Genomic DNA, 576,716 nt, shown 5'->3' with positions numbered 1-576,716 from the left:
TTGTGGAAGAGTTTTTTTGATGTGTCAAGCTGCAGGTGCAGATGGCGTACCAGCAGGGCTTCTGCAACATGTACTACAAGGTATTTTAATTAGCCATGTGACCTTGATCATGGTTAAAATTACGTGTTCATTTTCTCACCAGTTGCTCTCTTGTTATTATGGAGAGCTGCTGTCAAATTCATCTACTAGCCCTTAAAAACTTAAATCCAAAGACACCCCAAGCTAGCACTGAGTTTATTTACCTTACTGCACGTATTAGCACAATCTGTCTAATTTATGAAATGCTATTGACTCACATATGTTCCCTCAAGCAGTGATACATGTTGATTTTCCAAATCAGAAAAAGGGAGGGCATTTTACACACAGTGTGTGAAATAAAAGATATAAACCCAGGAGAGGTGGCAATCAAGCAATAGCCAAGATTTTATTCACATAAATATTGGGGGAGGGGGAGAGGAGGATTCTATTTTAAAAACAACTTTGTAAAATGTAGAGGTGATAAAGCTGTTTCTAAGGTTCAAACTAGACTTATCCTGTATTGAATGTATTTGCTGTTGCTTCAGAACCACCACAAACCAGCAGCCATAAAATCAGGACTGAGGATGTGATGCATGGAAAAAAGGATGAATCACTGTAAGGTCTCGGAAAAAATAACTTGTAGAATTTTCTGTTCATGGACCAAAATAAACTGGTTGGGTTTTGGATCCTTTGCACCATGGTTACTTTTGCACCATGCAGGAGGGATCATCATTTGATGCCATTGTGCCTCAGAAAGTGCACAACACCATAGTCTGGCCCCTGTGTACTTAATTTTCCTTTCTATTTGCTTTCCTCCATCCCCTGGCCTAGAGTAGCCATAAGAAAAATAGAACTGCTCTCCAGTATACTTCAAGGTTGCTAGGAAAAAGAAATACCACCCCTAGTGCTCTCTTTTCATGTGGCTATCCTGTCCCTTCCACCCCTGCTCTCTTAAAAGCAAACAATATACAGATACATGACCATCCATTTAATATGGCAGCTTGTATCTGTTCAGCAGTTAGGATATTGTAAGCTGGATTTACAATATTGTGACTGCTGGAGATTCACATTTATGGTCATGAATGAATTGAATGTGACCCACCAAACTTATCTTCCCAGCTTGGCAGCAGCCTGAGATGCTGAATGTTGGAACATTAGGGACAAGTAATTGAGGCAGGACCCCAAGGAATCTCTCTAGCTGTCTGGTCTCAAGATACCTCATGTCAAGAGAGCCCTGTGGATGTCCTTTCCCAAAGTTTTTGCAGCATCTCAGAAATACTTTGATCAAGGCACTGCCAGGCTACAAAATTAGATAGCAGGGGCATCATCAGTTATAAATACAGTAGCAGAGTTCCATTATCATAGTTATGATGATGTTGCAGGATCTTGGCTGACATGTACTTTCCCCCTTAACTGCCCCATTTAGGGTTTTGTTACTTCTGGCGTACTGAATGGGGTTCTGTCCTTTTCTCTGTTCAGATAAGAGCCAGAATCTTATGCACATGTACATGCATTCATTCATGGATGTCTTACACATCTGTACATTCATTCCCCAATGGAAATGGTTGGATGTTTTTGTTAAATATGGAACAGCCATATTCAATTTAGAATTGAGTTATGGAAGAAGTGTTACACTTGTAGTGCCACTGCAATTGCTTCCACCTTCTGCCTGGATGAGCATTAATGTTGCACATGGCTGTGTGTGTGGCTGCACATGGTGCACTGATGCAGTGGAGCAATTTACTTATAAGGAGGTTTTGTGGAACAGCTGCATGACTCTGTGAGTGTCGTTATGCATCCTCTTCCTGCTAGATATAGACCAATTTGTTGTTGTTGTTGTTGCTGTTGTGTGCCTTCAAATAATTTCCAGAATATAGAAACCTAAAGGCAAACCTATCACAAGGTTTTCTTGGCAAGATTTAATCAGAGGGGTTTGCCATTGCCTTCCTCTGAGGCTTAGAGAGCATGTCTTGTCCAAGGTCAGTAGGTTTCCATGGCTGAGCAGGGATTCAAACCCTGGCTTCCTGGATTACTAGCCCAGCACTCAAACCACTACACCAACATTCAAATCATCAATATCCTCCAGAATTCATTTTCCCTCTTCACTTTTCACCTAATTCGATCTGTAGTTCAACAACTTTACAGCAAATACAATTTTCACAGGTGTAGCTTTTCTTATCGTGGCATTCCCTATTCTATATTTTTAAAAAATACACCTGTTGAATTACTGCTTGTCTTACATCTGTTAATTTTTTTTAACCAAAAGGGGGGAAAAGGTGTCATACTTAAATATTACACTTGGGAGAGGTAAGTGGGAAGTGTTTGCTACACCAGTCTTAATTTAAATAAATGTGGTCAAAATGATAATTGCCATTCCCAGCTGATGTGTAATGAAATATGAGTCATCAAGGCACCTGTTTTGCTTGCATTTGCCAGAACATTATAGCAACATGCTATGTTCTCTAGATCACCAAGTAAGGCAAATAATGAGGTAACTTGTTTGCATCCAAAATACCAGTGCACATAAAGTTAAACTGGACAACTTCCAAAATGTAGTAGAGCAAACATTATGCACCCAGGTTATGACTAGCCTTGTACAACACCAACACATAAACCATTCCTTCTGAAATGAACAGCCACAGTCATTTCATGGGCTGTAAATTTGACTATTATGAGATAATCCTCAGTTGACATGATGTCCATCTGTGTGCAGGGGAAAAAAGAACTAAATACAACTAGTGCAAATGCATGCGGTCAGTGTGCATCATATCTTGCAAAGTGATTTGCGGTTTTAATTGCCTATCACAATCAGTGGATTTGTGCATTAATAACATTATATGAGGGGTTATGTCTCCTAAGCAGCTTTGGTACTGAAAAGCTGCTACTTATGTTTAAATCCAGATTCTGTCTGCGGGCTACCCTTCTTGGGATTATCACCACATTATGCAATGTTCCCCTCCATTGCCTTCCTGTGTAATTAAGATACAGAAGTGAAGGACTGAGCCCTCATGTCTGGCCTTTTACAAATAATGTATATTAGGAGTGCAGCTCAGATAAGTGCAAAAGTTTTCCTTCAAGTAACAAATAAAATAATACCTTTCCCTGAATTAGTCACCTATTTAAGTAGCTTTAGGATTCACCCAAATTCTAAGTAACATAAACGTATAGCAAAGTTCTAAACTGTGCACTGTTCATTACATATCAGTGGTTGTTATTTCTTGAATAATAAAGGATTGGGATTATGCTCAAGAGCCTTAATAATAGGGACAAAATATTTTCTAAATGCTTGGTTATGCATATGTACTATATAGATAGAGGTCTCATAACACATTCACACTTTTGCCTAGGACAAAATTAAAAACAATGGTTGGTATCCTCTTACTCAATTATGATGTAACACATTAGATGTATGAGCTCATAACTGTTTCTTATCCACATTTATTAATGTGACAACATTGCCATGATCATAAATGCCTGCCCAAATCCACCTTAAAATCCAGGCAGCCACACCAAGGGGTGTGGTAAGAGAGGCACTGGAGGTTGATGTGTCTGGACACATCAACCTTCAGCATCCCCTCCTTCCAGTGCATCATGGTGCACCTAGGCATTTTGTCTGGACCCTTGGGGTACCTACTTCTGCACTGGTGCATGGGGTGCTCACTGTCATCGTTCAGCACCCCATGCACCAGTGCTGCAGAACTCCATAACCTGGTGAAGTTGGCTCAACATTAATGTAGGTTTCAGGGTTAGATCAGGCGAAGGAGTGTAACCATGTGTCTGCTGCAGGATCTCAGCCCTTCATTTCAAATACTTGCCTTCTTTACTTCAGTTACAGAAGGATTGACTATCTGTTCATTTGTTTTCTGCATACATTTGTTGATGATGATGTTATGTGCCCTCAAGCCAGCTCTGGCTTATGACAACCCTATCAGGCTTTCCTTGGCAAGATTTATTCAAAGGAGATTTATCATTGCTTTCCTCTTAGGCTAAGAGAGTATGACTTGCTCAAGATCAATCAGGGGATTTCCAGCCCTGAGCAGAGATCTGAACCCTGGTTCAGAACTCCCAGAGTCCTAGTTCACAAACCATGCTGGATAGATAAGATGTTTATAAAATAGATTATCTTGATGCCATGAGGTTATTTTTAATTGTTCATTAAAATAGCCAAATACGGTAACACAATAAAATATAAGGAGGTCTTCTGTATAGTACAAGGATGAGAAAGTACACAGGGCCAGTGGGCAGCACACCCTAGGTTTTTTACTTTCATTTTCAAATTGCCCCTCTACAGCATGTGGTAACAATTTGATCATGCCCCTCCTGCCTGTTTTAAGTCAGAGAGGACTTTTTCAGAGTACAAGATAATGAGAAAGCCACAGTTCTGAAAAAATGGCCTTTGGGTTCAAAATCCAAAGTTTGGGTTCAATCCATTTCTGAAAAATGGCCTTTGGGTTCAAAACATGGTAAAATGCTCTCCACATTCACTAGAGCATCAGGAAGAGATTATTCATATTAGGAAAAAATAACTCCACATTTAACATATGTAAAACAAAATGTAACACACAATTACTACAATTACTATGGATATATAAAATCTACTATCCTCTCCTATTTCTGTTTAAGAAGAATTCCTTAGGGATTACTGTAAACTCTATCTATCAGCAGCAGCTCCGTGGGTTAAATCAGATAAAACGTACTCCTATCAGATTATTAGCCACATTAGGCAATTACATTCTTATCTCTTAGTAATAATTCTTGCAGGCTTGGTGCTTATTTTTCCTCATTAGCAGGAGCTAATTCCTGATTAAGATCTTTTGCCTTCCGTACAATAAACCATTGTATTGGATTTGCCATACAAATTAGAAACTGCTTTGCTCAAGGGACTTCACAGATGTAACCCAACATGGAAAATATTAGCTTCTGGATAATTGATGAAATGATGACCAATGCTGTCTTATTTTGAATGAAAACATGTACTACAGAGCTTTTGCTAGAATAGATATCAAGAAGAGTAGTATTCGCACTGAAGCACAATCACAAAATTGAGAATAAGAAAACCCATTTGCAGGCCAACTCGGAACAGGATTTCATTGAGTTACTAAGTGAGGCAAGTTCAGGATTGGAGGGCTAGTCCTGAATCGTGTTGGTTAGTTCCAACTAGAGTAAAACAGCTGAATCTATTGTCAATTGGTGAGTCAACATTTACATGAAACCCATTATATATTTTGCTGCATGGCCATCACAGCTATCCCTGAATATGTTTCTTTGAGGATACCAATTTTTCCTGCAACGGTGTAAATTTAAATAAAAGGGAGCTAATCGACTAAGGCTTAAATCTTTGAGGTTTTTACCTCCAACAAAGATAGAACTCTTTCCTTTGGACTAACATCTAGAAAGCAATGCCATAATCACAGAAAGTCAACACGGGTTTCAGAGAAAGAAGTCATGCCAGGCAAACCTGATCTCTTTTTTTGATAAAATTACCAGCTTGTTAGATGAAGGGAATGCTCTGGATATAATATATTTGATTTCAGTAAGGTCTTTGACAAAGTTCCCCATGATATTCTTGCAAACAAGCTTGTAAAATGTGGGCTAGACAAGGCAACTGTTACCTGGATTGTAATTGGTTCACTGGCCAAACCCAAAGGGTGCTCAACAATGGCTCCTTTTCATCCTGGAGAGAAGTGACCAGTGGCGTCCCACAGGGCTCTGTCCTGGGCCCAGTGCTATTCAACATCTTTATCAATGACTTGGAGGACAAAATTGGGGGCATACTTATCAAATTTGCAGATGACACCAAATTAGGAGGAATAGCTAATACTCCAGAAGACAGGATCAAGATTCAAAATGACATTGATAGATTGGAAAACTGGGCCAAAGCTAACAAAATGAAATTCAACATGGAGAAATGTAAGGTACTGCACTTAGGGCGGAAAAACGAAAAGCACAGATATAGGATGGAGGACACCTGGCTGAATGAAACTACGTGTGAAAGGGATCTAGGAGTCCAAGTAGACCATAAGTTGAACATGAGTCAACTATGCAATGCGGCAGCTAACAAGGCCAATGCGATTTTAGGCTGCATCAATAGAAGTATAGTGTCTAGATCAAGGGAAGTCATAGTGCCACTATATTCTGCTCTGGTCAGGCCCCACCTGGAATATTGTGTAAAGTTCTGGGCACCACAATTCAAAAAGGACATTGAGAAACTGGAGCGTGTCCAAAGGAGGGCGACAAAAATGGTGAAGGGTCTGGAAACCATGCCCTATGAGGAACGACTTAGGGAGCTGGGGATGTTTAGCCTGGAGAAGAGAAGGTTATGATAGCCCTATTTAAATATTTGATGTCATATTGAGGAGGGAGCAAGCTTGTTTTCTGCTGCTCCAGATACTAGGACCTGGAGCAATGGATGCAAGATACAGGAAAAGAGATTCTACCTCAACATTCGGAGGAACTTCCTGACATTAAGGGCTGTTCGACAGTGGAACAAACTCTCTCAGAGTGTAGTGGAGTCTCCTTCTTTAGAGGTCTTCAAACAGAGGCTGGATGGCCATCTGTCGGGGATGCTTTGATTGTGATTTCCTGCATGGCAAGGGGTTGGACTGGATGGCCCTTGCAGTCTCTTCCAACTCTTCGATTCTATGATTCTATGCTTTACCTATACAGAACCTAAAAGCTTTCCCAGATGTAACAGTCCAGAGACTTCTTGAGAAATTCAATGTTGTCTGCCTAAGAAAGGGGCAGTTAGCTTTGCATGGGACAGGGGTAGCCTAGATCTCAAGGGGAGTTCCTTTTCTGTTGCTAATGGAGTTGAAATCCTTCCAGATCATCTTAACTGACAACAGAAGTATAATCTGAGACAAAACAAAGGTCTGTAATGTTAAGATTGTAATTTTTCTTCTGTTGTATGATTTTTAATATCTTTGCCTGATGATGAAGCCAGTGAAGCTTTGAAAGTTTCCATGATGTATTTTGTGCATTTTGCTTGGTCAATAAAGGTATTATTGTTTTGTGGATTATGAAATCCATTGATTCACTGAGGCCCGATACACACCACCAGGACGTGACGTCCTGGCAGCGATAGTAGGGCTTGGGACCATGCACCAACTGCACAGTCCCAAGCTTTACTACGTGCCAGTGGCACCCCTATTCAGCAGCACCACCACACGTCTCAGCAAGGAAGCAGCCCTTACGACGTTGCAAAAAAGGAGCTGCTCTAGGTAGCTCCTTTTTTGCTGTGCAGCATTACCGCTCTGTTCGGTTGCTGCAGTACTGCTGTGCAGCAAAAAGGGGTGAAATTTAAACGCCAGTCTGTACCACCCCTGAGTTTACTCTGGGTGCCAGTAACATAAGATTCAGGCTCTTGTGTACTCATGCTCTTTCGGAAAATCATAAATCCTTTTGCATAGTCTGGACTCTGGAGAAAGCTTCTCATGTTGTTTTGTACAATTAATTGTTATGGAATAGATCGCTGCTTCACATACCTGTTTGATGCCTCTGTACTTCATTACTGTACCATTGAGGATAATTCACATGAACATTTCTCTCACCCAATGCCCTATCAAGTGATTGACTGAATGTTTGAATGGGCCATCACTAGTCATATCTTCCCATATCATATAAAACTTTATCAAGGATCGCTTCATGACATGACCAGACTTATGTAAGTGGACTTACAAGTGATGCAATTTTGCTTGGAATATAAACATGTAATAGAGAGATGGTGTGGGTGATCAAAAGAACTGTATATTCCTTAAGGGAAGCGTGGATGATAGAGCAAACATAAAGCTAATTGGACACGAATCTCACACAGGTTATGTGTAGGCATGTGTTTACTGGGTTTTAATGGGTAGCAGTGTAATGTGAGAATGGAATCAGCATTGCTGAAAGGTGTAGTGCCTGCTATTAGCTCTGTGATGGCCTATTTACAAGTCATTGCTTATTTGGTAGTTCTGTGGTGGCCACTTAGGTGTTGCCTAAAAAGAGATGATGCCTAAGTCACTACACTGGGGTTGCATAGCTGCAAGTAGAGCTACACATTGATTATGTTATGCAGCCCTTATGATAAATGGGAAATTTCTGCAACTGAATGTCTGCATACACTTCTGCATATACACCATATGCACATCATTGCATGCAGTTCTGCATGTGCACAGTGACATTACAGGTGGAACTTTGCTTCTGTACCCTTGAAGTGATTGAATGCAAACATTCTGCATCACACAGTAATGTCCAACTGCTTCCGAAGAGGGAAAACTCAAACGTGAATAAGACACTAACAGGATTCTGGCCAATGTATTATCAAAAAAAGAACAAAAATTTACCATGCAAATGCTAATTTATATGTATAAATGTAATCTGAGTACTAATTACTATAGCTGAGGTCCTACATCAGAGACAAATGCATAACTATGTCTCATCATCCACACTGCCTCTGCAAACCTACTTTAACAGCCAGCAATTGCACTGAGCAATGAAGGTCTGTTCTGCTGGCAGTCAGAGTGCACCAGGATTTCATTTCCAGTCCCTTCCCACCAGCAATCTCTAGTGTGATGAGCAGAAGCAGGACCTATTGGTACTTCTCATGGCACTGGAGATTGCTGGTGGGGAGTGGGCTGGAAACATCATCCTCCTGCTTCCCAATCACTGGTTGAACAGATCCCCATTGCTCAATGTAACTCCTGGCTTTTAGGGTAGGTTTTGATGTGCATTTGTAATTGTGGCAATAATCACAGATTTGTATGGTTACAAATTCATAGTTGTAATGTATGATGCCAGCTTATAATTTAACTAGAAATTTAGTGAGGTACATTTTCCCATAGCAAAGGAGACTGTGCCCAAGTGAACTGTGTGTTGCTCTGTCTGCTACTCTGAGGTTTAGTTTTGATGAACAACTTCAAGGCCCTTTCCTACTCTTTCCTTCATCTTTAAACTGGACTTGGACTGGAATTAGAGCATTTTATCAAATACAGGACCATCCTCTTAACATCCCTTCAATTAAAGGACAACTCTGGGTAAGGTGGGACAACACAGAGACTCCTATGTAGTCATGGTGTGACAAGTATGCATATAGACTGGAAATGATCAAAATACATTCCAGTTCACAAAAAAGGAGACACAAAAGATTTAGAAGAAAGAAAAATGATGAAAGGAGGAAGGAATATCAACAATCTAAGATATGTCGATGACATCACACTATTAGCAGAAAACATCATAGACTTTGAACAATTACTAAGGAAAGTCAAGGAAGAAAGTGCAAAGGCAAGCTTACTGCTGAACATAAAGAAAACAAAAATAATGACCATGGAGGATCTAATTCAACCTAGAAAATGAGGAAATGAAAATAGTTAAAGCTTTTCCATACTGTGGATCAAACATTGATCAGAATGGAGACTGCAGTCAAAAAGAAGAAGACTAGGAATGGGAAGGGCAGCTATGAAAAAATTAGGCAACAGCCTAAAGTGTAAAGATATACAACTGAGCACTAAAGTTAGAAAATGTATTCCCCATTACTATGTACAGATGTGAGAACTGAACAGTGAAGAAAATTGCACAGAAAGAACGTCAACTCATTTGAGGTGTGATGCTGGAGCAGAGTGCTGAGGAAACTGTGGACAGCTAAAAGGACAAACAAATGGCTCCTTGAACAAATCAACACTGGAATCCTAGATAATGAAACTGAAGGTGTTGTGCTTTGACCACATCTTGAGAAGGCAAGACTCACTAGAAAAGATGATAATGCTAGGGAAAGTAGGGTAGTACAGTGGACCCTTGCCTGACGCGGGGATCCATTCTGGACCCCCCCCCGCGTAAGGTGAATTCCGCCTATGCTCAAGCCCCATTCGGCTTGAGCGTGTATGCTCAAGTCCACGCGTATAACGTGAGCACACTGTAGAAAGGCAAGAAGACAACACACCAGATGGATGGATTTAATCAAGGAGGTCATGGGCCTGAGTCTACAAGACCTGAACCGTGGAGGACAGGGAATCTTGGAGATGTCTCTTCCACATGGTGACCATGAATCAGGGCCAACTGAAGGGCATTTAACAACAACAAAATGAGAACCATAGCATATACTGAATTAACCGAGATCATGAATCCTAGTTCTATAAAACCATAATGTTGAACCAATAGTTTATTTATTTATGCAGTACCAATGGTAGTTAATACCCATTCAAACTAGCTATGAAATACAACAGACACATCTTATAAAAATAGGGACACAAGTGACAATAATGAGCAAACATTTGAATAGTGCATTTGTTATCTAATGAGACAATTCTGTGTATCCCTGGTTGGGAGGAAGAATGAAGTCCCACATAAGCTGATAATGCTTTCAAGTGTCTTTAGGACTGGAGACAGAGAACTCCCCATACAGTTATCTCAGATCCATCTGGAGTCATACCTGACATTGTGAAAAAAGGACAAATGTGATGCCATGCCTTTCAACTATGTGCTGGAAGCATTCTCCACACTGAATATACACAGCCATGATTAGTGTTGTGGTAATCATGGATCACTTTGTGATCACTGATATGGCTAAATCATGTTAGCAAATCTTTGTTATGTGTGCGTATGTACCTTCAGGACACCTGCTGACTTGTGGTGATCCGATGGATTTCATAGGGTTTTCTTAGGGAAGAAATACTCAGAGGTGGTTTTGCCAAATCTTTGTTAAGGTAGTGGTAACTGGAGAGCACAACTCAAGAGTATCAGAATTCTTAAAGACTGGATAATCTCACCCAAATGAATGTAGGATTAGCTTTAGTTGTTGTGTACACCAGAGCTTGGGAAAAAGTTACTTCTGAAGGGCCACATTATTCCAAGAGTTGTAAACCAACCAACTCCCCCTCCTGCAAGTTATAGCACAGTGAATTATGGAAGATGTATGCTGTCATCTGTGAATGCAATGAGTATACAATAGTTTGAGAGTGTGGCAGCTAATGCAACCAAAGCATAACTATGTTATTCCTGGCTTCCCATTAGATGGGGAGAAAGCACTTGTGTGGCCAGACTGTGAGAAGCTCCTGTCTATGAAGATTTCCACAGAACTTCAACAATTGTGGCCTTTCCATTACAAAGAGTACAGTCATTTGCTGGGGATTTCCCTTCCTTCTCAGCAAATGTCTGTCTTCTGTGAGAAATCTGCAAGTTTGGAGCCTGGATTTGATAACCCAACTTGCAGTCAAGCTATAAGAAGCAACAGGAGGGGGATAGTCTTTGCATCAAGTTAGTTTTATGGCCTTCTGGATTTCCACATAGTGAGGGAATAATTCATTTGTCAGCTAAGATGAGTTTAAGCCTCTTTTGTGCCACCAAAGTGCTTCAAGGCAGCCTGAATGGAGCCAAGTTCCTGGTGTTTGTATTTACTGTCCTCTTTCTTCATAGCAAAAGCATACCTGTGCCAGTCCTTACTGGAGCTGCCTTAAAACCATCAAACAGATACTCATCCCATAAACTGGATCTGTGTTTACACTGAAACACTTCTCTCCCTCTCCCTCTTTGGCAAAGCTCCATTTTATGATGAAAGTCTGGCAGGACAAGAAAAAAGAACCCCCAACAATATAATAAAGCAAGTAAACATGCCTCTGGTAAGGCATTACACTAGGCTCAATTCTTGGCTCTTGGTCAAATGAACAAGACTGGGGTGGCATGCTAAATGGCCAAGCTTTTCTCTTGGCTCCTCCAGCTTCTAGAATTCCATTCTTGCAAAGATACACAATTTCCTTCTGAAGTGAAAAATTTTAACACGCATAATTTTCAAATCTACTCCTATATCATGAGAAGTGTAGCATAGTTAAAAGAAGTAGTTTTGCCATGTTGAGGAGATGCAAGATCCCCTAGGCCTATTTGATCTCAGAAGGGAAAAGAGGTTTTCTTGGGAGTAGATTGGGTTAATAATAAAAAAAGGAGAGATGGAATCCTAAAAGTGCAGTGAAGATGCATTTTACTGAGCCTAACCCTTTCTAAACAATTGATTCTTTAAAAGGGGCCCTGGAGTTATATTTCTTATCAATAGGACCATTTCTGAAAATCACATCAAAAAACATAAATGCCCACTAAAGAAAAACATCAAAAGTAGCATAAAATAACACAACTTGTTTGATGAGAAAAAGCATCTGGGAACACTTTTGTAACACTTCTCTTAAAAGATTATTATGAATCTGAATGAAGAATGATAACTTAGAACACCTTTTGCATTAGAGATAGGTAAAATGGTCCCCCTTTATATTTAAAGTATGATTCCTGTAAAACACTGTCAGTGTGCCCAATATCCCATAAGTGTGGAACATGTACTCTAGAACATCCTGGGTGACCTGTGTTACCTATCCTTGTATACGGTATGAAGGTTTCCTGGTTACTCTTTCCCTTACTTCACAGGTAGTCTCATTTTTCATATAACACATTTTCTTTCTTCAATCTCTGTGTTCTGTTTCTTTATTCCCCTAAACCTTATCTATACTCCACTGAAAGGTTGAAAAAGTTATTCTTGGACTACAAGTTCCAGGATGCCCCATACAACATGGCCAATGGGGGATTTGGTGAGATCTAGTCCTAAAGGTTTAGGGAGGGGTATTTAGAATTTTCAGCCAGATTGCTCTAGTGCTCACTAAACTACAGATCCCAGGATTTCAATATGATGCAACCATGGTCAGTAAAGTGAAATCATACTGCTACAGTTGTGAAAGGGTCCTTCTCTTTCAAGTTCCTACTCAACCGTGAAGATTACTACTGAATCTCAGCCTGTCACACTCATAACTCAACATACCTCATAGGGGTGTTTTGACAGGAAGAGAATATTATATTAGCTGTACTATGCTCAGAGTTCCTTGGGAATAGCATTTACACTCATGAATAACTGTTCAGTTTCCACAACCCTGGAGGATGAGTTTCTATAGTTTTGTGGGCTGGAAATTTCTTCACATTGTTCATTAGTCTCAGTTGCTCTTGAGGGAGCATGTCTCCTATCACCAGCCACCAAACACACTCCTCTCTATGAGTTAAAAATCGAGGTGCCCTCCACTGAACCCTGTACATTTAATTTCTGCTACATAGTCTGTATGTTAATTCCTAAACACCTCCACATCTGGTGAAAATCTATTAGACTGTTTGTGTTTTATGGTAACAAACAACATGAAACTTCATTATATTTATGTAGTTATAGCAAAATTTCCCCAAAGAATTTTTTTTAACTCGGTTTGTCAAAGTTGATTTTATTATAATTTTATTTATATGCCACCTTTCTCTCAATTTGGACCTAAGGTGGTGCACAAAAGATGATTTAATACAACAACAATAAAACAGTACAATTTTAGAGCACAATTATTTCAATCAGTGTACCAAACCATTTTGTATCAAAGCAAAAACTTAATGCCTTGGCAGGACCTCTCCAAAGAGAATTTCATGAAAACCATGCAGACCTTATTTTTAAGGCTGCTTGATAGCAGTTAACAACAACATTCCTCCAACATATCCTCCCAATGTAGTGATAATCCAATGAAAAAAATAATCCAATGACAAAATAATTGTGGTGCTTCCTAGGACCCCCACAGTGAATTTCATGTATATAATTTCATGTAAATAATTTCATGGCCTATATTTCTGAGTAAAACAGTCCCAAATATCTTCTAATTTGATAAAGATCTGTCCAACCATTTTCACCTAATGTGCAATCACATTCAGAAATGAACTTTAATTTACTATATAGACATAATAATTCTAGTATAAATTACTGTTTCTATACAAATGTGAATAACCTTAAATTTCACAAATACAGTAAAGCTATTCCAGATGGATTCTGATTGCTGGAATTATAAAATTGTTAATTTTCATGAAAACAGACACCCTGTGCTTCCCTGTAAGTTTGTAAGGGTTATATTACTTTTTTCTAAATGGGTTCTTCCTCTTTGTGGCAATGAAAATGTCCACAGTTAATCTTATCTTCATAAGAAGAAGCCTACGACCAAAACAAATCTGCTATTTTGACTGGAAAAGGATCAAAATGTACTAATTTCACTCAGTGATAAAGGTGGTTTCACAAACATGAATGTGAAGTACCTTCCAGGGTCATTATCATTATTATGTCCTGTTTTTCTCACATGTTTGGAGGAGTGGTTTGTTATATCCATGCCTGAGGACTGAAAATGCAGGATTTCTTACCTTAGATCTCTTGAATGGCTTGAATCTTACCTGCAAGCCATCATGGTTTCTTGTTTGTTTCTATTCCTTCACTTGAGTGGTATGATTTCAAGAGAACAGCTGTGACTCAGCTGTGGTAGGAAAGGGGGAGATGTGGCCATTTGCAGCCCCCAAATACTTGCTCCCCTCAAGACCCCTGGCTCTCCCCCCATTGCCTCTAAGCCTTGCACTTTTATTTTTGGATAGTGAGTTTCAGATTATTTAATGTCTCCAAACTGTGTACGGTCCAGTGGTTCAACTCCCCCCCCCCCCCAGTCACCAACCATCAGCTTTTAATTTTGTCTGAAAACCAACCTCAAGTGACCAGAAATGGTGTGGTGTCACATCTAGTGTACCTCATTGCACCAGTGTGTTCCATGATAGTGGGCTGGGAAGTGAAAACTGGCCCCAGTCTCTCACTCAGCTGCCAATCCTTTCTCTAGGGAGAATGAGCCACTGAAAAATATTTCCTTCCCAAGACCATTGTTAGTAGTCTACTAGGCTTAGCAACCTATACTTGTGTGAGGGTTTGCCCCTTAATCCACTGCTTTCCCCACAGATGTGAGGCTCTGCTTATATCTCTGTTGCCAACAAATGTAATTCCACAGATCTCACTGTTACCACTTCCCCTTGTCCCCACTTCTGTCACCAATGTTAGGACTTCCTGCTCTCCTACTGCTGTGGCCACCAACTGTGGGAACCTCCAGGGACGTAGCCAAGTGGGGGGTTCTTGGGGTCCGGACCCCCCCCTTCCATTAGATAAAATGAATGGTGTGTGCTGCTGCGCCACCGCACCCAAGCCCCATTATAATGGTGGCACTTAGTCTGGACCCCCCTCCCCAAAATCCTGGCTACGTCCCTGGGACCTCCTAGATGCCTCCAAGGTACATGTATGAGATATTATATACATATATTCCCTCCAGACACCACTGCTGCCACCCCACCATATATTACCTTGTCTGAGCCCAAGCTTTCTAACAGATGGTGTTCCAGGAGCCAAACGTGTATAAACAATACTTTATTAACAGAGGTTGAACATAACATATGATCCCTGGTGGTGCAGTGGTTAAATGCCTGTGCTTCAGCCACTCACTCACAAACCACGAGGTTGTGAGTTCAATACCAGCCAGGGCTCAGGCTCGACCCAGGCTTGCATCCTTCTGAGATAGCTAAAATGAGTACCCAGCTTGATGGGGGTAATTAGCTTACAGTTGTAAACTGCTTAGAGACTGCTTAGAGTGGTATGAAATGCTATATAAATGAAGCTGCTATTGCTAAGCTGCTATAACTAAACAGATTTATTATTTCATACAGTTTGAACACAGTTCACATACTCTTTCATACACTCCACTCCTAGCTAATTCAGCCTCTTAAACACTACTCATAAATCTCTAAACCTGACTGATTCTTTCAATCCTGATTCTCACTTCACTCACTCCTTTCTTCTCGCTAAGTACCCTAACCAACGATTTCAACTGTCTTCAGCTGTCATTCACCAGTCTTATTCAATCCCATCCAGACATTCCAATAGTTACCACTCACTCTAAATGTAACATTCTCTCACCCATCTCAATAGCTCCTTATCTTATACACAATGCATACCTAAAAAGATTAATTTAATATATAGTGAATTAAACAACATAGCTCACAAAAGTCCATGTCACGACAGCTCAGATTGTCACTCAGATGATGTGAAAAACATGGTGAGCCTATGTTGGATGGGATTACCCCCCCCCCCCCCCGAAAACACAGGTTCAAACTTGGGGGGTACTCCTGGATTAAACACCGAGCCTGGAGGCCCAGATTTCAGCAGTGACCAGGAGTGCGTTTACACAGTTAAAGCTAATATGCCAACTGTGCCGATTCTTGAAGATGTTAGATCTGGCCATAGTGGCACATGGCTTGGTTACATCACATTTGGATTACTTTACTACATTGGGTTGCCTTTGAAAAGTGCTCAGAAACTTCAGCTGGCCCGAAGAGTTGCAGACAGGTTGTTAACTGGAACTGGCTACAGGCAGTACACAACTCTTTTGTTACAACAGCTCCACTGGCTGCTTGTCCATTTCTGGGCACAATTCAAAGTGCTGGTCCAGGCTATTTGAAGGACTGTATCTCCCTCTATGAGCCCATTGGAGTTTTAAAATCACCCAGAGAGGCCCTTCTCTCTGTTTTCCCACCTTCTCAGACTTGTTTGCTGGGAACGAGGCAGAAAACCTTCTCGGTGGCTGCTCCCAAACTTTGCAACTTCCTCTGCAGAGGGACCAGGCTGGCCCCATCCTTGATGTCCTTCCAGCAGCATGTTAAAACATTTTTGTGCAGCCAGGTCTTACAGACAGTTGTGATTGGGCTCTTAATGCTCCATGGTGCTGGGCCTGAAGGTTTTAAAAGTCTGTATATAGTTTTATTTTTATTGTTTTAGGATTTTTAACTCTTTTAATATATACTGTTTTAAAACACTTTTATTTTTTAAATTGCATTTTATTCTTTTAATGAGTTTTGTGTTTTAATACTATACTTGTTTAATTCTGTTTAATGCCCACTTTTGTATGTTTTAAACTGTGTTTTTTTTTAATTTGTAAGCATTGTATCCCAATTTTGGGACAAAAGTGGGATAATAATAATAATAATAATAATAATAATGTGGGACAACCTGGACCTCACCAACTTGGTGTTGCCTAAACCAGTTCATGAGTCCATTGGATTGGGGATAACTGAGCCAGGGTCTCTGGACTGAGAGTGCTGGTGTATGTCAGAGCTTCTACAGGTTATTTTTGCTATTGAGTCGGAGAGGGGGATTGGGTGGGTCAGTAGGGGTCCCAAAGACAAGATGTGCCCCATGGGCTGCACAGTTCTTACCCCTGGCATATTGGATCTTTTTTGCCTAGTTAATGATGGCAGGATGTTTTCAGCAGCCAAGAGGTCCAAGGAATCAGGCCTTCCCTGTGTGTCTCTCCTGGTAGACGTAATTAAATGGGCAACCATGGCAGTTCCTTTTCCAAAAGCCAACTGGAAATAAGACTGGAAGGGATGCAAATCATGAGTTTTCTATACCCTCAAACTGTCCTGATATGGTAGGGACAGTCTTGGTTAATCCTCTGCCAGCCTATTTTGCTTTAAAAATGGCTCAGTTTCTTTCTCCTCCCACTTTCCCTCTATGTCCTCAGCTTATCTCTATTACTGCAATCTGAGTTCAAAGCACAAAAATAGTTTGCACTCAGGGGCTTGACAGAAGGCCCCTATGGGATGGCTCTGTGCCGCCCCTGGAAGCACCGAAGTGGGGCTGCAGCAACTGAATGCCACATCCCTGATCTGGCGCAAAAAAGAAGGCACAAAAAGCTGCTCATTTTTGCACCATGGAAAGGGCGCCCTAGCCATGGTGGCAAAAGCAGCTTTTCTCTGCTTCTTCAGCACGTGTAAATGTGCCGAAGATGCTGCATGATTCTGCCTGCCATGTGGTTGCTCAGGTGGCATCATGTCAACATGGGGGCGGGGTCAGGGTGGCAGGAGTGCAGTCGCCATGCCCCCAATCTGCCCTTATGCTGGCTCTTTATGCCAGTCTGTACAACTGCTCAGTTAACTTAGTAGGGTGGAGAAAAGAAGAGGGGCAAAATCTGGTGCTTTCCAGTAGGCTCGATCAAAAGCAAACTGCTGCAGCCTCTCCTAGCTTGTGTATTCTTCCTCATTAATAACATTTGCCATTTAAACTACACCCTGATATTGGTTGGCTACATGAATCTTCATTTTCATTTGTGAAATGCTGGAGAGTATGGTTTTCATCCCCCACATGAATAATAATAGACTGTTCCAAGGTAAATAAGTTCACTCCTTAACAAAAGGTAAATAGTAAACAGGGCTTTGTGAATTTTCTTTACAGTCTCTTGAAATCACCTCTCCCCGATAACTTCTTTCATCCTCAGTTTCCTTTTTTCTACTCTATTATAGCCCTACAACTTTTTCATATACATGATATTGCTGTTGATACAATGCAGTTAAAACAATTCTGCAGTATTCCATAATTTCAGGCTTTGAATGAAGCAATGGTTCATAAGAATAAGGAGGAAATACACAAGTATTTCATGGAAGATGTTCAATTTTCCAGCTTTCTAAATTTTGCTTATAAAGGCAGCTGGATGCACAGTTGCTCCCACTGGAAATGAAAGTTAGAACTGGAGGGCTAGACTGATCCCAAGTTGATTCTTTTTTATTTCAGCTAGAGAGCAAAAACACATGTTTAATGTTCTTGGTTAATGAATGAGATTTAGCTGAGATCCTTCATCAAGGAGCTAGAGTGTGACTTTACATTCATGGACTTATGTGATAATTGTGCATTTGTGAATCACAACAGTGCACAACTGAATGTGCAAACAAATGTGAAATGAAAAATACACAATGTTCAATGTCTATCTTCATAAGTGATGCACAATAGTAGCATGTGCTCAATGGCACTGCATGTTCAACCATGATATTGCCAGCTTCAGTTGAATATGGATGTTACACCATGGATGAAAAAGACAACTACATGTGAAAGGGAACTCAATGCATGCATATGTTATTAATAGGATGCCATTAATAGAATTCAGGATACACTCTTGAGTGTAAGTCCTGTGGACATCAATGGCACTTACTTCTGAATAGCCTTGTACAGGATTGCACTGTAAAGAGCTTTGGTTTAATCAGGTTATGCTTCTAGGAGACAGACCACAAACGAATTGCTTATCACAGCAACAATCAAGAGGTTAAAAACAAGAGCAATTTCAGTGCAAAGAGAAAGAAATAGCCAGATCAAGCATATCTGAGAGCAACAGAAATGGCCTGAGTCCTTGAATGAACCCTGTGACGCACTTTGCTTCTACTTCTGTTCTCTTCTGAGGTTGCCTTTTAGTGCTACCTTAACCTTTAGGCTTCGTATTGTTAACTGTACAAGAGGCCGCTTCACCAATAATGGGCTCAGCTCTGGTTGAATGCATGCCCTGATTTATGGGAATGATAACCCAAGGGAGTATTATAAAGGTATGTGGAAGTCAAACTTTGCAGCACAAGTGATCTAAAGCTAATTGTTTTTATAACCAATGTAACAAACACAAAGCTTAAGTAGTCTGAACTTTTTGTTTGCTTCAGCCCAACAAAAGCTTTGGTTATAGTCGTTGCTGTTTATTTTACAAGGCCGTTAATGGGCATTCTCCCCACCTCCCTCCCACCTCCCCACCACAGACCTCCCTACAGTAGAGTTAGATAGGTAACCTTCCTTGTTTCCCCAAAAAGGGAGGGGAACAGGTCACATTTCTATTACTACGTAAAACTATTGTGCCGAAGAGAGAGGATTATATCTTGTGGGATTGTTCTTTCCATGGTACACTGGTGTGTTTTGTTCCCATTTGAACAAAGCTAGAAAACAAAAAGAATTTTATGAATTGCTATTGCTAAAGAGGACCTGATTCATGTTTCTAATGTAAGTGCTGAATGTGATTTTTAAAAATTAAATGGGATAACTATGTAGTTTTCCATGCAAGGAGGTCTAGAATCATAGAATCATAAAGTTGGAAGAGACTAGGGCCATGCAGTCCAGTTCCTTGTCATGCAGAAAGACACTATCATAGCACCCCCAACAGATGGCCATCCATCCTCTGTTTAAAAAACTCCAAGGAAAGAGATATTACCACACTCCAAGGGAGTGTGCTCCACTGTCAAACAGCTCTTATTGTCAAGAATTTCTTCCTAATGTTGGCGACTGCACTCCTGCCACCCTGACCCCACCCCCATGAATCTCTTTTCCTGTAGTTTGCACCATTGCCCCAGGTCTTACCATTTCTCAAAGGTGCCATTTTAGATTCTTCCCCTCCCCCCTCCCACTCCATGTAATTATTATTTAGACTTTCTGGAGATGTAGACAAATGGCCAGTATGTAGCTTTTGGTGTGTAGTCCTCCAGAGCTCAACAGGTCTCAAATGTCTTGCTCTGAGGGGTCTTCAGGGTAAGGCACTGTGGGCAAAGTATCTGTGAAGACTAGAAATAGCAAGGTAGGGAGGCAGTGGGGCAGCGGTATGGGGCTGCAGCACATAATGCCTGACCTCAGGCAGTGAGTCATTTTGTGTCATCCCTGGCACTTTCTAAATGGCTGTTCTTATTTAGGGTTGCTGGGAGGCATTCCTTCTAAGCAGGAAGTTCCACTACCCCTCAATTTTCTTTTCAAATGGTGACTCTCCGTTCTGTGACTACTGAGCATGCACATTCTCCTAGAGATATTCCACCCTCATTATTGTTGTTTTTTTTAAAAAAAAATCTTTGGGCTTCTGAATGTTTTGGAGCTCCCATGAACATATTATGATCCTATCTGCATTCTCTAACTGGGAATCAAACTTAATGCTACATGGAGCATGCAGTTCTATGTCTATTTTTGGCTTACATTAAGTGTAATTGCATCTCCTTTTTGCTCACTTTAAGTGAAACTGTAGCTGTTTCTTGTATATCTAATTTTAAAGTGTATACACCTCCAATCTAGGTTGGAACAAGTGTGCCTAGGTGGAGAATAATGCCTCTGTGCCATCATCTCAGTAGATTCCCCACTCTCTTTAGGGGGTCTATGTGAATTTTTATGGGAAAAAAATATTGGGGAGATTATACATGCTACTTCTGATTTGGATTGAGAATGCATGTGCTAGATGTGCAGCTTCATGCCTCACATTTAACCCAGGCTGAGATTCTGCATTAGAGTTAATGCAGTATGAATCGCCACGTGTGTAGTTACATGTTGATGATTGTGTCACATGATCCTTGTGTCAAATGGCAACATTGTGTAACTGAATGTACAACCCAATGAACACCACCTTTAATTTCTGCAGGGGTGATAGAAACACATCAGTTGAGAAGGCACCTCAGCAATGGCACTGTCTGTGCAATTCCACCTCTGCAAACTTGAACTGAATGCAGATGTAACACATTAAACAAAAACATCCAATCTTTTCTATAGAGGAACTTATGCATGGGTAAGACACCAACAGTATTCTAGCCATAGTGTGTGTTTTGACCTGGAACTGAGTACTTTTTTCCTCTAGCTCTACTGCAAAAATCCAAACACCCTGTTCTGTCAAGCTAATGCGGTAAAAATAAAAAGATATGTGAAGGGAAGGGAGAAAAGGAGGAAGTTTGGATACTAAAACTTCCCTCTTACAGGATGACCAGTTCATTTAGGAGAGAATTCTAGGAGCAGAGGTCTGAAAGGGCGATTGGCTACCAGTTGAGCCATGTTGCCTCCTTTCTCAGAAGGCTGAAGCCACATTGTCCTTAGTTTAATTTCTATTCTGTCTTTCCTTGTCCAAGGTAGCTAATAAAACATACTATTAAAATCACAAATTATAGGTATCTGAAATCATCAATTAAAATATTTGATTGTTGTTGTTTACTACCCGCAGGTTGGCCCTGACTCATGGTGACTCTGTGGATGAGACCACGCCAAGCCCCACTGTTCTCCGCTGCTCTGCTTAGGTCCTGCAGATTCAGGCCTCTGACCTCCCTGGTTGAGTCTAGCCATCTGGCATGAGGTCTTTGTCTCTTTCTACTTTTTCTAGCACTATTGTCTTTTCTAATGAGTCTTGCCTTCTCATGATATTGCCAAAGTATGACAGTCTTAGTTTCATTATCTTGGCTTCCAAGGAGAGTTCAGGCCTGATCTGTTCTAGGACCCATTTGTTTGTCTTTTTGGCCATCTACAGTATCCTTGGCACTCTTCTCCAGCATCACATCTCAAAAGAGTTTATTTTCTTCCTATCAGCTTTCTTCACTGTTCAGCTCTCACATCCACATGCAGTGATGGGGAATAAAATGGTTTGAACTATTCTAACTTCAGTGCTCAGGTGTATAGGATCTTGGGTATTTCTTTCATAGCTACCCTTCCCATTTGTAGTCATCTTCTGATTTCTGATTTCTTGACTGAAGTCTCCACTCTGATCAATATTTGATTAAAAACAAAACAGCAAAAACAAGAAACAGAAGTGTTGATCACCTCATTTCTTAGCCATACTAATAGCTTGCCATGGCAGGACAACTCAAGACTCACCAACTAGAGAATACAATCTTCTTATTATGGATTCCAACACACACACCTTTCAAACCTAGACCTTTATGGGTTCAGTCTCCACACTCTCCCTTCCATATAATGAGTGCAATCCTGGTGTATTACAATAAGCCACCCCCTCCACCATCACTGCTGCCATTACCATATGAAAAGTCAAAGAAACTGCATTGTTCTCCCTCCCCATCCTTTTTCACAGCTTCAAAGACAAAAAAAGAAAAGAAATATAAATAATCTTTTCTGGCAGTTACTGATTCCCCGAGTTCAGCATTCTACTAATGTCATTCTTCCACATTTAGGAGCAGTTGGGGAATTTTACCTTTGTGAATTTCAATCTGGACCAGTCCTGCTGACTGGGGGAATTCTGGGAAATGTAATCCAAAAAGTAACTATTCTGAGCTTTTACCACATCAACCCATCCCTGATCAACCCACCTGTATTCATGATATCAAGCTCTAATCCATTCTCTGGAATAATCTCAGTCTGTGTGCTTCACATGTACCTGTTAGGACTTTCATTTGGATTAAAGGTTCTGTGTACAAAGAAACAAGTTACCACCCCATCCAACTACATAGAGAAGAGCAGAGGCATGGCATCTTCATGTTCTCCCAACACTCTCTCTATGTGTGTGTGCATGCACACACACAACTTCAAGTTGCCTGTTAACCTATGTCAACCTCATGCATTTCATAAGCAACATCTTAGGCAAAGGATGCTCAGAGGGCAATTTTGCCAGTTCTTTCTTCTGAAACATAGCCTAAAGCATTTGGTATTCATTGGTGCATCTCCCATCCAGGTGCTGACAAGGGCTGAACCTGCTTAGCTTCCAAGATCAAATGGGATCTGGTGCTTTTAGGGTATTTAAGACCTTACTCAACATTCTCCAGTCCCTCAAGGAGACACAGACACAGGCACAGATATTTGATGTGGAGGGGAGTGTGTGCATAACAGAACATAGCTCACCTTCTTTCCTTGGTGGCCATCATTTTGGGATGGGAGGAGTGAATCTGCTCTAGACTTTTAAGAAATAACTTTTTAAAAGGAACTATCCAAGGTGCTGACTGTTATCTCTAAAATAGGTTCAGCACCTTGAATAGCTGTTTTAAAGTAGAATGGAAAACCTGGAGCTATCATGGAAGCCACCAGCTCTCACTGGGAATGCTTAAAGTCAAAGTGCTAAAATGCAGTCACCTGTCTTTTTATTTTCTCATGGCCTGGAGGCATTTTTGGAAAAAGGTGATGCATTGCTTCTAAGTGTGGTTTACTCTGCAACATGCTAGATTCTTGTTGGGTTTTTTAAAGGCTTTTGCAAAAACCAAGGGAGGCAGAAGCCAAATGAGATGTCCACACTGAAGAACCCAGAGCAGTCCCTCGAAGTAATGACTGACAACTAACATCATTTTCTATAATGTGTTAACCCTCCCCCCTCCTTTCATAACCAGAGTGCGATAATGTTACACTTTCAAAGTAGCATAGCAAGTGGGAATTAAGTTCCTTGTTTGGTTTAACAGTAATAGTTGAAGTGTCATTGATGGAACAAATAATGTCTTCTAATTTCCAAAGCTACCTTTTAAGGGTATTTTTGGCATTTTGAGAGACATTTTTATAGTTTTATGCCATTTTCTTTTAAAATCTGCCCAAAATTCAGTTATGAATGTGTAACCAACATAGTTCTGTAGCTACGGAGCTACATAGCATAGCTGTACCAATCCCCACTGACCAGGCCTCTGTTCCTATGAATGAGGGGCTCTGTTCCCCTGTTGATTGGGAAGCAGCTGACTGATGTTTTCACTCCCTTCCATGAGTGATGTTTGGTGAAATAGCCAGAAACAGGGTCTCTGTTGCAATTCCCCCTCACACTGGAGATAACTTGTATGATGAGGAATGGCAAAATCAGCCAGCTGCTTCCTGATCAACAGCGGGGCAGATCCCTGTTGATCACAGTGGCTCTTGCCCAGTAAGTGGAGACTGTGGGACTTTCATGGTCCCTATGAATTCCCTAGACAAAGGAATAAGCAGGGATTGTGAATACGAACCAGTCACAAAGGAATAACTCTAGGTTATACATTTGTAACTCACCTAGTGAATTCTGGTGTGTGTGTGTGTGTGTGTGTGTGTGTGTGTGTACATATATATGACAATGGAAAGCAATCTAAAAAATCAATGTAACCAGTAACTTGACAAGTAAATTAAAAACAAACAAACTGTCTGACATCCAACACTGCAATTACAGATTCATAACCCAGAATTACAAATGTATAATTGCTCTATATTCAACTGTGCTCCATATTCACAATTGTCGTACTAGTACCATGATTGTAAATGCCTTGTCATATTTACCTTAACAACCAGCAGCCACACTGAGTAATAGAGGTCTGTTTTATTGGTGATCAGGGTGCAGGAGGATAATGCTTCTAACTCTCTCCTGCCAGTGACCCCATAGCAACTACTTGCCACAGAAGAGGTCACTGACAGGAGGGGCCAACATCCTGCTATGCTTCAAACACCCAGAACAGTTTTCCATCTCTCAATGTGGCTGCTGGTTTGGGTAGCTGGGTAACTATGCCTTTGATGTAGAAGATCAGTGTCTGTAATGACAACACATTTCTTTGTAAAAAATTTACAGTGATTCATTGGAACATATTACCTTTTCAAAGTAACTTTCCAAGTTCTACTCCAGAAATAGAACCATTGCAGTTTCCTTGAGCTGAAAATGTCGAGGTTCCAGCTTCTTCCCTCCCTGCCCTTCCTGAGTGGAGGGACCTTGCTTAGTCTTGAATGGGTATGTGGAGAGGCCTTGTGGTTTGGGTCTGGCCTGTGGGATCATCATTCTCCACCCCTGACATGGGCACATCCATGCAGTTATACTGACCTGAATAAACCTACATGGGCAATGCTGGGCATGGCATGCTTATGTGAACAAAAACCTTTGTAGGAACAGGGAAGACAAAGGAAGAAAATCAAGACATGAAAATGGAAGAGTATTGGTGCATAGACCTCCTCAATTAAATCTAGAAAAGGCACAGATGATGCGAATCTGACCTACCTAGTCTGACAGAGCCTGTGAAACCTTTTGGCATCCTATGGGGGGGGGGGGGGGAGGCAAATATAACCATTAACAAGCAACACTGTTCTCTTGGCTTCCTGTGCAGAAGAGAGTGACAGCTTAACAAGTAGGTTTGGTTGAGAGCTAGTAGTTTGCTGAAGCCACCTAGGGAGCTCTTTTGGAAAACAGAGATGTGAACCTGGGTTTCCCACAGCCAAACCCAGCATGGTAGCCACTGTATCATACAGGCTACCGCTAAATGTCTGGGAGTAACATGCATGCACGCTTCACAGGAGATGCTCAGCCCATGAGAATTAGTATAGGGAATGTGGTTTCACACATACTACAAAAGCAGATGAAGCAAGCCTCCTTTTTTTGATCCTGTGCTGAAGTGACTGTTCCATAAGATCAGGGTTTAAATTTACATGGATCTGTATTAGTTCAGGTACTAGAAGTTTCATTTTGCCAATCCCTTCAAGCAAATTCCCAATAACAGCAAAAGAAAGAGCTGCCACATTCGATTTGATACCCTCCAGCTGCCCCTTACACCGTGGTTTTCCCCTCCTTTGCCATCCTTCAAAACAGCTCTTTGCCAGTTTTTCCACTGGATTTAATTTCTTTTGTTGGAGTGGTTCAGACACATACAAATAATACAGACACAACCATTAGGCAGATGGCAAAGGAAAAAGAGAGCACTGTTTTGAAAGGCAGCTTGCTTCCGAAACTGTCCACTCAAAGCACTGCTAGCAAACGCAGATGAGATCCTAGGGACATGAATTGTCCTTATTTAGAACAAAAGTGTATAGGCATAATATGGGCATGAGCTCAGTTTCTAAGACTTGTACCCATTTAATGGGGGATAAGGCTTGTCTTTCTGTCCAGGAAAATTACACAGCCATTCAGAATTACGGACCTTGCTTACCCACCCTCCTGTCCAAAACTTTGATGGGAGCAAAGAAGGAGCCAGCTCCATTTGCCTGATTGACCAGCTGGATAGGTTTTGATTCAAAACAGTCAGCTCTTCATTTGTGCTGCATTTCTTTGCACACTTCCAAAGCCAATGATAAAATGAGTGGCTATGACTCCTGGCTGTTTTTGTTGTAATTCAGATAACGCACTGACAATTCTGTAATACCAACTTTCTAGAGATTTTAAGAAGAAAGCCTCCTTCTAGAACTACCTCTTTCTAGAATTCAAAGATATAGAATCATAGAATCATAGAATTGGAAAAGACCACAAGGGCCATCCAGTCCAACCCCCTGCCATGCAGGAAATCACAATCAAAGCATCCCCGACAGATGGCCATCCAGCCTCTGTTTAAAGATCTGCAAAGGAGACTGCACCACTCTCTGAAGGAGTGTGTTCCACTGTCGAATCAAGTATTTAAACAGTTCTATCATATCACCTCTTAACCTTTTCTTCTCCAGGCTAAACATCCCCAGCTCCCTGAGTCTTTCCTCATAAGGCATGGTTAGTTTGTAGAATCAGTATGTAGAGATATCTTGTAGAACCTTTGAGTCTAACTGAAAGAAAGAAATTGGCAGAAAGAGCTTTCATGACCTAAAGTCTGCTTCCTCAAAGATGCTACAAGATCTCAAAGGTGCTACAAGGTCTCTCTACATATTGCCTTTTTCTAGGACTTTCTAAGGTACAATGACACATTTCATCACCCCCTAGATCAGAATCCCCACCCCAACCAAGTCAGAAATGTGGTCCCTCCATGCCACATATCTTCAAGACCCCTTTAGTTTTCATGTCAAAAAGACACCAGAGGGACAAAACATGTGTAGAGTTTGGGAAAATTACTTTTTGTGACCACAGCTCCCATAGTCTCTCTGCCATCTTGGCTACTAACTGTTATGGGTGGAGGATTCTAAGAACTGTAGTCTAAAAAGCTTGAGAATGTGAGTATGGGAACCTTATTTTAAAATGTATAGCAAGCAGATACTTTACTCCATCTTTAGTCTTATCATCTGCCATATGGGAGGATTACTCCTAGTTTGCTCTACAAGGCCATTAGAAGAGGTTGCAAGCCAATGTATGTAAAGTGTTTTGGATACTTAAAATTTGGGATAGTAATACTTTGTGTCAGACTTGTGTTCCAACCATTGGCTTCATCAATGGACACATTTCTTTCTCTTTCTGTGTGTTTGGCCTATCTCCTGACTTGGATATTTTGCCTCTTAATACATACATAGTGCAGGGTGTTTCCCAAAATACAGTACGAATGGCTAGACAACCCACCTACACAACTTCAGTGACACATTCCCGGATCCCATCAAGATACCACTGGGGAATTCCTACAGCCAAGCATTCTTTGTAATTTAAAAATGCCAGTAAATTGAGCCACAGTGTCATTGATAATTAACAAACAAGGTGAAATGGAGCACTTCCATGTTGGACAACAGCACTAGAGCACTAGGCATGTAATGACAGATCATTTTGAAAAACAGATATTTTAAAAATTATAATATAGGTTATTTATTTCTGTAGACTCATTTGAAATGTGGTGTTGAAGGAAAGCTCTACAGATGACATGGACTTCCCAAAAGACAAATCAATGGATCCTAGAGCTAGTCAAGCCCAAACTCTCCCTAGAAGATGGCTAAACGGAGATTGTCATAAAAAGACATGCTTCACTAGGAAAGACAGTTATTGTTGGGAAAATAGAAGGCAGTAGGAAAAGATGAAGACCACATTCCAGAAGGATAGACTCAGTGAAGAAAGTTGTGGCCCTGGGTCTGTAAGTAAGCAGGGCTGACTTGGAGGTGTCTCATTCATAGAGTTGCCATAAATCAAAGTCAACTGGATGGCAATTAACAATGAAGATAAATTTGAATTGTCAGTTTGAGATAGGTTTGATTTGGATGGGCTCATGGCTGCAAGAAAATCAGCTTTAACTCAGCACAGGTCAAAGTCATACCATTAGTCTATCTAGTCCCATATTGTCCACTGTAACTGGTAGCAAGTTTCAAGTAAGACTTGTTTTTAGCCTAACAGGGAATTCATCCTATTTCCTGGTGGTCTCCCATCCAAGTATTACTCAGTCCCAACCCATCTTAGCTTCTGAAGTCTAATTCCAACTTAGTTACCCTCCCCAGATATAGAGATATTTGGCCCCTCATCTGTCTACTCTTCCCTGCCTGTCCTTCTGCCTATTTTTTGTTTAATGTTTTTAATGCCTTTAATGTTTTTAATGTTTTAATGTTTTTATACTATTACTGTTTAATTCTGTTTTAGTACTGGGAATGGGGGGGGGGTAGGTCTAGGGTTTGATCGTTTAACTTCATTGTAACTTGATGTATTTTATTGTTGTAACCCGCCTGGATTCTTCGTGATTGGGCGGGCTAGAAATAAATATTTATTATTATATTATATTATATTATATTATATTATATTATATTATATAATGAAATTGGGTCTGTTCAGGGTGGTACAGTGACAGTAAGTGGTGTGTATTTATCTCTCTCTCCCCCCCTTCCTCTCACATGAGCATGCGCACACACACACTTGTTATCCACCTATAACAACTGGAACTTAAGGTCTTTACTGGATTGGCCCACTATACTCCAGTCTATGTGTCAATTAATACAGCTACAAATTAATTCATTTAGACAAATGGGAGCTTTGGTTTATACAAAGAACTCCCACAAGGAGTTGACAAAGGATTTTTAGACCAAGGCCATCATTTTTTAATTCTTCAAAAGACAGAGAGGTAAAATGTATTCATTGCATAAGAGATTCATAATTTAACAGCCGCTGTGCAGCGGTCTCTCTGTGTTCTAATGCATTCTACTCCTATCAATGATTTTAAATATTTATGCTGTCATCCCGCAGTCATGAAAAAAATATTTAAATTAAACATGGTTAAAGAACAGCTGCCTCTCTGCTCTGACAGGAAACCCCAGCCCTTAAACTTCTTCTAGTGGGATATTACTTCAGTTGACCCCATCAGTGTTCAGAGTTGTGACAACCAAGACAAAGGAGGCAAAGTTTGCCCTGCTTATGACTTCTGCAGAGATATGGTACATTGTTCTACAGATAGGTGCAGAATGTGAAAGCAAAGAGTTACAGGGAATGTAGTTAACTTTGCTGAGCTACTTTTTAAAAAATGAAGGTGTAACAAAGTCACATTTCAAAAGTAGCATACTGTGGGTGAATGATGTTACTTGCCTGGTAAAATGAGTATTTTTATTGATATTTTCAAATATATTTTTGAAGGGGATTTTAAGAAACATTTCGAGTGGAATGTTTTTGAATTTTATGGCAGTCTTATCAATCCTAGTCTTTTGTTTTAAAGTAAACCAAAGCAAAGTAATAAAATAAACACAGCTTTTTAAAAAATGAAAAAAATAATAAAAATAAGGTAACAAGAAATGCAACAAATTACTTTTTCAGTGCTGTAACAATTGTTGAGTGCCTTCAAATTGTTTCTGATCTATGGCGACCCTAAGGAATCCTATCATGGGGTTTTCCAGGACTGAAAATGTGTGACTCAGCTAAGGTCACCCAGTGGGTTTCCATGGTTCAGCAGGGATTTGAATCCTGCTCTCCAGAGTCACAGGGCAATGTTAAAGTCTCACTGACTTCACTGTAACAACAATAGCTTACTATTCATCTTCCCTGAAGAGAAATGGGAACAAATTACTTTGGAAAAAGAACTTTCCAAGCTCCAAGAAGATTGTAAGGTGCATTGAAATGAATTTAGTAGAAGCATCCTAGAAAAGCTTGGCTAGACTCCTGCTGGCATTGTATAATGGCATAAAAGTGCAACTAACATTTTAGCTGTTGCAGAGTTTGGAGTTCACTAGCAACTGCACAGTCACCAAAAAACCCCAACCCATTTTTTCTCCACTGCAGCCTTCTGAACCCAGCCATTTCCCGTCAGTGAAGAGCAGAGAAGCAACAGAGAATCATCCACCTATTTTCCTATAGCTGGAAGCAGAGCAATGACAACATGTGCAGGGACAGCCAAAGGACCTCTGGAGGTTGCTATGGATGCCTCTCCAAATGCAGAATTGCAGCCCTTGATTTTTTTTTTTTTAAAAAAAAAGAATCCTAAGAAATCCTGCTGGAGGTGACTTAATATAACTTAATGGGGAATCTTCACCATCAAGTCATATTTTCCACATTCTTGCATGATTACATTTGCTGCCTTAAAGCACTATAAATACTTCTCTGTGGCAAGAAATCAAGATTGAAATATATAAAATCTACCAAGACCATTGAGGAAAAATAACGAAGAACACAGATTTCTTATATAAAATCTCACGGGAAATTTACAGGACTACTAGGTCACCTGGAAGTTAATGGCTTTGCAAATTATTACCAAAAATCCTCAAAGAGACACACAAAGCTATCAACAATGACAAGAAAAGTCACCTTGTGGTGTTACTTTCCCTGAGTGATCTCACACAAAATCTGCTTTAAGCTCCAGTCTCAGGGCCATGGCCACCTTTTTTCATTACCTAAGACTGCCACATTTCGAGACAGCATTGCCCAGAAATGGATGGTAAATCTATCATTCCCTTACAACCAACACAAGCATTTTTGCTAAACCCAAGCTTATATTCCAGCCTTCCCCAACCTGTTGTCTTCCAGATGCAATGGACTTCAACACCCATCAGCAATAGCTGAAATTGCCAATTGACAAGAACTCTGGGAGTAACTACCTAGAATTATTGGACAGAACCAGGCTAAGATGATGGATCATTAGCATCACCCATGTCTGAATAAATACAGCTATTTTAATTTTTTTGAGAAAAGTAACCTAAGGAAGTTCTGATGAAATTTTCCATGAGCCACTTCTTGCTGGTAATGAACACAGTCATGCTCAGCCACAATAGCTAAAGAGGGGGATTTTCTTGTCCTGCTGAATAATAGTAATAACAACATTATGTGGAAATCCATCCTGACCCAGAAGAATTTTGGCCGAATGGAATTATCCAAGATGGATAGGTGGAGTTCAGAGACTGGCACCATTGAAGATGGGATCAGCTGCCATTTATTTTCTACACTAGGCATTTTCATAAATTGAAAACAAGGGCTCATGCTTTAAATCGGAGAAAATATTGAATTTTGAAAAATTCAAAATTCTTTAAAATGCTTAGCTTGAGCAAATTGGCATTCCTTGGGGATGATGCTGGTGTTCTCTGTGACCTCCCCATGAATCCTTTCTTTGTGTTATTGAAGAACTCTCCAAGGAGTGTCCATGTTAGTATGCTCCAGTGAAAACACCTTAAAGACCAACAAGCAGTGTCTTCTGGCTCCCATGTCAGTGGGGGCATGAATCCACTTTAAGATTAAGTCCACACCCTAAAAGGGCCCTCCCAGCTGCTGTGAGGGTATTTGGGGGGGATAGGGTTCCTCACTTGGGATAGCTATTTTACAGTGTGAACTAAAAGCAGGGGCAGATCTACCACTCCACTGAGACCAGACACCACTGCTAACAAGTTTATTTGGCAGATGGCTTCATGGAGAGCAGCTGTGCCCATTGAAAGAAGTGGGCTGCTGTCAAAAGCTTATGTCAAATGAAATTTCCTAGTCTTTAAGGTAAGATGTCACAATATTTTGATGGTTTTTCTGCAAACTGGTAAGTCATACAAAGAGCACATGAGGAGCCATGCCATACAAGTGCCAATTGCACCTGGAGTAAGAATTCTTTAGTTTTAAAGCAGGGGTGGCACATCTATAAGGGCGAAGGCCAATATCTCACTCAGCCCCTCCATGGGCTACACTATCCTCAGAGCAAACTAAATACCCCAATTTTCCTTTCCAGTCTCTCTCAAAATGATGACACTGTTTTAGTTCCTGTCGCTATTTTGAGAGGGGCTGCAGAAGAAGACAGAGGCTGCATCTAAAACTGCAGATCTAACCCAGTTTGACACAGCTTTACTTGCCATGGTTCAATGCTATAGAATTATGGGGTTTGTAGTTTTGTGAAACATTTAGCCTTCTTTGTCAGAGAGGTCTGGAGCCACAACAAACTACAAATCCAGGATTCCATAGAATGGAACCATGACAGTTAAAGCAGTGTCAAACAACATTGATACTGAAGTGTAGCAGCAGCCAGAGACATATGAGTATGAGAATCTGGGATAGTTGTGGGAATGATTTTGTGCAATTTCACACATTTTAGGGCTTTCTACATGGTTTCAGAGCCAAACATTCTAAAATAAACTGGGGGGGGGGAGGGGCTGGTGTGGGTCCTATGCCCAGAGTTGAAGGTCAGTTCCTTACACAAAGATCACTAATGATGAGCAACAAGATAGGACACATGAGACCCTCTTGATGGACTTGAACTACTGATCCCAGTACTCTCCACCATTGGCTATGCTAACCAGATCTGACGGGACAGTTGAAATCCAACAACCTTTTGAGGATCAAATGATTCCTCTCCCTAATTTATAACATTGCATTGGGTAATTATGTTGCTAATGTTGACCCTAAGAATGAAATTCCTTCTGACTTCCCTTCCCTACCCTGGCTATCCCCCAAATAAGGCTAATTTAGAACAAGGGTAAGTGCAAAACAAGCTCAGTGAAGCTTTAAAAAATTATGATCCAGTCTCCCCAGCACAATACTGAGCAGGGAAAAACAGAATCATGCCTATTCTTTGACTTTTTTGTTGTTGTTTAAGAAAATCATTAGAAGGAATTACTGTAGTTCTTCCTTTCAGCAGCCACTCTGCATTGAATGCCTCTCCTTGTCCTGCTTCCCTCTTCCCTAGTGATCCACAGGTTGTCACTGTTTTACTCTGTGATATATGCACATTGTTATTGGTCACCAGACCACTGGAAAAGATACATTTAGAGTTTGGATGGAAGGAAGGATTATGTTGGTTTTTAAAAATGTTTTCTGCAGGTCAGCCTAATAGATGATAATGCAGATTTTCTGAAACGGAGACAGCAGCGCTGATAGTTTAGCAGCTGCTGGTAGATTGGCAATGCTTGTAAGCCCAGCTGGCCACGGCAGGTTCGCTGGATCTGTACTCACACTATTAAGCAGCTTTATTAGTGCCACTAATTCCACTTGGTAAGCAGACTACGAGGATCAGACGGGCCAGCTGTCAAGCTCTATGTGGGGATTATTATTACGGGATTTCATTTCATTGTTTCAGATTGGAATTATAATTTTAATTAGCAATTTTAGCTATTTTGTAATTCACTTCAAATTAGCAAAGGCTGAAGGAGCTGGCGGGAATCACCACTCTCCTTGTTAATCCCTCCCATTTCATGCAAGAGAGATAATGAATTCTTTTTGAGGAGGGAAAAAAGGCCTTGGCACTGGATGGGTGACATAGGAAATAATACAGTATGATCTAGCTCATATTGCACGGTCAGAGTAATTATTTTAACGTGAGAGACTTTTACAACAATGCTTTCATAAGAATGTTTGGCACACAGAGGAACCAAATAAGTTAATAATAACGTGTATATGTTGTGTTGGATGCCTTCAAGTAGTTTCCAACTTATGGCAATCCTAAGGGGAAGCTATCCTGGGGTTTTCTTGGCAATATTTGTTCAGAAGAGTTTTGCCTTTGCCTATCTTTGAGGCTGAGATAATGTGACTTCCCCAGTGGGTTTTCATGGCTGAGTGGGGATTTAAACCCTGGTCTCCAGAGTCATAGCCCAACAGTCAAACCACTATATCACGGTGGCCCTCGGTAATAATATAAGGGAGTTCATTTTAGATGTTCATAGTTCACATGCTATCTTTAATCTAGAGTGCAAACAGTCAGCCTTCCATATCCACAGATTCTGCATCTACAGAATCACCCATCCACGGCTTGAAAATATTTTTTAAAAATATATACATTCCAAAAAGCAAATCTTGATTTTGCCATTTTATATAAGAGACACCATTTTACTAGGCCACTGTATATAATAGGACTTGAGCATACATGGATTTTGGCATCCAAGGGGGTGGGGGTGCTCCTGGAACCAAACTCCAGTGAATACTAAGGGCTGCCTGTATCTGCACATGTTTATTTATAAATCAAATTTGTAAATATTTTATTCCTCTCTTTTTATATGTGTATTTATTACATTTTAAAACTACATTTAAAACAAAATCTGCATTCACATTCAGCCTTGTGCTGTGGATGTTCCACTTGAGGATCTTCCACACTACAAAATTGTAGCACCACGATTCCACTTTAACTTGCATGGTGACATCCTATTTGATCCTTGGATGTGCAGTTGGGGGGGGGGGGGGAGTGCATTTAGAATTCTCACACAGAGTTTCTCTCTGGTGCCTCTGACAAAACTACAAATCCCAGGATTCCACAGGATGTTGCCATGGCAGTCAAAATGGAATCAAAGTGCTATAACTGTGAAGGATATGTCTCTGGAACCTCTGACCAAGGGAGCCTAGGCTGGCTCCCACATTGTGCATTCACAAGCAGGCAGAGACTTTTTTGCTTAGGCAGATTAGGTCAACTGAATGCTGAGGAAAAGGCTTTTATCCAAATGAATATGGTTTGTTTTCTTTATTTAAATTTCTTATTTATTTACTTTAACATTATATTTTCACTTAATTATGTTTTAATATATCAATGTGGCTTGTTTTTGAATTGTATTTTTATTCAGTCTTAATGTGAGCAACCTTGAGTTCCTCTCCCTTATGCACCCAATTTATGTTTATGTGTTAGGTGCTTTTGTCTACAATTTATGGCAACCCTCTGATTGTATGACAGCCCTTTTCTTGGCAAGACTTGTTCAGAGGGGTTTTGCCAATGCCTTCCTCTGAAGCTAAAAGAGTAGGACTTGCTCATGGTCATCCAGTGGGTTTTCATTTGAACCCTGGTCCCTAGGATTCTTTATACACTATAGATTACAGCCTTTGTTTGTATAGATCATGAAAAGTTATGGACTGTTGTTAAAGAAATGGATGTGCCATAATATTTGATTGTTCTGATGTGTAACCTGTATTCAGGTCAAGAGACTACTGTTAGAACAAAATACAAAGAAACAGAATGGTTTCTAATTGGCTAGGGGAGCAGGCAAGGCTGCATACTATCACCATATCTCTTCAATTTGTATCCCAACAATATGCGGAAAGTAAGATTAGAGGGAAAAGGTGCAAAAATTAGAAGAAGGAACATCAGCAATGTAAAAGATGCAGACAATACCATACTATTAGCAGAAAATAGCAAAGACTTAGAACAATTACTGGAAAAAGTCAAGGATGATAGTGCTAAGGCAGGTATAACGCTGAACATTAAGAAACCAAAAATAATGACCGCTGATTATTTACATAACTTTAATGTAGATGATGAAGAAACTGAAATAGTTAAACATTTTCTATAGCCTGGATCAAAAGCAGAAACAGAATCAGACTTGGAATCAGAATCAGAATGGAGACTGCAGTCAAGAAGTCAGAAGAAGACTAAAACTTGGAAGGGCAGCTATGAAAGAACTAGACAGAGTGTCTTGGCGATGTCTCATTCATCATGTTGTTATAAGTTGAGGATGAATTGAAGACAGTTAACATGCACATTCTAGGATTCCTAATCCAACATGTCTTTCTCTCAATTCTTCCTGTGATTTTAGTCTAGTGGATCCTGTTTGTCTTTCTAATAATGATTTATATGTTAACCAGTTCTCATTATGTATCATTTCTCTTCTTTGAAGAGCTTCCTGTGGAGATAGCTATAATGGTGTTTTGATTATAATTCCAGATTTGTATATTTTCCATGTTTTCAACAGTGGCTTTCTAATACAGTGGTTGTTGAAGTCTTTATTACATTTCTCTTTTTCGTATACCAGATAGGCATGCCACCCAAATCTCAGGCCTTCTCCCTCGAGCTCTAACAATTTGTTGTCTTCAAGTTTTATCCAATTTCTTAGCCAAGTTAAGTTGCAGGCATCAAGATGCAGTTTTAAGATAGGGACTTCCAGACCACCTCTTTCCTTTGAGTCCTGCAGTTTTTGCCACTCCACAGGTATTTTGACAATTCTTTGTTCCATAATTTAAATGCCTTATCTGCTGTAACAATGGGGATCATTTGAAAAAGAAATAACATTTTGGGGAGAATTGACATTTTAATCACTGCAATTCTACCTAATAGTGATAAATGAATTCTATTTCATCTGATTAGATTCTTTTTTATTTCTTCCCAGGTTTTGATGTAGTTTTTCTCAAATAGATCTGTACTTTTATTTGAGATATTTATTCCTAGATATTTTACAGGTTTTTTTTTTGTTTTGACTCCTGAAATTCTTTCTATACTTTGCCCTTCTATCTTGGATAAGTTTTTAGTAATTACTGATGATTTTTCTGGATTAATTTTGCACCCTGTGATTTCTCCAAATTTATTTAGTAATTCTAATAACGGTTTAATGCTTTGCAATGGGTCTTCCAAAATTATTACTAAATCGTCTGCGAATGCTCTAATTTTAAAGTTGTATTTTTTAATATTTAGGCCTTTGATATTCTTATCCTCTTTGACTTGTTGAATTAGACCCTCTATAATTATTAAAAACAGAAGAGGAGACAAGGGACACCCCTTTCTCGTTCCTCTGTTTAAAAGTACATTTCCAGTTCTTTCTCCATTAATTAGGATTTTCACTTTTTGTTATTTAGAGATTTCATTTAACCAACTACAATAATTTTCACCCAAATTGATTTCTTTTAATATTTCTTTTAAGATAGTACAATTCACAGAGTTGAAAGCTTTCTCTAGATCAACGAAGATCGTGGCCAGCCCTTTCCCTATATGTCTCTGATAGTACTCCATAACATTAAAGACTATTCACATATTTTCTCTCATGTATCTTCCTGGAAGGAACCCTCTCTGGTCTTTGTCTATCCAGAGCTGCAAACATGTTTTCATTCGATTGACCAAAATAGATGCAAAGATTTTGTAATCTTGTTTCAAGAGTGATATCGGCCTGAAGATATTAGGTTCTGTAGCGTTTTTCCCTTCCTTAGGTATTATTACTATATCTGTCTCTTTTCAAGTGTCAGGGATCCCTTCCTTTTGTATAGCATTAAATGTTTGATAGAGGGGGTTTATTAAGTCTTCTACAAAGATTTTATAATACTTGGATGTAAACCCATCAGGGCCGGGTGCCTTCCCTTCTTTTGATTTTTAATTGCCTCTCTTATATCATCAGTCATAATAGGTCCATTTAATTTTTGGTTTTGTTATTCATTTGGGGATGGAAGTTTTATTTCTTTTAAGTATTTGTTTAATTTCTTTAAATCAACTGGGTGTTCCTTATATAAATTGGAATAGAATTCCAGAAAAACTTTTTTTATTTCCTCCTGTTCCGTTTGAATTTTATCACCTTTTTTATTTTTGTAATTGTCATCCCTTCAAGTATTTAAACAGGGCTATCATATCACCTCTTAACCTTCTCTTCTCCAGACTAAACATCCCCAGCTTCCTAAGTTGTTCCTCATAGGGCATGGTTTCCAGATCCTTCACCACTTTAGTCATCCTCCTTCGGACACGCTCCAGTTTCTCAACTTCTTAAAATTCATTTTGTTAGCTTTGGCCCAGCTTTCTAATCTATTAAGGTCATTTTGAATTTTGATCCTGTCTTCTGGGGTATTAACTACTCCTCCTAATTTGGTGTCATCTGCAAATTTGATATGTATGCTCCCAATTCTGTCATCCAAGTCATTGATTAAGATGTTGAATAGCACTGGACCCAGAACAGAACCCTGTGGGACCGCACTGGTCACTTTTCTCTAGAGAAGGCCCTCCCTACTTGCCAACTGTCATCTTCTAGCCTGGAGGGAGTGAAAGGGCAGGCCCAACGCCATCAGGCCTGAAGGAGAAGAGCCCTCCTCCAGTCCGTCTGCCTTGGTCCAGGCCTCAGAGGGAGAGAAGAACTGCTGGACCTGTTCCCTTCCCCCACCACCATTCCCTTCTCCTTTTGTGTTGTGTCTTTTTAGATTGTAAGCCTGAGGGCAGGGAACCGTCGAATTAAAATAATAATTGTAAGCCGCTCTGAGAGCCTTTAGGGCTGAAGTAAATACAGTAAACAAATGAAAAGAAGCCATGGTTGAGCATCCTTTGGGTTTGGCCAGTCATCCAATTACAAATCCATGTAACTGTTACCTTGTCTAGCCCATATTTCACTAGCTTGTTTGCAAGAATGTCATGGGGAACCCTGAAAATGGCCTTACTGAAATCAAGATATACTATATCCACACCATTCCCTTCATCTACCAAGTGGTTAATTTTATCAAAAAGAAAGATTAGATTTGTCTGGCATGACTTGTTTCTCTGTAATGTTGACTTTTTGTGATTTTGGAATTGCCTTCTAGATGTTCACAGACTCTCTGTTTAATGATCTGCTCTAGAATCTTTCCTGGTATAGATGTCAGACTAACTGGACGATAATTGTTGGGATCCCCCTTTTTCCCCTTCTTGAAAATGGGAATAACATTTGCCCTCCTCCAGTCTGCTCAGACTTCTCCTATTCTGCAGGAGTTCTGAAAGATTAATGCCAATGGCTCCGATATTACATTAGTCAGTTCTTTTAATATTCTTGGATGTAGTTCATCTGGTCCTGGAGACTTATATTCATTTAGATTAACCAGGTATTCCTTTTACTTATTCTGTGCTGAAATTCCCCTGTTCTGTCCTCTGCTCCTTTATCGTCAGGTTGAGCACCCTTTGCCTTTTCTGAGAAGACTGAAGCAAAGAAGGTGTTGAGTAATTCTGCCTTTTCTCTGTCCCCTGTTAGCATTTTGCCATCTTCTCCCCGGAGTGGCCCTACCGTTTCCTTCCTCTTCCTTTTGTTGTGGGCATATCCAAAAAAGCCCTTTTGTTGTTCTTAACCTCTCTAGCAAGCCTGAGTTCATTCTGCGCTTTAGCTTTTCTGACTTTACCTCTTCACAGGCTAGCTATTTGTTTGCATTCCCCTTTGGTGATTTCTTATACATGTTCCATTTAAAACTTAGATCAGTTGAAAGTTCCTTAGTCATCCATACTGGTTTCTTGAGACATCTCTCATTTTTTCTTCCTCATTGGAACTGTTTGAAATTGTGCCTTCAGTATCTCCCTTTGAAGAAACTCCCATTTATCTTGAACTCCCTTCTCTTTTAGTTTTCCTGACCATGGGATCACCCCCAGTATTTCTCTATGGCCCGTTCCGGATGGGCATATAGTACGTCCCAAGGACGTACTAGGGTTAGGAAGGGGCATCACTTTCTGATGCCCCTAACCCTAGTACGTACTGGGTACGTACAAAATGGTGGCGCCCATTCCACAAGGGCACTGCCATCTTGACGTAGCGGATGCATAGCGTCTGCACGTTGCGCCTCAGATGTGACGCCGCAAGTGCGCGACTCGTGGCGTCACATCCGGGGCGCAAAAATAAGTGCCATTTTGGTGCTTCTTTTTTGTGGCGCAAGGGAGCCTCCCGGTTTGGCCGCTGAGGCTCCCCCGCGCCGAAAATGGCGGCGGCTGCAGACCGCCACTTTTAGGCGGTCTGTAACACACCTATGTTTACTAAAATCAGCTTTCCTAAAGTCTAGAATGTGTGCCTGACTATGCCAGGCTTCTCCTTTCCATTGTATAACAAACTCCAGGAGAACATGGTCACTTCCACCTAAGGATCCCACCACTTGCACCCCATTAAGCAAGTCATCCATGTTGGTTAGGATCAGATCCAAAATAGCTGATCCCCTTGTTGCCTCTTCCACCTTTTGGACAATGAAATTGTCTCCAAGGCAAGTGAGGAATTTGCTAGACCTTGATGATTTGGCTAAGTTTGACTTCCAGCAAATATCAGGATAGTTGAAATCACCGATCACTACTACATCTCTCCTTTCTGAATGTGTGGTCATCTGTTCTAGAAAGGCATCATCCAATTCCTCAGTCTGACTTGGGGGTCTGTAGTAGACTCCCACAATAACATTCCTGTTGTTTCCCTCCCCTTCACTGGTGAAAATGTCCCTGACATATAATCCTATTCCTCCTCCTTCCTGTTTGGCCTATTTATCTTGAAAAGGTTATACCCCTGTATTTCTACATTCCAATCATGAGACTCATCCAACCAGGTTTCAGTGAGGCCTATTATGTCATATTTGCTTTGTTGTGCTAGGAGTTCAGGTTCATCTTGCTTATTTCCCATGCTCTGTGCATTAGTGTAGAGACATCTTAAACCATGGGTCCCCCCTACTTGGTGCCTGTGCAAGTTTTTTTGCCTCCCACTTTTGGGTCCTTGCACTGTTTGTTTTGTTCCCTCTATGACAGTTTGACTATTTTCTCCAGCCCTTTTGCCTTCCAGAATACTGTCTCCCTCCCCCACATAACTCAGTTTAAAGCCCTCCTGATCAAATTTTTGAGACTATTGGCAAAAACTGGCGTGAGATGCAATCCATCCCTTGCTAGAAGTCCCTCCTCATGGAATCTCAGACCATGATCCAAAAATCCAAACCGTTCTTGGCAGCACCATCTGTGGAGCCAGTTATTCACCTCTGCTATTTTCCTCTCCCTTTTTGGATCATGCCCTTCGACTGGGAGAAGAGATGAGATGACAACCTGTACCCCCATCTCTTTCAACTTCCTACCCAAAGCCTTATAATCCCATATGATATTCTGAAGGCTGTGCCTTGCAGTATCATTGGTTAACACATGAACCAAAAGAAAGGGGTAATGGTCAGTAGGCTTGACAAGTCTTGACAGCCTCTCTGTCACATCACGGATCTTTGCCCCAGGGAGACAGCACACCTCCCGAGACATCTTGTCAGGCCCACAAACCACTGGTTCAGTGCCTCTCAGCAAGGAGTCCCTCACGACCACCACACGCCTTCTTTGAGGCTGAGCAATGGCTTTTCCCTCCCTGCTCTGGCCTTAAAGTCTGTCCCTTCTGCTGCTCATCATCATCCTTGATAATAGAGAGAGATTCAAATTGATTCTGTAGCTGCAAGCTGAAAACTCTTAAAAATACTTACATGTAGTAAGTCAAAATAGGTTATCAGACTGTTGAAATCATTGGTCTTCAGCGGGTGAAACAAGAAACTGGTAGCCCTGAAGTGTTTCATGTCAGTGACACTATAGCCATTTTAATTTTCCTTCTTTAATCTTCTTATACTTCCTTTCCTTTTCTTGTGGTCTAGGATGGGTTTTAAAAGGGTCAGAATAGTATTTTTTTTATCTTCCATCTCATCAAATAGAGGGGACAGAGAATGTGTCTGCTTCCTCTCAGATGCTTGCACAGATGTAATGTTCAGACATAGCCTATGTCCCTAGACTATAGTTGTCTGGCCAGTAGCTTCAATAAACTTGGGTCACGAACAGCATAACTGGCCATCAAATTGGATTTTTCTATCTAAAGTCCTGCTTAAGTGTTATATCACTGTACAGATGTGCAGGAACATTGAGAATTTGGTACATAAACCAGTTGAGTTGTTCTCTTCCTTGTGGTTTTCAAGAATGTGTGAAAGGTATTTAATGATCCAGCCCAAACTTCGAGAAAGAAGCAGAGAATATAAGGAGATAACACCCAGACCCAGTATGGTAGAAAATTAAGGCCACCATTCTATGCATGCTTACTCTGAGATTTGATCATGGGTACCCCATCACACACTAGAGTTGAAGTTGAGCCTCAGAAATCGAAAGACTGCTTTTTCTCACTCTGTTTCTATGTTAATTTTGGAGACATGCATGTCACCAAAGGTTGATTATGTTAGTCCTGAACAGCTGACTTCTTCACCGCTATGATGACAGAGGTCATGGCTGTGTAAATAATTTGCATCCATATGATCCTAGATTCTATCTCCAGCTAAATAGGGTATTAAAGTAACAGAAATGAGAAATAACTGTACCTGAGATCAAGATGCCATTAATTAGAGCAGGCAGTACTGTGCTAGATGGGCAAGCGATTTGACTTGGTACAAATTATGTTCCCTGAAGCATTATTTGCAGGCTGGGCCTGCAGAAAAACAACTTTTTCATTATGAACAAGGTTCTTTACCCATTACCTGGCAAACAATAACCACCCACAATGTCTACGTCTTTCATTTTGTTTATTGGGCTTTTGCATTCAGGGTTTCTCTTTGTCTCTCTGTCTGTGTCTGTCTGTCTGTCTGTAAAAGAGGAATATAATTTTCTGCATAGCTGACCTCATCTTCTGATTTTGTTTTGTTTTCTGCTAGCCCTTCTTGTCTTACTTTCTGATTACTTCCCCCCAGCAATTCTTCTGTTCTTATTTCTATTGGCCACTGCTTGTTCTGTTATGAAATGTCCTGTTCTTCAACTGTCTTTCTTCAGCTCTGTATTCTTGCAGCGAGCACTGAGCTTCCCTCAGAATCTTGACAATGCTCTTGGCTTGATAATTGTGCCAAATAATTTTCTCTGCAAATATGGTAAAACCAGTCCCAAAAGCTCCTGATGATCTTTATCCTGAAGTAGTTCTAGCCACTGGCCATCAAGTACAGCACCATTTCCAACTATTGGTGATTGGTCCATTGGAGACGTAATTCTTATTTATTACATTGACCTGGACTTCCTTTGAGGGACTCAATCCCCAGCTTGGAATGCCATTTTTGAAGTTTTTCAATTATTAATTTCATGTGTTATAAGTATAGCATTGTTACTTTTGCTCCTTTTACAGAAGTAACTATTTCATATGTTAACAACAGAACAGTAGGCCCTCCATAGCACAGACTCTGCATCTACAGATTCAGCTATCCACAGCTTGAAAATATATATTTTTTAAATTCTAAAAAGCAAACCCTGAGTTTGCTATTGTATATTAGAGACATCATTCTATTATGCCATTTTAGATAATGGGATTTGAGTATCAATTTATTTTGGTATCCACAAAGGGTGCCGGAACCAAACCCAAAGGATACCAAGGGCCCACTGTATTACTGACAGATTAACATTAACATTGCCTGTTCATCAGCACCTTTGGGCCTCCTTCATTTCTCCTGGATACTAATGTACATCGTTTTAAACTGTTTGAATCCTTCAGATCTCTTTTTACTCATAATTATCTTTATTTGTTTAGTTTATTTACATTATTTTATTGTTTTCAACTATTTGTTGTACTTGTAACCTTCCCTGAAATCTTTTTGATATGGGATGGCAGGGAGAAATACTTTAACAAATAATTTTTAGTAACACTGCACCACCCCCTGCAGGTTTTCAGCATTGGAAAAAGCCTCCTGTAAGCAAGGCTGGGAAAATAATACTTAAAAGCCACCCCTCGCCTTATAAGTAGGTTAGATCTGATCTGGGATAGGGCTGCTGTAACTTTAATCCTTAACAGTTCTTGGAGCAGCTCCATCAAGTGATGTGAAGGTTCTCTCTCAGCTTTGAAACACCAGATGTCAGCCAAAAGTGTCCCCTCCCAACATGGTGCTTGCCTCTCTGGTGGAGGGCAGTATGGGGGATCATGGAAGAGCATCCAGCTTTGCAGATCTCCCATGCCTTGCCTCCGCTCCACCTGTGAGTCAATATCTGGGTTGGGAGCTGACAACCAATATGGTGAGGGGTGCTGGGAGTTGGAGTTTATCAATGCCTGGAAGCTCGATTCAGACACACAGCAGTAAAGAAAGCGCCAACAACTGTACAAGGTATACTGCAGTTATATCCATGCTGCAGAAATAATCCAGTTTGACACCACTTCAACTGCCGTGGCACAATGCTATGGAATTCTGGGAATTATAGCTATATGAGACATTTAGCCTTCTCTGCCAGAGCACTCCAGTGCCAAAACAAACATCAGTTCCCAGGATTCCATTGAGCCATGCCAGTTAAAGTAGTGCCAAACTGGATTATTTCTGCAGATGCCATCTGCTTCATAGATTTGAACTAGGGCTGGATTGCCCAAGTAATAGGTGATTGCTGGACATATCTTAGCCTAAGTATTGGCACACCTACATGATGAAGAAGAGCAAATGACAACTTTATTAGCCAGTAAAATAGCAGTTTTAATTTATCTTTCCTAAAACTGTGTTGTAGGGTCAGTTCTTAATCTTACCTACCATTTCCCCCACTATTTCGAATTCTCAGCTGCCTTTTATCTTCTTCTTTTCACTTAAATAGAGAAAGAAAGCAAATTTTCAAAGGTTCCTTTGTTATACCTGCCAGATGGAGAGGGAGAAAGGTTAATTGCAAGAGTGCTTTAACTAGCAAGGAAGATATAAACGACTCTGCTCATTTGACTTCTGAGGACAGCATTTTAAGGTACTCATTAAATTTCAGCGTAGGAAAAAGTTTAAGCCACAGTCATTTGACTGCATAATTGGTGCAGTGATGATATGTTTTTATTCTGTCATTTTAAGAATAATATCATACTTCCACAATTCCTTTCTGGGAAAATAGCAGCTTCTTCCTCCATCGCCATTTTTTTTGGTACATTAACATTTACAAAGATTATAAAGATAGCTCTTAAATATGTTTTGTTTCTTAACTTGACATTTCCCAATCCCTTAGATTACCAAGTAGAACAGCTGTTTTCTTCTAGGCAGACCTACTGTGAACTATAAAAAGGAGGGGGGTGGAACATGGCAGTACCTTTAAGACTAACTGGTTTCTATTTTAGGATAAGCTTTAGTGGATATAGACCGACTTCCTCAGATGCAGTACTAAGTGATATTAACGGCTTAGGTTATAAAGTATATTTATACAGTTGTGGGAGTGCAATAGAATGTAATAGGACCTAGAAAGATGCAAATCGTATCCCTGAAAAAGCACATGTCTCTGCAGCTGAAGAAGTGAGATTTATTTCCACAAAAGCTCATGCTAAAATATAAACCAGATAGTCCTAAAAGTACTGTCATATTCTTCCCCCCTTCCCTCTCCCTTCTTCATTTTCAGGTTGCAAACTAGTACTGTGACCTGTAACCCAGAGATAGAGTGTCCATGCAATGCACCATCCATTCTTTTTTTAAAAAAAGCATGAGTAGGGATCGTATGGCCCTCCAAATGTTGTTGGATTCAGCATTCTCCACCATTGACTATGTTAGTTAGGACTGCTGGAAGCTGCAGTCCAGCAGCATCTGGAAGGCTGCATGATGTCCATCTCTGGAATAGAAGAAACAGATCTGTACTTTCTGATTTGTCTGGTGCTGGTGGGTTTCTGACATGGTGATCCTAAGGTGACCCTCATGGGGATTTCCTGGCAAGATTTGCTCAGAGGAGGTCTGCCATAGCCTACCTCTGAGGCTGAAAGCATGTGACTTACCCAAGGTCACGCAGTGGGTTTCATGGCTGAGCTGGGAATCAAACCCTGGTGTCCAATGTCCTAGCCCAACACTCAAACCACAATGCTATGTTGGCTCATGGTTCTTCTACATTTATTGAAATGTCTCCTTTATTGAAGAAAATGGGGAAAATTTTGTAGGCGATGGAGGTCTGTGTAATCCTGCAGTTACAGCTTGGAAGTAACTACAGTAGTTACACATAACAATTTGCTTATAATTAATTTATTTCCCAATAAATTCTATTATTATTATTATTATTATTATTATTATTATTACGTAACTAAAATCCGAGACAGACGGGCCGAAAGGGGCATGGTGGCGGCGATAGTAGGGTTCCAGACCGCACAGCTACTGCATGGTCCAGAACTCTACGATGTGCAGATGGCGGCCTAATGACAGCCTCCCGTCCACATGGGGGCCACCATCTTGACGTAAGTGACGCACATCATCCGCACGTCACTGCACATTGCTTACATCATGAGTGTGCCATTGATGCACTTGCGACGTAACCCGGGAGGTGCAAAAAGGACCTGGAAGAACCGGGTTCTTTTTACCGCAGAGGGACGCCGCACTGTTTGGTGGCTGCGGTATCCCTCCGGAGGTAAAATGGGCGAATGCAGGTCGCCGTTTCGGGGTGGTCTGTACTGCGTCTAAGTTGCATTAGTAGTCCACTCCTCCTCCAGTTTATCCTTATAACACCTCTTTGGGGCAGGCCAGACAGAATTAGAGAGAGAGGGTGGCCAAAGTAAACCAAGGGAATTGGATTAGTGCCCTAGTCTGACACTCTAACCCCTGGGGTCCTGTTTTTACAAATGCCTGGTTAAATAGTACCAAGTGGCACAGCCCACAATGAGAGAAAGCTGCACATATCCCATTGAAATCAAGTCTCACTTGAGGCCTAGCTATCTAAGAAATGTTGGCTGCCAAAAAGTAAATTCAGCTGTATAATTGAAAAGTCTGTAAACCAGGATTTTCTCCATCAGCTTATATGTCGTTATTTATCAGTTGTATTAGTTAGTGCTTATTCATGCTCACTGCTAAACCATCCACTTTGACCCCTGAGGCAGAATAAATCTACCTCGGTGAGTGTAGAATACTCTACACAGCTATGGATCTTGAGATTGTACTGACAGGCTTGTTGGTTCCAGTCACTTAAATTTATGACAGACCACTGTGTTCTTACAGTTAAATATGACTGAACTAATGCTGTGTGTTTCTAAAAATATCAGCCATATTATCTTTAAAACACTTCTTTCTCAACTGGAAACTTTTGGAACAGGCAAAGTAGCAATCAAAACTGAAACAATCAATCACGTTAGCTCCCATACTGCAGATATAATCCAGGCTGACACCACTTGGGTCTGCCATGGGTCAATGCTATGGAATACTTGGAATTGTAGTTTTGTGAGACATTTAGCCTTCTACGTTTGTGAGCTTTGGTGCCACAATAAACTACAGCTCTCAGAATTTCACAGCATTGAGCTATGTCAGTTAGTGGTGTCAAACTAGATTATTTCTGCAATGAGAATGCAGTTGAAGTAGGATATTGTGCTGCTACATGTGATAAAAGTATGGCTTGCTAAAAATCACGAGTTCAAACTTAGAGTTTACTTTTCAAAATGATGTCAGTTCTTTTTTTTCCAGTCAATATATTTGGTCTATCATCATGCAGCACACCAAGAAGTACAATTACAGAAAGTTTGTTCTCATGAGTTGTGTCAGTAGCTCACCATTTTCACCGTCAGCTGTCTCTCTCTGTCTGGAGCTCATCTTGGCCTCCTCTTTCTGGAGAAGGAGTTAGCTCAGTAACCAATATTGACTCAACAGCATGACAAGGTGAAGCTACTTCTAGTGCCTTGAGGCTGAGACTGAGAAAATTTGAGAAAACTGGGCATAGTTTTCCAAACTGCTGCCTAGTTTTTTTTGCCACTAAACCATTCATTAGGCTTGTTGTCTCCAAGTTCAAAAAAACTAAATGCCAGATTCCACTTGGAACTCCAGATTCAGGTTGACTTTTTAGACTTTCCTAAACTGGACCCTGCCAAATGTATTAAATGGCAAATCCCATTCTGCCAGCCAATTTGGCCAGAATTGGGGTTTTGGAGATGTATAGTCTTACACATCTGGAGGCACCCAGGTTGGGGAGGTCGATAAATTTATTTGGCATACGGCTTAGTTGGCCTTGGGAAGAAGAATTGAGGGAGGGGAGTTATCTGAAGGAAGAGATCTTTTCTAGTTTGTGTTATCATCAGCACGCTGATTTAAAGGGGTCCTGTTGTCTCTGGTTTGTCCCTCCCTACAAATCCTGAAATTATCTCTGCTTATGTAAGACATCTGTAACTCTTTGATAGTATTCATCTGCAAACAGTACAACTAAGGTTACAAGTGAAGCATGAGCAGAGTGTGGGGAAATTATTATTTTGGACTAGAATTGGATTCTGGGAGTTGCTGACTTAAAAAAAAGGAACTTTCCCAGACTCTGAAGACAGAATAAAAGTATACCACCAGTTTCCAGGCTAGAACATTCAGTTCATAATATGAACCAAAATACATCACCACTTAACATTAGTTTCCAGTTTGCAACTAATGAGATTTACTTTGTGTTAATATTCCCAAAGTACCTATCACATAGCCAAACCCATCTTTACAGTTCAAGAGCATCTAGACAGTTGCGGGATTCTCACCCCAATTCAAAGGAATTACTAACATTATAAGGCTGCTGAATCCAGCTGTTGTTGCCCACATGAGTCATTCCCTCCACTTCAAGCAACTTTTCAATCAGTGATAGCTGATGCCCCAAACCTAGGGCATATCCAGACTGAGGGTACATCTACACTGTACAAATAATGCAGTTTGACACCACTTTAATTGCCACAGCTCCACCCACAGAAATCTGAGACACCAGCATTCTTTGTCAGAGAAGGCTACAGAACCTGTAAATCTACACATCCCAAGATTCTATAGGATAGAGCTACAGCACTTAAAGTTGAGTCAAATTGCATTATTTCTACAGTGTAGATGCATCCTAATTGAAAAGTCCTTTGTTCCTGTTCCTTCTGATTTTATACTTGGTGAAAATAAACCGACTTGGGGAGCTGGTATAAGAAGTCATTGATTGTACTGGGAGCTGACAGAAAATAGCAAAATGTGTATGGATCTCCAAAATAAAATTGGAAAAAGCAGGAACAAAATCGGGGATTTTCTGGTCTTTTTAATCTGTCTGGATGCCCTCTTACTCCGTGTATGTTAGGTGACAATTAACATGGCTGAGTCAACCCATGGCAGTGCAGTTAAGGTGGATTAATTTACACCAGGCCATTGAACAAAGAGCAGAGAAAACAAAGCAGGACTGAGGAACCTGTTGTCCTTCAGATATTGCTGGACTCCTTCTCCCATCATTGCTATATGGTCTGGACCCTGGTAAAAAATGTTTGAGGTTATGGTAACCTATCAACACTGTGAGGGGCCAAGGTTTCTCCACCCTTGGGCACAAAAGGTCCAAACTGACCCGGAGCTGGTTAGTGAGTGAGTTCAGCAAATACTGATTGAAATCTTTTTCTTGGACTCATCAAAAGTGTTTGCACTCAAACTGAACCAGTGAGCAGGAGACAGCAGAAGCAACAGAAGTGTTTGGCTACTGTGTGCCCACTCACGAGCCTCTGAAGGAGTTCAGTATGGTTAAAAATAAACCTATGTGGGAGGGAGGAGCAGTATCAGGGTGACAGGCACCATCCCTAACATACACAAGTTAATTAGAACATTCGTAGATAGAGCTCCTGTTCGTACATCTGCTAATCAGTTAAGCCTAAAATACTTGAATGGCAGATCAGTAACATGATAATATAGAAATGATGGCTGGAATCTTATTGGTGACATATGTGTGCATAAGTGTGGGTTATGTGTTGTATGGCTCTTTTTGAATATTCTTGAGCACTTTGTATCTCATCGAAAGCCTATCCGCTAAGCAACTGTCAAACCTGTGGTAGTCATACTTCTCCTGCTCCTGCTCCTGCTTCTCCTCTTCCTCTTCACCAGTGGAGAAGGGAGGCAATGGAAAGGCATTCAGGGAGGAAGATGTAGCTGGTCTTGGCTCCAAGGGAAAGGAAACGAGGATTCTCTTCACCTAGTAGCACATCTTTATATCTCTCCTCCTTACAACTGAGACCAGCTGCTTCTTCCTTCTCTGAGGCTGCATCCACATTGCAGAAATAATCCAGTTTCAAACCACTTTCACTGTCAGGGCTCAATACTATGGAATTTTTGGAATTGTAGTTTGTTGTGACACAAGAGCTCTCTGACAGAGGAAGCTAAATATCTCACAGTTCCAGGAATTCCATTGCATTGAGCCATAGCAGTTAAAGTGGTTTGAAACTGGATTATTTCTGCAATGTGGATGCAGCCTGAGTTGCCTCCCCACTCCTTTATAAGTCAGTGGTGGCTGGTTGTTTATTGGGGCAGTGAGGAGCCCTGGTGGCACAGTGGTTAAATGCCTGTACTGCAGCCACTCACTCAAAACCCTAAGGTTGCGAGTTCAATACCAGCAAAAAGGGCTCAAGCTTGACTCAGCCTGGCATCCTTCTGAGATCACTAACATGAGTACCCAGCTTGTTGGGGGCAATTAGCTTACAGTTGTAAACTGCTTAAACACTGCTAGTTCAGTATGAAGTGGTATTTAAATGAAGCTGTTTTTATATTATTATTATTATTACTATTATTATTATTATTAATCTGAGCATTAAAGGGCCTAAGGACTGGAGCATAGCTTCGGTGCAGTTTTGGGCCTCTTAAGATGCATGTGTCATTTAAATTCTAAAGTGACCTGAAGCAGCTTTATTTTGGCCTGTCTGTTCAGGCCCTAGTATTTCTAAAATATTACAAATTTCTTCAGGAATTTGGTATGGGTAGGAGAGCAGTTCTTTGATTATTTAAGTTTGTGCTTGAGAATGAAAAATTTCAAAGCCTCCTTGTCAAAATTGCAAAGGTTTCTGTACTGTTTTTCTGCTTTTTAAAATAACTAACTAAATAAACTGGTACTTCATGGAAAAAATCATCTGTATAAAAATACCATGCCTTTTTAGAAAAGTGTATTTTATGCAAATGACAATGTTTTTGCTCAAAGGAAAGCTTCACAAAAAATTTACAATGTAAAAAAGGCATCCAAAATGCACAAAAAGTCCTTAACATGTTGATAAAATTTGCATGTATTCTTTAACTCTGTAGGTACAGGCTCAGTATTGGTTTTGTGGCTGCTAAGGAGAAATTCTGCACATCTGCAGTCTGTTTATCTGTTTCCTGCAGCAATCTGTTTGCTGCTGCAAAACATGCTAACCCTCCAGGAGATTACATGCAGGGGTAGCTGTGCTGGCCATTTACTAAATTCAAACAAAAATCCACCAAACAGTGATACCTTTATTGGGCAGCTGAAATGCACAATATACTTGTTGCAAGCTTTCGAAGCTCCACTGGCTTCTTCATCAGGCAAGATGTTACATACCAAACAGGAGAAAAATTAGAGATGTTAGTAAGATGCCTGCATTTTGTTGTTTCTGTCCTTAGTTAAGATGGTATGGGGAAGGTATCTTTAGCAGGCTGGCCCCTTTTCCTCGGGTCATGAGGCAATTGGCAAGGTCTAGGAAATTTAAAGTCCATTTGCATATCAATAAGGACTCCACTTTTGCAATCCAATATGTCTCCATTCCTGATGGCTATGGCACAGTCTGTACATTAAGCATTCCCAAATGCCTATATTTTTTCCTACACATGACTATGTTACTTTGCAGGGTGAACAAGGACATTAAACCTATCTGAAAGTTACATAGGAGATTGATAGTAACGACTGGAAGTTATGCTTGCATGACTCATTTTGTATAACTTTATGTAGGCGCAATGATTTCTCTTCAACCTTGCAGTATGTGAAAAGAAAGGAGATGGAAATGTTAGCCTTAAGAATATCCCTTTAAATAGCATTGTTGGTTATTGGCCACTAGTCCTTCTTGTCTGCTTTTATGGTCTCCCTTCTTTATCCATCTGTAGAAATACTTTCATTATATCTGTACCTGCCAGGAACGTCCCCAGGAATATCTCATGTTGTATGTTCATTGGTGGGTGGCACCAATGCCATTTGTGGCATACTGGAATCTTCCATGAGATTGAGAATAAGAATATTTCAAAGCAGGAATAGGAAACATTTAGCTCTTCAGCTGTTGCTGAACAAACGCCATAATTCTGTAATGTTGCCCATGTGAGTTGGGACTTGTGGGAGCTGGAGGTATTCAAAAACATCTAGAGGTCTTCCTCAAGTTCCTCACCCCAGTATTTAGAATGATCTTGAAAGGTTGTTGAGAAGGAAAATAAAATAAAATATTTTTGCCACTCTAGTCAAAGAATAGCATTTTAAAAATAGTGATGGTCTTGTTTAGTATGGGTTTGAGACCTTCCCTTTTCTTTCTGTTGAGGAAGAGCATATAACATATTAACATATCCATTAGCTTGGAGTGTATCTCTTTCTCTCTCTCTCTCTCTCTCTGCAGGATGCTCTATACTGTAATTTGGCTGTGGCTGAAAGAAAAAAAGACATTAGCTACAAAATCCCACGGGCCAGTAATAAGACAGTTTTAGCTGCTATGCAAGCCACTGTGTAGATATGAAACACTACATCAAGAAAGAATGAGCAACCAACAACATAATGCAATGTTGACCTGCAGTGAAATGTAGAAATAAAAATTACACTGCGTATGAAGCAGTTGCTAAAAAATGAATTCTTCATGTCAGGTTCCTTCTCACCTTCCAGAATGTTAATACTCACACCTCATCTCCTGAGATACAGTGGGTCCTCATGGATTCCTCATGGATCCCAAAATCTGTGGATGCTCAAGTTCCATTAAATAAAATGGCAAAGTAAAATAGTGTCCCATATATAAAATGACAAAATCAAGCTTTGCTTTTTGGCATTTATAAATATATTTTTTAATATTTTCAAGCTGTGGAACATTGAATCCATGGAGAAAGAATCCATGGATATGGAGGGTCACCTGTATTTTAGTGTGCATTTGCCATGCTCATCATTCATTGGCTGCAACCAGTGGAAGCAAAGTAAATGAACAACATTCTGAAATCAGGATACAGGAAAGTGGATGGTATACATTACAAGGGATGGGACATTTCAGCAGACTGATATTTTGGGGAAGATTTGATACTTCCTTTGATTTAATTTTCTTGACAATACTAAGGGGCGATGGGAAGAGATTGTGAATACCATTTCAAAGTAATTGATGCCTTTGTGAGAGAGACTAATAACAATGTGGAAGAAATCTTGCCAATAAAGCCCTGTGATAGGGTTACTATAAGTTGGCATCAACTTGAAAGCACACAACAACAACAAACAGTAGTGAACTACAGGCCATCTGTGTATTGCTACTCATCTCTAGCCAGTTTCCCCATGACTTTCTTCTAGAGAATATCCCCTTCAGGATTAAACACTTGCCCTCTGCAATGTACTGAAATACTTATCCATGCTTTTCTGATTAGCACACTGGATTATTGGGTAACTCTCTCATCTGCTCTTTGGTTGTTCTTCTTCCGTATGGAGTTCACACCATGGTACCAGGCTTCTTGGACAAATCTCAACTTTTAAGATCCTTATGTTGACTTAAGCAAAGCCTGGTGTATCTTCGGGGTTGTTTTGCAGATCTGATTTGACTTCATCTTGTTTTGATAGGGAGAGCCTGGCATTTTGTTAATTCTGCTCATAGATTAAACTCCTCGATCCTAATATTTTGGTGACATTAAACTGAATTGTCTTTTGAAAGAGATAGCTGTTGGCATTGCTATTCTCTGGGATCTTATTCTTCTTCCACCAAACAAAACAGAGAATCTGACCTTGATATTACATGACTTATTCTTGTTATTGCCCTCAAATTGGTTGGACTTATGTCAACCCTATCCTAGGGTTTTCTTGGCAAGATTTATTCAAAGGAGGTTTATCATTGCCTTCCTCTAAGGCTGAGGGAATGCAACTTGTTCAAGATCACCCAGTGGGTTTCCACTGCTGAACAGGGATTCCACTGGTCTCTAGGGTTCCTAGTCCAGACTCAAACCACTACACCATGCTAGCTCTGTTATATTACATGACACTGTGCAATGTTTATCAATGAAACACCTTTATTACTGAAGTTTGAATGAATCCTTGCCTGCATCTGCTTAATGCTATGAAATTCTGGGACTTGTAGTTTTCTGAGATATTTAGCCTTCTCTGTCAGAGAGCTCTTGTATCATAACAAACCACAAATCTCAGGACTTCATAGGATGGCTCCATGACAGTTAAAGTGGTTTCAAACTGCATTAATTCTGCAGTGTGGTAGAATTTCTCCTTTGTTTCTACTAACTGGCTTTCTAGTTCAATGTCTTCTGCACTGTCACTGCCTTTTTAAATGTGATAGTCACACTCAAATTTTGAGAGACATTTGCCACAGTTAGCATGTCTGCCTTTAAAAACACATGTATAGCTCAACAGGAAAAGGTTAAAAAAATAACCCATGGTTTTGTGAAGTTTGGAAGACTATGTCTATTCAAAGGATTACTGGATGGGATTTGTGTTTCCTTCCCTAATGTGGCATCCTCTTTAGGTCACATCCCATTGGTCCCAGAAAGCATTTCCAGTAGTTAAGTATGCTGGAAGTTGTAGTCGAAAACATCCCCAGAGTACCAGGATGGGGAAATGGGGGAGTCCAAAGATGCTCAGAGAAAGACATGCCATGAAGCATAGATAAATGCAAAAAAAAAGTTTGTAAGAGACAAAGTCATTAGAGTTGTCTGACACCCTACAGAAGGACTGAGATAAGAAAATGCAGAGAACTTTTCACCTGCCAACTCTCCTGCTGTGCTGCCCAGCTGGGTGTCTGAAATAGGCCTACAGGCACAGCCAAACACTATTTTGCTTCTACTCTCCAGAGCCAACTCAAAGTAGACTTTTCTCCCACAGTAGACTGGCAGTCGCAGATGCCTTAAAGGGAGCTAGAGGCTGATGTGCTGCATCCATCCTTATAAACCAAGTGGAGAGTGTCACAAACATGTGGCTATCAGGCATCTTCATGGCAACCTGACTGACAATTCTTTTATTTTTGTTTAATCAGTGACCCAGCAGAGGGAAGAGAAATATCCATATATTTGTGCTACATTAAATTATATATCTAAACAGCATTCAAGAAACACTTGCTCCTTAGGATTATGGCTGCCACCTCTTTACAGTTCCTTAATGTTTCTAAAGTGCAACAACAGCTTTATAGCTGGGGAGGGCGAAATACTTAACTCCAATGTTGAATTTCTTTCAGACATTCAAGATGCTAGTGTCAATGTGAACAGATCAAATTCCTCCAAGGGATAGCTACATTCTCAGTACAAGCCTATAAACACCTATCCACTACATTTCTTGAAACTTACTCCCTAGTAAACATGTTAAACGTTGCAGGGTTAGACTTCCTTGAGCAATTAATGGGCCCATTCACACTATGTTTTAAACCAGATAGCAAACCAGTTTAAATTGGGGTTCTCTTGACCCAAATTTGGGGGGGTGGGGAGTGGGCTGGTGCAAATCCCTCTCAAGCCAGAATTTTTTGAGACAGTGATTTCAGAGGTTCTTTTCAAAAGAACTGGTTTTTTTGCAGGGGCCGCCAATGTGAACTCAAAGTTGATCCCATTCAGAGCATCTTGCCGCCTCTGCTCTTCCTCTTCTTCCTCCTCTTCCTCTCCCCTCTGCCGTTGCTGCTCTTTCTCTTCCTCCTACCTCCTCTTCATCTTGCCCTCGCCACGGTGTCTGCTGTTCCTCTTCTTCCTCTGTCCCCCCCCCCCGGCAGCTGCCCTGGGTCTGCCTTCCTCCTCTTGCTCTTTTCCTCCTCCTCATCTGCCCTCTGCACCTGCCCTGGGTCTGCCTTCCCCTTCCGCTTCCTCATCTGCCCTTGGCACCATGTCTGCCAGAATCTAATCTCACCATGTCAGTGTGAACAGGAATCGGGATAAAATGCCACAGAAAGATTCGATTATGGCAAATCTATGCAATGGAGAGATTCAGTTGTGGAAAATCAATGGAAATAACCCGATTTCCACATCGGGTTATTTTGAATGGGCCCATTGAAAGCTAACAAGGTGCTGGAGAAGATTATTTAGGATACCTTGGACAGCCAAGAAATCAAACAAATGGGTTCTTGAACAGACCAGACCAGAGCTCTCCGTGGAAGCTAAAATGATCAAGTTGAGACTATAGTACTTTGGCCGCATAATGAGAAGGCACAAATCACTAGGGGAAAAAATAATGCTAGAAAAGGTAGAGAGTAGAAGAAAGAGAGGAAGACCATAATCCAGATGGATAGACTCAATCAGGGGAATTATGGGCAAGGGCTTGCAGGATCTGGGCAAGACAGTGGAAGATAGGGATTCTTGGAGATGTCGCATCCACAGAGTCACCATGAATCAGAACCAACTTGAGGGCAGCTAACAACAAGGCATAGTTTTCACAAAGCTTTCACCTCTCCCCCTTTTCATAATATGTCTACAAAGTAATGTTTGAGGTGTGGATTCAACAGGGAGGTCAGTCCATAGGTGTTAAAACCAAATTCTCATGATCACTCCCCTTTTTTTAAAAAAGAGAGAAAGAATAAAGCAGGTTTAACTGTGTACATGAGTCTCTTTGGAAAAAACCTGCATCACAGATTATGTTGTCTCTGTGATGAAGAGGTGTGAGTTGTGTTTGTTCTTCCACCACAATAAAACTGTGGCTACCCAGGTAAGAACTCCCTCTGAATCTTCCCCCAAAGACCTCATGATAGATTTGCCTTAGGGTCACCATACATCAGAAGTGAAAGCAAACAACAACAACAACAACAACAACAACTCAGGTAAGCATCTCAATCCAACTGTGGTTTTCCCTGTTTAGTGGGATGGTAGATTTGCTCCTTTCATTTTCAGATTTTACATTACTATCCAAGATGCTGAAACAGGAAAGCTCCTTTAAAGTGCCAATGAAAACCCAGAATGAATTCTGAAACCACTAGCTGCTACTGAATCAATGCACAGATTCAGATAGATATTACTCTGCTTGCCTCTGGAGCCAAATTATTTCTTGTACTCATAGATCTATGGTTGGTTTCCCAACAATGTTTCAGTACTCCTCCACTAACCATTTTTCCAGTTTAAAGTGTTCCCTAAAGCTGCTATTTGTTCAATGGGGGGAGGGGGGATCCAGAGGCACTTGTATAATGAGTGCATGAAGACACACACAGGGCTAAATCCTATTGTGAGCTCAGACTAAAGTAGATCCACTGAATCAGTAGGATTTACCATTCAACAATTGATTCACTATTCAGCAGTTGATTCACTGAGGCATTTATCACACTGAGGTTATTGGAGCTAAGATCAGGGGTGACTGCGGGTCGAACAATGCGAATTGACATTATAACGTGAGTGTTTTATCACACCTGGTTGCCATTCCGTTGCCCTTCCGAATCGAGGGGGAATCAAATCCAAGGAAGTCACGTGATGCGGATTCAGGCAAAGCGGAGTGAGTGCAAATTGTATTACCACACCGGTGCATACCATGGGGGATTCAACAATTCGAATTGGGACCCTTGTGCATGCTCAGTGGGGCTCTGGATGCATCCGGAACCTTTGCACTTCCGGGGTGAAGAAGGGAGCCTGATTCCACTTTCACGTGAATGACAGCTTCCCCTTCCTTCCTTCCTTCTATTTTCCCATCCCTGGGAGCCAAATTCAAAGGAGTCATCTGTGTCAGAGCCCCCATCCATTTCAGCCACATTGACATCTATCCTCTTGTCATTCTCCTCATCTATTTCATCTACATCTCTCCTTCCCTTTGTAGCAGTTGCCTTCTCTTAGGTTGCATCCACACTGGGGAGATAATCCAGTTTAACTCCACTTTAACTATCCTGGCTCAGTGCTATGGAATTCTGGGAACTGTAGTGTCCTGAGACATTGAGCCTTCTCTGCCAGTGAGCTCTGGTGCCTCAGCAAACTAATAACTTAAATTATTACTATTATTATTACTATTATTTTAAAAATTTATTATTATTATTATTATTATTATTATTATTATTATATTTTAAAAATTAATTATTATTATTATTATTTTAAAATAATAAATTATTATTATTATGGGAGTTGGAGTTTGTTGTGGGGTCCTTGGCTCGAGGCTATGGAATTCCGGGAGTTCCATCTCTCCTTCCAGCCTGCTGTTTCTTTCCCTTCACATCTGTCATCTGGATTGAAATCTACCTTCCATCCCTTTCCAGTTTCACGTGAATGCTAGCCTCTGCATCTGCACTAGGAAATAATCCGATTTGACTTCACCTTAACTGTCTTGGCACAGTGCTATGGAATTCTGGCAACTGTAGTGTCCTGAGACATTCAGCCTTCTCTTCCAGAGAGCTCTGGTGCCTCAGCAAACTAATAACTTAAATTATTATTATTATTATTTTAAAAAATTATTATTATTATTATTATTATTATTATTATTATTATGGGAGTTGGATTTTGTTGTGGGGGTCCTTGGCTCGAGGCTATGGAATTCTGGGAGTTCCATCTCTCTCTCCAGCCTCCTGTTTCTTTCCCTTCACATCTGTCATCTGGATCTACCCTTCATCCCTAGCCTCACATGAATGATAGGGAATGTCACCTATCTCTAAATGCCCTCTGCTTCATCCGAATGTATCACCCACTGGCAAAATTATTGTTGTTGTTATTATTATTATTATTATGCAGTGAAAGAATTTAATAATAATAATAATAATAATAATAATAATAATAAATGTCTTTCACTGCAAAATAACCAGTGTAGAAACTTCAGTTCTACTTGGAAGTAAATCCTGACTCCACCTTGGCCCCACTTTGGAGGATGTCCTGCCCCCACTCCCAAAGAGTCCTTTAGAAACTTTACTAACCCCACTCTCTCTCTTTGCCCCCTTTTCCCTTTCCCTTTCTCTCTCCCCCCCGATCTCCCCCTTCCTTGCCAGCATGTCTCCTGTCCATGTTAAAATGTGAATGCATTCATTCAGGGGGGAGCACCGGAAGCAAATGGGGCAAAATTGCAGCATGGCATCATGGGAAATTTGCAACCCAGGGTTTTTGTGATGGTGTTCCAGAGCACAAGCAAATTGTCATTCCACACTAGACCAATTCGCAGTGAATTTGAAGCAAGCCTCAATGCGAATCCTGTCAACTCACTTCTTCAGTGAACTCTCCCAAATGAGGAGCCAGTAAGGATTCCGTCCGGAAGCACTGCGGAAGCCCCACGGAAGGAGCTCCCATTGAAAGGAACCAGGTGTGAAAATACATTGTTATAACGTGAATTCGCATCTCTCGATTCGCAATCACCCTGGATCTGAGCTGGAAAAACCCCATTTGATAAACACCTGAGTCTCCTTTGGTTGGGATTAACCAACAAGATGCCAGCCACAATGTGGAGCTGCTTAGGAGTGATTTGGTCCAGGCTGGTGGCTTGGAAAAACATATCCACTTTCAGGACCACTTTTCCAATCCATGTAGCAGCTCCATCCTCCCAGAGTCATATAAAGAAACAGTCACTGATACATATATAACACCCAGGACATCAGGTAAAGGCCTAAATCCAACTACTAATCCTGACTACAATAGAGCTACTGAATCCCTTGGGATTACACATGTATTGGGTCAACATTCAGCCATTAACTCAATGACTGTACTGTAGTTGAAACTAACCAATGGGATTTCAATCTTAAATTTCCTGTTGTAACATTTTCAGTAGTGGAGGACACTTTTTAAATTTCCTGATGTAAAATGTATAGATTGGCAGTCTGTGAATTTCAAGGAAAGGCCCTCCCTGAAATTTAAGTATAGCATTGTTGCCCACATCCTCCTAAGGATATTCATCATATAAGCCTAGCCTGCTCTTCTGCCCTTTTTTGTGGTTTCTAGTGTCAGACATTTAAAAACCTGTCCTTCTGGCACAGAGTGTACCTTGTTTTTCACTCATACTGAGAGAGAAAGAGAGAGAGAGAGAGAGAGAGTGCTCAGCATATTTTGGCAAAAATTCATCATCCTCCCCCTAGTCTGGTCAATGCAGAGACTGATATGTCCCCAGTTATCTTAGTGGAGCACAAGTAGATGGACTGTTCCTACACAACATACCAGAAAAACGGCAGACCTTACCAACATCATGAAGGCAGATAAATAATCAGAACATTTTTTCCTCCCTCTGTTATCTGGGGTATTTAATGACTACCTGGGATAGGCCATGAGGAAAGCACTTTCCCCCAAACATCAGTGCTTTTTTATGGCTACAGGTTTTTTTAAGGTTGAATTGGTCAAGAGACTTATACATTGGGGAAAATCTTCCTAGCTTAACAAGAAGAGTAGGTAGGCAAAGAATCAAGGAGGGATTTGGGCTGGCTGCTGGAAAAGGGGTTGGTTGTAATGGACTAGGTTGTCCTTCCTCCTCCCTTCCCACAATGTATACTGAAATTATTTAAAAATCCAATTGTTCTTTTAATATGATAATTTGTTGTATTGCATTTAAATACTGTAAATAATTGTGTTTTTCATCACAATATTTTTCATCGTATTGAGTTCCAATACTGGGGGAAAGGTGGGTTGTAAATAAAATAACACCCATCTGAATTAGTGAAGCTGCAATCATCTGCTCCTATTCAGGAGTACATCTCACTTTCCTCATTCACACTATTATTATTATTATTATTATTATTATTATTATTAACCTTTATTTATGAAGCGCTGTAAATTTACACAGCGCTGTACATGCAATCTTTTTAGTTAGACGGTTCCCTGCCCTCGGGCTTAATCTAAAAAGACATGACACAGAAGGAGAAGGGAGTGATGGCGGGAAAGGGTAAGAGGTCCAGCAGTTCCTCTCTACCTCCAAGGCCTGGACCAAGGCAGATGGACTGGAGGGAGGGCTTGGCTTCAAAATGGAAGGTTAATCTTCTTCCAGGGAAAATACATACACTCAAGTAGGATAATGCATATACAGTACATAGCAATACAGGAAATGGTTTGATAAACAGGCACCAAAAGAACATCAAATAGTAAGCGACAATTATGCAATGCCTGGGAAGGCTTCTCTGAACAGGATGGTTTTCAACTCCGTTTTGAAGCTGGTTAAAGAAGTGATGGCTCTTGCTTGTGGGGGAAGAAGGTTCCAGGAGTGAGGGGCAGCAAATGGAAAGGGGCGAATCCGGGATGGGGCAGAGGATATCCTGGCTGGGACAGCAGACCTTGACTACCTGAACAGAGGGCCCTGGTGGGAAGGTGAGGAGAAAGAAGGTCTGATAAGTAAGGAGGGGCCAGCCCATGGAGGGCTTTAAATGTCAACAGCAGGAGCTTGTACTGAAAGCGGAAAGGGAGGGGGAGCCAGTGAAGGGATCCCAACAAAGGAGAGATATGGTCAGAGCGGTGGGTGGAAGTGATAATGCGTGCACTACATAATAAAGTTTTTGAGTTGAATCGATGAAATGATTTAGCAGCGAATAGATGTTCACACTATTAAAACTGTCATTGAATCTGCCCATTTCAATTTATTCCACTTCACGTTCACATTCAAAACAGGATTGAATCAAAATGGACGTGTGCCATATGGGTGACTGTGCTACAGGGAACTGAATCCAATTGATAACGCGTTTACACTTGCACTGGATCAATTTATTTCAAATGGGGAACACTGTGGATTCGGAAGAACCAGTTTAACTGGATTTAGTGGTGCACCCCCAGGGAAACCACACCAGCAGTTCAGCGCAAGTGCAAACAAGGGCCCTTTAAACCAGTTTACACCAGTTTGAAAACCGGTTTATAAGGTAGTGTAAATGAGGCCACTGAGTACATCCCACTGACTCAAAAACAAGGAGAGGAATGGATGAACCAGTTTTTATCAGGTCTGTGTCAACTTTATATGTTTTAACTTACAAGTACAACTTGGGCATCAGCCAGATTTTTTTTAAAGATACACACAAAAACATGATTTTTGTAGATGTAGTGAATGTAGAGTGAAAGATATCTATGGGGATGTGTGTGTGTGTGTGTGTGTGTGTGTAGGAATGAACCAGTCCAACAGGGGGCTATGGGGGGAAAGATACACAACAACAATGTATATGTGTGTACACACACACCTTTTCTTAATATAAATAATAATTTTGTTTGCCATTTCCCCAAATATTCATGTTCACTGTTCTCTCTCTCATTCTCTCAATCTCCCTGTTGGACTGCCCAGTTTGTTAATGTTCTTATTAAATCCTGGTTTCCAAAGTTGTAGTCCAACACTCAAACCACTACACCACACTGACTTATTCATACACACGCACGCGCGCACGCGTACACACACACACACACTAATATATATAATTCTGTTTGCCAGTTCCCTTAATATTCACATTTTTGTGCACAGCTTTCATGTATGCATTTGTTTATGAATATTCCATTAATATGTGCATTTTGATATGTGACTTTTGATCCAAGAACTGTACTGTAACATTTGCACAACTGGACAGAAAACTGTCTTTCAATCTTCACATTAGTTCAGAAAATGTGGATTAGCTCACTTCGCTTGAAAATGCAAACCAAATGAAATTTTATTCCATGCATAAACAAACATGTATAGAAATGTACTGTTGTACTGAACTCTTAAAGGATGGCAATGGCAAACCCTCTTTGAAGGGATTTGCCAAGAAAGCCCCATGATAAGTCATCCCAAGTCAGAAATTACTTGAATGCACACAACAACAATGAATTGAAGACAAAGGCCCTGTTAAGATTGGCCTGAAAGGCCAGCCTGGGGGTGGAGTCAGGGCACCGTGTCCAGATGACACATGCCACGACTTCATTCTCCAGGGTGCCATGATGCCACACACCATTCCACATGGCGTGTGATGTTGTGTTGCTCCTCCGGTGCTGCATCCATATGACACAGTTCTGAAGGAGTGTCGTATAGCTGCGGAAATGCAGCTATGGCACCCTTTCGAGAGTGCGAAAAGGAGCTGCTTTTTGCGGCTCCTTTTTGCATCTTTGAAAGGCTGGATCATGGCCATGGTGTGAGCTTGCTGTGGCCCCGATCCGGCTGAAGAAAGGGTGGTGTCCCATCGCAGGGCTGTTTGTACAGCCCCTTATAACACTTACTTGAGTGTAAATCTCACTGAACACGATGGTACTTCTGTGAAATATTCTCTCTCTCTCTCTCTGTGTTTATGATTGTGCAATTAACATGCCTTTTTTGAACCATCAACTGCTTTTCCATTTCTTAAGAGTTTTCTCAAAATTTGTCTTCTTTGTTTTTTGAAAATCTTTTCCAGCATTCATTTGCACTATATTCAACAAATGTGAAAGAAAACTGTGAGAAAGTATGGGGAAGAGATGAAAATAACCAATGCAATCATGGGAGAATTAAGCATTTTCCAACCCGATCTTAAATATGGTCTTTCAGAAGTAAGTTCCAGAAAGTTCAGTCAGGTCTGAAAGCATAAGCACAATTTTGAGTCTTTAGATGCCATTTCCAGGGAAGAGTTAAGTACACACTAAATGCTCATTCCTTGAAATCAAATGGCTCAGTCCAATTACTAGCCATTGAATCAGTGAGATGTATCTAATTGTTTGTTTGTGTGTGCATATGCCTTCAGGTCAGATGTCAACCTATGGAGATTCCATGAATTTTATAAGGTTTTCTTACGCAAGGAATACTCAGAAACAGTTTTGTCAGTTCCTTCCTCTGAAATATAGCCTACAGGACCTGATATTCATTGGCAGTCTGCCATCCAAGTACTAACTATCACAGGCTCTGTTTAGGGTCCAAAATTAGATGGGATTTGGTACCTTTATAGTATTTAGGCCCTTTCTATTTAGCAGTCAATTCAGGAGGTCAGTTCTGGTTGGGATTAGCAGCTAGATTTAGACTAACAGGATTTATTATATGTTCTTAAAATTGGCTCGATTAGGTTCATGATTTCTATACACTATTTCTAGGCACATGTGATAAAACACAATGTCATCTATAAAGTCTAGGATACTTCAGTAGGCCTTGGATGTATTTAAAGTATTATGCTTTGTTGTGCATGGAAAAAGATACATGTTTAGCCAGAAGAAAAGAGGGGAAGTAGAACATAATAATAATTTTGAAATATTTAGATATTGCCAAAGAGAGGATGATGAACAATAGATCCTTGTGGTCATAGACAGTAGGATGGCATGATGACAAGAGATGCAATGTGTGAGATGACAGATTTATGTCTGCTGTTAGGAGAAATAATGTACTGTTGTAATTGCAAGCAATTGGGTAACGGCTTTTTTGCCCCAGGTTACATCAGACTCTATCCATTCAATGTTTTCAAAACAGCCTTGTGAAAACTATTTGAAAGTGATGCTTTCACTTTAATGCAAGAGTCTGAATGAAAGCCAAGGTTTTTGCAGCACTACTTTGATGATGTTGATGAGGAGGAAGAATGATGTGATATTTTTATCCTAACTTTTCCCATGGCTGCATCTGTACTACAGAAACAATGCAGTTTAATATCACTTTAATTGCCATGGCTCCATCCTATGGAATTCTGGGATCTTGTTTTTCCAGGTTCTTTTTCCTGCAGATGCACACCGTATGGTCTAGTGGCTGCAGCGTGCCTTTGGAGGGAAAAAGGCCGCCGGCAGGCCACTCTTTTGGTGCGGTCAGTCCCGCACCTGTGTATGTGATATAGGATCTCAGCCATAGCCATTAAAGAGAAAATAACAAATAGATAATGCTATATATTAGGCAAGACTTATTCCCCTTGAGCAGTCAGATGACTGCTGAAACAAACAACATCTTCAGCTGCCTTTGGAAAGATAACATGGAAGGTGCTAGTTTAACTTCTCCAGGAAGGGAGGTCCAGAGCATGGAAGCAGCCACTTAAGGCCTGTCTGCACAATCAAAAAGAAGCAGTTTCACCCCCGTTTGAACCCTACCTGTTTAAACAATGCACGTGGCCAAAACAGGAAGAAAATAGAACAAAGCTGTGCTCTAGGGCTAAACACCAGAGGGTTAAAAAAAAAAAAAACTGGATTGCTCCAGATTAAGCCAGAAAAGTATGAACTATTGCCTCAGTATGTAGGCTGTGTGCCAGGGCAGATATAATTTAATAATTTAATTTCTTTTATTTATATACCGCTGTTCCAAAGATCAGCAAGTAAGCTAATTAGCAAGTAAGCTAATTTGCCCCCAACAGTCTGGGTACTCATTTTAGTGACCTCGGAAGGATGCAAGCCTGAGTCGAGCTTGGGCCCTTTTGCTGGTCTTGAACTCGCAACCTTGTGGTTTTGAGTGAATGGCTGCAGTACAGGCATTTAACCACTGCGCCACCAGGGTCAAATGGGGTAAGGGTCCAGCGAGTTAGAATCATAGATGCATAGACTCATAGAGTTGGAAGAGATCACAAGGGCCATCCAGTCCAACACCCTGCCATGCAGGAAATCACAATCAAAGCATCCCGAGCAGATGGCCATCCAGCCTCTGCTTCAAGACCTCCAGGGAAGGAGATTCCACTACATTCCAAGGGAGTGTGTTCCACTGTCAAACAGCCCTTACTGTCAGGAAGTTCCTCCTAATGTTGAGGTGGAATCTCTTTTCCTGGAGTTTGCATCCATTGTTCCGGGTCCTGTTCTCAGGAGCAGCAGAAAACAAGCTTGCTCCCTCCTCAATATGACATCCCTTGAAATAGTTAAACAGGGCTATCATATTACCTCTTAACCTTTCTCTTCTCCAGGCTAAACATCCCCAGCTCCCTAAGTTGTACCTCACAGGGCATATTTTCCAGGCCCCTCACCATTTTAGTCGCCCTCCTTTGGACATGCTCCACTTTCTCCACATCCTTTTTGAATTGTAGTGGCCAGAACTGGACACAGTATTCCAGATGGGGTCTGAACAAAGCAGAATATAGTGGCACTATTACTTCCCTCGATCTACTGTATATACTCATGTATAAGTCTAGAAATCTAGGTTAAAAAATTGACCCCAAAAACCTGAGTCGACTTATCCATGGGTCAATGTAAGTACTGTATTTTAACTCTCTCTCTCTCTCTCTCTCTCACACACACACACACACACACACACGGGGAAAGGCAAGAGTTTAATCTGTCCTGGAAGCATTGACGTCCCTCTATTCTCTCATTGATCCAGCTTTTAATATGAACACCAACAGTTATGCCTCCTGGAATGTTGTACGTTCTTTGGCATTGTTTTCCTTTGCTTCATCCTTTATATCCTTCATTAAAGGCCCCTAGGTTTTGCTCTCGACCTATCCATGGGTCATATAAAAATTGATAATTATGGTCTCAAAACCTGCCCTTGACTTATATAAGAGGTTGAATTATAGTTGAGTATATATAGTAGACACAATACTTTTATTGATGCAGCCTAAAATTGCATTGGCCTTTTTAACTGCCGAATTGTACTGTTGACTCATGTTCAACTTGTGGTCTGCTTGGACACCTAGATCCCTTTCACACATAGAACTTTATCGCATGGGGTTTAAACCGTTCCCCAGTGCGTTCTAACGGGGGTGCGCGGGGGCGCGCACAGAACGCGATGAGCACGGGATGGGGCCCAGAACGCGACTTTACCGCACGGGGGAACGCCACCGCCGCGCGTTCCCATCGCGTTCCAATTCGGTTCCAGAGGGCACCATTTCTGGGGACGCTTTGAAACAGTTCCCAGAAATGGAGCCCTCTGGAACCGAATTGGAATGTGATGGGAACGCGCGACAGCGGCGGCGGCATTCCCTCGTGCGGTAAAGTCGCATTCTGGGCCCCATCCCATGCTCATCGCGTTCTGTGCGCGCCCCCGCACACCCCCGTTAGAACGCGCTGGGGAACGGTTTAAACTCCATGCGATAAAGTTCATAGTTTTATTCATCCAGGTCTCCCCCATCCTATATCTGTGCATTTCATTTTTACACCCTTACATTTCTCCCTCCCAATTTGGTGCCATCTGCAAATTTGATAAGTATGCCCCCAATTATGTTATCCAAGTCATTGATAAAGATGTTGAACATCACTGGACCCAGAACAGAACCCTGTGGAACCCCACTGGTCACTTCTCTCCAGGATGAAAAGGAGCCATTGTTGAGCACCCTTTGGGTTCGGCCAGTCAACCAATTACAAATCCATGTAACAGTTACCTTGTGTAGCCCCCATTTTACAAGTTTGTTTGCAAGAATGTCATGGGAAACTTTGTCAAAGGCCTTACTGAAATCAAGATATACTATATCCACAGCATTCCCTTCATCTATCAAGCTGGTAATTTTATCAAAAAGAAAGATTAGATTTGTCTGGCATGACTTGTTTCTCTGAAACCCATGTTGACTTTTTGTGATTATGGAATTGCCCTCTAGATGTTCACAGACTCTCTGTTTAATGATCTGCCCTAGAATCTTTCCTGGTATAGATGTCAGACTAACTGGACGATAATTGTTGGGATCCTCTTTTTTTCCCTTTTTGAAGATGGGGACAACGTTTGCCCTCCTCCAGTCTGCTGGGATGTCTCCTGTTCTCCAGGAGTTCTGAAAGATTATTGCAGATGGCTCCGATATTACATTTGCCAGTTCTTTTAATATTCTTGGATGTAGTTCATCTGGTCCTGGAGACTTATATTCATTTAGATTAACAAGGTATACCTGTACTATATCTTTACTTATACTGTGCTGAATTTCCCCTATTCTGTCATCTGCTCCATTATCCTCAGGTTGAGCATCCATTTCCTTTTCTGAGAAGACTGAAGCAAAGAAGGTGTTGAGTAATTCTGCCTTTTCTCTGTCCCCTGTTAGCATTTTGCCATCTTCTCCACACAGTGACCCTACCACTTCCTTCTTCTTCCTTTTGCTGTGGACATACCACCCTTTTTATTGTTCTTAATCTCTTTAGCAAGCCTGAGTTCATTCTGCACTTTAGCTTTTCTGACTTTACCTCTATGCAGGCTAGCTACTGTATTTGTTTGAATTCCCCTTTGGTGATTTCTCCCCTTTTCCATTTCTTATACATGTTCCGTTTAAAATTTAGCTCAGTTGAAAGTTCCTTTGTCATCCATCCTGGTTTTTTGAGACACCTCCCATTTTTCTTCCTCATATTGCTGGTGCCATTGCTGCCCTTATTTATTTATTTATTTATTGTCACTTGCCTGCAAAATGATCATGCATACACACAAGTAATCAGCTGCATCATTGACCCATTGTGCACCTCATGAAGCAAAATGATGCCAAACACATATTACCAACAATACAATGGATTTAATAAGAACATTAACAAACTGTCCGGTCTAACAGGGGGCTATGAAGGAATGGGGGAAAGCAGGCATATATCATGCTGTACCAATGTGTCACAGGGCACACCAATTTACCATATGTGTAATTGATTGGCTGGTTGCATGGCCAGTTGCATGGGGCATCGAATGTGCTGGCAGCTGGGCAGGACAAAGGAAGCAATTGGTAGCTGCTGGCGGTGTATCTGTGTGTACAAGCCATGTGTTTTGGGTGAAACAGAAAAAAAATAATGGCATGGCACAACTTGTACACACGAACGTCCTGTTTTGACCAGTCTGTCTTGCAGAAAAAGGGGGCGGTGTGGACTGCCTGTGGATCTTTGGCCCATTGTGGGTGCTAGTGGTGTGGTCAGCGGATTCTCCCTGCAAATCAGAAAATCCTAGGGGTAAGCTGGCTTTTCCCCTCCATCTGCTCAGTGCCTGAGAAGGCCTTCTACCATGTCCAATCAGATATACTTGTGAGGGTGGTGGAACAGAGAGAAAGACTTTCCCATAAGATTTTTAAACTGTGAATTCTGAATGATGAATTTTAAATGAGGATTGTTTTAATATGTGTATCTCTCGCAGAAGAGGAGAGAGATCCATTGCACTTTCTCTCTCTCCTGTATTATTATTTACTTTTTATACCCCTTTTCTATCCCTCTCCCTGCTCTCTACTAAGTATTTCTGATCTCCTTGCCAATTTAAATAAAATCCTCTCTCCTTTGAAAGCTAAAAATACTCTAGTAACCTAGAGTGTTTTCTATTCCTTTGTTTCCCCCTCTTTTCTTTCTCTTTCTCCTTTTCTTCTTCTCTCCCCTTCTCCTTTTCTCCTTATCTCCTTTAAAATTTACCAAAGGCCATAGAACGACTTACACCAACTAGATACTGTAAAAGGTATACTGCAACTTTTGACATTGTAACTCTTGATGCTTTGTAACTGTATTACTAAATGGTTTGGGAATATAATGAGGAAAACTGTATAGAAAGTTGATATTAATATACTTTGAGAAGGCTAACTTAGTTGGGTAAGGTTAAAACAGGGAAGTGATTTAATGGTAATAATTTGAGAAGCTGAGAAAGTAGAATATCTTTATTTGCTAATTAAAAATAGCTTAGATATAACAGAACCACCAGGCTACTCCAGTGATTTGTATTAATAGCCTTCTCTACTGTTCTCTTTATTTAGCCAACAAAGTTGTTTTGAGACTCCTACAAAGAGTACCCCAACCAGAAACTTGAAGGAAATATTGTGCTTTCAACACTCTATAAGTGTACTAAAAATTAATTTTGAGCCTAACGCAAGAAATCGCATAGATTGTTGTTATTAATATTAGCTTGTTAAACCTACTTGGTTTTTGGCTACAGAGAATTGAGATTATCTATATGAAAAGCTGCTTATTCGATACAATTGACTTGCAAAATTAATTTACTGAGGTGTATATATATATATATATATATATATATATATATATTTTCTTTTTCTTGAGCTCTATCTTTCTCCATTGAGTTATAACAAAAGCAATTAATTTAGATAAACTTTAGTAAAAGTTATTTGACTCTTGACTTTTCTCCCTCCCCTCCCCCTTTTGGCTGACTCAGAGACACAGAGCAGTACACTCATATTATATTTGATAAAGGATAACTGAGAGGCAAGTATAAAACGTTCCTGCAAAGTTTATAAAATTGAAAGGGACCGATTTGAGATTTGAGTCTTGGTCTACTGTGCCTCTAGGGAAAAACTGGATATGAGATATCATAATTTTTGCTGTTGTAGTTTAACTAAGAATTTGGCTAATTGTCTCCCTTCCTCTCATTGGTTTTTTTTTCTTTTACTCCTCCCTCTTTTCTTCCACACATAAAGATGATGAACACAAGAAAGAATGCGGCATTAAATTCAACCCAACCTGGTAATGCAAGGAGAACATCGGTCGAAACTATACCCAAACTGTCTGAACATAATGATGTATTAATCAAAGAAATGAGGAGGCTACAACGTGAAACGAGCAAAGAGATTCAAGCTTCTAGAGATGAAGTTAAAACTGAACTGAAGGCGGAAATTAAGCAACTAAATACAAGATTGGACTTAATAGAGAATGAATTCAATCTAATTAATGGAACGATTAAAAATTTAAAGATTGAAGTAAAGTCAATTGAAGAAAAAGTGGATCAGGCGGAAAGAGCGAGGGAAGAGGACCAAGACACGATTTTGAGAATCTTGGTTAAACAAAGGGAAAATTGTTTGAAATTGAGAGGCCTCAAAGAGAATGTGAACGAAAACTTGTACACCCTGTTATGCCCAATACTAGCTAAATTTGTAAACGAACCAGAGGAACAATTTCCTTGGGAAATTGATCAGGTGTATAGAATAAGCTCCAGGGTAGCAAAAATAAAGAAGTTGCCGAGAGACGTAGTCATTTATTTTGTAAGAAAGCTGACGAGGGATTTGATCCTCAATCAGAGCTACGAGACGAAGTTGATGGTAGACAATCAAGAAATAACTATCCTGAAAGATATACCAAGCAAAATTTTGAAGCAACGCAGAGAGTACAAATGTCTGACTGACGTTCTCAATCAACACAAAATCCCTTTTAGATGGGAAGAAGTTGAAGGTCTTGTCGTTACGTGGAAACAGAAGAAAACAAGATTAAATTCTGTTGAAAGGGCAAAACTTTTTCTGAAAGGTTTGAAGAGTGACCTAGAGAAGGGAGAGAGAGGAAGGGAGGATGACGGGGGAGGGAAAGAGAATCAATTAGTCGAATTGCAAAGCTAGAAGATTTTTTTTTAAATTAAATTGGGATCTTTTATTCTTTACCCTCCTTACAGTTTGAGCAGATTAGCTATTGTTGTGTATAACCATTTTAAAATTCGAATAAACTTGACAGAAGTTCTTCAAATTTTTTCTGTGAAAAGTTGTGATCATTTCTATCTCCTTACTTTAAGATAACAAACTTTTTTGAAATGAAAATACTATCATGGAATGTAAAAGGCTTGAACTCCCCTCAGAAGAGGAAAAAGGTTTCTCTCTTTCTGGAGAGAAATAAGGCTGATGTTATATGTTTGCAAGAAACCCGTATCAAATCGAAAGATGTTAGATTATTAAAGAATTTGAAAATTGGCAAAGATTATACTTCAGCCTTTGGAAAGAGTAAGAGAGGAGTCACCTTGTACATTAAAAACAACATTGAATCTAAACTCCTATTTGCAGACTCTAATGGCTATTATGTAGGGGTGGAATCTATTTGGCACAGGAAAAAAATATTAATTATAGGAATATATGGCCCCCAGGAAAGAAAAGGTTCTTTTTATGCAAAACTGCATAGGAAATTACTAGATTACGACTACGAAAATGTGGTCATGATAGGAGACTTCAATGGTGTAATCAGCCCCAAAATCGATAGAAAGTCTGATAAAAAGATAAAATTGGGTCAAGGAAAACTCCCACAAATTTTTTTTGATCTAATAGAAGACTTTTCTTTAATAGACCTATGGTGACATTTGTACGAAGATGAGAAAAGCTTTACGTTTTACTCAAGTAGGCATGAATCATTAGCAAGAATCGATTTATGCCTGGTGTCAAATACTTTAATCCAGGAAGTAAAAAGCATGGAGATTCTTAATAGAACTATTTCGGACCATAATCCCTTAATGATCTGCTTTAGAGAAAAAAAGACAAATGTGAATTGGTCGTTAAACGAAGATTTGCTAAAAGACAGATTAATCGTAGAGAAAGATAAAGACTGGCTAAAAATTTTTTTTGAGACAAATTTAAATGGAGAGGTCAAACCGAGTATGGTATGGGATGCATGTAAGGCCTCCATGAGAGGTTTTTTTACTCAACAAAATATAATTCGGGGGAAACATAGGAAAGATTTGAGAAACAAATTAAATAAATCACTGAAGGAAAAAGAAGAAGAATTAAAGAAATATCCAAGAAGTAAGACTATTAAAAAAGAAATTAAAATTTTACAAAAACAATTGGATGTCAAAATGACCCAGGAATTGGAAAAAAGATTAAAAATAGTAAGACAGAAAAACTATGAACAAGCTAACAAAATGGGGAAATGGCTTGCCTTTCAGTTAAGAAGAATTAGAGAAAAGAAAGTTATTAACAAAATTAAAAAAGGAAAATTAGTACTTACCCAACAAGAGGACATCAAGGGAGAATTCCAGAGCTTTTATGCTGACCTGTACCAAGAAAAAACAGTAGAATTAGATAATCTAGAAAAATATATCGATATTGTAAAACCCCAAGTTATTCAAGAGAAGTGGAAGCTGGAGCTTAATAGATTGATCTCGATAGAAGAAGTCCGGGAAGCAATTATAATCACGAAAAGCGGAAAAGCACCCGGCAACAATGGTCTTCCAATCTCCTTTTATAAGATTTTTATTGAGGAAGTCGCTCCCCCCCTCCAACAAATAATGAATGAAGTCTTAGAAGACAACATACCAAACTCATGGGAGGCAGCTGATATATCTGTAATATTAAAGGAAGGCAAAGATCCCGAATACCCAAGCAACTACAGACCGATATCCCTTCTAAACAATGATTATAAGCTTTTGGCTACTATCTTATCTAAAAGACTAAGAAAGTGTTTGGCTGAAACAATAGGGGAAGAGCAAAGAGGATTTTTACCAACTAGACAAATTGGGGATAATACGAGATTAGTAATTGACCTAATAGAATATTATGAGAAACATAATGCGAAGAAGATGGGTTTATTGTTTATTGATTTCGAAAAAGCGTTCGATTCAGTTAATTGGAACTTTTTACTGACAATATTAAAAAAAATTGATATAGGTCTAAACTTTTTAAATTGGATAGCAAAAATCTATAAGAAACAATATGCACAAATTAGAATCAATGGAGAGAAAACTAATAAAATTCAAATTCAAAGAGGGACACGGCAAGGTTGCCCCCTTTCCCCCCTGTTATTTCTGTTAGTAATTGAACTGCTAATCAAGAGAATTAGAGAAGAATCGGGTTTTCAGCGAGCCAGAGTAAGGAATTCTAAGATCAAAATTAGAGCATTTGCAGACGACGTAGTTGTCGTCATAGAAGACCCGATGAAAAATGTCCCAAAAGTAATGGACGTTATTGATGAATTCGGTAAAGTATCGGGATGTGTAATTAATAAAGACAAATCAAGTATATTAACAAAAAATATTAGTAAGGAAGAGGAACGTATGTTGGAGAACCTAGCTAAAATAAGTGTGGTAAATAAAGTTAAATATTTAGGACTGATCATCACTAAAAAATCTAACGAATTGTTTGAAAATAACTACACTAAAATTTGGAAAGAAATAAAAAAAGATTTGATTAGATGGAACAAACTAAATATTTCACTACTAGGTAGGATTGCAACAATCAAAATGAATATCTTACCAAGGATGCTATACCTTTTCCAAACGCTCCCTATTATCATGTCAAAAAAAATCTTTAAAAATTGGAACAAAGATATATCGGATTTTGTTTGGAGGGGGAGGAGACCAAGAATCAAATTTAAAAACCTACAAGATAGCAACGAGAGAGGGGGCCTGGGATTACCCTCTCTACAACTGTATTATGAAGCCTGTAGTTTGGTTTGGGCAAAGGAGTGGATATTACTAACGAACAAAACTCTGCTAGATGTGGAGGGAGACGATCTCAGTGTAGGATGGCATAACTATTTGGTATATGGAAACACTGCACTTAATAGATCCTTTACAAACCATGCACTCAGAAGATCTCTTTTCGAAACATGGACAAAATATAGGAGGCATATCTTACCTAAAATTTGTGGTTGGGTTTCTCCACATGAAGCAGTCTGCAGGAAAGAGTCGAGCTCAGGGACCAAGTGGCTTAAATACGAGGACATGTGGGCAAAAAAGAGAGAAAAAGTAAATATAAAGACGAGAGAAGAAATAATTGAAGAGAGAGAGGGAACAAATATCAATTGGTTTACTTACAGGAAAATATATGAGAGATTTAAAATGGATGAAAAGACAATTGGCTTTGAATTAGACATAAAAAAAAGCAGAACTGAGTAAAATTCTATACCTAGATAACGAAAAATTAATTGGGAAAGTGTATGCAGTACTGTTGTCTTTGGAAATGGAGGAGGAGACAGTCAAGAGTCAAATGATCAAATGGGCTACATGTGTAGGTCATTCAATTGCGCAAAATAAATGGGAAAAGATGTGGAAAGATATTAAAAAATTAACCTGCTCACAGAATATCAGAGAAAATTGTTTTAAAATGATGTACTTTTGGTATCTTTCACCCTTCAAAATGGCTAAAATCTATAAAACCAAAAAGGACGAATGTTGGAAGTGTAAAAAAAAAAGGGGGGACCTTTTTCCATGCATGGTGGGAATGCACTAAGGCTAAACAATTTTGGAAGATGGTCAATAATCTAATAAACCAGATAATGGGAACAAACCTTAGGTTGAAACCAGAATTGTATTTACTGGGAATGATCGATGAGGGGGTTAGTAAAGAAGAAGAGAGAGCAATTTTCCACATGGTTTCCTTGGCTAGAATTTGCTATGCGCAAAAATGGAAATGTGAAGCAATCCCATCGTGTGACGAATGGTTACTAAAAATTTACGAAGGAATGGGGATGGACATTACGATCCAAAATACAAACAATATGTATAGAGAAAAACAACCAGAGTATTGGAAAAAAGTAGTATTATTCTTTGAAAAGGAATGGGGTAAGGAGGCGATTATAGGTTTAATATAAAAGTAGAATACACAAAAAGTACAGTTGTAATGTACTTGAACAGTCCAATGTCCAAATTTTTTAACGGCAGTGGAAGACTGAAATGTAAATGCATATTTAAGTTTTTCTTTCTTTTTCTTTGAAAGTATTGTTTAAAACGAAATTTCGAAAGCCGATAGGCAAAGGTTAACAATAAGATTCTTTTTGGTAGTTAGGAAGTCATCGTATTTGTTAGGTCTGATGTGTTCTGTTGTAGATGTTTAAATGATAGAGGGTCAGTCGGGAAGGGAGGGGAGGGGAGGGTGATCAGGGCGAACTGTTGGGAAAGGGAAAAGTGGTTGAGACTGTAGTGATAAAGATGTATGTCTTTGTGTATATGTACGTGTGAAGTTATATGTATATGTATGTATTTTAATCTAATAAAAATTTTAAAAAAATATGTGTATCTCTTATTTGTTCTTTTAAGTTGATGCATATGTTAACTGATGCTGTGTGTTTGTTAATTGTTTTTTAATTAATATTTTTAAATTTTACAATACAATCTTTAGGTTGGATAATAAAATGCGATGAAACCTGACAAATTCTTGTCAATATGCCTCTATAAATATTTCTAAATAGTCTTGTAGAATAACTTTTAAAGAAACTATAAACCACTAGTAATGTATGGTAGTTTCTTGACCACTAGTTATGTCCCTTTTGAGTTGTTACCTTATTAGATTCTTGTTACTGGCAAACAGTAGCCCACTACTGATAGCTGTGGCCCAGTGCTGCCATTGCTATGTAAGCACCGTGCAGCGTCTGCATGGCACTTACGTAACTAGTGTGCCAGTGATGCACTAGTTAGGCCGCAGCTGTGGCATAAAAAGAACCTGCTTTTTGTGAGTTCTTTTTCCACCAGCGGGAAGCAACGCGATTTGGCGGCTGCGGCTTCCCACTGGCAGAAAAACTGCCACTGCTGCTCCGGACTAAAAACAAGGTACATATATACTGGGCCCAAGTTATTTTTAAGCTGTGACTTCCAAGCCCTGGTTTTTAATATATAGCAATAGCAATAGCCATAGCAATAGCACTTATATTTCTGTATTACTTTATAGTTCTAAGCACTCTCTAAGCTGTTTATAATGTGTTAGCCAACTGCCCCCAACAAGCTGGACACCCATTTTACTGATCTACAAAAGGATGGAAGGCTGGAGCATTGCAGGATGGAACTCACAACGTTTTTTGGCTTCAGTACCAGCATTTGACCACTGTACCACCAGGGCTTCTTCCAAATAAAATAAATAATAAACTAAAACTTTTATTTGTATCCCGCTTTTCTGTGATGAGACAATCAAAGCGGCTCACAACACATTAAAATCCACATTTACAACATTGTGTCCCAAATTCCCCCCCCCCTTAAAACAGGATTAAACATATTACACTTAAAATATCTATTAAAACAGATATACATATATATATATATATATATATATATATATATATATATATATAACGAGGACAGAGCGGTGGGCTAATACATGATGTGAGGGACAGTCATTCTATGGCCGGGCACTTTTATTCAGGAAAGACCTGCCGGAAGAGATCTGTCTTGACAGCTTTTTTAAAGCTGTCTAAGCCGGTAATTTGACGGATATATGTGACATATACAGTTGCCCCTCCTAACTCGTGTATCTCAGATCCACGACCTTGGAAATCCATGGAGGGGCAACCTCCACTATTTTTAATGGGGCACTCTCCCTGCACGCACACACACAGGCATGCGCATGGTCATGCATCCCATTCAAGCCTATTGTGCTTGAATACGCACAAGCTTCCATTTTCGGGGGGAGGGGTCCAGAATGAATCCCCTGGGAAAATGGAGAGCCAACTGTATATTTATGTAAACTTAAAAATCAGCAGGGGAAATCATAGAATCATAGATTCTATGATTTCCCCTGTTCATTTATAAGTTTCGTTCAATGTGGCCACACAAAAAAGAAAAAGAAAAAAAGAAGAGTTAAAGAAACAAACATAGAAGGAAGTAGGTTTAAAGTGAGCATAGAACTAGTTAACATAACACAGAAATCTGGCTTCATGTCCCAGGGCTGGCTGGCTAGCTGCAATGAGGGAGAGAACATTTTCCAAATGACAGGTGCATCACAGCAAGTTTTGGGGGGAAACAGTGAATTATTATCATTTTGTAAAGACTTATATGAATGAACAAACGCATTCTGGAGTTCAGACCACTTAGCATCTCAGTGGTCTTTTTGGAAAGATTTGACATGAGAGAGATGAGAAGGGAAAGATAGAATAGCTAAATGTAAAAGACGTGTTTTGTCATTATCCTAAAAACTGGCTACATAATACACATAATGTTCATGACTATATTCTATTTGTTATTATAATGCTATTGTTTGGTTCTTGAAAAATAATACCTTTTAAAAAAGACCCTACAAATAATCATGTTTTTCATTTTTGGAATCATAATGCAACATGACTCAGTTTTATTTTATTGATTTATATCCTGCTTTCCCCAAAAAAACTGTCTAAAAGCAACAATTAAGACACAATGACCAAAAATAAGTATTTTGATTTAATTTAATTTAATTTTAGGAATGGGCTTTTTTGGATTAAATCCAGTGGAACTTGTTAACCAAAATGCAACCTTTAGTTCCAACTACAGTAGGCCGATCCAAACAATAAGAAGTGAACACTCATATATATATATCATTGATTCAACAAGTGCTCCTCCTGGCTTTAGGCTATTGTCACTAGATGTGCTTGCCATTGCCACAAAATTCTCTAGAAAAGGTGAGATGAATTCATGAAATATACATTTCCCAGAGGGGCCACCACTGAGTCTTGGTCCAACATCCTGGAAGTAACATACACACATGCAAGTGTGGCTTGTGCACATGTACTCCTCTTTTTGGACAAGGCATCAGGGTATTCTCTAACTAACCTCTTTCAGCTTGTGCAACATTTACCATCTAGGCCATAGTTAAGCCCTAGAAGCATCTGACACTGCTTCTGCTTACATGTGGGAAGGAGAAAGAGGTGGGAAGCAATTCAGACAATTAAGAGGCCTGGGCTCCATGTGGAGGGGGAAGGAGAAGGCACTCCATTTGTGAGTGCACTCTTGTTTCCTCTCCCTTTTGATACCAGCTGCTTCATTATCTGAATTGACTCTCTTATCCCACCACTCCCTACCCCATGTATGTTGGACTATAACTTCCTTCACAACTAGCTCTCATCACGCCCTAAAGTACTGTCCCCCATATAGGTTAGACTGTGACTCTAGTCATCACCAAGCAGCAAGATGATTTCTACCCTAACCTTACCTCACATGCCCCCAAATGTTATGGCCCTTACGACTCTTATCATCCCCAGACAGCATCAGACTGGAATTGTAGACCAACGTATTTGGACATATTTGAGTTGTGACAGGCTGGTTTAAAGGCTCCGGTTGCCTCTTTTAGGAAAGTTTCTTAATATTCATGCTACTGCAGAATAAAGTGGTTGCCTTCCTATGAACAGGAACTGCACCTGCTACAGAATTCTCTCCAGTTTCTCTTGCTTCACAGAGATGGTAGGGAGGGAGAACAGCTACTCTGCAGTGCTTTTTAAGGTGGGGGAGGTACCTCAATGCTGGCAGGCAAGTTCTTATTCATTTTGCCTACACACAGGTATTTGCAGGTAGAGGATTAATTACTTTCCCATCCGTTATCACTGAAACATCTTTAAATATGAAGACTCTTGTTTCTTAGAAGTGCCCTCCTTGAGGCGACGCAATTACATAGGAGTCTTGGCAGTCCAATTTTGCCAGATTATTTCAGGGGGGGCTCAAGACCCTACCAGCCTAGCCTTGGCAATGGTCCATCCCCATGTCCCTCCTGTTCTAAGGACCATAAAAGAGAATATATAAACAATAACATTCCCTAAGATATCATGAGCTATTCTGGGCTGCAAAAGTTGAAATAGCACACTGAAACAAATGAGTGACTAATGAAGACTCTCCCCCTCCCAAAAAAGAAAAAAAGCATCAATTTTGTATTCAGCTGTAGATAAAAGCCATGGTGCTATATTTTTGAACTGGCTGATGTTTTGAAAGTGTTTTAAGGCTAGCCAGATAGAGAGCAAGGCATATGAGTGAACGCTTTAAGTCCATTATTAGATACTGCTGGGTATATCCCAGTGGATCTCCCACTCACAAGTTAAACATTTCAACTGCAACATGACTTTATGCTCTGCCATTCTCTGCCAGGATGCACACACCTATCCCTATTCATTATTTAAGGGGCACACATTTAATTACTTGGTGCAGCTACAATGAAAAAGGTTAGGCTCACCTCATTCCCCCTCCCCCCCCCCCCAAATTTCTTTCCTGCTTGGAAGGATACCAAATTTCCATGTCTGAAAACAGGCACAATCACGTACTGTGTGACCTTACCAAGATTTATGACAGGGTTTATTAACTCTCTAAATTGGTTCCATAAATCTGGAGTACCGTATTGCTGCTTTGGTTGGATAGAGGTGTCTTTGATCTTTACACAAAAGGGTGGAAAATAGACAAATTAGTAGCTTTTCATAAAATTACTGGTTCAAATTCACATGTTTGCTGCACAAGTTTGCTGCACATATAATGCAGAATGTGACTAAGATGTGGCCTTTATGGGATTTTTAATGGGATTTGAAACTGGTGGGGACAATCTGCCATTTTTCTAGAGTGTTTTGATCCACAGCTCATTGGTAGCTGATACCAGATTCATTATCCCACATTTAGTATTTTTTGTACCTTAAGAAAATTGTCTAAATCCAATTTTTAAGCCTAACCAGAGCAGACCCATTAATTCAATGGTAACAGGATACTGGCCCAACATTTGTAAGTTCCATGGATTTTTGAATCTACTGTTGGAACTAACAGTTGAATTTAGACCAAAAACTAGAAGAAAGTAGAAAACTACTAAAGCACATATTTTACATTCAAATTGCTCCAGGTTCCAGGTTCAGTCTTAGATATCATCAGAGGGGACTGGGAAGAGTGAAAATCTGACTGCTGCCAATCATTTAAGAAATTAAATGGAATTAGATAGGCCATTTGTCTAACTTCAGAGTTGGACCTAACATTAGGCAGAACAAGACAGTCACTTCAAGGCAACAAGGCAACAAGGTTGGGTGAAACCATTGGGTGCCACCTGTTCCCACTAGGTGCAATAGAGAACACAGGCTGCTTGCCAGTGTTGAAGAAATACTCAACTACAAGTCCACATGTTTTTGTATACTGAATTGGAGGAGATGCCATCTTGTTCTTTGCCTTAGGCAGCAAGATGCCTTGGGTTAACCTCGTCTTTTGTAAAAGTCAGTTCCTAACTTCATTTCTGGTTTTAACAATAATATTCTTATAGCATCAACTAATGACAAGGTGGATGGTTTGTAGTCTCTAGGAACAATGCCAAAACAAGGCTCCCATTCAGAAGCTTCTCAGCTTGTATATTGTGAAACAGAAATGTGTTAAGCATACCAAAGCCAAAAGTAACATTCAGCACACAGTTCTGCCCCCCTCCCTTGCCCTGGCAGCTGCCAAGCCTTGGGAGGGATGCTGCTTCTGCAAGCCCTGGGAGAGATACTACTTCTTCAGATTTGGAAAAGTTCATCTGTTACGCTTGGGCTTCTGTGGTCTTTGATTTAATAGATTTTAGATATTAGCAGTTTTCTTGTTTTCAAAGACTTACTCAGTTCAGTACTTTGCATGTGTTATTTTGTACAGAAAAATAGTATTTCCTATACAGAAAATGCTGTTTCCTCTGCAGAAAACGATATGATTGGGGATTTATGCTGAACAAAATGTGTGTGTGTGTGTGTGTGTGTGTGCGTGCATGCGCGCATGTAGAAAACAGCATTATATGGGCAGGAAAAAGCAATATTGTTTTTGTGCAGCAAATGCAGTTTCCTTTGCAGAAAATGTTTGAAAATACCACATGCCAATGTTGTGCAGAACAACCCCTGCACTGCAAAACCATTCTCATCAATTCAAGCTTGTCCTCATCAGAGCTTCCCAACACTTGAGATTATTATTTTTTTTTTTACCATTCTTCAAATGTTTTTCAGTATTTTGTTCATCCCTAGCTGATATAAATTTTGCTCTTAGTCAAAATTAATTAATTTTCTCTTAGTCAATTCTTAGTCTTGAGAATTAAAAAAATAAGGAGACAAACTCTTTACACCAGTAGTGTGTGTGTGAAGAGTTTGGCACACAGTGTAATAAGCATAATAATCTTAAGCACAATAGACAAATCTTTAGGTGAGGTGAGTTCAGGATAGATGAGTCCAGGATATGGCAGTCCAAGCTTTAGGAATGGACAAAGCCTTTCATCAATATCTACTTATTCACTTTTCTTCAGGATCTGTCTTTCAGAAGTGGCTTAGAGTTCAATGCGTTCCGTATTTACTTAGAGAGAAGAAAGCCTCACTTAGTTCAGGGGGACTTATTCCTAGGTAAGTTGCTATCGTAATGCAGCCTAAATTGAGTGATCTCAAGTTTTGACATCTACAGAGATTTGAAAGAGAAAACCAAACTCTTTGTGTACTGCAAGCTAATATTTACATTTCACATTGTTGAGGCAAAAAAAAATTGCATCAGCCACTATAGTCTATGGAGGATGGTTGTAAGCTGTAAAAAAGAAAGAAAGAAAGAAAGAAAGAAAGGAAGGAAGGAAGGAAGGAAGGAAGGAAGGAAGGAAGGAAGAAAGAAAGAAAGAAAGAATACAGGAAAAGGACCAAATAAAAGTATAGTTGATATTTAAAGAACATTTCCATCTGTTAAAACTGGAAAATATATACACAGATATGTTTCGTATTATTACCCCTTCAGCAGAAAGTAGGCTTTTAGAGATGGAATAATCCAAATGACAACATTTGTACAGTTAAAAGAGTTTCTGGTTTCAAATACAGATTCCATTAGGATTTATGACATGAAATTGGAAAGTTGGCTCTAAGTAGTTAGTCACTAAAGACAACTGTGGGTGTGATTCAGCCAAAGTAAAGAATTTGGAAATCTCATTATTTTCAGAAAAAAGATAAGCACACTTCTCTGTCTGCAAAAGCTGTAAGAATCTGGCACTGTTTATAAGTTCAACTCCAAGGTAGACAAAAGCAAGATTCCCTAGGAATATTTCTTTTGATTGCTGACAATATCCTTGCTACAACACAAAGTGTGTAGATAGTACCAAAGATGGGACAGCAATCAATAAAGAAGTGGCACAAATATTTTGCAGAACAAAGTATTCATCAAGTTTAAAAGCACTGACAGTAATTCTTGTCCTAAAAGAATTAGTTTAGTTAAAATTAAAGATGAGGAAGGAGGGGAGATTCTATTGGGAGGAAAAACATAATTGAACACGCCATGTACTTTCAATTTGGCATCTAGTCTCATGAACTCAGAAGAGAAAGACTTCATACACCCATTGGGTGCTGAAAGATGTCATGGAGCAGCTTTTTGTAGCTCTAAGCTTGTTCAGGATAATAAAAACCTGTACATTTCTCACTGGCTGTCAGTCATTAATTTAATTACCCATTTACTAGAGCTGTTACCAGTTCATTCTACTCCCATCTGAGGTTGAGGCAGAGGTCCTCGTAATTTGTTGGTTGACCAAGTTTCGTTTATTTTCTTCTCTACAAGAAGGAAATAGCTAAAAGGCAGCATTTGAGTAGCAAATGTAATATTCGGATCGGTTACCAAAGGTGGTATGCACAAACGGGCAAACCCCAAAGGCATGGTGAGAAATTAGGCAGGGATTTAAAATGAAAAAGGGAAAAAAACTGGCACAACACATGACAAATAGTAATGGTTACTGCTGAGAAAATGAGTAGAATGGCATAAGCCAGGCACAGATGGGATGCACAACAGGCAAAATAAGAGCCCCCATACCAAATCTTGTCTATGCCTTCCCTGACTGGCATGGCAGTGGGCAGCCTTAAAGACAAAAATGCTGACCTTGGATGGAGATCATGATAAAGCCAAGGCAGACTGCCCTTAACTATCCATCAAGAAAGACATGTCTCACTGATTTTTTTTTTTAAAAAACACATCTTTAGGGAAGGTTTGTTTACACAATATAGATTCAAGAGGCTCTTTGCCTGCACTTAGGGCTGTTTTCTTACAGTTGTTGTTTATGTTGAGATGCACAGTAAGATTCTGTGGAGCTCCAATGGGGAATTCCAAGTTGGAATATGTTTTCCTGGTCTGCAGCAAGACAATTCCTTGAAAAATTCTTCCACCCTTGAGAATCTGTTGAGTTCTCAGTTGTACTAACATACAAGCCTGAGACAGGAAACTGCCTTTGTACTTTTATTTGTGCATACTTATTCTCTCCCAGTTTCTCTGAAAAGTATGAGTTTTTTTCCTCATAGATATGCTGTGTCTCACACTTTATAGCAGAGGTGGGCAGCTCTGATCCAGCAGATAGTTTTGGTCTACACCTCCCAGAATCCCTCACCATTAGCTATGCTGGTTATGGTTACTGGGAGACATAGGTCTAAATCATCTGGAGGACCACAGCTCAATACCTCTGTTTTATAATCTTAAAACTACATTTATCACCTCCATATATATGGATTCAGTTCACAGTAATAGTGCACAAGGAGTTTTGAAAAAGAACCTAATTACTATATTTCTTGTGAACCTATACAACAGGGTGGGATAAATTTGGCTATACAGCTCCTGAAACCCACTTTTGCAGCCACTTTTAAAGTTTAAATCAATGATTTTTTTTCTTCCTGCATGAACAATTTACCCTTATGCATTGCTTTATCTACAAACCTCTTTAAAGTACAGATTTTTGTACACACATCCCAAGCTGACTAAAGGGAGCTTTTGCATATTTTCATAATTCATGAGATATTTGCATTTTTAAAATATGCATAATTTCATGCACACAAAATGTATTGCAAACAGTAGTACATTTCTGCTGCAAGGTGTGTTGTTTACAAAAAGCTTCAGGAATTATGAAATGGGTAATTTCAGCAACAGTCTTAAACCCATCAAAAATATTTTTCCAGCCCTACTATGCTCCAGTTTGTTGTTGTTTTTCTGCTGACATTCTGAGCAATTGAAATAGCAAGCATTTGCTTTGTGGGAGCTTCTTCTTCATGTGAGGATAAAGAACAGCCTCCCTGGCCTTGCACCTTCCAAATAATTGAACTGCAGGGATGTAGCTATGGGATGGGAATGGGGGCATTGCCACCAAATAAGAATTCTGCACCCCAAATGAAATTTCCCTTCAATCCTCAAATGTCTAGCATGGGTCATTCATGCCTCTCTATTCTACTATACTACCCTATGCTACTATATTTCACTTTAACTGCCATGGTTGTGACTTCTGGAATCCTGAGTTTGGCTGATTAGGAAAGGCATTTAGAATTCTCAGCCAGAGAACTCAAAAACACCTCACCAAACTACAAAGCCCTGGATTCCACTGGATGTTGCCACAATAATTAAAGAGGAATACAGATTGAATCTCCCTTATCCAGCATTCTGAAACTCCAAATACTCCAAATACTCCAAAATCAAAAATTGCCCAATCATGGGTGGCAGAGACAGTGAGGCAAACCAGATGGGTGGAAGGGGCAGCTTGAAGCCACACCCTCTGAAGACAGATTGGGGCCACAGCCAACACATGCTGCAACCCCAATCCACCTCAATGCCAGCTGAAAAAGGAGCAGCAAAGATCCACTCCTTTTTACACTGGCTTTTCCTATCCCGCCGTGGCCCCATGGAGGCCTGTTGATATTCCGGTGGCATGTGTCTAAATGGCACGGCTCTGGAGCGTCATGAAACCACGCATGTCTGGGCAGCCAGGTGGCTTCAAGACATCTTCGGGGCATGTGGCATCTAAATGTCACGACCCAGGCCTTTGAGAAGCCAGTTTTTAGAGCCGGTCTGTTCCAGACCAGTGACATCTTTGCTTTCTGATGGTTCAGTGAAGTCAATAGCAAACCTCTTTTGAACAAATCTTGCCAAGAAAACCCCATGATAGGGTCAGCTAAGGTTGGAAAGGACTTGAAGGCACATAATAAAAACAACACCAACTTTAAGCTATATCGCATGAGAAAAGAAAGTGAAAACAGAGCCGACGAGTAGCACTTTTCTAGTGCCTTATTGCATGATGTCATGGTCCCTAAAGCAATAAGGCTACAGTGAGGCTGTTTGTTTCATGCACAAAAATATTTAAAATATTATGTATAAAATTACCTTCAGGACGTGGGTATGAGGTATATAGAAAACATAAATGAAATTCATTTTTAGACTTAGGTCCCATCTCTAAGATATTTCATTATGTATATACAAATATTCCCCCAAAATCTGAAATCCAAAACACTTCTGGTCCCCAGCATTTCAGATAAGGGAAACTCAACCTGTATAGAGCTGTATTTGGGTAGCATGAGCAGGTCCTGCATTTCCAAAGGTTCAACTGAAGTTTTAAGTTATTGCAATGCTGGAATTTTGGGGATTAAAAGAAAATTTCTTTGGAGTGGCAGAATTCTTATTTGGCAGAATAATGCCATTATTTTGCTCTTCATAGTTATACCCATACCCCCAGCTAGAATGGCCAACCAGGCAGGGGAAGATGAGAGCAGTAGCCCAACACATCTGGAATATGCCAGGCTAGGGAAGATTGACACAAGACTTCAGAGTCCCTTGCCACATTAGGGATGGAATATTGTTTGCTATGTGAGTGGGTTTTAGAAAACTAGAGTCCAGCAGGGAAAGACGTGCTTGGGGAACTGACGTCTTTGGACAGGAGGGAAATAGCATTGATTCTACCCCACCCCCTGCCATGACCATTCTGGACACCTGGCTTTTATCTGCACTTCAGTTGCCTGAATGATGAGGAAGTATGAGGATATAGTTGGAAGCAGGAACATTTGAGGAAATTGCTCAGAAGGGTTCATGGAGGAATTTGGAACTTTTTTAAATCGTTCGGGAAAGAAAAAAGAGCAACATGACTCAGAGGAGCAGATGGAAGCTATTGTGGCCAAAAGGCTCCATTTCCTAAAAGATTAAAATGAAGCAGATTTGCTTAGGCAACAGATTTGCACATTAGGGAAGACAAACAGCGTTGTCGTTTCTCTTCTGGTGAAAACAGCGCATTGTGGCTTCTGCATTGTGCTCAGCACAGAATCCTTTGATTGACAAAGTACATCTGAGGAAGTGGTCTGACAGCCATAAAAACATACACCATAATAATGCATCTGTTAGTCTTTAAGGTGCCACAGGCCTCTTTTTGTATTTGCTGCAAAAGATTAACACAGCTAGCCCCCCAGAGTTTGTTGTAGGTTGTCCGTATCTTGTTCTGGTTCCTCCCCCCCCCCAAAAAAAAAAAATACTACAATAAGCATTACTATTTTACATTTGTATGGACATATTGGATTGTACCATTCGTTCTTTACAGATCCTTTTGGTATTCTGGAAGTGCAGTGCTGTGGGCATCCTATTGTCTGTAGGTACCTTCTTTAGTCGAGGTAGTGCTAGCAACTTCTGGAGGGAGGACCTTTTGCTGAGGCTCTCATTCCTTCAAGGGTAATGTGTTAGGCCCCATGTGCCAGAGGTAGATGGGGCCAGGCCCAAAAGGAAGGGCAGCTTGCCTCTCACCCTTTCTATTTTCCTCTTTGTTTTCTTTCCGTCCTGTCCCCGTTTCAGTCTTCCTCTCTCATTCCCCTGATCCAGCATGAGGCTGCTGGGGGAAGGTACAAATTACTCTTTCCAGAGGTCTCCCCCTTGTGGAGGTCTTCTGAAAGTAGACCACAGGTTGCCACCACTACTGTAAGGTCCAACTTGCTGGTCTGATTGGCACCTGTAGACTGGCACTGGCTTCACTTTTGCTCTCGCTTTGATCATTTTGATTTACCTCCTCATTTTGATTTCCTTTAGAACAGGGATGGTGTGTGTGTGTGTGTGTGTGCGTGCGCGCGCAACTCTTCGGGTGGACTGCAGATCCCATCCTCCTTCCCCATTGGCTGGGGCTGCTGAGGGTTTAGTTCAACTGCATGAGAACTCAAAGAGTTACCACATGAAATAAGGGAAAGACTCCTGTCCCTTTAATGGTTGTTCAATGGTTGTGAGAAGCAACACTTACTGTAGTTTCCCTGTTCTATGTGTGGGCCACTTATTCCTCACCTGGGCCTTATAAATGTATAATCATGGGGACTTCTTAAGTCTCCCTCTCCAGAGTGAGATCTTATTATTTTCAAGCCTCTTCTCTGCTGCCATAAAGCAAGGATATATTTCTGAAGACAAGAGAAAAGCCAACTGAGAGTGGATGAGCTTATTAAAGACAAATGACTGAGAGGTTGCTTGGGAATGCATTCCATTTCCAAGATCTGTGCTCTTGATGCTGTGCCGTTGTTGCAAGAATGGATGAAAGATAAGAAGATGCATTCATTGCTGCGATCACATTACATGATCAGGCCTTGGCAACCCGAAAGCAGCAGGTGCAAAAGAAGGGAGGGGGCCTGGGCAGAGATGGGAGGAGAAATAATGATTTCACAGAAAGGAGGAGGGTAAGGGTCTTGGCAGAAAGCCAATATTTGCTAACCTGTTGAAGGCTTTGCTTGTGAAAGAGCTGCCAACACAAATACACGGGTTTACGAAAGCTGAAATGGAGCAGAAAAGATTTAGCACTTGATTTCTGAAAAAGCAAACAGGCCAATAAAATGTTGAAAGCTTTCACTTTGAGGATCACTTGACCTTATGGGAAGAGAATGCGACCTTTTCAAAATCAATGTTCTCACTTAAATCTTTAAATATAAGACAACCAAAGGGAAAAGACAACTCTTAAGGCTGTTTTGGATATTTGCGTGGACAAATCAATTGAGTGGCACTAGCAACCAATTCACAGGGACATCCACAACCTCCTGGAAGTCGTTTCTGTGTTGGCCTCAATGTGAGAAATGTTGAAAATGTGAAAAGTGAGGAAAAATCTGCCACTACTGTAATGGAAATTCCATTTGGGAGGCAGCAGCTGCATCAGCTGCATTGGTTTATTTGTTTAGTTATTTAAAGCATCTAGCCAATCAATCAACTTTTCCAAGGTAGTTTACAATAACCACTTTTAAAAAGTGCTGCATTTTCTCCTTTCTTCACTTTTTATTACAATTAAAGAACTATAAACATTTAAAAAGATAGAGCTAGAACCAATCAAGGCTAGCAGGGTAGAGGGAAATCAGCTAGGAAAATAAAAGGCTGTGAAAAAACACATGTATTTTGCCTCTCTACTTTTCTTTTTAAAGGGCTAAATAAGATGGGCAAGTGTAGAAAGCCTTAGGAGACTTTGGAGGGCCACACACCATCTCTACACACCATCTCTACACACACACAGACAGACACACACACCAAAATGTTTTTGTTCCAAAATGCCCTTTGAAGGCATTTTCACAATATTTGAGGGGATTCCTGGTCCTTTTTGGGCCAGTAGACCTTTTTTTACAACATGAAGTGAATGAAAGTCAAAAAAGTTGGGCCTAAATTAATCTCGGGGGGGGAGGGGCTCCAAAACAAGGTAAAAATGCCCCCCAGAGGGCATTTTGGGGCAAAAAAAACCCCTCAGGGAGCCTCCAAACATGGTGGAAATTCCCTCCACAATCCACAGAAGGCATACCTGAACAGGGTGACTGCTCTGAAAATTCCAGGCAGTAGCACAATGCAATCATTTGATACCTAGATTTCCCATTTCATTGTTTCCTTCTGAAACATTGCCCTTCAGTTAGAGGTATAGGGCCCTCTTGTGCAGCCTTTCCCTACAGCTGTGTCCTTCTGGCTTTTTTGACTATGACTCCCATCATCACCCACCATTGGCTGGGTTATCTGGCTGGTGGACATTACAGGGCAAAATATCTAGAGGGGACCAGGTTGAGGAAGGCTGATCTAGTGTGGGGCAGTTTAAGCTGTCCGATACAGGAGGAACAGCAATGTTTCTCCCCAGTCTCAGGTTGCTAGGGATAAGCACCATATTTGTACCCATTGGCTATAAAGGTAAAGGTAGTCCCTTGACATGAATGTATAGTTGTAACTGACTGTAGGGGGTGGTACTCATTTCTGTTACTAAACCAAAGAGCCAGCATTGTCTGAAGATGAATCCAGAGATTATCTGGTGAGCATGACTGCACTGAATGCTGTTACCTTCCCACCGAAGTGGTACCTATTTATCTACTTGCATTTGCATGCTTTCAAACTGCTAGGTTGGCAGAAGCTGGGACTAGTGACAGGAGCTCACCCCATCATGAAGCACTTGGGCCTCGAAATGCCAACCTTCTGATCTTCTGATCATCAAAACTGGCATCTTAACTACTAATGCACCACATCCTCATTGGCTACAACTCTTTTTTTCCTGGAAACTTAAGCCAGTCCATAGATAATCAGTTTCAGCAGAACAGCCCCTGGGTGGTGATGTGAATGGCATCACTGTCCTTTTTAAGGACAAAGGGAGCGATGGACTGACATTCCAACTTAAGTAGTATTTAGAAAATACCAAAGTATTTTGAGCAGAGAAGGATCAAGGATTAAATCAATTTAATTCTGTAGTGTAGACAGACACTCAGGGTACTTTGCCAATTGTAGTTCTGGAGAGCAGACCAGAGGTGTCTGCCAAAAACTTCTGAGTACCCTCAACCTGAATTTAAATTCAAGGGTTCCTTAGGATGGGTTAAAGTAGTTAAGAAACTGATATAACTGTGTAGTGCAGATACACATAGAGAAAAGAGGGAAAATGTAAATTAAAGAAAGAAATTAAGACCACAATCCTGTGTCCAGAGCTTGGAAATGTCACTTTTTTTTGGAATGTGACACACAGAATTTCTATGTTGACTGGAAATTCTTGGAGTTATAGTACAAAACATAACTTCCCCAAGCTCTTTGTGTGTGTCTGTATACGTGTGCATGCATGTGCATGCACACATGCTTTCCAAGTCATTTCCCACTTATAGTGATGCTAAAGTGACTCCATCATGAGTTTTTCTTGACAACATTTGCTCAGAGGAGGTTTCCCCAAGCTCTGCCTTATGCCAATAAGAGACTTATTTTTCCTACTGTTCTTTGCAGAACTGGGATTTGATTGGGATCATAGCAAATAAGGAAATGCTTAAACTTTCTTTCCCTATAACATATAAAATCATCTCTCTGCCCTCAGCATTAAGATGATAATGGTGATGGTGATGATCAAAGATGGCAGAATTTATCAATAAAGAAAAAATGACATTATGAGACGCCACAGCAGTTTGCCTTTGCATGAGCCTATTGGAAGAGCAACACTCTGTTCCCTCTTATAGAATCATAGAGTTGGAAGAGACCACAAGGTCCACCCAGTCCAACCCCCTGCCATGCAGGAATTATTAGTCAAAGCATCCTCGACAGATGGCCATCCAGATCTCCAAGGAAGGAGACTCCATCACTCTCCAAAGAAGTGTGTTCCACTGTCGAACAGCCCTTACTGACATAGTTCCTCCTAATGTAGAGGTGGAATCTATTTTTCCTGCAGTTTGCATCCATTGCTCCATGTCCTGTTCTCTGGAGCAGCAGAAAACAAGCTTGCTCCATCCTCAATATGATATCCCTTGAAATATTTAAATAGGGGCTATCATATCACCTGTTAACCTTCTCTTCTGCAGGCTAAACATCCCCAGCTCCTTAAGTTGTTCCTCATAGGGCATGGTTTCCAGACCCTTCACCATTTTAGTCACCCTCCTTTGGACACGCTCCAGTTTCTCAATGTCCTTTTTGCATTGTGGTACCCAGAACTGGACACAGTGTTCCAGGTGAGGCCTGACCAAAGCAGAATAGAGTGGCACTATTACTTTCCTTGATCTAGACACTATACCTCTATTGATGCAGCCTAAAATCACATTGACCTTGTTAGCTGCTGCATCGCATTGTTGACTCATGTTCAACTTGTGGTTTACTTGGACTCCTAGATCCCTTTCAAACGTAGTTTCATTCAGCCAGGTGTCCCACATCCTATATCTATGCATTCTGTTTTTCCGTCCTAAGTGAAGTACCTTATATTTCTCCATATTTAATTTCATTTTGTTAGCTTCAGCCCAGCTTTCTAATCTATTAAGGTCATTTTGAATCTTGATCCTGTCCTCGGGGTATTAGCTACTCCTCCTAATTTGGTGTCATCTGCAAATTTGATGAGTATGCCCCCAATTCTGTCATCCAAGTCATTGATAAACATGTTGAATAACACTGGGCCCAGGACAGAGCCCTGTGGGACCCCACTGGTCACTTCTCTCCAGGATGAAAAGGAGCCATTGTTGAGCACCCTTTGGGTTTGACCGGTCACCCAATTACAAATCCATGTAATTGCCTTGTCTAACCCACATTTTACAAGCTTGGTTGCAAGAATGTCATGGGGAACCTTGTCAAAGCTCTTACTGAAATCAAGATATACTATATCCACAGCATTCCCTTCATCTACAAAGCTGGTAATTTTATCAAAGAAAGAGATTAGATTTGTCTGGCATGACTTGTTTCTCTGAAACCCATGTTGACTTTTTGTGATTATGGAATTGCCTTCTAGATATTCACAGACTCTCTGCTTAATGATCTGCCCTAGAATCTTTCCTGGTATTGATGTCAGACTAACTGGGCGATAATTGTCGGGATCCTTTTTTTTCCCTTTTTGAAGATGGGGACAACATTTGCCCTCCTCCACTCTGCTGTGACTTCTCCCGTTCTCCCAGAGTTTTCAAAGATTTTTGCCAATGGCTCTGATATTTCATTTGCCAGTTGAGTTACTATAGCTACTCATGTAAAAATCTAGAAAATTTAGTTTAAAAAATTGACCCCAAAACCTGGGTCTACTTATCCAAGGGCCAATGTAAGTACTGTACTTGTATCAAAAAAGGAACCATCTCCTGGTGAAAGGGGAGAACTTAATCCCTCTGTGGAGCACCAAAATGAAGCACCAGTCCTCTTTGCTCCCTCATCCAGCCAGCCTTTATGGATGAGTACATTCATGACTGTCAGAATTTCGTAATTTTGTTGGCACCATTTTTCTTTGCTTCCTCCTTTACATCTTTTTTACATGCCCCTAAATTTTACCCTCAATTTATCCACAGGTCGTATCAAAATCCATCATATCAAAATCTATCATTTGAGTTCCAAAACCTGCCCTCAACATGAAGTCAGCTTATAGCTGAATCTATACAGTAACTTAATACAAACTACCTTTGCACTTTGAATTCAGTTTGCAGTAATGGAAGTAACCTGAGAACAGGGGGAAAAGAGGAAAAGGAAACTGGAACATTTTAAAACTAGTAGAAAAAATGGGATGACAGAGGATTAATTGGGATTGCCCCTGCCAAATCAGGACAGTTGGAGGGTGTAGGATGGATTTTTTTTTTTTTTTTTTAAATTGAATTCTTCTCTGTCCCAGGCATAATCTGTAGTCAGGCCCTGTGGCACAACCAAGGAAAAGTCCTGCCTTGCCTTCTGTTGCATCTGCAGGTTTTCTTTCTCCTTTTCCTCCTCTTCCCTCCTCCCATTCAAACAGCTCGGTTGGGTGAAAGCCGAAATGAAAGCTTGAATCATGCCCAAGTGGCTGTGCTGCCCTCGACTTGTTCAGTCAAATGCCTTTCTCTGCTCCTGAGCTGTTGGCAACCAGCCCTGCTCTTTGGCTCTCCATTAAAATAGAGAGGCAAGAACCTGGACTCTGTTTCAGCATACAAAGAAAAAGGGATGTGTGTTTTTGTTTGTGTGTGTGGTATGTGTGTGTGCATGGGCATGGGCATGGACACACATGTGCACCTAGACTGGGTTGTAAGAAGCACAGTTGATGAAAACATGTCATATTTTCCCAGAGATTGTAAAAATTACTTTGGGGAAATACAAATCCCAGAATCCCTCAGCCACTATGGCCAGTGATCATACTTGCCTGGAAGATTCTGGGACCTACAGTCCAAAAATAAAAAAAGAGGAACATTCCCAAACTGTACATTTTTTGGGAGGCAATGAAAAGATGTACAGTTGGCCCTCTGTTTTCATGGGGGATCCATTCCGGACACCCCCTCCCATGAAAACGGAGGCTCGCGCTTATTCAAACCCCATAGGCGGCAAGGGTTCCCCCTCCATATATATTCAAGGGCATGGATCTGAGATCCGCACATTAGGAGGGGTAACTGTATTCTGTGCAATAACACAGTTCAGTCCCAATCCTGTCCCGTGCTCAGATCGGGGAAAAATGGCTGTGCGATAAACTCCTTAAACACCAGCCTCTTCTGCCAACAGTCCTCTCTATCATTGGTCACAGAGATCTGTCAGCAGAGGAATCCCTCACAAGGCAGAACTGCTCTGGTGACTCAGATTTGCCAAGAGAATAGAGAAAAAAGTGTGGAAATTGAAGTCAGGTTCCAAACCATAGCCCAAAAACACAGCCACAGGGCTGGCACACTGGTGAAGGTAGTCCTCAGTGATTTCTAACACTTTCTGGTGAGGTTTGGGCTCAGCCCAGCTTTTACTGGCCTAGAATCAGCTCAACTGGCCCTTAGCCATCATGATGAGTTGGGAATGCACTCTGAAGGCTTGAATCCTACAGATAGTCCCAGCAAGAATAAACTGATTGAATCAAAGAAAATGGCAAATCAACACCAGTGCAATTTCCACTGATCGGATGAGGCTACTCTAGGTGGAACTACAGAAGTGGTTTCAGGAAATATTGCATCTATTCTTCCATTTCTTTCCAGCTTCTCAAGTATACCTAAATTACCCTGTTTGATGTTAAGCCTGGTGTATTGAAAATGCAATAGAAATGTGCTATGATACTAGTACAGTTTCTGAACAAGCTAGTACCTCAAGCATACCCCGTTTTCTTGGCTTCATCATCTCCTTTTTCTTCCCACAATTAACCTAGTTTTGAGGATAGAGGGAGGGAGGGAAGGAGGGGAGAGAGAAGAGAGAGAAGTGGCAAGGCAGAAAAGCAGAGCCAATGAATGAGGGAGGAGCAATTCTGCAGTGTCTTTGGAGGGGAAGGCAAGACACCTTTAAATGCTCAGAGTGTTGCTCTGTTCACCACCAAAACACCTTTTATCTGTGGGAATAAAAAGGGAGGCAGGTCAGCCGGTTTTTTGTTGCCAAATAAAAGCATAAATAAATTAGGATGCTATGAGAAGGCAGGAGGATGGGATGGGGTGATGGATGGGAAAGTCAGTGTGCTATAGCACTTAGAGTGTTCAAAAGGGACTGGAAACATTTGGGTTATAGTGCAGAATGAGCTAGAAATGAGTTGCAAACTCACTGGCTGACCTTGGGTCAGACTTCTCTCTCTCTCTCTCTCTCTCTCTCTCTCTCTCTGCTTGACATCTTTACAGGATTGTTGTGAAAGTGCAAAGAAGAGCTGTGCATGCCATTTTGACTTCCTTAGAGGAAAGCAGGGACATCATTAGGAGTTGCGGGTGGTGCAGACTGCACCAGGTGACAACCTAAGCAGAGGTGACACCACTGCTCCCCAAACATCTGCCTTTAGTCAGAGACAGGCTGTAGCATTCACCTACAACCCTGTAAAACACAGGTTTGAGCAGGGTGAGGCTTAGTGGGAGGAGAAAGGAGGGGCCAAGGTTTTTTTTTAAAATTAAATTTTCGATTTTCAATTTTAAAATAATTCATTTTTATACACACACACACACACACACACACACACTCATCCCTCCATATTTGCGGCCTTGACTTTTGCGGATTTGATTATTCACAAATTTTATTAACATGTTCTCTCTAGGAATATCTAGGTCCACCAGCACAATTCTACAGTTAACTTTAACCAAAAGTCACACTGAAGAGCCTAGAGATTCCTAGACAGAACACTTCATCAGGCATTTGTAGCTCCTCCAGCACAATTCTGTGGTCAATGTCTGCCAGATGTTGACCACAAAGTTGCACTGGAGGACCTGGAGATTCCTAGAGAGGTGTTCTCTCAGGTAAAAACATAGTGTTTTTGTTATTTGTGGTTTTTCCACATTCATGGGGCTCCTGTGCCCCTAACCCCAGCAAATGTGGAGGGATGAATGTATATATTCTTTTAATTATTTTTCACAGACAGTAATCTTACCAAATTTTCACTTTAACCACATGAAACTATGTGCTTGTAAATACATTTAGTCTGTCACCACTATTACCATGACATTCAGTGATATACAGAAATTATGATTTATGAGTAGCATTAGTACAAAAAATATTATGAAGGTTTCTGTATGGTGTGGGAGGAGGTCCATGAGGGGTGCACCATGGGTGAGACCATGGGAGGAGGTCCATGAGGGGGGCACTGGGCGACACCAACTCTAGTTATTATTATTAACCTTTATTTATGAAGCGCTGTAAATTTACACAGCGCTGTACATACAATCTTTTTAGTTAGACGGTTTCCTGCCCTCGGGCTTACAATCTAGTGATGCCACTGGAGGAAAAGTGAGATATAAATGTGGCTAAATAACAGTCAGAACAATCTGGACATGGTTCTTGTCTTCTTTTGCCTCCCAGTAGGCCTTCCTGAATCACACAACCTACATTCTGCTTAAGAGGAATCATTTGTTAGGAAAGTGGTGGGAAGGAAAATTTAATATTCTGCTAAGAAGGGGTTTCCCCCCTTAATTTTCTTCCCAGCCCTCTTGCCCTGTGCCCTCTCCTTCACTGAATTAGGGCAGAAAACAGGCAGAAGGTCTTCTATTAGCCAGAATTAGGAGACATAGACCTAGGTGCCAGCCACTCTGTAACTCTAATCCAAGATCTTAATTGTATCTGGTTTAACAGTCATTCAGGCAGTTTTAGAGCGGGCATGAGATGGCAATTAGGGACATTGCTTGGGGGAAGGGAAATCTGTTCGTTAACCAAATAAAGGCTGTTTAAGCTTGCTTATTCTGCCACTAATAATAATCCTACTATTAGGGCTGTGCCAAGAGCCAAGGTATTAAAAATGTGGCTTACCAGTATCACAGTAGGAATATGGGTCAGCTTTGGGCTTATCCGGATGATCGGCTCAAAGTGTGACTCTACCACATTTTAGTCTCTGTGGGGACAATCCTGGAAGTCTCATTTCAAAGGCAATAGCATAATCACCAGTTCATACATGATAGATGGGACCATAGCCTTGTTGCACAGAGGAACAGGGAAAATATACGTTTCCTCCAAGTTTTTCAGTCCTGTTCTGAAAATAGACCCCCTTGAACTGATTGATTGGCTTGTTGTGTGAACTCAAAGAAGCTGGTTGCTTCTACTGATGGATGCTCTTCAAAAGCTGTGTGACTTAGGTAGTTCTAACATATTCATCATAAAGGAGCTTGGGCAGGATGTAAAATATGAATTGAGGCTAATTGTCTTCTTATATGGCCATCCTGTGCAGAGCTGCAAGTAGAGAGACATATCTCATTGTTTTAGCCATCTAGTGATCCTGGAACTATTTTAAGGGGGTGGGATCACAACATCGACAGGTAAGTTGTTATTGATTTTGGCTATTTTTAGATACTTTCTAGGGCTTCCTGGCACTTCTTTAATTCATAAAGGATATGTTCCTTCCCTCCAGTACTCTAGCACACATCTCCCCTCACATTGTTATGGCCCTAGGAAGGTAGATGTTAGCTAGAATTGTTAGCTGGAATTGTCCTATGTTAGCTAGAATTGAAAATATAGACCTATGTTCTGGTGATAGCATCACTGGTGATAGCAATGAGGCATCATGAAGCCCAACCATTTTTCTGTATGAACTTGGCACCTCAAGGTGCTGAAATGGGCAGTAACAATCCAACACTTTGGTCACATTACTCTTTTGGAGAACTACTCTGATTTCCCTATATTAGCTGGGTGATTTTATGGGTTGTTTTTCCAGTCTGAGCAATTTCCTCCTACTTAGGTTTATAGAAAGAGGAAGAACTTCTGTTGCTGCTAGGAAAGGAGAGGGCAGACACCTTACTACAGGGAGATGACAGGTATTGACACAGAAAAGAGGCTTGGAATTTCAAAGTGTTCAAATTGGAGTTTGAAGGGAGATGAGGGATTTGGGATATCAAAGCAATGTCATTAGCACTAACCAAAATATGTCCCTGTATTGCTGTTCTTGCATTAAAGCAGGACTAGCCCAAGGCATTTTAATTTCTAATATTAAAAATAAAATTTGGCCTTCTCCTACTCCACCTACAAAAGCTGCTGATTGACTCTTGAACATTTTGGTATTGCAGTATCTTCCACCATACCTGAGAGAATCAGGCTTGTTTCAGGAACTTTATACCTGAATACAGCTCTGTCCTCAAACAGGGGCAATGACCAAGGGACTGTTGCTGCTGTCATGTCCACACAATCCAGTTTCCATTCTCCGCGACAACCACTTCAGTCTGCCTCATGGTAGGTTTAGCCCTCAACAAAGTCATATGGCTGTCACTGAATAGTGATTGTGAAAGAATATTCCAAAATATTCCCCCCAAAATGGTCAAAAAATTCATAGAATCATAGAGTTGGAAGAGACCACAAGGACAATCCAGTCCAACCCCATCCTGCCATGCAGGAACTCTCAATCAAAGCATACCCGACAAATGGCCATCCAGCCTGTTTAAAGATTTCCAAGGAAGAAGACCTCACCACTCTCAGAGGGAGTATGTTCCATTGTCGAACAGCTCTTACTGTCAGAAAGTTCCTCCTAATGTTGAGGTGGAATCTCTTTTCCTGTAGCTTGCATTATTATTATTATTATTATTATTATTATTAACCTTTATTTATAAAGCGCTGTAAATTTACACAGCGCTGTACATACAATCTTATTAATTAGACAGTTCCCTGCCCTCAGGCTTACAATCTAAAAAGACATGACATAAAAGGAGAAGGGAAAGGTGGTGGGGCTAGTAGGCTAATACATATAAAGTGCATAGCAATACAGGAAATGGTTTGATAAAACAGGTATCAAAAGAACATCAATTTTTCTGGTTCCAATTCTCTGGAGCAGGAAAAGGCAGGCTTGCTCCATCTTCCATATGACAAAATTGTTTGTCATTTATTGAGAACACCTGATGAAAAGAATCCTGGTCTGATGAGAACTTTCAGATTCTGGGATTTGTTCTATGCAAAATTTGTGTGTCATTGGTTTGCACAGGAAACAGGATTTTCTGAGCAGGGAATGGCCTTTTTTGGAAAAGAAATATTGTTTTCTGCACAGAAACTGCTATTTCTTGCACAAAAATACCACATGTGAATTTTGCGCAGTCCAAGTCTCAAACTGCAAATAGTCTTTGGAAACTGCACCATTTTTAAAGACTTTTCTATAGTGAAAAGAAGATCGCTAAAACACAGTGGGCCCTTCCCTTATGCAGGGGATCTGTTCCAGACTCCCCCCTCCTCCTCATAAGGGAAATACCACGAATGCTCGACCCCCTTTGAAAACAATGGGGCTTGTGCATGCGGTGCAGTGCAACAGCATATCATGGTTGCACATACCATTGCCATTACTGATGCGTGGCTTTCAGCATAAACTGAAAGCCGCATATGGCACGGGTGTGCTGTAACCTGTTGTTTCCTTTGAAAACAAAAGAAGCAAAGAACTACATCCCAGGTAAGGAATCCTGTCCTTTTATCCAAACTTAAATGGTGCTATCCAAGATGCTTAATCTCTTTGGAAAAGGTTTTTTTTTTTTTTGCACCAACCCAGAGTTTTGTTTTTAAATCATGTAATCCCGTTATTATCCTTCAGATACCTATACAACCAGATTGCTGTTTGCAAATAGAAAATACCTGAGGAGCAGGAGACTGTGAATGGTATATTAAAAGTTCTTGAAACTGTGATCTGTTAATTTCTTGGCTATCCCAAACAGAATGTTCATAATTTAAAAAATTATATGCATTTTGAAGATCTTGAAGATCCATAACTTCATTGTTCAGCTATCCACTTATGCAGGTTACAATTATTTCGTGCTATAGTTGCTATGGCAAATTTGGTAAATAATGGTCAGTGCTTTAGTGATGACATTTATGTAGACATAAACATAAAATTCCCCACTGTTCAACACTAAGGTGGAATAAAGATTTTTGAAAAAAGATAAAATTAGTCAACCAGCAACAAATTATATTTTGAAAGCTACGTGTATGAGTGTGTTTTCTTCTGAATAGTTATAAGTCAGTTATGTCAGATCTTGACTCCAAAATACATGTGCTGAAGGTCTGTGTATGTTTCTGTGTGTGAAGGGCTGATGGAATTGCTTTTAACACAATTTATGCCAACTTTAATTATACCAAAATATTTAACAAATTCCCCTTATCTGTTCCAGAAGTATTATTTGCCCATGGCCTTGAGGTTTGAAGATAATTCTTTCTCATATATGCAATGGTCATGGGAAGCATTATTAGGTGAAGTGTAAAAGTAAGCCTGACAAGAATGTAACCTTACCAACTAAACCTCAAATTGCCCAATAGGGGTTTTCCTAGTTCTCTTAGGGGCATGTTTATTGTATAACCTGCACTGTAGCATATTGACCTGCAGGGATATTTTTAAACTCTCATGAGTTTCCATTCATGGACCTGGCAGCACATGGGAACCTCGTTCAAGTCTAGACTGGAGGATAGCTTTAATTGGATTCCAGTGGCTTTATATAAGCACAGGACTTGGTTCTTAATTCCAAGGAAACCCAGCATGAGGAGTAAAGGCCACCTATTTGTAGGCACCTATTGGACAAAGCAACCCTCAAGCTACTCAGAGAGCAACTTTGGTGCTTTATTTGTACATCCTGCTGCTTGCAATGAACTTACCCAGGGACGTAGCCAAGGGGGGGTTCTTGGGATCCGGACCCCCCCCTTCCGTTAGAAAAATGAATGGTGCGTGCTGCTGCGCTGCCGCACCCAAGCCCCAATATAATGGTGGCACTTAGTCTGGACCCCCCCCCCCTTCCTAAAATCCTGGCTACGTCCCTGACTTACCCTTTATTGTAGATACCTCTGCTTGTGTTTCTCTGGGCATGAGGAATGTGGCATTGAATAGCTTTATCTTTTTCCGTGGGGATGGCTACTGTTTTCATGAAATCAGTTTCCTCCTACAGGCCATTACAAAGGCAATATTTCTGAAGAAGAGGAACCAACAGTCTCTTAAAAAAAAACTTTCCAGAAGGACTTGCTGTTGAGCAAACTAGTTACAGAAATCTTTACTTGGAAGGTATGTCCTCGTGTGTGTGTGTGTGTGTGTGTGTGTGTGTGTGTGTATGCTTGTAGACATGTAAACCATATGGTTGCAACACAAAACATGACAACTCACCACAACATTCCCCTATATGGAACCCTGGTGGCACAGTGGTTAAATGCCTGTACTGCAGCCATTCACTCAAGACCACAAGGTTGCGAGTTCAAGACCAGCAAAAGGGCCCAAGCTCGACTCAGGCTTGCATCCTTCCGAGGTCGCTAAAATGAGTACCCAGACTGTTGGGGGCAAATTAGCTTACTTGCTAATTAGCTTACTTGCTGTTCACCGCTATGATCTTTAGAATAGCGGTATATAAATAAAACAAATTATTATTATTATTATTATTATTATATACATATATCCCCCTTCAAAGAAATATAAATATAAAAAAATCAAATTAATTGATTTCCCATTTGCCAAGACAAACAGCATATCTCTCAGCCCTTTCCCCTTTCATTTCGTATTAACTTCCTGTATCCAGTTCAATCTTAACTCCTTATGACTAAAACAGGAAGAAAGATGGGGGGGACCACCTTTCTTATAACATCATCTCTTTCTTAAACTAAATAAATTCAATCAATCTTCAGAGCCTGCGGACATCATCCCCATCCCCTTAGCTGCAGAAAAGGTGGAAGAGAGTTCTGCACTAGCAAGAACTGTTATTAGTTGTGTTAATTTGTCCATCTCTGCAATCTCTACTAATTTACACATCCATTCATCCTCAGATGGGGTCTTTGGTATCTTCCAATATTTAGCATAATTCATTACACCACTTTCACCTGTATTCAGTGGGACGTATTTTGAAGTAAGTCTGTCTACTACTTAGTTAGTTCTTTAACAACAACAATAAATCTTGCCCCTCTAAACTTCTATGGAATTTATTTATTTATTTATTTATTGGATTTATCCCACCTTTCTCCCAAAATGGGATTCGATTCTATCTATCTATCTATCTATCTATCTATCTATCTATCTATCTATCTATCTATATCTTCATTATATATATTCTATAGAATATTGTGATTCTATACAGTATCATAATATAAAATACTGGCAAGCATCAGGGTGCAGTTCTCTCAGCCCCTGTGATAGGTTTACCTTAGGGTCACCATAAGTCAAAATGACATGAAGCCACTCAACAACAACAACATAGAACATATGGTGTAGAATGTATCCTTTTTTTCTATCACTAAAGGATACATTCTACACCATATGTTCTATGTTGCTGGTGTTGAGTGACTTCATGTCATTTTGACTTATGGTGACCCTGCAAATAATGTCATAGAATATACAAAGGGCCCTTGGTATCCACTGGGGTTTGGTTCCAGGACTGCTTATGGATACCAAAACCAGTGGATATTAAAGTTCCATTAAATATAATGGCAAAGTAAAATGGTGTCCTTTATATAAAATAGCAAATCTAGATTAAAGCTGTGGGTGTTGACTCTGTGCGTACAGAGGGAAGAGTGTATTCTATTTCAATATATTCTATATGTCTTTCCCCAAACAGAGAGCCAGCATAGTGTAATGGTTTGAACACTGGACTATGACTCTGGAGAGCAGAGTTCAAATCCCCACTTGACCATGAAAACCCACTGGTCACAGTCTCTCAGCCTCAGAGGATGGCAGTGGCAAACCCTCTCTGAAGAAACAAGCCAAGAAAACCTTGTGATAAGTTCTCTTTAGGGTCACCATAAGCTGGAAACAACTTGAAAGCAAACAACACCAACACCATTTGAGAGAGACATCCTGTGACTTCTTTATTCAGCCTACATTGCAATTCATTTGAACTGCACTTAATTTGGACTTGATTTTATTCTAATTGACCATTAAAAATAATTAATTGGTTCATGTACAAGTACAAGGGGGGGATCATAGAAAGAATATATTCTTCCTCAATATACCGTGGCAGCTGGTGGTTTCTTGATCAATGTGGCAGTCAATTTGCACCAGCTTTTACTCTGAACTGATGTACCAGTCAGAAAGCAGCCCAAGGAGAGGGGGGAGGCATGCATATTCCAGGTATTTCCTGCATGTACCATGGTTATGACTCATAGCAAAGTGGGAGAAGGAGGAAGAGAGTCAAATCTCACATACGGAAAAAACAGATTGAGGAGCCTACAGCTGTCTGGGCATGTCTTTTCAGCAGAGATGTACTACAGAAGACAGCAAGGAGGCTGGCTTTTGTCAAAATGAACCCAGGGAGAAGTGGGACATTTATATGTGTGGTCCTTTCACTAGTTAATGACTTCACATTTTATTATGCTTTTTTTTTTTTTTTGAACTGGCATCTTCAGAAATGAAAACAAACAAAATAGAATGTGAATAGATGTGTCTAAAAACAAAGATAGCCTCACCACAGAGTCCCAAAGTGTGTCTTCACATCCTACAGCCAGGTTGTGAATTTAAATAGAACTGATCAGTGCCTAGATAGAGCCCGGTGTTCACCCTCTTGAGTTCTACTATGGAAGAAAAGTAAGACATACATACATATATCCATACACATCACTCAGTCATGTGAATGCTGTTGCTGCTAGGCTGTATATTATCTGTAAGGCCTTTTGTATATTGGTGCATCAGTTCTTATTCTACAGTGTGGCCTTCCAGTTGAGATTAGGCATGCATCCACACCTCATTCTTCATTGTTGAAAATGTTTCTTTTCAAAGAAAGATGTTTGGACTTACAAATCTCTTCATTTTTATTGCGTAAAATATTTCTATACTGCCCTATATTCAAAGCTTTCAGGATAGGGTAAAAGCAAAATACAACAGCATTTGACAATTTAAAACAAAATTGTTTAAGACAATTTAAACCAATCTAGATCAATTTTAAAAGAGGGAACATCAAAACAGAAATCCACAACCTAGTCAACTTTCCCCCAGAACTTTGGTGATGAGCCACATTTTAACTTGCAATTGAAACAACTAAATGTAACTGTTTTATTAATGCTAAATTATTCTGTTTATTCATATTAATATATTGTATATCACTCCAAAATCTCTGATGTGGAGTAGTTTATACATTCAACAAAGTGAAGTAAGGGCCCAAACAAACAGGCCAAAATAAAGCTGCTTTGGAAATAAGCTGTTTAAATGATGCATGCATCCTAAGAGGCCGGAAGCCATGCCAGTGCCATGCTCCAGTCCTAAGGAGTGAAGCACAGCTTTGGTGCAGCTTCTGGCCTCTTAAGATGTGTGTGTCATTGAAATAGCATACCTCCAAAGTGAGCTGAAACAGCTTTATTTTGGCCTGTCTGTTCAGACCCATAGGCAGGTTACAGACCGCCGAAAAGTGGCAGCCTGCACCCGCCCCTTTCCCCGCCAGATTGGGGCCTCAGTGGCCAGAACGGCAGCCGCTGAGGCCTCAATCCGCTGCTTTCCAGGCCACGGGGAAGCGGCAAAAGGCCCCTTCCCCGAGGCCTGGAAAGGGGTGTCCTTGGGGCTTCAAGCCCCAAGGACACCCCGCGGAGGCAGGGAGGAGGAGAAAGCGGCCGCTTGGCCCCTTTCTCCCTTGCGTCACTGGGCGCAGCCATCTAAAGGCTGCGCCCAGCGATGCAAGACCAGGAAGGAGCTCCATTTCGGAGCTCCTTCCTGCTCCGACGAAATGGCGCATTAAGTGCCCTCACATGGAGCAATGGTGTCACAACCGCTTCGCCTCATTTGGAGGCGGTGCGTTCGTGACGCCATCATGGCGGCCCCCATGTAGATGGGGCTCTGCCATCTTGTACGTCCTCCGGACGTATTAGGCTTGGGGGTGTCAAGAAGTGATGCCCCTTTTTAAATTTAGGACGTCCTGAGGACGTCCCTTATGGCGGTGTGTAACCCGCCTAAGTCACTAACTACAGTCAGTTCTCTGTATCCACAGATTTTTTTATCCATGGTTTCAAGCATCTACAGCTTGAAAATATTAAAAAATATATAAATTCCAAAAAGCAAACCTTGATTTTGCAATTATAACAAAAGACTTATTTTACTATGCCATTGCATTTAATGGAATTGAGCATCAATTGATGTTGCTATCCACAGGGGGTTCTGGAACCAAACCCCAGAAGACAGCAAGGGCCCATTGTAATTACGGTAACTAACCAGCCAACTAGCTGTGTCTGTGATGATGTCCATGCCTTTGAAAAGCCTTAGCAAAGTAACTTGTCAAGTGATATTGGTATGAAAAAGCCAATGATTTGAGAAACACAGTACAGTACGTACTTCTCTTAACATGAAATATACATATTTTGTGCTTTTAGTTAGTAACTAATTTTGGGCATCATGTGATTTTTGCTTGCATCACAAGTAGGTCCTTTAAGGAACCTGAGATTTGTTCAGAAAATACCAATAAACTCAACCAAAGTGAAATGTCCATATATTCCAAGATGGAAATATAATACATTTTGGAGTTCACAAACTTTCTGGAGTTCACAAAGGACATTTTTTCCAACTCGTTACTGGGCGACCCATCAACACAGAATTCTAACCTGTACTATAAGATCTGTAGTTCAGCCAAGGTAATTGTAGGCCTCAGAACATGTTATTTATTTCACAATAAATACCTGACAACACCTTGGGCTAGTGAGTATGTGTTTGTATAGGTCTTGTTTCCTTAGTCATCCTTATCTCAAATGTTCAGTTTTCTTGTGTTTTTAGGTTTCCCTTGACAGTGATCTGGGGTCACTGGAAATCATGGACTTGTTTGCATAGTGTTTGACGTCATCAGAATAGGTGAAGATGGAAAAGACAGGCCATGGTTATTGGTGGAATTGTGTAACCTACTACATGCCAGAAATATCTCACATACAGTTCTTGAGTGGGATTATTTACTAATATCCATGACCAAGATGCTTTCTGAAGATAGTGAATAGCTTCATAAACAGTATGGAAGCATCTGATGCTACAGGATGAAGCCTCCCAAGCCTGGTCATTTGTGCGCAGGGGAGCACAAGTGGGAGGGGGTCACAGAAACATCAGTCTATGCCATCACAGCCAGACACCAAATGCTTGTATAATCTGAAGTCTGCCAAGGTCCTTTGGAGATGTTAACAGCTAACGTAATAGCTTCATGACCGGCCATGGGGACATAGCCAAATTCTTCTACAGTCCCTTTCCCCACTGACCTCCAAGCATGAGTGGCTGTGAATGAGAAGCTTCAGCAGCTCTACAGTAGGGTTAACCTACAGTTGTGTATGCCACTAGCAGCATACCACCTTGTGTGTGTCACTGTATCCCTCCTAATCGGAACTGCTAACAAATCTTCAGGTTGGTTTGATCTGAATTCAGTCTTTTCTGGAGGAGTCATGCCTTGATTTGGCCATTGCCTCAAATTAATCTAATTCAGTTCAGGATTTGGGATGATGATGTTGATGACAGCGATGACGACGATAACAACAACATTTATACCATGCCTTTTCCCAAGTGCAAAACTCAAGGCAGCTTACAAAAGTTAAAAGAAATACAGACGGGCCCTTTGCGGCATGCCCATGATGTGCCAAGGTTGCTTGGGGGCGGGGTGTGCACATGCCCCGCAACCCTAGCACATTATTGGTGCGCTGCAGCTGTGCGGCACCATCCAGATGGTGCGTGCAGCAATGACATGCCAGCAGTGCAGTGTCCAAATGGGGCTGTGCCACTGGCACGTCATTGTTCCTTTCTTGCTGCGCAGCAGCATCGCGCAATTGGGTTGCTATGGCGCTGCTGTGGAGCAAGGAGAGGCACCTCCCCGGCGCCTCTTTTTGGCACTCTGTACCATGCCACAGTTACAAAATCACATCCCTCAAATGTTAAATTATGTTTTTTATGTTTTTAAACATTTGTATGTTTTTAATCTTAATTTTATACTGTTTTAACTAAGTTATTTTAATTGTTTTTTAAAAATGTTTTTGAAGTGTTTTTATCTTATGAGCCACCTTGGGTCCCTTTTTGTGAGAAAAGCGGCATAAAATTGAAATTAATAATAATAATAATAATAATAATAATAATAATAATATATATAATATAAATGTGATGAAGCTACCAATAAAGTTAAAACCAGTAAAAACATGCACATTAAAAATGATTCATGACATTTTACCATTAGGGACTCCTAATCTATAGGTGGAAGATGAGTGTTACTTTTTGAAATTGTGTCATTTTTCTCTCACACTTCCCTCCTTGCCCAGTCACATCAGAATGAGATGTTTTGACTTGTCAGATAACATATACTCTACCAAATATTTTCAGACCACAGTTTTTCAGGTCATTGGTAAAACTTGCCATAGTATGGATAGAATGAGTAAAGCTGATATATAAACAGCTAGCATTTTAGATTGTAAACCTGTTAAAGAGTTTTAAACAGCACTATGAAATTTCTCACATGTTTCAGTTTCTGTCAACTATTTCAGGTTCTTGCGCAGAATGCATTTCTTCCAAATTGTCCACCATGATGAGTTGCAGATTCTGTGGCAGAATGCATTATGAAAATGCAGCTATCAAAGATGAAATCCATTTGTACAACTAGCAACATGGTATGTGGTGTGAATAGCATAAAACTTGATTGGGTACAAACTTTGTTAAGGATTAGCAAATTTACCTGACAGCACAGACTTCCAGAATGTATTTGACCTTTCCAAGAACTTCTCTCACAGCAGAGAGAACAATGAAAAGACACAGAAAATAAAAACATGGAGCAGCACCACTCTCCATTGTTGCTTATAGAACTACAGCATATCTACCACCTTATGTTGAGAATGTACCTGCACCCTTCCTTGACATTTGGGATCAGGTCATTATCAAACCATGCTCTGGTAACCTCCTATATTGGTTACTGATATCCATCTTACATTGATCTATCCTCAAAGATGGCTCAGATCAGAGGTTGATACAGTACAGCACATCAGATGTTGCTGAACTGCAATTCCCTGTGGCCAGGAGAGCCAGTGGTGAGGAAGGATGGTGGTTATGTCCAACTGGAGGGCCACACAGTTCCAAAAGTTGGCCTTGAAACTGCATGTAAAGGAGAATATGGCAGCTCATTTAGTGACAGAGATGGCCACAGAGAATATAAGGACATGTGTTGGCTTGTTTGCAATGATTGGCTATTGATTCCTGCTGGGCCCACTTCAAGGTGTTAGTTATAATATAAAAAGACCTAAATGAGCCTTGCTCAGTGTCTCTGTGGGAATGTTTCTCATCTTGTATCCTCCCATTTTGAAACTGCTGCCAAGCTCTGGCTTACTTCTTTTCATGAAATGAAATCTTGAAGGGCCTGAGGCAGGCCCTGTAGGTTTGGAATCAGCCTCCCAGGGAAGCTTGCCAGACCACCTCTCTATCATATTGGAGAAGCAGAAATATTTTTAAATTATCTCCTGATTTTTAATGGGTTTCCCATCTGTGCTATTACCTTTGCCTTTCCCAAATATGAGCTAAGTATTTAATCAAAACTGTGCCTCAGCTTGAGTGCTTTTAAAAAAGAAAGAAAGAAAGAAAGAAAGAAAGAAAGAAAGAAAGTTTAAATCACTCTATAAATAAAATGCATATGCCCAAGGACACACAGCACAGTACCTGCCCCTTAGTATGTAACCATATGCACAAAAAAGCATCCCTGGAAAAGGTAGTTTGACTTTTGACTTCAAGACAGCATATAATGCCAAAACAAGGTAGCTGGCTGTGTCAACTAGTCAAATCTTTAGCTCTCCTAAAACAGTCTTTGGGGTTTGACCCACACTAATAAATAAAATAAAATATCCACTTTGCTTAAAGTGCTATAGGGCCATGTGATGCATGGCCATTTTCAAAGTGAATCTGCATCTTGTAGGAATAATGTGATTTTTAAAAAGTCCCTATTTACTCTAAAATTTCCTGAAAAAGATGGTTTTCCTGGTGTTTGATTTTGTTTTTGTTTTTCAAGTTCTGCATCCACACAGGCCAAATAACATGTCTTACTCCCCACCCACCCATCCAAACAAATGGGTCCTTGAGCATATAAAGCCAGAAATTCCTTGGAAGCCAAGATGTTCAAACCGCGGCTGTTGTACTTTGGCCACATCATGAGGAGGCAAGACTCATTAGAAAAATTAATAATGCTTGGAAAGGTGGAGGGTAGTAGAAAGATTGCACGCTAGATGGATAGATTCAATAAGCGAGGTCATGGACAGGAAATTACAGGGTCTAAGTAGATCAGTAGAGGACAGGGGGTCTTGGAGATGTCTCATTCACAGGGTTGCAATGGGTCAGGGATGACTTGAGGTCTGAGGACAGTTAACAACAACAAACCCCTGTCCTCATGATGCTCAGTCTGGATGGTACAACAACCAATGCCTGATTCTGGCATACAGCTCGTTCAGCATCAAATCTGCCTTGCTCCATCCTTAACATGTTTTTTTAAAAACTGACCTTTTGCTTTGGCTCTTCCAAGAAAATCCAGAGCTCTCCAGAGCAATGCCAGATGGCTGTTTTCAACACACCCCACTGTGATACCTGTTGCTGCTGGTGAGTTACGCTGCTGGTGAGAAAGTTCTGCTTTCTATGGTCAGAATGAAGCACCTATCCCTGTGACTGATACCGGGCACCTTATTTTCAGCCTTAGAGGTAGTGACACTGGGGTGCCCATTTAAAGGGGAGATGTCAGAACAGTTTCAGGCCAAAAATAGTCTTGGCTGCTCCCAAAGTGTTCTGGTCCTTGCAGACATCACCAAAGGGGAGGGGAAGAATAAAATAAAATGATGGGGATCCCAGGACAGGCCTAGGTGAGTAGTCTTTTCAAGGGGAGAAAGCTTTTAGAGACCCAGTGTGGTGTAGTGGTTTGAGCGTTGGACTATGATTCTGGAGAACAGGGTTCAAACCCTGACTTGGCCATGTAAACCTTTGGCAAATCACACTCTCTCATCCTCAGAGGATGGCAATGCCAAACCCCCTTTGATGAAACTTGGCAAGAAAACCCTATGATGGGTTGCCATAAATCAGAAACAACTTGAAGGCCCAACAACAATAACAAGGTTTTAAAGGCATTCCTACCTAAATATATGTCACTGGCCTGCCATATTTTTTCTATGTATGATAATAAACCACCTATTGATGATCCTTTCCTTGATGGAAAAGTTATCCTCTTTGAGAAGCACCCTATCATACAATGTGTTCACATTGTATGGGAAACTATACCACCAGGTTTGAAATTGTGCATCTCCTGAAATACTGATGCTAGAAATATGAATATGGTGTAGAAAGATCCCATGTATTTGAGATAACAGAAACCAAAGAGCGTGCCATTATAACTGCCAGTGAGATGGTAATTAATCCATAAACATAGACATTACATTTCTGTCTGCCATACATAACTGTCATAAAATGCAGTCCTAGATCCACCCAGTAAGACCTTTTGTATGGGATACATCATTTGTCTAACTGGTGTCAGTGCAAATCTTTCCTTGCATTCATCCCTTCTTAATGTCATCTTTCCCACTCTTCCTCTCCCACTGTCTTTCTCTACTTCCTGTCTAAATTTAGTTTATGAACTTTTGCAGGCAGAGACTTTTCTTTCACATATGCTACTCAACAAATGGGCGAGCAACTTATGGCGTTTCAACTGCTGTTACTGCAGCTCACAGCTTCCTTCACCATTAGTAAGATAGGTTAGAACTTATGGGAGTTGCAGCTTAGCAACACGTGGGGGGGGGGGGGGGACAGGTTGCACACTTCATGTTTTTCTAAGTGCCTTATGCTTGGGTGATGCTACGTAAACAATAGCAAACACAAAGGACTTCTGGCGCCACAGCCTAAGTTGTGAAGGGGAAATATCATGAATGCCTTCTGTTCTGCTTGTGTAGAGTTAAATGTCTTTGCCAAGTGCCATCTAGTGGCTCTTATGTATGTGGAATTATGCCACTTTATGCAAAAAACTTACAACTTAATGCATAATGGTGCATTACGTATAATGATGTATACCGCCCGCCCCCCCACCATTACAGATAAATGGCTTCCTTGTTTATACCTAAATGGGCTGTTTCTCAGGGAATTGTCTCCATACATAAATTTTCTTTTACATCATGCATGACAGCTGGCACTGGATCACAGACAAAACATTTTCCAGGACTGTCACACCCTATAGTACAGATGATGGATACTAACATGTTAGTAATGTGGGAAATTTTAGATCCTGCTGCATTGCAGAAGATTGAGCAATGTAATTGCTGAGGCCCATGTTGCCCTGCCAAGTTTAGAGTCCAAACATGGGGAAAGTGTGGCTCTTCGAGATATTGTTGGACTGTATATTCCATGAGTCCTCAGCATTTGCTCTCTTCCACAGTGTATGCACTCCATATCTTGTCATGGTCATGTGGAACAGAGGAACCTGCCATGCCAGTTCATTGCTCCATCTAACTCAGTACTATCTATTCTAATTAGTGTAAGTTTTGGAATGTCAGGTGAAAATCTCACCCAGCATGGTTGGAGATACAGGAGGAATGGAAACTGGCCTCTTCTTTATGCAGAGCATGTGCTCTAGCACTGGGCTATGCCCCGTTCTCAAGCAGTATCATAGTACCACAACTCAACACAAATTGTACTACTGCTCTTCATCAGTATGAAGAAGAACAACACTAAAGTCAAAGTGGGCCATATCCAAAGGAAGACAACCAGGATGGTAAAGTGTTTGGAAACCAAGTCCTGTAATTAACACTTGAGCCAACTGAGTATGTTTAGCATGGAGAAGGGATGAAAACTAAGAGGTGATACGACAGCCATCTTTAAATATCTGAAGGGCTGTCATGTAACAGATGAAGCAAGGTCATTTTTTCTTATTCCAGAGGATAGGGCCTGAGACAATAGATAAAGATTACAGGAAAGGAGATTTTGACAACCTTAGGAATAACTTTCCAACATATAACAGTGAAATAGACTATCTGAGAATGTGGTAGACATTCCTTTGTTAGGAATTTGATTGCAAGATTGGATGGCCATTTGTCAGGGGTGCTTTAGCTGTGGATTCCTACACTGGCAAAGGCTTGGTGTAAATGGTCCACAGGATCCCACCCAGCTCTGTAGCCTTTTGATTCTATGATGGTGACTAAAAAGGGCAGCACTTGAGGTTTTCATTGTCAGGAGGGTGACAAAAAAGAACAGGTTAAGACTAAGTTACAATTCTGGTACCTCCTAGGCCTGTGAATGCACTTTGGGAGAGCATAAAACCCTCAAGCTGGTTCATGATCATATAAAGGCAGGGACATAGCACACTGTATCTCTCATACAAGGAGAGGCAGTAAACCTCTATGGTGCTATGCGACCTTCACTGCTGGGCTGCCCAGGTGCTACTCACAGGCTTCACTATTTGGGCCACGATATTGATATCAACTTCAAAGTAAAAGAAACAAAAAAGTCAGAAATATGAAGGTTGCTCTGATCCCTTTCCCCCACCCACTTCTTTATCTCTAGGAACATTTTTCCCTTTCATTTTTGCTTGGGTTTGTGGGCAGAAACACTGCTCTTTTCAAGGGCTTATCCTTGTGTCATATTGCCCTCCCCTCTTTCCTGGGTATAAGCGTTCATTTAGCGAAAGAAGAATTGTTCATAAGCTGATTGGGAGCGTATTTCTGTTTGTTATCAAGCTCATTGCCCAAACCTCACTGTGGGTCTTTATGTTAAAGCAAGTATGTCCTGATTAGACAGGTACACACTCTCTCTCTCTCCCTCTCCCTCTCCCTCTCTCTCTCTCTCTCTCTCTCTCTGTGTGTGTGTGTGTGTGTGTGTGTGTGTGTGCATGAGAAAGAGAGAGAAGGAAAGAGAGAGAGGGGGTGGGGAAGGAAAGCAGAAAGAGACTGATGGAGGGTAAATACCAATGTTCATACCACCATCTTCAGCCCAGTAATTGACAACAAAGGGCTGAAACACATGGCCCAAATGGTGCCGATTTTAGAGTTAGGGACTGTGTGGCAACCACATGAGCTCTAACCCTAGCACGGCGCGGTGGCATTATAATGGTGGCATCCCATCCATACAGGTGCCACCATTGTGACATAAACGACGTGCAGCATCCGCATGTCACCGCACTTTGCTTACAAAATGAGTACGCCATTGGCACGCTCGTTACGTCTGCCCTGTGGCGCTAAAAGAACCCGGTTTTTCTGGCTTCTTTTTCCTCTGAAGGGAAGCCGCACAATTTGGCAGCTATGGCTTCCCTCCAGAGGGAATTAGGCCACCGGCAGGCCGCCCTTTTTGCGTGGTCTGTCCCGCACCAAAGAGAATCTGCAGGTTCAGCTGCAGAACTTTAAAAGTAGGAGACCCAGATTCATAAAACAGCAATGTAAATTGTTGCAGACATAGGAAAGTTAGTAGAAAATGGCTGATGCATTTGTTAACAAGCTAGAAAATCAGCTAAGAAAATCAATTCAGTTGCATTTATATTAGAGAGGAAACATTCTTAACTTGTAAGTTTATATTACATTGCCCTTTAAATTTAAGTTGAATGCCTGCATTTACCAACCCCAAAACATGCCAGATTGTTACTGAACTGTTACAGTCAGCCCTCCATATCCACAGATTCTTTATCCATGGATTCAAGCATCCACATCTTGAATATATATATATATATATATATATATATATATATATATATATATTCCAAAAAGCAAACCTTGATTTTTTTTCATTTGCCTTAAGGGATACCATTTTTCTATCCATTGTATTTAATGTGACTTGAACATCTACAATTTTGGTATCTTTTTGGGCGGGGGGGGGAGGTCCTGGAGCCGAATCCCAGCAGATACCAAGGGCCCACTGTATTTTGTTACTAATTCCCACGTGGATCCCAGTCAGCGTTTTAGGGTTAAGAGCTTCAAAATTGAATTTTCTGGGATAGGTGAGGAGGATAGATGGTATAGATGAAGTTTACCATGCAGAACACAGGATGACTTTTGTTTGTTGATGTTAACTGCCTTCAAGTCAACCTTGACTCATGGCAACCTGTGAACGAGACAGCTCCAAGGCCCTCTATCCTCTACCTCTCTGCTCAGGTCTGTCTTGTAGGCTCAGCCCTATGGCTGCCTGACTGAGTCTGTCCATTTCACATGTGGCCTTCCTCTCTTTCTACTTCTCTCTACCATTCCTAGCATTATTGTCTTTTCTAATGAGTCATGCCTTCTCATGATGTGGCCTAAGTATGACAGCTCAAACTAGTCATCTTGGCTTCCAGGGACAGTTGTAGCTTGATCTGTTCTAGGAACCATTTGTTTGTCTTCTTGGCAGACCATGGTATCCTCAGCATTCTTCTCCAGTACCACATCTCAGATGAATTAATTTTCTTCCTATCGGCTTTCTTCATTGTTCAGCTCTCACAGGCAGCCACGTATGATAATAGGGAATACAATGGCTTGAACAATTCTAACTTCAGTGTTCAGCTGTATATCTGTATATCTTTACTCTTTAGGATTTTGTTTAGTTTTTTTCATAGGTGCCCTTTCCATTTCTAATCTCCTTCTGATTTCATAACAGCAGTCTCTGTTTTGATCAGTGTTTGATCCAAGGTATGAGAAATCTTGAACTATTTCAATTTCCTGGTTATCTAGGTTGAATTTATGTAAATCCTCCATGGTCACTATTTTTGTTTTCTTTATGTTTAATATTAGGTCTGCCTTTGCTCTTTCTTCTTTGACTTTCTTTAGTGATTGTTCCAAGTCTGTGGTGCTTTCTGCTAGTAGTATGGTGTCATCTGTATATCTTAGACTGTTGATGTCCCTTCCTCCTGTCTTCACTCCTCCTTCTTCTGTGTCTAAGCCTGCTCTATGTATATTTTCTGCATACATTTTGAACAGATAATTAGGAACAGTCTGTTTCTCCATATTCTATTTTTACAGTAGCCTCTTGTCCTAAGTACAGATTCCTCATCAGTTAATTCTTCAACTAAGTACCTGAATAGCCTGCCTAATAAAGCATCTTTGGGCCACTTTGGAGGTGTGCTGATGCACATGTTCTAAGAGGCCAGCAGCCACGCCAAAGCTTCCAGCAGCCATGCTGACCAGAACGTGACTTTGACCCGGCTTCCAGCCTCTTAAGACGTGTGCATCATTCAAAGAACACACCTCTAAAGTGGCCCAAAGCTGTTTTATTTGGCCTGTCTGTTTGGGCCCAAAGTTAATGCTGAAATTCTAACTTAAGTGAATCACCTTAGTTTAAAAATAAATGTTAAAAAGATACCTCTTTTTGTTAACCAATTCCCAAATTAATAACTCATCAGTTATTAACTTTTAACTATTTAATTCTTATTTCTGTGTGCAGGTATGCATGAATCAACATTAAGACAATTGAATTCCTGCCTCCAAAATGAAAGGTAAACATTAAACAATCATAAGAGGGAATACGTGGCATACATTTTTTTTGTTGCTGTGTGCCTTCAAGTCATTTCTGACTTAGGGTAACCCTAAGGCAAATCTATCATAGGATTTTCTGGGGCTCAGAGTGTGTGGGCATACATTTAGTAGTTATATAATTCTATACAGACAGCTTCTACCTGTTTGGTGACCAGCCAAGTGAAGACATCTGCATATAATACATTCAGAGAAAAGGTGTTGAATCCGGAATGGGCTTTTTTTGGCCAGAATGGCTCCTTACATTTGCATGAGACTACTGACTTAGTGGAGGAATCCATTTGGCAGAAAAAAAGAGGGATGATGTTTGTTGTTTCCTTCTGCCAGCATGCCACTACCTATGCATCTCTACGGAATTTGCTCCAGAAGGCCAAGTTGGGATGGTAATGTTGAGGGGCTGTAGAGGGATGGGCAACTGATGAAAGTCATCTTTCTGCCTATCCATTACTTTCCACTGGCTGGAGATTTCCAGGAATTCCACAAAAGCACACAACTCCCTTATTGCAACAGCTCCACTGGCTGCTGGTCCATTTCCATGCACAATTCAAAGTGTTGTTTATGACCTCAGGTCCATGTTATTTGAAGGTCTCTGTTTTCCCATACAAACCTATCCAATTTTGAGAACTTCTAGGGGGGCCTTCTCTACGTCCCAAGGTCTCCTCAGCAGCCCAGTCCACAAAGCAATGGTGCTGGCGACACAGAAGAAAGCAGAGAACTCATAATATCAAAACAGAGAAGGACTATGAGGCTGGTACAATGTTCTGGATAATGATGGGCCTTGAACAGTCACAATAGACCAGAGTTAAAGGCTAAATCTCCATGGTTAGCTATGTTCTAGTAACCTCTATGTTCAACAACAAAATATCAACAATTTCTTTTTTATAGAAACCATTAAAAGGAAACAGGTGACAACATGTATCCTATGCCTTAGCGGTAACAGCAGCAGCAGTAGGAATTGACTTGTTTGAAATAAAATATACTTACATCTCTCCTCCTTCATGTCAAAGCCTCTATTGCTTTTTTGGGCAGTCTTTGCAAGGAACTCTGCAAAACAGACTTCAACACAATTGACACAAGAAACTGAACACTCATATTGAAAGACAGTGGATCTTGTCTAATGCTATAACTCTAGTGTCACTGTCAGTAACTCATGTCTTAAACATTTTGATTCCTTTTCTCTGTCCTTCTCTTTAGCCTTTTACCCCTATCTGGAGCTTGGAAAAGTAACCTTTGGCCAATGTTAAGCATCCCTGCATACATCATGCTGTATTTTGGGGTCATCATATTTTGATATCACATATCTGAAGATAGCATGTTTTTGAGAGACCAACGACCTTTCAGGAACACTAAGTCAGGTTCCCAGGAAAAAAAGGATTATTTTTCCCAAGGCATGTGTACATTCAAGAAAACAAAACCATCCTTCCTTCTCCCACATAATCTGCATTTTCTTTAAAAATCTGAGACAAAGGATATTTTTGCATCGAAAGTAGCAAGCCAGTCTCTCTCTGCCTATCCCCTGTTGTATCCCCTGTTGGCCCTTGAGGTTTCTTCCAACTTTATGATTCTATGACAGTGATGTGAACCTTTTAGAGGCCGAGTGCCCAAACTGCAACCCAAAACCCACTTATGTTCCAGGACTAGCCACATAACACCGATTATGCAAGATCTTCATTGGCTGCCTGTCCGCTTCTGGGCACAATACAAGGTGTTGGTTATCACCTATAAAGCCCTAAATGGCTTGGGCCCAGGGTACTTGGAGGACCGCCTCTCCCCATATAATCTGCCCCGCACTCTCAGATCGGTCAGGAAGCAATTCTTAAGGGTTCCCAAGACGAGATATACCTCGTCTTCCCAAAGGGCATTTTCTGCCTCCGCCCCACAGACCTGGAACTCCCTTCCCGACGAGCTCCACTCTGTCACCTCCCTTGACCTGTTCAGGAAGAAACTTAAGACCTATCTCTTCCAACAAGCATTCCCCCATATGCCTTGACATCTGTTATTCTCCCCCGTTATACAGTTGCTTATCCAGCTAGTTTGTTTCTTTGGTTTTATTCTTGTGAATTTTACTGTGTTTTATTATTGGGATGTTTTTATGATGTTTTTATATTGTATGTTTTTATATTGTATATTGCTTATATTTATGCTGATAATTTTTAGGAAAAGCGGGCTATAAATAAACAGTATTATTATTATTATTATTATTATTATTATTATTATTTATTGCAAAGTGCCGTGTCCCTCTGGCTTTCTAGTAACAAACTCTGGCAAACTCTGTGCTGGGGCGACCACACATGTGGCCACAGAGAGGGCTCTGAGTGTCAACTCTGGCACGCATGCCATAGGTTCGCTATCACTGTTTTATGACATGGCTGGGGTGGAATTAGGTAAAGTAGAATTCCTTTTGTTTCAGCTCAAGCTTTACTGCATTGTTTGCTGCAGATACACTGCTACAAACTGCTGCAAACTGACCTTGAAAAGCTATATTTATCAAACCCATCTTCACCATCCTCCCAATGCCCCACCCCCTGCAATTCCAGCTAAACAGAGAATGAGAAAGAAAAAGCAGGGAGCTGGGCAGGTGTAAACAGCCTATGTGAAAAGGAACTTTGTTAATTGAAGCATGCCTATTTAAACCCATGGGTCAAAAAGAGACACACTTTACCACTACACCACTGTTAGTAATACACAAGATTTACAGGCAGAAAACAGATATGCATTTACTTGTATATCTTCTGTGCCAGAAACATTTACAATACTGCCTTCTCCCATCATTCCATCACCAAAGACCAAAGACAGGACTGGGATGGGAGGAAACAATACCTTTCTGCGCATTTGGAAGTCAGTGAAATGAATGCTTACCTGACTGCCTTCTCAAATACCATGCAGATCCCAAGATGTGAGAGGAACCATGGTGAAGTGAAGCAGAAATAACAAAATCTTTCTCAACACCTCAAATGGCTAGATGAAGTCTAAATGTGTCAAACTTTCCTTGGGCCTATAGAGCTAAGTAAATGGGATTCTTTTATGGGCCCCCAAAGCCAGATTAGTTTTCTCAGTGCACTGGAGAAGTCTATTTCCTTTTCGGTTGATAATGGCAATGATGGGTTTAATATAGTCCCATAAAACTCTACTGAGACTCATGTGTTTTACCAGCATAGAACTTAGGTAATAATAGTAATCATAAATACTTCTTCCTTTGACAGTTGGTTCCCTTTCCAAGGCCTCAATCACAGACTTGGGACCTATCCACACAGGGCACAGAAGTAGGGTCAGTTTGCATTGGTCGATGCGTATTTGTGTTATATCGCATTGGTGTTCCACACCTGTGAACTGAGAATACGTATTGACCAATGCGATATAACGTGAATACGCATTGGCCAAAGTGTATTCACGGCTGGGTTCCGAACTGAAGGCAGCTGGCTCCTCCGTTTTGTGAGTCCGCAAAAATAGTGGATTCACGGGATCCGTATTGATGGCCAGTGCAAAACCTCTGCTGCTTTGGCTGGTGTGTACATCCAATCCGCTGGTTCTCCTGAAGACCACAGGGTTACAAATTTCCCATGATGCTGCGCTGGAATTTCCCCCATCTCCTTCCGTTGGCCCTTTCCTCTTTCAGGACAACCGCTGGGGCTGGGGAGCAATTTTTCCACTGAACGAGATAAAGCAGAAACCTTTTGTGTTGGGGGGGAATGTATATGTATATGTGTGTATATATGTATATGTATGTATGTATGTATACACACACACACACACACACACACACACAAAAGATGTGTGTGTAAGCATATACATGCAGCATTACACTTTCGGCTGCTCCACAGTGTGTGTGTGTGTGTGTATACACACACACACAAAGATGTGTGTGTAAGCATATACATGCAGCATTACACTTCCGGCTGCTCCACAGTTTGTGTGTGTGTGTGTGTGTGTGTGTATGTATATGTGTGTATATATGTATATGTATGTGTATATATATATATACACACACACACACACACACACACACACACATAAAGATGTGTGTGTAAGCATATACATGCGGCATTACACTTTCTGCTGCTCCACAGTTTGTGTGTGTGTATGTATACACACACACACACAGCTGTGTGTGTACACATATAAATACGGCTTCACACTTTTGGCAGTACCACTATGTGTATACGTGTGTATATCTGTGTGTGTGTGTGTGTGTGTGTGTGTGTATATATATATATATATGTAAACACTCATACAGACAAATGTGTGTGTACACATAAAAAAAGGCATCTCACTTTTGGCTTTACCACTATGTGTATATATATAAGTATGTATTTATATATAGAAATATGTATGTATGTATTTATGTGTGTGCATACACACACACACACACACACACACACAGATGGTGCATACCCCTTTCGTAAGTTGCTAAAGGCAGAAATTCTCGCGATATTATGCGCTAAACAGTGACCTCATTCTTCACCCCGGAAGTTTAAAATGTTGCCCCCGTTCAGAGCCCCACAGAGCATGTGCAAGGCTGCCGATGCAAATCGGCCAATACACATTGTATTGGGCTGGTGTGGTTATCCAATCTGCACTTGCCTCACTTTGCCTGAATACGCATTGGCCGATTCGCAAAACCTCGATTCGGAAGGCCGCCAAGGTGTGAATGAACGATGCGATATGACACGAATACGAATCAGCAAAGCATATTCAGAGAGCACGGGTGTGAATGAATGATGCGATATGACGCGAATACGCATCGGCCAATGCGAACTGACCCTACCTCTGTGCCCTGTGTGGTAAGGTCCTTGGTGAATGAAGTTTGCCAAAGTTCCCCAAAGAAGGGAAGGTACATAGGCCCAATAGTAGATGCAAATATTTACTGCTTAAGTTTCAAACCTTTTCAGATTCAGAATGCAAAAATGACAGAGGTCAAATGTGAAATCTTACAACCAGAAAATGATTAAATAATCATGTGTCAAAGGCAAACAGTCTCCCTGATGAGATCTGTCGTAGTACCTCCTTGGAGACCTTTAAGTGGGCAGTTAAGATGGATCTCCTCCGGCGAGCATACCACTCGACTCTGTATGGATCCATCTCTTTGACTAGGATTGGAATACCTTTATTCCCACTGTCACTTTTGATAGCGTGTTTTTAATTCTTAAATTGTTAGATGTTTACATCTTTTACTGATGAGTTTTGTAGCTGTATATTTATACTGCGTTGTAATCCTGCCTCGATCCATCTGGGTGAGGTGGGAAAATATAAATAAAATTTTTATTATTTTATTTTTTAAAAGGGACTGAGGTCTAATCTGCACTGCAGAAATAATGCAGTTTGACATCAATTTAACTGCCATGTCTTGGTGCTATGAAATTCTTGCATTTGTGGTTTTTTGTGGCAGCAGAGCTCCCTGACAGAGAAGGCTAAATATCTAAAGCAAACTACACATCCCTAGAATCCATAGCACTGAGCCATGGCTGTTAAAGCAGTGTCAAACTGCATTATTTCTGCAGTGCAGATTAGACCTGCGACAGAATTATCCACCCATAGTCCCTACCATACAGAGTTTCTTGAATCATAGGAAAGAAAATCAGCATGTTAGGGGAAAGCTTTCTGCTTTGCTAATCTTTGATATATTAGCTTTATATGTGCATGGAGTTTTTTGGAATCAAATGTGAATCCCTAACCTTTTTATGGCACAATTCAAACAAAGCTTTGCCTCTGATTTCTAGCCCTGAGGCAATAGGTACAGATGAACTAAAAGCAGGCATTTACCCTACACAGCATCAAACCATCTACCCATACAGCTCAGTAACATTCAAACTAACTAGCAATAGCTCTCCAGAGTTTCAGAAAAGATCCTTTCCTAGCCTCAATGAAGCCAGGGACTGAACCCAGGATCTTCACTATGCAAAGATGTCTTTTGCCCGGAGCTAGGAGACCAACTGGTCATGTTAGCAGAGTGACTGGGTGCAGTAGTCTCCCAGAGTAACTTTTTCATACTCTGGTTCTATTACTGAATCCCATTCCCTCCCAATATAAAGGTAAATCTCCTTGCAGGATTTTTTTTCATGCCCACTTTTATGCCAGTTAGAATGCTTGGCTAAAATCCCAGGCTGTTTTGTTTTTGCTGGGACAGCTAGAGATATGTGAAGGAAATTCTGTTTACTTGCAGGATTCAAGAGGCTTTAGATTGTGAGATAGATGCCCTTTTGCAATGATAAAAAAATGCATAGCTGAGGATAGGCTTGCATGTACAGAGGAAAAAATATCTACGTGGGAGTAGAGATCACTCAGTACAGTGGGACTTCCTTGCCAATAACAATGCAAAGGGTGTTTTCTCCAGTTTGTTCTCAGGGACTGGGAAATGGATCCTTGGAAAAATGGCATCAGAATAGATCTGTTTTTAATTTAAAAGCAAATAACATCACTGCCCCATTTGGCCTTACTGTGGCATTGCTTTTGTGGGATTTTAAAGTAAAGCAAGATCAAAAGGCTCTTTCCAAACCTTTGATGCTGGAGTTGGTAAAGGGAGGGTGGCAGGAATGGCTGCTTACTCTGCTTGTGGTCACTCCTGGTGTGTGAATCACAAAGAATGGCCAGACAGTTGCTTATTTTATTAAGTTTATTGTCAAGGTACAAGTGGATGAATCAGTAAAACGTGGGGTATGGTGATCTCAGCAAATCCCACTGAATAACAAACTTGATATTTCACATCCCAGAAACACAATGTATAATGATGGCCTCTCTATATATCACATTTTTACTGCTCTTTTCCATAGGGAGGAGAAAGAATGCAATCAGATCCACACCCATCCATATATATGCATACACTTTTGTGCATGCTTAAAGCGTTGAAATGACAAGTTCCACAAGGAGCCCATGAGAATAGAGATAGCCCTCTTATTGGGCAGAGGAATCAGATGCTGATTGGTGGCAATCAGCAAAGTTTTGGAAGTGGGATCTGTAAATCCCCAAAACCTGCTGCCTCCAGGTCTGGTGAGCATGCTATCATCCTGCCAGTGCGAAGGAAATCTCAACAGCTTCACTGGCTGGGGGTCTGTTCCCAGGCATAATTCAAAGAGCTGATTGTAATTTATAAGGCCCTGCATGGCTCGGGTCCAGGTTACCTGAAGGACCATATTCTCCTATATAACTACACCTGTGTTTTGCAGTCTTCAATAGAGCCCTTCCCTCAGTCAGAGGCAGGTTACAGACCGCCATTAAAGTACGCACGGAGCACGTACTAGGGTTAGGAAGGGGCGGTGCTTCCACACACCCCTAACCCTAGCACGCGCTCTGCGAGCACAAAATGGCAGCGGCCGTTCCACATGGCCGCCCCCATGATGGTGTCATGAACGCGCCACCTCCAAACAAGGCGGCGAGGACATGACGCCATCGCTCTGCGTGAGGGCACTTAATGTGCCCTTTTGGTGGAGCAGGAAGGAGCTCTGAAATGGAGCTCCTTCCTGGTTTGCGTTGTTGGTGCAGCCGTGTGAAGGCTGCACCAGCGACACAAATCAGAAAGGGGCAGAGCGGCCCCTTTCTGGGAGTCCCCGCTGCTGTTGGGGTGTCCTTGGGGCTTGAAGCCCCAAGGACACCCCTTTCCAGGCTGCGAGGAAGCGGCCTTTTGCCACTTCCCTGCAGCCTGCAAAGTGGCGGATTGGGGCCTCAGAGGCTGCCGGTCTGGCAGCTGAGGCCCCAATACAGCAGGGAAAGCAGCGCCTACAAGCCGCCTCAAAGGGGCGGTCTGTAATGCGCCTAAGATCTTCACATGTACATCTGATACAAACACAGGATAGGTGCTACTTGGTAGCTGCTCCCAAGTTCTGCAGATCCTTTCCCAGAGAAACTAGATTGGTCCCCTTAGTGTCCTTTGGCCAGCAATTATTTTTTTGTTTCAATAGGCCTTTGAAAACTGGCAGCCCATGGGAAAAGGTCTTCTAATAATGGGCTACATTTTGTTTTGTTTTTAAGTTGTATGCTTTTACATTTTAAATTGGCATGCTTCAAATTCTATTAATAATTTAATTATAATTTAACTTTTGTATGTTTTAGTGAAGTGAATTTTTATCTGTTTTAACAAGCTGCACTGAGTCTCAGGCTGGGAAGAAGGTAGGGAATATGTAAATAAACAAACAAATAAATCAATCAATTGACAATCCAAATCACTTTGGGACGTGGAATGGGAGGCTTGTCATCTTGCTATCGTCCTCAGGCTAACCCTGCCTTGAAACTGGGGGCATGGGCATCAATGAACTTAAGGGGACATTGTCTCCTTGACCTCAGGTCAATGCAGGTGCCTCCTGATGCCACCTACCCTACCTCCAGCTTCTTTTCTGACAAGCATTAACATGACATCCTTCTTAGTGACACATTTAGCATCATGTATAATTTGGATCTGTGCTATAGTTGCCACACACACAGGCCCTTTTAAATGACTGTATGTCATGCCAGTTGTCAGGAGAGGACAGATCATTCATGTGCTGCAAATTAGCACATGGAATGACCTTTTCACATATTTGCACTACATTGTTTGCAGTTTTGTCCTAAAAGACATCCAGTCCATGGGAAGATACCAATAAGTCATCACATGGTAATAGCTAGAAAAGTAGTGGGAAACATCTGGCGGCTCAGAGGTTGCATATGCCTCCTATGGACTCAGTGAGTTGCACATACCCTACTCTGAAGCCCCAAACTCTATATCTGTCTGCATGTGTATCTCACAGAGGGAGAACACCAATATACTATAGTACAGTGGGATTTTGGTATCCGCTGAGGTTTTTGGATACAAAATCCATGGATGCTCAAGTACCATTATATTCAATGGGGTTGTTATTATTATTATTATTATTATTATTATTATTCCAGTGGGTCCTTGGTATTTGCCATAGTTTGGTTCCAGGACTTCTCGTGGATACCAAAATTCGTGGATGCTCAATTTCCATGAAATACATTGGCATAGTAAAATGGTGACCCTTATATAAAATTGCAAAATCCAGGTTTGCTCTTTGGAATTTATACTTTTAAAAAATATATTCAAGACATGGATGCTGTGGTTGAAGAATCTGTGGAAAAGGAGGGGTGAGTGAACAGTAGTTTAAATATTGATCTACGGAGATTATCACATTGACAAATAAAGCAACTGCTCCCCAATGGGATATAGTCACAATTCGAGTTGCTACGAGGAATTATCTCATGTAATTTTCTGCTGCTGCCAGCAGGCGGCTTCATCACAGTTGCATCATGGGTGCCAGGCTCACTTCGGAGGCTGCTTTTTCAAGGAGTTTATTGCACCGACTTTTAACCCAACTGCTCTCCAATGGGATACAGTTGGGTTGTGGGATGCAGGCGGGCATTATTGCTCATAATTCACTGTTGCTGCCCAGCAAGTACAACCCAGCTGCAACCCAGGTCCAGATTGCGCTTTGGAGGCCGCTTTTCAAAGCTGGGAGCTTGCTGTCTTTGAAAAGCAGCCTCCTATGTGTGCCTGGGATCCAGAATGCAGCCAGATTGCACTCTCCCAGTGGAAGTGGCAGTGAATTACTAGCGATAATACCTGCCTGCATCCCACAACCCAACTGTATCCTGTTGGGGATCAGTCGGGTTAAAAATCAGTGTGATAAGCTCCCATGTTGTAAAGCTCCCGGCTTGGAAAAGCATCCTCCAAAGCGTGCCTGGGGCCTAAGATGCAGCCAGGTTGCACCTGTCAGGCAGCAGCAGTGGTGAATTATGGATGATGATGCCTGGTAGCAACCTGAATTGTGACTGTATTTTGTTAGGAAGAAATCACTTTATTTGTCAATGCGATAATCTCTTACCACTCAAAGAAATTTGGGTTGAAATCCACAATCAACCATAGAAACTCAGTGTGTGACTTTGCGGAAGCTACACTTTTTCAGCCTCAGAGGAAGGAAATGGCAAACCTCATGACAGGCTCATGTTATGGTCGCTCTAAGTTGGAAATGACTTTAAGGCATACAACAATAACTGTAACCATACCTATAACAATATAATATACATAATTAAAATATGTCTACTCTGCTATATAGCAAAATATTGTGTGTGTGTGCACGCACACACGTGTATGCATGCTCTTATCTTTATATATCCATTTTTATTGATCTCCGCAAAATTCAAGCAATCATTCCTATGGAGGGAGCATGTTGTAGCTACATCCCAGTATATGTGCTATCTTTCTGCATTCATTGTTGTTGTTGTTGTTGTTTGTTCTGTCCCTTCAAGTTTTTTCTGACTTAGGACAACTGTAAGGTGAATGTATTGTGAAAGTTTCTTGGGAAGATTTGTTAAGAGGGGGTTTGCCTTTACCTTCATCTGAGGCTGAATGTGATTTGCCTAAGGTCAGCTACTGAGTTTCCATGGCTGAATGGGAATTGAAATCCTGGTCCAATGCTCAGACCACTACATCACACACTGTTTTCTTCTGCATTCATTAGTATACATTTCAGGGCCAAATATTAGAGAGGGAGAAGGTAAAAGAGCTGGAGAGTGCATGCATTTGGGTTCATTATGCCCTTTGGAGCAAAGCAGGAGGAATGAGGTATGAGCATGATAACTGGTGAGTCTTCTTCTTGAATGAGCCTTGACAGCAGCCACATGTGACCTGGAAAAAACTTCCTGTGGGATGATGTTGAATCTTCCATAAGCCCCAGAAGCAGTGCAGAGACCCTACCATGCAGCAGGTAAGGTTGCATCTCAGTGCCATGCCCAAGGGCCCCTCAAATTTCAGATGACAGCCACATGGCAGGCTCTTTTTTATTTCTCTTTTAGTCTCCTAAAAACTTAAACTTTTTGGTTCAAATAGTTAAACATTCAGACAGTATGTAGCAGCATGGAACCTTGCACAAATTAAGCCCTTCTCTATTCCCTTCTGCAACATGGATTGTAGAACACCATGAGCTGCTACATGGTGTTGCCAGAAAGGATGTCTTCCTTGTGCCTTAATGGGACTTTTCATCAGCCTTTTGTCACAAGTAGGCTTATCAGGAAGGATGCCTTTTCAATTCACTTGAATAAATATAGGATAGAGAGAGATGGATATACAGTGTGTCCACATCATATGTGGGTGCACTTTATGCAGCTTTTAGTTTACACTGAAAGTCACCTGCCATAAATGGCGTGTGCATAAGCCCCATTGTTTTAAATGGGGCTCGAGCATTCACTGAACTTCCCCTATGTGGGGTGTGGGGGGTGTGGGGGTGGTCTGCAACGGATCCACTGCATAAGGGAAGGATGCCCTATATAACAAGATGGTTTGTGTTCAAAACAGAACACCTTAAACATGAGCAAGAGATAAAAGCCTGGCTTTGACACAGTGAACAAGCTCCAGGAATTGGACCTAGCTGTGCTTTATCTCAGAAATAAATCAGTTTTCACAGTACAAGTGCTGACCTGAAAAGGTGCTAACTGAGAAGCAACAACAAAATAGTTCAGTAGATGAATGAGTGAATATTTCATTCCTGATAAGTTTGCATATACTCTACCTATGTAATCCACAATTAAGTCATAGGATTCATTGAATTAAGTCTGAAAAAGGAGTTTGAGCATGATTAGCTGGTGATTAGCCAAAATCACTTTGGGTGAAATCCAAGCAGACTTCTGACATGTTGTGCAATGGAGGGGGGGACTTCTCCACTTCCTCCTCCCTTACAGCCCCTTTGACATCCCTAAAAATCTTTTCCAGAGGGCCCTAACTTAGCGAAAGCAGGTTTTAAAGGCACACCAGAAGTACAGGGGGAGAAGAAATCATGCCCCCCCCCCCCGCTGCTCTGCTGATAGAAACTAGTCTGTTGGTCGAAGGAATTAATTGCAATAGCCTTTGTAAGCCCATAGATTTCCCACCATATAGCATAGTTAGTTGGAGGGGCATTGCATCCAACCAGAGGAGGCTTCCTACTTCTCCCTGCCCAGTAACATCATTAGTGGGGTGCGAGGAGTTCAATTGCACCAGGAGACACCCTAAGGGGATGTGACACTGCTTCCCAAACAGTAATGGACTGTGGCATTTGCCTGTGTCCCATTAAAATGCTGAAAAGATGGTGTCAGTGAGGTAAGCCTCAGTGGAAGGAAACCTAGCCCCAGTATTGCATGGAATAAGTACACCAGAGAAGAAGAAGATTATCTTGATCTCTTTCATTACTCTCATTGCAAATTAGTTTTTGCTAGTGTAGCTGAAACAATTAAAAAACAACAACCGTGCACTAGGGAACATGGCAGTCAGATGTGAGCTCCATTGTGTGCAAAGGTCATTTCCAAGCATTTGCTTTAAGGACAAGTATAATAGGGCAAAAGAGTGCAGCCATTATGTCTTCTTTGTTTCTACTTTTTGAAGGCTCTACAGGCTCTGCCTTGTTATGTGAAATGACTCTCTGCAAAAGACACAATCCTCTGGGAAGGTCTCTATCATCAAAAAATGAAGATGCATGTGCACACATTCAGTTTCTATTCGGTTCCATAGTGGATCTTACAGGGAAACATCCTAATGGGTTGTTTCCTATGACCAGTAAAATCCATGGGGCTTGAGCAACCCAGTTGTTTGCAGCGTGGCATGTCAATCCTTTAGTGGAAAAGGCATAACAGTTAACCAGAGGTCACTAGCCTTCTCTTCTTCTGCCTATCTCAGCCATATCATAGGAATGATTTGTGGAAGCCCTTTGTGCTCTGTTGATCCTATTGATTTAGCATACACATCTGTTATACACATCTGCCAGTGCTAAAAAAAGAAAAAGAAAACTGGCACACATGTAAAACTAAGGGTGAAGACAATCAGCTGTCTGAGTGAACAACACATTAGCCTTAATAGTTTCAGTTGTCTCAGAACCTATAAATGAAATATACAGTACACTCCTATTCATCTCTGCTCAAGAATAAGTACCACTCAGTTTAATATACAAATTGGTAAATGTGCATTGGATTGTTCCTTACCACAGAGGGCCAGAGAAATCCTCCCCCACTTCTCTCTCTCTTTCTGTCTTGCAAGCAATGAATAGATTGTTTATGTTGTAGATGGTTTTTGCTATAACGATACCATATACATGTTAACCTGCCTGCTCCATTTGGGACCCTCACAGATACTGTGCTGAGATGTTATAGTATGTAAATTGATATAAATTTAGAATCCATTACCCGGGATTAACTTCAAAGTAGACCTACAGTCTCTATAAATCTATTAACTGATTAATGTTAGAATTAAAGCATTTGAAAACTTAGCTTTAATAATAAATACTTGCAGCTGGTGCAAAATTCAGCACCCAGACAGGTGCTGGGCATGCATTTTAGAGACCAAGGGTGTATCCACACTGGAGAAATAAAGCAGTTTGACACCACTTTAAGTGCCATGACTAAATGCTATGGAATGCTGGGATTGGTAGTTTTCTGAGACATTTAGCCTTCCTTGTCAGAGAGCCCAGGTGCCCCAGTAATCTAAAAATCCTAAAATTCCATAGTATTCAGCCAAGGAAATTAAAGTGATGTCAAACTGCTTTATTTCTGCAGTGTGGCAGCAGCCCAAATAGCACCAAGCTTACCAGAACTGCACCTGGCTTCCAGTGTGCTTCCAAGCTAAATTTGAATTGCTGGTTTCAGTTTACCAGATCCTAAACATCTTAAGGCCAGGATATCTGAAAGACCATCTACATCCATATGAACCTGTCCAGAATTTGAGATCTTTAGCAGAGACCCTGTTGTGTGTTCCAACAACCTTACATGGCTGTGCTGGTGTGCATGCGTGGCAGGGCTTTTTCTGTACTAGCACCCAACTGAAAATTATTTGAAAGGCTATCTTAAAGAGTATTTTAATTTGTTTTTTAAGGCTTTCATCTCCACATTGCTTTTTTACCTGTCGTTCATTGCCTCAAGGTCCCTTGTGGGCTGGGAGGCAACATATGTATACCTAAATAAACAAATTAATTAAATACACTTAATTTATTATCAATTTTAAACATGTTCTGGTGACACTGAGTTATTTCCCATCATTCTTTGCATTTCTGTTTCAATACTGTCTTGCACATAGATTCCACATAGTAATGTCAGCTGGAAAACCTGTGGAAAGTCAGTATTCTCTGCCACTACCAAAATCCGGCTGTCATGCACATACTGTACCATGTGAAACCTTTTGAACATTAATTTTATGGAGTTTAAAGAGAGTCCAAATACCTGAGAGAGGTACCTGTCTGATGGGGGCTTGACATGGTTGCAAAATCTTTGTCCTCAAAGTAAAGCTCAGAGTTTACTGATTATGGAGGGAAATGTACATTTCCATTCTGGCTTTATTACTTGATAGGTAGAAGAATACAGTGATTAAATCTTTTTGGAAACATGCTGTTATGATGCTCATAATTTGTTCATGAGATCACTCTGCTCTTGCTTTTATTGAAGGATGGGAACATGGATAATTGCATTGGTCTGATCCAGAGTATGGCTATCAAATGGAAATATAGTGGCACTTCCTTCATTTAGTTCAGACTGAACCCCCTCTGAACAATCCTCCCAAGGAAACCCTTTGGGCAAGTCACACTCTCTCAGCCTCAGAGGATCACAAGGGTGAACCCCCTCTGAACAATCAGCCCAAGGAAACCCCTTGGGCAAGTCACACTCTCTCTATATATGTGTGTGTGTATGTGTATGTGTGAATGTGTATGTGTGTGAGTATGTGTTTGTATATGTGTGTGTGTATGTGAGTGTGTGTGTATGTGTATATATAAACGTGTCTGTATGTATGTATATGAGTGTGTGTGTGTGTATATATATGTGTGTGTGTATGTGTCTGTATGTATGTATATGAGTGTGTGTGTATGTGTATATATATGTGTGTGTGTGTATATGTGAGTGTGTGTGTATGTGTATATATATGTGTGTCTGTATGTATGTGTGTGTGTGTGTGTGTGTGAGAGAGAGAGAGAGAGAGCGGGGGGGAGAGAAGGAGGGAGAGAGCGCTGGCTGGCCAGAATCCTCTGCCGGAGGTGCAGCGGGGAAGGAGGGGGAAGGAGAGAGAGAGCTTCCCCAGTCCTGGTTGCCCTGAAAGCAGAAAGGGATACCGGAAGGAAATGGGGCAAAATGCCAGCAAGGCATCATGGGAGATTTGCAACCCGGGGGTCTTGCGATGGTCTTCCAGAGCACCAGCAGATTGGAATTCCACACCAGCACAAACAGCAGTGGATTCGAATCCAGCTTGAATGTGGATCCTGTCAATCCACTTTTTTAGCGAACTCTCCAAAATGAGCTGCCAGTAAGGATCCAGTTTGCAAGCTCCGCGGAAGGAGGACACAAGGGGCTCCCATTGAAAGCAACCAGGTGTGAAAATACATGTTAATTAGGAGGTGAATTCGCATTGCTCAATCCGCACTCACCCTCATTCTCAGCAGGAAAAACCCTGTTTGATAAGGTCCAAGGGCCCACCAAACCCTTCCCTCATCTACTCAAGCCATTTGGGGAGTGGTCTTTCTCACAACTACCACCTGAGACCTTCCATCTATCTCAATTTAATAGCTGAATTGTACATTCAGATTGAGTGTCAAAAGCCTGTTCCTGTCCTAGATTTTAGAAATGTGGAAATATAGCTAGGGGGTGGAAGAGGAGGAAGAGAAACCATTGGGGGTGTCTCTCTAATTTTTTTTTAAAATATAGACCCTGCTTCTTTATTTCTGGAGGAATACATTCATGAAGCCATCAGATTCTGACAAAACCAACCCTCCAGCAGCTTCTGAATTACCAAGGGCTTACATTTATGCATCTCTCAACCCTTGCCTGCTTGAACTAAGGTTATTCCTTAGGGTGCCACTGAGTGCTCAGCTATTCTGTCCATCTGTTCCTTGAAATTTCTCTTGGGAGCACTTGTTTTACTTCTTCAGACCATCCCTAACAGCCCTTTCTGGTTGTTACCACCGGGTGTCATAAACTCTGTGTGATCTTCCATGGAACAGTGAGAAGAGATGCTTTGTTCTGGTGAATAACCTGCTGCTTTTGGAGGTAGTGGTGAGGTAGACAGCCTGCTTAGTGAGTCACAAGCCAAGCTGGGAAATGGTAATTTGCTTTAGCAGTTGTGTGGATCAGCTATAAAAACACAAGAAGCTTTTCAAAACAGCTCTCTCATAGCTGTGTTGTGTGATTCAGGACCTAGGAGAGCGCTAACAAACCAAGTGATGGAAGGTCAAAAGGGATGAACCATTGGCTCAAGGATTCCTTCCTCCCATTTATTTAAACAGTTCTATCTCACCATCACAATGAACAATAAGAATGGACACAAAGATTGCCTAGGAGGTCAAAAGGTCTTCATTTGGCACTGGAAAGGTTGTAAAAGGGGGGGGGGGGTCAGATGAGCTTCACTGGAAGAGGGTTCTACAGAGGGATTGTCACCACTAAAAAGGCCCTCACTCTACACAATTATAGCATATACCGCTTTAACTGCCATAGCTACATCCTAAGGAATCATGCAGTTTGGGAGAGAATTTTAAACACCTCATAAAATTACAGATCCCATAATTCCATAAAATGCAGCCATGGCAGTTGAAGTGGCCTCAAAGTGCTATCATTATGGGATTTGAAAGAGACCATTGGGTGATCTGCAATCAGGGAAGGATATGGCAATTGGTATGAGCCTCGTGGACTTTAACACACAGGGGAAAACTGGGGTTTTAAACAGGCATTTTCCAGGGACAGTCATGTGATTGTGGTTAAGATTTTCACACACATCACAATTAGAGAGGACTTATCCCAGGAATAACCAGGAATGTTCTAGCAACAAATCATGCACAGGATTTCTCTACTTGGGCATGTTCTGGGATATCTATTGAAGTAAAAGTGACCAGGTTTAGAATTAAAGGCCTCATCCTGATCACCCTAAAGAATCATAATGCACAATGCAACTTTTTTATGTTTCTGTATGCCATGAGTGTAGCATGGACTCATCCAGTAATACTATAGTGCTTAAGGCTCTGCCAGCAATGTTCAGTGCTAGTCAAGAGGCACTGCATTTGTTTGAGGCTGACGCACTTTCCAGAAGGCTTATAGATCTCACAGTTGGTATAAGGGACACCATCACATCATTCTGGTGGCCTTCCCAAGGGGAGCTGGCAGATTTAAATTGGCTCTCTAAGCATAAATAAAAACCAATCCTTGGATCTAACCTTCACTGACTTGATCAGAATATCCATGAAACTCAGCGGTAATATAGTGGCTAGAGTGCTAGACTGGGGCTTGGGAGGTCTGGGTTCAGGTCTGACCCTTGCTGAGCCTGGATGACTTTGGGATAGTCCATCTCTCTCAGCTAGAACTATCTTACATGGTTGTAATGAAGAAAAAGAGGCAGGTAGGTATGTGTGTGTGTGTGTGTGTGTGTGTGTGTGTGTGTGTGTTGCATGCCTTTGTTTCTGACTTGTGGTGGCCCTAAGGTGAACTTACCATGGGTTTTTCTTAGCAGAGGAAGTTCTTCAGAGGGGGTTTGCCATTGCCATCTTCTGAGGCTGAGAGACCTCACCCAGTGGATATTCATGGCCAAGTGGGGATTCAAACCCTGGTCTCCAGAATCATAGTACAACACTCAAGCCACTACATCATGCTGGCACCTAGGGGACAGCCATGTATTCCTGCCTTAGGCTCATGGGAAGGAAGGCAGGATATATGTTTGCTATGAAATAAATATAGGAAGCAACTTATCTCTGTCATTTAGCAGCAGAAGAAATTAGGAGAATCTCTTGTCAGGACATTTTGAGGGGAGTGTGAATCACACACCAACTTTCACACTCCCCAGTGGCATAACAAAGCAATGAACCATGTGGTATCATGAGGCTTCTGCTTAGCTGAATTAGGCCAAATGTTCAGTCTTTTGTCTAACCTTACCTCTGCTCTAGGTCCTAATGCTTTTTCTAGCCCCTGGTGTTTTGCGTTGGTCCTATCCCATTCATTTGGTGCAGTTGCCCCTCAAGCCCTGAACAGCCATGTAGATCACACAGTTCCTAATGTACTTGTAAATCTTTTTTTTTAATCTAACATTTCCTCAGGCTGGGTAACTCCTAATTCTTCACACGAGTTTGCTATACTTGTGTTAGGCTAGTAATTGCTAAAACAAAGGCTGTTCTTTTCACACCTTGAAAGTGTGTAATTTCCTTTTCTTCCCCATTAAGCTACAAAGCTGAGGTGCATGTGTGTGAGAGAAAAAGCTTAGCTTCTTCACTTCTGATTCTAGAAACACAGCTCACAAAAAGAGTTCTTTGCACAATCTTCTGAGCAGCAAAAAACAAAACAAAACAAAACAAAAAAAAACCATGGGGGGGGGGGAAATCCACCCTTCCAGAATGCTTTTTAAAAAAATGAAAACCTTGCAAACACGATTGCTTGGACATTACCCTTGGAGGCCCACCCGCTGTTCTTTCAGCATTTGTAGGGAAGATAACACACCCACTGTTGTCCATGCTAGAGAAAAACCAACACACTTATGTTTTTTTCCCGAGAAGGCATAAAAGCACTTCTCTGACTTGCCTTGGGAGATCTGAGTAAAATAGATCTGAACCTTGAGTCTGTGAGCAAGTCTTCCTTGTATTTCCCCAGTATGCCCCTGGATCACTTGGGGAAAGCATCTGTGGTTGCTGTTGTTTCACAAATAAGGTTGTTTTGAAACAGATCGCTCTTGACCCAAATTCAAAGGAAAGTGCAACAGTGCCATTTCCATCTCCTACACACCAGCTCATGCCTGCACCTCCTTCACCTTTCTCAGTAACCTTTACTCCCATTCTTGCCTTCTTCACTATTTGCAGCCACTCAATAAGTTACTGCTCCATTAAGCTTATTTCTCTAGATTTTTTTTAAAGGGAGGAACTTTTTCAGCCCATGACATTCCATTCATGTGTAGGCATGGCTCTGACCTGAAACTGGGTTTGCCATTCCACTGCAACATACCCTCAATGTGGACGAATTCAGCCCAAAAGAGCATATACAAATTAAAACAACACATTTTGTGTTTACTGACATGTTGCCCTGTTTGCTTTAGTGTAAAAAGTTATAAAGGAATCCTATAGCACCTTTTGAGGCTGAGAAAAAGAAATTTCTAGCACCAGTGTATGTCACATAAATGTAAGCTAGACATTTCTTTTTCTCATCTAGTGTTAATAAGGTGCTACAGGATTCCTTTATCACATTTTATGCATGTTATTGCGGTTTATGAGGTTTCAGTTTACTAAGTAAACACAGGCTAAGTTTTGTATTATTGTTAAGGTAAGGACACTGGAGCAAGATATATTGACACTGCCCCTTTCAGCACCAGATCAGGCCTGCAGCAACTGCACAATGTGGCCCGATCCAGCACTTTGCCAGCCCTAAAAGAACTGGCAAAATGCCACTCCTTTTAGAGCCAGCAAAAAGGCACCCTTGCTGCCATGGCAGAACTTTTCGGCACTTCTTACAGCGTGCAGTGTATAAATGCCATGCTAAAGGGGTGCTATGACTTCACCTGCCATGTAGTTGGTCAGGCGGCATGATGCCGGCATGGGTTGGCATCAGGGCATGCATCATCCAAAACCCACGCCCCTATGCCGTCCCCAAACCGGCGCTTCAAGCCAGTCTTTACAGTTTTTTATTGACTTTTTCTAATCACACCCTGAAATGAACTAACTCTGGCCTGTCAAAACTTGTGCAGGAATTGAAACCAATTTCATGCTAGCCTGGACACTAAGCTGAGCCCTTGATAGCCTCTATATTGGCATGGTTATGCCTAGATCCCTCTGAACACCACTAGGCTGGTCTTCCTCAGCTTGCTGCCTTCCAAATGATCACAACCTCCATCATCTTTGGCCAGCATGACCATGCCCTCCCCCCATCTGATATCTAAGTCCTTTGGACAGATGGTAGGCACCTTGAAAACTACCAGTTGTTAACAACTAAATCTAGTTGTCAGTCTCCCAGGTAAACCCATTTTAATAATCTGTTTCTTTTTCTTTTTCTTTTCTTTTTTTGCAAATCAGCATTTATATAAATTCCATTGATGCAATGGCTCTATTCTTGTTAGAAGTAAAAATTGGATTTAGACCCTGGTTACCAGTATGGCTGAAAACAATACAACCTTGGGAAAGTTGCATTTTCCAGAGAACTTGGGTCAGGAGCTTTTCTTGCACAGTCATACTCCTGATGATGTAATTCAGAGAACAATTAATTCTGAATAACTTCAAATTTGGGTTTAGAATAACAGATCTATTTTCTTCAAAAGAACAGTTTCATTTGTTCCAACCAAAATCCACCAGAGTGGAGCAAATGAGATGGTGATTCTCATGTTTCTAGCAAAGGATACATGTTAAATAATGTTGGAAACTGAAAGAGCTGTACAGTGATGCAAAGTGAAGCAAGCCAGTAGTGATATGTCAGGATTAGTGAAAGGCTACATAAATTTAACCAAGACTATGAGGAAATAGAAATAGTCAAAGATTTCCTGTACTTTGGATCAAACATTGATCAGAATAGATTCATTTATTTATTTAGGTATTTATACCTCGCCCTTCAGCCCTAATGGCTCTCAGAACGGCTTACAATTATTATTTTTAATCAGGCAGTTCCCTGCCCTCAGGCTTACAATCTAAAAGACACAAAACAAAAGGAGAAGGGAATGGTGGAGGGAAAGGGGATGAGGTCCAGTGGTTCTTCTCTCCCTCTGAGGCCTGGACCAAGGCAGATGGATTGGAGGGAGGGCTCTTCCTTCTTCCAGGCTACTCCTGATGGAGCTGGACCTGCCTGGTGAACTCCCTCTCAGGCCAAAGTCAAGAAATCAGAAGAATACTGAGAATGGCAGCTATGAAGGAACTGGACAAGATTCTAAAGAGAAAAGATATACAGCTGAATACTAAAGTCAGAATTGTCTAAGCCATTGTGTTGCCCATCAACATGTATGGATGTGAGTGCTGGAGAGTGAAGAAAGCCAATGGGAAGAACATCAAGTCATTTGAGATGTGGTGCTGGCAAAGAGTGCTGAGGATACCATGGATAGTCAAAAGACAAAAGGGTAGTAGAAGGAAAGGAAAGCTGCATGCCAGATAGATAGACTCAGTAAGGGCAGCCATGGGCCTGAATCCTCAGGACCTAAGCCGAGCTGGAGGATAAGGAGGTTTGGAGATATCATTTCCAAAGGGTCACCATGAGTTAGGATTGACTGGAGGGCGGTTAACAACAAAGGTGCAATATTGCCTGCCAGTACCTACACAGCCATAAAACTGTCAAGAAATTTCAAGGTTATTATGTCAAAACTCAATGGTATTCAAATATGAAAATGAAGGAGCTACCCAGACTTAAATGCAGTTTGTCCAACAGATAAGAAAGTCCACTGTCCTTTATAAATGAAAATGAGCTATTGGATGTTGCAATGTTATCATGATATCATAATATCATCCAAGTTTTATAGCAAGAATCTGAGTAAAAATGAACATCACCTAGTCCTGTGAATTCACTATTACTAGGCCACCCCCAACCCCATGTGACTATGTCTCGGATGCCAGTGGTAGAACATGAAAAAACTTTCTTCCCCATCTTTCACATATTTTAGCACATTTTTCAGCTAGATTTTTCCTATTCTGTTGTCAAAATGTTGCATCATTTTATCTCTCTATCTATCTAGCAATCATTGGGCTTCTTTACTGAGAGTTCCCAGCCAATCAGGGATGATAGTGACATCACAGTACAGTATAGTAATCAGAATAGATTATTAACAGTGCTTCTTGAGTTTTGATTCTCCAGCTGTTTGGAACTACAGCTCCCAGAATTCCTGATGACTTGGCAGGTTGGCTGGGACTTCTGGGAGTTGACATCCTGAAAGACCAATGTTGGAGAAGCATTGAGTTATATGCTGATGTCAGTGAGGATACACAAAACCATCCCACAGCCCTCAGTTTTCAGGGAGAAGGAATGCATTCCTATTGCCTAGACAAGATGGCTAGTGTTCCATGACTTGTTGTGTTGCATTAGTGCAGTGGTTCCCAGGCTTTGGTTGGGACTTCAGATCCCAGAAGTCCCAGCCAACTTGGCCAACAGCAAGAGGTTATGAAAGCTAAAGTCCTAAACATCTGGAGGACCAAAGGTTGGGAACCACTGCACTAGTAGCTATAGAGCTGCTCTTTCACTTCCATGTAGCAATTATCATTTGCTTTAGATTCTGCTTTGCCTCTTGTTATGTTCTTAATCTCAGCCTGGCTGTAGAAGAGCAGGCATGGCTGCAGATTTGACCAGACTGGTGGATTTGTTGGACAAGTGTTTTCCTTCATTCCTGCACATCATTTGACTTTCACCAGATGGGGTTTCATCCTTTTCTTTCTGCCCACAGACTTTCCATATAGAGCAGCATACAGTAAGGTAAATTCCATGAGCCTGGGAGGCTTAAAAAAAAAGTAGTGACCAAACATCCAGTTAACCTCTGTGACACTTACATCTGTGTAGTCACAGAGGAATGGGCTGTGTGGCAACAATTCAGCATGTGTGTGTGTGTTTGTGCGTGTGCGCATGCACCTACGCATGCATACCAACGTATTCATCACCTCAGGCAGAAAAATGCCATGAACAAGCCCTAGTTACAGGCCTGGATACATGCTTAGGACCACATTGCATAGCTGAATTTTACAACTGGGAGAAAAGTATGCTTCTTATCCTAATGATAGGTTCTCTTTTTGCTGATTTCTTTCTTCCTGGGATTTCAGGGTCCTTGTACAGATTGGGTCTCTCTTATCCAGAATTCCAAAATCCAAAATATTCCAAAAACCAAAACTTTTTTCATTATTATTATTATTATTATTAACCTTTATTTATGAAGCGCTGTAAATTTACACAGCACTGTCCATGCAATCTTTTTAGTTAGACGGTTCCCTGCCCTCGGGCTTAATCTAAAAAGACATGACACAGAAGGAGAAGGGAGTGATGGCGGGAAAGGGTAAGAGGTCCAGCAGTTCCTCTCTACCTCCAAGGCCTGGACCAAGGCAGATGGACTGGAGGGAGGGCTTGGCTTCATAATGGATGGTTAATCATTTTCCAGGGAAAATACATACTCTCAAGTAGGATAATGCATATACAGTACATAGCAATACAGGAAATGGTTTGATAAACAGGCACCAAAAGAACATCAAATAGTAAGCGACAATTATGCAATGCCTGGGAAGGCTTCTCTGAACAGGATGGTTTTCAACTCCGTTTTGAAGCTGGTTAAAGAAGTGATGGCTCTTGCTTGTGGAGGAAGAAGGTTCCAGGAGTGAGGGGCAGCAAGTGAAAAGAGGCGAATCCGGGATGGGGCAGAGGAAATCCTGGGCTGAGACAGCAGACCTTGACTACCAGAATGGAGGGCCCTGGTGGGAAGGTGAGGAGAAAGAAGGTCTGATAAGTAAGGAGGGGCCAGTCTATGGAGAGCTTTAAACGTCGACAGCAGGAGCTTATACTGAATGCAGAAAGGGAGGGGGAGCCAGTGAAGGGATGCCAGCACAGGAGAGATGTGGTCAGAGCGGTGGGCAGATGTGATAATGCGTGCAGCTGAATGCTGGACAGAGATTAAAGGACGGAGGTGAGAAAGAGGAAGCCCAGCCAGGAGAACATTACAGTAATCAAGTCATGAGATCACTAGGGCATGGACCAGGATCTTGGCAGTAGAGGCGGAGAGATATGGTCGGATTTTGGCAATATTGTACAAAAAGAATCTACAAGCCTTGGCTGTGGTCTGGGTCTGAGGGATACACGACAGAGAAGAGTCAAAGATAAAACCAAGACTGCGGGCTTGCTGGACTAGTTGAATAGAAATGTTGTCCACAGAGACAGAAAAGGGCTTAGGAGGAAAGACAAGAAGCTCTGTCTTGGACATGTTGAGCTTCAAATGCCGATGGCGCATCCACTGCGAGACAGCTGTGAGGCAAGAAGAAACTTGCTGTTCAAGCCTTGGAGAAAGGTCAGGGGCGGAAAGATACAGCTTGGTGTCATCGGCATACAGATGGTAGGAAAAGCCAAAAGAGCTAATGAGTTTACCTAAGGGCAGTGTGTAGAGAGAAAACAGAAGGGGACCCAGAACAGAGCCCTGGGGAACTCCAACAGATAAGGGAACAGGAGAAGAAGTCTGGCCCCCTGCAACTACTGCAAAAGATCTGCCAGACAAGTAAGATCTAAACCAATCGAGAACAGAGTCTGAGAACCCAAGGTCAGAGAGTGTGTCAATTAGGAGACAGTGATCAACAGTGTCAAAGGCTGCAGACAAATCAAGAAGGATGAGAACAGAGTAAAGGCCATTAGCCTTGGCCTGTAAAAGGTCATTCAAAATCTTAGTGAGAGCTGTCTCATTAGAATGCCTTGGGGGGAAACCAGACTGAAAGGGATCGAGGATGGAGTTGTCTTCAAGAAACTCAAGACAGCGTGAATAAACAACCCGTTCCAAAACCTTAGAAAGAAAGGGAAGAAGAGAAATCGGACGATAGCTAAACAAAGAGGAGGGGTCAAGAGAAGGTTTTTTCAGAATTGGGGAAATGAGAGCATGTTTGAAGTCCGAAGGGAAGGAGCCTGTAGAGAGAGAGATTGAAGATATGGAGAAGCGAGGGCAGAAAGGAGGGAGCTATAGAGATTAGAAGACGAGTAGGAATTGGATCAAGAGAACAGGTTGCAGATTTGGAAGAGTTCAGAAGTGTAGAGAGTTCATCCAAAGAGGCAGGAGGAAACACAGAAAATTTATTAGGTGAGGGCAATAGAAGATTAAGAGCAGAAGAAGAATCGGGGGGAGGGGGACTATCTCAGAGCGAATAGTGGAAATCCTAGAGATGAAATAATTAGCAAAGTCATTAGGAGAGAATGATGAAGAGACAGGAGGAGAGGGAGGTTTAAGCAAAGTGTTGAAGGTGGAGAACAAACACTGCGGGCACCTCTCATTGGCGGAGATCAATGATTTATAATTATGTTTTGCCATAGACAGGGCACGTGAGAAGGAAGAAAGAACAAATTTGAAATGGATAAAATCAGCCCACTGAGATATTGACACTTTTGCTTTCTGATGGTTCAGTGTACACAAACTTTATTTCATGTACAAAATGATTTAAAATATTGTATAAAATTATCAACTATTATCAATTATCAACTATCCTGATATTTGCTGGAATTCAAACTCAGCCAAATCCTCAAGGTCTAGAAAATTCCTCACTTGCCTTGGAGACAATTTCATTGTCCAAAAGGTGGAAGAGGCAACAAGGGGATCAGCTATTTTGGATCTGATCCTAACCAACAGGAGTGCAAGTGGTGGGATCCTTAGTTGGGAGTTATCATGTACTCCTGGAGTTTGTTATAAAGTGGAAAGGAGAAGCCAGGCATAGTCAGACACGCATTCTAGACTTTAGGAGAGCGGATTTCAGTAAACTTAGAGAAATACTGGGGGTGATCCCATGATCAGGGATACTAAAAGAGAAGGGAGTTCAAGATGGATGGGAGTTTCTCAAGAGGGAAATACTGAAGGCACAATTTCAAACAGTTCCAATGAGGAAGAAAAATGGGAGATGTCTCAAGAAACCAGGATGGATGACTAAGGAACTTTCAACTGAGCTAAGTTTTAAACGGAACATGTATAAGAAATGGAAAAACGGGGAAATCACCAAAGAGGAGTTCAAACAAATAGCTAGCCTGTGTAGGGGTAAAGTCAGAAAAGCTAAAGCGCAGAATGAACTCAGGTTTGCTAGTGAGGTTAAGAACAACAAAAAGGGCTTTTTTGGATATGTCCCCAGCAAAAGGAAGAAAAAGGAAATGGTAGGGTCACTACATGGAGAAGATGGCAAAATGCTAACAGAAGACAGAGAAAAGGCAGAATTACTCAACACCTTCTTTGCCTCAGTCTTCTCAGAAAACGGAAAGGGTGCTCAACCTGAGGATAATGGAGCAGAGGACAGAATAGGGGAATTTCAGCACAGAATAAGTAAACAGATAGTAGAGGAATACCTTGTTAATCTAAATGAATTTAAGTCTCCAGGACCAGATGAACTACATCCAAGGGCATTAAAAGAACTGGCAAATGTAATATCAGAGCCATTGGCAATAATCTTTGAGAACTCCTGGAGAACAGGAGAAGTCCCAGCAGACTGGAGGAGGGCAAACGTTGTTCCCATCTTCAAAAAGGGGGGAAAAGAGGATCCCAACAATTATCATCCAGTTAATCTGACATCTATAACAGGAAAGATTCTAGAGCAGATCATTAAACAGAGAGTTTGTGAACATCTAGAAGGCAATGCCATAATCACAAAAAGTCAACATGGGTTTCAGAGAAAGAAGTCATGCCAGACAAACCTGATCTCTTTTTTTGATAAAATTATCAGCTTGATAGATGAAGGGAATGCTGTGGATATAGTATATCTTGATTTCAGTAAGGCCTTTGACAAAGTTTTCCATGACATTCTTGCAAACAAGCTTGTAAAATGTGAGCTAGACAAGGTAACTGTTACATGGATTTGTAACTGGTTGACTGGCCGAACCCAAAGGGTGCTCCACAATGGCTCCTTTTCATCCTGGAGAGGAGTGACCAGTGGGGTCCCACAGGGCTCTGTCCTGGGCCCAGTGTTATTCAACATGTTTATCAATGACTTGGATGACAGAATTGGGGGCATACTCATCAAATTTGCAGATGACACCAAATTAGGAAGAATAGCTAAAACTCCAGAGGACAGGATCAAAATTCAAAATGACCTGAATAGACTAGAAAGCTGGGCCAAAGCTAACAAAATGAAATTCAACACAGAAAAATGTAAGATACTGCACTTAGGGAGGAAAAATGAAATCCACAGATATAGAATGGGGGACACCTGGCTGAATGAAATTATGTGTGAAAGGGATCTGGGAGTCCAAGTAGACCACAAGTTGAACATGAGTCAACGGTGCGATGTGGCAGATAACAAGGCCAATGCGATTTTAGGCTGCATCAATAAAAGTATAGTGTTTAGACAAGAGAAGTAATAGTGCCACTATATTCTGCTCTGGTCAGGCCCCACTTGGAATATTGTGTCCAGTTCTGGGCACCACAATTTAAAAAGGATGTGGAGAAACTGGAGCATGTCCAAAGGAGAGCGACTAAAATGGTGAAGGGTCTGGAAGCCATGCCCTACGAGGAACGACTTAGAGAGCTGGGGATGTTTAGCCTGGAGAAGAGAAGGTTGAGAGGTGATATGATAGCCCTGTTTAAATACTTGAAGGGATGTCATATTGAGGAGGGAGCAAGCTTGTTTTCTGCTGCTCCAGAGAAAAGGACCCGGAACAATGGATGCAAGCTACAGCAAAAGAGATTCCACCTCAACATCACGAAGAACTTCCTGACAGTAAGGGCTGTTAGACAGTGGAACACACTCCCTCGGAGTGTAGTGGAATCTCCCTCCTTGGAGTTCTTTAAAAAGAGACTGGATGGCCATCTGTCAGGGATGCTTTGATTTGGATTTCCTGCATGGCAGGGGGTTGGACTGGATGGCCCTTGCGGTCTCTTCCAACTCTATGATTCTATGACTCTATCTTCAGGCTATGTGTATAAGGTGCATATAAAACATAAATGTATTTTGTGTTTAGATTTGGGTCCCATCTCCAAGATATTTCATTATATGTATATATGCAAATACAAATCCCAAACAGTCCTGGTCCCAAGCATTTTGGATAACAACAGTTCAACCTGTACTGCTATGCAGTAGTGCCACCTTCTGGTCATTTTAGAGAATGGAAACAAATGCTTTTCCTTTCCCCACTTGTTTTAATGAGCTCATTGAATCATACAATCATAGAGTTGGAAAGGGCCTCATGTGTCAAGTCCAAGCCCCTACTCAATGCAGCATCCCCAGAAGTGCTGGCCACAGAAGAAGACCCCTACCAGCTCTCTATTCAAGTGGTTCAATTGCCAAAGTGCTCTCATGGTCAAGATGTTCCTTCTTATGTTCAATCTAAATCTACCCTCCTGTAACTTCACACTATTAGACTTGCATCAAGCCTCTGGGGCAACAGAGAACAGACCATCCTGCCCCCTGTGACAGTACTTAAGATATTTAAAGAGTGAGATCATGTCACCCCCTCAGTCTTCACCAAGATAAACAAGCCCAGCTCCTTCAACATTTCCTCATGTATTTTGTTTTCCATACCTCTTATCATCCTTCCTGCCTTTAATGCAAGCATTGCTGTTGCCATATAATTTATTGGTTGTCATCCGGTTACTGGCATACAGCTCTCTATTTGATTTCTGTTTCCTTTCTTCTAATACTCAGATGGTCAAATTCTTTAGAGAGTGCAGACTTGGACTCCAAAACTTTCTGAGAACTGCCCCTAAAGAAAATGGTGATAAGTCTGAAAAGAGTTGGGCTTTTTAAGAAATAATAGCTTTTGACCATTGCACAGCACATCGGACTTTGGGGCTGTACAGACAGCCTTTCCTAGCTGGATTGGGGATTTTAAAAAAATGGAAAATCAAGGTTTGATTTTTGAAATTTATACTTTTTTTGAACATTTTCAAATCGTGTATGCTTGAATGCATGTATAAAATATCCATGTATAAGAAGGGCCGACTGTAGTATCTAACAATACCTTTTATTTTATCATTACTAACTCTGCATGTCATTAGTGTCTCTAACCCAGTCTGGTTTAATCCACTAAGCCCCTCATTCACAGCCATCCGAGCTTGGATGAGAAAGTGAGGAGGGACTGCAGAAGTGTCTGGATATGTCCCTGTACTCACACATGAAGCAGTTACATCAGCCTCTGACACCTCTGGAGGACCTCAGCGGATGAAGTACTTGCTTCATCTCTGGCTACAGGGGCATAGTTAGATGCTTGTGGAACTCTCCTACCCTTTTTTCCAAGACATGAGAGGTGGCTTCAGAGACTGTATGGTAAGTCCAGGAGTGGTATATAGCTCAGCCCAGTGTAGGTATCCATGTGGAACTACTGTACTAGGCTCTACTGAGCTGTGTGGGATCGTAGCCATTCTTTGTTAATGGCCACCATTATGATAAATTGTTAAGGTTTGTTAAAATAATAGTAATATGATTTTGTCTGGTAATATAATTTGTTGTCTGCTATTGCTACAATTATTTGTTCAGATAATTTGCGTGCTATTTGTATTTCAGATCCCACTTCCTCTCTTGCATTACTGTTACATCCCAAACCTATTTGTCCACTCTTGCAAACAAATGTATATTGCATATGCATAAGTCTGCAGTTCACAAATGCTTATGCCAAATAAAGATTCTTTCAAAGAGAGCCATGTAAATCTGTTTTAGCATAAAAAGAATCCAGTAGCACAAAGGGCATAGCTATTGGTGTGTGTGTGTGTGTGTGTGTGTGTGCGTGTGCATGCGCGCATGTGCAAAATAAAATTTTTACTCCATTATGAAATTTTCCTTCACCTTTCTAGCATTGCAAAAGCTTAAAACTTCATTTGTCCATTTAGAAATATAGTCGTTCCTCCACATTTGTGGATTTAGCATTTGTGAATGTGATTATTCACAGATCACTGTATGTGCCACCACTTCCACTGCTGCTCTATGCTCCTTTTAATAGAGACTTCAATAACACCAGTGTCACTGGGAGAAAATCAAACTGGTGTCTCACTCTCTGCAATGATAGAAATTTGGAGACTGAAGAAAAATTTGATTGGAGGAGCAAAATTCTTATGGTGCAGGGATAATGTACTCATTTTGCCACCCAATAACTACATCCCTGATTGCGACGTAACTATATTATTCTAATATTAGCTTGCACAAATTTGAGGCCACAGAGCACATCCATCTAGCATTTGATGCAGTGGGCTGGATTCCATGACATCCTGTTAGAATATACCAGTCTCCAAGGAACTGCTGGATTCTATTATCCTGAATAAAACCTTTTCAGTCAGAAGACTATATGTTGTTGGGTTTTGTTTTCAAAAGTTTGTAAACAGAAGGCAAAACCAACAGTAAGTGTGATGCTTAGAAGCTACATAGAAAAAATTACTTAAAATCCAGTCACATCCCACCCTAAAATGTTAATTTCATTTCTACAAAATCTCTATTTTATGTTGTGCTATGGAAGAATTTCTAGCTGATTCCTTACATATTTCCATAAAGAATGTTAATATGTGAGATGTGTTTTCTTAGACCCCATTCACACTATGAAAATAATCTAGGATGAGTCAGGGTTAAATCCTTGTTGTTCACTCATGTCCCAAATACACTTGATGCACTTTTGAAGGAGCTGGGGGGAAAATTACTTAACTCAGGATATTTAATACTGGACCTTTCCCCCAAGTTTTCCTGAAAGATCTGCATTGGTCTGAATCTTAGGCAGTGTAAGTAAGCTTCCGAATCAATTCAGATCACTCTGTATTAAGGAGCCCTGGTGGCGCAATAGTTAAATGCCTGTACTGCAGCCACTCACTCAAAACCATAAGGTTACGAGTTCAATACCAGCTCAAGCTTGACTCAGGCTTGCATCCTTCCAAGGTCACTAAAATGAATACCCAGATTGTTGGGGGCAAATTAGCTTACAGTTGTAAACCGCTTAGACACTGCTTAGGTGGTATGAAGCGGTATATAAATGAAGCTTGTTTGTTTGTGTTTGTATTCTTCAAGGCAAAGGAGGCAGCTCCATTTTATCCTGAAACAATGGCTTGTGTGAATAACAAAGGGATTACAATGACTTGAACAAAACCCAGAACAAAATGGGAACAACAAACCCAATATGCATCAGTGCAGCAATCCACATCTCTTTGGGACCGAAACATGAGTGTGAATGCCCCCTTAGTTTCAGTTGCTCTGTAAGTAATGAAAAATATCCCTTAGAAAAATGCTGAAGATTTGATTCAGTGTGGGCACATAGAAACAATAATACCTGGAAATGGCTCACTTTTTGTTCAGTAAAATGCCAAGAGTAGACATAATACTTTAAAGAAAGCCATTTTTATTGGGCAATCTGTTTGATACATGGTTCTGAAATTATTTTGCAGCTGATATTCTTATTCTATGCAAGTCAATAGGAGTTTCTTCTCTAGAGATCAATGCGATTAAGTTTTAAAAGTACTATCTGATTTATGCAGTGCCAATGGAGCTCAGTCAGAAACACTCATTGATACCCAAAAGCACGGACTGTTTCTAAACATGAGGAGGGCTTGATATTTTCAGGCAATTTGTTATTAATTTTGCTCACTTGCAAATCCATGCATTATTATTCAAATATCCTTAAATATGAAGACTCTAATCAACTACAAGCTGTCTTGCAAGAAACTGATTTTCTGGATCCATTTCAAACTGGGTTCAGGGCAGGATACGGAGTGGAGACAGCCATGGTTGCTTTAGTCAATCATCTCCATCTGGGCATTGACAGGGGAAGTGTGACCCTGTTGGTGCTCTTGGACCTCTCAGCAGCCTTTGATACCATTGACCATGGTATCCTTCTGGAATGCCTGAGAGAGTTGGATATTGGTGGCACTGCATTGCAGTGGTTCTGGACCTACCTCTTGGGTAGGTTCCAGATGGTGTCGCTTGGGGACAGTTGTTCAGCCAAGAGGGAGCTCATATTGGGTGTCCCTCAAGGCATAATTCTGTCCCCAATGCTATTTAACATGTACATGAAGCTGCTGGGCGAGATCATTTGGAGACATGGGGCAGGGTGTTATCAGTAAGCTGATGACACCCAAATATACTTCTCTATGTCTTGGACTGGTGCAGTGACTAAGGATGGCATCTCTCCTCTGAATGCTTGTCTTGGGGTGGTAACGGACTGGATGAGGGAAAACCGACTCAAGCTGAATCTAGATAAGACAGAGGTACTTGCTGTAGGAACCCTGAACCCAGGAGTGGAGTTATGTCAGCCAGTTCTTGATGGGGTCACACTTCCCCTGAAGGACTCTGTCTGCAGTTTGGGGGTGCTCCTTGGCTCGTTGCTCCAGCTGACAGTTCAGGTGGATGCGACAGCCAAGAGCACCTGTTATCAGCTTCGGCTGATAACCCAACTGCACCCTTCCTGGAGCTGAGAAACCTTGAAATAGTAGTACACGCATTGGTAACCTCTCAATTGGGCTTCTGTAACACGCTCTACTTGAGGCTACCCTCGTGCCAAGGTCGGAAACTTCAGTTGGTACAAAACATGGCAGCCAGACTGATTATGGGTACTTCTAGAATTGATCATATAAACACTGGTCTTGAAGTCCCTTAACTGGCTGCCAATTAGTTTCTGGGCAAGGTACAAGGTGTTGTTGATTACCTTTAAAGCCCTACATGGCTTGGGTCCAGAATACTTGAGGGAACACCTTCTTCTGTATTGTCCATCCCACCCATTAAGGTCCTCTGGGAAGAATCTATTACAGCCTAAAAAATCTAGGCTAACATCAGTTTCCCAGAGGGCCTTCTCTACTTCTGCTCCAAAATTATGGAACAACCTGCCAGAGGAGATCTGCCACATTTCCACTCTGACAGCTTTTTAAAAAGCACTCAAAATGGATCTCTTCTGGCAGGCCTTCCCAATTTAGTTACCCCTCCCCAGATATAGAGATATAGAGATAGAAATATGGATATAGATCTGGATACGAACCTGAAATGAACATGATCACGATTATGAAAAATGCCTCCTTGTTTGTTTATTTTCCTCCAGATTCTAGTTGATTGTTTTAATGCTTTTACTGTTTTTAATGCTTTTATACTATGACTGTTTAATCCTGTTTTAGCTTTGGGAATTGGGGGTGGGTATAGGGATTGATTTCTTCTTAGATTTTATCGTAACTTGATGTATTTTACTGTTGTAACCAGCCCAGATTCTCTGTGGTCTTTTTTATCATCATCATCATCATCATCATCATCATCATCATCATCATCATCTTATGAATATATTGTTTACTTAAAAGTGCCCTCTATGTATTCAATAAAGCTTACTCCCACAAAAGTGTCCATATGATTCATTATTCAGCAGCCTTTATTTTTCCTAGGAGAGCTCAAAGACAATAGCTTTTTAATTCTTTCTTAGTGCTTCATCATTTGGTGCACTTCTGGTGGAATAATGTCCAAGAAAGCTCAACTGCACAGGAGTCTTGGTGCTCCAATTTTGTGAGATCATGGTGGGTGGGGGGACTTTGTGTGTGTGTGTGTGCCTTCAAGTCACCTCTCAACTTATGGCAACCCCATGAAGTTTGTAGGGCTTTGTAGGGTTTTCTTAGGCAAGGAATATTCAGTTTCTTCCTCTGAAGTATAGCCTACAGCACCTGGTATTTGTTGGCAGTTTTCCATCCAAGCACTAACCATGGCTGATGCTGCTTAGCTTCCATGATCAGAGAGGATTGGTGCCTTTACGGGGGACTTAGCCTCTCCAGGTCTAGTTTTGGGGAGCTCAAGCCCCCCCTCCCCACTTCATGACTAAGAAGCAGGTCCCCTGCTGAAATGTCCCTTTGTAGGTCCATAGGAATGAAAAGAGCAATTCAGTGCAGGAGAACAGGAGGCTAACCTTTCCAGGAGGAGGATATGCATGTGTATCTTTGTGTGACTGCATCACATTCCTGAAGCTATATTTCTTTCTACCTTTCTTAGCATAGTTGCTTCCACCCCACAAAGTGCTCCGGTTTGAAAAGATTGAAAGAGCTGTGCCCATGAGACTTCTACCTGGTCTTCCACATTCAAGGCACTATTCAATCAGAGAATCCAGCCTGTGTCAGGCTCTGAATCTCTGGGGCACTGCACACCTTTCATCTGAAAAGACCTGAGAAGCAGCAGTCAGGAGTCATACATCTTGTACACCAAAGCCTTCATTAACTATCCAGATTCCCCAGAACAAGAAAGACAGAGCAAACAGAAGCAGTGGCTTTCATTAAGACCAAACATTGTTCAAAACACAATAGCCACACTTCTAGGTTATACAGAACTTTTATATAGGCAGAATATACAATGGCATCTTCTTTAAAAAAAAACAGAAAGCAAAAAGGAAGTAGAACTTTTATACTTTCCGCTGTTCTTAGTACATCTCATTGAAAGTGTCTGAGAATGAGAGGAGGTGTCTGAGAATGGTGTGTGAGAACAGAAGAAGGAAGAAGACATGTCATTTTCTTAAACCAAATTTCCCCACTTGGGACTCTAAATATGTTTAACTATATCCCCCATCATCTCCAGCCAGTAAAGCCATTTGATTATTGGGGGTGATGGGTATTGTGTGAAAATTCCAGCTGAGGAAGGCTATGCTAAATGCAGGATCTTCTTCATTACCCCCTATCCCCAGCCATGTTTCTACTGTTAAGAATAAAAGTAAGTATTTTGCCTGGAAGAATATGTGGGTATATGACAGCTTCAGCACAAAAGCCATGGGTAGGGTTAAATTTTGAAGTTCAGTGCTCATCATGACAGTTCCCATAGCTGCACCCCAAGAAGAGTTAAAAAAATGATTATTACTATGTTGATTAATGTCACCAAAGCAGTTCCAGCACTGTTCATATGGACCAAGAACAGGCCGATGGGACATAATTGCCAGTTCAAGATGAAAACTTCCCAGGACAGCTCCTTGGATCAGAGGGACCAGGGAAACTGGAGAAGTGATGGCAAATGATAATATCACTCCTGCTAACAAAGCATGCTCCAGTGCTTTGACCCTGCAAGTATGGTTCCTCTGCACTAATCACAACATGCAAACCTATTCCCAACATTACATTTGAAATTCTGCAGGTGGGTAGGTAACCATGTCATCTTGGGATTTGTTATACAGAGGAAAGGGAAAGCAAAATGTAGCCAGACACATGCTCTAAGAAAGCTGATTTCAGTAAGCTTAAGGAAATACTGGATGAAATATCACGGTCAGAAATGCTCAAAGGGAAGGGAGTTCATGATGCATAAGTTTCTTAAAGGTGATATATTAAAGGTACAATTGTGAACAATTCTAAAGAGGGAGAAAAGTGGAAAGAGTAATCACAGTGGATATATACCAAGATGAATGGAAATTTAACAGAATCACATTTAAGAACTGACAAAGAGGTGAAATCATCAAACAGGAATACATACAAGTAGCCTGTACCTGTAGGAAAAGCTAAAGCTCCACATGAGCTTAGATGTGCTAGAGAGCTGAAAATAGTAATGGTGAGGTGTTGACAAGAGGTAGAACAGTAGGGCCTCTTCATGGGGAAGATGATCAACAGGGGAGAAAAAGAAGGTCAAACTGTTTAATACCTTCTTTGCCTTAGTCTTCTTTCAAAGGGAAAGGAATGTTTGAACCTTACAAACCAAACCTCACCAACCACTCTTAATTCTAGTTTACTGAAGACTGAGAAGTCGTGGTGCCCCTGTCAGGAGCAGGGTGCTGATCCTTCCATTCAAGGGTAACATGATCAGGAAGGGGGAAGGACAAAAGTCCCTTCTCATTACCAATGATGTAAACTACTCTGGTTCTAGAACCATTTATTCTTCATAGAACTTAGAAACAATACTTTATGTTAAGAAATGCCCCTTCCCCTAGTTTTCATAGGCAGACCAAGGGATCCCAGGAGTTGTTGATCAAAAGAGTAACTTCTATATTGTTTTGTTAATATCCTACCTTTCTCCAAATCCTATGGGTGGACCAGTTTTTACATGATTAATAATTTTAAAATTCATAGTTGATTATCATAGTAAAACATAACAAAACAGATCATTTTAACACAACTGCATGCATATATATACACACACACACACACACACACACACACACACACACACACACACACACAGTTTTTAAAATACACCAGGGAAACATTTCCAGGCTCTTATTCTGTGTAGGTCCATGCTGTAGTGCTGAGCTCTTGCATTACTTCAAGGGGCTTAGGTTAAAACAGGTATGATATCTTCTTTTATTGGGTCTGCTTCTGTGCCTTTGGCTGTTCTCCAGTAATTAAACAGGTCAACCTTTTCTTGGCATAGTGCTGCTGACAAGAGATGTGTTAGGTGCTGTATTTCTGGTCCACCTGCTACTAAAGGATACATGTATTTTTTAAAATTCTAAAACATGAGACTCATATAGTTGGAGAGACCACAAGGGACATCCAGTCCTACTTGCTGCCATGTAGGAATACACAATGAAAGCACCCCCAACGTATGGCCATCCCACCTCTATTTAAAGACCCCCAAAGAAGGAAATTCCATCACTTTCTGAGGGAGTGTGTTCCCCTATCGAACAGCTCTTAGTGTCAGGAAGTTCTTCCTAATATTGAGGTGAAATTTCTTTTTCCATACTTTGAATCCATTGCTCTGGGTCCTATTCTCCAAATCACAGATCTCTGTGCTCAGTGCTATCCTTTCATTTAAGGTATGGCCGCCCACCAACCCCTCCCCACACACAGAGGCCTTAAAATGCTTTGAAAGCATTTGTGTGGTTTAAGAAAGAATTTTGCACAATTTGGCTAAGGAAGCTGTAGGGATTGGCTTTAATGCTTAAAATTATTATAAACAAAAACTTAATTATCAGCAGAACAATCAGTTTATTGAAAGATGGGTCTTATAAATTCATGGAATGGAAGAGTTAGCAAAAACATTTTCCCTTTTAGATTATTAAGTTTAATTTAAGGATCTGTTTCTTTGTATGTTTAGCTGTCTTAACTTTCTACTTGCACTTTGAATAATAACAAGGTTTATAAAAAGCTATGATGAGGACTTAGCCCTCTTTCATTGTTTAATATATTCAATATATTCAAATAAGAAGACTGTTTTCTGAGCTACAAGAAAGAAAGGACTTTATCACATGCTGAAAAGTGACAGGAGCATAGCAGGATGCTTCCATCAGTATCATGCTAGTGTGCTAAAATTATCAGATGACGTTGCATGACATCACCATAATCCCATCATTATCTGGTGAATAAAGAGGAACTCTAGCACTACTTTTCATTCACGTCCCCATGAATGAAAAGCAGCACTAGAGTTCCTCTTTAATCACCAGATAATGACAGGATTATGGCAACGTCACGCAAGGTTATCTGATAATTTTAGCACACTATAGCAATAGTGATGGGAGCATCCCACTATGCTTCAATTACTTTTTGCTGTGTGATAAACTTCTAAGTTATGTATTACTGGGATGCCTCAGTTAAAGCCTCTGACAAAGTTTTTTATAAAGTCTTTTTATATCCTCATGCATTTCTTTTCCTCCTCATCCTTTGTGTACAATTCTGCAATGTGGCAACAGTCAGAGACACCTTGGATCCCAAGAGGGGCTTCTTTACCACTGCTAATGGGGTTTAAATTTTACTGTCCTTTGTCTTGGTTTCCACGTGAACAAGAAGACAATGGTCTCCACCTGCACTGAGATCCTCCAGACCAACTGAGCAACAGCAGAGACAACATCTGATACAAAATGTAGGCCTGTGACTCCAATACTGTTAATTTTTTTCCTTTTTCTTTCTTTCTCCTGTATGATTTTTCAAACATCTTTTGCCTGATGAAAAAGCCAGTAGAGCATTGAAAGCTTGCATAATGTGTTTTGTTCATTTTGGCTGGTCAATAAAGGTGGATTTTGTTTTATAAAGATGACTGGTCATCCTAAACCTAATCCACTAGGGGGCAGAATGGAATCATTTTTAAAAAAAACAACAAGACTATTATTTACAATTGCAAAACTAAAGGAGAACAGGCATTACTCTCTCTGCCAATGAGAAAGTTGTCCCTGGAGCAGCAGAGTGAGAAAATGAATTGTGAAAAATGGCGATGGGTGGATCGGACTTGCCAGATGCAATAACTCCAAGCCCTTTCTCAAATGCTGGGCTTAAAGAGCCTACCCAGCCCAGTCCATATGTTTCTAATTCACAAGATTGGAAGAACTTTTCCATCTGGACAAAAAGCAGTATTAGATATCTGTAGAGCACTGGGTGAGGGCATATAAAGAAGTTCCCAGCACATGACATCCATTCAGACAAATGGGCTGTGACTGAACTTAGTTGTTAACATCTGGCTGACCTGGAAATGACCCGAATGGTTAGCGTGGGGACTCCAGTGTTGCAAACCCACTTGTGTATTGTAAACAAGGTATGTAGGAAGTTAATTGAAACAGAACCAGAACGTGTCGTGAAACAAAACATACAGGCTTCAATTAATTGTACAGCTCTTTTCCCATCCCTATGCCTGGGTATACTATCTCCCTAAACTATAGTCTGCATCAACCCCATCTCTAATCTGCCAATTATGCAGATACCCAATCCACTGGTCAGGCAGAAAGATACCTTCAGAGCCTGGGAAAGTTACCTTTTGGATTACAGCTTCCCAAATGCTCCAGTCAGTATGTTGGCTGGGGAATTCAGGGATTTGCAGTCCAAAAATGTAATGCTTCCAAGTTCTGCTTATCCTCTCCTTTTGTACAGGGGTTAGCAGTCCAGGATGGGAAGGCAAAGGCAGATTAGAGGAAAACCCTGGGAAAATGTGTTATCCCTTCCTCAAAGTCATTTGTTAAATGTTCTGTCTATGTAAATAACCAATGAGTGGTTTTTTGTGGGTTTTTCGGGCTATGTGGCCATGTTCTAGCAGAGTTTGTGACGTTTCGCCAGCAACTCTGCTAGAACATGGCCACATAGCCTGAAAAACCCACAAAAAACTATGGATGCCGGCCATGAAAGCCTTCGACTAAACCAATGAGTGGCTTTAGAGCAGTGGTGGGAATGATTGGCTAGGGCCAATGGGAATTCCATTCCAAGAAGGTTGCACGTTGCCTGCATCTGTTTCCAACTATTGCTTCTCATACCTCCCAGCTGTCAAACCATCCAGTTGAAGACAGACAGAATGCAGCTGAGGGTTTCACTCCTCCTACCCTACTGCAGTCCAGTGGCATCTCCACCCCTGGTGTCACCCAGTGTGTGGAGGGCGCCTGGGGGGCAAATAGGCATGCTTGCCCTTCTCCTTCACCATGGTGGTGGCCTCCTTCTCAAGAGGAATCCACCACCACAGGAAGGGTGGGAGGGGATGAAGTCTTAACACACTGTTTCCCTCCTATTAACCCTGGACTATTTGGGGGAACAAATGGAGGCTCAACTAGACCTCTGTGTGTGTGTGTGCACAAGCACATCCAAGTTGCCTGTTGATTTATGGCAACCCCATTAATTTTGTAGGGTTTTCTTAGGCAAGGAAAACACAGAGGTAGTTTGCCATTGCCTTCCTCTGAAATATAGCCTTATTGTTGTTGATGTTGTGTGCCTTGAAGTCATTTCTGATTTGTGAAGACCCTAATAAAATGAAGGAAAACCTATCATAGGGTTTTCTTGGCAAGATTTGTTCAGAGGATGTTTGCCTTTTCTGGCACTTTTTGCTGTAATTATAGCCAGATTACAGCAGTGTGATAAAGATCTATATTAATGATACAAAACCTCTTGAAATACTGATCCTTGCACATAATATTGGTGCCAGTTTTTCTACATGCTCTGGAGAATGCAAGTTCCATCCCTTTATTCACATACATTTTGGGATTGGTTTAAACCATATCAGCACCCCTGCTTCTACCATGATGCAGATCTCAAATTCTTGATTATTGTTGTGTTTTCCCCTTCTTCCTGCTGCCTGTTGGCTCTTTTATCTCTGCATACCAAAGGAACTCTCAGTGTGAAACTAGATGATCGATTTAGCATGTTTTTAAAAAAAACATTGCCTCCAGTGGTGAAAAACATCTGTATGTCATACATACGATTTTGCTCACCTCCGTATCTTACATTTTGTATGGTTTCTTCTGTAATTGGCCATTGGAAGATAAAGGAATTTGTCATTATGAGGCTTGATTTGCAAGTCTGCTGAGAAAATATCACTATGGGAGGAAAATTTGTGGGTTAAACAAAGGGAACAAGCATTCCATTCAATTCTAGTTGGAACCTTTGTAGGTGAATGTATCCCAAAGCTTTGCAGACAGGCTATCCCAAAGAATGGCATACTTTTCTCTTACTTTCACACTACAGGTTTCCTAAAGCTGCCAAGACTATTTTGCTGTCTGGGGCAAAGAACAAGGTGGTGTCCATCACATTCTAAGACTGGACCGACAATTGAATGGTTCTTCAGCACTAACAATGTGACAGTTCCCTTCATTGCAGTTATGCTAGAAAGCCAGCATAGGAGAAACAGGGTAGCCTGTATGGCACATGTCTCTCCTCCAACCCATTGCTGGAGTTTCCCATTATCTATTGCCTAAGGTGGCTACTTTCTTTGCCTAATGGTAGAGCCACCCCTGGACTTCCCTGTAATGGAGTGGTCATTCTGTGTGCTCTCTTTCTTCAAGAAGAAGTTCTAGGGCAGGACCAAAATAAATGTTCAGAATATTGCTATTACTTTCCCAGTCTCTATTCTGATTGAATCCAGCAAATTTAGCCACCCTGTATTGATCACTAAGATCAGGAATAAGTGTTTGCATAAACATCTTCAAGTCTGATGTAGAGTTTAGACAAAATTCCTTTATCCAGGACAGATTTCCTTGGTTTTATGTTGGACTCCAAGTTCCATCATCTTCAACCAGCACAGGCAATATCAATGCTAGAATTATAGTCTAAAACATGATAAGTGGACCAGATCATGGAAAAATGTGCTAGCTGCTGCCTCTGAAGTCTCTATATTCTGTTGATATAGCCTTGCTATTGAACTTTTCACCAAACTATTTATTTGTGTGTTAAAAAATATTTGTTTTCCCCACTAGGTGGCAGATTTTCACAGAAACCTGATTTTAGGTTGTGAAGTTTTCATGAATATGCAGGAGAATAGTGAACAACTTTTAATGCAAGTAAGTAAAATAGACAGCCAGACCCAAACTGAAGACTATGTATCACTGTGTTTATGCAAGTATTATTGGTTCCCCATCCCAGATTTTTGGGGGAGAAACTGGGGGATGATATAGGTATTCAACTTGCTAAGGGTTGAACAAAAATAATAAACAGGATTCTAATTCTTATTCACTCTTATTCATTCTTTTGGATGTTGCACAAAAAAAGCAGGTGGCTTGCAGCTGCCTGTTCCTTAGCTAAAACCAGCCCCTGCACAAACTGGTGAACCAATCTTCAGAAACCTGCACAAAAATACCAGCTACTGATATTGGGCTTAGATGGGAATACAGAGGGATGAATGTACTTTCTGAAATATCCCTTCCAGAGGTTAACTAGCAGTAATATTTGGCATTTCCAGAATCCACATATGATATATAGCAAGGGAGGTAAAAGGTACAAAATGCCCAAGGACACCCAATAAGTTGGATCCTGACTTTCCAGTTACAGTTAGAGTAGACCTCATTAAATCAATAGACCTTAAATTAGTCACATTAATTTAATAGATTAATTTATTTTATTGTATTTTTTTTAGTTTTAATTAACTAATTAATTAGCACATTTGTGTATCGCCTCTCAGCCTACCAGGGTTCCTGAGGTGATGTATAACAGATAAAACTGTTTAAAACACAGAAACTTAAAAAAAACATTCTTCAACAATAATTGGGTAGGTGTTTGTTCTAAGAATGGCCAAGAAGCTTGGATATAACCCAGACTCTATCAGTGGTTCTCAAAATTTGGTTCTCCAGAGGTCCCACTTAATATGATCAGTGCTCAGGAATCCTCAGAGATTAAGTCCAAAATATCTGAAGGACTGGAGCTTGATCTACACTGCATAGTACTTTGACACCACTTTAACAGTCATGGCTCTGTCTTAAGGAATCCTGGTATTTATAATTTGGTGATGGTAGTGTTTTTGTGCCTCCAGGTGATTTCCCACTAATGGCAGCCCTAAGGTATCATGGGTTTTTCTTGATAAGATTTGCTTAGAGGGGATTTGCCTTTGCCTTCCTCTGAGGCTGAGAAAGAGTTGTAGTCCAAAGTACTACACCACACTGGCTCTCATAATTTGGTGAGGGACTTGGTATTTCCTGCTAGAGAGTGCTACTCCACTTATTTGAACTCTGCTATGACTAGTTCCTAAGACTCCATAAGATGGAGAAATGACATTTAAAGTGGAATCAACCTGATACAGCTGTGTAGTGTAGAGAAATTCCAAATTCCTTTTGTTGTTTTTCACTAGTGAAATTGTAGTATTTCTTGAAATATTAAAATTTGACAGGACTACCAGGGAGCTTATAAAATTGGTGCTGAGGAGAGTTGTTTCTTTCTGTCCTAGAGCACTCTATTCCAACTTGGTCTCTAACAATGTTGGCTAGGATAATAGGATCTGTAGTCCAAAGCATCCAGAGGGCATCAGGTTGGGGAAAACTACATTAGAGTGTCATTTCTAGTTCTTTTTCAGATAATGTAGGTATCAGGGTTTGCCAATTGCTTTTTAGGTACAATTTATGGTGGCAGCTTTAACCTTTAAAACATGTTTTGGGCCTTGCTAAGAGACCTTTTGCATCAATAGCAACATGGATTCTTTCCTTCCATCATTCCAGAGGTGGCTTTGTTTTTTTATTCTAGATATTCATCAAGTCACATGCTTCAGGAGAAGGCAATGGCAAGACTAGTCTGAGGAAATCTGCCAAGAAAACTGTATGATATGTTTGTCTTAGGGTCACCATAAGTTGGAAATGACTTGAAGACACACAACAACAACAACTCATCTATTTGTAAATGGAAACCCTTTTCTTGAAGAATATCAATAGTCTCTCACATTCATTGATATCAAAGAATGAAGGATAACATTAAAGACCTATTCAAGCCAGCATCCAAAACACATGAATCTCATTTTGGGAGAAAGGTGGTATATAAATCCAATAAATAAATACAATACAATACAATACAATACAATACAATACAATACAATACAATTAATTTAACACTTTCATATTGTGTTTGGTGAATGTTGCAAATAAGAAGAAGAAGAAGTTGTTACCAGAAAAAGACAAGATGGAGGAAAGGGACTGTTTTCCTTGACTCACTGTTCTCATGTAGAGAATTTGCAAACTATAGAGCAGATCTTGGGGCCCTCCATATTTTTGGCCCACAACTCCCTTCAGCCTCAGTATTCATGGCCAATGGTCAGGAATAGTAGGGCTCATGGGCTGAAATATCTGGAAAGACTCAAGTTGGAGAAAGCATCACATGAAGAATTGATTTTGGATGACACCAAGATCAAACAGGTTTTTTTTTAAAAAAAAAACTTCCTTGTATCTATCTCTTTTCTCGGGGCCCAAGGAAGATACATAAAATGCCCAAATATTTCTGCAGCAAACATTGGCTGGCATCCTGTTCAGTAGCTATGAGATTGTAAACTGGACTTTATGATCTCATAACTTTGGGAGATTCACTTTTACTTCCATTAAACATGCCCTTTCAAGTAATGCCCCAATCAAAGGGTTGATGATCAGGATACAGGGAAATGGCATCTTGAAGTGCTCTCCTCATTGCAGGATGTGTTGAGAGAAGCAGTTGTGGCAAGACCCCAGAGAGATCTTTCCACCTGATTGTTCTCAACTTGACCGTTGACCAAGAGGGTGCTGCAGATATCATTTCCCATTTTCAGTATCTTGGAAATTCTTCAGTTGAGGTGTTGCCCACTGAAAAGGTAGGTTTGGGGTGAACATTGTCTCTGGCTACAATGTTCCTGCATTGCAATTATGTCATCCAAAGTCTTCAGCCATGGCAATGCAGGTATGAAAACTTGATTAATGTCTTTGAGAGATGTGCATGTACAGTACTATCATCCAGGACTGGGGAACCTCAGGACTGCAGGCAGGATACCACCCATCGAAAGCTGCCAGCTTTCTTCTTGATCTTACCTCCAAGTAGAAATATGTGAGCAGAGATAAAAGTTTCCCTCCTTTCTCCCTACCTCACAATCAGGCAGTTAAAAATTCAGGGGTGATAATTATGTGGACTTCCAGATGCTGTTGGATTACAACTCTCAGCATTCATTGTCATTGACTATAGTGGCTAAGATTGATGGGAGCTGCAGTCCAACAACAGCTGAATATCCAGACTAAAATCTGGAACAGATTTGCTGCTCCACTGACATGGAAACTCACAAGGCCTTTGGCAACTGACCTCATTTGCTACAGAAGGGACTTTTAACTGAATGAGTGTATGTTTCTTTTATTGGTATGTTTTAAAATTGTGTTTAAAAATTTTAAATACTTTTATTCATGTTGTATATTTGCAGTATTTTACTGTATGCTAGCTTGAGTCTCATTCCTAAGAGAAAGGAGGTATATAAAGTAATTAATTAATATGCTCCTTCCTGGAAAGCAGAGTTTGGTCCTTTATGCTCTTGTCACCTCCAGGTTAAATGAACATAACAGGCCTTCTATGGGGTGTCTTCAAAAACAGCCCAGAGACCCTTTCACACTACACAGAAGTAGCACTATGATCCCATGTCAATTGCCATGGTTTCCATCCAATGAAATCTTGGAGTTTGAAGTTTAGGAAGGGGCACTTAGAATTCTCAGTCACAGAGCTTCTTTGGTGCCTGTGACCAAACTACAAAACCCAGAATCCCATAGGATATAGCCATGGATGTTAAAGTGGGATCATAGTGCTACAACTGTATAGTGTGAAAGGCCCCCAGGAGCTGCAGCTGGTCCAGAATGTAGCTCTATGGATTCCAGTGTCCAGATTCAGACCACTGGTTGCCAGTTTAATATCAAACTCAGTTCAAGGTCCTGGCTTCTCCCTTTAAAGCTACTAATGGTTTTAGACTAGAATAATCATAAATTGTCCATGTATCCATGCAAGCCTACTCAGGAGGATCTTTGTCCTTCAGAGACTCATTGGGGGTAGTTTCCCAAGAGAGGTCCTTCTCTGCTGTGGCTCCCAGGTCCTGGAAATGCTGTGCCTAACCTCCTCATTGTCTGTTCTTATTTAAGTGGGCCTTTAAAGCAAGGATGGAAAAGGTTTTGCCTTCCAGAGAGGCACCAGGAGAAAATAAAAGTGGAGCATATTGCTTACCATATTTCATAGCATGCCATTCATGGTACTTATTCATGTAGACCAAGGGAAACCCTCCAGATGTTTCTGGATTATTGGATGGCATTGTAGCCCAACAACACCTGGAGGGCCACAGCTGCACATCCCTGATGTAAACAAATGGTTAAGAAGAAATTAAACCAAGCAATAAAGATTCAGAACAAGACTGCAGGCAGTTCATGTGAGCACCAATGCATGTTGGAATCTGCTGGGCAAGATCGTGTTTTCCCAAGCATGGCATTCACAGGCTTCCCCCCTCAAGGTAGTCATGCCCCTTATAACTTGGTGGGTTAATTGGCAGTGATTTATCATCACGGCTGTGACAGGATAGAATTCCTCTTCCCTTTTGATGGCTGGGTAATGAATTTAACAGTTTGCAAGGATGTTAATTAGAATCTCTTTACAACTTAATTGATCTCCGTTGCTATTAATATGCTACAGGGGCTATAACAAACAAACCCTTTCAAAACAGAAGGTGCAGCCTAACTGGCTGCCATCCTTAGCCCAATGGAAACTTTCAGGTTTGATGGCAAAAGCTCAGAGTTTCATGCATGGTGATGCTATGAGTTACTCAGAGTGTGGAAATAACTAATTACCAATAACAATCGCTTAAAATGAATTTCTCTTCCCTATATCAAAGGTATAAAAAATTAAGTAAGGGCCTAAATCCAATTGTTAATCTCATATAAAGGAGGTCCATTGAATCAGTGTTGAGGAAGTGCAGCGTGCAAGGTGCATGTGATGCCCTGAATCCACATTTGTGGCCTCTGAAACCTTTCCTCGGTACCCCAAGTCCTTGGACCTCATTTTTTTATTAAAAAAAAATCAGTGTAGTTTTGTCACAGTATTGCACCAAAGTCCCAAAATGCTTGCAGACATGCAAAAAAGCCTCTTTTGCACCCCATTCTAAGACCTTTGCATACTACCCAAAGAACCTTGACTCAGAACTACCTCCAGAATCCCCCCCCCCAAAAAAAAACCCTACCCGACACCTAAATATCTCAGTTTTCTCCCATTTTCACTCCAAAATGGAGGCAGGAAGTCATGTCAGGTATATTTCTGCAGTAGGGAGATCAGACGATGATGAAGTTGGGGGTTTAAAAATACTTTCCCAGCCACCACACTGTTGCCATGTCAAAATGTCCCCTTATACCCTGGATTTCCTCTATTTGGGTTGATGACTTCTTCTTCCTCTTCCTCCTCCTCCTCCTCTTCTTCTTCTTCTTGTTCATTTATTTGTTCTCCGTTTTCCCAAAACTGGGATTCACAGTAGCTTGCAGTCTGTAATCACAGTCCAATTAAAAACTTACAATTAAAATGGAATTAAATTGAACTTACAATTAAAATGGAATTAAGCTATTACAATATTAAAACAGATCATTTGTTTAAAAATAGAATACAGTTAAAAATATAAAAGCACTTAAAAACCATACACATTAAAATAATACAACATCCCTGGGACGTTCTTTTAAAACTTTCTGTTTAAACATCTGTCTGAACAAGAAGGTCTTGGCCCACCAGCAGAATGACAACAAAGAGGGAGCCATTTTGGCATCCCTGGGAAGAAAGTTCCAAAGTCTAGGGGCAGCCACCAAGAAGGCTCTCTCTCGTGTCTCCACTAGCTGTGCTTGCGATAGTGGTGGAACTGAGAGAAGGGCATTGCCTGAAGATCTTAGAGCCTGGACCAGTACATACAGGGAGATACGGTCTGCCAAATAGCTGGACCTGAGCCATATAAGAACTGGATACAGGCCTACCATTGTAGCTTAATGAGGAATATAACTACAACCCTTTTGTGATGCAAATTAACTTTCTAGTTACCCTTACAGTTATTGAGCTGTGGCCTAATTAAATCATAGTGAAGATACCATTTGTGTAATCTCTTTTTAGATTTTAAACCTGAGAGCAGGGAACTGTCAAATTAGTAATCTGTAAACTACTCTGGGAGCCTTTATGGATGAAGAGCAGAGTATAAATGCTCTAAATAAAATAAAATAATTATTTATTTAAAAACTTTAAATTATTTATTCAAAAATGTATTTATTTAAAAACTTTGAAAAACTTTAAATAACTTTAAAAGCCTTCCTTCCATACAACCACACACACACCCATACACTCAGGTCCTCTGGCAGACATTTACTCTATTCAACCAGGACTAGGTCAGCAACGGTCAGCTAGAGGACCTTTTCATCAGCCTTCCCTAGACTATGGAATGACCTGCCGGAAGAGATTTGACAGCTGAATTCGCTGTCTGAATTTAAAACAGCATTGAAGACCAGTCTATTCCAACAGGCTTATCCAGTTGATTTTTAAATTGTGAATTTTAAATGTGGATTTTTAAAAAATATGTGTAAATGTTATTTATTGTTTTAAACTGATGTGTATTTTAACTGATGTTGCTTATTTGTTCATTGCTATTGTTCCCTGCCTCAATCCACGGTGAGAGGCGGGTAAGAAATAATAATAATAATAATAATAATAATAATAATTTGATTTCAGTGCTGGTGAATATTTTGTCTTATGCTACTGAAATCAGTTTTTTAAAATAAAAAACAACTAAGTTCTTGCTTTAATTACTTTTGAAAAACACAGGAAAAGCATACACTTTATGCTTTTTAAAATTCTAAATATAAGTATTATAGTATAATAGGATATATTTAATCTTGAGGCTATACTTTTAACCCATTACTTTCTAGTCCTTGAAACCTTCAATTGCCATTGAATGGTGGAGTATAAAGTGTTTTTCAACAGATAAATAAATATAGGAAGGCATGGAAAGGCAGGAAATAATAATAATAATAATAATAATAATAATAATAAAAAAGTAAATATGGTTTCCCATTCTGTTGGGAAGTTATTGTTTGGAAATAAAGCCTAAAGGAAAATGTCCAGATGTGACAATGTGGCAAATGGTCATGTACTGCTTGTTAACCAGAGAATTGGTTGCAGCTGGAGCTCATGTCAGCAGTTGGAAGTACAAGGTCATTCTGTGCCAGAGAGCATGTAGTGCTAATGTAAATATACAGTGTCATTTTGGAAGGTGGACAATAATTCAGGTGGCACAGGAAATGATGACAGCAAAAGGCTGGGCAAAGTGGCCGCATGGCAAAAATGTATATAAAGTCCAGATCTCTACTGTACAGTGTAGGTTTGTGTCGGTGGTGGATATGATATAGCTATTGTTAGTGTGTTCCTTTCTAATCAGCAACTCTAAGAAATAAAGTGCCTCTTTGGAGATGAACCAGACCCCAGTTTGCTTTCATCTACAGCTGGATTCCTGACAAGTTCCAACGCTGCTGGTTGTTTCATCCTAATGCAGGCTTCCGGAGATACTCTGCATGCTCAATTCTGCTACAACAAGGGTTATGGGGCCCAGACTGTGCTGAGGAATTCAACTGGCTGTAAGTGAGTGCACTTTTTTTGCTGTTCTTCTGTTTAGTGCTGGAAGGCAAAAGAGATAGAACAGTGAAAGCTGGAAAGACTGCCAGAACTTTTCTGTTCTGATTTAAGCCATGGAGGCCCTCCATTCTGGTAGTCAAGGTCTGCTGTCCCAGCCCACGATTTCCTCTGCCCCATCTCGGATTCGCCCCTTTTCACTCACTGCCCCTCACTCCTGGAACCTTCTTCCCCCGCGAGCAAAAACCATCACTTCTTTAACCAGCTTCAAAACGGAGCTGAAGACCATCTTGTTCAGAGAAGCATTCCCAGGCATTGCATAATTGTCACTTGCTATTTGATGCTCTTTTGTTGTCTGTTTATTGAATCATTTCCTGTATTGCTATGTATTTTATATGTATTATCCTACCAGAAAGGCCCCTTCCCCACCACCACTTCCTTCTCCTTTTGTGTCGTGTCTTTCTAGATTGTAAACCTGAGGGCAGGGAACCGTCCAATTAAAAAGATTGCATGTACAGCACTGTGTAAATTTACAGCGCTTTATAAATAAAGGGTAATAATAATAATAATAATAATAATACTCCGTGAAACCAATTACAGTTCATGGAGTGCTTATGGTGAAGCTCTCTTGATAAGAGAAGGGCTTTGGAGTGTGATAATGCTGAGGATGATAGAAAGGCAAGAACTACTATTTTCTTGACCCTTGAGCCAAGCCAGATAAGATGTCCAGGAAAAGACATCAGTGAAAGCTGTGTGGGATGCTATTAAGGACATACATCAATCTGGGACAGCTCTGTCAAGAATAATCTGGTGTTGGAGGTTGTACACTTGTGAAATGCAACAGGGGCAGAGTCCTGAAAAGCATTTGGGAATAATGCAAAACCTCTTCTCTCAAGTCCAATTGAGAGGTGTCAACCTACCAACCGAACAAAAGGTGTACATCTTCCTAGGAAGTCTCTCAAAGGACTATGAACACATCTTGTATGGTTTCCAGGGAGTGCCTGAGGAACAGATGTCTGTGGAGTTGGTAGCTGCTCGTGTCTTGGAGGAGAGCCAGCAATGCCAGTTTGAGGCAGGGTTCCCGAGACAGCAGCAGACCATGCCGAGAACAACTTACTCATCAGAGGCTTTGAGGGAGCTACAGCTGGAGAAAGCAGCTGTGTCCAGGGAGAAAGACTGTTTCTATTGTGACAAGTCAGGCCATCTCAAAAAGAACTGTATCAAGCTTGCAGCAGCTAGGAGAAAACAGCCCAAGGATCCTGAGACCAGGAAGGGTGTTGCAGCTGTGACAAAGGACAGTGACTATAAAGCCCATCAGGCTGACATGGATAGTCAAGTCTGGATTTTGGATTCAGGGGCCTCGAATCATATGATAAACTCATACAAGCTCCTGAGGAACAAGACTTCTTCCAACGTGCATTCAGTTGCTTTGGCTGATGGTGCACCAAGGGAGGTAAAAGACATGGGGACTGTGTTCATTCCAAGTTTTGCAAAAGACTTTGCTAATGTGCTGTGTGTTCCCAAATTGCAAAATAGTCTGGTTAGTGTGTCTGCGTTAACTACTGACGGGTATGCATTAAGTTTCAAAGGGGATGCATTTGTTATTACAATGGATGACCAGGTTTGTGCAAAAGCACAGAAAAGAAAGAAAAAGTATTTATAGTGACAAGGAAAACAAAAAAAGAAGTTGAGGAAAGGGAATGCAAGAACAAACAGGAAAAGGTATTTTTCCAATTTTTGTCCCAATTGAACAAACATACTTACTGTATATACGCATGTATAAGTCTATAAATTTTAGTCAAAAAATTGACCCAACAATCTGAATCGACTTATCCATGGGTCATCATAAGTTCTGTACTTTAACTCTTACAAAACAGGAAACTATCCCCTGGTAACAGGGAAGATTATAATCTGTCCTGGAAGCAGTGACACACACACCCACACACATTCTCTCATCCATCTAGCCTTTAGGATGAGCACAAACAGTTATGCCTACAGAAAATTTTTAAGTTCTTTGGCATTGTTTTCCTTTGCATCAACCTTTAGAGTCTTTGTTACATGCCCCTGACTTATCCATGGGTCATTTCAAAATCCATAATTTTGGCCCCAAAACCTGACCTCGACTTATACATGAGGCAGACTTATAGTTGAGTATATACGGTAGGCTTAATATGTGGATATCAAGGTTAGGTTGAAGGCTGCAATCTAAGTGAGTCAGGAGTTGAGATCAAGATCCATTACCAAAGAGCAATCAAAATCAGGAGGTGGAACAGAAGTCAAGACTAATATTCCAGGACTGAAGAGTAAACAAGAGTGGAGGACAAGTCTGTGTTAAACAGCAAGGGCAGAAATGCAGGCACACCAGAGCTCAGACAGTCTTGTTCAAAGAAAGAAGCCAATGAGATGGAAAGTTCACCTACATTTACCTTCCAACTTAAGAGGAGCCAATGGTCAATCTATCTGAGCAGTCTAGAGTCTAGACTTGAAGGCAGCTTGAAGGTAGGCAGCTGTGGGAGGGTAGGTGGCCACATTACCTCTCCAGGTAAACTTGGTAGGCTGCTCACTCCCAACCACATCCCTCTTTGAAAAATCATTTTTGTCCCAATTGAGTATGTGCTGAGTATTTACTAAGGGGACAATACTGTTGCAATGTTGTAATGAATGAATCACATTTTAGCAACCGTGGCCTGTTACAGACAGCCAAAATAAAGCTGCTTCGAGTCACAGTGGAGGTATAGTGTTTCAATGATGCATGCGTCCTAAGAGTCTAGAAGCCACACCAAAGCCACGCTCCAGTCCTTAGGGCTGGAGCGTGGCTTTGGTGCAACTTCTGGACTCTTAGGACGCATGCATCATTGAAACACCATACCTCCACTGTGACTCGAAGTAGCTTTATTTTGGCTGTCTGTAACAGGCCAGAATTAATTTAGTTGTGTTGGGGTGGGGTGGGGGGTGTAAAGCAGAGAGAAGTGTCAAAGACAAAATGAAGACATAATGCCTGATCAGCATTAATTGGCTGTGAATGCTGTCGATAGTTAAGGAGAGAGCAAGGAGAGGAACTTTTGGAAGGAAATATGTGACACTCAGTATCTTCTATTTTATGGTTGAAAATGTATGCCAATGATGCCCTTTCGATCTGGTCACTTCCTGTTTGGAAAGAAATACCTGTTGACAGGAGCCTGTCAAAACACTCTATAGTGTAATGAAATGGTCCATAGCACCCCAGAGGTTGAGGGGTACAGACTATAAAGGAACTGTTTTGGAATCTTTTTGGAGATGTCATGGGGCTTTTTGTTGAATGCAAAAATGGATTTGAGGACAACCTATGGGCCACTCTTTGACCATTCCAAAGCAGAGTAAAACAGCTACCTTAGCTAGTAGGTGTTGGGTGGTGGCAACAAAGTGGTGGACCTCTTGCTACTGCCTCTTGCTGTGTTGTGGTTCTTGATGCAATGACTGTATTCATTTGCATGACAATAGCCTCACACCTTTCTCCTTTTGGCTAAAAATAGGCATGAGAAAAGCATCATTGTTACAGGATATTATTTTCAACCATTCAAAATATACCTCAGCAGCTATGGTGGATGCAGGGCCTGTCCTATTGGTAATCAGAATGAATCAGCTGTCACAGGAAGTAGATTTTGGAAGACATGGAAAAACAGTAAATTCTGAAGTTACTGAATTGTTTTTCTGCTTAGAAGGGGGAAATCCTTCAAGTTATTTTTTCCATCATAAATACACCTTTGTTAGCCATGAATCTTGCTGGAAGGCTGAAAAGAGGAGAGACATTTGCTGTTCTAAGTCAGGTGCCAAAACATCTAAGTGGGCAAAACATCAGGCTGGGCATGATTTACCTTTAGAAATTAGATCTAGAGGATTCCACTTACATTTATGTACTGAGTTAGTTCAAGGTCTGTCTAGCCCACACTATTAACTCGGGCAGAATTCTTTCCTGCAGTTTCAGGCTGGATTCCAGGGGGTGTTGGTGGCAAAATAAGGCTATTTTCTCCCACCTCCCACCCCTCGCATACAAATTCATCCTCTCCAAATGAAATTTTCCTTCTGTTTCTAGCATTGCAATGATTTAAAACTTAACTTGAGCTGTTAGAAATACATCAAAAGAAAAGGATCATAGAATCATAGAATCGTAGAGTTGGAAGAGACCACAAGGGCCATCCAGTCCAACCCCTGCCATGCAGGAAATCACAATCAAAGCATCCCCAACAGATGGCCATCCAGCCTCCGTTTGAAGACCTCCAAGGAAGGAGACTCCACTACACTCTGAGGGAGTTTGTTCCACTGTCAAACAGCCCTTACTGTCAGGAAGTTCCTCCTAATGGAGTCTCTTTTCCTGCAGTTTGCATCCATTGTTCCAGGTCCTGTTCTCTGGAGCATCAGAAAACAAGCTTGCTCCCTCCTCAATATGACACCCCTTCAAATATTTAAACAGGGCTATCATATCACCTCTTAACCTTCTCTTCTCCAGGCTAAACATCCCCAGCTCCCAAAGTCGTTCCTCATAGGGCATGGTTTCCAGACCCTTCACCATTTTAGTTACCCTCCTTTGGACACGCTCCAGTTTCTCAATGTCCTTTTTTAATTGTGGTGCCCAGAACTGGACACAATATTCCAGGTGGGGCCTGACCAAAGCAGAATATAGTGGCACTATGACTTCCCTTGATCTAGACACTATACTTCTATTGATGCAGCCTAAAATCACATTGGCTTTGTTAGTTGCTGCATCGCACTGTTGACTCATGTTCAACTTATGGTCTACTTGGACTCCGAGATCCCTTTCACACGTAGTTTCATTCAGCCAGGTGTCCTCCATCCTATATCTGTGCTTTTCGTTTTTCCACCCTAAGTGCAGTACCTTACATTTCTACGTGTTGAATTTCATTTTGTTAGTTTTGGCCCTGATTTCTAGTCTGTTCAGGTCATTTTGAATCTTGATCCTGTCCTCTGGGGTATTAGCTACTCCTTCTAATTTGGTGTCATCTGCAAATTTGATAAGTATGCCCCCAATTTTGTCCTCCAAGTCATTGATAAAGATGTTGAAGAGCACTGGGCCCAGGACAGAGCCCTGTGGGACCCCACTGGTCACTTCTCTCCAGGATGAAAAGGAGCCATTGTTGAGCACTCTTTGGCTTCGGCCAGTCAACCAGAAGAAGACAACACAACCAAGGCAATGTGAAGATAGCAAATACAAGAGTTCTTTTATCACACTAGCTCAGAAATGGGATTTACAGTAGATTTAAAGTAGGAAAAACTACACAATGTTTCTGCAAACCTAAAATAACATGAAAATAAAGAAAACGTAAAAGAGACAAAACAGTTCTGAAGGTAAAAAGCTGTCATTTTTGTCCCCTTTTTGTTCACATTATTTTCGTGTTATTTCAAGTTTGCGGAAACATCCTGTGATAAACCTGCATTTGCAGGTTTTTCTACTTTAAATCTACTTTAAATCCCATTTCTTAGCGGGATTCCTCTAGTGTGATAAGGTGTATGTGTTATTAATTTTCAGTGTTTTACCCTAGAAATCTAGAGCCTGAAAAATATATTCAGGGGCAGAATTCTTCTTTGAGAGGCAATGTCCTCCCAATAGTCACCTTCTCTGTAACCCTGTCTGGAGATCTCCAGTATTCATTGGTGGTCTCCAATGCAAATTTTACCCAGGTCAAAACCATGGTCCAAATCACACTGCAGAAATAATCCAATTTGAGATTGCTTTAACTGACCTGCTTCAGTGCAGGGGAATCTTGGGAATTGTAGTTTATTGTGGCACCAGAGCTCTCTGACAGAGAAGACTAAATGTCTCACAAAACTACACTTCCCAGAATTCCCTAGCATTGAGCCAGGGAAGTTAAAGCAATCTCAAACTGGGTAATTTCTGCAATGTGTTTTGGACCCATGCTTAGGTTTAGAAATCAGAGAAGCTCTGGTATGTTCAAGATGTAAATGGGAAGTATTTTAGAACTAATTGGAGGCAATGGAATACAAGAATTAAAATATCAGTAATTTTTTTCAAGACCAAAAGGAGTGCTATTGTTGTGAGTAATGATGATTACATTCTAGGAGCCAAGAACCTGATGAAGCTATAGTGAGAAACAAACTACAACCAGGATAGCCATTCTGTGTTTGCAGAATTCTGCCTGCTGGTGAAGTATTTAATGTTTCCTCCTGTTGTTATGTGCTTAGTTCTTTAAGTATGTTGTATCAAGTTTTTACAGATATTGCTCAAAGATTGTAAATATACCTGTCTGTCTCCAAACTCAGTATCAAATTCTCCTTCTTTGTTTTTAAAAAGATGGCAACTTTTGGCTTTGCATATCATTTAATTTTGCTCTAAGTCTGATTGAGCTCTGTTGGATTTATTCTGAATAAGTACATTTGGAATCAGACAAAATGTCCAACCAGATATTCCTATGGTTAATCCATACTGATTTTAAAAAGGTATTTCTATGCCTTGTCATTATAAACATATGGCATATTCAATATACAGTTTCCATATTCCTGTTTGGTATAGAGTTGTGCCATTTGAAAAACTGAGTTCATTGTCGCTCAGAGCAATGTATCTCGTGGTAAACTCAGATTTGCTTCAGTACAGATCAAGAAGCACAGACCCTCCAACTCCAATTAATCCTCTTTCATTCCACTTTTTCAAATGCTTTTCCAATATCCTAGTTTCTTTTCTCCTCTCACATTTCCTCTTTGTCCTCAGCTTATTTCAGTCAAAGTGCAAAAGTGGTTTGCCCTCAGTTAAGTCAACTGGGGGAGATGAGGAGAGGGCGGAATCCTGTCCTTCCCAGTTGGCTCAGGCAAAGTCAGACTGTTGTAGCCTCCCTGTGGCCTCGTCTGCACTGGCCTAGAGTATGAGGTAAAACTATCAAAACAAAATGGAACCAAGAGGGTAAAAAAAAAGCATGAGTTGCACATTGTGCTAGCCACTAGTGAATTTTTAGGCTGTCTTATACAACAAAGGCCTTTGAATACCTTACAGGGATTCAAATAAACTAAGGGGCTAAACAGACCACCCCTAAGGGGCAGCCTGCAGCTGTCTCTATCTGTGCCAGATCGGGGCAGTGGCAACTGCACACTGTGGCCCCAGTCTCTCCTTTTGGCAGTGTAAAAAGGAGCCACAAAAATCGGCTCCTTTTTGCACCCTGGAAAGAGCACCATAGCTGCCAGTGTGCAACATTTTCACGCTCCTTTGGTGCTGTGTCATGTAGACACAGAACCAGAGGAGCGCTGTGATGCCACGCATCGTGTGGAGCAGCACGCAGCATCATGCTGGCCTGGGGATGGAGTTGGGGCATGCATCATGTGGATGCCATGTACAGACTCTGCCTCAGGCCAGCCTTAATGGCCGGTCTGTCAAGCCCTTAAACCACCATAAAGCAACAAAATGCATACAAAATGCATAGCATGAATTCACCTTCAAGCAGAAAATAAAAGAATCAAAATGTGACAGCATTTAAATCAGTTTAAAACTGAGGGCAAAAATAGCTAAAGTTTCAATTTCCTCACTTTTTCTGTGTTTGAAGTCTTCATTGAATAAGGTTTTTGCCATTACTTCTGAGTGTTTTTGTGGCACTGATGATGGCACAAGTGAACTCTCTTCACCTCTGGCAGGGGATCAAAATAAGGAGTGTTAAAACATCTCAAAGCAGTGTTTATTTATTTCCTGGATTTATGCCTCACCTTTCTACCAAGGAATGGCACTGAAGCAAGTTTGTTCAAACAATAGATATGTGGCTGCTTTGCAAGGCAATATCTGCATATTTCAGAGTTTGGAAAAAAGGTTGGTTTGTTCTTCTACCACAGGGGCAAGATCTTTTCAGTGGTAGCTCCGCATCACTGAAATGTCCCCCTTGAAGATGCTCCTATTTTTGCTGGACTTCAGGAAGATTTCATTCCCATCTGCATTTGAAAAATTTCCGTGCATTGTGTTTTTAATCTGTCCACCTGTTACTACAGTTTCATTTGTTAATTGTTTAATTACTGTGCTACATATTGTTTCAGGGGGAAATGGGAATGTAATTCAAATTTTAATTAGGTTATGATCTGTTTTGGCTTTCACGCTGAAAAGTACACTACTTGCCTTTAAAATAAATCCACTGTGTCATCAAAGGAATACAACTTGCTTTTGGATCTCTTTATATTTGGATGATGGATTAAAGTGTGTGAGGGGAGTTAAAACATTTCTTTGGAGACTGAAAGTGCATCTACACTATAGAAATAATGCAGTTGAGAACCACTTTAAATTCTGTAGCTCCATCCTGGGATTTGTAGTTTTGCAACATCTCTAATGTTCTCTGCCAAAGAGCACTGATGCATCACCAAACTACAAATACCATGATTCTGTAGGATGAAGCCATGGCAGTTAAAGTAGTGTCAAATTACATTATTTCTATAGTGTAGATGCACCCAAAATGACTCTTTTACTGAACGAAGCAAGCATGTGAGACTCCATGTCCCTTCAGATAAGCTGTCAGAGGTGGTATTGCTGTTAGCGTGGGGCCTAGAGATGGATACTCAGGGCTCCCATTTAAGCAAAGTGAACACTGACACCAAACATCTAAAATGTGGTAGAGAGGGAAAAGTATCAACTATGGGATGCAAACTATAAGGTTCAGTGGGCTGCAAACTATAACGTACAGTGAAGTCACTGTACCCTGGCTAGAAAGTGTACATCAGTCATGCACCCATGCCATATGTAATTACTCACCCCAGTATTAAAAGAGAGTGGAGCATCTGAAGCTTGCCACATATGTGTGCATGCAAACATGCTGATGCAGATGTGTGTGCACATTGCCATTTGTTGAATAATATGAGGCATGGCTGTCTGCATTTTTTCACATCTGGATGGTGAGCAGGGAGGGAACAAAATGCATGCATGCCTAGGGTGCACACGCGGGGGCGCGCCCAGGAGTTTGTGGCCATTGAAATGCATGGAACTCCAATACTGGTGAGTTTTCAGATTCACGGAGGGGATGTGTGTGTGTCTGGAACAGATCCCCCACAAATTGGAAGGGATGACTGTATATGCATATTGTATATGTCGACTTCATGTATTCGTTGAAGGCAGATTTTGGGACCAAAATTAGGAATTTTGTTATGACCCATGGATAAGTCGAGGCTAAAACTTAGGAGCATGACATAAAGGATTTAAAGGAAAAGGAAAATTATGCCCCCCAAAAACAAAACAAAAAAACAAAAACAAAACCCAAACCTTACACAAAAAAAGCATAACTGTTTTTGCTCACACTAAGGATGGGATAGATGACAGAGTAGAGGCAGGTTAATGCTTCCAGGACAAATTATATTCTTTCCTTTCACAGAGGATGGTTCCTTTTTTATATAAGAATTGGGGGCCAATTTTTTAACTGAAATTTCTAGACTTATACATGAGTATATACAGTATACACACTTTTCAATGCACTGCTCTTGCTCTGAGATTTCTTCTCCCTGCCTTTGGATTGGAGAAGAGAGGTCAGATATTGAGACTCTGGAAATCAGGGAATACCAATTTAATAGCATTGTTGGAAAACGGGGAACAGTAGGGTTGGTGGTGGTGAGGGAGAAGAATGTCTTTTTATATCCTGGGACCTGTAGTTGAGGATTGTTTATGAATTACATTCTTCATAATGTGAGTGTGAAACTTTTAAAAGCAACTCTTACTTTGATCAACTTTGTAAGACCTGCTTTGGCTAAAATACTCATTCATAACTCATTAGTTCAGGGGGGAAATCAAAGCTCCAGTGCGGACACAACCTGGGCAAAAACACTGCAGACATGGAGTATCATCAGTTATTCTAGAACCCTGTAAAACCCAGTGTCAGAGAAAACCATGGCACATAATGAAGGTTTCCTGAGATGCACTACTTTGCAACGAGCAGACAAGCTTGAATCTTCACCAAAAATTATTTAGGTACCCACTGGATCATCTGTTAAAATTCAAGATAATGAAATAAGAGCAAAAATCCAGCGAGAAATATTAGATATGCACAATATGACAGTACAGCTTCCCCTTCTTGGCAATAACCAAAGATGTCATGTGCTGATGGAAAAATGGGTTATCATAAAAGGAACTCCAGAAATGACCTGATGCCACAATCCTAGCCTCCTGTGTTGCAAGTGAGTGAGAAATGGCTTCTTTACAGCCTAACAATTCAAGGAATAATGACCTAGCAGTGTTCCGCTGTGTATTGGGGCCAAGAGATATATTTTTTGCACGGAAACAACAAATAAGAACAAATGCTTGAGAAGAGCAAAGACGCGTAAATCCTCAAACACACCAGAGAATTCCCATGTTGTGACAGAAGCAATCTATAAACAATATAACCAATCTGAAATATATTAGGTATGATTGCAAACATTATTTGTCTCCTTGTCACAGACAAGCTTGATGCCAATAGGATGAGGTGTGTTATGGACTAAAATCTGGAGAGTTCTCATTTTTACGGGACACTGGCATTGGTTTTTTTTCTCCTAGGAAAATATTTTTGTGGGGAAAGGAATCATAAAGACCTGAGCTGAAGGAGCCCTACAAAACCAGACTGTCTCAAGGGTTTTCTATCCTCCTAAGACTATTTCAGAGAAAGCTACAAAGTGGGGCAGGGGAAGGTGCAGAGCAAGCTATAACATGCTGGTGAAAAAGGGGATTCACGTTTTTACTGACATCATTTACTCTTAATATCTAATCATTTGTTGGAATTTACCTGATTTTTCACCTTGTAGCAGAAGGTTTTGCAGATAGCTTTCCTCAGACTAAGTACAGAAATTGGCTCTGGAAATATAGTGAGTGATCCTCCCCATTTTAGACAGAATTTGCTGATAAGTGGGGTGCATATGGAGGAGGGTTTAAAAAAAAAAGGAATGATGCTTATTTGTCTCCTGTCATATCATCACTCTTTCTCCTCTCACATCCAATTTGTAACCAATTTCCCAAATGAAAATTTTCCATATTTCTTCTTAGCTTCTTATAACCTCTTTCTTAAGACCCACTCTCTCTTCTATTATCTCTTTCTGTTGTTGTTAAAAATATTAATCTTTGATCTCTCTTTTAAATTCCTTTAGTGTTATTTCTAGTCTCCTCCCCTGAGAAAAATAACTTCCTTCCTTCCTCTAAGTTTTACTATATTCTGCCCCTCTTTCTCTCTTTTCTCTACCATTACCCACAAAATGAGCCAGTGTGGTGCACTAGTTTGAGTGTTGAACTATGACTCTGCATACCAGGGTTTGAATCCCTGTTCAGCCATGGAAACCCACTGGGTGACCCTGTGCAAATCACACTGCTTTAGAGGAAGGAAAGGCAAACCCCCATTGAACAAATCTTTTCAAGAAAACCCTATAATAGCTTTGGGTTAGGGTCGCCATAAGCTTCAGATACTACAACTTCATTTCCTAACCATCTCCTATTCCAACATGTGCTCCTGTACTAGGATTACCACTTTGCCCGGTTGGGCAGATATTACCCAAATCCTGTCTATGCCACTATGCCACTAGTGTCTATTTATACCACTGTAAAATCAAAGGCTTTCATGGCCGGCATCCATAGTTTTTTGTGGGTTTTTCGGGCTATGTGGCCATGTTCCAGAAAAGTTTATTCCTGATGTTTCGCCAGCATCTGTGGCTGGCATCTTCAGAGGTGCCAGCCACAGATGCTGGTGAAACGTCAGGAATAAACTCTTCTAGAACATGGCCGCATAGCCTGAAAAACCCACAAAACACTATGGATGTCAGCCATGAAAGCCTTCGATTTCACATGTTGGTTATTATCTTTAAAGCCTGACATGACTTGGGTCCAGGTTATCGCCAGGATAGCCCTCTCCCATATATTCCATCCCACACACACAGGTCCTCTGGGAGACACATACTTCAGTCAACCAAAAGTAGGATGGCTGTTACCCATACCACATTTTCTTTGGTCACTCCCAAACTGTGGAATGATCTGCTGGAACAGAATTATGAGCTTTAGATGTTGTCTGTATTTAACTCAACAGGAAACAAACAGCTTCATTTATATACTGCTTCATACTGAACTAGCAGTGTCTAAGCTATTGTAAGCTAATTGCCCCCAACAATCTGGGTACTCATTTTAGCAACCTCGAAAGGATGCAAGCCTGAGTCAAGCTTGAGCCCTTTTGCTGATATTGAACTCACAACCTAATGGTTTTGAGTGAGTAGCTGCAGTACAGGCATTTAACTACTGTGCCACCAGGCACCAGGAAAGACCAGGCTCTTCCAACAGGCCTATCCAGGTTATTTTTAAACTGTGTTTTTTTAAAAGCATTTATTAATGGATTTTAATATGTATTGGTTTCATATGCTCTTGTAACTGATGTCATGTGTTATTTGTTGTTGTTCCTTGTTGTTGTTCGATGATGATGATGACCACCACCATACATCAGCCAGATTGCTTTACTGTGACCTGTGGACCAACAGTCAACTGAAGGGTGCATTCCCTGATCTTTGTTCTATATCTACCTTACCTGCTGGGTAGCAGCCTTTTGACTGGACTGATCTAACAGTCAAGTGGGGCTGGGGCCTAGGAATATTTGAAAATAGGATCCACATTCTGCATGTGTTTTATCTAATCTAGGAGTGGTGGTATATGTGAATAAATGAATGGTATGTAAATAAATGAATAAATAATAAGTGAAATACAGAGCATATATAAATACTTCATGAAAGAGAGCAGAGCACACAAATGTTCATGTATGAAGCCATTTCCATGACAAATATACTGAGCCCATGCATTTATTAAATTATTCACATCTTCAAGTATCAAGAATTATTGATGAGGTTGGAAAGGGAAGCAAGCTACACCAGCACTAGATCATACCCTGTGAGGGGCCTGAAGCAATAGCATCACTTGATCCACTGATAATGTAGCCTTGTCAACAGTGGCAGCTCCCTGTAGTCAGAGGGCACAGTCATGCTGCCCTATTCTAATCCCCCAAATCCAGAAAGCTCCTTTTGCATATTATGTTTAGTGAGCTGCCTCCCCCATAGGGGGGAGAAAGCACCATATAAATAAAAAATAAATAAATAAATAAATAAATAAATAAATAAATCCAAATTATTTACCCATTATGCAAATAGTATGCTAGGTTAATAAACAGTTGATCACCACCAGCCCACTGATTTCCCAATCAAAACCACTATTTTCTAAGTTGAAAACAGAAGGATGGTTTTTCTTAGAGTCTTTGCATGTAAGCAAATTCTCTAAGGAGTTTATCAAATGGGAGGAATTTCTCTTAAATTCGAATGAAAAGAAAGTGGGGCCAGAATGCATTCACTTAAAGTCGCTAGTTTCGTGCAATTACGTGAATACGCATTGCATTCGAACTGGCTTCCCATTGCCTGAAAATAGCATGCCATTGCCCAAATTTTCGTGTGGTAGTCTATCACGCAATAACGTGAAACCACATGATTGCATTCAGATTGCCATTGGATTATACTTCCAATTCCCCTTGTCTGGTAAACTCATAAGAGTGTACAAATTCTGGTCTTTAAGCCATATCTGCCCCTCACCCCAATTATTTTCTACATCATCATAACCACTGTGAATCCCATATCAGTGGGACAGTGAATCCATCCAGCCTTTGACTAGCTTTAAAAGAACTATCTAAGCTTTTGGATCTATTTAGGATTATGATGCAGCACTTTGGAGATATGCTTCAAAGCAGAGGTGAAAACCTGGAGTAGATTCACTGCTGGCCACCACTGCCTTTTAACAGTTCCAGAAGATGCAGTTATTCAGTGGGTATAGCTATTCCACAAAGTTTGGAATTCTGTTGAAAAAACCAAAATCAACTTTTCCCACAGCTGTGTCAGCCATCACCCGGGAAAAAAAAGGGTTGCAAACACACACTTTCAGAGCAGTAAAAGATATCAAACTCAGGCATGTGTAGCATGCCCAAAACCCATCCAGATAAGGTAAGCAAGTTATTTTTTTTCTTTAAAAAAGTTGTGAGTAGCCATTTCAAAGCTGAGGAAAGTTTTCAGACCTAGAGACCCACAGCATGCCCAAGGCATGAACAGACTGTTCAGACATGTGAAGAACAACAGCAGCATCTGTTGCAAACACCTCTATCAGAGGCAGGGAACTGTAGAACTAGAAGTTGCAGAAGTTGTAGTAGGTCCCCAACACATAAATAATAAATATGTATGTTAGTGTTGTATCCTTAATCAACAGGATATAGGACAATAAAAAAGGCCCTTACCACACTGCCAGCTCCACGCCTCTATTTTCCACGTCACCACTACCACCTCAACTTCATTAGATGCCACAATTGAAAGCCCTGAACAATGTTGGCCAAATATGGAAAACCCTGTGTCCAGTCCCCCAACTTATCCCAGCTTAGATCTTACCATATTGAGGAGCAGGATCTAAACATTAATTTTATTAGCACTCACCTGAATGTTAGCAGAACTTCCCACATCATTAGAGATCAAGGTGAATCAGGGTGATTGGAAGTCTGAATTTGTCAAAGAAAGTAATTCACCATTTTGGGAAGTGACTGGAAGCAGCAGATGTTTGGGGAGGTGGTGTTGATATTGCTCAAAAGCTGCTTGCGGCTACTGACCACCACAATTATTTGCTTGCTTCCTGTTCAATTTGTATACTTGTGATTTAAGGTGGGAAATTTAAGCTGTTCACTTCTGCACTAAATTAGAAAGTCAAAATGGCATAGTGGTTTGAGTCTTTGGGAGACTAGGGTTCAGATACCATAGAAACTCATTATGGGCAAGTCACATGCTCATAGGTTTAGAGGCAATGGCAAGCCTTCACTGAATAAATTATGCTGATCCCATCACCTGGACTGGGTTGCTGTGAGTTAGTGTCATCCTGAAGGCACATGATAACAACAAATTAGGTCCAAGAGAGGCTAATGTTACCATACTTGACATCCCCTGTGCTGTATATGGGGCTTCATATTTTCATATCTGGAGCCAGGCATGTTTTAAGAGATCTCAGTGACCTTTGGAACATTAAGATGTTTCCCATGGGAAAGGCATGGTGGCCAAAAGACAAGCAGTGGATCTAGATGGTACTAAATAAACACAGAATGGCTTTGCTGATCACTCTATTCGTCCCCGAGGTTTTCTGCATATCCCTTTGCAATGGAGACAAAGACGATGCCATTGCACTAAGGCAAGTAAGACCATCTCTTCTACCTAGCGACATCCCGACCCCTGGTGTCTCCTGGTGCAGAGGGTGGGGCTGCTGGAGGGGGTGGCCACATTCACCCTTTTTCCTTTGCCACTGTGATGGCAGCTCCTTACAAGGAGACCACCGCTGCCATGGGGAATCAGGGCCAGGTGCACTTGGCTGCTGCGGCAGTGGTATCCTCCTTGTGAGGAGACTGCCACCACCACTCTTGTGGAGTGTCACCTGGTGTGGGTTGCACCACCACACACCCCTAGTTACACTACTGCTCCTACCTACATCTTGCTATTTTCTCAGCCACCCTTCCTCTCCAGTATCTTGGGATTGTCCCAGATACAATCACTGTTTTGTTAATCCAGAATTAAGGCTGTCAACAAATCTTGTCCTTTTTTTCACATGTGTAACAAACCAATCAAACTCTTTATTCTTCCTGTGGGCATGTTAAGTATCCCCCAATACCATGTAAGAGGATATAAATGTCTATCCCACACATGTCCAGTTTGAGATCGCAGTGAGTGACCACCAGAGCTCTGTCCATTTGTCCAGACTCTTCTTCCCACCTCACCCTCAGACACCGTCTGAGCCACACCCCACTTTCCATGGATTCCTTTACAGAACTGGTGAATATCTCCCTCTCTACAGCCCTAAGCCTCTACTATCCAATTTTCATACCTCTGTTTTGGTTATTGTTCTATGATGTCTCAAGACTGAATTGTTACTGTGTGTCCATCAAAACTCACTAAAATGCAGAACAAGAACAAAGATAATTGCTGGAAATGCAAGGAACCAAGTGGAATGTTCTATCATATGTGGTGGCATTGCATAAAAGCTAATATATTCTGGAAAAAACATTCACAAAAATATATCGGACACACTACAAAAAGAAATTAGAATGAGCCCAGAACTATTCTTATTAAGCATAACAGACGATTTAAAAGACAAATTCAATCAACAAGAAACAAATGTATTATTATACATGATTACAGTCGCATGCATAATCTATGCAAAACACTGGAAAGAAAAAAGATACACCTTCAATTGAAGACTGGAAAATTAAATTAAATGAATTAGCATTAATGGACAAATTAATGATGATTATTAATGGGAAAATGACACAACTACCTTTTGAAGTAATACTAGAATCTCTGGCCCCTTCACAGCATAACTTAAAGTAATCTTATGGTAGAAAAAAACAATCACCAAAACCCTGCCATTACACACAGATCATTTTAAAAAGGCAAGACTTGGCTTGCCACCTGAACATTTTTCAGTTCATCCATAGGAACAGAATGCATATAAATACATAACATGAGATGTTTTGAGCATTTAATTATTTTAAAAAAAGTTTCTGGGTATTTGTAATAGCTTCTCATTGCTCAGAATCCCAGATATTGTGGGACGGACTGGTCATGACCATACTTTGAACCCTTGATGAGCCATGACTCAGGCCTGGAGGAATTATGTATTGGAAAAGTTATATGTGTCCATATCTGGTCAGACACCCTTTCTGAGGTGGAGTCAGAGGGTTGGGAGGGCATTCAGTAGTCTTTTTAAATTCCTACTATTCTGTTTTCACCTGGCTTGCAGTTAGCATCATGTAGAATTATTATAGGTTGTGATATGACTACAATATGACAAAGTTCTACAGTGTGACAAAGAACACATAGCATAGCACAAGAAATCCTAAGCATATTCATTGCTACACATGAAAAACTATACACATAAAAACCACATTTCAGGTCAAGAAAAAATGGGGGGAAAAACATCCCCTGCCTGTTACTACAGTCTACATGATTTGGATGATCACTTTCTCCCAACTAAAATCTTACATAATTCTGTAGGTAACGAAATGCATATGTATACATTTTGCACAACTGCAGCATGTGCCAGATTAATTGTGCTTTCATCTCAACAAATTCTTGTGGCAGCTGATCACACTCATTTAGCCATCTCTACTTGGCTGTGGTATGTCTGCACATTCAAATCAAAGTCCACATTCTCTGTAGCTACCTGGTCTAAATCCCTAGTTGTTGACTGCTCTGCTTCTCTTTCAGAAAATGGCAGTGAAACAGTTCATGTATTTCCGTAGGGGTGGAAGTCTGTGCAGATTGCTTCCCTATGGTCTGCAGTGCTGATTAGAGTGAGACTTGGAAGATCTGGTTTCAAGTCACCACTGAGCCACAAATCTCACTGGGTAGCTTTGGGTCACTTTTTTTTAGCTTGTCCTATTTCACTGGGTTGCTCTGGAGAAAAAGTAAAGAGGAGAAGGGAGAGTCATGTATGCTGCCCTGAGCTAACTGGACAAAAGATGGGACATAAAAAATAAATAAAATGTGTGTGTCTGTGTGTCTTCAAGTCACCTACCAACTTACAGTTTGTTGTTGTTGTTGTTGTTGTTGTTGTTCACCCTCGAGTTGATCTTGACCCATGGCGACCCATTAGATGAGACATCTCCAAGACTCCCTATGGTCCACTGCTCTACTCAGGCCCTGCAAATTCATACCCATTACAGTAGAGTAGCATGTGGCCTTCCTCTCTTTCTGCTTCTCTCTACCTTTCTTAGCATTATTGTTTTTTCCACTGAGTCGTGCCTCCTCATGATGTGGCCAAAGTATGACAGCCTCAGTCTAGTCATCTTGGCTTCCAGAGAGCTAGGAAAAGAGATTCCACCTCAACATTAGGAGGCACTTCCTGACAGTAAGGGCTGTTTGACAGTGGAACATACTCCCTCGGAGGGTAGTGGAGTCTCCCTCCTTTCTTAACTGTCCACCTTTCATATCCATATATGGTAACAGGGAATACAATGGCTTGTATGATTCTAACTTTCATGCTCATTTACATTTTATGATATTTTCGAGTTCTTTCATAGCTGCCCTCCCCATTCTTAGTCTTCTTATGATTTCTTGACTGCAGTCCCCACTCCAAACAATGTTTGATCCTAGGTACGAGAACTCTTTTAATATTTCTATTTCCTCATTGTCTAGGTTGAATCTGTGTAAATTTTCTGTGGTCATTATTTTTGTTTTCTTTATGTTCAGCAAAAACCCTGCCTTTGCACTTTTCTCCTTGATCTTCCTTAGTAGTTGTTCCAAGATTTTTCAGCTAGTAGTATGGTGTCATCTGCATATTTTAGATGTTTGATATTCCTTCATCCTATTTTCACTCCTCCTTCTTCTGTGTCCAATCCTGTTTTTGTATAATATGTTCTGCATACAAGTTGAACAGATAGGGTGAGAGGATGCAGTCTTGTCTGACCCCTTTGCCAATTGGGAACCGTTCTGTTTCTCCATGTTCTGTCCTGACAGTGGCCTCCTGTCCTGAGTAAAGATTCTCATTAGGACTATCAGATGTGTTGGCACTCTTTAAGGGCGTTCCATAGTCTTTCATGATCTATGCAGTCAAAGGCCTTGCTGTAGTCTATAAAGCACATGCTGATATTCTTTTAGAATTCCTTGGTTCGCTCCATTAGCCACTGTATGTTTGCAATGTGGTCCCTAGTGCCTCTTCCTTTCCTGAATCCTGCTTGCACCTCTGGGAGTTCTCTCTCTATGTATGTTTGTAGACTATGTTGCAGAATCTTGAGCATGATTTTGCTTGCATGAGAGATTAGAGCTATGGTCCTATAGTTGCTGCAGTCTTTTGTATCGCCTTTCTTGTGGATGGGGATGTATATTGATCACTTCCAATCTGTTGGCCATTGCTTTGTTTTCCATATCTGTTGACATATGTTAGTTAGCACTGGTGTTGATTCTACTAGTGTGGATTGAAGCAATTCAACTGGAATATAATCTGTTCCTGGTGATTTATTTTTCCCCATTTCTCTAATTGCAGCTTCCACCTCTGTTTTTAGAATTTTGGGTTCATCTTCATATGACTCTTCAATCCATATGTCCTTCATTTTGTTATCCCTTTTATATAGCTTTTCTGTGTACTGCATCCAGAGTCTTTTTATTCCTTCCTGATCTTCAATTATGTTGTTTTTATTTTCATAGAATGTCCTGGTCCTTGGTTTGAATTTTCAGTTGATTTCCCAGATCTTTTGGAATAGGTCTCTTGTTCTTCCTTTTTTGTTGTTGTCCTCTGTCTCTCTGCATTGATAGTTGTAGTAATTGTCTTTATCTATTCGCACCATTCATTGAACTGTAGCATTCATGGTTCTGAGTTTGTTCCTTTTGTTTTGTCTTTCATCTTTCTTTTACTGTTTGTAGCATTTTATCTGACATCCATTGTTTCTTCTCTTTCTTTTTGACTACTGTAAGTGTGTTTCTGCATTCTTCTTTTATTATGTCCCTGGCTTCTGACTCATAGTAGCTTAATCAATTTCATAGGGTATTCTTAGGCAAGGAATACTCAGAGGTAGTTTTGCCAGTTCCTTCCTCTGAAATATAACCTGTAGCATCTTATATTCTTTAGCTGTCTCCCATCGAAGTACTAACCAGCGCTGACCCTGCTTAGCTTCCAAGATCTGAGGAGATTTGGTGTCTTTAGGGTATTTAAGTCATAACATGATATAAAAGTAGAACTTGCAACATGTTTTGAAAACTTGGAATCAGTTTCCCATATAAGGTGTCCTTGATAAATACTTTTGCCAAAACCATCCCACATTTATTCCTGATGGAGGAATAAAACTATGAGATCATGCAACTCATATTGGAGGTGGAGGGAGGATGCTCTTGTGTTTGGGTCTTGTTAATCTGGCCAGGCCTCTCATTAGGATCCTGTAGGAACAGTGGACTAATTTGAGGCTGATCCAACATGCCCTTCTTCTGTTATAAGGCCAACACATGATGCACCAGGCACACTAAAGTGAATTTCTACAGTAATGGTGCCAATACAAGAATGTTCAAATTGTCCAAAACACAGAGCCAAGTGGGGAGGGGATGAAGACTCTGCCCCAAATAGGAATTCTGCTCTCCAAATGAAGTGCTACTTGTCTTTCAATTTTTAGCACTACAGACACTGAAAATTATTAACACCTAGAATTCTTATATTTGCTCTGTATTCATTCTCAGTACCTTTGCCTCCTTTTCTTTGGAGGCCTGAACTGTATTGTAGTTTGAAATGCTCAACTGAAGTTTTAAAATACTCTAACATTAGAATTTTGGGATTGAAGGAAACTTTACAGGAATAAATTTCTTACTGGGGGGGGGGGCAATGCCCTAATTTTGCCCTTCTGTCAGCTACAACCCTAACCTTGGTCCTACTGTTAGACAGAGTAGATTTGGGATGTTCTTGAACAGACCAAACCTGAACCCTTTCTGGAAGCCAAGATGATCAAACTGAGGCTGTCATTCTTTGGTCACATCATGAGAAAGAATAACTCACTAGAAAAGATAATAATGCTAGGAAAGGTAGAGGGAAGTAGAAAGAGAGGTAGATTGCATGCCAGATGGATTGACTCAGTTAAGGAGGACATGAGCATGAAGTTACAGGATCTAAGCAGAACAGTGGAGGACAGGAGTCTTTAAGGGGTTTCAAATACAAGGTTGCCAAGGGTTGGGGCTGACTCAAAGGCAGTTAAAAACAAAGAAGGACAACCTATGGTTGATTGTATTGTGATTAGGTATTGTTTGCCAAGAAGACAAACAAATGAATTCTAGAGCAGATCTCACTTGAACTCACCCTGGAAGCCAGGGCCTCATTCCCACTTATAAATAAATTGCTTCATGATTTGAATCTATGGACCTGGGGTATCTGAGCAGAGAGGTTGAGGACAGGGCAACTTGGACATGTCTCATCCATAGGACTGCCATACGCTGAAGTTGACTGGAGGGTAGTTAACAACAACAGTTGTTTTTCTACTATGAAAGCAAGGGAAGGTGTTGAGGGGAGTTTCTGCCCCATGTACCAAAATGAAATTGGTGGTCTTGGGGTCCTGTGCACCATGATTTGCCGTTTGGCCTCTGGGGCACTTCCCATGTGCCTTGGAAATGCTCTTTTGTGGCATCTTCTAAGTGAACCATCATGGTGGAGTGGTTTGAGTGTTGACTTTGGAAACCAGAGCTGGGCCATGTAAACCCACTGGGTGGCCTTGGGCAAGTCACACTCTCTCAGTCTCAGAGGATGGCCAGCACAAACTCCCTCTGAACCAATCTTGCCAAGAAAACCCCATGATAGGTTTGCCTTAGGGTTGCTGTAAATCAGAAACAACTTGAAGTCACACAACCACTCCATAGCTCAGAACTCCTGGTGTCTCCTTGGATCTCTCTCTCTCTCTCTCTCTCTCTCACACACACACACTTGCAACGGGAGGAGAAGCATCTCCCTCCATGGGGCTGTTTCAGGAGTTGTGCAAACATGAGATGGGACATGTGTCCACCAGGCCCTGGCTGACCGATGTCCTAACTGCAAAGGAGGACAGGGCACCACAACATGGAGGACATGCAAGAAAAATGGAGGACATGACACACTAAAAGCTGAAAGCACTCATAGAAATGGAAACCTGTGCTTTTTAGCCATGGTCAAAAGGGAGGGCAATCAAGAAAATTGTAGGACATGAGCAAAGAAAAGCTCAAAGCATTCCTACAAAGATAAGCTCATATTTCTTAGAGACAGTCAAAACAGAGGAGAGTTTGGACTTCCTCCTGAACAGAGGATTGGAATGGAGGACACGTCCTGGAAAAGGAGGAGGACCTCTGGCCATCTTGTATCAAGGAAAATAAGTTTAAGATTACATGACTTAAGAAATTTTGATTTATGCAAAAGTCCTCCTAAATGTATGAGAGAAAGAAGCTACAGATCTGTTTCAATCAGCAGAAGTTACATTGATCGCAGTCACTTTGTTTCGGATTTGTTTCAAAGAAGCACCTTGTGTTATAAACCAATGTAAGATTAGATCTGCAACTGATGAAGGGAACAGGAAGCCAGTTCTGTCTCCAAGAAAGATTTCTGCTGGTCTTTTGGTACAGAACTAGTTTTAATAAAAAAGAAAGTTCCAAATAAATCAAGGAATGAATGAATGAATGAATGACTGCATGCATGCATGAAACCTCGTGCTAAATGGAGGCCACTGTGCCAGGACTCCTGGGCAGAAGTTGGAAATGGAGGGTAGATGCTGGAAAACGTGGAGGGCCTTCTCCTCCTTTCTTCTGGGTCTGTGAGGAGGGAAAGGCCAGCCTCTCCGGCAGCAGGGCTCCGGGTGCGAGCCAGACAGAGGGGACCGGAGGGCGGGAAGCAGCAGCAGCAGCAGGAGGAGGAGGAAAGGGGGAAGAGGAGGAGGAGGAGGAGGAGGCGTGGACTGGAGAGAAAAGAGGGATCCCTCGGAGGCTGCTTGGGGCTCCGGAGAGGGTCATCTGACTCGAGTTCCCAAACCTTCCCCCGGATTGCCAAGTCTGGGACAGAGAGGAGAGGAGGAGGAGAAGAAGAAGAAGAAGAAGGGAGAAGGGGCCTTTCCTCTCCCTCCTCCTTGGCCCTCTCTCTCTCTCTCTCTCAGTCTCTCCTTCCCTCCTTTTCTTGGGGAAACTTTCTTCCTCCCTCGTCCCGCCTGGGGAAGGAAGGGAGGGAGGATGGAGGGGGGCCGGAGGAGAGCGGAGCCCGGGCAGAGGCAGCAGCAGCGGGGTCCTCCTCCTTCTTGAGCTCGGCCCCTTCCCTCCTTCCCGGACGGTCCTCCTCCAGGCTCCGGGGAACTAGAGCGCACCCCCCCCCCCCAAGGACGGCAGAACTTGGTCTCCCGAGGGGAGGATGGCGAGGGGGCTCCCCAGCCCTGCTTCGGGGACCGGACAACCGCTGGCCGGCTGAAAACTTCTCTTCGGGTAAAGTTGTCTCTCTCCATCTCTCCTTTCTTTCTTTCTGTCTTTCTTTCTTCCTTCCCCTCCGCCGCCTTTTCTCCTCAGGGCGACTTCGGGGGTTCTTTGGGAGGATGCAGCTGGAGTTTGGGGAAAGAGAGCCCCCCCCCCCGGGTTTTCTTTTCTTGTTTGCAAAACTGGAGGCCGCCTTTGACTCTTTTCTGGCTCAAGGCTATGGAATTCTGGGAGTTGGAGAGGGAAAGGCGGGGGGGGGGGGCAGCAGGGGAAGCCAGCCTCATCCCGCCCTAAAGTTTGTTGCTGCTGCCGATGTCGGCGGTGTCTGCCTCCAAGGCGCTTCGGACTCTGAAGCGGGACTTTCCTCTTGGCCGAGAGTCCTCTGCAGAAGGGAAGGGAAGGGAAGGGAGGGAAGCCCCGGGGGACTCGGGAGGCTCCAGCCCTGGGCTCCTACCCTCAGACCTCGGGCCAGAGGAGCCTCTCTCCGAAAGGGCCGGGCTTTGTCTCCTCAGGAGTCAGGGCTCACTTCCAGGACCCCTCCAGCGCCAGGAGGGCAGCCTGTGAGGCGGCCCAGGACAGGGAGGGAGGGATGGAGGGATGGATGGATGGATGGATAGATAGATAGATAGATAGATAGATAGATAGGGATGGATGGATGGAGGGAGGGAGGGATAGAGGGACGGATAGACAGAGATAGATAGATAGAGGGGCGGATGGATGGATGGGTGATGGATGGATAGATAGATGGATAGAGAGAGGGGGGGATGGATGGATAGAGAGAGAGAGAGAGAGGGATGGATGGAGGGATGGAGGGATAGAGGGACGGACAGATAGATAGATGGATGGACGGACGGACGGATGGATAGAGAGAGAGAGATGGATGGAGGGATAGATGGATGGATGGATGGATGGCTAGAGAGAGAGAGAGAAAAGGATAGATGGATGGATGGATGAATGGATGGATAGCTAGATCGATCGATCTTCTTCTGCGGGTGATGATGGACCATGGACCAAAGGCATCCGGAGACAACCTGGAGTCAGCGAGGGTCCCTCCATCGCAACTTGAACTAGTTTGGGGTTGTTGTTCTTTTGCATCCTGGAGAGTCTCGGGGACAGATGGGGCCTGGAAGTTGTGTGTTTGTGTGCGTTTGTGTGTGTGGGTCCCTCTCCAACCCCCCCGCCCCCGTCCCTCCTTTGAGCCCAGCGATCTTTCGTCAAGTCTATTTGGGAAGGAATGCCAACCATCCGGCGCTGTGCAACTTGATGCCGGTGCGCTGCCCGGGGAGGGAGGGAGGGGGGAGAGGGGAGGGAGGGCCCCCAGAGGAAGAGACACGGACTCCTTCGGGGAGCCACACTTGAGGTCTTTGTATTTGTGTCCCAAATAAGACAGCCAGGCAGCCCTCCAGTCAAGGACCGGGATGCTGCTGCTCCTGTTGGCAAGTGCTGTGCCCCGTTCCTCCAAGTTAGAAAGCTGAAGTTGCAAAGTCTTCTCTCTGAGCTCTTCCTAGCAGCAACAGTCTTTGCTGGGTCCCTTCATTATAGCTATAGCTCTATCTATATAGGGGCCCTTCAGAGCTAGGGGACAGTCGGCCCTCTCTATCCGCAGATTGTTTGTCCATGGATTTAAGCATCCGCGGCTCCAAAACATTCAAACAGTATGTGAACGCCAGAAAGCAAAGTGTAATTTTGCCCTTTGATGGCATCCCGTTTGACACTGCGCTATCATTTGAATAGTGTGATGCCAATTTATGTTAGGGTTAGGGATAGAATTCAGATCTATTGTACTGTTTTATGAATTTTTATGCATTTCATTTTGTTCCTATTGTAACCCACCTTGATTCCTTTGGGAAAAGGCGGGCTATAAATAAACCATATTATTATTATTATTATTATTATTATTACATCAGTTGTACTTCATGGGACTTGAGCATCCACAGATTTTGGTATCTGTGAGGGTCCCTGGAACCAAACCCCAGCAGATGCCAAGGGCCCACTGTACTCATTTAGTGAGGGGCTGAGAATCTGCAAGGATCATGCTCCTTATAGTCTAGGACAGTGCTTTTCAATGTGGGGGGAATGGCATCCTCTCTCCTGCACTGTGGCAAGGACATTTGTGCCCATTGAGTACAATTCTTTCTTACCTGGAAACTTTCCAGGGAGCAGCAGCCAGTGACTGAGGGACTGGTGCCAGTCCAGGGACCACCACTTTGACTAGCACTGGTCTATTATGACCTCAATCCAGTTGCCAGTCCTAACAAGATTAGACCCATGGAGTCGATGGGAACTTGGGAACTTCACTGAGTTCTATTGATCTGGGAGACCAGTTGGATTCAGGTCTTTGGGACCATCAAGCTATGTTCAGAAATGCTGTGAAAGCCCGGACTGCTCAAAAAACAAAGAACACCTGGCAGTCCTAGAACAGCCCTTGTTTAATGTATCTTCTCGGTGCACAGCAGAACGCACAAAACTTCATACCATTGTTAGTCACCTTTCACTGCAAACGCCTCAGAAAAGAATAATATTATGGGAGCCCATCCAAATAACACATGGCATGGGTGTGGGAGGAACAAGAAGGAAGAAAAATTAGAAAGATGTATGTTCGTTGTGGCTTTCCCTGTGCGGTTAAATTGAATATGCCTATGGGCACAGTTTGTGCAAAGTGGAGTGCTTCTAAATTTTAATATGAATTGAAGGATGTTTATTCAGAAAGTTAAATCCCATGAATTGAAGCATGTTTATTCAGAAAGTTGAATTCTGGTAATTGGGAAGGGGACTGCAGCATAAGAACACAATCCTGTGTCCATTGAACCAAATGAATTTCCCAGGTCCAGTGATGCTTTGGGCTGGATTGTGGCCCTTATAGATAGTTGAATATATCTGCCTAGAGCAAAGGCTGCACCTTGTTCCTATAAGACAAAATCTATACTGGACACTAGGAGTCTATTTTAATTTTTCTCAGTTTATAATTTTTTTTTCTAATCCTGTGCATATTTAAGTATGCTTTTACAAGCCATGTGTATCCCCGGGTTTTGAAGTTTATGTATTATTGACTGTTATAGATAAAAAGAGCAGTTGTAAAACTTTCTCTCCGTTTTATGCAATCAGGTCTCTGGGGATGTCCAAGAATTTGAAAGTAAACGTTGCTCTCGCATGCTGCATAAAATAGCATTTAAACAAATATTGTATTGGCATGTCCCCTGGACCCGGAGCCAAAAGACTAGAGTAAATAAACGATGAAATCCAAAATATACAGAAGTGGAAAAGACAGATTTCTCGCAAAGACTTACTGATTTGATCTGTTTGTTCTAGCTACCTTAGATTTAAGTGAAAACTTTTTTAAGCAATGTAAAACACATTTACTTACTTTTTGCTGCAAGGAAAACAGATTAGACAGCTAACTTTCACCTGGAAAGGAAGTTTTCAAGATTAGAATGGGTCTTTTCCAGCTTTATAAAGTGGATGTCGATAGTTGCATATTGCCTATACATTATTTTGCTGGTGTGTGTGTGTGTGTGTGTGTAAAAGAGAAGGGAGGTATGTGTGAAAATCCGGATGTTTGCCCGGAGTGATTTGCATGTTGCCCAGAGTGCCAGGAAATTTTGACACCTGTCAAACTTTGACTTGCCCTCAAAATAAATGGCACATTGAGTCTAACTTCACATCTGGCAATATGTTTTCCCCCTTCTCTCTCTCTCTCCACCTCTCTCAAACAAATTACCCTCAGTGGAACTTTCTGTGGGGCAATTAAAAACAGGGCAAGTTTCCAAATGTTATTAGACATTCCCATAATTTTTTCGTGATAGAAACTCCACCAATGTTGAACTGCTTCTCTTCTGTGAAGTTTTTAAAAACACTCAGGTATGCGGTTGTCAAACAGGTGATTTTTAAATCAAGATGGGAAGGAAAACTCACTTAATCCTGGACATTGTTGTCGTTCCTTTAAGCATACAATTTTGCAGTACCCAGAATTGTAACCATTGCTCTTAAAAGGAAAACATATTATAACCATTACTCTTGAAAGGAAAAGGTTTCCAACATCTTTCCATGGTCTTTTTTTTTTTCTTCATAGGCAAAACAAAGAGTAGGGTTGGGTGTATCCTTTTGTATACATCTTCACAGTTGGACATTTGTGTATGTAGTATGTTTAGTTAACCTAAAACTCCTTTAAAGATTGGTGTACAATGCTCACTTGAATTTGTGTGTCCTTATTACAATATAATTCATGAATTAAATCAGGATTTAATGACTTACCACAGTTTTGGGTGGGATCTTTGTAACATTTAGCTAGATGCAAAGCATGGAGTTAAATTCTTCTCCTTTTTGATAGAGAATCCTGAGGATCATCTACAAGATCTGATCTGCACTTGTCAACTGGAAAGTCTGGAAAGAGTTGGATAGGCATATTTTTTAAAAAATGCAAGAGAGGAAAGAGTGAGTTCAAGTATAGTCTTGCTTAAAGTGGACCCAGTGAAAACAATGAGAGCTACTTCATTTATGACTCATTTGTGTGTCCTGGCAATTTCACTGAGTTTACTCTAAGCATGGCTGTGTCTGGATCTAACCAAATCATGCTGAAGAAACCAGGTTCAGATTTAAATACTGAAATGCTATCATAATGAGTTATTGTACAACTAGATAGCCCTCTGTTAATGATAAATAAAAGTTGAATGTAGTGAGAAAAAGTACAGAGTGATCTTTTCATCATTAAAACAAATTCAAATTAAATATTTGGATTTGCCATCCCCCCCCCCTTCTTCTTGATTCAGATTTCTGAAACATATTTATTCTTCTATAAATTATCTGATCATGGGTTCGCAGATAATCACAACTGATGCACGAGTGTGTGTGCATCTGATGTAAATAATATTGTAAAACAATACAAGTAAAGAGAGAGAGGATGACAGGGACATTATTCTGAGACACAGAAAGGTAAAGAGGGAGCTATTATGTAGAAGGTAGAAAGTCTGGAATGGTGGTAGATTCAGTCTGCTCTTTTAAGAATCTCAGAGGTAAAACAGAATCCCATGCATGCTTAATATCGGTGATTGTAATGGGACCCAGGCTGCAATCTTACACAACTTTGCTGGGAGTAAATTCTCATTGAGCCCAGTAGGACTGACATCCATATGTACATGTAGAAGTTTATGTGGGTATGTTCACTCCCAATACAGTCTTATTGCCCACTGTGATAACTTTGAAATACTCTCGCATGTCCTTGTGTGCATGCGTGTGTGTGTGTGTGTAAAATACTCTTTAAAACAGGAAACTACCTCTACTAATTCTAATATAATATTGATCTTTTTAGTATTATCATTAACATACATGATTTCAGATCAGTTTTGCTACACACATACCTACCTTGAGACTTATAGGGTGGGAAGAATATATAGAGGAGTTTTAGATCTAAGTGTTTAAGATTGTGATGTTAGAGAAAGACTTTGCAATGGCAATTTAATTTAATTTGGCTTGGAAAAGCATTTTAGAATCACTTTCCTCTTACTCTTTTCTGAGGAGCCTTTCTCACTCCTAAACACATGAGAAGACTTTTGTAGAAACTGAATAGATATTGCCAACCCTTGCTCCCTCAGCTCCTGTTGGCCTACTGTAAGCCAGTTGTTTGCACTGTGTCCTGAAAGATACACAAATCCTTCAGGCTTTTTGTACTCTCAGAAGTGCCTTGTTCACAGTGGAGTTTCCAGTACAGATTAGCAAAGAAAGCAAATTCAGCCCGCAGTCACCCCAAACTCTATATTTATTTGTGTAGCAAACACCCATCCATTGCTTTCCTTACAATGAGTACACTTAACAATCTTAGCCAAGGATTTTTGAAGGGGTAGGTTTATAAAAAGAGAGAAGGGCTATTTTAAATAGTTAAAAAAAATACGGTTATTATCTAATTACAGCTTCAAGCCCTCTCTCCTACATCTTGCTTGGGCTATGGATGTTTGCACTTGAGCTGCTTGTTCTGTTATCTGAATTTCTATGAATGAAGTAGGCTGCGCTGTGTTAATTTACTTGAAAAGTGTTTGACATACACTCGAAAGCAGGGTAAATATAGGCAAGAATTGGAGTTTATTTTGCTAGCATTTTCAAGGAAAAACACTGACCAGAAACTGAATCTTGAGAGGTAATTACTTCCTTTACCCACACCGCTGCAGCAAAAACATCTTATTTAATGATCTATTGCTCCTCACTTGTACACTTCTGCACACTCGTTGGGCACTTATGGATCTTACAGGGCAATTGAGTGGGGACTCAGATTGTGTGACAATACAGTACTCAAGGCTAAATAACAGAAGGAGACCGTTTGCTTAAACCATTTTTTTTTGGCGTAGACTGCAAACCAGGGATAGTCACACACAGAGAAAAAAAAGTAGCAACCAGTGCTCACTATGTAGATTTTAAATAAAGAATGAAGACAATATGTGATCTCCAGAAATGTAATGGAAGGATAGCTGAGCGAAACAGTTTCTTTATCCCCTAAGGACTGGAAAATTTACTTTCTGTTAATTCTGGGCATTTGATGATGTAACAAAGTAAAGACTTTCTTGGGCCAGAACCTGGGAGGAAAATAATTGGTATTTGAATTTCTCACTAAAAACTATAAATAGCCATATGGATCCGAGAGCCTACCAATTATAGTAGGAACTTTTATTTTATATATATTTTTTAAAAAAATCCTCTTTATTTAAAATATATAAAATATATTTTTAATTGACGCTGGCGTCCGCACAACGAACTGAATCCAAACAAAATACGACATGTTAAAATATGAAGTGCTGATCTTTTAAATTTCTGTGGCTTTCTGCTCTCCAGTTTTGATTTTCCCCATCTGAGTGGCACTTAAAAGATGCCTTACCCTGAGTCAAGACTTTCCCCCCTCTTCCCTGCTAGGAAGGTGGGGAGGGGAGAACCCACATTAATTTTGTGCATCAGTGAGGATAAGCTTCAAGCGGGCTCTGACGTTTTGGGTTAACTTGAATAGGTTAATGTATTTTTTTCCCTTTTAAAGAACAGGGAAGAGAGAGAGAGAGAAGGAGAAAACACATTGGTGGGAAGTGTGTTTTAACTCTGAGTACCCGATCCCCATCCATTAGCATAAGAAAACCAGTTTCAGTGCATTTACTATTGTATTGAGTGAAGAGTTCCAACAGTCCGAAGAAGAAAGAAAGTGAAAAGCTGCAAAGAAATGATGGCCTATTCAGATTATTCAGCAATGCAAAGCTCTTGGTCATCTGCCTCCCGAAGAAAACTCCAATCGGGCTATCACTTTTATCTCCCCTTTTTGCCTTTCTTTTGCCTTTTTCACACGTTCACTTTTGTCAAGGTTTATTGATCATGTTTTCTTCCCTGCAAATCTGTGGAAAATTTAATGAACCAAAAACAACAGTGAAATAAAAGGAACTTTTAGCACTAGGTTGAATTCAGTCTCTGCTCCCCCACTTGCCACCCCCCTGCTGCCTGTGCCCCCAACCTTTGAGCTAGAAATCTCCTCTTTATTGTGTACTTACTGTAAGACATACAGTAGAAAGTGCAAAAAACAGCTGCACTGCTAATGTGCCTGACCTGACAGAAAGCCCAATTATAAATGCTTTTCTCTCTCTTTTGATACCTTTGTGAGGGTCAAATGCTAGCCTCTGCTACTTGCAGGACTGCAGATGATAAAAGTATTTTCTTTGAGTAGAATGAAGCCCATTAGTTGCCTGGCATTTTAAACCCAAGTTGCAATGATTGCGGATTACTGTTTGTAATTTACAGCCCCAATTGTTTTAGTGCCCTGATCTTTGCTCATTCCACATCTGCCTTGCTTCTGTGCTGCCTTGGCGTGTTTTATGATGCAAATGTTTTTGTTAACTTACAAATAGTTTCAGTATCTGGATGATCTCAGGTGGCCTAGTGGAAAAGCAGTTTCTTTGCTCCCAGTTGGACTCAAACCCTGTAATTAAATGGGGCTTCCAGAATGATGTGTTAAAATACACACATCCACACTCACTGTGCCAGTGCCCTCTTTGGATCAGTCAGAAAATCCCTGAACAGTTAGTGCCTCTCCTGTTGTATTTCTATTACAGCAAGATATAGAAATCCTGTGTGACGAACCACATGGCTGTCCTCCAAATGTATGTTTCTTTTCTCTTTCATCTCCATACATGGTACTTTTCTTCTGATGAAATGTTGAACACACATTCTCCTATTTATTTCGCATTAGCACTTGCTAATTTTTACAGTCTTTACTCAGGTTTCCTGAAGGTCTCAGATATATTTTACGAAAGTATAAATACACAGACACACTTTTTGAGACAAAACAGCTGATTATCACGTACAGTAATTTGGTTACAGATTTCTTGATCTTCAGATTTTCACAAAATTTGTATTGTATTGCATACAGTCATAATCTTTCATGTTCACTGTAATATTAGTTTTCCCTCATTGGCACAAAGCAGAATAAAAGTAAGGGTGTGTAGGTATGAATGAAATTGGAAGATAAATTCCTGATTATGGCCTAAATACCCTAAAAGTGCTACAACTTAGATCTTGGACTCTAAGCAGGGTCAGCTCTGGTTTGTATTTGGATAAGGGACTGCCAACAAATATCAGGTGACATAAGCTACACTTCAGAGAAAGGCAATAGCAAAACCACCTTGTGAGTATTCCAGAACTAAGAAAGCCCTATGGAATTCATGGGGTCTCCATGAATTGACAGGTGACTTGCGAGCGCATAAACACGCATGCCCCTAGTTATCTGTTGCTGGGGATGAAGAATGGGGATAAGAATCTTTATCATGTCTCCTGTACATTATTAGTTAAGGGATGCTTAGCAGGACACTGTTAGAATTAGAGCGTCAGTCTTATCCAACAAGATGCCCCCTTGAGACACCATGGACAACAACTTGCATAAAGTGACCTTCTGAATATAGATTGGAAGGCAGAACATTTAAAGATGCCAACTGAAGGCCATCATCATAAGAGAGAATTGGGGGTTTTCATCCATCCATCCATCCATCCATCCATCCATCCATCCATCCATCCGTGTGTGTGTGTGTGTACACGCACAGAAAGAGAGTATTAGGTCTTGGAACACTATTAAAGAGTGTTCTTTCATAATTAAAAGGACAGCCCCAAGTACCACAATGCGCTCTTTAGAGGAGGTATGCATGTGCCTAAGAAATATATAGGAACATAATTAGTAGTAGCCAATCACTATAGATCACCTAAGGGGAAAAATAGTGCTAGAATTGTATGTGTATTTTACATTTTATTCAAAAAAAGATCCCTATTAAGAATGTTGCTTTATCAATCCACCTTTTGAATAGTCTATCACATGTCAAGACTGTGCCCCAGTATATACTCATTATATAGCCCACGTATCCAGAGCAGATTCACTGTCTCACTGTATTCTTCTCACTGGCAGTGGAGTCGCCAACTGTGTTTAAATATGGGGGATTGTGCCATAGTGAGGGGAACTGGGTATATAGGCCTGCAGTTCTTAAATTCCACAATTATACCCAGAAGAGGAGTTTGTTATTCTTTTGCATCTACTTTTAAGAACTTCTGGCACTATTGTTGGAGGGGGAAAGGAAGGAGATCCCACTTGCTGCCCTGCAATGCTACATGTTCACTGAAGCACTGTACTGAACTTGGGGAAATTACTCTTTTGTATGTCATCTCCCAGAATCCCCCAGCTAGCACAGCTACTGGCAATGGGAACTGACATCCAAATAAAAGTAACTTTCCCAACTACTGACTTACTATGTGGTTTTGTAAATTGTTTGTACTGAGTAGTTGAAGCCTAGGGCATGAAAACAGGGGGCATGATCTTAATTTCTCATCCACATATGCAATTCTTTATGAAAGAACATGTGAATAGCACTGTAGTTAATAGATTCCTGTATACACTCTCTGACCATTTGGAATGTGTGCTCAGATGCACTCAGCTTCATTGGTGACCTTCTCTAATTGTTTGACCCATAATGAGTATTTATATACTCTAGTCTGTGGGGGAAGAAGTGAAGCTCTAATTCTGTGCATCATAATGCTGTACTTCTTACATATGCATCTCTGGCCATCTCCTATCCATACTCTTCCCAGGGTGAAACCTTTCTTGCTTTAACAAAAGTCAGATTCTTGGCATGATTTCTTCAGAGGAGGTTTGCCATTGCCTTCCCCTGAAGCTGAGAATATGGTTCTTGCCCAAGGTCACCCAGTGGGTTTCATGGTTGAGCTGGAAATCAAACTGTGGTCTCCAGAGTTGTAGTCCAACACTCAAACCACTATACCATGCTGGCTCTCTTCATCTGGAAGTAGAAGTGACTAAATAAATGACAAACATTCCAGCAGGGGTTTGTTTAGCATGATATGAACTAGGATCTCTGGCTCACCAACAAGCCAGAGTCATCATCTATGGTTTTTGGCTTATGACTGTGGCGTATGAGAGGAAAGACAAGACATAGCTCACCATAGTAACCAAACCACAAATAAAACATATGTGACTGACTGCTCCTGCTCTCTGCTTACAAACAATAAGCCCCTGGTTTCATCATCATAATCTAATTTGATTAGTGCCTCTGTGCTGAAAAAGTCATTAGATATTATACATTCCACAATTTCACAGATGAAATCTCGGAAAGGTGGCCAAACAACTTCAAAGAGTGTGGTCAAGATTGCAAAGATTATTGACGAGGAAGAACGCACAAGCAAGGAGAAGTTGCAGCAGTTTGCTTTTGCCTGGGCCTACCAGGAAGGACAAGATTCTGGTCCCTCCTCTTCCCTCTCACTGAGTAGAAACTACTTTTGCAGTTTGAGCTCAGTTTGCTACATCTGAAGTATGCTGAGGACAAAGGGGGAAAGTGGAAAGAGGAAGCAGAAGCCGAGACATTTTAAAAGCATTTGGAAAAGTGGAACAACAAAGGTTTAATTGAGACTGTCACTGCCACATCGAGACAGTTTGGGGGGATATAGAATATATTTACTGGTCATGAATGAAAATATTTCAAATATCCACTTACCCCCATCCACTCTAGCTGTATAAAGGGAAGCCTCTTAAGCAAACATTAATATCTTTTTCTTCTTCCCACATCATGACTTATGGGGTTTTGAGAGAACCTTCTTCTCTGTTCTTAGCAGCTTAGAAAGAAAAGAAATCTATTGATTAAGGAAAGAACAGTTAAAAGAACAACGTTTGCAAAAGACAACTATTCCTTTTCAGAGGGGCACTTTAGAAAGCTTTTTTGGTGCATGGAGGACAATGCAATAAGTCAGGCAAGACTTTTTGAGCTGCATCTGTAAGGAACTGTAAGGGCCCCTGAAGTACACTTGTGTTAAGTTGAATTGATTGAGATTTAATGGCTCTTAGTGGCTATGAATGGTAATGATTTTCTTGAGTATCTTCACCATGCTTGACATCAATAACTGGCAGACATGTATGTGTGTGTGAACCAAGTGTGTGATTTACTTCTAGAGATGCTCTTGCCCAGCCTCTTTTTTCATAATTTATATGTTTTGATGCTTTGTGGAGAAAAAATAAATACCTTTTACTTCCAGAAGCACGTACATCTTGTCAATTTAATTTTGTCCTCCTAATTTTTTCCCCATTCCAGCATAAATCAAGCCATTGTATAGCTGGGTGTGATGAATTTGTTTTACATGCCATCATGAATTAATGTTATGCAAATGGAAACTTTACAGTTACCATGATTTACTCAATAATAAGTTCTAATATTTAGACCGATTTATTATGTTTTGAAGCTTTATTGGTTGTTGTTGCTGAATATGCGTATGTGTGTGTGTATGTATATATGAACAAATCTTATCAAGAAAACCCCATGATAGGTTTGTCTTAAGGTCTTCGTAAGTTAGGAACAACATAATGGCACACAACAACAACAACAACAATGGAAATATACATTTTTTTTAAAATACAAGATTTCATAGAATCATAGAGACATAGAGTTGGAAGATACCACAAGGATCATCCAGTCCAGCCTAAGAGAAGGCTACTGTTACAAAAGGAAGGAGAGTGGATTGGATTCAGGGAGGTGGTATTTTAGGGAGCATGGAGAATAAGGGAAACCAGATCATTTCTGCACTACTCCAAAATGGGTCTCCTTCAGATCCAAAGGATTTACTTCCAAGTAAACCTGGAGCTTTTACACTGATTATTTTGCAGTGAATTTTTTATTATTATTATTATTAATAATATTTCCTTAATAATAAGTTATTGTTTTTAAAATAATAATACTTTATTTTTAAAATAATAATAATTTATTTTATAATAATAATAATAATAAGAAGAAGAAGAAGTTATTAGTTTGCTGAAGCACCAGAGTTCTCTGGCAGAGAAGGATGACACTACAGTTCCCAGAATTCCATAGCACTGAGCCAGGACAGTTTGCAGGAAGCAGGTGGGAGGATGTAGGAAAATCTGACAGGGAGAATCAGGATACATTCGCAGGAAGCAGGTGGGGAGCATGGAGGGAAATCTGACACAGAAGACCCAAGACACATTCTAGAGTAAATCGAGTAAAAAATAAAATAAAATAGAAGGGAATAAGAAACGTGAAGCTGTCATTCACGTAAGGCTAGCATTCATGTGAAACAGGAACCAGGAGGAGGAGGAGGGTGTCCCAGGTACTCACCTTCCATCCCTCCCAGGACACAGGAAGCAAGGGGGCATGGAGGAAAATCTGACAGAGAGGACCATGGAGCATGGAGGAAAATCTGAATCCAAAGCCCATAGAAATGGCTGAGGGAAATCTGACAGAGAGGACCCAGGAGCATGGAGGAAAATCTGAATCCAAAGCCCATAGAAATGGCTGCTGGTTAGGATGAAAAAACGGACTCCAAAGCCCATAGAAAGAGTGCTGGATGTTTCAGGGAGGAATGGAGGACTGTGAAGAAGGGTACGTTTGGATGATGCTGGGAAGGTTTGGGGAACTGGCAAGGATGGCACATTCGGATGTTTCAGGGGGAATAAAATAGAAGGAAAGAGGAAACGTGAAGCTGTCATTCAGGTGAGGCTCGCATTCACATGAAACTGGAACCCCGGAAGTGCAAAGGTTCACGATGTGTTTAGACCCCCACTGAGCATACGCAAGGGTGCTGATTTGAATAGTTGAATCCACATGCTATGTACCGGTGTGGTAATACAATGTGCACTGCCTCCACTTTGACCACAATTACCACAATTTCGTTCTTCAAGTGTGATAGTTCATCACGTGAATTGCCTTGGATTCAAAGTGACTCTGCTTCACTCTCACTATGGAAGTAATTCGAATTGGGACTCCAGTTTCACGTATAAGGCACTTGGTCTTATGCACTGTACTTTCTGCTTTGTGCAAATATATTTTGTGCTTTGTGCAAGTTTTAGCACAAAACCAAGGTTGTTTTTCACAAAAAAGTTGCAACATGTGAAAAATGTGGCTGCAGTTGACTATTTGAACAAAACAGTGTCATAATGAGTTCAGAGACCCTTTCTCATTGTTTACATTTTGAGGGAGCAGATAAAAATATTGTCTTGTGAGTATTTGGGCCCATTGCATCTCTGTGTTGTTATTTGTGCAAAGCCTGATCTCTAATTCTGAACAGTACTGGCATAGGTTTCTTCACTTTCCCCTTCCTTCCCTTTCTAGGAGTACTGTAACTGCATTTGGTAAGTTGAGGGGCGCATGGCCATTTTCAATCTCTCCATTTTTCCCTCTTGGGTGTTGTCTGGTTTCTTTCTTGCACTCTTCATATACCCAGCTGCTTCTGCCTTGCAGTCTCTTTTGCTCTTCTCCCCAACACTATCCTCTCCCTAGAGCTTGGAAAATTACTTTTAATATTTCTTTTAAATTAAAAGAAATTTAATGTTTAATCAATTATGAGAGCCAACATGGTTTAGCGGCTTGAGTGTTGGACTACAACTCTGGAGATCAGGGTTCGATTCCCAGCTCATCCATGGGGACCCACTGGATGACCTTGGGCAAGTCAATGGTAAACCTTCTCTGAACAAATCTTGCCAAGAAAACCCCATGATAGGATCATCTTAGGGTTGCCATAAGTTGGAAATGACTTGAAGGCACACAACAGCAACAACAACTTCTTGAATCCTCATGAGCAATTTATTATATTATATGCATTTTAATGTTGCCTTAAAGAAATCTTTTGGTTTAATAAGAGAATGAAATAAAACCTGAACAGTTGCACTCTAAATGTATGCAATAACGGCTTCAAAAGGAACATTTCAAATTAACTAACTATAACAAGTTTGCAGAGAGTTACCTGAAGGAGATTCAGGGGGAACGGTGATTAGCCTTAATTCTATGGTAGAGTTAAATAGGAAAAGACGCTCTCTTGTGTATTCAGATGCATTCTTACTGCATTCTTCCTGGCTATTAGAAACAAGTTTTAGCTACTAAGGTTGGATGTAATTTGTGGACCTCAGCAAAGCTGAATGCCTGTATTACTTGCAGGTTTTAAAACTGATAACATTTATTCCCCCGCCCACTTACACAAGGGCTAAGGACAGTACAAATTCCCACCTAACACATAAATACATCTAAAATTGCTGATGATGAGAATAGATTTTAGCTTTGCTTTTCAGAAATTGGAGGTCCTATGTATCCAATGATGGATGATCTTTCATTCTGTCATTTCCAAATACAAGCACAAAAGCACCTTGGATTGATCCATTGGTCTCATTGGCTCATAATAATATGTTGTGGTTTTCATATTTCAGTGGCTTAAGGATCAAGGTTTAAAGCCTGGTTTTCACTGCCCAAGTACCATGAAGTCTATGAAATATTTTCCAGCTCCTAAAATGTGCGATAAAATTAACTGTAAAGAAAGTGAAGAGTTGACATTGTACAGGACAAGGGCACAAATCCACTGTGAACATGTCCTGCACAAACCCAAATAAAGAGAAAGATGCTTGCCCAACAATATAACTTGTCAAGAATCCTTTTGGGGACATAGAAAGACCTAACTAGGGATTATCCCTTTTTATGCACTTTTTCAGACTTTGAAAAAGGAGGTATTCAATATCTCCTTCTGCAAGGCACTGCCCTAATATGCATCAGGTTCACTGTCCCTAGCCACTAATTGGTTGTAAGGGTGTCCCTGGGTTCTTTCCAACTGTTCTTGAGTAGCAATACAGGAGCAGCCTGATACTGGGGGTGGAAGCTTTATTATCTTCCTTTCATGCACAAGACCACCTAGAATGATCCTGGGTGCATCCCCACAGATATGTGGCTGGGGAGATGGAGCTGCACCTGAGAGCCCCCAGCTTTTGTTGCTCACCATGAGAAGCAGCTAAGCAGAGGGTGTTGCCCAGGCCACTTACTGTAGGTACATGGGCAAAGCAGGGACGTAACCAAGGGGGGGGGTGTTGTTGGGGTCCGGACCCCCCTTCCATTACAAAAATGAATGGTGCGTGCTGCTGCACCACTGCACCCAAGACCCATTATAATGGTGGCACTTAGTCTGGACCCCCCCTTCCTAAAATCCTGGCTACTTCCCTGGGCAAAGGCAAATGGCAAAAACTGTGATGTAAGACCTCTGCCAATGTGAACTGCTCTTGTTCAACACTTTTTTGTGCCCTAGAGCAGGGGCAGGGAATCTCTGGCTTTTTAGATGGCTGGATTACAACTCCAATAATAATAATAATAATAATAATAATAATAATAATAATAATAAATTTATTTATTTATACCCCACTCTTCAACCAAAAGGCTATCAGAGTGGCTTACAAATTGTTAATTAGACATTTCCTTTCTTATTGACCAAACCCAGCGAGTTGTTGGCCAAAACCACAGCCTGAAAAAGTCTGGACTATAATACTCAGAATCCCAAATTGGCTGGGATTTGGGGGGAGCTGTAGTCTAAAAAATAAACTTTTCCAAGTTCTGCCCAAAAATATTTAGGGGACCAAAGGGCCCGAATCCCTTTTCTAGATAATTTGAACAGAAGACATTCGCTGTACCCTGTACATTGTTCATATTGTGTGCACTTGATCATGAAACTTACATTTGCTGAGACGCAAGAGCTTCTTGGCTGGTCCTGAAGAGGTATCATCTGTGGCATGTTGCTGAGCAAGACAATGTAAAAGGGCAGATGGGTGACAATGAATCATAAATGTTTTGCTGTAGTTTTCAAAAGAAAACAACTATGGATTAGAAGTACAAGCAAATACAAACCTGGAGGGAGATAGTTGTATTGTTGGAAATTGGCTGCACTGTATGGGCATGCACACAATGTATACAAAAACTGTCAGCTCTTTAAATGCATCAAAATCTTGCTTATCTAGTCCAGTGTAATCCCAACACTTCCTTGTTCTTTATATTAGTGCAGGCCTATAAACCTTCCTGCTTTATGAGCCCTCACTTTTTGGACACCCATAATGGCAAACAAGCTTCTTGTTCATCCCACTCTTACTCCCCCCAGGGATCTGGGCATCAGGGTTTTTCATTGCAATTTGTTCTGCCCTTCACCTTAGCGGTGACTACCTTGGAGTAGATGTAGTGTCTTATTTTCTTCTCTTGCGTGTCATTACTTGCTAAATTAAAAGCTGTGTTTCCTATACCTTCTGGGCATACTAAAATCACCCATCCTTAAGAACAGTTGTGTAACTCTTGCCTTGCATGGGCTGAAGAGCACTCAGCCACTGGGGCAGAAGTTCAAACAAAGTGCAGTGCTGTGGGTGTCACTTTTATTGGTCAGCTTGCTTTCAATGTCACAACTATTTTGCTCCTTTTTACATCCAAACCATCACACTGAATAACTACAGAAATTTGGGCATCCTCTGCAGAGCTTGGGAATGTTCTCCACTCCCTCCTCCTCCTCCTCCTCCTCCTCCTCCTTTGTACTACAGCTCTCAAAATCCCCCCTGCATATGTGGACTTAATTTTTGAAGCCAATGACAAGCCGCACAGCACTGGGGCTTTCCTTCATTTGCCCTGACTATTAAAATATGCCATTGTGTGACCTACTAGGACAGTGTGGTAGTTCTCTATATATTGTGCACTTCCCTGTTCTCTTACAAACTTCTTCATTGTCTCCTACTGCAACTCCAATTTCAATTTTTTTTAATCATCCAAAGATGAAATCAAGATATTTTATGTATTTTTATATACATTGATCTAGTTTGGCATTGAGGAAAAGCAAAATTCCTCTTTTGTTACATAAAGTTTTGTTTTCTGATCAAATTCACACAGAAAAAAACCCATAATGTTGTGAACAACTGAATTATGTATTTATAGGTAAATGAAATACAATGTTTCTACTAATGTCTTGGACTGAAAAGAACTCCCAAATTTCCAACATCTTTATTATAGAAAGCTCTCCAGCCTCCTGGCTTCTGTTCATTTTCCCTACTGGTTTTTCACATCACTGATAGTTCCCTGAGCCTTAGTTATTCCATTAGACCTCCTTGTGTAGTTCTTCTATTCCACAAAAGAACATAAACATAAGATGATAAGATGAGCCATGGCAGATCAGACCAAAGGCCTGTCTATTCAAGAGATCTGTTTCTGCAGTGGCCGACCAAACGTCTTGAGAAACCCCATGAACAGGTTATGATTGGAACAGCATTCTCCCACCCATGCTCCCCATATTGGCTGTGCTCAGCTGTAGACCCTCGATCCCATATCAGGGAATGATGTGTAAGAAACAACACATTTGAGCATGTGTCTTTGATTATCTATATGGCATGTCTTAGAATATACTGTAGCAGAACATTTATTTTTTAGACAGGCGAAAGCCACTGCAGCTGATTTATATCCACTATACTATAGTGTAGGTTGCTTGTGGGATATCCAACATGATCCAGACATGCAAGTAAAATAAACTACAGTGATGTGCAGCAGCTGGAATCCCATAAGACTACATGGGAAGCTTTTAGTTACACAGAGGGATTTTGGTGACCTCCTTTGAAAAGCAACCAAAAAATAGAGGCAGCTTCAAAATGAAGGTGTGTAACAACAGGTCTGCTCCCATCATTAAGGAAAGGGAGATGGTTACCTCAAGCAGTAGCAGATTATTGCAGGCAAAAACTGTGTGCCAAATGATCTTCTTGCATCCCCTTAAACCAGTCTTCAGGTGCCATAAAAGATGCCATCCCATTGCTCATGTTAGAGAAACATTCAATTGCCAGTCCAGTTAGAGTTTGAATATGTAATGGAAGGGGTGCTATCGTTGTTGTTGTTGTTATTGTTTTGTTTTGTTTTCCTCCAGCAACAAAATGTCTTAGGTCAGCCCTGATGTGTTATCAGAAGTGGAAATAGGGGCAACCCTGGCATGGACATGGAAGCATATGGGAGCGTGTTGGGGCTGTTTGGATCTATACAAAATTTCATGAAGCACATAGTGAACTTGGCATGACTGGGGGAAGCCAGCTAGGTAATAGGAATTCTAAGTGTGTGTGGAGGGAGTATAAACATGGTACCATGAAAATGTACCATGGGGTACACTGGGGGTTTGTAGATATATGAAAGCCACCTTAACTTGCTCCCTACCCTTCATTTCATTGGGAGTTGATGTCTGGTAACAGACACATTGTGATAAAGCCATTGGAACAACATGCCTTTAGAGATAGGAAGCAGGGCTCCTTGTTGGTACTTGCCGACTACAGATTTACTCAAGAGCCTCACTTTAATTGTGCTCTCAAGCAAAGAATTAAGCTCAGAGATGTAAGGACTTTGGTGCCAAGAAGGGTTCTTGTGGCAAGACCCAACATAGTCCCAGTGTTGTCGTCTTCTTCTTATTTTGAAGTCATTCTCATTTTAATTATATGAAAAAAGAACTGGAACATAAACTCCAGTGAGAACAATGACTAATTTCATATATGGTACATAAACGAGGATTTTACAGCCCTTCCCTTTAAATGTTACTTGGTGCTTTTCGGCTCCAGTGTTTGTGATGATTTCTGAAATCAAAACCAGAAATTCAAACTTTTGCCAGACCACAGGCTCCTTAGCGCCAGACTTGGGAGACAAGCACCACATGTTTTGGTATGATTTGAAAGCATAACATGAAATATTTTTTAACCCTCCCTCTTCTCTTCCTATTCCAGCTACATAATCTCTTCTCATACTAATCTGACAGATTAGCTTTAGTGAAAGAATGGAGTTTTTTTCAACCCATTCCAGAGCTTCCATAGCAAGGCAACCTGGATACAAGGAGTCTGGGTTTTTTGAAGATGGTGACAGAGTTGTTGTTGTTGTTGTTGTTGTTTCCTCTATTGTTCTGGTGTCAAATCATCTATTCAGGTAAAAAATAAAACTCCTTGTACAACTCTGAGTCTGTTTTCCACAGACTCTGTTTTCCACAGAGTCTCTTCTGCTTTTAATCAGGCTGGCGTCAGTTTCATATGGGAGCCCACACTGTGAGTTAAAGATCAAGAACGCTCAAGGAACTAAATAGACATGATAATTTCTTTCCCCATATGAAATGTAATTTGTTCCAGTTTAGCACAAGCTCTGTTGCAGCATTGCTTAAGATTCAGACAAACTTTGCAGTTGGAATTACTATGTATCAATATCCCTTGTAGACTCTCTACTAGGAATATACTTATCAGGCATTAAATCTCATTCAACTGAGTGAAATTACTTCTGAAAAGCCATGCATCTTGCATCTCACTGAACAAGTTGGGGTTTGCTTTTGAGTAGACATATATAGGATTGCATTGTCATTATTTCATATACATTGTGTCTAGAGATAGCCTTCATAACTCTGGTTGCAAAATAATGATAAAATTTGTGAAGACTAAAAAGTCCTTGGTATCTCCAAACCCAAATCCTGTTGTTTAGTAGCCAATTTACAAACATACTCTGCCTAGCTTGAATATACTGCAACAATGTAGATGATTCATACTGTGCTGAGTATTCTCAAGGTTCATTTTTTTTTGTTCTAAATTGTCAAATTTGGGGTGGGGGGGGCTTTGCCTCTTTTTTGGCAAAAAATTGAATATTTACCTTCTTCCCCAGTCCAGTTTACCAACATTTATCTGCTAGTAGTAGTTTCTTTCTCCTTCCTGAATTTGTCACAATGATGGTCCCATCTAATCAAGAATCATATGGTTTTTATGAGGACATCACAATACAGCACTATCTAGTTAACTATGGCATGGTACAGACTGCCCCAAAGGGGTGGGTCTGTGGCATCCCTTTTCGCTCCGGATTGGGGGCAGGGCAGCCTCACCACTTCTCCATGGTGCGGAAAAGGGGTGTCCTTGGGGCTTCATGCCTTGGACACCCTGGGAGCCAGAGCCACAGGAGAAAGGGGGCACCTGGTCCCTTTCTCCCCAGCATCATTCCTGCAGCCATTTGGTTGCTGTGGGAACGATGTGCACGCTCAAAAGGAACTCCGTTTTGGAGCTTCTTCCTGCGCCGCAGCCAGGCCACCGTAAGCAGCCTGGGGCAGCACGGAGACATCACGCATGTGCCACACCATTTGGACATGGCGCATGTGTGACGGCCCCTGTGTGGATGGGAGGTTGCCATTATGCTGCCGCCATGTACTAGTGTTGCGGGGCGTGCGGTTACTCTGTCCCCGTGCAACCCTAGTATGTGGCCAGGCCGGCGCAAAGCTAACCTAACTTTGGTTACCTCAGGATGTTGCTGGGTCTCAATTAAGAAAATTTAGAATGCCAGATAAATGGTTTTTTAAAGACACGTTTTGGCAAGATACAGTAACAGAAAACACCGAGAGAGAACCCTTTTTTGCAGCCCAGAGAGTCTTCTTAACAATTGTACTGTAGTTTTGTCTTAGTTAAAACCAACATCATTGCAGTCTAGAGACTAAATACAGTATTAAGAACTTTATTTCTGTCTCACCTTAATGACATCAGGTATCAGTAACTTCATCAGTAGCCACATTTGTTTTTGGTTAATGAAGATGTGGTAGGCTGGTGGTGGCAGCCAAGCACTCATCACAGTGTCACTAGTAGAATATGAGGTGGGGAGAGATAGTTTTTGCACTACAGAGCCCAGAATCCTTCTCTTTGTTCTGTCAGAGTGATTTGAGAAGTACTGTAGTAATAAAAAAGAGTTACTTTTCCATGTTTTGATCCTTGAGCCTGAAGGGATAGGAAACACCAAGAACATAAGCAAGTTTGATATCAGTCAAGATGTTTGGAGGGGGGAAATCTCTCAGCAGGAAAACCATGTCACAATGAATGTCTAAAGTCTGCAGAAGGTTCCAGGAGTTAACTCTCTTGTTGAAACTTCACTCCATCCAATCTCCCGGCCAATTCTGCTGTGCATCTCACGTGAATGATCTCATTCCTCAACGATGCCAGTCTATGGCAAACCAAATCTGCACAGCAAGTAATTGTTTAAATTGTGGCTTTTACAACACACGAACTATTTTAAGGCTCATTTTAAAATATGACATCTTGGTAATATTTATTCAGATTGCTTAATTAAAGCTAATTTATAGCAGGACTTAAATTATTATTTTTATGTTATGGAAAGAACAGCAAGAGATTTGTGAAAGGCCAGGTGTTAAGACATATTCTGCAACAGGTTCTGGTCACATTAGGTGCTGTTCTTTGTATTTTTATATGGCCATTAAGCAGCTGCTTTATAAGTAGGTAAGTAATGTAATGAACTGTGTGTAGATTTAAACCTGCACCTGTGGGTTTCATGGTACTCTTAGGTCTACTTTGCACATTTATGATATTAATCAGGAGTGTTTTTCTTATGGGAAAATAGTATCCAGAAATGACCAGGCACCCACAACCCCAACTTAGAGAAAGTTGGTTGTTGGTTTTAGCTAAATTCCATCAAAATCAATGAAGAAAATTAGTTAGACTGATTTTATCCCTGTTGATTTGGATGTTTGAAACTGCATCTCATGTCATATTTTTGTTGTTTGCCATTTAAATTTATAGCAACCCCAAGATGAAACTATCATGGGGTTTTCTTGGCAAGATTTGTTCAGAGGGGGTTTGTCTTTCCCTAGGGTTTCTAACAGTGATCTCTTCTATGTCTTGTTTCCTGACTGTTATGTCATATATCAGATACCAGGGACTGAACTTGAGTCCATCCACATATGAAGAGTGTGTTCTTCTTGCCCTTGAGCAATGACGTTTCCCCTACTCTTGGCATGATTTTCTGGCTAGTTTTCTCAGGACAGGAGCTGAAATATTTTAAAGTGAGGAAGGGAATTAGTCTTATAACAAAACTGATATAATTTTATTTTAAAAAGATATAAGATGTTCAAAATTCTGCTTCTGAACAACTGTTTGAAGCCCAAGTATCTTCTTTCAGATCATTTGGAGCTATTTCTTATTAATTAGCTGTAAAGATATCATCACTATAATTAATATGAAGAGACGTGTAATAAGGCAACACCCTAGAATGTGAAAGAAGTTTAAAAATCTGGATGCATTTGTAGTTAGAAACAAGATTTTTCTTTCCTTTGTGCTTGCTCAAAGCAAGATGGCACATGTATTATCAGGAATCCACTTAACAATATTATTTGACTTTAGGGACTTTGGTTAGAATCCAGGATTATTTTTTCCCGTCAGAAGTCTGTAGAGACAGAGACAAACCTAAGCGCTCTTGCCTTTGACACTTCACAGCATGATTTTCTGCCAAAAGCTAATGTATTACTATCAATGATGAAGCACTGAGACTTATTCTACAATGGTGACTGGTGTTTTTTTTAAAATAAAAATAAAAATGTGTTTCAAATATTCAGTAATACGGCCTTCCTTGCACCAGGTCTGCATTAAGGGGGTAAGAACTTCTTTGCTGGATTATACCAAGTAATCCAGCCTTTCCTAATGTTAGATCTGGACTACAGCTTCCATCTTCTCCAGCTAGCACAGCCCATGATCCGACATGTGGAGCAAAGCTGGAAAATAACAAACAACTTTCTTAACTTTCCACATCTATTAAGGATATAACAAAATTACATCTCAAAATGATAAAATGAATAGAAAGGCCATCTCTCTCTCTCTCTCTCTCTCTCTCTCTCTCTGATGAGTAGTAGTTTCTAGTTACTTTTTCATTGAATTTAAAGGAATTTTAGAGATATTTTGAATGGAGTTTTGAATTCTATGCCATTCTCTTATCACTTCTATTTTTTTAAAAAAAATATGAAAATCAATGACAAGTAATGAGCAATGTTAGCAAGCAATGCAATGAGTTACTTTTTAAACTTGGTAAGGAGCAATGAATTATTGTTTTAGTACTGTAGTGAACAATGAGAATGGAGTTACTTTTAGAAAGTAAGGTTCTGCATTCTGGTCTGGAGACCCAAGATTAGGCAGAGCTGATTGAATGCACCATTCTGCTCCCAACAACAGCCAGTCAGAACCGCATGGGTCACTCAGATATTAGAAACAAAGAGCCCTGTGGCACCTTAAAGACTAACAAATGTATTAAGGCATAAACTTTGCTTCCCATGTCATCAGATAAATGGATCATTATCCCAGATTTTAGGTATACTATATACAGTGCTCATGGGTGGATAGGTTCTTCTGTTTGTATCACTTCTCTTTGCTTATAGGCTACTTCAACTTTAACAAACCTTAGGGGCAGTCAGCATCGGGCCAGTTTCCGGGACATTGCTTTGGTGTCCAGTTAAGGGATAGCTTATGCAGGTCTCCTTATAGAACTTGGGAAGATTCAAGAGGAAATGAGAGGCCCAGTCATAGGCAGAGGCATTTCCAGCACCCCTACAGGGGGCAAGGGGATCATGTGGGAGAGCTGCTGGCTTGGTTGAATCCCTCCTGCCTCACTTTCATTCTGGCTCTGGGACGGGGTGTTAGTTGATCAATCAACAGGAGGGTTGGTTGATACCCAGCCCCATGCCTTTGTTGATCCATCCATGTCTGTACTCAGTAAATAGTTGTGGTCTTTCTTCATCTAAGCAAGTTGTGTACTTTTACTTATTGTGGAGCAAAATTCATCCCTGGACACACAATATATTGAGAAGCTCCTATGTACAGCACAGAGTTGCATTCGCGGTATCCAGACCAGCGCAAAGCGCCAGCCTGGATACATGCTAGGGTTGCCTCGGGGCATCCTTTACAGACGCCCCACAACCCTAGCACATACCTGCGGCATAGTAATGGCAGTGCCCTGTCTACATGGGCGCCGCCATTACAACGTCATGGCTGCACCGCCTCCAAACGAAGTGGCATGGGTGTGACGCATTTGCGCTGCTGCAGGGCGCTTGTGGCGCCCTTTCAGCAGCGCCAGAAGGAGCTCTGTTTTGGAGCTTCTTTCGCCGTTTGTATTGCTGGCGCAGCCTTTACACAGCTATGCCAGCTACACAAAAGAAAAAGGGGCTGAGCGGCCCCTTTCTCTGCCTCCCTACCGCTGTCAAGGTGTCCTTGGGGCATGAAGCCCCAAGGACACCCCTTTCCAGGCCGCAGGGAAGCGGTGTTTTGCCGTTTCCCTGAGGCCAGAAAAAGCAGTGGATCGGGGCCTCTGGGGCTGCCACTGTGGCAGCTCAGGCCCCTATCTGTTGGGGAAAGGGGCGGGTGCAGGCCGCCCCAAAAGGGCAGTCTGTATCCCGCCATTGATACCTTTCTTACACTGTATGCCAACATAAAGTTTTCTTCAGACCCTTAGGATTGGGTATACTCCCTGCCACCACACCTGTTCATGCCAACTCTCTTTCTACTCCCATTTATTGAGATATCTTCTGTCCATTCTGTAATGTACATGAAGCTGTCTACATTTTATAACTCCCCTGAAAATGTGCCAGCATACATTTCATACTATGAGTAGTCAGTGCCATGTGGTGCACAATTATCCTTTGTTTTCCACTGACAACAGTCTTGCTCTGCTTTTGACCATATATGACCATTCCATTGTTTACACCCTGATGAAGCTAGTAAGTATGACATTTAGCAATGTTCCTCATTGATTGAGAATCTGTGCTGTAACAAATCACTGGGAAAATATAAATGATGCTGATTGAAAGGAAAGGCAATTGTGTTTTTTTCCTCCTGCTCTTAGGCACCTTTCAAAATCAGTTCACCAAGAGTGGGAATCATATGGTTATCCAGATGTTGAACTGTAGCTCCCAGAATCCTGCCTCACTGGCAATGCTGACTAAAGATGCTGGCATTTGCCCACCAGCAACATCTGGAGGGCTTCATGATTCCCATAACTGTGATCCACCAACCCATGTTTGGCCAGTGGAAACTTGGTATCACATCTGGCTTTGCTAGGGCCGGATGTATATCACAAAGTTCCTCTCTCATTCTCCAAATAATAAACACAAAACATAGAAATGGACAGGTTAATTCAGTCTTCAGAAGAACAAGTTCAGCCATGTGGATGGGTAGGTGCAATGCTACCCTTCTTCTGCACCTTGTTTTCAGTCCTTCCAGACTCCAGGTTGTCTTTGGCTTTGACAAAGCAATCCCTGGAGTTACAGGGGGTCCTTGGTTGCTGTCCATCTCCTAATTCTTTCTGCTCATTTGACCACAAGCAGTTGCAACAGCTTCTGTTCTCTTCAGCAGTTATTTCTTATAGGACTGGCCTGTTTTGCTGCCTGAAGCAAAGGGCATGATTGTGTCTCTCTCCATTCCACAGAGAAACTGATTGGATGAGCTTTATTTCAACCTTGGCAATGAAATAGGGGTCCAAAACACACTGCAGAAATAATCTATTTTGAGACTGCTTTAACAGCCTTGGCTGAATGCTAGGGAATCCTGGAAATAGTAGTTTATTGTCGCACCAGAGCTCTCTGACAGAGAAGGCTAGATGCCTCACAAAACTACAGTTCACAGAATTTCCTAGCATTATTTATGCAGTGTGTTTTGGACCAGGGGCTTCCAAACCACTTGGAAGGCCAATTCAAATGGTCCAAGGCAGACTCTATAGCACACATGCAGCTCTGACCTCCAAGAGAGGGAAATAGCAAAGGAGCTCAGGCAGAACACCTGGGATAGTTGTTGCTGCTCTGCTTCCAATACCTTGCTCGGCTTCTGCAACGCACTGCCAGTTCACTTCTCAGTCAATGACTGACCAAACGCTTGCATGCATTATGCTGCACTATGGTACACAATTTCCCCTTAATGGTGGGCAAGCTGTATTTGGATGAACTGCAAAAGACAGATACTGTGCCTTCTAAGGTATATTGTGGCAGCCTGTGTGGTAGGAAAGCAAAGCACTGAAGTATACAACATATTTAAAAGCAATTATGGGAGACAGTTTTAGCTGTGGATCTAATTTGTGATCTAAAGCCAGCTGACACTTTCTTGTTGTCTGCCTTCCTCCTTCCTTTTCATGCAGGAGCTGAATTACTGGTATATATGTTAAGAGCTATGGTTGCATTTGTTTCTCTAATTAGGTGGATCTCTACCATCCAGCTTGTGCAGAAGATAAACTACCATTTTACCAGTGATGCTGTAGCTTGATTTAAAGGCCTATTTTGCCTAATTTTCCAAGGGAGCTTTTTAAGATAAAGGAATGCAAGGTGCATTCTAGGAGATACATTTCTGGGTTTGCAAGAATCAAAGAAACTAACTCTTCCCTTGACTGGCACAAAAGATATTTTAAAATGATAGGCAATATGATGTGGCTAGTCAGTAGGAAAGTGACCCTCTGACCTCAGTTTGCATTTCAAGTACAGTAAAAAGCTGTGGAAGCAATGGGAGTTTTTGTAGCAAAAGTTACAGTATGGTATGATAGGTTTTATAAAAGACAAAGCCAAGTTCAGTAAGTAGAGCTTGTTTGTCCTGATTTTCTTCTCTTTTTTCCCCTTTTCATTTTGAACCAAAGTAGAAGATCCCTTGGTCTATACAAAGAACCAGACCGTCTCCTTTGATTTCTTTTTGTTCTAAATATGCCAACTGAACTGAACCCAAAATGACCATGGCGAATACCCCAATGTCCACAAGTGCAAGATATGAAACATTGAAAGGCCCAGATCTTTATACTTACCAAGAAGTGGTGAAAACTTTTCAGAAATGTAAAGAAGAGGAAGAATGAAGCCTGGTATTTTTATTTTATTAGTTTTACACTTCTGTAAGAATGTTGGAGAACTGTGTTTTTTTTTTAACTACTGACAGTATTTTACTATTGCCTAATTCCCACTTACCTGTTAAACCGGGTTTGGCCCTAAATGTGGTTCTCACTATCTTTGTACTGGAACAAGGCTGGTGCCGGAGAGACTGTGGGAAGGCCTGGGCAGAGAGGTGACGCCATGCAGCAGAGAAGGCCAGGCCATGTGATGGAGAGTTCTGGGGGATGGAGGAGGCAGGTCGGGCCAGGAGGACGGAGGAGGTAGGCCAGAAAGAAGGCCAGGGATGGAGGAAGGCATGTCTGGGGTGGAGAGACTGGGGAAAATCCGCTGCCAGTGGGAACCAGGGCAGATTTGAATCTGATTCAAATCCACCTGGTTCCCACTTTGGCTGAATCGATTTATTTCTAAATAAATCGATTCAGCCCCCAAAACACCCCATTTTACCAGCATCTTTTTGACGCAGGTTAAATGGTTAAAAACCATGCCCCCCCCCCCCCCTTTCCAAATCACTTCAGTGATTCGAATTAAGTGTGAACCATGGTGGTTTAAACTGAATCATTTGGAATTACAATCTGGTTTAAACCATAGTGGGAATTAGGCCCATGATGGTTACTCAGATAAAATGAAATGACACTAGGTTTAATTTGAGAAAATGTAGCTTTGTAGGTTTTGTTTTGTTTGTTTTTTGGAGATTACTGCACTAGGGTAAAAGCGTTCCCCAATGTGTTCTCACGGGCGCGAGCCTGGAACGTGATGAGAACCAGAACGCTAGTTTACCACACAGCGGAACGCCGCCGTCGCCGTCGGGCATTCCAAATGTGTTCCCAATGTGTTCCAGGGAGGCCATTTCTGGGAACGGTTTTGAAACGGTTTGGGAACACATTTGGAACACATTTGGAACGCCCGGCGGCGACGGCAGCGTTCTGCTGTGCGGTAAACTAGCATTCTGGTTCTCATCACGTTCCAGGCTCGTGAGAACGCATTGGGGAACGCTTTTACCCTAGTGCGGTAATCTCTTTTGTTTCTAGTTGGCTAGAAAAATACACTTGATCACTAAAACACTGTGTAAAATCAGAGGTGACTTAAAAGACCCATAACATTCTGTGAGAAATAGCTTAATGAAAATCCATGGTATGCTTTCTTCCACAGTCAGCTCCCATAGAAGCCAATGGATTCTTCTGGATGTAAATAGTAGGAATTGATGAGTGGCCCAATCACACTGTTGGGGAGATATCTCAAAATCAGTCAAATTCAGGCAAGGTTATGCACTACCTTTCTTTGCTAATATCTGTTCTGGCTCTCTGCTAGAAGCACGTGGATTTGTTCCTCAAACTCATTGTCCCCCAAATACAGAAGAAGAGGAAGAAAATTAAGCCCTTTAAAACTGCAATTTCTTCTCTTCACTTCACTTTTATAGCTTGGATGAAGCTATAAATAAATAAATAGATAAATAAATAAATGGGCCTAAATATCTTAAAAGGCACCAGATCCTGTCTGAACTTGGAAGCTAAGCAGGATCAGTCTTAGTTAATACTAGGATGGGAGACCAACAACAAATACCAGGTTCTGTAGGCTATATTTCAGAGGAAGGGACTGGCAAAATCACCTCTGAGTATTCCTTGCATAAGAAACCCCTATGAAATTCATGGGTCACAATAAGTCAACTGGTGATTTGAAGGCACATACAGACACACAGAGGAAGAAGTACATTGATTACAGGGTGAAGGAAGTATGCCTTGTCAGTGTTTTTCTCTGTTGTAGTCAATTCCTTTATTGCTTATAAATTGGTACAGCAAAAAAGTCCCACCTATAAAAAACTGGAGGAAAGCTCTCAATAGCTCTCATGAAATGTCCATACTGAACTTCACTCACTCAGTCATGATCACAATGAGCAAGTGATGCAAATATTTCTCCTCTTTGTTTTGTTTCTAAATGCAGTGTTGGGTGGCCTGATTGCAAAATCCAGGAGGTTAAAATACATGCTGATGCTACTTGTGACTATGTTGCACTGAAATCCATGGGATTTAATTTAGTCAAAACCAACTTGTTTAGTGAGACTGAGCCACAACTAACCATTTTGGTTTGACTGAGTTCCCTACCCACAGCAGAAATGTCTGATTCTCAAATGTTTGATGGGGTGTTCTTGAGAGCAAAATGCTGAAGAATTCAGTGCTGATTCCAAATCCCAGCTCACACTGGATTATTATCTACTTACCACAGATGTAATTCCTTATTTGGCAGTGTTATTCTTGTCAGTAAATGCTGCATGCCCCTGAGTAAAAATTCATGAAACTTTTCAGATGTCCAAATATGAAGTGTCCCTCATTCTGAAGAACTCCTCCTCCTCCTCCTCCTCCTCCTTAGACATCATGAAGCCTGAAAACATTGTACTGTAAGACAAACTTTACAAGGTGAAAATTAAGTTTTCTCTTTTAAGCTACAGTTTGTCAGAACAACTAGACACATTCCAATTTGGCAGGCTGTGTTCTCTCTTTCCTGGTAAATACCTCAGAAAAATGGAAGCCTGGCCTCTTAGCTCTTTGTCAGTTTCGACGCATCCCCTTCAACTGCTGGGATCAACTTCTTGCCATTTCCTCTTTTGGAACTGTGACTCACTGTTTTAGTGCTGTCCAGTTATCACACCGGATCCATCACTGTTTGAAAGCTCTTGTATTTTGGCAAAAGTTTTCAGGATTTGTTTAAGGACTGCATAGGTCTCCGAAAGAGTTGTCAGATTCTGAGATGCTTGTTTTTTACATCATGGCAGCCAAACTCCAAATATGCCAAAGAGTCAAGATTCTGGCACTTAAGATGATTTATTTGGCTTCTAAATGATGGACTGTTAAAAACTCTGTGCTAAATAGTTTGGCTTTCTATTCCAAAACGAAAAGAAATGTTATATAGACATGGCTGTCATGGTTTCAAGAATTTATCTGTGGTTTGAAAACTGCAATCTTGATCTTATTAGTTGTGTTGTATGATTTGGGCCATGCCCTCCCCCATTTGGGCCCAAAGACCCTCAAATTCTGTGGGAAAGCAACTCTTTTTCTGCAATCTGGAAAAAAAATCATTCTGAAGAAGCACATTTGGCATATTTGTAGGTAACTATTTCTATTTCTAAGAGTTTTTGGAATGGAACAAGAACCATTTGAGAAATGGAACAAGGAAGGGTATGTGGAGACTGGGAGTAAGATACTCTTAGAGACCCACCTCCTTCTTAGGTTCATTTCGTAGGAACAAAGCAGAAGGGCTTCTTGGTGGCTGCTCCCAAGCATTGGAATTCCCTCCCTAGGAAGTCTATGATAGCTCTCACCTTGTCATTTTGTCAGCAAACGAAAACTTTTCTGGCTTTCTAGGAATTGACTGTAAGGGCTTGTAATGGTATGTTGTTTATGGTGCACTCTTTTAAGTAATCTGATTTAAAGGGTTTTAATTCTATGTATTGCATTTTACTTATAACTTTCATATGTTTTCAGTTTTCTTGTTGTAATTGTTTATAACTGCATTTATTTTGTTAAGTTGTCTTTTGTCCCAGTATTAGAACAAATGCAGGATATTCATTAATTGATGCTGCTGCTGCTGCTGCTGCTGCTGCTGTTGGAGAATTACCAGTGGTGGTAACAGCCACAAGACAGGGACAAAGCCAACCCAACTGGCAACAAACTGACAAATAATTTAATGAAATGTTGGCTTATGTATTTTTCCTAAGCTTTATTTTGTACCTACATGATTCTCCAGTCTATGCCAAATTTTGGATCCTATCTTTGCACAGTAGAATTATTAAAGTACATAATGTGCATCACTTTTCCCTCACAAACATATCTTGATATCATGGAGCATCCGTATCCTAGGATTTAAGATACTTCTAAAGGCAGAATGGGGAGACAACTTTTTTCACTACTTAAGATTCACAAAGTAGTTACTGAAAACTTACAGATGGATGTATCTATTCACAATTCAATATTCATAATGTTAGGGAGTATTAATTTGATATCTTAGAATTCAGGGTCTCATCACAGGAGAGAAGTGGGATATAAACAAAATAAAATAAATTCTAAAGGAATTATGTAGCTAAAAATAAGCATAACTCCCTGTAACCAGGAGGACCGTGGGTCTCAGGGGGATCTGGCAGGAGGAGAGGAAGATAGCAGGGGAAGAGAAGTCCTGCTGACCAGGGAGGAAGAAGAAGACAGTTGGGAAGGAAGAGGCTCGAAGGATGGAGGAGCATCAGATAGAAGAAGATGGTCAGGAGGACCCTGAAGAGTTGGAAAGGAGATGGGGGGGAACAAAGGGGGTAGAGAATAAGAGTTGAGGAGCAGGTGGATGTGAGGAGGAGACACAGAAGAAGGAGGCATGAAGAGGTGGTTGTGGAAAGGGAGAAAGGAGTAAGATGGAGCTCTGGGAGAGAAGGTTGTCTCTGGCAGCTCTCCAAAGAGGACAAAGGAGGCCCAGAGTGGGGCTTCATTCCCAGGTGTGTTTAAGAGGCCCTCGGTGGGAGGAAGAAGTGGACCTATGGCACCGGATGGCAGAGATGGGGAGTTGAGCATGGGAAGAGGACAACTTAGAGGGAATCTGGTGGGATGAAAAGGGGCAACAGTAGGAGCATGGGCCTGGCCCAGCTATTTTGGAGAAGGCTGACTGGGAAGCGGCAGAGAAGTGCTTTCAAACCACCATTAATCTTTGCAAAGAGATTGCAAAAGTAGAACATGGACTTTGCTGAGTTTTGCTCATTTATTTGAAGAAGTCTGAAGGAAGACCAGTTTTTGTTTGGAGTTTGAGAGGTATTAATTAAAGTTTGTTGCTGCAAGAGCTGCTTGGAAGAGTTTGGAGTCACGTGCAACCACGCCCAGCCCAGGGAAGGGAGGAGCCCCTTCACTCCCATGTTGGTGTCACAAAATGTATGTATGCATTTCATTTTGGTTAAGTCAAGGTGTGGCTAATAAATTTAATCTCAGGTTTTTAGAAGTTAACTAAGGAAAAAAAGATAGGATAACAGTAGCCACACCCAGTGCTGCTTTGAGCACTTTGTTGGAGGAAGTGGGCTTTTGCAACAAAATGGCACCTTCCCACAGAACACCATATGAAGTGCTACTGTTGCCAACTTCTATAAAAAGGGAGTACGAGAGGAAGAAAGAGGAAAGTAATTAGTTAGCAAGCCAAGTTTTGGTTAATGGTGGTGTGTGCATGCAACTGCACTAGTGGATGCACTTGCTGCAGCACCATTACTTTTAATGGGACTTGAGCACGCGTGGATGTTTGTATCTGCAGGGAGTCCCCCGCCAATACATAGTTCCGACTGTACTTTCAGTGCTCATTTAACTGCCTCTTCAGAATGTAAAGATCATGTACTTGTGGTGGTGGTGATGATGATGATAAAATTTAAATATTGGCATACATTTAGATATGTTCCATAAACTTATAAAATGATTTAATCTTCCTAACCTAGAGTGGTTATTCTAGCATATAAGAATGCCATTCTGACAAAAACTCAGTTCATTGCCATTTGTCCATAGGCCCTATCAGTTTAGTTGTTGTATGTAAAATTTCCAATACTGTATTTAAGTAACCATTCTCTGCAGCTGAAAGGACTGAAGGTTTCCAGTACAAAATAAGAACAATTTGTGCTGCAATCAAGTGATTTAATTATCAGATTTATAGTCTTTATTCAAGTCTTGCACACTGAAGGCAGGATGAAAAGCAGAGTAATTCTTCCAGTTTTTAAAAAAATTTCCTTAGTTGCTAAACAGAAAGCTAAACACAACTGATTATTGATCTTAAATATAAATGTAAGATACTTGATAATGCCTGTTTGTATTGATACTTCAATTAATGTAAAATGTCTGGCAACCTGCTGGTCAGCTGCAAGTACACTAAACCCATTCAGTCAGTTATTGAATGCTGAATCAATATGCAGGTAACCCCCATTGATTTAATGGGTCTACTCTAATCAAAACTAACAACAGGATTTATGCTACTATTTCATAACCATCTTTATGCAGAGACATCAAGATTTCTGTACTATCCAATATTCAAGATATAGATAATACCTTGTACAATATTAGAATAGATTCGTGCAATATTAAATGGAGTATTAGAATGGTTATGTGCAATTATTTATATGTCCATTTTGATTTATTTGGGGTGCATCTACACTGATAGGAAAATGTGTATTCCTCTCGTGGCCATAGTGCATTTTTCTGGTCTGTAGGGACACCACATTCACTGTGGTGAGACTGGAGTAATCCACTACACATGTCCCTTTTGTATTGATGTAAAAGGGCAGTTTTACATGATCATGTGTTCACAGTATTCACAGACACACACTGCTACGCGTACAATCATCTGGATTTTCCAGGAAAATGCATGGTGAAATGCAGTTCTTTTTAAATCTGATTTCTGAGGAAAAGCCTGATGTTGCCTGTGAATCATCACAAATATTATGTGATGGATTGGAGTGGCTACAAGGTGACTATGGAATTTTGGGGCAGCATAGAAACACACCTGCTTTTCTGAGCTTATTACTGTACTTGGTTTACATGTGTATTCCCCCTTTTATCCAATGAATTCAAGGTAATGTGTGGCTTTTATTCTCTCCACTTTTGTCCTCACAATAGCCTCAAGAGATAGGTCAAGCTAGGAGGGAATGAGAGGCCAAAGGTTTCCTAAGGTGTTTACTGGCTTAGTGAGAATGTGAATTTCTAGAGTGTTGATCTCCTAAGTCTATCCACTACTGCAACATTCCTCTGTCTTTGATGAATTCTAAATAAAAAATTTGCTTGCCTTATCTCTCACTTATACCTATCTTTCTGTTTGTCTGGCAGTCTGTCCATCTTCACACACACAAACATATACACACCACCAACCACCACCCTTGAGACCTTTGTTTTGGTGATGGTGCTGTTTTGTAGTATCTTTATGTCCTCTAAAAAGAGATATTTTTTGCCTGTGTTCTCTATACGATATACCGTATATACTTGACTATAAGTTGACCTCATATATAAGTCAAGGGCAGGTTTTGGGGCCAAAATTATGGATTTTGATATCACCCATGGATAAGTTGAGGGTAAAACATAGGGGAATGTAATAAGGGATCTAAACGATGAAGCAAAGGAAAACAATGCCAAAGAACTTACAAAACTCCAGCAGACATAACTATTTGTGCTCATACTAAAGGTTGGATGGATGAGAGAGTAGAGAGGGTCAGTGCTTCCAGGGCAGATTAAATTTTTGTCTTTCACCGTGTGTGTGTGTGTGTGTGTGTGTGTGTGTGTGTGTGTAATATGCATTAAAACACAGTTCCCATGGATAAGTCAACTCAGTTTTTGGGGGTCAATTTTTTAACCTAAATTTCTAGACTTATACATGAGTACATACAGTACTACCAATCTTTTTTTTAGCATAAGCTCATCAGCCCCTTATCCCAATTAATGCCTACTTAGCTGTTGAATTGGTCCTTAAAATAACATATTTCATATCACATTGCAAACTCTACTTTTGTACAACACAGGGAACAAGAAAAAGTGCCATTTTTACAAGAAACCACCAGATTCCCACTTGCACATTTTACCATATGTTTAAATATTTTACAGTATTATAGAAAATGGCCTACTGTATCTTTTGAGAAAGTAACAAGCTTAGCCAGATGAGCTGTTAGCAAAACCCTCTGTTATTAAAATTTCACTGGGACCTGGAAAAACATGCTATGTCATGCATAGGAATGAATTACAGACTGTGGGCAGTAGTGACATGCAAGTTACAGTAGTTCTGCAGACTGTGATTTCTTTTTTTACCTTCTCACTGTAGTGAGAGAGTTCAGAAGTTCATTGCTTGTGCAGTGGGGGAAAAAAGGACAAGTCTGGTCTGACTTATTTGTCCTGTTAATAATGATGTCTGGAGCAGAATAACCCCTGTTGAACTTGCATCCTCCAGCCCAGCTGCAGCTCCTCAACAAAGATCCATCACTAAATCCAGGAAATGGACTGGCGTGTGGGTGAGTTAATGACTCCACAGTCACACACCCTTTCTAACTGTCCCTGAGGGGATGGGATGCCTCTGTTGTAGATCACCTGCAAACAAGTGTGTGTGTGTGTGTGTCGGTCTGAGAGAGAGCACATGAGCACATGTCTGTCAAAGTTTGGCCACACAGCTTTGTAAAACCACATTCTCTTCCTGTTCGGCTATTGTGAAATTCACATATTCTTTGATATTTATTCTGTTTCTGAGCTCAAAGGGAACTTCTGTATATTTTCCTGAAGGCTATATTTACACTCATAAAAGATGACTACACATGCTTTAAAGGGAACAAATATCAATTTTCAATAACATTTCATTTTAAAACGTGAGCATTCACCTAGAACATGGGAGTGTGTGTGTGTTTTCTTCTCTTTGATGGCTCTGAAATATTTAGCTACCCAGTATCCATTTCTCCCTCTCCCTCTGTCTCTTTCTGGTTTGCTTGACTGCTTCCCTCCTTTCCTCACAAGGGTTATAGAAATTATGTGCTATGATTATGGTTTGCCCATCTTGGGTTTATTTCAGAATTGGGTTTATTTTGGCCGAGGATATGTAGCTCTCCAATGTTTGGGGGCTAGTATTGGTGATGTAATAGTGCCAAAGGCTTGTGGGTAGATTCCTGCCTGTCCTGAGGACTATTTCCCATACTGTGGAAAATAATGGGCACATTATGTACCGAATGCGCCTGTTACATGGGCTTTCTGAAGTGTAGGGAGCAGCTCTAAGTGGTAGAAAGGAAATCATCACTATTAAAATCCATTCCACACATAGGAGTTTATCACACCAGACATTTCCGTCACCCAAATGTCATCAAAATGGAGCAGAAGCATCCATGGTGTGATCGCGCCTGGTTCTACTGAAGGGAAACGGAAGCGTTTTCGTCATGAAATCACCAGGAAAACAGCCCTTTTCTTATTAACACATGAAATCAGTAATAAGAAAAGGGCTGTTTTCCTGGCGATTCCCTGGTGATTCCATAACGAAAACGCTTCCGTTTCCCTTCAGTAGCACCAGGCACGATCACACCATGGATGCTTCCACCCCATTTTGATGATGTTTGGGTGACGGAAGCACCTGGTGTGACAAACTGCATAGTGAATACCTGAAATGGATAGTCATGACTTGTTGTACAGGTTTTTTAATTTTGTTTGTTTTACGCATTGCAGTTGATCAACTTTTATTTTTATATGAATCATTCCAAGATGCTGAATGTTTGATTATCACTGTTTATCATTGTCAGAGGATATGTATAGGCTCAGGAGAAACCCATCATAGATAATACCCTTTAGGATAGCTCTTGTGGATGCATGAAAAGAAAACTTTTGGAGACCCATGTCTTGATACTGAACCATGAAACTCACTGGTTGGTGACCTTGAGCCAGTCATTCTCTCTCAACCTGACTTACTGCACAAGGTTTGGGAGAGGATAATGCTGGAAAAAGAAGAGCTTGATACCTTGCGTCACTTTGTGCTCCTTAGAGGAAAACCAGGATATGCATGAAATAATAGAATAGGAATAGAATAGAATAGAATATAGGCTTAGCAGGATGTGGGGCTTGGGTTGGGTTAATGATTCTGAAAAAAGATGCATCATGAAACAAATGGGTTGCTTTTGCTTTCATTCTTGTCCTGGAGGTGGAGGGGATGGCCAGCTTGATATACTGTCCTGAGCTGAGATTCAAGGTCTTCCTGTTGATCCCTTCATCCTAGCTTTGTTGTGCTTAACAGGTACCTGCTGTTTATCCTCACTGGTGCTGTCTTTCCCTTGCAAGGACCTTTTGAATATAAAAATAACAAAAAAGAACAACCTACTCAACACCCAAGTTTAAACCTTGATTTCCTCACAGAGCACAGTTCAAAGCAGAGCTTAATTTTTCTTTTGGTTTTCTTGTTCAACATGAAAGAGATTTTCTGTCTTATCAAATCTCTAATCCTTTATAGGATTCCTGACAGGTTAATGGTCTGGTCAGGAACAGAGAGACACGATCTCAGCTCATCTCCAGTGAAGTCTTCCTTTGTGTCCTTATGGCCCAAATCAGGTGCTTTACATGCTTTTTGGTCTCTAAATGGCTATTCTGTTTTCCTATAGTAGCTGTTATGTGATGTTTAGCCAAATATTTCAAGTTGGTGCCTGGATCAGCTAGTCACACCATTGTCCTGAAAGACTTTTTTTCCTAGTGGGATGAACAGAGGCCAGGGCTGGTGTTGGTTACGGGATGGAAAAGAAGTTTGCATTCATAGAGAATTTACACTCATGTATCCAATTCATGGACTGCAAGGCTATTAACCAAAGTATATGCATAACCTTCAATTTCCTGTCATTGCAAAGAAACTGTGAGGATCAGGTTTTTTTCTTCTTCTGTGAATTATAGCAAATAATTGCAAATTCCTCATGAGAAAAAAAAATGCACACATTTGAAGAATTTGCACAACAGATTTTAGTCACTGTAGAAAATCCATACCAAATCAAGTATAAATTTCCATGTGGGAACCAATGTTTTAAAAGTTTCACTAGATGCACAGGACAACAATATAGGTGAAATTATGAATCATAGAACAAAAATTAAACAGACAGAATTTGAATTCCCAACCTAGTCAAGCCATGTTTTTATCTTATTTCTACCAGTTAGGTAAATGGGGACTAGATAGAGCTATCTGAAGCAATGTGTAGCCCAATTTGAGGTATCCTTTATTCTTCTTGAACATTTAAAGTTACAATATTCTTCAAATCAAGTAGATAAATAAATAATATATATCAGCTTAATTTATATGGATCAATGTTCCCAAGGAAATCTCTTGTAAAACATTTCTATTACCCCCTCTTATTTCTTAAAGAATACTGGGGATAACCTACGAAATAGGCATGACACACACCACAAATATGTTCTCAGGATTCTGGGTTATATCAAGGATATCAAGGATTCTCTTTAAAGACCACAATTTACAGGGAACCCCACATTTTCCAAATGTGACTACTGCAACATAACTACGAATGAGGATAGGCCTCCTTGCCATTTCATGCCACCTCTCTTCCTATTGCACCCTTTTTATTTCACCTCAAAGCTTGCTGGGCATTCACAATGCAAAAGCATCCTAGTGCAACAAGTTTAATTCACTGAAGTGCCACCACATTTTATGCATCTACAAATAGATGCATGTGTAGATGTCTGTATTTGGTGCATAGTTCCATCTACCCCACCATTTCCCCAGGAGATTAGGGACTCTCTTCCCCTTCCCTACATCCCCAGCTCTCCAACTGTCCTGTGAGGGAAATAGAACATGTGCCAAAGTTGCCCCATAATCTTCACCATATACTGGTAGCAAATTTCCTAAATATCTGCCCCCCACTCCCCCAGTGCAATGAATAGTAAGATTAAAAACAACAGTTACGATTAAGGCAGAGGAAAGTTGTGTGCTGACATAACTTCTACTATCCACACCTGTAGCTGCATTAGATCACATAGCATTCTTCAGTGAGTGATGTTTCCTGCCTTGTCATCTTCATCTGAGATTAATGAATCACTTTAGCAGATCAGCTTAGTGCTGAAATGAACCCACAGGCTGCATCAGCTTTGGGTCATGCAGAGGCCTATTTCTTTTGAAAGGGAAAAGGATTGCTTTACTCTCATTTGATACTTGATCTGCTGCCTTCATGCCCTGCCGTGAGCCCCCCCCCCCACTCTTCTCCTTTGCCAGATTCTGTACAGATTGTGTGTGTGTACCTCCCCCCACCTGCCCTTAAGTGTGTCTTCCATATGTGGCTTTACATGGGCGAGTCTTGATTGTGGATGAAGCCTCTGCACTGGGAATCTTGGCATGCTGTAATAGACTAAAGGAAATGGTTTTGTGACAGTTAAATGAAGACCAAGTAATACAATGTAAGGAAAGATATGTTTGGGCAGGCAGAGTTGGAGTTAAGAGGTAATGAAAAAATGTAGCACTTTAAGGTGAAGTACTGGATGGTGTTTAAAAAGAGGTCTTCAAGAAGGCCAGGTCTTCCACCCATCAGACAGGGAGAAGGGAGATGTGGAAATGACAAACAGCAAGCTACTTACCGTTTAGCACTTTTTATCCAAATAAGAGCCATTGTGAAACAGGCTCAGGTCAAATGAGTTACTGAGACCTCAGAATTCTCCAGCTTGGTATTTATGTGTCTAGTTTCCATGATGTGATACAGCAGGTAACTGTGGGAAACTTTAGCTTGTCATATATTGAGCCATATGCTCCCTTCCACGAGAAGTAAGGCTGGCCCCCTTTCTGTTTGCCTTCTGTCAGCAAGCAAAAACAGTTTCATTCAATCAGGCTTTTACTGTGTGATCATGGGATGGCTTTTTATATGGGGTGTTGTTATATGGGATGGTTATTGTGCTTTTATTGTGGTTTTAATGTTTGTAATTTTATTTTGTTTTTATGTGAAATTTTAATTGTTTAATTGTAATAAGTTTTTAATGTGTTTTTGCTTGTGAGCCGCCTTGGGTCCTTTTCTGGGAGAAGGGCAGCATAGAAAATAAATAAATAAATAAATAAATAAATCACTCCCATTCACAGCAAAAAAAAAATCCAAAGAAATCATAAAGTTCTTAGTTTATTTAGCATGTTGTCCGATTTAGGCACAGTTTCCTGTCTAGTGTGATACCCTTTCAACCAACCAGGAAAGGAATCTAGGATTTGTTTTAGATTTTCTTCTCTGGGTGGTTGGAGAAGAAAGAACCCCAAGAGGAAGTAACATCCATGTTTGTTTGGACAATACACCAAATATAGCAAAGCTCTGTGATTTGTTTAGCTGCTTCCACTGCAAGTGAGAGTGGCGAGGCAGCATGTCACTGATAAACCATGGTTCCCATGGATCCCTGGATTATTGTATTGTGTGATTAGAGTTATCAAGTTAGAACCATCCCCAGCCCCGAGATTTTCTGGCAAACACCTGGGACCGAGGGACAACGACTGGTAATATCGGCAGGGTGCTGGAGCTGGTGGTGCCATTAAGCAGTCGGTCAGAGCATGTAATTCAAATTATAATACAAAAACAAAAACCATCAAGTCTAATAAAGGAGAACACACACACATTTCACCTGAGATTCCTTCTTCTTGCCCTGAGACCGATAGGAAGGCCTGGGACTGAGAACTGGAAACTCTATGTGTGACTGTGGCGCATCATTCTTCATCAATGTAGCCTGCAAGGTGGGCATGAGAAGAAATACCCCCTACCCCCTCTGCAATTGCCCACCCATGTTGAGATGGGTCAGTGGTTCAATTCACAGTTAAGCAACTTCCTAAATTTTATGAATTTTCAGACAGGATTCTTTCCAAGAAGTAAATTAAAACGCCTTGGGTTGAACCTGGAACCTGCTGGACTACAGGGTTAGTCCCAACTTGAATAGAAACACCAAACAGTGTTTGAATATGGATAGAGAAAATTATGGAAATGGACAAACTGTTTAGGAAGAACACATTGGAAGTGTTTTCAGAAACATGGTGTCCTTTCATAGATTACAAAAAGCAACAGGAAGGGGAAGTTTTTATTTTAGGTTTTGAGATAGAGATAGTAAAGCATGTATTTTTAAATTTTTTTATTGCGGAAAGAAATGCAGTTTAATGAAGATAATATTGGAGAGGTTTATTAATAGTTATAGTTATTGACTTTAGAGGAGATTCCAGGATAAGTAGTGAAAATACAACCAGAGGGAAGAGTGAAGTCTTTCATTTTTCTATGGAAGGGGTATAAAGCAGGGAGGGAAGTGTGTATGTTCCTTTTTCCTTTACACTTCTATGTTTGCTGCTTATGTTTTGTAGATTTCAAGTTGTATATTTTAAAATTTCAACAAATATTTAATTGAAAAATTAATTTAAAAAAAAAAACACAGTTCTTAAATATTGAGCCATCATGTATTAATCCCATTGATTAAATGGGTCTACTCTAATTGGAACTGCCAGTAAGATTCAGGCCTTTGTATGGAAAACATGGGGCTCCATCACAGTTCTATGGCCCTTCCCATCAAAAGTGAAGAGAAAATGCTTTCTTATGACTTAAAGTTAAATATTTATACATATTTTAAAAGTCAAAGTTTGTAAATACAGTCAAAGGGATATATGATTAAGTGTGAACATTCTCAAGACATGTTGAAGTTAAAGGAGAAACTTTTTCACCTTTTTTAAAAAAACAGACACGTCGTGTGGTGTGGCATGTGGCATTACACTGGCCTGGGAGCAGAGCCAGGATGTGTGTCGTATGGACACCATGCCCCAACCCCGCCCCCAGGCTGGCCTTAATGGCTTACTCCAAGAAGTGATGGATGAGGCAGTTGCACTAGACAACACTATCTTCATTTTGCCAGAATGCCTCTGGGCCCTGATACAGTGGATTTGGAGGCATGACTCAGTGATATTGCAAGATAATAAAGATGATGGTTTCTGCAGCCACCTTGCATAGCTCTGCTGCTCTTGGGAACAGGATTTAAAATTTGTAAATACAAGGAAGTCTTTATTTTTTTTAACGGAAAAATGGCAATATCAGCCATAATGAAATCTCAGAGATCCATTGGCATCAGAGTGTGGTCAGTATGGTGTAGCAAGCCAACATGAGGGCAAAAGTAACTGATGAGGAAGAATATGCAAAACTATTTTAATCAGAGAAACCCTGAAATTCACATACTGAGTTTAGAAAAGTCTGAGGAAAAAGGCAAAAGACGACACATGAGCTTACCATGATGAGCAAGACACCACCCCTCCTTTCCTCTTCCTCTGGCTGAACTGAGTACAAACTGCTTTTGCACTTTTAATTCCGTTTGCAGAAATTAAAGAAAGCCAAAGATGAAAGGAGAAAGCTAAGAGAGAAACAGACATTTTAAAAGCAGCTGAGAAAGTGGGATGGCAGAGGATTAATTGGGGTCATCCATACAGCTGCAGGGTATGTCTTTCAGGGATGGGCAATTTATGGCCCTCAAATGTTGTTGGACTGCAACTCTTATGATTCTGTCACCATTCAGTATGCTGGCAAAGGCTTATGGGGCTTGCAGTCTAACCATATCTGGAATGTCACATACCTCCAACCTCCATTCATGACATTCCACTTGGCAAGTGTCACATGTTGTTAGGTCTTGGTTACATTATTGTTGTGGTGAAAATGGGCTGTTTTGTCCTTGTTTCAGATTAACTCCTTTTATTAGGTAAACTCAGAATTCACAGGGATGTAGACAGGATTTGAGGAAGGGAGGGGTCCAGATTAAGTGCCACCATTATAATGGGGCATGGGAGTGGTGGTGCAGTGGCACGCACCATTCATTGTACCTAATGGAAGGGAGGGGTCTGGCCATTGCCTTCCCCTGAGGTTGTGAGCATGTGACTTGCTTAAGGTCGCCTAGGGGGTTTCATGGAATTGAACCTTGGTCTCCAGAGTTGTAGTCAACACTCAAACCACTATGCCATGCTGCCTCTCCAATCCTTCTTTCCTCCTCCTCATTACATATACATATCTAAAGACACACACACCTATACAGATGAAGTGAGTCAAAGCCACCTGGTCACAGAATCTCATTTCATTTTTATTTTATAAATTACTGTTTTTTAATTTTAAAAAAGTATCATTTCTGTCTGAAAGACTAATGTTCCTTATAAATACATTGTGTGTTCATGTGCCTTGCTTCAAGTCCCTTGTCGACTTATGGTAACCCCATGAATTTCATATGGTTTTCTTAGGCAAGGAATGCATACTCAGAGGTGGTTTTGCCAGTTCCTTCCTCTGAAGTATATAGCTTCACCACCTGGTATTTGTTGGCCATCTCTCATCCAAGTACTAACCAGGGCTGACCCTGCTTAGGTTCCAAGATCAGAGGAAATATAGTACCTTTAAAGTATTTAGAATTGAATGGTGCTTATACCCAACTCAATATTCACATCAAGGCAGGAAAAGCAAGCTTATCCTCATAATAGAAGTGAGTTTAAGATGCAAAGCTTCACATTGTCAAGGTATTTTCTTGTTGTCATTGTTGTTCCCACAGATGTAAAAGCAGTTGCAAAGTAATGTGTGGAAGAGAAGGAAGGAGGGAGAAGAGACATTTTAATGGTGTCCTTCAAGTCATGTACATGGCCATCTAAATCCCCCTTCCTCCAATTAAATCATTTATGCATAGCATTTAAAATGACCTGCATTCATCACTGGAAATACATGGCACTTCATGTCCCCACATTAGTGTCCCTGCCAATAGTGAGGCATTTATGTCTGCCTACAATTCTAATTATCGCCTATAGATGAAAAGTCTCATATGCCAAAGTGGCTCCCTGGGTATTTTATGTCTGACTGGTAGGAGGAAAAACAAGGCTTAAACAGGAGAAGGAAAAATGCCTTGTTTGCAATACTGTTTTAATGACTTTGTATCAAATGCCAAATGGCTTCCAGCCAACTTTGCTTTAAGTTGGGGAAAATGCCCTCCAGGACTGTTATTTTGGATTTTTGCTTGAATAAGCATACATATTTATGATTTTGGAGCATACTGGAAAAACTGATGGAACTTCTAGCTTCAGAACAGAGCATCAAGTTAGGTGAACAGACCCAGTTACATATTGGGCCAAGTGCAGATCTGTGTGAGATACTGTTTTTATGTGAGACAATTTAGTGGCCACTGAATTCAGTGGCCACTCTGATCAAAGGTGGTCCTTTTATATGAAGGCAGGTGGATGTGCCAGTATTGTAAACAGGTGTGTCAGCGCTTTGCTTTGCGAACAGTCAACTGGAAAGTAAGCATTCTGAGGGATGAAATACAGTGTCACAGACCTTCCCCCATTTTTTTTATCCTACTATCAAGCTGGCATAGAAGTTATGCTTTCACTTCTACTTTCTCCTTCTTTCCCCCTCTTTCTCCTCCTCCTTCCCCCCCTCCTCCTCCTTTGAGTTTCTCTGTGTTAAAGTTTTTGACCAAGCGAGAGTTATCTCTAGCTTCCCCTCCTTTCACCTAGTCACCACTTTAATTGAGAGATTTCTGAATGCAACCACCATGTATCTTTCTTGTTGCTGTAACAATTGATTCATCCATATTGATACTTCTCCCACTCTCAAGAGTGTTAAGAACAAATACATAGCATATGGATCAGGGTGGGCAACACCTATAGCCCAAGACCTGCCTGCATCACCAGTCGCACTTATATCTCTCTTCACCCTCCATCTCCCTCCATTATTCCCATTAGTCATCATCACTCATTAATGTACACTACCTCTTACCCTTCTAGAATAAAAAGAGAGGGTCAACCCTGCCGGTGATCAGAGTGCTGTGGTGAAGGTTTCCTGGATTATAGAGAGCTACTGCTGTTACTGCTGAAGTGGGTGGAAACGGTAGTGTCAATGAGACGCTCTATGGCAGCCACTGATTTTCAATGACACCTGCCAATTTGCAGTAATGAGTTGGGTGGGCACATGCATCTCCCTCCAGAAACACACAACTAAGAATTGCCCACTCCTGACTTCTGGACTTTGGGATTACAGAACCCAAACGAACAATTTTGATGCAAGATAATCAGAGCTGCATCAAGACTTCTCAGAGTGAAAAGCCACTCAAGAAGAACATTGATATTCCTTTTCATAAAGTAAAAGAAATGTGTAAGAATTGACTTGTCCAACTGGAATACTGCAACACTGCAGTGATGATTGTAGACAGCATCACTAAAACTCTACCAAAAGATCAGTTCCAGGGACTATGCGAAGGACTGAAGATCCTTGATGTCAGTCCAAGAGAATGAGAAGGGGATTGTTGGAAAATTTATGTTTGCAATCCCCTGTCCCTCCTAAGTTAGACAGGGATGCCCTGTCTCTTTCTCATTCTATCATGTGACCTTGGTCACTGACTCTTGGAGGCAATTTAATAGCTGTCTCCCAAGATTCTGAACTGCTTCAAGCAGCTAATTGCAGTCTTTTTCTGCTATATTAAAGATGGTTAGATTATCACACAGGTCTTTGGGAATGGTCCCGGCATGGAATGAAAGGGGGGGATGGGAATGGAACGGGGCTATCACTTGTTTTATCGCACACAAGAATGGCACCGATGCTGTCAGAAGTGCCTGTTCTGTTCCACATCCATCCCAGAGAGGGCGATTTCCAGGAACTGTTCAGAAGCGTTGCTGAAAATCGCCTCCTCTGGGATGGATTGGGAATGGAACTGGAACTTCCGGTGACATTGGCTGCATTCTGTTATGCACTAAAATGGGTAATAGCCCAAATTCTGTTCCCATCCCTCCCCCTTCCATCATGCCCTGATCACGTCCCTGGAGCTTGTGCGATAAGGTCCTTCAACTCTTTTCCCAAACCATCACCAGTTAGGATGGGATTTAGTTTATTATGTATGCATTTATTTACTGAAGCCATTATTATTTGTTTTATAAACAACAAATGAATAAGTTATCCTTTAGGAAGGCAGATTTATAATAAATATTCTGACTCACACTTTTGCTGTTCTGCTGATGAAAGCTGGACTCTAACAAGTTTAACTTTCATACCTGTACATTTTTGTTTCCTTTAAAAAAGGTTAACACCTTTTTAAAACTCAAATTGCACCCCACCCCCCATTCTTTTAAAAATAGACTTTGGTCCAAAACACAATGCAGGAATAATCCAGTTTGAAACCACTTTAACTGCCTTGGCTCATTACTAGAGAATGCTGGGAATTGCAGTTTATTGTGACATTGGAGCTCTCTTACATAGAAGGCTAAGTGTCTCACAAAACTACAGTTTCCAGAATTCCCTAGCATTGAGCCAGGGCAGTTAAAGCGGTCTCACACTGGATTATTTCTGCAGTATGTTTTGGACCTTTTGATTCCTGTGATCGTTGGATGTAATGAGAAGCAGGTATGTGATAATCTAACAACATTTTATAAGCTGAAATCTCCCATGTAAAAATAAAATGAATAGACTCCCTTCAATTCACACACTCACACACATACAGACATACAAATTTAAAACTAAACAACAGATAACATCCATGTGGCATTGATAACTTAGGGGGGATACAGACAGCCCCAAAGGGATGGCTTAGAGCCACCCCTTTTAGGCTGGATTGGGACCAGGGCAAACAGATGTCTGGCCCCAATCCAGGCAGAATCTGCCCCCAAAAACAGCAGATAAGATTGCTCCTTTTGGGGGCTAAAAAAGCTGTCCTTTCCCCCATAGAGCTGGCTTTTCCCTTTGAAAAGCCAGCTCTGGGGAAAGTGACATCTATATGCCAGGGCCCAAGCAGGACAGAGACAGATGGTATGTAAAAGCCTGTCTGGCTTCAATCCTGCTTGGGGGCGTGCTACTTCTAAATGCCATACCCCTATGCCATCCCCAAGTGGGCTCAAATGGGCTGTCTGTACAGCCCCATAATTTAAGAAACTACCTTTGCGTATTTTAAAGCACATATATAAGGCTAATCTAGGTCAATATGAGCAGAAAAGGGAGACTGGTCTCCACATGCTTATTGATAATTTTAAGTTAATTTTAAATTCTAAGTTAAGTTTAAGATTTTAACTTAATACTTGTATTTATGTTTATTTTTCTTTATTTATTTTTAATGTAGCCCCTGAAGAAAGCCAATCTGTTTATGTACGGGCCAAAATGCATTGGGGCTTTTAAAGAATAAATTCAGACCATCAATAACATTACCAGGCAGAGAGTAGTGTCCTTCAACTGTTATTAACCTAAACAGCACAAATGCAATATAAACTCAAAAGTCAGTCCTCCTGCACAAACCTATCTGAGCACTTGGGTTGATTCCTTAGCTGCTGTTCAGATTTATATAAAAAAGGTGTTTCTGTTGTGGTACTGAGACAGTGGAATGATCTCCCAATGGAGGTCTGACCAATGCCTTCTCTGCTCGCCTTTCAGCTAACAGGAAACCTACACCTTTTCTAGTAGGCCCTTTTAGGTACTGTTGGTTGTATTAGGCTATGCCTGTATTATTGTAAGATTATGCCAGGATAATCCCCTCCTTGTAAACTACACACAGTCTGCTTTACATATCTGATTGGCTGATGATTTAATTTGTTTTAATTAAAGCTGAAGTGAGTCACAAACACATGAAGGTTGTGCTCTTATGAGCCTTGAAATTTATGGCCTATAAATGTCAAACTTCTTGAGCTAATAATGTGAAACTTGGCATCATTTAAGAATGTGCTAGAGTCTGCCATTGTGTCAAACATTAAACCAGTCTGATAATAATTGCAGAGGTACAGCTAATTCAGAAATGCTGAAGATGGACACATTTACCCTTTTTACTCCAACCTTATAACACAGATGCCATATATTTCTCCCAAATTTCAGTAAAAACAACCAATGGACACTATTCAGACTTGTTAAGAAAAGCAAACTTTCAGGCTGTACACACTGGCAGTAAGCGCTGGGAGCATGGTGTTTGGACGATGCATGCCCCAATGCCACCCCCAAGCTGGTGTCATGTCACCCACCTGACTGCATGGCAGGCACATTGCAGTACTCGTTTTGCATGGTGTTTACATGCTGCATGCCAAAAGGAATGCAGAAAAGTGCCACTATGGCAACAAGGGCACCCTTTTTGCAGGCCAAAAACGTGCCGGCTTGGGGGATGGCATGAGAGCATGGTGTTTGGACAACATGCACCCCAGTGCAACCCCCAAGCTGGCATCATGCCACCCACTTGACCGCATGGTGGTGTTTAGATGCTGCACGCCAAAAGGAATGCAGAAAAGAAGCAGCAACAAGGGCACCTTTTTTGCAGGCCAAAAAAGAAGCGGCATTTTGGCCTGGCAAAATGCCGGGTTGAGGTTGTGGCATGCAGTAGCTGCAGACCCAATTCAACTTTCAAAGGGGCACTGGTAAGCCACTCCTTTGGGGCAGTCTGTTTCACCCCTTTGTTACTGTGATGAAGTTCTAAGCAATGATTCAAAGGTTGTCGAGGTTTTCCTATTCCACTAAAGCTTATGGCAGCAAGTGCAAAAAAAATTATTTTATGTATGCTTAGATCCATGTGAAGCTAGAATGCTGCCAGTACTCTGGTCATTTCAGAATAATACTTATGATGAATCTGCACTGCAGAAATAATACAGTTTGACACCACTTTAACTGCCATGGCTCTGTGTTAGGTAATCCAGGGGTTTGTACTTGTTCTAGCAACAGAACTCTCTTGACAATGAAGGTTAAATATCTCACAAAACTACAGATCCCAGAATTCCATATCATTGAGCCATGGCAGTTATAGCATGGCCCCTTTCTCCTCTGCGTTGCTGGGCGCAGCCATCTGAAGGCTGCACCCAGCGACGCAAAACCAGGAAGGATATCCAAAACGGAGCTCCTTCCGGGGCCTTGGAAAGGGTGCCCTGGAGCGGCCCCAGTATGTCACAACCGCGCCGCCTCGTTTGGAGGCGGCGTGGTTGTGACGTAGTGATGGCAGCAGCCGTGTGGAATGGCCGCCGCCATTTTCTACGCGCAGAGCATGTACTAGGGTTAGGGGCATCCGGAAAGGACGCCCCTTTCTAACCCTAGTACGCGCTCGTCGCGTACTTTAAGGCCCGTTTGTAACAGGCCCTTGAGAGGTATTGAGGATGATCCTGTGGTCAGAAATACTAAAAGAGAAGGGAGTTCAGGACGGATGGGAGTTTCTCAAAAGGGAGATATTGAAGGCACAATTTCAAACAGTTCCAATGAGGAAAAAAAATGGGAGATGTCTCAAGAAACCAGGATGGATGACTAAGGAACTTTCAACCGAGATAAGTTTTAAATGGAACATGTATAAGAAATGGAAAAAGGGGGAAATCATGAAAAAGGAATTCAAAGAAATAGCAGGCATGTGTAGGGGTAAAGTCAGAAAAGCTAAAGCGCAGAATGAACTCAGGCTTGCTAGAGAGGTTAAGAACAACAAAAAGGGCTTTTTTGGATATGTCCGCAGCAAAAGGAAGAAGAAGGAAATGGTAGGGCCACTACATGGAGAAGATGGCAAAATGCTAACAGTAGACAGAGATAGATGGGGAACGATTTAGGGAGCTGGGGATGTTTAGCCTGGAGAAAAGAAGGTTAAGAGGTGATATGATAGCCCTGTTTATATATTTGAAGGGATGTCATATTGAGGAGGGAGCAAGCTTGTTTTCTGCTGCTCTAGAGAACAGGATCTGGAACCATGGATGCAAGCTGCAGGAAAAGAGATTCCACCTCAACATTAGGAGGAACTTCCTGACAGTAAGGGCTGTTCAACAGTGGAACACACTCCCTTGGAGTGTGGTGGAGACTCCTTCTTTGGAGGTCTTTAAGCAGAGGCTGGATGGCCATCTGTCGGGGATGCTTTGATTGAGAGTTCCTGCATGGCAGGGGGTTGGACTGGATGGCCCTTGTGGTCTCTTCCAACTCTATGATTCTAATTCGCTGGACCCTTACCCCATCTCTGCACTGGCACACAGCCTACCTACTGAGGCAATAGTTCATACTTTCTGGCTTGATCTGGAGCAACCCAGGGTGTTTTTTTTTAGGAGAAAGTCATTGACACAATATGCGGTACATTCTAGGTATTTTCAAAAATTAACTTTTAAGGAGATTTTAAGAGCCATATTGATAGGTATTTTTCAATTTTTATGCCATTCTCTTATCAATCTAAATGTTTAAACCCCCTCCCCAAAATAATAGAAAACAATTGCTAAGTAATTAGCTATGCAACATGTGAAATAACCAGTTAACCTTTTTCACCATTGTAAGTCATTTCCAACTTATGGAGAACATAAGGTGAACCTGTCATGGGATTTTCTAGGGCTGAGAGTATGTGACTTGCCCAGGATCACCCAGTGGGTTTCCATGGCTGAGTGGGGAATCAGTCATAGTTCAGTGCTCAAACCACTACACCATTCTTGTGGAGTTAATTTTTAAACAGTATATGAGTGACAGCCAGCAGGGTGTAGTATTTTGAGCACTGGACTACAATTGTGGAGAGCAGGGTTTGAATCCCTACTCAGCTATGGAAATCCATTGGGTGAACTTGAGTAGACTTATTGAGAATCAGACACCTTGGCAGGGGTGGGCAATCCATTATGATTGTCTGCCCCAGGAGGCTGGTGCATCCAGATGGCTTCCTGATGGCTTTTGAGAGTTCCCTGCTGCCCCAGCAGGCATTTCTGTTAAACCTCTGGTCAACCTTTGAAATGAGAAAATGGCCAGTTTGATGGGCATGCCTGCTTTTGAGAAAACTCTGGCAAGATAGGGAGGCAGAATGGCCCCCTGGTTTTTCAGGTTGCTGGTGGCAATGAAACAAGTGAGATAGGGACCTGAGCAAGGTTGGTGGAAAACCTGAATCTGAAGACCTACTCCATGGTAATTTTGGCAGCAAAGAAACTGCTTTTCTCTAACCACAGTTGCATCTCCAAAGAGCTGTCCTGGGGAGCTGTGAAATTTTGGAGGGAATGCGCTCTTGATAACTTAATTGTATTTTGACATTTGTGTGATGTGAATTTTGGATGTAGTTATTTTAAATTCTTCATGCCACCTTGAGTCCCAGGGCTGAAAAAAAGGTAGAATATAGATAAATGCCAATAATAATGGCATTGCACAACTTCATTGTGGATTACAAGGCACAACTGTTAAGGCATCAGATTTAGTCTCCAATTTCTTGGCATGAACTAACCCAGCAGGGCCTTTTTTGTCATTGAATATTTTATGTTTGTAATAACTTATGTTGTTGTATTACTATGTGTATTTCAGTTTGTTATCTGTCTTGATTATCTTTACCACAAAGCTCTGTGGGAAGCAAACGTGTAAAATATAAATCCATGCATGAATAAATAGATGCCCCACCTGCCTTTTAAGTACCCAGCAATAAAGGCCTGTGTTAAATAACAAAGGCTGAAACCTTGAGATGGTTTTGTACAAGAGGCACCTGGAGACATAAGCCAGCCACTAAGAGAGGATGGCCTTTAGTTGTTGCATCTTGTCTTAATAACATCAAGTTTAATGGGATACTTGGTAATAATGATACAAGGTTTCAGAGGCTAGCTTGCACCCCTTGATGGTCTAGGTCACCTTAAAAAGCACACATTATATTAACTATACAGTATAAATAAACCCAGCACCTTGCCCTCCTGTCCATCCCAGCTGGTATGTGCCCTCAAATAGTAACATAGTGTGGTTGCTGTTCACCCACTGCTACACCCAAATCATGATGTTCATAAGGAGACTGTGGTTTCTAGAGGGGGGGGGGGAACCATCAACCACTATGGGTTACAGACAGAGTATATTCACCACTAAGTGAATTGCTGACTTCCTGTCTCAATATTACCACATAGTGCTGTGATGCCTGTTCTCTCAAAGCTAAAAAATAAATAAATCACAGCTGTTGAGGAATAGGAAGAAGCCATGAGCAGACAAGGCCTTCCTTTTCTCCACCCCCCCCCCATTCAGACAATCCATTCAACTCTCATTAAACTGAGATATTTTAATGTGTTGCATATGCACCTTTTTATATGCATCTCTCTGAACCTTACAGTGTTTTGTAATCTCTGCAAAATGGCAACCAGGATGTAGGCTGTTTCCAATTGTTTCCTTAGGCATTTCTCTCTGTGGTCATTCATTCATTCAAGGTATGCTGCTCCAGAGCAGCACTGTCTCTCTGAAGATTCATATGTGGGAAGGTTTGTTGCAGCCACTGGCACCATTGTTCCTGCCCAATGTGCACAATGCCTGAACACTCCTTATCCTGGAACATTTATCATCATCGTCATCGTCATCGTCATTGTTGTTGTTATTGTTATTTAAAATCAATTAGTTGCCATTATAATTCTCAGACTTCCAGTGTGTGCTGTTATAGTTACAGATTGTTGTTTTTTTGATGGTGATGGTGGTGGGGGAGAACTCTTCACTGTCTAATTTCTCAAAAGTAACATTAAAAATGTATGTTGTTATCTCTTTTTCTCTCTCTCTCACACACACACATATATGAGATAACAAAACATAAAATTTTAATGTGAAACTAGAATGCTACAAACTGCTATCTGTGGTTAAAAATAGACTCTCCTCCTATCTACCTTGCCATCACCACAACACCCACAAAAGAGAACAAGGTAGGCACACAAGGTATAACAGGAGCCAGAACTTATATCATGTAATATTCCTTTTCCATCTACTTAGGTTACACTCCATAACAATAAAGGTAACTAAAAAAAATTATATTTGCACTCCAGATAAGGTGAAGTTATTTGTTATTAAGTTACTCTTGAAAAAGAATGTAGTATTCTTCCACTATTGGGAAAGTAACTAGTTTTAAACAACTAATTGTGTGCAAATAACTAGTTACTTCCAGGCTCTGATGCAATGTGTAGATGCAAAGGCTGTGTGAGCAAGATTAATGTCCCCAAAAGAGAGGGTCTGAGGGTTTATGCCTATACCAGGTCTGTCAGCCATTCTGAGGAATGCTCAAAGGAGGCTGAGCTGGTGGGTTTGCTCCTTCTTATTCCTATGTGTGCTTCGAATTATATCTGAACAGTGCCAGTGTGTGAACGGGCTCAAAAAAGTAAGTGAACAGGAACAACAAACTCAAATTCATTGCTTCTAGAATAACTAACCCATCCCCTCAGGCTTGGCTTCTTGTAGGCATCCTGTGAGGAATCTGTTCCATAACTGGGAGCAGCTGCCAAGAATGTTTCCCCAGCAGTCTTTGATATATCATTTCTGATCTCTGTTGGTTCTTAGGCAAGACACTCCTGTATCTTTTTATGGCATCTTGACCTGAGTTCTAAGGAACACCCCAGCACCTTGACTATCTCTACTCTGACAGTTCTCCTGCTTGAAAAAATTCTTCTGGGAAGAATCTTTGATGATAAGGCATGCTTTGGAAAAGACAAGAATTACTTTGTTTTCCTTGTTCCGTTGCAGAAAATGAGTCTTATCCCCACCCTCGCCAACATCTCACCCTTTCCCAAAAAAGCAACAAAAGGAATTCAGTAAAGAGAAGAAATCCCCCCTTCCCCAAGTCTACCTGTCGCAGCATGGACCTGGTGCCTAATCTGTGTCTGTTTTTAGGCTTTCATGTCTGCTCATAAATTTAGATGATGTCTTGCTAGAGGTTTAAATCAGCATGTGATGATAATTTCAGCTAGGGTTGCCATAACCCGGCGGCCCCCGTGACAATCACGGTTTCGGGGGGCCCCTCCCGGTCCCGGTCCGGTTTGGGCCCCCACCCGTGCCTTGTTCCCGGTTTGGGGGCCCGCTCCAGCCATTGCCGCTGCCGCTAACGCGGCTGCTGCGGCGCCAAGACACCTCCTCCTCCGGCTCCGCCTTCCTCCTCTTCCTCAGCGGGCGGCAGAAGCGCCGCCGCCACCGCGCCCCCACTGGGAGGGCTTGCGCGCCGCCCAGGCCTCAGCAGGGGCCAGGGGCAGCGTGCGCGCCTTCCCCACTTCCCTCTGCGCGCGTGCGCGCCTGCCTTCCCCGCGCGCCTGCCTTCCCTGCTTCCTTCCGCGCGCGCGCGCGCACCTGCCCTGCTTCCCTCCGCACGCGCGCCAGCCTTCATAAGGAGGAGGAGGAGGGGGGAGAGGAGGAGGAGGAGGAGGAGGAGGAGGAGGAAGGAGCCGGAGGAAGGGTGCCTGAACTTAGGCCAGGGCAGAATTGGGGCAGAGGAGGAGGAGGAGGACGGAGGAGGAAACCTGAGTCAGTGGCCATTAGGTCTGCCTTTGTTTTTGGGGGGTTTTAAATTATTTTTAAAAATATAAAATACTTATTTTATTTAATATTTTAAATTTTTATTATTGCTTTTTATTTTTATTTTATTAATATTTATTATAGCTTGTTTTTATTTTATTTTATTAATATTTATTATAGCTTGTTTTTATTTTATTTTATTAATATTTATTATAGCTTGTTTTTATTTTATTTTATTAATATTTATTATAGCTTGTTTTTATTTTATTTTATTAATATTTATTATAGCTTGTTTTTATTTTATTTTATTAATATTTATTATTGCTTGTTTTTATTTTATTTTATTAATATTTATTATTGCTTGTTTTTATTTTATTTTATTAATATTTATTATAGCTTGTTTTTATTTTATTTTATTAATATTTATTATAGCTTGTTTTTATTTTATTTTATTAATATTTATTATAGCTTGTTTTTATTTTATTTTATTAATATTTATTATTGCTTGTTTTTATTTTATTTTATTAATATTTATTATAGCTTGTTTTTATTTTATTTTATTAATATTTATTATAGCTTGTTTTTATTTTATTTTATTAATATTTATTATTGCTTGTTTTTATTTTATTTTATTAATATTTATTATAGCTTGTTTTTATTTTATTTTATTAATATTTATTATTGCTTGTTTTTATTTTATTTTATTAATATTTATTATAGCTTGTTTTTATTTTATTTTATTAATATTTATTATAGCTTGTTTTTATTTTATTTTATTAATATTTATAATTGCTTGTTTTAGTTTATTAATTTTTATTATTGCTTGTTTTATTTTATTAATTTTATTATTGCTTGTTTTATTTTATTAATTTTTATTATTGCTTGTTTTTGTTTTATTTTATTAATTTTTATTATTGCTTGTTTTTTATTTTATTACATTAATTTTTATTATCAAATATATACACCCCTGCCTTGTTTATTTTTTCATTATTTTTTATTATTAAATATACGCAAGTGCATTTTTTGTGTATTTATGGTGCTTTGAATGCTAACAAGTCTGCCTTTCTTGGCCAATTATAGTGGTGATGATGATGATGATGATGATGATGGTGATATTGATATCAACAAGCCTCTGACTCATGCGCAGTGAAGAAAAACCACAGTCCCTTGCCCAAGTACACACTTCTGAGAAGTAAAGTTGAACCCAAGGGCAAGTACATTCCTGCCATCTGTCTAGGAATAATGCCAAAATGTCCTCCATTTTGATCATGCCTAAAAACATGCATTTATATTAACATTTTTTTAAAAAAAACCTCATTTTTTGCGCGTCCTCCATTTTTATAAAAATGTGTCCTACATTTGAAAATGTTGCCCTACATTTGTCCTACATTTGTCCCAGTTTGGAGGTCCTCACTTATGGCAACCCTAATTTCAGCTCACAGCCTAATTCCAGTGCCTCAGCACAAGTTGCTGACTCAAGTTGATAGTGACTTTTCATCTGTTTCTCTTTGCTCATTCACATACACTGGTGTCTACACATGGTGGTGGATATTTGTACAGGAACCCCTTAACTTCCTGGATGTGGTGTAATTGTCTCTAATATTCTGTACAGTCAGCCCTTAGAATCCACAAGGGTTCTCTTCCAGAACCCCTCCCCCTGCAGATGAAAAAAACCTCAGGACCTCAAGGCTCATGGTTTTCACTGGTGGCATATGTGCACACTGCCGCTCTGTCACAGCTATGTGCACAGTGCACACGTGGCCATTATGATCAATGGGGCTTGCCACCCACAGATGCTTAAATTCGCAGAAGGCAAACCCAAGGTTAGGGACAATGGGCTGTACTGTACTTGCAACTGGAGTGGGGAAAATGGGGTCTATATGTGGCTTTTCATCCAGTTTTGTCACCGTTGGCATCACACAGCTATTTGGCCACTTCAAGCCCACTCATGCTGTCTGGTCTGCCCTACTAGGCACTGCTTCATCTCCTACTCCATATAAAAGTTGCATATGTGTCAGCAAGAGAGAGAGAGAGAGAGAGAGAGGTTGAGGTGACAGACAGGCAAAGACCTATGCAGTGCTGCATCCATCCCAGTTATGGCAGCATAACACAATCTGAAAAGTTGTCATCATAAAGGTTTGATTACTTTGAAGAGGCAGCCATTGCTTCTCCTGCTACTTACCCTCCACACTAAACATCCTGTAGCTCTCCATTCTTCTGTAGCTGGCAGGCTCGCTTGTTGGATGGGCCATCAGGAGACTTGTTTTCCTGGAGAAGATTATGGTATATGAAGGACATCATCCTTAAGCATCCTTATCCCAAAGACAGTTGCATCAGCAGCAATGGCAAAATGGAGGAAAGGGTAATGACTGGTTACTTTAGACACTCATGATGGCCTCAAGAGACTACATGTGGTCCACAAGCTGAGTTGCCCAATACCCATATCTGGTTTAGCATTATGTGCAAATATAGCTAATATTTCTGAGCTATTAAGTGCACTTTGATGTTAGAAATCTTGCTCTGAGGCACCCAGCACAAATTGCTAGGAGAAATAAATGTGAAAATCACATTCTGTTCCAGAGCACCAAGCTAGGTCTGCTATGCTGTTACAAGAAGAATTGATATTTCTCTCCAGGAAGAGATGAAGAGAATTTAGAAGGATCTTCAAAACTGAGCTGAATCAGTTTTAAAACATTTGGCCCAAATATTGTTTTATTGAGAAATATTTTTGGTCATATATTCTGCATCCACAATGCAGAACCAATTTAGGTGTGAAACAGATGGGTAGGAAGGAGTGGCCAGAAGCTGCTCCCAGCCTGATTGCCCTGTGGCTGCAGCAAATACACACCGCAGCCCCTAGGGCACCTCCGGCTGCAGTCCCAAATGGACTGCGGAAAAGAGTGGAAAAGATCAGCTCCTTTTGAGCCGTTTTTGGGCTGCCTTAAGAGGGCCCTGGGAGGCCTCCACACATTCTGGGGGCATGTTCCTGGAGTGTCTGGAAGCCACCCCCATCTGCCTGTCTGTTTCAGACCATAGTTTGACACCACTTTAACTGCCATGGCTCTATTCTATAGAATTCTTGGATTTGTAGTTTTGTGAGAGGTTTTAGCTTTCTCTGTCAGATAGACTAGAATTCCCAGGATTCCACAGCATTGAACCATGTTAGTTAAGGTGGTGTGAAACTGGATTATTTCTGCAGTGCAGATGCAGCCATAAATAACCTTTGAGGACAACAAAAAAAGAGAGATCATTCTTTTATTTTTAGTTGAAAATATTTTTGGTTTGGCATCCTAGAAAATTGTAATTGCAAGTTATATTCCCCAGTTAATACAGTATGGGGTTTTTTTAGTCCACAATGGAGAAAGTGTCATCTAATCTACATACTTTACATGCTGAGCCAAACATCAAAGTATATTTCCAGAGGACTGGAAAAAACAAGACCAAGGGTTTCGAGCTGATGGAAGAAAAGGAGCAGCCACAGATCACTCCTGACCTGATCACTCCCTGTTTGGTGTGGGATAGTGTCAACCAGATGCCGCAGTCCTAAATTTGGCTGCCATAATCCACAATGGATGGATGGCAAGGAGCGGGTTTTTGTTTTTGTTTTTTCCACTCATTTACAGTCAGGTTTGGGCTGCCTTGGGCGGCCATGGTGCAACTTTGGCCCAATCCGGGGGCATGTGTCATTTGAATGCCACATCCCTGGATTTGCCTAAAGGCAGCACTTTTTACCCATCTATTTGGGGCCCAGGTTAACTGGGGAGTTTATTTTTTCCCCAAATTTGAAAATAAAGGTTGTCACTATCATATAGTGCATGCTCCCTCCTTTTCTTGTATATGTGGCTTGAGAAATTATGTCTTGGTTTAATTCAGCCATAGTTTGTTGTTATATGTATTGTTGTTGTTGTTAATGGCACTTAAGTTGACTTTGACTTCTGGTGGCCCTGTGAATGAGGTGTCTTCAATACTCCCTGTCTTCAACAGATTTACTCAGTTCCTGCAGACTTAGGGGTGTATCCTCTTTGATTGAGTCTATTCATCTGGTGTGTGGTCTTCTCCTCTTTTTACCTCCCTCTGTTTTTCCAAGCATTATCATATTTTCTAGTGAATCTTGTCTCCTCATGTTGTGACCAAAGTATAACAGCTTCAGTTTAGTAATCTTGGGAGCGTTACAGACTGCCTAAAAGCAGCGGTCTGCTGGCGGCGCTGGTTGCTGTGTCCGGGAACCACAGCGGCCAAACTGTGCAATTCCCGGGCGCAGCTGAAAAGAAGCGCTGAAATGGTGCTTCTTTTTGTGCCCTGGAAGTGGCGCCGCAAGGTGCTAGTTGTGCAATCACAGTGACACTTCCGCTGTGTGACGGTCGGATGCTATGTGTCCACGCCATCAAAATGGCGCCCCCCGTGTGGACAGGCGCCGCCATTTTTGTACGGACTCAGTCCGTACTAGGGTTGAGGGGTGTCAGGAAGTGACGCCCCTTCGTAACCCTAATACGCCCCTTCCTAACCCTAATATGCAGTTTAGGCGCATGTGTAACGTGCCTTGACTTCTAGGGAAAGTTCAGATCAGTTTTGCTCTTGTATCCATTTGTTTTTCATTTTAGCCATCCATGATATCAGCAGAACTGTTCTCCAGCACCAGATCTCAAATGAATTGATTTTCTTTTTATCAGCATTCTTTACCACCCAGCACTTCCACCCATACATAGTGATGGGAAATATGATGGCATGAGCAATCTGCACTTTACTGTTCAGTTGTATATCTTTGTACTTTAGGATCTTGTCTAGTTCTTTGATAGCTGCCCTTCCTAGTCCTAATCTTCTCCTGACTGCAGTTTCCATTCTGGTCAAGTGTTTTTAAATTCTAAATAATTCAACAAACTAAAACAATAGAAAGTGAGTCATAACCCAGTGAGATAGACTCAAGCAAAAGCTGTGGTGAAAAGCTACCTTTTAACTTGATGCCCAAATGAGGCCAGCATTAATGCCAATCTCCTCTAAAGAAACTGTTTAGAAGGTTGCAGTTTTGTATGTTAGCATGTTTCATGAGGCGCAAATTGGTCTTATGTCATCATGGCTCATCCTTGTGAATGCTTTTTGTTATTGATTAGACACTGACTATTGAATGACCACTTATGAATATCAGGAATTCTTAACCTTGGAAGCCATTTTTTAAAGGGGAAAATATGATCTTTGATAGTTTTTTGTGGGTTTTTCGGGCTATGTGGCCATATTCTAGCAGAGTTTCTTTCTGACGTTTCTCCAGCATTCTCTGAAGATGCCAGCCACAGATGCTGGCGAAACGTCAGAAAGAAACTCTGCTAGAACATGGTCACATAGCTCAAAAAACCCACAAAAAACTATGGATGCCGGCCATGAAAGCCTTCGACTTTATGATCTTTGACCTTCTGCTATTTGCTGTTTTTTTTCTTTTTATAAATGATCAGATATTGTTGAGATCTGAGATGGTCAGGTCTCCAAAGAAAGGGCATGCTACATCCAAGGTGCCATGAAACAGAAGACCCTCTTACTTGTTTCTGCATAATGTGTTGCTTCTGCTGGTGGAACACAGGATGATATTCTTGGGAGATCTTAGTCCTTGACCATATATATAGAGTACATCAATCACCAAGCCAAAATTAGGAATTTTAAGTCCAGTGACTTCAGTGGGAGAGTTAAACATGTATGTTACCATTTTAAATCAGTGGTACTCTTTGGTTTTGGCTGGTGCTTGCCCTAAAACAGTAAGGGAACAACTATTTATGATCCTTCACAGAGACAGCTGTGTGTGTAGGAGGGAAATGACAGAATTCAGCAGAACCATCCTCTCTCCCTCCCTTCCTCTCTGGTATACATCTCCTCTTTGTAGATGTAACTACTCCAGATAAGCTATAACTTCCTTTTAAATATAAAGTTGTGTTTATGGAAAGTTTTTTTATTGTCTCATTAGAAACATTATTTAAAAATTTGAATTTGGCATTGTTAAATGCTTGTCTCCACAAAAATTGTGTGTGTGTGTTTAACTAGCTCCACTTAAGCAATGATTACACTTTTCCTAGTAGTAGACAAACGAACATCCACATTTCCCCTGGATACTTGTTTCTTCCCAAATGAATGATTTGTTTCACTCCTTGGCAACCTGTTTTGACCATTATGTCCTGACCAAGTCTATGCTTGGGGAAGTGCTTAGAACTCTTTTGTTTTTCAGAGAATATGCTTTTATGAGTTGTTTTCTTTTAAAATCCCACTGGGATGTCTCCCTTTCAGTATATATAATGCAGCTGTTAAAATACTGGGGTCATTTAGGGCAAATCATACAGCAGTTTTCTTATTGAGATCTGGGGCAGTTCTGAATATTTTAGTACCGTGCTGGAATTATATTTCAGTTTCAAAATGTGACAATCACTCTTGGCGGCAGAATCAATTGCCTAGCTTTCTGCCTGCAGAGAAAGTTATATAGTTGAGCAGACTTGGTAATGCAGCTGAGATTTCTAATTTTGAGTAATGACTGAGGAAAATCTTGTGTCTGCATATTGCACACCATCTTCTCCTGTATAGTTACTTCTGAATGGTCTTTACCAATAAATAAAAGGAGGTTTCCTTCTGGATTTTTCCATGCCAAATGGCTCTCCCTTAGGATTAATCTGTCATTGAGTTTATAAATTTTATCTGGCACAAGGCCATGGAAAAAGCTAGAGTGCATAACAAGTAAGAGGTGGGTGAAGGAGGGGAGGAAAGAACTGTGTGTGTTTTTATGAAAGTAGCCTCATAATTTCTCATGAAGGAATGCATTTGGCTTCCTTGAAAATGTACTCTTGCTCTTCAGTCATCTGGCTTGGAAAACATCAGGTTCATATATTCTTATGTGGCAGAGAGATTCTTCCACTGCTATTATTAGCCATTTTTTAAAACAGACTTTAGCAACCTTATTAATAAAAGTATGACAAAGTTAGTGTCAGGTGGTTGAAATTGGTCATGACTTATCATGGAAAATTAGTCATGAGAAATCCTTGACATGTCAGCATATCTCTGTATTGGTGCCACACATCATGAAATGCTGGGGCTTCTTAAGAAGCTTTAGGAGAATCTAATTTGGAATCAAATCAAATTGAATTTAATTCAGTTGAGCAAGACTGTGGCATCTGGATTGTGAAATGTGAGTGGAGGACCCAGTCACTTTCAGGATAGTTAGTTATCCTGGAGAGGCCAGTAACTCTCAAGATGTCACATTCATAGCACTGTGTCTCTAGATCAGGGAGAGCTATTTTTGTGTCCTCTAGTCCCTTGCTGCAGGATTCTCATGCAAACAAAGATGAACTTGATTGTCAGGGAAGATTCAAACAATGAAACAGACAGTTTCATTGATCAGAAACACATGGTTACCTCAGAGCTAGAATCTTTAATAATTCCTTTGATGCTCTGGTGTAAATTTGATAGTGCCATTTAGGAGAAGCTGGCTTGGAATGTGACTTTTTATAAATAACTAGTTACCTTGCTCACTACTTTGATCACCCCAAAGCTAATTAGTTCTTGCTGTTACTACAATTTAGGAAGTAACTCACTGAATTACTCATTACTTCATTGGCACCATAGCTATTGGCAGGGAGAGTCCTGATTAATCTTCTATCACCTTATTTTTACTTTTAAAATGTCTCAGTTCCTTCATCTCCTCCTACTTTCCCTTTGTCCTCAGTGTACTTCAATACCTGCAAACTGTGTTAAAGTGCAAACGATGCATATTCTGTAGACCCTTTTGAGGGCTGTTGTAGTTTCTGCCTCTGCCAATCACGTAAGATTTCATGGATCTGTCATCTTTTTAATGATGATTCCAATGTGCATTTGTGAGTGTAGAAGTCTCAGTTATTCTTTGTTAAATTATGTAACATGCTCAAATCTGATGTATGTGTAATGTGCTATAAATTTGGTATAGGTATAGGCATATGAATAGTGTGTGTGTGTGTGTGTGTGTGTGTGTATGAGGAAAAATGCATGAGCAATATTAATAAGGAAAAGTGAATTTTAGTTTGGCCATCCCTCTGTATCCAAAGCTTCTTTATCCCCGGATTCAAGCATCACAGCTTGAAAATATTAAAAAAATATATAAATTCCAAGAAGCAAACCTTGATTTTGTCATTTCATGTAAGGGAGACCATTTTACTATGCCATTGTATTTAATGGGAATTGAGCATCCATGGATTTGGGTATCCAATAGCAATAGCAAGTACATTTCTATACCACTTATCACTTAAGTGCACTTAAGCACTCCCTAAGTGGTTTACAAAGTGTAATTGCCCTCAACAAGCTGGGTACTCATTTTAGCAACCTCAGAAGGATGCAAGCCTGAGTCGAGCCTGAGCCCTGGCTGGTATTGAACTCACAACCTTATGGTTTGTGAGTGAGTGGCTGCAGTACAGGCATTTAACCACCACGCCACCAGGACTCTTGTAGCCACAGGGGGTCCTATCAGATACCAATGGCCCACTGTACACATACAGATGGCATTTGAGTATTATGGTGTGAGTAGATCTTCCTCTGGTACAAGTCACCATTTAATTGATATTAGCCAATGATGTCACATAAAGCTAGCAACCTTTCTGTCTATCTGTTGCTTATATGTATGATTTTGAGAGACTGTAGAAGAACTTGGAGCCAGCATGATTTAATAGTTTGAGCATTGGACTAGGATACAGGGAGACCAGGGTTTGAATCCTGGTTCAGCCATGAAAACCCACTGGTGACCTTCAGCAAGGCACATTCTCTCAGAGGATGGGAATTGCAAACCTGCTCTGAATAAACTTGCCAAGAAAACCCTGTGATAAATTTGTCTTAGGGTCACCATAAGTTGGAAAAGACTTGAAGGCATATTGTAGCAACAGCAGCAATAAAAATGTTTCCACTGGTATAATCATTTAGCAAGCTTACTTATTTCATTTGCTTAAAAGTATTAGGCACAACTATCCTGCCAAAATTAATTTTGCAATTTGGGTGATGGGAAAAAATTATTTAATTTTCTGCAATTTGTCTGATTAATGAAGGCTTTGAGTATGAACAATTTTTAAAGAATTTCCATTAAAAGATGCAAACAGTCTGGTGATACTTTGTGACATCACATATCAAGCAAAAGCCCAAACCAGAATTATTTTTCTAGTTTAGTTTTGTAAAAAATAAATAAATGTGAAAATAAATTTAACTTTTGGCATGAATGCAACCCCAAGTAGCAAAAGTTGAAAGCCTGGAAATTTGTTGGATTCAGGCCTTTTCTGGTTATAATTACAATAGCTTAAAAAGACTTTGTGAGTAATTAAGCAGCTCTTTATTGTTATTGTTTTTAATTATCTTTTGGAATGAGATGAAAGTTCTTCCATGAAACAAGCTTTGTTACATCTTTAACGGAGGAAATGATTGAACTCCCTCCCTTTTTGTTTTTGTTTTTAAGGACCAGGAAACTGGAATATGCAAGCCTAAGATGGAAACATCCACCTCAACAACAGCTGGGAAAAAAGAAGGAAAAACTGCCCTTCTGGAAGCAGGCAATGGCTTTAATGAAATTGGGAAGAAAACCATTCCATTAACTTCAGCCGCAGCAACAGCAGTGGTGACCCAAGGAGGTACTACTTCTTTTCTTTCCCCCTGTTTCCCACACATTGAAAGCAACAGGAGCTCTCTTTCATTAGCCTGTTAGAATTTAATATGAACAGAGGCATATGCCCAAGTGTGAATATGGTGAGTTTATTGGGGCTCTTGGTCTTAGAAGATTCCTGGAAGTGGAAACAGATCCCCGGCATTCACAGGATGGATATACTTAACTAGGCAACCTGTGGTTCAGAAGTGGACCCTGACAGAAAGCATCCCTGGTCTGTGTGCTACTAACACAATGTCCAGAGATAGCACTGATGATCAAATGGTGCTGTTTCCTAAATGCCAGGGCAGGAGGAAGATGATAAATTATTAGAGGGGAACAGAGAAGCAAAGATATTGTAGTCTGGAAAAAATCCTGTCATTTACAGGTTATGTGGTTTATTTTGATTGAGGCTGTAAAAGGAAGAAGATGTAGTATTGGACTAATAATCTGCATAAGGCTGGAGAACATGTACATATTCTTATTGTCAGAAGAGTGTCACAGCCCTGCCCGCATCCCCGAAATCTGGAGCTCTTTAGCTGAATTATCTCTTGATCACAGAGTGGCTGGTGTTTCTGTTTTAATGGCTACTAGGAGAACATGAGGTGAATTCAGAACAAGATGGCCCCATGCTGCTTAGTTTGATCCAGAAAGCATCTGGAGGCAATCTGTAAAGATTGACGGTAACTTCTTAAGAGTAATAGTTAATTAAAGAAAAGATGGGACTTTTTAAAAACCTGAACTCCCTACAAGGATGTAAGAAATGTCATCTTTGGAAATACATACAAACCACTTTGAGCACTAAGTGAGCCATAGACATCTCTACATGATGCAGATTTTTCTATTTTGATTATTTTTGTGGTAATATTCTGATGTTTTCCCTTGAAGCTTGGGAAAGTCATTCCTTTCAACTAATCTACCTGAATCTGCTGAATCTATCAACAGCCCATGGTCTGAAAAGAGGGACATCTCCTCCTCCCCATCTCCCTTCCTCACAGGTTGCCAGTGCTGGAATCCCCAGCCCAGCATGGCCATTAGCATTCTGGGAGTTTAAGCCAAAAAATTCAATTTCCCTAGACTGCATAGATGAATGGATTCTGTAATCCACTCCATGTGGGTCTGCCTTTGAAAAGTGTTTGAAAATTTCAACTATCCTGAACAGCGGCATCTACAGTTGTGGCTAGGGCTGGTAATAGGGAGCACATGATCCCCTTGTCAAACAGCTCCATTGGCTAATGGTTTGTTTCCTAACTCAGTTCAAAGTGCTGGATAGGATATATAAAGCATTACATGGCTTAGGGCCAGGCTATGTAAAGGACCATATTGACTTATATGAGCCAACCTGAGATCTGAGATTTTCAGGAGAGATCCTTCTTTCTGTCTCACAACACATTTGATGGGGATATGAGAGAGGGGCTTCCCAGCAGTGTTCCTACTAGTTGTCCATCTTTTGAAATGCAAATAGTTATTTCCTCCAATGGGCTTTTGGGAGCAAATAGTTTGTTGGTTTAAAGGGAAAAAGATATTAATGGTATTTTTAATTTTTTAATGGATGTGTTTTTATTTTTATAGATAGCTTAATAATATTTTAAGAATAAATCTTTTGTATTTTCTGTCCATAGTCAGCCCTCCACATTTGTGACTTTGACTTTTGTGGATATGATTATTTTCAAATTTGATTAATATGTTCTCTCTAGGAATCTCTAGGTTTTCCATCTCAACTCTGGCAGAAGTTGATTATAGAGTTATGCTGGAGAATCTAGACATTCAAGGCAAATGTTGGTCACAGACTTGCACTGGAGGACCTGGAGATTCCTAGAGAGTTCACGCAAGTAAAAAGAATAGTTTTTTTTTATTTGTGGTTTTTCCACATTCACGGGGGTCTTTCACCCCTGACCCCAGCAAATGCGGAGGGATCATTGTATTTCTTTTTATCTGGAACTGTTATAGTTTTGCAAGCCTGTTCTAGGTCTGGGGAAAAGTGTGAAATAAATAAATAACCTTATCCTAAATCCAAGGTACACAACCTGCAGCCCCTTGAATCATGAACTGCCACCTTGATACACATCCCCACTGCCACTACGGAAATCCTCACCACCACCATCCTTATTACTGCTAAAGGCTCTCCAGTCCTTTCCCCAGCATAGAAATCACAGTTTCCTGGATGCTGCTAACAATGAGGAAAAATGTGGTCATTATCAAGATCACTGCTATAAACACGGACATACACAAAGCTCTCAGTTCTTGAGCTAGCATCACATGTAATCTTCAAGGCTGAAAGTAATGCTTATGAAAGTAATCCTTTCCTAAACTGCATGTTTCATCCACCTCTCTTTGTCTTTTATTATGTTGCATATGAACCTTTGTATCTCACATTATGGAAACTGGATTGTAAAAATGATGATGATGTTTCTTGTTGTAGGATAGGAACAACACCAACAAATAATCATAACACTTTTGCTTATGTTAGTTAGACACCAATCTCTTTGTTTTCATTGTATGGGATGGAGTGACCTCTCACAGCAGGCAGTGAAGGAACAAATTAGCCAGGACTTGACCACTGGAATGTGACAAGTGGCATCTTCAGCTGTCTAAACTTTTTCAGCTGCTGTCAAAAAATATTTCCTACTGCACAACATACTCTGCATCAGAATATATTTTTCTCTTGACACCACATACTTACTTATCAGAGCAGGAAAATATAGAAAAAAGAGGTTTTGTTTTGTTTTTCCTACCAGCTTTTTTAAAAACCTTCTCTACCATTTGGCAGATAACTTGGTCTTGTTTGCGGAAGCAAAAAAACTCCCCCATTTTTCTTTTCTTTTGGCTGTTTCCATTTTCAAAAGGTGTAAATCAATATTTCACTTGTTCAAAGAAAACTTGCCAGTTTTGCTGCAGAAGCTTCAAATGTACAGGACAAGAGTTGCCGGGGAGGAGAAAGATGGAAATCTTAGTGCTTTGGGTTATTTTATCTCTTAGATAAAACTTCATTGGCAAAGAATAAAAGTTACTTAAATGCCCTGGAGAATGCTAGAAAGGTATTTCTTGAGAGATGTCTCTGCATTGTGAAGTTTAGATCCTGGGCCCAAATAGAATCATTGCCAAAGTGTGGAGATTGTTTATCTGTTGATTAAGAGAACTGAGAGTGTTTGGAGCGAGGGAAGAGAAGCTAACACACAGTGCATTGATATGGATGTAGAGGGTCCTGCTGAAGAAATAGAAATTTGGATGTCATGTCATGTCATGTCTTTTGAAGATAAAAGAAAAAGACAGGGAAAAATTGGGGAAGAGCAGCAAAGGGTGATAAGGAGAAAAGTGTGTGTGTGTGTGTGTGTGTGTGTGTGTGGCAAAATGATGGTAGCTGCAGCAGGAAATAAAAAGTAGGAATCATCTCTAAAATGGATGCTCCCTCTGGCTATGTTTCTGCAGCCAGATGCACAAAAAAAGAGAGAGAGAAAAGGAATCCAGAAAGATATTTCTTCTGTGTGTCCAGCTACAAGGTTTCCCCCTATTTTCTCAAATACTGTTTCAAACCTTGTGGTTCATCCTAACTTCCCTCTGCAGCAGGGATGTTGTTTTGGTCACTGATGCTCACTATGAATATATAGCAAGGGTAAAGAAGGTCTTTCAGCCTGAGGGCTCAAACTGAATTCCAGAGAAATTCTCAGTGGCAGCACTGCATTGCCAGGCAGAGCCAAAGACAAAAGGGGAGCTCCAAAAATACCACCATAGTTTATCCTAAAGGTGTTCCTGCTAGGAGCTTACTGGCAGTAACCATTTAGAATGGATAAAACATAGAAAAACTGTGAGCTCACCAAGAGATGGTGTTAGAGAAAGGAGACAAGCCTCTGTGGAATCTGCAGAGTGCTGGATTAGGACCCAAGAAATGCTGGGTTCAACCCCAGGATGTGTAAGATATTTATTGCATACTGATTATATAGTGAATACATGGTTATGTTAAGCACTTGCTCACCTCTGTCATCATTACAATTTCCCTTTATCTTTTTTACCCATCACAGGTCAAATGGTAATTACTGATACTATGCTAATATTTGTACAGCTGTGTTCTAATCTAATGCTAGACCTTTATTTTCCTAACCTATATTAGTTTCAAGAGAGAAACATATTTCCCCCCTATGGCTAGCATTAGCAATGGGTTATCCACTTATAAAGAAGTTGATTATAAATTCAATATTGTTCGCCTCTTTCTTTTTTTAACTTGAAAAGTGAGAAGAAAATTGTTCAAAGATGTCAGAGGAATTGTGAGAAAAGCTTTGGGTAATGGCATGTAACGAATCATTCTATCTCTTCACAGAAAGAAAATAGTAGAAAAAACTACCAGAAATGTCCATTAAACTTGGCTCTAACTCAGCATTTCCAAACAGCCCTCAAGATAGTTTGGCCAAAAAGTCCCATCACCTCTAGCCAGAATGTCCAACGTGACTTGTAGTCTGAAACACCTGGAAAGAAAGCACCAGAGTAGGAAGACTGTACTATTCAATATTTTCGACTTACAAAATTGGGCTTTAAAAATCCAGATGTTGGTAGGCTTCTGGGCAAAAGGAAAATGCTGTGTGCAGATCTCCAACTCACTGGTAGAGTAGCAGCTTGTTACAGTTGGCAAGGCTTACCGTAATTAATTTGGTGATGCAACTTGCAAAGACACTGCAGGGATCTGTGCATTTACTTAGGGCCGAAACAGCTGGCCCATTTAGGCTGGATTGGGGCTGTGTCAAACAGATGTGTGGCCCTAATCCGGCCATCTTCCACCCCAAATAGGAGCAGACCAAACCTGCTCTTATTTGGGACAGAAAAAAGCCACCCATTTGCCTTTAGAGCCAGTTTTTCACCATTTCTGGGGCAAGTGGCATGTAAATGCCACATTCTCAAGTGGGATAAAAGCCAGCTGGTGTGTAATCGACAACACAGCTTCTGTATGGCTTGGGGGGTGTAGCACATCTAAACACCCTAAGCCAGTGTGAATTCAGCTAAACCAGGGCGTCTGTTTCATTCCTTAGGACTTTTTCACACAGGGACCTATGTGCTTCCATCCTGAACATGATTAAAGTTTTGACATCCCGGAGAAGCAAGCAAATTTGCTAATTCTTATCACACACAGAGCACAACAAGGAGTTAAAAGCACATTACTTAGGCAAGAAAGTGGGTTGAAAGCAAATTTGGGTTTCAGACAGATGAGGACAAATCCCATTGCTAGCTTGGAAATAACTTTTTTGCACATGCTCCAAACTGTCTTTTCCACCAGTGCGCGCACACACATCTCCTGAGAGGGAAGAGAGGAAAATCCTCTTTGCTCTAGAAGCTGTTTCAGAGGAAGGAAGGCTTTGGTTTCCTTTTGCAAACTCCTGTAAAACCACACACACACACACTAAAGAGAAAGAGGATGGGGCTGGTTCGTAAACCTGCCTGGTTTCTGTGAGGGATGAAACTCCCAGATGCCCTCCTTTTCCTGGACAAATCCTCCATTTCTCCCTCCTGTACAGGAGGAATTCCATAATGTCCTCTCTCTTTCTGCCTTCTCCCACTAGACTGCAGACAGAGGAGAACAGCTGCGCAAAGGAAGAGGGGTGTGTGTGTGTTGTGTGTCCCTTTAAGAACAAGGCTGTCTCCCTCTCCTTAGCACATCAAAGAACCATGGGAAATCTGGGAACAGGTAGAATTGGGGACATGGTTTTCAGATGGCTCCAATTATGTGAAGAAAGCAAATTAGTGAATGAACTGGAAATGAAAACATGGTATTTTTGCAAAAATGCTTATTCCCTGATTCACCTCACTTTCTGTCTGGATTCTGACCAGTTTGTGCACAGCGTCGTAAGCAATTGCAAAATTGTCCCTAATGCCTTGGATGACCCTGCATTGTGACCGGTTTAACCTTCCAATTTTCCCCGTGTGAAAAAATCCTTAGTTAGCTTTCTTCTCCTTCAAAGTCTTGTGGCACTAAGGCTCACTCTTGACTTTGCTTTGCATTCACCTTCTGGCTTGAAGTACTAGGCTCAATTGAATATTCCTTATTCTGTATCCCTATGTAAGTGAGAAAGAATAACTCCTTCATTTCACCTTAGTCTGGGAATAGTGTACGCTTTAGTTAAGATTTTGGCCTTATTTTTTCCAAACAGGAAAATATATTCTTTGTGTGTGTGTATTTGAATGACAAGTTGTTAGCAAGTGTTGCTGTTGTGTACCTTCAAGTTGTCTCTGACTTATGGTAACCCTAAGGCAAACCTATCATGGGGTTTTCCTGGCAAGATTTTCTCAGAGGAACTTTGCTTTTGCTCTCCTCTGAAGCTGAGAGAATGTGACTTGCCCAAGAACACCCAGAGAGTTCCCATGGCTGAGTGGGGTGTCAAATCCTGGTATCCAGAGTCATAGTCCCATGTTCAGACTATTAAAACACACCAATTCTTGTCAATAACTGTGGTTGGTTCTTAATGTATATGCTTAATGACATCACTAAGAGCTGCCCCAAGTCTCAGGTTTTCACCTGGAAATCGAAAAGCTGGGATGTTGAACTGGCAACCTCACTATACATGGATGCTGAAACCAGTAACTTTTCCAGATCCTGTTGGCAGAAATTACTATTGGCCCTAAAGGCAGAGCTTGGGAAATTAATTTTAGGACTATAACGTCCAGAATCCCTAGCCAGCATGACTCATAGCCATGCTGGCTGGAGGATTCTAGGTGTTGAAGTCCAAATGACTAGGTTCTGTCTTTAGGACCAGTATCACAGTAATGTTTTCTCCATGAGATTGTTGGTTCCTGAAATGGGGGCATAGCTGCTGGTGTGTAACTGCATTTTCCTGTGTTGAAGCCTTGAAGGTAAGGAATAGTCACAAATTTCCTTGCCTTTAGGAAGAAAGAGTGTCTCAACACATCAAAACATCCCATGGGGGGAAATGATCAGCTGCTTCAAGATTTTTCTCATTTTGGGATTCCCCTGCCCTTGAAAAATGCATTCACAGAATTTACTTGGGGCTTCAGAGAGAGAATAAAACATCATTTTAATGCAGAAAACAGTGGCTATGGGAGATGTAAGTATTTCATGTACCTATCTTCAGCCATCTTGTAGATCTTGTTTGTGGTCTGTAAGCAGTTTGGGAAACCTCAATTGAAAGGGTTAAAGAAATATGACCACTGACATGTTAGATGACTATTCTGCATGATTTGATAGCCTAATACAGTTCCAAATTGACAGAGGAACATAGGAAGCTGCCCTGTAATGGCCACTCTGGCCAAGTATTGTCAACTCTGATTTGTACTGTCTCACCAGGATTTTGGGCATATTTTTTTCTAGTCCTATCTGCAGATCTGTGGTGTTCCCTGGCCTTCCATGCAACTACAGTTGGCCCTCCGTTTGCCCGAGAGATCCATTACAGACCCCCCCCCCCCCACGTAAACAGAGGCTCATGCATATTCAAGCCTCAAAGGCTTGAATAGGGTGTGCCTCTGTGCGCATGGCCCAGGTGCGTGCACCATTAGAATGAATTGAGGTCGCCCCTCCCCACATAATCAAGGTCGCAAATCTAAGATCCGTGAGTTAGGAGGGGCGACTGTACTAAGTGGATCCAATCCTATTCCAAAATTGGCCATAATCATGGTGGTAGCATTGTCTGAACATTTGTAGAGTTTCTGTTTCTTTTCTTATGGTAGTAAAATATGGTGGTGCACTCTTAATAGAGACTCAGGCTTCAAAATGTTATGACAGTAAAAAGCGGTGCCCACAGTTAGTTTTTCCTTAGTGAGGAATCTCCTGATAAGCTTCCAAGAAATTCCAAGATTCCTGTCTGTATGAAAAGGAGTGGTGTGCCATACCTGATAATACCAAATGGTTGGCATCTTATCGTATTCAGTGTTTTGCACTGTTTGGTAGCTGCTATGTCTGAGAAAACACTATGAAATTCATGGGGTTGACATACAGTATATTGACGAGTGACTTGACGGCATACACACACAATATCTGACTGTTTTCTTTTGAATCCACCATTCTTGCTAGTTCTTATGCAATAGTATTCAATATGTAATAGCTGTCTGCTTGTGAGATTTCATTTCTGAATTCTGCTGAGAGCAAAACAAGCAAAAGATACTGTGTCTGAAACTACACATTTTGAAGTAAAATTTCAGTTTTGAGATAAGAATCTGAATTTGGATTATTTGTTGTTGTTGTTTTTTTAAAAAAAATCTGGCTAGTGACATTGGAAATTGCAATGATTTCAACCATCTGAAAATATTTCTTTCAGGTCTAATTTGGAGTACCAAGTACTTTATTGGAAACAATGCTCAAGAAACACCATTTTTACCCCATAACACAGCAACCCCCTTATGACACAAATACCAGTCTGGTGAATTGATGGTGTTTATGTTGGCAACATTTTTTTCTTGGTGTCTGGTTCTGTCAAGACTAATTTTAGTATTTCTAAAGCTGGGTAAAAATATAGCCTCATTACTTTGATGTCAGAGCATGGTTTACTATTAGTATATTCTGGGGTTTATCATTTTAGTCATGTTTAACACGGCTACGGGAGGCATGCACTATTAAATCTGGCTTATTTTACATTCCTGTCTGGGATTATTTATTTGGAACAATTTCCTCTCTATCAAAAGACACGGCTAATGCTGAGTTTTAATGTGTTATTTACACACAAAATAACCTATTTACAACTTGGTATCTGCCGGAGGGAGAATGAATGGGCCGGTGCTCCTTCCATTCTGTTCTATCAGAGTTTAACAATCTGGATTGCTAATAGAACCATTTATCATGAGGTGGTAATTTATTTTATGTTAGTTACATAGGTCTCACTGCCTCTGATCTATAGAAATACTTGGTGTATAATGAAGTCCAACAAGTCATTTGGCGTAAACATGGGAAAGCCAAGCTTGGAGCCAATGAAAACCAGGACATACTCTTTCTGCTCGGTAATATTTCTCAGAAATTAATGCTTCAATTGATTAAACAGAGCCCACCATCTTCCACATCTGCTTTAAGTACAGAATGGCCAGGATGTAATACGGTACAGTGTACATTGATCTTATAGAGTCTAAGAAGGTTCTGAGGTTTTTTCCCTATGGGATTCAAGTAGGCAGACTGCTCTTTCATGTTGAGGATCTAAAAGACTGCCATACATGAGGCCAATAATAATAGTAATAGTAATAAATCCTCATCATAATCATCCCCTCTCAGATCACATGAAGTTTTTTTCTTGCCCCATAACATGTTTTGTTCTTCTTGCTATATGCATTTGTTTACCATGCTATGGCTATACCTTACTTATAAACATATATGGTGTTGAAATAGAAATCATAAAGTCCATCTTTTTACCACACTTTCCACACACAACCAAACTTGAAGTGTGAAAAAATGATATATACAGTGGACCCTTCCGATCTGCAGGGGTTCGGTCTGAGAGGGCCCTGCGGATGGGAAAAAAGTGGACAGTATTGCCTTATACTATTCATTAGGCAGTGATGTGTGTATGTCCATGTCAGTGTGTCCATATGCACACAGTATATTTCAGACACACACACCCTCCACATAAGGGAAAAAACACGTATATTCAAGTCCCATTAGAAGTAATGGGGTTCTTGCCCACGACGTGCCATTACTTCTTCTGGGGTGTGTAAGCATTTTTCCAGATGCGGCTTCCAGCGTATAACATGGAGATCTGTGAAATGGGTGAATCTCCATATTGCTAGCCTCCCAGTCTGCGGGCCCACTGTGCTATGTTTGACAGGACGTAACATGCACTCATCTAACTTAGTAGGGAAGAGGAGAAGAGGGGGCAGAATAATAGAATTATAAAGTTGGAAGAGACCACAAGGGCCATCCAGTCCAAGAATCTTTCCCTTCCCTGTAGACTCAGGCAAAAGGAAACCCCTAGCTCAGTGATGACAAACCTATGGCATGTGTACCAAAGATGGCATGCAATGCCATTTCCCTTGGCATGCAGTGGAGAGAGGAGGAAGAAGAGGTGTGCACCTGTTCCTCCTTCTTCCCAACCCTCCTCAGCCTCCAGTTGTCTCTTCTGAGGCAGCTGAAGGCCAAGAAGATGAGGAGGAGGAGGAGGAGGAAGAGGTGTGTGCCTGTTTCTCTTCTCCCCCCCCCCTTTCCCCCCAGGCCTTCAGCTGTCTCTGGAGAGGCAGCTAAAGGCCTTGGAGGGTGGGGGGAGAAGTCCTGCCCTGGAAGTCCCACCCCAACACTGGGTAATACCCGGTGCCAGAAGACCTTTTAATTTGGGCACTTGGCTCCTAAAAGATTCGCCATCACTGCCCTAGCTTATGTGTTCGTCATTAATAACTTTTGCAATCTTGATTACACTCAGATGTTGCTTGTCCTGGTTTTCATCTGTGAAATATCAGAGGGTATGTTATAGAACAGACCAACTTTGGATATGCCAGCACTATAGGGACATGCAGGTGCTGGTGGGCAGGAAAAGCAAGCATACCTTATTTCTGCTTGATACTGTAGGCCAGCTTGCCCAAAGTTGTTGTCTAAATTGGCCCTATGATAACTCAGAATTTCTGCTGTGAAATGTCTGCATCTTGCACAACTATCTACTTTACATTATGGTTCCATGTGAATCCTAAGGTAAAATGGAGTGTGCACCAAACTTTGGCTTACCTGTCATCATGTAGACATGGAGAAGCATTACAGTTAAAGTGGTGTCAAACTACATTATTTCTGCAGTGTGGCAGCAGCCTGAGAGAAAGAAATGGGTAGCTTTGCAAACAGGACTAGTCCAATATGACCATTAAGTAAGGGAAGTAGCACTCTTGAGCTGTGGCAGCTGGTGAAGGAAAGATTGGGGGGGGGGGAGTGGAAGTAGCAGACAGGTTCATGCTTGCTCTTCCACCTGTCCCAAATCTGCCACTTGAGACAAAAATCTAGCCTTGGGTCACCAGGTCTCAAATCCTCTATGTTGTTCTCTTGTCCCAGAGAGGTTTAATATTTCACATCTACCAATCAAGTGTAGAAATCAACTGTTCAGCCCCAACAATCAGACAGAAGGATGTAAATAAAAATAAACACTTCCTACTAATGTCCAGGGAATCTAGTAAGAGAACAAATGGCTTAATCCCTCTCCCCCACAAACCATAAAGACCATAGGAAGGGCAGTCATGTGAATACTTGGACAAGTTAGTTTTTGGACAACTCCCAGAATACCCCAGCCAGCATGTCCAGTGTACTGGGGGATTCTGGGGACTGCAGTTGTTAAAAAGTAAATCTTTAAGCTCTAGCCATGTATGTGGAAAGAGAAGGTGGAAGGGAGGGAGAGCAACAGTAGCCCTTACACAAACAAACCAGTGTAAAAATGACAACAGTGCATGTGCTCCTTAGAATTAAAGGAATAAGAAAATAGAAACTGCCACTTAAGCCATCAGACCTACCCTCCTTGACAGGCCAATGACTCCTCTAAAGAACTGTTTGCCTGGTTTTGCTAGAAATGGGAAACATAAGAGATAGTTATATACATTGATATAAACCTCTAAGCTTTTTTCCTCTGCTGGAGAAGATGAAAATATTGTGCAAAGGAAATGGAAACCATGTACAGACTTTTGCACTTTTCTTATTCACACTACATAAGATTTTGTACTAACTTTCAGGCCTCTTCTGCACCTTCCATGACTTTTGGGCTCCTGAAACATTTCATAAGCACTCTGAGACCACATTTCTCATGTTGTTCTCGTATCTGGAGGAGTTGTATAAGAGTGGTCAATAAACAAAGAAGAATTGTAAATTAGAACTTATTGCTGTAGGAAGAATATTAAAAACATATTTCAAAAATGGTCAACAATAAGGGGTTTGAGTGTCAAGAAACCCTGACGAGAAAAAGCCTGAATTGACAAGATTCTTTACAGATTGGGACTTATTCTTTGCAGGAAACAGCATTTTTGCACAGAAAATGATATTTCTGCAAAGATAATATTATTACCTGTGCAGAAAAAGCTGTTTCATGCACTGAAAATGCTGTACCTGGGGACTTATTCTGCACAAAATTCACACCTTGGTGATTTGCATGGAAAACAGCATTTTCTGTGCAGAAAATAATACTTCTATGCAAATTTGTACTTCTATGTACAAATTTTTCACAGAGTGAGTCCCTAATTGTAAACAGTCTGAAAACTGCATGGTTTTCTTATAAAAAGATGAAGGAAAGGGAAGGGAAAAAAAGAAATGTGGCAGCACCTTTAAGACTAACTGGCTTTTATTTTAGCATGAGCTTTCAAGGATATAAATGTGCTCAAAATGGCTTGGCCCTTTTTTTGTCTCCCACTGGGTGACCTTGGGCAAGTCACACTGTCAGCCTCAGCATGTCAATGGCAAACTCCCTCTGAAGAAACTTGCCGCGAAAACCCCATAATAGATTCACCTTAGAGTTGCCATAAGTCGGAAATGATTTGAAGGCACACAACAACAGCATAATGTAGTGGTACTCTTTAATCGTAATCCAAATAGCCATTTTGTATCCTAGCATACATTTTTGTTTCGGGTATTTCAGGCTCCTTTGCCTCACCCTTCTAGGGTTAGTTCATGGCAGATAAAGGGGCAGTCCAGAAGACCAGGAGCAAGCACAAGCCTTCTGGTAATGTGCTTTCTCCTTAGAGAAAATGTCCTCTTGCTGCTTCAGACATGGTTGAAGAAACATGATTTTGTAGACATTGAGATGAAGCAGTATTGAAATTAGTTAGGAATCCTGGTTAAGTGGGACACCTGTTTAAGTTTAGCCACATTTACGGCAGAATCCTACCTATGCCTATGCAGAAGACTATTTCATTGAAAGTAGCAAGGTTTTTTAAAAAGCTAGTGTAGGGTTTTAGGTATAATGTGAGCATAACTGCAGTTAAATGTAGGAGAACATTCATTCAGAAGAAGGCATATTCACTCTTGTGGGTTAATCCCAAACTAGCTAATGAAACCTGATTAATGAAATCTCAGCATTACATTTGCACCAGTTCTGTCACTGGCTACCAACTTAGATCAATTCCTCTGACATGACACTCATGGAAGCAGATGCTAGTGAGAAGGTAGAATGAGGAGAAGCACTTTGTGACTTGTGTGCAGTGATGCAGCTGGAAAGCTCCCCCCCTTAAAAGCTTTCTCACTAGGTGTAAAACGGTTTAACTGGTACTTGTACTAGATGCACTAGATGTGTGGCTGAAATTTTTGTGGCCTTACTAAATGCCTCTCGTGTACTTGACTAGACTAGAAAACACACTAGAGAAATAATTCTAGGAACTGTAGTTTTGTGAGACATTTAGCCTTCTCAGTCAGAGAGCTCTGGGGTCACAATATACTAGAATTCCCAGGATTCCCTAGCACTGAGCCAGGGCAGTTAAAGCAGGCTTAAATGGGACTATTTCTGCAGTGTGCTTTGGACCTTAGTTGCTTTAGTGGGTCCTGCAGCCCTGATACTCTAAGGACTTTATCGCACCCGCTTTTTTCAACGTTATGGGAACGTTTTCGTCAGGCAAAAATGGTGCCCGTCAGCACTGAACGGGGACGGCTGGGTGCCGGGTAACGGAACAGGGCCTTTTGGAGGATGCTTTGGCATGAGGTAAAATCTGTTTTGGGGCGGTCATGCGCACACACAAACATCCTCTTCCAGTATGAAAAAAGCGGGTGCGATAAAGTTCTAAGTTCAAGTGCATTCTGCCTTTCCTCTATTTGTGTTGTAATTCCTGCCCTTGACAACATAGGAAGGTACAGCCCCCAAAATGGTATGAAACCTTGTTTGATAACTTAAGAGACTTCCAAATGTTTGGTTTACACTCAAAGGATTTATAAATGTGCAGGTTGTCATTGACTGACAGAGGAAAAGCAAGAACAGAGCCAAGTGGAATTGTGCTGTCTCACATCAGACGCATCCTGTAAAGATCTTACTCACTTTATATGCCATTTTTGATGCTAACGGCTGTCTTCAAACAGCATGTTATTATGCTCCATATTTTCAAAACTAAAGATTGAGTAAGGTATTAGCCAGGAAAAGTTGTGTTTATTTTGTAGTATCACTGTCCTTTTTCTTCCTTTCTTTTTGTTAAATATGGAAGAAGAAGTCATAGGGACAAACAGAAGTTTCATTCCTTTGCTGAAACTGTCACATGACCTAATCAGTAACAGAAAGCAATGACACATTTTTAACATCTTATCTATCTTTCTGTTTCTTGTCTTTTACTTCTCTTTTACCATGCATTTTGCTTTAATGCCTCTCTTTGCTGCTGGTTAGGAAGACTTTCATCTTCTCAAGGTTTGTCACTGAAGAAATACAAAGGAGACAAGCTCCATGTGCTGTTAGATGGTCTGCTGCTGCTGCTGCTGCTGCTTCTTCTTCTTCTTCTTCTTCTTCAAAGCCCTTTGCATTTCAGCCTGTATAGGAGCTGGCCTTCAAGGGCATTCAACAAAAATCACTGGAGTTGTTGACAACACTCTCTAAATTGCTTGCCCATTGAGTATTAGCCCATTCTCAATGATCCAATGCTTCGGGCAGTGTTGAATGCCCCTGAAAAAGTCCTGCTGCTATATAGACTGCAATGCATGGGGCTTATCTTTAAAGAAGAGAATGCAGTTGACCATCTAACAGCATGTGAAACTTGTCTCCTTTCTGTTTGCAGTTGTATAGTATATACTTGTTTTACAGTATTCTCTTTACTAAAGTCGCTAGAGCCTTGCCCTCATTTCTGTCTCATCACCCTAGCTGCAAGCTGCACTAGACTCTCCTAGATAACTGCATCCTGATATAGTATGCATTGGTGCCCAACTCCATGCTTAAGCCTGGGTCTGAGTTAACATAACAAAGACCTCCATGTTCTTAGTTGACTTACTGGTTGACCTTTGGAAAATCACACTGTCTCAGCTAAAGAGGAAGGCCTGGATATCACTTACCACAGCACAACAAAGACCTCTCTGTTCTTACATATAAGCTAGACTGTAGGGAGTTTCTGTCAGCTCCCATGCATGTTCTTTCAGCACTACTACTGCCTGAATTTACAGACTACAGTAATGGAGAAATGATTCACACAACCATATTTCAGATGAGAGAATCTCATAGGCCAAACTGATTTTGTGAAAGTATCTGCATGTTTGCCATGGCCTGAAAATAACTGTTTAAAAACAACAAGTAAACAAAAACTGATTTTCTTTTGCCCAGCTTATTATTGACTGAGTTTTCCTAAAACAATGTTTAGGAAGTTAAGATTATACACACTTGTACATGTGGAAGCCCTGTTGAACATTATTCTTGTGGTCCTTCCAGTTGTTTCTGACTCATGGCAACCCTAAGGCTGGAATGTTCTTGGCAACATTTGTCCAGAGAAAGTTTGCCATTGCACTCCTCTTTGGCTGAGACATTGTGATTTGTCCAAGGCCAAGTAGTGGGTTTCCACACTTGAGGGCAGATCTGAATCCCAGTTTAACTGTCATAGCTTAATGCAATGGGATTTTTAGTTTTGTGAAATACTTAGCTTTCTCAGTCAGAGAGCTCTGGCATAAAAACAAACACCACATCTCAGGATTCCATAGGACAGAGCCATTACACTTAAAGCAGTGTGAAACTACATTATGTCTGCAGTGTGACAGCACCCTCAGAGTCCTAGTACAAAGACTTACACCACAACATTACACTAGTTCTCTATATAAACCATATTTCTGTATGCCATACAAAGTAAAGAATATGCTATAGGTATGTTAAAAGTTGAATTTAAATAATTAAAGCACTTCAGGAGACAGTCCTTTTACAGAGTAAGTCTTCTAAAACCTAGGCTACTGGATAAGGCAGAGCTCCTTGCAGGACCACACCTTCTTCACAAGTTAAATAAAATGCTTTTTTAAAACCAGTGTCATGCTGAGATATGAATGTGAAATCAGGCCTTCCACTCTGCTGGAGGGACAATTTTTTGCCTATTGGTATTAGCAAAATCAATTATTACTTTGGGTTTATGACAGCTGTACTATGATGAGCTATACTATGGCCTGTTACAGACAGCCAAAATAAAGCTGCTTCGAGTCACTTTGATGGTATGGTATTTCAATGATGCATGAGTCCTAAGAGTCTGGAAGCTTCACCAAAGCTGCACTCCAGTCCTTAGGACTGGAGCGTGGCTTTGGTGCGGCCTTTGGACTCTTAGGACGCATGTATCATTGAAATACCATACCTCCAAAGTGACTCGAAGCAGCTTTATTTTGGCTGTCTGTAACAGGCCAATGATGCTACAAAGATCTGCTCCAGATGTTCATCAGTATAATTGTGGTAGCTTCCCTAATCTCCCAAACTCTACAACTGATGCTTTGTTGTTTAGAAACCCCTATACGCTGCACCTGCATTGCAGAAATAGTCCAGTCTGACACCACTTTAACTGTAATTCAGTGTTATGGAATTTGGGGAACTGTAGTTTTTGAGACATTTAGCCTTCTCTGTCAGAGACCTCTGGTGCCAGTTCACAAAATTTCATAACATTGAGCAATGGCACTTAAAATGGTGCCATACTGGATTATTTCTACAGTGTGGATGCAACCAAAGATGTTGCCATAGCACAAACTATTAGTTTTATGAAATATATGACTATATGCCCACAGACCTGTGGCCCTCTACCTTTTGCTGAAGTGCAGCCACCACTACCAATCATCATTGGCTACGCTGACTAGGCTTAATGGGAGTTGTAGTCTCACAACATCTGAAAAGGGAATGTGTTCCCTACCACTGTCATATATTGTCTTCTGTAGCATGTGAGAGCTGCACTTGTCTTTCTCTGACCACAGTGCCCAGGACAAAAGTGCATGTGTATCACAGCACACATTGGCACATGTGATGTGTTCTGCTTACATGTAGACACAAATATTATTGTGAATAAGATGGGTATAGCTCATCATCCATCCAATGTATGTATAATTCTTTGAATGGGGTAAGCATTTTAAAGCAAAGTTTAGACAGACTCTAAGATCTGCAAGTCAAGCTTTTGAAAAATCACCAATAGGGGCTTAGTGGGTTTCCCTTCTCCTATTTAAAGGCTACAAAAGATAAAAATATCCCAAGCTGAAGGAAGACCGCTAACACAAAATAAATAATTACATTGCAAAGAGGGCCTGGAGAGATTGGTTGTGTAAATCACTTTTAAAAGAGAACATGCTCCAGATAAAATCCATCTTTTTATCACACAGATTAAGTCTTTTTCTTTGACACTAAATAATTGATAGGGCTTGGCAGAGCATTCCACAGCTGCCTTTGCAGAGCAGTGGGACTGCTCTCAGGGTCAAGCAAGTGGCAAAGAAAAATGCTCTTAAAAACACCGTGCATGGAGTGACACCTAGAAATGGGGCTCCGATTCCTCTCCCTCTGTAAAGAATGGCCACAGTGCCTTGTAAAGACAGCAGAGTGCCTAAGGAACAAATAGGGAAGGATTGTGTTACCGTATATACTTGTCTATATGTTTAAAAATTATGCACAAAAATTGACCCCAAAATCCCAGGTCAACTTATTTATGGGTCACTATGGTAATGTGATAACATCTCTTTCAGATTTTCCCATGCCCTGCAGAGAGGAGTTTATTTGTCTCTGGAGCCAAGCAGAAAGAGTCCTGATTGATATTGCTGTTTTTTTAAGAGTCCATCTCCACCTACATGTCTAGCTGAAATGAAAGCTGAAACAATGAACAACAAAACCTCAATGAGAGTCTCTCTTGTCATATGCACACATACACACACTGAAGGAGCCTCCATGTTTTACCCTCGACCTATCCACAGGTCATGGAGTCCTCTGTTCCTGACCTTGACTTATATATTGTCCTGGGCCTTGTCTGCACTGACCAGGATACTCCAGGGGTAGCTCAGAGTATCCTGGCCCTGCGACTACCTCCATCTGCACGTGTTACCTTGGCCTCCATTCCGACATCGCTGTGGCTGCCTGTACAGGCATCCCAATGGGCCACCTGGTGCATCCATTGCCATTGTGGGTCACTCACTTCTGAGGTCAGAAAGAGGTGTCCAGCAATAAGCCCTAGGCTGTGCACCTTATTCTGATCTCAGAACGAGTGACCCATGCTTACAGACAATTGCTGCAGCACAGGAACAGAGGGCTCCAGATCTTCCTGGAAGATCCAAAGCAACAGGTAAGTCTTAAAAATTCATTTCAACCTACTAATGCCCTGATTCTGGTGTGAGATGTGCCAGACACTGGTCAGATTGCTCACCCGAAACCCTGGGTTTGGGTCATTCATCACCCAAACAGAACAATGCCAGAACAGAAGGTGAGGGGAGTGGCCCTTTTGGTCTATGCAGACAAGGCCCTGGTATATGAAAGAATGTATAAGTAAACTTTAGAACAGTTATTTACATATTGCCCCTCCCCACAAAAGAGGTTGTTTGACCACACAGATGACAAAAGAGGCTGTAGACTGACATTAAAAATGCACCTGCTAATTTGGCTGTATAGCTGGAAATTTATACATTTTAATATAATTTAAAGAGAAAGTACTTAAGAGAACACTCCTCTTGGTCTCCATAGTTAAGTCTCTACAATATGTAGTTACAAAATGATAAAACAAAACCAAACAAATCTATGTACAACAGGAACAGAGCACTGAATCCCTATGTACTTCTGTCCCAGCATGCACTCTTTTCTTTCCCCTCATCAGTTTCCGTTTTGTGGTAAAAAAAAACTACATACATAGGATCTCTAGACAAGAAAGTATCTTTCTTTTCCTTTCAGATTATGGATCTATGCCAAGGTTTGACAACTCTGACAGGCTCATCGGACAACTTTTCCCCGTCCCCCAAGGACAGGTTAAGGGCTGACCGCATCACCTCTGAAAATGTGTATGTGTGTATGAAAATTTAAAATCAGAATGCCTGGGAGTTCAATTCATTTAAAAAGAAACTAAAGAACATAGGAGGAGTACACACCACCAGAAAGAGGCGCCTCCTTGGCGCCTCTCTTTGCTCTGCAGGAGCGCCGCAGCAACCAAATTGCACAGCACTCCTGCAGAGCAAAACAGGAACATCCGGAAGCGGCTCCTTTTTGCCATGTCACTGTGACGCCACAAAGTGTCAGAGCCAGCATGGTGATGTTGCAGCTGTGCCACCCCATCTGGAAGTGGTGAAGCTGCGATGACACCATTACGTGCCTGGGCTGGTGGGCGCACCACAGCTGCAGTGCCCTCATCACATGAAAAGGTTGCTGGGCGTGTGGGCGCTCTGCCCACCAGGCATCCCTTGCACGTGACGAGGGCAGCTCAAAGGCCCATCTGTTCTGGGCCTTCCTTTTTAAAGAAAATTGCAACCCCCAAAAGTTTTCAGAAGTGCAGTAGGCCTTCTTTTGATCTTGTTTTGTGCCAGTGATGGTTGTGGTTCAAACAGGTGAGGACCAAAAATGGGAGGGGCCAAATGCAACCCAAGGGCCACATAATGCTGAATCTACACAGTTTACTGAACTACACTGGGTAATTTTTGTCTCATATCAGGTGCAAATGAATGTCAGAATGTAAGATAAAATGGCAATCGGCTTCAGATGTGGCAAGTGAGGTTGCTGTTTTTCTTGCTGCATTTCTCACAAAAGAACAAAATGAACAAATCCAAATGACATTTCAGTTGTTGTGGACTATTGTCTGGAAATTCCGGGCACCATCTACAATGCTTTATTTTTACACTCCAGTCAGTTCTTTTTAATTCCAAGATGTATTGGAATTAAGGGGAGAAAGTATCCTTCCTTCTGTATCTTTTTTTTTTTTTAAAAAACCTGGTCTTTAGATCATAGCATCACCTCTTATTAAACCATGCCCTATTTTGGGGAAGGGAGAGGAACATCTGGAAGAACTGTAGTGCAGATCAAAGAAATCACTATAACCAATCCCCCCAAAATAATGGAATGAGTGAATGTGAAGGCAGCAACAACTGGCAAAACCAGGTAGGGATTATATTGTGATGATTTAGATCTACCCTACAGTGGCATCTACAGTCTGCACAGCCTGACAGATTAGGACAGAGGCAGGATGTTGGTTAGCTTTTCTGTAAAGAATCAGATTTGACTCATGAGTCTCTTTTAGAAATAAAGAAATAAACTATACTGAATAAATTCCTACAGGAAGAGGGGATGATGGAATCTTCAGTCTGTAACATCTTTCCAGAAGCAAAGAAAATATGTTTTGTTAGGCCATATGAGGCTTGGGTGGCATTCCAGAGTAGTTCTTTCAGTCTGAAAGTTGTAGGCTCCTGGAATGGGATGACTTGTAGTCAGGTTCACTGGAGGCTGCTAGGCGCCTTGTGGGCTGTTTGATTGACAGGCTGGAATTTATGTAAATAGCTTCCTCTTTTCTTTCTTTCTTTTTGTAGCCTCTCAGTTTTCATAGGTTCCAAGGGGAATGCAGGCAGCCCATTCTCCAAATAAGATCTTGAGGAGATCCTGCATGTTGTTTGTCAAAGAGCTTTTTCAAGGACTAGAGTCTGGGATCCATAACACTGAGGCCAAACAAGTTGAGCCCTTTCTGCCATGTGGATTTACTCTTGGCTCTGTGAAGGATCTGAGAAGTGCTGCTCATAGCAGATGCATTTCTAAATAAACAGCTGAAGTCAAGGTTTTGATAACGTTCATTATATCAATATGGAAGTCCAAATGTGCAGCTTAAAATCAAAACATAACATTCCTAGAGGATCCAGCAGAGTGTTTCTCTCCCTCCCTGTGTTGAAGACAAAATGATTTAATAGGTCATATAAAGTTAAAGGCAGACATTAGATATTTTTTTACATGTAATTGAATTATTTTGGTCTAGAATCTGTTTAAAAGAAACAACGCAATAAGTAAGTGGCTCCATGGTTGCCGATCCATTTGTGTAGATGTAAAGGAAATGTCAAATCATTATGATGAAACAGGTCAAAAGTCATCTAATCCAAAACATACACATCCCATAGCAACCCCTCCTAAATAGAGATAGGCAGAGCACTGTTTTGGGACAATTGGTTTGGAATGATGCAAAGCCCCCAGTATTGTAATTTAAGAAAATTTACAGAGTTGAAAATAGAAGGTTTCGATGCACTTATTGAGCCATAGTCTCAACTGAAGAAATAATTCTCATTATGGCAATGTTGCAATCATTCCCTGGGTATTTTCTCCACCATCTTTGATCTGGTTATAATTAGAAACAGGTTTCTGAAGTAGATGGGGCATGACCCATGACATTTTTTTTGTTCTTTTTTGTTGAGCTGATGAGTCTCTAAATCAACTTTCTCTTAAATGGATGCCCCCAGATTCCACCATCCACCACAGCACAAACCTGGATACAATGGGAAATGTACTCCAATACATCATGGGAAGGCCAGGTTAGGAAGGCTGGTGTGACCAGTTCATCTTTTCAGAGCTCTGTTTTAATGAAGAATGCAGACGTTAAATTTAATTGTTTTCCTGAAGCAATTACCTAGGCACACAAATTCCTGAACATTATTTTGTCTTTCATTCTTCTGCACTAGCAGATGCATTAAGAGATAATTATGTGAAGTGGAGTTGCTTACACGCCCCATTTTAATATGTTTCTTTTTGTTGTTGGTTTAATCAAATGGAACTACATAATAGAAATTTATCAATATCCTTTTTTTAATGGACTTTATTGCCTGCCTGCCTGCCAGTGCACATTTATCCAGGTAACATGTTACATCTTGGCATTGAGAGACACTTGCTATTCTCTTTCCTTCCTTTTGCATACAAGTAGAAACGCGTTGAGACAGCTTGCTTGCTAGAACTGCAGTTGGCAAAGGAATCTAACTCTCTAATGCTAGCCTGTAATTAGAGTCAGTGATGCTCTTTCCAAAATGTTAGCAGCTGGAGAAAGTATCAAAACAAGAAAACACAAAGGTGATGATTCTGCTAAGAGTGTTCCTGGGCTTCAGTAGAAGTTATTATGATGTGCTCTAGTAAAGTTTTCTTCTTTCCAGAACTTCGCTTCGGGAGGGAATCAAACTGCATTTGGCTAAAACATTAGTGATAGTTATTCTGCTACATTTTGCAGATGCTGGAAGTGGAGCCGGTGAGTTTTCCTGTGTCATCTCCACACATATGAAAATGTATTTTATCAAAGACAAATGTGTTACTGGCTCCCAGACAAACTCATTATTGTTCAGTCAGAGTTCCACAGTTCATGTGGCTGCCAGGGAATTGGGTGTATAAAATCTAAGGCATTGATCTGGATTCCCAAAATCTGAGTTTTAAGTGCTTGTCTATTCCCATACTTCCTTGATTTTTTAAGCAAATCCCACAGAGAGTAGATTTTTAAAGGACAATCATGGATTAAAACAGTGAAGCCATGTTACTCAAGAACATGAGAAGACAATAGGTTGATGGTGAGGGGCATTTTTCTGCCTATGGGACCCTGCAAGGGTCAGACTACCAAAGAAGCCCACAAAAAAAAAGTCAACTTGGTGCATTTTCCTCAATGTTAAACAGCAGAGGGTGGTTGTGCAATTTATGTAAAAAGTGAATTGCTGCTCCAGGTGGATTCTTGGAGAGGCAATCATGCCCCTCACTTTTTTGCCCCCCCCCCCCAAAAAAAAAGAGTTTCGAGAATCTAAAGGCATTGAAGGCCACAAAAACAACCTTGCGGGCTTTCTGACTCATTACCCTGGGGGCCTCAGGACTACATTTTGCCCACCAGTGCTGTAAACTAGTCCTGTTAAAATACAATACTTTAGCACATGAGACAGCACCGCAGCACCAATATTTTTAATTGGGTGCTATAGAACCCTAAGAATTAAGAAAGCAGTTTTATCCTCTGGGCTCAGATTCCCTATTGGCCCTTCAGCTGATCCAAAGCTGATCAAAGTAAAGGCAGCATATTAACCTTGTGGAATGTGTGGCCCTCCAGATATTGTTAGACAGCAGCTCCCATTATTCGTTATCATTGCCTTTGCTGGTTTAGGCTAATGGGCATTAACGTGACATTAACCCACACAGAAAGCTGCAAAGTTGTGCTGCTTTTTAACTTCAGGAAAGTCCCAACGTTAAAAAGCAACACAATTTTGCGGCTTTCAGCACTGGTTAATGTCGGGTTAATGTCAAAATTGCCTGACATGTCTGAAAACAATCCCGCTCTTGCAGGCTATTCGCAGGATTTAAAACCCATTTATCCATGGGATTTGGGTGCTTTGTCTCCCATGTGATAAACTCCTTAGTTTAGTGTTGCTGGAGTTGAAGTCCAGCTCTTTGGGAAGACCAAAGGTTCCCCACCACTTCCTTATGGGACTTTACAGAAGCTAAGCCAAAGAGTTTAACTTTCACACTGAGAAAATCTTATATATAGTTGGCTTGGTGGTTTAATTATATACCTGAGATTAGAGGTAGGTTCACCAATGATTTGCTGAGGTTCCTGAATGAAGGTAAACCTGGATGAACATATGGTTTTGGGTGGAAACCACATATGACACTATAAATTCAGCTCTTAAGCTAGGCATCATTTAGTGGCCAATCATGAGTTTTTAGTGGTTAGATGACACTATAAGTAAATGCATTAAGATGAACATGTTACTCTGAGGAAGTGACTTTAGGAGGCTTGAAATGAACATGCTTTTCTTAGATGGATAGGTGAAAAGTGAGAGCAAATGAATACTATTTTTCTTGGCTAGTCTTACTTCATTATTTTGCCAGTTCTTGTTGATTTTAAGTTATGAACAATTGTACCTGTTGCTCTGTATTTCTTTAAGCACTAAAACATGGTAGGCTTATTTCTTCCCAACAGATTTAAACAGGTTTTGGTTTTTCTTCAAATGCTGCCAAGTTTTTAATAGGTGCAAGAAAGGTGCTTCTGGCCTGAATTCAACTGGTGGCCCCAACTAGAGCAGACTCATTGAACTGGTGGGGTTTACATATGTACCGATTCAATTAGTCTACTCTAGTTGGGAGCACTAATAGGCTTCTGACCTGTGTGTCCTCTCTTATAGAGGAGAACCTAGCATTTTAAGGAGCGTCAGAGGACAATCTTCTCTTAGAAGAGATCCTCTGAAGGTCCAGGTCCAGGTCCAGCTGCAATATAAATTACAAAAAAGGAGTCCAGGACCATGACATTGCTCAATAACAGCTATTATATGGTCAACAGACTGGATCACACATTAGCTAGCTAACAATCTTCTCCACCAGGATATTTACATTAAAGTAATAATGCTTAAAGAGCCAGCATGGTGTAGTGGTTTCAGCACTAAACTACAACTTTGAAGACCAGGGTTCAAATCTCCACTCAGCCATGGAAACCCACTGGGTGACCCTGTTCAGGTCACAGTCTCGCAGCCTCAGAAAAAGAAAGACAAAGCCCCTCTGAACAAATCTTGCCGAGAAACCCCCATAATATGTTCACCTTAGAATCACCCTAAGTCAGAAATGACTTGAAGGCACGAAACAAGAAGTAATGCTAAATCCAGCATGACATGGGTGTCTGTCACAGATCTTGCTTTCCTGCCTCTCCCCACTGCAGCACAAGGAGCCATTTGAAAACTGGTGCCTCCCCCAACTGCTGTCACTGCCACCACAGTTGGAATTTATTATTGTTTCTATTGCAAAGGCATCTTACAAAAATGAAAACAAATACAGCTAAAAATATCAGAATATGAAAGCTGAAAATGTAAATAAAATTAAGAACAGTAACCAATAAAAAGGAAAGAACAAATGCAGGCCCCTTCCCCTTGAGCAATCAGCCCTCCAATGTCTGCTGAAACAAAAACATCTTGGCTGCCTGTGGAAAGATAGCAAGGGAAGGCGTAGTGGTTACTCAAGAAAGAGAGTTCCAGAGCTTAGGTGCAACCACCAAGAAGGGGCCCTCTTGTGTGTTCTCATCAGATCAGGGTAAGAGGTCAGACTGCCAAAATAAAGCTGCTTCGGGTCTCTTTGGAGGTATGCTATTTAAATGATTCATGGGTCCTAAGAATCCAGAGGTCGCACCAAAGCCACACTCCATTCCTAAGCACTGGAGTGCAGCTTTGGTGCAGCTTCCGGATTCTTAGGATGCATGCATCATTTAAATAGCATACCACCAAAGAGACCCGAAGCAGCTTTATTTTGGCAGTCTGTAACAGGCCTGTATTATAGTTAAAAATGAGGAGACATATTGTTTGGTAAGTGGCCCAAGCTAAGAGTATCGTGGGAGGCAAAGTTGGTCACAAGACATTCCAGGCCGAGTTTTTCTTTCATTCCCAGAACCCAGAGAAAAATGATTTGCAACAAGGTAAGCAGCAGACACTTTTTAACAGTACAGTGTGCTCCATTTGAAAGCTTCATTTTAAAATCTTCAGTTGGTGGATTAACTGAAGCAGCTAGCTGATGAATGCTCATGGACCTACATATAAATAATAATTATCAAGAACTGTTTGAATAGAGAAGTACAACATGTGCTAAAGAATAAGCTGATTTTTATATAACTGGCTAAAACAGTGTCTTGGCAACATCTGGAAGTCACAGGGTGTCACAGTGACTAACATCTGAATCAAACCAAATTTACTGCAGGTTGCTAAAAATATATAGAGCAAAGTAAAAGTTCCAAGCATTAACTATGTGCATTGTAAAGATAAGTAATGGCTGCTATAAGATCCCTTAAAACAATCCCTTTGGGACATGAAAGAGGTCTTTGAAGAGTGCAAGTTTCAATACAGAAATGTTAGGTCATAAAACGATATTTGAGTTGGAAGGAATGAGGGAAACATTTTTCTTATTAAAGTGAGGATGGGTTCTTTTTTATGATTGATTGTAACAGCTCTTTAATCTGTGTCTCACTCAAATGAACCAGCTTGGGCACTAGAATTTTCCAGAATGCCTATTGTCTCTTGTTTCTAATAACTACAGTGATAAAGTTCTAGTCTGCAGCCAAAAAAGTGTTATTTTGCTTACAAGATACTGAGTCTTAAAGGACTAGAGAGTGCCTTTACTGGAAGGTGGAATAATTAGCATTTCTAGGGGTGCAGCCACACTGTAGAAATTATGCAGTTTGATACCTCTGTAAGTGCTGTAAACCCCATCCTATGGAATCCTGGGATTTGTAGTTTTACAAGGTTTTTAGTCTTCTCTGCCAAAGAGCATGCCTCACAAAATTACCATACCCAGGATTCCATAGAATGAAGCCATTATTTCTGCAGTGTAGATGCACAGCAGGATATCTTTAAAGTGTCCAGAATAATTCACTTATAATATACAGCCTTGTAACAACCCTATAAGTTAGGACAGTATTATTAGTTCTATATTGCAGGTTTTCAGTTGGGGTTCACTGAGGTTACTGAAATACAGTGGCCTGCCAAAGTAGTTTGTAATGAAATTTAAACTGAGATGAATTTGAATTGGGGAATTTCCCATTCACAGCTCATACTCTGATTCCTATTTTTACTCTGTCTAAGGACTCTGGTGTTCCTAGAAACATATACTTGTGCGGCTCGAAGGTATTAGAGGGTATTAGAAACTAGTCCAATGTTTTGTTTTTAGAATGAATGCTAAACCAAAGGCTGACACACTTCATGCCTTAGGGAAACAATTTCTTTTCAGTAGATGGACCTTTGCAGTTCTTCAATGGAACACCCATTGCATTACAGAGAAAACACTCAGTACATGCAAATCACTGCCAAACCTGTTTACTGCTCTGTATATCTTACAGAATATTTGATGTAGCATACATCCAGTATGTATGCAACTGAACAAAACCCCACTACTCTTGTGGCCACACGTTGTAAGGAAAGGTTGGTAACTATTTGTTTTAAAAATTATCCTGGCCTTTTATCATGAGATCTCATGATGACAAGCAGATAAAACAGTATAAACAATAAAACAATATAAACAATATTTGTTGTTGTTGTGTGCCGTCAAGTTTTTTCCAACCTAGACCCTATGGTGAAGCTATCATGATGTTTTCTTGGTCTGAGAATGCATGACATGCCCAAGGTGGTTTCCATAGCCAAGCAGGGAATTGAACCTTGATCTCCGGAATTTGAGACCAGTGCTCAAACCACCATGCCATGCTGGCTCTGCATAAACAATATATACAGTGCCAAATTTAAATCAATAAATAATGTAAACAAGATAACATATTAAACAACTCAAACCTGTTACAAAAGTTTTAAAAGACTAAAAAGAGTTTTCAAAAACAATGTACATGCTTAGAAGTGAAATAGACTTGAAAGACTAATAAAAAGCCACGTATTGAGTCTGCAGTGAAAAAAAAAATAGCAACATTGATGCCAGTCCTGTCTCCAAGGGCATTCCACAGATAGAGTGCCCCTTCTTGTGTTCTCCTCTGTTATAATGCCCTCCTCCAGGTGGGACATAGAGGAGAGCCCCTTCAGTAGATCTCTGGCAGGTATATATAACAATGCATGAGAAGAAAATCCACCATGAATTTACTTCCCTGGATACCAGCAAATGCACGTCTATGTGGAGTGTGTATATGAAAATGAAAAAAGACACCTTAACAGTATCATCATCTGGAATCCTTTGATTTGTTACTTAGAAAACAAATGGAGACAAAACTGGAAAAATGGTCTGGACTAGTAAAATCTATAAAAGGTATAGAAGTATAGGTATGAAAAACACCAATTTACAAATATGACTTTATGATGGTTTGGTTAATATTATGTGGAATAATTCTTTTTACATTTGATAATTTACAGGGAGAAAAACTTACACGATAATTAATTGGGTAAACTTGAAAAGTAAGGAAGATCTGTTTGAAATGTGTAGGGTTTGTTTACAGTTTAGAATAGGAATGTATGCTTAGTTAGGTTGTATGTTCTGTATTGTTGTACGTGTGTTATGGATGTTATGATTTTATGTTTTATAATAAAAATTTAATTAAAAAAACAGTATCATCATCATTGCCACCTCACACATTTTCTTTTGCTTTTAAAAGTGCTTAAAATCGCCACAGGGTGTGACCACGCTGCATTGTTATAGCACTTTGACCTCACTGTAACTGCCAAGACAATGTTCTGTGGATTCCTAGGATCTGCAGTCTTGATAGTGTTGTAGTTTTAAGGAATCTGTGTATCCTCCCAAATTACAAATCCCAGCATTCCACTGGATGAAGCAATAGCATTTAATGTAGCATCACATTACAATAAGTGGGCACTGTGGATACCCCCCTCCCCCACACACCCTTCTTCAGTCTTAGGAGATTCCTAAGGGAGAAAGTGAAAGAAAGGATGGCACTGATGACAGAGCTTTGAAAAGTTATACTTTTGGACTACATATCCACTAGCCATACTTGGTGGTGGAGTCTAGGAGTTGCAGTTCAAAAATGTAAATCTCTGTGTAGTGGTGCTAATGCTGATCTCAAAAGAGACAGAAAGATTTTGAAAGGACTCTGGCCCCATCCATCATCAACTTTGTCCTCACCCTCTGGTGGCATACAGGTCCCTAAGGGACATCATCATCATCATCAACAACAGATATCTCTTCATTCTCCAAATAAACCATTATTAGGAAAGTAAAGTTCCCATGTCCACAGGGAAAGGAAGACATATGCTAGTCTGTTGAATGAAAACCTGCTATCTAATATGCATGTTAAATAAAGATTGAGTTCAAAATCCTGGAAAAGTTCCCATCCCTATAGGTTTATGGGACTGAACAAATTGCTCCACTTCTGTGGACAAGAACAGAACATGAAGAGAAATGCCTATATATCTTTGGGTGGTTGGTGGTAAGAAATTAAAAAGTGTTATTTATTAGAATGAGTCCATTAAGTTATACTGGATTTAGTGTAGGTTTACAGAAAGATTCCTGCTGAACCTAGGGGCTAAACAGACAGGCAAAAAGAGGTGCTTTCAGGCTGACTTGAAGGTGTAGCATTTAGATGACACACCTCTGCCTTATGCAGAGAAAAGCCGCTTCAAAAAGAAGCAGCTTTTTCCCGCCTCTTCCTGGCTTGCAGCCATATCATGTGGTCATGACATGAGCACTCCAGCTGCCTTGGGAGCCGGCGGTGTGGTTGGTGGGGTTTCAATGTGGCTTCAGAAAAGGCAGCTTCAAGCCACTTTTTCCTGCCCATCTGTTTCGCCCCTTATACACCTAAAACAGCAACTCTTTTTCTATTCATATCTTCAGGTTTGTTGGGTGAATATCTGTGCAACAGTCACACAGATGCATTTTTAAGAAAAGAAGGAGGTTAGACAGCAGAACCCAATGCTCAGCTTCCCAAAGGGTCAAGTCTATCTAAGCATTCAAATAATATGCTTGTAAACTGAAATTACAACTTTTTAATTATTAAAAAAACAACCCTAAGAAAGGCAGTGGATGGTGTTGGTAAATACTCAGCATTCTCTTGTGGGACACAATTATCATTGGATGTGGGACTATTGGTTCTAGAATTCAAAGAACATGGAAAACCATGCTACAAGTTACCAGTCATTGGGGTTATTTCCCAAAAAGGAACATCACAGTGCTCTCATTACCCCTCAAAGTAACATACTTAAAGCAAGGATGGGATTCATGTAGTCTATAGGCTACAACTCTCCAGTGTTCTTCACCATTGGCTATGCAAACTTAGATTGCTGTTGCAATCCACTGTGTTTCCCACTCTTGTGTTAAAGGTAACTTTGGGCCCGGACAGACAGGCCAAAATGAAGCTGCTTTGGGTCACTTTGGAGGTATGCTGTTTAAATGACACACACATCTTAAGAGGCCAGAAGCTGCCCCAAAGCTGTGCTCCATTACTTAGGACTGGAGTGTGGCTTTGGCATAGCTTCCAGCCTCTTAGGACGCATGCAGCATTTAAACAGCATACCTCCAAAGTGACCCAAAGCAGCTTCATTTTGGCCTGTCTGTTCGGGCCCTTTGGTAGCTGTATTGTGTTATTTCCAAGCTCTGAGAATTCCTAGTAGTGAAATGGCATTGCTCACATGGTTCTGTACTAGGAAGAAGTTTGCCATCAGGTCTCAAAGGGGCCTTTTCTCTTGAAAAAATAACTACAATGGCATTAGTTTCCAATGTAGGATTTAGAAATTTGTGACTAATTCCCAGCACTCCTTTACTGCACAAGGTGTTACTTTTTCTACTAATCTAGCAACAGAATTATTGTGGAAAAAAGATTTGGGCACAACCATTCCTCATTCTGACTAGAAGCACTTGTGGTTAAAAGGGCCAATGAATCTCAAGGTTCAAATGGGTATCAACAACAATGTACAGTTGGCTCTCTGTCTTTGTGGGGAATCTATTCCGGATCTATTGTGGATCCCCCCATGAAAATGGAGGCTCATGCATATTCAAGCATCATAGGGCATACGGCCTGGGCGTGTGCGCTGGGTGTGCCTGCCATAAGAAATAGCACAGGTTGCATCTACGTAGATATTTAAGGTCACAGATCTCAGATCTGCAAGTTAGCAGGAGCACCTGTAGTGAGCTGGGGACTTAGCACTGTATGTGGTGTTCGTGCTCATGAGTACTTCATTTCTAAAATTTGGTATTTTCAGAAATCAGTAAATTTACATCACAACTTTTTATCACCAGATTTGGGGGTATTATCTCTTCTTTCTGTTTCTCATAAAGAATTTATGTTTGGCAGCATGTTTAGAGACTTTCCAGCATATAACTGGAAAGGCTTGAATGCCCTGTCACTTTTTTGGGAGTTAGAGTCTGCAACAGCATGCTGATGGAGAAATTAACCGAAAAAGTGAGGGATAACCAAAACCACTAAAAATGGGATGAGATTTGGTACAAGTTTATTAGTTATGTGAATGAAATTGGCAGTCATTTTTCTTGTTCACGCTTCCTCACATGTTGATTTTGAGAAAGATACTCTATTACAATTTTTGTATCAGCTGGAGATTTTTAATTTGAATAGTCAGGAAACATCAACTCAGTATACTTTATTGTACAGGATCTGAGCTGCATTGTTCGTTGGTTATCTTTGTTTCTGTAAAAACTAAAAAATCAATTTTAACAACATTAAAACAAGGCAGAGCTAAAAACCTGAAGGTAAAAATATTAAAACACAATTAAATAAGCTATCTTCTTCAAAGACCATTAATTTTAAAAGTATAAAATCATTTTGAAATGTTACAATAGAGATAAAAATACCAAAACCCTCCCTTAAAGAGACCCTTCTGTATAATGCATTAATCCGTATATTCACTACTTTAGCTAGCTGGACAACATTCATTCCAGCAACTACTGGGACATCTCTATACATTAAGAGTACTAGGAAAGAGTTTTGCACCACAAAAATACCTCAAAGCATTTTGATGGCTGTGTGAATTTTCTTGGTGGGCAAAAGCATAGCAGAATAGCTTCAGGTCTTCACATAACTGCTTCGAGCTTTATCTCTTGTCAGATATGCCAGCTGCTTTCTCTTACATAACATACAAAGCCATTTCAACAAAACCTGGACTCTTGTACTCAGAGCTTGGAAGTAACTAGCTACAAATGACTTGTTTTTGTTATTGCTATCAATATTTAATTTGATTTCTGGTGATCCAATGAAGGAGAGACCTCCTAAACCATAGTCATAATCTGCCCTGCTCAGGTCTTGAAAACTCAGGACTATGGTTGCGGCTTTCTTGAATTAATCAATCTCTTTGTAGTGTGGTCTTCCTCTTTTTCTACTATCCTACACTTTACTGAGCATTATTGTCTCTTCCAGTGTGTCACATACATCCAAAGTATGACAGTTTCAGTTTTGTTTTTAGTGAGAGTTCAGACTTGATTTGCTCTAGGACCCATTCATTTGTCTTTTTTGGCAGTCTGTAGTATCCACAGAACTCTGCTCCAGCATTTCAAGTGAAGCGGTTTTCCTCTGTTAGCTTTTTTCACTGTTCAGCTTTCACAACCACACATTGAACCATATCTGCATAATTATTTCTCCCTTTCAGTAACTAAGACCTCAGTCTGATGGAGCTAGCTTGCCTTTTTCTCCCTCTGGATGATGGTGGATGGAGGGAGGGTCTTCTTCTTTTCAGGCAAGGCCTGACAGAGCTGGCCTGCCCTTCTCTCCCTCTGGATGATGATGGATGGTGTGAGGGCCTTCTTCTTTTCAGTGGTTTAATGGTTAAGACGCTGACTCTGACAATTGCAAGATCGGCAGGTTAGTAGTTTGAGGCCCAGGTGCCACATGATGAGGCGCGCTCCCATCACTAGTCCCAGCTTCTGCCTACCTAGCAGTTTGAAAGTATGCAAATGCAAGTAGATAAATAGGTACCACTCTGGTGGGAAGGTAAACAGCATTCTGTGCAGTCATGTTGGCCATATGATCACAGAGTAGTCTCTGACACCACTGGCTCTTTGGCTTAGTAACAAAGATGAGCACTGCCCCATATAGTCAGACACGACTTCACAACCTTGTCAACAGGGAATATCTTTACCTTTTACTGTTATAGGTTCCAGATGTATTTTGTACCCCAGGCCAATAGCTTGTAGCATTCCATGTTTTTCTTTTTAAAAAACCAGCAATTGAAAAATCATTATTTTAATGATCTTTGAATCATGACAAAACAAAGGCACGTTACAGAGCGCCAAAAAGTGGCGCTCTCCCTGTGCCGTCATTAGCTGCACTGAGAAGCCCCAGCGGCCAGACCGCAAGGCTTCCCGGCGGAGCTAAAAAGAAGCGCTGAAATGGCACTTCTTCTTGTGCGCCGGATGTGATACCGCGAGGCGTGAGGCATGCACTCATGGCGTCATATCTGGGGGTGCGACGTGTGGACGCTATGCGTCCGGCACGTAATAATGGCGACACCCGTGTATATAGGGCGCCGCCGTTATTACGCCCCCGTCACGTGCTAGGGGTGAGGCCGGTGTGGACTCTAGGTCCTGGGCCAACCCCTAGCACATGACGGGGGCACCGGAAGGGCCCGTCTGTAACGCACCAAAGAGTTTCTTTTTTAAAATTTCAACAGACAGTAATGAATCTCAATAATTTGGACAGACAGTAATTGCTTTTGAGCAGTTGACCAGTAATTATACTTTTTAAATTAATTTTATGAGGTTTGCTCTACTCCATTTTGTGTTCCTTCAAATCCATTGTATAAATACCGCCTGCATGGTCTGAATGTGTCCAAAAGAACTCCAGTAAATTGAGTCCTGGAGCATAAAAGGAAAACAGAAGGAGTACAAAGAGAGCCAGAAGCTTCCGTTGGATTCTCTTCATAGAAAAGGCTACAGAATAGTGATGTGGAGGACCCAATTTGCCAACGTGGTTTCTAAGTATATGTTTTTAGAATCTGTTTGTGACTAAAACATTTTTTTAAAGAGGATGTCATCTGCTTACTTGGTAACTTCTGTGTGGCCTACAAGTGGTTTCAGATGCTTAGCCAAAACCAAAGAATCTCTCCTCTAGGTTTTTTTTTTAAGTATGCTCACGTTGCAAAAATGTCTCAGATTGAAATGACATTCTTACTTTCTGCTTTGTTGTTTTGCATGATCATGACACTGCTATTCTTTTTTCTTGGACAGAACTGTAGTATTTTTGGAGAGCTTTCTAGAGTCCTGATGTTATGGTTTGCACTTAGCTTGGATAAATTATAGACTTCAACAGATTAAGCAAAAATTCCAAGGAAAGAGAATGTCCAGAAAAATGTTGTGCATCAAATTTTATCTGAGCACTTGTAGAAATGTGTGATAGTTCATATTAAAAAATAAGAGAACAGAGAAACCTTTCCAAGAGAACAGAAACCATAGATAGAGTTGATATTTACAATGACAAAGGAGATTTCCATTGAAGTCTTTAGCATAAGTTTCCCCAACCTGAAGCATTCTACCTATACTACATGATGTCTCCCATTATCCCAGAGGATAATGGGAATGGTAGTCCAACACATCTGGAAGTCATCACATTGAGGATAGCTGCTTTAGTATACACTCAGTTATGCCAATAAGCTATCTTGATCAAGAATGATTAGCCTCTCTAGGAATCCATATGCTGTTGTTTTATTTGATGAAAGGGTTGCTGCTGTTCTATAGTAACAGCCTTCTATCAAAGCAGTTAGATGGTTCTGAATCCTGCTTTGCTGCTCAGGACCTGAAGTTTCTAAACATTTTGGTGAAGAAGTTGCGCCACAGAATGTCGCTCACAATCTTGTTAGGAAAACTTCACTTACATGATCTGGAAGTAAGTTATTGCTGTGAATCTAGGGACTGTGGATTTATCAACATCAGTATATCAATACAGAAGGCTACTCTTTTCAAGCAGACTTTATATACCTTTTTGAGGTCTGAAAAGAAGAGGTGGGAAGAAAAAGAGATTGAGAGAGATTAAGAGAGTTAGAGAGAGTTAGAGAGAGAGAGAGAGAGAGAGAGAGAGGATAAGGGTCTTCCTAGTTACAGTTGTTGCTATTGTTGTTGTATGCCTTCAAGTCATTTCTGACCTATGGTGACCCTAAGGTGAACCTGTCTTGGCACGATTTGTTCAGAAGAAGTTCACCATTGTCTTTTTCTGAGGCTTTGAGAATATGAGTTGCCCAAGGTCTCTCAGTATCCAAATCCAGATATCCTAAATCCTAGTCAACATACAAATCGCTAAACCACACTGCCTCTCATCCTATTCACAGGCTAGGCCCCTGTGGAATTTATAGTATAGTTGATGCAAATGGTTTGCTCTAGTTGGGGATAGCATCTGACTTTAGATCCAGGGGAGAATGTATCAAGTTTTATTTATTTATTTATTTATTGGATTTATTGGATTTATATAAAGCCCTAAATGGCTTGGGCCCAGGGTACTTGGAGGACCGCCTCTCCCCATATAATCCGCCCCGCACTCTTCGAACATCTGGGACAAATTTGTTGGAGGTCCCTAGGTCAAATTTTGCACGGACCTCACAGAGGGCTTTTGCCATCGCTGCCCCTTCACTTTGGAATAAGCTCCCTGTAGAGCTTTGCTCCGCCGCCTCACTAGATATCTTTAAGAAAAATCTGAAAACGTATTCATTTCGGTTGGCCTTCCCACCTTAGTTAAATTGTTCGTTTTCCTGCCCCTTATTCTCCCTTTCGACCCCGGACCATTGTAAATTGATTTCTCTTTCTCTTTGCCCTTGACATGTGTATTTTATTGATTTCCTGTTCCTATTCCTTGTAGTAATGTTTTTAACCTTTATATTGAATTTTTTATCCTGTATTGTAACGTTTTAAATTTTGTAAGCCGCTTTGATCATATTTATGGAAAGGCGGGGTAAAAATAAAATTTATTATTATTATTATTATTATTATTATTATTATTATTATATCTGGCCTTTCTCCCAAAATGATATTCAACCTACTTCCACTCCATGTCATCTTCACATGTATTCAGCTGGAGCACATTCTATACACTCTTACATTACTCTGCCCATTTTAAAAAATCAGATGAAAATCTGCATTCTTTTTTTGACCCAGTTTTCTCTAAGTACACATTTTGTGCATTTTTTCTTAATATATGCATTTTATATATATGATGTCCCATATATACACACTGTTTGGTGCAATTCTTTAATCTAAAACTGCATGTCAAAATTCAGAAAAATGAACAAAACTGAAGAATTGTGGTCTGATAACATATTAATTGGGGAAATCAGGTCAATTTGCTTAAAAACACAAACCAAATGATGTTTATCTCTAACCATATAAGGGACATCTTTGATTAATTAGTAATAAATATGAAGTAGGTATAGATTTTGTTGTTGTGTGCCTTCAAGTTATTTCCAGCTTATAGTGACCTTAAGGCAAACTTATCATGGGGGTTTCTTGGCAAGATTTGTTCAGAGTGGGCTTGCCTTCCTCTGATGCTGAGAGCGTGTGACTTGCCATTGCTCTTGGCTGAGCAGGGAATTAAACCCTGATCTCCAGAGTCATAGGCCAATAGTCAAATCACTATACTATTTTGCCTCTCAAGTGTAAACTAAATAGGTATAAAACAGTTCCATAAACCTGTTCTGGTTCAATGAAGAGTAGAATGTACCATTTTGATCACCAACACATAAAATAAATGTGGAAATGTTAAAAAGTTTAATGCAGAAGTCTTTTCTGTACCTTTCCACCTGCGTACTATAACATTAAAAAATGTGCTGGTCTATAAGGAACAAAACCAACCAAAATAGCATCCTCGATATAACACCCCATGTTCTTCCCAAATTACTAACTTTATTTATATTCCAGGTTAATCACTCCCCCCCCCAAAAAAAAAAAAGCTGGAGATTTTCCCTGTGTAATATTTTTGGTATGCCAGGTAATCCAGAGAGTTAATGAGTTCTGCAGGGATGCACCACAGTGGCTAAAGATCATTTACCTGAATTGCTTTTTAATTTCTGGAAGGGGAAGTCACTTGTGCAGCCATATAATTATAACATAATTTACAGCAATCCTGCATCTATAAATTTTGTGCTAATGGGGCAGAGGAGGAGGGTAAAAAAATCCCCCTTTATTAAATTATCTCACATTCTGAGGCTGATGTTCCAAGAACTAGACAGTAAAATGAGGGCAGTGGAGAGATGAGTGGAGTGGGGCAGTATTCCTTTAGGAAGCCTCTTTCATAAATCATTCGGTGTGTCAAAGACTTTTGCAGTGAAGCTGACTTGTGTGAGAAGACAACTGATGAAAAGTGCTCAATGTTTGGTATTTATCTGTGCCTCCATATTGAGGTAATGCGCACACACACATCTGTGTGGGACCTGTCATGCGCAAGCTAGCATTAGTGTTTTACAGAGCTGGATTCAAGTGGAGTTGGATTCAGGATCTGCCTTTCATGGACAGAAGAACTTCATGAAGGTATCTCCATCTGAAATTTGGCATTTTCATGTGGTGCATTCAGAAAATAGTTATAAAACCGTTTCATGAGGTTTTGGAGACGAGGCTTACTGCATGCTCATATCCCACCAAACCTTTATAGTCTTCTTTGCATTCAGATAAATAGAGCTCATCTGATTGTTTCAGGAAGGGCTGAAATGACAGGAAGAAACAATTTGGTGGATAAGGCTGCAAACTAGAGAGGTATGGATAAAAGAAAAATTATGAACCAAAGGTCCAGTGGTGAGTGTTGACAGAAATGGTCATTGAAACATTAGAGCGAGGAATTTCCACATGCCCAGGGGATCCTCTATGATTTGTAGTAGTGAAAAAATCATTTAAAAATATAATATTAGGAAGTACTTATTGTCTGATATGATTGGATTGGATTTGTCTCACACCTTTCTTCCAAAAACTCATGGCAACTGACCATAACATCAGAAAAAACAAGGACCATTAAAACATCAGATTCATTAAAACATTAGGCAAGTTAACAGACAACTTAGGTAGTATTTAAACATACAGTAAGCAGGCAAATGAGTATTGAGCACGCTCAGTAGCTGGAGAACTTGGGAGAATCGGATTCTGTTCCCATGAATCTCACTGGACCAATCATTCTCTTCCTCCCTCCCCCCCCCCCAGCCTGCTCTACCTCACATGGTTGTTGTGATGATAAAATGGGGAGAGTTATGCCCAGTAGTTTGAGCTCCTCAGAGGAAGGACAGAGTAGCAAGGTCACTGTGAGACAGATATAGAAAAAATAAATAAAATAAAATAAATATTTGCCAGTAGGTGAAAAACCCCCAAAACCAGAGTTGAGGTAGTTGTGATGGTGCTAGAATATCCTTTCTGCAGGGAATGGCTGTTCTGCGAGATGGCACACAGGATGGCACACTCCTGTGAAATGAGCATATACTGCAACATTTTGTTCAAGTTCCTATTTGCAGCTACTAAACAATAATTTGGAAAGATTCAGTATGTTAGCTTGGAATCATCCTTTGGGTGTAAAGGGATCTCACAAGTTCCAATCCCGTCACCCAGGCAAATGAAAGCAGCTAACCATGTGGCACTGCAGAGCACAGCAAGGACAGGCTCCTCCATGAAAGCACAGCAGGCAGTTGCCTAGGGAAGCCAAAAATGTTGAACAGCTTTGACCAGGGAAGGATTGTTTCTTTTTTGTAAGTTTAGAGCAGCAAAACCTCTATGGCCAGCATTGCTATCAATGGCTGCTGCTTTTTGGCATCCATTCCCTACTAAGCTCTTTGCAACCCTATACTAGAGAAGGTCATTACTGCTGGCGATGCCACAAACCTCAATGAACCTGAAGTTTTGAGGCCTAATTCCTTGTTGCATAAAGGCGTAGATTTTTGTTCATGTTTTCATCAGGCTTGATGGTGAATTTTGTGTCTCCTAGATGCAAGCAGAACTTAGTATAATTATTAGCAGGTAGCTATTTAAACAACAACAACAACAACAACAACAATAACAACAACACTAACCACTGTAGTAGGTTTGGTGAAGAAAAATAAAAGGATTCTAACTAAAGTTTATGGACTTTTGGACCATGTCTCTTTGGAATACTAACCAAACATATACAGAAAGGAGGAAAGGAAGAGGAGGGAAAAAATGGAATGTGGCAGTACCTTTAAGAGTAACTGTTTTTTTTTTTTTTAATTTAGCATGAGCTTTCCTAGATATAAAGACATTTTTTCAGATGCTGTACAGAGTGATGACTAACCCAGACTGAGACTAACACAGCTACTTTGAAAACAAGCACAGGTGAAACCGTCATGTATAACTTTCAGTGCAAGCAACAAATGCAACCACAGTTCTGTTCTTTCATGGTTCAATCTCTTCCTTGTTTTCATTCCCCTCTCTTGATCTCACAGGAACTAAATGGGCTTAAATTTACTTCTTCTTTTTTTACTTTTCAAAAAGCTGTTCCCACCTTAAAAAATGAATAGTTGTTTTTCCTCTTTAAAAAACAACAACCCCACAACCATAAAAGGGTGTTATTTTGAAAGGAAATCACTTCGTTGTATTTCAGAAGGATTATCCTCTGGTATGCACTCATCAAGATATTTCTAAATAGCAACTAAATAGATTTTATTGTTGTTGTTTACAAGTACTTGTATTGCACAGCAAGTGGAAAATCCACTTGCATTTTTGGGGAAGAAATTGCATTATCACTCCCAAAGTAAATGTCATTTGTACTAATAATAAGAAGCTAATAATAGTAGATGGATAATTCTTTGTATGTTTTGAGATAAACTTAACATGAACAAAGATGTTCAGTGGTAGAATTGCCAGGTCTCAGTATGCTGGCTGAAGTCTCAGGCACTGTTTAGTTTCTCTGGGATTCCAGGTAAGGAAACAAATCATCGTGTAAGTGATACTGGAAGAGGAGGAGAAGGTTTCTTTTATGTAATGATTGGTAGAATGCTGCTGGTACACACACAGTACCTTTATTCCACATTTGCGGCCCTCAAAGCCCTCCACAACCACCCTTCAAATTTAAAAAATTGGTATGTTTGGAGGGCAATTTTTGACCCCAAAGGATACAGAAAGCACCTCAAATATGTGAAAACATGTGAAAATACCACCACCCCTCCACAGGAATTCCAGAATCCTGTACTACCCCCCAAATTCTTCCATATTCCTCTGCAGTCCCTCTCAAAATACCAATAGCAAGTAACACAGCATGGTTTCCTATCATCCGTCACATGCTGTTGCCATTTTGAGAGGATCTGCAGAGGAAAATGGAAGTATTTGGGCTTGTTGTGGGGGTGCCACCTGCAGGAGGGTTGGAGTAAAATTGGGGGAGCAAGCGAAACCGCCATAGTTGAAGACAGTCATTGATGGCCATTTTCAATGAAAAATGTCCCCCTAAATTGGCCTATTGTAAAAAAAAAAATGGGGGGGGGGGCCTTCAGGAGACATTGGGGATATCTATGAGGCTCTGGAAGTTAAAAAGTGGGATCTGAGTATGCATGTGGCCCATAGCCCATACTTTGCATATGGTCTAATAAATTGAGTAATTTGTCTCTCCCATAGCAATGTTCCCAGAGCTTGGAAGGGTTATCAATAAATAACATTGTCAAATCATGTTACTTTGGGCATTCCAAAGGCTTAATGATGCTATTTCTGCAAAGTAGTGTAACAAGCATTAACATTGTTACTTTTTAATTGAACAACTTGTTAGTTTTAAAACACTGTTTTTGTGGGGGTGTTTTGGAACATTTGGAGATACATTTTCTCTTTGGAAGTGTATCTTTGAAAAAAAGAATATTGGCTCAAATCAAGTTGTTAGTCCCAGTTAGAATAAACCCATTGGAGTAAATGGTGGCCATTAGATGTTGTTTAACAGTTTTAACCTGTGTACTGTCTTGCTTTAATTCTTGCTGTTCTTACTCTATGCTATGGACACATAGAATAGTTGTATTACTCCTAGAGCATCTAGCATCACTGGAACCACAGTTGCTTTCTTTACCCAGATGCAGAAATACAGATGGTGGTGATGTTTAGGGTGCTATGGTACCCTTGCTAATTTTCAGAGAGTCTTTTATATTTTGATTAGAAGATTAAGGTAAGACTCAACAGAATAAGTCTCATGCCCACTCTACATGTTACAGTAAAAGGTAAAGGCTCCATAACCCAAATTGTTAGCAATTTTAAAAACAACTCACATTTTTGATGGTTATGTTGTATTACTGCAAAGTTAAATGTAAATGTAACATAATTGTATAACCAGTTGTTGGTCAGAAAATGCTAATCTGCAATCTTTATGAAGAAGTAGGGCCTAGAGACCCCATTGGCACCAAATCCTGTCTGATCTTGCAAGCTAAGCAAGAGGAACAGGGAAAACCATCTCCCAAGTATTCCTTACACTATGGAATTCATGGCATCACCATAAGTTGACAGGCAGCTAGAAGGCACATGCGCATGCGCATGCACATGCACACAAAAAACAACATGCAACCTCCTGAGGTATTATCAGTATGGTAGCTGTTTGCTCTACCTTACAATAACACAGTCCTCTAATGGAAGTGTTATCATAGGACAGTCCTCTGTCTTTAAGCATCTTTTGTTGTCCAGTCCAAGTCCACTTCAAACTATAGGAAAAAAGAGCAAGGAGAGGTCTTAAAGGTGCTCACTACCATCTGGCATCTGGAAGCAGGCTAGGTAGGCATAAGGTGAGTCCACTATGGTGAGCTATACATCATCTAATTTTTATTAAATAGTAACTATTTCTAAATGTGCATTCATACTAGCATGTCCTCTGTTTGCTGATCCGTAACTGGCAACAGTATCTTAAATGATTTATTTAGAAGCCATTATACGGACATTATAGGTAAGACTGTAAGCTAAGGTTCATAAATCCAGACATTTGTTTTTCTAAAACCAATGAATAACAGTTTGGTCTCTAGGTATTGTATTTTCTAATCCAACAATATCTGAAGCAAACCATTTTTGTTTTCACTTTTTTAGTATGTTGGGAAAAATATGTCAGAGATTCAGAGTGCTGAAAAATGTAATAAAACTGGTTGTGGGGGGTCAGGAAAGAAGATTTAGGTTTTTTAAAACCAATTCATTGATACACACACACACACACCCCAAATGAAAGTCCTGTTACTCTAGAATCAGGCAGGAATTACTGCATGCCGCCAGCCTTTGAAATCCAGCCCCCTCCCTCTCTAGCTTCCTTAATGTCCAGATGGGGAATTCCAAGGGTTTAGCCTAATCCAGGCAAATCTGAAATCTAACCCTGTTGGGAGGAAACAATGTGGGAAACAGATTCATATTGAGATCTGCTTTCTGCCTTGAAAAGTGATTAAGATAAACTGCTGAAAGCATTTCAATAGAGTTTGCAAACTCATCAGTGCCTGTATGACATGTACTCTTCATTTTGCTCTCAATCCCTGAAATAACAGATGAAACTCATCTAGTTACACTACTGATGTTACCTTTCTTTTCTGCACTGACTTCTATTTTATTTAATTTTGGCTTGCTGGATTTACAGAATAACTCGTGATTGGTCTATTCCAATTCCATTTCAATCCTATCTTAACCTGCTAATTTTCTTCTAATGTACAGTCACTGTATAAATAAAAATTCTTCAGCCATATCAGCACAGCAAAGTTTAACACACTTAAAGTTGGTGCTTTCCACCAAAGTGCCCTGAAGCCCCTGGATCCTGTTTGATATTGGAAGCTAAGCAGTGTCAGCCCTGGTTAGTACTTGGATGGGAGACCTCAAATATCAGGTGCTTTAGGCTATATTTTGGATGAAGGAACTGGCAAAATAATATTTGAGTTTTCCTTACCTAAGAAAATGCTCTGAAATTCATGAGGTTGCCATGAGTCAACAGGCAGCTTGAAGGCACACATACACACACTGCTTATGTACAACAGCATCTGTAATGTATCTGTATCTCACTGGATGCTCATTCAGGTTTTCTCATATTGCAATCAAGCTGGCCATTCTCTTGCAAAGGTCCTGTTTCAGCCAGTCAGGCAAAATAAAGCCTTTTTCTTTCTGTATTATGTATTATTTTATTTGTGAGCCAAGTGAAGTTTATTAGGTCATGTTTAAAGGTCATTGCATTTAAATAACAAAAAGGAAATCAGTTCAGTGTAACTTTCCTAAATGAATTTTCAAAATTGGTTGCTTGAGTTAAAGGGTACACAAATTAATACCCCAAATACAAAAGCACCATTTTGCTCAGTTATACCTATCAGTATATGTGCAACCTACCATTGTACTAAGACCTGCCTTGCTAGTTCTTCTCCAAGTCTCACTCATGGCCAGTGAAATGAGGACACAGGCAGCTCCCTGGCTTTAGAGCTATCACCTTCAAGAAATTTGGGAACTACTAGGCATGTTTTCCTTTTAGCACAGGTGAAAAATCTTTTAGGCAAGTATACATACATTTGCAAAGATTTACATGTTTATGGGGCCAGCCATTGCATCCAATGGTGAACACTCCAGTGGATTTTTTAAAGCCTTTTTTGTTTTCATAGTCAATGTTACACATGAAATCTCATGCAGAACATGTGGATTTTAAGGAAAAAGTGCATACAAATGGTGCCAAAATATCAGTCTCCTAGTATAGGTTTTTTTTTTTTAAATTGCACAAGGAGGTATCCAGGATTTCCTTGTGCAATGCTTTCCTCCTGGCTCCACATTGACAGCTAGAAAGTGACTAGGTATAGCTCCTCCTCTACAAATTGTGATAGATACAAATGGCTTAAGGTGTGTCAGGAATGTTCCCTCATTCTGTCACCTGTTTGGCTTCTATAACCCTCCCAGAATCCCAGTGTAAATACAGGGCTTTACTTCATGCCAGTGTCAAATAGGATGTTGACAAAGAGAGAGAGCAGCCAACAGTTACACATACATAATCCTTCTCACTCTTATCTTTATAATTCCTGATAATTACAGTTGCCTGTAGGTGATAAAAATGTCTGCCAGTCTGTCTCTCCTGTCAGTTTACAATATGAAGCAGAAAAAGCCTTTACAGTAGTTCTGCAATCTAAAGCCTAACCCAGTTAAACATGAAAATTTGGATTTAAGTTGAATATCCAGGGTAGCAATGTTGGCCATAGAGCAAAGTACAATAACATCCAAATCCATAAAACAGTGATACCTTTATTGGCCAACCAAAATGCACAAAATACATGATGCAAGCTTTCAAAGCTTAACTGCCTTCTTCATCAAGCAAACGTGTTAAAAATCAAATAGGGGAAAGAAAGAAAAAGGACACTGTTGGAGTAATAGGCCTATATTGCATCAAGTTTGTTGTTATAATTGTTCTCAGTTAAGATGGTACAGAGGGATATCCATATAGGCAGAGGTCATTCCTTCTCCTTGGCCATGTGGGCTCAGTTATAGTTCCCTTGCCTCTAGTGGGACTGAACCAGTTTGGGGCACTTAAATTAAGTGGATTATGAATCACATGAGGAAAGATATAACCTACAGACATGGCTTAGCCCAATGAAGAAATATCTAAACGCCTATTTATCTATCATTGCATTAAAATTTTTGGTAATGCTGTAGGTGATAGATTTAAGTAAGATAAGCATTGCAGCATGGACTTTCCATTAATTGAAAGAAAATAAGGAAATGAGAAACTCAAAGCTTCATCTTATTTCTGTCGTGGAACAGGGAAACATTTTATATGGATGGTAACGGTCTCCTAATGGTTGATTTGTGATTCAGGTTATTAAGGTCCTTTGTTGATGCAAAATTTTGGTGAGTGATTGGAACTGTCCTCAAAGGTCCATTCTTACTGACAAATCTGGCTCACCATCCAACAGAGAGTTACATATTCTTCAGTGTGTTAAGTGCTTATTGCTGAAGCCTAGCTATTCCTCTAGAATGTGGCCTTCCTATTGGTGGGCATTCCATGTCAGGCTCTAAATTTCAATTTTCCAGCTGACTTTTATCTTCATAAAATATTATCAGCTTATTAATTTATACATAACTAACTACAGTGGTACCCCGGGATACGAATGCGCCGCCTTACGAAATTTCCGGGTTACGAAAAAAATCTATTTAAAAAAACTGTTCCGCGTTACGAATGTTTTTTCGGGTTACGAAAAAACTTTTGGTGCTTTTTGGCGCTATTTCGCACCAAATCGCGGCTTTTCCCCATTAGCGCCTATGGGTTTTTCGGCTTACGAAGCCTTTCGGGTTACGAAAGCGGCGGCGGAACGAATTATTTTCGTAACCCGGGGTACCACTGTATTTTGGCTCAGGTCCAGACTGTTTGGCAGACCGTATCTCCCTGTATGAGCCAGCCTTCAGGAAGGCCATTCTCTCAGTCCCACTCCCATCACAAGCATGGTTGGTGGAGACATGAAAGAGGGCCTTCTCAGTGGCTGGCCCCAGACTCTGGAACCCTCTTGCCAGGGAGACCAGAATGCTCCCTCTTTGTTGTCCTTCCACCAGCAGGCTAAGGCCTTCAGACAGGCATCCAAAACAAAGTTTTTAAAAAACATCCTGAGGGGAGTTGTATTATTTTAAAAAGTAAGGTTTTAAAGTGGTTTTTAAGTGCTTTTATTTATTTAATTAAGTTGTACTCTGTGATGATCTGTTTTAATATTGTAGTAGTTTAATTTCATTTTAATTGTCATTTGTGCAGGTTTTTAATTGTACTATATTTGTAGAATGTGAGCTGCTTTGAATCCCAATTTGGGGGGGAAAGCGGGGTACAAATAAATATAAATATAATAATATTTTTGCTCCTTCCTCACATAAATCATATTATACTTTAGAAGTGCTTCCGAACTGTGAAGCATTTGAATAAATTAACATAGGTAAATAAGACACCATCAATCCTTCTTTTTTTCCCTTTTGAGATTGAGGCTATAGAAAACTTCATTTAGAACCATGGGTTCCTTTAGTTATTCAGAGTTCTCAGGTTATCATTACCTAAATAGATGTACATTATAAATTATTTTTTAGTTGTGGCTCAGTTTAAAAACGATTGAGAGAAGGATGTTACTATTTCCACTGCAAACACTTATTATTAACTGTTCATTTGGTTGTAGTGTTCACTCAACTTCAAGTACACTCCTCCCTCCACTTTTGTGGCCTTGATTATTCACGGATTTTATTAATGTGTTCTCTCTAGGAATCTCTAGGTCCCCCAGCACAACTCTAGGTCAACTTTAACCAAAAGTCACATTAAAAGACCTAGAGATTCCTAGAGAGAACACTCCACTAGGCATTTGTACCTCCTCCAGCACAATCTTAGGACCAGTGTCTGGCAGATGTTGATCATGGAGTTACACTGGAGGACCTAGAGATTCCTAGAGAGGTGTTCTCTCAAGTAAAAAACCCCACAATATTTTTGTTATCAGTGGTTTTTCCACATTCACAGGTGTCCTGTGCCCCTAACCTCAGTGAATGTGGAGGCATGAGTGTACTTTAATCCTTTCCCACATACACATATCTCATTTTATGAAGGAGTGACAGCAGTTCAGGCATCCATTTTGTTCTGTAAAAGCAATTCCTCTGTTTCTAATTGCAGATTAAGTTTATCACATTTTATTTGTTTGTTATATAGTAGGGACAGTTTGTCTGACTCTTGTCCCCCCACCCCATCCTGATACTATAAGAGAGACTGGAGAAATTACTGTCATCTGTTAATTTCTATAAAATGGTTGCTGATAGATTTGCAAATTATTTGCATGTCTCTATATACCTTTTGCCTGTGCAGGGTAACCAATCTCTGTTCTGCATCATAGGCATTGCTTCAGGCAGTACTGTGTGCGATTGATCAGCCACCTTACTTAATTATTTGAGACCTCTTGGCTTTGGTTCTGTTGCCTCTTGCTGAGATGAAGTGGCATACCAAGTTCTCAGGAAGACACTTGCATGCCTGATTCCTACCCAAAAGCTGATTCTTCACTTTTTTTTTCATTTTTACTCTAGAATAGCAAGACTGTTTTTGTTTTCCTTGCTCAGTTACTCATTGCAAAGGATATGATCATGATTACTTTACCATGGTAATACTCTGGAAGACTCTCAACTTAAGCAGAGATCCTGAAATTGTTTTTAAGGAGGAGCTCAACATTGGCAGGCAGTTTGCTAATATTTTTGCTTACTTGCAGAGGGAGACCAAATTACTTTCCTTATCCATTATCATCCAAACATCTTTAAATATGAAGACCCTTACACTGTGTACTTAGATGTCCCCTTTGTGTGTTAGCATACTCCCAAATAAGTGCATGCAGGATAGATTGCAGGCAGTCTTTGTTATTCTTAGGAGGTCTTAACAACAATAGCTGTTTTAATCTTTCTCAGTGCTTGCTAATTTAATGCACTTCTGATGGATAATCCAGAGGAACCCCAGCTACATAGAAGTCTTGGTGGTCCAGTTTTGCCAGATCATTGGGGCCTTGGGGGAATCAAGCCCCCACCCTCCCCATACCATGGTCCATGAGAGTCAGGATGTGAAAATCTGTTTTGTTCATCTGTTTTGCTGCCTTGAATCCCATTTTGAGAGAAAGGCAGGATATAAATTCAATAAATAAATAAAATTTATCCCACATTTTAATGGCAACCATAATTAACCATTAATGTGACTGAATACACAGGAATTCTAACCTAGACCAAAGTTAAGCAATAAAGCCCCAGGAATGGATGGATGGACCAGTCAGTTTTGGTTTCTCCCATATGAATATGAAAAATGGTAAATTTTGATAAATACATATTAAAAATGGATGGAAACATTTTCACACATCCCTTCTTCCAGAGCTATGTAATCCAATAAATAATTACATAAAAACAAATTGGCAAAAACACAACAAAAACAGCATAAAATTATAGCATTTGTGGAATTACATAGGTACACAGAGTCACAAAGTAGCTGAAACCTATTGGGTTTTTATTATACATAATCTAAAATACTGTAGTTAACTGCAGCATCATTCAAATGACAATAATATGAGTTGCCTTTTGCAGAGTCAGACCCAGTATTGTCAACACTGATTAGTAGATGTTTTCCAGGTTTTGAAGCAGGATTGCTTCCTCATTTTACTTGTAGGTGCCAGGGATTGAATTTGAGACCTCATGCATGCAAAGTAGATGCTGTACCACTTAGCCATGTCCACTCAAATGTAACTTCTCTAAGACTCAAAATAAACAGTTAGAACCTTCAGATCATGTCCTAAGAATGGAATCAGTCGGATGGTCAACTTCCACATACTGGATCCTTTAATAAAAGCCAATACTTAATACAACTCTTGGTTTTCTGAATGGTGAACTGTACTAACATCAATTAGAAATTAGTTCCTCAGAATTATGCTTTTGGGTAGCAATTAGAAAGATAATCTTGGTTCCACCAACTCTGAAGCTATCACTGCAAAATCTCAAAGGAGCCAACAGGATAATTCCTATGTGCCTTTAGCCTGAATGTATGGAGAATGAAAGCTGCAGCTATCAGGGCTCTTTGATGGGTGCAGGACCAATAAAGAACTGAAGGCCTGCATTCTTAATCACCGAATTACATTTTAATCCATAAACAGGTTCTCCTGACAGAAGTTCCATGTGTTTCATCCGACATGTGCCAGCTCCATGCTTTGAAATCAGAGTATCATTCTGCTATGGAGCCTTTAGAAATTTCATTTAAATACTTACATGTTTTAAGAAAATAAAATCAGCACCATTGCTCATGCATGCATTGTAAAAACATGTCATGGTTCTTTGAAGAGCATCTGTGTGCCACATTGTTCTCATGCCAAAGTATTTTATTATATCAAGAACTCAGTTTCCATGGGGAGACTGCCTAGTAACAATTTACATTTAATGTACTTCTAAAGAATCTGTCTTATTCCCACAGTGCATGGTTTATATGGGTGGTTTTCTCATCTGCTGGATGCACCAGAAAGACTGGTGCTTGGGTTCACAGAGCTAAGAATGTCACACAGAGCACAATTCTTAATGTTGTAAGAACTATAGGATGAGACCTGACAATTGTTCTACATGATCATTAGTTATTGCAGAACAATTGAAACTCATTGTTTGTGAAGAAGCCTTTAGGCTTTCCAGCACACATTACTTATTTAGTCTGTTTTGTATTGTAAATGACTTGTGTAAAGTTATTATTATTATTATTATTATTATTATTATTATTATCAACCTTTATTTATGAAGCGCTATAAATTTACACAGCGCTGTACATACAATCTTTTTAGTTAGACGGTTCCCTGCCCTTGGGCTTACAATCTAAAAAAACATGACACAGAAGGAGAAGGGAGTGGTGGAGGGAAAGGGTAAGAGGTCCAGCAGTTCCTCTCTACCTCCAAGGCCTGGACCAAGGCAGATGGACTGGAGGGAGGGCTTGGGTTCTTAATGGAGTTCTTCCTCTCATCCCCTTCTGCTTTCATTTTTAAAAATTTGATTAGGTTGGGTGACAGAAAATATTCATTCCAGTGGCCAAGTTCTTTAGAACCAACCAAATGGATTCATTTGTCATGGTTATGATCCTCAAAAAGTCAGAAGCCAGCACATCTATGCAGACACTCATCTCACTTTCTTCCAAGGCTCAGGTGGATAATTATGTATGATTAAAGTTCCCATGAAATGACAGAATGGCCCGAATCATAGTGGTCAGATTTTCTCTTTTCTTATGAGTAAGGTTCCCAGATCTCAAGGTATGGCCCTAAGTCTCAGGGGTAGATTGCTTTCTTCATGTCTCAGGTTATTCTCAGAGTGACAGCATTGCCCAGGAGTGTGTGTGTGTGTGTGTGTGTGTGTGTGTCTGTCTGTCTGTCTGTCTGTCTGTCTGTATTCTCCTTTTTGAGTTGGGTTGGTTGTTGTTCTTTTTTACATAAATGTTGTGCTAAAAGCAACTGTTGTTGATGCCTGATGTATAATGCTTAATGACATCACCAGGACCCCTCTGTGACATCATCAAGGGTGAACCTGATGATGTCAACAGGACCTTTCTCCTTATCTCAGGTCTGGGCCTTGAAATCTCAGGGCCTGGGATAGCAACTCTACTCATAAACGCTGTTAGAACCTGCAAAAAAAAAAAAAAAATGAAACCCCTAGCATAATGCACCCACAGGATTCTGGTATTTAATATTTAAAATAACTAATGAGGTCATCAAGCCAGAGTATGAATGTATGCTGTGAAGAAAGTAGTTATGGAGAGGCTGTTCCCCATCTCTCATAATATTAGAACTCAAATTGAAGCTGAATGGTAGAATATTCAGGGCAAATGAAAGGTAGGTCTGCACACAGCTCATTGTCAATTTGAAAGAGAATGAGAAAAATTAATAGAGGATGGGGCCAGGATGGGGCCATCATTGGCTACAAAATGAGTCTTAAATGGCAAAAACAGTTTCTGGATGTAAACATTTCTAACATTTGGGAAGTATGCATTTCTTCTTCTTTCATATAACCAAGCACCAAGCACAAATTTCCTCGTCTTTCTTCCTTTCTTTTTTCTCTTAAAAAGTCTATAAAGCTGGAAACAATAAGGAAGTGCAATAGTCAATACAACAGCAGTAAAAGTGCTAGAGCAACAATCATCAGGTTGTTGCTCTCCAGTTGCATTAGACTACAGTTCCCATAATCCCAGATAGCATCATTCTGTGCACATAAGAAATAGTTCTTCCTACAGAACACTTATCTCCAGTGCGTTAGAATTGTTCTACCTCCACTGGTGGCGGATGGGTGGGGTGGTGGTGCTTTGCATTATTTTTTCTTTTTCTTCTCTTTTTCCCCATTATTATTATTATTATTATTATTATTGTATTTATACCCAGCTCTTCAGCCCTAAAGGCTATCAGAGCGGCTTACAATTATTATTTTTAATTAGACGGTTCCCTGCCCTCTTCTTCTTTTTTTTGTTTTTGTTTCAATATGTGGATGTAGTTTCACTAATGTTATTATTGTTGGTTCATTATTTTATTCATTAATAAAAAATATACTAAAAAAAGAATTGTTTTACCTCCTGTAGCGCTATAGCCAGTGAGCATTTCATTTGTTGCAGACCAGAGTTGAAAGAGTAGATATTAATTCCTGTCGAGGCTGACTCATCATTAAAGTAGCAAAGTTGGCTTGGTGAAGCTGGAGCTGGAGAAACTTTGCAGCCCAAACAAAATAAAAAGCTCAAGGCTGTAAGTGGGAAAAACCACCCTCTGTCCTGACTTGGCAAAAGCTCTCAGCAAAGAGTTTCTTCCCGCTCTGGTCTTGCCACCACTGTTGCCCTTAAGCCGCAAGGCCTCCCAGGCTGAAAAGGAAAAGCAGTGTTATGAGAACGCCTCCTTGTTTTTGCTTTTAAAATCATCCAAGTGGCCTTTTAAAAATATGCAAATCACAGATAAAATTAAAGTGTCATGCATTTTTAGTTTATTTTTTGTTATTATCTTGTCTGGTAAAGCCAGACAAGCATGTGTCATACACAGATTCCAAGGAGACATTTTCTGTTGCCATGTCTGCACAAATTTCTGGAGGCATGTTGGTTATTCTCTAGCTACATATTTTCAGGGGTATTCTTTTTAAAAGTAATTTTATATAATTTACTATGATTTGTAAGTCCTGACACCTGGAAATTGGTTCCACTTAATGTTTCAGGGTGTTGTGGTATGCCTTCAAATTGTTTCCAAATTGTGGCGACTGTAAGCCAAAGGTGTCATGGGATTTTCTTGGCAAGATTAATTCAGAGGAGCTTTACCATTACCCTTTTGAGACTGAGAGAATGTGACTTGCCCAAGGTCACCCATGGCCGAATGTTGAGTTAAACCATGGTCTCCAGGGTCCTAGTCTGACACTCAAACCACTACATCATGCTGGCTCTGGCTTCACTTGTAGTCTGGGTTCACACTACAACTTGTGCAATTCTTTACTATTGGCCATACTAGATAGGGCTGATAAAGATTGTAGGCCAAAACATTTGAGTAACTAAAGGTTCTTCACTACCAGAGTGGATATTACAGTACTGAGAACCCACACTGGCAATAATTTGGGCTGTAGTATAGTATTTTCCCAGAATGAGGACCATATTTAGAGTGGTCAACTGAACAGGACTATTACTTCATAATATGAGCAAGTAGTTCAGATAGCAATATTTTAGGCACAGCTTGAAACATTACTCAAAATGAATAATTTGTTCTGTTGCGCACTACCAGAGGCCAACTCTAACCCTTTAAAGTTTATACCTCCATTGCATTACAGCTTGATGGGAGGAGGGTTCTCCAATTCAGTGGTGCTACGCCTTCCCTTCTACATGGATGCTTTGAATCTTTATTAAGTCTCTTCTTGCTTTTGAACAAACACATCACAACTCCTATTGACTTCAAGTGGTCCACATTTAGGCTTGCCATATGCCAGTTCCAGGCGGGACATTCACGGTTTTTCAACCATTTTGAATGTCCCGTCCCGGGTATGGCAGCCTTCCCGGAACTCCCGGCCACCACCTCCTTCCTCTTAGCTGCTGCGCTTTTAGCATGGCAGCAGCAGTAATGCAAGGTCTAGCTGCCATGCTAGGCCTTGCTGGGAAGGAGAGCTCGAGGTGGAGTCACGCAGGACCTAGCCAGTGGACTGGGCTCCAGAGGAGGCCATGGCCGCACGGCTTCCTCCTCTGGAGCGAGCCCACTGGCTAGGTCCTGCGCGGCTCTGCCTCTGAGAAGGCTTGCCGCCCAGCTGGGCTCTGAAGAGAGAGGCTGCTGCCGCTCCCCCTCTCCTCGGAGTCCAGCTGGGACGGGTGAAGCCTTCTCTGAGGCAGAGGAGCGTCCTCCGCCTCAGAGAAGGCTTGGCTCCCGACCCAGCTGGGCTCCAAAGAGAGGGGGTGGTGCTGTGGTGCCGAGAATGCTTGCCACTGTTTATATTACGCTTTTTGAATTTTTTTGTTTTTAGTTGTTCGTGTCCTCCATTTTCAAAATATGTCCTACATTGGGGGATTTGTCCTACTTTTGTCCTACATTTTTTCACATTTGTCCCAGTTTGGAGGTAGATAGTTATGGCAACCCTATCCACATTGCCTTCCGGACATGCTAACGACATTTTCCCTAAGGCATCCTGCATAGCAGGGGTAGGGAACTGTGGAAGGCTAGACGGGCACATTAACTCCCCTGGAGACCTTGGAGGACCTCACACCCCATTGCATAAATAAATAAATAAAGGTTTGGGAATGCCCCCAAGTGCTCTACTCACTCCCTGTTTCAGAACAGGTCTTTCCTTGGGCCTGTATTGGCTCAGCCTCCTTGTCTCTAAATAGGTGGGTATGCTCTGTGGAGAGATTTAGGGTCAAAAATTTGGGGGAAATTGTTTTGTTTTCTAGAAATAAGATTGACCTCCTTGGGAAGATGGGAGGACAAACATGATAGAAATGCCCCCCCACTCCTCTTCCAAATAAATTTGCAACTTTTTTTTTAACCACTAAGAGGCCCAGGGTCCACAAAAAGTGGCCCTGTGTACTGCATGTAGCCCATGGACTGCATTTTGCCCACCCCTCCTATAGAGCTGTAGTTTGGGAGCATCGTAGTATAACAGTTTCTCTTATGGTTCCAACATTCTCTCATCATCTGATAACTCCTTTCTTTCTTTCTTTCTTTCTTTCTTTCTTTCTTTCTTTCTTTCCATGACCACTTCTTTTGTACTGCTCTTTTCTGGGACTTCTAGGAGGGTGCTAAATAGACATATTTCTTTTACCAAAACAGAGGTTGTAGATGGAAATATTCTGTTTCAACAATTGGTGTCTGAATTCAGCATGTGCCTCAACTTTCTGTGCACTTATTGAAGACATCTGAATTGATATCTGAATATCTGAATTGTCCTTCCACTCAAGGAGTACTTAAGGTAACCCTGCATACTCAATACAATATAACAATTCAAAACAAAAACTAAAACAAAATTGATAAGACATATAACATTGTGACAAAACATGGAAGCTTCTAAAATAAAAGGACAACCTTCATTACATAAAACCTGGTAGAACAATATCATTTTAATTAGCTATCTAAAAGCAATTATAAGGCAAAGTGGTGTAGTTAAAAGTTATACATGATGAATAACTTGTGACAGATGTTGAATTCCGATATCCTATATTGATTTGGGATATTCTGATGTGTCAGTCTCTTAATTACCCTTGTTTTCATTGACATGGGTCACTCAGTGTACCTTTGCTTGGGTATTTTGATGGAGAGTTGTCACAAACAGCAAACCTCCAAGCTATGGAAATATTATTTATGGTAGTTGTGTTACCCAGCCAAGGGTTTTTTTAATGGTAGTGAGCACCTACCTGCATATGCCAGAATCAGTAACAAAATGGCATTGCTCTTAAGAATTCCTTCAGAGATGTTGCTGCACCCAAACCAGTCTGGCAAACAAGGAGAAGGACACAATGAGCTCTAACCTGCTGAGTGTTTACATAATATCCATGGCAGAAAATAAGGCCCAGTTACAGACTGGCCTGTGCTGATTTGGTCATGTGTAATTGGGCTAAATCCAGATCCAGTTGTGGGGTATGGAGGAAGGAGAGCAGAAAAAATAGAAGGCTGTTGTTTTGTTTGTTTTCATATGCCAGAAATCATAGTGGTGATGAATACTGGTATGTTTATTATTGATTGATTGATTGTTTGATTGTACTTACATCATGCCTTTCTCCCAAAATGGGATCCAAGGCAGCTTCTTACAATAATTTAAAAAGATTGAACTAAATATGAACAATAATTTAAAAAGATTGAACTAAAACACTAATTTACAAAATTTAAAAAAGAATTGAGTATAAATATTATATCCCACCTCAATCTTTGAGTAAGAAATTATTATTATTATTATTATTATTATTATTATTATTACACAAAACACATAAAACATATTTAAAAAATTTTCAGCAGATCATTGAAATACACACACACAGAGAAAGCATTCACTTCACACACCACAACTCCATAGTTAACATTCAAAAGCCTGTCTAAATCAAAATATCTTCACCTTCCAGCAGAAAGAAAGGAGGGAGGGACCCAGCAAGATCACCCGTGGAAGAGAGTGCCACAGCCTGGGAGCAGCCACCAAGAAGGCTTTCTCCTATACCCAGTAAATCATGGACTTTCCAAAGCTCATCACTACAATTCCCATTTTTCTGACTGCTGAGACATATGTCTTTCCCAGTTAATTTTATTTAATGCAGCTGTGGCCACAAGCAAGCAGGCTTTGATGGGTTACAACTGCATTGCCTTATAAATTCTCTTGTTTGTGCATTTGATGGTACAGGGAGTCAAAAAACAGTTGTTGTTGCTGTGTGGTACACAGTGTTGATCTCTTATTTATTGCAGATATTTATACAGGGCAGATCCCAGTGCTTTGCTTACAAGTTCCCAAGTGTAGCAGGTTCTACTAACCTGGGGAATGGAATATAAATAATGCATAGCATATTCATAGTATATTTATTAACAATGTCTAGTCAACTCCCCTGATCCATTTAAAGAGTAAAGGGGAAGATGCTTTGAATTTCTCCACATTTGCAAGTTGTTAAAATTTAGCTACTAGAGCAACTTGAAAATGACAGTCATGGGGTAAAGAAGCTCCAGCATTTTGTAATTTCACCAAATCTTGAAACTGCAGTACCCAAAATTCACAATTTTCTTCCTTGTTTAATGGTGATATTCACAATCTTACCCAAAAATGACCATTCCCATTTTAATGCCTCCCATTTGGAAAAGCTTGAATGCAACTGAAATTGCAACAGTTGACATAATAGTCTCTTAGATCACAGAGGATGAGGCATTGTGCAACAGGCAAGTGTTTCTTGCAGAAGCCATTCAGAAGAAAACATGAAACAAAAGAAAACATTAACAGAATAGGAGGTGGCTACATTGACCACTATCATTAAGAACTTAGACACAAGCTATCACAGGTAAGAGTCAGTGTCAATTTCTCTCATTTTTATGCTTGTTTTAATTCATATGGTTCTGAAAATTGTATCCTCTCAGAAAACTTCTGTTGTCTGATGTACAAGTCCTATTAATAAATAAATAATGAACAATGTGATGGCATTGCTACTGATGAAACAACTCTCCAGCAGCAAAGTCTTTTTAAATGCTTGCCAAAAGGATCACATCATTAATTTACTTAGATTATAGGCTAGTAATGGTCATCATGTGCCTTCAGATAGTTTCCTACTTATAGCACCCTTAAAGCAAACCTATCACAAGTCTATTTTGAAATATACTGAAGGATTGTTTTTAACAGCTAAACATACTTGTTATTGATAAATCCAGAGGAGCATTGCAAGGAATAAAATCAAGCAAATTGGACTAAGGAGTTTGTGTAGCCTATATTACTTTTTCAGTATTGGAAGGTCATGTTGTACATTTCACGCTCAACCTCCCCCACTTTCTATGTGACTGGAAGTAGGCTCATGTCTAAAGAGATACTTTTCTAAAGAGACACATAGCATGGCCCTTATTTTCTCTTTAATATATATGGTGGGTATGAAATCAGCCTAGAACCATTGGCCATGCTTGCTTATCATCAACTTTCTTTATATCCCATCATCCCCCACAAATCCAGGCAGTTTGAACATTTTATTTTAAAAATCTACAAACCACATCTTTGTATAAAATTTTGATTTAATACAATTTAAAAATACCATCAATCAGTGCAACATTAAAACAGATTTTTAAAAAATCACTAGAACAAACTGTTCCATCAAATAAAAAATCTGGGTTTTGCAGGTTACAGAAACTTCTGTTTTCAGAATGTGGCTTTCCCTGGTGTAGAATTCAATTACCTATCTTGTGCAGAAGTCAAAGGGATCTGGAGAAAAAATTGTTGGTTCTCATATATGTTTCTCAGCTCTTTCTGCTGTTGGATCCATCCTTTTATCTTGTGAGTTTTCAGTACTAATTTTTAATTCCAGCCAGAATGTTTTTCCCTTTACCATTCCCTCTCTTTCCCTCTCTCATCCTCCCTCCATGTGCTGTCATTTATTCTCTAATTGTATGAAGCATTTTATTCTACAGTTTGCACTGAGGATGTACTTGCCAAATAAAGTTTCTGTCATATATGTGACATTGTGATCTGTAATTTGTATTTTCTTTGCCATAAAACTCCCAAGATTTATTCAGATAAGCAAGGCGTGTTGCCTAGCAGAATTATTAATATCAAGTAGACACTGCAATTTGTTTTTTATGAGTTCCCCTTGCCAATCCCTCTTTATTACTTCTCCATCTCCCCTGGTGATACAGAATGCCTGAGTAATTGCATTGAGAGTATGGTAGATATCTGTCCGGTCTGTAATACTCAGAAGCAGGTTAGGTGGATCAAATGTTTATTACCATGACCAACCAGCTTTTGAAGGAAAAATCCTCCATTTCCTGCTTTCCTTTTAATTTTCTTTAAATATTCAGACACTCTGTATTTCTGAAATGGTGTTAGGTGCCATGACGGGTTAGGAATGTGACGGCCCATCTAGTTCATTGCTGCGGCATGCTGAAGCAGCTTTTGTTTCCTGGGACATTCTTATGACTTTGTGACCCTGATGGGAGCCCCAGCAAAGGCCTCTGATCCTCGTTCTTTGTTAATGCAGTTGGGGAAGTCATTAAAATTAAAGTCGTATAACTGTAATGAAAAGGTTATTTCCTCCTCATGCAAGTTAAGCTCTATTCACTCTTCCTTTTGCCTTGTCTGTGGAGAAGGGTCATTATTCGCCTGACCACAGAGGGACTGGAAGGGGTAGGAAAGAGATGAGAAGGCGGGAGAGATCAGAGGTTTCTTTTGCAAGCATTTCTTCTGGCATGGGTTCTTTCAGTAATGAGATTATCATTTTTAATATGCTAATGTACTAATATTCAATTTAATACCATTCTACGGGTTGGGCTGAGGCAATGACACTGGAGACAGCACTTGCCTTTCCTCCCTTTTAATTTTAACAATATACCTCTGAACCATACAAGAATGCATACAGGCTTAGACAGGGCACAAGAGGAACACTGTTGGATGAAAGGCCTATCTAGTCAGATGTCTGTTACCAGAAATGTAATCATTATGTATTGGGAGTGGGAGCAGCAGGACACTTTGCACTCTTGCAGTCTCCACAGCTTTAGAAAAATCACACTGCACAGATATAGTAGTATGATTCCATCTTAACTGCCAGGACTTCATCCTGTGGAATTTGGTCAGAGGCACCAGAAGAAGTTTCTTGCTGAGATTTCTAAAGATCCCTCCATCAACTGCCAAGGCCAGGATTCTTTAGGATGGAACCATGGCAGCAAAAGTGGAATAATGTTGCTATAATTCTGCAGCATGAATGGACTCTGGGTGAATTGTAGTTTATTTTCTGACTCTAGTAGGAGTTACAGTACATTGCAGGCTGGCATTGACATTAGGGTTAGCGGTAAAGTTCAGTACACACTCCTTGTCTGTACCCCATTCTGTCCCCAAAGGGGGCCAATCAAAACCAGGATATGTTACCACTTCTACTTGGCATCATGGTTATTTGTGGGGGGGGGGGGGGAGGAGGCAAGGACCACATTATTTTCTCAATACATTTCATTGGCTAAGACAAAAAAAAAGTGCTCCTGTAGAGGCAATTTTTGCCCTAGCTGTTCTTTTTTGGGTTAAAAAAATTCCTTACATGCCAAGTGGACAAAACGTGAAGCACAGTTTACAATTCTTTAGGTGACATTGTCATAGGATGCTTCAGTTGCAGGTTTTCATGTGAATTCCACAGCAAAACATGGCCGGGTTGGGGGGACTAAAATGTCCCATTCTGATGACAAGAAGGTTAAGCTCTGATCTCAAGTCAATAATTTATTTTACTGCAGGATGTTTCTAAATCCATGGATTATTTTCTGATTGTTCATTGGATTATTGTTGATCTTGTCTAAATGCCACAAAGACAAAAATAGAATATTGTTGAAAATGCAAAATTTTCTGTCATGACCAAATCTTCCTGGAAGGCCTGCGGGCTTTTTCTGGATGTGTGGCTGTATGGCAGTGTGAGTGTTGTTTTGAATGCTGCTCCCTCAAAAGAAAGTACTGTGTCTTAATGACAAAAGAATGGCCTTGAAAGTGTTAAGACAGACAGCCATAAAGAAATCTTGTTTCCCCTTGTAAAATATGCAGTCAGCACAAAACAACAGCAGTATTCCCAAAGTCAAGTTCCCCTTTACATTAGTGAATGTTCTTCCTAAAGCTTTAGCTTGGCTAATAAATGATTCATAATAACCACACCTTTGTATGCAGCCGTCCACTTGATGTTCAGTCCATACCGATACATCAAGAAGCCTTGTGTGTGAGCTGCTACAGTTCCAGTTCAGCAGCGTCTTCCCAGTAACTGAGCAGAGTGAAAGGCACTGGGGTAACAAATGAGAGGAGTCAAGAGAAAAGATTTCTCTTCTACCTCTTAAAGTGCAAATTAGCAACACTCCTTTGTACTTTTTGTGTAGCCAGAGCTAGATGCAAGCTCCTGAGATTCAGGATTTTGAAGGAGAAGCTACAGCTCAGCTCAGCTGATCTTAGGAGAATTCTAAAAGTTTTGGAAAATAACCCTTTATGTTTCTCCTACCACCTATAAAAGCATGTTACAGGAAATTCAGGAACAGATTTGCCAGATACTAAAGCCAAAATCTGACAGTCTTTTCCCTCCTGCTACTCCTCTTTTTCTTCTTCCAACGTTGCTGTTTCTGCTGAATGTATATGGAGAAAAGTTTGTGAGGTACTGTTGAAAACCACCAAAACATAAGCAGCTGATTTACAATTTTCACATCAAATAAACAGAACAATGATGTGTCCAGGAGATGCCACGGGATCACAGGTAGGCAAAAGGCAACAAGCCTGTTTATGTTTGAGTCTATTTTTATCCCTATGGTATGAAATAGTAAAATAGAAAGACATAAATACAACTTGACCACACAAAATTGAATGACCAGCTCATTTTTGACAGGCCATTCCTTGGCATATTTATTGAATGAGGCATATATGCAGATGGTTTCAGGCTCAACAGAGTTTGCAACATTTTTTAGCTAGTTAGTATGAGGGGCTAAACAGACAGCTGCAAAGGGGCAGCTTAATGCCGCCCCTTTGATCACTGGATCAGGGCCACGGCAACCGCACACCATGGCCCCCAATCTGCTTCTTTTTGTGCTGGAAAAAAGGCACCACGTGTGCCGCTGCTACAGCTCTTCTCCACTCCTGCAGCGTGTGGTGTCTAAACGCTGTGCTGCAGGAGCATTCCCACACTTCTACCATCTGGTCGGGCGGGTGTCGTGACTCCAGCTTGGGGGCGGAGTTGGGACATGCAGCATGCAGCCCCCATGCCACCCCAAGCCGGCTCTTACTGACAGTCTGCTTTCCCCCTGAGTTACCTTTTAAATAAAAACGTTACTTTCCCATTTGTATCAAGTAACTAGTTACTCCTTAGTTATTTTGAAAAACTATCTGAATAATAGAAGTTGCTAGCCTGTTCCTGTCCACCTCTTCATCTTGACAGAGCATGAAATATACCAATAATTGAATTATATGATATTACTTTTCATCCTATTAGTAAGGATAACCAAATAACCATATGTCAATGTGTTTTTTTCCCCAAAAAAATAAAATTAATTATACCACAGTTGGTATCAGGTTGTCTCTAGTTAAGCTACAGTAGTAGTGTAATGTAGTAATGTAGTGTAATCTTCATTAATGGAAAGAAAACTAGGTACATGTAATTTGCTGTTTACTCCAAGCTTTTAAGAACTATTTACTCAAAGCTCCAAGGTAGTTGCGATCATGAATAAGAGGCACATTTCCTCTTGGCACTTTTGAAGGGCATCTGAGGAAACCTCTACCGCCACATCCTGCACTATGAGATTGGAAGACTGAATTCTAAAAAGCTTTTTGGCTGTTACTTTTTACCTACCTATATTTTTGTTCATGAATAGTAAGCCTAATATAGTTTTCCAAGGACAGGTATAGAATAATCATTACAGACTGCCATACATAATAGCATAGCTTAGTCTTAGGTGCTTCCAGTTTGAAACCCAGAACAATTTTCAACTACTAAGAAGGAGTATATTTGTTTTTCTCCCTTGCAAGACCAATCACAAACTTTTGAAGCATGAAATGATTTTCGCTGGCCCTTGGCAATAAGATTCTTTCCCCTGATACTGTCTTTTCCTGAAATGGCTATAATATTTTGCAAGTACTGCATGAAAGCTACATACCACAATCCCACCTAACATTCTTCTTACTGACGGATGGTGTATTGGTTTAAAAAAATAGACCACTCATGATTGCAAAATAGTGATAAATCATTCTAGGATGATGTGTCTTAAATAGTTAAAAAATTCAGGAGAGAGGAAAGTTTGAAGCCAATCTCAAATGTGCCATCTGAAGATAGTAAAGATTCAGTTTCAGGGACCCATGTGAATTTAAACGGTTATGGTGAATCATTACTTTCAATATTGTTTATAATTAAATTTTTGTCCAACATATTTATAGCCAGTTTTCCAAACACTTCCATGTTTTTTCCTTGTTGAACACAGATTCTTTTATTTTCCTTGTAACAGAAGCACATGCTATTCTTGAACTCTGCAGTGGTGCTTAACCCAATACCATCCATCACTCTTTTGGTTTTTTTTGCTATAGCTCCTTTCCACATTATAACTTTTCTCACAGTCTGTATGTATCTCCACTACACTTTGATGGAGTCTTCATCCCACAGAATCCAAGGCTTTGGAGTTGAAAGATCTGAGGTGTATTCAGGCATTAATCACCTTGCTTTCTTCAACTTAAGCAGGGGAATGGCTAGCTCTGTTCCCCGTGGTTGTCACTTTTCTCACATGGAAAGTGACACATTTTCTCACATGTTATCACTTTCTTCAGATGGAAAGTGACACCCATGTGAGGAGAGTGAGGAAACTTTCTTCAGATGGAAAGTGGCACATCTGAAGAAATGTTTCTGTTTTCCTGGAGGCCATTCATGCAAGTAATAACCCTGGAAAATCAGAGGTCTTGCTCATGTGGACAACTTCCATGAGAACTTTAACCTCTCTTCTTCAGACACATCTCTTTCTGTATGAGGAAAACAACAGCATGGGGGTGGGGGGGAGAAAATGAGGGGAGTAACATCTGAATACAGCTTTAGAAGTCTTTGCTAAAGAGATGTGGTGTATTCATCCTCTCCAAGACCAGGAGGGCTCTGCAGTATAGAATTCTAAGGCATTTCACAAAACTAAATCCCAGGATTCTGTAGGATGGAGCTATGACAGTTAAATGGGCTCAAACTGCTGATCTGTGTAGTGTAGATACAATCAAAATACAGCACAAATGCAATTCTTAATCTGGTGAGACCAACCCTTGAATTTATAGGTGTCCACCATACAGAAACAGTACCACTAAAGTGTTTTTAAACTGCTATAATGGTGACTAGCTCCCCCCGCCCATGTGCCAGGCACTGTGGTAGATTTGTGTCCATTGTCTACATCTTTCTTTTCTTTCCTGAAAACTCACCATGGACCATCAGTTGTGAGCCATTGCTGGTCCATCAGCCAGCACTTTGAACAGCACTGCTCTAAGAGTTTCTGTTAGAAGCATTTAATTATTCCCCCCTTTCCTGGAGATTTGGGGATCATTTTCCTTCTAGTCTCGTGAATTACTCACAGTGGATTTTCCATACTGGATTATTTCTGCAGTATGTTTTGGACCTTTCTTGGTTATAAATAAAGGGAAGAAAACATGTAGCCCAGTGAAATGTTGGCCTCTAACTCCTATTAGCCCCAGCCATCATGGCCCATGGCCAGGGATAACAAGAGTTATGTTCTAACAGCTGGAAATGGATACCTCATGAATTGGACAGGAGGTTTAGAGAGTAGTTCAGATAACCACCTTTACAATGTGATGGCAACATTTGAAACAACTGATAGATAACAGATTATTCATCTTCTAAAACAAGTTCCCTGCATGGTCCTGTATGACAGTATGAACTTGCATGATCACCTCTTGAATTGATTATTGACAATCTGAATTCAACCATAGTTGGGTATATATGATCCAAATTTCTTTAGTCCCTGGTAGAAGTGACATCACACACAATGCCATAAGGACCATTGTGTTTTGTTCCTCTCAGTAGCCTAAATGGCCTTTTGGCTTGAAATGTGTCAGAGATTGTGGAGCTAGTCTCCAGGTGCTAAGCATTTCTTGGTGATCCTGTAGTTATTCAGTCACCATGGTAATGTGATAGCCCTCTATTTGAAATTCAAAGTAAGATTCTTTGGGCAAACCCTTTGTTGTCTTGTCTCATAATGAACCTTTTTCTTCCTGGCTGGGATTTGGTGCTAATCTTCACACCATCAAACCAGTCCTGATTGGTGTAGGTTTGCAAAGGGCCTCTTTTGTTCTCGTTGAGTATCTAACCTCTAAATCTATTTAATACTCTTTCCGTGGTTGTCCATCATTATGACACATGATTTTCCAAAGGATTTACTATTAGTTAGCGGCACGGGGCTTTCTCCCTGGGGTAGCAGCTCCATGCAGTGAAGAAAATGCATGTTCAATGTAGCAATTTGTCTTTTTTATATATTTATTATAAGAGTAAATGAGTTATCATGGGGGGACTTCAATATTATTGCAAATTAGGTGCTACAAACTGAGCCGCACACATTTGTTATGTTGCTAGACATACGCAGCTTGCAGAGTTGCTCAAACATCAGCAGCTTTGAGCACTGTAAGACCTTCCCGGAGCAACTGATACAGATATCTGTGAGATTGTGTTCCTGTTTTATATTATGACATTGCTCTGAAAGAAGGAGGAATAGGGCTTCTTTTAACACAAATACTGTGCCCTAATTTTCAAGACAAAAATTAAGAAGTCAGTTACATGATGTAGCCATGTTAGTCTGTAGAATCAGTATGTAGAGAGATCTTGTAGCACCCTTGAGCCTAACTAAAAAAAAGAAGTTGGCAGCATGAACTTGTGTAGACTTCAGTATGCTAATTCATCTGAGGAAGTAGACTGAAGTCTACAGAAGCTCATGTTGCCAACTTCTTTCTTTCAGTTAGTCTCAAAGGTGCTACAAGATCTCTCTGCATACTAAGTTAGTTACATATTAGCTTTCCAAGGAATCCAGTGAATCAGTAAGCTAAAGAGAGAGCACTAGTATTTATCAAGTATTCTGTCCCTGCCTTATTATTATCAGACATATATGGGTTTTTAGTAAGTAGAAAGGAACATGCTAATCCCACCCATGCCTCTAATTATTATTATTGAAAGGAGAATACATTGGATCCACAAAGCCTCTCCATACAACAGGACGTGGAAAAAAAACAGGGTTCTGGGGCTATTGGAGAGGCTTTATAGATACAATACGCACTTTACTTGAGACCTGTCACTTTTTGTCTGTGGGTAGGAATGATGGAAGACCAAGGCTAATATGCCTCTTCACCTGTGGAATATACAGACTTATCAACAACTTGATTAAGGCCATATTGCAATATGAATCCAGTCTTGTTCTTCACAGTATTTTCTTCAACTAAGCCATTTTGGTTCCTTACACAATTGTCAAAATTATCCATTTTTCTGATAAGTGCTTTGCCTCTTCAAGAAACATTGCTCACCTCTTACATGCTTTAGAGGAAGAGAACATCTGCAGATTTCAGTTATTTAAAAATATAGCCTTTCTCTAGAGCCCAATTCCTTAAAGGTAAAAGGTAAAGGTTTCCTCTTTGACAAGGTTGTCAAGTCGTGTCCGACTGTAGGGGGTGGCGCTCATCTCTGTTACTAGGCTACAGAGCCAACATTGTCAACGACAACTCTGTGATCATGTAGCCAGCATGACTGCATTGAACACTGTCACCTTCCCACCAAAGTGGTACTTATTTATCTACTCGCACTTTTACATGTTTTCAAACTACTAGGTTGGCAGAAGGTGGGACTAATGACAGGAGCTCACTCTGTTACACAGCACTTGGGCCTCAAACTGCCGACTTGCTGATCTTGCAGTCATCAGAGTCAGCATCTTAACCACTGAAAATGTACAAAGCCATTTGCTTCCTATCCATTCAACACTAACATGAGTTTGTGCATGGCACCATCACTTGGTGAGTGTGGCAACCAAGGGATGGCTTCCTTGCATGAATGAGCCATTGTAGATCAAACAGCATAGGCAGAATGCTTGTCAGTGCAATCAACTAATTGCATGATGAAAAATCAAGTGATCTGTATATGCCCATTTAAACAATCTGTCAGCTCAGTTGAATTCAGAAGGACTTGTTTCTAAATAAATGTAGGGTTAAAGGCTCATCTTTTTAAAAGAATACAAAAACTCTGTTCTTTTCCCAAACTCTTTCATATCTGTTTGGCTGGCCAATATTTGGTCCTTTAAGATCTACTGTGAATATTTCAACAAAGTTGAAAATGATCAGCAGAAATGCTCTCCAGTATTCAATAGACCCCAAGTGCTTGCCAGCAGGGTATCCCTGCATGACACTACCATTAGGTAGAATGTAGTGGTGGGGTGAGGGAGGGTAGAGTTGTATGTACCATCTCAACTCCTCTGTGCTTTCTCAGCTAGACCATAGTCTTCAGGTGAGGTTGAAGATGCTGTCCCAACAATAGTGCTGAAGTCAGATGCTAGTCCTGCTAGATTCTACCAACAGCTAGTGTTCAAAATATGAGGGAGAAGCCTCATCCCTCTTTCTTGCTGTAGTTAACTGCCATCCAGTTAACTTCAACTTATGGCAACCCTCTAAATGAAGACATCCAAGTCTCAATGCCAACAGTGCTGCTCAGGTCTTCTATACTTAAGGCAGTGGCTTCCTTGATTGAGTCTGCCTATCTGGAATTTAGTCTTACTCTTTTCCTGCAGCCTTCTATCTTGCCAAGCATTATTTTCTAGTGAGTCATATCGTCTTGCGGTACATCCAAAGTACAACAGTCTCAGTGTATTTATCTTGGCTTCTACGGAGAGTTCAGGCTTCATTAGCTCTAAGACCTATTTATTGGTCTTTTTAACAGATACCTGCAGAACTCTTTTCCAGCATCACATCTCAAATGAGTTGATTCTCTTCCTATCCACTTTCTTCACTGTCTAGCTTTCACAATGATACATAGAAAGTATATAAACTTCTTCCCTGCTCAAAACGGTCTTCTGGTACCTCTGTCCATGGAAATGACCATGGAGAAACTGTTTTGTCTTATGAAGCAAAAGGTCCTAGGCATGCCTGTTCAATGGTTTTCAAGAGGTGAATCACTACCTGACAAAAATCTAGTGTGTGTCAAATGTTCCTCTTTTCCTTATCCCCTATTTTGGATTTGAGGGCACTTTCCAGACCGGCGTTTTGTGCTGGCCTGGATACATGCTAGAGTTGCCTCAGGGTGTCCTTTACAGACGCCCCGCAACCCTAGCACATACCTGTGGCGTGATAATGGCGGTGCCCTATATACATGGGCGCCACCATTATGACGGCATGGCTACGCCACAGCCAAACAACATGGCACAGGTGTGACATGCTCACGCCGCTGCAGGGTGTTTGTGGCGCCCTTTCAGCGGCGCCAGAAGGAGCTCCGAAATGGAGCTCCTTCTTGGGGAGCGCCTCGTTCTCGCAGCCATCAAATGGCTGCGGGAATGAAGCCAGGAGAAAGGGGCCAAGTGGCCCCTTTCTGTCTTGGCAGCGGCTGCCAGGTGGCTCCCGGGGTGTCCTGGGGCATGAAGCCCCAAGGACACTGCTTTTTGGGACGAGGGAGGAGCAGCATTTTGCTGCTTCTCCCTGGTCCCGAAAAGCACTGGATTGGGGACTCTGGGCTGCCACTGTGGCTGCCCTGGCTCCAATAGGTGGTGCTAAGGGGCGGCTGCAGGCCGCCCCAAATGGACGGTCTCTATTCCGCCTTGCTTACTTTATTCATCTCCATTTTACCTGTCTTTTTTTTTCTTTCTTTTTTTTTGAAATACCTCTTTTCATATTCAGTCCCTTCCTTGCTATTACATGTAAAATCTAAGCAATATTTTGTATGAGAGGAAGGCATTTAGTAGATTTGAAGGCTGTGGGTCGTTGGAGTTATAGACAAATGCAGGGGGAGGAAAGACTTCTTGCTATCTATTTCATTCTCTCTACTTCTTTTTATTTTAAGAAAAGCCTGTGTCTTATATCTCATATTTCATGCAACACTGCTTACATTTATCATAGATGACCTGTATCATTTGTACTTGTTTTTTATTGTTGCCTGACATACATTGTTTTCTCAGCGTTGAAATATAGCACGTGTAATGAGGCAGCTATCTCTTCAGATACAGTCAATCAGTTCATGAAAGATGTTTCTGTAAGGCTTGGGATAGTTTGTTTTAAAAAGCTAGCATTTTGTCAGATCTTTTACTATGAATATCACATTTAAAAAAACACCCCAAACCCTATGTATCTGTAGTGAAAGAACACCTGGCACATAATTTTTGTAAACTCTAGGATGTAATCTAAAGAGAGGGGACTTGGGAAAGGGCTGGAAGAATTCAATTTTAAATCTCTTCCTCTGGTACTTTCCCTGTTGCAAGCAATGGGAGGGAGTTAAGTTAGCGAGAATCTGAGGTATGTCTGAATTCATCTTTATGTAGGGGTATGGTCAGGGGCTAGAACAACTTTGAATCCAGATCTTTTCCCTCCCCACTCAAGTCCACACCATCAAAAACACCTGTTTTTACCCCATCACAACCTAGGGGTAGACGATAGAAACTTCCATAGTAGCTAGGAGAGACAAGAGAGAGGAATCTGATATCAGACCTCCCTATCGGAGTTTAGGGTTTCATCGTGAATCAAAAGGGGGGGGCGGAATGTGAAGCCTCTGACTGAGATTGCATCGGCACTGGAGAAATAATCCAGTGTGACATTATTTTAACTGTCATGATTCAGTGCTATGGAATTCTGGGAAATGTAGTGTGTTGTGGCTCCAGAGCTTAATGCTTAATGTCTCACAAGCCTACAATTCCCAGAATTCCATAGCACTGGGCCATGGCAGTTAAGGTGGTATCAAACTGGATTATTTCTGTAGTATAGATGCAGCCTAATTGTAGTACAGAAGATGTTACAGGTATATAGACCCTATATTGCTCAGCAATTAGGCAGCTTACATACACATAAAAGAGGCACATGATTATGACAATTATTAATCGGCACTGTTCAGTATCAGTAATTACATACAGTATTATCACTGCCCCATATAATATTCAGTGTTGCAAACATGAATGTATATACACACATATGTGTCCATCCAAGGTATTAAATTATACCTGCATCAATCCATAGAAAAGTTCATAGAGAGCACTTAAACTTCAAACCGCCATAGCCATGTAAGCTGTTAAATTGTAATTTGTAACTGTAAGATTTTTAATTGATGCTAATGTTAACAATTGTTCTAATTTCAATTATGGAACAAGAAATAAGTAAGGTATCTATGTTATTGGACCAATTTGCGTATTCACATTTCACAAATCAACTGAAGCTAGGCATTTTTGAGGTACACTGCTTTCAATGGAAGTTAAGTCATACTTAAATCTACCTCCCCTGAGTTAATCCATCAGTTAAGATGAACTTATTCCTGTGTGGTTTTTTTTTTAAAAAAGTAGTTTTCATCAGTGTGAAATTGATTTAAATTGCTTCTCCAAACCGTAGTTCTACACCTGTGAGGTGGGACTAATAAAGGCCTACCTCTGAGGAGTAATTACATTTTAAACAAGTATGGTTTCACTATGTGATCATATGGATATGCTATAAAACCAGGCTGCACTTGTCCGTAAGCCTCTTCTTTTGCCTTTATGACCATCCAAATATTTTTTAAAATAGCAGTTTTAAGGATGGGAGGGAGACAGGCAGGCAGGGAGGAAAGCTGTGTTTGTCACATTCTTCTATTGACACAAGATGATGGATATGGCAGGGTTGAGTAAAGCAGTTGATGCCAAAGTGACAGGATTGATATGTTCAGTAAGAGGAGCTTCAAAGAACCAGCACTGAGGAAGAAAAATGAAAGGGCAGGGAACAGCCTTGAAAGCCGTTTCTGCAGTATTGTTTCAGCGCAAGCTGAGATGTTTAAAAAAGCAAAGACTCGTAGGCCAAAAGAAAAAGAGTACGTTTGCAGAAGTCTGTCAGCCTCCCACTACTAGCATGTGAAACATCTCTGCTACTTTTATTTCCCAGTAGGTTAGGACCGAGCTGCAGAATACATTGGGCTAGGACTACAGCTGTGTGTAATGGTAGTTTGATGGTTTTTTTCTGTCACAAAAGACACTCTAGCAGTTGTGGTTTGTGACACAGAAGGAAAAGGTGAGGGAAGGAGCGCATAACCTCTTTTGTACCAGCCAGTTTCCACTGAAACTGTCTTCCCAGCTTTACTTTTGGCTGCTGCCACACTGCAGAATCAATGCAGTTTGACACTGCTTTATCTGTCACGGCTCCATCCTGTGGAATCCTGGGATTTGTAGTTTGGTGTGGTACCAGAGCTTTCTGACAGGGAAGGCTAAATATCTCATAAAACCACAAATCCCGGAATTCCTTAGCATGGAGCCATCTAGGTGAAGCCTCAGCCATGCCTATGTCGCTGGTCTCGCTAAAGCAATGATCCCCAAACTTTGGTCTTTCAGCTGTTTTGGACTTCAGCTCCCAGAATTCCTGACAATTGGCCAAGCTGGCTCTGGCTTCTGGGAACTGAAATACAAAACACCTGGAGGACTAAAGTTTGGTAACCACAGCTCTAAGGAATTCTGGCTTATTGTGAACAAGCTACCATGATAGTGGTTTCTTCTTGGCTAGTGAATCTGTCTTGTTGAAAGACAAACAAACCAGAGCTCATAGCTGATGCATCCAGCTACAAAAAACATGCATGAAAGATGTATAATTTATTTAGCAGCACTTCAGTGAAATGAAAACTTGCACAGCCATGTTACTTGTTAACTCGGTATCTTCCCTGAACTCATAGGTGTGAGTTAGGCATGAGCCCAGACATTGTGATGTGGTCAGACTTGCCCCAACCCACTTTGAATGAGAATTTTACCTTGCATTCCTCTTACTTCTAAGTCATTATATCACACTTTGCTAATTTGTTTACTGGAAAAATCTGCTGCACATAAGTTATTGCTAGAAAAAGGTGGAAGATTGTACATTGGGCAATCACAAACACCTACTCATTGAAACATGGGTCTTTAGGCTGATGGGACTGGCTTTATAATATGTTCACAAGAAAAAGTAATTACAGATCTCAGATATTCAAATGTTTTCTCCATGGCTCAGTTTCTAAAGGCCAATATTGTTTGTTATATCTGAATTTTATTGTTCTATAATAGGTTTTGCTCCTCATGTCAGGGATGATGGGAGTTGTTGCTCTTCACCTCTGGCTCAAACTCACCACCTTGTTACGCACCGGCGCTGACCAGTTTTGGCCAGTGGTTAAAGCTTTGCTCTAAAGCAGCAGAGTTACAGAGAATAGGCTGAAGACCCTGACAAACTCTCCAAGCCTTCTCACTCTTGCTTCCACAGAAGTCTTCACACTTCTTCAGGATCCAGCTGGCTCTTGTATCTTCACCCAAGACACCAGACAACTCAGTAGTCTTATATAAAAGATCTACTTTATTCTACTATATACAGCTCCACAACTATCCAATACTCCACAACTATCCACTACTACCCACAAAATACATTGGGATTCATAGCCATTATTATAGCCCTTGGAAAACACCACCCACTCTTGTCAGTTTCCACCCAGTGGGCGTGTACAACCATTTTCATTGGTTCTCTTAGTTCATCCCACAATTAATGATTTCATCATTTCACCTTGTCCACTTAACAATTCTCAGGTGTGTTCAATTATCCACTTTACATTTCTGTCCTTGGCATTCAGGACTTGTTAATTACATTACCTTTTACACCTGTGTGGCTTCTAATTGCTTTTGCTGAGTCATCCTGACTCTCACATACATGTTTTATTTCTTACACTGTATATCCCATGTTGCTTTTTCCTTAACACCTCATTCATAGCAACTCATTTTGCAATGGTTAACCTAAGGTTTTGTCAAGACATCAAACAAATCTTGTCACTCATTATGCAATACGTTGCATCTTGCTGTTTTTCCTATTCTGAAATCTTTGTTAATTTGTCTTTAAATAATAAACATGTAATCTGTACTAATTTGTTCAAGCCACTTACTACAGATCAGCATTATAGTTCTTAATCTGATTTCTAGATCACAAAGTGAACTAAGGACTTTTAAAAAAAAATCTGTAATGCCATGTTAGTATAATTTCTTTATCATTTCTAGGTATGCAGCAACAATTTAAAGACTGTAGTTATTTTGAATTTGTGATCCTTGTTTCATTCTTTTGCATTGGTTAAAATAAGAAGACCTGACTTTTGGGGGTATAAATTCAGTACACCTAACATGTAGCTGAAAAGCACCTGAAATAATAGAGTAGCTATTTAGTCATAAATGGCTTTTCACTCAGGTTCCTGGCTTTCCAAAGAAATCTGATACACTGCTCATAATTAGCAGCAAGGAATGTTGCCCTATAATCAATTTGTCACTCTGAAGACCACTTAGGTTTCTGAACAAAGGAAATATTCATCTCTGTAGAAATACTCTGCAGTTCCATGTGAACTCTTAAGCCAAATGTTATTGTATGATAAAAGAATTTTCTTAACTGTGAACAAAATTCTTCCTCTCTCCTGCAATTATCAAATAGAAACAATATTTATATGGTTGCTTTCAGGAAAGCCCAGTATGTGATCTATAAGACCATAAATGAATGAATAAATGAATACTAACAGCACAATATTATATAGTCTACTTAGGGTAAAGCTCATTAAGTTCAAAAGGACTTGCTCCCAAGTAGGTATGAAGAGAGAGAAGAGAGCCAACATATGTACTGTTTTGAGCACTGGACCACGATCCTGGAGGTCAGGGTTTGAATTCTCGCTAGGGCATGGAAACCCACCTTGGGCAAGTCACATTCTCTCAGCCTCAGAGGAAGGCAAAGGCAAACCCCCTCTAAACAAGAAAACCCTGTAACAGGGTCACCTTAGGTCCACCATAAGTCAGACATATGTTGAAGGCTCACAATAACAAGAAGTATGTAAACCGTTACAGCCAACCATGGCCACCATCCTGTTATTGGCATATGGCAAGCACAAATCCATATCATTATTATTATTATTCACAGATGTAGTCGTGTTAGTCTGTAAAATTAGTATGTAGATAGATCTTGTAGCACCGTTGAAGCTAACTGAAAGAAAGAAGTTGGCAGCATGAGCTTTCGTAGACTTAAGTCTCTTTCCTCAAAAGCATCTGAGGAAGTAGATTCAAGTCTCCAAAAGCTTCTGAACTTTTTGTACAATTTTTAAAAAAATCTATATTGTTTTAAAATACATTGTAAGCTGTCTTGAGTCGCATTGTTGGGGAAAAATTGGAATACAAATAAACAAAATAAATAATAAATTATGTACTCTAGTAGGGAGTAAGAATAATATTTAGGCTATTGCGAATTTTCTTGCAAAATGAAAACATTTCACTTAAAAAGTAAAAGGAATCTGGCCTATTTAACTTTTTAATGTGTTAGATCATCTCTCCTCATATTTACTTATGAGATTCCTTCAATAATTCCTACAAATTATTTTTCTCTCCCCCCGCCCACCACATTATTTTGGAACCAATCCAAAGTGTCTAGTCTGCTTTCAGGAAGGTTAGGCCCTTGGGCATGGATTGTACTGACTATCTTGTGAGAGCTGCATTCTTTACTTTTAATCATACTCCCTACAAGTTGCTTTGTATGATTGTACCCCAAGGCCTGATACTGTCTTCTAGGATATTTGTTAGCCAGCTCTAGTCACGATTCGCCTGTTTCTGCATGTCTGCTGGAACAGAAGAGGGAAAAGGAATAAATTTACCATCTCTTTTTGAAGCTTCTACATGTTGAAGTCATCTAGATTTCAGGCGTCAGTTAGATAGAGCCCTATCCTACAACAGGATTACCAGTCCAGATGCACTATATCTGTCAAAGATTAATATATCATGTCCCAGCCATAATGGAGATGTGAGCATTCAGTGATCGCCATCTACATATACCTGGGTGAATCCCCCGATCTTTATTAAGATCGCTGTGGTAGTAAAACCAGGACTTACAAGGTCAGAATACTGGGGCCTTTTGATTAGCTGGGACAATGGTGTCATGTGTTTACCTGCCTTGGGCTGCCTGTTTTGCTGTGAGCATAATTGAAATCCTTATAGAACCTGGAAAGAAAATAGACTGCCCTAGAAGAAAGTATAGCAAGTTGTGTTGTAGTGCTAAGTATTTATGGGAAACTTTGTCTTGAATAGATACTTGAGAACAACAGTATTACAACAGACGTGATCTCTGTGGAAATGCCAACCATTAGGACTAAAACAGGTGAACCATTTCCACAGTAACTGCAACAGAGGGGGCCAACGGGGGCCAGTACGACTCTTCCTCTCCCTTCTCAGGTTCTGGCAGGTTCTGGTTTGTTGATATGATTCAACATAGGTCCTGAATTGTTAAGCTCTGTTTGAGGGCACGGCTAATGGGGACCATATCAATGAGTTCCTACCCTTCATAATTTGAACCAGGGGTAGCCAGTGAGAAATTCAGTTACTCCCCCTTTTTGATGCTTGTTTTGAACTACATGACAGAATCACACATAATTATCTAGATGCTTTGGCACATGCCCAATCTAGGTTTTCTACTTTTCACATGATTCTGGGGCTGATTAAGCTGGTCAGTCCCCAGGTCAGTATGGGGACAGGCGTGTGTTTACTTGTCCATCCCTGCGCTGACCCAGGACCTGCTACTAGTGTACATTGTTTACCTTACTGAGCTGTTGCTCATACTCAGAAGCCACCTGTCACCATGTCTGAAACAAAAATAGGGAGCCTGGCTGTGCTCATGTGGCCAGGCACCCCGTTTCCATTTCAGACCCAGTGATGGGGGGCTTTTGAGTAAAAGCAATGGCACAGCAAGATATGGAGCACAGGGGGCCATCTGAACAGCCAGGGTTTGCTGAAGAGTTTCCAGGAAACTCTGTGGCAAACCAGGGATCCAGTTACCATGGGAAAGTAGTGCTCAGCAATTAAACACTGATGATCACAAGGCTAGCAGGTTGGCAGTTTGAGGTCCAAGTGCCACATGATGGAATGAACTCCCATCATGCTGGTCACATGATCACACAGATCTTTGACAACGCTGGGTCTTCACCTTAGTAATGGAGATGGGCACTGTCCCCTACAGTCAGATACGATTTAACAACCTTGTCAAAGGGGAAACCTTTACCTTTATCTTTAATGGCTCTGTATTCCAGGATCGGGCTGGATCCTCTGAATTTACATATGATCTGGCAGGATTAGGCCCAGTCCTGCCCTGGAATTTTGTCCTGTATCAACTGAACTAGATGACATGAAGCTGGGGGGAACCCAGGCTAGATGGTCTTTTGGCCCAAATGGACAACCCCTCCATGAAATACTCATTTCTTTTAAATATCTGTAAAGACCATGAGGAGGCAAGAGCCATCAAGGGTTCCCAAATGTGTGTAAATACTTGCTTTTAAAGATGCAAATATATCCACATGTTTGCTACAGGAAACACCACTGTTATAGTCACTCTGGTCTGCTAGTTGCTGACTGGCCCATTGGATGGGTGCAGATGAGCTTGTGGGCATCAGGAGGCACCAGCATTTATGACATATGGAAAAGCCCCCACCTCTAAAAAGCTGTGGAAGTTACTCTGAGAAGCCAATCAATCAGCACAGCCACATGAAAATTCGGGAATCATAAACTGCAAAAATCAGTTTTTAAAGCTGGGCACTGTATTCCATGGGAGGAGTTTGGTGATTCATTTTGTCTGCAACCCCTCAAAGCAACACATGCAAACAACATGCGATTCCTCTCTCCCCAGCCCTGTTTGGGTCCCTTTAGAGAATAAAAGGACTTAATTGCACTGAGGTTTAAGGGGTGTGTAGGGCTAATTGCACAATCTCCTTTGACTTTGAAAGCTCCCTTCCACTTTGTTCAGATCTTCGTGGCCTTCGCCCAGAGACTTAGCTCTCATTCCAAAAGCATCCTTTTAATTAAGATCCTTCTCCTACATAAACAAGAACCCCACCCCACTCCCTACCCCTCTTTTCCCCTTTAAGACCAAATTAAAACAAAGGCTAATTTTACTTCTTCATTTCATTCCCCCTCCCCCATTCCCATTAGTTCTTTTTATGACTTTGGTTTTCTGATTTACGTCTAGGAAACTTCTGTGGTAATTCTGCTCATATTCCCCAGAAATGAATGCTGGGAGGCAATATAAAGCAAAAGAGGGGAAAAGGTGCCCTTAAAACTAGCCAGGTCTGAACAGCTCTTCAGAAACTACACCAAAATTGTCTGATCAATTCAAAGAACTCAGAAGAAGAACCAAGAGTTAAAACATTTTTCAAAAATATTTTTTAAATGTGATGATGAGAAGAATCAAATTGAATCATATCAGAAATATACACTATAGTGTGTGTGTGTGTGCATATTTGTGTGTGCGCGTGCATGTGCATGAGAGGTAGGCATATGATACAAGATAAGTAGGCTGGAAAGTAGATTGATAGATCGGCCTATCATGTACATGACACCTTTGAGTTCCAAAAACCATTGCGTCAATTTTTCCAAGGATGGCAGTTCTATGGTGGAATGCACACTTTGCAAGGGCAAGCACATGTATGTAGTGCTAGTATAGAATCCAATCTAAAATCAAGGAGAGAAACTTTTGGCTGATGATGATGTGCATTGGAGGAATGATGGGTACTGCAATCCAACAACATCTGGAGGACTGCAAGTTGCTCACCTCTGGAATAGGTAATGCTTTGTTCCTAACCATTTGGTAAAGTGGTTACTGTTCTTACCAATTTCCAGATGAGACTGGAGCTAGCATTAGATATTTGTGAGTTGCATTTCTGATCTTGAAAACAGCAACTCTCATTTCTCTTCCTTTTTTCCAAATAGCATCATGTAATACAAAACTTGCCCCACATCTGTCGACTTGCTTTACATGAGGAACCTAAAGCATCATGTGGGCATGTCATAAGCTCTGAAATGAATATGTATTATTGGGAGAGAGAGGAAATAAAACATATGCTTCTGTCTGAAATGTCTTGTTTCTAGCTTGGAGACAGTCAAACTGTACAATTCCAGCTCTAAAATCTGCTGGTGGATACGATTAACCACATTTTCTGGCAGAGCCCTCTCTGCTGGCTTTGCTCAGTGATCTGACAACTGATTTCCCAGCAGAGCTGCTCTGCTGGCTAAGATGTAACTGCAGAAGAAGAAGAGACAGAGAAAGCAGAGAAGGGATGAGGAAGAGAAAAGTTATACCAGATAAAACCTTCTTAAGCCTCCAAGGCTGGCACAAAATAAGGCCAAAGTAAAAGCAGTTTTAAACAATTTCCGCACCACTGCCCTGAGAGGTTTAGATTCTACACAACTTCAGCCAGCCTTGTGTCAGGTCAGTTGACCCTTGGCTGTTTTGACTGGTTAGGATTGGCCTGTTATTCCACAAGCCATCAAAGCAATGGTTCTTGTTTTTCATGATGCAGACAAAATGATCTCCTGTTCCATTCTCTCTGTGTCTTCCTCCTAACTCTGTTTGACTACTCAATTGCATATTATTTACTATTTTAAAAAATACTTCATAGTTTTTAGAAACTACTTAAACTATTGTTCATGACCCAGTGTGGTTTTTTAAAAAATTACCTCCAGTTCCTTAGGTTATAACCAAAATTCTGCAACTATACAAGGTTTAGTTGGTCAACATGGCTTCAGTGTAGCGTAAATATATGCCAACACTTATGTTATTCAAGCCTTGTACAGTGCACCCACATCATATGTGGGCGCATTATATGCTGACGCTGTTTCTTCCAGTGCCGTGCACCGGAAGAAACAGCGGTGCACGTGCCCATGGCGCGTGTGCGCCGCTGCCATTGCCCACCACCACAAGCATAAGCCCCAGTACTTCTAATGGGGCTTGCGGATACCCATTTTTTGTTTTATGCGGGGGGTCTGGAATGGTAAAACAAGGGAGCACTGTATAATGCAGCATGTATAGATCCATGGTCAATGCATATGACTGACAACCTGTTATGAAATTACAGCATACAATGCACAATTCTGCTTACACCACTATCAGCTGGATACAGCTGTTAAACCTGCATAAATCACTAACAGGGTTGTGGCCTATTTGTGTTATAGAAAGCCCCAAAGTAGACACAAAAAGAAAATATATGGGGGAAATATGCTTGTTTATGCACAAAACATTTTCTGGATAACTTTTGTTCATGTTGTTTGCCTAATTTCCTCTGTTAGGAAAACACAATAATATCATAGTTTTAATTAATTTGATATTGAAGTTTGATATTGTAACTGAAAAGAGTCACTAGATGCTTTTTGACTTCTTCCTCAGTCAGTTCAATAGATTGTGTTAAAAGGTGTATTGTTCCCGCTGTCACTTACGCATTGCTAAAGAACTTCAAAATTTACATAGGTGTTGTAATAATGTTTCTCTATCATGAACCAGCTCACTTTGGGGCAAAACAGACCGCCCCAAAGGGGCAGCCTGCACCCGTCCCTTTTCGTGGTGGATTAGGGCCAGGGCAGCCTCATCCGCCGTTTTTCCAGTCCAAATAGAAACTGCAAAATGCCGCTTCACTTTGGCTTGGAAAAGGGGTGCCTTTGCACCTTGGGCACCTTAGACGCCAACTGCACCCCGGCGCTAAAGAGGAGAAAGGGGCAGCCACCACAGTCCCTTTCTCCTCTGCATCATTGATGCAGCCGTTTGGTTGCCATGCCAACAATGCACGGACCCAAAAGGAGCTCCATTTCAGAGCGCCTTTCCATACCTCTGCCAGGCCGCCATAAGCAGCCTGGCATGGCACGGCCACATCATGTGCATGCAGCGCCATTTGGACAACACCACACAATGATGGTGCCCCCCCCACACGTACTAGGGTTAGAGACCATGCGGTTGGTGCGCGGTCCCTAACCTTAGTATCGCCAGGAGTATGCCACATTTGGGCAGTCTGTACCGTGCCATAATCTTGATATGGTATGTCTGTATAGTATTTCAACTTGTTTAGTCTTCCTTTCTTTTTATATACTCAGGTACAGATTTTTCACAACACGAAGTTGGTGGCTAAATATCAGGGAGCACTTCAGTTTGCCTGTACTTTATCCAGTGTAGGATAAGGGTAGATCAGGCTAGACAGTTGTGGAAAGTCCACATGCCAATATTTTGTTCTGTTAGGCAACATTGTTTGTAGTTGCTGTGTGCTTTCAAGTCATTTCTGACTTACAGTGACCCTCAGGCAAACCTATCCTGGCGTTTTCTTGGTAAGATTTGTTCAAAGCAGGTTTGTCATTGCCTTCTGCTGAGGCTCAGAACATGTGAGGGTATCCCTTATGCCCAAGGTCACCCAGTGGGTATCGTGGTGAAGCAGGGAATTGTACCTGGTTTCCAGAGTCCTAGTCCAACACTCTAACCACTAGGCCATGCTGGCTCTCATAGATGGTAAAAAAAAATACCAAAAGAATAAAACAGAATTACAAAATGAGACCACAACTTGTATATCACTGCATCCCTGTCCAGTGACCATGCTTTCTGGGGCTTCTGGGAGTTGAAGTCCAAACAATAATTATTCCTATTACTCTTTCTCCTGTTCCAACACAAAAATAAAAATGAGCTTTTGAGATTTCAGAAGACATTGTCAGCATCTCTACCTTTGTGCTCAAACTATGCAACCCCATACATGTGCAAAAAGAAAGGTTCAAATGGGTTTAATGGGATGAAGAATTCAGAATTTGGCTAAGATTCTTGCAGTAATCACTTCTAAATCCCTGACAAACAGACAGACACACAAACATTCCATTCCATGATTGCAAAGGGAAACCAATGCAAATGCCCCATGTTGACATGCCTCCAGTCTACTTCCTTAGATGCATGCAGTGTAGTAGAGTAAAGCCTAAGCTGTACTGCAGAAATAATGCAGTTTGACATCACTTTAACTGCCATGGTTCAATGTTATGGGATCCTGGGTTTTGTAACTGAGATATTTAGACTTCTCTGTGAGAGAGCTCTGGTGTCACAACAAATTACAAATCCCAGAACTCCATAGCCTCGGGCCATGACAGTTAAAAGGGTGTGAAAGTGTATTATTTCTCCAAGTCTACAAAAACTTATGCTGCAATTTCTTAAACTCAGTCTCAAAGATTCTACAAGATCCCTTTGCACACTTTCCAACAAGAGGCTATTGAATGGCTTGTATATATAGCAGCTAGGTTTGTAACTGTAGAGATAGGGATGGAGACAGTTTTTTAGGGTTTCTTGTTTTTGTTTTTTTAAAAAACCCCTACTGTTTAGAAGGTAGCTCTGAATCAACTTTTACCATTTACTTTGGAGTATATCTAAGAAAAACTAACAGAGAGGGGGGATGCAAAACATACTTACCCATTTTCACATCCTAGACACAAAAGGGAGTCTTGGCACACAGGGATACCCCACTGAGAAAGAATTCAACTGATGCAAGATTTTTAATAATCTCAGATTTGTTTTGCAAAAACCAAAAATAACACCCCAAACTTGTGCAAACCCAAAGGATTTTTCTTTCAAAACCACTGTTTATTGCACAAACATTTTTTCAGACAAATCCCCATGTGTTAAAAAACATCCAAAAATGCTCAAAAACTCTTGTAATCTCAGCAGTAGAAAGGAAACTTTTGAAATTATTCATTCTTGTATGCAAGGACAAAACAAGCAAAGATTTACATCTCTAACATACACCCACAGAGAGAGAACTAGACTGGTGGGGAGGTTGGGTGTTTAATTTGAATGTGTACACAACAATCATTACTTGAGGAAGTCCTTTACCTCAGGAGTACATTATTCCTAAACAAAATCACTGTTTGCCCTGTTTTGTCTAGTCCGCAATTTGCATTCGCTTGATGGATTGCCAGGGTCGGGAGGTGCACTGCTTGGAAATGCTGAAGTGCCATCTCAGCAAACTCTTAAGAGGAAGAGCACACTAATACAAGCCTTTGCCCAAACTCCTTGAGTCTTCTTAGGCTGTGCTAGATCAATATGACAGTTTACTAAGAAGCCCAGACACATATGTATAAGCAGCCTCAGCTGGATTACCCAAGAAGGCGGCCTTCTTCTACTGAAGCAGAACTCATGAAGGGTTCACTGTCAAGGGCTCATTCACCTGCAAGCCCAGTCAACAGTATATATACTGTTGCCTGCCAGTAACAGAAAATATTGAGAGATTTACAGAGGCTAGTAGGGACAGTGCCTGCAAAAAAGAGAAGAGACAAAAAGGACAAAGTAAATAATTCATTGTATTCCATAAGGAAATCAGTGGAAGATGATTTCTATTTATCTGGAAAACTTTATACTCTTACAGTGATTGAACATAAACATAACATTTATCATTTGGATTAGTTGGATTTTAATATGCAGTTTTAATCTTATACTGTTTAATCTTGTTTTAAGGTGGGGCATTATGTATATATGGATGCATTTTAACTTGTTGTACGCCGCTTTGATTGCCTAGCAAAAAGCGGGATAGACATAAAAATTTTATTATTATTTATTTAACAATTTTTAAAGTTGATTATCATGCCAGGTTAAAATATTGGTCTTTACTTGTGTGGATTTAAAACATCTGTTCACTTTTCTCAGAGACTGATTGGAGATCATGCGTAACATTCTTACTACTAAAACAAAACAGAGCTCTAAAAATAGTATCCCATTCAATTGTTTGCTGCCCCATACAGTCGTCCCTTCATATCTGGGGGAGGGGAAATCTGTTCTGGACCTGCCCACAGATAGGAAAAAAATATGGGACCTCAAGTCCCATTGTTTCCTATGGTGGTGCAAAGTGTGTGCAGTCGCTAGTGCAGCCGTGTGCATGTGCCTCTATTAAAAACCATGAAGATTGCTTTCTGCAGAAGCTCAAATTGGTGGATGACAAGCCCATGGATAACAAAAGTGCACTGTACTCATTTTTCTTTTACTGTATTATTAAACAGAGTGTGTTTAGCTTTTTCCATGTGATATTGTAGCTGGAGTCCATCCAACTACATCCGACAATTAAGATGTCTATTTATGTGGAGATGCTGAAAAATATGTAATCCCCATGACTTTGTTGATTTGACATATCTTGTAGCACAGTGCTACTCAAAGTGATGGTCCCTGGACCAGTGCTAGTCTGCAAGCCATTGGCTGCTAATCTGCAAAGAATTTCCAAGACAAAAATGAAACATATTGAAGCCAATGGGAACAAAAATGGTATCAGTCCCTGGCATATTGGGGTGAGGGGAATGCCAGTCTCACACGTCAGATAGTCTGGGAAGCATGGGCCAGCATACCATACTGTGCATATAAATGAACCAGTAAATGTGGCATATCATTGTCAACTTTCATTAATGCTAGCTCCACAGAGTTAGAAATTTAGAACAAAAACAAAAAAATCTCTGAATCAGGGAATCTGGGTCTAATTATTTCAGCTAGGCACATGGATAAGATGGTAGGAATATAATTATATTACTGTGCACCTGTGTCATACGCGGATGCTTCTTATGCAGCTTCCAGCATATGCTGGAAGCCGCACTGGAAGGAGTGGTGGTGCACGCCCCCGTGCACCACTGTCCACCACTGCGGACATGAGTCCCATTCACTTGAATGGGGCTTGAGCATCCGTGTTTTTTCCCTTATGTTGGGGGGGGGGGTTCTGGAACGGATCCCCCACACAAGGGGGGGGGGTGAACTGTACAAAGGATGATGGTGATTCTGTAGATTATCATATGGGAATGATGGCAGTGATTCAAGCATGCTGTGGGGATTTACTTCTATATACATGTTATAGATGAACTGTGCAGAATAGTCATCACATTCCTGTCCTGCTTATAGGTTCCTCGGGGCATCTAGAATCTGGCCTGAACATCAGCTGTTGAGAAATAATCCATCCATGACACACCTGAAGTAATGCCATCGTTCCCCAGTGGTGATCAGTAGTATGCCCAACATCCTAGGTAATATAAATATAGGAACTATAGTCCAGGATGTTGGTGCAGGGGACAGGTTGCCTGAGGTTGTTTCAGGATGGGTTTTTTCCTCCTCCTTGTGGGTCCCTCTCTTAATCCTTTAGTTTACTTTAGTTTTTTCCTTCCTTCACATTTATTTATTTAATTCATTAATTTTATTTATATCCAGCTCTTTTGAAATGCTTTCAGAGCACTTTACAGATTTTAATTGATTGCTATGCTAAAGGAGTAACTCAGAAATTCCACATTAATTGTAGAAAGTTATTTTAATTTTTTGCTGGCTGAGGGATAGATTTTTCTATCTAGAAATCCAGAAAAGTTGTGTACACTTTCACAGTAAATCAGAAATAGGTACCAACAAGTTAGCTAGATATTGAACTGCAGTGTGTGTGCCACCCATGATTCTCTTCTTCCAAGGCTGTTTCCATCCTTTGCTGCTGTTAGGTTTTCAGAGTCCCGGGATGGAGGGAGATCGTTATTTTGGCTGCTTTGATTGTGGGTGGATATTGTTCCAGATCACTTGTAAGTTACTTTTTTTTGTAACACCTTTACTACATCAACTCTCCTCTACATATTATTGTAATAATTTTGAGAAAGAAGCTTCTTGCTACTTCTGATTTCTGGCAAAGAAAACAGTTGAAAAGTTTTTTAATGCCCCTAGGAAATGTCATGGATTTTCTCAGCTAGAGAATGAAATTAAAGTGGAGATGGAAAAGCAAAAAAGGGAAAGCCCAAATGGTGGCGTCTAACACTAGCCGATAATACAAAACAGTAATATTTAATTCCTCAAGGGTCATATTACTGCAAAGTTTTTCCCCAGGATCACTTCAGTAATCATAGGCTGATTGTGATAAAAAAAAAAATCCACCCTGATTTAGGGGAAATCTTGAGAAAGCTTGAGGATTTTGGAGATTCTGTTGCACTTTTGGAGAGACAGTAATGATACCAACAACCTTTAAAGAAAAACAATTGTTTTATTTTCTTACTATTGTATTGATTTTTCTACAATTTTGTTATTTTTTGAAAACAAAATATGTTTATTTAAAGGAGGCATTAGCATGTCAGATCATATGTGGCTGCATTGTTCAAAAGTAGTAGATTTTTGGAATAGAATAATTCATTTTTGAAGAAAATAGTTCATCGAGACCTAGATCCCAGATGTGCTTCATTATCCTTAACCATTTTTTAAGGAGAAAACTCAAATGTTTTGCATAAAGAGCTTATTGTTATGTTGATGGGGTCTGCAGGGGTGGAGATTACAAGAGCATGGAAAACACTGAAGATCTTTCATTTTGACTGTGGCTGGACTGTGTGGGGGCTGTTGCTTTTGTGGAAAAACTGACTTGTAGAACCCAAATGGCTAGAGGGGCACTCCAAAAAGATAAGTTTGTTACAGTTTGGTCTTCTTTTATTTCATCAGTAACTGAGTAAGAATCGCCATGTGGTTCTTCATCACATCAGCAAACAATTTCGGTTTCAGCTTTTTAATAAAATATAAACCATTGACAGGGTACTGGGATAGAGCTTAATAAAAACAATGTTTATCTTTATGTTTTTATGTTCATCATTTTGTTTTCATTTTGTTTTGTTTGGTGCACACACACACACACACATTAAAGTGGCATGCTGGAAACAGCTTGGAAAGTTTCTTGTTATGTTACTCATTAGAGTGTTACGTTTATGTTATGTTACATTTTTAAGGCAGAAACACCATATTGCTGCAATGTTTTAAAAGTACCTTATTGCATTACTTATTTCATCTCTTTTCTGTTACTTTACTTGGTGGGAGGGTTAGGTAATAAATAGAATAAAACTTGGAAAAGTCCACTCAGAATAAATTTAGAGGGAAAACTCGCCACATGCACACAAATGGTAAACCATTCGCTGGTTTTTGTTTTTTGTTTTTGAAATGTTAACTTGTTATTCATTTTATAACCAAAATGCCACTCATTTCAATTAACTCTGCTATTTGCAACTTGTTACTCCCCAGCCCTGGTCAGTAATTAAAAAGACAGTTTCGAATAAAATATCCTTGTTGTTGTTGTGTGCCACCAAATCACTTTTGACTTCTGGTGGCCCTAAGGTGAACCTATCTCAGGATTTTCTTGGCAAGTTTCTTCAGGGGAAGTTTGCCATTGCCTTCTCTGAGGCTGAGAGAGTGCAACTTGCCCAAGGCTACCTGATGGGTTTTTATGCTTGAGTGGGAAATCAAACCCTGGGTAAATATCTGTTCTGAGTGGGATGCTCTACCCACTTATTCTACTGAGCTGATTCAGAAGCCTGAAGATCATATACAGATGTTACAACTGAATAGTATTGAAATTTGTCTGAATTTGTGTAAATTTTTAAGCTGTCTAAAATGATGGGTATCACAACATCTTGTGGATAGAGTTTGCATAGTTTACTGGGTAGTGTATGAAGTACTCCTTCTAGTTGTCCTGAATCTCTCCATATTTCTTCATTGGATGAACCTTATAAAAGGAGAAAAATGCCCCAGTCTTGCAATGAAATGGAGGTATGTGGAAAGGACAGAAGTTTGAAGATGTTCATATGAGTCTGTAGCAGATTATGAAATTACTTCAGGGTGCACTCCCTGAGTAACCCTTGGGAATGCTGGGAGCCAGAAAGACAGAAAAATGTCTCCAGCTTGGGTGGAGACCTTGTCTCCAGTGGTCTATGAGCCATGAAGCTGTGGCAAATTATTTTCCATGGGACTTCAGAATCCTATAAAAAGCCATTTATTTCCTGTGCACTCATTTAATATAACATTTTAATTTTACTCCTGAGGGCTTGCAAGGACACTGAGGTCATAGGAGGAGTCGTGTGAACACGAGGCTTTGGAAACAACTCTACCAAAGGATCACCTAGTTCTACTTCTTGATTCAGGGAATTCTCCACACAGAACATCTCCTACAGATGATGCCAGCCATCTTTTTTAGAAGTTCAAATGATTCTATTTTTCTCTCAGTCACATAGAAAAGGCTGTGCCTGACTGGCTTTGTACTCTTCATCAACCAGCTAAAACTCACCTTCAAAGTCAGGCAGCCATACCGAGTGAAGGAGTTCTGTGGCATTAGCAAGCAGGAGGACACATTCAGTCCTCTCTTGCCCACACAATGCAGTGTGATAAGCAGAGATCCTTGTAGGGTTCTGCCACAACTCTGCATTGTGGGATTTGTTGCTGATGGGAGGGCGCTGGATGCTTCATCCTCTGACTCACCAGGGTCACACACCTCCTTCACTCAGTATGCTGCCTGGCTTTTAATAAATAATAATAATAATAAATAATAAAACTTTTATTTGTATTCCGCTTTTCTGTGACAAGACAATCAAAGTGGCTCACAACACATTAAAATCCACATTTACAAAATTATGTCCCAAATTCCCCCCCCCCTTAAATAAAATATCTATTAAAAGCACAATAAAAAATACAGCAAGGACAGAGCGGTGGGCTGATACATGATGTGGGGGGCAGTCTTTCTGTGGCCGGGCACTTTTATTCAGGAAAGGCCTGCCAGAAGAGATCTGTCTTGACAGCTTTTTTAAAGCTGCCTAAGCTGGCAATTTGATGGATCTCATCTGGCAGGCTGTTCCCTAGTTTGGGAGCAATTGCAGAGAAGGCCCTCTGAGAGGTAGCAGTTAGTCTGGTTTTTAAAGGCTGCAATAGATTCCTCCCAGAGGACCTGAGGGTGCGGGGCGGATTATATGGGAGCAGGCAATCCCTCAAATAGGTTGGACCCAAGCCATGTAGGGCTTTAAAGGTTATAACCAACACCTTGTACTGTGCCCGGAAACTAATAGGCAGCCAGTGAAGAGATTTTAGGATGGGTGTTATTCGGTCACTCCTAGTTTTTTCCAGCGACCAGCCTGGCTGCCATATTTTGCACTAGTTGAAGTTTCCGGACTAGGCACAAGGGTAGCCCCATGTAGAGCGTGTTACAGAAATCAAGTTGTGAGTTTACCAGTGAATGTACAACAGTTTCTAGGTCCTTTACTTCCAGGAAAGGGCGCAGCTGGCGTATCAGCCGAAGCTGATAACAGGCGCTCCTGTTAAGATGGCTTTAGGGGCATTTGTAGTTATAGCAATGGTGCCATGATCATAAATGTGAATATGGAAATGTTAACAAGGTCATAAATCTACCTTATGGCATCCTAACTGCCTAAAAGTATATCAGCTATAGTTAAGAACAAATCAAACTGTAACACTTAAAAAAAGAAAAGAAAGAAAAAGCCTTGATGTCTATGAGGTTGATATAGATAGTTCTTCTGAAGGAAAAACCATTTATTTTATGGTTGGTTAGTTTACAGATATTTATAAAGATCTTCCACAAGATCTTGCACAAATAGGTATGTTGTCCCCCAAAGTATTTTACCACACAAGAAATATCTTAATTCAAGGATAACATCTTTAATGTCATTAGGACCTGTTATTCCATCACCAGAGAAGACTGGCTGTTTCCTTCCTCCCCTCCCCACAGCTCTACAAACACTTCAGAATTTATGTGAGTCTGTGAGGATTTCATATAAAATGTTTGGAGACGTTCTAAACCAGTCCACATTTTATCAGTCCTGCCAAATTGGAAGTGCACGCTGAATAAAGTTGGAGGTGGTGCTCTATGTACCTTGGCTATAGGTGCTTTTTTTTTTTTTACAAAGTTTTATACTCCTGGGGAACTGGTGAAGGGAGAGAGAGAGAAGGGAACCAGCTGTAGAGACCCACTCTCTCTCCACATGGCAGAAGAAATTGAAAAGTTAGATTAAACTATGGCTGCCTGTCTGTGGCTGAGGCAGAGAGGAGATATTTTCAATCAAAGGTCAGGGCTGTGGTCAAACTTCTGCTTCAGATTTTTTTTTCCTTTTCTTCTTTTTTTAGCTTGCTGTAATTTTCCCTCAGACCAAATCATCCTGCAGGCTCCGAAAAGGGTCCAGACACTCTGCATATGTTCTTGAAAAACATATTTCTGACACATAAGATTTCTATTTGAACTTACAGCCAGAATCCTGCATGAAGAATAAATATTCTGCATGTGTGTATGTGTGTGAGTGTTGTTAAAAAAAATGCACCATAAAACTCTTTGACTATCTTTTGCCTCCCACAATGGCTATACAATAGGGCTCGCTGAGTTTTAGTGGAATTCTGTAGCATTCAGTATTGGAGAAAAAGTCTTTATCAATGAGACATGTTTTTATCATTTTAGCTTTTTTTCCGAACCAATTTTTTTCCTTATTAAAAATACTTTAAAAAGATAACTTATATATATAATTAGACCAACAAACATATAATACATACAATCACATTAAAAAAAAAACAATCCTAATTAATACAATTACACATCTAATGGCTTCCTTTTGCTGGTCAATGACCGAATAAACTTTATTACATTAATGGCTTCCTATAGTTTCCCTGATTTTCTGGGATTTGATCATCTTATTTTCAATAACTTCTAACTCTGACTCTGTATGTCCAGTCATCCCTCCATGTTCACAAACTTTTTATCCACGGATCCAAGCATCCATGGCTTGAAAATATTCCAAAAAAGTATAAATTCCAAATAGCCAACCTTGATTTTCCATGTTATATAAGGGACACCATTTTATTTTGCCATTCTATTTAATGGAACTTGAGCATGCATGGATTTTGGTATCCACTGGGAGACCTGGACCCAAACACTAGTGACACCAAGAGTCCACTGTAAATCATTCTGGACTCCTACACAGAGCTTGGAATTTCTTTTATTTATTTTTTTGTCACATGGAATTTAACTAAATCATCTAACCTCCATGGCCACCTTTCCAAACTCTGATTCTACGTTATGGGACCACAAGCACTCTTTCTTATGTGACAGTATGCATAGAGACAGGACATGGATTGCAATTTCACCTCTAGGCTGCTTAGTCTTAAAATGGATGAACCTATTAATTTTTAGGACAACTCTGTTAGTCAAACAACTAAAGTAATTGGTCAGACTGACTTGAAATCAGTAAGTGCATCTTGATTTCCTACCTATACGCAGCAGTGGCCAAAACCCCAGCTCCTGTTTCCAGATTATCTTTCAAGATCTTCTCTTCAGTTCATAGGAGGTGGCCATGTACAGTGGCTTGTGGTGGCTTCTGTGTCAGTGGGGTAATGAATCCACTCAGGATTTTAGTCTAAACCTGAAAGGAGACTGAATCCTACTGCCAGCACCTTGGATAGTTCCTTTCATGTTCAGAGTAAAACCTGGGGTGGATTCACTGTCCTACTGACATGAAAGTCAGCAGTTGCCACTGACTGCATACAGAAAGGCCAGATCAGTCCTGATAAAGTAGAATTGTCTAAATGAACCTACAGTCCTTGAACCAATCTTAGTTCATCCAAGTAGATACTCAATGCCTACTTGATGAAGTGGAATTAATTTTACATTACTGTTTCTTGTTCTGAAAGGGATTAAAATGCAGGCTAATACGATCTTTCAAGCTAATAGGTTCTGTCGGGGGTTTATCCCTGTTTGCTCAAAGGAGATGGTGTAAAAAACAGTTTTATTTGTGTGTGTGGGGGGGGGGGGGGAGGTGGGTTATTGTAATGTAAAATATTTGATAGACATTTCTCCTTCCTGACTTGTATTAATTGAAAGTTGCCATTGAGAACCTAATCATTTTGATTTTACTGTTACAATTTACTTTTTTGGTCAGGGATATGTCAGGGTTATGCACAACTTGGATAGTTTTAATCAAACTTATGGTGACGGACATTGTTGCTTTGACCTTTGGCCTCCTAAAATAGACTTAAATAAACATGTGCTTCCAGAAGCAAATCCCCTCCCCTCCATAAAATCAGTCTTGGGAAAGAAGCATGTATAATGAACAAGGAGCAAGTACAGGGCATTTCAGTCCTACCCTTTCCCCATCTATCATTTCTATATCCTAAAAGACTCCCAAAAGGTGCCTTCCAGGGTCCAGCCATGCTGTTGCACCAGGCACTATCTCAGGAAGTGTTGCTAGTATACAATGTACAATAATGTATGGTGTTTTCCACCATGAAGCTGGAAAGATGTTCCAATTTTGGAACTTTCTCCCTAGAGAGAACAGAATGGTCCCATCCCTGCTCTCCTTTTGGTGGCAGGTAAAAACCTTTTGTGCCATCAGGCTTTTTCATACTGGTGGGATTGGGCTTTTAAATGCTGTGCAATTTGGAATTTATGGTTTGTATAGATTTTAAATATATTTTATTATTTTAATGTTTAATGTTTTTAACTCTATACATTGTCTACTGGTTTTTTAAACCTTACATTTATACTTCTTAATGTTTTTGTATTGTTTTGAATGTATTGTTAAGTACCTTGAGTCTCTATATTGGGTGAAAAGCAGGATATAAATAAAACAGATACTGAACATGGGGCACCATAACATTTGTTATGTCTATACACTGTCCTTCCAGCCTTTTAGAATTGGACTAGGATCTTGTATGAAATGATGCAATGTCTTTGTGCCATTATTTCCAGATAATTCTGGGCTACACACAGAATATCTGATATTGGCACAGGACTTGTCCAATCCATTTTCCTGTTGGAAGCAAAGGACAAAATGATGCTTTCCTCCATTTTGTATACATAACTCAACAGGACTGACAGTTGAATCTTATTCCAACATTGGCAATTAAATTAGTTGTCTGGAAGGTAGCAGGTTAGTTTTGAAGGCATAGATCCATTCAACTCTGGTCTCTAAGACATGGGAATGGCGTTTTATGGCTGCTGCTGTTGCCTTCAACATCTATTGTCTAAGATAGATAGCTGTAGGGCTCCTGTACTTTTAATAGTTGGGTAGAGCTGCTTATCATAAGCAACACCTGCTGAAATTCCCTCTTCTACAGAGCTGTTAAAGGTACAGGAGACCATTCCAGTTTTCACTCTAATAATCCTAGATAGGTGTCTTCCTGTGCCCAGTGGAGGAGCTGTTTCCATGATGGTGCCACATTATGGTGTTTGGGGGAGATAGACAGGTGGTGGAAGATTAAAAACTACAAAAATAAAGAGGCCACTGTATTGTGTTACAATTCAGCTCACTTGTATGCTTCTCACAGAGCCATTCTATACAGTGTTATTATTGTGTAATAAATGGGCTTGATGGATATTAATTTTGTTCCAGGATCCAGACCTCTTTTTCTTCTTTTGGAAGGTAGTGCTTTTGTTTTAGGGACACTGCCTTTTTCCAGTCTGAATTCAGTGTCTTGACAGTGGGGAAGTTATACAGACAGATAACGGGATTGTCTGATACCTTGTCCCACACATGCAAAAATGATTAGTAAGTCACTGGAGTTATCTCTTGTAGCAGCAGTAACAAAATTCAAAAGGTCCACAGGCATATCTTGACATTACACATTCCTGCAATTATTTTTTCCCAACTCCCATGCTAAGAAAAATCTACTCCCTTCTCCTAACCACAGAGTTTCTGGATATCTATCTTAAAGAGGCTTCAGAAAGCCTGTGAGATGTACAGGCATATATAAGAGATTTTTTTAAAATGCCTGATGTCACCTATAGAAAATGAAATTAGCTATCTGATGTAGTTCAAGGCAGAAATTGTGAATTACCAGAAGCCAGATTAGGTTAACAGTAGACCCTGAAGGGACAAGGCCTTTCTTAAAAATGCGGGATGGCTGTGGGTTGGGCCTTGTTGCTTAGACTAGGAAAACATCAACAATGACCAGAAAGAAAGAAAGCTTAAAATCACTACAGTTCAGAAGACTGTAGTAAGGCCTGGCTGACAATGTGCTTCCTTTTCCTCTCTCTCCTTTCCATACCTCCCTATACCCTGCAATATCCCATCCCATTGCAAGTAGGATCTTTCCAATCAAGCTGTTTGTTTTGCATAAATCCAAGTAATAGCCCAGACTTGGGCAAAAAGAAACTCAAGAGTAGAAGACAGCAGTTAGATTTAATGATTAGCCACCTAACCCAATGGCACCTTTTGGCGCCTTGAACTGAAGAATAAATTCTCATTCTTCTAAACATGGATGGCATGTTAATCACTTGGAGAAAAGCAGAAGGAAAGGCAAAGAGTTGGGGGAAGGGAGAAGGAGAGATTGCAATAGGGACATTGTTTGCAAGGCAGGGCAAAGTCTTGAAAAGAAAACTGTCCGTCCCTGCTGCTTTGTGCTGGCCTCATGCTGAGTTTTGGATGTTCAAGTTTCTTTTGCTGAGCTGCTGTGCCCTATTGATGTGCTATTTTTTCCAGTAAGCAAGAGTCTCCTGAGTACTTTCACGTCTCTTTAATTATTATTCCTATATAGATTTTAATAGTCATGCTTGAGTTAATGGTAATGTAAACATAGAATGTTTGCAAGGACACACATGTGCATTTTCCAAGTGTCTGCATGGACATGTATGGATACGTGCTTCTTGCTTGTAAAGTCATACAAACTAGTTTTTCCATGTGTTGCTGAATCAGGCCAGGAATTCTGAAGGGAATTAGACCAATTAAGGAAAACTCCTGCTGTTTTGATCCCTAAAGTGTGGTATTGTGTCCAATTCAAATTCTGCAACCATTGCGGCTCAGTCCCAAATATTCACTTGTCATCTCAGCTCTAGAAAGCTCATAGAGCTCTAGAGAAGCAGAATCTTAATAATGATGGCAAACTAGTTTAGGGTAACACTGCAAAAACAGTGCTGGGATGCCAGCAGACCATTTACCCCAAACCAGCATCTCAGCAGTTTGTAGGTAATACAGTGCCTAAGACTAAATGCAATTGCTAGTCTCAGCTAGAGTAAAATCACTGAATCTATTGTTCCGTGGTAAATGAATGTTTGTGTAAATCCCATTCCTTCCTGCTTAGTGTTTGTGTGTGTGTGCATGTGAACAAACACACATGCAAGATGTCTGTCAGTTTATGGTGACCTCAGGAATTTCAGAGGGTTTTCTTGGGCAAAAAATACTCAGAGGTGGTTTTGCCAGTTTCTTCCTCTGAAACATTAACCACAGCAAATGGTATTCCTTGGCACTTCAAAGGACAAACTAGGCCTGATCCTGCTTTATATGATACCTGATCTTGCATCATATTTACAATGAATAAAAACAGTAATTGAAAAAAAATCCCTTTGACCTCTTTTTTTGCAGTTTGAACCAATCTAACACACAGGCATAATAATACCACCTTAAATTTGGTAACGCTAATCCGCCCCTTTCAACCGTATCTTGTAATATTTTACTTTTAATTCTTGCTTCCCCCCCCCCCCAGATAAATTTCGAAATTTCCTTATCCCATGTCATAAAGGGCCTATCATTTCCAATTATGGGTAGGTTCTGAAACAAAAACATAAATTTGGGTAAAACTGCCATTTTAATAATTGAGATCTTTCCCATCCAAGAGGTTTGTAATTTAGCCCAGTTTTCCAAGTCTGATTTGATGCCTTTCCACATTTTTTCATAATTATTTTTAAATAATTCTATATTTTTTATTGTTCAGTTTACTCCAAGATATTTTACTGAGTTAACTATTTTAAAGCCAGATTTTTCCTGTAATACCATCTTTTCCTCTCTCGCCAAATTCATTGCCAAAATACTGGTTTTTTCAACATTAACTCTATATCCTGCAACTTTTCCGAATTTTTAAAATAATTTTGTCATTTGTTCTATACACTCATTTGCATTTGCAATTGTTAGGACCAAATCATCTGCGTAAGCTCGCAGTTTATATTCCATCCCCCTTAATTTGAATCCTTCTGTCGTTTGAGTCTGTCTGATCTTATTTAACAGCATTTCCAAAGACAATATAAATAACAATGGTGATAGAGGACATCCCTGTCTCACCCCTTTGAAAATCCTGCATGATGGGGTTTTTTCCCCATTTACCAAAATCTGTGTTTCTTGTTTTTTATATATACCCTCTACTGCTCCTTGAAATTTTTCTCCAACCCCCATTTTTCTTAATACCCCAAACATGAATTCCCAATAGATATTATCAAAAGCTTTCTCCGCGTCTATGAAAAAAAGAGCCAATTTCTTATCGATTTTTTTCCCATGAATTTCTATTAAATTTAACAAATTCCTAATATTGTCTTTTATTAATCTACCCGGGAGAAAGCCACTTTGATCAACATGAATCCAATTATTCAATACCTTTTTTAATCTGTCCGCCAATATTGACACAAATAATTTGTAGTCCGAATTCAATAATGCTATCGGTCTATAATTTTTTGGATTAGGCGGATCTTTATCTTCTTTTTGAATCAAAATCGTTATGGATTGTGTCCATAACAACCCCGAAAAAAAATCCCTTTGATCTCTCTGATCTTATGGTAAAGATCTCATCCTTTTTGGTTGTTGTCATCTATGAAGATTTTCACACCAGTGCTCACCGTGGGGTAAGCACTAGTAAAACACTGGTAAAACATCAGGGAAGTGCACATGTGTGAAAGCCTGATGCATTTCTGAAACATCAGGGAATCGTACCCTCACCTCTACCATCTTTGAATACCATAGTTTGCGAACCAGTGATTTCCTATAAATGCAAAGTTTCCATTCATAGGAAATTGCTGCTCTGCCAATGATTCAAGTATGTTAGAGGTGAGGGGACAATTCCCTGATGTTTCAGAAGTGCGTAGTAAGCGCTTATTCCATGGTAAGTGCTGATATGAAAATCTTCCAAGTCTTTGCATTCTTCTTATAGTAGTTCTCTTTGTCCCTGCACACAAGTTGCTGAACATTTGAATTCAGGGTTTTGGCCCTATTTCTGTCACCATTTACTTTTGCTTTTCATCTGTCGTTAACTGCTTGAAGAGTTTCATCTGTCATCCATTGAGGCTTCTTTTTCTTTTGGGCTTCAGATAGTATCTTTTTACACTCCTCCCTGACAATGTCCCTGGCTTCAGACCAAAGTCTTTCTTTTTTTCTTCTTTACATTATCTTTAAATTCTACAGGAATGTTCTTCAGGTTGTATTTTGGCATGGTGGCTGGTTTACTGTTCTAGCTTTACTCTAATTTTTGAAAGAATTCAAAGATATAGCCGTGTTAGTTTGTAGAATCAGTATGTAGCGAGATCTTATAGCACCTTTGAGACTAACTGAAAGAAAGAAGTTGGCAGCATGAGTTTTCGTAGATATAGCCGTGTTAGTCTACTTCCTCAGATGTGCTACAAGATCTCTCTAATTTTTGATATTAGTCGTTTATGGTCTGTGCCACAGGTCTTGTTTCTGTATAAAGAATGGAGATCTCTCCATTTTCTGCTTCCAATTATGTAGTCTTTTTGAGTGATGTCCATCTATACAGTCGCCTCTTTGGTTGTTTGAAGAATGAATTTGCAATGAACAAACTGTTTCTTGGCAAAATTCAATGAATTTGCTCTTTTGCTTCATTTCTTGACCACATTTTCCAATAGTTCTGATTCTGCTGTTTCTTAGTTTTGTATTCCAATCACCAGTTAACAAGAAGCCCTGTTTGGGTGTGTGATCAGTTACTTCATGGACTCCGGCACAGCCTCTTTCAGTTTTTTCTTCTTCTGCCTCTGTAGCTGGACCATAAATTTGGATTATGGTTGCATTGATGGGTTTTTCCCTGAAGCCTTATTGATATTATTCAGTCAGACTTTGCATTTTGACTGTTTTTGCTCCACCTTACAGTACACAAGAGTCTCAAAACTGAAATAAAAAAAGTTCTGTACCTTCTCAGTATCACATATACATCAATTGATCACAAATGCCAATTAAATCCTTTTCTCTTTCAGATCTAATAAACCAAAATACATAAAAACAAATGGCACTATAAGTTAAAACAAAGGATCACATTTTATAAATTGAATTTGTTTCTTCACAATCTTTTCAAATCACCATTGTTGTTTTCTTCTCAGCAGAACTGTTCACTGGAGGGGTTTTCTTTGTTTTGTTGGAGACTGTTGGAAATATGCATGTTGCAGATGTTCAAAATCTGTTGAAAAAGCTGCCAAAACCTGACCTCATATCAGGACAATTTTTTCTTCAGGGATTTTGACCATATCTGCATGGGCCAAATAAAACATCCTCCCCCCCCCCCAATCTTTTCAGTGGAAAGTTCAGATGATACCTGGCTCAAACCCTGGTTCTGGTGCAAACAATCTGGATGATGTCCAGCCAGTTCAGCACCAGACCTGCTATATACCTGCCTTAGAATGGATTAAAATAACCCGCTTTTGCTCCTAAGCCCTTCATTGTGATTCTGGGTGGCTATTTACAACATGGCCAGCTATGCTGCTGCAGTAAGTCACCTGCTCTGAGGTCAAAACAAGGCAGCCAGCCATGTGATCAGTACTGGCCACCTTGTTCTGATCTAAGAGTGAGTCACCACTGCCATGCCAGGCAGCATAGAGGGATGCATGTGCGAACAGATCCCCGATATTGCAACAGAGTGCTTCGTTCATGGGAGGATGTTTGGGCAGCTCTGAGGTTAGAATACTCTGTGCTGCTCCAGGATTATTCTGGCCTGTGCAGGCACCACTGGTCTTCAAGGTTAGGTTAGGTTCTTCTTCTCAGGTTGTCTCTGTGGAAGGACACATACTGTGCAGAACACAGTTCAGAAACTTCTAGAGGTTAATTATGTTGGTGTGCTACAGCTGAGCTACTTATGGATCTCATGAAACGTATTAGTGTATTGGGCAGCTACTGCTCTGGCATCCTTCTTAATCCTGTCTTGAGGGCAGCTTCCTCTCCAACAAATAAAATTGCAAATTCCAACAGCATTGGATATAGTGATACAAAATATAATACAGCAAAAGTCCAAAAAGCTAGGAAGCAGAATTCACTAAAATCGGAAACACTATTCGGCATTATATTAGACTAAAACATGATTAAGCATAAAAACAATAACAAAATGCCCACCAAATTAAAGGCCAGTGTGGGGTTTTTTTTTTTTTTAAAAGGTGTCATCAAAGTCATGGAGAAGTTTTCTGGGTGCCACCACTGAGAAAGGTCTGTCAGTAATATCCCTTGTCTAGGTGAATTCAATGGCAAATCTGTTCTCAGGGCATGAGCAGGTTTATATTGGTGAAAGGCAGCATTTCAGATAAGTATGCCCCAAATTGCCCAACCAATATTTTGGACTACAACTCTCATCAAACCTAGAAAAAACAGCTAATCAGCCCATACAGACAGCCAAAATAAAGCTGCTTCAGGTCACTTTGGAGATATGTTGTTTAAGTGACATGTGCATTTTAAGAGGCCAGAAGCTGTGCCAAAGCTGCGCTCCAGTCCTTAGGACTGGAGCATGGCTTTGGTGTGGCTTCTGGCCTCTTAGGACGTATGCATCATTTAAACAGCTTACTTCCAAAGTGACCCGAAGCAGCTTTATTTTGGCTTGTCTGTACGGGCTCAATGCTCCATCCCAAAGTGCTGACCCCAAAGGCTGGGCTGCAACACTGCATCTGACTTCAACACTGAGTCAGGTCCTGTTCTAATTTCCTTCAATGGGTACCAACATTTTTTTTCAAAAAGAAAAAAGGAAAGTATTGACAACCTTAATTTCAATTAGCAGTTGTGTAGTTTGGGAATATTACCTTTTGGAACTATGGCTTGATGATTAAGGGAGTTGTAGGCCTAAATATCCTACAGGCACCAGATCCCATCTGATCTTTGAAGTTAAGCAGGGTCAGCCCTGGTTAGCATTTGAATGGAAGGCTGCCAATAAATACCAGGGCAGTAAGCTATATTTCAGAGGAAGAAACTGGCAAAATCACTTCTGAGTATTCCTTGCCTAAGAAAACTCTATGAAATGCATGAGCTAGCCATAAATTGACAAGTGACTTGAAGGCACATACACACAAACAGGCCCAAAAACAGATTTTCTGTACAATTGTGATGTAGTTGTTGTTGTTAATTGCCATCAAGTCGACTGCAACTTATGGTGATCCTATGAATGAGAGACCTCTAACTCACCGCATTGTCAACAACCCTGTTCAGGTCTTACAAACTCAGGGCTGTGGCTTCCTCGACTGAGTCTATCTGGCTGTACCATGGTCTTCCTTTTTTCCTACTTCCTCCCACTTTAACAAGCATGATAGTTTTTTTTTTTTGGTAATGAGTCATATTCTCTCATGATGTAACCAAACTGATAGTCTCAGTTTGGTTGCTTGGGTTTCTAGGGAGAATTCAGGCTTGATTTGATCTAGGACCAATTTATTGATCACTGTGGCAGTCCATCGTATCCATACAACTCCCCTCCAGTACCAAATTGATTTTTATTTTCTGTCTGCTTTCTTTACTGTCCAGATTTCACAACCATACATAGAAATTGAAAATACTATGTCCTGGATGATTCTAACTTTAGTATTCAGTGATATTTCTTTACACTTGAGGATCTGAGGCTTTGTGTCAATGAAGTTCACTTACCATAAGGCAATCTTTTTAGATTGTGTACTGCCTGTCTGTTAAATATTTTATTTATCTTCTAGACTCTTTTTGTTTTTTTAAAATACTACCTAGAGAACATGATTGGGGAACCTTTGACCCCACAGATGTTACTGAGATCCAATTCTCCTCTGCCCTAACCAGCCATAGTAAGACATGATGGGAACAGAGATTCAGACTCACACATTTTCTTATAATTAACAAGAAAGGGTGTTTTGGTTCATCAAGGCACCTTGATAGCAAAATGGTCAACTTGCAACAGAATTTTTTGTAATTTGGTGCAAAAGACACCTCAACATTTTGTTCGTTTGTTCATTTTGTTCATAATCTCACCTAGTGGGGATAATAATAATAATAATAATAATAATAATAGGTGTTGTTGTTGTTTTGTATAAGAAAGAAATTAGTGAAGGTTTACATCCCTAGACAGAAACAGAGTTCAACATCTGGAGGAATTTAGCCTTGACTGGAGAGTTACAATTTGTTGTTACCCATCTTTTGATTGAACAATCCTATAGGTTGGTATGGTAAAGGAGTTGAAGCAGGCTCCCTACATGCAAAAGCTAGAAATCTCTGATGCCAACTAGTGAAGAAATTATAGTTGTTTTGCTCTCACTGAGATAACTCATTAAGAATTTGCCAGTCCATACAGTATGTTTCTCCTCCAGAGCAAGAACAAGATAGTGAGCAGTTGGGGGGGCGAGGGAGAGTCAGGTTTTCCACATTTTCTACAAAATGTCTCTGCATAAAGCTTGTGTGTGTGTGTGTGTTGCCTTTTTGAAGTTAAGTAAACAGATACAACAAGCACAGGAAGACTGATGGGCAAAAACAGACTCAAAACAATATATCCAATGTCTTTTTTTTAAAAAAAATATCAATGGGAAAAGGCACAGTCATGCCTTTTCCCACTGACATTTGCACAGTGGTTTGCAGTCATGCAGCCTGAGTAAAGAGTGCATATTTTTTACAAAAACTTTCATCCACACCTCAAAAAAAATTACATGTGAAGAGAAAAATGCTGGTGTTTCTCATCTTTGTGTATAAGGATGAGAATTTTTATCCCAAATGGCAATTCCAGAAGGGGAAATCCTTTAGGAACAACAAGAATGTTGCTGTTGCTTCATTGTGTCCTAAAGTGAGGGTAGCTGGACATCACCGAAATCCTCCCCTTGCTGTTGAGGGAAGAAGTTCCACACAGGGTGTACAAACAACCATTGTTTGTTTTGAGAATTATGATTTCAGTAGCATTGTATATGAGTTTTAACCTCCATGGTCTGATCACAGATTTGGTTTGTTTAGCCAGCTTGCTTGTAGACGACGAAATGTGCTGAAGTCACAAACCTGTCCAGTTTTCTTGATCCAACAAAAATAACACACTTCACCACTGGGGGAAGAATTGCTAAAGTTACATCTATTCTGAAACTGAATTTTTATTCCAATCAAATCCCTTCAAAAAGTTGGTGGTGGGAGGAAAGAAGCAGACAGGTCTGTCACGGTTCGGTGGATTTTTCAGTGAAGTGCATTAAATTTGCATGGAATTCCCTTAATCTGTCTTTACAGGAAAATGCCCTCCCATTTTCTCAAGGGAAGAGACCCTTTGGAGCCTCTATTGTGGAAGGGAACATTCTTTAAACTTGGAGATATCATTTATTATAAAAGATCCTGGGGCGGGGTGGGTCAAAGGCACCGTAACCCAGATCAAGGGCAAAGTCTATAGGGACCATCCGGAGCCCTTCCTGATTACTCGCAATAGAGAGCCAATTATATAAAACACGGCTGATGTTTAATTCAAGGAGCAGCCACACAGCTGGTGTGAATCTGTGTGTGAGCACATTCAGTATCAGTGTTTGAATAGAGGTTGATTTAAAATATATTAAGGCCACTTTTTGTACATCAAAGCTGTACAGTACATTTCTGGAAACAGTTTTTGTGTGTTCAAAAGCTGCCATTTTTTTTGCAAAAAAATGTTTCCAGAAGCATAAAAATGTGTGCTTCTGGAAATAGTATTCTTTACACAAATACAAAAACTGTACTTTGCCACAAAACACACAATTTTAAGACAGTCCTCATATGTGTATTTCTCCACATAATTATTTCCTCAGATGATAATGTCCAGAACTCCCCAGGGGTCACAAATTTTATATTTTTTTTCATAACTTTTATCAGTTTTTAAAAATTGCTCACAAATGCCCTCTAGGACCAATGCAGTCTAATCTCTGACCGTTGCCCACTCTTGTGTTAGAAAATGAAGTTGACTCCCATAATAATGAACTAGTTGGCATGTTATAAGGTAGCAGTAGCTCTTTTAATATCAATGCCATTGTTCATGAAGACCTTAAGTATGCAACAAGCATCTTGGTTTGGGCCCAGAAGCCACCAATATAATCGATATAATATATGGATAAGTTTCCAACTTTTGTTTCTTCAGGAAATGGACAATCAGAAAATCTTCTTAGGGGAAAGCCAGTTTAAAAGAACATATAAATTCTCCCTAAACCTAATGAATGAAAAAATATAATATCTATATGTATCCTTTGGGGCCATTGGGTCTTTTTTGAAGCAAAACATGACACCAACAAGGTAGGAAGGTATTGAGAGACTGTGGGCTGGAAATCAGAGGACAATCAAAGGAGTCTGAGACTGGAGGGGAGCTGTGTTGGAGGCCCCGGGACTAGAGTACTCACACTGAAAACTGGAGAGGGCTTCTATATCTTTAACTTTCATATAGAAGAAGGCGTTTCAGCAAGTCTTACTTGTCACACAACCAGGTAACAAGCAACACCTGCTGAATTCCTTCTTCCACACAATTGTTAAAGGCACAAGAGCTCGCTCCAGTTTTCACTGTGGGAATGCATAAGTTGCATTTTGCCCACTTCTGACCAAAGGGAAGAGGATAGAGTTACATTCCTGAAGCAAAGCAAGTTTTGGTGTGGGTGATTCTTCAGAATCTCTATCCAGAATCACGAGCTCCATCATGAAGAGAAGTGTGCTGGGGAAAAATGCTAGCATCCTCCTGAATTGTAGTGGTGTTAGCTAGACTAGTTATAGTGGCCACCACAAATAAATTAATAATCATTGCAGAGGCCAGCATTCACTACCAAACATACTGTGACCAAAATCCCCCTGAACCTACCTTTTCTTAGTGGCATCCCCAGACATACAACTGTTTTGATGGCTGGAGGAAAGTGGAGGAAGCAGCAGCAAAGTGTTCAGTATTTTTCTATAGCTGGGTGCACAACAATGATTTCATTTGCAAGAAACTCCAAAGGGCAGTCCTTGAGGATGCTGGTCATTTTGCCTCCCACTGCAGGAAAATAGCTGGATGTTTATCTGTTGCTATCCCTGCATTCCACCAACCAGAAAATGGCTGAGTTTGGAACGCTGCAACTGAGAAAAGGTGAGGTGGTGGTGAAAGGGAAGACTGTCATAGCCATTCTCCCAAATGCAGCATTGTAAGCAATAAACTTAATAAACAAACTGCTTCAGATCATTAACATTTGGGAACAGAAAACTCAGAATGGCTCTTCAGTAAGATAGGATGCTGAACCTGACAGAGCACTGCTCTGATGTTCTTTTGGTGCCAATTCTTAAAAGGAAAAGTTGTGTCTGCTTTAGTTTGCATGCACAACAGATGCCAATGAACTCTACGTTCATCATAAATGTAGTTTGAATAGCAAATGTTGACTTGAACCAAGTTCACTCCCTACCAAACCCGAGAAAGAGAGAGAGAGGTGTATGTGCCTTCAAGTTGCCTATCGACTTCTGGCAACCCCATGAATTTCACAGGGTTTTTAAGGCAAGGAATAGTCAGAGGTGGTTTTGCCAGTTCCTTCTTCTGAAATAAAGCCCAGAGCACCTGGCATTCATTGATGGTATATATAGCTTTTGTTTTTCACCCTGAGAGTCAAGGCCCAAGGGAATCGCCAGCTGCAAATCAGAGAAGGAACTTTATGAATCATCCTCTCTCTATGGCTAGCTTTGGTACCAAGCTGTGCTAGGAGAAGAAACATTATCAGGCAGAGCTGAAGATAGTGGCTTGGAGAAAGGTTTTTTGCAAGGCTGAGACAGGAGAAAAGGAATTCTGTTCATCATGGGCTGCATTCGCTCAGCTCATAAAAGCAGACTTGGTGTCAAAAGGTTTCTGGCAACAGGAGCTGAGTGACTTGCAACAGCCTCTCAGCCCAAGCTGACAGGGAGGCTGTTTTTCAAAAGGCTTCTTCCTTTGTTTTGTTTTTCTTTCTTACTTTTTTTAGTTCACAAAGGGATGAAAAACGGATAGACTCTGGGATGCTGGGGAAACAAGCAACCACACTCTCTTCAAAGCATAGCCTCTTAATGCCTTAATAGACTCTTGCAGTCAAGCAGAGCAAATGCATTCCAGCTTGTCTTTGGGTTCTTTGAGACTACAATTTGTGTATGTGTCTTCAAGTTGCCTGTCAACTTATGGTGACCTCATTAATTTCATAGGTTTTTCTTAGGCAAGGAAGTCCTGGGGGGGGAGGGGGAACACACATAGATCATTGATTCCTAAGTTAAGAATTTACTCCCAGTGAAATGTTCTTTCAGTCTCCAGATTCCTAGCATTGTACAGAATGATACACTAAAAAATCATTGACACCTAGAACTCTTCCGTTAACCCAGTTTGCTTCTCCTATGTGACTTTGCCTTCCCCTCTTCTCTGGATACCTATGCTATATTTCTAAATGCATAACTGGAGTTGTAAGTTACTACTGTACAATGCTAGAAATGTGAAAATTAGAGGGAAAATTTCATGGAGTTCCAGAATTACTATGGGGTGGGATGCCCTCCTTTTGCCCTCCCTCCCATAGCAATACCCGAAACCTTATGTGCTGAAGCAGACGTCTTACCAGCTGTGGCTGTTGTGGGAACTTTTCCCTGGATAAGGTCTCTTCTCCATTGCTCCTTGTGAACCATGAAAGAAGTTGGCTTGATTCTTCAAAGCAGCATTAGAGCAATGCAGAATGAACAGACCTTGGAAAGGTGCCTTTTGAAAGTAAATTTGTTGAGTGTTAGTTTCCATTCATGTTTGTTTTTTGACTTGATGCATTCATCAGCCATTGCTTTTTTTAAAAAAAGCTCTTATGATTGATAAAGAATGGCATGAAACTTGGAAAATCCCACTCAAAATGTGGGAGATACCAGTCTGTGTAATTTGGAGAAGCAAATCAAAAGCTTAAGGGAGAGTGTTCAACATACCTCTAAGAATTTCCTTTAAAAGTAACATTAAACGTAGCTAGACAACTCAAGACACCAGGCATTTTGCACTTTTCCTTTTATTAGATTACCTTTTAACTTCAATGTGGTTATGTCCTCACTACCTCCCCCCCCAAAAAAACCAACCCATATTGTGACTCATTACTCCCAAGCTGTTGTGAGGAATATGCATACATATCCTGGTAAAGAAACAAATTGAGGGGTAGTTGTGTTATCTGAGTCATTTTTGTAGGGCTGGTAGAGACAATGAAGGATTATGCACATCAGCAGGCAGACCATAGACCGTGCCATCACACCCAGTGACACAAAAGCATCACACCAATTCACACTTGGAAGACTTGGACTTTAATTATGATGTAAACTCCCAAATTCACTAGAACGCAGTCATTTTTTATTTAAAGAAGAGGGAAACTAGCCTGGGGGGGGGGGGGGAGCATGTGAATTCAGTCATTTGAAAGGAAAGCCTAATTTCTTGGGGGGGGGGGGGCAGGAGCTAGAATAAATGGCATCAAATCCAGAGGGTAGGACCATGTGAAATAAGAATGGGAGTAGAATTTAGTTTGTATTTGAATATGTACTGCCCTAATTTGCATTCCATAAGTAATATATCTCTCAGTTTTTATGCTTCTCCACATTTTATGATGCAGTTCAAACAAGGATACAAAATGTATACTCAAAAACTGTATACAAAATAGGATATATATATGTATGTGTGTGTGTGTGTGTATATATATATATATGAGAAACATGTACAAATAAGAGAAAGCTGCACACAGAATTGCATTCATTACAGGAAAGACTTTCAAAAAATGCATATATTGTTACAAATGTCTTACAAAAATAACTATGAATTTTCCAGGGGAAAAAATTATACATTTGCATGAAGGTACAATAAATTACAGCTTGAAACTAATTCTTTTTGTACTGGGGCTCCCATAATCCCCCAGATATCATAGCCAAGCTAAACTAAATCTAGTGTTCATGCTTTCTATAGTATTCTGGAAGATTTAGCCCCCGAAAAGTAATGTTTCCAATCTTTTGAATGAATTTTTCTTTCAAAAAGCAAATATTATAGAAAACAAAATAGATTTGGTTATTCTTGATGTGAAACCAACTTTATATATGCTACAGGTCCTGCTGAAATGAACAGAGCCAAGGGATATGGATTTAAGCTGCAAGAACTGGGTTCAGGGAGGTTGTAACAAGTACACAATCTGTTAATCTTTTCATTCATGGGCAAGCTTGAATTCCTCCTGTTTCTCTTGTGTGCAGCTTCTAATTCAAAGATGTGCCAAATGTTGGGAGGTTAGGATTAGGCACCAGCCTCTTCTGCCAGCCTAAATAGTTTACATTAGGGAAAGAATATTGAAAAATATGTTTCTAGAGTGTCAGGGAACACTGACGAAGAGCATCAGGGGAAGATGAGCATCTTCACCATTTGAGACTTATTTTACACAAAATTCACACATGGATATTTTCTTGCATATAAAACAGAATTTTGCACAAGAAACAGAATTTTCCTGCACAGAAAATGCTGTTTTCTGTTTTAAAAAACAAAAACAAAAATGTGTTATTTTACAATAAGTTCCCAACTATGTGTTTTTAGCACACACAAAAATCTTCTGTATAGAAAACCTAGTATTTCTAATACAGAAAATAATACTTCTGCATAGAAGTACAACCACCCCTCCTTTTTTGTGGGTTATCCGTAACTTGTAAAAATGGAGTTTCGCTTATATTCAAGCCCCATTGCCTTAAATATAGGCATGCCCTCCATTCATTCTTCCTCCGTTCGTCCCTCACACATAAACGAGGGACGCAAGTCCGAAGACCACGAGAACAGAGGGATGACTGTATTAACTAAGAATAGTTCACATTGCAAACTGCAGTGGGCAAAAAAAATACTAAGAACAAAATTAACAAAGAATTATATCCCTAATATGTATATTGTATAATTCTGTACTGTATATTGGGAGAGGCACAGAAGAAAGCATTGAATGCTACTTTGTAACACACAATAGTTGGTTCTGGATAGGTAGCAATTGTGACTAATCTGCTTGGCTTAACTCTTAGCATTAACTCACAACACTGATGCTGAATAAGGGCTTGTACTTCTGTTAAGATCATCATCAGTACATTCAAATATCAGTAACAGAATGGATGAGGGAACTTTTGTTTTGTTGATCCCTTCCAAGTGACAGTAAAGCGATGCACCTTTACAAGACCTGACATGCTTTCTTTCCCAAGACAGAGTTCTTAAATGCCTAGGCTCTTATAGCACGAAAGAAAGATTACAGCCACCTTTAAAAGGATAACACTCCTGAGTCACATACCATAGCATTGCAACAATTTTCTCATGGGAACAAAAATAGCCTTTCAGTTCAAGCAACTGAAAACAAGCTACCTTCCCACCCACTCAGATCCTAGAAATGATTAGTTACAGATAACGAGTTATATGTAATTAGTTACTCCATCAATAACTAAGAAGTAACTAAATTAGATTATGCTAATTCTTAGTCATTCATTTTTCTTGTTACTTTTTAGAGCAATTTTTGAGGGAATTTTTGCATATTTTATACTGTTTTCTTGCTTTTTAAGATTGATTTTTTAAAAGGAATTCAAAGGTAACAAGTAAGTCGTGAGCAGTGGAATGTTTATAATTTTATTTTAATAAATTGATTTGTCTATGGTAATTTTTCTTCAGTTTAGCTATGAGTTACAAAACTAGCAATATTTTTAAAATACCAGTACGTTTTAAAAAATAATCTGTGGTGACACACATGCTTTCAGTCAAAACACACACTCTTCTACTGCATTGTACACACATGGAAGGGTGAAGTCCTGTGAGAAAACATTACAGCAGCCTAGTGATAGCAATAAACTGAAGCTGTACAACCACATTAAAATATAAGCTTAGACAAAGTCAGTGGTGTACATGATGCTTAGCTTTTCAAATACAGTGCACCCGCGTTTTATGCGGGCGTGCCATACATGGCTTTCAGCATACACTGAAAGTCGTGCCAGAAGAGGCCGTCGTGTGCCCCGGAAGAACTAATGGGGTACGCACCCATCGTGAGTGTGCCCCGCTATGCACCATTACTTCCTATGGGGCTTCAGAATACGCTGATTTCCCCTCACATGGAGGGATCTGGAACAGATCCCCACATAAGAGGAGGGCGCACTGTATCAGAAACCATGGCTTGTATTTGGAGTTCTGTTTAGCAGAGGGGAGTTGCAAGTTTTTCTTGCTGATTTTGCCTGTCTAATTAAAAGTATATTTATTTTTAATTGCAAAAGCATTGTACCTTAGACTCTGCAGAGCAGGATTCAAAGCCCCACTCACTTGTGGAAATCCCTTGGGGTGACCTTGGACACCTCAGAGGAATGCAAAGGCAAACCCCTTCTGTATAAATCTTTCCAAGAAAATCTGGTGATAGGGTCTCTGTGGGGTCACCACAAGTCAGAAGGTGCACAACAGCAATGAATATACAGTGGACCCTTGTTATACGCTGGGGTTTGGTTCCAAGATCCCCTGTGGATAACAAAATCTGTGGATGCTCAAGTCACATTAAATATAATGACATAGCAAAATGGTGTCCCTTATAAAAACTGGAAAATCAAATTTTGATATTTGAAATTTATTCCTTTTTTAAAAACATTTTCAAACCATGAATGCTTGAATTTGAGTATAAAAAATCAATGTATAAGAAGCGCCAACCATAGAAGGGTAGCAGAGATATGAGGGTTGTAACTGCAACATAGGGGCACTGCCTCTGCTAAAAACGATTGTTTGAAACATCTGGATAATTATAAAGATGTATATATAAGGATGAGAAGGAGGTCCTTAAGCCTCCCCAAAACACACAGGAGAGAGAGTCAGCAATATATTTTTTTCTTGGCTAAAATGGCAGCTGGAAAAGATACCTTATTACTTCCAGCATGTTGAAACTTGTTGGTGTGACCCACCAGATTGATTCTGGGAGGTAAACTGGCCCCCAGACCTACTGCAGTTCCCCACCCCCTATTGTATATGGATGTTCAGGTCTGAGAAAGTGTTCAGCAATGCTCTTGTATATTTGGGTTTGTTATCTCACAAATATCTTCAAACACCTCTTTCCAAACAAGTTAATTCTTCTTTGAGGATTGCTGATGCTCTGCATGTAGAAATGTATGGACAGCCATGCTTACAGGGATTCTTTTTATATTTAAACAGTGAAAAAAAGTAGAGCTTCTGTTAGTGCAGCTTCTGCTCATTAGCACTACATATTTTCAGCTCTTTTCGGGGCAGTATGGGAGAAGCTACAAACTTGTTAAGTTGATATGCACGTGCTTTCTATCTACTGTAAGAACTTTTTAAACTTGTCCCTTCAAAGAGCATCTTAATCATGCTTTTGCAAAATAAATAAAACAGCAGGATGTTGCACACTTCTACAGTGACCTAAGTAATGTGGTCTCTGTTCAGTCTGTCGTATGTGGATTCCATTGTCCTTCCCAAGCATCTCTAAAGTGCTATCCATGTTCTCATTTAGAAGAAAACAGGGAGGAACTTGTGAGAAATTGCAGATGGGGTTTGTTGCTTTCTGTCTGGAGGGAGCATTATGAAGGAGAGTCAAGGGGTGGTGGTATGTCATACAGGAATGGTTGCCTGAAGCATTTATATTTATGTATATGTGATAGGTGGGGAAACTAAAGACAGTTTTCACAAGGAACATCAAGTGATAACTCTTTGTGTGTGAACCTTTGAGACTGTTCAGACTGCACAAAAAAAAGCTCCATATCACCTCATTTCATCTTAACCAAAATTCCTTTCAAATGAAACAGTAAATATTATGGCCCTGATCTAAACACTCATCTGAATTACACTGTAAAATTCTTTCTGGCAGGCCATTAATTTTTAAATATTAAATTAAAATTCAATTGAAATTTCACATCTAGAGGAAAGGTTTTTGGTTTAGGTTTAGCTTAGCTACCCTGATGTTGGAAGGATTTCCTCTCTGTCCTTCTCTCTCTCTCTCTCTCTCTCTCTCTCTCTAATTTTAAAGTAGAACATCCAGAAAGATGTCAACTCTAGAAAGTGTATTTTGCTGAATATGTGCCTTGGTTGTCAGCTGCAAATCACTTAATGTCTCATCATCAAATGATGATACCATACCCTCCAACATTTCATAGATGTAAACTGGAACACAGGAGGCTAAACACCATCTGAATGGTCAAGATGGCAAAAGTATCACTTAGGAAGAACACACAAGATAGGAGAGGCTGAAACAATCTCCTCTTGCCTAAGCTTCTCTTTTCTCTCCTGCTGTGCAAAGAGTCCAAACTATTTTGTATTTTAAACTCAGTTTGCAGCAATTGACATAAGTGGAGGACAAAGCGGGAAAGTGAGACATTTTAAAAAGAGCTGAAAAATGGCCTGGCAGAGGAATATTTGGGAGTATCTCTTCCAAATCAGGACAGTTGGAGGGTATATTATGCACATGTGTGAGTCCAAATTAATTATGTATAAAATTTTAACATTGTGATTTGTTTTCTTCCCAATTTTTGCATTCTTCTAACAGCAACAAGTCTGTGTTCCTGTGCTTGCTTAGCATGTTTCTCTTTGCAATTAACTCTTCTAAAGAATGTATATGCTTTTTGAAAAAAAACTCACTGTAACCATCTTAATAGCTTTTTGGTTTTAAAAATGTGTGTGTGTGTGTGATGGGAGGGAAATCTCAGATGATCTATTACATGATTTTGCCAGCACCCATTCATTCATCAGTAAAAGGACTTAAAGATAATAAACTTTTCTTGTTGTTGTTGTTTAAGGCAATTACTTAATCTCAGCAAACTCCTGTGTTAAGCACGGCTATTAACTGAACAGGCCATAAATCAACGCCCAACCAGGTGGGTGATTATTCTGAACTGCAATCACTCTTCGGGACCTTCTCAAGACCCCTCACAGTCTTAAGCACCCTAATTGCACAGGCAGCATGCTAACAACCAGCACTTTGCATGAGCAGCAAGGAGGATGTTCTGTAAAATGCACCAGGCCCATTTTTAATGCCAGTCAGAACATTTACGTGCCCAGGCAGAATGATACATGGGGGTTATTAGCTAGCACCAGAACCACAGCTGGGTACAACTGATAACTCCCCTGTTCACTTCTCTACTCCAAGACTGTGCCGACTTGTCTTGCACTCATTATAAAATGGCCGCCTCTCCTGGTCTTATTGTTTGCATATGGTTTTGGGGTGTGGTGGAGAGGAACAATATGATCTCTTCTTGGTGTAGATTTTCAACAGAATGGAATGGTTCGCTGAGGCTGCATCTACACTGCAGAATTAATGCAGTTTGACATAGCTTTAACTACCATGGCACAGTGCTATGGAATTCTGGAGTGTGAGGTTTTGTGAGATAATTACACTTCTTTGTCAGAGTCTTGCTGTCACAACATGCTACAAATCCCAGAACTCCATAGCATTGGGCCATGAGATTTAAAGGGGTGTGAAACTGCATTAATCTGCAGTATGGCAGCAGCCTCTTTGGGGCTGTAATAAGAACCATTTCAAGGTTATTCTGACAGTAAAACACAAGACAGGATGGTGTGAAGTAGTGGGAAAACTGGGCAGCAATCTTAGATCTGTCATCTTCACCATGTGCCAATGAATCAACAAAAAGGTTTAAATATTACTAAAATATGTTTCTTTAGTAAGAAAAACAGGGAAGCATTTGAGCAGGCCTGGCCTAAGATATTTTGCTGCCTGAAAGAAATATAAGATGATTCCAAACAATTTTATTTATTTGTTTTAAGGATTTATACCCTGCCTTTCTTCCACAATGGGATTCATAGTGGAAAACAAGCACACACCCTTCCCCTACCAAAACCCACTAAACTGGCAGCTGGATCTTTTTTCAGCATTGAAAATCAACATCCTCTATTGCTCCAGTGTGAAGTAAGCTAGCTGGGATGGTACAAGTCTAGCCACCTTGAGGATACTGATGCTCCAAGTAGCCTCCTCACTTTGCCTCTTGATATAGCCAACCATAGATTGGGGGGGAGGGTAGTGGAGAGAAAAAAAGACATTTAAGGAGGAAATAATCATGAGTGGTACTGTGATATTTTTCCATCTCATAGCATATTAGAACTTGGTGTTATTCAGTGAAAATACAGATGTGTAGCCCACACCTGCAGGTATAGTGTAAGGAAAGTTGAAGCTCAAAATGAGCTGAGACTGCCTAGGCAAGCAATGGTCAAGAACAAGAATTTTTTCAAATATGTTTGAAGCAAGAAAATGGATAAGGAAAATGTGGGATTGCTGCTCAGTAAAGATGATAAAATGCTCACAGATCACAAGGAAAAGGCAGTACTACTCAATACCTATTTTGCTTCAGTTTTTCCCCAGAAAGAGGACAGTGTAGTTCAGAGACTTTAGCAAACAATCCAGATTGCAAATCAGGATTGATAAGGAGTTAGTCAGAAATCTAAGAGGCCAGATGAACTGCATCCCAGAGTACAGAAGGAACTTACTGATATATGCACAGAAACACCTGCCTTCATTTTTGAGAAATCTTAGAGAACAGGTGAGTGCCAGAGTACTGGAGGTGAGGACACATTATTCCTTTCTTGAATAATGTGTCCTCTCACATACATACATGGTGATGGCGAATACCATGGCTTGGATGATTCTGACTTTAGTGCTCAGTTGTATATCTTTACACTTTAGGATATTGTCTAGTTTTTTCATGGCAGCGCTTCACATTCCTAGTCTTCGTCAAATTTCTTGACTGAAAGATGTATTCATAATTGGTTGGAAAACTATGCTCAAAGAGTTGTCAACAGTGGCTGTACTTCACATTGGAAAGAGATCTCAAGAGGAGTCCTGCAGAGTCCTGTCCTGGGGTCAACGTGCTTCAATATTTTTGTCAGTGATTTAGATGATGCAGTGGAGGAAATCCTTATCAAATTTTCAGATTACAGTTACCCCTCCTAACTTGTGGATCTGAGATCCACAACCTTGATTATGCGAGGATCCCCTACACAAACGGAGGGCCAACTGTATACAAAACTGGGGAGGAGGTGCTAAGAAAAGAATAGAATTCAAAAGGACCTTGATAAACTAGAAAGCTGGGCTGAAATCAACAGAGACAAATGCAATAAACAAACAAACAAATAAATAAAATGCACAGCTCCACTATGCCTAGACCCAGAAGCAGATGAGAGGCCCTCCCTCCATCTTATTGGCTTCCACCCTGGCCTTGGAGGGAGAGAAGAACCAGCAATATCTGCTAGACCTGGTCCCCTTCCTCACTCCCATTCCCTTCTCTTTTTGTGCCATGTCTTTTTAGATTGTAAACCTGACGGCAGGGAACTGTCAAATTAGCAATCTGTATACCAGCAATGTGAAGAGCTGGGTATAAATACTCTAATTAAATAAAAATCCATATTTAGGCCACAAAAACCAAATGCACAAGTATAGTTTGGGAGAGAGATTGCTCAGTAGTACTACATATGCAAAGTGTCTTGGGATGATCATAAATTAAACTTTAGCCAGCAGTGTGATGCAGGTAGATGCTATTTTAGCTTGCATTAATAGAGCCATAGTTTCCAAGTCAAGTGAAATAATAGTCCCCTGTATTCTGTGCTGGTCAGGCCTCATCTAGAGCACAGTATTCACTTCCCATTTTTAGTAGGATATAGATAAGTTAGAGGGAGTTCAGAGAAGGGCAATGAGGATGATAAGACTATGCAGAACAAAACATACTGTATGAGGAAAGGTTGAAAGAGCTGGGCATGTTTAGCCTGGTGAAGATAAGACTGAGGGATGACATGAATGCACTCTTTAAATACCTCAAGGATTGTTACAGAGAGAAGAGAGTAGGCCTGTTCTCTGGTGTCAAAGAGGGTAGAATCAGTTCTAATGTTTTCAAGTTACAGGAGGGTAGATTTCAGTTGAACAATAGAGGGAACGATAGTGGGAGAGATTCAGCAGTGAAACCAATGACCTAGAGAGATGGTGAAGTCCCCTTCTCTGGATTTCTTCAAAAAGAGGCAAGACAGCTACCCACTGGAGATGTTCTAGCAAGAGGTTGGAATTGGACAGACTGATAGTCTGTTAACACTACCATGTTAGTTAAATAATACTTTTGTGCTCAGAGCATAGCAGAGCTTAGAAGCAAACAATAACAAATAATTTGTTATTTGTAATTTATTTCCCCTTTTCTGATAGCAAAGTGTTAACTAAGCTGCTTTAAAGCTGTAACTTAAAATGGATGCTTTCCCTCATTTTGGAAATAGTACTTTGAAGAAATTTAAGGGTGTCATAGTTGCAGTCCAGCATCTTGTTTAAGATGTTTGCTTAAGTATGGCCCTGTACAAACGGGCCCTAAATGATGCCCTCGTCACATGCTAGGGTTGCCTCAGGGCGGAGCACCCACATGCCCCACAACCCTAGCATGTGACTAGGGCATCATCACTGCATAGTGCTGCTGTCGCTGCTGTGCTGCGTCCAAATGGAGCAGTGCAGCAGCGATGTGTTCACGCCACCGCAGGTTGCTTGTGGCGGCACCAAAAGGAGCTGCTTTTTCGTGCTCCTTTTTTTGCTGCACAGCAGCACAGCACAATTTGGTTGATGTGGCACTGCTGCGCAGCAACGAAAGGTGGCCCCAGCCCGCCCTTTTGGGCCAATTTATACCAGGCCTTAGTTTTAAAGTGACCTTGAGGAAGGGTTGATGTAGGTATACACCCCATTTCTTGGTCAATGGTGGGGGGCAGGCTGAGGATAAAGGCAATAAAAAGCCTAGAAATACAATTTCTGTTTCCATTAGCAGTGACAAAGTAAATTTCTTTGAGATCTTTACCATCTCTGCCCTGTGCAAGGCTGTAATCCACTTTGTAGGTAGAAACTGAGACATTTTAAACACAGCTGATAAAGTGGGATGTTAGAGGGATCGTTGAGGCTATCCCTGCCAAATTTAACAGTAGAGGGTTATGGAACTGACTTTTTGGCCATGGTGGCAAATTTTCCCCCACCCCAGTTCAGATAGGTCTCAGTACACGGAACATTAAGATTGTATCTCAATTTATCAAGTGATTAAAGGCACACCTCTGGAAATTGATAGTACCATTTGACAAATTAGTAATAATGGCCATCATTTGGGTATAGATGAGTGATAATGGCTATCTGTTGCCAGCCCAACTGAACCTTATTTTAGAGTAAGTGACTTGAATCAGAAGCCTGCAAATTTAGAATGAAATCTGATGTAGCTGAAGTGGGTTACCAGAAGTACAATAGTGTTCTGAATGGTGAGGGAGTGTATATCATTGTTTCCAAGCAGGTATCCTTCCACTGATAGTGCTATTATGAGTCCATATTAAGAATGTATTTTAATGCATTTTTGTTTATGCCCTTTCGTAATTTCTTCCATGGAGTTGCACTATACGTAGTCCTCTCCCATTTTTATACATATAACAATCCTGTGTGATGGGTTAGGATGAGTGATATTGACCCATGATCTATTGGGGACTTGAATCTGAATCTCCCCAGTCCAACATTTTAACCACTGCATGATACAGGTTCCCAGAAGTGCAAATTTTCCATTACATGTTTTGCTTCAAATGTACTGCTGGATTTTTTAAAACCTCAGTGCCAAACCACAGCAAATAAGATTGCTTTGTTTTCTTTATAACTTAGCATATAGCTCAAGACTACTAAAGATATAAAAACAAACTTAGATCAAAGTTTCTGGTATAGACATTGGCCTTCATACTAGATTTAGAGAAGAAAATTCTTCTTCTATATTTTCTTAGTGGGGGGGGAGGAGAGATGAGAAAGCAGGCTTGAAATTCTACCTTTCTTGAAGTTGTGCCATTGGCCTTATATGTGAAAGCCTTCATAGATTCACTCATGATCTGAAGGAAGACATTTCATAGATCTGTAGAACAAGGCACTGGACAGAGAGCTAAATGGATTTTGTTGTTGTTCAGTTCAGATTCTCATTGTTCTAGTCAAATACTGATGTAGTTCACTGGCTGAAAAGCACTGTAACCAACCATGTTCCAGTATTTCAGTCATTTAGTTGAAAATAATAATAATAATAATAATAATAATAATAATAATAATAATAATGTTTATTTATATTTCTCACCTCTCCAAAGCTCAAGGCGGGATCACAACAATAAAATAATACAAGATAATACAAATAATACAAAATACTAATACAGTCAATAAAAGACTACTATTGAAATTTTCAATTCTTATTAGTTCTCTAAAATCAGTTTATCAGTATAAAGTCGAAGGCGTTAATGGCCGGCATCCATAGTTTTTTGTGGGTTTTTTGGGCTATGTGGCCATGTTCTAGCAGAGTTTCTTTCTGACGTTTCGCCAGCATCTGTGGCTGGCATCTTTCTCTGAAGATGCCAGCCACAGATGCTGGCGAAACGTCAGAAAGAAACTCTGCTAGAACATGGCCACATAGCCCGAAAAATCCACAAAAAACTATAGTTTATCAGTAGTCAGTGATCATAGTCGAGAGTGGAATATTTTATAGGGGTTTTCTAAAGTCTGATGGACAAGCCCGCTGGAAGAGATCCGTTTTGACTGCCTTCTTAAAGGCCTCTAAGGTAGTGATGCAATGGATCTCTTCCAGTAGGCTATTCCATAATTTTGGAATCGCTGCTGTAAACACTCTGTGGGAAGTTGTCATTAATGTAGTATGATGATGTTCCAGTAAATACTTCCCTGATGTTCTGAGAGTGCAGGGCGGATTGTGTAGGGAGAGGCGTTTCCGCAAATAACTCGGGTATCCTCTGGTATCAATCATACAGCCTCACCAGAGTTGGGAATTATTACTTTTAGGGACTTCAACTGCCAGAATGGCAAGTCTGGTTGGGGCATTCTGGGAATTGTAACCCCAAAAAAGCAGTTTTTCCAAGTTGTGATCCTTACCACAGATGACCTTGGCATTTTACAGTTAACTGCATAACAGCTTATGGAGAAAGTTGGATGTATCGTATGTATATACCCGTGATGGCGAACCCATAGCGCTGTTTTGCCAGGCACGGGAGGGCGAGGGAGAAGGCAGAACGGGCACGTGCCTGTTCCGCCTCCTCCCTGCCATTTTCGGGCCTCCCGCTGTCTCTCTGAGACAGTGGGAAGCCAGAAAATGGTGCCTGGGAAGAGGAGACAGAGGCGCGTGCATTTCTGTCTCCTCCTCCCAGCCTTCTTCCCTCCCGGCTTGCCTCGGCTCGCTGGGAAAGGGCTCCGTGGAGCCCTTTCCCGGCTAGTGAAGGCCGAAGAGGAGGCAGCTGGGACACGTGCCCAGCCGCCCCATCCTCCTCCCCGGCTTGGGAGGAAGCTTCAGCCTGCTCCCAGGCTGGGAAGGAGTGCGGGGGCCGGCCGTCATCGCGGCGATTGCCGCGGTGCCAAGGGGCCTCCTCCTCTTCCCCGGCTTGCCTTGGCTCACCAGGAAAGGGCTCTGCGGAGCACTTTCCCGGCGAGCAAAGGAAGGGCGAGGGCCCTTTTGCCGGCCTCTGACGGCCCCAGGAGGGACCCTCAGGGGCCGGCAAATGCCGGGGGAGGAGCCAGAGGCTCCCTCCCTCTGAAAAGGGGGCAGAAGCTCCGCCCCAGCACCCAGCACCCATCCTGGGGTAGAATCCCCGCCCCCGGCACGCGACTTTAAAAAGGTTCACCATCACTGGTATATACAGTATAATTGCACCATGAAAGTACAAAATATAATGTACAGTTTGCAGAAATTCATCACCTTCACCATCTTAGTTTTCTTTTCTTTTTTAAAGAGCTGTACAGGCTTATCGTTAAAATAAATTTTCAAAATGTACAAAATAAATTCCTTGAATAATTTCAAAAGCTGGAAGAGTATGAAAATAGGTTCTAGTAGTCAGGTGACTTCCAGATACTTCCTAGCATATCCACAGAGATTTTTAAAACAACAGAGGATAGATGGAACCTCGTCATTTTTTTGTTTGAGGTCAAACAAGATAGGGGATAATTTTAGACTGAACTTCAAATGAGTTACCCAGACTTCTTAGCCCTACCAGCAAAATGGGTTCAGTGCCTTGGAAAAATCCTTTAAAGTTTGGAATAAAATCCAGAGCAGATTCACCAACCGACCAACATGAAAACCACAAATGCCACAAGTGGAACCACCACAGAGCAGTGCCCCTCAGTTCTCAACTCAGTTCTCAACTCAAAAAGATGTCATGGTACTCTAATACCACCAAGAGATCAAGGAGGGTCAATAGGGGCATACTTCCCCATTCTTTCTCCTTACACAAATCATCATAAAGGGTGATAATCATCAAGCAGAACACACAAATAAGTGCTGATTACCATTCAACTAGGTCCAGGGATCCAGTCTTACCCAAAAATGCATGGAGATAACCAGTGATGATCTGGACAAGGGCCTTGCCCAGGAAAGGCATCTGTGCAACTAACAATTACAATAATTCAGGTCTTCCGAATTCAATAAGGCCTTATAAGGAGTTGCCTTACTGATGCTTTTTCTTTCATACAGCCAGAACGACTTTATCTCTTGAATAAGCATTTGTCCCCTACCTGGCTAATCTACTCATTCCATCCCTTCCCTGATAGATTCCACTAGCCATGAAGAATTCATGCAGTTACACATAACCTATCCAAGACATGTCCACAACTTTGGACTGTACTATCTGAAACTCATCCAATAAAACTGGACCAGAAAGTGCTCTCATAAGGTGATCCATTGATCACCTTTTCCCAGGAAAGTTGATGTGAGACCAGCTGATTATTTTTCACTTCATCTTAGTCCAGATAAATCCTCTTTGGATGTGAATAAATCACTTAAATTTTTCAGCACTGTACAGAGTAGCCCCTCCTAAAATACAATTATAACCTAAGCCAAGTAGATTCCTGAAGCCAAATGGACCAAAAGGACCTAGTGGCGAGCCTCAGAGCTCAAACAATTCTGCCCACATCCTCAGAGATCAGTACTAGACACACAAACATGCAGGGGAAGAGGTAGTAGATGCTTCTTGTTTCTTACCCAAATTTACTAGTGAATAAAAGAAGTTTTGAGCTAAATCACAACTTAAGAGATTTTTCAAAAGTCTGGGCTTGGGTGATGAAGGTAGTGAATCAGCAAATGTTTTCCACCATCAATTCCTCCCAGTAATGTGGGCCAGTGGAGCATTCTACTAGTAGTGCCTGAGGGAGAAAGTTCACTAGAAGCCTTTGCATCTACTTAATAAGTCACTTTTGCAGATAAAAATGCTGTTATTCACCATTTCCCTTACAGCTTCATATCCCAGACACCTGTATCTACACCATTGCATGAGCGTTCTGCGGTCAACCCTACTATTAGGCCAAATGTGGCAAACACCTCAGGCAGCACATGCTAGAGGTGAGGGGGGCAGTTGCTAGATGTTTGAGAACAGAAATGTACAGTCTACACAACCTAATTTGTGGTTACTAAACTAGGCAGTTGTCCTCCATTGTGGTGGAAGATACTATCCCACTAATGGTGTTGAGTAAGATTTCAATTATCATCCTGGTTAATTTTTCTGTATGGAGTGAGAGGGAATTTGAGTTTATCCTCTAGCCTCAGGCAACCAAAAATTCAGCCTAGAATCTTCTCTAGAATTCATGGGGAATTACACTAATGGCAAAGATTATGAAACCTCATCCAGTAAGCTCCTCTCCATCTTTTTTGTTGCTCGAATAGCTGATTTGTATCTTCTTCTATTTCATCGGTGACCCTGCAAGGATGTGCTGAATCATTCTGCATTGACAAATGGTTCTGCTGGCAAAAAAGTGGGGGGAATGTTTTCACAGAATGTTTGAAATTGTGCCCTCAAAGTGGGTGAGCCAGTCATGGTAATGAGTGAAATTTCTACACACCTCTATTCATGAAGTTATGCTTGGCTCTAGGGCATTCTTGCAAGAATGTGTTCCTTGGCGGACCATGCTCTTCCACTATAAAAGTCATGCTAGATCTTTTATAAGCAGGCCATTGATCTCAATGTTAGCCACACCGAAGCAAGAATAAGAAGGGGATTGTGGCTTAGCCCATCTGAAGAGGCCCATTGCAGGATGTAGATGGACAGCTATGATCCTTGCTTTGATCCAGACATGCAGCACATTTTGCAAATGGGTTCCAGGAATCCAGCTTTCACCAGGAAGAGCACTGGGGCATGAAATCCCGGGAGCCTTTGTCAGTGAAGTTCTTGATTCTTTTGACTTGGTTGGTCAGATTGGTTTTTCCCAATAGTAATCTAGAAATATCTGTCAGAGATACAAGTACTAAAGGACAGTGTATTTTTTTCCAAGAACCTTAGTGCCACACCATGCCTGGTTGTTGAGAAAGTGATTCTGAACCAATTTGTTGTATAAATTGATAAGACAGAAGGTACCTGGTACAGAAGAAATGCATTCATGCAATGAAATCTCTATAATAAAATGGTGGCCTGAAGTTTTTTTAAAATCCCCTGACAGCTTGCCCAGTCATCTAATAAGAAATAAGCATCCAAATTGGCATGGCTTTTGATGATTTATGGCAAGGGTGGCTATTTGCATGGGAGTCAGGTGCCACTTTTCTATCCCATTGATGCCCGACTCTGGGCCACCTCCTCCAAGCATAGCAGAATAGGTTGTAAGATTCTGTTAAAATACCTTCTTTTCCTTCTGTATCTCCTCCCAAGTAATGTTGTACCACTTTCTGTCACAAGAAAGTATAGGAAAAATGGAAGAGAAAGAAGATGTTTTGAGAGTTAGTGGGAGTTTGACAAGAGGTAGTTGTGTGTTTACACAGATTTCGGAGGGATTCAGTGTAATTTTCAGACAATTTTCACCCCAAAATAACTCAAGAAAAACTTTTAATTTTTTTGAGGGATTCAGGGAGATTTGGGGGCCTGGGAGGGCTGCACTGACAATATTTTTCCAACCCCAATTTAGGGGTTGACAGATGCTTAGTATGTGGATAAAGTTATGAGAAGCACCTTCATTATGATGGATCCATGTTGAGTGTATGGAGCTGTTTTGTAAATATGTCAGAGTGTTGATATTGCCTGTCTTGGCATTGCCTGCTCTGTCCAGCAGCAACTTTTCAAGGTCTCACTGTTTACAATGAGGTCTTTCCTGTCACCATCTACATTATCTTGTTAATAGAAGATTCCAGGGATGGCATTTGAGGCCATTTCAGTGCAAAACTTGTGCACTACCTCTGAGTTATAGCCCTTCTCCCAAATCATCAGACACACACAAAGAGACAAGTCAACAAGGGGAAACCTTTTCTATCCAATGGCATAATGTGTGCAGAGTAATCCAGAGTCAGCCAGGAATTCTTCAGGCATTCAAGATATATAACTGTCACAGAGGAAGTAGCCTCCATAAGGAGTACCTGAAATCTTCTAGCTTGTGTGACCTCTCAATCACATACATAACCTGTCACATAAGTTCTAAGAGAGTGTGCAGATAAGGAAAATGGGAAATACACCAGTGAAAGTAGTAGCAGAATGAGCGTCAGTGGCAAACAGGTAAGTAGCTTTAGGATATGGATCTTGGAAGGATCCTTGTAAGTAGTTACAGGATGAGGAGCCCAGGAAAGGATAATGTGGAAGGTTTAGAGTGTCAGGGAGTAAACAAAAACACAAACAAAGCAATAAAGAAAAATATCTATGACGTAACATCAGCTACTCCTCTTGGTTTGCAGCTATCTTGGGTGTCATCCCAAGCCAGGCAGCCAAGAAAGGCCTTAACAAGTCCTGGTTCACAGCCCTTTGTTCCCCTGCATCTCTGGCTCAATAATGCATCTGGAACAGTTTTCCTGTCTGGCAGCTTTTGCCTTCCAGCGCCTTCCCTTTAGAGCTTGTCGGTGGTCTTTTCTGGGCATTCTTGCCCTGTCTGGCTGCAGAGGTTTTAACTTGAGGCCAGACATTGGGTCTGCTTCTCTCCCTTCCCTCTAGGGAGCTCCTGAATCTAGGGAGCAGCCAAGGTGGTGCATTTGGTGGGAGTCCTACTTTTCCACAATGGTATTAAGTGCTGCCTACCTATCTCTTTACTTTCATGATGTTATGAACAGGAGAGTGCTTATGAATTGGTGGTAGGATTGCCATTTCCCACTTTTGGGCAGGACCTTCCCGGTTTTGGGGAAGGTCTCGTCCCACTTTTTAAAATTTCCCGGGTTTTGGCTGCTGCTGCCGCTGCCACCAGTCCACCACCACCCATGAGGTAGCTGCGAGGAGGGGTCTAGCCAGCTGGCTACACCCCACAAGGAGGCCTTGCCACAGCTCTCTCGCGGGCGGTGGCAGAGTGGCAGTGGCCAAAACCCGAGGCCCCCTTCCACAGCTCCTCTGCCCACGAGGGAGCCACGTGGGGGAAATTTTGTCCTACATTTTGTCCTACATTTTTTCTACGTTTTGTCCTGGTTTGGTGGTAGCAAATTATGGCAACTCTAATTGGCAGAAATAAATCTATGTTAAATGATTTTATAAATTTTGTGAAAAACAAAATGGCAATATTTTTCTTTTGAGAAAATCATCCCCCTTTCTTCAGTATGATTGTTCACTCAGTTATGGGGATTTTCCAGTCTGCTCTTAAACCTCTATTAATGTGGTGACCTGTTTTGGGCAACCACCTGCTTTCCTTTTTAAAAATCTTTTCCTCTTATTTTCACTCCAGGAGTTTTACTGGCCAGTTTGAACCTCTTTCTGATTGTTTTGAAGCAGCTGTTGAAAGAATGAGCTCTAGATTCCATCTGGCTCTTTACGTTCAATAGCCTAGTGCAGTAGTTTTCTCTGCAAAATTGCTTCAACATCTCTTAATACAATAGCAACATTATATAATGCTAACTTCCCAACAAAGCAAACTTCCTTTTATTGGATTGGGCCTCCTCTCTCCCTTCAGAATTATTACAGCAAGCAAGCCCCCAGTACATTTTCAGATCTGAATTAGTCTAGAGGGCCTCCTTCCCTCCCCTTGCTTGCTAGTTGCTTTCTAGAGGAGTTGGCAGACGTCTGTACGATTAGGAGACAAGCCAACTTGTTCTAGTGGAATTTCCTATCTAGTTTTGATCCCTCCCTCCCTTAATTTTTCTCTTCCCCTCCTTCAGTGTGTGATGATAAAAAGAGAGCTTTTTAAAATTACACTGCCGTGGGTGACGCTTTCAGGATATTATTATTCTGATTAAGTACTTCCTTTTGGGAAGAAGTTGGAGAAGCCGAACCTAAAAAGGATGGTGGTAGTGCAGTCAAGACTTGTGGCCTTATTGTTCTTTAATAACTTTCAGATTGTTAGGAGTGGTTAGATGTAAATCTTGGCATCAAAAGCAAGCAATGAAGTAGTTTCCAAGGCTCTTAGCACTTTGCAGCTCTGGACCTGCAGAATTAATGACCTGCTGATTTAAAAAAACCCTCCAGGTTGGATTTTCTGCTCTTCTGGATTTGCAGTTCTTTAGTAGCTTCTGCACTGTAACCAGTGATGGTTGTGGAGTGTTTTGCAGATCGAGTTGCCAGGTCATAACCTGGAGCTTGGGCTGTCTCTTTAAGGATCTGACAGGCCCCTTTGTAGCCAGAGTAGCAGCCTTTTGTTCCACATAAAATGCTTTGCTGGATCTCACAGCTGTTCAGAATGCCTATAAAATATGTATGCCACAGGATTCCCATGCATAGTGTTCTCTTAACTTGAACTGTGATGAGCATGGGAAATATCTTAGGGAGCAATCCTGGACTCACTTTTCCTAATGCTTCTCCTTACTGAGCTTGCACTGTGCAGGGAGCTGGACTAGAAAATATCCAAGATCCTTGTTAATTTTGTTATGAAGGGGAGCAACAAATTGCACAAATTTTCTTCCGGCACTGGGAAAATATTTGGAAGTCGCACAGTTTTCTAAGATTGTTTGCCATTTTGTACACAAAACAGGCAAATGTTTTTGTTTGTTTGTTTGTTTTGCCCAGAAAACAGTATACTATTCCCTGCACATAAAATGCTGTTTTCCATGAAAATAAAAACAAAAAAATAATCAAAATTTTTCACAGAATAAGTGCTGAACTGTGAAAATTCCCATCAGTCTAGAATTCTGCTCATCAGGGTTTCTTGACACTCGTGAAACATATTTTTGAACATTTTAAAGTGGCCCTTCCATCCCTACAGTGTACATCACCTTGAGTTACTTGAATGAAAAGTGAGGTGTAAATGCAGTAAATAAATGACAAGAAAAATTAAGGTTAAATTCTAAGTTCTTTGGGGCAGGGACTTGTCCTTAGATTGTCTGCTTCCATTGATTTCACTGTATAAATAAGTGAAAAGGCTGTAGAGGTTGCAAGGGGAAATTTCTACCAAGGTTTTCTGTCCTGTTGCTCAGTAAACCATAAAAAGGAGTGATATTACAACATAGATTTTTAAATATTGCTACAATGGGCAAGACCACATTTGTGAATGCCTTTTCTTCCTTCATATTTACCCCCTCCCCAAAATAAGCATCCAGATTCTTTGGCAGAACAATAATGCTTTTGTCTCATCATACAGATATCCACCAGGAGATGTTTGAGCAACTTATAGGCTTGAACTCATTTTCACTAGCACCTCCAGTGAAGGTTTTATGACCCCATTTTGCTGCTGGTTTCGCAGTGAACCAGTGACACAGCTGGGGAACAAAACCCAGGGGTTTGAAAGCAAAGATCCAAGTTTTAAGAGAGTAATAACTATTCAATTTACAATAAATGAGTTTGAATTAGGGTGTATCGCTGACCTCCAACCACAGGGGATGTTAGGAAACTGTGTAATGAGCACATTATTCCATCATTATTCATGCTGGTATTTCCTGTGTCTTCATCAGAAGCAGCTGGCACAGGCAACCAGGGCCTTTTGCTGATATCTCATGGAACTGACATGACTTTCTTTGAATTCTGGTTACACTAGTACACTTCAACCACATGCTTTGGTGTTTAAAGTTCCATGACTGTCCATTCTTTCTGGATTCAACTAGTACAGCAATTGCTAAAGTTGTCTCTTAATAGGTTGTGCCTTTGTAGCTAATGCATATCCCTCTTCTTATGTAAGTTAGCTCCTTGAGCCACTCCATTCATTACAGCTGTAGAAGGGAAACACTATTCCTATACTGAAGCACTTGTCAGTGCTGCTACACTATTATAACACTGCTATAAAGGCATAAAGTAGGTGTGCTACCAACACACATGGAATTCTGTGCATGCAAGGTGTTGAAGAAGAGAAAAGCTCTGATATACAGATATATGCACTGTTTGCGCACTACATCTTCCAGACATTTGGTTCTTTGGTTGTTTTAAGCGAGTGATTACCAGAGTGGGTGGTACTGCCCCCCTGGAGGAAGTGGAAACATCCTAGGGGGCAGTGAGGGAAAAGGTGGAGGCAATTTACAAGAAGGACCAGGGGAACAAGTGGCCTTTAGGACCATGATGAGGATGAAATGTTAGACCACTTGTCTGTGAGGCAAAAAAGGAGCTTTCAGATTTGGAACCTTGATTAAACTTTGTGAGCTTTGCCCTGGACTTGGTTGGAGCTGTGCTGCTGCTCCTACTTTCTTTTGTCAGACACTATAAGAGAAGAAGTAGCAGAAGAAAAATGTTTGTGATTGTCAGGTTAGTGACTTGAAGTTGTGTGGGGGAAGGCACATCTCTGGGGAAGGAGGGGGGAGTACCCAGGGTTGACTATTTGAAAGAGCCCTTTGCCTCTCTCAGATTGAGTCCTTCTTCAGCTGGGAGAAAAGCTGGCTGTGTACCTCTCTGCCCCAGTCAAGGACTGAGAGACCTTCCTTGCCAGAAAAAGCTTCTCCCTTTGCAACCAGTCACCTTGGGAGCAGCAACCAAGTAACCAGTCAAACAGTGACTGAGAAGCCTCTTGCTCATGTCAGCATGGGCAAGAGACTTCTCAGTAACTGCTCAGCTAGCTTCTTGGTTGCTGTTCCTTTTGCAAATACAGTGGACCCTTGTTATACGTGGGGTTTGGTTTCAAGATCCCCCATGTATAACAAAATCCGTGGATGCTCAAGTCTCATTAAATATAATGACATAGTAAAATGGTGTCCCTTATGAAAAATGGAAAATTAAATTTGATATTTGAAATTTATACTTTTTTGGAACATTTTCAAACTGTGGATGCTTGAATCCATGTATAAAAAATCCATGTATAAGAAGGGCAGACTGTAGTTACCCTGGGAGCAGCAACCAAAGAGCCAGCCAGACAGCCTTCCTTTTGCTGTAAGGCCAGTGTGAGCAAGAGAGAGGAGCAGACCTGGGCCACTGCTGTATTTGCACCTGAGAGGCCGAGGCAGAAACGGAGGTGGTGAGGAGCTGTGGCAGACACCACTGGCCAACTGGCTGCTGCACAAACAGTAGCCCTAATATCAAGAAACAGGCATTAGAATATGCTAGGTTTATCACCCAAGAGGAAAAGTGGTGGTAGTCTAAAAAAAGCATGGGGACTACTGTTTTAAGCTGTATGTGGCAAGGGAGAATCAAGCTGAAATCCTGCACCTAGTTACCCCACTTAATACAATGGAATTGATTTCTGAGTAGACCTGTATAGGATTGCACCAACAGTACAAGCCATATTGGACAAGTGACTCTTTGCAATCCTTTGTTTATTGTATCACCACTCACGTTAACCTTTGGTTCAGCACAGATTGCCATTTTGATATGCTGGTGGTCTGTATTGTCTTTGTTATTGTTTTTTAACCATCCTGGGAACTTTGTTTGAAGTTGAGAAATGAGATGACAGAAATTCCTAAAAGGAAGGAAGAAAAACAAAACAATCAAGTAGTGAGGAGCATCTTACTACTCTTTTCTTCTTTCCTGAATCCCCTTTCAGAAGAAAAATCAATGCCATTCCTTGGCAGGATAATACAGATGTCTGCCTTCAAAGGCAGCTGGTGGCATCTGTGTTAATAGGTTAAAAAAACCTGGATTCTGGTTTGTAATCAGAACTTTAAAGGGTTTTTCCAAGATGTTGAATATATTTTGGAGAATTGGGTTCCATATGATGGATAACTCCTTTAAAGTTCAGACTCCTAGTGGATTCCTCACCCCACTGACCGGAGCCACCAACCACCAACAACTCTGAGATAAAACAAGAGGACTGGCTGTATGTGACTGAAGCATGCATGACGTATTGAAGACCATTTTGAAAGCACAGAATAGATCTCACATGGTTTTGTGTGTTCCTATAAGTGTCTTTGTTTTGCTTGGGGAAGGGAGGGTGATGCGGCCCAGACAAGGGAAAGGGAAACCTCTTGTGCAAAGCCAAATCAGTATCATTTCAATTAGACTTAAAAAAAAAACCCAGCTCAAATTACACATTCACCTCAGGCTTTAAAATGTGCAGACAAAGTGTAATTAGCAACCACATAATTATCTCCTTTTGGAAGAAAATGCATACATTTTGCACTGGGCATATTTTGTAAACTACTTCCAATAAGTTATTTTAAACACTATTAACTGTAAGCCCCTAATGGAGTTTTGATCACAGGTTAAGACAGAGCTACTGTATATTTTTGTTTGCCTCTGAGTTTCCCACTCCCACCACTTTCTTCATTCATTCTGATTTTTAACTAGGTGGGAGTCCTACAGATAACTTTCCCAGCACGTGAATAGTCAGTGACTTCATCTACAGAGAATCCCACAGCAGTACGAATGGGGTGTGCTCCGTCATGCTGCTGTGATCCAGTTCCCCCCACCCAACCACCTTCTTTGTCTCAGACCTCCTCTGACCCCTTGCCTATTCTCTCCTCTGATAATTCACCCCAGTCCATTATTAACGGTGCATTAAGTTAGGTTGTGCTTTCAAGCAAGATATTTGTCTTGTGCTCATTCAGCTTGCTTAAAACAGCAAGGCCATTATTTGGATGACAACTTAAAAGTACGCAGAAAAATCTTCCTTTCCTTTACGCATAACCCAGGGTGATTTGCTATCTAGGATTGCGTTTTGCCCATGCAAGTTTTGGACCCTAAGGAAAGGCAAAGGAAACCTGTACTGCTACTTGGTGGACTTCAGGAAAGCTGATTTAATTCTTTGATCAAATTAATGCTTGTTTTGCTCTCTTCTGTGGATTCATCTCAATATAATGTCCAAGTAATTATAATTAAAATAAAACTACACAATGCAAACAAGGACACAAACAAAGACATTTGTTTCAAATGAAACATGGAATGCAAAGGCACTGTGTTAGGCACTTATATGTGTAATTCTTACCAAAACAAATATTTGCAATCTGAGGACCTAATTCTTTCCATTACAGTATCACTTTCTTATAGGAATTATGCAGCTCTCCATTTGTTTTTGGATTGCAATTCCCAGCATCCCTAGCTAACATAGGTCTTATTGAGGAATGCTGGGAAATGCAAGCAACATCTGGTGGGTATATAATTTCCATATTTGTAGGTTGTGACTACAGAATGCATATACAGATCAGGTCCAGTTGGACAGGGAATAATAGATGCCTTCTGGCCTGCCAGAATTTGAAAAAGTAATTATTTTGGACTACAACTCCCAACATGGCCACTGGGAGTTATCAAAAAGTACAGTATAATGTTTCCAAACTCTTTCACTTGATTTATAGCAAGGGTTCTCATGAACCTACAACATGGGAATATGTGATGACAACAATGTTTGTAAATTGCATTACTACCATCAGTACTGACATTATTTCTCACTCAGCACTCAGTAACATTTGGTTCTGCCCTCAAATCAGTACAAAATAAAAAAGTTTCACTTGGTAAAAACAGAGATATCATTACATTCTACAAATGAAGGGAAATTTCAAGAAAATGGTCAGTGTTTTTAATTCAAAAGTTGTTGGGGTTTCTCTCCCTTTTTAAGAAGCCATCCTGAATCAATAGTGAAGCAAGGACGTAATTCTTGCCCATTTCCTTCTTGGTTACTATGGTAAGGCACACCCATTTACCTATATGCATGCACTATTTAAAAATTAGTGTCACATGTATGCTTTCATTGTTTGTATGCAATTCAAAAAGGTAAAACAAGAATTGCATCTAAGAAAACTCAGTAGAGAATATTGTTCATGAGAAGTCACATGAATCATTTAACCAAGTGGCTAATCCCTCCTCCTTCGCTTCCCAGCCTTTTGTGTGTGTAAAATTTAGATGTTTAGAGTTAAATATTGGATGTTGAATTTACTTAAAACTGTTCTAATTTGAACAATGTTATTTCCTAATAAAATGTAAAAGCAAGAATATATATGAATGTGTGAGTGAAAATACACACAAAATATTTTTATTCATGTATTACAGTGAGTTGGGGGGTGCGATATCTGCATGCAGATGTAACACGGGGCCCAAGGGTAAAGTCTGAGTGCCACTGGTTTAGCCTCTCTGCAATGTTGTTTTGTCTTCAGTTCAGTTGGCCTTCTATATCCATGGATTCTTTATCCAGATTAAACAATCCACAGATTCAAAATATATTTTTTTAAAAAAACCACATAAATTGCAAAATGTAAACCTTGATTTTGCTATTCTGTATGAGGGACACCATTTTACTATGCCATTGTATATAATGGCAGTTGAGCATCAAAATGGATTTTGGTATCTACTGGGGGGGGGGGGGGGGCTGGAACCAACTCTAGCAACTATAAAGGCCCACTGTATCTTCCATTCCAGCTGTATGGCTGTATGGAAATCTACCAATATAACTACATTTGCTTAAAAATCTGGAATTTACTGGACAAACAGTGTAATCCTATATATATACTGGACAAAAAGTGTAATCCTATATATATCTACTCAGGAGTAAACCGTATTGAATTGACCACCGAGGTAATGTGTATGGGATTGTGTAGATACCCATATGATCCCATTTGTTGCAGTAACATAATGGTATTTATAGTGCTCCAGATGTGAAAATGTGACTGTTTAAAATTTGCTTAAAGCTTGCCATTTCAGTCTTGTATTTCATCATTATCTCTAAGTAGGATTTCAGAATTTGAACAGCCCTAGAAAAGCAAAGACAAACTACCAAGGACAACTTAAGAAATGCCTATTCCATTCAGTCTGCCCAATGGGAAATGTTTCTTGAGATATATGTTTGCCCTTGTAGACATCCATCAGTTACTTCTACTTGCTCACAACTGTGCATTTTTGGTTGTTGCTCACATTTTGTAATTTGTAGGACATGGATATCTTCTTTAGACTTGCCTTGCTTTTTATGTTTCTTTCCCTGGGGCTAATGTTTGCATGGTCTTGGAAAGTTACAGGCAACAAAACTGGCATCTTTCTCATTCAGAAAACAATAATAATCTCATGGGGCAAATGAGGACAAGTTAAAGAGGCTTTCTTGCATTCGGATAAAATGACCACATTTTCAATGAAAGAGAAGGAGAAGACAATGATTATCCCATTCTTCTTTAAATAAAAATACATACCAAGTTCTCCCCCATTCTCTTTTCTTTACTGCAACGATGGAGAACTTGTGGCGACGGCAGATGTGGTTGGGTCCAACTCCCATGAGCCCAGCTTGACAATAATTTGTTTAAAATTAATTTATTGTCCCTAATTAGTTAACTATGGTTTTGAATTTATTATTCTAAGTTCCAGTAACATTAATGTTTGAATTAATATTTTCTGTTAATGCAATTCATTACTTTGGGGGAGAATTTGTGAAGTTTGGGTCCACTTGAGACTATTATTAGTCTTTTCTACTGACTTAGGCCCTATACAGACCGGCAGAAAGTGCTGGCCTGTGGACAGTTAGGGTGCTTGCCCTAATTCTGCCCTCATGGTGCCATTCTGGCACACACTGATCCAGATGGCACACATCATCATGGCGAATCTCTGGCACTGTGTCCAAATGACGCAGCGCCGAAGGGGCACCATAGAGCCTTGCTACTGTGGCTATGGCACCCTTTGGAGGGTACAGAAAGGAGACACTTTTTTGCAGCTCCTTTTTGCACTCTCTAGAGGCTGGATTGAGGCCATAGCATGAGGTTGCCACGGCCCCAATCCAGCCAGGAAAGGGGCGGCTGCATGCCACCCCTTAAGGGTAATCTGTATAGCCCCCTAATAACAATTGAGCTGTTGCTAATGCATTGATAACAATTGACAATTAACTGGGTTTTTATTTTTTCCCTTAATGTTTTTTTTTTTAAATTATTTAATTAAAAAATTATTTATTGGTTCTTTAATGGTTTAATGTTAATGTGTTGGCTAATACTTTGAATTCTGCATGAGTTCCTGCCAGCATGGCCAATGGCTAGAGACAATCAGAGCTAGAGTCTGAAACTTAGGATACCAGAGTTCCTCACATCAAGTTTAGTGGTTGGGAACTCGTGTAAACTCAACACTTACTCTGGCACACAGCTTATTTCTTCTATTTACCATTTTGCCAAGTATCTTGTTACTAATTATAATACTCCTTTCATGGTTAGGATCACCACTTTATATATACACATGTGGAAGGAAGTCTAGACTGCTTTCAGGACAACCTGCTTTCATACAAGCAGATTATAATGCTCTCATCTAGAATAATTAAACTTCAAGAGGTGGGCTCAGTATGTAAGAACAAAAGAAGCTCTCTTACACCACGTTTGATGGTATATCTATTTTTATTCCAGTATTATTTACTCTAAGTGGCAGGAGCTCTCTGGGCTTTCTGTGACAAAGACCAAACCTGGGACCTTCTGTGAGCAAACCACATACTCATGGCAAAGTGTGCTCATTTTAGCTAGCTGAATGAAGTTATTACCCAATGTGAGTTTTGGAATTGTAATGGACCCACAAGGCTATCTTTACTTTCTTCCATTACCACAGAAGACATGTGCTTCACCAAAGGATGAAATCAAATACAGGCTGGATTTGTTGAATGGATTTTTATTTTTTATTTTCAGAAATGAGGCATGAGGCATTGTGCATTTCCTCATCCCAGCAGTCCCAAGGAGAGTCCTGGATTCAAACTGAAGCCTGCATTGCATCTTGCAGAAGTGAATTTGAGTGCCTGATTCTTCTTCCCACATTCCAACTTAAGGCTGTGATTCAAGGCAGACTCAGTGGCTTCATCTTTCTTCCTCCTCCTCCTCCTCTCCCCCAGTGGCAGTTTGTGGCTTCCATGTCACTGGGTCAGTGAACCCATCATGGGCTTTAGCCCAGAATTTGAAGGAGATTCTAAGGTTCTGAACTTGACTTTATGGGATAGGGTTCAGCACTAAAATCTTCACTGAAAACTCACTGCCCATCTGATATGGAAGCCAACAGCCATCACTGCCTTCTTTCTTTACCATCTAGTCTGATTAAGTGTTCTGGAGAACTCAAAAGCATACACAGTATTTTGCACTAGATTAGATTCCTTCTGAACAAGAGCAGCCTATGACATTTTGCTGCCTTAGGCAGAGCAGCAAAAGATACAATCCACAACTCAAGGTGCATATTACACAAGCATCTCTTATCACCCTTGCCACTAAAAAAAAAGAGTAATAACAAAATAAATCACCAATATCCTTCCCTATCCTTTCATGGGAGAGCCCGTGTGATGCGGTAGTTTGAGCACTGGACTTGAACTCTGGAGATCATGGTTTGATTCTTTCTCAGCTATTGAAGAGACTCACCACTGGATGGCCTTGGGTGAGGCACACACTCTCAGCCCCAGAAAACCCTCTGTTAGGTTTTGTGTTAGGGTCAATATAAATCAAAAGTGACTTGAAGGCATACAACAACAACAATCCTTTCTTGACACCCAGGATTTGCTGCCTGAAACTTTCACTACAGACTGCCTAATGGTAGGGCCATATCCATTGGGACCTGAGCCTCAAAGCCTTTCTTGAAGGACACAAAAAGTGGACTGTGTTACATCAAAGCACCATATATTCCTCCTCAGTGGTGTACAAACAAGCAAATCTACAGCGCTAAATAAATAAATAAAATAAAATAAAATAAAGTATGGTGGTCCCCACAGTTCTGGTTCCCCTTAAAGCCATGCCTTAGTACATCTGTTTTAAAAACTAGATGTGAATCAGTCCTTCAGCAGGAGCCAAAGCACACACACCCTTTTTTTTTTTTTTTTTTTTTTTGCCTCACTGCCCCTTACAAATGAGTCTATGGGTCACTTCAGTGGGAAGGGAGGTGCTCTCTGCAGGCATTCTCAGTTTTTAGCTCTTTCATGGGTATGCTCTAGTGCTGAAAACTGTTAAGCACTCCTTGGCACTGAAGTGGGCAAAGATTGACACTGAAGGGTTTAGTAGCTATAAAACTGGAGTGTGAATGAGATTTTGTTTTTCTTTGAGACCAAATAGGGCCAGGCTCCATTTTCAGCTTGGGTAGTCACTGCCTGCATCTTTATTTAAAAGATTCCCACTACACAGGCCCTTTGAGCAGTGTCAAATTAATGTGTAGACAGAGGCTGGAGGTGGCATGTGTAGCTGTGCACCCATAATACAGCCATATTAACCTTGTCTCTCTCTCTCCCCCATCCTTTCTTGAGGGTTTAACAGTTACTCTACTGTGTATTGACACTGGCTAGGCTGCAGAAAAGCTGTCACTGTATTTGGACCAGCAAGCAGCCTGGATTTCACTGCATGTCTTAGACCAAGCCTGCTGGGGAAAATCCAATCTATCTTCTGCCTCAAAGCCTCTGTCTGGACTAGACTTCTCTCTGTTTCAACAGGGTGGTGTTTTTTTTAACAACTGGCTGATTTTTAGATGGGGGTTGTTTGTGTATATGTTTGTTCTGTAGTCCAAAAGTAAGTTCTCAAAGCTCTGAGTCAACCACAGCTAAAAGAGCTGAATAAGAACTGCAGCTCTTTCTATAACTCAGAGACACCATCAAGGCGAGGCTTTGTGAAAGATGTTAAAAGCTCTAATTAATAGAATGAGTTGGAGGTCCCCAAAGGCAGGAGGTCTGGGTACCTGCCTTTGGAATATGTGTGTGTGTGTGCTTGTGTGCATGAATGTTGTGTTGTGTGCCTTCATGTTGTTACCACCTTATGGCAACCCTATAATGTGATTTTCCTGGCAAGATTTTTCAGAGGAGATTTGCCATTGCCTTCCCCTGAGGCTGAGAGCATGTGACTTGCCCAAGGTCATCCAGTGGATGTCATGGCCAAACGGGGAATCCAACCTTGGTCTCCAAAGTCATAGTCCAACTCTCAAACCACTATACCATGCTGGCTTTGCTATCTAAAAACCATGTGGATGGGGGTGGGTGGGTTAGGTATTTAGTCAGGATAGGGCTAGATGTGCCCCAAGGCTGTTTTTCTGACCTCAGCCCTTCCAAAATGGCCTTACCTCCCTTGTTTTGGAAGACTTCAGGAGTGGCAATTCACTTTCTGAACAGACTGAAATTCCCTCTCCCTTCACACTGTTTGGTATTTAAAAGACCAATTTTTCAAAGTGTTTAAAGTGTTTAAAAATATCAATTTTTCAAAACCAAAAGTGTTCTTCAGCCACTTCAGATTATGCTTTGGCATTTTTTTTCTCCCCATTTTTTGGCAGTCCACATAGAAGAAGGGAGTGCAGTTATCCATTGCTAAATGATAAAGTAATGTAGTTATGTATGTTTTTGTGCCTTCCGCACAACTGTCAATTCATGGCAACCCTATGAATTTCATAAGTTTTCTTAGGCATGCAGTACTCAAAAATGGTTTGCCAGTTCCATCCTCTGAAATACAACCTACTACAGCACCTAGTATTCCTTGGCAGTCACCCATCCAAGTACTAACCAGGCTTGCTGCTGCTTAGGATCTGACACCTTTGTGAGTGTGGAAACAAATTAATTGAAAGTAATTCATTATTTTAAATAGTTATTTTTAGACCTGGTTCAACAGATCATCAAGAACAAGTAAATCCACAAAATATTTCATTCCTCAAAGTACACCTCATGCAGGACCAGATGTTCATTTGACTGTTCAGAAAGTCAAGGCTATAATTATTTCTCCTTAACTCTTCATGATAAAACAGTCTTAAAGTTGTCCTTGCAACTTTACTTTCTTACTAAAACTGGGCCGTGGGCCATTAGCTTTCATTTTGAAGGATAATTGCTTGCCAGGACTTGAAAGTGTGTTTTTCAGGTACACAGAGAATTTCTATTTTTTTATTTATTTATTTTAAGACATTGCCAGATACATCAGTGGAATTAATCAAAGCTGGGGTTTGCCGTAAATTGAAAGAATAGTGATTTGCAGATGCACTGATCCTATGACAGTCCATGCTGTTATCATTCCAATCCTTACCTAGTCTACAAAGGTCGTTTAGAAAATATCCTTTTCTCTGTATTTAATGGTAGAGCTAGATAAACTGACTTGCCTTCTGAAAGGTGATTGGTCAATTTTAAATATGAGTGGGAAAAAGTAATGAGTTACATAAGTAATATATGGGGTGGGTTGGTGACAGCAGGATTCTTGGATTGATGTTATTTTAACACATTTTGTAAATTTGGATTTGATGTGTATAATTCTTCATTACATGTATGATAGAATTAACAATAAAAACCCATTTGTTGGGTTACAAATCAAATCAAAAGCTTATTTCACTCATTTACAATTTCTGCTGCCTTTTGAATTCTGTAGGATGAAGATTTCCATGAGAGCAAAAAAAAAGAAAGAAAAAGAAAAAAAGGCAGTGGAATCTGTGTTTTGTACTGGATTTTCTAAATCAGGGATTGAGAACTTGTGGCCCTTGAGATGCTGTAGGACCTTTACTCTCATCAGTCTTACTCAGCATAGCCAGTGATCAAACATGATGGGAATTGGAGTTCTGTAATATTTGAAGGGCCTTGTATTCATCACCCTACTGTAAATCACTCATCCAGTGGCCTATTCTCAAGTTGTTAAAGTAATTGTGGTTTACCAATATGTGGCTCCATTATCCATTTTGTACAGTGGGGAAATCTTAAATTAGCAATTTTTTTCATTTGTTTGACAACTCTCAAATCTTCTCATGATTAACTTTAGGGACTAGTCATGCATATTAGCACCCCTCATTTTCATAAATCACAGTAGGTATTCAGTATCTCCAGAGACCACTTTATGAAAGAGGAAACATATGAATAAAAACAGGGTCACAAATGATGACAAGTGAGGGCAGATTTAGTCTCCTTCCTCTGAACCACAGCCACATTTCCAGCCAGTTCTTGCTACACACAGAGTTCACATTTGTTCTCTACTTGCTTTTCCACCCTTGGGCAAATATTTTCAAGCGCCATGCTCAATCTCTCTCCACCTTTTAAAGAAAGGTGTTTCTGCTACCATTCCTGGCAGTGGAAATGATGCCAGTGTGGGTTCCGCCAAGCTCTGTCGACTCTGATTTGCGTTGAGAGCCTAACATTCCTTGGTGCTTCCTATAATCTCCTTCAGTTCAAAGAGCCCTTGGTTGCTTGTCTTTGTCAAAAACCCTGTTGGAGATCTTTTATGTCGAAGATGTAGGATTTCTCCAAATGACTTTGATTATTTATTCATTCCACTTCTCTGGTGTACTCTAGCACTGCTATCACGAAGACCCCCTTGTCTGGCTCCGCACTTGCTCTGAAATGCATGGAGCTTTAGTGCCTTTGAAACTGTGTGTATGTTTTTTAAAAAAAAATACAACAAGCAAGGATTTTTTAAAAAAGTTCTTTCTTTCTTCTTTTGCCTTCCACAGTTCCACAGCATATTTTTCCAGCCTTCCATTCTCCTTTGCCAATTGACATGCGCCACCAGGAAGGACGATACCATTATGAACCTCACTCCATCCATGCTATACATGGGTAAGTTTTTCAACTTTGTTCTGATGGTGTAGCTTCCTCCTTTCTGTGTTTCACTTTAATGGCAGGGGAAAAGAAGACATCTAATATAATCTACATAGCAAGCAAGGCCTCACTTTCTATATCACTCTTTAAACCATTCTGTCATCATCATAGCCATCAACCTTTTCTCTATGAAAGTTTCCTAACCTGAATGTGATTGTGGTATGGACACTGGACACTATCAAATTAGAGAAATCACTGTGGCATATATATATATTTGTGTATAGTTTGTCAGTTAGTTGAGTAAATAGCTCCATAACTGACCATCACTTCTGTGCATGCTCCTTGTTTCATACAAGACAAGTGGAGAAACTGGGTTCTGGACACCTAATCCAGCATTCGAAGGTGGGTTACAGACCACCACTTACGACGCGCTCCGTGCGTGCTAGGGTTAGGAAGGGGCATGGTAGGGTTAGGAAGAGTTGCCCCTTCCTAACCGGCCCTGGCCTCAACACGCGCGGAGCGCGTTGTAAATGGCAGCACCCATCCACATTGGCGCCGCCATTTTGACATCTTGGACGCATAGCATCCAGACGTGTCGTTGCGGAAGTGACGCCGTGAGGGCGCTCTTCGCCCCTCGTGGCGCCACTTCCACGTTTTGAAAAGGAGTGCCATTTTGGCGCTCCTTTTTCGCTGCGCCGGGAAGCCTCACGGTCTGGCCGCTGGGGCTTCCCTCTGCAGCGAATGGCGGCGGCGGCAGACCGCCCGCTTGAGGGCGGTCTGTTACGCACCTAAGAATATAACTTTTGCTTTTCTTTTTAAAATGCATTTTCTAGTCTGTGATACTGCCAAAGATTGAAATTTGGGATCATTGGGCTAAGGGTTAAAAGACAAGATTTATAGTAGAGAGCTATAAGACCAAGACTTGATGGTCTCTGTATCTCTTTGCTCCTTCTAGAGACTAACAAGCAGAATAAATTAGACAGCTATATGCAAACAACCTATAGTTTTATCATGGATAGAGGGTGGGCCTAGACTAGGAAAATACAATGACATTTAATGTATTAGGGGGCAAAAGTACCAACAGTTGTTTGTTGTATGGAACAGAAGTTCCGGTTGTAGATAGATGGGCTGTTCGGTGCATCGTTGTGGCTATGGCTGAGTATATTCTCCACAGTTGTGGTTGTTAATGGTGGTGGCATTATTGTTGTTGTTGTCCTCAAGACAATCTGCACCAAGAAGAGCTGAACTTTGTAACTTACATTGTTCACATGTGCACGGTTTAGTCCACTTTTGTACAATACTTTCTGCAGGTGTATTGTAGTTGGTTTTCTGCCATTTCGCAATATTAACTCTGAATTGCCAAGGAACATAGAGAGTTCTAGGACACTGAACCTTGCTCTTAGCTACAAAAATCTGTGCACTACAATCCCATATATATTTTATACAGATGTAACCCCCCAGTGAATTCAGTAGGTTTTATTCCTAAGGAAGAGAACATAGAGTTGCTTTCTTTGTTAGATATTCTTCTGGATGTTTGGCTAATGTTGTTTTCAAGGATATCTTTGCAGTCAAAAAAGCTAGAAATGTGTGTGCGTATGTGTTTTAAAAAGCACTAATAAAGTACAGATCAGGGAGGTTTAACCTCTCCCCTCAGCCATTCCCCCCTCTCAATTCAGCACCCTGCACAAGGACTATGACTTTATGACTACATGTCTAATAAAGGGGGGAAAACCTTTGAGCATTGTTAAAGGTAATGCTCCCCACACCTATTTTTTAGCTCTTGCAAAACAATTGGAAGGAGAAGGTTTTATCCTTTGCTAGTACCACACAGAGATCCTGATCTGAGTTGAGCCCCCTTCATACTTGCCAAGAAGTAAAATTAAGGAGAATAAATCTCAGCTACATAGTATGTAAATTAGCTCTGAGAAATTTTTTAAAAATCAATTCTGGTGTCATGTATTGTTTTTAATTTTGTTATGAGCCATTTGGAGTTCTGAAAGCAAGGTGGGATATAAAGCAAATTGATAAAATAAATTGTCTATCTATCTATCTGTTGTGATCATGCTGGACTTAGTGAGTGTGTATGTTCCTTTGAGCATTGGACTATGACTCTGGAGAACAGGGCTCAAATCCATACTTGGCCATGAAATCCACTGGGTGACCCTGGGCAAGTCACACTCTCTTAGCCTTAGAGGATGGCTGTGGCAAACCCCCTCTGAAGAAACATGCCAATAGTGCCATGATGGTTCACCTTAGGGTTGCCATTAGTCAGAAACAAATTGAAGGCACACAACAACAACAACAAATGTTGATTCTGCTAACTTTGTTCTCAAAGGAATCAATGAAATATTTACCAGTTTTCTTTCTACTGTGAGAAAGTCTTCCAAAACTGTCGTTTGCAAAGAGTAATCACAGTTTAAGTCTTCTATGCAAAATTTACATGTCCTAGTTTTTCACAAAAGACAGTTTTTCATGTGCACACACACACACACAAAATTCCACGTATAAATTTGTGCAACATAAGTCCCAAATTACCAAGATTTTGGTCAGTTTAGTATTCTTCTCATTGGCATTTGCCAACTCTCAAGCAACATTTAAAAATATTTTTTTTTTGCATATATTGTCAAATATTCTTTCCATCCTTAATCTGAATCATCATTCATCCCTGTTGTAGGCCCTCCTTGGTGTGTCATAGGCACACCACAGTGTTTCTGATGGGCTCATGTTGGAGGGGAGGTTTTTCAGCCACAAATGATAGATAGGGACTGACTTTCTGCCAGGGAGGATGATTAAAAACTTTGAAGAAAAAGAAAATGTCTCCAGAGAGAGGTGTCAAGGGGCTGCTGTGGCTGTTTCTAAATCCTCTTGCAGTCAGCAAGGAGACAAATCTGTTGAATATCATAAGGTAATGAAGAGCTGTGCAGCTGAGGCATTTCCTCCTCCTTCCTCCTCTCTTGGAATGCTCTGTTTCCGGATATCCCCCTTTTTGAGAAGGAGAGGAACTGCTGTGAGGGATGAAGGCAAGACTGAAGGTCTGACAGCTGGGCAATTTCATGCAATGGGGAGCTGTGGAGGTCTTTGAAAAGGGTATTAACCGGCTTCATTATTGCCAAAAAAATACCAGGCACTGTGCCTGGGACAAAATGTGCTTCAGTGGTTACCCTGCATAGCACTTTCTCAGATTTCTCATTGCATGGCTAGCATGTTGATTACTGCAGCAAAATACCCCATCAAGGCAGTAGCAGGGCAAGGGAGAATTTACAAGAACAATAAAAACTTGACCACAGTTATGTGTATGGATTTTACAGTATACCTGTGTATGGGTTTCGCTGTATATATAATGTTACTCTCTTTACACACACACACACACACACACACACACACACACACACTGACATAGTGTGTGCATCAGATGATTTTGAATTGTGAATGTCAAATGATGAATTTTAAATGTAGATTGTTTTGATATTGTACATCTTGTTTGTTCTCTTAATTGATGTGTGTTCTAACCAATGTCTTTTTAACTAATGTTTAGTAATTGTTGTTCCCCACCTTGATCCATGGGGAGAGGCAGGTAAGAAGTAAATATTATTGTTATTGTTATTATTATAATGCAAGCATTTAAAAAACTTTATAAAACTGAAACTAGCCCCTGTAGATGACAGTAAAGCTACTTTAGTTCCCATTTTGGGAGAAACATAGGATATAAATCAAATGAATGAATTAATAAATATTGCCTAAAATTATACATTTAAAAAAACATTCTTTTAATAATTTAATTTAATTTAAACATCTAGAAGTCTGTGTTGTAGATAGGGTTGCCAGGTCAGGACTATCCCAGATCCTGAGATTTCAAGACTGAAATCTTAGACTTAGGGATGCCCCTTTGTAATTTCTCAATCGAGCATACCATAATGATGTCTTTAAGCATCAAATAAAAAAAATCAAGTCTAACAAATGAGAAAAATATATTCATGTATATACCCTAAAGGCATCAGATTTCATCAGATCTTAGAAACTAAGTAGGGTCAGCCCTGGTTAGTATTTTGAAGAGGGACCACTGATGAATACCAGATATTATAGGCTATATTTCAGAGGACATAACTGGCAAAACCACATCTGAGTATTCCTTGCCCAAGAAAACCGTATGAAATTCATGGGTTCATCATCAAATGACAGGTGACTTGAAGATGTATGCACACTTACACACACAGACACACAGACACACACACACACACACACACACACACACACACACACACACACACTGCCCATGGCAGCATTCTCATCCTGAGATTCCCTCCCTTCACCCCTGAGGCCCAGTATGTAGGCTGAAGCATTGAAATCTAGGGATCTTGATTCATGAACAGTTGCCACCTACATGTTAGCATCAATTCTTTTAGTCCAAGATAGATCCTCCAACTGTGTCTTGAGTTTACAGCTTTGAGGGAAAGGGAGCTTTCATTCTCTCACCTCTCAACCTGAGTTTTGTGTAGTACAATTCTATCCATGTGCAACTAAATACAATAGGAGTGTGTAATAACAGGCAAATATGACAGCAAAGGAGTATTGTTTCTGCTGCCATTTTATCCTCAAGGAGCCATCCTGCACCAAAGGTTTCTTGACTGCCAAGAGACTGGTTAGAATCTCTGTAAGAAGAGATGGCTCGGTAGCCTTGTAATCCTGTTGTGACAAATTTGCAAGCAAGGATGCAACTTTTGTGCAAAATAGTCTTTGCACAAGAAACAGTATGTTTTGAACAATACAATTTTTTGTGTGGAAATGCATATTTCACACCAAATCACAAAATTTTGTGGCAGTAGACTACATTTTCCCCCCCAAGGACAAGAGAATGTCTAAGTATTTTTTACATCCTTATTTCCAAGGCAGTTTGAGGATCAACATGCTCACATCTGCACCATTTATATGGATTAAAGCTGAGGAGGGGTGTTGTCCAGTGCACTATCTAGCCAGTTTTGCAATCTTGCTTATTTGGTGTGGTCTGAGGATGTCATCAAACTGTTTGGAAGTGTTAGGCCTGCCACTTTCTCTTTCAATTCTTTACCTGCTTTGCTGGTGAAATTGAGCCTTAAGAGGTTGATGTATGTGTTCAGAAGATGGTTAATACAGGAGAGAATGACCTCCACAATTACATTTTAAAAAGAAAAAGTTATGCCCCTCTCCTTATGAAGCCTTCTTCAGACATGAAGGACTGTAAATCCCTTTCCTGAGCCAGAGAATAGTGATTGTTCAGGCATGTTTAGAGAATGTTATCTTGACTAATTCTAGTCTGGCTTCTGTACTGATTTTATCACTGATCTGTAAAGGAAAAGAGACAGGATAATATCTCTGTAGATTCTCTTTGGCCTCTCAGCTGCTTCTGGTGCCATGATGTCCTCCTGGACCAGTTCTATTTGTTGGTAAGATGGAAATGGTCCCTCTTCTTCCGGCAAGATTAGTTCTAGATGGTAACATTAAGAGATACTTGTTTGGCCCTATCACCATTGTGCTGCCTTTTGAACATCAGTATGATTCCCTAATAGCAGCAAATTCACTGCCATTTAGAGAATGAAGTGTCAGCCACATATTGATGATACTTCCCCCCCCCCCAAAAAAAAAAAATTTAATGATTGCACCAGGTGGTTTCACATACATCAGGATCAAGTGAAGCCAAGCATGTGCTAGATAAATGTCTAGAATCAGTAACAAAGTAGATGGCCAATAAACAAACGCTGAACCCTGATAAGTTTGAAGTGCTATGGATAGGTGGATTTGCTGTCTACGAAACATCCTGTTGCATCTTCTGGCTGAGGTTGCCCTTCTATGTTAGGCCCAGGTTACTAGATGGGGAATGCTCCTGAAGTCTGCTGGAAGCCTGACTGGTTTCACTGTCAAAGGGGCTACACATAGCACTCTTTAACTTTTACTGGCATTGCAACATCCTATCGAATCTTGGGGTTTGTAGTTTGCTGAGACTCTAGAGCTGTCTGGCTGAAAGTTCTAAATGGCCCTCCTAAACTGCATATCCTAGGATCCCATAATTGCGTCATCTGAATGGAGTGTCATTTTCCAGCTCCAGCTGTTTCAAACTGGTGGTTGATCCAGGAACAGTCATCACTACAATTATCCATGTACAGGCAGGTTCATGGTTAGATTACCTGTCAAACAGATCTTTTACAGTGGTTACAGGAGGTCAGGTTTCTGCCCCTGTCTTGGGTCCTTTTCTGTTCTCCCTTTATACTCTGGCCTTGTGAAATCCTGTTAGCTCTTACAGCTTTCAATATCACCCGTACACCGATGACACCCTGCTTTACTTCTCTATCCCAGATTTCTCTGGGTGTTGAGCAGCGATTATCATCATGTCTTGCTGCTGTCTCTGAGTGGATGATTCACCGATGTCTGTAGCTCAACATGGCCAAAACTGAGCTACTTCTCTTCCCACCCAAGCCATCTTTACAGTGTTCTTTGTCAATTACTGTGAATGACATTTCTATTCAAACTGCCATTGAGGCCCATAGTCTTAGCTTCCTATTTGACTCTTCATTATCGTTCACTCCACAGATCCAGGCTACAGCCAAGTCATGCAGATTCTTTCTTTATAACCTTGTCATAATTTGACCGTTTCTTTCTGTTTCAATGAAAAAGACTTTGGTGCATGCATTGGTGATATCATGCCTGGATTATTGCAGCTCATTGCTAGGGGGTCTTGCTATTTCCCACCTTAGCCTTCTAATCTCTGTGCAGCACTCAGCAGCCAGGACCATCTTCTCCACCCATAGTAATAGCAATGGCAAGTATATTTCTATACCTCTTATCAGTGCACTCAAGTACTCCTTAAGTGGTTTACCATGTGTAAGCTAATTGCCTCCAACAAGCTGGGTACTCATTTTAGCAACCTCAGAAAGATGCAAGCCTGAGTCGAGCTTGAGCCCTTGGCTAGTATTGAACTCGCAATCTTGCGGTTTGTGAGTGAGTGGCTGCAGTACAGGCATTTTACCACTGCACCACCAGCACTCCTGGACCCATAGCTTTGATCATGTTGCCCCCTTGTTGTTATCCCTCTGTTGGCTCCCCATTCCTTTCAGAATCCAATATAAAATTCTTCTTCTGACCTTTAAAGCCCTTCCATGGCTTAGCTCCCTCTTAATTGTCAGCGCTCATCTCTCCTTACCACCCTCCATGTGCATTTAGATCTTATGTCACTGGTCTCCTGACCCAGCCAAGGGTCTCCTCTTCCCCTGCTTGAATCCGCCCCTTCTCCTATGTTGTTCCCCATGCCTGGAATCTCTTTCCCACACAATTAAGAACCATTACTTCCTTGGCTAATTTTAAGGCCAAATTGAAGACACTCTTGTTTAGGGAGGCATTCCAAATTTTAAGGCCAAATTGAAGACACTCTTGTTTAGGGAGGCATTTTAGGCGGCTTCCAGCATAAGCTGGAAGCCACGCCAGAAAGAAGGGAGGCGCGCACCGGAAGAAAACAATGGTGTGCGCTCTTGTGGCGTGCGCCCCGCGTTCCACCGCCGCGGGCACGAGCCCCATTCATTTGAATGGGGCTTGAGCATCCGTGTTTTTCCCTTACGCGGGTGGGGGGGTCCAGAACGGATTCCCCACGTAAGTGAAGGGAGGACTGTACTGGTTGCTAATTTGCTGCTTGCTTTGTCTTTGTTGTATACTAGTTAGTATTATTTTAGAGATATTGTAATCATGTAATGTTGTTGTTTTAGATTGTACGCCACTTGGCGGGTTTTTATTCTTTTTTATTCTTTTTTTATTTTACCCTTACTATGTAAAGTGCTGTGCAAACTTTACAGAGCTCTATAAATAAATGTTAATAATAATAATAATAATTACTGCTGTGTACCCTGCATGGAAAGATCAGGACAGCGAAGGTTGTGCTGATGCATGTGTCCTTAATACACCACATTAAACCAGCATTTGAAGATATGCACTGTTTTCCTATTAGTTTGCACACCCGTTTTAGTACACTGGGTCCTTGGTATCCACTGGGGTTTGGTGCCACGACCCCCAGAGGATACCAAAACCTATTGGGTGCTCAAGACCCATTAAATACAATGCCATAGTAAAAATGGTGTCCATTTTCTAAAATGACAAAATCAAACTTTGATTTTTGGAGGTTTTTTTTTTTTAATTTTTCAAGCCATAGATGGTTGAATCCATGGGTAAAGAATCCATGGATACAGAAGGCTGGCTGTACTAATATATCTGAAGTCTTAAATTATTAGGAACCCAGGTAACTGAAGGACTGTAGGTTTCCCCACCACCACCACCTGGCCAGGCTTTGGATTTGACTGGGGAGGCCCTTATTTGACTGGGGAGGCCACCATCTTCTTCTTCTTCTATTAGTCAGCAGCAGAGGGATTTCTCAGAAGTAGCATCTTGGTTGTACAATGGTCTCTCCTCCAAGTTTCAGTTGCCTCTTGTGTCATACATTTTTTGGCATAGACAATGACTTTTCTTTTCGATGAGATTTTGTGTTCTTTATTCAATTATGCAATAACTTATCTGTTTGTTGTTGTTCCTAGCCATCCTCAGATTATATGTAAATAGGAGAGGAATATAAATGTTACAAATAAAATTTTAAAATAAATGTAAAAGTTCTTCTCAGATGTAAGCATCATTTAATTCAATGAGGCTTACTCTCAGGTGAGTGAAAGAATAGGATTGGAACCTCAACTCTTGGGCACCAAGTATAGTGTAGTAGGTTAAGCATTGGATTACAGCTGGAGACTAGGGTTCAAATCCCTACTTTGCCATGGAAACTCACTGGGTTACTTTGGACAAGTCACACACTTTCAACCCCAGAGAAAGGCAAATCTTGCTAAGAACAAATCTTGCCAAGAAAATCCCATGATTAGGGTTGGGAACAACTTGAAGGCATATAACAACAGCAACAACTCGGTCCTTATTGTTTGAAAGCGCCTTTGAACCTGAATTGGCCCATCCTCAGGATGCAAACTCCATCATTCAGAGCTTCAGTATAGCAATGAGCATATCCAGCCAAGCATGTGCAAGTTAACAATTAATTCTGGGCTTGTTCCCACTATGATATAAACCAAATTACTGATTAATTTATATGTGTGTTGTTCACACTTGAAAATGGTTCAGACGCAACTGTGATTGATTGAAGTCATACTAAAGCGAGTGCAAAAAACTCACTCTATTTGAAGACGGATCAAAAAGTGGTTCTTTTGAAAAGAAGTGGTCACAAATGTGAACGATATGGAGCATTTGCATTGTACTCGAGGAGAGGGGCTATATGGAAGAGGATTGGCCTCTACCTGGAGAGGCCCTGCCGGTTGCTGCCTCCTGCACCCGTGCCAAGCTCAGCCACCTGCTCATCCCTCACAGAGCCCCTGCCTGGCGTCTTCACCCTCCCTGCCCAGCCCCACAGCAAAGAGCAAGCTGCGGCTGGAGGAGGCAAGGCCAGTGGATGCTCTAGGCAGCCCCACTCCTGTCACCATGGGGCATTTAGGGCCTCCAGGGCTGCCACCGCCACTCCTCCTCCTCCTGCAGCTTCTCCTCTTCCTGCTGCTCCTGCCTTCGGACTCTTGGAGTGCTGGCACCCTGAACTTTAGAGAGGGCCCCCCACTTGATTTGGGTGCTACAGATTCCCACTGCACCTCCCGGACTCCCCCACCCCAATGGAGGACCTGCCCTGTAAAAGGAGGATGCCTGAGGAGGGGGAGAAAGGTGGAAGGCGGAAGGTTTGTTCCGGAGAGGTTTGCCATTGCCTTCCCCTGAGGCTGAGAGAGTGTGACTGTTCAAGGTCACCCAGCACATTTCCATGGCTGAGCAATCCTGGTGTCCAGAGTCATAGTTCAGAACTAAAACTGTTGCACCACAGTTTGCAAGGTTTGTTCAGAGGAGATTTGCCACTACCTTCTCCTGCCCATGAAAAGGAGGACGCCTGAGGAGGGGGAGAAAGTCAGGAGGTGGAAGGCAGAAGGGTCCATCCCTTGGCTTCCTCTCCACCAGGGCTGTTGGGCATCACCACGCCTACCCGATGATTGACATTTTTTAAAAAACATCCCAGCTAGTGTGAATGACAAGTGTGTCAAAAAAGACATGAATGCATAGAATTATTAAAAAACTTCACTTCTATATTAGGAACTACGCATTGACTGGAATCAATTCACTGACCCAGTATCAAAGCGAATCGCAAACTGATTTAAATGTAAGTGGGAATGAGCCCTGTGTCTTTGTCTCTCTATGTGCTTGAGTATATCTCTATTTGTGTGTTGAATTCAAAATAAAAGAACTGCTGATGGGTCCTGAAATTCTCCTATATTAACTGTGTTATCAATAGTTAAATTGACAACTAGGCTGAGCTGTTGCTTTAATTGAAAGGTCTACTTAGAGGGTCACTGTAGTCTTCCTTGGTTACTGGCATAGGTGAAGGTCAAAGACTTCTATCATGGGATGAGATGCACCTAACCGAATTTCCCTCCTAGACTGAAACACACACAGGTTTATTTAACCAATTTTATTATTTAACAGCCATAAAGTGACAGCCAAAACATTTTGAAAAGCAAAATGTTGTTTCTAACTTAATACTTCCCTACGTGACATAAAATTTTACAGTTTACTTTGCTACTGGAAGGCCCCTAGCAAGAAGCTAAAGCACTTCCTGAGTTAGAACTCAGAGAGCTCCTCTGTCTCCTTGGCAGAAGATGCAGTGTGAAAGGCAGAGAGTGTGGCTTTTGCTGATTCCAGACTAAAAACAACTTAAGAACAGGCTTCCCAGTGTACTTACAGGAAAAGCTGGCTGAGAAGTAGCCTGAAAACACACCATAGATAAAGAAATCTAGGGAGTCAGGATAGGAGAATTGGTTTTTTTCCCCCACTGAAGAAAGAGTCTTGCAGGTGGGCAAAGTGTGATATTTCAGATATTGCTGGTTGCAACTCCCTTCAGCTCTAACAAGCATAGCCAATGGTGAGGAAGACCTTGGGGCTGCAGTCCAACAAGGAGGGTTGTGATTCATCTACCATTTCCCTACAGGAAAGCTAAACTTGAGCCATTGTAGAGGTGATATCTTCTCCCCAATAGAGGACACTGGGCAAGGCATATTCAAGGTGGATCATACTTGAGGCCAGCCAAATTTAGTTTGGCAGTTGAGGCAGAAAATCCCACAAGTGCCTCTCCCTGGCAGGAAAAAATACAATAATATTAAATCAAATAACAAGCCATTTGCTGCCCTTTCATGACATTCAAAATCAGATGCCTGAGGTAACCACCTTACTCTGCTTGGTACAGAGGTGAATGTTAGAATTGTTTTTTCAGAACTGAGAAGGCTACTTCAGAAATTTTAGGCACAACATTGCTGCTATGCCTATAGGTATGCTTATTGAACCTGGAAAAACAAGATGGAATAAACTTTGTTCCTTTAGATGTTTTCACTTACAGTCACCATAAAGCTCAGCCAACATACCGACAGGGGATTGTGGGAATCGTGATCCCCTATGTCTGGAGAATCAAAACATTTCCACATGGTAAAGTGTTCAATACTAGAAAAGAAAAGAAAAAGCTTTGAATTTATTAGCAGCCAGAAGTCTGACTTTTGAAAGATTATGTTGGAAATTGCAATGTATCTCAGAATAGCATGGGGTTTCATTCATTCTTGTGAAAATGGCATGTTGCCAGAGATCTCTGGCTAGATTCATGAAGAGATTCACTTAATACAAATGGTATACCTGAAAGTTTCCCTATGTTAAAAAAAATCCTGTAATCATAGTAGTATGACCATAATAATCACATGTTAAATTTTGTTCAAAACAAATTCTCTTCCAGAAATCACAGCATATTTTCTCTGTGGAAAAGAAAGTGTATGTATATTTGGAATAGAAACTGAGTCACCAAGCCTGGGGTTTATGATTAATATGATCAGTGCCTGACATAGGGTCCCCCAATTCATCATGACCATATTCTAGCTGTCTACTTTCTTGCCTGCACCAAATGTATCTAATTACATGAACACTGCACAGCAAATTAAGTGTAGTCTCATTTGTTGTCAACCACAGTGTCTTATTATCTGCCTGCTGCTTTGTGTCAAAGGTTTGTTTCCTGACTGCTCAACGTGACACGGCTCTACGTTCCCTTTCATCACTGTTTGCATATAACCTAATGAGGGAGGGAGTTAGCTCATCACAGCTGCTGAGGAAGACATCAGCGGGACTCCGACAAAACATGGAAGAGGGAAAGGAGAGCAAATGGAAATATATAAAGTTGCTCTCTGTCTTTGTCTGTTGGGACAATGACCTCCTAAATCAGGGAAATCCACATAGGGCATGTGGGTGAAATAATCTCAGGTCACCTTTGCAACTGTTTGGCATGTAAACAGATTTACAAAGCTTTATGTCCTACTGGACATGAGAGGAAACTAAATTTCCATGATTCATGAAATCTCCCTAGGTAAAGAGGAAACTGTAAAAAGTGGTGAATTTTTTGGAACCTATGCATGGTCAGCCCCAGCCAATGATAAAAGACTGTGGGAGATGTAGTTCAAAAGTTCTGGAGAGACAAAGTATCCCCTCTCCTGTTGTATACTGACACAGTGTGTAAGGCAAATGATCATCTTTACATTATGTGACATCTAGTAAAGGCATATGTCTTAGGCACATAAACCATCTAGTATAGGTTGAATCTCCCTTATCTGGAATTCTGAAATCTGAAATATTCAAAAATCAAAAAGTGTCTTCCTGGTTGGCTGAGACGGTGAAACTTTTGCTTTCTGATAGTTCAGTGTACACAAACTTTGTTTCATGCACAAAATAATTTACCTTCAGGCTATGTGTAGAGGGTGTATGTGATACATGAATGAATTTCATGTTTAAACTTGGGTCCCATCTCCAAAATATCTCATGTATGTGGAAGTATTCCAAAATCCGAAAAATTCCAAAATCCCAAACACTTCTGGTCCAAAGCATTTCAGATAAAGGAGACTCATCCTGTACAATGTAAAACAACTGGTCTATCTAGCCCAGTATTGGGAATACTGGCTTTCCAGGGTATCAGACAGGATTCCTCATGCTGAGATTCAACCTTGGAACTCTACAGCCCTTCTGCTCACAGGGAACGTCATTTATATTCATATAGGTTTGGTTTATGCATTGGCTTACTCATTGAAGTGGGTTGGAAATGCAGCTATGTTCATCACTTAACGAGTTTAAAGATGTTTTAGAAAAAACAGGACTGATAGGGTTAAATGACTTTGAGTGAGCCCAAATTTCTTCATTTGTTATCTACCCATCCTTACCTCTCTGAAATGCAAATTTATATTCTTAGAGAGCTTACCCCCTCTTCTCTAATTTTCTCATTTCTACTCAAAGTGAAACTAGTTTAGGTCCTGGTTAGCTTAGCACTCTCAGATAGCTTTCCTATCCTTAATAAAGCCTTAGTTTTGTTTTGTTTGTTGTTGTGTGCCTTCAAGTTGTTTCCCATGTATGGTGACCATAAGGCAAACCTATCATAGGGTTTTCTTGGCAAGTTTCTTCACAGGGGGGTTGCCATTGCCATCCTCTGAGGCCAAGAGAGTATCTTCCCCAAGGCCACCCATTGGGTTCCCATGAATAAGTTGAAATTCAAACCCTGGTCTCCCAGTGTGCTAGTCCAATGCTCAAACTACTACACCATGCTGGCCATTTATGTCTTTACTCCTTAATCAGAGTTCGAAGCTACTGAATTCATGTATGCACACACAGACACACTCAAAATATATCAAACTTCCCAAAATACAAAGAAAACCACTCTCTATCAGGTTTAACGAGCAGGCACTGTTTATTTTTATTATTTTTAATTTTGATTTTATTTATAAGTTTGTTTTATTTCTCTGTTTTATTTATAGTCTAATATTGTTGGCCACCCAGAGTATGATTTTTAGCAAAAAAGCAAGATGCGAATTTAATTAATTACCTTGCCATTGAAAGAAGAGACAACCCAAAAACAAGAAACACAGTGGTACAGATTGAAATTGCATCCTATATGAGCCAGTGCCCCTTCTTTGATAATGTAGCCTTAAACAATGTTGAAAATATAAATTTAAATCAGTAGGATTATCCAGCCAAAATGTTGTTGTTGTTGTTACCTTTATATCCCCTTTCCCGAAAAACTGGAACTTCAGATAGTTTGAGATATAAACTATATAAATTTAAAACCCATCCATTTATTTCCAGATTAATGAATGTGATACTAAGAAATTTTCTGCCTTCTCCCAATTCTAATTTACTTTTCATACTCAAATGTTGTTCATTCCCCCCTCCCCAGCAAACTTTAGAAGAAAAATGTCCAACTCAGCTTTACAAAAAAAAAAAAAGAAAAAGAAAAAGAAAAAGAAATGCTGACAGTCCTGGAGCCCTGAGGGCTAACCTGCATAAGCTCTATGCAAGATCTTGACTTAGCAAGAGACTTCTTCAAAGCAATTTCTTTCCTGTGGTTAAAAGTTGTCAGACCCTATGAAATGAAACAAGAAAGGTAGCATTGTTGTTTGGTTGATGTCCTGGCACGTTTAAGGATGCAGTCTCAGCACTGCTGTTGTCATTAAACAGACTGATCTACACAGCTTTAGGGTTGCATAGTGGGGTGAGGTGAGACCCTTAAATTGTTTCCCCACTCTCCCTGGATCAGCAAAACTGCTGTGCCAGTGTACTCATATGAAAGGAAGATAGGTAGAGGCCTATCTTAATAGATTGGATACAGAGCCATTATTGTTGGTAAGGCAGGCATGTTAGAGTCTTTTCTCTGGCAGTAGAATGAGGTTGCAAGAACCTAGTGGAGGCAGAAAATAGGTTTTAGGATCCTCAAAAAGATCTCTTCCGGTGGGCCTATCCAACAGATCTCCTCTAATCTGATTTTGAACATCTGAATACGATGACTCGATTCTTACGACTGTGAGCAATACTGTAACAACTCTTCCCTTTTTATTTCTGATTGATGTATTTTGTATTATCTATGTATTTTATGAGGTTTTTACTGCTGTAATCCCGCATCGATCCGAAGGGAGAAGCGGGAGATATAAATAACATTTATTATTTATTATTATTATTAAAAGGAGGAATATTTATTAGAGGAATATTCTCTTTAGATAGAACGGACTATTCTGGAAGACAGTACGCAGACATGCTTTAGCCATCCTCTGTGAATAGAGAGTGCACATGGCCAGAAACTGAAGGTAGTGGTCAGTTCCAGGTTACTTCCTTTTGTACAACGAGGAATGGTCATTTGCATAACCATTGTTGAACCAAATTATGTAATCTGTGCATAATGCCTTGGGATAGGTGGCAGACTGAGGAAGTAAACAGGCAGGGGAAAAAGGGTCAAGTTCCTAATATCTCTCTGTCTAAACCATGTGGACAAGAGAGCAGTGAGAACAAGGGCAGAACGGGCTGTATCTTCCAACACTTAAGACATGGATTTAAGCCCTTGCTTAGAGGAAAATGGAAAACAGCAGTAGACACCTTGGCAATCCATACCTTCTGCCAAGCCTTTTTTTAGAGACAATACTCTTCATCCTATAAAGCAGCTTTCCTCAGTGTGGTACCCTTTTAGATGTGTTGGACTACAGTTCCACCATTCATACTGTATAGAGATGACGGGAGTTGAAGTCCAACACAAATCTAGAAGAACACCAAGATGCCAGAGACAGCCATAAAGAAATAAGGACAAGCATGAGAGCAAATGATCTGACAGGATCCTTCTAGGTCCACCTCTGTGAGCCAAGGAAGACCTCAGTATGTGCCATTCATAGAATATTTAACCCAGTGAGTTGATCCAGTAATGCATTACTTCATCAGCATTCGTGAGGCTCAGCTTCTGGAACAAGGAACCAGTTCCCTTAGGTATAGATAGGCATTAATTGCCCCTGAGTTATTGTGGGGATGTTTAGGTATGATCCCATTCCATACCCAACTGCTTGGAGTTCAGCCACAAGTATGAATAAGTCCCAACATTCAACTGCTGAAAGGCAGCAAAATAAAATAGGTGGCTTATTTTTCCTTAAGGCAGCTTTGGATGTGACATTTCTGTACTTTCATCTCTGTAAAACAGGAAGGGGAAAGGGGGCAGAGGAGAAATGTTACTCATCACCTTCTTCTATGACTTCTGAACAGTCAAACACACTATGTTTGCATTTGACTAATTCCTGTCGCCATATACATTTACAATAAGAGTAGAGAAATACATTACCCTAAGTAGCCTGTTGATCTGTTAGAGTGGGTTAAGGTTAAGTTTTAAACAAATGGCAATGTAAGATCCCTTGAAGATGGGCTACTTCTGAGTAAACATCCATAGGATTTCATTATCAGTCATACAGTGGCAGCAGGTGATTCCCATCTTATTTCAGTGGTGAATCCACTCCAGATTATAGTCTGAATTTCAACAGAGCTACCCAAGGGGCTGAACCTATCTTGGGGAAAATATTCAAGATGGTCCTTTACAGTTTGAACTAAAATCCAGAGCCAGTTCACTGTCTCATTGACATGGAAGCCTCTAGCAACCATGTTTTACTACTCAAGGCAAAGTATGAAAGTTGGACATTAATCTGTAACCATAAGGTGGGCACATTCAAACTATTAAAAATTGTTATATATGGTTCTATTTCATTTTTTATATGATGCTATCCCCCCTCCCCATGTAAATATGAATGTGTATCATATTTGCTATATGAAGTGAGACACTGTGAGGTCACCAGATGCCATTAACTATCAGCAAGTTTTCTTGTCTCAGTGACCTGTTTCATATGTAACAGCAAACTCCAGCTTAGTGTTTGGGAATGAGCCTTCCACAACTACAGTTCTCCGTAACTTCTTCTCTTGGCCACATCTGGAGATCAGGAGCATCTATTGACTTTCCCACTTGACCTCAGTATGTCATTTTACCCCAACGCATGAAAAATTGGTTAATTTAGAATCAGAAATTTTGGTATGCACAAACTCCAGTTGACACTAACCACCCTGTTCAGAAAAACCAATAAACTGAAGTGGACCAAAAAAAGGAAATGGATGCTCATCATCTTTCAGTCACTCCAGAGGTCAGAATGTGCATGAGCTTGGACAGTTAAATTCCATTCGTGGAAGAGATTTATATCACATGTCTTGGAAAGTGAATGTATTTCAGAGAAATCAAACTGACCTTTAAAAACTATTTTTTCTTCAAATACTTATTTAGTTTTAAAGTACATATATCTGAGTCAGTCCTCATTATAGCTGGATAACTTCCAAAGTATTTGAACTGGTTGCCTAGTTTGTGAGATTGAGTGTCTCAAAATGTGGAAGCAACACAAACCTATAGTTTTTTGTGGTTTTTTTGGGCTATGTGGCCATGTTCTAGCAGAGTTTCTTTCTGACGTTTCGCCAGCATCTGTGGCTGGCATCTTCAGAGATGCCTTAACATTCATAAGATGCCAGCCACAGATGTTGGCGAAACATCAGAAAGAAACTCTGCTAGAACATGGCCACATAGCCCGAAAAACCCACAAAAAACTATGGATGCCGGCCATGAAAGCCTTCGACTGTACAACACAAAACTGACATACCAATACTAGCTTCATTTATATAAGGCTTCATTCACCTAAGCAATCTCTAAGCAGTTTACAACTGTAAGCTAATTGCCCCCAACATGCTGGTTACTCATTTTAACAACCTCAAAAGGATGCAATCCTGGGTTGAGCCTGAGCCCTGGCTGGTACTGAACACGCAATCTTGCAGTTTGTGAGTGAGTAGCAGCAGTACAGGCATTTAACCACTGCACCACCAGGGCTTAGGACATGGATGGATCTTATGAAATAGAAGTGGGAGATATCCTTGAGTTTCCTGTTTTATGATCTGTGTCAACAAAAATAAATCAGTAGTACACCTTGCTGGTGACCCATCATCATGATGTTGATTTGAAAGAGTCTCCACACTATATCCCATTTACTCTGATCATTCATACAATGCCTCTTCTTTATTGCAAGTGCTATTCACAATGTGAAGTTGAAGGCTTTCATGGCCAGCATACATAGTTTTTTTGTGAGGTTTTCAGGCTATGTGGCCATGTTCTAGAAGAGTTTATTCCTGACGTTTCGCAAACATCTGTGGCTGGCATCTTCAGAGAATGTTAAGCATTTGTCAGCAAAATTGATTTCAGAAGAATGATTAAGCACTTGCTTCATTTTTCCCGGCTGAAGAAAAATTCTAATAACATGATTGTTATAAATCTGAGATCTATATCTGCAGGTTAAATAAAATCACATCAGTACACATCTTGAAATAGGAGGTTTCTGCACCAGCGTATCCAATGTGATGCTTACACTTTGAATCAGTCACATATTATTATGTCATTTTTTTTCTTTGCTGTGGACAGTTTATATTGCCCCCAGTCCAGCTTGCAAAATGACTTTAAAGAAGAGCTAATATAATGGTATGTTGAAAGTATCAAAAGCTGAGCAGCGGTAGAATGATGCTCTGGTACATCTGGATACATGGGGCGAGGTGTTATCAGTATGCTGATGACATCCAAATATATTTGTCCATGTCTCAGGCGTCAGCGATGATGACAGATGGCATTTCTCCTCTCAATCAGTCTCTTCAGGCAGTAATGGACAGGATGAGAGAAAACAAACTCAAGCTGAATCCAGACAAAACAGAGATGTTTATCACACTATACTCTTAAAGTGCTACTATTCCACTTTGACTCCTCTAGCTGCCTCCTGTTGCATTCTGGGATTTGCAGTTTTAAGGAGGGGTATTTAGAATTCTCAGGTAGAGAACTTCTCTGCCTGAGAATTCTAAATACCCCTCCTTAAAACTGCAAATCCCAGAATGCAACAGGAGGCAGCTAGAGGAGTCAAAGTGGAATAGTAGCACTTTAAGAGTATAGTGTGATAAACATCAGAGATACTTACAGTAGGGGCCCCCAAACCAGGTATTGGGTTGCAACCTCCAGTCCTAGAGGGGCTCGCACTCTCCTCATAGGACTGTGTTCACAGTCTGGGGGTTCTTCTTGATCCGTTGCTTCAGATGACAAATCAGGTGAATGTGACGATCAAGAGCGCCTGTTATCAGCTTCGGCCGATACTCCAGCTGCGCCCTTTCCTGGAACCGGGAGACCTGGAAACTGTAGTACATGCACTGATAACCTCATGACTCAATTTTTGTAATGCGCTTTACATGGTGCTACCCTTGTGCCTAGTCCAGAAGCTTCAACTGGTACAGAATATGGCAGCCAGACTGGTCTCCGGAACATCTAGGAGTGGCCACATAACACCAATTTTGAAGTCACTCCACTGGCTGCCTGTTGGTTGCCAGGCACAGTACAAGGTGTTAGTTATCACCTTTAAAGCCCTACATGGCCTGGGTCCAACTTATTTAAGGAATCACCTACTTCCATATAACCCGCCCCGTACACTCAGGTCCTCTGGGAGGAATTTATTGCCACCTTTAAAGACCAGGTTAGTTGCTACCTCCCAGAGGACTTTTACTGATGGGATGTATGATTTAGCATAAACCATATATGTATTATTGGTTTGGGCTGACACACTTGATAGGCCCCTGTGTGTGCATACATGAGCTTTGGGCCAGAAGGGGTATCAGTGCCATCTGAGAGAGGAGCCTCTTTTTGTTCTGGGGATGACTTGGGATGGTCAACGTTTGTGGTTTAGATGCCTATTCCAGTACAGCATTTAAACTATATTTTGGGGGAAAAAATGCACAAATAAGGAACTGGGAATAAGAACTAACTTCAGGCTTGTGCTGGAGGAGTGGTCTCCCTCCTTGGAGGTTTTTAAACAGAAGCTGGATGGCCATCTGTCAGGTATCCTTTGATTGAGATTTCCTGCATGGCAGGGGGTTGGACTGGATGGCCCTTGTGGTCTCTTCCAACTCTATGATTCTATGATTATACCCGATCATCATCTTACTGTAGTTCAGTTGGGAATGGCTTTAGCATATCCTTAATATTAGTTCTTAAAAATCACTGCCCAAGCTCTGTCCCAATCTGCCTTTCTGGTTACTTCCATTTCACTACTCTGTCTCATCCCTTCCAGGGGTTCAAGCCTCCATATATTACTGGTTTCAGTTTCTATATGACACTGCTGTTAATAGTACACCATCGCTTACTGGGGATGATCTCCCAAACTTACTTTGTGTGAGGATAAGCAGAACCTTCTCTATGACTAATTAGGCTGCTGTTAGCATATCACCTTGTGCATCTAGACTTTCCTTGAACATTTTCTGTCTGGAGTTTCTTGTGTGTAGTCCGTTCAATCAAAAGGAGGCATTTCTGTCCAATAGATGGTTGTTTTTAGTCTCTAGGGATAGATTATTTTTAAAGGGACACACCTGCTTTTAAGGTCACTTTTTATAGATGGAAGCTTGTATGTCAGTTTAACTTCATAACACACATTCCAACAAAGCTTCAGTGTTCACTCTTATGTACTTTTCTACAAGATTTGTTTTTTAAGTCTTTGAGCTTCTTTTGATTAATGGTCCTTTGCTTCTTGCTGAAGCCTCTTCCAGACTCAAAGGTGGTGGCTGCGCAAGCTCAGAGCTGTTTTCTTGGACCTGTCCAGTTACACTCATAATGTTTTGTAAAATATACATCACTCACTTGGGTTTTCTGTGAAGCTGACATCAGACACTAGATACTTAAACTAGGTTTTTTTAAAAACAAAATTAATTAAGCCAATGCATGCTATCCAAGCCTACTAGTAAAGTGTGCTCCTATCTTTCAGCTCCTCATCTTGTGTGTGTGTGTGTGTGTGTGTGTGTGTGTGTGTGTAAGATTCCTTCTATTTTAAATCACTAAGAAATCAATGAACACAACTCAAAGACACTTAGTCATGGTGGGAAATTGAAAATGCATTAAGTTTTTTTTTTTTTTAAAGAAGTGCATGCATTTAGAAAAGTGCTTACCAAAATATGCACAAAATTGTCCAACAAAAAAAGCAGTCAGATGTGAAACAAAGATTGGAAGAAAACACAGATGGGATTCAAGAAATTGTTCAGACCGAGCTATTTTCACATCCTAGGGAAGCCATGGCCAGAGCATCATCACTGTTTTCATATCCTTGCTTCCTTTGTTTGCTTAAAAGAGTAATATTAATGGAGAATTGAACATAAATGACACACAGACAAAAACAACCCATGTCATAGATTTAGGCTTGTGTGATAACTTGTGTGATATTCCTCATAAATAATGTTTCCTGACCAGGCATGTCCCAGTTTTCATTTCTGAATATTGGAATGTATGCACACATACCTTTGTCATCTGCATACAGCTTTCTTGCTGATTAATGGAGAAACAACAGACAGTTGTAAAGTGCAAAATGGAGTTAGAGAGGTTTTTTGTGGTTTTTTCGAGCTATGTGGCCATGTTCTAGAAGAGTTTCTTCCTGACGTTTCGCCAGCATCTGTGGCTGGCATCTTAGAGTTAGAGAAGGATGTCCACTTTCTCCGTTATTATTTATAATAACATTGGAAATATTGAACAACTCCACCAGAAAAAATAAATCAATACAAGGCTTTAAAAATGGAATATAAGCTGTGTCCCTTCGCTGACAATTTGATGATATCTTTAACAAATCCTATGGAAAACATTGATGAATTATTAAAGACACTAAAAGACTACGGCAAGGTATCAGGATTTCAGGTAAATAAAGAAAAAACAACAATGCTATTTATGAGTTTGTCAGAAGAGGAAAAACAATCTTTGAAAAACAAAACAAAATTCCAAATTTCTAAATTCTAAATAAATAAATGAAACATTGTAACAAAATAATCCAGACAAGCAGGGCAAGGAATGTACAGTGTGAGCCTGTCAGAGAGGGGAAAGTAGCAGTTCTGTTTTCATACATCACCCCCACACTTTAAAATTAACAAAGAAATTGCCTCTCATTGAACTTCATGGAGAGAACTGAATAACATCATCTCCAGAGCACGGAAAATTAAGACCTATATGGAGACTATAGTCAAGAAATCAGAAGAAGACTTTCTTGGAAAGGCAACTATGTAGGAACTAGAAAAGATCCTCAGATGTAACCATAGTATTTCTGGTTTCTATGTAAGATTGTGAATGCTGGACAGTGAAGGAACTGAGAGGAAGAAAATCAATTTATTTGAAATGTGGTGCTGGAGGAGAGTTCTGCAGCTGTCATGGACTGCCCCAAAGTCAAATGAATGGGTTCTAGTATAATCTAAGCCCAAACTCACAATAGAAGCCAATGCATATCAAGAGAAAAAAACAACTCACTGGAAAAGATTATAATGTTCAGTAAAGTAGGGAGGGCAGTGGAAAAGGAGAAAAGCTACATTACACGTAGATAGACACAATAAAGGAAGCCATGGCCTTGTGTTTGTAAGACCTATGCAAGACTGTGTTCATGGAGTTCTCACACTCATACAAACATTGTTAAGTCAAAGCTAATTTGACAGCAAGTAACAACAAATGTATGACAGGTTTGTGGGACATGAAAACTGGATCCCACTGGCGCATCTTCAGCACCCTCTTTCCACTCTAGCCAACTCTTTGAAACTAGAGAGGGAAGAGCTGCAGAGGTTTCTGCTGGGGCTAAGGGAATACATCTGAGGTCTTAATCCCATGAAAGCATAAGTCTCTCTCCACTAAAAAATGTCCACAAAAATTCTCTCTCTTCCCCACCCCAGCTTTAATAAATGACAGAATTTATACAGATTTGCACCCTCAATAAAAGGACCGAGCAGTCCAGCATAAATCCAGGTGAGTGGAAGCCAGGTCTTCTCCCAAGCAAAGAGACTCACATTTTATTAGAAATGTCACAAGGTAGTTGTACATTCTAAAGTGTGATAGAAATGGTTTGACTCCACCAGGGCTGGGCAACCTCCACTTTATAGGCAAGATTGGTCACTGGAAATACTAGAAGTGAACATATTACACCTATTTTAAAATCGCTTCACTGGCTGCCTATTAGTTTTTGGGAGCAGTACAAGGTGTTGGTAATGACCTTTAAAGCCCTTCATGGCTTGGGTCCAACTTATCTATGAGATCGCCTCCTTCCATACAATCCACTCCGTGCACTCGGGCCCTCTGGGATAAATCTACTACAGCCGATAAAGACCAGGTTGGCAGCAGTTACCCAGAGGATCTTTGCTTCTACCACTCACAGACTATGGAATGGCTTGCCGGAAGAGGTGTGTCACATTACCAGCTTGGACAACTTCAAAAAGGCTGTCAAGACGGATCTCTTCCAGCAGCCTTTCCTGAATAGCAAGCTCGGCCACCCATCACATCAACCATCACACTGACTACCCTATAACCCTGTTGACCGTCTCAGTTCATTTTAATTGAATATTTTAATGTTTCATTATGTTTAATTGATGTTTCAGGGGAGGAAGGGAATAATTGAGATTATTGTTTTTTATATAGATTTTTATTGTAAGCCACCTCGATCCTGAATGGACAGGTGGGGTAAAAATAAAGTTTTTTAATTTTTTTATTAAGATGCCAGAAATGTCCATCCAGTTGCTAGATTCTTCGGGTGGCAAAGCACAGCAGAAAACTGAATGTGCTTTGCTGCCAGGAAAACTGCTACATGCACATCTCTTTTGAGCAGAAATGTTAGTTTATATGTGATGACTCAGAAATCATATAGAACTGTGAACTATTGCTACTCTTCAGGATTTTTTCAATTCTAAAGTGTTCTCTCCTTCCAAAAAATAAAATGTCATGAAAATCAAGGAAAAATAAGTAATAAAGTTCACAATAAAAAAATCACAGTTTACAGTTTAACAAGAAGTAATAGAGCAAGTTGCATTTTCAACTTTGTGACAGCAAAAGGTAACTAATCATTTTTTAAACCTTGTAGCAAGTTGATTCTTTGAATTTCCATAGTCTGAGCTTTCTTTCTTTCTTTTGTAGAACACTATAGCTTCAGTCTGTTGGAGAGTGATATCTTACCATTTGACTTGGCATGACATCCTGACATGCTGAAGATATATGTATTTTTGGACTGAGATGTTTGGACATACTAAAAATATGTGCATACTGTGTGAAATTGGGAAATGAACTTTAGCTCATTGGACAGGTGTATTTTGCAGTCTCTTTTTTTGGTGAGGTTGGTCAATAGAATGGGCAGGAGCTATATAGCCTCCTGAAGCCATTCTTCACTTAGCATGTATGTCATCAGTGAAACACTGAAGGGCATAGTCTTCTCCAGAAGATCTTCATACAGTTCCAAGCTGCGAAACACTTAAGAGGGACGAGATGAGTCAACCCAATTAGAATTAGACCATGTGGTCTGACAGATTCTGAATACTTCAGTCTAGTGCTAGACCACCCAAGTGGTTGTGGTTAAAAGGAGGCCTGATTTGGCAGAGGTCTGGATCTGGATGCCCTGCCAGGATTTCACTCAACAAAACATGTTCTTGAAAAAAGAAGAAAGAAATCAAGAGACAGAGTTGGGTGCCCATCAGACTAATCTCCCTCACATCTGTAGTATGTTTTGGCTGTTCTAAATTCTTTCAAGCGGATGTCTGGAGGCCTTTAATTTGATACTAAGCCAAAGGTTCATGATTGATCCTTCCATGTGCCAGAGACAATTTTGCATAATATTATGCCTCATACTAAGTTGCTGTTTTAACCATTGATATCAAAACTAATTAATAATGTAGCAGTTCTGTATGACACATTTAGAATGTTTTTCTACTTGGTATCTTGCTTCACTGAAGTCAGCAGGACTTACTTCTCTGTAAACATGGTCAATCTGTTAAAACATGTTCAGTCTGTTAGTCTCTGTTTTGTTATATAGTGCTCCCATAACACCAGTTACATCAGTTTAAAGGATTTTCTTTAATATGGTTTCTGAATGTTCTTTAGGTTGTTCTGTATAAGCCACACGAGGGGTAGGGAGCAGCTGACCAAGTCCCTTGTCTGAAAACCTCTAACATGGTCAGAATTGTGGCTCATACAGGAAGGGATGCAAATTTGTGGTTAATAAGTAAGTAGCACTAAAGGGCCACTTTCCAAGAGTGTTTTCTTTTCATGGCCATAGTTTTATATCTTCCCTTTTGCTTCATTTACATTGTGCTTGCGCCTCTTCACAGGTTCATGTTACTTTGTAAAATGATTTTTCACATTTTAAATTTGTCACAATTTCTGAACTAATTTTAAAAAATGTTATGTATTCAAAATATAGCCGTGTTAGTCTGTAGAATCAGTATGTAGAGAGATCTTGTAGATCTGGGGCAATGTAGACTTGGGGCAGCATCTTTTGAGACTAACTGAAAGAAAGAAGTTGTCAGAATGAGTTTTCATAGACTTAACTTTACTTCCTCAGATGCATTTGGACAAATGCATCTGATGAAGTAGACTTAAATCTACAAAAGCTCGTGCAGCCAACTTCTTTCTTTCATTTAGTCTCAAAGGTACTACAAGATCTCTCTACATACTCTTATTTATTTAGTTTAGTTATATTGCTTCATGTTATATATATAAATGTATAATATAAATGTAATAATAATGTTATATTTTTTAAAAAAGAATATTGTTATTATCAATGTATGTTGGAGACAGGCTGTCAGAACAAAGCACACATCCAGTCAACATTTGATTCAGTGCTATTTTTGCTTTATTAGAGTGGCAAGAATGGGAAGCATTAGAAGATGCTTCAGAACATCTGGCTGTCTCTTATTAATTACTTCTAGCAATTTTAGTTATTGAAGCATGGGCCAGAATTCCTTTCTTCCACATGCAAGAGGCTGTGGGTGGAAACTTCATGTCCCAGAGGACAGGAAATGGCAGTAGATGGCGGAGATGGCTGATGACAGAGAAAGGTAACAGAGGGGAGGAAGTAGACAGGCTGCACTGGCTTATTCCTTTTCCTGTCCTCACCCTCTGAGCTGTGCTGGCTCCAGATTTTTGAGGGCCATAGACCAAAAGGCTATGTGCCATTACAGTCCCATTACTATCACCATTGCTTATTGCCTTCTCCCTCTCCCTCCTCTATCCAGTCTGCAATATCATTTAGAACAGTGGTTCCCACACTTTGGTCCTTCAGGTGTTTTTGACTTCATTTCCAGAATTCCTCACTGTTGGCCCAGCTAGCTGGAGTTTCTGGGAGTTGAAGTGCAAAACACCTGGAGGACCAAAGTTTGAAAACCACTGGTCTAGAATAAGAAAGCTTGCTCTCCTTGTCGCACTCATCTTACACTTGGAGATGACAAATGAAATGGCAAGGAAGAAAGAAGAAGGAGAGAAATGGGACCATAGGACTCTTGGAATGAGCAACCGCTCACTCACAAATTAAAACACTGTGAGTTCAATCCCAGCAAGCAGCTCAGGGTCAACTCAGCCTTGCATCCTTCTGAGGTGGCTAAAATTATTACCCAGCTTGATGGGGGCAATTAGCTTAGAGACTGCTCAGTGCAGTATGAAGCAGTATATAAATATTGCTAAGTGCCTACAATACCATCCTCTGATGACAGCCTCATAGGTTGGGAATTGCATTCACAGGCATGTTCTTTTCATAAGGAACCCAGTGATCACACACATGTAAGCTTCTCATGAGAGGACTATGTTGCCAAACATACGCAGGGAAGATGCACACCCAACAAATGTGATGGCTGCAAGAGGTGAGAGAGGAGTAGGAGGATGGGGACAATGTAAGGCTAGCCAATCCCATTCCTCATTGTTCATCCTTTACTCTTTGAATGTATCAGTCCCTTGAGAATAGAATAAATGGATCTGATTTTATTATCACATTGTTTCACTGGGCACAATCCAACCGGGTTAAGTATCATAAGCATCATTTTTTTTCAATTAAAAACAAAGCAATTCTCTAATGAGCAAAGCAGCCCTAAGAGTTTGTATAAGCAAGTGATGAGAAATAATAATGGGCATGCATATATCAATTGTTTGTGCTTTGAGTTAGTGACTCCGTGTACTTCATTTTTATGTTCCTTGATTCCTCTACACAGTCTATATGTTTGATTATTCAATAACAATGCTTAGAACATTTTCTTTTACATTATTTCTCTTTAAAATTGGAGAGCTATCCAGTATCCCACCCATAGGAATTCAATCATATCAAAACCAATGCTTGCAAACCATATATTGAAACATGTTGAATTCTCCACACACACACACACACACACACACACACACACACCAGAGTAGGCAGAAAGGCAATTGTTTACCAGTACAGAATTTGTAAGAGCGTAATGACTGAAAAAAATTGCACCCTGGTACAAGAAAGTAGTCTAGTGTATTTTCCCCCACCCAACTCAAATATTGGCTGGTACTGTACTGTGTTTCTCAACCCAGGACCAACTCTTTCTTATCACTGACCTTTCTCCTAGGTGGGACAATTGGTGGTCCTCTTGTGCACAAGAGGGTGCTGATTGCTCCTGTCTCCATAGTTCAAGATAGGTTTGTTTGCACATGTAGAATACTTTTGGGTCTTGAATGCAATTTCTGTCATCCATTTATCACCAGGTCCATACTGTCTACTACAGGGAAAAGTAATCTTCTAACTTAGAATTTATCATCAAGGCCAATGCACTTTTTCATTGTTTTCAAGTTAGTGTTAAGCTAAAACTCCCTTTGAAGTGGAGTTTTGCACTTGTTTGCCAAAATGTTTGACACTTTTCACAAGGAGGTGAAGAGGAAAGGGAAGTCAGGAAGAAGAAATTTTTCTCTTTTTTTGCCAACACTACCAAGCTAGCTGTCCTTTGCTCATATGTGTTAGATTCAATGTAGTGTCATGTTCACATGTATCTACTTTTAGATATGCATCCAAATGGAGACATCAGTGCACTGCATTCCATCTTCTGGGACAGCTTCACATGGTTGTATGCCTCTACAACTGGTCTATGGCACAGCATGAATGGACACCCTCTGTTCAAGACAGCAAATATTGGCAGATTTATTTCAGCAGCAGTGATAACCCTTTCTTCCCTGTGCACAGCAGCTGAGATCTTATGTAACTTGTACAGAGACGGGCTACCCCTTCCAGCCTACGTGTAAGGTGGCATTCCAGCATTTACATATACTGAGGTTCCTGTAGGGTGACATATGTGCTTTTCTACTGGCTGTATAACCACAGCTAGATTCTGCTCTGCTACCCCCTTCCACCTTCCACTGGCTATGGAGAGCAAAGAAGCTGCCTTCTGCAGGGAAGCTATTTTGCAAGGAGATATTTGATACCTCCTTCCACAGTATGAACAAAATACAAAAGTTATGTCACTAGATGTCACCAACACAACCATATATACCCACTCTAAAACTTCAAGCAAGGTGAATTCTTTTTTCTTTTTTTTTTAGAAATAGTCTTTATTAATTAAAATCTATAATACAAATTTCATACTGCAAAGACACCATACTGCAAAGATAAATTACAGTACAAAAGAAATTTCAAATCCTTTATAAAATCAAGATTAGAGTCTTCTTTTCAATATTCCAATTCGTGACCCTTTTTCATGACTTCCTTTTAATCCTGCATTTGTAAACAATACAAATTATAGCATAACTGTCCCTCTAAAATTGTTTTTGTATTTATCTTCATTGTATTATACATGTTAATATCATAATATCATGACATAACAAAAAAAGAAACAAGAAAAGATCAATGAAATCTTATTTATGTCTTATTGAATACCATAAGCAAGAGGAATTCAAAGGATTCATTTGCCTTCAGAGATGTTCTCATGTAGCGAGATTTATAATTGGCTATGTGTAACTATGAAATCATGTTCACACTGCCATTAGGACAATAGGATGGTGCCATCTGTGGATACCCAAATCCACAGATGATAGACTGCAGTTGGGGCGGGCAGACTGTAGTTCCTTTCAAAGTTCCAAATATTGATTACAAAGTGGCCTAGCTGTCTGCCTTTGGGTTGATACAGATATCTATCTCTCTTTGCACCATTCATGAGTGTCAAACATAAAAATGTTTGAAGGCAAGAGCTGCAGTCCAGTGCATGATTACATGGAGTACTATTGTATACAAAATAATTATGCACAAGACAGCACACTGGGGTTATACAGATTACACACGTTATAGCCACAAAGTATTAGGCTATAACTTCGAAAAATTCCATTTTTTGAATTGCAGTTAGCAGAACCCCACAGTGAACAGGGGCATGGTCTCTGATGCATCAAAGTGCCATAGGTCAGTGGTAGAGCTTATGCTTTGCAAAACAGCCCTATTATTATTATTATTATTATTATTATTATTATTATCCTTTATTTATAAAGCGCTGTAAATTTACACAGCGCTATACATACAATCTTTTTAATTAGATGGTCAGACAGTAGATGCTCTAGATTCAGTCCTTGGCATCTACAGATTAATTTGGGAAAGAATGGGGCAGGCTACTAGCACTCTCTACACATTGTTGGACTGCAGTCTTCTTCACATTACACTGGCTACGTCTCACTGATTATTTACATCTGCATAGATATGCTCTATCAATTCACCACTCAAGCATGTTTCTTAATTAACAGATAGCAACCTTCTAACATTTTATATCCATCTTCAGTTGCGCTAATAGCTTCTGTCCAACAACCTCATTTGGTGGGCTCTAGCTGAAATCTAGCATGGCTTCTTGGTATGTAAATGAGGGAAAACAAACTCAAATTGAATCCAGGTAAAATGGAGGTACTTGTAATAGGGACACCTAATCCAGGAATGGAGTTATGCCAGCCAGTTCTGGATGGGGTCGCACTTCCCCTGAAGGACTCTGTCTGCAGCTTGGGGGCACTCCTGGACTCGTTGCTTCAACTGACTGCTCAGGTGGATGTGACAGTCAGGGGCACTTGCTATCAGCATTGGCTGATATGCCAACTGCACCCCTTCCTGGAGCAGGGAGACTTTGAAACAGTAGTACATGCGCTGGTAACCTCTTCGACTTCTGCAACATGCTCTACATGGGGCTACCCTTGTGCCACGTTCAGAAACTTCAATTGGTACAAAATATGGCAGCCAGGCTGGTCATGGGCACATCCAGAAGTGCCCATATTACACCGGTTCTAAAATCTCTCCACTGGCTGCCTGTCAGTTTCTGGGCAAGGTACAAGGTGTTGGTTCTAACCTTTAAAGCCCTACATGACTTGGGTCCTGACTTCTTGCAGGAGCGCCTTCTCCCATATAATCCACCCGCACCCCATTCTACTGGGAAGAATCTGCTCCAATCTAAGAGGACTAGACTTTCAGCAGTGACCCAGAGATCTTTTTCATCAGCCGCTCCTAGACTCTGGAACGACCTGCCGGACGAGATCCGTCAGATCTTCAAGAAGGCTATTAAGACAGATTTCTTCCAGCAGGCCTTTCCAGACTAGAACACCCTTGCTGACCTGCCTCCTCCCCCCTCCCTTCATCCTCCATCTTTTATTTTTCCCCCTACCCAGAATCCTCCTGAAAATTTTTTATCTCATTTTAGTGTATTTGTACATTAATGTTTTTAATTTTTCTTTTTTGGTTTAATCTCTTTTTAGGACTCGATTGTGTTTTTATGTGGGGGGAGTTGCGGATTTTGGAATTTTTAATGCATTTCTCTTTTAATTGTATGTTATTTTACTGCTGTAATCTGCTTAGATTCCCTGACATTAAGCGAAATATAAATTATTATTATTATTAAATGTGGGCTGAGGTCTGATCTTCACATTTCTTACCAGGCTTTTGCTCTTCTTAACTGCCCCACTTTATGATTTTTGGAATCCCACACAATTACATTGTTTGCTTTCTTAAAACCAAGCCAGAAAAGAATGATTAAATAAAACAGCATGATTATGTGTTAAAAAACATTATAAGTTGGATTACAAAAAGCCAAATTATTGAGTTGCTTGTGGGTGCTTTCACAACTGGATCTAGGTTTTGTCAGACAAAAAAAAGTGGGGGGGGAAATAAACCCTCTCCCAATTGGTGTGGTCTAGAATGCACATTATAACTCAGTTTTACATCACACCTTGCCTGGCTGCAAATGACTGCACATAAAGGTGAAATACCTTTAAACACCCTCTTATCTCTAATCATTGTTGAGAGGTAATGTCAGAAGAAATTTATGCGACAATGGATCCTCCCGTACATTATCCATATCCAGAGAGTCACCATCCTTGGCCTAATCCATGCCTTGCTTGGGCTGATAACATAAATTTGAGGGTTTATGTGTTGCATGTTTCCCCTCTGCTTGACAGCAACCACCACAATAACAGTCTTTTCTATAACTCTAGCTTTGCATCAATGTTCGTGATGGATTCCTGAGATTTGTAGTTTGGTCAGAGGCTAAGGAGAGCACTCAGGCTGAGAATTTTAAATGTCCCTCCCTGAAGTGCAAATCGTAAGATTCTGTAGGAAAGAACCATGATAGTCAATGTGAAGTCACAGTGCTATAACCATGTAGTGTAAAAGGGCTCCTGTTCTCCCTTTCAGCATTCTAATCAGAACACCATGCTACTTCTTGTTTTACCCCCAACCCTTCCCCCTTAGCCTATATATTTTCCAACAGGAACCAATGGAAACACTCGCACACACATTTAATAATCTTTTGCATCTATTTATTATTATTTATTTATAGTATTTATACCCCGCTCTTCAGCCAAAAGGCTATCATAGTGGCTTACATTGTTTTAAATTAGACATTTCCCTGTCCTCAGGCTTACAATCTAAAAAGACAAGACACAAAAGGAGAAGGGAATGGAAGTGGGGAAGGGGAAAAGTCCAGCAAACCTTCTCTCCCTCTGAGGCCTGGACCAAGGCAGTTGGACTGGAGGGAGGGCCGTTCTTCTTTTTCAGGCAAGGCCTGGAGTTGGCCTGCCCATCTCTCCTCTGGATGATGGTGGATAGAGGGAGGGCCTTCTTCTTTTCAGGCTAGGCCCGAAGGAGTTGGCCTGCCCATCTCTCCCTCTGGATGATGGTGGATAGAGGGAGGGCCTTCTTCTTTTCAGGCTAGGCCCGAAGGAGTTGGCCTGCCCATCTCTCCCTCTGGATGATGGTGGATAGAGGGAGGGCCTTCTTCTTTTCAGGCTAGGCCCAATGGAGTTGGCCTGCCCATCTCTCCCTCTGGATGATGGTGGATAGAGGGAGGGTCTTCTTCTTTTCAGGCTAGGCCCAATGGAGTTGGCCTGCCCATCTCTCCCTCTGGATGAAGGTGGATAGAGGGAGGGCCTTCTTCTGTCAGGCAAGGGCCAATGGAGTTGGCCTGCCCATCTCTCCCTCTGGATGAAGGTGGATAGAGGGAGGGCCTTCTTCTTTTCAGGCTAGGCCCGAAGGAGTTGGCCTGCCCATCTCTCCCTCTGGATGATGGTGGATAGAGGGGGGGGGGGCTTCTTCTGTCAGGCAAGGCCCAATGGAGCAGGCCTGCCAATCTCTCCCTCTGGATGAAGGTGGATAGAGGGAGGGCCTTCTTCTGTCAGGCAAGGGCCAATGGAGTTGGCCTGCCCATCTCTCCCTCTGGATGAAGGTGGATAGAGGGAGGGCCTTCTTCTGTCAGGCAAGGGCCAATGGAGTTGGCCTGCCCATCTCTCCCTCTGGATGAAGGTGGATAGAGGGAGGGCCTTCTTCTTTTCAGGCTAGGCCCGAAGGAGTTGGCCTGCCCATCTCTCCCTCTGGATGATGGTGGATAGAGGGAGGGCCTTCTTCTTTTCAGGGTAGGCCCAATGGAGTTGGCCTGCCCATCTCTCCCTCTGGATGATGGTGGATAGAGGGAGGGTCTTCTTCTTTTCAGGCTAGGCCCAATGGAGTTGGCTGCCCATCTCTCCCTCTGGATGAAGGTGGATAGAGGGAGGGCCTTCTTCTGTCAGGCAAGGGCCAATGGAGTTGGCCTGCCCATCTCTCCCTCTGGATGAAGGTGGATAGAGGGAGGGCCTTCTTCTTTTCAGGCTAGGCCCGAAGGAGTTGGCCTGCCCATCTCTCCCTCTGGATGATGGTGGATAGAGGGGGGGGGGCTTCTTCTGTCAGGCAAGGCCCAATGGAGCAGGCCTGCCAATCTCTCCCTCTGGATGAAGGTGGATAGAGGGAGGGCCTTCTTCTGTCAGGCAAGGGCCAATGGAGTTGGCCTGCCCATCTCTCCCTCTGGATGAAGGTGGATAGAGGGAGGGCCTTCTTCTTTTCAGGCTAGGCCCGAAGGAGTTGGCCTGCCCATCTCTCCCTCTGGATGATGGTGGATAGAGGGGGGGGGGTTCTTCTGACAGGCAAGGCCCAATGGAGCAGGCCTGCCAATCTCTCCCTCTGGATGATGGTGGATGGAGGGAGGGCCTTCTTCTTTTCAGGCAAGGCCTGATGGAGTTGGCCTGCCCATCTCTCCCTCTGGATGATGGTGGATAGAGGGGGGGCCTTCTTCTGTCAGGCAAGGCCCGACCAAGCTGTTCTACTACTCCTTTTCTGTACATCCCACATATTTTAGTTTTCGCCTCTCTCCAAAATTGCCGAAGTAGAGAGGTCTAATAGAAATGCCCAATCATCCCATCCCTCTTTCTCCTACCGCCTCCTTTTATCTTATTCCTTTATGCACCATCTCCCACCCCATCCTTCCTCAACACCACCACCACTTTAGGTCAGTGGATATCACCAGATGACCCACATAAGCTTCCTCTTGCCACCACTGCTGTCTTCTTTCTCTTGCTGCCACTGGAGCCACCCTCACCACCCAAGGTTTGAGCAATTCAGCAAGAGGATGGGTGGTGGGCCCTTCAAAGCCAGAGACATTATGAGGGCCTGTGAACTCTATATGAGACAGAAACAGTGATCAAAAGCAACACTGACCAAATGGAGAAGTAGGCCAAAATGAACAAAATGAATTTAAAGATAGATAAATGTGAAGTTATAGATTTAGAAATAATAAATAATAAATTGTGCAAAACCAGGATTGGTGTTGTTGCTTTTTTATTAATAAAAATATTTGAAGAAGTTGGATGTGGTAAGAGGCAGTGGAAGGCATGGTGAATGTGGAAGGCCAAATATGTATCAGAACCATCCTGAAGGAAGATGAATCACATTCAAATCTGGCCCATTCAATTTGAGTGAGTATCATTTATATTTCAAGCATTCCTTCCATCCCAGATATTAGACTTGTTCCTCAGACATTATACCAATTTGTTCAGCGGTGAAGGAAATGCACTTTGCATATGATCAGAGGCTCTATTCCTCCTTTCAGGTTCATATAATGTAGGAAAGAAAATATGTTCCATGGTCTGCCAAGTTCCAAAGTCTGCCAGTGATTTTTCCCCCTTATATACTCTGGTTTCCATCTTTCTTTCTTCCTGAGCAGGCTGCTGAAAAACCTGGCTGCCTTCTACATTTAGTAAAACTCTAATATATTTAGGGTGCAACTCAATACCTGCTTACCCAGGAGTAAGCTCCATTAAACTCAAGGAGTCTTACTGCCTAGCAGACATCTGTAGGATTCCGAGTTATTTTATTTTATTTTATATCAGTACACTTTATATAGAATCTAATTAAGATAGTTTTCAGTACCTGGCAAAAGGTTACAGTATTATGATTGCAGCCAGAAATCTCTTTTAAAAACAAGTCTAGTTTAAATTAGCAAAACAAATGTGTGTTTTCTTTTTTCGCTTTCTTCTTCCGTACTTTAGACTAAGCACACCCTCTTTAAAAAGAAAAAACTTGCTGAATGCTTTATGTAAAGAACATACTTTATAATAGCTATTTGGCTAACATAGTGGCTTACATCATGCTACATGCTGACAGTCTACCGTAAACATTATGCCGTGCAAAAATAAGCCTTCTGTCCACTGCTAAATGGTAAAAATCATATGGCATTCACCACAGAAATTTCAGATCGTAAAGAGAGCCCCAGATCAGGTCTGCTTTCCACTCGTCCTTGAAACTGACACACAGTCTTAAGTGCATGGATTCTGGAAGGTATACAGAGAAAGAGAGAGAGTCTGAGTTTGGAGGGTTCATCATAAGTAGGATGAGCCTAGCTCCCGCTATCCCGAGGATCAGATGCTCCTTCCCCTCTCTTTTCGCAGTATGCCTGTGAGAAAAATCAGAAATAATTTCTTACTAATCTGGCTTTTCACTAATTAATGGATTGAATTTCCACATAAACATTGACATTGCCAAACCCACAAGTGCTCTTTGAGGATATTAAAATGCAGGCTAACACTGGCACTTGAAGAATATTTGAAGTAGGGTATATCACTGAATACAGCTACCAGTTGCAACCAGGCCAGCCCCACCATTAGGCAGAGCAAGGAGGGTGCCTTGGGGAACAAAAAGTGTCATGAAAAGTCAGCATGATTTTTAGTTTTGCTCTCACTGATTGTGTCCTTAACTGCTAAGGAGGGGAAGAGCTGCTTATATACTTTCTGCCTCATGTGTCAACCATGGGCAAGGCTGGCTTCAGAATACCATGGTTGGCACACCTTGACTTGGCTGAGGGAAAGGCACCATTTTAGACTTGACTTGGCGACGCATCTAAGGTTGGCCCTATTACCTGACTATTTTGAATATATCTATACCTATAGGAATATAGATATTCCTCAGTTTAGGATTCTGGAATATAGACTAGTTCTTATAGTACAAATACACTTCAGGCAAAATAAACTCAGGAATATTCAAGCCCAATAATCATCACAGAAAATTGTTCTAGATCTGGGTTGTTGATTCGGGGGCATGAGCTTCAGGATGGTCCATGAATTTGGGGGTGGTGGTGGTGGTAATTACCTTCAGTTTTGTGATGAATTCTAAAATAAATACATAGACTTTTCTATATAAAAAGAGGTTAAATATATAAGCTTTTCATTCACTATCCTTTTTTTTTTTGTGCCACTTGAGAAAGGAAAAGGATGTAGTACAGTACTGGAAAACATAGTACAGTCAGCCCTCTGTACCCATGGATTCTGCATCCATGGATTCCATCATCCACAGCTTAAAAATATTCCATAACAACAACAACAACAGTTATTATAATAAATAAAAAGCAAGCCTTGATTTGGCCATTTTATATAAGAGACACTATTTTACTATGAGCCAGCATAGTGTAGTAGTTGGGCATGGTTGAGCGTTGGACTACAGTTATGGAGACCAGGGTTCAATTCGCACTTGGACAAGAAATCCATAGGGTGACCTTGGGCAGATCACATTCTCTCAGCCTCAAGGAAAGACTAGTCCCAGCTTCTGCCAACCTGTCAGTTGGAAAGCAAGTAAACCTCCTCTGAACAAATCTAGCCAAGAAAACCCCATGGTAAGATCACCTTATGGCCGCCATAAGTTGGAAACAACTTGAAGGCACACAACACACACAGACACACATTTTACAATGCCATTGTATTTAATGACAGTTTAGCATCCACAGATTTTCCAGGTGTCCTGGAAACAAATACAAGGGCTCACTGTATTTAGAAAAATATGAATGTGGACAAGATATGTTGCATCTGCCCTTTCTTCACTACTTGATTTCTCTGTGTAGTTATTTCAGTTACACTTAACTAGAGCTTATTTACACTAAGGCTCTGGAACTAGAAGAATGTTCCAAGGCTGCACACAAAAAAGTGGGACTGGAGAAGGAGTTTGAATGAAACCAGGATATTGGTATCCCAAAATTCCATAGTATCAAGCCCAGAATTCCATAGCATTGAGCCAGGGCAGTTAAAGTGATGTCAAACTGGATTATTTCTCCAGCATGGATGCAGATCACAAATGCTTTCTACTTGATGACATAGTACAAATGGTCTACAGCTATTTCATTGATAGAAGCAAGTGTCTGGCTTTTCCAAGTACAGAAGAAAAAAAAATACAATTTGGAAGTTGCAGCATAAAGTCCCTGCTAAGTAGGCAGCAATTGAATTAAGCCAGAGTGGATGGTATTCTATTGTAGTGCCTTAACAAGGTCCATCTGCATGGGTTGGTATCTCCATCTAGAAACAATTTTATAACTTAATTTCCCTACCAAAACATCAGTGTTTACTCAGTAAGAAATCTGCTTTTTGTCAGCTTAAAACTGATTTCTTTATTACCACTCCACAAAAGGAATGACAGTCCAGAGCTGGCACGGAAGCAAGTCTGGATGAGCCTACAACAGTGTTGTAATGGAAACAGGGTGAGATTGGGGTCAAGCAGTGTAGGATTTGTGTACAGATATGTGTCTGCATAACAAAATGAAGTATGTGCTGAGAGAATGAGAAAGAGGGCCTGCTGAGACCACTGAGGCTTGGATAATAGTGAGTTCTGGCTATTTAAATGGCAGCTTGTCCTTGGAACATGAGGAAGTAGCTATTGCTCCTTATATGAAGTGCTAAATCCTGACAGAACCACACACTTTAAGCAGATCATGGAAATAATTCATTTAAAAGTGAATTGTTACCCTGTATTCATTAAAATTTTCAACAAAAATTTTGAAAATTATAACCTTGGTGTTATAATAAAGTAACTGTGTTCTTAATAACTCTGTGTTATTTTTTTAAAGTAATTTTACATTAGTTCATTTCATCATTATGGTGGAAATAATAGTTCACTTTTAAAATAACAAAATAATTAATTAACAATTTAAATAATTAAAATAATTTAAAATATTAAGTTGAAATTAATTTGTTACTAATACACTCATAACATTTGATATATCAAATAAATTTACAGGCACCTCTCCGTATCCACGGATTATTTGTATCCACCAATTCAAGCATCCACAACTTGAAAATATTAAAAAGAATATAAACTCCAAAAAGCAAACCCTGATTTTGCCATTTTCTATAAGTGACACCATTTTACTGTGCTTTTGTATTTAATGAGACTTGAGCATCCACAGATTTTAGTACCCACAGTGTGTCTTGGGACCAAACCTGAGCAGATATACCCACTGTATATACTTCCTGGATTATTTTAATGTTGTTTAATTGCTTTTTTAAAATGAAAAAAAAAGGTAAAGGGTTGTCAAGTTGTGTCCAACTGTAGGTGGTGGTGTCCGTTTCCATTACTAAACTGAAGAGCCAGCATTGTCAGACAACTCTGTTATCATGTGGCCAGCATGACTTCACAGAACACTGTTATCTTCCCACTGAAGTGGTACCTATTTATCTACAGCGCGCCCGCATTATACGCGGGCGCGCTTTATGCGGTCTTGAGCATAGGTGCTCAAGCTGAGGGAGCGCGCGGGGCACGCGAGGCGGTGCATGCCATTCATATGAATGGGCGCTCACACCCATGGTACCCCGCACACTACTGCCCCGCCCCACGCGCCCCCTCGGCTTGAACATCTATGCTCAAGACCGCGTAAAGCGCGCCCACATTGTGCACTGTGTTTCCAATGGGGCTCGAGCCTAGGCGGAATTCGCCTAATGCGGCGTGGTCTGGAACAGATCCCCCGCATAAGGCGAGGGCCAACTGTACTTGCACTTTTACATGCCTTCAAACTCTAGGCTGGCAGAAGCTGGGACTAGTGACAGGCGCTCTCTTCATCATGCAGTGCTTGGGCCTCAAACTTCCAACCTTGCAATCATCAGAGTTAGCATCTTAACTGCTGAGCCATATCCCTTTAAAAAACGTTTTACTATTGAATGCTAATATGTTTTAACCACTTGATTTCCAAGTGCTTGACAAGTTGATTTCAATGAGAATGTTACATGCATACTTTAAAAATTATGTTCCTTTGCAGGTGCATTCTTTCTTGCTTATTGTTTGTGGAAATCTTGGCACAAAGTATTTACAGTTACAGAATGTAGGGATACAATAATAGAGTTCAGTTACTACAGTCCAGTTGTTGCCAGATACTGTCTTGGGTCCTTTCACATTACACAGTTATAGCACTATGGTTCCATTTTAACTGCCATGGCAATATTTTATGGAATCTTGGAATTTTCCATTTCACAAGGTAGCTTTAGAATTCTCAAAACGTTTTAGCTAGGATGTGCCCATAGTAATTGAAGTGGAATTGCAGGACCAAAACAGATGGGCCAAATAAAGTGGCTTGCATCTGCTTTGGTGGCATGGTGTTTAAACGATGCATGCCCCCAAAGCAGCCAGAAGCTGTACCAAGGCTACATCAAGCCAGCAAGAGCTGGCCCTTTTAGTAGCAGATTTAATCCAGTCCTGCTGGCTGCCAGCTAGGGACCACAGCTTCGATACAGGCCATGTGGTTATTGCAATCCTGGCCTGAGTCCACTCCTTCTGGGCCATCTAATTCAGCCCATAGTGCTATCCATCTACAGTCTGAAAGGGCCCCTGGCAGGTGTAGAGATGGACAATGAGGGCAGTGCCCCCAATAAGAAGTCTGATACCCCTCCCCCATGAAATTTTCTTTCAGTCCTCAGATTTCTAGCATTGCAATAACTTAACTTCTTGGCCAGTTCCTTTTCCCATAACCTCACTCTGGATTCTATTTCTTAACATTGTCATCAGCAGCTACTCAGTCAAGTTTCTTAAGGGATTGGAGTCATCCAACATAATGCTAACTTCTAACTTCACCATAATTCTCTCCATGTTCAGCTTTAACTTGTTCTTGTGTGCCTTCAAATCATTCTCCACATTGGCAGAGCTCCATTGTGCTAATGGAAGGGCATCTTAACCCACCTTAAACCCCCCCTTCACCAAGCCTGAAAATTGGGAACACACTGTACTAATCATTCTAAAGACTGGCAGAATATTGGGAATTGGATTTTATGAATGCAGATAGCTTTCATACTTTTTGGGGCTGCTGGTGCTATTTTTGAAAACAAACAAGCAACTCCTACTTATAAGAATTCCTGAGTAGTCAGCTCTATCCTCATTGTTGCAGAGTGCTCTGTGCAAAAAAGGTAGTCTGCAAGACATAAAATGGAAAGATTATGTATGTAAGATAATTAGATTTCTTTAAAAAAAAGAATATTAGGATCTAAAGCAGAATGTTTACCTCCTTTGATGTAGCATGGAAACATATGCCTGTAAAATAGGCTGCGAGGCATGTTGAACAGGAACAAAAATCACCATTATTAAGTTTGAATCAAAGTTCTGTCCTTACCACATTAATTTAATTTGGTTTCAAAGGTTCCCATTGCAGCCTAATTCCTGTCTTTGATGTCTGACTTCTTCCCACTACCATCACTCCCACATTCAAAAAAGGAGGAATATGTAATTGAGGTTCACTTCCTTATCCAGACAATTTGACCACTGCTTGAGCATTGGACTACAACTCTGTAGATCAGGGTTCAGTTCCACACTCAGTCATGGAAGCCTACTGGGTGATCTTGGGTGAGCTGCATACTCTCAGCCCCAGAAACCCCATGATAGTCTTAGGGTCTCCAAGGCCAGGGTAACAACAAACAACTTGAAGGCCTGTCAGTGATTTTGGAGTGCATTGGAGGACAGAGTTCCTACACTGAAAACAGTATTGGCTAGTGGTTTCCATGTCAGTGAGGCAGTGAATCTCTTCCAGGTTTTAGCCCAAACTTGTAAAGGTTCTTTTCCAAGGTGCTGAATCTTATCTTCAAACTGAATTCAATATCTTGGATAAATCCTGTATTCATTTTGTTTGGAAAGCAGCATTTCTCTGCACATTACATAATATTTCTGGGCAGAAATATTATTTTCTGTACAGAGAAATAGTTCTGCACAGCAAATGCTGTTTTCATTGCATGGGAATTTTACACAAAGTCTCAATGGCAAATAATCTGTGAAATTTTCTTACAGTAAGAAGAAATTTGCTAAAATTACTCATTGCTCCCTTCAAGAAGAAAATTAGCAAATAATTAAACAGAGAAACAGCTGAAACCTGTTTTCCTAACTGCAGTCTGAAATGTTACAGTTCATTCTACCTCCTCAGGGTTCCTACCACCTCACTCTGCTTCATGTGGAACATAAAGCTTGAATTCATATTATGAACTGTTAAAGATTTAGAAAACATATCTAAAGGCCTGACCATGCCCATCAGAGCCCAACTAACACCAGACAGCCTTGCAGTGTTTCGAAAGCTGTTTTTAGTCTTAGGCTGAGACACATCACCCAGAACTCCATGTTGTTGGAACAGATCCTAAAACAAGTATGGACAACCTGTTACACCAGATATTTTGGACATCAGCTCCCAGAGGCCTTAGCAAGCATAGGTAATCATAAGGGATTATGGGAATTATATTCTAAAACATCTGGACAACAGCTTCAATGCATGCCCTCTATATTTTCTACATGCCCTCGAGGAAAAAGCCCCAGTGCATGCAAGCAGGAATCAGTAGACAGAAACACCAGATCTGTATTTTCTAAGACAGTATTACCTCTTTTCAGAATCATTGGTTGTCAGTCAGTTGTGTTTACTGAAACAAGGGCATCTGATGCCCTGGAAGTTGTTGTTTTGTCTTTTCTCTCCAGTGAAGTTGGCAATTTAGACTGCTGTACCTCAGCATATTTGACATTCCCTTAAAACATCATACTTCTGATGCTATTTCATTGCACTGCATCAAAGAAATGACAAATGTTAAGAAAATTAAGCTTTCCTTAGCCTGTAAAGCTGAGAATACTTCTTCAAACAATGGACATTCCTGATGCCCTACTGATTATATGTGTCAGGTGTCAGTTCCTAATATATCTTACTGCCAATGCACCATTCCTGCTTCCTGTCGCACACCAACTGCTGGGCTGACTTGCTTTCCTGTGACTGTGGAGGAATGTACATCAGACTCTTAAGTCAGCAGGGTGTTTTCCAACATTGACAGGTAGGTGAGAATGTGGCACCAGCAGGGAAAACTCTTAGCAGCTGGTGAAATAATCAGAGGCCTTCTCCTAATGGCTGCAAATTATGCTCTGAAGCAACATGTGTCACTTTTCCTCTGAACTTTCTCCAGCTCCCCCTTCTCTCTCTCTCAACCCACTCACTTTGGCCCAATAAAACCACAGACCATCCATTCACCTAACTTGGCCATTCACTGAGGTTGGAAAAGATTCTCTTTTTCCTTTTCTTTCTTTCTTTTTTGGGAACTACCATTCCCAGAATCCACCAGACAACATAGCCACTCTCCATCTATTGTGAAGATAGAGACTATCAAGGAGATGTTGCCTAAACACACAGCTTATTATTAAATATACAATGATGGAAATGTGCAGCTAATTAATGGATAGCATCCATTACTGATTTTATACTAGCAGAAAGCACTTTAGTAAAATGTTTATTCTTAACTGCTCTTCTTTATGAAGACACCAGGTGATGTGAGTGGAAGACTCACATTATTGGAGTAGAGACCAAGTAGCTCAGAGCTTATAACTAGTTATAAATAATCAGTTAATTGTGAAGTTGAAAGCTTTCATGGCTGGCATCCATGGGTTTTTTTTTGGGGGGGGGGGGGCGGGTTCGGGCTATGTGGCCATATTCTAGAAAATTTTCTTCCTGATGTTTCACCAGCATCTGTGGCTGGCATCTTCAGAGAATGCTTGCCTGGAAAAAGTGGGTATATATATACTGTGTGAGCCTGGGAATGCAGGAGTGATTTGCATGTGTATTGTTCTGTGCTGATGGCAGGCCTCAGGCTGGGAGGCTAATGCAAAAGAGGATTAATGTCTGCTAATTGGTGATCATTATCTGCTGGGAAAGCCCCTGACTCTGAGTGGTTTCCCATTTGCATTTGCTGATTCCTCATTTTCCTATTCCTCAGGACTGGTGGCCAAATTTTGTTCACTCTAAGGGTTTCTTCTTTCTGATTGAAATTATCCAGATGTTTGTGGATTTAAATGGCTTCCCTGTACATCCTGACATGGTAGTGGTTGGCATGGTCCAGAATTTCAGTGTTTTCAAACAGTATTTTATGCCCAGGATGGTTTGTGGCATGTTCTGCTACTGCTGATTTTTCTGGCTGACCCAGTCTGCAGTGTCTCTCGTGTTCCTTGATTCTTGTTTGCACACTGCGTTTGGTGGTCCCTATGTAGACTTGTCCGCAGCTGCATGGTATGCGGTAAACTCCTGCAGCTGTGAGAGAGTCTCTCTGGTCCTTGGCTGAGTGAAGCATTTGCTGGATTTTCTTTGTTGGTTTGTAAACCATTTGCAGGTTATGCTTCCTCACTATTTTGCCTATTCTGTCTTTGACTCCTTTGATGTATGGTAAGAATACCTTCCCTTTGGGTGGCTGCTTGTCTTCACTTCTCTGGGTTTTCCTGGGCGTGCCAGCCCTTCTAATGTCTGAGCTGGAATAACCATTAGCCTGTAGAGCCCGGTCCAAGTGCTTCAGTTCATCTTCCAAGAAGTGGGGTTTGCAGATGTGTTTTGCTCGGTCTACCAGTGTTTTGATTGTGCTTCTTTTTTGTCCTGTGTGATGGAGAAAAAGATCTGGCTGTATTCCTGAACCATCTGAACAACATCCACCCCAACATCCAATTCACTATGGAAAAAGAAAAGGAAGGAACACTGCCATTCTTGGATGTCCTAGTCATCCGCAAACCGAACCTACGTTTGGGTCACACAGTATACAGAAAACCCACACATACAGACCAATACCTGCACAGGAACTCCAACCATCACCCTGGACAAAAAAGAAACATAATGGAGTGTGTACAACAATAAGGTGGATAGGAGGAAATATTGTTTTGTATCACAGTGCAGTAGCATGTAGAATTCAATTTTAAAAAATTTAAAAGTAACTTCAATTAGTTCTGGAAAGAATTAAAAGTTCCTTTTTAAAAATTGTAATGTTATCTCTTGTGGACCTTGTAATGATTGGTGTATGTAATGACTGTCCAAGCTCTGAAATAGTTGGACAGTATGTGGATATGAGTGTAATGTATAAATATCAGAAAATATTTGGATAGAATAATAGAGAAATGCATTCTATAATAATGGAAGCTGAAGTATTGAAAAACTAAACCAGTTTCTTGAAGAACACATCAGCATGAGGAAGAAACAATAGATGAGTTTATTACAATTTGTAAAATTTGAGAACCTTTAAATATAGAACATTAACAGATGCCTTTATTAAAATAAAAATTGCTTGGGCTGTAATAATTAAAAAGCATGTGAGCAGTTTAAAAGGGGACAGGAATCCAACATTTAAAAAGGCAAGGCACATGAGCCAGATAGTAGAATCAGCAGGAGAATGGCACACATATCTTGAAAATAACAGAAGTGTAATGGAGGCCTTTGGGAAATGTGGTTACATTATGGGGCAATTAATTTTGTAACAGAACTCACTTGGACAGAATGGGCCCTACCATTAGGCAGAATGAGATTGTCACCTCACACAGTAACAGATATATCGGGGAGAGAGCTACATGTCATGCATTCTGCTCTGCACCTCATAAACCCAGCTGCTGTTTTCTGTTGTGGTGGAGGATACTGTTTTACCGCTGGTGTCAAAGACAGGTTCAGCTTCCAGATCATCTGGTTTATGGGCATCAAATCGAATGGGTGCTCCCATCTTGCTATATATGTGAGCCAGCAAAGTATCTTGGGCTGGCATCTTTTTTCTTACACAAAGATAAGCCCAAAGAATACTAAAGAAGGAGGAAAGGCATTCACCTGTGCTCACTCCTTGTTGTTGTTATGTGCCTCCCAACTTAGATGACACTACCCTAGGATTTCCTTGGCAAGATTTATTCAGAGGAGATTTGCCACTGACTTCCTCTAAGGTTGCTCCTTTGCTTTGTTCATACTGTGGGGTACTTTGGTGAGCTCCAATATTAATTTTATTCAACTTTCTGTGGAGATATCCTTCCTGAGGTAGGTTAGTTATCATTTTGTTTGTTTGTTTTGTAAGGAGTTTATCACACGAGGATCATATGTGCCACCATCCTGTTAAAGTATTAAGTGTCCACATCGTGTGAAAGCATGCAAATGCACAAATGGTATTCACACACAGCCAACAATAATGTGATATGGGTGCATTACCAATGTGGTAAAGAGGGTAGAACACACATTTGGTTTTCAAACAGATGCGTGAATATCCCGCTAATGGTTTGAAAATAGCAACTTTTGTGCATGCACGCATGAGTAGTAATTACTTCTGCATTTCCTGCCACATGCATAAAGGAACATAACAATACCAAAAAGAAATAATCCAGAGCATGAAATGCTGTGACCCTCTCGCCAGCCAGCTATGTCTGCCCAAAAAGCAGAACCAGAGGTTAACGTGCCCCAGTAAACCATGGGAAATCTGGCAAAAAGCTCAAAATCAATTATTATCCCATGAATAAACCACAATTAGCTTTTACATGATAGCAATTGCACAAATAAAATGAATTCATGAATGAAGCAAAAATGAATTCACAATATTTTCCGGTGAATGCCTAAATGCTGCCTCAGGTCTCTTTCTATCGGATTAATAGCGGATTGCACACAACGTCATGTGAAAACCAATCACGCATTTACGCTTAATTTGCACAATAAACACGGATCTACCTCTTTTAAACTTACAATTTTCCTCATGTGATAAACTCCTAAGAGAATGAGTTGGTTAATTGTCTTAGATTCCCCTCTTATATTACATTTCCAAGTACTTGATCAGAATACTCTCATTTTTTCTGCAAAGTTTGACTTTGCAGAACAACAATATTCAGGCATCTCTTATATTCAGTATCTGCATATGCACATATACATACACCAATATAGTAGGCATTTCACCTGAAATAATATTCCTATCAATTTTATGTTCTGTTTTTTGGCCAATGTGGTGAATGTCCATTTTGTGGAACTGAAAGGACTCAGCTTCTCCTGTGTAAGTAGGCTTCCCATATCCCGCCTGGGGGCAGGACTTTCCCGATTTGGGGCGGGTCCGCACGGTCCCGCCCCGGTTTGGCCCCGACCCCGGGACTCCCCCCCCCAGCGAGTCCTCCAGGCTTGGCTGGGGCTTGGAGGACGGCTGTCTTCCAAGCCCCAGCCATGCCCTGGGGGCTCCTCCGCGATCGCGGAGTCCTCCAGGCTTGGCTGGGGCTTGGAGGACAGCTGAAGCCAAGCCCCAAACCTCTGCCTGGCTGCCTCCGTCTCTGGGGGGGGGGGGGGAAATCCCGGGGGTGGGGGCAAAACGGCGACGGAGGCAGCCAGGCAGGGGTTTGGGGCTTGGCTTCAGCGAGGCCCCATTCCCTTGCCTGGCTTCCTCCGTTGGCGACGGAGGCAGCCAGGCAGGGGAAAGAGCCTTTCCTCTTTCTCCTCCTCCTCTTCTTCTGCCTCCTTTTCTTCCTCCTCCTCTTCTTCTTCTTTCTCCTCCTCTTCCTCTCCTTCTTCTTCATATTTTTCCTCCTCTTCTTCTTCCTCCTCTCCTCCTCCTCCTCCTCTTCTTCCTCCCCTTCTTCCTCTTCCTTCTTCCTCCTTTTCCTCCTCTTCTTCATCTTCTTCCTCCTCCTCTTCTTCTCCATCTCTTCTTCTCCTCCTCCTCTTCCTCCCCTTCTTCCTCCCCTTCTTCCTCTTCCTTCTTCCTCCCTTTCCTCCTCTTCTTCATCTTCTTTCTCCTCCTCTTGTTCTCCATCTCTTCTTCTCCTCCTCCCCTTCTTCCTCCCTTTCTTCCTCTTCCTCCTTTTCCTCCTCTTCTTCATCTTCTTCCTCCTCCTCTTCTTCTCCATCTCTTCTTCTCCTCCTCCTCCTCTTCCTCCCCTTCTTCCTCCCCTTCTTCCTCTTCCTTCTTCCTCCTTTTCCTCCTCTTCTTCATCTTCTTCCTCCTCCTCTTCTTCTCCATCTCTTCTTCTCCTCCCCTTCTTCCTCCCCTTCTTCCTCCCCTTCTTCCTCTTCCTTCTTCCTCCTTTTCCTCCTCTTCTTCATCTTCTTCCTCCTCCTCTTCTTCTCCATCTCTTCTTCTCCTCCTCCTCTTCCTCCCCTTCTTCCTCCCCTTCTTCCTCTTCCTCCTTTTCCTCCTCTTCTTCATCTTCTTTCTCCTCCTCTTCTTCTCCATCTCTTCTTCTCCTCCTCCTCTTCCTCCCCTTCTTCCTCCTCCTCTTCTTCTTCTCCTCTTCCTCCTCCTCTGCCTTTTCCACTCTTCCTCCTCTTCAATGCCCAAATATGCTGTTTGGAATTGGGGGGGGGAGGTTAGCCAGAAAAGGAAGTACATTTCTGCCATCTGTCTGGAACAATGCCAAAATGTCCTCCATTTTGATCATGCCTAAGAAACATGTATTTATATTAACATTTTTTAAAAAATCATCAATTTTTTGCGTGTCCTCCATTTTTTTAAAAAATGTGTCCTACATTTGAAAATTTTGTCCTACTTTTGTCCTACATTTGTCCCAGTTTGGAGGTCCAGAATTATGGCAACCCTATGTGTAAGCCTTGGATGAAAATGCAAAAGCAAGCACAAGATATTGTTAACAGTCTTTAGATGTTGGCCTCCTGGTTTGATCAGAATAGGCTCAAAAGGGCTGTAAACCAAGCAATACAAGGTTTCAAGCCTGCATCAAAGGCATTCACAACCCTGTTGGGAAAAACTGAGTATTGATGAAAAAGGGAGCTTATTTGTATGTAAGACAATTTCTTGCTAGGCGTATGCATTAAGGCAGACTCCATGGGTTAGGGTAGTCTGGGGCTGCTTTCAATTTACATCCAGCTCCCTCCCCATCACTGCATTCCCAGTGCAGTCACACACTTGAATTTAGCCTTCATCAGCATTAAAATGTCAGATGTTTTCTTAATGACATCACTTTCCTTTTTGGGGGGAAAAAATCCTCCTTCATTTTTTCCAGATGGGGCCAGAGATTATTTGTAACAGTCCCAAAACAAATCAAAAACATACTCTTTGCTTTCTTTCTTTTCTTTCTTTCTTTCTTTCTTTCTTTCTTTCTTTCTTTCTTCCATTCACCCATCCACCACTCCTTTACACAAATATGAATGAATCTGATAGATTTTGCACAGTCACTTGATGACCTTAAAATTGCCCTGAAACAGGAAGGTGGGGCTTTTATCAAGCCTCATGTTCAGATTATTGGCAGTGGGTGGGTGGGTGATGTCATTTTTGAAATCATGGGGATACTAACAAGCTTCATGCCATGCTGTGACACATACAAGCCCTGTGCTATTAAACAGGGCAGCTCTGAATGCTGATTCTATTTCTGATATAATCTTAGTAACAAAAATGACCTTGTGCAGGTGAGCCTGGAAGGCATTATGAAATTGTAGGCCTGTTTTCCATAAATGTTAATTTTTAAAAAATGCTATCCCCCCTCCCATTACACTTGGTATAGGGAGGGAAACTGAATCGTTCTTAAGATGTTTCTGGATTGCAACTCTCAGTATCCCTTACTATTGGCTGAGCATGCTAGGGGCTGATGAGCATTCTAGTCCAGTGGCATTTGGAGAGCCACACACCCTCCATTTAGGGTTGTCATAATTCTCTACTATAAACTGGGACAAAATGTAGGACAAAATGTAGACCAAAATACAGGATAATTGTGGTATAAAATTTAGCCCAAAATGCAGGACATTTAAGGTCCTCAATTTTTCTTAAAAGTCCTACATTTGGGCTAAATTTTATCTTACAATTTTCCTGTATTTTGGTCTAAATTTTGTCCTACATTTTATCCCAGTTTATAGTAGAGAATTATGGCAACCCTACCTCCAGTTCATACCAAACACTAAAAGAACAGTTGATCGGACTGCTGGGTCTGACTTCAGTAATCCTGCCTCCCTCTCCTATACCCTATCAGTTGACATTCAGTAACTTACAGCCTCCAGAAACAGGGATACCATACACATATCATTGCTAAGAGCCATTCATAGACTTCCTCCTCCATTAATTTGTCTGTGTGTGTGAGAGAGAGACTGACTGAGAGAGATTAAAATGCAAGATTAGCTATGTTGATCCTAAAACAAAATCCAAAATAAACACTAGGGTAATATTTTAATTAGGCCAATACAGAGGTGCACAATACATCGTGTAAGCTTTCAGAACTCACAGGCTTCTCCAACAGGCAAAGATGGTTAAAAATAATGTAGAGGATGTTAAAACAGCAGATATGTCCTTGTTTATGTTGTGTGTTTAAGGGTGGCAAATTGGATATGGGAAAGGGCTACTTTAACTCCAAGGCCTTACCAAGCCTTGGAGCAAGACATGGTACTGTAAAGCTTCATTAAGCAGGACAAAGGTACTTGTCCTTCCTCTCCTTCCAAACCCCAACTTTCAGCCTCAGCCATCCACTCCTGACACAGCTATACTTGTTGGTGGAGAGTGAGAGGAGGGATGCAGAGAAGTGCCCAGCTCTGTTCTTGTCACTGGATTCTCTTCCACAGCCTATCTCATCCCTACTCTCCTCTAGTGAGGCAATGGCCTCATTGGGAGGAGATGGCTGTAGTTGAAAGTTGGGATTTAGAAAGGTAAGGGAGGACTGGTACCTTTATTATGCTTGACAGAGTTTCACAGTACCTCCCCTTATTTGAAGATCTGTTCAGAATTAAACGTACAGGTATCCCATCCTGTTTCTGGCAACTCTAGCTTAAAGTGACTTTGAGGGAGGTTCAGTGCAGATGAAAGGTTAGTCCCCAATGGCTGTGAGGTGAGTGAGAATAAAGGCAGAAAAAGAAAGACCATTTTTAAAATTTCACCACTTCCAGAAACCAATGGCAAATGTCTGAGCTATAGGCCACAGCCATATCTCATGCACAGTATTCCAGGTGTTGACCAAGACTTTTTGCTGTCTAAGGCAAAAGACAAGATCAAAGATGCACAAACAAACATAACATACTGCACACATGCATTCCTTTCTATTCCAGATGTTCTGGCACTTGAGATTTTCCATTGCATGTAATGGCAGGCGTCACCAACATCCTGGTGACATCCCAGGGTTGTGGGGCTTCTGGAAATGGCGCCCCGAGGCAACGCTAGCACATCACCAAGATATGTTAAAGGGCCCATCTGTCGAGGCCCTAAGATATATTTAATTAGTTGACAATCCCAGAACACAACATTTTTTCATGTTAGAATCCATTCCAATAGCCAAAAAAAAAAAAAAAAAAAAAAGCACTGCAGGATCTATGGGTTTCATTGTAATTAAAACTGTGTTTTTGTGTTTTGCAGCATATCACCAAACAACTAATTAATCTTTGGGCATAAAAGGAGCCTGGCTAAAACTTCATGTTGATGGAGAATATTTCTCTTTTGCAGTCCTACTCTGAGTGGCAGTCCTGTTATCTCCGACATCTCCCTCATCCGTCTTTCCCCACATCCTGCTGGACCCGCAGAGTCACCTTTCAGCCACCCACACCCATACATGAACCCACATATGGAACACTACCTCCGATCCATGCACAGCAGCCCTACGCTCTCTATGATCTCAGCTGCCAGAGGTCTCAGCCCAGCTGATGGTAAGTGGGGTACACCTAAGCATTTTACTTAAACTTTGTAGGTATGCACAACAACAGCTCTAATAAAAACACTTTCCCACATATAAATGCAATTCCTGTTAGAATATAACATGCTCCTCAGTTATAGTTTTATCAGTAGCATTTTGCAAGGAAGAGTTTTTGTACTTGGCTTGTTTCTTTCTCATGAAGAACTATCTTACCAAACAGTTCAGCCTGATTGAGTTCCAATCCTGGTGTTTGTTGTCCACAGGTGAATAACCCAACAGTTCACACAAATATATTTACACCTTTAAGTGTATACAAACTAAGCTGTTCATCAGAGTTATAGCTGTAACACTTCTGTGTTCACTCTTCATTTCAAAGCTATTTCAGAAGAATTGAGAAGAATGTAATAAGAACCATGCTGGATCAGACCCAATTCTTATTTAATGCAGAATCCTATTCACACAGCAGCCAACAAATTGCCTGTAGGACAGGGTGGAATAATGTGGCCCTTCAGATACTCCTGAACTGCATCTCCCATCAGTCCTAGCTAGCAGATCCAATGGTGAGGAATGCTGGGCAATCTTCAGAAGCCCTCAGACTTCCCAACCCTGCTCTATGAAAGTCACACAAGGGCATAAGTGCACTAGCACATCCCTCCCCTGTTCCCAACAGTATTTAATGAGAGGCATACTTACTCTGATTCTGTAGACAATGTATAGCTAGAATGACTAGCAGCCACTGATAGCATTTCTATGCCCCATCTGTTACATAAACTGGATATTGTGAAAAAAATCATTTCTACTCTTTATAGAATACATTGCAGTACATTGGTTTTTAAACACATCAACACATTAGATGCTCTGTAACAGGGCACAAGACAAGGGTGCCCCCTATTGCCCTTAACTTTTCCTATCTCAAATTGAATCATTAGAAGAAATTATTACAAATATCACAACTATTGAAGGAGTATCAATTAATCATAAGAGATGCATTATTCATTTATATGTTTCTAAAAGAAAAAGAAGTCTGTGACCTTCAAATATTACAAAATATTTCAGTAGAGTTATAGTTAATGTGAGAATTTTTTTCCAAATCAAAGGTAGTTAATATAAATGCTACACTACAGACACAAATTCAGATTAAAGATCTGTTTGGCATGAACATTAGTTTTTCCAGTTTCAAATATTTGGGTGTGCATATGAGCAAAGATGTCAGACAAAATTTTAAATAAAACTAAACTCTTGAGGCGGGGACCTGAATCTAATGGTCTTGGGCAGAATAGTTAAAAAAAGGCTGATGTGTTACCAAAATTAACCCTAGAGAGGCCAGCATGGCACCATTCTTGTTGTCCTTCTGTCAGCAAGTCAAAACATTATTGTGCCACTTTGTTTCCTTATTTATTAATTTCATTTGCAAGACTTGTGGTAAAATTGGAAGTAACTTACTGAACTAGACTTTTTTGTATGGTGAAGAAAGATCTGGGGTCTTGCTGTAAAGAACTGCATGGAGAAAAAGAAGACGCATTCATTGAAACATGATTATCATTTATTGAATATGTAAATAAGGAGAAAGGATGTTACAGAATTGTTTACTGGATGTTGTATCTGAACTCTTGAAATGGGTGATATTTTTGAACTTTACTGGGAGCCCTAGTGGCGCAGTAGTTAAATGCCAGTACTGCAACCACTCACACACAAACCACAAGGTTGTGAGTTCAATACCGGCCAGGGGCTCAGGGTGCACTCAGCCTGGCATCCTTCTGAGGTCACTAAAATGAGTACTGATAAGCAGTATAGAAATGTTATTGCTATTGCTATTTACTAAAAACAAAGCTAAATAGAATACATGAAATTAGAGAGTGAATATATTTCTACTAATTTCAGTTTCTTTTCTCTATTTCAAATTATCCTGGGAGTGGAACATTTCAAAATGTCTGTATGCATTTTTGTTAACAAAAATAAAAAATTAAGTAGCAGCATGTTTCTACCACTTCCTTGTTTATAACAAGGTGGAAGGGAGAGAGAGAGAAAAATAAAATGTGGTAGCACATTTTATTTTAGCATGAGCCTTCATGAGTATAAACCCACATTTCCAGATGTAATAGTGGGCTTATATGCATAAAAGGTCATGATAAAATAAAAACGAGTTACTCTAAAATTGCTGCACATTTTTTCTCCCCTTCCTTTCCTCCTTTTTATGCTGCAAGAGACTAACACAGCCACTTTTTATTTAAAAATCATTTATAACAAACTCCTTATTGATTTACATGTGGATGCTCGGATGATAGAGGTATGTCCAAAATAAAAGAGTCTATATAGTATCTCTTCTACAGAACTTGGAGTGTGGCTTCTAGAACCCCTCAATTAGCAGGCATGTTATCTGGGGATTCTGGGAGTTGTAGTATCAAAAAGTAATTTGCTCTGCTTTGCTTAACCTATAACTGGGGTGAAGTTAAAAAAAAAAGCTCTGTGGAATGACAACTGGATAGTAGGCATGATCCTTCAGTCAGGCAGACTTAATGCATCTTGTAAAACTTGGTATTTCTGTTGCTTCTGATTTGGTTTTTGTGATCCCAGAGGCCTCTCCCTATAACAAGTGTTAAGATTCCAAGACTCTACTCTAAGCAAACTACAGATGTGTTTTATTGCTCTTATACTCTTTCTCCCTCCTGCTACTCCTGAGTCTCCTTCCTGCCTATGAAAGATTTTTTTTATTATTACTTGGCTTTAGAAAGGGGCCTTTGTGCTTGCTTTCATCTTTCTTTCTTTCTTTCTTTCTTTCTTTCTTTCGCTTTTTTTTTTTTAAAGCCACAGTAAATAAGTTAATGGAGCTTGGGCAGAGAGGCAGGTTTGAAAATTCACAAATGGGCAAAAGTGAGGGTAATTGGTTCTGGCAAGCCAAATGGTTTTCTCCTGCCAAGCACTAAAAACACACATACTCTCTCTACATATTAGACCTCTGCTTTAATTTTCTCATGCTGCTGGTTTTCGTTAACTGGCTTGTGTTTGTATTTTTCTTTTGTAATAGGCTGGGATGTTAATTCTGACAGCGTTATTGCACCCAGATCCCTTGCCACCTCCTGTCCCTTCCCCCTTGTCCTTTCTCTCCCTCTCCCCCCCCCCTTCTTCTCTCTCTTTCTGGTGAACTCTGTTCGTACAGAGGGATTATTAGAAAGGGGGTGGAAATGAGAGATTGTTTATAAAATTGCGGAAATGGAGGAATGTGGAGGGCCCCAGCCTGGTGTCTTTTGTCCACAGAGAGCACACGTCCCAAGCACACGTCAGAGTTGTAACTTACAAGATTTTGGCAGGGAGAAGGGGGAGATTCTCTCATCACTGTAGAAGTTTTAGTCTCTGGAAATATTTTACCCTTGTTGTTTCTTCTCCCCTTCCTCTGCCCCCTTTTACCCTTTGCCTGTGCAGTAGCTCATGAGCATCTGAAAGAGAGAGGTCTCTTTGGCCTGCCCCCTCCTCCTCCAGGAGCCAACCCTACGGATTACTATCACCAGATGACACTCATGACCAGCCATCCAAACCCTTATGGGGACCTCCTCATGCAGACTGGGGGAGCAGCCAGTGCACCGCACCTTCACGATTACCTCAGCCCTGTCGATGGTGAGTAAGGAAGCAGCAGAACTTCCTAGCTGGGTGTACAATCAGAGAACAATCTAAGAAGGGTGGCTGTTTCTTGAGTGGTTGACAGGCATTGCGTTCAAGATGTCTCTGGTGAGCACACTATTGTCTGCCATTCGCAATATATTTCATGATACTTTTCTGATTACAGTAATGGGAGGGTGGTAACTTTTCCTAAGAGTCATACAGGGTACCAAATTATTAAAACAGACTCAATGAATTATTGAGTGCAAGAGTTGGTCCCCTTTTGTGACAAGATTGAAATCGTGAAACCAGAGAGCCAGTGGGCCAAACCTTATCCTGCTCCGAATTTTGAGAATTCCGTTTTAAAAAAACAACTACAGTCCTACAAATTATAATGGAAATTCACAAGTACTATGGGTTAAGAAACAATTTTTATTAGATTCATCAAGTATGGAGAAGCTGTAAGTTGAAAGGATTTTGTGGTGCTAATGAAGGAAGGCACAATCACTTTAGGATAAGAAAACAGATGCAGATCAACAACCACTGAAGATGTGGGAGGGACATAGGAAGAATTGTTGCTAGCTATCATTTATCTTGCTCTGCCTATTTAGGCTGGATGCTTTGAAGCATCAGTGGCCCTTCAAAAAGAGTTAAGAGAATGAAGAATGAATTCAAAGAGTGAACACTTATTTGTGATATTTCTTCTAGCCCCTCAGGTCAATGGTGTTGGGCTGTTGTTTTTTAAAGCACAATCCTAACTGAAGCAATCCTAATGTGAGTCTCATTGATTTTAGTGGGAGGGCTAAGCACAAGCTTAACTATTCCACTGAAATAAATGAGACTGGAAGTGCTTCACTTTGGCAGTGTTGTGCACCATGTCTTTCTATCAACAGAAGCAGCTCAGGTGGCCGCAAGTAGGAGATGAGAGAACAGAAAAGGAAGAATTGTCTGGGGCTGAAATACAACAGAAACTTGAGCAGCTTACATCCTGAGGTGCTAACTGATGACCTTATTTGGGCTTAGGAAGAGTTTACCAAGAATCAGCCAGTCAGACTGCAGGGGAAGTGAATGGCAGGAGAGTGGGAGAGAAATACCAAGGAGTCTTTAGACTTATGTGTCAAGTCTTTTGCCTTGCTACTGCAATGTGATAATTTTCAGAGATCCCTATAGCAAATGTTTTGGTGGGGTGATAGGTTTTCTGCTGATTTACTAGCTCATGGGAACAAATTTTATAGCCACAAATGTATGAACAAATTAGTATGTGGTGAGAGAAAGCAAAGAACCTAATTGCACCTTAGGAACTAGATCTATGAAGTGTATGGTAAAGATGGTGAGTAGATTTGCATTGTATATGGTGTTCCATAAAAGAGATTTTTTTGGTATGTTACATGGCTGCACAAGCAACCATATGTTTTTATCCTCTAGTTTCCCCCTTATTTGTGTGTCCATCACTGCCTACTTCTTGCCTTGTTCTGTTCATGCCATGATAAACTAGCCAGAATCCTGTGACATGTTACTCTCCTCCACAGAGGAAAACTTCCAGTTCCACACAGCTGCATTTATGTTACTGTCACGCAGGAGGACAGAACTTCGGCCAATGCCAAAGAATGAGATCAGCGTTTAAATTTGGTCCTCTGAAGAAGCACTGCTGGATCCTTTCAGAGACTATTAATGGCTTCAAAACTGCTAACACTATGTGACTAATGCTTAGCTTTTCCATTAGATATTCTTTCCCTTCCTAAATTCCTGAGTTATTCTGATTTGTGTTTCCCATAACTTCTTATTAGCTCCCCTTGTTTTGTGCTTGAAATGGTGGGTTACATTAGAATTCCTAGAATTCTGCCTCTGCCCCCCAGCATGGCCAATGGCTTCTGGGAGTTGAAAGCAAAAGTAGTACTTTTTCCAAGCTCTGGTTATAGTTAAGTGTTTCCCTCACATGATGTGGCAGACCAGGACCCTTACAACAAGGCAGTGATGCTGGGAGAGGCTGTTCCCTGTCCCTGGACAAAAAGAGGCTTGGGACTGTTCCCAGCAAGTGGACACCTTCTGGTTTAGTTGGTTTCATTGTTTGAGATCAAGATCCTTAGATGTAGATGTGGATGAGGTGGTTTCCTCAGGAACCAAATGGTGAAAAGTGGCAACAAAGTATTGAGGGAGACAGCTGAGCAATGTGTAGTCCATTCTTAGCCCTTACCCCCTTCAGGTGTAGTATAAAATATTTTTATTATAAATTTCAAAATATAATAAAATATACATAAACTAAAAAGGGGGAATGAAATACAAAAAGGAAAGAAAAAAGAAGTGAAAGAAGAGAACAAAAAGAACGAAATCCAAAGGTAACTTCCAATCTTCCTTATGGAAGTCATAAGTACATACAGTTATTCATAGCTGTCTCACTACCAATATTGCTCTTCTTCCAATAGTCTATTCTCATTAATAATCAACACAAAAAATCACAGGTTCCTCCTCTTTCCAACCAACATTTTTAGAAAACTGTCATTCATCCACAACTTTTCTCTAATAATATCAAACACAATATTCACTATATTTATCAATTATTATTATTATCCCACCTCTCCCTACGGATCAAGGCAGGTTACAAGGAAATAAAAATGCATAACAACTCCCAACGTCCATTCTTCCTTCTTGAATAATATTGAATTCTTCCCTCTCATTGGAATCTTCCATCCTCTTCCACATCTCTTTTTAAAATAGGATAGCCTGTGCATGGAACTGTTACTGACTAGAATTGGTGGGAGCTGAAGGTTGGCAAAAACATTTTGAAGGCCAGAGTTGCCTACTCCTTCTGTAGAAAAAATGCACGCTCTTCCCAGCCTCTTGAAGAGGCTGAACAACTCTCCATTAGGTAAACAAACCACTACTAGAACTACCTCTGTCTTGTCCCAATTTAGTCTCTTTATTGACCATCTTCCACTGCACCAAAGCACTATTTTAGTCTGTTCCTAACATGGATTGGATTCCAGGCAACAGGGTAAAACAATACACTTTGATATTATTACAAGTACATAAAAGGCCTTGAGTCAGAGTCAATTCACATTGAGCTTCACTGTGATCAGTAGCCCCCCATCCATTACACATAAGTCCTCTTAATATATATATGCATGCCCCAGAAGGGTGAGAATCTATTTTAAACTCTAGGGCAGATTACACACCGCCATATTAGTACGTGACGAGCGTGTACTAGAGTTAGGAAGGGGCGGTGCTTCCGCACCCCCCTAACCCTAGTATGCGCTCCGCACGCACAAAATGGCGGCGGACGTTCCACACGGCCGCCGCCATGATGGCATCATGAACGCGCCGCCTCCAAATGAGGCGGCGTGGACATGACGCCATCGCTCTGCGTGAGGGTGCTTAATGCGCCCTTTGCATGGAGCAGGAAGGAGCTCCGTTTTGGAGCTCCTTCCTGGTTTGCGTCCCTGGGCGCAGCCTTCAGACGGCTGCGCCCAGCGACGCAAGGGAGAAAGGGGCCAAGCGGCCCCTTTCTCCTCCTCCCTGCCGCCACGGGGTGTCCTTGGGGCTTGAAGCCCCAGGGACACCCTTTTCCAGGCTGCAGGGAAGCGGCCTTTTGCTGCTTCCCCGCGGCCCGGAAAGCGGCGGATCGGGGCCTCAGCGGCTGCCGTTCTGGCTGCTGAGGCCCCAATACACCGGGGAATCGGTGGTCTTTTTGGTGGTCTGTAACCCACCTAGAACAGCTTCTAGAACCTGGTGTCCTCCAAATGTGTTGTGGTATAATTCTTAGGAGCCTAGGAGATAATAGTCCATAACATCTGGAGGGTACCAGGCTTGGAGGAGGTTATTCTTGCTGAAGAGTTAATGGAGCAAAGCAGATAAATATTTGATCAAGGAGATAACACTACCACCTCTAGCTGTTGCCTCAGTCTTCATGGAGGTCTGAAGCTAAGATCACTGGCATACAGTGTTGTCTGTAAAACTTTTGGCACTCAAAGCAAAAACAGCAAAATGAAAATTTGTTTTCATGTGTGCTTCTCAGTCAACTAGAGTGTATATTGAAAGTGCATCAAATTAAAGGCTGATATAGTCAGCACCTTCAGAATTTTCTCCTAGAGCAGTTGCTCCACATTGATTTCTAGTCAGAAGAAGTCTGTCCAGTATGAACCCCGGTCTATTCCTATGCCCACAAGGTCAATTGTCTGTGATTCAGACTCTTGGGAGAGCCAGTTTTGTTTTTACCTGGGAAATCTCTGTGCTAACTTTGCAACTAGAAACATGTGAAGCCTATAATTAAAATGCATTAGCCAAATTTGCATTACTTGGGAGAAAGCAAATTATTTACTGAATGTGCACCCTGATGTTCTCCTTGCAAGGGACTCAGATTAACACGTGTGGTTTTCCCCTACCTATTTTGGCCTTGCAAGCACTATATGTGGTGGGTCTGTCTGAGAGTAAGGGACCCAATGTCAAGGTCATTCAAACTCAACGAAAGAGCTTCACAGTTAAGTGGAGACTTGCATTTCCAGTAATGAGTGGTGTGCTAATGAGTACAATGCACTGGATCTCATAAATGTCTGTGGTTCTACTTCTCTGGGTTTGTTTGTTTTTTTATCCACAGCAATTGATTTGTAGGGATCAAAGCTGAATGGATTTGTAGGGTTTCCGGACTGAAAACTGGAGAGGACTCCTGTATCCTTAATGGTTGTGTAAAAGAGGAACTTGAGCAGGTTTTACTTGAATCATAAATTTGGAAGAGATTGCAGGGGCCTTCTAGTCCACCCTACTGCCTTACAGAAGTACACAAATAAAACACTCTTGACAGATGCCCGTGCAACCTTTGTTTAAAGACCTCTAGAAAAGGAGAGTCCACCACCCTTCAGACAGTCATTTCCTCTGTCAAACAGCTCTTACAGTAAAGATGTCCTTCCTAATGGTGGGATCTCTTTTCCTGTGATTTGAATCTGTTGGTTCATGTTCTAGTCTATGCAGTAGGGGAATGCAAATTCTGTCTTCTACATGGTATCATTTCATGTTGAATGTCATGTCAACTTTTGGTCTTCTTTTCTCCAAGCTACATGTACTCAGCTCCCTAAGTTATTCCTAATAGGGGTTGATTTAGGACCTTTGACATCTTGGTCACCCTCCTTTAGACAAGTTCCAGCTTGTCAATATCTTTCTTGAACTGTGGTGCCCAGAACAGCACACGGTATTCCAGGTGAGGTCTGACCAAAGCAGAATAGAGTGGGACTGCTAGCATCCTTGATATGGACATTATATTCCTCTTGATACAGTCCAGAATTGAATTGGTTGGTCTTGCATCCATGTAACAAACAACACCTACTGAAATTCCCTCTTTTCCCTCTGGCAACCCTAAATGCATGGGAACGTGAGCCAGTGTGGTGTAGTGACTTGAGCACTGGACTCTGAATGTGGAGACCAGGGTTTGAATCACCGCTTAGCCATGGAAACCCACTGATTATTCTCTCAGCCCTAGAAGAAAGGAAAGGCAAACCCCCTCTGAGTAATAAACCTTTCCAAGAAAAACCCATGATGGGGTCACTATAAGTCATAAAAGACTTGAAGGCACACAATAACAACAACAGAATTAAGTTCTGGTTATTCTTCATGCATCTCTCTGTTTTGGAATTATATAATTCATCTTGCATTAGGTCTTCAAAATATGTCAATGAGTTTTACTGTGCTCAGCTGTAACAAATATTTACAAAATTGAAAAGATAGTCTCGCACTTACCTTGTTTCCAAGAGTTTCTGCTTCAGATCTTTTGACTAAAATTTTACTGAATCCTGAGTTCTAAAAGAATCCCATTTATTTCTGCTGGCTAAATGACTCCTAGACAACCACTTTTGTGGATTATGATACAGAAAGCTGCTTTCTTGTCTCCCAGAGAGTATTTCAGAATACCTTGAACTGCAAATCTAAAGGGCTCCTCTGTGCCTTAAGAAATCAGTCTTCCAGGATCTCACCTGGTGCCAGAATGAATGTTTGGAGTTTGCTGCAATGTAAACAAAAAATGAGGTGATGATGATGCCAGAGCACAGAAAATGCTAACAGGAAAACAGTCGGGGGAGGTTGATTCCAACTGGTTGCTGCTCAATGATAAGAGGATTGCCCTATGCTGAGTATAATACCCTTTTATTAATGATATATTGGTTTTTCTGCCTTTGGTTTGGCATGGGTGTCATAAAAATGTTTCCAGTTTTAGTGGGAGATATTGGACAAGATGACAGAATCTGTGGAGTGAGGGTAAAAACAAAAGAACAGTATAGACTGAGATGCTTAGGCAGCAGTTTCTTTTAATTCTCCCTCCACCCCCCTTTTTTATTCTATTTATTTTATTTTATTTATTTATTTATTTATTTTTGATAAAACTTTTAGTTCTCCTCCGAATGATTCCTAGTATAAGAAATAGAATACCTTTTGTGCACTGGCAGATTTGGACAAAAAGATTTTGATTTGCATGGCAGACAAAGAAACCAACAACAAAATTTAAAACATTGCACCATGCTAAGGAATATGGCAGTTTAGGAGTCCCTAATGTATTACAAGGCCTGTTGTTTTGTATAGTTGAAGGAATGGATATTGCTTATGGAAATTGAAGGGCATAACTTATGATTTGGTTGGCATGCTTAACTTTGGTATGATAAAGTTTAGACAGCTGTTGAGTTTTTAAAAAAATATTTGATCCCCTATAAGTTTGGTATAAGTATAAGCAAAGATGTTTCCCCAAGGTAATATTAGCTACCACACCACTATCCCCCTTGTAAGAAGCAATGGATTAAAATTTGAGATGACTGCTGTATGACTTTCTGTTTTGAACAAGATAGCTAGAAATTTAGATTTAACGATGTAATAATCTATGGTTATTAGTAATTTTAATAGGATTATTTAGTTGGGTTTGCAATGGTAGAATAATATTTTTGTCTTTTTCTTTTCATTACAGTTTGGATTAGGGGTTCAGAGCTCTACTATGTATTAGTTGTTTGCCCTCCCCCTTTCTGATTCCTTATCTTTTGAATGTATGTTACATGGCTATAAATTAGATTGTTCATGCTAAAAAATATTAATAAATCTAAAAAATACTTACAAAATATTCAACACTAAATTCCATATTTAAAAAGTGTTTTAAAGCCACCCTTATTGAGGAACAGTCAAAGGGGTATTCCTAAACCTTTGAGCTTCTTTTGTTTTCCTCATTTCTCAGGAGTTAGTAAATCAAGTAATTTTACCTCAACACAGAGCTCTACATAGTCTGAATGAATTGAGAATTTGGGGTTTCATTTTAAAATGAATTTTATATGTATTAAGGATGGAGACAGTTTTAAAAAATGCATGATTCAAAACAAATGGAAGATTGTTTGTTTGAGGAGGGCAAATTTCTTCTGGATTTCAATAGACTGGATAGTAAGATACTGAGTAGCAGTAGCTTAATAAATTCTCTAAAGTCATACAAAACAAAATAATTCAAATTTGCACCAATTTTTTAATGCTAAAAGAACTCAGCTTTTCTCAGGACAGAATTTTATTTTTTTTAAGTGCAGCATAAATGATCTAAGATTAGATGATTCTAACTCACTATGCTTTCATTACTTTTGAATATTTTCCAGAATTTACTTCCGTGATAATATGACATAAATAGTACATTGCTCATTTGTAATGTCAGGGTGCAGGCACCATCTCTTTGTCATAGCTATGTGCAGCATCTCAATGAAAGAAATCAATTTTTGGTATCCTTGTTCGATGCCTTCCTGTCGGAAAGCTTACACAGGGAAAGAAAAGTAATTAATCTGTAAAATACTCTGAGTTGAATGTTTTAAACATATCCTAACAGAACAACCATAGACATAGATGTTGCATACAATCACCTTTTCCCACACCTTGCAGTACTTGAGGACCTCAATGAAAGAAGACAGTAATAAAATGTATATCACCTTATTTGTGTGTGAGAAGTCCCAGACCAACCTGTAACCTCCAACAGCTTCTGGCAGAGTTTTCACACATTAAAAAATATATTTTCAGAGGAAAGATAAGTTAGAATGTTACACCAATAAAATCCAGGCTGCTGATGGACATCAAGACTTCTTCCCTTGTCAAATTAATGGGGACCAATGGCAGAGCTGACACTGTGGGCATACATCACAAGAAGGAACAGCGAGGAATGAGTACAAGGCATTTCTTTCTATTTAGTAATTTATCAAGGGAAGTGGCACATTAATAAACAGATCTCCCTTGAGGTGTGGGAGTAACAGAGACAAATATGACTGTCAAAACCAGCCTGCTTCCTCCTTTCAGTAAAAAGAGAGATTGGACACAGAGACATCTCTGTGTGATATGTGTGCGTGTGTCACACATCTTGAAGTTCTAATCAGAGTCAAAACTCTTTGGTACAAAATATTGCACAGTTCCTCATTAGCCAAAATATTCTTATGCAGGGATACATTCATAGACAGAGACATTTGTTTTTAAAGCAGATCGTTTTTAAAGAACATGGGGTGTTCTTTGGCTTTTATAGTTGATACATGTGGCACTCTTTTGCTGTTGTTTTGTGCATTTAAGTCACCTCTGACTTATGGCAACACTATCATATGGTTTCTTGGCAAGATTTAAGCAGAAGTTTCCTATTTCCTTCCTCTAAGGCTGAGAAAGTGTGACCTACCCAAAATCACACAATGGGTTTCTGTGACTGAGTGTGGATTTGAATCCTAATTTCCAGGACTCCTTGTCTAATACTCAGACCACTGCACCAACCTGGGCTTTAGTGATACTCCTAATGAGCTGTTTATACATATGTGTGTCACAGGTTACATAACGGTTCTTCTTGAGCTAATGATCAAAAGAGATTCTGTATTTATTCTGTCATTTCTGACATTGCAGACATTTAACTAAAAGGGAAAAAATGATGGAAGAAGTGGTGGGGAAAAGGGAGAGTTGCAAATGAAAGAGGATTTGGTGCAAAATACAGTTTTATATACAAAAACATTTTGCTCCTCCCCCCCCCCAAAAGTGGGATTGTTGTTGTTATTGGTTGTTTTGGGGGGAGGGTGGTTGCACAAATAAAACTTGCACCGAAAAAGTGCCAAAATATGAAAAATTATTTTAAAATTAGAAAAAAAAATCTTTCATAATCTTTCCCAGTGGGGGGAGGGGGCTGGAAATTCCTCTTATGTGTGAAAATGAAATGGAAAACAATTTACATCCGTAGTTGAATACAGTGTGCCCGGGCCATAGGCGGGCTGCCATATGCATCTTTCAGCTTATGCTGAAAGCCACATGCCAGAAGAGGCAATGGCATGCATGCCCATGGTGTGTGCACCACACCACAGGCATGAACCCCATTGCTTTCAGTGGGGCTCCAGCATACGCAGTATTTTCGTTACACCGGGGGAGGTCTGGAATGGATCCTCCACATAAGGGAAAGATGCACTGTACTTTCCATAACAATTTATTAAACACCTTTTCTTGCTCTGCACACACAGACACTCCACTGGCCAGAGCTCAGAAAAGCTTGGAAAACAGTGGCCATGTTAATTAGGGAGATCTGGATGTCATAGTCTCCAAAAGTGCCATGTCCAAATGCTGCATTAAGTTATGTTTTTACACCAGGCAAACCTAGACAAATTAGAGATCAGTTTTTGACTAACTAATTCAGTGAATACATTTTCAAACATTTGCTAGCTTCTCTGAGTCTTTTGCAGACTGATTTTTACATAAAAGTCTCTCCTTTTTTAAAGTGCAGAAGTGGGGAAAGGCTATTGTCTTTCTCTACTTATAACAAACTAAGGGGATCCCATTCTGAAGGTGAAAATGTAGTCAAGTCTCTCTTCCTTGGGTGGAAAATGGTAAACAGATTACCAGTTTAGCTAGACGGAACATTTTCTTTAACCAGCAAAGCAAATAACCCAACTATTAATTAAATACCAAACTCTTATGAAGTCAACTGAGAGGGACAGACCCCAAATGAAGGGCTTATAGTACCTACCATCTATTACTTTGTTTATTCTCTAAATAGGAAATTTCTTGGAGGAATGCTAAGCATCCCCTTTCAAGGATGGTGGATTTGCACATGCCTGCCAAAACCAAAGAGTATTGCCTGCCTGCTGAATGAATGACTGCTACCAGCCGTAAACTTTGCAAATGTTGAGTTCATCCCTCACAAGCAGACACTGAGCCTTTGATGGTGCAAGATTTTTTTTTTCCTTTAGAGCCTTAGTTTGTTGATTGGTTGTTTACCTATAGCCCATACCCTTGGCACTAAATGTACATTTAGCTTAGCTAAAGATGAGCAAGAAGTTGCTAGAGTGGAAGGCAGGCATTCCCATTATTAGGGAAGACACCTCAAGGGATTTGTTGTGGGGATGGAAGAGATGGTCTTCTTGGCTGCTGTATACCAAAACAGCAATAAATGAACAAAAACTGCAACTGGGAGTGATTGAACATCACTTTTACATTCAGAAAAATGGTGCCGTGTGGCCATAAGGATTGAGAGGAGCTCAAAGTCTGTTAGGTGTGGTCTTCCAACACTCTAGGGTTACTCTCCCTTGCACTGTGTCATAGAGAAGCTGCCTTGGATATGCCCCTTGTAGTTGAGTTTAAAAAGAGGTCATCTGCACTTTTGTCTTCTCTTTCCTTCATCCTACTCCTGTTGGTGGGGTATGCTGGTTTAACTCCAGTGTAGGTTCTTTCAGATATGTTGTAGAAGGGGGTATCTTGTCTTTGCCCTGGGTATAGAAGGGCAAAGGGAGAGTCCCAAGCACAGGTCCACTCATTCTCCAGCTGCTGAGTACCAGCAGTAGTGTGCCCAGGCTCTATCCAGCTACCCATGTACATCTGGGAAGGAAGAAGCAGGCTTTGTCCTTGTGGAGAAGAGGGACAAATTCTTGTTTCCCAGCAATGCAAAAGCAGTCGGAAGGCACATGGCCTAACCCCCAAAGTCAGTCAGTAGCTGGGTCGTGGCAGAGGAGAAGCAGTGGCCATCACACCTGAACACTAGTACGCAAGTGATTATTTTTGTTCTGCCAGCAGTCCTGTTGGATCTTGGCCTATAAGTGCCATCATCTGAAGCATGAAAGGGAGCAAGGCTTATTCAACATATTATCATTTCTGGGCAAACATATGTAGAATTGCTCTGTAAATGTTTTTAATTTCATTTTTATTATTTTAAAAAAATACAAATGCTGTCTCTGTTGCCTCCTTCTTTTGATAGAACCATGACATTTTTCTGTATTTCATTTCCATACAGTATCAAGATTCTCCAGCCCAAGAGTGACTCCAAGATTAAGCCGGAAGCGAGCGCTTTCTATATCTCCTCTTTCTGATGCCAGCATTGACCTCCAGACAATGATTCGAACCTCACCAAATTCCTTGGTGGCTTATATAAATAACTCCAGAAGCAGTTCTGCAGCTAGTGGTTCTTACGGACATTTATCTGCTGGAGCAATAAGGTAAGAACAGAGGCAGTATTTCATGCTGAAATCCTCAGCCCACTTTTTTTCTACCATAACTTTTCTGAAATCACTGAGACAGATCAATTCAGGACTGGCCCTGCCATTGGGCACAGTAAGATGAATATTTCATGTGGCAGATAACAAAGCAGCAACAGCCTCCTGGACATTAATTCCAAGCGCCATCATCATCATTCCCCACTTGGTAAGAACAGTGCTCTGTGTCCCATGTAGGCTCCTATATCTGAAACTAGCCCTCATATTAGGTGAGAGACATGGTCCAACTGACAAATAAACATCAAATGACATTCCAGTGCACTTCTTCTCTACATAGTACAAAGTGGAAAGGTGCATTTTATACTTTGCTTTGAGCAAAATATCTCAACCTGGACTAGGTTAGGTGGTTTAATGGTTAACATCTTCATTGAGAGATATTTTCTTGGCAACCATACTTGACTTGTTAAAAACCAACATTAATGGAAGAGAATCTCTGAAGGAAGAAATGAAAATTGGTTTCATTTCTGTAGTGGAAGTGTACTTTACACAATTACAGAAATTAAAGCAATTTCTTGATTTCATGAGTGTATCTTAGATTTAGCATGTAAGAGTTCTCCATACACACACACACGCACATAATTGAAAGTGATTGTGATTTGGCAGCAGATAGCTTATTCTGGATTTTTCCATGGTTGCGTTTAACTGCTTTTTTTAAAAAAAACATATTGTACCAAAAAGATATGCAGTAAGGTTAGATTGTACAGTAAGGTAGTGCAGTGGGGTTGGATTGTAAGGATTTCCAATATTATAACACCTGTGAAGATGTGAAGTAATAAGTGCTATAGGTATCATCATCCCAGGAAATATGAATGATGATTTTGTTGTTAACTGCCCTTGAATCGGCCGTGACTCATGAGACATCTTCAAGACACTCTATCCTCCACTGCTCTGCTCAGATCCTATGGTTTCAGGTCCATGACCTCACTGATTGAGTCTACTTATCTGGTGTGCAGCCTTCCTCTCTTTCTACTGCTCTCCACCTTTCCTAGCATGATCATCTTTTCCAGTGAGTCATGCCTTCTCATGATATGGCCAAAGTACAACAGCCTCAGTTTCCAGGGAGAGTGCAGGTTTAATTTGTTCAAGTCCAATTTAATGGTCTTTTATTGTCTGTCCATGGTATACTCAGCACTCTTCTCCAGCACTTATATAATTATTGAGAGATTCTAACCCTTTCCCTAATGTTTCCTAGAGCTTCTGATATCTATCAAGCTGGTTTTTAATCTTTACTTAGCAACAAACTCCACCTATATTTACATGGGGCTACCTTTCCTAAAGATGTTGCAGAAGGATGTAGCAGAAGCCTAACCAATACAAAACTCTAAAGATAAGGAGAGAATATTTTACATACTGCATATCTGTTAGGCTTGGATTTTGATCCCAAACGGCATATGGCTTCCAAAACAGCCAGCAGTCCATGAACGGTTAGTTTTGGCTTTATCTGGGCTGCAGAGGTACCCATGAATAATTTATTCTCTACATAGAGAAGGGTCAGGTCTAGCAACCTTAATGGGCCTCATAAGATTCTAACCCTTTCCCCAATGTTTCCTAGAGCTTTTGATATCTATCAAGCTGGTTTTGTTGTTGGAAACAACAAAAAGAGAAAAATAGTAGGAAACTGCAGTGTAAAGTCCTCCTGGGAAAATATTCTTTGGTGTTCTAATTTATATAAGGCAGTTGGTTTCTGAAGTTTTAAAAACCATCCCTTGCTCCTTTGTTGTGATTCTTGGGGCAATGGCTCTTGAACCCTTCTCAACAAGAAGCGAAGAAACCCAGGCATCTTTTCTTTATTTAGACTCCTTTCATGAGCAGGCTGTCCTGCCCAGAACCAGCTATTCTTCTCAAAAGGCATGACCCTTTCTCCTTGTGATGTTTCTTTCCCCTTCCAGTCCTGCATTCACCTTTCCTCATCCAATCAACCCAGTGGCCTACCAACAGATTCTGAATCAGCAAAGAGGCCTGAGCTCAGCATTTGGGCATACACCTCCCTTCATCCAGCCATCTCCAACGTTCCCTTCCCGGCAGCATGTGGCCGTCATCTCTGTAAATTCCAGTCCTGCTCAGATCAGCAACAGCAGCAATTGCATAGCTGATTCAAATCAGGTAAGATCTATCCTGGCTTCTGGAAAGATTTTAATTGGGGCTACTAAAAATTTCCTCACAAAAAGCTAGTGTGTCCTTTTAATCCAGGAGTGCACCACTGTGGTAGGTCCAAGGGGGACAGTTTTATGTCCAGGACACCCTGGGGTCTCAGACTACCAAAAATTAAAAAATTAAAAGCAGAAGTCCACTCTTGGTTTTGAAAGACAAGTGCTTAGTTGTAAATAAACCACAATCCACAAATTCTTTTTAATAAGAAAAGTATCTTTTTTTTAATATATTATTGGCATCATATTAGTGAGATATGCTGGCATAATACTGGTGTATGTCTTTTTTGGTTGTTGCAGAAGGGGAATTGACTACCTCCATCACTCTAAAGCTCCCTACACCCCTTAAAACTGATTCATCTGATGCTTCCTTAGTAGCAGGTGGTAGTGGAGAAGTATATGGCTATATTCCTATAGCCAAATGCACTTCCAGGGCCTTCCGGTGAGTCCTCCAGAAATTCTGGAGGAGGACGTTATCACCGTGCATCTGGCTACAGGCCCATAGCCAATTGGTCCTGTGGGAAGGGAGAAGGGGAAAGGATATAGTTGCCTTTGGGCAGAGCTGAAGTTAAATACCCCCATCCAGGATGTCAGCATATATTAATGAAAAGTGAGAAGATATCCTTCCACCTAAAGCTCCTGCTGATATGTGAAACAGTATTTCAGTTAGATATATAAGGTACTGCACATGAACACTAACAGAATGAAAAAGATATGAAGGAAAAAGATTTCTTTATTAATTTTTGTGTATTCAGTTTGAGGAATACAATGGTGGTATATTTCTTATGCATTTTAAATACCGATGGTGGATGCAACCTATTTAATAGGTGAATTGTCTGTCTTTGAGGAAAAGGGTGGCCCAGGAAGCCTGGAGGGGCTAAGGGCTGCAGAAACAACTGTGGGATCCATATGAAGCCCAGGACAATTCTTAGGCCACCCCTGCTTTAATCTTTTTAGTTGTGTATTAATTTCACTGTAAGGACTCACTGCAAGACTGGACGTTTGTCTTGCACGTACAGAATGCTATCCCCACTAGTCTTCAAGAGTAAATTGTTTTCCTTCAAGTGCTCTGTCCTATGACAGGACCAGGCCCTTTTTAATCTGTGTTTTAAGGGTCATGTTTGCCCTGTAACCCCCACCCCACCCTTGATTCAGTGAGAGCTGTTGGTATCTGGCAAAGCTTTTCATGCACAGATTATCAAGCACTGTGTTGTCACAAGGGTAATTTCATGTGTATACAGTTCTCCCTCCATTCTCATGGACTTGGGATCTGCACCCCTCGATTATCTACAGGGGGTGAACAGAAGGGGTTAAAATGGGGTGCCTGCACACAGCGCACGCCTGCACACTCCCTTGCAGTGCGCCTCCATTCAAGCCAATAGGGCTTGAACATGTGTGTGTGTGTTTTCTTTTCATTTTTGCGGAAAGGGATCCCCCACAAAAAAGGAGGGGCACATGTACTTGGTGTGAGAACATATGAGGCAGCATTCACTGACAGAATCTTCCAATTTGCTTTTGCAAACAAAGGCCTGTTACAGACAGCCAAAATAAAGCTGCTTCGAGTCACAGTGGAGGTATGGTGTTTCAATGATGCATGCGTCCTAAGAGTCCAGAAGCCACACCAAAGCCATGCTCCGGTCCCTAGGGCTGGAGCGTGGCTTTGGTGAGACTTCTGGACTCTTAGGACGCATGCATCATTGAAACACCATACCTCCACTGTGACTCGAAGCAGCTTTATTTTGGCTGTCTGTAACAGGCCAAAGAGTATCTCTTTGAAATGGCACATTTACACCCACCATGCCAATTCATGAGACACCATGAGTTCAGAATGCCAGTTTGAGTGCCATGTGCTGGATGGGGAATTCCACAGGGCTGATTGAACCCAGCATTTCTGTATGAAGAAGTTTAGTTTGTTTACCTTATTAAAGAAGGTTGTGAAAAATAAGCCTTGGAACAGAGAAGCAAAATCATTCGTCATCAGTGATCCCCTGTCCTAGGCAGAAATGTAACTTGCTATCCTACACAATAATTCCTTGTTTTATTTTGGTTTTAGTTTTATATTGAACAGAATTATATCTAATTTTATAGTTTTACATCAAACAGAAGAACAGACAAAACCAGAAGTAAACATTTGGGCTGAAATATTTTGCACAGATATTTCAATATATTTCAGCAATGAAGATCTCAGTTAAAAACTATGAGCAGAGAATTTGCTTTGTAGGTGTTTTTTTTTTTTTTTAAATGGCAAAGAAAATTAACAGAAAATCTCTGTACATTTATCAGACTGGTTCAGTCAAATCTTCCTCCCCATTCTGATATGACTGGTTGCCACATACATATGCCTGCTGTAAATATGGCTAGAGGAGGATTGTAGCTGTGTTCAGTTTAGGAATTGCATCACTTCCAAGGAGCACCCAAAAATTTCCCTAAAATCATAAATCATCACAAAATCATAAAATTGTAAGTATCTGAAGATGCTGCAAGGACCAACTAGACCAGCCAGTGTCATGCAGTGATATGCAACCTTTATTTAAAGACCTCCAGAATCAGGAGTCTACCACTTCCAAGTCAGTCTGTTGCTCTGTTAAGCAGTTCTTGCATTAAAGTTCTTCCTAATATTTAGGTGGAATCTCTTTTCTTGTAATCTTTTCTTACAGTATTGCTGCAGTAATTCTCACTGTGTTCTCAATTCCTGTTAGCTTAAGCTACTTTTGATAGATTGCTCACAGGGCTGGCAGAGTAAGGCAGCCACGTCACCCTGATTTTGAATTATAGATAAAATAATCAATAATTTTGAGTGCTAATTGTCGAAAATTTAGTTTATTGGCTTCCTATGTTGATTATTGTGGAAGGAGGAAAGTGCTTGTGGGATTTCTTGTCTCATGTACCAAAATAACTTGCCCGGGTTTTTTTGTTTTTTTTTGAGGGGGGGGTGCACCAAGACTGAGGTGAGTGAGGTGGTGTCATTTGTAGCAAAATGTCTTGTGCCAGCCCTCATGGCTGAATTTTCTATATCATGTCAGGGATGGGCAACTCCTCCAAATGTTGTTGGACAGCAGCTCTCATCATTTTCCCCTGGGCTAGAGGCCATGTGGCTGGCTAGGGTTGATGGAGACCATACTTGCTCATCCCTTTTGTAAGTTATGGTTATGCTACATTTGCTTGTAAACCTTGATGTGACCTCTTCACTCCCTACCACCTCATTTTTCTTTCCTTAGAGCAAGCAGAGCAGTGAGTCAGCTGTTAGCAGTACTGTCAATCCAGTAATTAATAAACGCAGTAAAGTCAAGACTGAAATGGAGACTCTACCACCAGCTTCCCCACCTACTCAGGTAACTGCTTGATACTTGTTTTTATTCAGCATCTCAGCTTGTGACCTCCAGAACATTACTGTCAACAACTAATATTAATTACTCTTTAACTATAAGTAGCAAGACAGTACACTGAGTGCAATAGTTTTTGTTGCTTTAAGAATGTGGAAAGCCACAGTTTTGTTTGTTTGTTTGTTTGTTTGTTTTAATTTATATCTCATATTTCTCCCAACACGGGATCCAAGGTGGCGTACAATGTTTTAAAGCATAATACAATTTTTTAAAAATTGTTGATACAAAAGTTAAACTACATTTCTATTTAAAAACAACTCAAAAAAACAGTATTAAAAGATACTTAAAGACATAATAAAATAAAAAAACTACATCCTCCATTATCTGCTACATAAGCTAAAAACCAAATGCTTCCTTAAATAAAAAGCTCTGTATCTTCTGTTGGAAAGAAAACAGGGAAGGGGCCAACTGCCCCTCCCCTAGAAAGGAGTTCCATAATTTTGGGAGCAGCAACTGAAAAGGTCTCTTTTGTGTCTTCTCCAGATGGTTGTGGGACCAAGAAAAAGCTTTCCCTGGCAGATCTTAGAGCATGCAGGCTCATATAGGAAGATGCAGTTTTTCAAATAGTCTAAAACAAAGCATGTAGGTCTTTAAAGGTCATAGCCAGCTCTTTGAATTCTGCCCAGAAATGGATTAGCAGTCAGTAGAGTTGTTTTAACAAGGGGGTTATATGGTCCCTATAACCTGTCCCAGTTAGCTACCTGGCTGAAGCATTTTGGATCTGTTGGAGTTTCTGAACAGTTTCCAAATGCAGCCCCATGTAGAGGGCATTGCTGTAATCAAAAAAGGATTAATCAAGTCATGTATCACTATAGCCAGATCTGGTGTTTGTGCAAATGCACTCCTGGCCACCACAGAAACCTGGGCATCCAGAATTAGATATTTATTTTATTTTATTTTATTTTATTTTATTTTATTTCATTTCATTTTATTTCTATCCTGCCTTTCTCCCAAAAAGGGACCCAAGGCAGCTCACAATATAAAACACATTAAAACATCATGTTTAAAAACAATTAAAATAACCTAGTTAAAACACTAGAAGGTTAACATTTAAAACATACAAAAGTTAAAAACATAATCTAAACCAACCAACCAACCAACCCCCAAAATAAAAACGGGCTTGCATGATTTTAAAAAGCTTGCTTAAATAGAAATGTTTTTGCTTGCCAGCAAAAGGGCAGCAGGGACGGGGCCAGCCAAGCCTCCCATGGAAGAGAGTTCCACGGGGTAATGGCAGCCACCGAGATTTGAATCTACGAGCACACCCAAGTTGTGATCCTGAGATTTCAGGGGAAGTGTAACCTTATCCAACACAGGCTGAATCCTCATTTCCTGATCTGGCCTGAAACTAGACTAAAATGGATCTGAATAATCCAATTCATCCAGGAAACCCTGTAGCTGGGAGGCCACCACATGCTAGAAGCTTGCTCAAAAATGGAATATTGGAGACTGGCTGGTAGTTATCCAGTGTAGTCTGGTTCAGGGAGGGTTTGTTCTGTTTTGTTTTTAGTAGAGGCTTCACCATAGCTTCTTTTAGACAGGATGAAACTCTGCCTTGCTACAATAAGGTATTCACTACTCCTGTTACTGACTCAGCCAGTCCTCCCTCTCTGGCTGCTTTTATAAACCAGGAAGGGCAAGGGCATATCACACATGTAATGGCTCTCATCTCGCCAAGGATCCTGTCCACACCCTCAGGCTACACAAGTTGAAATGTATCCATTCAACTGGGACAAGAAGCCAAGATTACATCCTCTGAACCTGTATGAACTATAACAACCAAGTTGAAGCAGAGCCAAGTGGTTTTATCTGCAAAGTGTTGTGCAAACTCTTCATAGCAGGCTGCTGAGTAGTCTACATGATGCTCATGTGAGGCAGAACATAAGAGGCTCCTGATCACTCAAGAAAGCTCCACTGGACAACGCTATGCAGGTGTAATGGTGGCAGAGAAGAATGAGTCTTTCCTGCCACAACTGCCATGGAATAGGCTTTCCAGTAGGTTGTGACACCACATTAATATCTGTTTGGATGTATTTCTTTAGGGAAATTCAGTGATGGAACCAATTCCTATTTTATCTAAGTACCCAGGATTATGGGATTTTCCCTTCCTCTACGTCATGAAACTGGGTGTTGTACACCAAAGACATTTCCTTTAAGGAAGATTCAATGGATTTGATCTCACTCAGTCTGGGCCTAAATATGCACATCACAACTGTAACACATTAAATGTTCTGCTGAAGTGGCATGGGAATCCTGAAAATTAGAGCCCTACTCCTGTTAAGGCTCTTAGTGTGGGAAATAATAATTTGACATAGAAATTAGGTACCAATCACGTGATAGGAAAGTTAGTCATAGAAGAGTGATAATCATGCTGCAAGACAGTGAAGTGTAAATAAGAATAACAGTAGGGAATGTATGGCATACAGCCCTTAGGGGAATCTCTCCTGGGGACTGCAAGGGTCCTAACCAGTTCTCTCCCCAATTCCCTTCACATATCTGTCCCACTCTACCTTAGCGGATGAGTCTATGGTTTGTCATTTAATAATGGCAGAGAAAGACACAGAAAATTATCGCACCGGGGTTAAAACGTTCCCCGGTTCATTCTAACGTGCACGCGCAGGGGCGCGCACGGAGCGTAATGGGAACCCAGTGGGGCCCAGAACGCTAGTTTACTGCACACAGAAACGCCGCCGCTGTCGAGCATTCCCATTGAGTTCCAGGGTACGCCATTTCTGGGAACTGTTTCAAAGCGTCCCCAGAAATGGCGTCCCCTGGAACTCAATGGGAACGCTCGGCATCACGCTCCATGCACGCCCCTGCGCATGCATGTTAGAACGCACCGAGGAATGTTTAAACCCTGGTGCGATAATCTTTACAGTGTTCAGGGGCTAAAATGTCTTTTGCTATTCTACCCTGGTATGCTCTATACTTTCCATCTACAACCATGGAATACAACTTGCTAAATTTCTCCCTCAAGAATATTATTGAGAATGAAACTATAAAGTGGAGTAGTTAGAGGAAATTTTGTATGTACTTATATGCATTTGTGAGAGAAGAGGAGGCCCTTACACTCCATTCACCACACACTGTACCACAGCAGCAAATGCAAATATGTGGTTTACAATGTCAGGCTTCAGCCCTGTTGAGTTGAAAAGGGCAATCTGGTAACCCACCACAGGAAGTTGCCTAAGTGGAGAAGAGAAGGAATTTAATACCTAACTCAGAATCCCTAGTGACTTGCATTTTACTTTCCCTGAAGCACGTGGTCTGACTTGCTTTCTTGAGTCATCTGAAATTATACAGTTGACTTACCCTGCAGTTCTATCTATGTTTATACAGGGGCAAAAACATCCATTGTGTGTGATGGCACATACACTCTTATAAGTGTGCTTGGTATTATAATTTCAGTAGCTTCGGTTACATTTGCACTCTTGGATTGTGGGATAAAATAGTCTGGATTGCAGAGATTGATCTGGAGCAGGGCTCCTAATTGAATAATTCAAACATCCAGTGGAAGTGGAGGATAATGGTAGTGTAGAATCTCTTGGAAGGGAGTCCCTTCTGGCTCAGGGAACAGGGCCAGGCCAGCAATGAACAATGGAAGTCTCCATTCCCCTGTAACATTATGGCCATGTGGAGTATTAAAATATACAAATACTCCTCACCTGCACAGTTCTGCAGCTCATAATTCAAAAACTTCTAACAGGTTGCACTTTGAAAGATGCATGGGTTTGAGAGTGGGTGGGTTGGCTGGATAAAATTTATGAGAGGGAGAATGTTTCAAGGTATCAGATCCCCTACCCTAAGTCCCAGCGTGATGGGTAAGTGCAGGTTTTCATGAGTGAGTGGAATGAGATACTCCATGGGTTCTTGGGTCAGATAATCTTCCAGGAGGCTTAGACAGAACTGCTATATTTCAGCCAAGTGCCTTTTTAAAAAAATGATGTTTGATATTTGTAGACTGCAAAGCAAGCAGTAACAGTGTCTCTGAGCAAACATAGATTACATGGGAGATCCTCTATGTCGGTAGGAAACTCTCTAGAAAGGAGCCTTCCCTGTTCAAAAAGGAATCGCTCACCTTCAGCAAGCATCCTTTACCTCAGTGACACCACATTTGACACCCAGAAGAGCCCACCAGCTTCTGTGTTCCTGTCAGAGCTGCACACTTCCAAACTGTTTAATGGCTGACAGTACCTATCTGACCGTTCTTTATCACAACTGTAAACTATTGGGAGTGCTCTGGGCACTTCATTTTCATGAAATATGATGCTATGCTATTGTCAAGCCAACAGAAGAGTTGATGACAAATTTCTTTTCAGCTCCAGTTCAGAAGCAGGTTTTGGCATGATGCATGGGGACAGCAACATGTGCAATCATCAGGGGGCTGGTAAAATTGATGAAGATAGTGTATCTGGGAAAGATAAACATGCTGTAGTCAGCACGATCAGGGCGAGGAGGCATCTCTCCAGAGCTTTGGGGTTTAGCAACATCTCAGCATACGGTAGCCGACAGCAGCACATGACGTAAAATAGCCAGCTTGCTGTACTCCCATCTTAATCAAGTCACAGATCACTCTCTTTTATACCACAAAAGGTGCTTTTGATTTCTTGAGGTTAGGAATCTAATGAAGAATTGAGACATATTAATCTAAGCATCCTTTAATTAATTCTATGTGCAACTCAAAATGTTGCCTTCAAAGGCTCCAGTCCAAGATTTAGAATGTGTTTAGACACAAGAGCTTCTTTGCACATCTTGGTTTTTAAGTGCACCCTGGTTTTTTACACAAACCTCAAAAAAGAAAGTTTGAATGTCTCATATAGATGCCATTTCCAATAAATATTTCACCCGGAAATTTTGTCAGGAAGTTGTGATGAGCAGATGTCTGAGTATACTCTTGGTAACAAAAATGAGTTTGCTGCTATGTATTATGTGTAATAAGTCCCATTTGATCTCAGTGGAATTTAACTTTCAAGTACATAGAAATCACAAACTCTGGGCTCCTGCTTTTATTGTTAACTGCCTTTGAGTAGACGTTGACTCATGGTGACCCTGTAATTGAGACATCTCCAGGACCCCCTGTTTTCAATCACTCTACTCATGTCCTGCTGGCTGAGGCCCATGACCTCTCTCGTTGAATCTATATTTGTCCATATCCAGCAGTACTGCTGCCATCAGCATAGCCTTTTGCCTCACAAGAGCACACAATCCCACCACTGCAGAAAGACAGTTGTCCCCAGAAATATATTTACCCCAAATGGCTTTACCCTCTCACACACTCAGCCCTACACATACCTTTAAAACTTTTTCTAAATATTCCAAAATCAGCTGAAAATAGTCCAAAATCCAAAAGTGAGATGGCATCAGTTGTGATTATGTTGGATCTGCTGGGACGTTTTACTGCAAGGGTGCAAAATGGCACATGGCCCCCTACTCAAGTGCCTATTCCATTGTCAGAGAAGACTCCCCCCAAATATTTAGCGTTAATAGCCCTTAAGGCTTATTAGCCTACTAATTTACCTAACAGCAGTTTAAAGTAGGCCTCAGGCCATGTGCTGGGAAAAATAGTTGGCTAGTTTCCAGCTCATCCACTTCTCTCTCTCAAAATGAAGAAGCACAGAGCTAGAAGAGACCACAGGAGGCCACCTTGTCTAACTGCCCTCAAGTCATAACAGTAGGTACAGATATTTGTTCCATTTGTATTTCCTCATATGGAATCTGTCTGGGACATTCCCTCAGTATCTTCTTGTAGCAGAAGTAGGCAGACGGAGGCTAATGAGCACCAGTCTTTCTACTTGCCCAAAAGGTTTTAACATTATAGAGCAACAACACACTCTGGGCATTTGAAATTACCCCATCTGCCTTAATAATAAAACACAAGCTGTTATGGAGCACTTTACCCCTTCCAAATTTCAATTGACCATTAAATAGCAAAGTGTTACAATCCCCAGCAGATCTTGAGAAAGAACTTACATCAAAAATCATCAGGGGTGTTGAGCAGGTTCACAGCAACCCACTGCATCAATGACTATCTAATGGCCCTATCCAGAGCACAACACATGATTCAGAGAGATTCTTTCCATCACCATTATTTAATTGGTGTGAATGTAGTGGGCATAGTAAGGAACAATTTAGGCATGGGGTAGGGGCAAGCCTTGTTGCCGCACTTGTTTTGGGCACGTAGAAAGACTGGTTGATGTTCATTAGCCTCTGTCTGCCTACTCCTGCTACAGGATATTGAGGAATACTGAAGTAGCCCCATGAGATAGGGGTTTGCATTATATATAAAGTATACTTACTAAAAAATAGTAAGGTTTGTATTATATACACACTCGCCTCTCTGTTTTTGTGGACTTGGAGTCTGTGTCCCTTGCCCATTCACAGGTGGCAAATGTAGGGAGATGAAATGGGGTGCGTGCCCATGCGTGGCCCCATGCATGTGCCACGGGGGTGTGCCCCCATTATTTTCAGTGGGACTCAGATATTTACGAGTCACCATTTTTGTGGGGGGATCCAGAACAGAATTGGGAAGGACTATCTGGACAAACTTTTGTCAGAAATCCTATAAATGAGGTGGACAACTTTGGCTGTGATTCTATGGTCCCTGTGAGGGTGTCCTAGGTGCTGTGGGGTTGGGTTTTGTTTCCCCTGATCCGAGAATAGCAAGCAAGTCTGCTTTCTCTGGAGAGGAACCCCTTTCAGGTACACCTTTCCAGTTCTTGGAGAAACATCTCTTTAACTGTACAGAGTTGGAGCCCATCTTTGGTAGCAAGGCCAGATTAAGGTGATTTGTACCCTGGAACAGGTTCAAAATAACTCCTTTTCTACATGTGGAAGAGCTATTCTAGGAGTAGTAAAATAGAAATTACCGGTAAGCAAACCAACAAATAAAGTGCAAAGCAGCACAAAAAGCTAAACACGCTAACACATTACCAGCCTGCATCTTCAGTGCAAGATTAGCAATCTCATCCCATGCATTTTTAATGAATTACTCAAATAACACACATATTGGTGCTAATAGAGACACCAAGAGATTCAGAAAGTAACTGGGAGAGATGGTACACCTTTGTCCTTCAGTACTGGGCCCAGACAGGATCAATTGCTCCAACTGAAGGATTGGTAATTTTACCTTGATTGATAGAAGCCAAAGGGGCATGGAGCCAGAATCCACAGCTTCTTCTATGCCCCCCACATGCCCAAAAAGTGGGGTGAGGGATATCCAAACTGGAAAACATATAGAATGTCTGGAAGGGAAAAAGTTAAGTGCAGGGGGATGAAGAAAAGAAAGGAAAAAGTGGGGGAGTTCTGCCCCCCACACTGCCAATATAAACCTGGTAGAGCCCTGAATTCTTTAAAAGTTCTGATGCAGAAGTCACTTGTCCTAGCAAATAGGACTGCTTGAAAAAATTATTTAAACTCCTCCACTTTCAAATGCATATTTATCTATTTGTTGTTCTTCCTGTATTTATTGCTCTTTCACTTGCCTTACTTTTTGAATCAATAAAAGACAGTAGATTTATATGGGAGATCATTGATCAAATAATAAAATAAAACAGCTGATATGGTGATGGCTGATATGTCCTTAATATGAGGGTAAGGAACTGACAGTCTGAGGATAGTTTCACGTGACTGATCTTTGGATAGGGCTTATCTTCTCCTACCAATGTATTTCTGCCTGGGAGGTCCTCTCCAACTCATCCGATGCTCTATCATCATTGTCTTGTGGTGGCTCTTTTCTTTTAATTTGTTTTTATTTAATTTGTTTTATTTATATACCGCTATTCCAAAGATCATAGCAGTGAACAGCAAGTAAGCTAATTAGCAAGTACACTAGCAACTGTTGTGTAAACTATGGTTGACAGAGGAGTTCAAGCAAACCCATCTATCTGAACTGACTTTGTATCTTTACAGGAACATCTGACGGACTTGAAAGAGGAGCTGGATAAAGATGAATGCAAGCAAGAGCCGGAAGTTATTTATGAGACCAACTGTCACTGGGAAGGGTGTACAAAGGAGTATGATACACAGGAGCAGCTTGTCCATGTAAGTGAAGTCAGAAAAGAGAGCCAAGTCTTATATTGTGAGGTTTGTCCTCTCTTCATATCATGGTGCTGTGTAGCCAGAACTAAAAATATGAATCACTAAAAAGTAACTGTTCCATATGAAAAGCTTGTGACAATGAGGTCAAATTCCAGGATGAACTGAGAACTGAATTAAGAAAGAGAAACTCTGATAATCATAAACAGCTCACTAGAATATGTTTGTTGGCCTTGGATTGTATCTTACACAAAGACTGGGATGTACATGAATTTTATTGGAAACAGAGTGTCAGACTTAATCTTCTCCTAGAATGTTAGTGATGAAACCTTAGCTCTGTGTGAACAGTCCTATCTGAAAAGGAAAACAGGTGTAGCTCCACCATGATCTTATTTACAGAGATTCGGACCTTCCTACCTACACTCTGGCTTCCACAGTAAGAGTCTCTGTGTTGCCCCCAATAAGTCATCTTTGCAGGCTCTAAACCAGCTGAGCCTCTTCTAAATCTTGTTGGTCACAATGACGGCTTCTGTGGACTCATATTTTCCATATGGCAGACTTTACAAATCAATTTATATTGCAATCACTTCCCTAAAGTGAGCTGCACATCTGATATGACCTCCGTGTGGTGGAGCTGACTCAAATCGTGTCATCACAAATCCCCTTGATGAGTCCCTCTGACAAACGCCTACTTCCCAAAGGCTGCTGCTATTCTGAGTAGTGTAATGTTGCTGCTCTGTGAATGCTGTCCATGGGTGTGTGTGTCAATCCCTTAAAAAGCATGGAAGGAAAGAAGGAAAAATAGTGTTTAACAGACGGTTTCTGCTGGCTTCCATAGTAGTCAGAAGGAAAAATTGTGGAAGACCACATTTATGCTACACACACTCACACACACACACATATATACACATATATATTTATGCAGATATATGCTACAGACAGATGCAACTTTTGTGCTAACTGAAATATGCCAACAAATATGGAAAACAAAGCAGTGGCCAACAGACTGGAAATGCTCGATATACTGTATATACTCATGTATAAGTCTAGAAATTTTAGTCAAAAAATTGACCCCAAAAAACCAGAATTGACTTATCCATAGGTCAATGTTAGTACCGTACTTTAACTCTTATTTTTAAAAAGGAACCATCCCTTGGTGAATCTGTCCTGGAAGCACTGACACACCTCTATTCTCTCATCCATTCATCCTTTAGTGTGAGCACAAACAGCTATGCCTGATGGAATTTTCTTAGTTCTTTGGCACTGTTTTCATTTGATCAATCCTTTAGATCCTTTGTTACGTGGCCCTAAATTTTACCCTCAACTTATCCATGGGTCATATCAAAATTCTTAGTTTTGGCTCCAAAACCTGTCCCCAACTTATATATGAAGTTGACTTATAGTTGAGTATATATGGTACATACCAATCCACAAGAAAGGAGATACAAAAGACTGCAGCAACTATAGGACCATAGCACTAATCTCACACGCAAACAAAATGAAGCTGAAAATTCTGCAGTAGAGATTCCAACATACATACATGGAGAGAGAAATTTCAGGGGTGCAAGCCGGATTCAGAAAAGGAAGGGGCACCAGAGACCATATTGCAAACAGTTGATGGCTAATGGAGCGCACCAAAGAATTCTTTATGCTGAACATAAAGAAAATAAAAATAATGATCACAGCAGAAAAACACAAATTCAATCTAGACAACAAGAAAATAGAAATATTTAAAGAATTCCCATATCTAGGATCAAACATGGACCAGAATGGAGACTGCAGTCAAGAAATAAGAAAAAGACTAGGAATGGGAAGGGCAGCTATGAAAGATCTGGAAAAAGATACTGAAGAGCAAAGACATACAACTGAGCACTATCCATCCCTTTATACTTCTTCTTCTACCCATCCCTTTATACAAACACATAGATCTTGACTTCCTACTTGGCTTTACTTTGACTGTTTCTAATTGGATTCTCACCTCCTTATATCCATAGTTCAGTGGTACTCCAAACCCATATTACTAACACAAAAATTCCCTAGACTTCTAATCTATCCTGTCTATAGACTTTCAACTAGACTCCTCTTTAAGCCTTAGCCCCTCTTTTATGGACTGGTCAGGTATGAGTATCTAACTCTCTATCAAGGAGCCCTGGTGGCGCAGTGGTTAAATGCGTGTACTGCAGCCATTCACTCGAAACCACAAGGTTGCGAGTTCAAGACCAGCAAAAGGGCCCAAGCTCGACTCAGGCTTGCATCCTTCCGAGGTCACTAAAATGAGTACCCAGACTGTTGGGGGCAAATTAGCTTACTTGCTAATTAGCTTACTTGCTGTTCACCGCTATGATCTTTGGAATAGCGGTATATAAATACAAACAAAAACAAAAAAACAAACAAATTAGCCTGCTCTTTAATTTATTCTTTTATCGGTCTTTTAGACCTATTACTGCTAAAGGACCCCATTTTTTTCTCAAAATAATCTATTCCTTGCTTCCAGTTGATGTTCCTCTTATTATTTAGTTAATTTTTTAGTCTATTAGTAAGTTTAGAAGATAGGAATTCTTGAAGATGTCTCATCCACAGGGTCTCCATGAGTCAGAACTGACTCAAGGGCAACTCACGGCAACAACAACTGGGGCTCTGCTCAAACCACTTTACCATTTTTATCCAAATTAAAGAAATGATAGTTGTGGTAACTCACACCTTTCCCTGATTAAATGAAGTGGTTTGCTAAAACCCAAAAAGTAAGGTAAGCTGTTGGCACTTGTGAGGAGAGACCAGACTGAAGGAAATTTGTAAGAACAAGATTAGAATAATTAGTTTTGGTTCCATCTCAAGTTGATATTTAGCATAGTGATATTTTTAAAATAATTATTTTCAAAGGGTTTTCCATTCCCCCCCCCCAAAAAAAAACCAAACAAATCTAAAATTGTTTACTTTTTCATTGGGTCCCACATTGAGAGAAAGGTAGGGTACAAAACAGACAGATAGATAGCATTACTTTGAAAAAGGAAATCTTAAAGCTACCAACCAACAGCCTATGGTACAAAAGATACTCTCCTCCCACCCAGCTTACCATCACAACAGACCACAAGGCAGCACTTCAACTGTAAAATATTCCTGTTCTACAATTTAGTGAGTACAAATATTTCACTGAAATGTTACCGTTACATCAAAAAGGAATGACTATTTCCATTAAGTTACAACTGTAATGTAACAGTTTTGGAGAAAGGAAATCATTACAACTACCTAATTGTAATTACTCATTTCTATACTCTAACTCCATTATAGTTTTATATTACAACTTAAAGGACCAATATATTCTACCTCAAGAGGTTTTTGAGAGGAAAAGATGCAGTACTCTTTTATCTGTCTAAACCTCTTTGAGGAAGAAGAAAATTAAAGCCACCCCAGAGGAGCTCAGTGAGACATAAGAGAAGGGTGAATAAGTGATTTTAGTCCAAAACCAATAGAAACATAAGCAGGAGACCTTTAAACAGCTGGTAATGTTTGTTAGAAGCTATTAGGCAAAATGTGCAATGCAGTATTGAGAAAGATGTACACAAGGTAGAATGCCATCGCTCATTATATATACAGTTTTTGAATGAGGTTTGCTTTCTCCAGAACATTGCTTCTAAACAGTAGTCAAATCCTTCATCTCAGTGGTATACAGAATTGCAATCCACATGTTAAACCACACTGTTGAATGGAAAGGAAATTCAGAAATGAAGAAGCCTTCCAGGTATTACATTTTAAGGCTTTCCATTGGATCTGTAGGAAGACTTTATCTTTAGTAATTAGAGGAAAAGACAACCCCAGGAGTATTACAATACATGAGCAGTACTGTTACCAGACTTCTTAAAATTCAAATGTTTGATCATCCCTCAGCCTGTAAAATAGAAACTGAAGACCCAAGTTCTGTAGCAACAGAAGCCTTTTATGAGGTGGCATAATCAATAGTATATGGAGCTGGGCATGGGTTCTTTTCTTCAGACTTTTAAAATGTTATTTTTTGCTACAGACCATAGATCAGAGCTGAGCAAAGTGAAGTCTTCTAGTATTTGTTGCACTACAGCTTCCTCTGTGCTTCATCAACTAGGCCTCATGAAAGTTACTACCAATATCTGGAGGGCTGTACTTGGCTCACTCCACCAATGATGGAAGCTCCAAAGCAGGTGTTCAACTCACTTCAACAGGTTGCCTGGGCTATGTAGTGGGATATCATTGATTTTTAAAATTATTTATTGATTTCCTGTTTTTCCCCCTCAGTCATGGGACTCAAGATGGCTAAGAATAAATACTGGGTGCTTTCAGTTTTACCAGTTTTATATTTCATTTTGCTCATGAGACTCTTGTCAAAAAGATCAATGGAGCTTAGTTTTTCTGAGAGAGGAATACTGAGTCTCAGCCTTCTGCTCCCCACCCCTAGCTATTAAAGGCACTGTTGTGTAGTGGTTAAACCGTAGGATTAAGAGGGGAAGATCTGTTTTTAAATTTCCAACTCATCTGGAAAACTCATGAGGTGAACTTGGACCAGTTACTAACTCTGAGTCTATCCTATCTCACAAGGTTGTTGTGAAGATTAAAATAGTAGGAGAGTGATGTGCAATATGAGGGTTTGCCATGGGGAGTGGGGAAAATTGTCATTTAAATCTGGTTCCTTCTGAGACAAAATCACTTTCCAAGTCCAAATCTTATCAAGGCAATTTGCAAGATAAAACTGTAAAGCAATAAAACAAAATGGATCAAAAAATAAAACAACAGCATACAACATCTAATGTATTAACAATTTTTAAAAATATCGTTTTTATTATAAAATAAATACAGATGCTTTAGTCATTCAATATCAAACTAGTACATCCATATTTAGGTAGCAGTATTGAAGGAGACAGCTTGTTATTCTGTTTCAGCATAAAGAGATAAAAGGGAATGCTGCCATGGCAGAATCCTATGGAATCATGGGGTTTGTACTTTGGTCATAAGCACCACAACTGACTGAGAATTATAAGTACACTCCCTAAACTGCAGTTCCCAGGATTCCATTGGCTATTGCAGTGGCAAATCAAGTGAAATTATAATGCTATATCTCTGCGGTGTGTAAAGACCTTAACAGAGAAAAAAGAAATTGGGCTTTCATGGACTCCGGTCTACTTGCATCTCACAAAGTAAATTTACAGCACTTTATAAATAAAGGATGATGATAATAATAATAATAATAATAATAATAATAATAATAATGTGAAATACAATTGCAGGAGATGAAATGGATGGGAAATTTCTCTTTTTTTTCAGTTAGTCTCAAATATGTGACAAGCTTCCTTTGCATCTTTTCATCCATATTTAAGGTCTGTTTAAAGAAAAAAACATCATAAAACCAGGGAGGGCACCATATGCAGCAATACTTCAGTGAATTTTATTGGAGGGAATGGCTAACACATGTTGCTGACTTTTTATGTAACAACCTGTCTCATTTATTATTATATATTTGTTTAAAGAATTTATATATCACCTCCCAGCCCACCAGGGCCCCCAGGGTGGTGCACAACAGGTAAAAACATTTAAAACAATATAAAGATAAAAACTTGAAAAACAAATGAAAATATTATTTAAGAACTATTTTTAAAAATAACCTAAAATAATCCTTAAAATAATTTATGGTTTATTCTTCTCATCTGTCTTCATCTCTTCTTGTTTTCCAGCACATCAACAATGACCACATTCATGGGGAAAAGAAGGAGTTTGTCTGCCGCTGGCAAGAGTGTACCCGGGAGCAGAAGCCATTCAAAGCACAGTACATGCTAGTGGTACATATGCGGAGGCACACTGGAGAAAAGCCACACAAATGCACGGTAAGTCAACAAGAACATAAACCCACACAGGTTGGTATGTCAGAATGTGTTGGGCAGAGTCTTATAATCTCCATCTAAGCACACAACAAAACTCAATGTGAGAATCTTAATACCTGGGATCCATTCACAGTAAATGTTATAATGCTATAATTCCATTTTAGCTGTCATGGCTGCCTCCTATGGAATCTTGGGGTTTGTGATTTGTGAAGTATTAGAGTTCTATGGTTGAGAATTTTAAAGGCCCCTCCTTCATCTGCCAATCCCAGGATTCCATAGGAGAGAACCATGGCAGTTCAAGTAGAAGCATACTGCCATAAGCCACTAGATCCATCCTTCATAAACTGGGTAAAATCATGAGAGTAGGAAACTGGCATGATATGCTCATCCTTGTTATTGTTGTCATTTCCAACTTCTTATAACAGGACCCTATCCTGGGATTTTCTTGGTCAGATTTGTTCAGAGCCTTTGCCTTCTTCTGAAGCTGAGAGTGTGTGACTTTCCTAAGGCCATCCGGTGGGTTTCCATGGTTGAACAGGGATTCAAACCTGGTCTCCAGAGTCATAGTCCAATATTCAAACCACTACACCACACTTGCTCATCCTACCCCTGCTTTTACCAGTATCTTTACATAGAATGGAGAGTCCTATGCATGTTTGCCAGAATTACGTATTATTTTTCCTTCCTTATGGAACCTCTCTCTCTCTCTCTGTGTGTGTGTGTGTGTGTGTGTGTAGATCAGGGCTTGAGAAAGTAACCTATATGGAATTTCTCAGGGTATCCCTGGTGGAATGGCTACTGCCTATATTGGCTGGGAGGCCCCATTGTCAAAGGTGCAGGGAATCTCACTCCAAGTTTTAGTTCAAACTATCCAATGCACTGAAGCTATCCAAGATGCTGAACCTGTGTTGCGTGGTAGGATTCAATGCACTGAGCAGCTTTTTTAAAGAATGAAATAAAATCCAGAGAGGATTCACTGCCCAGCTGACATGGGAGTCACCAGCTACCACTGTTATCTTGTGAGCCACCCTGGGCCCCTTTCTGGGAGAATCACAGCATAAAAATGAAGCTGCAGTCCAACAGAGTACCTTTTTCAAACTCTGGTAAAGAATGTTCTTATTGGGAAGTTCATGCATTCAATATAACACACAAAGTTGGCAAGTATTATGACCTCCCTGTTCCACAGCTGACTTGATCCTGTACCACAAACATTCATATAAATGGAGACCAACTGAACTGCAGAAGGACCTTCTTGCACCAACACCACTCACTGAACAGGACTCATAACTCTCCTCTTTGTTTGCAGATGGAACAAATGAATTCTCTCTGTCTGGGTTCTCTGAGTTACTTCATCTTCTAACCATGGTGTTTTCTTGAAATTTGTAATTTGAGTATTCTACGGACTGAAGCAATCTCCTTCTATGTCTTGAAGAGTTAGAATCTCGCCATCTTATCACCCTATTATCACTTGGCTACTAGTTGTGGCTCCAGTGCAAAGAATTCATTCCAGGAAATAAGGACTGCAATATCTGTTGAAGCCACATCTGTTGGAGAAATTGCTGTCCAGATTCATTGGGCAGTAATTTTTCAATGTAAAAGCTAATGGAGACAAGGTAGTTGACTTGAACTAGACCAAAGATGAGTCTGGGCAGCAACTTTTAGAAGTACCCTTGTTCAGATTTAGTTGGAGTGAGGGTAGAAGAGATGTCCAAATTTACTCTCCAGGACAGGGAAACGGAAAAGTTGAACAGCTAACTCCCTTGCTCAGATGCACTTTGTTTACATTTCTGCTCAAATTATTATGCCTAATCTAAATAAGCTTCATTACCATATATTTCTAGTTGGTAAGAGGTACAGTATTTCTTCAGCACATCTAAATGATATTTGAGCCCATAAAGCAAGAGTAAGGAACTTGTGACCCTCCAGATTTTGTTTGACTGCAGCTCCCAGCAGTCGTGGCCAGAATAGCCAATGGTGAAGGATCATGAAAGTTACATATCTAACAACATCTGGAATGCTACAAGTTGTCCACTCCTCCCATATAGTATGTGTCAGGCCACATTCACATATTATCTGGCATATTTTGTTCTACACTAGTGTTATACTGGTTGTTTTCTGTTGCAAGTTCTTGAAATACATATAACAGCTGGTATGAATGCCTTGTGAAACTCCAACCCATTCAGGGTCCTCAAACACATTTACACATATGGATCCCATATGGTGTAGTGGTTTGAGTGTTGAACCAGAACTCCAGCAGTCTAAGATTTGAATTCTGCTCAGCCATGGAAATCTGGGGACTTTTCACAATACACAATTATAGCCCTATGATTCAACTTTAACTGCCATGGTTCCATTCTGTGAAATCTTCTGATTTGCAGTTTAGGGAGGAGCATTTAGATCTTAGGGCTGAAACAGATGGCCCTGAAAGGCGGGCTTGACACCATCCCCTTTGAATGCCAGGTTGGGGCCACAGCAACCGCACACCCCAGCCCGGCTTTTTTCCGGCACAAAAAGAAACAGCAAAACGCCGCTCCTTTTTTGGCTGGCAAAAAGCTGTTTTTCCACTACCACTGCAGCTTTGCGATGTTCCTGCAGCAGTGTTTAAATGCACGCCACCAGAGCACTGCAAAGCTGCCCGCCATGTAGTCAGGCAGGTGGTGAGACACTGGCTTGAGGGTGGCATCAGAGCATGCGGCGTCTAAATGACACACTCTGATACCGGCCGCAAGCTGGCGCAAAAGGGTAGACTGCTTCACCCCTTAGTCAGATTGCTCCACTGCCTTACCAAAGTACAGACCCCCCAGGATTCCATAAGATGCAGCCATGGCAGTTATGGTGGTGCTATAATTGTGTAACAATTGTGTGAGAGATCCCTAGGTGACCTTGGGCAAATCTCAGCCTAGACTAAGGCAACAGCAAATATCCTCAGAATCAATCATGCCAAAAGAATCGTATGAAGAGCACCATGAGTAAATTTTACCAGAGTAAATTTGAAGTCATATAACAACAATAAATAATGTTCTCTGCACTTCATGTGCATGCTGACAGAAATACTGGTGCAATAGTGGTGCCTCCATGATGATCACATCTGCTATGTATAGAATCATAGAATAATAGAGTTGGAAGAGACCACAAGGCCCATCTAGTCTAGCCCCTGCCATGCAGGAACTCACAATCAAAGCATCCCCGACAGATTGGCATCCAGCCTCTGTTTAAAGACCTCCAAGGAAGGAGACTCCACCACTCTCTAAGGGAGTGTCTTCCACTGTCGAACAGCCCTTACTGTCAGGAAGTTCCTCCTAATGTTGAGGTGGAATCTCTTTTCCTGGAGCTTGCATCCATTGCTCCGGGTCCTAGTCTCTGGAGCAGAAGAAAACTAGCTAGCTCCCTCCTCAATATGACATCCCTTCAAATATTTAAACAGGTCTGTCATATCACCTCTTAACCTTCTCTTCTCCAGGCTAAACATCCCCAGCTCCCTAAGTCGTTCTTCATAGGGCATGGTTGCCAGGCCCTTCACCATTTTAGTCGTCCTCCTTTGGACACGCTCCAGTTGCTCAACATCCTTTTAAAATTGTGGTGCCCAGAACTGGACACAATATTCCAAGTGGGGCTTGACCAGAACAGAATAGAGTGGCACTATTACTTCCCTTGATCTAGACACTATACTTCCATTGATGCAAAGCATTAGGACACCTATAGATTTGGGGAAGGGAAGACTTTGGCCCTCCTGATGTTGTGAACTCCAACTCCCACAATCTCTCACCATTGACCATTTTGGGTGGAGCTTATAGGAGTTGTGAGCCAAAACAGCCAGAGGATTGTACCTCTGCCGAAAAGAGTAGGCTGGGCTTAAACAAGCAGGCACCTGTTTTGAATCAGCTATCCAAATTATGAACAGCATTTTTCTTTTTTAAAAAAAACCCAAATGCTCATGAAAGCCAAGATCTGCCCAGAATTTATGCTGCTCAACAAGGTGGAGATTAAAACCAGATGAGATGGAAAAATGCCTCCAGCTGATTAACACTCCAGCTTTGTTTTCTTTTAGTTTGAAGGTTGCTCCAAAGCCTATTCACGGCTAGAAAACTTAAAGACACACCTGAGGTCTCATACTGGAGAAAAACCTTATGTCTGTGAACATGAAGGCTGCAATAAAGCTTTTTCCAATGCTTCTGACCGAGCAAAACACCAGAACAGGACACATTCCAACGAGGTAGGTGATTTTTTTTTAACCGCAAACTAAATAGGATTTTTTAAAATGCAGCTAATAATATATAGTTTACACACAGGGCTTGTATTATATATATATATGTGTGTGTGTGTGTATCTGTGTCTGTGTGTGTGTGCGTGTGTGTGTGTGCGTGCGCGCGCGCACTTTAATGGCAAAAGTAACATTTGCTTGTTGGAAAGAGAAAACATTCTAGTTTTTACATTTAAGAATGTAAGCCACAAAACAGCAGAGCAATCCTAGTTGCAATCCTTGGGCCTGAACCCTGTGGCCTGATCTATCCAAAAGTCCTCCTGGTCCAAAATAGCTTTCTATTTTTATCAAGAAGGAATGAGATCTATGGAACTGATATGCAGGCAGTGGGTCTGAATGGGCCGTGAGGACTTAGTGCAAGACAATGTTTTGTTATGTCCTGCTAATGAATACTGTTATTAGTAGCTGGGGGAAGACAGGAAATTACCTTTATTGGAAGGCATGTGATGGTCTGCTGAAAATGGTTAATGCCCAGGTTGAAATTTATATTAGCACTAATTAAACAAGCAGCAGGAAAAGAGGGAAATGTTCAAAAGTTCTCGAAAACAGCTGTGACCAGTCAGAGTGTAGCCCCTGGCCTCATTTATAATGATTAATATAAATCACGTATGAGCAAGTAGAAGGCTAGGAGTATAGCCCCTTTAAAGCAACAGTTTCAGATCCACCTGTCTTGGGTGGCATCATGAAGGGACATTGCACTAGTATGCCTCCTTGTCTCATTTGAATCCTCTTTGCCACCTATTGAATTCCTTTTGCACTAGCGAGCCATTTTTTTAAAAAAAAAATAGCACAGTGTTTTGTTACCAGGAGGCCCTGAAGACAAGATGGTATTCATTTTTTTGGTGAAAGATTTTGAGTGCAAAGCACTGCAGGAAACACATTGGCCTGTTACAGACTGCCAAAATAAAGCTGCTTTGGGTCTCTTTGGAGGTATGCTATTTAAATGATGCATGCATCCTAAGAATCCGGAAGCTGCCTCAAAGCTGCACTCCAGTGCTTAGGAATGGAGTGTGGCTTTGGCGCGACCTCTGGACTCTTAGGACCCATGCATCATATAAATAGCATACCTCCAAAGAGACCCAAAGCAGCTTTATTTTGGCAGTCTGTAACAGGCCATTATATAAATAAACTGACTCTTAACTATGGCTGCTTGGACAGTGTGTCAGGGCCAGCCCAAATGTTAGAACGAAGATAGAAAATTTCTTTCAACATGAGGGCCAAATATAATCTCAGAGAAGTTCTTTGAAACCATATTACAGTAGTAGCCAAGACCAAGGGGTATAATCAAAACCAATATCTGAATATTTTAGATTAAATGTCTTACTGTCAATAGTTATGCCTTAAGAAAGAGGTGGGACAGTATAAACATTGGGAAGCTGCCAAACAATGGTTTTATGAGGAAGGGGACATGGTCATCTGTAGAGGCACATATGGCTGGATTAGGATTCAAGGAAGGCTGGAGTAAGCCCTAATACCTGAGGTTTTCTGTTCCTGCAGAAGAAAAAGTGAGGTGACAGATGTTGTGGGGAGGGAAAGATAATAAAGTGTTGGAGGATAGAACTATTGCTACACATCTTATCCTGTAGCTCCAAAGGTAGGGGAAGAATCGTGTGGTCCATGGGCTTTATGTTGCCTAGGGGGTTTGGTGCGTCTTTTGACAGCAATAGGAAAAGGCTGCTTCATGGACTTTCCCAAAATTGAAATGTTGGGCCTAAAAACATGTGGACCTAATCCATAAAGGTTTGGTAATTTTATGAAAAGCTCAGAGGTAGACCTCAGAATTCACAAAGCTGATCCTAGTGACCATGTTCAAGAAGAGTTTCTTCCTGCTGACGTTTCACCAGCATCTGTGGCTGGCATCCTCAGAGAATACTTGCCTGGAAAAAGTTGAGTGTGTGTGTGCACACACACACACACACACACACTGTGTGAGCCTGTGAATGCAGGAGTGATTTGCATGTGTATTGTTCTGTTGTTGATGGCAGGCCTCAAGCTGGGAGGCTAATGCAAAAGACACTAATCCTCTTTTGCATTAGCCTCCCAGCCTGAGGCCTGCCATCACCAACAGAACAATACACATGCAAATCACTCCTGCATTCCCAGGCTCACACAGTATGTATGTATGTGTATGTGTATACACACACACACACACACACAACTTTTTCCAAGCAAGCATTCTCTGAAGATGCCAGCCACAGATGCTGGGGAAACATCAGGAAGAAACTCTTCTAGAACATGGCCACATTGCCCAAAAAAACCACAAAAAACTATGGATGCCAGCCATGAAAGCCTTCGACTTCACACTGATCCTAGTGAATTGGGAGCATGAGTGATAAGGGGAATCCTCTATGTACTTTCAAAAATGACTAATCCAGACAGTCCTTCAGGTTTTGGGCAGAAACATCTTCTACTCAAACTCAAGGATGCATACCTCCATTCAAAACATCAATTTCCCATTTTATATTTTGATCCATTTTACCCTGCTCCTATCCATCAACTAGCTATGAAAGTGACACTTTGGAATGAATATGAGACATTTTATTGCATTTCAAACCATTCCCATTCCCTGTTCTAGTCAAATTGTGCCCTGATCCACCCGTTTTACAAGGATGAGCTGAGGATCTGATGAATGGGAATTGTTCTGAATATGTACCATGTCAATCTGAACTGGGCAAAAAGATATGTAAAAAACACAAATGTTCACTTCTTGCTCAAACTGGGGAAAAAGTGTACCTGCTTATTCTTTGAATGGTGTCTTTCCAAGGCCTCCATGGAAAAGTACTTGAAAAAGCTGTTAGCCTCAAATGGCCCTTTTAATGAATCCAGTCCTTCAGAGATGGTACTCGGACTGCCCTATTCTAACCACATGTTGTGCAAATGCACTTTGGATTAAGGGATGAATGAATGGCATAGGTGGGGAAACAGAAGGACAGTGAGGGAATACCTTCCTGTTTTCTTGCTTCTGTTTCCAGCTGAATAGTGCTTATTTGTGTTGTGGTTATCAGTGACTCAGACTTTCAAGTGTCACAGTGCTATCATCTTCCAAAGCACTGCATACCTGTGGATTTCACTCTACAGCATAAGAGCTACCCAGTTGACAGGTGATGGAGATGTAGGGGTGATGTGATGGATTGTAAATTTAGTTTGAGCTGTGTGTTTCTGGATTTCTGTAAAAGAGGATGCTTCTCTCCTTCCTGGCACCTCCCTCCCACACTTCCCATATTTTAACAGAAAGGTTGCCTTGAAGAGATTCCCTGCATATCCTAGCCACATCCTATGCTAATCCTGTTAACATTCCTGCGGTAACTGGAACAAATGCAAATCAAGCAAAAATACTTTTCGTCAAGGTGTTGGAGTATTTGGGGGGTAGGGATCCTATGACAGTTTGCAAGGATATGGGTTTTGACTCAGACTTTGCAAATTTATGGTGAAAAATATTAACGTATTCTTCCTGACTGGCAATGCAGGATGTATCCATTCCAAGCAATTCAAAGGAGGGGGCAAAATCTGGAAAAGACTCAAAGCATTTGGATATTTCAATTGTCCCTTTTCAATTGTTTTAAGTAGTTGATAACAGTGAGTAATGTATATACTCATGTATAAGTCCAGAAATATTAATCAAAAAATTGTCCAAAAAATCCTAGGTTGCTTTATCCACAAGTCAATGTAAGTACTGTACTTGGTTTTCTTTTGTTTGTTTGTTTTTTAAAAAAAGGAACCATCCTCTTCTCTGAGTTAAGCGGTGAAAGGCTGGAGCCTGTCCTTGGAGCACGCACATTTTTATTGATCTCCTGTTCCTGTTTTTGTAGTAATGTTTTTAACTTTTATATTGAATTTTTCTTCCTCTATTGTACTGTTTTTAAATTTTGTAAGCCGCCCTGATCATATCTATGGAAGGGCGGGGTAGAAATAAAATTTATTATTATTATTATTATAAATGTTTTGACAGCTTGTTCATTTACTTTGGTCCCATACAGACAAGCCAAAATAAAGCTGCTTTGGGTCACTTTGGAGGTATGCTGTTTCAATGATGCATGCGTTCTAAGAGTCCAGAAGCTGTGCCAAATCTGTGCTCTAGTCCTTAGGACTGGAGCATGGCTTTGGCGTGGCTTCCAGCCTCTTAGGGCACATATATCATTGAAACATACCTCCAAAGTGACTCGAAGCAGCTTTATTTTGGCCAGTCTGTAAGGGGCCTTACTTATTTATTTTAATATTCATCTTTTCTCCCAACAGGAGAGCCGGTGCAGCAGATTACAAAAAAATACTAAAAAAAACCCCAATCATAACAGTAAAACAACATCAGACAGTTAAATAAACAGTTAAATGAACCATCCTAACAAGATAGTTGAACAGTTTAAAAGCATTTGTTTTGTTTAACAAACTTAGTTAATTAATTAAATAGTGAATGGGTATTTTAATTTATTTTTTATTTGTTTGCTTAATGGTTGTATTTATGTTCCATCTTTCTCCTACTACGGGGTCCAGGCTTGAATTTTCCAGTGCTAGCATGGAATATGTTTGCCTCCAATTCTGCTAAATAGGCTGCCACTCAAATAAAAATGTCAGCCAAAATGTGAGTGAAATATTTGCTTCAGGTGTGTAACTTGAGATTTCCTCCCCTTGGCAGAAACCCTACATCTGTAAAATTCCCGGCTGCACAAAGAGATATACAGACCCCAGTTCCCTCAGGAAACACGTGAAGACTGTGCACGGGCCTGAAGCTCACGTCACCAAGAAGCAACGCAATGATGTTCACTTGAGACCACCTGCTCTTAAGGAAAACAGTGACAATGAAGCAAGTGCCAAGCAAAGCAGCAAGGGTGCTGAAGAGCATGTTGAGTCAAACAGCACCGCCAGAGGCACGGAAGACTGTTTACAAGTCAAAACTATCAAGACGGAGAATTCTGTGGTAAGAGAGGCATTTATCTGAAATGTGAATGATGCCATTTGTATTTGTCAAGTGGCAAATGAAAAGTGATTAGCCTTCTCCTGACCCCAATACAGACAGCCCGCTTCAAATCTCCCAGATCAGAATTCATCAAAGCCCACCTAGAATCCTATGCAAACTTCCTTTTGCATGTTAAATGTAAGGCTTCAGGTACACTTAGACATAGCTAGGGAACTGAGTAAAAAATCCAGGGCAAAGAAATCTACCATCAAAGTTTGGAATATTTCTCCTTGTTGCATCTGGGAAACAGTATTTTCCTTATAAGTGAAACTATTGGAAAGTCTGTGAACTTTTAATTATCTGTCCTAAAATGGATAATAAAAGTCAGCGTTGATGACACTTTCAGCTCTCTTGTGCTGAGTCAAATCATCAGTCCTCCAACCCAATATTGTCTACTCTGACTAAAAGTGGCTTTTTGAGGCTTTGTGCAGTTGGATGTCTTGCTGCTAATATTTTAGACTGGAGTGAGGAAACTCTGGAGCATTCTTCAGATTGGGGCCATAGTACTGTTTTAGCCAGAATTCCTCATTGTCCCCAAGCTACACACACTGCCTGTACCTGGCAACAAAGAGCACAATGTGACACTGCCACCCTCTTTAGTTGTACTGCCAAGAGATGTTAAAGAGAGAGCCATACAGGGAGACTGGCAAGAGTACCATATAGAGATGACATGCCCATGGACCCTACAGTCAGGAATCCAGGCCAACCAGAGTGCCTGGTTCTTTTTTCACTCCTCATAGTTTTGACAGAAAAGCTTCAAGGCAGGAGAAGGTACACTCATATTTTGGGGGGAAGGAGATTCTGATCACACAAAAGGGGAGAAGAAGTTATGACTTTAAATACAGTGTGTCTGTATGGGGCATCATTCTTGTCTTGTGTAATATTGGTTGGCTGTGTGTGTCTGCCTCAGCGTGGCCATACCGCCTTTGGATTCTGACCACTCCCTGTCTGAGGAATGTTAACCCTCACAAGTTCGGAACAAGGAACTGAGGACCCCAACATGAAAAATGTTCCTTAGAGACTAGTCTAAATCCTTTTAGCTAGAGTTCTCCATGCAAAGGACTACATCTTGACTTGTAATGAATCCCCATTAATGGTAATTTGTTTTCTTGGGTTCTGCACTACCAGTGGTTGGCTCGATGGTCTTCAAAGTTACTTTTAGCTCTGTAATTCTGTGACTTGGTAGTTTTATTTTTATTTATCTATCAGATTGATACACCACCTTTCTCCCAAACTGACATTCACTTTAGACTAGTTAAAGCACTTTGCAGACCTTATCCCAGTAGTCCTTATAACTCAGTAAAGTACATCAGTATGTCCATGGAAGATTATCTAGTTGAGTTGCTTATCCAATATGATGCCAGCAATTTCTCTTTTACTTGCGTTGGATTATTTAATTACTCTTTTACATTGGATGGAATGTTAAAGGGGGTTCCCTGTACCTCTATGAATGATATAATTAAAGAGTATTATAATACACTACAGATCAGGTGGATCAATATTTTAAAACTGCTACATCTCAGCTAGGTCATAATATACTGCACTTCACATTCTATATATTTGGATTGTTGAAAAACACTTATTTCTGATAATACCAGAAAGTCTTGGTGACTGGGTGAAATTATTTCCTCATATTAGATACACTGAAAAAGACTCCTTTTTAGACCATGCCTATAACGTGCCTAAAAGAGGTACCAGTAGATCTGGTTTCCTTGCATATTCTCTACTTTCCAGTCATGCAAAATATACTATGACCAAAAAGTTGTGTGATACACCACTTGTACTCAGAATACTTTACAAAGTACAACAGGATATAACAACCACAAACTGATTCAATGTACTGTATTACTGGGGGGGGGGGGGGGTTGGTAACCTGTGTCTTGCATGTTTCAGGTCTGTCATTATTTTTGACTTCTCTCCCTGGCTTCATCAGTAACCTCATCCCTTTCCCTTTGTGTTGTCTCAGTTCTAACACCCTGTTCTTTCTCCTCTTTTAACTTTCTTTACTCTACTTCACAAGGACAGTCGGTACTAAGGTGAGCAAATACACTGTCTTTGTCAAAGTCTCTCTTCAATGTCCTTTGTTCTACATATGCAGCTAAATCTACCCAACTATGTAGATACATATATATTTTCTACAGATGGCAAGAAAAATATGTGTAGTAAAACAGCTATGTTTGGCCCAAGTACTCATAATTTTCTATATTTCATCCATTATGTACTGGAATTCCATAAAAACTCATTTTAAAGACTAAACCTTCCAGTTAATGTTCAGTGCCTGCAGCACTGGTGGCCCTTCAGATGCACAGCAGCTGCCATTATTCTTCATCACTGTCTACACTGACTAGAACTAATGGGGGCTGCCATCCAGAAGAATACAGAGGGCCAAACACTTCATACCCCTGACCCATAGTTTTCATTTATGGCTGACAACTTCTTCAGCCAGCCAGCTCCAAACTACAAAGTGCTACTGGACTACGCAAGAGCAGTTGAGATAGAAACCTGCTCCCACCGAGATTAAGTTTTCATCTCAGAATGTTTTGTAACATACAAGGTGTGATTCTAGTAAGACAAATTGGTGACCATAGATGTTCAAGAGAGCCTGTATGGTGTAACAGTTTGAGGGTTGGAGTAGGATTCCATGAGACCAGGCTGTGAATCATGACTCAGTTATGCAAACCCACTGGGTGATATTGGGATTGTCACACTCTCCTCGCCTTAGAAGAATGCAATAGCAAACTAAAACATGCCAAGAAAACCCTATGATAAGGTTGCCATAAGTAAGAGTCAAATTGAAGGCCCATAACAGCAAACAATTCAGTGCTATCTATATAAGATATTTATGTAGACTAGCACCACATCTGTATTATTATGATGTTGCATGCCCAGCCCTTTCTGAGTATTGCTGTGGTATCAGTGATCTGAAGATCGTAAGAGGTCTCATGAATGATGAGGATGTTGTGCCCCTTTCAAAATTACGTTGCTCTGGACTGCACTCCCAGCAGTGCCTAGTTAGCATCTGTCCTCACAATATCAACCTGAACAAATTGTTCTTGTCTGAATTTAGAAGCTAACCAGACTCATGTTTGGTTATTACTTGGATAGGAGAGCACCAGGGATCTCCAGGTATGGCTGAAAAAGTCTGAAAAGCCTGCTCTGCCAGTCAGAGTGGACATTACTGGTTTAGATGGACCAATGATCTGACTCAGTCTAAGGCAACTTGCTATGTTCAGTTTCCACTTTCTAATGAAGGTGAGAAAATTAATGCTTTCCTGTACCATCTATAAAAAGTTATAAAGAAATCACTGTTCTAGATGAAGGACGATGGGCAGAACATTCAGGTATATAGTCTATGGAACTAGGATTTTTTGGTATAAAAACGGGAGAGAGCAGAGCTTTATCTGGCATTTCAACTCCACAGACATTTAGGATCAGTGATCATATATTATTATTCCATGGAGGGGGAAGGGAGCCTTTCCTCTGAGCCAGTAGAGAACATTCAACTTTCATTGCAAATAAATTACTCAATGTGAAATGTAATTCCTAATAAAAAAAAATTACCAAACCTAAACCTGCAAATCATCTCCTTATCTGCCTATACAGACTGTCAGCCAAGCATGTTAAGCTTCTTTGAACCCTAAGAAGGACACATGCCAAAGCATTTTGGATTTGATTCCATGGCAGATAAGGCACAGTCTGCAGAGCGGAAGGGAGGGAACAACAATCTACTAATGTTCCAGGTTTATCTCAGAGAAGCATCAAGTGCTTAAGTTTCTTGAGTGAGCATATATAGATCTTCCCAGCTAACAGGGGAAAAAAATCAACCTCAAGGCTTTTAACTCCCTGATGTTTACATACCAGTGCTTGGAAAAGTTGTAAAAATTAACTTAATCACTTAAATGGCTTATCTCACAGAAAATCCTGTGTCCACACTACAGTGCCATCACACTTGTGGACAATAAAGGACACATTGGTGTTATCACCTAATGAGGATTTGTTTACAAACAGAATAAGTCTGTTTTAAATAAAGCTCGACTGAAGCTTGGAGACTTGGTGTGGTTCTTTGGTATGGGTTTTAATTCTTTTAAATGGATTAAGTTTCAATAATACAAGACTTACTTTTGACCTTGCCAACTGTTCTCCCTGTCTGTTAATTCAAAAATGATGATTTTTAATTTTAGCTTTACAAGTATATAACTGTACAGTATTAGTGCTGTAGATAAAATGAAATAGAATCTGATCTGGTTTTTAAAGTATTGGAATAGAAAATACACACATTAAGCAACATATCCCATATCTCCATGGTCCAGTATTAAGTGGTGAGTAGGGCTTCCTGAGAGCCAGTGTGGCATAGTGGTTTGAGTGTGGGACTATGACTCTGGAGACTAGGGTTCGATTCCTTGCTCAGCTATGAAATCCACTGGCTGACCTTGGGCAAGTCAGCCAGTGGGGTAGGCAATGGGAAAGAAAGCTTGTCTGAACAAATCTTGCCAAGGAAACCTCATGATAGTGTCACCATAAATCAGAAATAAAGGCATACAACCACAACAGCAAGGGCTTCCTGATCTAGAAGAATTCTAGAATTCATTTCAGTGGAAAGAGCCATAATAACAACAATTATGAGGAGACCCAATCAAATATCATTTCAATTTTTCCTAAGATCGCAATAAACCAGTAGCCTTTTAATTTTTTTAATAAAATCATTTTCATGAGCATCTGTTAGACTGGATCCAGCCTATGCCTTGAATAGATGGAACACTACCCTTACAGAAAGTGCCTGTGTTGTCTTTTAGGGAAACAGCATAGGTTCACCCAGTTCAGTAGGGGAATACCAATTCTCTATGTAGCATTATTTGAGGGGACAGGAGGGGCTACTGTATGAAAGGAAAGTGAGAAAGGCCACTTCCACCAGCACACATCTAAATCTGGTTGCAAACCATTGTTTTAGTGCCTTTTAAAACTTTGAACTATTTCTGTTGTGTCAGTGCTGGTTTTCTGTGCACTTTTAAACATCTGTATTTCTGTTTGCCTTTGCTTTGCATTCACTCCAGTATAATCTGGTAGGCTGTATTTAACTACTGTGGGGTTTTTAAATCAAAAATATCATGATGCTATATTTAATGCAATGATGTCACCATTCAATAAAATCATGAAGGTCACCATCCCTGATCAGAATAAATGACAATGTGCAGAAGCAAAGCAGAGGGAACTGAGGGAAAGAAAAAGATGAATGTTGTCAAGTAGCTGTAGCAACCAGGGAACCAAAAAGGTGGGAGTCAGAACAATCCAACTATTTGGCAAATATATATATATATATATATATATATATATCAGTTATTCACTTGGCTGGCATAATGTACAAATGTTGAGATAAATATGAAATTAGATAATTGGTTGTGCCTCAGTATTGGAAAAGCTGACACACTGGGGTGGGGGGGGGGGGGAGGGTGTGCTTGTGCAAACCTTGAATTGTCTGAGAAGACCTCCTTTTCCTTTGTTTCCTTAAGATGTATCAGTCCAGTCCTGGTGGCCAGTCATCATGTAGCAGTGAACCATCACCACTTGGGAGCACCAACAACAATGACAGTGGAGTAGAAATGAACATGCACAGCGGGGGAAGTCTGGGGGACCTGACCACATTGGAGGATGGCACTCCTGTTGTAGACTCGACAGTCACAACTGGCAACTCGACTGTCAGCCTTCAGCTGAGGAAACACGTGACAACAATGCAGCGCCTTGAGCAGCTCAAGAAAGAGAAACTCAGGACAGTGAAGGATTCTTGCTCGTGGGTGAATCCAGCCCCACAAGTCAGGAACACCAAGCTGCCTCCCATCCCAGGCAATGGTAAGTCAGTCTGGCTGCTCCTTCAAACCCATCCAACAATGTGTCAGAGGCCTGTTCTCATCTGTCCCGTGTAAAACGATTGCTCTTCTTATCTCCACACCCACAAAACAGGAATTAATAGGGGAAATATCCTGAACTTTCACACAAAGCTATACTTCCTTGTCCAAACTCACAAGTGGGGTATCACATTGCAATGTGAATTTACTCTTGTCTTAGGGGGGATACAAATGGGCAGAAAGGAGCACCACGACACACACCCCCCTTTGTGCCCCGGATCGTTACCACACCAACCGCATGGACATGGCAATGAACCGCCCCAAAAAGGAGCTGCAAAAAGCAGCTCCTTTCCGCGCCTTGCCATTAGCACCCTGGACCAACATGGTGATGTCTCTTGTGCGCCACCCCGTTTGGACGCGGCACATAAGACACATCATTGGCATGGTGTATGGCACTCGGAGACGCTCCGTGCTGCCTAGCCCTAATTTCAGCCCCAGGCCACTGCAAAGCAGTGATCTGTACTGCGCCTTAGTCTCCATGAAAATCAGCATCTGGAATGGGGAGTCAAGCTTGATTTCTAACATGAAACGCAATGGAAAAATGAAAGTAAACAAAGTACTATGTGCTGTGTAATGATCAAAAACTTGTATTTTTTAACCATGCATGCCTAGCACATTTTGGCCTTATCACCAGTTGGCCTTCTTCAGGAGCTAATCTAAATTAAACAGAAACACATTAACTAAGTTGGTAATGTTTGTCTCCCTTCATTCTTCCTTTGTGAATACATGCTTTCCAGGTTGTTGGGTTTTTTGTCTTGTTTTGTAATTTGAAACACAGTCCAAGATGTAGGAGAGCAGAAAGCCCTGCCAACATAGTTATTCAGAATCAACATGTATAAGGATGTGAATCTTGACAAATCATTCATTTTTGAATTTCAGAATTTTTTCCCTGCTGGGCAAAATTTTGAACATTTTAATGTTTGTTTTTTCAGTCTAGGTTTTTTTGTTTAAAAAATTATTTTCAAAAAAAAAATGTAAACCTCAACATTTTTTGCAGAAAAGAAATTTCTGCACAAACATGTGTTTTCAGCAAACACTTTTTTCTCAAGAACTGAAATTACAAAAAACAAAAACAGAGTGGCTGGACATTTTTTCCCTGATGGTATGTCTTATTATTCTGAACTTTCTGTTTTAAAAACCTGTCTGAATAAAAATGTCTTATGGGAGGACAACAAGGAGGTGGTTATCTGTATGTGTGAACAAAATGCCAAACCACCCATGCTATGGTATGTTGTGTGACCTGTTTGGCCATAGAATGTTGTCCTAAGTGTTCACTTCAACTTTAAATTTGCCCAGCTCAGCCTTCAAGGCAAATTGCACTGTGCTATGTTGCACTTCTTTTCTTCAGTTCCTGAAAAGTGGTGCACAAATCAAGCAAGAGCTTGAAAATGATAGTCTGGTATTTATTTATTTTTAAAGCTTCTGATATCTAATTCCCAGGAGAGATACCACATTGCATTTTGTTTTACATCTTTCCCATACTATTACAAATAAGCACAAGAATTGAGCTGGCAGCCTAAGCTGAAATATAGCATTCTGTCCCAATAGTGTTGCCTGATTTACAAAATAGTAATAAGGGACAGTCAAAATTCATGACAGGCAAGGTTGACAAGTTTGTGTTCTATCTAAATATCAAATAAAAGTATTGATTTCAGTATTGATGCGTTTCTCTGTAAAATGAACATATTGTCCATTTTCATAAATTACATGATTCTTTAGGAAGGGCCTATACACAGGAGTGTGTGTGTGTGTGTGTGTGTGTGTGTGTATCTTGTTCAGTTTATATAAAAGAAGCTTTCCAATCCTCAGATGGGGGAATCCCTTACCATAAGGGACTTCAGGAAAAGCTTTCTAACCCACAAATAAGTGGCATCTCTATATTTAATTCTTTGAAACCAACCTTCCCTGTTGATCATTTGTGCTTGTTTAAACAGACCATAGTTTTCATTGTATTGTATAATATTTTATACATTATTCATACCCAGTCTTTTTCCAAAGCTGGAAGTCTAGGCAGCTTACAATAATTTTTTAAAGAAATCCAAGTAAAAACAGGTGCTGATGAAATCTTAAAATGGCATTTAAGTATCAAATAGAGTTAAAATTATTTAAAACATCTCCATTTGAAATCAGAATTGTACAATTTATTATAGGAAGCCTTTGCCTTGTAAAATAGTCTCATCTTGTTGGAATATAAAAGCCTTCACCTGCTGATGAAAGGACAACAAGCGGGGGCCAATCCATACATCCTAGGAACAGAGTTCCATTGCCTGGGGAGAGCCAGTCAGAAAGCCTTCTTTCACATTCCCACAAAATGTGCTTGCAAGGGTTGTGTGACCAAGAGATCTTCCCCCTCCTCCACAAATTTCAGAACTTGGACAGGCACATATGAGAATATACAGTCCTTAAGATAGCCTGGACCAAGTCTGCATGGTCCAAAACACACTGTAGATATAATCCAGTTTGAAATTGCTTTAATTTCAATGCTAGGGAATTCTGGGAACTGTACTTTTGTGAGATATTTAGCTTTCTCTGTCAGAGAGCTCTGATGCCACAATAGTTCCCAGGATTCCCTAGCACTGAGCCAGGGCAGGTAAAGTAGTCTCAAACTGGATTATTTCTACAGTGTGTTTTGAAGCCATATTATTCAAAAACAGACTGATAGCCCATGAAGCGGTTGTGATGAAGAAGTCATATATAACCAACCTCAGCTAGCAGCTCTTTGGACTGGTTGAAGCTTTTGAACATTCTTCAAGGGACCATGTAGAGCACATTACAGTAATCCAAACAGGATATACAGTACTAAGACATGTGTCACTTGGGCCAGATCAAATGTCTCTTAAGAACAGGTTGAGTTGGTGCACTAGTTTTAATTGTTCACGTGCACCCCATCCACTGCAGTAATTGTGACACAGACTAGCCCTTCAGTCTGGAACTAATTAACCACGTGACCCTGCAGGGGTAGTTTTGCACTGTCCTTGTCCCTAATCTTCTCTGTTCTGCAATATATATTTTGTTTTAAATTTGGAACAGATGGTAGCTTTTTGCCTCCAGAAGGTAAAGGTCGCTTTTTCCCACAGTGGACATATCTTTTTCACTTTCATGTCTTATCACATTTGGTAAGTTGTATATACTTTTAAAAACCTGCAAAAGTCAATCTCTTACAGCAGCACAAAGGATGTGAGTTTGTGTAATTGTAGCCAACAATTACTTGTTACATTTCTTTGAAACTGTCTGCCCCTAGTATAGAGTAAGTAGCCCTCTTAGGAATCTGTATATCTGAAGACACACAACTACTACTACTACTAAGAGATAGAGAGAATGAATTGAATAAGCAATGGCCTATCTTCTACCACTCGTTGTCTAACCAAGCCTATTCTCTTTTCTTCTTCACTCTTCAGGCTGTCTATTGGACAACATGGGTGGTGCCTCTACAGCATTACCTAATCAGAGGTTAACAGAGCTGTCCATCAGTGAAGTTACAATGTTGAACCAATTAGCTGAACGCCGTGACAGTTCAACCAGCACCATCAGCTCTGCCTACACTGTCAGTCGCAGGTCATCAGGGATATCTCCGTATTTCTCCAGTCGCCGTTCCAGTGAAGCTTCCCCATTTGGACACCGTCCTAATAACACAAGCTCTGCTGATTCCTATGACCCCATTTCCACAGATGCCTCTCGCAGGTCGAGCAATGCTAGCCAGTGTAGTGGCATCCCAAGTCTTCTGAACCTGACACCTGCTCAGCAGTACAGGCTGAAAGCTAAGTATGCTGCTGCCACAGGTGGCCCTCCACCAACCCCACTGCCTAACATGGACAGAATGAGTCTAAGGAATAAGATCTCCCTCCTGGATGGGGCAGAACCTGCTTTGCCTTCCTTTTGCCTCCCCCCTGGGCCGCGGCGTTGTAGTGACAGTAATGCTTATGGGTATGGAGCATCACCTGCCTTTGCTCATGAGGTTCCAGGCAACTGTGCCAGGCGTGCAAGTGATCCAGTGAGGAGACCTACTGGAGATCCAGCTTCCCTCCCCAGAATCCATCGTTTTAACAGCACCAGCAACATGAATCATCTTCATCCTCCTGCAGACAGAAGAAACTTCAACCTGCCAAATGTTACACGTGCAGACGGAAACCTTGCTAGGCACATGTATTCCCCACGGCCTCCAAGCATTAGCGAAAACATTGCCATGGAAGCAATGCCTGGTGAGACAGATGGTTCTGTAGGAGATGATGATATTGTGCTACCTGATGACGTAGTACAATATATTCAATCCCAAAACAATGCAATGACTTCAGAGAACTCTTCCTCAGGATATGGAAATGAGATGCAGAACTTCCAAGCCAATGTAAAAGCACAACAAAACCACATGCTGAGCCAACGCAGGATGGCTGTTCCTGATGTAAGCATGAATCATACAACACCAGTTGTGAGTGGGTGCCAAATAAACTTTGGGACTAACTCTGATTTGAATAAAAACAATATGCCAGTCCAGTGGAATGAAGTCAGCTCGGGTACTGTTGATATATCTTCTGCTCAGATGAAGCAACAGTTCCCTCAACGTAACCTAGCAGTAGTCCACCAGAAGCAGAACTTTGGGCAGTTTCAAAACTTCAACCAACAGCAGATGCAAATGGATCAAAGTAATATAAACATGACCTCACAGCAGTTTGTACAGAAGAATGCAGGACTGGATGGACAGAGGTTAAATTGCATGCACTTAAGGCAGCAGCAACAGCAGGTGAATCCAGGTCCTAGTAACAATACAGATTTACATGCACGTGAAATGTACAATCAAGTTCATCAAATGCTGAGCCCAAATGCCATGGGTGGTGAGCTCAACCAGCTCTCTCCTTCCTGTAATAACATGATAGTGAAGCCTGCTTCTCATGTTCATCCCCAACAGATAGATGCTATGGCTGATTCAGTTGCAATGGTTAACAGTAGCAGAGAATGCATAATGCACAACCAGGCACTGCAGGAACCAGGGCATCAGCCAAGCCACATGAACTTCTCCATGACACAGGAGGCCTTCCATCAACCTTCCTCATTAATGACCTCAAGTCAACCACATTTGGAGCCACAACAGGATATTATTGGAACAGTTGGGCAGAGTTTTACTTCTGGTGTGATACAGCCTCATCCTCCACCTAATCCCAACCCAGCAAACAGGCACCGAGGGTTACGTGCTATGCAGCAGTTGGGTTACATGAGAATATCTCAACCAACTAATGATAGATGCCCAGGGCAGGAAAGGCCAGAGCCAGCCCCTAAGGTAGCAGCTGTTATTTCCTCACCACAATCAGACCAATGTCACAATAGTATGAGGGAAAACCATTTGATGCACTATTATGGTCAAATACACATGTATGAACAAAACGGGAATTTTAATAACCATGCAGACTGTTCTATACAGCAGCAACAGCAGTGTTCATTGAACATCAAGCCAGCCGCCATGCCCTCTCCTGGAGCTAATCAAGTTTCAAGCACTGTGGACTCTCAGGTTCTGGAGCCTCCTCAGATAGATTTTGATGCCATCATGGATGATGGTGATCATTCAAGTCTGATTTCAGGGACCTTGAGCCCTAGCATCCTACAGAATCTCTCCCAGAACTCTTCTCGCCTTACAACTCCCCGGAACTCTCTGACACTGCCATCTATACCAGCTGGAATTAGCAATATGGCAATAGGGGACATGAGCTCTATGTTGACGACATTGGCAGAAGAGAGTAAATTTCTTAACATGATGTCTTAATACTTAAAGCACAACTGACTAGAAGTACTGAAAAGATTACATGCTAAGCAATTTTATGAATGTGCTTTTTTTAAAAAAAATGTTTCCATAGAGTAGACTTTTTTTACAAGTATTAAATACATTAAAGTGATTCCAAATGAGGAAGAAGTGTCTTTGTACAAACATGTATAAACTATATAAAAGAAGCACTGAAGTAATGCACCGCTAGTATTATTTTTGTGCTTGTTTTTTAAAGTGCTGAAAAATGCCACTGTCATTCTAGAACAGACCTTTAAAGTGTCCCTGTTCGTAAAAGATAGGGCACATTTGCCACCATGCTTAAAATCTTCCCACGACTTCTTCCCTTGTTAGTTTTCCAATATCTCATTGTTGCAGAAATGTTCAACCTCAACCTCTGAGTTTGCCAAATGTTGAGCACTAGGAAGTTATGCACAAAAATATTGAAAAGCACTCTTTCAAACAAAGCTCTGCCTTGTAAACCACATGTTTTGCTGTTGCTTTTTGTTTTCCCTTAGTTATCACTGCAAAAAGTGAAATGCACTGGTATCAGTTTGACCAAAGTGCAAAAGCCATACTGTGTACGCTTAATGCTTTGCTTTGTGGCCAGAAGTGCTTGTACATGTGTGCATACATTTGTACATGCAGACACATGAACTCACACAGCATTGCTTTATACAGCTAATATAGTTCTATGTACCTTATAGCTTACCTGAGAAGCATCAGCTCTTGAACAGCTTTGCAGTGAAGTGCCTTATTGTGCATTAGTTATTGAGTCGTCAAGGCATCTCTTGTCCATTAACGTCAAATAAAGTGTATCGCCAGAAGCATATATAAAATAAAGGTGCATTTATATCAGGCATTGCAATATTGCTAAAAAGACATTTGAGATGGACACATTGATGAGGAGGAGATGTGAAAGATTAATGTCCTGGCTGTTTTATCAGAGGGCATTTTTATAAGGTGGTCTATATCATGAAGAATGAAGTGGAGGTTTGAAAATGCCATTAAGTTAAAAAATACATTTAGGAGAAGAAAGATCCCTGCTGTGCATGACATTCATTTGTTCTTTAAAGAATGTAGATCACTCATACTTTCCATTGAATTCACATTGGAGTTGAAAGGGCAAAGAGGATGGCCAGGTCAGAGTCAGTTAAATATGAGATTAAATAAGTGATGCAGCAGAAATTCTGCAAAAAATGTTAGGGCCCATAAAACCTCTTGCTCCACATTGCACATCCAGGTTTGGATGTGGGCAGCCCACTCAGGTATCAACATGCCTGTATAATTTCAAGCACTCGGCATCATCCTGTCATGCAGAGTGACTGGAAGTTTAAAACTCTACTTCAGGTACAGTACCTTGGAGAAAGGCAGAGTATCAGTGAACGAAGCAGAAAGATGGATAATAAAGATCAGTGAGATGCATATCCATATGGGCTCACAAAAAGAAACCATATTCTCCTTTGCAAATCACCTGATAATTGTACAATCTGATGTGCACAATTATTCTTATTCACAAAATGATCAAATGCCATGTGTTCATAAAGAGCTGGTATTTGTATATATTGCAATACCAACAGAACTGAGAGAAAGAGACAGAGATATACTTCCAAGTTGTGGCAGTTTGGAGCAGGAGAATGTGGCCTTCAGTGTTTAGCACTGCACATTTCAGCTGGTGGAAGTACTAATACTGTACAATTATACACTGTACACTTTGGTTGTGGATTGTGGGAGTTAAATGTCCAAAACATCCAGGTTGTGGAAGATTGCTTTAGGACCTTCAGACTTGGTGGAGAGGGATACAACGGTTTCTAATTTTTAACACATTTATGTAGCCAAAGTTTATTTTTCAGTCTTTGTATCAATCTGTTGTGTTGCTAAGAACTATAAGAATAGGCAATCATGATATAATGGCAGGGGTCCCAACTCAAGTTTATAGGACATTATGTCTGTAGGAAGGGGAGCACACAGAATGGAATAGCTGCTACCTGCAAGTGAGAGGTGAGACAGGAAAGCTGCAGAAGTAAGACACAGAAACCAGCGCATGTAAATAAAGGTGCTCATAGATTTTGTTTAACTTGATCTAGGCCAAATTATTGGTGTCCCATGTCAAAATACTTCCATATCCAGTTAGAATCATCTCTAAATTTATCTGACATAGTCCACCAGTGAAACATTATGGCACTGGTAAAAGAGAATCCTCCACCCCCATCTTGTCACCTTCACATACTCCACATACCCCTGGAGAAGATTTGGGAGTGCAAGGGTGAGAAAGTAAGGTCTTGTTGTAAGTTGGAAGTCTGCTTCTGTGACATTGGATATAGTTCTGTATTTACAAATATATTTTAGCCAGGTGAGTGGCATCTGATGGTTTCCATTTCAGTAGGATGGTGAACTCACTCTGGACTTTAGCCTGAACTTTAAAGGAACTACGTATCTAAGATCCCAGAAGGTGTTCAGCACCCTGGATAGCTCCTTTAGGTGGCCTGAAAGCAGCTTCATTAATATGGATATCAGTAATGGGTTGGTTAGACTTATAGAACACAAGCATAAAAACATAATATGCAGTTTTAAAAAATCCGCTTTATACATGTGGGCACTTTGATGATGGTGATATAATCCTGTTATTTATTTCTCAGTGGTGGAAAAAGCATTTAAATCCAGTTGTTTAAAGAAGTGTAGGTCATGGTCCTCTCCTCACTGTTTTGACCCATGTTCCCATTGCCACTTGATGCATCAAATCTTCCCATACAGTGTCATGAATGGATGTTTGTAGCTTTGCAGCATAGTCGGGATCACAGATGCTGTTTCTATAATGCACAGCCATCACACAGAAACTGTCCATGCAACCATCTGTGCTTGTGATGGTTCATATTAGGACCTGTCATAGTAGCCATGAGTATAGCCTCCACACCAAGATGCAAACTTATGTAAATTGTGCTTCCAGATGATTCTTACTGAGCTACAAGCCTGCAGAAAGTCATGCATGTGCTCCTAGAGGATATGCTGGTTGCTAGAAGTGACAGTAAGAAGGAAATGCACATATATGCACCACATTATGGAAAGAGGACCACAAACACTGTCAACTCCATGAATGCAGGGCATTGCTGATTCAGGGTAGAATATGTTTGACCTAGAACTCTGAAGGAAAGAATTACAACTAATTCCATTACTTGTAACAATTTACTTTTGGGGAAAATGAAGGTGCAATGAAATTACATTTCAAAAGCAATATAAGGCACAAGAACAAATGTACTTCATTGGTGTAACAAGTTAATTTTTCTGGTTATTTTCAGACATTACTTTTTAAGGAGGTGTTCTTTTCCCAAGTTTTATGGCATTCTCTTAGGGCCCGTACAGACAGGCCAAAATAAAGCTGCTTCGGGTCACTTTGGAAGTATGGTGTTTAAATGACACACACATCTTAAGAACCCAGAAACTGCACCAAAGCTGTGCTCCAGTCCTTAGAACTGAAGCGTGGCTTTAGCATAGCTTTTGGCCTCTTAGGACACATGCATCATTTAAACAGCATACCTCCAAAGTTACCCGAAGCAGCTTTATTTTGGCCTGTCTGTATGGGCCCTTAGTAATCCTAAGATCCCCCCAGTCCCTCTCCCAATAGTAATAAAAGATCAATGAGTACTACAAAATAATCATTTATTTTTTCAGCATTGTACCTATAGTGTACTTGGCCAAGTAGTTGACATGGCATTAGTTGGCATGCTAGACCAGTAGCAACTTTTGTCACTCTTTTGAATAATGCAATGAAAAATGGGAACACATTATTTTTAAACAATAATGTTCCAAGGTCTAGTTGGACCTCACTGCAATACTTCTCCTGTGTCCTGTGTCTGCTTTCAGAGAGAAGGATTTGATTCTAATGTGAAATCTGTCATGTGGGGTAATTCTCAGGCAGTCAAGTTCCACAACTGTTTACATCCATTTCTTGCTGTGGCTGGAAATGGATTTCAGTGGAATTTCCTAACACCATAAATGCTGACTCCCTACCACATAAGAGGACATTCATCATAGGAGTGGGGAAGAGCAGGAAAAGTATGGCCATGAGTTTAATGCTCTCCAAAATTAATATGAGACTGAAGCATGATTAGAAGCCTCACAGAAATTGGTGTAATATTTCAATGTACATTATTCACTGTTTTCTCACTCAAAATATGAGGCTTGAAAATAATTGCAGGGACAGGCTAAAAAAGGACAGGGTCTTCTGAGCATCAGAGCTAGTTCTGATATTGCACCTCAAAAGGCAGGGTGAGAATGTGAAAAGGTCATGGATGAACTATGACGAAATGAACTGGATTGTCCTCCTTTAGTTAGAACTCCACTATAGTATTGTCCTAGTTAGCACACGAGAGGACTCTGGACAGGGCTGTGATTCTTCACGAGATAATTACAAACAATAACAAGACAATGAGAGGCAACATGGCGTAGTGATTTGAGTTCTGACCATGGACACCCACTTTCTCAAGTCACCCAAGCCCCTTCTGAAGAAATATTTCCAAGAAAACTCCTTGATGAGGTTGGCTTGGAGCATTCATAACTCAGTAACAACTTGGAGTCACACAGCAACAGCAACAACAACAACAACAACAAGAAGCCAATAATTGCAGAATGTCTTTGTTGTGTGAAACATGATTACTGAACTAGAGTTCTCTTGACATGGAACCAGAATTACAGAGAGGCATTGTCCAAGTGTATTTTGGACATCATAAATTTGGACATCGCATGCTCCAAACATTGCCAGTTGTCAAGGTTGCATAGGGATATGAGTGTTTGTAAATTGCTAAAGCAAAAGGGGGAAAAGATCTGCTTAGGTCTGATGTTCTTCAGCTTTACAATGGTGGTTTTCCTTGATTATTGTAATAGTATTATAAAAACCATGCAGGCTCTGTATATATTCTGTATAGAAGACGTTCATTATTAAGAGTACTGTAGCTGAATTGTTCTGTCTTTATATCTTCAGGACCTTTTTAGCTGTTTTCTACATCATAAAGATGGCAGTCACATGTTGAACTGTATATAAATGTTTTGTACATTAAAAAGTAATTTTTTTCATAATTGCTATTTGTTGTCTGTTAGTTCTTATTCAGGCTGCAATCACAGTAGAAAGCATAACCAAAGAACCACAGAGAATCACTGATCACCACTTTACATTATATCCTCTTTTTTAAAGTACACGCATACAGTGATATTATATGTACTGTACAAACAAAAATATAAACTGTGAATATAGCAAACACATTTGCAGACATGCTTACATCTAACTTGGTCAGGAGGTTGCAATTGGCTGCAGTTTCATATAGTGTCAGGGCCAGCCGATGGCCTTTTTTGAGGCAAAAGAGAAGATGTCTCTCCCTTCAGTTTCAGTCACGGAATATGAAAGAATTGCAGCTCTTTCTGACTTCCACATTATCAACAAGATAACTGCTTCCACTCCAGCCATGCTCAGCAGACTAGTTTTGGATAAAGCGGGTGCATTATACTCTGCTTTCAGCATACGCTGAAAGTAGTGCTGTTTCTTCCGACAACATGCACCAGAAGAAACAGTGGTGCATGTGCCACGGGCACTGCATGCTGCCATGAGCACAAGCCCCATTACTTGTTATGGGGCTCAAGCATATACATTTTTTGTTTTACACGGGGAGGTCCGGAATGGATCCCCCGTGTAAAACAAGGGTGCACTGTAGTCTCATTCTCCATTACATGGGTAAATTATATACCCTGCATGAATTATCTGTTACCAAGTTACAACTGATAGGTAATGTAGTTGTACCTTGATTATTAGGAAAAGGAAAAACAAGTCACTCTTATTTATAACTATTTAAATTGAATCTCTGAGCATGAGGAACCATGGTGTAGTTCTATGGTATAGTCAAGTTCTGTATACCTATCCATCTCTCTATTCCCCCAGGTCAGTGATGGATGAGTTCATCAGCATTACTTAGCTGGAAATGCTTGGATTTAATCTAAGACTTCTTGCATGTGAAACAGGAAGTCTACAGCTGACCTCCTTCCCAAAAAGGAAAGCAAAAATATACTGCATTTTCTACATGACCTGTGGCCTGTTTTGTCATAACAGAGTTTAAAATGGGGCTGAGCAGTCTGTTACTCTCTGGATGTTTAGAACTGCAATGTGTATTAATCCTAACCATCATAGCTAAGAATGGTAGATGATAGCAGCCCCAGTGTATGCACAGGTAGAGGGCTTCATGCTTGTTCTTTGGACCTGGAGTAGAGAGACACACTTCCAAAGTCCTAACTCGGGACTGGTTTCACTTCTCTCTCTTTCTCAGCCTTATTCTCCCTGTCCCTCACATTGTCTACAGTTATCTTTTCCCTCCTGTTCCATTCCTCTTCTTCTCTCTCTTCCTCTTTTTCTTTGTACCCACACTTCTTCAGTCCCCTTCTACCTTCACTCATCATCTTCCTTCTTCCCACTCTCTCTTTTCAAAGGTTCTTCCTCCTTTGCTCCCCAGCCTTGGAAGCATGGCTATTATAGTACATTCTGAGTGCTTAAAAGTTGCAAGTCCCATTAAACTCAACAGCACCTGCTTCTGAGTAGACATGAATAGATAAGATTGTTCTGTTAGTCTTTACTGCCCTGTTGTTCTATTATTATCATTGTCACCAACATCATTGTCTTCCCTCACCCAATTTATTTCTGAATACTAAAAGCCCTGGTGTGGGTTGAGAGAAGACTCAGCAACCTGACTGTAAAAATGAGGAGGCACTGGTTCATAAGAGCAACCCATTAAAAGCAAAGTTTGGAAATATTTCTTTCTTTTTCTTTCTTTTTTATTTTATGGTAAAGTTTCTTTCATTGCACAACTCTCAGGTGTTAAAATTAGTGTTTAGAAAAGTGTTTTAGAAGGACTCAGGTTTTTCCCTTCAAAGAGCAGACTGGAAAACTTTAGCACCAACCAGTATGTGGAGGACAGAACCTTGGCAGAACAGATCTTTTGTACCAAATTGTAATCCAGATTAAAAGTGGGAAGTTCCCACTGGCGCTGGTTTGAACACATCAAGATCAGGGTCTTGCACACCAGATCCAGGGCAAATCCCCCTCAGAGTGGATTTTCTGAAACTGGATTATTTCCTGTTTCTTTTTTGGAAAACCCATTTCTTCCCTGCTGCTGGCAAATGTGAACTTGGCCCCGGTCATGATCGGGTCAAGTTCAGGGGAGGGATTTAGGTCAGAGGGTGGGCAGTAGGTGGAACATGCCTCCCCTCTCGCAAGCAGCTTTCGCTCTCTCTCTCTCTCTCTCTCTCTCTCTCTCTCTCTCTCTCTCTCTTTTTGTAATTTTTCTATTTGACAGATTATGTGAATGCTTGTTCTACAGGTTGATACATATTGATAGGATGTGTCTGCTTGTGCTACATTTCCCTTTCGTTTGCTTGCTGCTGGCATGGCAGGTCACTTTGCAAGTGGCATTTTTAAAAAATTATTTATTTTGTGGGTGACAGAATATGTGAATACTTGTGCTACATATGTTTCCCTTTCAATTTGGCAAATTGATACAATGTGTCAATGCTACATATGTGTCGGAAACGAAGGGAAAGCAACAGGATGCAAAGGAGGAGAGATGGAAAGACTGCATTCTGGGATGGGAAACGAAAGGAAAACAGAGGATGCAAAGGAGGAGAGAAGGAGAGAGTGCATTCTGGGATGGGAAACGAAGGGAAAACAGAGGATGCAAAGGAGGAGAGAGGGAGAGATTGCATTCTGGGATGGGAAACAAAGCGAAAACACAAGATGCAAAGGAGGAGAGACTGCATTCTGGGATGGCAAATGAATGGAAAACATTCATTGTCAAGGGGAGGGAATCTGAAATGACCTGAAGGCACACAACACATGCACATACACACAAGAGTTGACAGAATATGCAAATGCTGCTGCCAGTTTTTTATATAAAAAGGAGGGGGGAAAGCACCCATTCCATTGCCCAATGGTTGTACGATACATCACCTTTGACAAAAGCAGAAATGAATTTGATTGACAACAAAGGAGGCTCCATTTTAAAGCGGTACTACAAATGTGAACTTCAGAGGGGCAAATTACCTCGATCAAGGTAAAGGGTAGTGGGAACTTCTTTCCAAGGAGAGTCGGTACCGGCTCAGCGAGTCCGGACCGGATCTACCAAGGGCAAATGAGCTAGTGGAATGGGGCCAGAGATTAGAAAATGACTTTTTCTCCCCTACTCAAAGCATGTCGTGGAAAATTTCCATCTGGAACAAAAAGTATTTGTTTGTTATCCCTTTTGTTTTCTATTTGAATGGGATGCTCTGCGCCACTGTAGTTGGTGCTTACTGCATCATGTGTTATGGCATCACCAGAGCTCTGGCCCTAATATATATCTGGAGTTTCCCCCATAACATCACAAGGGGCTGCCCCAAATCTCTGGGTTTTAGCCATAAAATCGGAGGGCCTGGGATACCCCTGACCTGACATCACTGGCTCCACTCCATCCCTAACCAGTGACTCTAGCAGCCCCTGTCTCCCAACAACCACCATCCCTGCTACAAGAGCTCCTGCTCTTTGGAAAGAAAGTAGTTTCTTCCATTTGGAAGAGAGGCTGTGTTGTAAATCAACAGAGCATTCTATATTGTAAAGATGACAATTTATGACCAAGCAAGGCCTCTTACCGACAGCTATTTAACGTGTAAGTAAAATGGCCTAACAAAACAAACCTGTCCCTTGTAAGTGTAATTTCTCCCTCCAGAATTTATGTTTCATGTAAACATGCAAACTGCCACTTTAAATATCTTGCCATAAAAAGTAGTAAAAGGCATACAGGTCCAAGGTAAAGTTCTTAAATACGTTATTGAGCCTGACTATTTGGAGTACATCTGTATGTGCACCAACTTTACTTACCAGGCATGCTCCTTTTCTCCTGTCTCTCTCTTAGCTTTGGGGAGGGGGGAGAATTTTGAAGAAAAAAACTTGTTAAACTTTCAAACTCTTCTCCCAGAACTTTCCATGCAAAATCAGGCAATCAGTGGCTACTAGTCTTGATGGCTGTATATTATCCCTAGTTTCAGAAGTAGCATGCAACTACAGACCATTTGCTGGGGAACAAACATGGATATGGGCATGCCCTATAGCCCTCATGTCCTGTTTGTGGGCTTCTCATAGATATTTCTTTGGTCACTGTAAGACTGGAATGCTGAACTAAAGGAGTCTTTGGTCTGATCCAGTATGAGTTATGTTTGTATGTTCTTAATATATTCCAAGATTCTATTGGGCTGATGATGGTACATTAATCTCTGCTAGATAAGGTGTTCATATTTCAAGGCTTGGTCCTTCTCCAGTCCTCAGGACAAGGGGAGAAATCTCCGGTGAGATTGAAAAGTGTGTGTGTGTGTGTGTGTGTGTGTGTGTGTGTGTGTGTGTGTGTTTCTCATTACATGAGAATTAGATTAGATGAGCAGCCCCTTTCTCCCATGGTTCTGTCTCCCAGGGTGTTGAGGGGCATGAAACCCCAAGGACACCCCTTTTCCAGGTCATGGGGAAGTGACATTTTGCCACTTCTCTGTGGCCTGGAAAAGGCCGATTGGGGCCTCTGGGCTGCAGGTATGGCTGCCCTGGCCCCAATCCTACGTGGAAAGAGGTGGCTGCACACTGTATTGGTTGAAATACAAGGATTTAGTTAAAATTAATGAACAACAAGAAATCAGCTTTAAATCTAGAGAAGAACTTACAGAAGAGAATAAAGAACTAAATTGGTATAACTATTTGCAATTAAAATATAGATTTAATACAGACATGAAAACAGAAGGTATAGAAACTGGACAAACAGAACTAGATGAAATAATAATGAAACCAAATGTAAAAAATAAATAAAGATATTACAAATTATTCATAAATAGAGAATTAGAGAAAGAACCTATAAAACAATATATGATCAAATGGGCAAAAGACTTAGGATATTCAATCCCGTTAGAAGCATGGGAGAAAGAATGGAAAAGGACAAATACATTCACAAAATGTCAAGATTTGAAAGTGAATTTTTTAAAAGTAAGTAATAGGTTGTATTACACCCCAGTGAGATTAAAAACAAATGTTTAAATCAGAAAATGATACATGCTGGAGATAACATAAGGACAGAGGTTCAATGGTCCACATGTGGTGGAAATGTGAAAAAGTTAAAGTTTTTTCGGATAAAATACATAAAATAATACAAAAAATGTTTAAGATAAAATATACAAAAACCCTGAGTTATATTTATTAAATATGACATCAATTTTAAAAGCAGAAGATGAGAAAAAACTGTGGCTAGTAATACTATACCTTATTACATTGGCTAGATTAATAATAGCTAAAAATTGGAAATCAGAGGATGAGCTAAATATCAATGAATGGTTAATAAAACAACTAAATCAGAGAAATGAAAAGACTGTCATTCATGATTGAAGCGAGGAGATTAGACAAAGTGGAAGAAGAATGGTTCCCTATCATAATGTACTGGGCAAAAATTTGGGCTATTGGTAGAAACTTACTGCAATAAATTCCTGGAAAGTGATTTAATTGTAATTATTAATTAGATAAATTTGTAAAATAATAATAATAATAATAATAATAATAATAATAATAATAATAAATAGATAATCAACCAGGAGGAAGTAAATAGTTGCAGGAAAATCAAAGTTATTGGAAGGAAAAATATAATAAGGAGAATACATGGTGAATACATTCTATTACAGATGAAAAAACTGGATAAAATGTTTTATTACGTTTGGATAACATATAAAGATGTACTGATGAAAGATGTAGGTGATATCGCATAATACAGGTGTAGATCTTGTCCATATATATATATATATATATATATAATTTTGAAATGATATATTGAGATCTGCTTTAAGGATATATATAATAGTAAGGACCTAAATATTTTAGGTATGGAGAATGGAATAAATAAAAGAAATGAAAACGAAAATATAGTAAGGCACAGTAGGATGTATATAATGACAGCAAGAATCAAGAAGAAAATGAGATAAGGAACATATAAAGGACATTTGATATGGGAAGTACAAGAGAAAAGAAGAAGAGAAGGCTGAAGAAAGAAAATTTAATATCTATTATTATTGTTGTTGTTGTTGTTGTATTAGTACAATACGTGATTGTGGAAATAATTAATAAAGATATATATTTTTAAAAAGAAAAATGAAAACTAGCAGAGAAGCACAGCAACATAATAAAATAATAAATAAAATTTTTATTTATACCCCGCCCTTCCAAACGATCAGGGCGGCTCACAAGTGCACCAAAGTGCAAACATCAAACAGAGTTAAAAACAGCCAAAAGCATAAACATAAAAACAATCCTTAAAAACAATAAAAAACCCCTTAGCCCAACCTCACGGCCACGAGAGAGGTGGGAGGCCCATAGGATATTTAGTCGGGGAATGCCTGATTAAATAGGAAGGTTTTGAGACCCTTCCTAAATTGGGCCAGGGTGGTAGATGAGCGGAGCTCCGTGGGCAGCGTATTCCAAAGGGCTGGGGCAGCTGTGGAAAAAGATCTTCTGGCAGTAACAGCCAACCTGGCCCCAGGCACCTTCAGGAGTTGCTGCCCAGATGTTCTGAGGGTGCGAGGCGGAATGTACGGGGAGAGACGGTCTTTCAGGAAACCTGGGCCCAAGCCATTTAGGGCTTTATAGGTAATAACCAACGCCTTATATTGAGCTCGGAAGCGAATGGGCAGCCAATGGAGATCTTTAAGCACAGGTGTTATATGGCTGGTCCTGGGGACACCAGTGACCAGCCGCGCTGCCATGTTCTGCACCATTTGCAGCTTCCGAGTTTGGTATAAGGGTTGCCCCATGTAGAGTACATTACAGAAATCCAGTCTCGAAGTTACCAGAGCATGTACAATAGTTTCAAGGTCCCTCTGGGCCAGGTATGGGCGCAGCTGGCGAATCAGCCGAAGCTGATAACAGGTACTCCTGACCGTCGCATTCACCTGAGCAGTCAGGTGAAGGGACGAGTCCAGAAGCACTCCCAGACTGCGCACGGAGTCCTTCACGGGGAGCGTGACCCCGTTCAGGACAGGTGGAACCACCGCCAATCCTGGACCAGGGGAACCTATCACCAGTACCTCCGTTTTCTCTGGATTAAGTTTGAGTCGGTTTTCCCTCATCCAGCCCATTACTGCCTCTAGACAGGCCACGAGAGGAGAGACGCCACCCTCGGTCACTGCATCAGTCGGAGACATAGAGAAGATAATTTGGGTGTCATCAGCGTACTGATAACCCCGCGCCCCATGTCTCCGGATGATCTCTCCCAGCGGTTTCATGTAAATGTTAAATAGCATGGGAGACAGAATGGCTCCTTGAGGGACCCCGGTCTTAAGGGCCCGCTCGCTGGAGCACACGTCTCCCAGCTGCACCATCTGGGACCTCCCAGAGAGGTAGGAGCGGAACCACTGGAGCGCAGTGCCCCCGATTCCCACCTCAGCCAGGCGCCCCAGAAGGATACCATGGTCTATGGTATCGAAAGCCGCTGAGATGTCCAAGAGCACCAACAGGGACACGCTTCCCCTGTCATTGCTCAGACGGAGATCATCGACCAAGGCGACCATGGCCGTCTCAACCCCGTGACCCGCCCGGAAGCCAGTTTGAAATGGGTCCAGATAATCCGTTTCATCCAAGACCGCCTGAAGCTGGATCGCAACCGCCCTCTCGATCACCTTTCCCAAAAATGGTAGCAGCGAAACAGGCCGATAATTATTATGAACCAGGGGGTCCAGGGAGGGCTTTTTTAGGATCGGTCTTACTATGGCCAATTTAAGATCCGATGGAAATCGCCCATCCCTGAAAGATGTATTAATTATCCGGCGTAACAAAGACGTTACCGCCGGTCCCCCCTGGGCCACTAACCATGAGGGACAGGGATCGAGAGAGCAGGTCGTCTTCCGAACACTTCCGAGGATCTTGTCCACATCCTCGGTACTCACCAACTCAAACGGATCCAGTGTAACATAGTCCACGGAGGCTCTGGACACTTCTGCCCCAGGTTCTGCCATAACGTCAGCGTTCAGACCTTCACTTATACGAGAAGTTTTATCCACGAAAAAGTCGTTAAACAAGTCACAGCAGGCCTTAGAAGGTTCGAGGATCTGGTTCAGGGTGGGAGGGAGCTGAGTTAGCTCCCTGACCACTCTGAACAACTCTGCCGGACGCGACTCCGCGGACGCAATACGAGCACCATAGAACGAATTCTTTGTTGCTCGTATTGCCTCTCCATAGTCCTTTAACAGTCGGTCTAGGAGAGTCTTGTCGTCGAAGCAAAGGTGTTTCCGCCAACGGTACTCTAGCCGTCGCAGGACCCGCTTCCTGGCCCGGAGATCTTCCGTATACCAGGGCTTACGTTTGGAAGCGGGCCTGAGAGGGCGCTTGGGAGCGATTCTGTGTATAGCCCCAGAAAGACCGGTATTCCAGATACCGGTAAGGGCATCAACAGAGTCGCCGTCGTTTCCAACCGTGAGCCCCTCTAAGGCTTCTTGGAACCTCTCAGGTTCCATCAGCCTTCGAGGGTGGACCATCCGAATAGGTCCGCCACCCCCGGGGGGGATCTGGGTAGAGGCCTTGATTTTCACCTCTACCAGGAAATGATCCGTCCATGACAAGGGGGAAATATTAGCTATTTCCACCCACGGATTTCCCACCTCCGAACAGAAGACCAAATCGAGAGTATTACCCGCGCAATGCGTAGGACCCTGTATCAGCTGGGACAGGCCCATGGCCGTCATGGTCTCCATGAATTCCCGAGCCGCACCGGGTGGAACATGGCTGGCCGTGAGGGAGATGTTGAAGTCACCCAGGACAAGAAGCCTGGGCGTCTCCAACATCAGCTCAGCGACCAGCTGTGTCAGCTCGTTAAGGGAGTCCGCTAATGCACGGGGTGGCCGATACACTAACAGAATCCCTAGACTGTCCCGAGCCTTTAGGGTCAGGTAAATACACTCGATATAGGAGGTCTGTCGGATGTGGTTCCTGGTGAGGGACACGGTGTTCCTATGTACCAAGGCCACACACCCCCCCCGCCCACCTAACCTGCGCTGGTCCTTCACCGAGTACCCGGCAGGCAGGGCCTGAGCCCACACAGCATCCCCTTCAGGCCCCAGCCAGGTCTCGGTAATGCAAGCCAGGTCACACTTAGAGTCCTCCAGAAGATCCTGGAGGATGTGGGTCTTGTTATTAATAGACCTGGCATTGCACAGGAGCAGCGACAGGGTTTGTGGCACGGTTGGAGAGACCCTCAGGTCCTTCAGGATGGGAGGGGGACAGGAAGGTGAGATAGATATGATGCATCTATCCCGCCTTCCCCTGGAACGAAAGTCCCTTCTCCCACCGCCATACCTCCCCCTGCCCCACACAACCTCTATAGGGGCTCCGCCCACCAAGATGTTATCCCCGGCCCAGGCATCCCCCGCATCCCTATCCTCCCCCCACCCGTCTTCTCCAGCATTCCGTCCATAACAACAGCTAACCAGATGGCTGCCTAAGAGAAACCTGCAAGTAGGACATGAGAGTAAGAGTGTGCTTCCTCTCATGTTCACCCCCAACTGGTTCTGAGAGGCATACTGCCTCTGATCCAGGGGAAACATAATAGCCTTTGATATCCTTATTTTCTCTTCCCCTTCAAAGTCATCCAAAGTGGCAGCCATCATTACACCCTGTGGTGGTGAATCCTTAGCCTGACTACATGCTTTATGAACAAGTACTTCCTTTTATCTGCCCCCGGTCTCTCACCATTCAGCTCCTAAGATCTGGCAGTCCTAGACATCATTCCACATTGGCACAAAGCACATCTCTGTTCAAGTGAGGGTCAGAAAGATATTGACCCCTTCTTCTGATGATCACAAGTGGAGAAGCTACATTCCCAGTCAAGGTAGAGTAAGAAGCAGGCCATTTGAAACAGGATAGTCACCAATCTCTAATTTTGGAAAAGAATTGTGCTTCCTCTCCATCTCTCACTGCTTATGTGCATTGTTACAAAAAACTGCAAATATGCTTATCATCTCAGGATGGGTGGAGAATGTGGGAGAAAAGGGAGAATAAGAAGGAAGATTCTAGATTCAGTTATACTTACATTAAACCCACTGAAAACAATTGGATTGGCGATGGCCCAGTTAAGTCAATAAGTCAGTGTGGCTAAACAAAATCCTTCCTTGGCAAATAATAAATGGGGATATAATTCCAAGAGAAATCCTAAATTAAAAAGTGAAATGTTCATGAATATATGCCTGCTGAAATTTTAAAGCAGAGAAATCACCCTCTCAGTGGATCCATTTGTCATTCTCCTGTATGACAGATATATTCTGACCATGTGGCCAAGTGGCACTGAGCACTTTACAAGGAAAACTTCCTCAGCAGGCCCACGTTTATCAGTCCAAAGCCCATTTCACTTTAACAGCATGACAATGTCTCGGTTTCCGGTCTCACTAAGTTAATAAAGATCCTAAAGTCATGTAAAGCCAAAATCCAAGTGCCCTGTAGATCTCCTTTGCCTTATTTTGCAGGGCAGAGAATGACACCAGAGATGATGGGGTTAAATCTAGAGAAATATGTCATGCTTCACAGACAGGAGTCCATTCCCAACAAGAACCCAATAAAACCTGCTTTTGCAGAGGCAATTTATTAACCTTTTATTTATAAATTAAGCCCTGATTTGAAAATTAAGGCATTGTAATTTAATATTAAGCCATATGTCATAATTTAATGAGACAAACTGCAGGGGAAATTGCATTCCATATTGCAAAAGACCCTTGTTATTTATAATGACCAGGATTACAAGTTATGCCAACATTGATGGATCATACTTTAAAAATCTTGATAGCTCATTCATTTCTCTAATTGTATTTATTACAAATTAAATAACTTGAGCACACCCTCAATATACAAAGAGACAAAATTAATCTGCAAATCAATATGAATCTGCCATCAAACTAAGCAAACTGGTTGCTACTTCAGTACAATATTGTATGCAAAAAATGTTGTAATGTAACTTCATCTAAATCAGGGTGGCCAAGTTGTGGCTTTTCAGATGTGGATAGACTGTAACTCCTGACAGTCCTTGCTTAGTAATCATAGCCCATGGCCTGATCTTTGTCATGTTATTTTTATTCTTTGAGATAATTTCTTAGAATGGATAAAGAGTCAGATATATGATACCTTTCCTTTACCTTTTCAATCTTGCCATTTTCCGAAGCTCATCAACATTTTGAAAATGAAGAGGAAGTCAACAGTAGATCAAAGGACTTTTCTTTTTGAGTCTCAGAGTGGTAAAAGGTACCCAGCACAGATGATTTTCCAAAAAGAGTGGGGCAGTCAAGACATTCACAGATGACCAAAGGAGGCTCAGGAAGAGATGACAGTATGATGGCATGAGTAAGAAAGACCTTGAAGATGACTGATGTTGGCAATAACAATAGCCAGTACATTTCTATACCATTTATCAGTGCACTTAAGCACTCCCTAAGTAGTCTACAATGTGTAAGCTAATTGCCCCCAACAAGCTGGGTATTCATTTAACAACCTCAGAAGGATGGCAGGCAAAGTCGAGCCTGAGCCCCTGGTGAGTGAATGGCTGAAGTACCACTGCACCACCAGGGTAAAAGTTGCAGTTGAAGGCAAGACTGAGCATGGGTCATTAGTAGCCATTATTAATGGGTCATTAGTAAATTGGCATGAGCTTCCTTGACACCAAGTGGTGTTAAGGGCAAAGAAGGATCTAATATTTACAAAGCACACATCCAAGTCGTAATACAGCAACTAAATGCACTGTTGTGATAAGGTTTGTTTTTGTTTTTACATCTCACCACCACAAGAAAAAATTGTGGGGCAGCTATTGACATGTCCTGTTATGCTTGTAAGGAGAGAGTAGTGGAGTCTTACAGCATATTTGAAGTTTCTTTTCATTTAGGAATACTAAAGTCCCCTAAGACTTCTTTTGAAACAGCTGCACAACCTGGCTTTCAGTCTCTTCCATTGGCTACCTGCAACAGCCAAACTGGTTTTCCTCACACACACACACACACACACACACACACACACACACACACACCCGCAAAGGTAGATTACGTCTGATCATTAGCTACTAGTCTTCAAAAGGCATCAGTGCTCACTCAAACAAGCATCTTCAGCCATCAGAGCCCAGTGAGGCTATATTCATAGCCGTTAACTGTATAACCAACTAGAACTGATACTGTCAGGAGCTGGAGTGGTTGAGTCCTGATCGAGGACATTACCACACAAGCCCCATTCTCAAGCAACCCCATTAATTTAAAAAATGGAAACATGCCAGTTTCAGAGCAGCCATTATCACATATCTTCAGAATTGCACAACTGGGGGCAATACTGCCATTAAACTTTCTTCCTGATTCTTCCTTAACCCTGTCTCCCTGCTCTATGCCTTTTGGTTATTTTATTTTTATTTATTTTTTTAACTTTTTACACAATTCTGGAGCTCTGGTACTGTGAGTTAAGGTGGGAGGGGTGTTTAAGAAAAAACAGGGCAAAAAAAGAGAATCAGCCTGCTTCAGAATTACAAGGAGGAGGGAGGAAAAAAGGACACACTGCCACCATGTATATCGTAACTACCCCAACAGTGATATTTCACACCTGGGGGCCAGCATGATTGCAATGTCACTGATGGGTTTCTCTTGCCAACGAGAGAGGACTCCCTAACTGTACTTGCAGGGCACAGCAGCTATGTGCTGGAAGTGCCATTGTGTGATAAGTATCACCAAAGTCTCTTTTTTCCAGGTCTAAAGGTAAAGGTAGTCCCTTGACATGAATGTCTAGTCATAACCGACTGTAGGGGGCAGTGCTCATCTCTGTTTCTAAGCCAAAGAGCCAGCATTGTTCAAAGACTGCTCTGGTGGTCATGGGGCCAGCATGGCTGCACCAAACGCTGTTACCTTCCCACTTAAGTGGTATTTATTTATCTACCTGCATTTGCATGCTTTTGAATTGCTAGGTTGGCAGAAGCTGGGACTAGTGATGGAAGCTCACCCCATCATGCGGCACCCAGGCCTCAAACTGCCAACCTGCTGATCTTGCAATCAACAGAATCAGCATCTTAACCACTTGAACCACTGCATCCCTTCCAGGTCTAATTGAAGTTTAAAAGCTGCATATAGTATTATCTTGCCAATCTTGCAAGAGCAAGTTGAGAAAATGGAAGGGAATCGCACCTTCTCCGATTACTGACCAGAGAGAGATTTCAGCTACTTGGGAGAGGGTTTGTGGGGAGTTTCTGCAAATCATTGAAGTCAGATGTGAAAGTTTTCCTCCCATCACTACTGAAAGGCTCCTCTCCTTGATTCTTGTAACACTGTTGTTTCTTGAACTGGAATAAAAACATTCCTAATCATCTTGTCAAGGGTTTGGCATAGCAATTGTCATAATAAGCCTCTGAAGGTTTCTACTGTCTTGTGGTGGGATTCTTATAGAACAGCAATCAGATTTTCCTTCTTGTTTTTTCTTTAAGATGCTCACGGGATTGATGACTTTGATTACTCAAAATGTATTGGAACACACTGGGAAGTTTTATTGTTATTTTTAAAAGGTTATTTTAAATCAGTTTTTTAAAAGAAATTTATCTTTGCAAAACTTCTGAGCAATCTGGGTTCCTAGTCTATACCATCTAATCAGGTCCAGTGGGAATCCCACTTGCACATTTATTGTTCTTTCTCCATATAAGAAATGAGAGTGCATTCTCTCCCTCCCTCCCTCCCTCTCTCTCTCACACACATAAACATTTTATACTGTTTCATGCAGCATGCCTTCTTCAACAGAAGCAAAGCTCTCTCACACAATTTCATATTTACCTATTCTATCTGAATCCAAAAGCAGGAATGTGAATTACCGTTCTGATGTTCCTGGCAAGAACTGTAGCCTTTTAATGGCTAACATGCTGTCTCTTTGGTTGGCTTGAACTATTTGTGTCCATCTGTTATGGTCAATTCTGCCCATTTAATTCAAGCCAATATATCCACCAGTTTCAGGGGAAATCCATCCCAAGTAATACTCTAGAAGCAATTGGATTCAGTGGTCATTAAGTAAAGCAAGAGAACAGATATATGCTCTTCCTTTTGCATTGTGCTTCCTTGTAGTCATTCTTTTTCTGTGGAACTGACACAGTGAATTAACTGATTATTTGTTTTGTTCTAATATTTCATTATTTTGTCACTTCAGTTATTATTGTTGGCTAGAATACTGTATCATCTTATACTTGAGAACTAAGTACCTTCTCTTGGCCTGACCATCACCACTCAGACTGAGAATGATTTGATCACCAGCAAAATGTATCTTCTTCCCCTCATGTAGCTGATGCACAGTAAAGTAGGTTGAGGATTATGGCTGAATGACATTTCTGTCAGGCTTGGGGTGGTCAGGCTCCTGTCAGGCCAGGAGAAGTTACTTACATTCTTAGGGGCTGTGCCTCCATTTTTGCCAAATCTGCAGGACACAAAAAGGAGCTGCAAAAAGCGGCTTCTTTTTGTACCCTGCAAAGGGCACACTAGCCATGGTGGTGCAGCTTTACAGTGCTCCTTCAGCAATGCGCCATGTGGAAGCATCACCAGAGGAGCACCATGATGCTGCGTGCCATGTGGAGTGGTGCATGGCATCATGCTGCCCTGGAGGCAGAGTTAGGGCATACGCCATGTGGATACTACACCTTGACTCTGTCCCCAAGCCAGCCTTTAAGGCTGGTCTGCAGGGGTTCTTAGTTAAGTATAAGCTGATACTAGGATTCTGGTTGTCATTATAAATGTCTTTTTTATCCTCACTTCTGAACTTTTTCATTCTCACTTTTTTGGGAGTTGTCTGCAAATAAAGAGCAGTAGTGAGGAGAGTGCTGAAAAGTATGTTGAAAACCAGAAAACAGTGAAGAGAAAAGCTCCACTTGCTCTGAGATGGTCAACTGTTTATTCAGTATTTTTAAATGCCCAATACATTTTGGCCTCAATAAGAAAAAGCCTTCTTCAGGAGCCTTCAAAAGAAATCACTGGAGTTGAAAACATTAGTTAAAACACAGGACCATAGAGTATCTCTTAACCAAATACTCTGTGAACCTGTGTTTTGTACAGTATTTTCAACTCCAGTGAATTCTTTTGAAGGCCCCTGAAGAAGCCCTTTTTTTCATTGAGACTAAAATGCATTGGGCATTTTGCAAATACTGAATAAACAGTTGACCATCTCAGAGCACATGGAAATTGTCTCCTCGCTATTTTCTACAAATAAAGAACACAACAGACACAAAGTTAAATCCCATTGGTTTCAATGAGAGTTCAGTATATGGTTAATTTCACGCAATTGAAAGCATTGGTCATGGTTTTACTTCTGTAGATACACTATTGAACAAACACATATAAAAACAGAAATTAACTATAATAAGTCATGCAGTGTTTATGCACTCTTATTATGAGTTGGGTCAAACCAGCCCTGCCAGATTTTGGAGCTGGACTTTCTTCCAAGAAAACATGCTTAAGGTTACACTGTATTACTAACATGACTTGGACTGGCTGCTACCTATCACTTTGGATATATCACTCTGACTCACATAGCAAGCAGACACATGCCTTCTCTTATGTGTGGAGTAACTTCAAAACAAACAAAGTAGTGGTGAAAGAAAAGGCAAAAACATTCCTCCATATTTCCGTCCTGCATGTCACAGCTCATAGCCATTCACTTTTTAAAAATAATTTGGTTACACATAAATGTAAGCACAGAATAATTTCACTTCTTGGGCTTTGTTTCACCAAATAGCACATGCTGGCAAATTTATGGAGAAGTTATAATCCATTACTGTATGAACTGAACATTCATGTATCATTCAAAGATATAGTCATGTTAGTCTGTAGAAGCAGTATATGGAGAGATCTTGTAGCACCTTTGAGACTAACTGAAAGAAAGAATTTGGCAGCATGATCTTTGATAGATTTCAGTCTATTTCCTCAGATGCACAGAATGTCTTTCCAAGAATTACTAATCTTTTCTTATTTTGGTACCACTATATTATTACTCTGTCTCTTGCCTTATTTTAGCGCTTGATCTTTAGAAATAATTGTGTTAAAATGCTTTGGCAGAATGATGGCATGTAAATATTTAAGATAAATAGTTGAATATAGGGGTGGCAGATGCCTGGCCAGCAGGAACAGCTTTCTTTCTCCTGTTCAACATGTGGTGACTGCTTGCCTGCTTCAGTGGTTACTTTTTGTTGTGTGCCTTCAAATTGATTCTAACTTATGAAGACATTAAGGCAAAAATGTTACAAGGTTTTCTTGGCAAGATTTATTCATAAAGGATTTGCCATTGCCTTCCTCTGAGAAAAAAGAGAGTGTGACTTGCCCATGGTCATACATGGGTTTCCATGAATCTGAACCCTGGTCCCTCAAAAATTTAGTCCAACACTCAAACCGCTACACTACACTGTTATGCTATGTGCTTTTAAGTTGCCTGTGAACCTATGGCAACCCCATGGTTTTTATAGAGTTTTCTTAGGCAAAGAATCCTCAGAGGTGGATTTGTCAGTTCGTTCCTCTGAAATATAACCCACAGCACCTGGTATTCATTGGTGGTCTTCCATCCAAGTACTAACCTGGGCTGACCGTGCTTAGCTTCCAAGATCAGACAGGTTCTAGTGCCTTCATGGTATTTAGGCACACTATAGTGTACTGTACTAAAATACTCATTGCTTGACTGAATCCAGATTTAGGTATTTAGAATCTATAGAATAGTAGAGTTAGAGACCCCAAGGGCCATTCAGTCCAACCCCATTCTGCCATGCAGGAACTCTCAATCAAAACATTCCTGACAGATGGCCATCCAGCCTCTGTTTAAAGACCTCCAAGAAGGGAGACTCCATTACACTCTGAGGGAGTGTGTTCCACTGTCGAACAGCCCTTACTGTCAGGAAGTTCCTCCTAATGTTGAGGTGGAATCTCTTTTCCTGGAGCTTGCATCCATTGTTCTGGGTCCTGTTCTCTGGAGCAGCAGAAAACAAGCTGGCTCCCTCCTCAATATGACATCCCTTCAAATATTTAAACAGGGCTATCGTATCACCTCTTAACCTTCTCTTCTCCAGGCTAAACATCCCCAGCTCCCTAAGCCATTCCTCATAGGACATGGTTTCCAGACCAATCACCATTTTAGTTGCCCTCCTTTGGACACACTCCAATTTCTCCACATCCTTTTTAAATTGTGGTGCCCAGAACTGGAAACAATATTCCAGATGGGGCCTGACCAGAGCAGAATAGAGTGGCACTATTACTTCCCTTGATCTAGACACTGATGGAAGGGGATGTCTTCTACCCCATGACAGCCTCAAAAATGCTACAAGAAGTCCCAAGTGACCTGAGAGAGGAAGGGAGTCTGTACATTTTGTACAGAAATTTCTGTTAGTGAAGTCTTACCTGCAGAATACTCTGGCTTCAACCCATGGAACATAACCAGAAGATACAATCCATTATAGCCATGTGGATAGAGGATGTTTCTAAGAGTGTGGGAACAAGTGTGGGGAGAAGCCAACCACACCACTTCTGATAATGTATAAAAGGGACCTGAGATACTCTCCTAGCGACACTCTTCTTGGTGGGAATACTAAGAACATGTGTTCATATGCCAGTCACAGCCTGTCTCAATAAGCACCATTTTCCTTTTTCAACAGATGAAGTAAGTCTTTAAAGCATCAGCTGAAAATGGCCTGTCATTGATTACAAAGTTATTTAGTTACGGGTCTGTAACTCAGAACTGTGTGGCTACATACTGCACTTGATTAGCAAATTCTAGATGCTAAAGTATTTGAAGAGATCAATAGGATATGACAGGGTGGCAGGGCTGATTTTGCCTTGGTTCAACATGTTGCAAAATTATGGATTCAAAAAATGTTTACCATATGTTATTTAGATTTGCATCTGATGTGGAAGAGTTTAGGCACTAAAAACACAGGGTGGGGACAAAACGCCCATGGAAAAAAACAAGCTGTTACTGCATTTTCTCATATGAAATGGAGGAAAGTAAAAGCACACACAGAGAGAGTGCTTGCTTTCTGAAAGGAAAAAAATGTTTAAAAATATCAGTATTACTGGCAGTGGGCAAGGAGGGAAAGTGACTTGTTTCATTTGCAATTTAAACTATCTCCTTTGGCTTACACTGTCACTTTGTAATGCATCTATGAAGATGAAAAAAAAAATGGGTGCTGAACCTCCGAAGCTCAGTGATTCCAGCTTCTATCTGTATCAGAATCTCTGCCTGAGACACAATTCCATGCCTCCCTTCTCCCTCCTACCTTGGGCATTTAATGGATCCGAAATTCTAGGAAACCACTTTCCATTGTTTCATTGAGGGCATGTTACTTTTATTTGCTCATATTGTTTTGAAATGTTTGTAATGGGTTACAAAATAAGGAACCAGTGACAAATAATAGCAGTGGCACAGTTCTTATGTGTAAATAAGTCAGCAAGAAAAGTTGGACATTTGTTGGTGTCTTATCCTGGTACACTAACCACCCCATTGGCATAAGTCACCTCTTTGACCAGTGCTCTAGGGGTCACACAGAAAGCCATCCCCATCATCATAGAAAGATGATTCATTACCTCTTGAGCAAGCCATAAGCCAGCAAAACAGCTTTATCATCAGGCAGATGAAAAACTGTCATTGAAACAGACAGTTTAATTTGACACTTCTACCACTTAAACCAACATAGCTATTCTGGCCAATAGGCACACAAGGCAGTCACTTTCCCCAGAGTTAAGAAAAGACTGGGTTCAGTTAGTGCTTTTTGGGGGGGACCACATAGGAGCCTTATGCATACCACCACAAGGTCCATGATGGAAGAGAGGCAGGACATAAATGGATACTGCCATCATAAACCTAGATATTAGAAAACAAGCCGCAACTCCCAACAAGATATACAGTCGCCCCTCCTAACTCATGGATCTGGGATCTGCAACCTCGAAAATCTGTGGAGGGGTGACCTCCACTATTTTCAATAGCACCTGGGCACATGCCCCATTCAAGCCTATGGGGCTTGAATATGCACAAGCCTTTGTTTTTTAAAATGGAGGGCCAACGATACACAAAATTGTAGTCTACATTAATAAATAGACCAAAGAGTAGAGAAAATTGAGAGGAGCCTCTTCCCACTCAGGCCAAGGGGTATCATTGAGGGTTTGTCTACATGAATTATTTACTCTGAATTCTCCTCTGAGCAGACTGCCTCCTGTTTACATGACATAGGGCCAAAACCTTGAATCAGGCATGGACCATCTTCTTGACATCTGCACCTAATTCAGCATTTCCTGTCCTTAGTCTGAATTTAAAAGCCTTACCTTTTGCTCCAGGTTTTCAGATCTCTCCACCGTGAATATGGGTGGTTAACAAGCCCTTAGGAATGACAACTGGGAGGAAGAAGGGGGGAACAAAGGAACACAGGTGAGTAGAGGGATGATGGCAGAGGGGGAAAGCTAATATGTGAGCTGAAATATTCCTTGATATAGAGTCAATGGCAAAGACCCAATGTCCTATCATGATGAAGATAGAATCTGGAGGTGTCATTCAGAGAAAATAGCAAGGGAAGAGGACTAATTGGCAGAAGATGAGTATGGATTCAAAGGGATAAGAACCAGAATATGGTAAAACATGAGTAAACTAATTTCAGGGAGTCTGCAGCTCCCTGATTTCCCACACTGTCTAGGGAATTGTAGTAGGTGTCATACAAAAAGTAATCCCCCCCCCCCCCCAGCCTGGAATAGAGAAACAGGAAAGGTCAATGACAGCCCCTTCAGGACCCTGGACAAGACCAAGGGGGTTGCATGTATTTTCCATGAAGTGTGGTGTGTCATTTGAGCCTTCAGAATGACTACTGCATGTTGCCAAAATGGAAGTCCTTGAAGGGGCAGCTTTCTTCCCTAGAAAAGAGAAAGGGAGGGAGTAGGGAGAAAGGAATGTAGGGGCACCTTTAAGACTAACTGGTTTTTATTTGAGCATGAGCTTTCATAGATATAGGTCCTCTTCTTGAAAGGCAGTACAGAATGCTATCAAAGCTGCAGGTTACAAAATACAAACTACAGTTGTGGGAGTGGGGAGGAATGTAATAGGATCCAGAAATATGCAAATAGTATCCCTTGCCCTAAATTTTCAAAGGGTTGGGCAATGTGACTTCTTCCCTAGGGACTCACTCCATCACCTCTCCATTATTTGCTGCTCCATTATCTGATGCCTGGTGTGGTGGCCAAGCTCAGAGTGGCACAAAAAGACTATTGCAAACTAGTCTCTCAGTGGGCTAGTGGACCTCTGATTCATTGGACTTTATCTCACTGGGGAAAAGCCAGAGAAAGCCAGTATTAAAAAGGCATTTTCCCAGCAAACTCACGAGATCCTGGTGAAGATTTTCAGATGATGTCATGATTAGAGAAGACTTACCCAGGAAGAAACAGGAATACCCAAGCAACAAACCATTCATGGGATTTCCCTGTGAATGGTTTGTTGTTTTGTCCCGAGATAAATCTTTTCTAATGCCTTTTTATTCCCATCTTAAATTCCTTCTTCCAACTGTGTGATAAAGTTCTATGTCAGTCTCCAGGACTCACAGCCAGTGCCTCTGGTTTTTGTTAGACCATTCTGCTTCCTTTGCCCTCTCTGTCTCTCAGTCACTGTCCAAAGTGGTAGTCTCATGACTGACAACTTGGGGATCACAAAATGGAAGCACTGAGACTTTACTTGGCTATATTTTAGCCTAGTTTTATTTACTGAAACCTTGACTTTTTGTAATTGTGCCTGCTCCAAGCTTTTGGGATTATTTTCTAAATAGTAATATTCCGTAAGATTTATTTTAATTTTGCTGTACATGAAAAAGTGGAGAAAGGGGTGGAGTAAGGAACCACCCAGATACTTAGAAACCTAGGCCTCATTCATACTGGCATAAAAGACCTGGAGGAACTGGGCTGATTCGGATGCCCCTCCCCCGAATCACTCCGTTAGCAAGTGCCCACTACAAATTTCAAATCAAATGCATTCTGTGTCTGCTGGCGAGGTGACCGCTGTCAATCAAGCGATCATCATGGTGACGTTTTGAAGGGCATTGGAAAGTGTCCTCCCCCTCCCCTTTTTTTAAAGAGCCAGGCACAGGGTCAATTTTTTATAAACCTGTGGGCATTTGGGTCAGATCTGCCCCTGTCCCAGGCAAAGGATGGAATTGTCATGCATTTTTTTATGCTTTTAAAAGCAACATTTGTAGCTTTCCCTTTGCTTTCCTTGCTGTATCTGCTCAAGAAGACAAATCATGTGCATATTTGCTCAAAAAAAATTGTTAAATAATGTAACATTGATTGTAAGTGAGGTCTTTTGCAACATTTGTAGCTTCCCCCTCTGCTGTAAGTGAGGAGATCCAAGGATATACACTGCAAGCCTGGCTCTATCTGCCTCTGGAACACAAACAATGCACATATTTGCTCAAAAAAAAATTCTTAAAAAATGTAACATTGATTGTTTGCAACATTTGTAGCTTCCCCCTCTGCTGTAAGCAAGGAGATCCAAGGATATAAACTGCAAGCCTGGCTCTATCTGCCTCTGGAACACAAACAATGCACATATTTGCTCAAAAAAATTGTTTAAATTTGAAAAGGGGGGGGGGGGTTGCCTGATGTGAGCTCCGTTCGTGACCTGAACTTTTTCCTCCTGCAAGGGAAGGAATGCCCAGCGACAGAGGGCTGTGGGCAGGGGATGCAGGGAAAAGAGGCTCCTTCAGTAAAGAATGCCTTCCCTTGCTCCCTTCTTCCCAGGGCTCTTTCCTCCTCCCCCTCCCCTCCGATGAGGGGAGGAAATGCCTTGCCCTTTGCCCACCCTCTGACCTAAATCCCTCCCTCAATTTGCCTCAATCGTGATCGGTGTCAAGTTCTCAGTCCCAGAACCCGGGGTTTTCCAAAAGAAACGGTATTTGCGCCGATTTCAAAAACACCGCGCTAGGGGCCATTTACCACGGAACGGGTGTGCAAGCCTCGGATTCGCTTGTGTGAGATTTGGGGTGAGTATGAACTTCACGTGCAAGAATCGCTTTGAAAACCGTTTTTTTCATAGTCTGAATGGCCCCCTAGTGGCTTTGCAAAGGTGATGGCTTAAATGTGGTACCCTGTGACAGTTTACCAAGAAACTCTTTGGTAAAGCCAAAAAGACATTTCCATGACAAAATGAAGTTTGTCACAGAATTATTCCAAGACTCATTTTCCTGGGCTCCCTTCTTTTTTGCTTGATTTCAACATACAACCTAAAATGGAGAATTCACTCTCATCAGGAAAAAGAAGTACCCAAAACTTGTCCTTTTCAATGGGCCATAAGCATACTCAAAGGGGGAAAATATTGGAATAAACTGCAACTTAAGTTACTGAGAAGATGTTTTCTATTCACCTTTTTCTGGAGAGTTTCCTTCAAAAGATGTTGAACACATACATTACTGTTTAAGCAGACTAATTCAGCCCAGACAACAATACCCTATAAATATTCATGATTTTGTTTTAACATTAAGATAACATCTGTTTGAAAACATCTGCAATCTGTTTTCAGTGCTTCAGTAACATTTAAATTAACTGTAACTAATATAATAAAGCACTATTAGGGATAATGATAATGAAAGATGCCCATTAGGAGACATGAATAACATGGACTGTGGGGAGCAAGAGGGGTTGAGGCAGACTGCAGTTAACTTAAAAATATTGGGAGTCCTTTTTCCTGTGTGGAGAAGAACTCGTTATTCCTCTCTTCTGCTGTTTCTCAGATATTTTAGGATGGCCAGGAACTGGTCCGAATAAATCTGAATAAACTGTCAATTATCTCACTGCTATGTTTTACTGGCTTTTCAGAGCTTGGTTCATGAATCATGACAAATTGCTCCAGACAAGTATGGCTAGGACATTCTTCCACACCCTGGAATCTACTAAGCTAAGCACAGTCCACAAGCCATGTATGATATCCCTCTAGAGATGATAATCTCCCCGTATGTTTTTTCCTACCTGGGAGTATTAAATCAACCAACCCAAGAGGTTTTTTAGGCTATGTGACCATGTTCTAGAAGAGTTTATTCCTGATGTTTCACCAGCATCTGTGCTGCGAAACGTCAGGAATAAACTCTTCTAGAGCATGGCCATGTAGCCCGAAAACCCACAAAAAACTATGGATGCTGGCCATGAAAGCCTTCGACTTCACAACCAAAAAGGGTTTGTCAATGGCTAATAATTTATGTCCAGTTTGATGTGTCACATGTTGTACTGGTGTAGTTCAGGTAATGTTTGCCTTCTTGTGTTTAGTTCAGAATAAAGCTCTTTACAAGGCGTCCCGAAGAACAGGAAGAAAGTGCAACACTCTATAATGCTCCAAATATCACCCAACAAATACTTACTCAAGGCTGATTCTGAAGGGGGAAAAATTCCTGAAGGTATCAAGACTTTCCACTTTTATTTGTTTCAGGTTTATCACATATTCATGGTTTTGCATCCAAATTTTTTTAATATCCCAGGTTTTACTCACTCCCTATTCTTTTGTGTCCTTCTTCCTCCTCCACCCACTGATCACAGGTGGCATCTAGACTCAGGCAACACTTCAGAAATTGGCCTTCACTTGTTTCCACTGAGCCCTTTTTAGTTATTATTCAGGAGTGATTGTCAAAGTGTTAAAAGTGTTTCACTAATATTATATTAGTTCAGCATTAGGATCATTTTATTTTATTGCTAGCATTCCTCTTTACCTCACTTGATCTGTGTTGAATCTGAAACAGTCACTACGTTTTTTGCCAATGGCCAACAAGCCTAGTTCTGGTATGATACAACAACCAGCCACGGCCCAAGTGAAGGCCATGTACATATGAACTCAACCATAAACTGTAAACCTTTGGGTCACAGATTCTTGCTTCTTGTGTATTACCTAAACCTAGCCCAAAACACCATTGGTGCTTAACTAAGGGGGGATACAGACAGGAAAAAAGAGATGGCGAAACGCCACTCCTTTTTGCCCCTGACGAAGGCCACAGCAACCAAAAAGCATGGCCTCTGGGAGCCCTAAAAAGAACCCGCTCCTGGCGGGTTCTTCTTAGAGTGTGCGTGCGGCACCATTGGCACCCTCACGCATGCTGATGATGTCCACATGGCACCTTTTGGATGCTGCACCATGTGTATGTCATCATGGCAGCCCCCATGTGGATGGGGGCAAGCCATTATGGCATGGTGGGGCTCGGGAGTGTGGGGACGCTCCGTTCTCCCAACCCCTAAAATCAGCCCCAGGACAGTGCTTTTTGCCCGTCTGTATTGGGCCTCAGTTGCAGAAGACTTCTCACTGTATACACATGGTATGCTGCATGCCAATCAAATGGGGAAAAGCAAAGAGGGGAAACTTAAATGAACATTTCTTTCTGTTGCATTCATTTTATGCACTCGTGTACACACCTGAAGAATTATATTAACATCCAGAACATGAGTATTACCAACGTTAGAGAAAAGCTATGGCAAATGCCATTGTATCATTGTGCCTAATGCAACTTAGACTAAGCAAAAAAGAGTCACAGGCAGTAAATTGCTTCTTTTCTTTGTGTGTGCATGTCTGAGAGTGTTGTGTGTGTGGTGATGTTTCACAGTTTGATTATCAGTCATGAAAAGACATTACTTAAAGCAGCAGTGACACTGTCTAATCATTCTTGTGAAATATAGACTTCTCTCTCCCCTTCAGACAGAGCCAGCATTAATACACATTTATGCAAAGCAGAGACGGATCTGTCACAGGCTAATCTTTGCAAGTATGATAGATGATGTTTATTTTCAGTGATGGAACGAAACACCCCGGCTGACAATAATTGTAATAAAAAGGACAGATCAACTTCTATAAAATGATTGAATTACCAGTCTATTGCATTAATGCTGGCTCTCAGCTGTGTCATAAAACCTGTTTTAGGTCCGTTCCAAGTTACGGTGCACTGGGAAGCATCCACCTTCAGTGAGACATCCTGCCCTTGACCTGGGCTAATGAAAGGGCACCCACATTTGGATGCAATTTCTGGCCACTGCTATTTGTATTCATTTGTGGCATAAAGAAAGCCTTCCCAGACTCTGACAGAAGAGGATGCAGAGAATGGAAACCTGGACTAAAAGTTATCCAGCACACTTCAGCCATTCTGGAGGTGCCCAGATAGGAGATATATGCAGTAGCAAGGGTCAGATTGAAGGCCTGATTCAGAATCTTGTAAAATGTTTACTCAGAAGGACCCCTCACCGGCAAAGATCCAATAAGCACAATGCCAAAGTCTACACCAGGACATTTCAACCATCATCTAAGGGTGGCATGGAGCCTGGTTTCTCTTCTCCTAGTTCTTCTGTGGGCGTACAATAGCAGGGGGGATCACAGATACAGCTCTATCCCCTCCATGTGTAGAAGGGGTGCCCCCAGATGTGTTCCAGCTACCATAGAATCATAGAGTTGGAAGAGACCACAAGGGCCATCCAGTTCAATCCCCTGCCATGCAGGAAACCTAAATCAAAACATCCCCGACAGCCTCTGTTTAAAGACCTCTAAGGAAGGAGACTCCACTACACTCTGGGAGAGCTTGTTCCACTGTCGAATAGCCCTTAATGTCAGGAAGTTCCTCCTAATGTTTAGGTGGAATCTTTTTTCCTGTAGTTTGCATCCATTGTTCCAGATCCTAGTCTCTGGAGCAGCAGAAAACAAGCTGTCTCCCTCCTCAATATGACATCCCTTCAAATATTTAAACAGGGCTATTATATCACCTCTTAACCTTCTCTTCTCCAGGCTAAACATCCCCCGCTCCCTAAGCCATTCCTCATAGGACATGGGTTCCAGACCCTTCAGCATTTTAGTCGCCCTCCTTTGGACACACTCCAATTTCTCCACATCCTTTTTAAATTGTGGTGCCCAGAACTGGACACAGTATTTCAGGTGGGGCCTGACTAGAACAGAATAGAGTGGCACTATTACTTGCCTTGATCTAGACACTATACTTTTATTGATGCAGCCTAAAATAGCCTTGGCCTTGTTAGCTGCCACATTGCACTGTTGACTCATGTTCAACTTGTGGTCTCCTTGGACTCCTAGATCCCTTTCACACGTAATCTCATTCAGCCAGGTGTCCCCCATCCTATATCTGTGGATTTCATTTTTCTGCCCTAAGTGCAGTACCTTACATTTCTCCGTGTTGAAATTCATTTTGTTAGCTTTGTCCCAGCTTTCTAATCTGTTAAGGTCATTCTGAAGTTTGATCCTGTCCTTGGGGTATTAGCTACTCCTAATTTGGTGTCATCTGCAAATTTGATAAGTAGACCCCCAATTCTGTCATCCAAGTCATTGATAAAGTTGTTGAATAGCACTGGCCCCAGGACAGAACCCTGTGGGACCCCACTTGTCACTTCTCTCCAGGATGAAAAGGAGCCATTGTTGAGCACCCTTTGGGTTTGGTTGGACAACCAATTACAAATCCATGTAACAGTTACCTTGTCTAGCCCACATTTTACTAGCTTATTTGCAAGAATGTTATGGGGAACCCTGTCAAAAACCTTACTATATACTATATCCACAGCATTCCTTTCATCTAACAAGCTGGTAATTTTATCAAAAAAGAGATTAGACTTGTCTGGCATGACTTGTTTCTCTGAAAACCATGTTGACTTTTTGTGATTATGGAATTGCTTTCTAGATGTTCACAGACTCTCTGATTAATAATCTGCTCTAGAATCTTTCCTGATATCCAGACTAACTGGACTATAATTGTTGGGATCCTCTTTTTCCCCCTTTTTGAAGATTTCAAGTACCCTTGAATTTAGGATGAAAAAATGAAATGCATAGATATAGGATGGGGGACACCTGGATTAATGAGACTATGTGTGAAAGGAGGGGGCTGGGTATGCTTAGCCTGGAGAAGAGATGGTTAAAAGGAGATATGATATTGTTTAAATATCTGAAGGAATGTCATACTGAGGATGGAGCAAACTTGATTTCTGCTGCTCCAGAGAACAGGACCCAGAACAATGGATGCAAGCTGCAGGAAAAGAGATTCCAGCTCAGCATTAGGAAGAACTTCCTGACAGTAATGGCTATTACACAATGCAAAACACTCCCTCAGAGAATGGTGAAGTCTCCTTCCTTAGAGGTCTTTAAACAGAGGCTGGGTGGCCATCTGTCGGGGGTGCTTTGATTGTGCGTTCCTGCATGGCAGGGGGTTGGACTGGATGGCTTTTGTGGTTTCTTCCAACTCTATGGTTCTAGGGAAAAGGAGTACTCTCTGTCTCCCATGTAAGGCTGTTTCTTTGCCTTCGGGTGAACAAGAACAGCCACTTTGTGCCCAGATGCATGCACACACAGAGAGCCAGCCAGAAGTCCTTATGTCCTTAAGCCCTTTGGCTTTTTTCTTTGCCCTTGGGGAAGGAGGGCAGAGGGATCATATAGTACCTTTGAGACTGAGAGAAAGAGATTGTAAGATAAGCTTTTGTAGACTGTCTACTTCCTCTGATGCATGAAGTGTGTAGGAGAGGGGTGTTGCACAGGGATGAGCAGGATACCTTCTTGTGCAGAGTCCCCAAAAATAAATGCATGGTGATACACCTGTGCTGTGTCATCAAGATGATTCTAGTCATTATGTTCAGTGAAGCCGATTGCTAGGTAAGCATATCATAAGATTGATTCTGGGGTGTACACTCGACAGTTTTCTCTCCCTTCCCAGGACCTGGCCAGGGGGCACCGCTGGAATGTGATTCCCACCCTCCCTACCCCCTTCTTTGTCTCCAGCTCAGAGGAAAGGGGAAACACCTCTGCCTAGCTCCCACTGCCCCTTTGCCTTCCTTGGCAATCCCTAATGGTGGTGCAGCAGTGTGCACACACTGCCATTGGGAACTTAAGCATCCTCAGATTTTGGTATCCACAGGAGGGGAGGGGCGGAACAGATCCATACAGATACGGAGGGCCGACTGTATTTTTTTAATGTTGGCTTTTTAACACAGCTCAATCCTAACTCTGAAATACAGCAGCTATAGAGGTGAGGAGCCAGAGTGGTTTAATGGTTTGAGTGTTGGACTGGGACTCCAGAAGACCAGGATTCCAATGCCCACTCAGCAACAGAAACCCATTATGTGATCACACTTTCCCTGCATTAGAGGAGAGGAATCTCAAACCTCCTCTAAGTAAATCTGGCCAAGAAACACTATGCTAGGGTAACTCAGAGTCAACTTACAGGCACATAATAACAACAGAGGTAAGATTAATATTATTAAGAAGAACTGTGTCCCCTCCCCAGCTGATCCAGTACTGCTTGTTTCCGCTGCCACAATTACAAAACAGATAGTAAACTGGGGGGGGGGGGGGGTGTTTACTGCTCAAGGCAAAGATTATGGTGCCTCACTCTCTCATTCCAGGCATAAAACCTGACAAGACTAGTGGATGGATTGAAACAACAACAAGACTTGAGAAGTTCCTTTCAAGAGGAATGAATGCAATGACATGCTAATGCTATCATAACTGACCAGCATTAGGATGATGCTCCAAGACCAAAAGCAATGGTTCCCAATCTTTGATCTTTCAAATGTTTTGGACTTCAACCCCTAGACAGCTTGTTTAGCAGCTAGGAATTCTTGGAAACAACATCCAAAACGTCTGAAGGACCAAAGTTTGGAAACTACTGAGAATATTATCCTACCACTGCTATGAATGGCTTCAGCATGTCAGCATATTCATTCTTAAAAATAATTTTTCTCCATTGCATCCAAAAGCAGCATGCATGTCGCGGCAAGGAGACGCAGAGACAGGAATGGGGTGCACAAGCTTCCCTCCAGCCAGGTTTCTGGCTGGGCTTTTTATTGTCATCTTGCTTACTTCCGTCCATTGTCTTCCTTACAATCATTGATGATAGCCTTGCTCCTAGGTCACCGGACTGGCATGACAGGTGCGTGATCAGTGCATGCTTGGTACGTGCTCTTGAGGCAAGGAAGCAGGATATGGAGACCAGCTAAGCCAGCCGAATCAACATGGGCTTATCTATCTAATTATGGATAAAGCATTGTCATCTTGAGAGAGGGTCGAAGTCCTATGGTTTGCCAATAGAACTGCCACGTCTCAATCTTGATGAGCATTGCTATCCTGAGAGAGGGTCACGACCCCACGGTTTTACCCATGGGGTTGCCACATCTCCCTCTTTTTTGTTTTTTATGAGCTGGTATACATATCCTGCGAACCGCTGCTTTTCTGCAGCCGTCATTAGCTTTACGAAAACATAGCGCATAAGGTAGGGATACATTGGATGAGATGGCAAAATAGGATCATAATACAAAAATGATAATGCCATATACAAGAAGTTGTTTCGGCCAATGAAAGTCTGGCAAACAGTAAATCAATCAGCTTCATAGTCCAGAATATCCAGTGTTCTGGTGGACCTGAGTCAGGTAAATCATGTAGTTCTTCAATCCAATTATTAATGGAACAAGAGTTATCTGACAATTTGAGGCAACACATATTTTGATGTCTTCATACAGCAAAAGTATTCAGTTGGGCTATAGAGGTATATTGTAGAGTCTTAGTCAGAGGTGAGTGTTACTGCTCTTTGAACCCTGGAAACATCCAAGATAGAAGGGTGTTGGAGAACAGGAACAAGCCTACTCAGACAGCACTGTGTGCCATCAGACACACTGGCAGGTATAGAATTATAGGTTTGACAGTTACAATTAAAAGACTATCCGGGTGGCAACAAAACATGGATATATATAAATGAAATCTCTTTTCCCAAACATTTGGAACTCCCCTTTGATACCACTGGGCTGAAGGGGCTCCACTGGTCAAACATAATAAACCAAGTACAACAGTTAACATAGAATTATGGGTTAATACAGCACATATTTTTGATTTCTTCACATAGCAAAAGTAAATAGTCTATGGCTGCTCCATTGTCCAGAATGGCATTTCTAAGTTCATGTTGTTCATCGTTTAACATCATGTGAAATTGTTGATTGGATTGAAATATTAGGTTCTGAAGGCCTTGATGCTGTGTCCAGGTTTAAGATACTTGGTTGATGTCCATACTGTGCCTATTGGGGTTGACACTGCTGCACAACCTCTTTCCCAAATGACAGGGGTTGCTGGTCCTTTCCGCTGTCTCTGGAAACTGTCAATATCACACCAAGGGCCACAGCAGCAGGGAAAATGAAGAAAATGTTTCTGTGTTGGAAATAAATAATCAGACAGTGTAATTAAATTATTCCAGGCAAATCAAATACAACAGATATGACCCGGTTCACAACCTTTTTGTGTTGATTGGGGGGGGGGGGGTTGCATTCCCCCTTTTTTGTTTTTATAGAAGAAGGCTATTGGGGTCATTAAAAAGGAGAAAGAGGGGGTTTTATGTCCCTTTAACTTCTGGGCATAAGCAAAATTCACGAAAGAAATTTGGGATATTTGCACCATTTTAATTGAGAAGCTGTACCACCTCTGAGATTGAAAGGAAAAGGTAAGGCATGTGCCTTTTACTTTGAGGACTGGAGAGCTCAGAAAAGACAGATGGCATTGCGAACAAACTGAACTTGCATTGTTCTCTGAGCATGTGAAGAGTATGAAGAGACAGAAGCAGAGGAAGCAACACTTAGACGAGACAAATAGTGTGAGGCTGTATATCCTTACCCACTCACGGACGAGAACAAAGAAAAATTGTTAGGAACATAGGAAAATAGTGAGTAGGAGAGAGAAAAAGAATCTCTCCCCCTCTTTGAACTTTAAACAGAGAGGGCTATCCATAGGGAAGAACATAGAAGAATGGCAATAGCAGACTTTAGTAAAGAAGGTAGGATACCAATTTTAGCAAAAATGAGGAAATCTATTTTAGCAAATCCTCTTCTGCAAGCAGACCTATGGAGTACAGGATTAAACTCAAAAACGAAAAGGACGAGGCAGAGAAGGAGGGGTTCTCCCCCCCCCCACTAATCCCACTATAGCTAACCCAGATGAAGAGTAAGAGAGACAGATAGACTGTGCTGGTAAGAGAAGCTCTCTCTCTAGGAAACAATGCATGAAAGAAGGAAGCAAAAACAACACAAATGGAGGAAGAGTATAAGATATTCAGACTTATGGGTTGCAAAAGTGTAGCACAAATCCAAACACATTAATAAACAGACAAATGAACAATTTCTAGGTGCAAGAGGACTAGAATCTGTTTCTAAACATGTACCACAATTTAGGTAGATGGGATATGTAGTCCTTTAGCCATGAGAATATAAAGCAACTTAGACAAAACCTAAGCCAGCCGAATCAACATGGGCTTATCTATCTAATTATGGATAAAGCATTGTCATCTTGAGAGAGGGTCGAAGTCCTATGGTTTGCCAATAGAACTGCCACGTCTCAATCTTGATGAGCATTGCTATCCTGAGAGAGGGTCACGACCCCACAGTTTTACCCATGGGGTTGCCACACATGCAACCTTAGGAGGCTCAGAACTGCTCTGTAGCACATAACTCTCTCCACCAACACCTTGCTGCCAGCTCTTATCACCTGCTGCTTGAGGTGACTATCTCACCTTTATTTTTATGATACGAATACACAAGACAAGGGAAGACACGTGGCTTCCATCTTATTTTCATTACAGTGGCCTTTCCAATATGTGAGAATCACTTTCAAAACACACTGGCATGCATGTATCTCTTTAAAGCAGGGGTACATGAAGTACCAAGCACTGGCTATGTGAGGCCCCTGGGGCTGTTTTGTGGCCTTCAGGGACTCCAGGGATTAAAATGCCCTCTGGGGGGCATGGGGAACATTTTTGCCCCATGCGCCCCATTCATTTAGGCCCAGAATATACTTTAAGAACAAGAAGTCAGCAGAAAGTGACTTCTGGAATTTGCTTTTTTATAAAAGGCCTTACCTTGGCCTAAAATGGCCCACGGGTTAAAAGGTAGTGAAAATGACCCCAGATGGCATTTGAGATGTTTTGGTAGGGAAGGGTGCAGTTACCTGGCCACCAACAACTGCCCACCCCTGCTTTAAAGCTCCCAATGACCATTGCAAGCAAGCAAATCCTGGGTCCTACAACTACATGAACTATCAGATAGAAATCCAATTTTCTCCTGGAAGGGCAAAGAAATTGACAGACTGTCTTTGATCTGGCAAATAAAGAAGGTGATAAAAAGGCTTTCAGGCTTTGCTGATATTTGTGAAATAGCAGAGTAGGCTCTTTTGGTCCATTCTATCCACTCCCAAGTAAAAAAGAAAAAAGAAAGAAAATCAGCCCCCGCAAAGAATTTGGGGATTAAAAAACAGGATTCTAGGAATGCAGTCTTGTGGTAAATCACTTTCATGGGTCTCAACCATAAACAGCCTCAAAGCTGCTCCCCCTCCCCCCCCCCCAAAAAAAAAACCAAAAGTGACACAAGCATCATGTCTAACTTTGGGAAATGGTAGATGGGTGATCCACACTTGTTTGGCATGTGGTTAAAATTGCCTTCCAACCTTCTGTACATGCCCACCCTGGCAGTGAGGAGTTTTAGAGAATTAAGAAAGTAATAATATGGAGATTCAGGAGTGTCACTAGCAGGGTGCAGGGAGCACAAAACACACTGGGTAACACCTCAGGGAGGGTATCACCTGGTGTGCTGGTGGAAAGGGGCTACCTTCCAGTGTGGAGTGTACTTCCACACCTCTCCACTGGTAAACTGGGACTCCCAGAAATGGAAAGTCATAGGAAGAACTTGGTCCACCCACCCAGAGGTGGCAAGACCAGCCAGAATGCTGTCAGGGTAGCATGCCATGGTGAACTCCTGGAGGGCTCTTCCATTGCTAGATGGTGCCTGGACTCCTTTGGATTTGCAAAAACTGCTGCTCCAGAATGGCCTAGGACATGGATCAAGTTTCTCCAGGTATTCCTGTCCACATCCCCATCAGTGTCAAGGAGACCAGTCTCTCTTCCTCAGCTGCCCAATCTATTCATGACAGACCTTTGGCCTGGTGGCTTCAAGCCTCAGAAGGGACCAGGTTCCAGGCTTTCCCCAGCATGGGCTCCAGAAGTCCACCCAAGAATTCCATCCTGCCTCCCTGTGGCTGCACAACTGAATCTTCTGCCCCCAACATTTAGTTACCCACCAGCATTTAAAACCTTATCAGAGGTGCCCAAACAATAAGTGCACCTGTGCATATCTCCCTATGGGCTCAGTCCTAGGCAACCTCCTCTCTGAGAGCATTGAGCATATGAACACGTGGAGGCCTCTTCCTTCATTGCATGGTGCCTTGAACCCTTTTGGGACTTGCAAATGCATTGGGGAGTAGACTGGAACAGCCTGGGGGATAGACTCCCAGGGGATAGACTCCCAAAGGAACTTCTTTGGCTGCTCTTGTCCACCAGCCATCAGTGCCAAGTAAATTCACTACTATATTCTTTTTGTATTAGAAAACAAGTTGCCTTAAAAAACAAATACAAAATCCAGAAAGTCTCTAAGCCCCCCCTGCCAAAAAAAAAAAAAAACCACAACTTATTTCAATCATATAATTGAATATTTGTCCTTACATAACATTTCTAATCTATGCCTTAAAAATCCCATAAATATTTAAAATCCCATAAATATTATAAACACAATGTGGGGTGGAGTGTGAGGGAAGTTATGATAAAAGGAAGGAAGCTGGAGAGCTTCAACTGGTCTGCATATGGTAACCTGAACCTCTCTGGTGCCAGTGGTTTCCCATCCAGCCCCAGGCAGTTCTGTTTAAACCCCTCCACCTTGGCAAAAAACATCCAAGTACCTTGAAGTGTGATAAGAGACTCAGAACACTTAGAGTCTCAGGCATCTGTGAGACATTTTGATGCCTTCCCCAAGCACTGTCTGTTTGTTCGTTATTGCCACTTTCATTAAAGTTGTATAAGATCCAAAACTGCAGTGGACTCTACTGGTACTTTTTTGAACTATAGGAATATACTTTTCTCGATTACTTCATGAAGATCTTTGAGGGAGTTCTGTCTTTCATGGTCCTTGTGTAGGCATTCAAAAGATGTTAGCATGGGAGAGCAAGAAATGCTGCTTTTTGTCTTCTACAATTATGTGTGCGTATGATTTTTTTGGAAGTTGTATGTGAAGAAAATTAAAATCATAGATTATAGTCAGATGCGGTTGGGAAAGTAAAAGACCTTGGGTCCAAGAACCTTTCACATGTTTCTGAGCAAGCAGTTAATTTATCTGGGTCCATTGAAAAGTTGGTTGAAGTTTGGTGTCAGCAAAAGAGCCTCCTGTGAACCATAAAACAGCAAGCAGTAAAGGTACACCATAGGAATATTTCAGAATAATATGTTTTGCTTCACTTGCATACTGAGGGAATTGCACCTGCCTTAGAAAAGAAACCACACTTTTCCATGTTGTGTTTCTCACACTTTACTCTAAAAGTAGCCTGCTGGTTCTCTTTGAGCTAAAGTGTATATCAATTCTACTACTCCACCAATTAGAGTAGGCCTATGAAAAGCCCCATTCTTTTCTCTTCCCACTTTGAAGGCAAGTGTGTTTTGAGGGATCTCGACAGCATAAGGGGAAAAAAACACATCTTAAAGTGTCAGGAAGAATGTGTGGTATTCATGTTTTCTTTTTTTCCTTTTTTTAAAAAAAATACCCAGCTTGTTTTCTTTCCATGCTGAGGCAGACAGAAAGCTTCCCCTGTCCTGCTCTAGGAAATTGGGGCAGGGTTGTTTTCTTTGCCATTTGCTTGCTCATAATTTAAAAAGAAAAAAAAATTACTCTTGGTATTTTGAAATCAGCCAAAAAAAAAAAAAAAAAAAAAAGCTCAGAAGGCAGCACTTTTTCTATAAGTCAGGGCATTCCTGTTACACACTTCTTTAAATCAAATATTTACCTTACAAATAGGAGTGAGAAACCTGGTGCCCTCCAAATGTTTCAGCTATAATTCCCATGATACCCAGACAACATGCCCAATAGTCATGGATTATAGGGACTGTCATCCCAAACATCTGGAGAGTATGAGCTTGCCTACCACTCCCTAGAAATGTATTTGTCACAGAGGGATGGTAGCAAAGCAGACAGTGGCTAAGACAATGGGAGTGCTTCTCGGATACCATTTCTTGCCCATCTCTCAGTGCCTCTTCTTCTACTCTTCCTTGTCTAAGTAAATACAGTCAGTCCTCTGTATCTATAGATTCTTTATCCACAAATTCAACCATCCACAGCTTGAAAATATTCCAAAAAAGATATTAATTCCAAAAAGCAAGCTTGATTTTGCTATTTTATATAAGGGACACCATTTCACTATGCCATTGTATTTAATGAGACTTGAGCACCCATGAATTTTGATATCCATGGCAGGTCCTGGAACCAAACCCCAGCGAATACAGTCAGTCCTTTGGCTCTGCGGGGGTTCCATTCCAGTCCTCTGACCATGGATGCTAGAAACTGTGGGACTTCAAGTCCCATTGGTTTTAATGGTGGTGTGCCATGTGAACAGCCACAGTGATGCAGCCATGTGCATGCACCACCATTGGGATGAATGGGGTAGGGCTATCTACAGATGCTCAAATCCATGGATGGCAAGCCCGCAGGTGGGACAGGCGGACTATACCAAGGGCCCACTGCACATTGTGTTATATGATGTCATGAACTTTCCTAGGAGATCTCAGTGAGACTATAGCTGTGTCTGCATGGAGGAAAAGAACATCCCTGCCCCATTCCCATACTGACCTGCTTAGATGACACATGGACCCAAACAGACAAACATGGGTCCAATCTGCAGTCCAGGGTGGTTCTCCAGAGTAAACAAATTTTCCATTTGCTCTGAATCAGAATGGAAACTCTGGTGAATCACCTGAGCATGTGGTCTGCATGCTGGTGCAGGGACAGAAGGAAAGATCATCAGTCGGCAGGCAAGTCGCTGACCTCTTCTTGCATGGAACTTCCAACTCCTCACCATGGTACTTACACTTTCAAGTTTGCATGGTTGCACCAGTGTCATTCCTTTTGCAGATGTGCAAACTGATCACACAAGTGCACATTAGCACAACAATATCATTAGTACAGTGCATGGACACTCAATAGAATAGCCATTGCCCCATAAGTCAAGGAAAAAGAGAGAGAGAGGTCTCCTGCCAAATTGCCAGGACCTAAGCTACATAGGGCTTTATGTCATAACCAGCATTTTGAATTGTGCCTGGAAACAAATTGGAAGCCATTGGAGCTATTTCAGCAGGGGCGTTGTGTGATCTCTATAACTTGCCCCCGTTAACAGCCTGGCAGCAGCTCTTTGGACCAACTGAATTTTCTGAACACTCTTCAAAGGCATCCCCAAGCAGAGTGCATTACAGCAGTCAAAACAGGATGTAACCAAGGCATGTACTACCGTGGCCATATCTGATATTTCAAGGAATGGGTGCAGTTGGCACACAAGCTTTAAATGTGCAAAAGCACTCCTGGCCAACTGCAAACCTTGGCCTCCAGGTTCAAAGCTGAGTCCAGGAGTACCCCCAAACTGTGAACCTCCATCTTTAGAGGGAGTGTGACCCCATCTAACACAGGCTGTATACCTATTCCCTGATCTGCCTTTCAACTAACCAGGAGCACCTCTGTCTTGTCTGGATTAAGTTTCAGTTTCCTTGCCCTCATCCAGTCCATTACTGATGACAGACACTGGTTTAGGTCCAGGACAGCCTCCTTGAAATAAGGTGGAAAGGAGTAGTAAAATTGTGTGTCATCTGCATATTGATGGCACTACGCCCCAAAACTCCAGATGGCCTCTCCCAGCAGTTTCATGTTACTGTTGAATAGCACAGAGGACAATACAGAACCCTGAGGGACCCCACAGGCCATTGGTCAAGGGGTCAAGCAGGAGTCCCCAAGCACTACTTTCTGGGTTTGCCCCTCCAGGAAAGAATGGAGCCACTGTAAAACAGTACTTCCATGTCCCATCACAGAGAGGCAGCCCAGAAGGATACTATGTTTGATGGTATCGAAAGCCACTGAGAAGTCCAGTAGAACTAAGAGGGATATACTCCCCTGTCCAGTTCCCTGCGTCATCCACCAAGGCACCCAAGGCTGTTTCTGTTCCATGGCCATGCCTAAAACCAGATTGAAGTGGATCTAGATAATCCATTTTGTCCAGAAACCCCTGGAGTTTGAAAGCTACCACATGTTCCAATACCGTGCCCAAATATGGTAGGTTGGACAGTGGCCAATAACCATTCATTATAATGGGATTCAATTATGGCTTTTTCAGCAAAGTTCTTTTGAAAACCTTCAGCCTGTAAGGTCTTGCAGAGAGTTAGTGCCAGCAGAAGTGCTTCCCCCCAAACCAGTAAAACCAGAACAATGTTCTTAATACCATTTGAATGACACTGGATGTCACTTGTGGTGTTTTAAACCATACAAAGACAGTGAGAGTCAGAACAGACAAAAGGACAAAAGGACAAAAGGAGGTTCCAAGGTTCCTAACTATCTAGTAAGTTCATCAACCAGTTGAATTTTAAATCATAAACTTTGCACTTCGTAGCTTTTATCATCTCCCATATTAACTTCCACTTACCATCAATCAATCAATTTATTTACTGTCTTTGACCACTTACAAAGCATGGTTAAAGTTAACAATATCTGCCTGCTTATAGCCAACAATTCCTAGTTTGCATGTTTGCTGATTTCCGGTTTGTTAGCTTTACCCCACTCATTCAGTTCCTAATTCAGTCTAACCTGCAGTCTTTTTTGCTTCTTCTCTTGCCCTCCTCCATAAGGGCACAAGTGTTTGACTGTGCACACATAATTTGTAAGTAAAGTTACATGCATTTTGGTTTTTACAAAGAAAACTGAGCTTGCTTCTCTGCTACTCTGGGTGAATGTTCAACCAGTTGTTCAGCTTCTGGCATGCCAATTTGATCACTCTGCTTTTGAGATCCAGTACTAGCTCTCACATTTCCCTGCAAATCTAGTCACACTGGGATGGAAAATCTACATGGGTTTTCAATTTTACTGTTGATAAGTATGCATTTTTCAGTATGAGTAATATCAAATACACTATAATGTAGAAGGAAATGTCACAGACCCTGATGCAAACCAGAGCAGATTAAGTCAAGGCTGCCCCCTCCCAAAATTGTTTCTTGCACAAATGGCCTATCCCTCCCCTTTCTTTGGAGAGAAATTACGTCTGCTATTTCCAGCCTACCCACAAAGTCCTTGAACTTGCAAGAAACACTAGCAGATGTTCATTAATGCATAGGCAACTGGAGGATTGGAGGCGTTTGCTGGTGATCCATGTTATGAATAAATGTTTTAAAGTCTCTATAGGGGAATAGCACTTCTGGTTCAGAGCCAGTTGGCTACATATTACTGAAGGGGGTGGCTGGGAAAAGGGGTTAGATTGAACAGGTTTGGGTTTGTAATTGTTATTATTTTGGGGGTGTGTGTGTGTGTTCTAATTAGAAAAGTAAGCTGCCCAAAACATATGGAAATTTACTCATATTAACCCCCAGCCACCCTGTCTGTAATGAAAGGGAAATATTTTGGTGAGAATAATGATTTAGGGTTAAAGGGGAGATTTGTAAAGGTAACTAAGTTGCATTCCCCACTCTAACTTTCTTGTACATTTCTGTTCCCTCAAAGCCTGATCCCTTACATAAGAATGGCAAAGTTGTACTGGCTGATTTTGGAGCTCTGCTTTCAATGTAGCACTTTATTTCAGCTCAGAAGTGACTCAGAGGCCTCTAGAGTTACCCCCCTCCCTTTTATATAAAGGGAAAACCACCCTAGATATATGATTGTTGTGCCAGCATTGCAGCAGGGATCCTGTTGCAGACCTATGTTGGTGTAACAAGGTTTTATGGCAGAGTAACATTTTAATATATATCTTGTGGAAGGAGGTCTTTATGCAGTAGTTTTGCCAGGCTGTAGAGTTGTTAGCAGACAGTACCCAGAAGTCCAGTTCTACTTCTCCTTGCATTTCTATTAACTTGGCTACTTTTGCCCCCCTCTTCATTGGAGTCTCTTCATATTCAACCTCACTGTAAATACACTGTTGAATCTTTACACTCCACCACCTTTGGTCAGGAAGCATCTTGACAACTCCCAGATGGCCATGCTCAGTTTAGTGGTTCTGAGAGCTGTACTTTTTTTGGAAAGTAACTTTTCCAAACTCTAATCGACCCTACCGTCTGTATACTTCAGCTTAAGGCAATGGCCTTTTAGAGAACTCACACAAAGTCCTAGAGACAGGGAGGTGATCACCATCACTGAAACATTGGCAACAGCAGCAGCTGTTCTTTAAAACTGATAAGCCAGGTTGTCAGAACAGCAGCTCATCAAAGGAGGCCCCCAGAGAATCTAATGGAAATACTATGATTCAGAAAAGGCAGAGGGGGAAATCTTCACTCTCCTAAAATTCCTAATAGGAAGAGATACAGAGCATTCATATTACAAATCTGTCCACTGCTCTAACATGAAGCACAATGCAAATCATTGTAGGATGTGCCCTCCTATGAGAAGCAATACAGTAATCAAAAGGTTCAGAATGAGCTAGGCAGATCATCAGCCAGCTGATTTGGGTTGTCATGATAGCGCAGCAAGTGTGGAGGAGGAGGAGGAGGAGGAAGAGGAAGAGGAAAAAGAAGAAGAAGAAGAAGAAGAAGAAGAAGAAGAAGAAGAAGATGATGATGATAATGATAATGATAATGATGATGATATTGGTTTCACAGTCAACTTAGTGTCATTGACTGGAGCTTCTGATATTGTCAAATGATGTGGCAACATTCTAAACAGTGTCACTGGTCTTGGGTATTGGGCAACTTTGGCTACAGGGGACATATTTGCTGTTCTGACTCAGATGGAAATATTTTTTGGGCTAGCTCTACTCCAGGATAATACCACAATATTACTCATCCCCACATTAGTATCACCCTCCTTGCAGCATGAGTGATTCAAACGGGGCAAGGACCAAATTCATGCAGGCATTGCAGATGATGCAGAAAGTACACACATTCCAGCACCTTCCTTACTGCTAGTGCAATATCAGGGGGAGACTTCCTCCTCTCTTCTTCCCTCCCTTGAGAACCACAGTGATAATCCACACATAGCAAATCAGTCAGGTTGAAACCCTCTAAAACAAGGTTGGGAGTCATTGGGCTCTATTGTTGAACTGCAATTCCCAGCTACCCTAGCCACCATAACCAATAATTATTATTATTATTATTATTATTATTATTATTATTATTATTTGTATCCTGCCTCTCCCTGTATTGGATCAAGGCAGGTAACAACAAACATGAGAACAATAAAAATAGAACACAACAAACCACAAGTAAAAACATAGCAAAACATATAAAATCTAATTCCCTATCTCCCTCCCACCTTAAAATAGCATTAAAAACAATAATTCCCAACTGGAGAGTGAACATTCCGAGGAGGTCAATTTGGCAAGGCCTGCCGGAAGAGATACATTTTAATTGCCTTCTTAAAGGCCTCCAAAGATGTTATATGGTGGATCTCTTCCGGTACGTCATTCCAGACTTTTGGAGCGGCAACAGAAAACATTCTCTCGGAAGTCGATACCAGTCTGGTTTTCTTGGACTGCAAGAGATTCTTCCCAGAGGACCTGAGAGTGTGGGAAGGATTGTATGGAAGGAGGCATTCCCTCAGGAAGTTCGAAATTTGAACCTATTACTCCCTGTAACCAATCTGGCTGCCATATTTTGGACCAGTTGCAGCTTCCGAATGAGGCATGAGGGTTGCCCCATGTAGAGCACATTGCAGAAATCGAGACGAGAGGTTACCAATTAATGTACAACCGTTTCTAGGTTTTCCAGTTCCAGGAAGGGTAGTAGCTGGCGTATCAGCCTAAGCTGATAACAGGCACTCCTGGCCATCACAGCCACCTGAGATGACAGCTGAAGCAACGAGTCCAGGAGTACCCCCAAGCTATGAATACAGTCCTTTAGGGGAAGTGTGACCCCGTCCAGAACTGGAGAGCTTATCACCATTCCCAGATTAGGATTGCCTATAGTGAGTACCTCCATTTTATTTGGATTCAGTTTAAGTCTATTTTCCCTCATCCAATCCATTAATGACCTCAGACAGTCATTCAGAGGCAAGATGCCATCCTTGGCCACTGAAGCAGTCTGCGACATGGAGAAGCAAATTTGGGTGTCATTAGCGTACTGATAACACCCTGCCCCATGTCTCTGGATGATCTCACCTAGCGGCTTCATGTAAATTTTGAATAGCATTGGAGACAGTATCGCGCCTTGAGGGACACCTGATTTGAGCTCCCTCTTGACCGAACAACTGTCCCCAAGTGACACCATCTGGAACCTACCCAAGAAATAGGATTGGAACAACTGCAAAGCAGTGCCCCCGAATCCTAACCCTCTCAAGTGTTCCAGAAGGATACCATGCTCGATGGTATCGAAGGCCACTGAGAGGTCCAAGAGCACCAACAGGACCACACTTCCCCTGTTGATACACAGACGGAGATCATCGAGCAAGGCGACCATGGTGGTCTTGATTCCGTATCCCGACCTGAAGCCAGTTTGAAATGGATCAAGATAATCGGTGTCATCCAACACTGCTTGAAGTTGGTTGGCAACTGCCCTCTCGATCACCTTGCCCAAAAACGGAAGAAGAGATACTGGCCGATAGTTAGATTTCTCCAAGGGATCAAGGGAAGGCTTTTTAAGAATAGGTTTAACCACAGCCAGTTTTAAACTGGCTGGAAAACTGCCTTCCCTGAGGGAGGCATTAATTATAGATCTTAACAAACCCATAGTTGCCTCCCCTCCCTGGATGGCCAGCTATGATGGGCAGGGGTCAAGAGGGCAAGTGGTCTTTTTGACTTTAGCAAGCAGCTTGTCTATGTCATCAGTACTCAGAGACTGAAACTGATCCAAATTAATCTCATTAACAGAGTCGCTGGACACCTCTCTAGACGTTTCTGTGTTAAGGCTGGAGTCTAAGTTGGCCCTTATCTGAGAGATTTTATCTGCAAGGTAGTCATTGAAAATATCACAGCAGGCCTCCGTAGGTTGTAATAACGGATTCAAGGTGGAAGGAGTCTGTGTTAACTTCCTAACCACCTTGAAAAGCTCTGCTGGACGAGACTTCAGAGACGCAATAGATGCAGAAAAGAAAGATTTCTTTGCTGCATTTATTGCCATTCTATAGGCTTTAAGTGTAGTCCTATGACGTGTCTCATCGGAGAGGGATCGAGTCTTTCGCCAGCGGCACTCTAGTCATTGTACAGCTCGCTTCATCCTTCTAAGATCTTCAGTATACCAAGGATTTCTATTCGAAGCGGGCTGAAAAGGACGCATGGGAGCGATTGTGTTGATAGCCTTTGTAAGATCATTGTTCCAAGTGGACACCAAGGCTTCGATAGATTCACCAATGTTACCAGCCATTGCACCCTGTAGGGCTTCCTGGAACCTTTTGGGTTCCATTAGCCTTCAAGGGCAGACCATTCTAATAGGTCCACCACACCCCGGGGGGAGGGGGAGGGAGTATGAATGATGGCCTTTAGTCCAACCTTAACCAGGAAATGATCTGTCCATGACAAAGGGGAGGTACAAATTACCTCCGCCCACAGATTTTCCTGTTCCGAACAAATGACAATAGTGCTAGGAACAATAGTGCTAGGAGCTGGAGTCCAACAACTTCTGGAAGGCCACACAGTTCCTCCCTCCCCCATACATACACATATTAAAATTAAAGGATTGTAGGGAGAAAAGTTGGAAATGTTACTACTAGAAAACCACAGCTAATTAAGATGAACAACATTTTGGAAAGTGACCTACAGATCATTTCTGCATTAGTGATCACCTCTTCTCTCCAATTTAAGGAAGCAAGAAGAGACTTCAGTAAGCTACAAGAATCCTCATAAAACCAGCAGAAACACAGCCAAACCTAAGTTGTGGAACCTAAACCAGGAACAAGGTGTACCATTGTGCTATAAAGCTATATCACCCAGGAAATGAATGTAGCTCATTTGGCTTGGTTGCTTTCCTGAGTGCAAACTAATAGGAGTTTCAAGAAACGTGAAGGAAGGAGCATTTGCTACCGAGAAGACAGTAATCACTGGATTCTCTAGTTTCTACACCTTTAAGTTAGGTGAGTGAGAGAGACTCATTCTTAAGCAAGAACAAAATGATATGATGGATTTAAAATATTTTCCCTCTTTCTCAGTTGTAATGTTGCAAGGAAGTGTACCTCCCTTGGACAGGGGAGCACCTGAGTCTTCATGCTTGGTTATTAAGGACAGCCCAAGACATTTTGCTGAACAAAGCAGACCAGCAATAGGAGAGGCATGCAGAAACATACACACGCAAACAAACACACCAGTCAAGTTGCATTACACACAAGGTTGCCCAAATCACTTTGGCACCTAAGGAAGAAAATCTCTATGTATTTTCTCCCTGAGAATAAAAACACAGTAATGATAAATTTGGGTAAGAAAACCATGTTTGATGCCTTTTTGTCACAGCCTGCATCATCTCCCAGGGTAATCCCCTCACTTTGAGTAGCAGCAGTGCCAGCCTTGCTGGGCATTGGCTACCCCATGGGTGCACCATGAGAAAGAGGCCTTGACTAATCTTTTCCCTCTTCATCTACTTCTGGAAGGGGTTTCCCTCATGGAATTGGGCGTGCCAATTTTCTGACTCAGCACAAAGCAGCTTGTTATTTTCTCACATGTCTGACTTGGGTGGGTTTTGAGGTCAACGGGAAGAAAAATACAATCTCAACCAAGCTGACTTTTGGCTGACCTGGACCAGCCCAAATCAACCATGGCAAGATAGGAATCCCTCTGTTGCTGTAGCTGAATAACATTCTTTCCCATCGTACACTATGCTGGACAGCCATATGGCCATCTGGACACCTACCTTTTTTTTTTTTTTTCTATTTTAGCTTTTCCATGGAATGTATTGGAATTGGGCCTGCCTTCTTCAGCAACACACACCATGGCCTTTCTGTCTCCAGAGATTTGATGCCATATAGCTAGATAAATAGATAGAACAAAAAAAAGTGGTGCCATATAAAACAAAAAGCAAAAGATCCACCTTCAAAACTTTCTGGTTTAATTATCACAAAAGCTTGTTAGGTTCAAGAGAGATGCACTGTGTGGGAGCCACAGCAGTCTGTTCTTAATTTATAGCTCAAGGCTAAAACTCACTGTTCTATTGAGAATAAAAGGGTAGGTTTTGACTGTGGGAAGTGACTTTTTTAAAAAAAATATGGCTGGAATCCTGTATCAGCTTATACTTAGGTTGAGGGGAGAGTTACATTCATGGCAATAGTATCAAAATAATTATTACATAGTGTTTGTGAATACAAAACTTTTGCCTAACTTCTCCCCAACTTCCTTTACCAGACATCATTTGCATGGGGTAAAGGATGACTATTCTGCTGATGATCAGAGCACAGCTGAATAATATTTCTATCAGGTCTTGAGGGGTCAGGCCAGGAGAAGTTACTCAGTTAAGAACTTAGGAGCTCGACAAATGGGCAGAAAGGAGCTGCAAGGCGCTGCCCGTTTCTGCCCCAGAAGCGGTCCGTGGCAACCACACAGCGCAGCCTGTGCATGGCAGAAAAAGAAGTCCCAAAAAGGGGCTTCTTTTTGTGCTGCAAAATGGGTGCCATTGGCATGCTCACACGCCATGATGACGCCTCTCGTGCATCACACCATTTGGATGCAGTGCACAAGGCCTGTCATCAACACATGCACCATCTGAATGTCTGCATGCCAAGATGGCACCCGGACAGCATGGTAGGGCTCAAGAGCATGTGAACACTTTGCTGTCCTGAGCCCTAATTTCGGCCCCAGGTGACTGCACCGAGGCTGAGTTACATATAAACTAATAAGTTGATCCAAGAGAATCAGTGTGGTGTCATGGTTTGAATGTTTGACTATGATTCTAGAGACCAGAGTTTGAATCCTTGATCAGCCATGGAAATCTACTGCGTGACCTTAGGCAAGTGACACTCTGTCAGCCTCAGAAAGAAGCAAAGGCAAGCCCTCTCTGAATAAGTCTTTCCAAGCAAACTCTGTGATAGGATTTGTCTTAGGGTTGCCATCAATCAGAAATGACTTGAAAGCACACCACAACAAAGCTGATATGGGATATTGGTCAATATATGTGCACATAATTTTACTAACAGCAGAGGCAGCACTACCATACTTGAGTTTTCAGATCTAAACAGGCCTGCCAAGCAAAATACTGAAATACAGATAAGTTAATATAAGAGAAAGAAATCCTTAGGACACTGGACCAAGGCTGCTTATGACTTTGAAGGTCAGCAGCAGCATTTTAACACAACCATGAAGGTCAGCAGCAGCATTTTAACACAACCATGCAAAATAGTGTTATTATTTAAACACTCCTGTGAAGTAGGAATCCCAATGGAGAAAAGAAAAAGATATCAAAACTCACACTTGATTACTGTCCTTGTTCTCTGGCTTCCTTTATGCTAACTTGCCACAAACAACAGTAAAACGTGAAAGCCTTGTTATCATTCATTCACTCACCAAGGAAGATCTATCAATCCGACTGGTGTGCCAGCAGATGATTTGACCATTGCTTCTCTGAAAAAAGGCCTGAAGCTGTGTTCTCTTGCATTTCCTGTCCACTATGCCACTGCAGTTTAAACTTTAATGTTGTTATCATTGTTGTTCCCTGCATCCTGCTAGTGGCTACTTTCTAAACTACTTTGTGAGAAATCATCATTCATAGGGCAACTCACAGAATAAAGGGCATTGCTGCACCACAGTCCGAGTGTGCAGTATCTATTAATCAGAACACCCACACTGGGCAACAGTGGCTCTGGTGATCATGACATCAGAGTGTCTCTTAACTCTTTGTATTAACCCTTTTGTGCCATGATACTGAGCCAACAACTGAGTTTATCAAGAAAAGTATAAAATTAAGGATAATGGCAAAGGTTCAATCATCACAGATTACTTTTTTCTTTAAAATGTTATAGTTTATATCTCAGTCTAAGGCCCTGTACAGACCAGCACTTTGGGCCGGCCTGGGGGCAGAGTTAGGGGTGTCACACCCAACTCTGCCCCCCAGGGCACCATGACACCACACGCCACTCCACATGGCGCAGGGCATTATGGTGCTTCTCTGGCACTGTGTCCATATGATGCAGCACCAAAGGAGTGCTGCCAAGCCGCAGCAACATGGCTATGGTGCCCTTTCTAGGGCACAAAAAAGAGCCACTTTTTGTGGCTCCTTTTTGCACCCTGGAAAGGCCAGCTTGAGGCCACAGCGTGTGGTGCCGCAGCCTCAATCCAGCTGAAACAGGGGCAGCTCTATGCCGCCTCTTTGGGGCTGTCTGAAAAGTTCTCCCTTAGTTCTCAAAATGCACAGAGATTTTAAATTTATACAAATCCCCCATGCTCAGAGACAGGGAATTTAAAACCTCTCCTATTTACCCTTCAAGATCTAGGGACTGGTAGTGGACAAGGTGGAGGTCTCTGAAATCACCCATCAGTCTCTACATGGTGAATGATCATCTCAGATGCTAAGAAACAGAACTGACCAACATTTTGTGCAGTTCAACTGATCCTCTGAAGGTGGGGGCTGATCAGCTTTAGGGGATTCAGAGAGAGCAACCAAGGGCCACATGCGGCCTCAAGGACCTCAGGTTGTGTATCCCTTTCCTAAACTGATATTTTTAAAGCTGCTTTCTTGGCTACTGCCATTACCTAGATGTCCAAGTGCTAGGTCCAAGAGTGTACACAAATCACATAAATGGCTGTACAGTTACCTAAAAGTGAACCACATTTCCAACCAACAGTACTTTACAAAGAAGAGGAGAAACCCAGGAGATGGAAATGGGAAGTCCAGCAGTGTGAATCATACACACAGCAGTATTTTAAATGTACAGGATCTACATCTATGCACACATGCTTCGCTGGCTAGTAGTCGATGTGCAGAAGACAACAGGAATAGATTGTAATAGGATGTGACATGCTTCTGATTTAGTGTCACAAAAATGATATAAGTTGTCCAGTTATCATTATCATGTGGAAACAAACAGTTGAAATACTTGAAAATCAATTCATTGTCTGAACTCCTACATACATCAGTATAGCACAGAATATTGATTGCTGAGCAGAGTATTCTTAGGGAAAGTCTTTCTCATCCACATACAATTCTGCATTTCCTTTTTGCAGCCGGGATCATCTCCCAAAGCAGTTGTCTTGTTCTGGTGGTATTTCTGACTGGGATGGAAGCATTGCATGAATTTCCTCCCAAGTTCATTTTCCAGCAGCAGGATCAGAAAGGCTGGGTAGTTCAGAGATGAATCCAAAGATCTGCAAACCCGTGCAGCCCAAGCTGTAGTTGATTGGAAGTTTCCAAAGCTGAATCTGACCCATTTGCTGTTGAAAACCATGGTTCTGTTTTATATTGGATAATACCCCCAAGTTTTGTATCTGAAGTCACAAAGTGAAGACTGGAAAATGCAAGGGTTGGGTGAGATGACACATACACCACTAGTTTCCCTGCAAATTAGCACCCTCCAGATGTGCTGGATTATAGTTTGCCCCACCCTATATCAACATGGCCAGATTATCAGGACTATGGGACATCTGGGAAGATTGACATACGTATATTCATACATGGATGTGAGGGCGATCTGGCTGCGACATATTCATACATATCTCTGCTAGCAACCAGAGTGCAGGGAATCAGTTACAGCAGTGTCAGGTTTTGTAGTCCTGTGGCTAAAAGGGGAAAAGGTGGTAGCTGTGGAATAAAGGCACACTGAAGTTCCAAGGATTTTGTTTATTTATTAACACTGGCTGAGATTCTACACCACTGACTTAGGGCCTGAACAGACAAGCCAAAATAAAGCTGTTTCGGGTTACTTTAGAGGTATGTTGTTGAAATGATGTATGCATCCTAAGAGGCTGGAAGCTGTGACAAAGCCATGCTCCACTCCTAAGGACTGGAGTGCAGCCTTGGTACAGCTTCTGGCATCTTAAGATGCGTGTGTCATTTAAGCAGCATATCTCCAAAGTGACCCAAAACAGCTTTATTTTGGCCTTATCTGTTCAGGCCCTGAGTTACAAATGCATAACTAAGTACTATCTCAAACCTACTTCAATATCCAGCAGCTTCTCCAAGTGATGGAGATCTGTTCTAATGGCAATTGGGACATTGCAAGATAACATATCAAGCCTCCTCCCACCAGCAATCTTCAGTGAGATGACAAATTGGGAGAGTGTTCCTGCAGCTGATTGTTGCATCCTCATTTACAGGCAAGAGGAGGCTGGAAATGTCATCCTGCTGTGCCCCAGTCACCAGAAGTACAGATGTCCAACTCTCAGAGCAGCTCCCTGGAGTTTGAGGTCATATTCAGGGGACATTTATGATCATTGCAATAATACCATGATTGTGAATAATATAACCGAATTCAGAGATGTTACACTTCCATAACTCTAGGTTATGAATCTATAACTGCATATAACATGCTAGTCTCTATGTATACAGTGAGCCCTTCCCATCCATGGAGGGTTGGTTCTTGGGGCTGTCCCTATTGATAGGGAAAAGTGTAGAAAATCAAGCCTATATTAAGCAATGGGTGCTGACAAAAGCATGTCTGCATCGGTACACCTATGGGCTTAAGGTGTCATTTACTAATATGGGGTGGTCTGATCTGTGGGAACTCAAATCAGTGAATGGCTAGCCCTCCAATATGGTGGATCAACTGTATATTGCATATATTGCCAATCAACAAAAGTTCTCTGGGGGGAGATGAGAGAAAAATCCTTGATCCTATTGGCTTGACAGCATAGGAGTGAACATTGATTTAACCAACTAGATTAGCATTTGAGCTGTGTGATTGAGCACATCTGGGTTGATGTGGGTTTGTAGTTTGATGACTGACTATAATTTGAGCTATGTTTTCCATGGCATCAATACTGTAGCTTGGAAAATGTATACTGCATGTTTTAAGTGGGTTGAGGTAGAATTTGGATTCGTGGGCATAAAGCAACCATCCTATGACTATGAGGTTGTTGCCTTTGATGGAAATCAGCTCTTTATCCATGAATGTCAATTTGATAGTGTAATTATTTTCACTAGTTTTAGGGAGAGTAATGAGTAGTAGTGTTGCCTTGATGTGAATTTTTTTAAAAAAATTGCTCAGTGGCCACTGAAAAGGAATATATATCTGCATTGCTGTCACTCCATCCCACCTCCTGGATTGGCCTGTAAACAAAAGCAGTGAAAATGAATTTGAAACTGCCAATTGGTTTATTAAACATAAATGAAAGTGAGGCAGCTGAGGGAAAGGAGTTAATTTAAGGGGGAAATTATAAATGCAATGAAGCATAGTAAATAAACTAGATGAAATGCCATTACATTCCACAAAGCAAAGTCTTAAGTGTTATGTCTTCAGGAATCTGCAAACAGCTTATGTCACAAGTTCCTTTTTGTGAAGTGTGTGTGTGAAGTACACATAATAAATGTATAATTAAGAAGCAAAGCATTTGCTGAGATCAATCAGTACATGGCATAAAATACAGGTGAAAAGAGAAATGAGCCTCCTGCCTTTTAAATGGTTGCATAAGGAGTTGATGTTCCAGGTGAATACTGCTGCTGCCATGACAGTTTAGCAAAGTTATAAGATTAATACAAACTTGGTGATAGCCAAGCACTGACACCCCATTCCTGCAGTTCTTTTACCCCCCATGTGGTAGGCATGATGTATGTGCTGAACAGCTGTTCCCTGTGGAAACTCTTCCAGAGTGTGCTTCATGTGGGAAAGCAAGAGCAGATCCATTGTTCTGTCTTCCATTCACTGATGAAACCCACATGGGTTTCCACTCAAGAAATTCTGTTTGGGTTTACAGATGGAAGCCACTTTTCTGTTCCTATGGGCTAAAAGACTCATGCATACAAGAAAGGACATAATGGTGTTGCAAAGACAGCCTGCATTTCTGTCACAGAATTAGGAACAGTACTGGGAGCATTTAACAGCTTTCTGCAAGATGTAGCAGTCTTCAATTAAAGCTCACATTTTTATTTCTCTCCTTCCCTCTCTCTCTTACAATATTCAAATCCAGGGTTATCCACTGTAGCTAAACACTGGGAGATTCAAAGCAGATAAACAGAAAGTACAGTGTAGTGTGGTGGTTTGAATATTGGATCATGACTCTGGAGACCAGGTTTGAATCCCTGTTCAGCCACTGAATGGCCTTGGGCAAGTCATACTCTCTCAGCCTCAGAGAAAGGCAAAGACACCCCTCCCCAACAAATCTTGCCAAGAAATCCCTATGGTGGGATCACCTTGTTTTTAACTGCTCTCAGGTCAACCCCAACTTGTGGTAACCCTGTGGATGAGACATCTCCAAGACCCCGTGTCCTCTAATGCTCTGCTTAGATCATGCAGATTCAGGCCCATAACCACCTTGAATGAGTCCAGCCATCTGGACTGCTGTCCTCCACTCTTTCTGCATCCCTCCAACTTTCCTAGCATTACCATCTTTTCTAATGAGTCATGCCTTCTCAAAATGTGGCCAAAATACAACAGCCTTCATTTCATCAACTTTGCTTCCAAGGAGAATTCTAGGAGCCATTTGTTTGTTGTTGGGTTTGTTGTTGTTGTTGGTGGTGGTGGTTTTCATTTTTGGCTATCTGCAGTATCCCCAACACTCTTCTCGAGCATCACATCTCAAATGAGTTGATTTTCTCTCTGTCAGCTTTCTTCACTGTCCAGCTCTCGTAACTTAGGGTAGCCAAAAGTTGGAAATGACTTGAAGACACACAACAACAAATTTCTTCACACATCATGTAGTAAATTGGAATTCATCACCACAAAGTGTAGTGATGGCTGACAACGTGAATGGATTTAAAGGGGGATTAGACAAATTAATGGATTTTGGTGATTAACAGCTACTAGTCCATATGCTTGTATACTGACTCCAGTATCAGAGATAGTATTCTTCTCAATACTCCTCTCCAGGAAACAGCAAGAGCAAGACGGGATTGAGATTGTACCCTGTTTATGGCTTTCTCATCTGACTGGCCACTGTGGGACAGAATTCTGGATTAGACTTGAGTTTTTACATTCTTTCATGTGGCCCTTCTCCTATTAAGCACTTACAAAATCAGCAGAGTGACAGAACATGTGTAGATAGAATATTGGCTAAGGAAGGGAGGCCAGGTGAGGAACAGCTGGAGTACATTGACTGTATCCCATGTAATAATGTTGAATCTAAAGACTGACTATTCAGTTAGTTCTTTTAAAATTGAGGTTCTAATTTATAAAACAGAGCCAGTGTGGTATAGTGGTTTGAGTGTTCGAATGTGACTCTGAAGATCAGGGTTCAATTCCCCACTTGGCCATGGAAACCCATTCAGTGATATTGAGTGAGTCACATGCTCTCAGCCTCAGGAAACCCCTGATAGGCTCACCTTAGGTCACTATAAGTCAGAAATATCTTGACGACACATAACACCAACAACAGTTTGTAACTGATTTAATAATTTTTTAAGGGGGGGAGGGAATTTTGATGTACGATGTATTGTATTTTATTGTTAGCCGCCCCGATTGACCTCAAAGGGGCGGGATATAAATAAAATTTTATTATATTATTATTATTATTATTAACACAATTTTTTTAATGCTATTTTGGAATGTAGGGGGTCAAGCAGCACATGTTTTACTAATTTAAAAGATTAAAAGATAGGAGCCCTGGTGGCGCAGTGGGTAAATGCCTGTACTGCAGCCATTTCACTCAAAACCACAAGGTTGCGAGTTCAAGACCAGCAAAAGGGCCCAAGCTTGACTCAGGCTTGCATCCTTCCGAGGTTGCTAAAATGAGTACCCAGACTGTTGGGGGCAAATTAGCTTACTTGCTGTTCACCGCTATGATCTTTGGAATAGCGGTATAAAAAATAAAAAATAAAAATAAAGGCAGGATATAAATAAAGTTCATCATCATTATCATTATCATCATCATCATCTGCTATTTTTCCTAATAGGAAGGACATAAATACAACACTACAGCTTTGTACTGGTTTTATATGTGTTCAACTGTCTTGGGTTTTCCCAAAGAATCCTGAGAGTTGCAGTTGGAGATATATTTACAATCTAGAACATGGCCACATAGCCAGAAAAAAACCACCCAAAAACAATGTGAATTGTATTTATTGTTTTATTGCATCTTTTTTAAATTATCTTTTTATTGATTTTTTAAAAAAAATTAATGATGCAATTGAAAAACAAAGAATCCAACATCATTAACAATATGGAATCATACAGTCACACCTCATATCAGCATCTTCTTTATCACCACAAAGATAAAAATAAATCCAGGTTTTGCAAGGGAGGTTCACCATTACAAGTATATGTAGACATCTAGGTGTGCAGACATAACTAAGTAGATGATGTAGAATATCAGCGTTTATCTTTAAACTGAACTGGGGTTGAAAAGACTTATAGACAGAATTCTCCCTATTAGAGATGGATAAATCTGGAGCCAGTGTGGCTTTGTGGCTTGAGTGCTGAACTATGACTGGAGACTAGAGTTCGAATCCCTGCTCAGCTACGGAACCCTACTGGGTGATCTGGGGTAAGTCATACACTCGCAGCCTCAGAAAGCCCCATGGTGTCACCTTAGGGTCACCATAAGTTGAAAATTACTTCAAGCTACACAGCAACAACTATTTTACATCTTACAATGTAGACATTTTTCACAAACAAATACAAGATCCTATCTGATCTTGGAAAATAAGCAGAGTCAGGTGCTATAGACTATACTGTAAGGAAGGAACTGGCAAAACCACCTCTGCCTATTCCTTGTCTAAGAAAACCCTATGAAATCAATGGATTCACCATAAGTCAACAAGCAGCTTGAGGCACAGACGCACAACATTTCTTCATTCCATGAAGAAAAACAGTTCATCTGAAAATTTATAGACATTTACATGCACATTTGCATATGCTTGGCCATTTGCTTCTCCTTTTTCATGCAATATCCCCTGTTATCTGTAGCTTTTGCATACAGCAGGACTGAACTCTGTTTTCCTTACTTCTACAACATGCACACATTTTTGCATGCATTGTGTACAGCTTTTAGCATGCATTTCTTAAACTGGAGCACTGCATAGCAAAATTCATGGAAGTGTAAACCATAGGATAATTGCATTCCAACTTTTGTATTACTTTGAGAAGCACAAATATAGTTAGTAGTTTCCTCACTGTAAACTGAATCTCCCCTAACATACACTTTCTGCAAAGCAGGACACACAGCCCTTGCAAGTTTAGCGATCTCCACACTTTTGCTGTGAACATTTCCTGAGAAGGGAATATGATTATTAAATGAGTTTAAATCTATGGTATATCTATGTCCTGAATAATATTTTCTGGTAAGTTCTGAAACTTAATTTTTGAGTGTGCCTGAACCTCCTAAGCAAAGGCCTGAATGCTGGGACTTGTAGGTAGCGAACTGCTAGCTTTTTGAATTTATTATTATTATTATTATTATTATTATTATTATTAAACTTTATTTCTAAAGCGCTGTAATTATACACAGTGCTGTACAAAGTCGGTAAAATTAAAAAGTATATAAAAGCCTGCCCAAGGCGTACATTCTAAGATAACAATAAAAGAGGAATAGATAAAATTACCATATAGAAAAGAAAAAAACAAATTAAAAACATCAAATATAAAACAAATCACATCACATCAAATATTGTCAGACAGCCAGATGACAATCATAAACTCCCTGAGAATGCTTCCCTAAACAATATGGTTTTCAGCTCAAGCTGGTTAGGGAAGTGATGAGCCGTGCATGCAGAGGAAGAAGGTTCCAGGAATGAGGGGCAGCAAGAGAGAAGGGACGGATCTGGGATGGGGCAGAGAAGATCCTGGGTTGAGAGAGGAGACTTTGGCTACCAGAGCGGAGAGTGCGAGTAGGGATGTAGGGAGAGAGAAGATCGGTTAAATAAAGAGGGGCCAGCCCATGCAGGGCTTTAAAGGTGAGTAGCAAAAGTTTGTACCTGATGCGGAAAGGAAAAGGAAATTTAATGTAACAACTGAAAGCCCCTTTGCAATTGGATTAAAAGACAATGATGAAATGGATGAGTTGATGTTGCTTTACTGCCTGGCTCATGTGGAAGTATTTAAAGAGGGAAAAAATTAACTTCAGACAAGTTTTTTAGTGCCACCTTGTGGGGAGAGGTCCTTTTACTGTTATAGCAAGCAACAGCCCTGGTTAGTACATGGATGGGAGACCACCAATGAATACCAGGTGCTGGAGGTTATATTTCAGAGGAAGGAACTGGCAAAAACCACCTCTGTGTTTTCCTTGCCTAAGAAAACCCTGTGAAATTCATGGGGTCACCATAAGTAAACAGGCAAGCTGAAGACACATACACACAAAGATCTTGGAAGCAAAGCAGAATCAGATCTACTGAGTACTTGAATGGGGGACCACCAGGGAATACCAAATACAGGAGGCTAGATATCAGAGGAGGACAATGGCAAACCACCTCTGAGTATTCCTTCCCTAAGAAAACCCTCTGAAATGCATGGGGTTACCTAAGTCAATAGAGGACTTGAAAGTGCACACACAAACACACACACAGAGAGAGAGAGAGAGAGAGAGAGAGAGAGAGAGAGAGAGAGAGAGGAATTTGCAAAAGAACAGGTCGCTCTCATAGAACAGAACAATGCCACCGTCTACAGTTTTTATCCCCTGGCAATGGAATATCCAAAATTCAACTGAATATCAGATCAAATATCAGATCATAGAATGATAAACTGGTTTGAATGCCTTTAAAATGATTAAATGATTAAAATGATTGATAGTCACACACATGGCACATAGTTCTGGGGGAAAGGAAGTTCCTGAGATGGCAGCTCGACTTCTTGGTGAACTAGAAAGGTTGTAGGTTTCCTGTAACAGAATGTGCTCTTGTTTCTGAGATTTGAGCTTGTTGAGGATGTGTCTCCATCTGAACTGGACCTTCAGGAGACATTTGGTTGCTTAAAACAGATAGCTGAAACGGTGCCCAGTAGCTTGGAAATTTATTTTTAAAGTAACTTGCTATGTAACTCATGACACACACACACACACACACACACACACACAAATAATTCATTTGTCATTAGTGTTCTCCTTTCCAAATTAGTAACTTGTTATGTTGCTTACTGTGTTATTGATTTTTCTTACTTTAAAAACTTTTAAAAATCTTTATCAGGAATTGGCATAAAGATTGAAAAATTCTGCTCACAATATTTAAACAGCATTTTAAAAGTGATCAGAACACAACCAGAAAATATTGCTCATTGGAACCCCTCCTTAACATTGGCTGCATCTACACAGCAGAAGTGAAGCAGTTTGACACCACTTTAACTGCCATGGCTCAGTGCAATGAATTTTGGGATTTGTTATTTTGTGAGATATTTAGCCTTCTCTGTCAGAGAGTTCTGGTGGCACAGTAAATCCCAGGATTCCATAGGAGGGAGCTATGACAAACTGGTGACAAACTATATTAATTCTGCAGTGTGCAACAGCCTTTGTTACTTTTGAAATGTAACTTGTTACACTCTGGACATTTTTCTAATTGGGGAAAAGACATCTCCCGGTCCCAAAACAGGGCACAAAACCCTCAAAATGTAGCAAGATTGTCCTGCACAACTTGTAAGGGGATCACCAAAAATACCTTTTTACAAAAAATGTGGGAGTCAGGGTAGTGATACAGACCTTTCGACCTCTCACATTACACTTAAGTACTGTATTTTGTTTTAACTGCCATGACACTATCCTATACAATTCTGGGATTTGGAGTGTAGGGATTTGGAGTGTAGCCTTTAGAATTCTCAGCCAGAAAGCTCCTCTATTGCCCCAGGAGATTCACATTACAAAATTATTGTACTATTATTCCACTTTGACTGCCGTGGTTCCTTCCTATAGAATATTAGGATTTGTAGTTTAGGGAGGGATCTTTAGGATTTCCAGCCAGCAAACTCCTCTAGTGCTTTTGACCAACTGCAAACCCCATGAGCATTCACACTACAGAATTATAGAGCTGTTATTCCCCTTTGGCTTCATCCTGTAGCATCCTGGATCTCTAGATTCTCATCCAGGGAGCACTAGTGTTTCACTAAAGTATCATTCCCAGGGTTCCATTGGATGGAGCCATGGCAGTTAAAGTGGGATCATAGCAATGTAACTATGTAGTGTGAAAAGACTTTAGGGCTTTATTGAATGGGAATAACCTTAAATTGTTTCCAAAAATGAGCCAAAGTTGGCACAAAAACAGAATGGCATGCTCCTTAAAACTGGCCCTGGTTAAAATCCTTACCATTGCATTTTGAGTCAGTACCCTAAAGGCACCAGATCTAGTCTCATCCTGGAAGTTAAGCATGGTCAGCCTTGGCTAGTACTTGGATGGGAGACCACCAATGATGAATACCAGATGTAGGCTATATTTCAGAGGAAGGAACTGTCAAAAACCATTTCTGAATTCTCCTTGCCTAAGAAACCTCTATGAAATTCATGGCATTGCCATATGTGGAGAGGAAATTTGAAGGTACATAAACAAATAAAGTTTCCAAACTCCTGGCTTACACCTTTCCACTTTCAAAACAGGGTTTTGTTTTTAGCTTTGCCTTGCTGACACTAGTATACTAAGATTTTTGATAAATAAATGGACACATTTGCAAAACTTGCATAAACCAAACAGCCCTACGGGTGGTCAGAAGCATTCAAGCAGGAGTGTTTGCAAAAAGAAAGGGAGGGATCCCTGTTTGGGTGCTTCAGAGCAGGGTTCGGGCAAGCCCAATTCTATTTCCAGTTCCAACAATGACCATTGCATTGCCTGGATTCTTCAAAGGAAACTCTGGGCAGTAGAAAGAGCTTGAGATTCCAGCACTATCAGGTTTATGTCTTATGCAGGCTCAGCCAGGATAGCAAAGTCAATTCAGGGCACTGTTATGGAGGTATGTTGCTGATCAAATCTGTGAGCAGGACTTTTCTCCATGCCTCAAGATGAGCAGTGGTGACAGAGATGCTCGAGGTAAATTTTGGAGGTGTAATTACATGAGCTCTTGAGAGACCAGCCAAAATTCCATTCAGATAAATAATTTTGCTTACTTTCTTGCCTTTCTTTTTATATATAAAAAACCCACCCTCCTTGAAAGATTCAGCAAGCTTAATTTCCTGCCTTGAACTCTGGTACAGAATTGCCAGCCATTTCTCCACTAAACTGCCGGTGGCCACCCCTGAGAGAGCTCCATTTCAGAGGCAGGTCAATGCAAGGTCTGTGTTTGCTCTGTACCACACTTATGACTAAATGCATGAAGCATGCAGTATGGATTATTTTGTCTGCTTCACTTTGTACAGTTGTTTAGGGTTCCTGGTGAGCTGCCAACACACCTCTTAACGGGAGCAGTTGTGTCCTATCACTAACAATGACCGAACTTCCCTGACAGCAAACCCAGAGGAGGAGGAGAACAAAGCTGTGAGTCATTATCAAAAGAGTTAATGATAGGGGTGTAAGGTATTCTCTTTGCAATCTTGGCATGTCTGTAAACTGGTGGTTGATAGTTTTATAAGGGGTGGAAATAGGATTTTCTTTATGGCTTTGACAGGAACTCCCATCATGGCATAATTATAGAAGTAAAGGTTGGATGTAATGAATACCATATGTCCCAGTAAAAAGGCTCACACTGATGTAAGCCCCTTGTGAGGCCTAGCAAATGGGTGTCTGTCAGGGGGAGGGATGTCCACATCCGTGTCCATTTCTGTGCCATGAAAAGGAAATCATGCTGTTATATTTCAGATTCTAAATCATGGATCCATTCATATCAGACATCAGAGACTCGAAATGGTACCTTGAAATGAATACCAGGTGCTGTAACTTGTATTTCAAAGGAAGGGACTGGTAAAACAACCTTGGGAGTATTCCTTGCCCAAGAAAACCCTATAAAATTCATGGGGTCACCATAAGTCAACAGGCAACATACGCACGTAAGAGCTGATAAGAAAAGGCAATGTAGGGTTTTAACTTGGGCCTACATTAGGGAATTCTGACCCCTCTCTATTCCATCACAAACAGTAAGATTTTGGTTTCAGCAACTAAACTTTCCACAGTTGGAACAGAACATCAGCTAGAAATGAGCAATTGGCCACAATCAAACAGTATATGCACACTGAAGGACATTCTAAGAATTTGTTCCATATCTCTGAAGAACTTGCTTCATAGAAGAGAGGGCTGTTGTGTTGAGGCAAAGCACAGGTACAACATACTAGTATTACTCCAGAGGACATGTCAAGGGTTCCTATATCTCAGGACCTTGGCAAAAGCACTGCCTTGAAAACTGCACACCTCTAAACAATTTTTTCCTCATTAGATTTTGTCTTTTTGATTTGAATGACATACTCTGTGCAACTGTGACCAGCGCTTAGTGTATCCAGCTTAATGACATCACAATGGATCATTAGGTTTGGGCATTAAAATTTCAGGCCCTTAGAAAATCCTGACCTAGCAACTGGACACATGGCATGTGTGCAGATGCCATTCCCCAGCCATTCATCTGCATTGCCAATGCAATTTTAGGCTGCATCAATAAAAGTATAGTGTCTAGATCAAGAGAAGTAATTGTGCCACTGTATTCTGCTCTGGTCAGGCCCCACCTGGAATATTGTGCCCATTTCTGGGCACCACAATTCAAAAAGGACATTGAGAAACTGGAGCGTGTCCAGAGGAGGGCGACTAAAATGGTGAAAGGTCTGGAAACCTTGCCCTATGAGGAACAACTCAGGGAGCTGGGGATGTTTAGCCTGGAGAAGAGAAGGTTAAGAGGGGATTTGATAGCCCTGTTTAAATATTTGAAAGGATGTCATATTGAGGAGGGAGCAAGCTTGTTTTCTGCTGCTCCAGAGAACAGGACCCAGAGCAATGGATGCAAGCTACAGGAAAAGACAATCCACCTCAACATTAGGAAGAACTTCCTGACAGTAAGGGCTGTTCGACAGTGGAACACACTCCTTCCTCGGAGTGTAGTGGAGTCTCCTTCCTTGGAGGTCTTCAAACGGAGGCTGGATGGCCATCGGTCAGGGATGCTTTGATTGAGAGTTCCTGCATGGCAGAATGGGTTGGACTGGATGGCCCTTGCGGTCTCTTCCAATTCTATGATTCTATGATTCTATCTAAATCTAAGCATCCTGGGGAAGCATGTGAACTCTTTCATTTAGTCTGGCTTTTGATTGACAGGGTTAAAGAGCCATAGGATTATTTTAACCTGTTTTTAATGCAGTATTTTTGTATTTTAATTAGGCATCTTATTTTGTGCTTTCTGTTTTCCTTATATTATTATCCACTCCAAGCTGTTTGTTAGAAACTGCTAGTTGGAAACAGTTATTTTAAGCTTTTTTAATATTTTATTTTTCTCTGCTAATTAGGCATTCTATTTTCTGTTTTTCCCTCTTTCTTTTTTCATCAGGTTATTATCCATCTCACATTCTAGAGGGCTCAATGCAGAAACCAGCATACATGATTAAATATTAGATGTATACAGCTACAGTGGGCCCTTGGTATCTGCTGGATTTGGTTCTAGAACACCTTGTGGACACCAAAATCCATGGATGTTCAAATCCCGTTATCTACAATAGTGTAGGAAAATGTTGACCCTTTTATAAAATGACAAAAATGAATACAAACTAATTAATGAATATACAGACTTGTACCAGTTCAGTGCTCATAATAATTATTATTTAAAACATTAAACCTTGGCAAAGTAAATTTTCATGTAATACACCTTTTGGTGCCAAAAAATAAAGAGAGATTATAGGAAAGTGTCTGAAGAAAGAAGTCTATAGTGATTTGGGACCAGCGAAAACAAGCACACAGACACAAAACAAGTTTTTCCAAATGAACCTAGAAGTAGAAACAGAAGAAGGAAAACTCTAGAAAATATATAACATCCAAGTCAAATGTGTAATCTACAAATCAGAATATGTAATGCAGAAATCACAATAATATTTCAAATCTCTATCTCATTTATGTGTATGTGTATAATTTTAAAAGCAAGTATGATACTCCCCCTCATGTGCAGGGAAAGGTCAAAGCATAGGCACAAGCCTTGAAAAAAGAGTGGGGATTCATAGTGCTGTCTGGGTAATTATGAGCTGCACAGTTTTTACATTATATTGGCCTTAATCCTACTGGTTAGTCTCAACTAGAGTAGACCCATTGAATCACCGTTAAATAGCAAATCAATATGAGTTAAGTCCCATTGATTTGTTAGGTGTGCTCTAGTTAACATTCACATTACTACACTATTATATGATATATTAAAGGCATTTACTGTAGATCCCATTGTTCAACCACAGTGGCTTCCAGAGCAGTGAAGTTTATCACACGGGGGAAATTGGAAGTTTAAAAGGGTAAGAACTCATGATTATCCAGCATATTAGGTGCAATTGCACAATTGGTTTTCATGTGACGTGGTGCACAAACCACTAAGAATGGAAAAGAAAGCGACATGAACCAGTAATTAGTCATTTTCTGGAAGAATCTTGTGAATTCATTTCTGCCTCATTCACGATATCACTTTTTTTTTTTTTTTTTTTTTTGCATAATTGCTCTAGTGTGAAAGCTATTTGTGGCTTATTCATAGGAGTCTCACAGTTTTTGTACTTGTTGCCCGATTTCCCATGGTTCTTTGAGGTGAGTTTACTTCCAGTGCTGCTTTGTCATGCCCAGTTGCCGAGAGAAAAGCAGGCTTTTATGCTTTTTTAAAAAAAAACTTTCCTATCTTTTGGGTAATATTTTGTTCTTTTTACTTAGGTTGGATACCATTTCTGGGAAAGTAAGGGACAGTATAGTATAATTTCATAAAGAAAATTGTGTATTTTTCTTTATTTCTCTGTGCGATTTCTCATGTGTGCTGTGGTGACCTCTGGTGACGCAACTAATTCTTCTGTGTGCATGTGCAAAACGCAATTCCCAAACCTTCAATAGGATTTACATGCATCTGTGTGAAACCAAATGTGCGGGCTACCCTCTTTCTCACTTTAGTAATGAGCATCTAACATGTAATTGTGTTCTGCGTGTGAAAATCATTAGTGCATTTACAAGCTTTTGTGGAATGCAGACTTTTTAATCATTATTGGGATGGAGGTACATATGGTCTCTGTGTGATAATTGGATAATGAAAAACAAGTCAGTTTGTCTCCTCAGGCATTGGTGCAAAAGGAAAAGAAGGGCTTGCAAACTGAAAAGAAGAATAAGAAATCTAGGGAACAAGTATTAATGGTTCTTAGATTGGCTAGCTGTGATGCTCACACTTTCAGAACAGTTTACATCAGAGCACTAAGGAGCATCAAGTTGTTGATCTTATAAGTCTTCCTGGAATATGCCTGCTTCTTGTCACTTCTGCCACTACAGGTAAGACATGGGAACACCCAAAGGACACCACAGCTGCTCTCAAGCAGATGGTCTGGAAGCTCTTCCTCACAGGGCAGTTGGTGCTGATGGCCTCGGTAGGAGGAAAAAACGAGCTCAGCCCAGCTGATAAAAGCATCCACGGGTGGGAATGGCAGTTCCTTGCTGACTGCTGTGTCTTCTCCCCTTGTTGCCCCTTCGCAAAATGTATTACCAGTCCAGTTCTGTCTCCAGCAGACCATGATGATGAGTGAGATCCTGCTTTGCAATTCCTTTAAATCTCATGCTTGTTCAGCTTTACTGGAAATCACCACACAGGCAAGCGGACGATATTTTCAGCATGATGAGAAACAGAACTGAGAAAGACAGTAAAGGATGGAATGGTAGGAATGTTCCCGGGCTCCCGAAAAGTTTCCACGGCTGGCTTTTTGGAAGATAGCTGTCAGGCTGAGGCGAACCACAGGTGCGAAACCCAGGCACTGTGCTCCCCAGGACACAACAATGTGTGCAACAGTGACCTTTTCTCTTGCTGGGGTCTGCTAAAAAATCCATGATTCCCATCATGCACATGGTGTGTCATTTCCCATGAGTGCCTGCCTGTTTCTGCCATCTGCCATGATTTATTGAAAATGGGCAATGATTAATAGCTTAGTCAATGCCGAATGAAGCCATTTTCTTTCATTTACCTGCTCCCTGACCTCCCTCGGCAAACCCAGACAGGAGCTAGGGAAGTGTATTAATCATGCACTTAAAAATATTTAGAAAGGGAGATTGGCTAGAGGCCCAGTCTTTTTTTTTCCCCTGTCCCTTTATTTATTTCTTTTTTTTTAATGGACTCATTTTCTATGGAGGGTGTATATGCTAATTGCCAGGTACAACAAGCATACTCTTTGAAGTATAAATGAGCCCCTAGAGGTAGTTCTTCTTTGATATCTTACATCCAACCTCACTCTGGTGCTTTCCGCCATATATATCTAATATTTAACAACAAGCAAGCAAACAGTGGGAGGCCATCAAATACAAAAAACGAAGAAGAAGAATACAGGATTACTGAGAATATGCAGTGGACCCCTGGCATCCTATTGAGTTTGATTCCAGGACCCCCTGTCAATACCAAAACCTGTGGATACAACAGATAATAAAATGGTAACCCTTATACAAAATGGCAAAATCAAAGTTTGCTTTTTTGGAATGTATCTATTTATTGAATGTTTTCAAGCTGTGGATGCTTGAATCTACTGATTAAAAAATCAGTGGATGTGGAGGACCAACTGTAGATGTGGGACTACTCACAATGAAGGCAAAGATCTCTGGCAATGCCTGACTGTAACATAAAAGAAAACTTCTGATGACATTTGCTGAAAAACTCCAAATTTACAGGGTATGCTTCCCCTGCTGCCTTCACAATTCCTCTCACCTCCAGCCAGCACGAATGCTTATGGGGGGCTGAAAATGAGAAATGTCACCCAACAGCATATTGCCCACACTGATGGGACACAGAAGAAGACCTCTCCAGAAGACCTCAGCTCTCAGTCAGGCATATATAGGAAGAGACATTTCCTCGTGTATTCAGATGTCAAGCTATTTAATGCTTTAAATGTTATATTTGCACCTTGAAGTCAAAGCAGAAGCTAGGAGTATTCCTTTAAAACCAGCATTATACATACCCTCCAGCATTTCACAGATAAAATCCAGGGCATGTGTGGCCAGGCAGCATCAGTGTGGGCAAGATGGGAAAAGGTATTAATGAAAAAGAACACAGAAGCTAGGAGAGGCTGCCACAGTTTGCTTTTGCCTGAGTTTGAAGGGAAGAGCAACATTTCACCCTCTCCTCTCCCCTCTGTTGAGATAACAGAGTGCAGACTGCTTTTGCATGTTGAACTCAGTTTGTAGACCCTGAAATAAGATAAGAAAAAAAAGGCGAGCGGGGAGAGTTGGACACTTTAAAAGGAACTAAAACTCAGGGCTATCACTGCCCAACCAGGTCAGTTGAAGGGAATTGTTTATTATATGCTGCAACATGGTTCAACATGCTGTCAGGGTTTGGTTTATTTTAGAGTGGAGTATTATTGCAAAGGGATCTTATCATACCTTTGAGATTAACTCTGTAGAAGAAGTTGTATCTTACACTTTTGTAGACTTGGATCTAATCTGCGCTGCAAAATCAATGCACTTTGACATCAATTAAACTACAATGGCTCCATGCTATGATATCTTCGGATTTACAGTTTGTTGTGGTACCAGAGCTCCCTCACAGAGAAGGCTAAATATATCACAAAACTGCAAATCTTAGAATTCCATAGCATTGAACCATGGAGTTTAAAGTGGTGCCAAACTGCATTATTTCTGCAGTGCAGATCAGACCTTGGTTTACTTTTATCTCTGAAGATTATTATTGTGTACTAAATAGGAGTGATGGCTATGTGAGTGTGTTATTTGTACACTAAAACTTGTAAACAGCAGTCTCCATACACTGGCTTAGAGAAAATAATTTTATGCTTGTTGAGGGCCAAAGTTGTGTTGACAGCTTAATTAATAGTGTTTGTAATGAATTTTTAGCCACATGTGACTGAGTAATTATCAAAGCAAGCCCTAATCTCTTCCTCGACACATCAAAGTTGTGTACATTCGAAAAATGTTTAGACCTACCTTAGATAACATTCTTTGCACTCTAATTCTAATATAATTAAAAAATATGTCAAAACTAAGGTAATTATGCAAGGTGCTTATGTGGCATAGCAATGCAATATGAGCCTGTTTTTCATGATTAAGGCATTAAGAGCTCAGTTAATCAAGCAAGTTTCTATACACTTTTGAATGTATTTAAAATAGTAAGACAGCCTTACAGTGGACTCTTGAAAAAAAAGGCCAGTTGCTTTATGCCACTCATCTAATTCACTGATTGTTTCTGAAAGAAAGATAAGTCTACAGACAAGCTCTCTACATTTTTATATTATTGATGTGGAAATTGCAATATTGTCCAGCAAAACTGGACAAAATGTAGTTCCTTGTAGTTGCTTTTATGATCTCTGGACTGCCTTTTCCTGACCAAAAAAAAAAGAAGAAAGATGAATTGCTTCTCCTGGGATACCTTAGCAATATACAACTATTGCTCTGTGGTTCCACTTCAACTGCCACATCCTACAAATCCTGGGCTTTGCAGCTTGGTGAGGCAGTGATTCTCAGTCTTTGGTCCTCCAGGTGTTTTGGACTACAACTCCTGGAAGCCCCAGTCAGCATGGCCAACCAATGGCATCACTAAAGTTAGTGTAATCCAGTGCAGTAACTCATGGTATCATCTCCCACGATTGACCTCCTCCCATACCACACCTTACCAGTGGCATCACTAGGGGGTTTCAGTGGTATGGTCTGCACTGGTGACCTCCCAGAAGAGGGGTGACACCCAGTTGGGCCCTTCCCCACCTGGGGGTGAGGACTGCTACAGTGGGTGCCATCTCCATACCCTTCCTAGCCCTGCTGCTGCAGTGGCATCTCATCCTGAAGAGAACAAAATGACCTACAATGCAGAATTGAACCAAAGTTGAACATCACAGGACTCATTGGCTACTGGAAAGGGTCATGGAGTTGATGTTGTAAGACTCAGGGTTAAATAGGTACTCATCCACCACATTCTTTTTCTCCCTCTCTCCCGTTACCAGATGAAAAGTGCTATAGAAAGAATACAAATAATAGCAATGAAAAATAAAGCCAAAGTTGATGCTTTATTTGGCAAGAATCCACTTTCCTCTCAATCACTGGCTTGTTTGCTTGCTCCAATGGGTAAAAGATCCAGTGATGTACTTTTTAAATATAATATTTATTATGTTTTAAATCATAACATACAAAATTAGAAATCAAACAACACCAAAACATCTAAACACAATGCCACTTTTTTTTAAAAAAAAAAAACAACTTAAATAAACCTAATGATCTAAAAAATAATATTAAAAACCCAATCCCCCCTTGCCCAGTCCCCTCTCACTTAAAAAACCTAAATCAAACATTTGCATAAACTAAATCAAACTAACCTAAACTAAACAAAATAACCATATATAACCACCTAACTCACATTGACTTCCTACCCTCTCATCCCAGGAAATTTAAAGGAAAATATAATCAACTTTTCTAATGTAGTTTTCTACTGCAGAGCATCCCAGTCTGCAAGCATGGTCTTCTTTTCTTTCTTCTGCACCTATATTTCCAAAGTCAGTGGTACTGAATTTGTCTTCCATTCCTACTGTAGACCCCCATGGTACAAAAATACCTGCTCAGGGGTTCCTAGCCATCCAGAAAAGGTTTTTAGAGGGCAACAGGAACTGAAGGAAGGATTGTGGAATATTGATGATGGAAGCTGTACAATACATACTGCTGGATGTGGCCAATGTTATTTGTTTATGTATTCATGCACCGCGTTTTGCCAGTGTTATTTTTCAAAGTAGTTTCCAACAATCAAATCAGAATTAGAGATATCAGCAGGAAGAAATGGATGGTTTTTCCAATAGATGCAGTGGGTCAAGTGGTTAAGATGCTGTCTCAGTTGATTGCAAGATTGGCAGGTTGGCAGTTTGAGGCCCGGGTGCCACATGATGGGGTGAGCTCCCATCACTAGTCCCAGCTTCTGCCAGCCTAGCAGTTTGAAAGCATACAAATGCAAGTAGATAAATAGGTACCACTTCAGTGGGAAGGTAAATAATGTTCTGTGCAGTCATGCTGGCCAAATGATCACAGAGTCATCTTTGACAATGCTGGCTCTTCAGCTTCATAGAAGAGATGAGCACCACCCCCTACAGTTGGACACGACAATCTTGTCAAAGGAGAATACCTTTACCTTTTAATGCATTACAGCCATCCATAACAGAATTGGATATGTGGGTGACTGGGTGTGTTCTTCCAACTCTAAAGGCTTCAGTCCTCTTCCCAGTCACTCTCAGAATGCTTTTAACTCTTGTTTCCAACCTTGATCAACTGAGATTGCCCTACCATCTCTTAAGACAATTTGAAGGGTTAGGTTCTCTCAATTTGTTGGGTGTTTTCAGAATGTCCCATGTTCAGAAACTCAATCACCAGCCTATCACTAATCTGCTTCTCCTTTATGTCACACAGAGCCCTAACCAGTATCTCAAGTTTCTTCAGGCTTCTAAGCTATTTAGAGGACTCTCATAAACCACATTCCTTTGGAGGATGAAATGAGCACCAGGGGTCAGAACATTCTTTACTCATTGCATAATGGAGTGAACATGCTTGCACCAGTGGCATCACTAGAGTTGGTGTCAACATCATGCAGTAAATCATGGTGTCAACACCTACACAAAGTTAATTTTAATCACAACATTTTATATTGACTTTCTCTTGGAAATTACCCAAAGTGATATGGCGAAATGACTTCTGTTGTACACCATGTTCCTAAACCATTAGGACTTGCTTCACTTTACTTTTGCTGCATTAAAGAGGCATAAAATCAGTAATCATTCTGTGGCAACCTGTGGGGAAAAAAGCATGGGTTAAACAATATCAGAAAGAGGGCACTCAAGCTCCTTCCACAGATGCCAGGGCATATGTTCTTTTTTTCCCAGCTGCTGGAACTCCACTCTTGTCAGTGGCCTTTGGAGCCATTTGCCAACAGAGAAGCCGCATCTGAACAGATTTCTGCTTTGACTTGACTTCATTAATCAAATCATTTCTTGACATGAAACCATTCAGGACTTGGTGTAGGTGTGAGGCCAGTTAGCCTGGGATTTATTGAATGGTTCTGTGAGACATGTCAAAAGTGACAGAGATACAACTTATGTGAGGGAGCTGGACTACCACACTTTCTGCCAACACATTGTAGAGCAGATCAGAGGACTAGAAAGAACAACTATCTGCTGCTACTTTTAACCTTAGTCCACACTTGTTGCTGGCAGCTACAGTGAGTGAACACAGACAACCATGAACTTAAACATGACCTACCATGGCATGCATGTAATTAATACCTTCATTAGTTTAGGACCAGAATATTTAAAGGACTATCTTCTTCTGTACAAAGCTGCCTGCCTAGTGTGTCCATCTCCAGAAGATCTGTTGAGATTCTCATATAACCCCTGAAGTACATACTCTTGGGACTAGGAAAAGACCCTCTCCGGTGACTGAAATGAGGGCTAGACATTGACCCAGAATAAAAGTGAGAGAAGCCTGTAAAATTAGTCTGAGGTAGCTGAACCCCCAACAACCAGAAGTAATCTGGCAGAAATGAACCACCAGGATCTCCTTGGTAGTTGAACCTTCTCAGGTATTACCAGTCAGAGATGTACTGGTAGAAATATTAAGGCAGTAATTGTAGTTGAGCCTTCTCAGGGTCATAATGGCTGTTGTAGTCTAACCTGTGCACATTACTTGGGAGTATGCTCCACTGGACACATGAAGGACACTTCTAAGTTCACACTGAGCTTTTAGGCCCCACCTGGAATATTGTGTCCAGTTCTAGGTACCACAATTCAAAAAGCACGTGGAGAAACTGGAGCGTTCCAAAGGAGGGTGGCTAAAATGGTGAAGGGTCTGGAAACCATGCCCTATGAGGAACAACTTAGGTTGCTGGGGATGTTTAGACTGGAGAAGAGAAGGTTAAGAGGTGATATGATAGCCCTGTTTAAATATTTGAAGGGATGTCATATTGAGGAGGAAGCAAGCTTGTTTTCTGCTGTTCCAGAGAACAGGACTCGGTGCAGTGGATGCTAGCTCCAGGAAAAGAGATTCCATCTCAACCTTAGGAGGAACTTCCTGACAGCAAGGCCAGTTCAACAGTGAAACACACTCCCTTGAGTGTAGTGGGGTCTCCTTCCTTAGAGGTCTTTAAGCAGAGGCTGGATGGCCATCTGTCAGGGATGCTTTGATTGAGAGTTCCTACATGGCAGAATGGGGTTGGACTGGATGGCCCTTGCGGTCTCTTCCAACTCTATGATTCTATGATTCTATGGAAGCACTGGGAAAGGCCTCTTCTGCTTTTGCTTACTGAGGGAGAAGGGAAGGCAATTCAGATGAGGAAAATACAGCTTCTCTAAATTCCCAGGAAAAGGGAAAGGAAGCTGCACTCCTCATTTCTTCTTGCCTCCAAGCTGAGATCAGCTGCAGGGACCCATCTTGGAGTTTGATAGCCACCAGGACAGGGGGGATATGCAGTGTTGCCAACAAGCCTTGAAGATAATTCCCCAAATGTTTGGCCAAAACTCACCAAATCCCCCCCATATCTCACCAAATATTCAGTCAAAATCCCTGAAAAGTCCCCGTAATGTTAATATGGCAATAAAACGTAGCCCTATTTGAATAAAAATAATTGGAACTTATTTCAACTCTCAAAATCACCATTAAAACCAACCACCAAAATCACACCAAAGGCTCTGAAAAGTACCCATTTTGGTGTGAAAGTCACCAGATTGGCAACACTTATCATAAGTTCCTATATCTGAATAGAAGACAAGCAAGCTATTCCATCTTGAGAGCCCTCTAGTGGCTAAAGTGATAGTAGTTCAGTTGTGACACGCCACCAATACCTGTTCCTTCTCAGAATCAGAGACAGAGATGGGTTGTTTTCGTTTATTTGCTGCAAAACATTGGCACAAGTTGTGGTAACATTTATTAGGTGGACTGTTTACACAAAAAGATATATGCCACGTTTTTATTTTTTATGTTATTTTTTTTTTAAAAAAATAGGAATCTCATAAAAGTTGCAGAAATTACCCTCAAATTATCCAAGAGAGGATTTGCTAAATTTAGATGGTTCATGTTCACCATGGTTCTCATGTGTGTCCCATTATGATGTGTGAACAGCAAGGGATGATAATATGGAACATATTTGTTCACAAATAACACAAGAGCTAGCAAAATAAGAACAGTGGGGTAGATCAAGGCTTATTCATATCTAGAGCAAACATGACAAAGTCAACAGAACATTTAGTCATGACTAATTTGAGACCCGGTGTGATTAAAGCCAAGATCATTGTCAATACCAATGGAAAATAAAGCTCCACCAGTATACTTGCACAGCAGGGAGCAGGGAGTGTAGATGCCCAAATATTCTGGTGTCCATTCCAGGGATGTTCAAGTAGCCACTCCAGGGACAGGGGAGAGCTATGCTCATATGCTATTGTACTGGAGGCTAATAGGGTACCACCCACATAAGAAAGGATTGGCTAACTCCTTGTGAATGCATCAAAGTGTGCAAGGACCACCATGACCAAGGGCTGCCTTGGAATAACACCTAAAACAGATTCCAGCCAATGTCTTGCTGATCTGGCCAAGCATTTCTCAGGCTGTGGGGCAAAACTTATACCAGCAAAATGAACATCAGTTTGTTATTTCCTCAGGCAGTTACAGCTGATATTCCAACAAACATATTGTAAAACAGCCTTCCCCAGTTAGGCAGAGAGCAAATGTAATCCTATGATCTTCGTCATTTGTATGTAAAGTACCGTCAGTACACTAAGCACCATACAAATATGAAATGGAGACATGACCCTTCCATACACTTACAAGCAAGTGAAACATAAAACACAATCATCAGCCAGTCAGGAGAAACAAGCTAGATTACCATGAAAGTGTCCTAATAAAATTGAAAGGTATATGATTGCCATTTGGGACAATGGAGTTGCTGAGGTTGGTGTCACCTATTGCAATGGGGCAAACTGCCTTGCCCCCGCACTCCAGCCAGCCGGCCAGCAGCCACACTGGACCTTGAAGGCAGCCACCCTCCTAGAAAGACCTTCAGGATCAGCATAGTTCCTCGTGCTGGACCCTGAAGCCCCCCCCCCTCCACCGATGGCTGTGGCTCCTGAGGATGGTGGTGCTGCAACCTCCAATGGACCCACTTAGGGTCTGGTGCAGCAGCTGGGTGGACAGGAAAGGGCGGTGACACCCTTTCTCACTCACCTAGTAGCCATGCCAGTCCTTTCGAGTATACCACCCAACCAGATGACACCCCTCTCTGTCGTGTCACCCAGTGTGGTCTGAATCCCCACACCTCCCTAGAGAAGCCTCTGATATAGAAAAATATTAATGATCCACTACATTTAGCAAGAAGTAAATTACATTATTCTGTGGCTCAATTAATTGAAAGATAAGGCTGGAATCTTTGATCTTGGATCAAAGGTTGATGAAAATAGAGACTGCATCCAAGGAATTAGAAGACTAGGGATGGGAAGGGCAGCTATGAAGGAACTGGACATGATCCTGAAGTTTAAAAATATAATTCTGAACACCAAAGTAAGGATTGTTCTAGCCATTGCATTCCCCATCACCATGTATGGATGCAAAGGCTGGACAGTGAAGAAAGCTGATAGAAAGAAAATCAATTCATTTGAGATGTAGTGCTGGAAAAGAGAACTGGGAATACTGTGGATGGCTAAGAAGACAAACAAATGGATTCTAGAACAGATCAAGCCTGAGCGATCCCTGGAAACCAGCATGACTAAATGGAAGTTGTCATATTTTGGCGACATCAGGAGAAAGCACAAATCATTGGAAAAGACAATGATGCTAGGAAAGATAGATGGCAGTAGAAAGAAAGGAGGAGTATATGTCAGATGGTTGGATTCAATCATAGAGGCCACCAGCCTGACCCTGCAGTACCTTAGCAGAGCAATAGAGGACAGAAGGACTTGAAGATGCCTCATCCATAGGGTCACCATGAGTCAAGCTTGACTCAAGGGCAGTTAACAATTACACAACAAGGCTGGAATCCTGTTAGGGATTTGCATATACACATAAACCATAGTTATGGTGCTACATAGTGAATCCCATCCCAATCCCCACTTACCAGGAAGCAGCCACTGCAATCTTGGTAGGGGGGATCTGTCTCAGGAAGGTGCTGAATTGCATTCCCACCCATTTGTGTGACTGATGTCAGGTTCAACAGGCAGAAACAGTCCCCCATCACAATTCCCCCTCATGTTGGATATCACTCATGTGGGGAGCTGGGGTGGGAAGAACTGTGAGCCAACTGTTTCCCAATTGACAGGGATATAGATCCCCATCTCTCACAGCTTCCTGGTACATAGAGATTAAGGGTTTTAGAGTCCCTATTAGGCGCCCTAAACTAGGGGCTACACAGAGATCCTGAATGCAAAACAGTTATGAGTACATAACTCTAGGGTACACATTTGTACTGCCCAACAGGATTTTGGCCACAAATCTCACTCTTTGTTGTTCACTTTCTCTCCCTCCCTCCCTATCTCTCTCTGCTTTTGAGACCAACCAAAGGAGACAAGTTGGTAGCATGAGCTTTCATAGACCTGAGCCTATTTCCTCAGCATGCATCTGAAGAAGTAATAATAATAAAAATAATAAAGTTTATTTATATTTCCCGCCTCTCCCAAGGATCGATCTCTCCCAGCGGCTTCATGTAAATGTTAAACAGCATGGGGGACAGAATGGCACCCTGAGGGATGCCAGATGTCAGCTCTCTCTTGGAAGAGCAACTGTCCCCCAGCATCACCATCTGGAATCTGCCTGAGGGGTAGGACTGGAGCCACTGGAGTGCAGTGCCCCAATGCCTAACTCCCTCAGGCATTCCAGAAGTATACCATGGTCTATGGTATCAAATGCCGCTGAGATGTCCAACAGCACACCTCCCCCATCAATGCCCAGATGGAGATCATTGACTAAGGTGACCATGGCAGTCTCCACTCTGTATGCCACTCTGAAGCTGGTTTGAAATGGGTCTAGAGAATTGACTTCATCCAAGAAAGCTTGGAGCTGGAAGGCAACTGCCCTCTCGATCACTTTGCCCAAAAATGGTAAGAAGGAGACCGATCTATAATTATTTCTCACCAGGGGATCCAGGGAGGGTTTTTTCAAAAGCAGTCTAACAACCACTTTCTTTAGTTTCAATTGAAATCTCCCCTCCCTGAGAGATGCATTAATTATAGATTGTAGTAGTAATTTTGTTGCATCCCCTCCCTGGGCGGTCAACCATGATGGGCAAGAATCGAGGGGGCATAAAGTGATCCAGTCTAACATAGTCCACAGAGTCATTAGACACCTCTCTTTCCATTTCTGCTATAATGCCCACATCCGGATCAGCCCTTATCTGAGAGATTTTGTCCGCAAAAAAGTCATTAAAAGCATAACAGCAAGCTTTAGTTGGTTCCAATAATAAGTTTAGGGTGGGAGACAATCAGGTTAACTCTTTAACCACCCTAAACAGCTCTGCTGGATGAGACTCTGCAGATGCAATACATGCAGCATAGAAAAAATTCTTTGCTGCATCTATTGCCATAGGAATCTAAATAGTTTCTATGGCATGTCTTTTCAGATAAGCGTTGATGTTTCCGCCAGCAGTGCTCTAGTTGCTGCGCAGTCCACTTCCTTCTATGAAGATCTTCTGTGTACCATGGTTTTTTATTTGAAGCAGGCTGGAAAGGACACTCAGGAACAGGGGTAGGCAACATTTTTGAGCCGGGGGCCAGGTTGCTGTCCCTCAGACAACTGGGGGGCCGAAGCCAGGGGGAGCTTCCACCCTCCGGGGGTGGGGCTGCATGCCAGGGGCGGAGCTTCCACCCTACAGGGGTGGAGCCGCATGCTGGGGTGGAGCTTACACCCTCCAGGGTAAGGCTTTCTCACTAGAAGTGGGGGGGATTGGGAGAGGGGGTGACAGGAGCGCACCTGCTCCTCCTGCCCTTCCTTGGCCACCAGCTGCTTCTCAGAGACAGCTGGGGACCAGTAAGGGTCCGTGAGGGGCAGGAGCAACAGGCGCACAGCCCCTGCTCCTTTCCTCGGGGCTTTGCCAGGCCTGAGGTGTCCTCTGAAGGACACCTCAGGTCTGCTGCAGCCCCATGGGGAGGAGGAGGACAATGAGTCTGACGGCCCCTGCTCCTTTCCTCCGGGCTTTGCCAGGCCTGAGGTGTCCTCCGAAGGACACCTCAGGTCTGCCGAAGCCCCGCGGGGAGGAGGAGGCGTGTGCCCGCCCTCTCCTCCTCAGCCCCTTCCTTCGGCTGAACGGGCTCCAAGGGGCCCGTTCGGCCAAAGGGGAGGGAGGCCGAAGGGAAGGGCTTGGGCACCCGTCCCAGGCCATTCCCTTCGGCTCTTCCCTTCAGCCGAAACCATTATCATTGTTAAAGCAGACCTTTTAGCATTAAAAGCAACGAAAATACACAGAAATGCACTTTGGAAAGTCACACTGTCTCACCTTCAGAAAGAGTGAGTGTATGTCTCAGAAACTGACTGATATCATCATCATCATCATCATCATCATCATCATCATCATCATCACCACTATCATTGTTAAAGCAGACCTTTTGGCATTAAAAGCACCGAAAATACACAGAAATGCACTTTGGAAAGTCACACTGTCCTACCTTCAGAAAGAGTCTTCTTCTTCTTCCTTCTCCTCCTCCTCCTTCCTCCTCCTCTTCCTCCTTCCTCCTCCTTCCTTCCTCCCCCTCCTCCTGCTCCTTCCTTCCTCCCTCCTCCTCCTCCTCCTCCTCCTCCTCTTCCTCCTCCTCTTCCTCCTCCTCCCTTCCTTCCTCCCTCCTCCTCCTGCTCCTTCCTTCCTCCCTCCTCCTTCTCTTCCTCCTCCTCTTCCCCCGCGGGAAGGGCAGCCACAGGTAGGGCTAGAAGGAGGAGGAGGACACCCTGGAGCCGCGGGAAGGGAAGGAAAGGGCAGGAGGACCCCCACCCCTTCCTTCCTTCCCCGCAGCTGTCTGGAGCTGTGGTAAGGGAGGGAAGAAGGAGGAGGAAGACCCCCGCCCCTTCCTTGCCTCCCCGCGGCTGCCTGGAGCCACGGGAAGGGAGGGAAGGAGGAGGACCCCCGCCCCTTCTTGTCCTGCCCGATGAGGAGCTCCTCCTCTTGAGGCTGACTGGTTAATGGGGGCAGGCTGGAGCTCCAACAGCCCGCTCCCTGGCAGCAACCATTGGCCAGCCAGCCCCAGGAGGAGAAACTCCTCCTATTTAGCCCTGCGTGTGGCCCTGCAGGTGCACACAGGGCTACAGGAAGCCACTGGTGGGCGGCGGCAGCAGCGCCGGTGGCGCACTGTCTGTGGCCCGCCCTCCTCAGCAGCGCCGCTGCAGTACCGCCTGCGGCAATTGGCGGTAGGACCGGGCTGGGGCCAGTCCTGCCGCCTCGGCAGGCCAGATGTGGCCCATGGGCTGGGGGTTGCCGACTCCTGCTCAGGAGCGATAATCTCTATGGCCCTGGTATTATTATTATTATTATTATTATTATTATTATTGGTAAGATCATTATTCCAGGTATCAACCAGGGCGTCGACAGAACTGCTGTCATTCCCAACCATGAAACCCTTTAGGGCTTCCTGGAACCTTTTGGTTCCATCAGCTTTCGTGGGTGGACCATTCTAATATGTCCACCACCCCCAGGGGGATCTGGGTAGTGACCTGCAGTCCCACCTTGACCAGAAAGTGATCTGTCCATGAGAGGGCAGTAGTATGAATTACTTCTGCCCACGGATATTCCTGATCTGTACTGAAGACCACATCGAGTGTATTGCCAGCACAATGTGTTGGACCTGAGACTATTTGGGACAGGCCCATGGTAATCATGGAAGCCATGAATTCCCAAGCTGCACCTGTCAGATCTAATAAGCTAGACTTCAAGGGGATGTTGAGGTCCCCCAGGACAAGAAGCTTGGGAGACTCCAAAACCAGCTCCAAGATCAGCTGTGTCAGCTCAGCCAGGGAGTCTGTTAAGCTACGTGGTAGACGGTATACCAACAGGATTCCCAGACTGTCTCTGGCCTTCAGAGTCAGGTAAATACACTCAATGTGGTCCATTTTCTGGATAGGTTTCCTGGTCAGGGTGAAGATAGATTTGTGGACCAAGGCCACTCACTCCCCCCCCCCTCCTCGGCCCACTTTCCTTCACATGTTCCTTAACGGCATACCCGTCTGGAAGGGCCTTAGCCCAGGTCACACTGCTATCGTCTCCCAGCCAGGTTTCCATAAAACAAGCCAGGTTGGCGTTTTCATCCTCCAGCAGATCGTACACTATATGGGATTTATTTTTAACTGACCTGGCATTACAAAGGAGCAGTGTGAGGGTCGGTGGTATGGTTGGGTCGACCCTCGGTTCTTTTGGTCTAACAGGGCAAATGGAAGGCGAGATAGATTTCAAGCATCGATCTCGTCTTCCTTTGTATTTCATCTTTGCCCTGTTAATGCTACATCTCCCATTGCCCCACACTGTTCCAATTGACATACCACCACTAAAATCTATTGCCTTATCATTTACCCCATCCATAATTCCAGTCCCCTTCCCTTTCCCACCTTCTCCCATTACGAGATATAACAACAAGAATAGTATCAGTATATGGAGGATCAGGCTTAACAGATGATGCCTGGTCTCTAGGCTCAAGTCTACGAAAGGTCACGTACCAACTTCTTTCTTTCAGTTAGTCTCAAAAGTGCTACAAGATCTCTTTGCATGCTGATTTTCCAGGCTAACACTACTATGCCTTTGAATTCTATCTGTAACTCTTGTTCCTTTTTTAATCTACATTTACACTAGGTGCCTTTTCATTTTTGGGCAGGAATGAGCAAGGGTGATAATTGCTTATTAGTTACATTCTGCTAAAGACATTCTCCACACATGATAGATGAAGAAGAGAACAGCAGGTGGTGCTGCAGTCTAAGAAATGTGTGGAAGAGGAAGAGTTGTCAAAGCAAGGGAAACTACTTCAAGCACACCACAAAATCCAAAACATACCTCATGGCGATATTTTAACTTGGCCAACCAAAAGGCACAAAATACACTATGCAAGCTTTCAAAACTTACTGGCATTTTCATCAGGCAAAATTGTTAAAAATCATACAGAGAAATTAAAATGGCAGTATCAGTCACAAGCCTACATTTTGTTTGAGATGTTTGTTTAAGGTGGTGTTTAAAGTGGTCTTGGGGTTGGTGCAGCTAGAAGCCCCACTCTTTCTTGGCTGTAGGGAGAGATTAAGGACAAAGACAGTAAAAGCTAGGTAACAAAATTTCCATCTCTATTAGCAGCACCTTCCTTTGAGATCTAGATCATCTTTGTTTTCTGTGAAGCTATAAGCCACTTCATAGCCCCTGCACTGTTTCAAGAAGTCTCTGCTCTGTCACATCTCAAGAAACCATTAGTTGTTATAACAAGTGAAACTTGCCGATGATAACTAAATTCAGAATTCTTTGCCTTTGTTGGAAGCAAAACCTTCAGAAAGTGAACCCTAATCCATTTTCTCCTCTAGTTTAGGACTCCTCTGATATGGTTGAGTTCAGCATCTTCAAACCCAAAAGTTATATATACACACTCCCTTGCTGTCCAGATTTGGCATGGACAGCTGTGATTAATTCTTTGCTGTTCCACTTTCTCAGTTGCTTTGATAATGTCTTGGTTTCTCTCTCTTCCTCCTACTCCCCCCCCCCCCTTTGTCCTCAGTTTATTTCAGTTACAGGAACTGAGTTCAAACTGCAAAAATAGTGTGCACTAAATTCATTCAGCAGGAGAGGAGAGCAGCATGCAGTGTCTTGTCCTTCCTATACTCAGTAATAAATTCCAGATTGTTTGCTTAAAATAGTAGCTTTGAGTGTTGTTTCACATTAGTAACATTTGACTCCTGTAGCCTGCCCACATCCTTTGGACCATATTCTAATGCTGCTCAGTCATAAACACCCTAGTTTTCATCTGTGAAATGTTGGAAGGTGTATATACAGTGGGTCTTTGGGATCCAATGTGGTTTGGTTCCAGGACTGCCCCCCCACAACTTCAGTGGGTACCAGTGGATACCAAAATCCATGGAAGTTCAAGTCCCATTACATAAAATGGCATAGTCAAATGGTGTCACTTGTATAAAATGGTAAAATCATGGTTTGCTTTTTCAAATTTATATATTTAAAAAATATTTTCAAGCATGGATGCAGAATCCATGAATACAAAGGGCCAACTGTAGATTCAGGTGCAGCCATGTTGGCCATCCAGCAAAACACCATTAAAAAAAACCCAATATACACATCACAGTGATACCTTTATTAGACCAACCAAATCCATTACATAAGCTTTCAAATCTCATTGGCTTCTTCATCAGGCAAAGTGTTTTAAAAATTATACAGGTGAAGACAATTGAAAATGTCAAATCACAGGCCTGTACCTCATTTATGATGTTTGGTTATGGAGGGCCTGCGTCTTGTATGAAATGAAGCTATACCTGTTCTCTAAGAAGAAAGTATCTGAATCTTGCTGCACACGATGTCTGTGCCATATTATTAAAATGTTTTAAAAGCATTATACAGTACAAGTACAGGGACACAGAAGGAGGCCAATCACAGAAGCCAAGGCTTTAAACAGTAGTGACTGGTGACTTCCATGCACACAAGACATCGATTGATTCTGCCCTGGTTAAACTACAGCTTTAAAGGAGCTGGCCAAGGTCCTGAAACCTACCACCTAAGCCCCTAGAAAATGTCTTCAAAGTTCAGACTCAAAGCCAGAATAGATACACTGTTCCACCAAGATTTATGCTTCCCACAACTACTGAGCTTGAAAAGACCACAAGAATAATAGGAATAGGAAGAATAATAGGAGCAAGAGAAGACCACACAAATTAACTCACAGAATCCAGGTCTTGGTCATCACAATACTCTTGCATCCACCAGTCTAGTGTGCTGATTCCAAGACTAACAAGATTGAAGCACCAGGACTGTTTGATTATCAGGGATGGTTGTGTCATCTGCCACCACCCCTGAAACTTCCCTGTTCCTTCCAAGATTAGCTGCAGTTCTCTTAGCAGCAGGAAGGGGAGTCCCAACAAGTGTAATACTACTGGAACTTTGTTGTTGTGTGCCTCCAAGTCATTTTTTACTTATGGTGACCCTATCATAGGGTTTTCTTAGCAAGTTTCTTGAGAGGGAGTTTTCCACTGCCATCCTCTGAGGCTGAGAGAATGTGGCCTGCCCAAGGTAACCCAGTGGGTTTTTATGCTTGTGCTGAGAATCAAACCCTGATCTCCAGAGTCATAGTCCAACATTCATGCCACTACATCATGCTGGCTCATTACTGGAACTATCTTCTTTTATAGTACTGTATGTTAAGATGATTTTGGCCCTTAATATGCTATTAAGACCATTAGCTGTGCAAAAGTCCTCCACCTGGTGGAGATAAAAGTACTAAAACTGGTTTGTTACTGTTGATCAAAACAGTTGCCTGTATTTTGGACTCTCCTAGGAAACCTGGCTTGGGGGGTTGCCATGAGGTGCCTCTTGCACTCACCTCCTATCCATATTTTAAAAGCAGAGTATAACCAGGTAATTACAACAACATGCCGTCTTGTGTGTCACCTTTTTGTTGATTTGGAGGGAAACATCTGTTGCGCTTTGGATCAAACTAGACATCCAGGAGAACGTGTATCTCCTGCCATATTTAGTGATTTTTCCCCAAAAAATGTTCCTTCAAGTAGTGAAAAAGTAAAGTGTAAAGATATACAACTGAGCACTAACTTTTGAATCATCCAGACCATAGCATTCACCATTACCATGTATGGATGTGAGAGCTGGACAGTGAAGAAGGCAGATAGGAAGAAAATTAACTCATTTGAGAAGTGGTGTTGGAGAAGAGTGCTAAGAATACCATGGACAGCCAAAAAGACAAACAAATGTGTCCTGAAACAGATCAAACCTCTTCCCTCCCTGGAAGCCAAGATGACAAAACTGAGGCTGTCATACTTACAATTGAACAACAAGAACAAGTGGTGAAAATCATATGTTGATTATAGCATGTGATTTTATAATCAGCGTATTTTACTTTTAGCATGGTCTCTTTTGTGATTGGTGACAATTTGCAAGACTGATTGTTGAAGGAAACGATATGCACTCCTCTTAATATCTAATATAACCCACAATACGTGTTTCCTGGGATATACCTGTTTCAGCTACAAGATTTGCAAATTAAGCTTGAGTTTACCTTCCAATGGCCAACTATAAAATAAACTATCCTAAAAGCATGTGATTTGACAAACAGAAAACCTCTACTAATAATGTGTTAAATGTATCATCTTATTGGATCCTTATTTATTTTCTGGCCACTGAGGCTCTGATCAATTTAGTCAACAAGTTACTCAATTAAGACTATTGTTGCTGTTCTTGTTTGCCTTAAAGTCATTTCTGACTTATTGCCACCCTAAGGAGAACCTATCATGGGTTTTCTTGGCACAATTTGTTCAGAGGGGAATTGCCTTTGCCTTTGCAAAGCTGAGAAAGTGTGACTTGTCCAAGGCCATCTGGTGGGTATCTATGGCTGAGGGGGGATTCACTCTGTTCTCTAGAGTCGTAGTCCAACGTTCAAACCACTATACCATACTGGTAGGGATTAATAATCGAAGTTAGTTACTATTGCAGAGGACAATCTGATAGAGGGGAATAGTAAGGGCACATTTTTATTTTAATTCTGGTGTACTTAAGATAATTAAAATGCGAACAACAGACTAAGATAGCTATCTCTTTGGAAACTGTACGAATTAATACAATAACTTCAGACAATAAATGCCATGTTGTGTTTATTAAGTATTGTCCTCTCACACTTTCTTTAATAACTTTTAAAAGCAGTTGTTGAGGCTTCCATCATATGCACAGTTCTGTATTGTAGTGATTCAAGCCCTTGGGCTGGCTGGGCAATTCTGGGATATATAGTTTTTTAAAAAAAACACCTTTGTGTGTTATGACACTGTCTGACATGGAATAAAATCCTTTAAAATTTAGCTCCTTTGTGTGGGGTCAGACTGGCAGCATGTCAGTGGGGAGAACATGAGCGATGTCAATCTGTCCTATCTATTTTAACTTAGTCTGCTTTTCAGTACAGTCCTGAAATTGTTGGAGTAGGTCTGAATGGCAACTCTTGTCATAACTCAGTCACATCAGGACTTGTCTTTAGATAAAAGCATAACAAGTAAGGCTAGTGTTTGTACTGCCTGGACTCATTGCTTTGACTCTGCTTCTAGGATTTAAATTAATATTTTTTCAAAAGGCAGCAGAGAGAAAGAGAGCACGCTATACTTTCAGCAAAGTAATCTTTAAACACTGAGGCATTAGAGCAGTCTTTGTATGTCTTACTATGAATAAAGCATACATACGTTGGTTCCTCTCTTGCGCATGAAATGAAATGCAGTGAGAAAGCTAATTTTATAGCCTGTCTCTGCCAACATTAAAACTAATATTTTGGCTGGCTTTTTTTTAAAAAAAGTAATTATCTATTTGCCAGATTCTCAGTTATGCAAAATGATGTAGTCTCAAGGCAATTTAATAGTTTGGTACAGCTTACACCAGTTGAAGAATCTGACCCAATTCTGTTTAAAATTCTTGTTTGTCCATAAGGAACATTCCATTCCTGCTCACGTCTCTCTCATGGTGCCTTGTGTGTGTTGGGGGCAGGGATGAAAGAGTTTTCCATTGCAATAGATTTTTTGTAACTTCAGCTGACATCTTGTCAGTGGCATACACAAGTAGAAATCCACCTTATGCATGTGTATGTCTTTTTTCAGTTGCTATAAAGGTTGATATCCTGTTCCACCTTCCACAATAATGACTGTCCCAAAGACTTACTGTGCAGCCACTGTAGATTCCTCCACTCACCCACTCCCATGGCTATTTCTTGGATGGTGGAGAGTGGGGGGAATCCATGGAGCATCTGGCTATGTTCCTGTATGTATGTTTGTTTATTTATTTATTTATTTATTTATTTGCCACCTTTCTCTCCAGAGAGAAACTGTTTTAACAAGAGGGTTATATGCTCCCTGTAACCAGCCCTGGTCATTATTTTGGCTGCAGCAATTTGAACCTGCTGAAGTTTCCGGACAGTTTCCAAAGGCAGCCCCACATAGAGTGCATTGCAGTAGTCAAAACAAGATGTAATCAAGGCATGTGTCACCACAGCCAGATCTTTGTCTCAAGGAACGGGAGCAGCTATAGCACAAGTTTAAGCTGTGCAAATGCTCTCCTGGCCACTGCAGAGATCTCAGAGTAGGGTCCAGGAGCATATCAAAGCTGGGAGCCTGAGATTTCAGGGTGAGTGTAACCCCTCCCAGCACAGACTTCCTATTCTTTGATCTGCATTATGACTGACCAAGAGCACCTCTGTCTTGTCTGGAATAAGCTTCAGTTTGTTTGCCCTTATCCAGCCCATTACTGATAGCAGATGCTGGTTCAGTACAGACACAGCTTCCTTGGAATAAGATGGAGAGAGTTAGAGTTGAGTGTCATCTGCATACTGATGATGCCACACCCCAAAACTCCAGGTGACCTCTCCCAGTGGTTTCATGTGGGTGTTGAATAATATGGGGGACAAAACAGAACCCTGAGGGACCCCACAGGCCAATGGCCAAGGTGTTAAACAGAGGTCCCCCAACACCACCTTCTGGGTCCACCCCTTCAAGAAAGACCAGAACCACTGCATAACAGTGCCCCCAGGTCCCATCCCAGAAAGGCAGACCAGAAGGATACCATGTTCAATGGCATCAAACGCCTTGGAGAGATCCTGTACCCAGACATAAACTGATAACTTTATCTGCTAAGACCTCCAAAGGATATCAGTGGAACAAAGTAAATGGGGTAGGTATTCTGCATCTGGCCAAATGCTTTTCCAGCCTTCCCTTCCCCCAGCCACTAGCTAAATGATAAATGGCTAAATTATATGTGTGGAGGCTGTTGAGCAGCCATAGTCATGTAGTTCCACTTATGGTACTATTCCTTCAAACTCCACAGTATAGGATCTTGGCCAATAGCAGCAAGCCTAAACATACACTTAGAGCCAGTTGAAAACAGTGACACTTTCTTCCAAATAAATATGCACAGGACTGTGCGGTTTTTTGTCTTGTTTTCAGCTCAGTTGTTTCTCAGCAAAACAGCTTATCCCATGCCTGCCTATGGAACAAGACTGTCAACATTTTTTTTTAATGATAAAAATGATAAATTAAATGATGAATTAAATAATATTATTGAAGAACACAACTCCTATGCAGGTTCTTTAACAAGTATCAAGGAGGCTTGATCTCAGGTTAATGGGTTTAGAGCTGCAGCCTAAATCAATCTCAGGGATTTCTGCTTTCAGCACTAAACCAAATTCTCTCTACCTCCTGAGACAGATGAAGAAGCATCCTCAGTAGCCTCCATCACTGCCCCTGTCCACTTTTTGCCATGCACTGAGTGATCCTTCTTCAGTTTGGAACATGATGATCTCCAGAGAGAAAGGTTTTATATTGTTTAAATTATGATTTTTAAAAACAACAGCTTTTTAACTGTGTTTCAGGTGTGGTACAGAGCGCCAAAAAGAGGCGCCGGGGAGGCACCTCTCCTAGCTCTGCAGCAGCGCCACAGCAACCAAATTGTGCGAAGCTGCTGCGCAGCAAGACAGGAGCACGTGGAAACGGCTCCTTTTCGCAGTGCAGTTGCGCTGAAAACCACCAGAGACAGTGCGATGGCATCGCAGCTGTGCAGTGCTGTTTGGATGCTATGCTGCTGTGACATCATACTTGTGCACGCCATGTGGATGGTGCTGCGCAGCTGCGATGTCCTTGTCACATGCTAGGGTTGCAAGGCGTGTCCACGCGCTGCCCCGAGGCAACCCTGGCATGTCACCATGATGCCGCAAAGGGCCGGTATGTACCGGGCCTAAATTTTACTATTAATGTTTTTAGCTGGTTTTGTTTTATTGCTTGTGAGCTGCCTCGGGTCCCACACCAGGAGAAAAGCAGCATATAAATGCAATGAATAAATCAATAAATAATGTTCTCAAGGGTTGTAGTGGGTATGAGGATCTGCCACTAGAGTTGGAGTGCTCTGTGCCCTGAGGCAGACACCACACGCCACCTAATGTGAAGATTGGTCCTGCTCATTATGGGTATAAAGTTATCAACAACAGTGTACTGGGTGACAAACAAGGTCCCCATATCTGACATAAATTTGTCCTATTCAGTAATTCTCACACAGATACCATCACATGAGGTGAAGAACAGAGGCAAGTCCATTGGCTCCCCATCAGCTTTGTTCCTGCAGCCCACACCCCCATTTTGGCAATCCATGGCTTAGTTATGACTGAGACAGGAAACCTATATCTGGACTTTACCATTCAAACAGCAGATGGCAGCTCATCCATCAAGAATCCATCAGAAATAACAATAGCAGCAGCAGCAGCAGGAGGAACAGCAGCAGCGACAGCAGCAGCAGCAGCAGCAGCAGCAGCGACAACAGAAAGCTCCATATCAGCAATAAAAACTGGGTGTTTGTTTTTATTTTACTTCTTTTCAGCTTGTAGTAGAAAGATGCATAGGGCCAAACCTGTAGATAAAGATTTTTTCAAATCCCACACAGCAAAGATCCTAAAAAAAGGGACATCTTCCTTAAGTGACATGAAAATATTTATGCTGTTGTGATGGTATCTAGTCCTTCAGCTCTTGCTTCAGCTTGCTGGGCTGCCCTGGGGCTCGGTGCAGCATCAGGCAGTGGCTGGCAGCTTGAGCCTTCAGCTGATCCCTTCATCAAACCACAACTTGAGCTAGAGCCATCTGTGCCTGACCAGGGCTTAGGCCTTGTCTGCACATGCTAAAAGGCCCATACCCCCCTGATATTCCAGTGTTGTCCTGTTCAAACAATGCATATCCCAAACCTTAGTTCTGGTGTGAGCAGTCTGGATGACTTCTAACCAAAACTGGGATATAACACTGTTAAAACAGATTTTTTTTTAACTTACCTGTTATCTGCTGCCCCTGGAGTATCATGGCCCATGCAGATAGGGACTTAGAAAGGTTTGTCTTTTCCATATAACATGTCTAAGCCCTGGTATATTTCATGTATAGGTGGTCTTTTTTAATTTTGTAAGGTTTTTTAGTCCCACATTTGAGGGGGAAATGAGATGTAAATAAACAAGCATGTTGCAAGCTTAAAAGCATTAACGCTTCTCCCAGCCCTGGAGTGCAGATAGCTGTAGTAACTGCCTGCCATTTATTTACTTCCCACACAGTGAATCAAGGAGGGTTGGGGGGGGGGGCTGTCATTGTGTTGCCCTGAGCAGCACTACCTCACCCCTCAGAGACATAGTAAGGAAATCAAAATGGTGAGTG

At 41.0% G+C, this 576,716-nt stretch overlaps 1 protein-coding gene across 1 annotated transcript; it reads left to right on the top strand.

Annotated features, from left to right (window-relative positions):
- The first annotated feature begins 185,018 nt into the window (after positions 1-185,018).
- Positions 185,019-487,312, top strand: GLI2 (GLI family zinc finger 2). Its single transcript, XM_089520297.1, has 15 exons — positions 185,019-185,110; positions 248,113-248,284; positions 381,684-381,789; positions 402,022-402,024; positions 431,723-431,922; positions 435,330-435,521; positions 446,734-446,935; positions 448,882-449,095; positions 452,358-452,471; positions 460,431-460,562; positions 466,253-466,402; positions 470,448-470,612; positions 475,291-475,572; positions 481,119-481,455; positions 484,910-487,312. The coding sequence occupies exons 2-15, from the start codon at positions 248,143-248,145 to the stop codon at positions 487,258-487,260; spliced, it is 4,590 nt and encodes a 1,529-aa protein (XP_089376423.1). The 5' UTR covers positions 185,019-185,110; positions 248,113-248,142; the 3' UTR covers positions 487,261-487,312.
- Positions 487,313-576,716: the final 89,404 nt, after the last annotated feature.

Source organism: Sceloporus occidentalis, unplaced genomic scaffold (assembly GCF_023333645.1).
Source record: "Sceloporus occidentalis isolate IW3139 unplaced genomic scaffold, rSceOcc1.0.p SCAF_4, whole genome shotgun sequence".
In the NCBI taxonomy this organism is placed as follows: Eukaryota; Metazoa; Chordata; class Lepidosauria; order Squamata; family Phrynosomatidae; genus Sceloporus; species Sceloporus occidentalis.
Note: the sequence above shows the minus strand (reverse complement) of the source record. Positions and strands in the feature narration are given on the sequence as shown.

Excerpts from the sequence above, each read along its gene's own strand:
- GLI2 (XM_089520297.1), top strand. The coding sequence starts at position 248,143 with ATGGAAACATCCACCTCAACAACAGCTGGGAAAAAAGAAGGAAAAACT. Across the intron at positions 452,472-460,430 it reads CAGCTTCCCCACCTACTCAG|GAACATCTGACGGACTTGAA; the intron begins GTAACTGCTTGA and ends GTATCTTTACAG. Across the intron at positions 475,573-481,118 it reads TCAAGACGGAGAATTCTGTG|ATGTATCAGTCCAGTCCTGG; the intron begins GTAAGAGAGGCA and ends TGTTTCCTTAAG.